Genomic DNA, 576,716 nt, shown 5'->3' on the forward strand with positions numbered 1-576,716 from the left:
GGTTAGTACATTACACTTATACTTGTTATACTTGTTATTGTTAAAACAAGAGTGAATGGGGGGCGTGGCCTGGAGGCTGAATGAGCAGGCTGCACATTATATGAGCTCCCAGGGACCTGGGAATTTTTGAGTAATATTATAGCTTCGTCATGCCTATTTCCTGCCCTATCTGCACTGGTCAGCGTCCTATACCAGTGGTGTATGCGGTGAGTTAGTGCTGCGGAATCGGGGAGCCGGTTTCCTGGCTCCCGCGGATTGCGGCCTACTCACTGCCCTGAAGCCGGGGCCTCAATTTTTACTTCTACCCCCGGCCGAGTGGATTGCTCTCCCGGGACGCCTGTGGAGCCTGCCTGGACCCTGTCCCCTGCCTGGACGTTACCTTGGCCTGCCCAGTGCACCCTACCGACCAGCGGGAGCGATCCGGGACCGGATCGGGGCCGGGCCGAACTCTCCGGAGCCCGGGCGGTGGCCATCTTGGTTGCCGAGCAACGAGGAGAGACTCGGCGGAAGCCTGGAGAGGACCTCTAGCGGCCCCCGGGCATGTACAGCTTGCGGCCCCGGCTCCATTGAGGTGACCTATCCTTCCCCTTCCCACGAGATCTAGACGAGCGCCCGTCCCCCGCTGCTGCGGGCGGACCGCCGGCCCGGCCGCGGCCCCCTCCTCCCTCCCTCCCTGTCTGGAGATCAGCGGCTCTCTCTGCGGCTGCCCCCCCATTCATTTAGGGCCCCCACCACATCCCGGATAGCACCTTCCCTCCCCCTGGGGTGAGAACTGCCCCGTGCGGCCGACGGGTCCCCCCCCCCGCTTGCTCACCTCTGGGCACCGGGGGGTCCTGCAGTACCCCTGCCCCTCTGCGAGTCCATCCACGGCTGTGGGTGGCTCGCTGGGCAGCACAGGAGGATTGCGCAGCTTCCTCCATTAACGAGCGGCTGCGGCCTCCAGCCTCTTTACACTGAATCCAGGGGCTGAAGTTGGAAGTTTAGAATACTACGGCCGTAGGGGCGACCACGACGGGCCTGGCCCACAGCCCTACTGATGCCTCCCTCCTCCGCCTGGAACCCTCCCCTGTTGATGGGCTGCACCCTTCTATCTACACCTGGAGCTGCCGGGAGTTCTTTAAATTATAATAACCCTCATAGCGGCCTTGATTGTATATAGCCTGCCATCCTAGTCTGATTGTCGCCAGTGCGCATGGGGTGCTGGGCTGGAGCTCCCCCTGGTGTTTCTTCTACGTGCATACGAGGATGGCTAGCCGCATAGCCCTGTCAGCCCTGCTCATGCCAATGTAATGCGAGAGTTATCTCCTACCCCTGCCATTATCTACGTGATGTCTTGATAGCCCTGAGACAGTGGAGCCTTCAGATTTTTCTGTCTTCTGTGTCTGGAACCGTTGAGCTGTTTTCTTCTGTGCCTTATTATGCCTTCTAGACTCGGAAAACCATCAAAACCTGTCCCGCAGCTTTCATTTTTCAAGTCACCTCCGAAAATGTCTCGTCCTAAAGCCACTGGGACCTCTGCAAAGGACGCAGTCCTTCAGACTCCTCCCTCCCTGGAGGCGCCCCCTTCTGTATCTACAGCCGCTGCGAGTCTGGACAAGGTTGGAGATGGAGATGCCCTCACTGTGGGCACTATGAAGCTACTTTTGTCTCGCTTTAAGGAGGAGGTGGCGGCCAAGTTCCGTACCACCTTAACGGCATGTCAACAATCTATAGATGACCTGGGTGGCCGCACTGACCATTTGGAAACTAAAATGGAGGAAGTCGTGGGGTCCCATAACGGCCTACTGGACTCTCATGATGCATTAGAGGCGGAGGTGAAACTTTTACTGGACAAAGTCACGGATTTGGAGGACAGATCACATCGTAGCAATCTTAAATTGCGTGGTGTCCCCGAGTCGGTGTCACACAGCAGTTTACACGATTACGCCGTGGCCTTATTTAAAGCTCTACTACCTCAGTCTTCATCTGCGGACTTCCTTATTGATCGAATACATCGGCTACCGAAGGCCAGAGTGGCTCCAGACGATGCCCCTAGAGATGTCTTAATGAAGATGCACTACTTTCACGTTAAGGAGGCCTTATTGAAAGCATCTAGACCAACGTCTGACACATCTTCAGCCCTTCAAGAACTTCAGCTCTTCGGGGATTTGTCTGCAGCCACCCTCTATAAACGACGATCGTTTCACCCTATCACTGTGGCCCTCAGAAAGGCTGATATCCCTTATCGCTGGGGTTTCCCTACCAAACTGTTGATTCCCCGAGATGGCTCTACTGTCTCTATTTCTACTGCAGATGAAGGGGCGAAATTGCTTAAGTTATGGAACATTGCGGAACCTTCTGCGGACTCCTCCCCCCGTCGACTTCAGCAGGACTGGTCCTCGGTGAAGTGAGGGCGCCTGCTCTGGGTCGGGCAGCTTACATAGCTGCTATGTTTCTACTGTTGTGACTCCAGTGACTCTCCAGATATAGATGTTTGCTATGTCAATATTATCTTTGCCCCTGTCTGATCAGGCCGTGGTGTGTATGTGGAGGCGCTGAGTATGGTGTTCGATTTGTCTGTGTTTCGGACATATTTTCTTGATTGCATATTTTGCTTTACTAATTCCCCTGTTTTTTCGGGCATTGTGCCTGGCGCCTCCTCGGACACAGCAGTTTATTATTAATGTTGGCCTGTTGGGGTAGCTTAATACGTAGTAAGAGTCGCTGGACTGATTCTAGCGTTCGATTCCTGAGTTATGTTTCCATGTTGGAGCATTTCTGTTCCGCTTTATCTACTTTTAAGGTTTTGTTTACACGCATGTGTATTCATCTGTTCTCGTATTGTCAAGATGTTCTTGTATTCTTTATCTTAAAGTATAAAAGTATGGCGGCGGGTGGGAGATATGCCACTAACCACCCCTTTAGCCTACACAGCCGCCACATTATGGCGACTGGTTGTGATCTCAAGAGAGATCAATTTAGTTTTGTCTTTTTTATTTTCCTTATGTCTTCCCTCCTGTTCTCTTAAATGTTCCCCCCCCCCTTCCCCTATCAGGTATATCAGTTTACGCACAGATATTGGTCTACGGAGTCATCAGCTCTATTTGTAGTTGAACATGGTAAAAATAGTCTCTATTAATGCCAAAGGGCTTAACTCTCCCCAAAAGCGAAGATTGGCCTTAAATTATTTTCATAAGCTTAAGGCGCAAGTGGTAGCGGTACAGGAGACGCACTTTCAGAGTCAAAATCCACCCCTCTTCACTAATTCACGTTACCCCCATTGTTATACTGCAAATGGGCCCGCCAAGAAAGCTGGCGTTGCTCTTCTTATAGCTTAACACTGCCCGTTTGTTTTGTCCTCTAAATATGAAGATCCTGACGGGAGATATTTAATCTTGGTAGGTCAGCTAGATAATGTAGAGACCACTCTGGTCTCTTGCTATGCCCCAAATACCAAACAAATATAATTTCTCAGAACCTTTTGTAGAATCCTCCAGGATCGTACTAGGGGTGCGCTTTTGATCCTTGGAGACTTCAATATGGTGTTGGATCCTACTATTGACCGCTCCCGTCCAACCCGAATCCTTCGTAGTAGTCCAGCCCAGGATCCCTCATGCAAATTTGGTCAAATGCTAGCTGAGTATGCGTTGTATGATGTATGGAGGGCCAAACACCCTACAGAGCGGGATTACACTTTTTATTCCCACGTCCATAGTTCATACTCTAGAATAGACTTGGCATTGGTGGATAAATGGACGTTAGCGGCTATAAGTAAAGTTGACATATTACCTATGTCTTGGTCAGATCACTCGCCACTTCTTGTAGCTTGGGATACCAGTAAAAGGGTGGTCCCCCATGGTCCCTGGAGACTAGTTTCGTACCTTCTTGCCCGCCCTGAGGCTCACCAGGCCATCCAGCAATCTCTAGATCTATATCTGGCTACTAATTGCCCCGGGGATACATCCGTTTTCACTCATTGGTGTTCTCTGAAAGCCGTGGTTAGAGGCTCTGCAATCCAAATAGCGGCTAGACTCAAACGTGAGTATAGAGACAGATACGCCTCAGCCGAAAGGGAGGCTACCCGACTGGAATCTGCACATAAAACTAGCCCTGCAAATAAATCCCTCTTTAAGCAACTCCTTGCTGCCCGTGAATAGGTGAATACGTTTGCCTTAACTGATGTTCACCGCAATTTGCAGCATCTTAACCAAAAATATTATATGCTTGGCAATAGAGCGGGGCGTTTGCTGGCGCGTAAATTGAGGGGGCGTAGAGCTAAGGAACGCATACATGCTATTCATACATCTACTGGAGTTAAAGTAACCAATCCGGTTGAGATAGCTAATACGTTTGCCGAATATTATTCGCAGCTGTATAACCTCAAAGATGACCCTGGTACCCCTCAGCCCACTCTGGCAGATATTAATGTGTTTTTGGATGGGTTGTCTCTCCCCACTATTGACTCTCAGACCCGTGAGTCCCTTAGCTCTCCCTGGTTACTCGAATAAGTCGAGGCAGCTATAGATTCCTGTCCAGTGAATAAAGCCCCCGGCCCTGATGGGTACCCCTCTGAGTTTTATAAAACATTTAAATCAACCCTTGCCCCACTTTTGACGTCAGTCTTCAATGAAGCCTCTGACTCCACATGTTTCCCGAAGGAGATGTCAGAGGCCCGGATAGTTACTATCCCTAAACCAGGCAAATTTCCTACAGTAGTTCAGAATTACCGCCCAATAGCATTGCTGAACACTGACCTTAAATTGTTTGCTAAGATGGTGGCGAATAGGATATCCCCTCTTTTAACTAGTTTGATCAACCCTGACCAGGTGGGTTTTGTTATGGGCCGGCAAGCATCGGATAACACACGCAAGGTTATTAATTTGATTGAACGCTGCCAGGTCCGGGGCGAACCTCTCTTGGTCCTTTCGCTGGATGCAGAAAAAGCATTCAATAGGCTCCACTGGGACTATTTGCAGGATACCCTGGGCCATTTTGGGTTTGCGGGAAGGATACTCGACTCCATTTTGGCTTTGTACTCCCCGCCCTCGGCTTCAGTTTTCACCAACGGTTGCAATTCCTCTACATTTAATATTACTAATGGTACTCGTCAGGGTTGCCCCTTATCACCCCTCATTTTTGTTCTGGCTGTTGAGCCTCTGGCGGAGCAGATTAGGGTATTGGACTCGATTATGGGTCCGGTTGTGGGGGGGATGCCCCATAAAATCTGTCTTTTTGCTGACGATATTTTAGTATGCCTTCGGGAGCCTGAATCGTCTTTACCACATTTACATTCTCTCTTGGACTCCTATGCAGCGGTCTCCTACTACAAGCTGAATACTACTAAGACTGAGGCCCTCCCTCTGAATATTTCTGATAGCGCTCTTAGCCGTCTAAAGAATGACTACAAGTACGCGTGGCAACTCAGATCGCTTAAATATTTGGGTGTACATATATCTAGGGAGCGGGATTTAATGGGGTGTAACTACGACCCACTCTTTCGGGCATTTGAACTGTTTATTAAAGACTGGATGATGCAGGAGGTTTCCTGGGTTGGACGGGTGGCAGCTGCGAAAATGGTTCTCTTACCAAAATTGATGTACCTTTTCCGTACTATCCCCAGGACCTTCCCTAAAGACATTTGTAATAGATTTAATCGTTTATTAACCAAATATATATGAGGGGCTCAAAGCCGAGGATAGCAAAATCCACTTTAATTGCTCCTAAGTGTGCAGGTGGAGTCGCGTATCCAGATTTAGAGAGATACCATACTGCTTGTTTACTCGCTCAGGCCAGAGATTGGTTCACCCAGGGCATTTCTAAACCATGGGTATCCTTAGAACAGAATGCTGTATTCCCCTTCACACTGCCGGACTTGTTCTGGTTGCCCACCATTTCAATCCCTGCTAGAGTTGCTGAGTGTTCCGCGGTCCACGCAACGTTGTCTGCATGGAGGACCGTAATGAAATCTCTCCCTGCTGGCGCTCTGCCCTCCCTCCAACTGTCTCTTCATGCTATAGCCCTATTGATCCCAGATTTGCACTTACACCATTGGCAGGACATAGGCCTCTCTACCCTAAAAGATGTCCTTCGAGACGGTGTTTTGGTCCCCCTTTCCTTACTCCAGGAACAATTTTGTGTACCTAAACAAGATTTTCATAAATACCTGCAAATGCGGCATTGGCTTCAAAGCTGCTTTCCCAACCGAGTCCTCCATACTGGTCTCCCTAAACTATTGATGTCCCTTCTAGTGCCTAGCGGTAATAGGGGGGCATCTCCAGATGGTACCAACATCTTGTAACTGAATTCCGCCATGGAGTATTCCCCTCACAGACTAAGTGGGAAAAAGACCTCCCTGCGGTTTTCACTGAAGATATATGGAAAGATATATTTAAATCTTGCTTCAAAATTTCTAAATGTGTGAATCATTGTGAAATGTATTATAAATTGGTTCATAGGGTATATTTTACTTCGGAACGTCTGCATAAGATTTGGCCTGATGTCTCCTCTAGTTGCTGGAGGAATTGTGGGACGGTGGGAGATATCCTTCATGTTTTCTGGCTATGTCCGGCAATCCGGTCGCTCTGGAGGGAGGTGTTTCTCTTCATTTCCCATATACTAGGAGTGGTTCTTATACCTGACCCCCTCTTGGCACTCTTTCACTATTACTCTGGTGAGATGTCTAACTGTGATAGATATCTTTTGGACCACATTCTCATAGCCTCTAAGGCCGCCATTGCCTCCAAATGGAAGTCGGCGGTCATTCCCAATCTATTAATGATAGAAAATGGGGTCCATCAACATTATGTTTTCGAAACAGCAGAGGGCAATTATTCTTCAGGGACTACCTCTATTAGTAAGAAATGGTTTAAATGGTCCCTATATAAGGAGAGATCAGGCCAAATGGGTGTATCTGGTGTCTCGACTGACGTACCCGACCTTTCTGTGCTGCGTTCTCCGGTCCACATAGGACCTTATTTTGTTAATTGATGTAGACTTCCTTTCCGTCATCATACTCTGCTTTCATTGTTATATTAAGATTTCCCTGATACATACCCTTCCTCCCCCTTGTCCTTCTTAGTTCTATTGTGTTAGTGTCTTCTCCCCCTTCTTCTTTTTTTTTTTTTTGGCTTTACCTATCTAAATGTAACTGTTATTTGTATGAAAACTCAATAAAAATGTAATATAAAAAAAAAAAAACAAGAGTGAATGGTACATTTTACTATAGGAATTAACCAAAATCAATTAAGAGATCATACAATTTCCATTGCATATCCTTGTTTATGCTCTCTTCCTTGGATGCACCCTCATCCCCAGTGAGTACAGTTATTGTGCAGGAACCTTTCTTGTGTGGAATCTTGTAGTCCCTCCCAAGTGGGAGCATTCTTGAGACACTAATGACACTCTTTTAGCAAAGTGCCATTAACATGTCCGTTTTCCCTTCCCCACTTTGCCTTTTCTGCATAGACAGCATTGGGGGTCATTCCGAGTTGATCGCGCACTAGCAGTTTTTAGCAGCCATGCAAACGCTATGCCGGCTCCCACCGGGAGTGTATTTTAACTTAGCAGAAGTGCGAACGAAAGGAACGCAGAGCTGCTACAAAATAATTTTGTGCAGTTTCAGAGTAGCTTCAAACCTACTCAGCGCTTGCGATCACTTCAGACCATTCAGTTCCTGATTTGACGTCACAAACACGCCTTGCGTTCGCCCAGCCACGCCTGCGTTTTTTCCTGGCGCTCCTGCATTTTTACGAACACTCCTTGAAAACGGTCAGTTGACACCCAGAAACACCCCCTTCCTGTCAATCACTCTGCGGCAGCCAGTGCAACTGGAAAGCATCGCTAGACCCTGTGTGAAACTACATTGTTCGTTGTAATAGTACGTCGCGTGTGCACATTGCGCCGCATACGCATGCGCAGAAATGCCGTTTTTTTTGCCTCATTGCTGCACAGTGAACGAATGCAGCTAGCGAACAACTCGGAATGACCACCATTGTTTCCACCCTTGTCTTTAAAGAGCTGAGGGGTCTATTTACTAAGCCTTGCATGGAGATAAAGTACCAGCCAATCAGCTCCTAACTACCATGTCACAGGCTGTGTTTGAAAAATGACAGGAGCCGATTGGTGGGTACTTTATCTCCAGCGACTTTATCTCCATCCAAGGCTTAGTAAATAATAGACACCTTACCTTCTAAATGATAGTGAAATGATGGTTTAGCATTATCACTGGTCCTAACAGGTGAGTGGTACAAACTGTCATTCAACACCTTGATCGAAACCTTATATCTCCCAACACACAAGTCCCATTTTCAGCTATGTCCATTTATAAATCCTAGATTATAAGAAACGCAGGTTTGTTTTATGCTTTTAAGACAGAAGATCAGATAAGCAGATTTATTCCCCAGGCTTTGTGTGGATGAATGTTTATGCCTTGATCCTAATATTTTTTTGAAACATGCCAGCACACGTCAAGCCACGGCAGCTGTTGTACGGAGACATACACAGCTTGTATGTAACTTTGATCTGATCATCCCTATCCTACATTAGTATCCTTCAGCCAATTCACTCTTTTACATGTACTTGTTAAGCATCTTTGAGAGCATCTTAATGTATTTAATCCTTTGTGCTCCTTATCCATGAACATTAGGAGTAACAGACCAAAAATCTTCCCCCCTCATCAGCAGTTAAATTCACTGAAAATTTCCAGCTTCATAGGATTTCCTGTCTGCATTGTTGCACTATATGCAATTAATAAAGATTATCTTCCATAATGCAAGGCACCTTCCTGTTTGCCTAGGTGGAGCTCAGTACACTACACTAATGGGACATTTATGAACAGGGAAGAAAAACAATGCAGCCTCACATTGCAGAAAACCATTTATTTATTTGTTATGTCATCATCCCTTTTTCTCACAGTTGCATCTATCTCCGTTGATTCATGGATTGATACAGGAACAAATGTGTGCCTTCGTGAACCCTCTTGGTGCTTGCAGTTCCATTAATGTGGGTGTGTGTGTGTGTGTGTGTGGGGAGGGGGGGGGGGTGTAAATATAATTTCAAAATAGATTTAATTTATATATAAAAAGTGAATGTATTTAAAAAAAAAAAAGCTGCTTTATTCTGAGAGTGGTTAATGCAGGTTTTCTGTTATCTCTATCCGGATATGGTAATCTGGGCTGCACACAGCTCTGCTGGGCCCCAGTACTGTGAGGGGACATGGCCAAATCAGGAAGGTGTGGCCAGGCTCCCATCTTTCAAAAGTGTTAAAAATCCACTATGCACAGAGGGGAGTTGGTTGGTGGTCAACCAGACGAGGATCATGAGTGGGGGATACTGAGAGGACTGAGAACGCAGGGAGAGATAGGAATGACTGCTGCTGCTGCACACAGCAAGGTAGGGCTAGGGAGAGAGACTGCTTCAGCAGTTGTCTCCTCTCTCCCTGACCGAATTGCCAGCATCACTGCCTGTTATAGGAAGAGGGAGGAGAGTGGAGAATGGGTCCCCACCAGGCCCCTCCAACACACCCTGGGCCTGGATAAAAAGAGTAGAATACAAGAAATATAAGCCTCCCTATTAAACCCAGCGCAAAGAAATTAGAAATAAAATATACGTCCCTGATGTTGATGTATAGCTTCGGATGTTTCTATCCGGGATCTTCAGATGAATAATGTCCAATTAAATACTCCCAAATATGAAAAATGAAACAAAAAAAAGAACAACCAAAGTGTAGTAAATTTCAGTATTCACAGGGCAATGTCTCTAAAGAGTTGCAGACGTCAAATTCCTGTGTACCCCACTCACTCAATTAAAGGTGAATATGTGCCCATCAAGGTATCTTTATACACTGTTGCCGAGCTTCCACTGTGTCTATACACCCTCAGAAATCGTGAAAAGCAGGTAGGTATAGAACCAAATAGTCGGTAGGATATGGAGCGTACCCCAAAACTCACAACAGAAGCTCCCTCTACACTATCATAGATCATAAACATGGAGTAGAGGCGATACAATATTTTCTTGATCAATATGAGCTGCCCAGAGATCTAAAGAATCTCGTCATAGAGGGGATACAATTTATCCTCAATAATAACTTTTTCCTTTTTAAAGAACAGTTCTACATCCAGAAGACAGGGACAGCGATGGGCACCAGTTTCGCTCTGAGCTATGCCAATCTCTTTATGGGATTATGGGAAATCAAGACCATTTGGACTAGCGACATATACCGAGCAGACCAGGTGTCCTACACGCGCTACATAGATGATATTTTTTTTAGTTTGGAAGGGGAGTGAAGATGCATTGAAAGATTTTGCACATCACTGAATTCTAACGCTAAGAATATTAAACTCACCTTTGATATGGATAAATATTCTATTAACTTTTTGGACATCACAGGAACAGAAGATTAACACCAAAACTTTCTCTAAGCCAACTGATTGTGGCACCTACATTACAGCAACAAGTTGCCACCACGAAAATTGGCTCAACTCCATTCCTGTGAGCCAATTTACCAGACTCAAGAGGAATTGTAGTGATGAGACCATTTTTCAGAACCAAGCATTAAGACTAGCCCAAAAATGTGAGGCTTGTGGCTATAATAAAGGGAAAATAAATGAAGCAAGGGACAGGACCAATATAGTAGAACGTAAAGACCTTTTAACAAACAATAAATATCATAAAAAGAAAAATTATAACTATGAATGGGCATTCATCACAGAATTCACCACTCAACATAAATCTATTGAACATGTGTTCAAAAAACACTGGGGACTACTTAAAAAAGATCCGGTAATTGGGACCCTCGTACCCGAGAGACCAGTTCACATCTACCGGAGAGCCCCTAACTTAAAAACCAAGTTAGTCTCCAGTGCACTTCCATCCTCACTCGCCAAAGTATTAACTACTTCCAAGGGTTTTTATAGGTGCAGATGTTGCATTGGCTGCAAAAACATAAAAAGTGAAGGCATCAGTAAGATCACTAATATTTCTATTAATAATACCAATGTTGAGATCAGGGATTTTGTGACATGTGATACCAAAAACACTATATATGCCATCAGATGCAAGTGTAATTTGTTTTATATTGGAAGAACATCACGTTCCCTCAAAGTGCGAATGGGGGAACATATTAGAAATATTAAAAAGGGACTAGATACCCATTCCCTATCCCTACACTTTAAAAACAAGCATGGTTGTTCCATTTCGGACATCACTGTTTTTTTTGGCATAAGACATGTTAAAGGCTCATTAAGAGATAGAGATATATAGCACGGGATTTGGCAAAGACTGAAATGAGTTGTATCTATAACTATAACACACTTAGGGGTATATGCAATTGCGGTCGAATTCCGGCTGGAATTCGACCGTTTTTATATTCAACACAATTCAACAGTCAGACACCCTCCCGCCGGGACCCGAATTCGACATATTCAATAAAAAACGGATTCGACAGTCCCGCTTTCGAAAAATGGACCAATTGACGATAGTGAGCGTCCTGGATTCGACTTCATGGATGGCACAAAAGTGTGTAAAAAATCCTGAATAAAAATGTGTGGGGTCCCCCCTCCTAAGCATAACCAGCCTTGGGCTCTTTGAGCCAGTCCTGGTTGTAAAAATACGGGGGGGGGGGGGAATGACAGGGGATCCCCCGTATTTTCACAACCAGCACCGGGCTCTGCGTCCGGTCCTGGTGCCAAAAATGTGGGGCACAAAAAACATAGGGGTCCCCCGTATTTTTAACACCAGCACCGGGCTCCACTAGTCAGCTAGATAATGCCACAGCCGGGGGACACTTTTATATCGGTCCCTGCGGCCGTGGCATTAATCACTAACAAGTCACCCCTGGCCGGGGTACCCTGGAGGAGTGGGGACCCCTTAAATCAAGGGGTCCCCCCTCCAGCCACCCAAGGGCCAGGGGTGAAGCCCGATGGGAGGCTGCGGATGGGAGGCTGATAGCCAAGTGACAAAAAGAAAGAATATTGTTTTTTTGTAGCAGAACTACAAGTCCCAGCAAGACTCTCATGCAAGCTGGTACTTGGAGAACCACAAGTACCAGCATGCGGGGGGGGGGGGGGGGAATGGGCCCGCTGGTACCTCTAGTTCTACTGCAAAAAAAATACCCAAATAAAAACAGTACACGCACACCGTGAAAGTAAAACTTTATTACATACATGCACACCGACACACACATACTTACCTATGTTCACATGCCGACTCGGTCCCCTTCTCCAAGTAGAATCCATGGGGTACCTGAAAATAAAATTATACTCACCAAAATCCTGTGTAGATCTGTAGGCTTCTCTTCGTAATCCACGTACTTGGCAAAATAATAAAACGCATTTACCCGGACCACGCACTGAAATGCCTGAACACCCCGTGACTCCTGTCACAGAGGGTCCCTTCAGCCAATCAAGGACCACCAATCAAGGGAACTTTGCGGTCAGCGGTGAGGTTACTCGCAAAGTTCCCACCATTGAAGATAATGGAGCGGCATAGTGCTATGCACCGTCTGACTGCTCAGACATGCACAGCCAATCAGGAGAGTGCCACGACGTGGTGCTCCTTGATTGGCTGAAGGGACTCTCTGTGACAGGAGTCACGGGGGGTCTCAGCAGTCGGGGAAAGGGGTCCCATGTGTAAACATGGGACCCCTTTCAGTGCGTGGTCCGGGTAAATGCGTTTTATTATTTTGCCAAGTACGTGGATTACAAGGAGAAGACGGATCTATACAGGATTTTGGTGAGTACAATTTTATTTACAGGTACCCCATGGATTCTACTGGTGAAGAGGACCAGGGTACCCCGGCCAGGTATGGCTAGTTAGTGATTTAATGCCATGGCCGCAGGGACCAATATAAAAGTGTCCCCCGGCTGTGGCATTATCTCGCTGACTAGTGGAGCCCGGTGCTGGTGTTAGAAATACGGGGGACCCCTACGTTTTTTGTCCCCCGTATTTTTGGCACCAGGACCGGACGCAGAGCCCGGTGCTGGTTGTGAAGAAGGGTGTGGTTCATCAAATCGACAGTGTCTAGGTCGACAATGTTTAGGTCGACCACTATAGGTCGACAGTCACTAGGTCGACATGGATGGAAGGTTGACAGGGTTTCTAGGTCGACATGTGCTAGGTCGACAGGTCTAAAGGTCGACATGAGGATTTTTCTTTTTTTTTGGTGTCGTTTTCTTCGCAGAGTGACCGGGATCCCAAATTAGTGCACCGCGTCCCCTCGCATGGCTCGCTTCGCTCGCCATGCTTCGGGCATGGTGCCTTCGCTTTGCTCGGCACACTTTACCGTTCCAATCGTAGTCCACGTGGATCGTTAAGTATGAAAAAATTCAAAAAAAGAAAAAAAATGTGAAGAACTCATGTCGACCTTTAGACCTGTCGACCTAGCACATGTCGATCTAGAAACCCTGTCGACCTTCCATCCATGTCGACCTAGTGACTGTCGACCTATAGTGGTCGACCTAAACATTGTCGACCTAGACACTGTCGATCTTCAGACTGGATCCCTGTAAAAATACGGGGGATCCCCTGTCATTTATCCCCCCGTATTTTTACAACCAGGACCGGCTCAAAGAGGCCGAAGCTGGTTATGCTTAGGAGGGGGGATCCCACGCATTTTTTTTCAGGATTTTTTACACATTCTCACTAGAGATGAGCGGGTTCGGTTCCTCGGAATCCGAACCCGCCCGAACTTCATGTTTTTTTTCACGGGTCCGAGCGACTCGGATCTTCCCGCCTTGCTCGGTTAACCCGAGCGCGCCCGAACGTCATCATGACGCTGTCGGATTCTCGCGAGACTCGGATTCTATATAAGGAGCCGCGCGTCGCCGCCATTTTCACTCGTGCATTGAGATTGATAGGGAGAGGACGTGTCTGGCGTCCTCTCCATTAGAATAGAGATAGATAGATTAGATAGAGAGAGATTGTGCAGAGTCGCAGACAGAGTTAGTTTACCACAGTCAGTGACCAGTGCAGTTGCTAGTTAACTTTTATTTAATATAATATATCCGTTCACTTCTCTCTGCTATATCCGTTCTCTGCCTGAAAAAAAAAACGATACACAGCACAGTCAGTCACACAGTGTGACTCAGTCTGTGTGCACTCAGCTCAGCCCAGTGTGCTGCACAGTCATCAATGTATAAATTAAAAGCTTATAATTAATTGTGGGGGAGACTGGGGAGCACTGCAGGTTGTTAGCAGGAGCCAGGAGTACAATTATATTAATTAACAGTGCACACTTTTGCTGCAGGAGTGGTGACCAGTGCCTGACCACCAGTATAGTATTGTTGTATACTACTAATATCTCTTTAAATATCAACCAGTCTATATTAGCAGCAGACACAGTACAGTGCGGTAGTTCACGGCTGTGGCTACCTCTGTGTCGGCACACGGCAGGCAGTCCGTCCGACCAGAATTGTATTATTTATTATTATATACCTACCACCTAACCGTGGTTTTTTTTTCATTCTTTATACCGTCATAGTGTCATCCTAATTGTTACGAGTATACTACTATCTCTTTATCAACCAGTGTACAGTGCGGTAGTTCACGGCTGTGGCTACCTCTGTGTCGGCACACGGCAGGCAGTCCGTCCGACCAGAATTGTATTATTTATTATTATATACCTACCACCTAACCGTGGTTTTTTTTTCATTCTTTATACCGTCATAGTGTCATCCTAATTGTTACGAGTATACTACTATCTCTTTATCAACCAGTGTACAGTGCGGTAGTTCACGGCTGTGGCTACCTCTGTGTCGGCACACGGCAGGCAGTCCGTCCGACCAGAATTGTATTATTTATTATTATATACCTACCACCTAACCGTGGTTTTTTTTTCATTCTTTATACCGTCATAGTGTCATCCTAATTGTTACGAGTATACTACTATCTCTTTATCAACCAGTGTACAGTGCGGTAGTTCACGGCTGTGGCTACCTCTGTGTCGGCACACGGCAGGCAGTCCGTCCGACCAGAATTGTATTATTTATTATTATATACCTACCACCTAACCGTGGTTTTTTTTTCATTCTTTATACCGTCATAGTGTCATCCTAATTGTTACGAGTATACTACTATCTCTTTATCAACCAGTGTACAGTGCGGTAGTTCACGGCTGTGGCTACCTCTGTGTCGGCACACGGCAGGCAGTCCGTCCGACCAGAATTGTATTATTTATTATTATATACCTACCACCTAACCGTGGTTTTTTTTTCATTCTTTATACCGTCATAGTGTCATCCTAATTGTTACGAGTATACTACTATCTCTTTATCAACCAGTGTACAGTGCGGTAGTTCACGGCTGTGGCTACCTCTGTGTCGGCACACGGCAGGCAGTCCGTCCGACCAGAATTGTATTATTTATTATTATATACCTACCACCTAACCGTGGTTTTTTTTTCATTCTTTATACCGTCATAGTGTCATCCTAATTGTTACGAGTATACTACTATCTCTTTATCAACCAGTGTACAGTGCGGTAGTTCACGGCTGTGGCTACCTCTGTGTCGGCACACGGCAGGCAGTCCGTCCGACCAGAATTGTATTATTTATTATTATATACCTACCACCTAACCGTGGTTTTTTTTTCATTCTTTATACCGTCATAGTGTCATCCTAATTGTTACGAGTATACTACTATCTCTTTATCAACCAGTGTACAGTGCGGTAGTTCACGGCTGTGGCTACCTCTGTGTCGGCACACGGCAGGCAGTCCGTCCGACCAGAATTGTATTATTTATTATTATATACCTACCACCTAACCGTGGTTTTTTTTTTCATTCTTTATACCGTCATAGTGTCATCCTAATTGTTACGAGTATACTACTATCTCTTTATCAACCAGTGTACAGTGCGGTAGTTCACGGCTGTGGCTACCTCTGTGTCGGCACACGGCAGGCAGTCCGTCCGACCAGAATTGTATTATTTATTATTATATACCTACCACCTAACCGTGGTTTTTTTTTTCATTCTTTATACCGTCATAGTGTCATCCTAATTGTTACGAGTATACTACTATCTCTTTATCAACCAGTGTACAGTGCGGTAGTTCACGGCTGTGGCTACCTCTGTGTCGGCACACGGCAGGCAGTCCGTCCGACCAGAATTGTATTATTTATTATTATATACCTACCACCTAACCGTGGTTTTTTTTTCATTCTTTATACCGTCATAGTGTCATCCTAATTGTTACGAGTATACTACTATCTCTTTATCAACCAGTGTACAGTGCGGTAGTTCACGGCTGTGGCTACCTCTGTGTCGGCACACGGCAGGCAGTCCGTCCGACCAGAATTGTATTATTTATTATTATATACCTACCACCTAACCGTGGTTTTTTTTTCATTCTTTATACCGTCATAGTGTCATCCTAATTGTTACGAGTATACTACTATCTCTTTATCAACCAGTGTACAGTGCGGTAGTTCACGGCTGTGGCTACCTCTGTGTCGGCAGTCGGCAGGCAGTCCGTCCATCCATAATTGTATTATTATTATAATATATACCACCTAACCGTGGTTTTTTTTTCATTCTTTATACCGTCGTCATAGTGTCATACTAGTTGTTACGAGTATACTACTATCTCTTTATCAACCAGTGTACAGTGCGGTAGTTCACGGCTGTGGCTACCTCTGTGTCGGCAGTCGGCAGGCAGTCCGTCCATCCATAATTGTATTATTATTATAATATATACCACCTAACCGTGGTTTTTTTATACCACCTAACCGTGGCAGTCCGTCCATAATTGTATACTAGTATCCAATCCATCCATCTCCATTGTTTACCTGAGGTGCCTTTTAGTTCTGCCTATAAAATATGGAGAACAAAAAAGTTGAGGTTCCAAAATTAGGGAAAGATCAAGATCCACTTCCACCTCGTGCTGAAGCTGCTGCCACTAGTCATGGCCGAGACGATGAAATGCCAGCAACGTCGTCTGCCAAGGCCGATGCCCAATGTCATAGTACAGAGCATGTCAAATCCAAAACACCAAATATCAGAAAAAAAAGGACTCCAAAACCTAAAATAAAATTGTCGGAGGAGAAGCGTAAACTTGCCAATATGCCATTTACCACACGGAGTGGCAAGGAACGGCTGAGGCCCTGGCCTATGTTCATGGCTAGTGGTTCAGCTTCACATGAGGATGGAAGCACTCAGCCTCTCGCTAGAAAACTGAAAAGACTCAAGCTGGCAAAAGCACCGCAAAGAACTGTGCGTTCTTTGAAATCCCAAATCCACAAGGAGAGTCCAATTGTGTCGTTTGCGATGCCTGACCTTCCCAACACTGGACGTGAAGAGCATGCGCCTTCCACTATTTGCATGCCCCCTGCAAGTGCTGGAAGGAGCACCCGCAGTCCAGTTCCTGATAGTCAGATTGAAGATGTCAGTGTTGAAGTACACCAGGATGAGGAGGATATGGGTGTTGCTGGCGCTGGGGAGGAAATTGACCAGGAGGATTCTGATGGTGAGGTGGTTTGTTTAAGTCAGGCACCCGGGGAGACACCTGTTGTCCGTGGGAGGAATATGGCCGTTGACATGCCAGGTGAAAATACCAAAAAAATCAGCTCTTCGGTGTGGAGGTATTTCACCAGAAATGCGGACAACAGGTGTCAAGCCGTGTGTTCCCTTTGTCAAGCTGTAATAAGTAGGGGTAAGGACGTTAACCACCTCGGAACATCCTCCCTTATACGTCACCTGCAGCGCATTCATAATAAGTCAGTGACAAGTTCAAAAACTTTGGGTGACAGCGGAAGCAGTCCACTGACCAGTAAATCCCTTCCTCTTGTAACCAAGCTCACGCAAACCACCCCACCAACTCCCTCAGTGTCAATTTCCCCCTTCCCCAGGAATGCCAATAGTCCTGCAGGCCATGTCACTGGCAAGTCTGACGAGTCATTTCCTGCCTGGGATTCCTCCGATGCATCCTTGCGTGTAACGCCTACTGCTGCTGGCGCTGCTGTTGTTGCCGCTGGGAGTCGATGGTCATCCCAGAGGGGAAGTCGTAAGCCCACTTGTACTACTTCCAGTAAGCAATTGACTGTTCAACAGTCCTTTGCGAGGAAGATGAAATATCACAGCAGTCATCCTACTGCAAAGCGGATAACTGAGTCCTTGACAACTATGTTGGTGTTAGACGTGCGTCCGGTATCCGCCGTTAGTTCACAGGGAACTAGACAATTTATTGAGGCAGTGTGCCCCCGTTACCAAATACCATCTAGGTTCCACTTCTCTAGGCAGGCGATACCGAGAATGTACACGGACGTCAGAAAAAGACTCACCAGTGTCCTAAAAAATGCAGTTGTACCCAATGTCCACTTAACCACGGACATGTGGACAAGTGGAGCAGGGCAGGGTCAGGACTATATGACTGTGACAGCCCACTGGGTAGATGTATGGACTCCCGCCGCAAGAACAGCAGCGGCGGCACCAGTAGCAGCATCTCGCAAACGCCAACTCTTTCCTAGGCAGGCTACGCTTTGTATCACCGCTTTCCAGAATACGCACACAGCTGAAAACCTCTTACGGCAACTGAGGAAGATCATCGCGGAATGGCTTACCCCAATTGGACTCTCCTGTGGATTTGTGGCATCGGACAACGCCAGCAATATTGTGTGTGCATTAAATATGGGCAAATTCCAGCACGTCCCATGTTTTGCACATACCTTGAATTTGGTGGTGCAGAATTTTTTAAAAAACGACAGGGGCGTGCAAGAGATGCTGTCGGTGGCCAGAAAAATTGCGGGACACTTTCGGCGTACAGGCACCACGTACAGAAGACTGGAGCACCACCAAAAACTACTGAACCTGCCCTGCCATCATCTGAAGCAAGAAGTGGTAACGAGGTGGAATTCAACCCTCTATATGCTTCAGAGGTTGGAGGAGCAGCAAAAGGCCATTCAAGCCTATACAATTGAGCACGATATAGGAGATGGAATGCACCTGTCTCAAGTGCAGTGGAGAATGATTTCAACGTTGTGCAAGGTTCTGATGCCCTTTGAACTTGCCACACGTGAAGTCAGTTCAGACACTGCCAGCCTGAGTCAGGTCATTCCCCTCATCAGGCTTTTGCAGAAGAAGCTGGAGGCATTGAAGAAGGAGCTAACACGGAGCGATTCCGCTAGGCATGTGGGACTTGTGGATGCAGCCCTTAATTCGCTTAACAAGGATTCACGGGTGGTCAATCTGTTGAAATCAGAGCACTACATTTTGGCCACCGTGCTCGATCCTAGATTTAAAGCCTACCTTGGATCTCTCTTTCCGGCAGACACAGGTCTGCTGGGGTTGAAAGACCTGCTGGTGACAAAATTGTCAAGTCAAGCGGAACGCGACCTGTCAACATCTCCTCCTTCACATTCTCCCGCAACTGGGGGTGCGAGGAAAAGGCTCAGAATTCCGAGCCCACCCGCTGGCGGTGATGCAGGGCAGTCTGGAGCGACTGCTGATGCTGACATCTGGTCCGGACTGAAGGACCTGACAACGATTACGGACATGTCGTCTACTGTCACTGCATATGATTCTCTCAACATTGATAGAATGGTGGAGGATTATATGAGTGACCGCATCCAAGTAGGCACGTCACACAGTCCGTACTTATACTGGCAGGAAAAAGAGGCAATTTGGAGGCCCTTGCACAAACTGGCTTTATTCTACCTAAGTTGCCCTCCCACAAGTGTGTACTCCGAAAGAGTGTTTAGTGCCGCCGCTCACCTTGTCAGCAATCGGCGTACGAGGTTACATCCAGAAAATGTGGAGAAGATGATGTTCATTAAAATGAATTATAATCAATTCCTCCGCGGAGACATTGACCAGCAGCAATTGCCTCCACAAAGTACACAGGGAGCTGAGATGGTGGATTCCAGTGGGGACGAATTGATAATCTGTGAGGAGGGGGATGTACACGGTGATATATCGGAGGGTGAAGATGAGGTGGACATCTTGCCTCTGTAGAGCCAGTTTGTGCAAGGAGAGATTAATTGCTTCTTTTTTGGGGGGGGTCCAAACCAACCCGTCATATCAGTCACAGTCGTGTGGCAGACCCTGTCACTGAAATGATGGGTTGGTTAAAGTGTGCATGTCCTGTTTTGTTTATACAACATAAGGGTGGGTGGGAGGGCCCAAGGATAATTCCATCTTGCACCTCTTTTTTCTTTTCTTTTTCTTTGCATCATGTGCTGATTGGGGAGGGTTTTTTGGAAGGGACATCCTGCGTGACACTGCAGTGCCACTCCTAGATGGGCCCGGTGTTTGTGTCGGCCACTAGGGTCGCTAATCTTACTCACACAGTCAGCTACCTCATTGCGCCTCTTTTTTTCTTTGCGTCATGTGCTGTTTGGGGAGGGTTTTTTGGAAGGGACATCCTGCGTGACACTGCAGTGCCACTCCTAGATGTGCCCGGTGTTTGTGTCGGCCACTAGGGTCGCTAATCTTACTCACACAGTCAGCTACCTCATTGCGCCTCTTTTTTTCTTTGCGTCATGTGCTGTTTGGGGAGGGTTTTTTGGAAGGGCCATCCTGCGTGACACTGCAGTGCCACTCCTAGATGGGCCCGGTGTTTGTGTCGGCCACTAGGGTCGCTTATCTTACTCACACAGCGACCTCGGTGCAAATTTTAGGACTAAAAATAATATTGTGAGGTGTGATGTGTTCAGAATAGGCTGAAAATGAGTGTAAATTATGTTTTTTGAGGTTAATAATACTTTGGGATCAAAATTACCCCCAAATTCTATGATTTAAGCTGTTTTTTAGGGTTTTTTGAAAAAAACACCCGAATCCAAAACACACCCGAATCCGACAAAAAAAATTCGGTGAGGTTTTGCCAAAACGCGGTCGAACCCAAAACACGGCCGCGGAACCGAACCCAAAACCAAAACACAAAACCCGAAAAATTTCCGGCGCTCATCTCTAATTCTCACCCCTTCCCACTGAAAAACATGCTCTGATCTCTCCATATTATTTTAGTCAGTAAAAAATATATATTTTTTTTTTAAAAAATATATAAATAATACTTGTGGCTCCTAATAGACAAACCAAGTACATAATCCCTTCTAATATAAATAGATATGCTATTAGCAATAAAAAAACACATAAAAAAACATGTTTTAAATTTTTTTTATTAGATCCCGCCAGCAAAAGGAGGCGAACTGAAATTGACGAAATGACTGTCGAAAAGCACTGTTGTCGAATCGACATTCTTCAATTGAATATACTTTTGTCGAAAAGCCGCATTTTACCATTGCAGACATGTCGAATTTGACAACTGTCGAATTGCAAAAAGTCGAATTTGAAACGCCCGTTTTTTTGTCGAAAAGTACTGTATTGCATTGTCGAATCATTTTTTTGTGTCGAAAATGCCCCGTTTTTCGACATTTGCGGCAATTCGACCGCAATTGCATATACCCCTTAGTCCTCATGGACTGAATTGTGACTTTGAACTCAAGGGTTTTTTGTAATCTGTACATATATGAATTATGACAGTTTTATCCATCTGGATACAGTATACATATCCATGTCTTTATATGGGCCTTCTAAAAGTGTTAATCCCTATGGACTTAAATCGAGATCTTTATTACCTACATAACATGCTAACCCTTTGAGCCAAAAGTATGACCTCTACTACTTGCATAAACATGGGCTTACAGCTTAATTGTTCTAGGTATATAAATTATCTTGAATATTTGTTACATTTTTGTATTATCTATATATTCGATTTTAAATCACATTGTAATCTAACATTAATTAGCATGGAGCATCATTGTGGTTTCATGCTATTTTGAGTAATAGAATTGTAACTACATCTTCTATAATTCCTAGATTGTATCGTCATATTTGATGTTTGCCTGCGGGCCATGCAAACTACATCTCCCATGAATCTAAAGCCAAGTTCCTGCCGCACCTATGACGCGCTACTACACTTCTGGGAGTCGCGTCTGACAACTATAGAGGGAATGAACTACACTTCCCATCAGCACCCGGCAGACAGGAACTTCCGCCTAGCGCGGCTCCGTTCAGTTTTATGTCAACATGCATTTATGTATAGAAATGGATAACTATAAATACTGTTCAGTAATTGTGAAAAATATGTTTAGTCAGCACTATGTATAACCTATTTTGAAACCCAGTTAGGTTCCGGCCGCACCTATGACGCGCTACTATACTTCTGGTAGCGACGTCTGATTGGTATAGAGGGAATGCACTACACTTCCCATCAGTACTTGCGGACCGGAACTTCCGCTTAGCGCGGCTCTATTTTGTTTTATACTAACATCGATTCATGAATATAAATGGGATATTATTAATAAATGATGAATATTGGCAAAAAATTTGGAAAAATATGTTTAGTTAGCACTATTCATTGTCCATTTTGATAGTTTTAATGAATATTCATGTACCAATTAGATGATGTCATTTCCTGTGGATGTTTCATTGGCTACCTGTACTATAAATATCAAGCTCCTGCACACTCTAGTCTATCTTGATAAAAGTCTTTTGGGCCTGAAACGCGTTGATATATTACCTCCAAGAGTGTGAGTAGCCATCTTTTTAACTTATATGGACTTTGTTTTTTGTATGTTTTATGTTCATTTTTACTGGATCAATTTTATTAGAACACATTTTTTATCTATCAATTTTTGCATGTTGTTTGAACATTCCTTTTTGGACTGTTTTTGTATGTATGGATTTTGTATAATCCAATAAACTTGTATTTTTTGTCAGAATCCATGGTTTGGTGTTAGAACATCTGACATACCATATAAAGATACCTTGATAGGAGCAGCACTTCATCCTCACGTGTGAGTCAGGCTACGCATGGTTTAAAGTTTGCTACACTTTAAAGATACCACGATGTGCTTAACATCAGTGATGGCCTTGTGAATATTGGGGGGCTATATTCCAGCAGAGATCCTATACTCATATATACTACACATTGGGTCCTCTCCTTGTTTCCCTTTCTTTTGTGAGGAATCAAGAACATAAGGAACCTCATGTAAAAAAAGACGTGAGTGAGGAAAGCTACTCACTGAGCACACAAAAGATACCTTGATAGGATTCACTCTTCAGTGCCAAGTGTGAGTCGGGATATCGCTGTGTGTGAGAACTACTATATTCTAAAGATACCTTGATGTGCTTCATACCTTCCCTTCTGTTGTGAGTTTCGGGGTACGCTCCATATCCTACCAACTATTTGGTTCTATACCTACCTGCTTTTCACGATTTCTGAGGGTGTATAGACACAGTGGAAGCTCGGCAACAGTGTATAAAGATACCTTGATGGGCACATATTCACCTTTAATTGAGTGAGTGGGGTACACAGGAATTTGACATCTGCAACTCTTTAGAGACATTGCCCTGTGAATACTGAAATTTACTACACATTGGTTGTTCTTTTTTTTTTGTTTCATTTTCATATTTGGGAGTATTTAATTGGACATTATTCAACTGAAAATACTGGATAGAAACATCCGAAGCTATACATCAACATCAGGGATGTATTTTTTATTTCTAATTTCTTTGCGCTGTGTATTAGGGAGGCTTATATTTCTTGTATTCTACTCTATGTTTCAAATGTGGTGAAATTTTTTTTAAGCCTCTAATTATCTAGCTACACTTTTCTTTTTACCATTACAGTTTGCTGGATAAAAAGAGTACCCATACCCTCCCCCTCTCTGCATCACTGATTGTTATAACAGTGGCGGTACTGGTACAAGTGCCACCACATTCTCTCTGCACAGGCAATGAAAGTGTTAAAACAGAGAACCACAGCACATCTGGAAGGGTTATCACCAGCCATAACAATCTTTTAATCATTGTCTTGAATTGTCCATATTATACATGAAAACATTCTCTGCATTTTGATAAATCTGTCCTATAATGACAATTTTCTTGATTCGTATGATCTAACACTTGTAGTGTTCTAGGGTGCCTAAGTCATATGGGGAGGGGTCATTCAGACCCAAACGCAGTCGAGCGTCTGTATGCAGCAGCTCCATTTGGGTGCTCTGCGCACTGGCCGCAGTGCGCAACCTTACACATTGTGATTGCCAGCGGCGGGTATTCGCGGGTGGCGATGCAGCTTTGATGGGCCATGGCGGTCCGAACTGGGGCAGGCCAGGACTGAATTCTGGGCGGTTGCGTGACATCACACGCAGCCGTTCTGATTTAAAAAATAGCGGCAGACTGCCTGACGGCACAGCCAGGCTGCGTTGCCAAGAGTTAACCTTAATTCGATGCATCCACAATGTAAGTTTGTAAGCATTAGGAGGTGGCACATCATACATGCTGGGTAGACTTGCCATGTGCAGCAATCTGCATCTATCTCAGAACTTATATCTATCTCAGTACTTGGAGGGACATTTACTAAGTAGTGATAAAAGTGGAGAAGTGAGCCAGTGCAGAAGTTGCCCATGGCAGTCAATCTGCATTGACGTAACATTTATAATTTGCATACTATAAAAGTACACAGAGCAGGTGATTGGGGCCACGGACAACTTCTCCACTTTTATCACTGCTTAGTAAATGTCCCCCTTGATCTGGTGGTAGCGGCATGCCAGAGGTCACCAAGCAAAGGAATTAGGGGGCCTATCTATAAATTCATAATTTGTGGGATATCCCCCGAAAGCACCCATTTTTCCAGCAAATATTAAGGATCCCTGGGACTGACCACGGAGGGACTTCAACAGATATATTTGATATATGCTGTGGTTCCTCCATTTCCAAATGTATTTATTTTATTTATTTATTAGCAGTTTCTTATATAGCGCAGCATATTCCGTTGCGCTTTACAATTAGAACAACAGTTATAGAACAAAACTGGGCAAAGACAGACAGACATAGAGGTAGGAAGGCCCTGCTCGCAAGCTTACAATCTATAGGGAAATAGGCATTGATACACAAGGATAGATGCTACCTGTTACATAATGGTTCCCCAGATTGCTAGGTTCTTAGTGGGTTGTTTGATATGATCACCCAGCAATGTTGGAAGACAAAATGTGAGGTTATGGGGACTGTGCAGAGGGAATGTAACTGGATAGGGAAGCATTGAAGGTTATGTGGGTGGGTCTGGAATTTGGTAGGCTTGTCTGAAGAGATGAGTTTTCAGGGAACGTTTAAAGGTTTGCAGCTGCCATAGATGGTGGTATTGCTTATAATATCGCTAGAGCGACGGAGGTAAAAATCACTGCTATTAAATGTTGAATAACAATGCACTAGGCCCACTGTAAATAATTATTCAGGTGGAAGGCAGTTACAGTAGCTGCACTATATTATATACATGTGTTTTACTTGCATCCTAAATATAGAAAGAGTTGTGAACGTGTGTTTATATATGTAAAACTGCAGCTCTGTCTATTGCTCTTTGTTTAGATAAACTATATTTTAATAAGAAAAAATATCATGTTTTAGTAAATGTCTTGGCTCACGAGGCATAAAGTGAGCAAATTAGTTAGCAGTTGGGAAAAACCATGGCCCTCATTCCGAGTTGTTCGCTCGTTCTTTTTCTTCGCATCGGTGCGATAAGTCGCAAACTGTGCATGCGCAATGTTCGCAGTGCGCCTACGCCAAGTAAATTAGCACAAAAGTTTGGTATTTTACTCACGGCTTAACAAAGATTTTTCATCGTTCTGGTGATCGGAGTGTGATTGACAGGAAGTGGGTGTTTCTGGGCGGAAACTGACCGTTTTATGGGGGTGTGCGAAAAAACGCAGGCGTGTCAGGGAAAAACGCGGTAGTGTCTGGAGAAACGGGGGAGTGGCTGGGCGAACGCTGGGTGTGTTTGTGACGTCAAACCAGGAACGAAAAGGACTGAACTTGATCGCAGTGTAGGAGTAAGTCTCAAGCTACTCAGAAACTGCTAAGAAATTTCTATTCGCAATTCTGCTAATCTTTCGTTCGCAATTCTGCAAAGCTAATATTCACTCCCAGTAGGCGGCGGCTTAGCGTGTGCAATGCTGCTAAAAGCAGCTAGCGAGCAAACAACTCGGAATGAGGGCCCATGTGCACTGAAGGAGGGCGGGGGGCAGATATAACATGTGCAAAGACAGTTAGATATGGGTGGGGTGTGTTCAAACTGACTGAAATCTCAGTGCAGTGTGTATTTGTTCTTGTGAATTTACCACTTGTATGTGTGTTTTATTATTAGAAATTGATTTTTATAATAAAAACACAATGGGATGAAAATCAGCAATAAAAATTTTATTGCTGATTTTCATCCCATTGTGTTGTGTGTGAATTAAAACCCTGGGCTGTGATATTTCCCCACTAACGGGCGATTACACATCTTTAAGGACTTTCCTAGCACCAGTGATACTTCACTATTTCATTTGTATACTATTCTAAGGAAATTGGTGTTCCCCCCCCCCCCCCCCCCCCCCCCCCCCCTGTGGAGTGGTGTATCAAGGCAGCTGAGTCCTTTCTACTTGCTTATTGTAGATCAGGAGAATCCTGCATCCGGACCAAGCCTGGAACGGCACAAAGGGCGCCCGGTGACGCTGCAGTATACGTGGAGCATCCGTGAGTACGAATTACTAAGTTACTCAAACATCGTGTTGTGGATAAACATGTTTTATAAAAAGCGTAAAGTTGACAGTGAAAATCGGAAGTTTCTGTCGGAGTGGACCGAACTATACTGTTTTACTCTGCCTGAAAGAACTGGAGCTGTTCCACTTTGCCTCATATGCAACAAGACGGTCGCTATTATTAAAAGTGGAAATTTAAAGCGCCACTACGAAACAAATCATCAGGATTTCCATAAAAAGTTTCCTCCTGGTAGTGCAGCGCGTAAAGACAAACTGCAGTCTTTTCTGTCTTCTTACAAAAATAGTACGGCTATACTAGTGTTCGGTGCACAGGCGAACAACAAAAATCTGCAGAAGCAGCGTTGCTCATATCCTGGACGCTTACTAAGCACCAGAAGCCATTTTCGGACTCGGAGATCGTAAAAGAATGTATGTTGGAAACAGTCACAGCACTTTTTGAAGAGAAGAAGGCCATTTTTGCGGCTATTCAAGGCATTTCTTTGTAATCAAGAAGCAATACAAGAAGAACAGAAATTTTAGCTGCTGACAACAAAATCAGCTTGCTCGAACTCCTACATAAGGCACCCTGTTACACCATTGCACTTGACGAATCTTGCGACATTGTTGACAATGAACAAATGTCCTTTTTTGTGTGATTTTATGACGTTGAAAGTAAACTATTTAGAGATGAGTTGCTAGCAATATTTCTATTTAAAGGCTTGCGGAGAAAATTTGTTCAAGACTTTTGATGAATTCATTACAAAATCGAACATAAGCTATGATAAAATTGTGTCCATTACAACTGACGGCGCCCCGGCCATGATAGGCAAAGAAAAGGGTTTGGAAAAGAGAATCAGGGATATTATCTTATCAGTGCATAATTCATCAGACATCCCTTTGTGGCAAACTCAGTGTTACATTGAAAGACGTAATGGACACCTTGATTAATTTGATCAATTTTATGAGGTCTCGCTCTGCTCTTCAGCACAGACAGTTCAAAGAGTTCTGTCTGAATGTGATTCGGCCTATTCCGATTTATTACAACACAACAATGTTCGCTTGCTGAGTAAAGGCCAAGTCATTGAACAATTATGGCACATAAAAGACGAAGTGACAGCATTCCTGGAAAATTTGAATACCGAAGAAGCAAGGAAGTACATGGAGTTCCTAGCCAACAAGTGCAATATGCTAGCTTTGTCTTTTCTGAAAGACATTCTCAAATATTTAAATTAGCTTAATACCGAGTTGCAAGGGAACAGAAAGTTAATATGTGATCTGATACAAAGTGTCTCTGCTTTCCATCGCAAGCTTGATATATTTGAAAAAGACATTGAAAAGCAAGAATTTATTCATTTTCCAACTACTCTTCAATTAAGAAAAAATAATTCTGAAATGGACACTGCAGTATTTCCAAGACTTTACAGAGATAGGGAAACTGTTACATTTTATAAAAACTCCTTATGAAGTTTCTCCAGCGGGAGAATGGACTGATGTAGCTGAGAAGTTGTTCGGACTTTCAAAACCTATCCTTCAAATGGAGATAATCGACATGCAAGAAGCAGGGACGTGCAGTCAGGGGAGGCAGGGGAGGCAGTGCCTCCCCTGTCATTATTGACTAAAATAATATAAAGAAAATAGTTATGACACATATTCTGTGTCATAAGTAATTTCTTTATATAAGGCTAATCATTTTAATACTTAAAATTAATTTGGGAGGCACTGATAGATAACAGTGCCTCCAGTTAACAATGGGAATAGGTTAAAAGCGGGGGAGCGGGGCCAAGTACTGGGTTGTAAAAGCCCATTGAAAACATAGGCTAAAGCGGCACTTATAGAAGTGCCTCGTTGACAGGGGCGGGCTTACAGGCCACATCTAAACACGCCCCTGTCAGCGAGGCATATGTGATTGGGCAGCGGATCCGGTGCTGGATCCGCTGCTCCAATCACCCATACGCGGCGGGGTGAATCGGCAGCGGGACCCGGCCTTACAGCGGCAGCCCAGCCCGGAGGCAGCGGGGACAGAGCTGGAGAGGGTGAGCGTCGTTGGGACCCGGCACTACAGCGGCGGCTCCGGAGGCAGCAGGGACAGAGCTGGAAGAGGGTGAGCGTCGGCGGGACCCGGCACTACAGCGGCAGCTCCGGAGGCAGCAGGGACAGAGCTGGAGAGCATGTGGTGGCGGTGGCAGCCAGCGCTCTAAACTCACCTTCCTCCTCCTCCGCCATCCTAGCAGCATCACTGGCGTCTACACTATCCCACACCGGGGACCCAGGACCACCCAGGTAAGAGAGGGGGGCAGTTGGGCTGGGTGGGAAGGGACCCAGCACAATATTACATAAGTCCTGGAGTGCCATCCATCTCATCCCCTATATACACCCCATTTCCCCCATACACTGCATTTCTGGAGTAGCACCCAAGCGAGATGCCACATTGGGGTTTGTGCCAGACACATATACATATATATATATATATAAGCATCTGGTGTCCAGCACTCCAAAAAGTTACAAACATATGTACCGGGGTGCCCTCAGAAATAATACATGTATATATATATATATATATATATATATATAGATAGATAGATAGATAGATATAGATATAGATAGAAAAGAGGCACTCAAACAGTCATGATAAATGAAAAAATCTCATGAATATTTATTTTCAACCAACCATGGGCATTTCAGGAGGAATCACATTGATGGTGGTGGCTCAGCAAAAAAATTCATTGAATAAATTGCAGCTTATACAGCATCATCAAATGCTTTTTAATAAACGAGTGTTTTGCATATAGAAAGGATGTGATAAAGATCAAACCAGTACGTCCGTCGACCTCGGTCCCATGTGGACCGTTCAAGACCCGCACACCAAGTCACAGTCACCTTCCACCATCCAGAGCCATCCGCGAGCAGACATCCAACATCATATATATATATATATATACTAGTGTAATGATCCGGCACTCACTGGTATCGGTGATGGCTTGGTCCGGTACCCTTACTAATCCTCCACGTGCTGGAAGGTGTTTGTAGACACTTCAGAGTACGGCACTCAGACACTGATGATCAAATTGAGTAGGAGCCTCTGGTAGCTGTCAACGTTTCAATTTTAATAATTTTCCTCAGGACATACACACATATACATAAAAGCACTCACCTTATAACCCCTCACCACTTGTGCATGCTGCGCAGGCCGGAGCGGGGGACCGCCTACCGCCGGAGTCCGTCGGGCGGCAATCTCCCGTCAGCTGTGGCGCGGTCTGGTGACGTCATTGCGCATAATGCGATGCACGTCCTGTGTCACATCGTCATGGGAACCAGCTATAAACAATAACAAAGGTAATATGCTTGCTGCTGGCAGCATCTACGTGGTATAAATACAGGGATATGACACCATACAAATCCATATAATATGCTTAACAAGACTGTAATCATGTGGAATTTTTATGTATATCAGACAAAAGGCCGAGAGGAGTGTGTAAAGAAAAATTGAGGAAAAAGAAAAATAGACAAGAAAGGTGATAGCAGAAGATAGAGAGATAGAAGAAAGGAAAAAAGGGGAGAAACATAAGTAAGAAGATTATGAGTAATAGAAAAGAAAGGGTAGTGATAGTAATCGTGGAAAAGAGAGAAATAGTTATATGCACAAGTGGTGAAGGGTTATAAGGTGAGTGCTTTTATGTATATGTGTGTATGTCCTGAGGAAAATTATTAAAATTGAAACGTTGACAGCTACCAGAGGCTCCTACTCAATTTGATCATCAGTGTCTGAGTGCCGTACTCTCAAGTGTCTATATACATATATATATATATATATATATATATATATATATATTATAGCAATGAGGAGGGTGATGTGGCACTCACAGGACTTACCCGATCCCCGCCGGCACAGATATTGGTCGATGCGGCCAGGACAGGGAGCAACGGCGGGGGGGGGGGGGGCTTTGCAGTGGGGGGAACACCAGCCATGCTGCATCTGCAGCATGGCTGTCGTTAACGAGGACCTCCCTCGTCCGAACATGTTCGGACAAGGGAGGGGGTCAATAACGATGCGCGGGAGCGCGCATTGTTAACGACATTTGGTGTACACACTGGACGAGATTGTGAAAGATTACGCTCAGATCGGCCATTCTGAGCGAGATCTTGCAGAATCTTGTGTAGTGTGTATGGCTCTATGGTCGTAGCTGGACAATCCAAAGCTGGTCAATGTTTTATTTTAATAATTAAAATTTCCTCAGGACAACCAGGTGTCCATATAAGAATCTTACCTTAAATAGAATGGAGAGATAGAGACCCCCTCCGAAGTCATCACCACACTTTGTGCACAATTCGTCAGGGTCTAGTGACATCACGATTGCCGCTATGTGACGTAACTGGACCCCGACGGTATGTATACTTGTATGTCCTGAGGAAATTTAATTTATTAAAATAAAAACATTGACCAGCTTCGGATTGTCCCGCTATGACTATGTGGACCAGATAAAGTCCTGCGAGTGCCGTACCACCCTCCTCATCGCTATCTGCATACTTCTGAGGTCACCCACTGTATTGGGAGTACCAGTCACCTGTCAATCGTATGTGTGTGTGTGTGTGTGTGTGTGTGTGTGTGTGTGCGTGTGTGTGTGTGTGTGTGTGTGTGTATATATATAAGGATGAACAAGACCGCGCAATGAGAAATGCAAAGTCTTTTAGTTGCAATAAAAGTCCGAAATGTAACTTGTTGCTGTCCTCCAGGAGTTACCGTACTCCTCAAACATGTAAAAAGAGAAAGAAATGGAGGGCAGAATCGTGAGTAGTAAATCACAAGTAGTTTTTACTCACACGTATCAACTCACATACATTTCAATAAAGGGTAACCGGTGTAAAGATGAGAACCAGTGCAGCCTCCGGATTGCTAGCACTGGTAAACGCCGCAGCTCCTCTGCTCCCACAGTCGCTGTAATGTCCAGCTTCACGGACCGCACGCCACAGACCTCACTCCGGTGCTCCGGTATTCAGGTCAAACGGGTCACGTCACAAGTCCTGCTGGCCATGCCCAACGCGTTTCGTCACGGGACTTCGTCAGGGGGTGTGGTCGGCTTCAACATCTCATCTAATTTATACCAGAACCGCAATATTGCACAATACCAATTAAACAGTTAATGATCCAAATTTAAAACCAGACATGACTTAAATACAATTAATAAACAAAGCATATCAAATAAGTTTAGACATTATACAGACTACATTCATAATATATAAAAACATCTTAGAAACATATTAAAAAATATTAAAAAACATTTTAGAGATGCACTGAGATAACGACATAGGACAGCTAATGATCTTTTAAATAATCTAATTAATACAATACCCTTTATATTTAGATCCATATCTAAATATATAAAAAATGTTTAACCGAAAGGATCATTTATATATAAGACTTCTTTGAAGCAGCCTCACCAACAATACATAATCAATTTATTACTTTTATTTTTATTTCCATTCCTGTATCTGTTTCTTTATACTTCTATAAAATTTAATCAATACCTGGATCGCTTTATATCAGTGCATATCTAATCACAAAAGTTCTTCCAATATACAGAAAAATAAAAATAAAAACAATGTTAGCAATAATAGCTCCCCACTAATAAAAGAGGTTTTTTATCTCTATAAAAGAATTTAAGCTATATAAAACTATCTTTGGAACAAACGATACTATAAACAAACATCATATCACCATGAGCTAGAATCGGTATACAAGGACACAAAGGAGCCAATGGCCCAACTGCAGTGTGTCCCCGCATCCAATTCAGCATCAAATGGATCCTAATGTAAAAATGGGGTAATATCATAATTTTCGTTCAACCCATAAGGGCTAATGGTATTAAGAGTGTGTATCCAATACATTTCCCTTCTTCCCAACACTTTAGCAATATCACCTCCTCTATCACCTAGTTTAACATGTTCTTTCGCCTTAAAACTAAAGTGACTAAGTACACCTCCATTACAGCTAAGGAAATGTCTCGGGACACTGTGGTCTATTAATTTATTAGTAATACTTCTAGTATGCTCCAATATCCGAATTTTCAATTGGCGCTTAGTTTTGCCAACATATCGGGCTCCACATTTACACTCTAAGAGGTAAATTACCGAAGTCGTTTGACAATTGATCATACTTTTTATCTCCCAGTACCGAGTTTTTTCTGTATTCCATATTTTTTTCTTTTCCTTACTAACAAAGGTGCAAACTTTACAATGGCTGCAAGGGTAACAACAAGTTACACGTGCTTTCTGTAACCACGTTTCCTCTGTTAAACTTTTCAAATTACTGGGAGCCAATGTGTTTTTTAAGGATCGTGCTTTCCTAAACACAATTTTAGGATCTTTTGGTAGTGCTTCTTTTAAAATAGGATCTAAGGTTAAAACATCCCAAAGGCTTTTCAGAATGGTTTTTATTTCTTTACTCTTAGTATTATACCCCGTAATAAAAGGTATAAAAGTGTTGTTCTCTCTTATTTGATTCCTCTCTTTATACACCAACAATTGATCCCTCTCCAAGACATCCACTTTTTCTTTACATTTATTAATTAACTCTACTGGATACTGTTTATCTAAAAACCTATTTTTATAGAGAGATGCTTGTTCATTATATTTATCTTTCTCCACACAATTTCTTTTTAACCTAAGGAACTGAGAATAAGGTATGTTGGTAACCCAATTTTTCAGGTGACAACTATTAAAATGAATATAATTATTGCTGTCTACCTTTTTCACGTATGTATATGTATTAATCTTTTTCCCAGGACACCAATCTGATGAATCTAAAACCAAATCTAAAAATTCAATTTTGTTCTTATGGTATTTAGAGGTAAATTTTAAATTATAACAATTATTATTAAGATATACCATAAAATTGTTAAAATCACTCTCACTACCTTTCCAAATAATTAGTATATCATCTATATATCTATAGAATGAATGTATGAATTCTAGAAATGGATTATTGGCAAAAATAACCTCTGTTTCCCATTTTCCCAAATAAAGATTAGCAAAGCTCGGGGCATACGGGGTCCCCATAGCACACCCACATAGCTGATTATAAAAGACACCTTGAAATTTAAAATAATTATTATTGAGAACATACTTAATACATTCCAGTAAGAACTTTCTCTGATCTTCACTTAGGGTTTCATCCTGACACAGATAAAAATAAATAGCATCTAATCCCTCCTTGTGCGGGATGCAAGTATATAAAGACTCAACATCTATAATGCACCAACTAAAATCCAAATCCCAGGTGATTGTATCTAGGTTCCTTAGTATATGTGTGGAGTCTTTAATAGAGGATTTTAAACCTAAAACATAATTTTTAATATAAATGTCAACAAATTCAGATAACTTAGAGGTTGCAGAATCTATCCCTGCAATTATAGGTCGACCCGGAGGTTTTTCCAATCGCTTATGGATCTTAGTAGGGTAATAAAAAATTGCTAACCTTGGATGTGGATTATATATATAATTTATTTCTTCTCTACTAAGACATCCTTTGTTAAAACCCTCCTCCAATAAATTTCTAATTTCTTCCACTATTTTAGATGTCGGATCAGAAGGTAACCTACTATAGGTTTTTTCATCATTAAGTAGCCTAAAAGATTCATCTAAATAATCTGTTCTATTTAAAATAACTACACCTCCTCCCTTATCTGCCATCTTAATTATAATGTCATGATTATTCTCCAGTTCAGAAATGGCCCTTCTCTCATCCTTATTCAAATTATCTCTACACTTTTTATCATCCTTTTATATGTATATAAAATCTCAGTGCCTCCCCAGCCAACGACCTCACCGCACGCCACTGGCAAGAAGATGCTTCCTTGAAAATGTACAAAACTGCATCCACTGAAGATTTTTGGGCTAAGCATGTTTTGGACAAGTACGCAAATTGTAAAAAACTGGCTATCAACATAGCCACCATGTTTGGCTCCACATACATATGTGAGACCTCTTTTGCCAAGATGAATTTTCTGAAAAACAGACATCGATCAAGGTTAACAGATGCCCACCTTGAAGACACTCTGCGTATTAGTTGTTCTCCAAGAGTTCCAAACTTTAAAAAACTATCTCAGGATCGGAAGTGCAATTTCTCGCATTAAGGGAGTGATTCAGGTTGGTTTGCAAAAGCAAACTCCTTCATTAATGTACAAAAACATGTGCACTGCAGGTGGGACTGATGTAAAATGTGCAGAGAGAGTTACATTTGGGTGGGGTGTGTTAAAGTTGAAACCTAAATTGCAGTGTAAAAATAAAGCAGCCAGTATTTACCCTGCACAGAAACAATATAACACACCCAAATCTAACTCTCTCTGCACGCTCCATCAGTCCCACCTGCAGTGCACATGGGGGGTAATTCCAAGTTGATCGCAGAAGGATTTTTTTTAGCAGTTGGGCAAAACCATGTGCACTGCAGGGGAGGCAGATATAACATGTGCAGAGAGAGTTAGATTTGGGTGGGTTATTTTATTTCTGTGCAGGGTAAATACTGGCTGCTTTATTTTTACACTGCAAATTAGATTGCAGATTGAACACACCACACCCAATTCTAACTCTCTCTGCACATGTTATATCTGCCTCCCCTGCAGTGCACATGGTTTTGCCCAACTGCTAAAAAAAAATCCTGCTGCGATCAACTTGGAATTACCCCCATGGGGCCTAATTCAGAATTGATTGCAGAAGCAAATTTGTTAGCAGTTGGGAAAAACCATGTGCACTGAAGGGGGGGGGGGGGCAGATATAACATGTGCAGAGACAGTTAGATATGGATGGGGTGTGTTCTAACTGACTCAAATTTAAATTGCAGTGTAAAAATAAAGCAGCCAGTATTTACCCTGCACAGAAACAAAATAACCCACCTAAATCCAACTCTCTCTGCAAATGTTATATCTGCCACACCTGCAGTGCTCATGGGCCGTCATTCCGAGTTGTTCGCTCGCTAGCTGCTTTTAGCAGCATTGCAAACGCTAGGCCGTCGCCCTCTGGGAGTGTATCTTAGCTTAGCAGAATAGCAACCAAAAGATTAGCAGAATTGCTACTAAATAATTCTTTGCAGTTTCTGAGTAGCTCCAGACCTACTCCTAGACTGCGATCACCTCGGTCCGTGTAGTTCCTGGTTTGGCATCACAAACACACCCTGCGTTCGGCCAGCCACTCCCCCGTTTCTCCAGCCACTACTGTGTTTTTACCTGGTACGCCTGCGTTTTTTAGCACACTCCCTGAAAACGCCATGTTGCCGCCCAGAAACACCCACTTACTGTCAATCACACTACGATCACTCGAGCGTTGAAAAAATGTTGCTCGAGCTTGTGTAAATCTACTAAGTTTTGTGTTAAATAACTAAGCGCATGCGCGCTGTGTACCATGCGCATGCGCATTTTCTACCTAATCGCTCCTTTGCGAAAAACGGCAACGAGCGAACAACTCGGAATGACCACCATGGTTTTGCACAACTGCTAACAATTTTGCTGCTACGATCAACTCTGAATTACCCCCATGGTTTTGTCCATTAAAGAAGGAGTTTGATTTTGCAAACCAACCTGAATCACTGCCTAAGAGTAACATAAAGACTCGTAATGTCTAGTAAAGTTTTATTTAAGGCTTAGAATTCCTTTTAAGGAATGTAGTATATTACTTGTTTCAGCAGCAAAATAAAAACTTGTTATTATTTACATTCCAGATATTTGATTTTGCAGTTTTTTGGACCTCGATCAAAATAATTAGATAACATAATGGTTACAGCTCTTAAAGTGTCTGGCTATTGGAAGATCCCTTCCTGTACCCTCTAGGGCAGCTCGAAAACTGGATCTGTGCAGGGCAATTCTTTCCTTAAATTGTCGTATACTCTTTCCAACATACAATAAGCCACATGGGCACTTAATGTAGTACACGATAAATTTACTCGTGCATGTCAAAGCATACCTAATCTTAAAGGTTTTCCCTTATCTTGGGTGTTGGAATACATCACCTGTTTCCAGGCAACTACAGGTCGTATAACCATATATATATATATATATATATATATATATATAATGGACATACGAACCGTCACTCCGTGCTGGAACTGTAACCTGTAGGTGCCTTCAGTGAAGAGGGTGAATAGCAGACAAAGGGACTGCGGCACTCAAATCCAAATAAAGATTTTTTTACTGAAGCATGAAAAGGATTACAAAATGCCTATACAAGGCCGACGTTTCGGTGCTCCAAGCACCGTTTTCAAGGCAGGCATGAAAGTCTAAGTAAAGCAAGCTAACATTACAAACAATGATGAATTTCTTACCTAAATAGGCAACCCGCCATCACGAAGTTGGAGAGCCGGGGCCGGCGTCCGCTTCCGCCCCCCGCAGCTGCGTCTGCGTCACGTCCGGTGACGTCAGCTGACTTCCGCTCCGGTTACCTTGGCAACGCGTCCCGTAGTCGTGGCAACGCGTCTGGATGCCTGGTGACCTATAGGGAGCCGCTGAGTAATCTCCCCAGCCCTCCAAACGGCAATCTGTGAATAAATGCATTCATGAAAGATGTTCATGATGTATAGCTGGCACATATAAGCAATAAACTTTAAACGTAAATGAACACAAAACATGTATAGTCGCCTGGTGCGCTAGGCATATATTTCACTGGGGCTATTTGATGAAAATACCTTATATTAAAAAATGTGCCATCAGAGATGAAGAAAGGGCAGAAAAAGAGAGAGAAAGTAGGGAAACACACTATGTGGCACCATATCACCCAGCATACAGTTATACTAGATAAGGGAATGTCACTAGTGGACAAAAGTTTTATGGTCCGATTTGGGCAAACCCTGTTTGAGTGGTTTGGGATGGTGACTTGATGCAAGTAATAGCGTGTTTCTGTCGGTTGGCTTGGAGTATACCTCGGTGTGTATCTGGCCAGCTTCGAGCGTCACTAATACGTCCAGGTAATGGTTGGCAGAGTGGCTATGCTGATGAGTAACTTTTATGGTCGAGTCACGATGGTTGATGTCCTTAATCATGCTATCCAACAGCTCCTCGCTACCCGTCCAGATAATGAACAAGTCGTCAATATAACGCATGTAGCTCAGTATATGTCGCTTGTACTCGTCGTTGTTGAAGAACATCAAGAACTCTTCCTGAAACATAAATATGTTTGCGTAGCTAGGTGCCACGTGACTCCCCATAGCACAGCCGGATAGTTGTCTATAGAAGCGTCCGTTATAGATGAAGTAGTTACATGTCAGGGTTAATTCCAGCAGCTGCATAAATAGGTCAATGTCTAAGTCATTGATCTGTTGGGATTCATAGAATGACTTGGATGCCGCAAGGCCCTCGATATGTGGGATAGATGTATATAGGCTGTTAATGTCCAGTGTACACAATATACTCCCCTCAGGAATGTTACCAATTGTTGATAGTTGCTGTAAGAAATCAGTTGTGTCCTTGATGAGAGTTGGTTGGCTGATGACGTGAGGTTGCAGGATACAGTCTAGATACATGGAGATGGGGTGATACAGCGAATTGCGTGCCGAGATGATCGGGCGGCCGGGTGGATGCAAGGGATTCTTGTGAATTTTTGGAACAGTGTACAGGACAGGGCTCATGGGAAAAGGTTGTTGTAATGCTTTCAAAAGCTTGGGGTCCAAGATGCCCCGCTCGTTTGCTGCCTTTAGAATGTCCTGTAATTCTGTCTGATATTGGATCGTGGGATCACCTGCCAGTAGTTGGTACACCTCTCGGTCAGCGAGTTGTCTCTCAATCTCAGCCATGTAGTCGTCTAGATTTTGAATAACAATGGCGCCCCCCTTATCGGCGGGGCGCACAATAATGTTACGGTACTCAGACAAGTTGCGTAGGGCCTGTTGTTCTTGCCTGCTCAAGTTGTAGTGTAGTTTTGGTTGTATGACAAGAATTACTCTCCCACTGCGCTATTTCAAATAAAACACTAAAATTAATTAATTATATGGCTGCCTGTATCCTCTAAGTTCCCTGTTAGGAGGAACTAAATGTGTGAAAATATGAAACGAAATAGAGGAGATGGCGCCAAGGGAGTTATATCAACGCCCTACCTAAAAACGGACCCTTACAGTACTCTCCGGATAAATTACGTCAGATAACAAATACTAACATAAAAATTTATTAAAACAACATATAAACCCGACACAAATGTTCATAAGTATACAGAGTTGATACATTTACATTTGTCGCACAATTTGAACAATCAGTTTGTAGTGATGAGGAAAAAGCGTAGATATATCACTACGATTTCCTCCTTCTCCTTATTGTAGATTCGGAGGTAACATCAGATAAATAACCCAACGCGTTTCGTCTTGTTCCAAGACTTCATCAGGGGTAAAATCTCTTCATTTCAGAACATATTGTCAGCACATAAAAGGTCATTCAAAGATGTATGAACAACGTTTCAATATTTCAATGGGACTTGATTGATACAGCGAGGACCATACCTCATATATCATCAGCTTGAGTCTGACATTCAGATATTCGAATATGGGGAAGATTCATATGTGTATAGAATCTAACTGGTTCGCAAGCATAAGGAACCCTCCAGTGGTGCAGTGCTGACAGCCAAGTCTCTGTATAATATATATATATAGTTTTGGTTGTGCCTGCACGAATTTCTGAACGGAATCGTCCATGAGTCGCGTGAAGGTCTTGATGGAACTGTTGGAGGACACTGGATCAAATGTGGAGGTGCTATGTTTTGACAAAAACGCCTGTTGGGGTGTATTCTGTGATAGGGGTTCAGAGTTCTGGAAGAATTCCTGTAATCTTAGTTTTCTTGAAAATTGATGTAATTCGATGTTCCAATTAAGATCATTGTGCTTGTAAGTGGGGACGAAAGATAGTCCTTTATTTAGGACTCGCTCCTCGGTGTCGGTGAGAACTCGGGAGGACAAATTGTAAATTATTTTTTCTTGGTCTTTTGAGAGCTGTTTTCGCCTTTGCCTCTCGTTTTAGCCCCCGCGACGGGTGGCTTTGTGCTTGAAATTAATTCTGGCTGGGGTTTGATACTTGGGGCTAAAGGGGCCGAAGGTCCTTCCAAAGGGTCGTCAGATTCACGAGTAGCAAACTCGCTGTCGCTATTTGATGTAGGGGCCTCACGTCCCTTAAGTTCTCTTCTTCTGCGCCAGCCTTGTTTCGACCCTTGCCCGGCTGTCCTAGCTGGACGTCCCTCTCCTCCCATCAGCCAATGGTAGACTCGGTTAGAGTCATAGTCGTTCTGGACCATTTCCAGTTTTTTGGTTTTAAATTTCACCAAATCTTGTTGGTACAGGTCAATTTTAGTTTTAATGGATGAAATTAGATCGGCATTGGAAAGGCTCTTCAAAACCGTGCTGTTTGCAGTCTCCAGTCTGGAGATTTTGTCACGTGGTACCTTTAATTCCCGCTCAGATTCTTGTATTACCAGGAGCATAAGATCAAAGCTACAACGGTTCACAATCCCTATCCATTTTTGACAAAAGTCAGGGTTATAGCGGCCAATAGTGGGCGCGTTCCGGACTCTGAACCCACGTGGAATCATTTATTGTCTATAGTATTTAGTGAGAGATATTCCATGCATCAAATAATCTGTCTCATGTTTCTTTAATTTAATAAGTTGCTCACAGATCTCCTCTGCTGTCTGCAATAGATCCTTGTGGGGCCAGTCATCTTTAAAAAGAATGTCTTCTACCTCCTCATCTGTGAATCGGTGTATGTAACCTTTAGTGACTGGCATGCCCTTGCATCCCGCAGGGAAAGCTGTACTAGCCATAGTGTGTAACTGTGCTGTGGTGATATTAGTCGTGTCCATCCTGTGTGAATGAGCAGATGATGAGATAGCTGGTAGGTATAAACCAGAACTGTGTGAACCACAGATCTGGATCCTTAGCAATGGGTGCCCGGTTCCGCGTGGGGGCTGTTGCTCCCTGGAATACAATGGACATACGAACTGCCACTCCGTGCTGGAACTGTAACTTGTATATATAAAATTGTATGTATGTATGTATATATGTTCCAGCATAACTGTGGACACTAAACTTTGTACACATACACATATGCCTTACAATCTGGAAAGAAATACTGTGGGGGCTAGACACTCCTAGCACCCCTAGGGGTGAGGGTGGGTAGAGGGTGACATGTAAAAATCCATAGTTTCCGGGCATAACTCTGGAATGCCTGGAGCAATTTACACCAAACTTGGTACACATATGACTTACACTCTGGTCAAAAATACTGTGGGAGTAAGACACCCCTTGAACCCCTAGGGGTGGGGGTGGGAAGGTGATGACATGTAAAAATCCATAGTTTTTGGCATAACTCTGGAATGCCTGGAGCAATTTACACATGGGTAGGGACATAGGCACATATGGGTAGGGGCAGAGGCACCCACAGTTAAGGATAGAGGCACACACGGGGAGGGGCTGAGGCACCCCTGTGTAAGGGCATAGGCACCCACGGGTAGGGGCGGAGGCACACACGGGGAGGTGCAGAGGCACCCATGTGTAAGGGCAGAGGCACCTACGCTTAGGGGCAGAGGCACACATGGGTAGGGGCAGAGGCACCCACAGGTAAGGATAGAGGCACCCATAGGTAGGGGCAGAGGCACACACAGGTTGGGGCAGAGGCATCCACGGATAGGGACAGAGGCACACACGGGTAGGGGCAGAGGCACCCACATGTAAGGATACAGGCACACACGGGTAAGGGCAGAGGCAAACAGGGGTAGGGGCAGGGGGTAGGGGCAGAGGCACCCACAGGTAATGATAGAGGCACACATGAGTAGGGGCAGAGGCACACACGGGTAGGGGAATAGGCATACGGGTAGGAGTGGAGGTACCTATGGGTAAGGGCAGATGCACACATGGGTAGGGGCAGGGGCACCTACGGGTAAGGGCAGAGGCACACATGGGTGGGGGTAGAGGCATACTTTAGTTTCTAAGCTAAGCAAGGAGACCTAGGACCCTGTAACATAGAGTCAGCCTGTAAAGCTTACATATGTAACATACAGCGGGCGGAGCTTGGCCTGTCATCCCAGCATTTACAGCACTGAGCAGGGCAGCATCAGAGATGGGACGGGGCAGAGAAGAAGGTGGATTATTCTCCTCAGCACCAGCATTTTGACAACATCAATCCGGGGTAGACCCAGAGGTGCAGCCTGACAAAGATTGTCATTATACTTTACATTCCGTAGCGAAGCACGGGTATTCAGCTAGTATATATATATAGATAGATATTTGTGTATATATACAGATTCATCTGAAATGACCTGTAGAGAGGAGAAGAATTAATATTTACCTATAAATACTTGGAAATGACTTATTTGCTTTAACCACTTAACTGACATTTTTTTTCCTTCAAAACTGTTTATATTGGGTTTTTAAATATCATTTAATATAGTTTAAAAAGTATTTTTTTTAAATACTTAAATATTATATAATGCACATCTTCACTACGTATCTCCTCGTCAAAAACTGGGGCACAGTGGGGCGGTCGAATCTGATCTGACCATGTCAGTTAAGTGGTTGAGGTCTGCCACTTTGGACCTATTAGGCTGTCAGCATTCTGAAGCTCGACCAAATTTACCAAATCCCTGTTAATAACCGTCTCTCTATTTTCTTATTTTGCATCATTATCTCATTACTAGGTACACCCCCTTAACCCCTGCATGGCTTTCTGGGGTTCAATATATGTATTATATGGAGTATTACATGCATTCTTAGTGTTGTTAGTGGTTAAATATTGCACAATGAAAGGGCAGCCGATGGTGAAGTGGGCGTAGCCCCTTGCGATGGCGTGAACAACACCTGCAGGGCATGTTGTACAGAATGTAGCGGGTGTGGGGGGGACCGGGGACGGTGTCTGTAGATCCTGCGGGTGAGGAGGGCGGATGGAGAGGGGGCAGGAGATGGTACGGGTGGAGATGGCCGGGGAGTGGGGTTCAGAGGCGCTATAGGTGGGGGAGGGGCAGGGCGTGGTGTGGGTTGGGGAGGGGCAGGTGCGGGGATGTTACGGATGGGGGAGGGGTTCTGGAGGTGCTGCGGGTGGGGAAGGGGCGGGTGCGCCATGGGTGAGTTACAGTAGGGGTCCGGAGGCACCGCAGGTGTGGGAGGGGCAGGTGAGGGAGTGCGATGGGTGGGAGAGGGGTTCCGGAGGCACTGCGGATGGAGGGGCATGTGTGGGTTAGAGATGAGCGCCTGAAATTTTTCGGGTTTTGTGTTTTGGTTTTGGGTTCGGTTCCGCGGCCGTGTTTTGGGTTCGACCGCGTTTTGGCAAAACCTCACCGAATTTTTTTTGTCGGATTCGGGTGTGTTTTGGATTCGGGTGTTTTTTTCCAAAAACACTAAAAAACAGCTTAAATCATAGAATTTGGGGGTCATTTTGATCCCAAAGTATTATTAACCTCAAAAACCATAATTTACACTCATTTTCAGTCTATTCTGAATACCTCACACCTCACAATATTATTTTTAGTCCTAAAATTTGCACCGAGGTCGCTGTGTGAGTAAGATAAGCGACCCTAGTGGCCGACACAAACACCGGGCCCATCTAGGAGTGGCACTGCAGTGTCACGCAGGATGTCCCTTCCAAAAAACCCTCCCCAAACAGCACATGACGCAAAGAAAAAAAGAGGCGCAATGAGGTAGCTGTGTGAGTAAGATTAGCGACCCTAGTGGCCGACACAAACACCGGGCCCATCTAGGAGTGGCACTGCAGTGTCACGCAGGATGGCCCTTCCAAAAAACCCTCCCCAAACAGCACATGACGCAAAGAAAAAAAGAGGCGCAATGAGGTAGCTGACTGTGTGAGTAAGATTAGCGACCCTAGTGGCCGACACAAACACCGGGCCCATCTAGGAGTGGCACTGCAGTGTCACGCAGGATGTCCCTTCCAAAAAACCCTCCCCAAACAGCACATGACGCAAAGAAAAAAAGAGGCGCAATGAGGTAGCTGTGTGAGTAAGATTAGCGACCCTAGTGGCCGACACAAACACCGGGCCCATCTAGGAGTGGCACTGCAGTGTCACGCAGGATGGCCCTTCCAAAAAACCCTCCCCAAACAGCACATGACGCAAAGAAAAAAAGAGGCGCAATGAGGTAGCTGTGTGAGTAAGATTAGCGACCCTAGTGGCCGACACAAACACCGGGCACATCTAGGAGTGGCACTGCAGTGTCACGCAGGATGTCCCTTCCAAAAAACCCTCCCCAAACAGCACATGACGCAAAGAAAAAAAGAGGCGCAATGAGGTAGCTGACTGTGTGAGTAAGATTAGCGACCCTAGTGGCCGACACAAACACCGGGCCCATCTAGGAGTGGCACTGCAGTGTCACGCAGGATGTCCCTTCCAAAAAACCCTCCCCAAACAGCACATGACGCAAAGAAAAAAAGAGGCGCAATGAGGTAGCTGACTGTGTGAGTAAGATTAGCGACCCTAGTGGCCGACACAAACACCGGGCCCATCTAGGAGTGGCACTGCAGTGTCACGCAGGATGTCCCTTCCAAAAAACCCTCCCCAAACAGCACATGACGCAAAGAAAAAAAGAGGCGCAATGAGGTAGCTGACTGTGTGAGTAAGATTAGCGACCCTAGTGGCCGACACAAACACCGGGCCCATCTAGGAGTGGCACTGCAGTGTCACGCAGGATGTCCCTTCCAAAAAACCCTCCCCAATCAGCACATGATGCAAAGAAAAAGAAAAGAAAAAAGAGGTGCAAGATGGAATTGTCCTTGGGCCCTCCCACCCACCCTTATGTTGTATAAACAAAACAGGACATGCACACTTTAACCAACCCATCATTTCAGTGACAGGGTCTGCCACACGACTGTGACTGATATGACGGGTTGGTTTGGACCCCCCCCAAAAAAGAAGCAATTAATCTCTCCTTGCACAAACTGGCTCTACAGAGGCAAGATGTCCACCTCATCTTCACCCTCCGATATATCACCGTGTACATCCCCCTCCTCACAGATTATCAATTCGTCCCCACTGGAATCCACCATCTCAGCTCCCTGTGTACTTTGTGGAGGCAATTGCTGCTGGTCAATGTCTCCGCGGAGGAATTGATTATAATTCATTTTAATGAACATCATCTTCTCCACATTTTCTGGATGTAACCTCGTACGCCGATTGCTGACAAGGTGAGCGGCGGCACTAAACACTCTTTCGGAGTACACACTTGTGGGAGGGCAACTTAGGTAGAATAAAGCCAGTTTGTGCAAGGGCCTCCAAATTGCCTCTTTTTCCTGCCAGTATAAGTACGGACTGTGTGACGTGCCTACTTGGATGCGGTCACTCATATAATCCTCCACCATTCTATCAATGTTGAGAGAATCATATGCAGTGACAGTAGACGACATGTCCGTAATCGTTGTCAGGTCCTTCAGTCCGGACCAGATGTCAGCATCAGCAGTCGCTCCAGACTGCCCTGCATCACCGCCAGCGGGTGGGCTCGGAATTCTGAGCCTTTTCCTCGCACCCCCAGTTGCGGGAGAATGTGAAGGAGGAGATGTTGACAGGTCGCGTTCCGCTTGACTTGACAATTTTGTCACCAGCAGGTCTTTCAACCCCAGCAGACCTGTGTCTGCCGGAAAGAGAGATCCAAGGTAGGCTTTAAATCTAGGATCGAGCACGGTGGCCAAAATGTAGTGCTCTGATTTCAACAGATTGACCACCCGTGAATCCTTGTTAAGCGAATTAAGGGCTGCATCCACAAGTCCCACATGCCTAGCGGAATCGCTCCCTTTTAGCTCCTTCTTCAATGCCTCCAGCTTCTTCTGCAAAAGCCTGATGAGGGGAATGACCTGACTCAGGCTGGCAGTGTCTGAACTGACTTCACGTGTGGCAAGTTCAAAGGGCATCAGAACCTTGCACAACGTTGAAATCATTCTCCACTGCGCTTGAGACAGGTGCATTCCATCTCCTATATCGTGCTCAATTGTATAGGCTTGAATGGCCTTTTGCTGCTCCTCCAACCTCTGAAGCATATAGAGGGTTGAATTCCACCTCGTTACCACTTCTTGCTTCAGATGATGGCAGGGCAGGTTCAGTAGTTTTTGGTGGTGCTCCAGTCTTCTGTACGTGGTGCCTGTACGCCGAAAGTGTCCCGCAATTTTTCTGGCCACCGACAGCATCTCTTGCACGCCCCTGTCGTTTTTTAAAAAATTCTGCACCACCAAATTCAAGGTATGTGCAAAACATGGGACGTGCTGGAATTTGCCCATATTTAATGCACACACAATATTGCTGGCGTTGTCCGATGCCACAAATCCACAGGAGAGTCCAATTGGGGTAAGCCATTCCGCGAAGATCTTCCTCAGTTGCCGTAAGAGGTTTTCAGCTGTGTGCGTATTCTGGAAAGCGGTGATACAAAGCGTAGCCTGCCTAGGAAAGAGTTGGTGTTTGCGAGATGCTGCTACTGGTGCCGCCGCTGCTGTTCTTGCGGCGGGAGTCCATACATCTACCCAGTGGGCTGTCACAGTCATATAGTCCTGACCCTGCCCTGCTCCACTTGTCCACATGTCCGTGGTTAAGTGGACATTGGGTACAACTGCATTTTTTAGGACACTGGTGAGTCTTTTTCTGACGTCCGTGTACATTCTCGGTATCGCCTGCCTACAGAAGTGGAACCTAGATGGTATTTGGTAACGGGGGCACACTGCCTCAATAAATTGTCTAGTTCCCTGTGAACTAACGGCGGATACCGGACGCACGTCTAACACCAACATAGTTGTCAAGGACTCAGTTATCCGCTTTGCAGTAGGATGACTGCTGTGATATTTCATCTTCCTCGCAAAGGACTGTTGAACAGTCAATTGCTTACTGGAAGTAGTACAAGTGGGCTTACGACTTCCCCTCTGGGATGACCATCGACTCCCAGCGGCAACAACAGCAGCGCCAGCAGCAGTAGGCGTTACACGCAAGGATGCATCGGAGGAATCCCAGGCAGGAGAGGACTCGTCAGACTTGCCAGTGACATGGCCTGCAGGACTATTGGCATTCCTGGGGAAGGAGGAAATTGACACTGAGGGAGTTGGTGGGGTGGTTTGCGTGAGCTTGGTTACAAGAGGAAGGGATTTACTGGTCAGTGGACTGCTTCCGCTGTCACCCAAAGTTTTTGAACTTGTCACTGACTTATTATGAATGCGCTGCAGGTGACGTATAAGGGAGGATGTTCCGAGGTGGTTAACGTCCTTACCCCTACTTATTACAGCTTGACAAAGGGAACACACGGCTTGACACCTGTTGTCCGCATTTCTGGTGAAATATCTCCACACCGAAGAGCTGATTTTTTTGGTATTTTCACCTGGCATGTCAACGGCCATATTCCTCCCACGGACAACAGGTGTCTCCCCGGGTGCCTGACTTAAACAAACCACCTCACCATCAGAATCCTCCTGGTCAATTTCCTCCCCAGCGCCAGCAACACCCATATCCTCCTCATCCTGGTGTACTTCAACACTGACATCTTCAATCTGACTATCAGGAACTGGACTGCGGGTGCTCCTTCCAGCACTTGCAGGGGGCGTGCAAATGGTGGAAGGCGCATGCTCTTCACGTCCAGTGTTGGGAAGGTCAGGCATCGCAACCGACACAATTGGACTCTCCTTGTGGATTTGGGATTTCAAAGAACGCACAGTTCTTTGCGGTGCTTTTGCCAGCTTGAGTCTTTTCAGTTTTCTAGCGAGAGGCTGAGTGCTTCCATCCTCATGTGAAGCTGAACCACTAGCCATGAACATAGGCCAGGGCCTCAGCCGTTCCTTGCCACTCCGTGTGGTAAATGGCATATTGGCAAGTTTACGCTTCTCCTCCGACAATTTTATTTTAGGTTTTGGAGTCCTTTTTTTACTGATATTTGGTGTTTTGGTTTTGACATGCTCTGTACTATGCCATTGGGCATCGGCCTTGGCAGACGACGTTGCTGGCATTTCATCGTCTCGGCCATGACTAGTGGCAGCAGCTTCAGCACGAGGTGGAAGTGGATCTTGATCTTTCCCTAATTTTGGAACCTCAACATTTTTGTTCTCCATATTTTAATAGGCACAACTAAAAGGCACCTCAGGTAAACAATGGAGATGGATGGATTGGATACTAGTATACAATTATGGACGGGCTGCCGAGTGCCGACACAGAGGTAGCCACAGCCGTGAACTACCGCACTGTACTGTGTCTGCTGCTAATATATAGACTGGTTGATAAAGAGATAGTATACTCGTAACTAGTATGTATGTATAAAGAAAGAAAAAAAAACCACGGTTAGGTGGTATATACAATTATGGACGGGCTGCCGAGTGCCGACACAGAGGTAGCCACAGCCGTGAACTACCGCACTGTACTGTGTCTGCTGCTAATATATAGACTGGTTGATAAAGAGATAGTATACTCGTAACTAGTATGTATGTATAAAGAAAGAAAAAAAAACCACGGTTAGGTGGTATATACAATTATGGACGGGCTGCCGAGTGCCGACACAGAGGTAGCCACAGCCGTGAACTACCGCACTGTACTGTGTCTGCTGCTAATATATAGACTGGTTGATAAAGAGATAGTATACTCGTAACTAGTATGTATGTATAAAGAAAGAAAAAAAAACCACGGTTAGGTGGTATATACAATTATGGACGGGCTGCCGAGTGCCGACACAGAGGTAGCCACAGCCGTGAACTACCGCACTGTACTGTGTCTGCTGCTAATATATAGACTGGTTGATAAAGAGATAGTATACTCGTAACTAGTATGTATGTATAAAGAAAGAAAAAAAAACCACGGTTAGGTGGTATATACAATTATGGACGGGCTGCCGAGTGCCGACACAGAGGTAGCCACAGCCGTGAACTACCGCACTGTACTGTGTCTGCTGCTAATATATAGACTGGTTGATAAAGAGATAGTATACTCGTAACTAGTATGTATGTATAAAGAAAGAAAAAAAAACCACGGTTAGGTGGTATATACAATTATGGACGGGCTGCCGAGTGCCGACACAGAGGTAGCCACAGCCGTGAACTACCGCACTGTACTGTGTCTGCTGCTAATATATAGACTGGTTGATAAAGAGATAGTATACTCGTAACTAGTATGTATGTATAAAGAAAGAAAAAAAAACCACGGTTAGGTGGTATATACAATTATGGACGGGCTGCCGAGTGCCGACACAGAGGTAGCCACAGCCGTGAACTACCGCACTGTACTGTGTCTGCTGCTAATATATAGACTGGTTGATAAAGAGATAGTATACTCGTAACTAGTATGTATGTATAAAGAAAGAAAAAAAAACCACGGTTAGGTGGTATATACAATTATGGACGGGCTGCCGAGTGCCGACACAGAGGTAGCCACAGCCGTGAACTACCGCACTGTACTGTGTCTGCTGCTAATATATAGACTGGTTGATAAAGAGATAGTATACTCGTAACTAGTATGTATGTATAAAGAAAGAAAAAAAAACCACGGTTAGGTCACTGGTATATACAATTATGGACGGGCTGCCGAGTGCCGACACAGAGGTAGCCACAGCCGTGAACTACCGCACTGTACTGTGTCTGCTGCTAATATATAGACTGGTTGATAAAGAGATAGTATACTCGTAACTAGTATGTATGTATAAAGAAAGAAAAAAAAACCACGGTTAGGTGGTATATACAATTATGGACGGGCTGCCGAGTGCCGACACAGAGGTAGCCACAGCCGTGAACTACCGCACTGTACTGTGTCTGCTGCTAATATATAGACTGGTTGATAAAGAGATAGTATACTCGTAACTAGTATGTATGTATAAAGAAAGAAAAAAAAACCACGGTTAGGTCACTGGTATATACAATTATGGACGGGCTGCCGAGTGCCGACACAGAGGTAGCCACAGCCGTGAACTACCGCACTGTACTGTGTCTGCTGCTAATATATAGACTGGTTGATAAAGAGATAGTATACTCGTAACTAGTATGTATGTATAAAGAAAGAAAAAAAAACCACGGTTAGGTGGTATATACAATTATGGACGGGCTGCCGAGTGCCGACACAGAGGTAGCCACAGCCGTGAACTACCGCACTGTACTGTGTCTGCTGCTAATATATAGACTGGTTGATAAAGAGATAGTATACTCGTAACTAGTATGTATGTATAAAGAAAGAAAAAAAAACCACGGTTAGGTCACTGGTATATACAATTATGGACGGGCTGCCGAGTGCCGACACAGAGGTAGCCACAGCCGTGAACTACCGCACTGTACTGTGTCTGCTGCTAATATATAGACTGGTTGATAAAGAGATAGTATACTCGTAACTAGTATGTATGTATAAAGAAAGAAAAAAAAACCACGGTTAGGTGGTATATACAATTATGGACGGGCTGCCGAGTGCCGACACAGAGGTAGCCACAGCCGTGAACTACCGCACTGTACTGTGTCTGCTGCTAATATATAGACTGGTTGATAAAGAGATAGTATACTCGTAACTAGTATGTATGTATAAAGAAAGAAAAAAAAACCACGGTTAGGTGGTATATACAATTATGGACGGGCTGCCGAGTGCCGACACAGAGGTAGCCACAGCCGTGAACTACCGCACTGTACTGTGTCTGCTGCTAATATAGACTGGTTGATAAAGAGATAGTATACTACTAATATTATATACTGGTGGTCAGGTCACTGGTCACTAGTCACACTGGCAGTGGCACTCCTGCAGCAAAAGTGTGCACTGTTTAATTTTAATATAATATTATGTACTCCTGGCTCCTGCTATAACCTATAACTGGCACTGCAGTAGTGCTCCCCAGTCTCCCCCACAATTATAAGCTGTGTGAGCTGAGCAGTCAGACAGATATATAATATATATAGATGATGCAGCACACTGGCCTGAGCCTGAGCAGTGCACACAGATATGGTATGTGACTGACTGAGTCACTGTGTGTATCGCTTTTTTCAGGCAGAGAACGGATATATTAAATAAACTGCACTGTGTGTCTGGTGGTCACTCACTATATAATATATTATGTACTCCTGGCTCCTGCTATAACCTATAACTGGCACTGCAGTAGTGCTCCCCAGTCTCCCCCACAATTATAAGCTGTGTGAGCTGAGCAGTCAGACAGATATATATAATATTATATATAGATAATAGATGATGCAGCACACTGGCCTGAGCCTGAGCAGTGCACACAGATATGGTATGTGACTGAGTCACTGTGTGCTGTGTATCGCTTTTTTCAGGCAGAGAACGGATTATAAATAAAAGTGGTGGTCAGTCACTGGTCACTATCAGCAAAACTCTGCACTGTACACTACTGAGTACTCCTAATGCTCCCCAAAATTAGTAAATCAAGTGTCACTGTCTAAACGGAGAGGACGCCAGCCACGTCCTCTCCCTATCAATCTCAATGCACGTGTGAAAATGGCGGCGACGCGCGGCTCCTTATATAGAATCCGAGTCTCGCGATAGAATCCGAGCCTCGCGAGAATCCGACAGCGTCATGATGACGTTCGGGCGCGCTCGGGTTAACCGAGCAAGGCGGGAAGATCCGAGTCGCTCGGACCCGTGAAAAAAAACATGAAGTTCTGGCGGGTTCGGATTCAGAGAAACCGAACCCGCTCATCTCTAGTGTGGGTGTGTCGCGACTGGGGTAGGGGGTCAGGAGGCGCCGTGGGTGGGGAAGGGGCAGTGCGGGGGGGATTGTGCATGGGGGAGGGTGTCTGTAGATGGGTGCAGATGGGGGTGGGGGTTGGGAGGTGCTGCAGGTGTTGGAGTGGGGGCCCTGGGTGGTCTGGAGGTGCAACATGTGGGTGAGGGCAGGTGGTGCCGTGGGTGGAAAAGGGCCAGGTGCAGGGGTATGGTAGATGGGGGAGGGGTCCCGGTGGGGCTGCCGTTGCGGGGGTGGCGAGGGTGGTGTAGGGGCAGTTGTGGGGGGGCACAGCTCGGGGAGGGTGTCTGTAGATGCTGCGGGTGGAGGGGGGGCGGATACGAGCAGAGGGGCGGAGCGGATGGGGGAGGGGGTTGGGAGGTGCTGCGTGTGGGGGAGTGGGGGCCACGGGTGGTGTAGGTGGTCCGGAGGCATCGCATGTGGGAGAGGGGTGTGGGTGACGCGGGTGGGGGAGGGGCAGGTGCGGGGGTGCGGCGGATGGGGAGGGGGTCCGGAGGCGCTGTGGTTGGTGGAGGTGCGGGTGCGGTAGGGGGTCAGCAGACGCTGCAGGTGGGGGAGGTGTGGTTGCGGGGGGAGCGTTGATGATGGAGGGTGTCTGTAGATGCTGAGGGGCAGGTGCGGTGGATGGGGTACAGAGGCGCTGCGGGTGGTGGAGGGTCAAGGGAGTGGGGGCCGCAGGTGGTGTAGGGGTTCCGGATGCCCCGTGTGTGGGAGAGGGGTGGGCGTGCTGCGGGTGGGGGAGTGGTCCGGAGGTGCTGCGGGTACTGTATCTGCCAAAAAGGTAGTTGGAGGGTATGCAGTTACAGCTATCACTCACACTGCTAATCTTTCGCCCTATGATCTGAACTGTCAGCAGCAGCAGGATGTTCCGCACACACATGCCATGTCTGCCTCGCTCAGTGTGGCGCATTGAGGCGCTAGGCCAGGGGTTGCGGGTGTTCCTCCACTTTGGCCGTAGGCCACCCGGGCTCAGTGGAATGGTCACTATAGCACTGTTCCAGACAGCTGGGAGCACCGTAGTGTGCGGTGCTCCGGCTGCCACGTAACCCACTCTGTTAATGCGCAGTCTGCTGCCTCACATCACAACCCCCACTCCCCCCTCCAGCTGCCCCACATCTCCCCCCACCAGCCACACATCTCCCCCCTCCAGCCGCCCCACATCTCCCCTCGCCAGCCACACATCTCCCCCCGCCAGCCGCCCCACATCTCCCCCCCACCAGCCACACATCTCCCCCTTTCAGCTGCATCACATCTCCCCCCGCCAGCCACTCATCTCCCCCCGCCAGCCCACCCACATCTCCCCCCCACCAGCCACACATCTCCCCCCTCCAGCCGACCCACATCTCCCCCCCACCAGCAGCCACACATCATTCACTGCCAGCCACCCCACATCTCCCCCCCCGCCAGCCGCCCCACATCTCCCCCCAACCAGCCACACATCTCCCCCCTCCAGCCGCTCCACATCTCCTGCTGCCAGCCTCCCCACATCTCTCCCCGCCAGCCGCCCCACATGCAGTGGTCCGCACTGGTCACAGCAGGCAATCATCTTCTCCGGAGCAGGGACCATCCCGGCTGTACCGTAGCACCGGACGTAGAACTGCGGGAGAGGTGTGCTGGCAATGGGAGCGCGGAGCAGGGTTACCTCTATCTTCACTGTGACAGGTGGCAGGGGAGAGGCACCGGCGATCATGCGGGGAGCGGGTTTGAGACCCGCTTTAGCGCCAGATGAAGAGCCGCCTCCCAGGCTCACATCACCGCCGCGGCACCGGGAGGACGATGGATCCTGCTGGGCCGGGCCTTGGTCAGAAGACTGGGGACATGAGCGGCGAGAAGCAGCACTGAGTGTGGCGGCAAGTGACGCTCTTGCGTGCCAGCGAGGCCATGCTGAGCGTGCTGATGTGGGGGGTCAAGGGCACGGTGAGCTGTACCCTGCCTGTGCCATGCCAGCTGCTCCTCATCTGCTGCTCCTAGTCTCCTATATATTAGGCCAGACTCTGTGACTTTGTGCCTGTGTCTCAGATCTGTGAGATCTATGGCATGACTCCGCCCAGCTATGTGACTCCGCCCAGCATTAGCAAATGAGGCACAAAGTCACAGATCTGGGCTAATATATAGGAGATTGTTTGATTTTTGCCCCTGTACTGTATATATGTGAACTTTTTTATATTAAACTGCTTCTACTACTGTAATTATCCCTATATAGTCCTACAGACCTTTTGTGATGCATCTTAAATCAAAGATAGTAGTAATAATTAGAGATGAGCGCCTGAAATTTTTCGGGTTTTGTGTTTTGGTTTTGGGTTCGGTTCCGCGGCCGTGTTTTGGGTTCGAACGCGTTTTGGCAAAACCTCACCGAATTTTTTTTGTCGGATTCGGGTGTGTTTTGGATTCGGGTGTTTTTTTCCAAAAACACTAAAAAACAGCTTAAATCATAGAATTTGGGGGTCATTTTGATCCCAAAGTATTATTAACCTCAAAAACCATAATTTACACTCATTTTCAGTCTATTCTGAATACCTCACACCTCACAATATTATTTTTAGTCCTAAAATTTGCACCGAGGTCGCTGTGTGAGTAAGATAAGCGACCCTAGTGGCCGACACAAACACCGGGCCCATCTAGGAGTGGCACTGCAGTGTCACGCAGGATGTCCCTTCCAAAAAACCCTCCCCAAACAGCACATGACGCAAAGAAAAAAAGAGGCGCAATGAGGTAGCTGTGTGAGTAAGATTAGCGACCCTAGTGGCCGACACAAACACCGGGCCCATCTAGGAGTGGCACTGCAGTGTCACGCAGGATGGCCCTTCCAAAAAACCCTCCCCAAACAGCACATGACGCAAAGAAAAAAAGAGGCGCAATGAGGTAGCTGTGTGAGTAAGATTAGCGACCCTAGTGGCCGACACAAACACCGGGCCCATCTAGGAGTGGCACTGCAGTGTCACGCAGGATGTCCCTTCCAAAAAACCCTCCCCAAACAGCACATGACGCAAAGAAAAAAAGAGGCGCAATGAGGTAGCTGTGTGAGTAAGATTAGCGACCCTAGTGGCCGACACAAACACCGGGCCCATCTAGGAGTGGCACTGCAGTGTCACGCAGGATGTCCCTTCCAAAAAACCCTCCCCAAACAGCACATGACGCAAAGAAAAAAAGAGGCGCAATGAGGTAGCTGACTGTGTGAGTAAGATTAGCGACCCTAGTGGCCGACACAAACACCGGGCCCATCTAGGAGTGGCACTGCAGTGTCACGCAGGATGTCCCTTCCAAAAAACCCTCCCCAATCAGCACATGATGCAAAGAAAAAGAAAAGAAAAAAGAGGTGCAAGATGGAATTGTCCTTGGGCCCTCCCACCCACCCTTATGTTGTATAAACAAAACAGGACATGCACACTTTAACCAACCCATCATTTCAGTGACAGGGTCTGCCACACGACTGTGACTGATATGACGGGTTGGTTTGGACCCCCCCCCAAAAAAGAAGCAATTAATCTCTCCTTGCACAAACTGGCTCTACAGAGGCAAGATGTCCACCTCATCTTCACCCTCCGATATATCACCGTGTACATCCCCCTCCTCACAGATTATCAATTCGTCCCCACTGGAATCCACCATCTCAGCTCCCTGTGTACTTTGTGGAGGCAATTGCTGCTGGTCAATGTCTCCGCGGAGGAATTGATTATAATTCATTTTAATGAACATCATCTTCTCCACATTTTCTGGATGTAACCTCGTACGCCGATTGCTGACAAGGTGAGCGGCGGCACTAAACACTCTTTCGGAGTACACACTTGTGGGAGGGCAACTTAGGTAGAATAAAGCCAGTTTGTGCAAGGGCCTCCAAATTGCCTCTTTTTCCTGCCAGTATAAGTACGGACTGTGTGACGTGCCTACTTGGATGCGGTCACTCATATAATCCTCCACCATTCTATCAATGTTGAGAGAATCATATGCAGTGACAGTAGACGACATGTCCGTAATCGTTGTCAGGTCCTTCAGTCCGGACCAGATGTCAGCATCAGCAGTCGCTCCAGACTGCCCTGCATCACCGCCAGCGGGTGGGCTCGGAATTCTGAGCCTTTTCCTCGCACCCCCAGTTGCGGGAGAATGTGAAGGAGGAGATGTTGACAGGTCGCGTTCCGCTTGACTTGACAATTTTGTCACCAGCAGGTCTTTCAACCCCAGCAGACCTGTGTCTGCCGGAAAGAGAGATCCAAGGTAGGCTTTAAATCTAGGATCGAGCACGGTGGCCAAAATGTAGTGCTCTGATTTCAACAGATTGACCACCCGTGAATCCTTGTTAAGCGAATTAAGGGCTGCATCCACAAGTCCCACATGCCTAGCGGAATCGCTCCCTTTTAGCTCCTCCTTCAATGCCTCCAGCTTCTTCTGCAAAAGCCTGATGAGGGGAATGACCTGACTCAGGCTGGCAGTGTCTGAACTGACTTCACGTGTGGCAAGTTCAAAGGGCATCAGAACCTTGCACAACGTTGAAATCATTCTCCACTGCACTTGAGACAGGTGCATTCCACCTACTATATCGTGCTCAATTGTATAGGCTTGAATGGCCTTTTGCTGCTCCTCCAACCTCTGAAGCATATAGAGGGTTGAATTCCACCTCGTTACCACTTCTTGCTTCAGATGATGGCAGGGCAGGTTCAGTAGTTTTTGGTGGTGCTCCAGTCTTCTGTACGTGGTGCCTGTACGCCGAAAGTGTCCCGCAATTTTTCTGGCCACCGACAGCATCTCTTGCACGCCCCTGTCGTTTTTTAAAAAATTCTGCACCACCAAATTCAAGGTATGTGCAAAACATGGGACGTGCTGGAATTTGCCCATATTTAATGCACACACAATATTGCTGGCGTTGTCCGATGCCACAAATCCACAGGAGAGTCCAATTGGGGTAAGCCATTCCGCGATGATCTTCCTCAGTTGCCGTAAGAGGTTTTCAGCTGTGTGCGTATTCTGGAAAGCGGTGATACAAAGCGTAGCCTGCCTAGGAAAGAGTTGGCGTTTGCGAGATGCTGCTACTGGTGCCGCCGCTGCTGTTCTTGCGGCGGGAGTCCATACATCTACCCAGTGGGCTGTCACAGTCATATAGTCCTGACCCTGCCCTGCTCCACTTGTCCACATGTCCGTGGTTAAGTGGACATTGGGTACAACTGCATTTTTTAGGACACTGGTGAGTCTTTTTCTGACGTCCGTGTACATTCTCGGTATCGCCTGCCTAGAGAAGTGGAACCTAGATGGTATTTGGTAACGGGGGCACACTGCCTCAATAAATTGTCTAGTTCCCTGTGAACTAACGGCGGATACCGGACGCACGTCTAACACCAACATAGTTGTCAAGGACTCAGTTATCCGCTTTGCAGTAGGATGACTGCTGTGATATTTCATCTTCCTCGCAAAGGACTGTTGAACAGTCAATTGCTTACTGGAAGTAGTACAAGTGGGCTTACGACTTCCCCTCTGGGATGACCATCGACTCCCAGCGGCAACAACAGCAGCGCCAGCAGCAGTAGGCGTTACACGCAAGGATGCATCGGAGGAATCCCAGGCAGGAGAGGACTCGTCAGAATTGCCAGTGACATGGCCTGCAGGACTATTGGCATTCCTGGGGAAGGAGGAAATTGACACTGAGGGAGTTGGTGGGGTGGTTTGCGTGAGCTTGGTTACAAGAGGAAGGGATTTACTGGTCAGTGGACTGCTTCCGCTGTCACCCAAAGTTTTTGAACTTGTCACTGACTTATTATGAATGCGCTGCAGGTGACGTATAAGGGAGGATGTTCCGAGGTGGTTAACGTCCTTACCCCTACTTATTACAGCTTGACAAAGGGAACACACGGCTTGACACCTGTTGTCCGCATTTCTGGTGAAATACCTCCACACCGAAGAGCTGATTTTTTTGGTATTTTCACCTGGCATGTCAACGGCCATATTCCTCCCACGGACAACAGGTGTCTCCCCGGGTGCCTGACTTAAACAAACCACCTCACCATCAGAATCCTCCTGGTCAATTTCCTCCCCAGCGCCAGCAACACCCATATCCTCCTCATCCTGGTGTACTTCAACACTGACATCTTCAATCTGACTATCAGGAACTGGACTGCGGGTGCTCCTTCCAGCACTTGCAGGGGGCGTGCAAATGGTGGAAGGCGCATGCTCTTCACGTCCAGTGTTGGGAAGGTCAGGCATCGCAACCGACACAATTGGACTCTCCTTGTGGATTTGGGATTTCAAAGAACGCACAGTTCTTTGCGGTGCTTTTGCCAGCTTGAGTCTTTTCAGTTTTCTAGCGAGAGGCTGAGTGCTTCCATCCTCATGTGAAGCTGAACCACTAGCCATGAACATAGGCCAGGGCCTCAGCCGTTCCTTGCCACTCCGTGTGGTAAATGGCATATTGGCAAGTTTACGCTTCTCCTCCGACAATTTTATTTTAGGTTTTGGAGTCCTTTTTTTACTGATATTTGGTGTTTTGGTTTTGACATGCTCTGTACTATGCCATTGGGCATCGGCCTTGGCAGACGACGTTGCTGGCATTTCATCGTCTCGGCCATGACTAGTGGCAGCAGCTTCAGCACGAGGTGGAAGTGGATCTTGATCTTTCCCTAATTTTGGAACCTCAACATTTTTGTTCTCCATATTTTAATAGGCACAACTAAAAGGCACCTCAGGTAAACAATGGAGATGGATGGATTGGATACTAGTATACAATTATGGACGGGCTGCCGAGTGCCGACACAGAGGTAGCCACAGCCGTGAACTACCGCACTGTACTGTGTCTGCTGCTAATATATAGACTGGTTGATAAAGAGATAGTATACTCGTAACTAGTATGTATGTATAAAGAAAGAAAAAAAAACCACGGTTAGGTGGTATATACAATTATGGACGGGCTGCCGAGTGCCGACACAGAGGTAGCCACAGCCGTGAACTACCGCACTGTACTGTGTCTGCTGCTAATATAGACTGGTTGATAAAGAGATAGTATACTCGTAACTAGTATGTATGTATAAAGAATGAAAAAAAAACCACGGTTAGGTGGTATATACAATTATGGACGGGCTGCCGAGTGCCGACACAGAGGTAGCCACAGCCGTGAACTACCGCACTGTACTGTGTCTGCTGCTAATATATAGACTGGTTGATAAAGAGATAGTATACTCGTAACTAGTATGTATGTATAAAGAAAGAAAAAAAAACCACGGTTAGGTGGTATATACAATTATGGACGGGCTGCCGAGTGCCGACACAGAGGTAGCCACAGCCGTGAACTACCGCACTGCACTGTGTCTGCTGCTAATATATAGACTGGTTGATAAAGAGATAGTATACTCGTAACTAGTATGTATGTATAAAGAAAGAAAAAAAAACCACGGTTAGGTGGTATATACAATTATGGACGGGCTGCCGAGTGCCGACACAGAGGTAGCCACAGCCGTGAACTACCGCACTGTACTGTGTCTGCTGCTAATATAGACTGGTTGATAAAGAGATAGTATACTACTAATATTATATACTGGTGGTCAGGTCACTGGTCACTAGTCACACTGGCAGTGGCACTCCTGCAGCAAAAGTGTGCACTGTTTAATTTTAATATAATATTATGTACTCCTGGCTCCTGCTATAACCTATAACTGGCACTGCAGTAGTGCTCCCCAGTCTCCCCCACAATTATAAGCTGTGTGAGCTGAGCAGTCAGACAGATATATAATATATATAGATGATGCAGCACACTGGCCTGAGCCTGAGCAGTGCACACAGATATGGTATGTGACTGACTGAGTCACTGTGTGTATCGCTTTTTTCAGGCAGAGAACGGATATATTAAATAAACTGCACTGTGTGTCTGGTGGTCACTCACTATATAATATATTATGTACTCCTGGCTCCTGCTATAACCTATAACTGGCACTGCAGTAGTGCTCCCCAGTCTCCCCCACAATTATAAGCTGTGTGAGCTGAGCAGTCAGACAGATATATATAATATTATATATAGATAATAGATGATGCAGCACACTGGCCTGAGCCTGAGCAGTGCACACAGATATGGTATGTGACTGAGTCACTGTGTGCTGTGTATCGCTTTTTTCAGGCAGAGAACGGATTATAAATAAAAGTGGTGGTCAGTCACTGGTCACTATCAGCAAAACTCTGCACTGTACACTACTGAGTACTCCTAATGCTCCCCAAAATTAGTAAATCAAGTGTCACTGTCTAAACGGAGAGGACGCCAGCCACGTCCTCTCCCTATCAATCTCAATGCACGTGTGAAAATGGCGGCGACGCGCGGCTCCTTATATAGAATCCGAGTCTCGCGATAGAATCCGAGCCTCGCGAGAATCCGACAGCGTCATGATGACGTTCGGGCGCGCTCGGGTTAACTGAGCAAGGCGGGAAGATCCGAGTCGCTCGGACCCGTGAAAAAAAACATGAAGTTCTGGCGGGTTCGGATTCAGAGAAACCGAACCCGCTCATCTCTAGTGTGGGTGTGTCGCGACTGGGGTAGGGGGTCAGGAGGCGCCGTGGGTGGGGAAGGGGCAGTGCGGGGGGGATTGTGCATGGGGGAGGGTGTCTGTAGATGGGTGCAGATGGGGGTGGGGGTTGGGAGGTGCTGCAGGTGGTGGAGTGGGGGCCCTGGGTGGTCTGGAGGTGCAACATGTGGGTGAGGGCAGGTGGTGCCGTGGGTGGAAAAGGGCCAGGTGCAGGGGTATGGTAGATGGGGGAGGGGTCCCGGTGGGGCTGCCGTTGCGGGGGTGGCGAGGGTGGGGTAGGGGCAGTTGTGGGGGGGCACAGCTCGGGGAGGGTGTCTGTAGATGCTGCGGGTGGAGGGGGGGCGGATACGAGCAGAGGGGCGGAGCGGATGGGGGAGGGGGTTGGGAGGTGCTGCGTGTGGGGGAGTGGGGGCCACGGGTGGTGTAGGTGGTCCGGAGGCATCGCATGTGGGAGAGGGGTGTGGGTGACGCGGGTGGGGGAGGGGCAGGTGCGGGGGTGCGGCGGATGGGGAGGGGGTCCGGAGGCGCTGTGGTTGGTGGAGGTGCGGGTGCGGTAGGGGGTCAGCAGACGCTGCAGGTGGGGGAGGTGTGGTTGCGGGGGGAGCGTTGATGATGGAGGGTGTCTGTAGATGCTGAGGGGCAGGTGCGGTGGATGGGGTACAGAGGCGCTGCGGGTGGTGGAGGGTCAAGGGAGTGGGGGCCGCAGGTGGTGTAGGGGTTCCGGATGCCCCGTGTGTGGGAGAGGGGTGGGCGTGCTGCGGGTGGGGGAGTGGTCCGGAGGTGCTGCGGGTACTGTATCTGCCAAAAAGGTAGTTGGAGGGTATGCAGTTACAGCTATCACTCACACTGCTAATCTTTCGCCCTATGATCTGAACTGTCAGCAGCAGCAGGATGTTCCGCACACACATGCCATGTCTGCCTCGCTCAGTGTGGCGCATTGAGGCGCTAGGCCAGGGGTTGCGGGTGTTCCTCCACTTTGGCCGTAGGCCACCCGGGCTCAGTGGAATGGTCACTATAGCACTGTTCCAGACAGCTGGGAGCACCGTAGTGTGCGGTGCTCCGGCTGCCACGTAACCCACTCTGTTAATGCGCAGTCTGCTGCCTCACATCACAACCCCCACTCCCCCCTCCAGCTGCCCCACATCTCCCCCCACCAGCCACACATCTCCCCCCTCCAGCCGCCCCACATCTCCCCCCGCCAGCCACACATCTCCCCCCGCCAGCCGCCCCACATCTCCCCCCCACCAGCCACACATCTCCCCCTTTCAGCTGCATCACATCTCCCCCCGCCAGCCACTCATCTCCCCCCGCCAGCCCACCCACATCTCCCCCCCACCAGCCACACATCTCCCCCCTCCAGCCGACCCACATCTCCCCCCCACCAGCAGCCACACATCATTCACTGCCAGCCACCCCACATCTCCCCCCCCGCCAGCCGCCCCACATCTCCCCCCAACCAGCCACACATCTCCCCCCTCCAGCCGCTCCACATCTCCTGCTGCCAGCCTCCCCACATCTCTCCCCGCCAGCCGCCCCACATGCAGTGGTCCGCACTGGTCACAGCAGGCAATCATCTTCTCCGGAGCAGGGACCATCCCGGCTGTACCGTAGCACCGGACGTAGAACTGCGGGAGAGGTGTGCTGGCAATGGGAGCGCGGAGCAGGGTTACCTCTATCTTCACTGTGACAGGTGGCAGGGGAGAGGCACCGGCGATCATGCGGGGAGCGGGTTTGAGACCCGCTTTAGCGCCAGATGAAGAGCCGCCTCCCAGGCTCACATCACCGCCGCGGCACCGGGAGGACGATGGATCCTGCTGGGCCGGGCCTTGGTCAGAAGACTGGGGACATGAGCGGCGAGAAGCAGCACTGAGTGTGGCGGCAAGTGACGCTCTTGCGTGCCAGCGAGGCCATGCTGAGCGTGCTGATGTGGGGGGTCAAGGGCACGGTGAGCTGTACCCTGCCTGTGCCATGCCAGCTGCTCCTCATCTGCTGCTCCTAGTCTCCTATATATTAGGCCAGACTCTGTGACTTTGTGCCTGTGTCTCAGATCTGTGAGATCTATGGCATGACTCCGCCCAGCTATGTGACTCCGCCCAGCATTAGCAAATGAGGCACAAAGTCACAGATCTGGGCTAATATATAGGAGATTGTTTGATTTTTACCCCTGTACTGTATATATGTGAACTTTTTTATATTAAACTGCTTCTACTACTGTAATTATCCCTATATAGTCCTACAGACCTTTTGTGATGCATCTTAAATCAAAGATAGTAGTAATAATTAGAGATGAGCGCCTGAAATTTTTCGGGTTTTGTGTTTTGGTTTTGGGTTCGGTTCCGCGGCCGTGTTTTGGGTTCGAACGCGTTTTGGCAAAACCTCACCGAATTTTTTTTGTCGGATTCGGGTGTGTTTTGGATTCGGGTGTTTTTTTCCAAAAACACTAAAAAACAGCTTAAATCATAGAATTTGGGGGTCATTTTGATCCCAAAGTATTATTAACCTCAAAAACCATAATTTACACTCATTTTCAGTCTATTCTGAATACCTCACACCTCACAATATTATTTTTAGTCCTAAAATTTGCACCGAGGTCGCTGTGTGAGTAAGATAAGCGACCCTAGTGGCCGACACAAACACCGGGCCCATCTAGGAGTGGCACTGCAGTGTCACGCAGGATGTCCCTTCCAAAAAACCCTCCCCAAACAGCACATGACGCAAAGAAAAAAAGAGGCGCAATGAGGTAGCTGTGTGAGTAAGATTAGCGACCCTAGTGGCCGACACAAACACCGGGCCCATCTAGGAGTGGCACTGCAGTGTCACGCAGGATGTCCCTTCCAAAAAACCCTCCCCAAACAGCACATGACGCAAAGAAAAAAAGAGGCGCAATGAGGTAGCTGACTGTGTGAGTAAGATTAGCGACCCTAGTGGCCGACACAAACACCGGGCCCATCTAGGAGTGGCACTGCAGTGTCACGCAGGATGTCCCTTCCAAAAAACCCTCCCCAATCAGCACATGATGCAAAGAAAAAGAAAAGAAAAAAGAGGTGCAAGATGGAATTGTCCTTGGGCCCTCCCACCCACCCTTATGTTGTATAAACAAAACAGGACATGCACACTTTAACCAACCCATCATTTCAGTGACAGGGTCTGCCACACGACTGTGACTGATATGACGGGTTGGTTTGGACCCCCCCCAAAAAAGAAGCAATTAATCTCTCCTTGCACAAACTGGCTCTACAGAGGCAAGATGTCCACCTCATCTTCACCCTCCGATATATCACCGTGTACATCCCCCTCCTCACAGATTATCAATTCGTCCCCACTGGAATCCACCATCTCAGCTCCCTGTGTACTTTGTGGAGGCAATTGCTGCTGGTCAATGTCTCTGCGGAGGAATTGATTATAATTCATTTTAATGAACATCATCTTCTCCACATTTTCTGGATGTAACCTCGTACGCCGATTGCTGACAAGGTGAGCGGCGGCACTAAACACTCTTTCGGAGTACACACTTGTGGGAGGGCAACTTAGGTAGAATAAAGCCAGTTTGTGCAAGGGCCTCCAAATTGCCTCTTTTTCCTGCCAGTATAAGTACGGACTGTGTGACGTGCCTACTTGGATGCGGTCACTCATATAATCCTCCACCATTCTATCAATGTTGAGAGAATCATATGCAGTGACAGTAGACGACATGTCCGTAATCGTTGTCAGGTCCTTCAGTCCGGACCAGATGTCAGCATCAGCAGTCGCTCCAGACTGCCCTGCATCACCGCCAGCGGGTAGGCTCGGAATTCTGAGCCTTTTCCTCGCACCCCCAGTTGCGGGAGAATGTGAAGGAGGAGATGTTGACAGGTCGCGTTCCGCTTGACTTGACAATTTTGTCACCAGCAGGTCTTTCAACCCCAGCAGACCTGTGTCTGCCGGAAAGAGAGATCCAAGGTAGGCTTTAAATCTAGGATCGAGCACGGTGGCCAAAATGTAGTGCTCTGATTTCAACAGATTGACCACCCGTGAATCCTTGTTAAGCGAATTAAGGGCTGCATCCACAAGTCCCACATGCCTAGCGGAATCGCTCCCTTTTAGCTCCTCCTTCAATGCCTCCAGCTTCTTCTGCAAAAGCCTGATGAGGGGAATGACCTGACTCAGGCTGGCAGTGTCTGAACTGACTTCACGTGTGGCAAGTTCAAAGGGCATCAGAACCTTGCACAACGTTGAAATCATTCTCCACTGCACTTGAGACAGGTGCATTCCACCTACTATATCGTGCTCAATTGTATAGGCTTGAATGGCCTTTTGCTGCTCCTCCAACCTCTGAAGCATATAGAGGGTTGAATTCCACCTCGTTACCACTTCTTGCTTCAGATGATGGCAGGGCAGGTTCAGTAGTTTTTGGTGGTGCTCCAGTCTTCTGTACGTGGTGCCTGTACGCCGAAAGTGTCCCGCAATTTTTCTGGCCACCGACAGCATCTCTTGCACGCCCCTGTCGTTTTTTAAAAAATTCTGCACCACCAAATTCAAGGTATGTGCAAAACATGGGACGTGCTGGAATTTGCCCATATTTAATGCACACACAATATTGCTGGCGTTGTCCGATGCCACAAATCCACAGGAGAGTCCAATTGGGGTAAGCCATTCCGCGATGATCTTCCTCAGTTGCCGTAAGAGGTTTTCAGCTGTGTGCGTATTCTGGAAAGCGGTGATACAAAGCGTAGCCTGCCTAGGAAAGAGTTGGCGTTTGCGAGATGCTGCTACTGGTGCCGCCGCTGCTGTTCTTGCGGCGGGAGTCCATACATCTACCCAGTGGGCTGTCACAGTCATATAGTCCTGACCCTGCCCTGCTCCACTTGTCCACATGTCCGTGGTTAAGTGGACATTGGGTACAACTGCATTTTTTAGGACACTGGTGAGTCTTTTTCTGACGTCCGTGTACATTCTCGGTATCGCCTGCCTAGAGAAGTGGAACCTAGATGGTATTTGGTAACGGGGGCACACTGCCTCAATAAATTGTCTAGTTCCCTGTGAACTAACGGCGGATACCGGACACACGTCTAACACCAACATAGTTGTCAAGGACTCAGTTATCCGCTTTGCAGTAGGATGACTGCTGTGATATTTCATCTTCCTCGCAAAGGACTGTTGAACAGTCAATTGCTTACTGGAAGTAGTACAAGTGGGCTTACGACTTCCCCTCTGGGATGACCATCGACTCCCAGCGGCAACAACAGCAGCGCCAGCAGCAGTAGGCGTTACACGCAAGGATGCATCGGAGGAATCCCAGGCAGGAGAGGACTCGTCAGAATTGCCAGTGACATGGCCTGCAGGACTATTGGCATTCCTGGGGGAGGAGGAAATTGACACTGAGGGAGTTGGTGGGGTGGTTTGCGTGAGCTTGGTTACAAGAGGAAGGGATTTACTGGTCAGTGGACTGCTTCCGCTGTCACCCAAAGTTTTTGAACTTGTCACTGACTTATTATGAATGCGCTGCAGGTGACGTATAAGGGAGGATGTTCCGAGGTGGTTAACGTCCTTACCCCTACTTATTACAGCTTGACAAAGGGAACACACGGCTTGACACCTGTTGTCCGCATTTCTGGTGAAATACCTCCACACCGAAGAGCTGATTTTTTTGGTATTTTCACCTGGCATGTCAACGGCCATATTCCTCCCACGGACAACAGGTGTCTCCCCGGGTGCCTGACTTAAACAAACCACCTCACCATCAGAATCCTCCTGGTCAATTTCCTCCCCAGCGCCAGCAACACCCATATCCTCCTCATCCTGGTGTACTTCAACACTGACATCTTCAATCTGACTATCAGGAACTGGACTGCGGGTGCTCCTTCCAGCACTTGCAGGGGGCGTGCAAATGGTGGAAGGCGCATGCTCTTCACGTCCAGTGTTGGGAAGGTCAGGCATCGCAACCGACACAATTGGACTCTCCTTGTGGATTTGGGATTTCAAAGAACGCACAGTTCTTTGCGGTGCTTTTGCCAGCTTGAGTCTTTTCAGTTTTCTAGCGAGAGGCTGAGTGCTTCCATCCTCATGTGAAGCTGAACCACTAGCCATGAACATAGGCCAGGGCCTCAGCCGTTCCTTGCCACTCCGTGTGGTAAATGGCATATTGGCAAGTTTACGCTTCTCCTCCGACAATTTTATTTTAGGTTTTGGAGTCCTTTTTTTACTGATATTTGGTGTTTTGGTTTTGACATGCTCTGTACTATGCCATTGGGCATCGGCCTTGGCAGACGACGTTGCTGGCATTTCATCGTCTCGGCCATGACTAGTGGCAGCAGCTTCAGCACGAGGTGGAAGTGGATCTTGATCTTTCCCTAATTTTGGAACCTCAACATTTTTGTTCTCCATATTTTAATAGGCACAACTAAAAGGCACCTCAGGTAAACAATGGAGATGGATGGATTGGATACTAGTATACAATTATGGACGGGCTGCCGAGTGCCGACACAGAGGTAGCCACAGCCGTGAACTACCGCACTGTACTGTGTCTGCTGCTAATATAGACTGGTTGATAAAGAGATAGTATACTCGTAACTAGTATGTATGTATAAAGAAAGAAAAAAAAACCACGGTTAGGTGGTATATACAATTATGGACGGGCTGCCGAGTGCCGACACAGAGGTAGCCACAGCCGTGAACTACCGCACTGTACTGTGTCTGCTGCTAATATATAGACTGGTTGATAAAGAGATAGTATACTCGTAACTAGTATGTATGTATAAAGAAAGAAAAAAAAACCACGGTTAGGTGGTATATACAATTATGGACGGGCTGCCGAGTGCCGACACAGAGGTAGCCACAGCCGTGAACTACCGCACTGTACTGTGTCTGCTGCTAATATATAGACTGGTTGATAAAGAGATAGTATACTCGTAACTAGTATGTATGTATAAAGAAAGAAAAAAAAACCACGGTTAGGTGGTATATACAATTATGGACGGGCTGCCGAGTGCCGACACAGAGGTAGCCACAGCCGTGAACTACCGCACTGTACTGTGTCTGCTGCTAATATATAGACTGGTTGATAAAGAGATAGTATACTCGTAACTAGTATGTATGTATAAAGAAAGAAAAAAAAACCACGGTTAGGTGGTATATACAATTATGGACGGGCTGCCGAGTGCCGACACAGAGGTAGCCACAGCCGTGAACTACCGCACTGTACTGTGTCTGCTGCTAATATAGACTGGTTGATAAAGAGATAGTATACTCGTAACTAGTATGTATGTATAAAGAATGAAAAAAAAAACACGGTTAGGTGGTATATACAATTATGGACGGGCTGCCGAGTGCCGACACAGAGGTAGCCACAGCCGTGAACTACCGCACTGTACTGTGTCTGCTGCTAATATATAGACTGGTTGATAAAGAGATAGTATACTCGTAACTAGTATGTATGTATAAAGAAAGAAAAAAAAAACCACGGTTAGGTGGTATATACAATTATGGACGGGCTGCCGAGTGCCGACACAGAGGTAGCCACAGCCGTGAACTACCGCACTGTACTGTGTCTGCTGCTAATATATAGACTGGTTGATAAAGAGATAGTATACTCGTAACTAGTATGTATGTATAAAGAAAGAAAAAAAAACCACGGTTAGGTGGTATATACAATTATTGGCGGGCTGTTGAGTGCCGACACAGAGGTAGCCACAGCCGTGAACTACCGCACTGTACTGTGTCTGCTGCTAATATATAGACTGGTTGATAAAGAGATAGTATACTCGTAACTAGTATGTATGTATAAAGAAAGAAAAAAAAACCACGGTTAGGTGGTATATACAATTATGGACGGGCTGCCGAGTGCCGACACAGAGGTAGCCACAGCCGTGAACTACCGCACTGTACTGTGTCTGCTGCTAATATAGACTGGTTGATAAAGAGATAGTATACTCGTAACTAGTATGTATGTATAAAGAATGAAAAAAAAACCACGGTTAGGTGGTATATACAATTATGGACGGGCTGCCGAGTGCCGACACAGAGGTAGCCACAGCCGTGAACTACCGCACTGTACTGTGTCTGCTGCTAATATATAGACTGGTTGATAAAGAGATAGTATACTCGTAACTAGTATGTATGTATAAAGAAAGAAAGAAAAACCACGGTTAGGTGGTATATACAATTATGGACGGGCTGCCGAGTGCCGACACAGAGGTAGCCACAGCCGTGAACTACCACACTGCACTGTGTCTGCTGCTAATATATAGACTGGTTGATAAAGAGATAGTATACTCGTAACTAGTATGTATGTATAAAGAAAGAAAAAAAAACCACGGTTAGGTGGTATATACAATTATGGACGGGCTGCCGAGTGCCGACACAGAGGTAGCCACAGCCGTGAACTACCGCACTGTACTGTGTCTGCTGCTAATATAGACTGGTTGATAAAGAGATAGTATACTACTAATATTATATACTGGTGGTCAGGTCACTGGTCACTAGTCACACTGGCAGTGGCACTCCTGCAGCAAAAGTGTGCACTGTTTAATTTTAATATAATATTATGTACTCCTGGCTCCTGCTATAACCTATAACTGGCACTGCAGTAGTGCTCCCCAGTCTCCCCCACAATTATAAGCTGTGTGAGCTGAGCAGTCAGACAGATATATAATATATATAGATGATGCAGCACACTGGCCTGAGCCTGAGCAGTGCACACAGATATGGTATGTGACTGACTGAGTCACTGTGTGTATCGCTTTTTTCAGGCAGAGAACGGATATATTAAATAAACTGCACTGTGTGTCTGGTGGTCACTCACTATATAATATATTATGTACTCCTGGCTCCTGCTATAACCTATAACTGGCACTGCAGTAGTGCTCCCCAGTCTCCCCCACAATTATAAGCTGTGTGAGCTGAGCAGTCAGACAGATATATATAATATTATATATAGATAATAGATGATGCAGCACACTGGCCTGAGCCTGAGCAGTGCACACAGATATGGTATGTGACTGAGTCACTGTGTGCTGTGTATCGCTTTTTTCAGGCAGAGAACGGATTATATTATGTACTCCTGGCTCCTGCTATAACCTATAACTGGCACTGCAGTAGTGCTCCCCAGTCTCCCCCACAATTATAAGCTGTGTGAGCTGAGCAGTCAGACAGATATATATAATATTATATATAGATAATAGATGATGCAGCACACTGGCCTGAGCCTGAGCAGTGCACACAGATATGGTATGTGACTGAGTCACTGTGTGCTGTGTATCGCTTTTTTCAGGCAGAGAACGGATTATAAATAAAAGTGGTGGTCACTGGTCACTATCAGCAAAACTCTGCACTGTACACTACTGAGTACTCCTAATGCTCCCCAAAATTAGTAAATCAAGTGTCTCTCTAATCTATTCTAATTCTAAACGGAGAGGACGCCAGCCACGTCCTCTCCCTATCAATCTCAATGCACGTGTGAAAATGGCGGCGACGCGCGGCTCCTTATATAGAATCCGAGTCTCGCGATAGAATCCGAGCCTCGCGAGAATCCGACAGCGTCATGATGACGTTCGGGCGCGCTCGGGTTAACCGAGCAAGGCGGGAAGATCCGAGTCGCTCGGACCCGTGAAAAAAAACATGAAGTTCTGGCGGGTTCGGATTCAGAGAAACCGAACCCGCTCATCTCTAGTAATAATATTAATAATAATTAGTGTCAAGGAAATATAAATGAATAATATTGCAACCAATAAGATCTTTGCCTTCATATCACAACATACTTGACAATCTGATTTCTTAAACAATTAAACCAGCATGTTGTTAAATGTATAGCGTTAGCCTGCTTTTTTTTTATATCCTGGGATCCTGACCTTTGTGACCCTCACAAATCCCCAGGTATAAAATGCATTTCTATTGATTTTTAAAGAATTTAATAAGGATTAAGCCTTGACCGAACAGGTTTCCTTTAAGACCTTTGGACTATTCCCATGCTAGGACATTGACTTATTTATTTAGTTAACCTTCAGTTTTTTCTGGAGCTAATCCCATCAGACCCAGATTCCGTTTACAATCGTTCTATAGAACATCACACTGTGTTTTTCTTTATTTCTGATTGTGAAATCACAGTTTATTAAATATGCATGCTGCCTTGGACTACTTAATTGTCTTCTGCACTCACGTAAGCGTAAACTGCTGGAAGAGCTCTCTAAAGACCGTTTGCTAAATCTGTTTGTTTTTTGCAGCAGATAAATCAGGTTTAGATTATTACAGTAGCCAGTTAGGTGGTGATGTTTGTGGCGGCAGACTATATTGTCAAAAAAACATTGTAAAAAAAAAATGTCCTATATCAAACTGATACAATGCAATTTTTCAAACAAACTAAAACACTAAAATGAACAGTCAACATTTAAAGAGAAAATTCCTTCTGCAATTCCCTTTTTATTGTACTTACGGCCTAATTCAGGTTGAATCACAAAATTTGCGAAACGCAATGTGGCCGATTATTGAACGACTGTGCATGCACAGCATTCGCATTGGACATGTGCTAGCAAAAACAGTGACAGAAAATGCGTACACATTGTAATCGCAATGCCCAGGTGTTTTTAAAGAGTGCATCTGACGTCAACGATGACCTCTTCCAGCCTCTTGTTTAGCAAAAATTGAGGACGACCTTGCCTGGCGCAGATAGGGAAATGTTCGATGTTCTGGTAATTGCGTATGAATTTGTGATCAGCCCGCATATTGCGACACATTTGCAATTTTGACGAAGGGCGTTTTTTCTCTATTTCTAGGTGGCAACTATTTGATCACAGAAAGTGCTTTTTAGCAAAAACTGCAATCCTTACTGAATTAGGCCCTTAATTTGTATCTCCATGAGTCTACAATGATTGATATCTACAGTATGTATGTACAAAGCATATACTAGAGATGAGCGGGATCAGTTCTCAGAGAACCGAACCCCCCCTTCCATCCAATCTTCACGTTCTGAGACAGAATCCAAGTCCGGCTCGGGACTTCCCGCCAGACTCGGAAACCAGAATGAGGCAAAACGACATCATCCCGCTGTCGGATTCTCGTAGGTTTTGGATTCCATATAAACAGCTGTGCGTCACCTCCATTTTCACTCTGGACTTAGAAAGTGAGGAAGACAGATCTCTGTCTCCCTGTGGGTGGTGATGTCAGGTGGGGTCAGTGTGTGCTCTGTAGGGGTGCTGTTCCTGTCACTGTGATGTCCCTGTGATTTTAGGAGTGCTGTTCTGGCTGTCACTGGTGTTTAATCTGCTGTTAGGGGTGCTGCAGCTGTACATGGGTGTAGTTGTCCTGGCTGTCACTGTGTTGTACAGGGGGCAGGGGCACTGTCCTCCTGCATACAGTGAAAATACAGGGGTGCTGGCCCTGTCTTAAATGCTGTAAAAATTCAGGGGTGCACTGAAATTAAATGTACACTGGCCCTGTCATTTATGCTGTAAAAATTCAGGAGTGCAGTGAAAAAAAATGTACACTGGCCCTGTCCTGTATGCTGTAAAAATACAGGAGTGCTGTTGTTAAAATAAAAGTGCACTGGTTCTGTATGCTGTAAAAATACAGGGGTGCTGTTGTTAAAATAAAAGTACACTGGTCCGGTATACTGTTAAAATATAGGGGTGCTGTTGTTAAAATAAACATACACTGGACCTATATGCTTTAAAAATACAGGGGTGCTGTTGTTAAAATAAAATTACACTGGCCAAGTCTTGTATACTTAAAATTACAGGGGTGCTGTTGTTAAAATAAAATTACACTGGCCAAGTCTTGTATACTTAAAATTACAGGGGTGCTGTTGTTAAAATAAAAGGACACTGTGGGGGCGTGGCCTAGCTTGCAAGCTGAGAGGAAGCGATCTCTCTGAGCTCCTGCTGGCCCCGTCCATAAAACGCTTCTAAAACCTCCATCAAAGGTCCTCAGGCACCTCTATTCTGGTCCACTTGCTCCCCTTAGCACAAAACATCAGAGGGGCTTGGTTGTGGAGCCGGGGAGCCCTTATCAGGGCTCCTGCAGGTTGCGGCCTTCCCCTCCCCAAGAAGCCGGGGACTGTGGTACGACCACCCTCCCCCCTACCAGAGGTGCGGCTGGACGGACCGGGTGGCTGAGGAAACCGGGTGGACGCGACTGTTGCCTGGAGGGGTAGGAGTCGTTACCCCCAACGCCGGAGACCCCCTGTGTACCTGAAGCGGGCGCAGCTGACGGAGACGGCTCCACGCGGCGGGTGAGTCCCCTCTCGCTGACGCACTCAGGCAGGGCATCGAGGCTCCTTACCCCCTCTCCCCGCGGCTCCCGCCTCTACAGCAACACCAGCCGAGGCTTGCTGTGTATCACGAGCAGGCCCTGAGCTCCCGCGAACTGCGACCTCCCGGCGGCCCTCAGACCGGGGCCTCGCGCACCCGGCCAGCCCGGCGTGTCCCACGTCAGACACGATTTCGGCGTGCGGTCTCTCCCCCCTGCCGCAGCACACTCTAGGGGGCTCCCTGCTGCTCTTACTAGTCCCCTAGGCCGGGGACCAGGACAAAAACGGGGCAGCCCGGCAGAACTAGAAGAAGTCCGGCGGCCATCTTGGGGGCAGCACACACCCCATCAGGCCGGCCCATTGCGGCTCTATCTCACCCTCTGAGCCTCACTCAGTGCCCCCCTCAGAGACCCCCCGACATCAAACTGTGGGACAGCTCACCGCCGGGTTGCTGAGGGAATACTTTACCCTGCTCTCACCCTCACCCCCTGAACATCCAATCACGTTCTATAGGAGCTCCTACGGGCTGGAACTACTGGGCCAGGTAGCGCCTCAGACCACTATTACCAGTACAACGGTACTCTTTAAGCACCCTGCAGGGACCCCCCCTCCCCCTGGCACCCACGCATGCAACACCTGCAGGACCTTGGGTATCACTAAAAGAAGCCCCGGCCCCCGGAGGATCCCAAATCTGCTGGAGCTTGGGAGCGTACACTTACTGCGCTGAGGCTTGATCAATACCTACATGCCGTGGCATGCCCGACTGGGCCCTTTTGACCATCTTCTTCAAAGCGCCTAGCATGTGACCTCGATATGTACTACACCTGGTTCCGTGTGTGATCCTAATGATATAGGAGCTTCCCTCGTCCTTCCCAGGTGTTGACAACCAACCTACCTCACCTCTTTCCGCCACTATGCCTAAAGGGGGGAAAAAGTCGAACGCCCATAATCTGGTGGGCTACTTCAAGAATTCTGCTCCATCTTCCACCCGGAGAGCAACCTCACCCCCACCCACTTCAGCAATTTCTGACAAAGACTCAGACGATGACTCTTCCTCCACTCCCGCCACAAAGGCTGATGTCGCCCTTCTCCTATCCGAGATGCGTAATATTAAAAAATCAATTCGTGCAGAAGTACAGGAGGCTATCTCGGGTCTAAAATCGGACGTGGATAGCCTGGGCACCAGGGTGGATGCCATTGAAAGAAAACAAGAAGAGCTTATCGCCTTCCAACAAGAATCAGAACAGGAGATTTCTCAAATGCGTACGGATGTTATGCTCTTAGCGGATAAACAAGAAGATTTGGACAACAGGGGTCGCCGGAACAATCTTAGAATTCGCAACGTTCCCGAGACGGTGGAACAAAATCACCTCACGGACTATCTACTCCGCCTCTTCCGCTCACTTGCTCCCTCCGTCCCAGACGATATGCTTCTTCTAGACAGGGCTCACAGGGCTCTACGTCCTAGATCCCAAGACGCTAAAACACCAAGAGACGTAATCCTCCGCTTTCACTATTTCGCGGTCAAAGATTAAGTCTACGCCAAAACCAGGAGGATGTCGACTATCCCGTTCGAAGGCTCCGATCTCTTGATCTTCCAGGACCTGTCGCCGGTCACGCTGAACAGAAGGAGGGAACTAAAAGACATAACCAAAGCCCTAAGAGATCATAATGTCAGATACAGATGGGGCTTCCCTTTTGCCCTCCAAGTCAGAGCAGATGGTAAATTCCTCTCCGCTAGGTCCCCAGACGAGGCCCTTCAACTACTCCATCAACTGAACATCTCCGGCCCCCCGACCACTCCTCAACGTTCTCTCCCAGTCAACACCTCCCCTTCTCTCACAGCCCCAGCCTCAAACTGGACCACCGTCGGATCTGCTTCTCACACCTCCCCAGATACATGAATCACCATGTATGGATGTCCAGGATAGGACTCGATGCCCATACGAGTCCCTAACGGACTACAGGGGGTCTTTCCGCACTATGCCAAGATCCCCATAGGGTGTAGAGCCTTTGGTTAAGCTAATGTTTACCATTTATTGCCTTGTTGATCCTGTTGTGGGGGGGCCTGTCCGGGCCCTCGGGGCCGGGGTTCTTCGTGGCTGGCCGCGTGGGCTCCGGCCCCGGGAGGCCCGTCTGGGCCGAGTCTTCTTTCTTTACCTCACGCAGGTTTTAATGTTATTGTTGTTGCTATGTGGTCAACATACCATGTTTACCCCCAGTTCCACTAATGCTGTTTTCCTCCCTCCCCACCCCCTCCTCCCTCCCCTTTAAGCTCCCCTAGTTTATTGTTCGCAATATGTACACTTAATTATAGTCTGATCGCACACGGGACCCGGTCTCCTCTCCGAGCAGCTGGGTCCACCCACCCCCCATTCGACCTTTAGGGTCGACGTCGGACGACCTAGACCTGCGGGTCTGCTTCTTCCTTGGGTCTGACTAGCGAGAATGGATTTTCTCCGCCCTCTAACCACTGACACTAATATATGCTTGTTCTTCATCTGTTCTCCTACCCTCTCTCTTCTTTTCTCTCTGATCCTCTTTCCTTTTCCTTCCCCCATCTCTTTCGGAGCCCCGCTGGTGCGCTTCCACATGAAGAGTGCTCTGCTCTCATACCATGGTCCTTAGGATAATCACATTGAACACGAAAGGTCTGAATAGCCCGCGTAAACGCTCTCTTTTATTTCAATCCCTTAAGCAACTTAAAGGCGACATCGTCTTCCTACAGGAGACCCACTTCTCGGGTAAATCACATCCAGAACTTAAGTCCAAACACTTCCCGCACACTTTCCATGCTTGTGACCCCATACGCAAGAAGAAAGGGGTCTCTGTACTCTTTGCTAATCATTTAGATTTCATCCCCTCTGAAATACTGAGCGACCCTGAAGGCAGATACCTGTTGCTGGTGGGGTTGTTAAATGGGACCCCCTATACATTCTTAAATGTTTATGCTCCAAACCAGATCCAGGCTCCCTTTTTCCACTCCCTAAATAGCCTCTTAGCCCTACACAGACGCGGTAATGTGGTGTTAGGGGGGGATTTTAATGTGACTTTAGACAGCGTTCTGGACAGATCTAAACCTCTGCCCAGATCTATGCGCCCCTCACATACGCGCAATGCAGCTGCTTTGAACCTCCTGCTGTCACGGCACCTTCTCTTCGATGCATGGAGAGTGAAAGAGCCGACTGCTAAAGACTACACATACTATTCCCCCATATACGATGTTTACACAAGACTGGACATGATTTTCCTGAGTTCGGAGCCTGTGCAATGTATCATCGACACCTCCATTCACCCCAACACGTGGTCAGACCACGGCCCGGTCACTGTAGATGTCCCGGGCCCACACCCACCCGCTCGCCATCCTGTGTGGAGATTGAATGACAGACTCCTTCTTAATCCCCAAACGAAAGCCCACATAGCCGCCGAAATCTCCCACTACTTTGAGACAAACACATCCCCGTCTGTTCCCCCTATGTTACTATGGGACGCTCACAAAGCGGTTATACGTGGATGCCTGATCAGCGCCTCCTCTTATAACAAGAAGGCCAGATCTAAACGCATCCGGGAACTCTCGGACATGCTTGGTTCCCTCTCACTGAAACACAAAAAAACAGGGTCCGAAACGGATCTCTCCTCCCTATCTGCGGTCAGAGGTGAATTAAACATGCTCCTGACGACGAAGGTGGAGACCAGCCTGAAGTGGCTCAACCAATCCTTCTACGAAAAAGGGGATAAAGCTGATCGGCTATTAGCCTCTAGGCTCCGGGCTAAACTTGCAAGGAACAACGTTATGTCTATCCAGCCTCCCTCTGGTGAGAAGACCAGGGATCCCAAACGCATCACTGAAACTTTCTCTCGCTTCTACGAGAAACTATACAACGCCCATGAGACCACTCAGACGAAACCAGACTTATTGGGGCTATCCGTACCTTCCTATCCCACTGCCATCTCCCTCGTCTGAGCTCATCGGTTTCTGCCGAATTGAATTCAGAGATATCCGATGAAGAAATTGCCACTGTTGTCAAAACCCTAAAACTTAACAAAGCTCCTGGCCCAGACGGCTTTACGGCCGCATATTACAAGACCTTTCTCCCCCAGCTTACATCTCACCTCTCAGCCCTTTTCAATAATATCTTACAGGGAGCATCTTTCTCCAAATCGGCACTGGAGGCTAAGATTATAGTCATTCCTAAGGAGGGTAAGGACACATCTAATTGCGCTAATTATAGGCCTATATCACTACTTAACTCAGATATCAAGATCTATGCCAAAATATTAGCCCTCCGTCAAAATAGTGTCTTACCCCACCTTATCCATAACGACCAGGTAGGATTTATTCCCGGCCGCCAAGCCCGAGACAACACGAGACGAGTTATTAGCCTGACTCACTATATCAACCTTACACACACTCCTGCTCTCTTGCTTTCTCTGGACGCGGAGAAAGCATTTGACAGAATAGGATGGCCCTTTATGTTTGAAACCCTTGCTCATTTGGGTTTTCAGGGGGAATTCCTTACAGGGATACAAGCTTTATACTCGACCCCTTCCGCTAGGGTATCTGTGAACTGAGTACAATCAGACCCTTTGAACATTTCCAACGGTACCAGACGGGGCTGCCCACTCTCACTCCTGATCTTTGCCTTAGTGATAGAGCCATTAGCAGCCCGCATCCGAGCCTCACCCGATATCGGAGGGCTGGAAGTGGGGGACTCTGTTTACAAGATTTCCTTGTTCGCAGACGACGTCCTCCTATCACTTTCCTCACCTCACACCTCTCTGCCGAACCTTTTTACTCTCCTGTCTGAATACGGAAATATATCGGGCTACAAAGTCAACTGGTCCAAGACAGAAGCTCTCCCCTTCCACATCTCCCCTTCCCAAATAGCCAACATGCAAAACAACTTTAAATTCTCCTGGTGCACTTCTAAAATTCGATATCTGGGGGTCTATATTACGAGCCGCTATGGAGACTTGTTTAAGGAAAACTTCTCGCCATTGCTTAAAAACCTTAAGGCCGATCTCCATAAATGGCAATCACTAATCATATCTTGGCTAGGTCGTATCATAGCTCTGAAAATGAATATTATCCCCCGCCTCCTCTATTTGTTTCAGACGCTGCCAGTGAAAGTCCCGGATTCGGTGCTGGCACAAATCCATTCGTGGTTGCTTCGTTTTGTGTGGAGAAATAAAACCCCTAGGATAGGGTTCTCTACCCTCCGCAAACCAGTGCAAGAAGGGGGGAGAGGATTCCCAGATATCCGTCTTTACTATCTGGCTACTCATCTCAGCCAAGCGGTGGCATGGTTCGCCCCTACGCAGTCCATACGTTGGCTTCAGTTAGAGAGGACGCTTAGCCACACTCCATCTCTATCGTCTCTACTCTTATCCCCTCCTAAAACTAGATCTCCCCATTTGCAACTCCACCCGGTTCTGGAATTCACTTGCCAGATCTGGGACTATTGCACACGCCATTTCCACATGCTGTCATTCCCCTCGGCGCTTACCCCCTTATGGGACAACCCTTCTTTCGTCCCAGGCCATTCCATGACCCGCTCGCGCCCTTGGTCGACACATAACATTCGCTTTGTTCTAGATGTGTTATCCGAAGGGACCTGTGCACCCTTACCGGAAATCATGTCAAAATATGACTTCCCGGAAGCGAATCCTTTTACCTATCTCCAGGTGAGACATTTTGTCTCGTCCTTAATGAGCACATCCCCATTCCAACCTCTCTCCACCCTGGAGTCCTATTGTTATCACAAACCGCTCGCTCGTGGAATCATCTCCCTACTGTATTCCCTTCTCCAGGCAGGGGATAAGTCGGCGACCCCGGCTTTTATACTCAAGTGGGAACAGGACCTTGGCCCGATACCGGATGACTATGATTGGTCAGATGTCTTTACGGCGGCCGCGAAATCCTCTATCTCAACCCTAGTTAAGGAAAACGCATATAAAATCTTATATAGGTGGTATCTAGTCCCCTCTAGACTCCACAAAATGTTTCCCTCCTCTCAGCCTTTGTGCTGGAGAGGATGCGGTGGACATGGCTCTTTCCTTCACATATGGTGGACGTGCCCTAAAATTAAGCTATTCTGGGACTCAGTCGCACACCTGTTGAGTACAGTGCTCCAGACCCGGATATACAAGGATCCTTGGTCCTTCCTGCTAGGTCTCCCCACTGCCAATGCACCTCCGAACTCCGGTAAACTATTGACACAGATCTTGAACGCGGCTAGATGCGCAATTGCCCTCCATTGGAAAAAGAGGGAGTCCCCCCCTATACAACAGATCATCAACAAAGTATGGTACTTCGCAAGCATGGAAAAAATCACTGCATACCTCCATAACAGATCTTTCCAGTTTCTTCAAATCTGGGAACTATGGTTCGACTCACAGGCTCCCGCACATGGAGTACGACCCCCCGGGAGCTCGACGGCCCTCCTATTATGATTCCTGTACTCTCCTAACCTGACAAGTAGCTCATGGGATATCCTCAACATGTCCTTTCCGTGTCTCCCGAGTAGAACTTTCCATCTTGTACTAGCGCCCTGTGCGTAGCCAGCGCAACACGGGGGCGTACCAGCGGCCTCTCTCTAACCTTGTCCCCTCCCCCCTTCGACTCTATTCCCTCCCCGTCTTCCCTGTCTCTTCTTCTCGCCTTTCATGCTCTCTCTCTTTAGTCTTTATCCTCTTATTGATATAATCACGAGCTTGTTTTTTGGTTCCCATCCATTTGAACAGTTTCTGTCTACCCCGATGCATAACTCCTTGCTGTATCTTTGCATTATGGGAACCACATGTTCCTTATTTTAAGGTTATATCTCTGCTTTTGGTAATGTAATGTTAGACGGAACAGCCCACCCCAAGAATGGGGGGGAGGCTGCTGTAATGTTTGTAACCTGTAAAGTTTATACCCTGTAAATTAAAATAAACAATTTAAAAAAAAAATAAAATAAAAGGACACTGGTCCTGTATGATGTAAAATGACAGGGGTGCTGATGTTAAAATAAAAGTACACTGGTCCTATATGCTGTAAAAATACAGGGGTGCTGTTGTTAAAATAAAAGTACACTGGTCTTGTATGCTGTAAAAATACAGGGGTGCTAAGAAAATAAAAGGGGCACTGTTCTGTATACTGTAATAATATAGGTGTGCTATCCTGTGAAATGGAGAACAAAAAGTTGGAGGAAAAATAGTGGACGATCAGGAACCACTTCCAGTTCCTAGTACTAGTGCTGAAGCTGCTGCTGCCACCAGTCATGACATTGACGGTGCAATTGAGGGGGTCACTCCGACCCGATCGCATGCTGCGCTTCGTGGCAGTCACACGATTGGGTTGAAACTGCTCATGCGCTGCGGCCGCATTGGGCAGGTGCGTCATTGCCCGCCGACGGCAGTGATGCCGCTAGCGAAGAAAGCAGTCGCAGCGGCGACCGCAAGAAAATTGACAGGAGGAAGGCGTTCCGGGGCGTCAACTGACTGTTTTCTAGGAGTGGTGCGGGAAACGCAGGCGTGTCCAAGCATCTGGAGGGCGGGTGTCTGACATCAATTCCCGGACCTTCAACGCTGGAATCATCACACAGGGTAAGTAACTCTTACCCTTGTCTAGTTCTGCACAAAACTTTTTTTGCATAGCAGGGCTGCACAAGCAATTGCAGCCTTGCTATGCAAAATAACACTCCCCCATTGGCGGTGTCTAGTTGATCTCACGGGCTGCAAAAATTTGCAGCGTGTGATCAACTCATAATGACCCCCTCCATCAATGTTGTCTGCTAAGACCAATGCCCAATGTCATAGTGGGCATGTAAAATCTAAGAAGCAAAGAATAATAATCAAGAAAAAAAAATTATCTGATGAGAAATGTAAAATTGCCAATATGACATTCACGACACAAAGTGGCATGGAAAGGCTAAGGCCTTGACCTATGTTCATGACTGGTGGCTCAGCTTCTCATGAGGAAGGAAGCCCTCCTACCTCTTGAAATTTAAAAAAAATAAGCTTGTTAAAGCACAGGTTAAAACAACTATGCGTCCAGCGATATCACAAATCCAAGGAGAGTCCAAGTGTGTCCGCTGTTGTGATGTCTAGGCCTGACCTTCCCAAGACTGTATGGAAAGAGGAGGCTCCTACCACAATTTGCACGCCCCCTGCAAGTGCTGGGAGGAGCACCGCCAGTCCAGTTGCTGATATTGAGATTGAGGATGTCACTGTAGAAGTACACCAGGATGAGGAGGATATTGGTGTAGCTGGTGCTGAGGAAAAAGTTAACGATGAGAATTCTGATGGTGATGTGGTTTGTTTGAATAAGGCACCAGTGGAGACAGTTGTTGTCCATGGGATGAGAAAGCCCATTGTTATGCCTGGGCAAAAATACAAAAAAAAACCACCTCTTCAGTGTGAAATTATTTCTCCACAAATGCGGATAACAGGTGTCAAGCCATGTGTTGCCTTTGTCAATCCACAATAAGTAGGGGTAAGGACATTAACCACCTAGGAACATCCTCCCTTTTACATCGTCTGCCGCACATTTATCATGTCATTGTCAAGTTCAGAAACTTTGGGTAAGAGCGTAAGCAGTCCAATGACATCTAAATCCCTTCTTCCTGTTGTACACAAGCTCCTGCAATCCACACCACCAACTCCCTCAATGTCAATTTCCTCCTCAGTCAGGAACGTAAGTAGTCCTGCAGGCCATGTCACTGGCATGACTGACGAGTCCTCTCCTATCCGGGATTCCTCCGGAGGATCTTTGAGTGGTACGCCTACTGCTGCTGCCACTGCTGTTGTTGCTGCTGGGAGTCGATCATCATCCCAGCAACAGTCAGAAGACCACTTGTACTACTTCAACTAAGTAATTGACTGTCCAACAGTCCTTTGCGAGGAAGATGAAATATGACAGCAGTCACCCTGTTGCAAAGCGGATTACTGAGGCCATAACAACTATGCTGGTGTGCTGGTGGGAGACGTGCATCCAGTATCCGCAATTATTGCAGTGGGATTTAGACAGTAGATGGACGTACTGTATTCCCGGTACCAAATTCTGTCTAGATTCCACTTCACTAGGTAAGCGATTCCCAGACTGTACAGGGATATTAAGAAAAGTGTCCTCAGTGTCCTGAAAAATGCGGTTGTACCCACTGTCCACTTAACCATGGACATGTAGACAAGTGGAGCAGGGCAAACTAAGGACAACATGACTGTGACAGCCCACTGAGTAGATGTATTGCCTTCCGCAGCAACTACATCAGTGGCACCAGCAGCAGTATCTCACAAACGCCAACTCTTACCTAGGCAGGCTACGCTGCATATCACCAGTTTCCATAAGAGGCACACTGCTGAGATCCTCTTACAGAAACTGAGGGACATCATCGCACAATGGCTTGCCCCACTTAGACTCTCCTGAGGATATGTGATATCTGACAATGCCACCAATATTGTGAGTGCATTTCATCTGGGCAAATTCCAGCACGTCCCATGTTTTGCACATACAATTAATTTGGTGGTGCAGAATTTTTGGGAAAACCGAAAGGGGCATGCAGGAGATGCTGTTGGTGGCCCAAAAAATTGCGGGCAACTTTTGACATTCAACGACTGCGTGCCGAAGACTGGAGCGCCAGCAAACACTCCTGATCCTCAGTGTCCTGAAAAAGGCGGTTGTGCCCACTGTCCACTTAACCATGGACAGGTGGACAAGTGGAGCAGGGCAAACTAAGGACAACTTGACTGTGACAGCCCACTGAGTAGATGTATTGCCTTCCACAGCAACTACATCAGTGGCACCAGCAGCAGTATCTCACAAACGCCAACTTTTTCCTAGGCAGGCTACGCTGCGTATCACCAGTTTCCATAAGAGGCACACTGCTGAGATCCTCTTATAGAAACTGAGGGACATAATTGCACAATGGCTTGCCCCACTTAGACTCTCCTGAGGATACGTGATATCTGACAATGCCACCAATATTGTGAGTGCATTTCATCTGGGCAAATTCCAGCACGTCCCATGTTTTGCACATGCAATTAATTTGGTGGTGTAGAATTTTTTTTAAAACCGAAAGGGACGTGCAGGAGATGCTGTTGGTGGCCCAAAAAATTGCGGGCAACTTTTGACATTCAGCGACTGCGTGCCGAAGACTGGAGCGCCAGCAAACACTCCTGATCCTTCCTTGCCATCACTTGAAGCAAGAGGTGGTAACGAGGTGGAATTCAGCACTCTATATGCTTCAGAGGAGGAAGGAGCAGCAAAAGGCCATTCAAGCCTGTACATTCACCTATGATATAGGCAAAGGAGGGGAATGCACCTGACTCAAGTGCAGTAAAGAATGATTTCCATTTTGTGCAAGGTTCTCCAACCCTTCAAACTTGCTACACGTGAACTTCAGACACTGCCAGCTTGAGTCAGGTCATTCCCCTCATCAGGCTTTTGCAGAAGCAGCAGGGGAAAATGAAGCTAAGACGGAGTGATTCTGCTAAGTATGTGGGACTTGTGGATGGAGCCCTTCATTTGCTTTGCTAGGATTCAAGGGTGGTCAATCTGTTGAAATCAGAGTACTACATTTTGGCCACTGTGCTCGATCCTTGGTTTAAAGCCTACGTTGTATCTCTCTTTCTGACGGACACAAGTCTACAGAGGTGCAAAGACCTGCCGGTGAGAAAATTGTCAACTCAAGTGGAACGTGACCCGTCAACAGCTCCTCCTTCATTTTCTCCTGCAACTGAGGCTGCAAGTTAAATAATAAAAATACCTAGCCCAGCCGCTGGCGGTGATGCAGGGCAGTCAGGAGCAAGTGCTGACATCTGGTCCAGACTGAAGGAGCTGCCAACTATTACTGACATGTCTACTGTCACTGCATATGATGCTGTCACCATTGAAAGAACGGTGGAGGATTATATGAGTGACAGCATCCAAGTAGGCATGTCAGACAGTCCATATGTATACCGGCAGGAAAAAGAGGCAATTTGGAGGCCCATGCACAAACTAGCTTTATTTTACCTAAGTTGCTCCCCCTCCAGTGTGTACTCCGAAAGAGTGTTTAGTGCAGCAGGTAACCTTGTCAGCGATCGGCATAGGAAGTTACTTCCACAAAATGTGGAGAAGATGATGTTCATCAAAATGAATTATAAATTCCTTCGGGAAGACCTTTACCAGCAATTGCCTTCAGAAATTACACAGGGACCTGTGATGGTGCATTCCAGTGGGGAGAAATTAATACTCTGTGTGGATGAGGATGTACACAGTGAATGGGGTGAGGAATTGGAGGATGAGGACAGCATCTTGCCTCTGTAGAGCCAGTTTGTGCAAGGAGAGATTAATTGCCTCTTTTTTGGTAGGGGGATTAGTTGCTTCTTCTTTTTTGTGGGGGCCCAAACCAACCAGTCATTTCAGCCACAGTCGTGTGGCAGACCCTGTCGCTGAAATGATTTGTTCGTTAAAGTGTGCATTTCCTGTTTATACAACATAAGGGTTGGTGGTAGGGCCCAAGGACAATTCCATCTTGCATCTCTTTTTTTTCTTTGCATTATGTGCTGTTTGGGGCCTAGTTCTTAAAACTGCCATCCTGTCTGCCACTGCAGTGCCACTCCTAGATGGGCCAGGTGTTTGTGCCGCACACTTGTGTCACTTAGCTTAGTCATTCAGCTACCTTGGTGCAACCTTTTGGCCTAAAACCAATATTGTGAGGTGTGAGGTATTCAGAAAAGACTGGAAATGAGTGGAAATGAATGTTATTGAGGTTAATAATACCGTAAGATCAACATTACCCCCAAATTCTGTGATTTTAGCTGTTTTTATTTTATTTTTTTCCAAAAAATATCCAGATCTAAAACCAAAACCCAAAAGGGTGGTTTTGGTAAAACCAATCCAGATCCAAAACACGAACGGCGATCCAGATCCAAAACCAAAACACAAAAAGTGTCCACCACACATCTCTACTACAGTATGTACAGTAGTATGGGTGCTGTTGAATTGATGGCTGCATTAACATTTATTCTACTCTAAATTTTCTAGAAATCCACAAACACAAAACAACAGATTATCATAATAGACAGGAATTTTTTGTGAAAGTCCATCCATGATTTTACTTAAACCCAGTAATTAAATGTTTTGAAATATACTAGAAAAATACGGGTTGGGTATGTTATCCAGTTTTCCTGCTCCTGCTTGTGTCTGCCCTGTGCTACCTTCCCCACCACACACTCCCTGCTCTTCACAGGAGGGACTCAGGGAGCAACAAACCAGCCCCACTTGGGAAATCACGAGGAATTATCTGAAGGAACCAGGGATGATCGATAAAAGATACCTTGATGTGTTTATCCACACTCCACCTGATGTAAGCATACATGTGAGCATTTCCCTAGTCTTTGTATGGTTAATAGTGATGGGAAAAGAAACCTTTACAAGAATTTTCTCCTATGCTCTGTGTAAGAACATTGTGAGCACACAATTGACTGTTTATCACAAGGGTGACCCCATAAGAACTTTAAGAAACAAACACCACCCATATGGAGGAAGATTGAGGATTCACTCTTTGATATATTCATATCCAACCGTGTAGGATATAGGGACTGAGATTTTTCTTTCTTATTTCCCTTTTTTTTTCCTCCCATGATCTGAACTGACGGAGACGGCTGGAAAATACCTCATCAGTAGAAGACTTCATGAAAAAACCCCTCTAGAATCACACGAGAACTTATAATTTATATCATTTACGGTATTGTTGTTATACGGAGCGCTACTGAAAGTGTGTACCAAAATCCTATTTGTATGTCTAACCCTTTGGAGTGTATTTGGTGATATACTCTTGTCCACACTAACTATAGCTGCCCCTAGAGCGCAGGGATTTTCTCTAAACTCTACTCTTTCCATGTTATCCCGTTTGTCGGGATGCCGGTGGTCACATGACTGACACGGGCATCCCAACAGTGAAGATCCCGCTGTCGGAGGGGGTAAGTATTCTTAATGCATTGATTCCCCTACCCTAACATTTGGTATGGTAGCTAGAGCTAACTAATAATTGAAGTTCTTAGCACACATTTGCGCAAATATGCAGGCCCATGTACCGCGGCCAGGTGTGACACATGGGTCCCTAACATTCCTAATACTATCACATTCTATAATAAGGGAAAAAGAAGAAAAAAAGGATCTGTTTCCGGTGCCCAAATTGTTTGAATAAAATTGAACCTTTATTTTATATCTTAAAAAATTTCATAAATGTGAAGACATGTTTTATCACATGTCTATAAAGTCTGACTATTGCGAAATATTAAAAAACATGTAACATTGGTGTAATGACACAACAACAATGTGAATGAAAGAAAAAAATATACAATAAACAATTATTAAAAAACCTCTGAACGTCTCTTTCGTGCAATTTATGTCTCTGTGCAAACCCTTATACTGTTTATCTGCTACAGGAGATTATATATATATATATATATTAAGAGAGTATAGTATTAATTAATAGAGTATAATTAATAGAGTACTATTAATAGAGTATCAATTGATACTATACTCTATTAATATGTATATATCATCTCCTGTAGCAGATAAACAGTATAAGGGTTTGCACAGAGACATAAATTGCAAAGGACAGGCACGAAAGAGACGTTCAGAGGTTTTTTAATAATTGTTTATTGTATATTTTTTTCTTTAATTCACAGTGTTGTTGTGTCATTACACCAATGTTTTAATATTTCGCAATAGTCAGACTTTATAGACATGTAATAAAATATGTCTTCACATTTATGAAATGCAGATAAGCCCTGCAATGCTATATTATTTTATTATTATCAGTGTAATGTAGTAATCTATTCACTCTGGGCCACCCGTATATGGGCGAATGTCATAAATGGATCAGAAAAAGCCCTTTGGCTTGGAATGTTAATTGATCCACAATTTAGATTCCTTATGTATAAGTGTAAATACTTAGTAGCAATATTTATGTAATTTGTTTTCTGTATTACACTTCAGTTAAAGCAGGGGGGAATTATGGACTAAATGGGCTTCCGGGCATACTTTGCTAATGGGCTGGGAGTCTCTGACAACATTCCCGCCCTGCTCTCTCAATAGTTTTTATGTCAGCCTGTTTCTTTTTTTAACTTATGAACAGAATGTGGAAACACATATTCTCCAGGTATGCAGATGGCATTTATAAAGAACATCATGTAGCACCAGATAGATACAATACTCTATGTCTACTCAGTCAACCCACACTGACATGTATCCGTTGTCTAAACTGGATTCATTCCTTTTTTCTCCTTCTATGCTAAAGGGACACGTTAGTGTACTTACTAAGCAGTGATAAGAGAGGAGAAGTGAGCCAGTGGAGAAGTGCCTATGGCAACCAATCAGCACTGAAGTAACATCTATAATTTGCATACTATAAAATTATACAGAGCTGCTGATTGGTTGATGGGGCAACTTCTCCACTGGCTCACTTCTCCGATCTTAACACTGCTTAGTAAATGTCCCCCAATTTGCTAAGGTTGAGTGAGACCAGGTTTGGTCTGGCCCACCGGGTTACAGGCTAAACCCCCAGTGGGCCCCACTGCCTGAAGGTACATCCCACCTCTTGGGATCAGGTTCCAGACTGTGCACTCATATTGTATTATACATTATACGTATGATATACTACACTGCACAGTGATAGAACTATGGTGTATGTGCAGTGCTGTTATCAAACTGATACATTACTACATTATCATGCATGGAACAGCAAGAGACCCACAGCTTAGCCAATCCTCTGTGGTAGCTGGTCAGACACTCTTTGGAGGCTGGCCACATTCCCAAGCATGGGCTCCTACCACTACATTCTCCTGGTGGGCCCTTCACGTCCCAGTCTGACACTGAGTGAGACCCATTCTCAATATGTGCCTCAAAGATTCAGAGGATAAGTCCAACTCCTTCCTAGCACTGTAAGTTATAGCAAGTGTAAAGGTGAGAGAGGGAAACTTACCTAAAAGCATTCATGTCATTAAGCTCCAGAACATTAAAAGTGCCCCCAATACTGGGTATCACAAAACGTGACCCTGACAAGTTATTCTCTTGTGAACTTGTGTGACAACCAGAGAAAATTCAATGGGATGTCTATTTTTCAAAATGGTATGTCTTGTTGGGGATTTCATATTATTCCAATCTCATATAAAGAAAATACATAATCATTTCTGTAAAGGTGGATTCATGCTGAAATAAGAACGGTGAAGTATTTCTTGGTCACAGAATAAAAGTACACTTTCTTGTAATTTCAATAAAAAAGCATATTTTCTGCTGTTATTTTGTATATTGTGTATATTAGCAAACTAATATGGTTTTCTGTCACTAGAAAGCCTTCTGAAACAAACAAGGTATAATTTGTGTGGGTACTGGATAAATACTGATATTGTTGTAGGAATGTAATTGGCCTAAAAAGTGCCAAAATAGGCTCAGCACAGGGGTGAGAAAACCTCAGTGGCAAAAGAGGTTACATGTAGCAATATTTCAGAAGGGAAGGCCCCCCCTTCCCACTTAAGAGAAGAGTTGGAGCCTTTTGTGCCCATATGCTGCCTCTGAGGACCCTCAAAAGTGCTGATTGGGGATCTTGAAGTAAACATTTGCCTCACAAGGGCAAATTTACCTCTGGCCCATTCACTTGTGGACACAAAAGGGACTACATCCTGTCACCCCTGTATTTCTGTATTATTCATGGATGGTTTTGTACTGGTACTGTATGTCAACTTCCAACCATTAGGATTGTGAAAAGATGTTAAATTACAAATAGCCAACAAAAACATAGAAGGTAGCTTAATGAAATAAAATTCTAAAATGATGACCCAAGGGGTGTACTGACATCCCTGAAATTCACTGCCCAAGTCTTGACCCTCTGACGCCTTAGCACATGTCTGGTCCATGGTAGAAATTCTCTTACTGAACAAAATTCCCAGAACTTAGAGTATTTTTGTAAGTGTGCTGTATTTTATTAACTAGCTAAACCAAGCAAGTATTGTATAAAGTACCATGATTAATAGGTCGCTAGTGGTCTCTCCATCTATAACGCACATTCCTAACCATCCAACACAAGATGTGCGTCTCTTATTCTCTTACTATGGATGTTTAGCAACATCCATTGATCATGCTGGGTTAATATATGAAAATACAGTATGAAGGTAAACACTGTTCTCTGTGCAGAGTGACCCTATAAGTGTGGGAAAAATAGATGTATAACTTGTGATTTCATTCAAAACAAGACCCATAGAATTCCGCTAGATGGTTTTGGCAGAACATACGAAATTAAGAGCTTTATAAATTGTGAAACTTCCTATGTGATCTATCTACTGATATGAGGATGTAATAAGAAATATATAGGATGCACCACTCGTACTCTTAAAACACGTTTTTTAGAACACCGTAGAAACATACTGAATAGAGTTCAAACCCACAGTGTAGCTAAACATTTTAGTGATTACCATCAAGGGAATCCTGCTTGTTTAAAATTGATAGGAGTAGAGTTTATCCCTAAGACTTTGCGGGGAGGGGATAGATTTAAAAAGTTATGTAAACAAGAGGTTCTATGGATGTTTAGGATGAACAGCATATTTCCCAAAGGACTCAAGGAGTCTGTAGAATTAAATACGGTAATCTAGACACCCTGAACCTGTTTTTTATAGACCCATGTCACTAGGTTTTGTGAATTGGGCCTTAAGATTCATATTTTTTTGCTGAGGCTCATTCTCCTGCTTCTGTTCAGTAGTGCTTACATACACAACTTACCACAAAAAGAAAAAAGGGCTTTAGTGTCTGTGATGGATTGTACAAGATATTATTGGTAGTATCATTGTTGTAAAGAATAGAAATAAACCCACATTGAAAAACCTTAGGGTTTACTGTGATATTAAAATACAGATGGACACATTTAAATTAGTGATGAGCGGGTTCGGTTTATTGTGGGGACTGGGTACCAGCAGTATGATATAGGAGGAGTACAGTGCAGAGTTTTGCTGACCAGTGACCACCAGTATTATACGTTCTCTGCCTGAAAAACGCTCCATATCTGTGCTCAGTGTGCTGCATATATCTGTGCTCACACTGCTTTATTGTGGGGACTGGGGACCACCAGTATTATATAGGAGGAGTACAGTGCAGAGTTTTGCTGACCAGTGACCACCAGTATTATACGTTCTCTGCCTGAAAAACGCTCCATATCTGTGCTGCATTGCAGTATATAGTAGGAGCACAGTGCATAATTTTGCTGACCACCAGTATATAATATATAGCAGTACGGTACAGTAGGCCACTGCTCTACCTACCTCTGTGTCGTCAAGTATACTATCCATCCAAATCTGTGGTGCATTTCAGTTTTGCACAGTTTGCTGACCACCAGTATATAATATATAGCAGTATGGTACAGAAGGCCACTGATCTACCTACCTCTGTGTCGTCAAGTATACTATCCATCCATACCTGTGGTGCATTTCAGTTTTGCACAGTTTGCTGACCACCAGTATATAATATAAAGCAGTACGGTACAGTAGGCCACTGCTCTACCTACCTCTGTGTCGTCAAGTATACTATCCATCTATACCTGTGGTGCATTTCAGTTGTGCGCAGTATATATAGTAGTAGGCCATTGCTATTGATACTGGCATATAATTCCACACATTAAAAAATGGAGAACAAAAATGTGAAGGGTAAAATAGGGAAAGATCAAGATCCACTTCCACCTCGTGCTGAAGCTGCTGCCACTAGTCATGGCCGAGACGATGAAATGCCATCAACGTCGTCTGCCAAGGCCGATGCCCAATGTCATAGTAGAGAGCATGTAAAATGCAAAAAACAAAAGTTCAGTAAAATTACCAAAAAATCTAAATTAAAAGCGTCTGAGGAGAAGCGTAAACTTGCCAATATGCCATTTACGACACGGAGTGGCAAAGAACGGCTGAGGCCCTGGCCTATGTTCATGGCTAGTGGTTCAGCTTCACATGAGGATGGAAGCACTCATCCTCTCGCTAGAAAACTGCAGTGCCACTCCTAGATGGGCCAGGTGTTTGTGTCGGCCACTTGGGTCGCTTAGCTTAGTCACACAGCTACATAATTGCGCCTCTTTTTTTCTTTGCATTATGTGCTGTTTGGGGACTATTTTTTTGAAGTGCCATTCTGTCTGACACTGCAGTGCCACTCCTAGATGGGCCAGGTGTTTGTGTCGGCCACTTGGGTCGCTTAGCTTAGTCACACAGCTACCTCATTGCGCCCTTTTTTTCTTTGCATCATGTGCTGTTTGGGGACTATTTTTTTGAAGTGCCATCCTGTCTGACACTGCAGTGCCACTCCTAGATGGGCCAGGTGTTTGTGTCGGCCACTTGGGTCGCTTAGCTTAGTCACACAGCTACCTCATTGCGCCTCTTTTTTTCTTTGCATCATGTGCTGTTTGGGGACCATTTTTTTTAAGTGCCATCCTGTCTGACACTGAAGTGCCACTCCTAGATGGGCCAGGTGTTTGTGTCGGCCACTTGGGTCGCTTAGCTTAGTCACACAGCTACCTCATTGCGCCTTTTTGTCTTTGCATCATGTGCTGTTTGGGGACTATTTTTTTGAAGTGCCATTCTGTCTGACACTGCAGTGCCACTCCTAGATGGGCCAGGTGTTTGTGTCGGCCACTTGGGTCGCTTAGCTTAGTCACACAGCTACCTCATTGCGCCTCTTTTTTCTTTGCATCATGTGCTGTTTGGGGACTATTTTTTTGAAGTGCCATCCTGTCTGACACTGCAGTGCCACTCCTAGATGGGCCAGGTGTTTGTGTCGGCCACTTGTGTCGCTTAGCTTAGTCATCCAGCGACCTCGGTGCAAATTTTAGGACTAAAAATAATATTGTGAGGTGTTCAGAATAGACTGGAAATGAGTGGAAATTATGGTTATTGAGGTTAATAATACTATGGGATCAAAATGACCCCCAAATTCTATGATTTAAGCTGTTTTTGAGGGGTTTTAGTAAAAAGACACCCAAATCCAAAACACACCCGAATCCGACAAAAAATGTTCAGGGAGGTTTTGCCAAAACGCGTCCAAATCCAAAACACGGCCGCGGAACCGAATCCAAAACCAAAACACAAAACCCGAGAAATGTCCTTTGCACATCACTAATTTAAATATGTGTGTAGGGCTCCACTATACTTATCTTGATGATTTTACATCGCAGAGATTGTATCAATATTTATGTCTAATTATGTTTAAGAACTGTGATTCTGTCTCTAGTTTATGTATAATGAGAGGGTTAAAAGTACCACCAATGAGTTTAAAAGTGCTGTTGTTAAAATAAGGGGAAATACAAGACAAGCGATCATGTGACTTTTTAAACTGATTTCCATTCCGAGTGGTAATAGCGCTATTATGCGCTTCAAATACCATGAAATGGGATAGTGATGCGGGTCACAGTGAGGTCACGTGACCGCACCATGTGACCTAACGAATTGTTTCTTCCGTTGCTTGGGTACACATTAGAGATTCACAAGCGTGGAAGTGAGACGAGTCATGTGGTCACAATATGTTGCCTAGCTACCTTTACTCTGGTTAGCTTCAGCGCTATTAAGCGCTTATGATCACCCGTTAATTTGTTAAGTGATGCGGGTCACAATAAGGGAAACATATGACCGCATCTGGAGTAACTGGTGAATGGTATCCTTTTTCATTGGGGTTTCTATTGGGGATGTCCCTAATGTTAGAAGCGATGCAGGTTAAGTGTCTGCATCATGATGCTAGGCAACGATAACATTCGGTACTGTTTAACCTGGAAGTGCGTATCCAACTTCCTGTAGGTAAAGTCACATGACCGCAGAGTCATACAATAACCTGGAAGTAATCCATATTGGTTTGAGTTTATAATGTGTCTTTTTAATAAAAATAACATTCAAAATACAAATGATTGGAAATGAGTCTGTGCTGTATCCCAATTAGGGTATTAGGTACTTTTGATTATTTGTTTTGATTAATTAATTGGCCAGTTGAGCTGGTTGGATTGAACAGGTGTTAGCTAATTAGTAGCTATTAAGGGTATAAATACCCAGCATGTATACTTGTCAGATCACCTTTGAAAAAGCTGCAGGACCTGCAGCGAAACACGTTAGTAGTTATTCCAGATCACCTATTCTCCATTGGAAGCTGCTCACTGTGTGCCCGGACCTTTATTGGACTTCAACACGACCGTGCAGAAATAACTGGTGAACAGATTTGTCATTGGCGCCCATTTGCATCAATTTTCCACTGAGGACACAGCTATCTAGTGAGGATTTAGGACACCGGCATTATCACCCATTCTAAGAGACTTCATTCAGGTGACTTTCACCTCCGGGGGCAGTTTTGTGGTAACGTTACATCAGGCCTGTGCCATCAACCCTTTTTCACCTAATCCCTACACCTATCTGCAGTCCATGTTAAATAAGGAACGGACACCACTGTCTAAGCAGCACCTATTGGTGATTCTGAATGGTTTTATTTTTGTGTAGCTTAATATATGCATTTTACTTGTTTTTATTAAACTAATTGGTTATTTTTGACCTTTCAATCCTTCCATCTCCATGTGCCATAATTCCGCCCTATTTTTTCCTATTGGATTTACGTCAAGCGCTGCTTTCTTGTGTCTGTGCAGAGTGACCCTATTATGTTACAGAATGTTTGAACAATATGGCTGGGTGTTTTATTTTTGAACACTAACCCCTGCATGCACTTCACATACCACAGACATCTGATACACATTTATACTCTTCTAGAGGATAAGAATAAAATAAGTATAACTATGCTGTAGTATAAGTATCGGGATATTAACAACCATCAAACAGTTGTGTCTGTTAGAAAATAGATACTTTAAAACAAAAGACACCAGCTGACAAAAATCATTGTCCAAGATGTTGAAAACCCATTAGTCTATTCTGAAACACGAAGCAAACTAGCTAGAGGGGGCAATTATAATGTGATATATGCCCCTAAATCAATAAAGAGAGGTTACACTGGGCACAAAATATTAGAGGTGAATGATGAAAAGTGAGTTGTAGATCCCTCCTCAGTGATTGCTTTTTTAGATTACCTCTAACTCGGTGAGGTCACCCTGCTTCCCCTCTGTAGACATCTTGACCTGATACAGTCTAATTTGATATTTTTTTGTAACTCAGGCACAGTTCCTGCTGTGGGAGGATGAATCTGTGCAATGGAATAATAGGTCTTTTTACACAGCAGGGAACTTACTGAGTTGGAAGGGATTTTTTTTTATTTTATATCTGGCGCCAGTGGCAAAATCATATAATTATTGAGCCATTATTTTAGTCTCTTAGTATTGTTTTTATGATAGAAAAACAAAACAACTTCAGTTCATGTTGTTTTATTGATATTTACTTTCTGGAAAGGCCTTCGCTTTTTTTTTTTTTTTATTGTTCAAGACGTTGAAAATGACCTCTATAGCTATAAGACAAGTTGACTGCTGCTGTATGTTAAAATAAAATCAGAGCTGATGGGGGAGCCTTGGCAAACAGAGATGTCAGCTATTTAGCTGGCTGATGCATAACTCTAAAATATCCTGCTGTAGGTTTTCCTTTGTTGCACACAGCAATGCAGAGGTGTTTCTAGGGTAAGGGATGAGTTGGATACTTCAATATGATGCTCCATGTCTCTAGTGTAATATGACCACACACTCTTAATGCCCCGAATTACATACTTGAAATGCTGGGAGGTACTCTAGATCAGTGGTTCTCAAACTCGGTCCTCAGGACCCCACACAGTGCATGTTTTACAGGTAACCCAGCAGGTGCACAGGTGTATTAATTAATCACTAATAATTTTAAAAGGTCCACAGGTGGAGTTAATTATGTCACTTGTGATTCTGTGAGGAGACCTGCAAAACATGCACTGTGTGGGGTCCTGAGGACCGAGTTTGAGAACATGTGCTCTAGATGATGGAAGTCAAATCTCACTGATGAGGGTTAAATACTGAGGTAAGGCGGGGTTGTGGATGTGGTAAAAACTTCCTGTCATGAGCCATGAAGACTTCATTGTAGTCCAATGAGTTAGAGTTGGAGGATGGAGTTAAGCCCATGCAGTTTATATGTATATTCTTTGACTGCAAGATACACTCTACCCCTATTTGCTTTTATCTTTAGGTTTGGTAGGGGCAGGGCCAGATTAAGGGCCACATGGGCCTGGAGCTGAAAATGTTCAAGGGCCTACTGTGAGATGCGGAGGAGCTGTGATGAGTGTGGGTGTGGGTGGGGCCAGATCCACATGGGTGTGCACACCCCTAAACTATCAGCTCTACTGTTTCCCTAAGTACATAAAAATACAAAAATTGCATACATTTCTGAGAAAACTAGAAAAACTATTTCAAAATGTATGATTTATGGCTGACTATGTGGACAGCTGGGTGGCTGATCATCATCATGCGGCCATTATGATGGGCCTATTTTTATATGGAAGCCTGGAGCTGCAGCTCCATCTGCCCCTTTGTTAATCTGGCCCTAGGTAGGGGGGCTGACAGATCAGAAATATTTGTGGTGCATTACAGATACACTCTCCTTCACAGTGGCATTTTGGCTAATACTCTCTATCCGGAGGCCAGTAACTTCATCTAGCCAGGTGGGTTTCCATTAGGCATGGATATGGAGCAGATGAGTTTTCACTTTGAATTAAGAACCCAGGGTTAGAACTAGAGATGAGTGGGTTCGGTTCCTCGGAATCCGAACCCCCCCGAACTTCAGCCTTTTTACACGGGTCCGAGGCAGACTCAGATCTTCCCGCCTTGCTCGGTTAACCCGAGCGCGCCCGAACGTCATCATCCCGCTGTCGGATTCTCGCGAGGCTCGTATTCTATCGCGAGACTCGGATTCTATATAAGGAGCCGCGCGTCGCCGCCATTTTCACACGTGCATTGAGATTGATAGGGAGAGGACGTGGCTGGCGTCCTCTCCGTTAGAATAGATAGAGACTCTTGAGTTGATTACTTAGTAATTTTGGGGAGCATTAGGAGTACTCAGAGTGCAGAGTTTTGCTGATAGTTACTAGTGACTGACCACCACCAGTTTTATTTATTATTTAATATAATCCGTTCTCTGCCTGAAAAAAAACGATACACAGTCACATACCATATCTGTGCTCAGCCTCAGTGTGCTGCATGATAATATCATCTATGTATATCTGACTGTGCTGAGTGCTCACTGCTCACACAGCTGAATTGTGGGGGAGACTGGGGTGCAGTTATAGCAGGAGTACAGTGCACACTTTTGCTGCCAGTGTGACTGACCAGTGACCACCAGTATATTGTCTGCCTGAAAAAGTTAAACACTCCTGTGGTGTTTTTTTTTTTTATTCTATAAACGCATTCTGCTGACAGTGTCCAGCAGGTCCGTCATTCATTATATTATATAAATATTTACCTGCAGTAGTGTTATATTTTTTTTGTTCATCTCTATCATCTTTATCATCTCTATATTAGCAGACGCAGTACGGTAGTCCACGGCTGTGGCTACCTCTGTGTCGTCAGTGCTCGTCCATAATTGTATACCTACCTGTGGTGGGGGTTTTTTTTCTATCTTCTTCATACTAGTAGTTTAGGAGTCTGCTGACAGTGTCCAGCAGGTCCGTCATTATATTATATATACCTGCAGTAGTGATATATATATATTTTTTATATCATTATCATCTCTATACTAGCAGACGCAGTACGGTAGTCCACGGCTGTAGCTACCTCTGTGTCGTCAGTGCTCGTCCATAATTGTATACCTACCTGTGGTGGGGGTTTTTTTTCTATCTTCTTCATACTAGTAGTTTAGGAGTCTGCTGACAGTGTCCAGCAGGTCCGTCATTATATTATATATACCTGCAGTAGTGATATATATATATTTTTATATCATTATCATCTCTATACTAGCAGACGCAGTACGGTAGTCCACGGCTGTAGCTACCTCTGTGTCGTCAGTGCTCGTCCATAATTGTATACCTACCTGTGGTGGGGTTTTTTTTTCTATCTTCTTCATACTAGTAGTTTAGGAGTCTGCTGACAGTGTCCAGCAGGTCCGTCATTATATTATATTATATATACCTGCAGTAGTGATATATATATATATCTTTTATATCATTATCATCTCTATACTAGCAGACGCAGTACGGTAGTCCACGGCTGTAGCTACCTCTGTGTCATCAGTGCTCGTCCATAATTGTATACCTACCTGTGGTGGGGTTTTTTTTTCTATCTTCTTCATACTAGTTTTTTAGGAGTCTGCTGACAGTGTCCAGCTGGTCCGTCATTATATTATATATACCTGCAGTAGTGATATATATATATTTTTTATATCATTATCATCTCTATACTAGCAGACGCAGTACGGTAGTCCACGGCTGTAGCTACCTCTGTGTCGTCAGTGCTCGTCCATAATTGTATACCTACCTGTGGTGGGGTTTTTTTTTCTATCTTCTTCATACTAGTAGTTTAGGAGTCTGCTGACAGTGTCCAGCAGGTCCGTCATTATATTATATATACCTGCAATAGTGATATATATATATATTTTTTATATCATTATCATCTCTATACTAGCAGACGCAGTACGGTAGTCCACGGCTGTAGCTACCTCTGTGTCGTCAGTCACTCGTCATCCATAAGTATACTAGTATCCATCCATCTCCATTGTTTACCTGAGGTGCCTTTTAGTTGTGCCTATTAAAATATGGAGAACAAAAATGTTGAGGTTCCAAAAATAGGGAAAGATCAAGATCCACTTCCACCTCGTGCTGAAGCTGCTGCCACTAATCATGGCCGAGACGATGAAATTCCATCAACGTCGTCTGCCAAGGCCGATGCCCAATGTCATAGTACAGAGCATGTAAAATCCAAAACACAAAATATCAGTAAAAAAAGGACTCAAAAATCTAAAATAAAATCGTCGTCGGAGAAGCGTAAACTTGCCAATATGCCATTTACCACACGGAGTGGCAAGGAACGGCTGAGGCCCTGGCATATGTTCATGGCTAGTGGTTCAGCTTCACATGAGGATGGAAGCACTCAGCCTCTCGCTAGAAAAATGAAAAGACTTAAGCTGGCAAAAGCACAGCAAAGAACTGTGCGTTCTTCGAAATCACAAATCCACAAGGAGAGTCCAATTGTGTCGGTTGCAATGCCTGACCTTCCCAACACTGGACGTGAAGAGCATGCGCCTTCCACCATTTGCACGCCCCCTGCAAGTGCTGGAAGGAGCACCCGCAGTCCAGTTCCTGATAGTCAGATTGAAGATGTCAGTGTTGAAGTACACCAGGATGAGGAGGATATGGGTGTTGCTGGCGCTGGGGAGGAAATTGACAAGGAGGATTCTGATGGTGAGGTGGTTTGTTTAAGTCAGGCACCCGGGGAGACACCTGTTGTCCGTGGGAGGAATATGGCCATTGACATGCCTGGTGAAAATACCAAAAAAATCAGCTCTTCGGTGTGGAAGTATTTCAACAGAAATGCGGACAACAGGTGTCAAGCCGTGTGTTGCCTTTGTCAAGCTGTAATAAGTAGGGGTAAGGACGTTAACCACCTCGGAACATCCTCCCTTATACATCACCTGCAGCGCATTCATCATAAGTCAGTGACAAGTTCAAAAACTTTGGGCGACAGCGGAAGCAGTCCACTGACCAGTAAATCCCTTCCTCTTGTAACCAAGCTCACGCAAACCACCCCACCAACTCCCTCAGTGTCAATTTCCTCCTTCCCCAGGAATGCCAATAGTCCTGCAGGCCATGTCACTGGCAATTCTGACGAGTCCTCTCCTGCCTGGGATTCCTCCGATGCATCCTTGAGTGTAACGCCTACTGCTGCTGGCGCTGCTGTTGTTGCTGCTGGGAGTCGATGGTCATCCCAGAGGGGAAGTCGTAAGACCACTTTTACTACTTCCACCAAGCAATTGACTGTCCAACAGTCCTTTGCGAGGAAGATGAAATATCACAGCAGTCATCCTGCTGCAAAGCGGATAACTGAGGCCTTGGCATCCTGGGCGGTGAGAAACGTGGTTCCGGTATCCATCATTACTGCAGAGCCAACTATAGACTTGTTTGAGGTACTGTGTCCCCGGTACCAAATACCATCTAGGTTCCATTTCTCTAGGCAGGCGATACCGAAAATGTACACAGACCTCAGAAAAAGACTCACCAGTGTCCTAAAAAATGCAGTTGTACCCAATGTCCACTTAACCACGGACATGTGGACAAGTGGAGCAGGGCAGACTCAGGACTATATGACTGTGACAGCCCACTGGGTAGATGTATTGACTCCCGCCGCAAGAACAGCAGCGGCGGCACCAGTAGCAGCATCTCGCAAACGCCAACTCTTTCCTAGGCAGGCTACGCTTTGTATCACCGCTTTCCAGAATACGCACACAGCTGAAAACCTCTTACGGCAACTGAGGAAGATCATCGCAGAATGGCTTACCCCAATTGGACTCTCCTGTGGATTTGTGGCATCGGACAACGCCAGCAATATTGTGTGTGCATTAAATCTGGGCAAATTCCAGCACGTCCCATGTTTTGCACATACCTTGAATTTGGTGGTGCAGAATTATTTAAAAAACGACAGGGGCGTGCAAGAGATGCTGTCGGTGGCCTGAAGAATTGCGGGACACTTTCGGCGTATAGGCACCACGTACAGAAGACTGGAGCAACACCAAAAACGCCTGAACCTGCCCTGCCATCATCTGAAGCAAGAAGTGGTAACGAGGTGGAATTCAACCCTCTATATGCTTCAGAGGTTGGAGGAGCAGCAAAAGGCCATTCAAGCCTATACAACTGACCATGATATAGGAGGTGGAATGCACCTGTCTCAAGCACAGTGGAGAATGATTTCAACGTTGTGCAAGGTTCTGCAACCTTTTGAACTTGCCACACGTGAAGTCAGTTCAGACACTGCCAGCCTGAGTCAGGTCATTCCCTTCATCAGGCTTTTGCAGAAGAAGCTGGAGACATTGAAGGAGGAGCTAACACTGAGCGATTCCGCTAGGCTTGTGGGACTTGAGGATGGAGCCCTTAATTCGCTTAACAAGGATTCACGGGTGGTCAATCTGTTGAAATCAGAGCACTACATTTTGGCCACCGTGCTCGATCCTAGATTTAAAACCTACGTTGTATCTCTCTTTCCGGCAGACACAAGTCTGCAGTGGTTCAAAGAACTGCAGGTGAGAAAATTGTCAAGTCAAGCGGAACACGACCTGTCAACATCTCCTCCTTCACATTCTCCCGCAACTGGGGGTGCGAGGAAAAGGCTAAGAATTCCGAGCCCATCCGCTGGCGGTGATGCAGGGCAGTCTGGAGCGACTGCTGATGCTGACATCTGGTCCGGACTGAAGGACCTGCCAACGATTACGGACATGTCGTCTACTGTCACTGCATATGATTCTCTCACCATTGAAAGAATGGTGACCGCATCCAAGTAGGCACGTCAGACAGTCCGTACGTATACTGGCAGGAAAAAGAGGCAATTTGGAGGCCCTTGCACAAACTGGCTTTATTCTACCTAAGTTGCCCTCCCACAAGTGTGTACTCCGAAAGAGTGTTTAGTGCCGCCGCTCACCTTATCAGCAATCGGCGTACGAGGTTACTTCCAGAAAATGTGGAGAAGATGATGTTCATTAAAATGAATTATAATCAATTCCTCCATGGAGACATTCACCAGCAGCAATTGCCTCCACAAAGTACACAGGGAGCTGTGATGGTGGATTCCAGTGGGGACGAATTGATAATCTGTGAGGAGGGGGATGTACACGGTGATGAATCGGAGGATGATGATGAGGTGGACATCTTGCCTCTGTAGAGCCAGTTTGTGCAAGGAGAGATTAATTGCTTCTTTTTTGGTGGGGGTACAAACCAACCCGTCATTTCAGTCACAGTCGTGTGGCAGACCCTGTCACTGAAATGATGGGTTGGTTAAAGTGTGCATGTCCTGTTTATACAACATAAGGGTGGGTGGGAGGGCCCAAGGACAATTCCATCTTGCACCTCTTTTTTCTTTCATTTTTCTTTGCGTCATGTGCTGTTTGGGGAGTGTTTTTTGGAAGGGCCATCCTGCGTGACACTGCAGTGCCACTCCTAGATGGGCCAGGTGTTTGTGTCGGCCACTAGGGTCGCTTATCTTAGTCACACAGCTACCTCATTGCGCCTCTTTTTTTTCTTCTTTGCGTCATGTGCTGTTTGGGGAGTATTTTTTGGAAGGGCCATCCTGCGTGACACTGCAGTGCCACTCCTAGATGGGCCAGGTGTTTGTGTCGGCCACTAGGGTCACTTATCTTAGTCACACAGCTACCTCATTGCGCCTCTTTTTTTTCTTCTTTGCGTCATGTGCTGTTTGGGGAGTATTTTTTGGAAGGGCCATCCGGCCTGACACTGCAGTGCCACTCCTAGATGGGCCAGGTGTTTGTGTCGGCCACTAGGGTCGCTTAGCTTACTCACACAGCTACCTCATTGCGCCTCTTTTTTTCTTTGCATCATGTGCTGTTTGGGGAGTGTTTTTTGGAAGGGCCATCCTGCGTGACACTGCAGTGCTACTCCTAGATGGGCCAGGTGTTTGTGTCGGCCACTTAGGTCGCTGAGCTTAGTCATCCAGCGACCTCGGTGCAAATTTTAGGACTAAAAATAATATTGTGAGGTGTGAGGTGTTCAGAATAGACTGAAAATGAGTGGAAATTATGGTTATTGAGGTTAATAATACTTTGGGATCAAAATGACCCCCAAATTCTATGATTTAAGCTGTTTTTTAGGGTTTTTTGAAAAAAACACCCGAATCCAAAACACACCCGAATCTGACAAAAAAAATTCGGTGAGGTTTTGCCAAAACGCGTTCGAACCCAAAACACGGCCACGGAACCGAACCCAAAACCAAAACCCAAAACCCGAAAAATTTCCGGTGCACATCTCTAGTTAGAACGCTGTCCACCTATTATAATATCTTTCAAGGTTGTTACTGGGGCAAGGCTCAATAATAGATGCTTTCTATTCCATGCCACCATTCTTATTCATTAGAGTTAATATTGTTTCTGTTGATAAGTTACACTTTTTCTTATAAGGACAAATGCCAGCCTCTGCATTAAGTAGTATATCAATTTTAGTGAGACTAATGGCATCATAAGTGTGTGTGTGTGTGTGTGTGTGTGTGTGTGTGTGTGTGTGTGTGTGTGTGTGAGTGGGGGGTAGGGGGGTGCGGCCAACACACGGGTGTCACCCTTAGAGGGGGTGACACCAAAATGTCAGGTCCTCCACAGTGACAGGAGCCAGGTGCTGCAGTGTGACAGCTCCTGTCCTAGAAGAGGAGCCAACAGTACAGGAAGACTATCTCCGGGGGCAGCCCAGCATCATGCCCCCCAGAGTGATGATAATGGGATCCCTGCTAGACAATGCCCCCTCTTTATGCAGCCACATCCCCTTTATATACAACCATTCCGCCTTACTTAGAGGTGCCATACACCCGGTGACACCTCTAAGTAAGACTAATAACAATGGCTCCTAGTAAAATGATAGGATTAATATTGCTTTTGCCCACAAAATGACTACCTCTGCTGGGTGTCGCTGTAAACATGTTATGGGGTTAGTGTTGGCATTGGTAAGGAGAATACAACCAAACTTCCTGTTAGAAAATACAACCGAATTTCAATCAGCAATGGGAGCAGAACTCACACCCCTCACTGCAGGATCTCAGCCTGGGCTTGCTGATTTTTATACGCAGTCCAAAAGTCTGCAAATCCAGTAATACCATAAGTGTGACATATAGCTGCACTTTCTTGGGGTAGAACATCACCTCTAATTGAATTGACCCCTTCATGTACATTTTACCCAATCACAAACATACAGTACTGTATCTGCCCATAATGTGCCTGGAACTTATACATAGGTACATTCTATACAGTCCTTCACTATTGTGCCTTTTAAATGTATTTTCAAGTACTTGTAAGAAGTCATTAGTACAAAAGAGTGTTAAAACGGCCAATCCTGGTACAATTTACTGGACTTGTAATTCACAAATTTGTGGCCATGGCCTAAACCTGGGCACAAACAGCCAATGGTCTCATCAGTTTTGTCATTAACCCATATCAAACTATATCAATTAAATATAAAATGTCGCAGGATTTCCCTAGAGAAATGGATGGCCTAAAAGTCAAGGTAATCAGTGGAAATGCAAAAAGTATTACAGACGTGCACAGATACTTTTCCATACGCAATTATACTGGATAATGAACTGTGCAAAACATAATTTAGAAATTATTTAAAGACTACAGTCACAGTGTGTGCCAAGCAAGAGTTTTCTGAACGTCTCCATCTGAACAGCCTAATCTACATCTGCAAGTGATTTGGTGCTTTTCAGCCTCTATTATTGTAAATATATACACACACAGACAAACACATACATACAAACACACACACACACACACACACACACACATACTGTACACACACACACACACACACACACATAGAGATTCATACATATACGGTATGCAGAATATATACGCGCACACACACACACAAACCTACATGCACACACAAACAGAAACATGTACACACACACACACACACACACACACACACACACACACACACACACACACACACATCTCTACAGTAGATAGATAGATAGATAGATAGATAGATAGATAGATAGATAGATAGATAGATAGATAGATAGATAGACTGTATAAATGCATGCACAAATACACACACACACATATATATATATATATATATATATATATAAAAAACACAGATAGATAGATAGATAGATAGATAGATAGATAGATAGATAGATAGATAGATAGATAGATAGATAGATAGATAGATAGACAGACAGACAGACAAATATATAGATAGACTGATAAATCTAGAGAGAGAGAGAATGATATACATTATAATAGATAGATAGATAGATAGACAGACAGACAGACAGACATATACAAACAGTGTACATTATATACTGTATATAAATATATATATATATATATATACTGCTCAAAAAAATAAAGGGAACACTAAAATACAGTAACACATCCTAGATCTGAATGAATGAAATATTCTTATTAAATACTTTGTTCTTTATATAGTTGAATGTGCTGACAATAAAATCACACAAAAATTATCAATGGAAATCAAATTTATTAACCCATGGAGGTCTGGATTTGGAGTCACACTCAAAATTAAAGTGGAAAAACACACTACAGGCTGATCCAACTTTGATGTAATGTCCTTAAAACAAGTCAAAATGAGGCTCAGTAGTGTGTGTGGCCTCCACATGCCTGTATGACCTCCCTACAACGCCTGGGCATGCTCCTGATGAGGTGGCAGATGGTCTCCTGAGGGATCTCCTCCCAGACCTGGAATAAAGCATCTGCCAACTCCTGGACAGTCTGTGGTGCAACGTGGCATTGGTGGATGGAGCGAGACATAATGTCCCAGATGTGCTCAATTGGATTCAGATCTGGGGAACGGGCGGGCCAGTCCATAGCATCAATGCCTTCATCTTGCAGGAACTGCTGACACACTCCAGCCACATGAGGTCTAGCATTGTCTTGCATTAGGAGGAACCCAGGGCCAACCGCACCAGTATATGGTCTCACAAGGGGTCTGAGGATCTCATCTCGGTACCTAATGGCAGTCAGGCTACCTCTGGCGAGCACATGGAGGGCTGTGTGGCCCCCCAAAGAAATACCACCCCACACCATTACTGACCCACTGCCAAACCGGTCATGCTGGAGGATGTTGTAGGCAGCAGAACGTTCTCCTTGGCATCTCCAGACTCTGTCACGTCTGTCACATGTGCTCAGTGAGAACCTGCTTTCATCTGTGAAGAGCATAGGGTGCCAGTGGAGAATTTGCCAATCTTGGTGTTCTCTGGCAAATGCCAAACGTCTTGCACGGTGTTGGGCTGTAAGCACAACCCCCACCTGTGGACGTCGGGCCCTCATACCACCCTCATGGAGTCTGTTTCTGATCGTTTGAGTAGACACATGCACATTTGTGGCTTGCTGGAGGTCATTTTACTGGGCTATGGCAGTGCTCCTCCTGTTCTTCCTTGTACAAAGGCGGAGGTAGCGGTCCTGCTGCTGGGTTGTTGCCCTCCTATGGCCTCCTCCACGTCTCCTGATGTACTGGCCTGTCTCCTGGTAGCGCCTCCATGCTCTGGACACTACGCTGATAGACACAGCAAACCTTCTTGCCACAGCTCGCATTGATGTGCCATCCTGGATGAGCTGCACTACCTGAGCCACTTCTGTGGGTTGTAGACTCCATCTCATGCTACCACTAGAGTGAAAGCACCGCCAGCTTTCAAAAGTGACCAAAACATCAGCCAGAAAGCATAGGAGCTGAGCAGTGGTCTGTGGTCACCACCTGCAGAACAACTCCTTTATTGGGGGTGTCTTGCTAATTGCCTATAATTTCCACCTGTTGTCTATTCCATTTGCACAACAGCATGTGAAATTGATTGTCAATCAATGTTGCTTCCTAAGTGGACAGTTTGATTTCACAAAAGTGTGATTGACTTGGAGTTACATTGTGTTTTTTAAGTGTTCCCTTTATTTTTTTGAGCAGTGTATATACTGTATATATAAAGCATTGCATCTTTAATACATTAATAGAGAAGATTTCAAACAAATTGCTCTCTCACTGTCTGTATATCTTTGAATATATAGAAACCATCGCCATTCCAGCTGGCAGAAGTTCATTGATTTACATGCATCAGTGATGCTGTTAGACAGATCTGCCTTTTCAACGAGACACACTTTACATAATTAGACAAACTCTGACTGTGTAGACACTGTTTGATTTCAAAAGTTATGGGAAGAAGGCTTCTCTAATCGATGTTGTGATTATGCTGGAGAAATTTAAAGAATTCACTTATGCCACAAACTGATTTTTCTTCCTGTTTTTTTTTATATTACCCATGAAATACCTATTCGTTTTTAAAGAATATTTACTGAAGCATTAACATTACATTGGGGTGAGAGTAACTTGTTGACTGTTGGGAATTGTAAAGTATTTTCATAGCAATATTGTCTGTTTTGCTTGAACTGATCCTGTATTTGTCCTATATTAAATCGATGATGCGTAACCCGATAGTGAAAAGAGGCGTACTTTGTATGGATTTCAGTGATAATTATATGAACAAGAGAAATGACTGAGGGTATTATTTACAAATTTACATAAACAGATGTTTCGGGTCACATCTCTTCCTACAGTTGATGTATACTCTGAAGGAGATCGGCACGGACTTGCATATGGTATTACTGAGCAATATGGAATGGTAGAGTTGCATACAGTATAATTGTATTTTGCAATATGACATAGGCTATCTCCGCAGATTGGCTATTGCATACATAAACGTTGATATGATGGACCTTTATTCAGCAAATGGTCACCAGAAACATGTGCTTAGGGGAATTAGCATATAGGCCCTCATTTCGAGTTGTTCGCTCGCTAGCTGCTTTTAGCAGCATTGCAAATGCTAGGCCGCCGCCTTCTGGGAGTTTATCTTAGCTTAGCAGAATAGCGAACGAAAGAGTAGCAGAACTGCTACTAAATAATTCCTTGCAGTTTCTGAGTAGCTCCAGACCTACTCCTAGATTGCGATCAGCTCGGTCCGTTTAGTTCCTGGTTTGACGTCACAAACACGTCCTGCATTCGGCCAGCCACTCCTCCGTTTCTCCAGACACTCCCGCGTTTTTCCCTGACACGCCTGCGTTTTTTAGCACACTTCCGGAAAACGCTCAGTTACCACCCAGAAACGCCCCTTTCATGTCAATCATTCACTGATCAGCAGTGCGACTGAAAAGCGCCGCACGAACACCAGCAAATCTACTAAGTTTTGTGTAAAATAACTTAGCGCATGCGCTCTGCGTACCATGCACATGTGCATTTAGCAACAAATCGCAGCATAGCGAAAATCGGCAACGAGCGAACAACTCGGAATGACCACCTTAGTGCGGGGTGTGAGCCAATGTATATGAATGGCAGACAAATACATAGATCTGTGCAAACAAATTGTGAATCCAGATTAATCTAAACAAGAATATCCAACTGGTTGTCCATACTGGTTGTGATACCTTCACCTTCCCTAACAGACATCAAAAGCTGTATTATGTGACTTTTATACAAGTCAAGTCACATTATTATGACCAGTAGCGCATAGACCATGAAGTACATCATGTGATGTGCGCTGGCTTGGTGGGTATATAACTTCAAATATGTTTGGGGAATACCGCACAGGATGTAATAGAAATACAATTTAATCAGTACCAAAAATAGAAAATAATAAGAAAACTAGGTTTTTTAATTCTTAAACAGTTTGGTGGTGCATCCTGAGTCAGTGTTAAGACATAGAACAACAGGGAGAAAAGAAGACTCTTTTTTGGGTGCACTCTTAACTTTGAACAATGTATAGACTAAACAAGATAAGATACAGGTTGAGTATCCCATATCCAAATATTCCGAAATACGGAATATTCCGAAATACGGACTTTTTTGAGTGAGAGTGAGATAGTGAAAGCTTTGTTTTTGATGGCTCAATGTACACAAACTTTGTTTAATACTAAAAGTTATTAAAAATATTGTATTAAATGACCTTCAGGCTGTGTGTATAAGGTGTATATGAAACATAAATTAATTGTGTGAATGTAGACACACTTTGTTTAATGCACAAAGTTACAAAAAATATTGGCTAAAATGACCTTCAGGCTGTGTGTATAAGGTGTATATGTAACATAAATGCATTCTGTGCTTAGACTTGGGTCCCATCACCATGTTATCTCATTATGGTATGCAATTATTCCAAAATACGGAAAAATCCCATATCCAAAATACCTCTGGTCCCAAGCGTTTTGGATAAGGGATACTCAACCTGTATAATATTTAAAATCAATTTTTATTATCACAAAATTAAGATACTTAGTGGTTAATGAGAGAAAAGACAGTAAAGAACAATATAAACAATTAGCGAAATTGCTGATATGATAATGATAATAAAGTCCTGGCTGGCGGAGTTAGATCTAAATGCAGTAAATTATTAACTTGGATATTAAGTGGTACGTTCTAATAACAAAATGAAACCCTGTCCTATATTGGTGCCAAAATAATAATAATATATAAAGCCTCAATATTGATTGTAATTATTAATAGAAAAGAGAGCAGAAAGAGATAAGATGGCAGAGTGAATCTGCTGTCAGTGTTAGACACTGAGCATGTAGGACCAATGCGTTCTCTTCTCAGTTTAATAGAGCACGCATTGGTCCTACAATGCTCAGTGTCTAACACTGACAGCAGATTCACTCTGCCATCTTATCTCTTTCTGCTCTATTTTCTATTAATAATTACAATCAATATTGAGGCTTTATATATTATTATTATTTTGGCACCAATATAGGACAGGGTTTCATTTTGTTATTAGAACGTACCACTTAATATCCAAGTTAATAATTTACTGCATTTAGATCTAACTCCGCCAGCCAGGACTTTATTATCATTATCATATCAGCAATTTCGCTAATTGTTTATATTGTTCTTTACTGTCTTTTCTCTCATTAACCACTAAGTATCTTAATTTTGTGATAAGATATAATATTTAAAATCAATTTTTATTATCACAAAATTAAGATACTTAGTGGTTAATGAGAGAAAAGACAGTAAAGAACAATATAAACAATTAGCGAAATTGCTGATATGATAATGATAATAAAGTCCTGGCTGGCGGAGTTAGATCTAAATGCAGTAAATTATTAACTTGGATATTAAGTGGTACGTTCTAATAACAAAATGAAACCCTGTCCTATATTGGTGCCAAAATAATAATAATATATAAAGCCTCAATATTGATTGTAATTATTAATAGAAAAGAGAGCAGAAAGAGATAAGATGGCAGAGTGAATCTGCTGTCAGTGTTAGACACTGAGCATTGTAGGACCAATGCGTGCTCTATTAAACTGAGAAGAGAACGCATTGGTCCTACATGCTCAGTGTCTAACACTGACAGCAGATTCACTCTGCCATCTTATCTCTTTCTGCTCTCTTTTCTATTAATAATTACAATCAATATTGAGGCTTTATATATTATTATTATTTTGGCACCAATATAGGACAGGGTTTCATTTTGTTATTAGAACGTACCACTTAATATCCAAGTTAATAATTTACTGCATTTAGATCTAACTCCGCCAGCCAGGACTTTATTATCATTATCATATCAGCAATTTCGCTAATTGTTTATATTGTTCTTTACTGTCTTTTCTCTCATTAACCACTAAGTATCTTAATTTTGTGATAATAAAAATTGATTTTAAATATTATATCTTATCTTGTTTAGTCTATACATTGTTCAAAGTTAAGAGTGCACCTAAAAAAAGAGTCTTCTTTTCTCCCTGTTGTTCTATGGGTATATAACTTGTCAGATAGGCCATCTGCACACATCATTCGTTGCTGTCATGTGTAAAAGGGGAGATTTATCCAAGTCGCAAAAAGGGATGATTATCAACTTTCAGGCCTAGGGTGGCAGCATTTCTGAAGCAGCGCAGTTTGTGAACTGTTCGCGTGCTGCTGTGATGAAGGTGTATCGTGACAGTACAAATGGCCACTGCAAATAACCGACGTGGAAACTGCAGAGCACCGTATGCCATTGATGTGAGAGGTGAACGTCAGCTACAAAGTGTCACGAGCCGCCGCGGCTTGTCTCTTTCTGTGTCTCCAGGTAACCAGAATACCAGCAGATTACTAGGCTACAACAATGCTGAACTGCTACTGGGAATTCTTCTGATGCTGTTGGTGTGTGCTGCAGCTGCATCCAAGTCTTTTCCTGATGACCTGGTTTCCTTTTTAAACAGAGGAAGTGCTATGGGTCTTGCCGGTTATACTTTACTCCCAGGGGCGTAGCCAGAACATTGTGGGCCCCATAGCAACATTTTGAAGGGGCCCCTATGCCAATGCTTCTAGAGAGACACTTCTCTGCAGAAAAACAGTATGGTTAGGGTGTGTTCCAGAACAGGCGCTCAGCAGCTATGGTATAGCAGACCTCATGAGATGTCACCACATCTCAAAACAACAAATACTACCACAAAATCAGAGATCTGTGTTTATAACCACAGCGCTTTAACACAAAATTATTGTCTATAATTTTGTGTTAAAGCGCTGTGGTTATAAACACAGATCTCTGATTTTGTGGTAGTACTTCTCTGCAGCAGTTGTTAATTTTATGCCCTATAATTGTGCCTTTGTTCATTTTCTGAACCATAGTAGAGCCTTATTTAATATAATGCCCCATAGTAGTGCCCTAGCTTCTTATATGAAATCGCAGTAGTGCTTAATTTCACCCTATGTCACATTTCAGAGCTGCCAGTACACATTATGCCGCACAGTACCCCCAATTCACATTATGCCGCACAGTACCCCCAATTCACATTATGATATATAGTGCTCCCCGTTCATATTGTGCCTCATTACAGTGCCCCGGTTTATATTATATAACATTAAAATGCCCTCCAGTTCATGTTATACCACACTACAATGAGCAGGTTCAGGGGCATACCTAGATATATTGTAGGCCCCAAGGAAAAAGTTTGAAAGAACCCCTACCTACCACCCAATGGTGAAAAATGTATATAACACACGTCACTTTAAGAGGGAAGGTGGGCCCCCCTCAGCTCTGGGCCCCATAGCAGCTGCACTGAGTGCACCTATGGTAGCTACGCCCTTGTTTACACCTCATGTGGAAGCTGCTGGTTCTTGTCTGGTTCCTGAGTATCCTACTTGTCAGTGTTAGCTTGTTCCTGTGTATCTGTCCATACCTGTACCCGATTGCTGTTCCATCTAATGTCATGTACCGCTGCCTTCAGCAAAATAGATGCCTGCTGTGGCGAAGTCACAGAGTTGCCACCAGTCTGTTTACTCCCTGTGGTAGCCAAAACTAAATCCTGCTGCGTAAGGGGTTCCAAAGCAAACAGATGGTCACTGCACATAGCTGGTGGTCATAATAAAGTGAAGATATATCAATAAAATGATAAAATATTAATAATATAATATTACATGTTGCTCATAATTATATGGATAGGACACATTATTTTTTTCTAACTAAATAGCATTTTTTAAAACATTTTTATAGGTATTCTTACACGGGTTCAGTATGATTTGCGAATGGACAGGATTCCAGCTGTCACTATACTCAACGTGGCATCCTGTCCATCATAATCCCACAGGCCACCAGTAAGCCCCCTAACCCTCCTCTGCTCCCTACCCTAATCCTAACCATCCCTTCTGGGTGCCTAACCCTAACCCTACTTTCCCCACTGTCTAAACCTAACCCTCTCCACTTGATGCCTAACCCTCCCTCCCCTGTCCCTAACCCTAACCTTCCTGGCCCTGCACTCTAACCCTAAGCCCCCTTCTCCTGCCTAAACCTAACCTTCCCCCCCGCAGCAGGATGCCAGTGTGTCCCGCTGTTAGTACGTTCGGGATGCCAGCTGTCGGTAATGTGACACCGGCATCCCGAGCGGCGTCGGTATCTAGACATCAGCATTGCATCCTATTTCGGGATCACGGCGTTGGTATATTGACCGCAGGGATCCCGTCTGCCCGGAAGCTAACTGCTTCCCCCTTACACACAGGACAATCCCGTTTCTTTATTAAATATTTCCCTGTTTCCCTTAGTATTTAAAACATTAAATCTGAGAAGCAAAATAGTTTATAATTTCGATGACAAGTCAACTTCATTGTAGAAATCTAGAATTACGTTGAAAAGCAATCTATGAAAATATATCTTCTGAGCCTCCCACAGTTATTATGCCATTTATTGCTACTGGTTGCACGCCATCTTTCTCAGGAAATAATTGCAATTTGCACCTACTGTACATCTTTGCAGACAAATAGGCACATTTACAGTACACATATAGTAATTCTGTACTGTTTTTGCTGCAAATGTTAAACCCTCTAAAAAAACAGTTCAGCTATTGTTTTCTATCTACAGTAGTAATGCAAATTGGGCAAATTAATTAATTCAATGAATTCAGCAACTGTAAAATAAAATATTGCATTGCTTTCTATGAAAAATGTCTTACATGATTCATAATGAATGTGTTCTCATACACTCCACATAGAATGTATTGAAATTTACTTTTAAAATTGTTTTTTTCCTGTCTTTCAAGAATGGCTTGGAATTTATCTGTGTGTAAGGAATTATATCAGCATTAATATCTGCAAAACTTTCTGAGAGAGGGACTTGTTCAGCACCATGGACAGTTCCTATCAGCACGTAGTACATACAGGGGCTAATTCAGACTAGGCTGCGTTTTCATACAGCGGGCGATCAGGTCTAAACTGCGCATGCGTTGGAAACAGGTGTGTCGCACAGGTACAAAGCAGATCGCCGCTCAGCGATGGATTTATGCGAAGGATCCATTTGCACGGGCGTTCGCAAGGAGATTGACAGGAAGAAGTTGTTTGTGGGTGTCAACTGACCGTTTTCTGGGTGTGCTTGGAAAAACGCAGGTGTGTCCAAGCGTTGGAAGGGAGGGTTAATGATGTCAATTCCGGTCCCAGACAGGCTGAAGTGATCGCAGTGGCTGAGTAAGTCCTAGGCTACTCAGAGACTGCACACATGCGTTCGCACACTTGCAAAGCGAAAATACACTCCCTTATTGTGGCGACTATGTGAGCGCAGGACTGCAAAAAAAAACCCTAGCAAGCGAACAGGTCTGAATTAGGCCCATAGTACAGCACTCTGAGACAGAATGCATCTTCATAGCAGCATCACTGCACATCAACCCACTTACTGTACATGTTCAGGAAAGCATAGTGGTTGCCTCCAAAGCAGATGGATCATCATCCCTTCCACTTTAAATTTGTGCTGCCCACTTGGCCTTTGACCAGTCACCAGTTATGATTGGGCCTTACCTCTTGAATTTTGGTCCTTCATTTGTCAGTTACTGTAATGGACAGAGTCTGTGGATGTTCAACATCTTCTTTCCAGGTCTTATGTGAAGACCAGATACTCATTTAGGGGTCTATTCATGAAGCAGTGAAAACATGGCAACCAATCAGATTTAAAGGAAGTCTTTGTCAGGTACATTTTAAAGAAAATGTAAAGGAGATGCTGATTGGTTGCCATGGGCAACTTCTACACTGGCTCACTTCTCCACTCTTTTCACTGCTTCATGAATAGACACCTTAGACTCCACCACTCAAGTGAGTAAGGGGTCTATTCATGAAACAGTGAAAAGAGTGGAGAAGTGAGCCTGTGGAGAAGTTGCCCTTGGCAACCAATCAGCTGCTCTGTATAATTTTATAGTACGCAAATTATAAATGTTACTTCAATGCTGAATAGTTGCCATGGGCAACTTCTCCACTGGCTCACTTCTCCACACTTTTCACTGCTTCATGAATAGACCTCTAAGTGCCAAACACTAGCGGCAGAGTAGGTCCACAGTCAATAGTAGCTTATAAAACCAGTCAGCTTCTAGCTATCATTTATTAAGTACATTCCATAAAATCATACTGCAGCTGGAAGATGATTGGTAAATATTGGCAACTTCACCTGTCCTCTTTAGATGAGTTGATACATCTCCACCTACAGTATATAACTTCAGCTGCACAGTCAGTAACAAAGAAAGAACTGGGCAATGTTTCCTTATATAGCAAAAACAAGGAAAATCTTACATTGTCTAATATGAATTCTGTCTTGTTATCTCGCACAAATAGAGACATTGTGCTGTTGAGCTACTGTAGAATGCTGTGAGAACTATTAAAATGTGTTGCATTCCATTAAGGAAATGTTAAAATGACAAAAATAATATATAAAGTGTAAGGTTCTAGAGTCTTGTTGAAACTGAAAAGATGTAAAATGTGTAGGCTGTGCCATGGACGAGATGCTTTATTCTCTATGCATATTATCCTGCTCTACAAAACAGAAGCCACGCGGAAAGGTTATTGGAGGACACAACACAAAGCTACCCAGACCCATTTAGTGAGGAGCACATTCAGTAAGAGGCTGCTTGAACTCACCTTTGAAATTCGGCTACAGTATGGTCATTTACAGTATTTGATAATTTTGTAAGTTGTTTTGTCAAGTCGGAACAACTTGTATTTTAAATGTAGCCATTTTTGGATAATAGGCAATTGTTCTGTACTGTATATGGGCATAGTAATAGGAGTAGCAGTTAGCTTGTAGCAAATGCACTGGGGTTAGGACTGCCTGCTTTTTTCTTGTTCTAAGCTTGCTACTGTGCAAGTAGCATCTGCATGTCTGCTTTGCATTTAATAAATCTTTCTAAATCAGGAGCACTGTGCAACAAAATTATTCACAGGCATAGCAGTATATACATGTGGGCATTATACACAGGCAGGGCCGGCAACAGAAATCTTGGGGCCCATTACACTGATATCTCTGCGGGCTCCCCCTCTTGCCCCCTGACCCATACACAACCCTCCCTGCATGTGCCAATAAATATGCATGCAGATACATCCATATGTGACTGCCCGCAGCCCGCCCCAAACCCAAATACACAAACATGCTGGAGTTGGGGAGATCCTTACCAGCAGCACACAACCGCTGGTGCCGCTAATTAACCAGCTCCTCCGAGTGACAATCTGCCAGCAGTCCCAGTCCTGCAGTACTGTCCGAGTCTGTCCTGTGCCGCTCCTGCTTGGCGCTCCGGCTCCTCACACACAGCAGAGACACAGGGCGGAGTGCGGTGAGGAGGACTTGAAGAGGAGAGGGCGGTCTGGACCAGCGTCCTGCTGTGTGACTAGTGGTGCAACGTCAGTGCACTGCACATGGCACGGCCGGGGACTGGCTCAGGCTGACAGCTGACTTGGGGCTAGGGGCAGTGCACTGAGGGGTGACCACAGGGCTCGGGCGTCCTGCAGCTTGCGAGATGCCGTGAGTTATATAATTATTTTACATTTATGATTACATGCTGCCGCCGCTGGACCTTGGGGCCCCTCACAATGACGGGGCCCGGGACGAGTGTCCCCTTTGACCCCCCCTGTCGCCGGGCCTGTACACAGGCACAGCAGTATATACGGGTGGTCTTCAGGTTGCCGGTGGCCGGGCTTCCAGCGACCACCATACCGGAGCCGGAATCCCGACTGCCGGCATACCGACATCTTTTCTCCCTCTTGGGGGTCCAGCAAGGGGCTCATTTGCAGTCGCACCAGCTGTTGGTATACCGGCGGTCGGGATTCTGGCGCCTGTATGCTGGTCGCCAGGACCCCGACCGCCGGCAAACCATACTACACCCGTATATACATGTGGACATTGTACACAGGTGCAGCAGTATATACATGTGGGCATTATACGCAGGTGCAGCAGTATATACATGTGGGCATTATACACAGGTGCAGCAGTATATACATGTGGACATTATACAAAGGTGCAGCAGTTTATACATGTGGGCATTATACAGAGGTGCAGCAGTATATATATGTGGGCATTATACACAGGTGCAGCAGTATATACATGTGGGCATTATACACAGGTGCAGCAGTATATACATGTGGGCATTATACACAGGTGCAGCAGTATATACATGTGGGCATTATACACAGGTGCAGCAGTATATACATGTGGGCATTACACACAGGTACAGCAGTATATACATGTGGACATTATACACAGGTGCAGCAGTATATACATCTGGGCATTATACGCAGGTGCAGCAGTATATACATGTGGGTATTATACACAGGTGCAGCAGTATATACATGTGGACATTATACACAGGTGCAGCAGTATATACATGTAGGCATTATACACAGGGGCAGCAGTATATACATGTGGGCATTATACACAGGTGCAGCAGTATAAACTCCTGGAGTTTTGTTCAGAGATGTACAGAGAAGATTGCCAGGGGGGGAGGGGGGAGTACTGCCTCGCCTGTCATAGAATGTGTACTCCAGAGTTCTGGCTATAAAAAGATTAGAATAATACAAAGAAGATATTTCAAACATATTCTTTGTATTTTTCCTGCCAGTGGGGGTCATTCCGAGTTGTTCGCTCGGTAAATTTCTTCGCATCGCAGCGATTTTCCGCTTAGTGCGCATGCGCAATGTCCGCACTGCGACTGCGCCAAGTAAATTTGCTATGCAGTTAGGAATTTTACTCACGGATTTTTCTTCGTTCTGGTGATCGTAATGTGATTGACAGGAAATGGGTGTTTCTGGGCGGAAACAGGCCGTTTTATGGGCGTGTGGGAAAAAACGCTACAGTTTCTGGGAAAAACGCGGGAGTGGCTGGAGAAACGGGGGAGTGTCTGGGCGAGCGCTGGGTGTGTTTGTGACGTCAAACCAGGAACGACAAGCACTGAACTGATCGCACTGGCAGAGTAAGTCTCGAGCTACTCAGAAACTGCACAGAGATGTCTTTTCGCAATATTGCGAATCTTTCGTTCGCAATTTTAAGAAGCTAAGATTCACTCCCAGTAGGCGGCGGCTTAGCGTGTGTAAAGCTGCTAAAAGCAGCTTGCGAGCGAACAACTCCGAATGAGGGCCTTTGTACAGTCAAAACTCTGACACAAAGTTAGTATGACAGGAAAGGCTCTGCCTCACCTGCCTCACCCTACGAGACGTCACTGCTGTGCAATGACATCAGTCTCTCCGGGGAGACCAATAGTAGAAAGACTAGCCATGCTGAACTATCTACTAAACACGCTGCACTAGAGTGTTTGCACAAATGGGGGTCATTAAGTTTTTGCACACAGCACTAGTAGCTAGTCCACTGCACTTGTGTGATATCATGGCTACAGCTAGTGTCTGCATTGACCTCAGATCCTATGTCATTTTCTAGACAAGTTGCACAGTGCATGCATTTTGCTTGAGTCACCTTCCTTTAATTCTCATGATGGAAAGGTTCCCATTACTGACAACTTACTGTATGAAACAAGCACTTCCACTACTTGCGCATATTGAGGAGGATTTATGGTGCAATGCAAGTTGGTTTTGCAGACTTATCTTGTGTGTATCTGCACTTTGTGTGCTTTGGAGCAGACTGCACACAAGTGCGGCTGATGAAGGGTCTTCACATGTGGCTGAATGAGAACAATTGGACTGCATCAAGGTGCTCACGGGTAGACGAACCTCAGTGACAGCATGTCGACAAAGTCCCAGGCTATGCAAAGTTGTATGTACAGATGTAGCAACGCTCATCACACTCGCAGCACGTCAGCACAGGTACACAAGGCCTGCTGCGCCGCAGGTGTGACTTAGCATGCTGGGCTGCGAATAGCTGCATATGTCCACTGATGATGATGAAGCCGAGTGTACAGATAGGGGTGAGTGCTGGGCCATCTTAACAGCATACTAGGCCCTGGGCAAAGCAATCCACTGGGGCCCCTACACACCCATACATGGGAACCAATTATAAAAAATCATAGCATGTCCCTTCTGCGGTCCCTTGCATGCTTCCATACAGTGAATAGCTGTCAGCCCTCTGATTGGTGGATAACTCCAGCCTTCCACCAATACTTATGCTGACTTAGCTGTGCCAAGCGTCCTACTAGAGATTTTCCACACAATATGAATATTATTCACATCACCAATGCAACAAAAGTACAGTGCACATGTACTGCTAATACTGCCGCTGGCATTTCATGTCAATTAATTTGCTAATATCAGTAAAAAGGCAAAAGACAGAGGGACGATATAAGTGATCTGCCCCATCACTTGTGCCATGTACCATTATGCTTAATCTGCTACAAATGTGTCCTTTTAAATCGTTGCATGGTAGGCAGTGTATCACAGCACTGCCGCAATGTGTATGCATCACTGCACAGCGCAACCGCCCACAGCCAGCAGCTTCCACTACAGCAGACAGCTGCCCCAGTAAAGCTCCTACTACCCATGGTGAAGGACCTCTGCTGGCTTCCTTGTACAAGTGGGTAGTGGGAGCATTGCTCTCCGCTACCTCCACCTCCCCCCCCACCCCACCCCCCCACTGATTACTGTATTGGTAGCATACACTGTGCCACAGCATTTAGCCCGTGATGCAAATGTATCACTGGCAAAGAGGTACTTGGACACATCTGTACTTTATACTAACTCAGGGGTAGGCAATTATTTCAGCTGAGGGGCCACTTGACATTTCCTGTCAGTATCCGAGGGCCACATACAAAATAGCAACTCCCCCCACTTGCCAAAATATAGGGACGTGCTTCATGTGGAAGGGGTGTGGGCAAAAAATAATACAGATTCATATTAGGCTGCACAATAGTCTCCATTATTCAAATTGCGCCACACAGCGCCACTTACACACATTACACCAGATAGAGCCCCTTTTACACAGTATGGAAGGTAGAGCCCCTTTTACACATTACAGCAGGTAGAGCCCCCTTTTACACATTAACATTTTATTTAGGATAATTATTGTGCAGCAAGCAAATTATCCAGTGTCTTATGGCCCCTGGGGAAAGGTGTGACACTGTGACACAGTGACAGAACACGGGGAGGGGAGTGACAGTGACAGAACACGGGGTGTGTGACACGGTGACAGAACACGGTGGGGGTGACACGGTGACAGAACATGGGGTGTGTGACACGGTGACAGAACACGGGGTGTGTGACACGGTGACAGAACACGGTGGGGGGTGACAGTGACAGAACACGGGGTGTGTGACACGGTGACAGAACACGGTGGGGGTGACACGGTGACAGAACATGGGGGGGGGGGTGACACGGTGACAGAACACGGGGGTGTGACACGGTGACAGAACACCGTGGGGGTGACACGGTGACAGAACACAGGGGTGTGACACAGTGACAGAACACGGGGGGGTTATACGTGACAGAACACGGGGGGGGTGACAGTGACAGAACAAGGGGGGGTTATACGTGACAGAACACGGGGGTGACATGGTGACAGAACATGGGAGGGGTTGGTACAGCGAGAGCTAAAGATCTCTCCCCCAAACCTAAAAACAGACTGACGCCACTGCCCGCACACACAAATATATGCACACTATCACACACACACACACACACACACACACACACACACACACACACACACACACACCCCTTTCTTTCTCTCACTCACTTTTCCCATTAACTTTACTGATCTGGCTGGCTGGCAGTGGCAGGAAGGATGGATCTATTCTGTACAAGTCTGGCTCTTGTCACGTGTAGCTCCGCCCCCTGAGGTCCCGTGTAGCCTGACCATCGCTACAGCTCCGGCTCCATCAGTCATCTGTCCCCGTTTGGGAGACATGGAGCCCCCGGATGCAGCATTGATCGGGTGAGGACGGACAACTAAAGCTCCCTGCACGTCGCGGCACCGTTTTCATTCACAGCTGAGGCTCTGGTGTTCAACATTTCCCTTGCCAACGGGATAGCACCAGGGAGCAGGCATCCAAAAGCTCCTGCCCAGCGCTACAGGTGCATATATATCCATTTATCATTTCATCTATTTGTACCGGCTGAATAACGCCTTCCATTTGTGCTATATGTAATACTTTCCAAGTACACAGCCGTGAGTTATTAATTTGACAATTACTTTTTAGCCGTATATTTCAGTGCATACATTGAACTCTGCACGATTTATGACCCCTCTGGTGGTATCAGTAATTGAACTTTTATGATCTGTTTTCAATTGGTGCTCCAATTATATTTTGGATGCTTAGTCATATTACATTGTATATTAACATTATTGTGATGTTTTCATATTGTAACATACCCCCTGGAGGTTGTTGTATTTTATTTATATTTAATAAATGTCTCCAATTATCTGATTGTCAAGCGCCACTTGGTTTTTGTTTGCTACATGCAGTCAGTAGAATTTTATTGCATTGTGGGCATGCGTAATGTCCTCGGTGCTATTGCCTGTATGCACATTAGACTGAGACTACCCAGGGACAGGACACATATACACCTGAATCACGATCATGCCCACTCGACTAATGCACAGGTGGTTTGTGATGCAAAACCTAAAATAATGAGTGTTGTGGTTGGATACCCTGACTCATGTCATAATGTCTTTGTTTTCAACCATTCATCCCTACATGATAAATTTGAAGCTGGACAAATGGCAGAGGGATGGCTGCTGGGTATGTTGACATTTTGCATTAAATTTACCAGCTAAATACATTCCTACCTTCTACATTCCTACAGCATTATGTATTTCAGATTTTGTCTTCCAGGTGATGCTGGCTATGGCTGCTACTCCTGGCTTCTGACTCTGTCAATTCTGAATTCTCATGCTGAGCATTACTATAAGAATGCACATGTTACATCATGTGTGTTTGCAGCAGCCACTCCCAGCTGATTATGCATTACACAGTGAGCAGGCAGAGGAACACTATAGGCACAGAAAGTGGGAGTCAGGTCAGGAGACGGGTAATCAGGCAGCATTTCTCAGGTAAGTATACTTACCACTATATGATATCTTATTGTATATTTGCATCACAATCATTTGATGTATATGTATTACATTGTGTTATGCTGATAACATTATTGATAATTTTATTGACAGCATTTTAACAGTAAAAGCAGAATTTTAAGTGAAATGTCACACCTGTGTATTCTTTACTGACATCAAACACATACAACCTAAAGCTGTAGCAAACTGCAGATATCATATTGTACTAGTATACTTATCAACATCACAACTGTCCATTTCATTGCACCTGTACTGGATTTTTTTTATCTCCAATTTTTAACTACTAGTCAAATGCCCTTGCATTGTTGTTTTAAACAGAATAGTGCTGAAGTGGTTAACTGCTGAAGTTGCCCATAGCAATGTGTCATTTGAGAACATGCAATTACCTTGAAGTGTTTAAAAACGTTATTATACATTAAACCTAAGAGTGTGTAAATGTATTTTGTAGAGATGAGCGCCGGAAATTTTTCGGGTTTTGTGTTTTGGTTTTGGGTTCGGTTCCGCGGCCGTGTTTTGGGTTCGACCGCGTTTTGGCAAAACCTCACCGAATTTTTTTTGTCGGATTCGGGTGTGTTTTGGATTCGGGTGTTTTTTTAAAAAAACCCTAAAAAACAGCTTAAATCATAGAATTTGGGGGTAATTTTGATCCCAAAGTATTATTAACCTCAAAAAACATAATTTACACTCATTTTCAGCCTATTCTGAACACATCACACCTCACAATATTATTTTTAGTCCTAAAATTTGCACCGAGGTCGCTGTGTGAGTAAGATAAGCGACCCTAGTGGCCGACACAAACACCGGGCCCATCTAGGAGTGGCACTGCAGTGTCACGCAGGATGTCCCTTCCAAAAAACCCTCCCCAAACAGCACATGACGCAAAGAAAAAAAGAGGCGCAATGAGGTAGCTGACTGTGTGAGTAAGATTAGCGACCCTAGTGGCCGACACAAACACCGGGCACATCTAGGAGTGGCACTGCAGTGTCACGCAGGATGTCCCTTCCAAAAAACCCTCCCCAAACAGCACATGACGCAAAGAAAAAAAGAGGCGCAATGAGGTAGCTGTGTGAGTAAGATTAGCGACCCTAGTGGCCGACACAAACACCGGGCCCATCTAGGAGTGGCACTGCAGTGTCACGCAGGATGTCCCTTCCAAAAAACCCTCCCCAATCAGCACATGATGCAAAGAAAAAGAAAAGAAAAAAGAGGTGCAAGATGGAATTATCCTTGGGCCCTCCCACCCACCCTTATGTTGTATAAACAAAACAGGACATGCACACTTTAACCAACCCATCATTTCAGTGACAGGGTCTGCCACACGACTGTGACTGATATGATGGGTTGGTTTGGACCCCCCCCAAAAAAGAAGCAATTAATCTCTCCTTGCACAAACTGGCTCTACAGAGGCAAGATGTCCACCTCATCTTCACCCTCCGATATATCACCGTGTACATCCCCCTCCTCACAGATTATCAATTCGTCCCCACTGGAATCCACCATCTCAGCTCCCTGTGTACTTTGTGGAGGCAATTGCTGCTGGTCAATGTCTCCGCGGAGGAATTGATTATAATTCATTTTAATGAACATCATCTTCTCCACATTTTCTGGATGTAACCTCGTACGCCGATTGCTGACAAGGTGAGCGGCGGCACTAAACACTCTTTCGGAGTACACACTTGTGGGAGGGCAACTTAGGTAGAATAAAGCCAGTTTGTGCAAGGGCCTCCAAATTGCCTCTTTTTCCTGCCAGTATAAGTACGGACTGTGTGACGTGCCTACTTGGATGCGGTCACTCATATAATCCTCCACCATTCTATCAATGTTGAGAGAATCATATGCAGTGACAGTAGACGACATGTCCGTAATCGTTGTCAGGTCCTTCAGTCCGGACCAGATGTCAGCATCAGCAGTCGCTCCAGACTGCCCTGCATCACCGCCAGCGGGTGGGCTCGGAATTCTGAGCCTTTTCCTCGCACCCCCAGTTGCGGGAGAATGTGAAGGAGGAGATGTTGACAGGTCGCGTTCCGCTTGACTTGACAATTTTGTCACCAGCAGGTCTTTCAACCCCAGCAGACCTGTGTCTGCCGGAAAGAGAGATCCAAGGTAGGCTTTAAATCTAGGATCGAGCACGGTGGCCAAAATGTAGTGCTCTGATTTCAACAGATTGACCACCCGTGAATCCTTGTTAAGCGAATTAAGGGCTGCATCCACAAGTCCCACATGCCTAGCGGAATCGCTCCGTGTTAGCTCCTTCTTCAATGCCTCCAGCTTCTTCTGCAAAAGCCTGATGAGGGGAATGACCTGACTCAGGCTGGCAGTGTCTGAACTGACTTCACGTGTGGCAAGTTCAAAGGGCATCAGAACCTTGCACAACGTTGAAATCATTCTCCACTGCACTTGAGACAGGTGCATTCCATCTCCTATATCGTGCTCAATTGTATAGGCTTGAATGGCCTTTTGCTGCTCCTCCAACCTCTGAAGCATATAGAGGGTTGAATTCCACCTCGTTACCACTTCTTGCTTCAGATGATGGCAGGGCAGGTTCAGTAGTTTTTGGTGGTGCTCCAGTTTTCTGTACGTGGTGCCTGTACGCCGAAAGTGTCCCGCAATTTTTCTGGCCACCGACAGCATCTCTTGCACGCCCCTGTCGTTTTTAAAAAAATTCTGCACCACCAAATTCAAGGTATGTGCAAAACATGGGACGTGCTGGAATTTGCCCATATTTAATGCACACACAATATTGCTGGCGTTGTCCGATGCCACAAATCCACAGGAGAGTCCAATTGGGGTAAGCCATTCCGCGATGATCTTCCTCAGTTGCCGTAAGAGGTTTTCAGCTGTGTGCGTATTCTGGAAAGCGGTGATACAAAGCGTAGCCTGCCTAGGAAAGAGTTGGCGTTTGCGAGATGCTGCTACTGGTGCCGCCGCTGCTGTTCTTGCGGCGGGAGTCCATACATCTACCCAGTGGGCTGTCACAGTCATATAGTCCTGACCCTGCCCTGCTCCACTTGTCCACATGTCCGTGGTTAAGTGGACATTGGGTACAACTGCATTTTTTAGGACACTGGTGAGTCTTTTTCTGACGTCCGTGTACATTCTCGGTATCGCCTGCCTAGAGAAGTGGAACCTAGATGGTATTTGGTAACGGGGGCACACTGCCTCAATAAATTGTCTAGTTCCCTGTGAACTAACGGCGGATACCGGACGCACGTCTAACACCAACATAGTTGTCAAGGACTCAGTTATCCGCTTTGCAGTAGGATGACTGCTGTGATATTTCATCTTCCTCGCAAAGGACTGTTGAACAGTCAATTGCTTACTGGAAGTAGTACAAGTGGGCTTACGACTTCCCCTCTGGGATGACCATCGACTCCCAGCGGCAACAACAGCAGCGCCAGCAGCAGTAGGCGTTACACGCAAGGATGCATCGGAGGAATCCCAGGCAGGAGAGGACTCGTCAGACTTGCCAGTGACATGGCCTGCAGGACTATTGGCATTCCTGGGGAAGGAGGAAATTGACACTGAGGGAGTTGGTGGGGTGGTTTGCGTGAGCTTGGTTACAAGAGGAAGGGATTTACTGGTCAGTGGACTGCTTCCGCTGTCACCCAAAGTTTTTGAACTTGTCACTGACTTATTATGAATGCGCTGCAGGTGACGTATAAGGGAGGATGTTCCGAGGTGGTTAACGTCCTTACCCCTACTTATTACAGCTTGACAAAGGGAACACACGGCTTGACACCTGTTGTCCGCATTTCTGGTGAAATACCTCCACACCGAAGCGCTGATTTTTTTGGTATTTTCACCTGGCATGTCAACGGCCATATTCCTCCCACGGACAACAGGTGTCTCCCCGGGTGCCTGACTTAAACAAACCACCTCACCATCAGAATCCTCCTGGTCAATTTCCTCCCCAGCGCCAGCAACACCCATATCCTCCTCATCCTGGTGTACTTCAACACTGACATCTTCAATCTGACTATCAGGAACTGGACTGCGGGTGCTCCTTCCAGCACTTGCAGGGGGCATGCAAATAGTGGAAGGCGCATGCTCTTCACGTCCAGTGTTGGGAAGGTCAGGCATCGCAAACGACACAATTGGACTCTCCTTGTGGATTTGGGATTTCAAAGAACGCACAGTTCTTTGCGGTGCTTTTGCCAGCTTGAGTCTTTTCAGTTTTCTAGCGAGAGGCTGAGTGCTTCCATCCTCATGTGAAGCTGAACCACTAGCCATGAACATAGGCCAGGGCCTCAGCCGTTCCTTGCCACTCCGTGTGGTAAATGGCATATTGGCAAGTTTACGCTTCTCCTCCGACAATTTTATTTTAGGTTTTGGAGTCCTTTTTTTTCTGATATTTGGTGTTTTGGATTTGACATGCTCTGTACTATGACATTGGGCATCGGCCTTGGCAGACGACGTTGCTGGCATTTCATCGTCTCGGCCATGACTAGTGGCAGCAGCTTCAGCACGAGGTGGAAGTGGATCTTGATCTTTCCCTAATTTTGGAACCTCAACTTTTTTGTTCTCCATATTTTATAGGCAGAACTAAAAGGCACCTCAGGTAAACAATGGAGATGGATGGATTGGATACTAGTATACAATTATGGACGGACTGCCACGGTTAGGTGGTATAAAAAAACCACGGTTAGGTGGTATATATTATAATAATAATACAATTATGGATGGACGGACTGCCTGCCGACTGCCGACACAGAGGTAGCCACAGCCGTGAACTACCGCACTGTACACTGGTTGATAAAGAGATAGTAGTATACTCGTAACAACTAGTATGACACTATGACGACGGTATAAAGAATGAAAAAAAAACCACGGTTAGGTGGTATATATTATAATAATAATACAATTATGGATGGACGGACTGCCTGCCGACTGCCGACACAGAGGTAGCCACAGCCGTGAACTACCGCACTGTACACTGGTTGATAAAGAGATAGTAGTATACTCGTAACAACTAGTATGACACTATGACGACGGTATAAAGAATGAAAAAAAAACCACGGTTAGGTGGTATATATTATAATAATAATACAATTATGGATGGACGGACTGCCTGCCGACTGCCGACACAGAGGTAGCCACAGCCGTGAACTACCGCACTGTACACTGGTTGATAAAGAGATAGTAGTATACTCGTAACAACTAGTATGACACTATGACGACGGTATAAAGAATGAAAAAAAAACCACGGTTAGGTGGTATATATTATAATAATAATACAATTATGGATGGACGGACTGCCTGCCGACTGCCGACACAGAGGTAGCCACAGCCGTGAACTACCGCACTGTACACTGGTTGATAAAGAGATAGTAGTATACTCGTAACAACTAGTATGACACTATGACGACGGTATAAAGAATGCAAAAAAAACCACAGTTAGGTGGTATATATTATAATAATAATACAATTATGGATGGACGGACTGCCTGCCGACTGCCGACACAGAGGTAGCCACAGCCGTGAACTACCGCACTGTACACTGGTTGATAAAGAGATAGTAGTATACTCGTAACAACTAGTATGACACTATGACGACGGTATAAAGAATGAAAAAAAAACCACGGTTAGGTGGTATATATTATAATAATAATACAATTATGGATGGACGGACTGCCTGCCGACTGCCGACACAGAGGTAGCCACAGCCGTGAACTACCGCACTGTACACTGGTTGATAAAGAGATAGTAGTATACTCGTAACAACTAGTATGACACTATGACGACGGTATAAAGAATGAAAAAAAAACCACGGTTAGGTGGTATATATTATAATAATAATACAATTATGGATGGACGGACTGCCTGCCGACTGCCGACACAGAGGTAGCCACAGCCGTGAACTACCGCACTGTACACTGGTTGATAAAGAGATAGTAGTATACTCGTAACAATTAGGATGACACTATGACGGTATAAAGAATGAAAAAAAAACCACGGTTAGGTGGTAGGTATATAATAATAAATAATACAATTCTGGTCGGACGGACTGCCTGCCGTGTGCCGACACAGAGGTAGCCACAGCCGTGAACTACCGCACTGTACACTGGTTGATAAAGAGATAGTAGTATACTCGTAACAATTAGGATGACACTATGACGGTATAAAGAATGAAAAAAAAACCACGGTTAGGTGGTAGGTATATAATAATAAATAATACAATTCTGGTCGGACGGACTGCCTGCCGTGTGCCGACACAGAGGTAGCCACAGCCGTGAACTACCGCACTGTACACTGGTTGATAAAGAGATAGTAGTATACTCGTAACAATTAGGATGACACTATGACGGTATAAAGAATGAAAAAAAAACCACGGTTAGGTGGTAGGTATATAATAATAAATAATACAATTCTGGTCGGACGGACTGCCTGCCGTGTGCCGACACAGAGGTAGCCACAGCCGTGAACTACCGCACTGTACACTGGCTGATAAAGAGATAGTAGTATACTCGTAACAATTAGGATGACACTATGACGGTATAAAGAATGAAAAAAAAACCACGGTTAGGTGGTAGGTATATAATAATAAATAATACAATTCTGGTCGGACGGACTGCCTGCCGTGTGCCGACACAGAGGTAGCCACAGCCGTGAACTACCGCACTGTACACTGGTTGATAAAGAGATAGTAGTATACTCGTAACAATTAGGATGACACTATGACGGTATAAAGAATGAAAAAAAAACCACGGTTAGGTGGTAGGTATATAATAATAAATAATACAATTCTGGTCGGACGGACTGCCTGCCGTGTGCCGACACAGAGGTAGCCACAGCCGTGAACTACCGCACTGTACTGTGTCTGCTGCTAATATAGACTGGTTGATATTTAAAGAGATATTAGTAGTATACAACAATACTATACTGGTGGTCAGGCACTGGTCACCACTCCTGCAGCAAAAGTGTGCACTGTTAATTAATATAATTGTACTCCTGGCTCCTGCTAACAACCTGCAGTGCTCCCCAGTCTCCCCCACAATTAATTATAAGCTTTTAATTTATACATTGATGACTGTGCAGCACACTGGGCTGAGCTGAGTGCACACAGACTGAGTCACACTGTGTGACTGACTGTGCTGTGTATCGTTTTTTTTTTCAGGCAGAGAACGGATATAGCAGAGAGAAGTGAACGGATATATTATATTAAATAAAAGTTAACTAGCAACTGCACTGGTCACTGACTGTGGTAAACTAACTCTGTCTGCGACTCTGCACAATCTCTCTCTATCTAATCTATCTATCTCTATTCTAATGGAGAGGACGCCAGACACGTCCTCTCCCTATCAATCTCAATGCACGAGTGAAAATGGCGGCGACGCGCGGCTCCTTATATAGAATCCGAGTCTCGCGATAGAATCCGAGCCTCGCGAGAATCCGACAGCATCATGATGACGTTCGGGCGCGCTCGGGTTAACCGAGCAAGGCGGGAAGATCCGAGTCGCTCGGACCCGTGGAAAAAAAAGTGAAGTTCGTGCGGGTTCGGATTCAAAGAAACCGAACCCGCTCATCTCTAGTATTTTGTAGCCTATAAAAGTCAACCAACATTTTCTCCAATTTCCTTTGTTCAAAATGTGTTCAAACATCTATAAATAAATATGCAGTATGTATCTTTAAAATCTCACTTTGTTAATCTTGCTAACATAGAAATTAAGTTGAGTGCACATATGTAAGTATCAACTGTGTGTTATGCCAGCAATCATGCATGTCCTATAAGCAGGGGCGATTGTGGGCCCCATAGCAACATTCTGAAGGGGCCCCCGTCCCAATGCTTTTAGAGAGACATTTCTCTGCAGCAGTTGGTAATTTTATGCCCTATAATAGTGCCCTAGTTCATTTTCTGAACCATAGTAGAGCCTTATTTAATGTTATGCCCCATAGTAGTGCCCTAGTTTCCTTTATGAATAGCAGTAGTGCTTAAGATCACCCTATGTCACATCAGAGCTGCCAGTACACTTTATGTCGCACAGTACCCCCAATTCACATTATGATATACTGTATCGTGCTCCCCGTTCATATTGTGCCTCATTACAGTGCCCCGGTTTATATTATATAACATTAATATGCCCTCCAGTTCATTTTATACCACACTACAATGAGCAGGTCCAGCGGCATACCTAGATATATTGCAGGCCCCCAGGAAAAGATTGAAAGGACCCCTACCTACTACCCAATTGCAAGAAATTTATATAACACATGTAACTGTGACAGGGAAGGTGGCCTGTCTCAGCTCTGGGCCCCATAGCAGTTGCACTGCCTGCACCTATGGTAGCTACGCCCTTGCCTATAAGAATTAGGTACAGTATACCTTTGTTTCTTGTTTAAACACAGTCCCATCAATATAGTGTCTGTGTGTGACAATTTGTTAAGTGTACCTACTTTATTTAAAATTGCACAAAAATTTCACTTAAATGCTGTGGCTACTAATCTGACTTTTGGGGTCATAAACTTTACACACAATAATGTCTCAAAAATACATACACACTAGACGAGAAAGTAAAATATATAATTTAGAAGGGCCAATCTGAGCGAGATCTTTTACAATCTCGTCTAGTGTGTACACTCAATGTTGTTAACGATGTGCACTCCCGTGCATCATTAACGACCCCCTCCCTAGTCTGAACACGTACAGATAAGGGTGGTCCTCGTTAATGACAGCCATGCTGCAGATGTAGCATGAGCGTCATTCCCACCGCTACCTCCCCCCCCCCTTCGGCGCCATCGCTCCCTTCTCTGCTGCCATTGGCAAATGGGTATGCACTTGCCGGCATCGGTGGGGGTCGTTTAGTGTATGGGCCTTTATATGAACATAAACATTATGTAAAAAGCAAAGTATTAATGTAACAAAAATGTACAATTTCAGTACAAAAATTAAACCTTACAAATTCAGTAAAGACAAGACTAACATAATTGTGAAATTGTGAAAATTTTGAAGACACACTTTACAAACGTCAATATGTAAATGTCAGCTAACTGCTTGTTGTTGTTTTTTTAACACATTCACAGCCTTCCCCTAACTTGACCCCTGCCACCCTGCGGCTATTGAGAACCACCTCTGGTGCATGATGTTCGCCATGGTGGACTAGTGCCTGGGGTTGTGTTTGTGAGATGTTGCCTCCTAATGTGCTTGAATTTGTATCAATATTTGTGTTCCTAAATTTGAGTTCCTAAATTCAATATTTGTGTTCCTAAATTCAAGAGTGTACTATTAAGGTGCCAAATTGCATGATTTTGCATGTCAAAAAGTCTTTCAAAGGTATCATGAAATCTGTTATTGGATTCCTGCATCCTCAACTAAGTGTTGTGTAATTGTGTATTTGAGTCCAGGATTATTCCCTTGCTGTTTGCAATTTGGGTTAGTTGCACAGTTTGCACAGACATGTTTTGGTTCACCTGCTTTGGCCTTTACTGATGGTAATAATTGTCCACACTTGTGTAGTAGGAGTGCCAGTTGCTGGGTTTGAATATCCCTCATCATTTGCCAGTATGACATGTCTGGCTGTGGAGGAGGAAGGGTAGGGGCAACTAGTGATGGTGATGGAGGCACTGTGGGGTGTTTAGCATTGGAGGCATCAGTGGAAACATGTTAATTGTTACCATCTTGTGTCTGTAGACATTCCACATCAGAGATGGGTTCCACTGATTCCAGAAGATTCTCTTCAAAACCTGTCATAGAGAAGTATATATGTATTGTTTGCCTATTCTCAAGTCCAATATCCACATTGCAGTAATACACATTATGCTGTACAGTAAGTGAGTTACATCACACATATTTGTCAAATTAACACCACTGTGGCCAAAGTATACCTCATAAAGTAAAGTTTAAAAAAATTAAGCTCAACTATATGTAGCTTATCTAGTCTAGGGGAGTTCAATACACAGCCCTCCAGCCGCTGTGGGACTGCAAACCCCAGCATGCACTGCCATATTGTTGCTATCAGGCCATGAGTAAACTATGACAGGGCATGCTGGGATGTCTAGTTCAACCACAACTGACAGGCCCATTTTTAAATAAACTTGGTATAGACTCATGAATGTATGGCAATCTGTGTTAATTTTGCTATCCACACTCAACTCTGGCCTCTAAAAATCTGAAAATGTACCTTGTTGTAAACTTGAAAGTGTGCAATTGTTGGTCTTATTTGTGAATTGTGCAATCAGGGATTGTGCTAGGTGTTCAGCGCTCCCCTGCAACTATAAATTTGCACCCTCCCATAAGGAATGTAACCACACAATAGTGCCCCCATTTCAAATTATGCCACACACTAGCACAATCTTATTCACAATATACCGCATGTAGTGCCCTTGATTCATATTACACCACATAGTAATGCCCCTTATCCATGCTACACTACACAGTAGTACCCTTTACACATATTGCCCACAGTAGCAGTGCAGTTTATACACATAATGCAACCAGTAATAAAGCTGCTTACACACATAATGCCCACAGTAGTAGTACCACTTATACACATAATGCCCACAGTAGTAGTACCGCTTATACACATAATGCTCACAGTAGTTGTACCGCTTATACACATAATGCTCACAGTAGTAGTACCGCTTATACACATAATGCTCACAGTAGTTGTACCGCTTATACACATAATGCTCACAGTAGTAGTACCACTTATACACATAATGCTCACAGTAGTAGTACCACTTATACACATAATGCCCACAGTAGTAGTACCACTTATACACATAATGCCCACAGTAGTAGTACCGCTTATACACATAATGCTCACAGTAGTAGTACCGCTTATACACATAATGCTCACAGTAGTAGTACCGCTTATACACATAATGCTCACAGTAGTAGTACCTCTTATACACATAATGCCCACAGTAGTAGTGGTGTTTATACATATTGCCCACAGTACTGTAATAGTGCCACTTATACACATAATGCCAGCAGTAGTAGTGGGTGTGATACTGAAGATAGACATTAAAAAGATAGGCAGTCAATAGGTCTACAGTCAAAAGGTCAACATGGTCAAAAGGTCAAAGGTCAAAAGGTCGATAAGGTCAAAGGGTCAACACTATTTTTTTTGTGGGTGTTATTTTGTGTTTTTAAAAAAAAATTACCCAAATTTGTTGAAATGCGTACCCTAGACATGCTTCGGGCTTGGTAATGGTCTGTGACATGGATAGTAAATTTGTTAAAATGCATCATTAGCTCCCGCCCATGCCCCTCATTCCGAGTTGATCGCTCGCTAGCTGCTTTTAGCAGCAGTGCAAACGCTAAGCCGCCGTCCTCTGGGAGTGTATATTAGCTTAGCAGAAGTGCGAACGAAAGATTAACAGAACTGCACAGGAAAAATGTCATGCAGTTTCTGAGTAGCTCCAGACCTATTCCTATCTTGCGATGACTGCAGTCTGTTTAGTTCCTGGTTTGACGTCATAAACACACCCTGCGTTTGGCCAGCCACTCCCCTGTTTCTCCAGTCACTCCTGTGTTTTTGATTGGCACACCTGCGTTTTTTAGCACACTCCCTGAAAACGTTGAGTTGCCGCCCAGAAACACCCACTTCCTGTCAATCATACTACGAACACTCGAGCAACTGAAAAGCGTAGCTCGAGCTTGGGTAAAACGACAAAGTTTTGTGTGAAAGTACTTAGCGCATGCGCAGATTTACCGCTTTTTCACTTGATCAACTCGGAATGTGAGCCCATATTAGCATATAATCGCAATTGCATACGGTAACCTACAGGGGTAGGAAGAACAACCACACCTGAATAACCCACAGTAGTAGTGCCCCTTACACACCTAGCCCATTAACTCCCTTTGAATACACTGCTGAGCAGGTTGCACTGGCCCTGTGCACCACACTGCGTGGAGGGAGAGAAGACCCCATGCCATCGTCCCCCCAGTAGACCAGGGGGAGGGGGAGACTCCAGACTGCTGGGGAGGAGGGTTCCATGTTGCCGAATGCCGATGGAGAAGTGCAGTGAGTAACAGCTGGAGGCTGTGCAGCATTTCCCTCCCACTTCCTCTCTGGCAGCACGGGAACTGAATCAGGCAATCTCCTTCCTCCGCTGCTGTCAGGAGAGCTGCTGCTGGCGGCAAAGGCTGGAAAGTGGTGACAGCAGCACCAGGGCAGGGGCACATCACCTCTGGCCAGGGGGCCCCCTAAGACAGGGGGGCCCGGGAACTTACCTCCTGGCGCCCCCTTAATCCAGCTCTGGTGGATGCTCTTGGTACATACTTGCCTATGCTACCGGAATGGCCGGGAGGCGCCCAAAAATCGAGTGAAGCTCCCTGCACCCCTGTGAAAGTAGGTAAGTCTCCCGGATCTGCCCACACCCCGCCACCCAGTCGCCCACTTATGGAGTAAAATGAGCGGACCGGGTTGCTGATGACGCGATTTGTGCTGAATCGCGTCATCACAGCCATGCCCCCTGCTGTACAATGCCAGTAATATCAGCATTGCATGGAAGGGGGGTGCGATGATGATGCGATAGCGCAGCGACGCCCCCACCCATAGCCTGTCCTGCCTTGCCACTCCCCTCCCCGCCAACTGCTTGAAGCCACACCCCCTGAACCACAGTTTGCAGTGCCGATCTGGCTGCTCCCTCCAGCAGAGGGCAGCCATAAAGTCGGCAGCCATATCTTGGTAACATTGTCCAGCCTGATCATTTTGTTTACAAAATGTAAACCCTGCAATACTACACTTCCATGTTTTGTTTTGTTTTTAAATAATACCCAACTGTATTATACATCCAGTGTCAGACTGGGGTAAGAAGGGCCCACCAGAGTAATGCAGTGGTAGGGGCCCATGCTTAATGGTGTGGCCAGGCAATAGTGGAGGTGTGGCCAACCACAACAGAGGGGGCTAACTGTAAGAGTGCATGGACTGGTAAGGTAACATATTTATAATGTATAATTAAAGTGCAATAGGATACAGTTTGGAATCTAATCCCTAGAGGAGGAGGTGGGCCCCCAGGCAGTGGGGCCCACCGGTGGTTTCCCCTATTCCCTGTGGGCCAGTCCGACCCTGTATACATCCATAGCCAAAAAGGCAAGTACAGTTTAAACCAGTGGTAGCCAATAGGTGGCCCTCCAGCTGCTGAGGGACTACACAACCCAACATGGCCTACCACAGTTTCACATGCACCGATAGCAGAATTATGCCAGGACATGTTAGGATGTGTAGTCCGTCCCACAGCAGTGGCAGATTTGTTTATTGACCACACCTGTTTTGAATGGTTGAAAAGCAATCATTTACCAGTCTGAAAAGATTATGTAATAAATAACTAAAACAGTTTTTGTCTAGTGACAATCATCCCAGAAACGCAGCTTACAGTTAATGATGCTGAAACACAACAGTGGAGTGTTGTACTTAGATAACACTGCTGGTAATTCAACAACACAGCCACTTCAAAACCAACAAGTTCAGCACTGCTAATAGACACCTCTTTCCCTACAAATCAATAAGCACAAAGCAGGAAAATACAAAGTACTGGCATATATTTCAAGCAACTAAAACACAAATCCTGTGTGAAAGCCACAATATTATACAGTACAATAACTATATTTTATAAATTAGTAAGAAAACAGCCACATTGTATTAATATTTGGCTTTATATTCTGATTTTTTGCTTTTTAAAACACAAGTTATTACGCAAAACACAAATTAAAAAATAAAATAAAAATCACATGGACACCAGGCCACCTCGGGGCATGCATGTTGCTCACATACAATGCTGTATGACAGGTATCCGGATAACAGATCAACAATGTATTAGCTGACAGTCAATAGATCGACACTATATAGTTGACATGGATTAGGTCAACAGGTATAAAAGGTCGATGATGGGTCGACAGTGCTTAAGGTTGACAGGTTCATAAGGTCAAAAAAAATTGTGGTTTTCACATGTTTTCTCAACACTGGCTTGAATTACTATACACGTGGACATCTATTGGGAATAGTAACCTGTGGCAAGTGAAAGGAGCCACCATGCCCGATGTGTGGCGAGCGAACTGATGGTGTTCATATAACATGAAATATTCAAGATTTTGCCCAAAAAATAATAATGTGTCAACCATTGTCATGTCGACCTTTTGACCCTGTTGACCTATTATACCTTTTGACCTTAACCACTGTTGACCTTTCCTCTGTTGACCTTAGTACCTGTCGACCGTTTGTACCTGTCAATCTAATGCATGTTGATCATTTGATGTTGACTTATTGACTGTCGAACATAACATTATCGATCTATTATATCACACATGTATGACCTCGATTAGGCCAAGTAATCTGCTTGGTAGGGTGACCCAGATCCTGTTTGTCGTGCAACCTTTTCCTCCTTAGGCATATTTGCCTTCACCCTTTTCTTTATATCAGTCACATTTTGCAGGTCTCCAATGATCAATGAATGGACCCCTGTCCAGGGCCGAAAACTAGGATTTTTGGCGCCCGGGGCAAGGTAGTAATTTGGCGCCCTCCCTATCCATTTCAGAAATGTTATATCCATCCCCCTCCCTCAGATAGTTAATAAAGGGAAAGAACATGCTGAAGGCCATACAGTAGTACCCCCAATTCAAATTATGCCATACAGTCGAAACAATCTTGTTCAGATTTCACCAAACACAGTGCCTCTGATTCACATTGCACCACCTAGTAGTTTCCATATAAATACAATGATTAAGCTCTTTGAAAAAAGATTTTGTGTGTTGGACTCCAGCCCACATAAGATGCAGCACAAATTGTGTAGCTGGGAATTAATTCAAATCCGGGGAGTGCAGCCTGTTACTATAGGGGGGGGGGGGGGGGGGGATACTGCTATACTGGGGATACTGGTTTCCATCCAGGAGTGCACATTTATTGGGCAAAAGGCAGCGCAGTGTTCACTTACCCCTCTCCCCCTTCCTCCTCCTCAGTGCAGAGTGCAGGCTTAGACTAGTGATGCCCCAGTGCCCCAACATGCACCTTCCTATATTGTTGGGTGCGCGTGGGTTCACTCCCAGCCGCTGGACTCCCACCTCCGTCCTCTCTACAAGCGTCTCAATGCGTGCATGTGATGTCACATGCACAAAGCTCCAGCCGCAACACGGAAGCGCCAGGAGCCTCTCCTGCCGGCTTCTGACAGGAGCCAGCGGAAGCCAGCAGGTGCATCGCCAGCAAAGTGCAGCACCACAACTGGCCTCCTTAGCGCCCCCTATATACCAGCACCTGGGGCACGTGACCCCCTAGCCGTCACTAGGTAAGCTCATTAGTTCTTTTGGCTTCCAATATCACCTCTATGCTGATGACACCCAAATCTATCTTTCCTCTCCAGACCTTTCCCCTGCTCTCCTCACTCGTATCTCCAACTGTCTCTCTGCTACCTCTTCCTGTATGTCCCAGCGCTTTCTTAAACTTAACATGTCTAAGACCGAGCTGATCATCTTCCCTCCCTCCCGCATAACCTCACCTCCTACAATCTCATTATCTATTGATGGCACTACTATCTCCTCTAGCCCCCAAGAGCGCTGTCTTGGAGTAATCCTTGACTCCTTCCTCTCCTTCAAACCACACATTCAGCACCTCTCACAAACCTGCCATTTTCATCTAAAAAGTATTTCCAGGATCAGACTCTTTCTGACCCAGGATGCTACTAAGACTCTTATCCACTCACTGGTCATCTCCAGACTGGACTACTGTAATCTCCTCCTGACTGGCATTCCTGACAAACACCTCTCTCCACTCCAATCTATCCTCAATGCTGCTGCCCGGCTAATTTTTCTCACCAAACGCACTACGTCTACCTCTCCTCTCCTACTAGACCTTCACTGGCTCCCCGTCCCTTTCAGAATCCATTTCAAGCTTCTCACACTCACGTACAAAGCCCTCACCAACTCCTCTCCCACCTACATCTCTGACCTTATCTCCCTTTACACTCCCACCCGTCCTCTTCACTCTGCTAATGCACGACGACTCTCCTGCCTACGGATTACTTCCTCCCACTCCTACCTCCAAGATTTTTCACGTGCTGCACCACTTCTCTGGAATTCCCTACCTCTCCCCCTCAGACTCTCCACCTCTCTACAAAACTTCAAACAGGCTCTCAAGACCCACTTCTTCACCAAACCCAGCCAAATCTCATCCTAAGCCTCTGTTCCACATTCTCTATGTACCCCATCTGTGTCACCCCTGTCTGTCTACCCCTCCCCTTTAGATTGTAAGCTCTCACGAGCAGGGCGCTCCTCCCTCATGTGCTTATCCTTTGTCTTACTTTAATAATCTTCAACTGCACCACATCCAGCAGTCTTCTGCAACCTGATACTTATTCCAGTGTCATCTGCTGATGTAACTGTTTATTTACCATGTACTTCTCCTATACTGTCATCAACTGTAAGTTGCTGTTTTCCTGTTTGATTGTTTATGTACTCTGTAATTGGGCGCTGCAGAACCCTTGTGGTGCCATATAAATAAAGGATAATAATAATAATAATAATAATCCTAAAATGAGGCAAAACGTCATCATCCCGCTATCGGATTCTTGCGGGTTTTGGATTCCATATAAACAGCTGCGCGTCACTGCCATATTCACTCCGGACTTGGAGAGTGAGGGAAACAGACCTCTGTCTCTCACTGTGGGTGGTGGCATTGGGTGGGGTCAGTGTGTGCTCTGTAGGGGTGCTGTTTCTGTCACTGTGGTGTCCCTGTGCTGTTAGGGGTGCTGTTCTGGCTGTCACTGGTTTTTCATGTGCGGTTAGGGGTGCTGCAGCTGTACATGGGTGTTGCTGTCCTGGCTGTCACTGTGTTGTACAGGGGGCAGGGGCCCTGTCCTCCTGCATGCAGTGAAAAAACAGGGTTGCTGGCTGTAAAAATTCAGGGGTGCAGTGAAAATAAATGTACACTGGCCCTGTCTTCTATGCTGTAAAAATTCTGGGGTGCAGTGAAAATAAATGTACACTGGCCCTGTCTTCTATACTGTAAAAATTCTGGGGTGCTGCTGTGAAAATAAATGTACACTGGTCCTGTATTCTGTAAAAATACAGGTGTGCTGCTGTTAAAATAAAAGTACACTGGCTCTGTATGCTGTAAAAATAGGTTCCGGTATGAATGGTCGACAATGTTAAGGTCGACACTCATTAGGTCGACCACTATTGGTCAACATTGACATGGTCAACATGGACTAATGGTGACACATGAAAATAAAAGTACACTGGTCCTGTAAAAATACAGGAGTGCTGCTATTAAAATAAAAGTACAAGGGTCCTGTATGATGTAAAAATACTGGGATGCTGCTGTTAAAATAAAAGTAGTCTGGTCCTGTATGCTGTAAAATACTGGGGTGCAGTGAAAATAAATGTACACTGGCCCTGTCTTGTATGCTGTAAAATTCCAGGGATGTTGTGAAAATACAGGGGTGCTGGCACTGTCCGCGGTTGCAATGTCTAGGCCTGACCTTCACAACACTGTATGGGAAGAGGAGGCTCCTATTACCATTTGCACACCATCTGCAAGTGTTGGCAGGAGCACCACTAGTCCAGTTGCTGATATTGAGATTGAGGATGCCACGATAGAAGTACACCAGGATGAGGAGGATATGGGTGTAGCTGGCACTGAGGAGGAAGTTGATGATGAGGATTCTGATGGTGATGTAGTTTGTTTGAATAAGGCACCAGTGGAGACAGTTGTTGGCCATAGGATGAAAAAGCCCATTGTCATGCCTGCTCAAAATACCAAAAAAGCCACCTCTTCGGTGTGAAATTATTTCTCCACAAATCCGGACAACAGGTGTCAAGCCATGTGTTGCCTTTGTCAATCCATAATAAGTAGGGCTAAGGACGTTAACCACCTAGGAACATTGGGGCAGATGTATTAACCTAGAGACGGCATAAGGAAGTGATAAACCAGTGATATGTGCAAGGTGATAAAGGCACCAGCCAATCAGATCCTAACTGTTCATTTACATATTGGAGCAGATTGGCTGGTGCCCTTATCACCTTGCACATATCACTAGTTTATCACTTCCTTATGCCTCCTCCAGGTTAATACATCTGCCCCATTCTCCCATATACGTCACCTGCAGCGCATTCATCATGAATCATTGGGGGTCAATACGAGTTGATCTCTCGCTAGCAGTTTTTAGCAGCCATGCAAATGCTAAGCAGCTGCCCTCTGGGAGTGTATCTTAGCTTAGCAGAATTGTGAACGATAGCATCGCAGAACGGCTACAAAAAAAAATTGTGCAGTTTCTGAGTAGCTTCAGACCTACTCAGTGCTTGCGATCACTTCAGCCCATTCAGTTCCTGTTTTGACGTCACAAACACGCCCTGTGTTCGACCAGCCACACCTGCGTTTTTCCTGGCACGCCTGCATTTTTTCGAACACTCCCTGAAAATGGTCAGTTGCCACCCAGAAATGCCCACTTCATGTCAATCACTCTGCGGTCAGCAGTGCGACTGAAAAGCTTCTCTAGACCTTGGCCAAAATTTACTAAAAAATCGAGTTTGTCCGATTTGTGGCCCTCATTCCGAGTTGATCGGTCGCAAGGCGAATTTAGCAGAGTTACACACGCTAAGCCGCCGCCTACTGGGAGTGAATCTTAGCTTCTTAAAATTGCGACCGATGTATTCGCAATATTGCGATTACTAACTACTTAGCAGTTTCAGAGTAGCTCCAGACTTACTCTGCCTGTGCGATCAGTTCAGTGCTTGTCGTTCCTGGTTGACGTCACAAACACACCCAGCGTTCGCCCAGGCACTCCCACCGTTTCTCCGGCCACTCCTGCGTTTTTTCCGGAAACGGTAGCGTTTTCAGCCACACGCCCCTGAAACGCCGTGTTTCCGCCCAGTAACACCCATTTCCTGTCAATCACATTACGATCGCCGGAGCGAAGAAAAAGCCGTGAGTAAAAATACTTTCTTCATAGTAAAGTTACTTGGCGCAGTCGCAGTGCGAACATTGCGCATGCGTACTAAGCGGATTTTCACTGCGATGCGATGAAAAATACCGAGCGAACAACTCGGAATGAGGGCCTGTGTTTTTTTTCTAAGTTCCAACACGGGAATTCACTAAGCACAAATCTCGGCAGTGTTTGGACTATTCGTAATGGTTTGAATGACAAAGTTCAGAAATACGAATGAATAGACCATCGGTCAAACGCGGCTGTTATTTCCTACAACACGGGTATTCACTATTCATTCGTATTTGGGTGTTAGTCTCTGAGTGCTCAAGTGCGGGTGTATTTTTTTGCGATTCGTTAAAAAAAGCAGCAAAAAAATAGACCTGCTTTTTCCAGTCGAGTTTGGATAACCATGCACGGATCAGTGAGATCTGTGCATGGTTATCTATGGGAAAGGGTCTGTTTACTGTAAAAACTTGAAAAAAAAATTGCGTGGGGTCCCCCCTCCTAAGCCAAACCAGCCTCGGGCTCTTTGAGCCGGTCCTGGTTGAAAAAATATGGGGGAAAAATTGACAGGGGTTCCCCCATATTTGAACAACCAGCACCGGGCTCTGTGCCTGGTCCTGGTGCCAAAAATATGGGGGACAAAAAGCGTAGGGGTCCCCCGTATTTTTAACACCAGCACCGGGCTCCACTAGTCAGAGAGATAATGCCACAGCTGGGGGACACTTTTATATATGTCCCTGCGGCCCTGGCATTAAATCACTAACTAGTCACCCCTGGCCGGGGTACCCTGGAGGAGAGGGGACCCCTTAAATCAAGGGGTCCCCCCCTCCAGACACCCAAGGGCCAGGGGTGAAGCCCGAGGCTGTCCCCCCCATCCAAGGGCTGCGGATGGGGGGCTGATAGCCATGTGTAAAAAAAAGAATATTGTTTTTTGTAGCAGTACTACAAGTCCCAGCAAGCCTCCCTGCAAGCTGGTACTTGGAGAACCATAAGTACCAGCATGCGGGGGGGAAACGGGCCCACTGGTACCTGTAGTACTACTACAAAAAAATACCCAAATAAAAACAGTACTCACACACCTTGAAAGTAAAACTTTATTACATACATGCACACCTACATTCACACATACTTACCTATGTTCACACGAGGGTCGGTCCACTTCTCCAAGTAGAATCCATGGGGTACCTGTGAATAAAATTATACTCACAAAAATCCAGTGTAGATTGGTCCTCTTCTGAGCTTGTAATCCACGTACTTGGCAAAAAAACAAACCGAAAAACCCGAACCACGCACTGAAAGGGGTCCCATGTTTACACATGGGACCCCTTTCCCCTACTGCCGAGACCCCCTGTGACTCCTGTCACAGAGGGTCCCTTCAGCCAATCAGGGAGCGCCACGTCGTGGCACTCTCCTGATTGCCTGTGCGCTCCTGAGCTGTCAGTCAGGCTGCGCACGGCAGAGATACAATGTAGCGCATAGGCGCTACATTGTATCCAATGGTGGGAACTTTGCGGTCAGTGGTTGACCGCGAGTAACCTCACCGCTGACCGCAAAGTTCCACCATTGGATACAATGTAGCGCCTATGCGCTACATTGTATCTCTGCCGTGCGCAGCCTGACTGACAGCTCAGGAGCGCACAGGCAATCAGGAGAGTGCCACGACGTGGCGCTCCCTGATTGGCTGAAGAGACCCTCTGTGACAGGAGTCACGGGGGGTCTCGGCAGTCAGGGAAAGGGGTTCCATGTGTAAACATGGGACCCCTTTCAGTGCGTGGTTCGGGTTTTTCGGTTTGTTTTTATGCCAAGTACGTGGATTACAAGCTCTGAAGAGGACCGATCTACACTGGATTTTTGTGAGTATAATTTTATTCACAGGTACCCCATGGATTCTACTTGGAGAAGTGGACCGACCCTCGTGTGAACATAGGTAAGTATGTGTGAATGTAGGTGTGCATGTATGTAATAAAGTTTTACTTTCAAGGTGTGTGAGTTCTGTTTTTATTTGGGTATTTTTTTGTAGTAGTACTACAGGTACCAGTGGGCCCGTTTCCCCCCCGCATGCTGGTACTTGTGGTTCTCCAAGTACCAGCTTGCAGGGGAGGCTTGCTGGGACTTGTAGTACTGCTACAAAAAACAATATTCTTTTTTTTACACATGGCTATCAACCCCCCATCCGCAGCCCTTGGATGGGGGGGTAGCCTTGGGCTTCACCCCTGGCCCTTGGGTGGCTGGAGCGGGGGGACCCCTTGATTTAAGGGGTCCCCACTCCTCCAGGGTACCCCGGCCAGGGGTGACTAGTTAGTGATTTAATGCCAGGGCCGCAGGGACCTTTATAAAAGTGTCCCCCGGCTGTGGCATTATCTCTCTGACTAGTGGAGCCCGGTGCTGGTGTTAAATATACGGGGGACCCCTACGCTTTTTGTCCCCCGTATTTTTGGCACCAGGACCAGGCGCAGAGCCCAGTGCTGGTTGTTCAAATATGGGGGAACCCCTGTCAATTTTCCCCCCATATTTTTTCAACCAGGACCGGCTCAAAGAGCCGAGGCTGGTTTGGCTTAGGCGGGGGGACCCCACGCAATTTTATTTTTGAATTTTAACACTTTAATTTTTTTTTTTAAGGTGCACAATGAAGCCCTGCACGGATCTCACAGATCCAGCCGGAATTCCTTGTGTTTTGTCAGGCAGTGCTTTAGTCATCACTCCCGTAAAACACTGCCTGACATTACGAATCACATCGACATCGGAAAAGACGAATGTTGCAATCTCGGCAGATTAGTAAATGACCGTATCAGGATTCAAAAACTTGCCGTAAAATGCACCCGATACCATTCGAGTTCAAACACCCTTAAAAACATCAAAAACACGAATATTAGTAAATATACCCCCTTGTGTAAAAATACATCAGCCGTTGTGAAAGTACATCGCGCGTGCGCACTGCGCCGCATACGCATGTGCAGAAGTGCCTTTTATTCCTTAATCGTACCACAGCGAACATTTTCAGCTAGCGATCAACTCGGAATGACCCCCATTGTCAAGTACAGAAACTTTGGGTAATAGCGTAAGCAGTCCACTGACACCCAAATGATGGGGTTTGTTTTTAATATTATTTCTCTGTGAGAATGTAAACACTGAAGGGGAGGGGGAATCTGAGCACGAGGATGATATCTTGCCTCTGTAGAGCCAGTTTGTGCAAGGAGAGATTAATTGCTTCTTTTTTGGTGGGGGCCCAAACAAAACAATCATTTCAGCCATAGACATTTGGCAGACCCTGTCACTAAAATGATTGGTTTGTTAAAGTGTGCATGTCTTGTTTAAAAAAACATAAGGTTATCTTAATACCTGAACATGGAGAAGGGGGTACAAATATGGAGGCTTTGGCCCGTAGTTTTTCAGTTTGTCCAGTAATGTGCTAATTAGATATTTACTTGGTTGAAGTCCTTTTTGTTCCACAACAATATAGGAGTGGAGGTGAACGCCTGTCTGTTGTTCCTGATTGTGTGTGCCACTCTAAATTTTTATCACCTTCTTGACACCGTCCTCTTCCTCTTGCCTCTTCTCATAATGTGAAAAGTCATCATAGAAGGAAGTAGTATGTTTGTTGCTAGCTATGATTCCGAGAACTTGGGAAGCTTTTTCCAGGGGGACCACCTGTCGCTGAAATGATGTTCTGTTTAAACAACATAAGGGTGGGCAGGAGGGCCCAAGACAATTACATCTTGCACCTATTTTTGTTCTTTACATTATGTGCTCTTTGGGGCCTAGTTTTTAAAACTGCCATCCTGTCTGCCACTGCAGTGCCACTCCTGGGCCTATATTTACTAAGTTTGACCGATTTGTGTTTTTTTTTTCTAAGTCCCAACATGGGAATTCACTAAGCACAAATCTCGGCAGTGTTTGGGCTATTCGTTATGGTTTTCAAGGCTAAGTTCAGAAATACGAATGAATAGACCATCGGTCAAATGCGGCTGTTATTTCATACAACACGGGTATTCACTATTAATTCGTATTTGGGTGTTAGTCTCCTGAATGCTCAAGTGCGGGTGTTTTTTTTTTGCGATTCGTTAAAAAAAGCAGCAAAAAAATATACCTGCTTTTTCCTGGCGAGTTTGGATAATCATGCACGGATCAGTGAGATCTGTGCATGGTTATCTATGTGAAAGGGTCGTTTAGTGTAAAAACTGAAAAAAAAATTGCGTGGGGTCCCCCCTCCAAAGCACAACCAGCCTCGGGCTCTTTGAGCCGGTCCTGGTTGCAAAAATATGGGGGGAAAATTGACAGGGGTTCCCTCATATTTTAACAACCAGCACCGGGCTCTGCGCCTGGTCCTGGTGCCAAAAATATGGGGGGACAAAAAGCGTATGGGTCCCCCGTATATTTAACACCAGCACTGGGTTCCACTAGTCAGATAGATAATGCCACAGCCGGGGGACACTTTTATATAGGTCCCTGCGGCCCTGGCATTAAATCACTAACTAGTTACCCCTGGCCGGGGTACCCTGGAGGAGTGGGGACCCCTTAAATCAAGGGGTCCCCCCCCTCCAGCCACCCAATGGCAGGGGTGAAGCCCGAGGCTGTCCCCCCCATCCAAGGGCTGCGGATGGGGAGCTGATAGCCATGTGTAAAAAAAAAAATATTGTTTTTTGTAGCAGTACTACAAGTCCCAGCAAGCCTCCCCCGCAAGCTGGTACTTGGAGAACCACAAGTACCAGCATGCGGGAGGAAAACGGGCCCACTGGTATCTGTAGTACTACTACACAAAAAATACCCAAATAAAAACAGAAATCACACACCTTGAAAGTAAAACTTTATTACATACATGCACACCTACATTCACACATACTTACCTATGTTCACACGATGGTCGGTCCACTTCTCCAAGTAGAATCCATGGGGTACCTGTGAATAAAATTATACTCACAAAAATCCAGTGTAGATCTGTCCTCTTCTGAGCTTGTAACCACGTACTTGGCAAAAAAACAAACCGAAAAACCCGAGCCACGCACTGAAAGGGGTCCCATTTTTACACATGGGACCCCTTTCCCCGACTGCTGAGACCCCCCGTTACTCCTGTCACAGAGGGTCCCTTCAGCCAATCAGGGAGCGCCACGTCGTGGCACTCTCCTGATTGCCTGTGCGCTCCTGAGCTGTCAGTCAGGCTGCGCACGGCAGAGATACAATGTAGCGCATAGGCGCTACATTGTATCCAATGGTGGGAACTTTGCGGTCAGCGGTTGACCGCGAGTAACCTCACCGCTGCCCGCAAAGTTCCCAACTTCCGAAATACGGACTTTTTGGAGTGAGAGTGAGATAGTGAAACCTTTGTTTTTTGAGGGCTCAATGTACACAAACTAGTGTTGTGCACCGGAAATTTTTCGGGTTTTGTGTTTTGGTTTTGGGTTCGGTTCCGCGGCCGTGTTTTGGGTTCGAACGCGTTTTGGCAAAACCTCACCGAATTTTTTTTGTCGGATTCGGGTGTGTTTTGGATTCGGGTGTTTTTTTCAAAAAACCCTAAAAAACAGCTTAAATCATAGAATTTGGGGGTCATTTTGATCCCATAGTATTATTAACCTCAATAACCATAATTTCCACTCATTTCCAGTCTATTCTGAACACCTCACACCTCACAATAATATTTTTAGTCCTAAAATTTGCACCGAGGTCGCTGGATGGCTAAGCTAAGCGACACAAGTGGCCGACACAAACACCTGGCCCATCTAGGAGTGGCACTGCAGTGTCACGCAGGATGGCCCTTCAAAAAAATACTCCCCAAACAGCACATGACGCAAAGAAAAAAAGAGGCGCAATGAGGTAGCTGTGTGACTAAGCTAAGCGACCCTAGTGGCCGACACAAACACCTGGCCCATCTAGGAGTGGCACTGCAGTGTCACGCAGGATGGCCCTTCAAAAAAATACTCCCCAAACAGCACATGAAGCAAAGAAAAAAAGAGGCGCAATGAGGTAGCTGTGTGACTAAGCTAAGCGACCCTAGTGGCCGACACAAACACCTGGCCCATCTAGGAGTGGCACTGCAGTGTCACGCAGGATGGCCCTTCAAAAAAATACTCCCCAAACAGCACATGACGCAAAGAAAAAAAGAGGCGCACTTGCAGGGGGCGTGCAAATGGTGGAAGGCGCAAGCTCTTCCCGTCCAGTGTTGGGAAGGTCAGGCATCGCAACCGACACAATTGGACTCTCCTTGGGGATTTGTGATTTCGAAGAACGCACAGTTCTTTGCTGTGCTTTTGCCAGCTTAAGTCTTTTCTTTTTTCTAGCGAGAAGATGAGTGCTTCCATCCTCATGTGAAGCTGAACCACTAGCCATGAACATAGGCCAGGGCCTCAGCCGTTCCTTGCCACTCCGTGTCGTAAATGGCATATTGGCAAGTTTACGCTTCTCCTCAGACGCTTTTAATTTTGATTTTTGGGTCATTTTACTGATCTTTTGTGTTTTGGATTGTACATGCTCTGTACTATGACATTGGGCATCGGCCTTGGCAGACGACGTTGATGGCATTTCATCGTCTCGGCCATGACTAGTGGCAGCAGCTTCAGCACGAGGTGGAAGTGGATCTTGATCTTTCCCTATTTTTTTAACCTCCACATTTTTGTTCTCCATATTTTAATGCGCACAACTAAAAGCCACCACAGGTACACAATGTAGATGGATGGATAGTATAGTATTATATTACTTATGGACGACGAGTGCACTGACGACACAGAGGTAGGTACAGCCGTGGCCTACCGTACTGCTATATATATATATATATATATAATATACTGTATAATAATAATAACGGACCGGGTGGACACTGTCAGCAGACTGCTAAACTAGTACGAAGAAAAAAAAAACCACCACAGGTATACAATGTAGATGGATGGATAGTATAGTATTATATTACTTATGGACGACGAGTGCACTGACGACACAGAGGTAGGTACAGCCGTGGCCTACCGTACTGCTATATATATATATATATATATATATATATATATATATATATATAATATACTGTATAATAATAATAACGGACCTGGTGGACACTGTCAGCAGACTGCTAAACTACTAGTATGAAGAAAAAAAAAACCACCACAGGTATACAATGTAGATGGATGGATACTATAGTATAGTATTATATTACTTATGGACGACGAGTGCACTGACGACACAGAGGTAGGTACAGCCGTGGCCTACCGTACTGCTATATACATATATAATATACTGTATAATAATAACGGACCTGGTGGACACTGTCAGCAGACTGCTAAACTAGTATGAAGAAAAAAAAAGCCACCACAGGAGTGTTTTTCAGGCAGACAAACGTATATTGGACTGGTGGTCACTGTCAGCAAAACTGTGCACTGTACTCCTGCTATAACTGCTCCCCAGTCCCCACAATTAGGCAGTGTGAGCAGTGCACTCAGCACAGATATATGCAGCAGTGCAGCACACTGAGTGAGCACAGATATGGTGGAGCGTTTTTTTTCAGGCAGAGAAACAACGGATTAAACTCACTGGTGGTATAATCAAAACCCTGCACTGTACTCCCTAACAGCTGCTCCCCGTCCCCAATCCTCCTTACAATTATAACTAAGTCACTCAGTCTTTTCTACTATAACGGAGAGGACGCCAGCCACGTCCTCTCCCTATCAATCTCAATGCACATGTGAAAATGGCGGCGACGCGCGGCTCCTTATATAGAATCCGAATCTCGCGAGAATCCGACAGCGGGATGATGACGTTCGGGCGCGCTCGGGTTAACCGAGCAAGGCGGGAGGATCCGAGTCGCTCGGACCCGTGAAAAAAAAGGTAAAGTTCGGGCGGGTTCGGATCCCGAGGATCCAAACCCGCTCATCACTAACACAAACTTTGTTTAATACACAAAGTTATTAAAAATATTGTATTAAATGACCCTCAGGCTGTGTGTATAAGGTGTATATGAAACATAAATGAATTGTGTGAATGTACACATACTCTGTTTAATGCACAAAGTTATAAAAAAAATATATTTATGAAACATAATTGCATTCTGTGCTTAGACTTAGGTCCCATCACCATGACATCTCATTATGGTATCTAATTATTACAAAATACGGAAAAATCCGATATCCAAAATACCTCTGGTCCCAAGTGTTTTGGATAAGGGATACTCAACCTGTATTAGCAAAAGAGGGTACTTGTTGTGGCAGATTTTACTACTTCAGCAACAAAGACAGCTCACCTTGCTAATACTTCATAAGCAATTGTGTCAGGTGAGGTCAGCATGGAACTGCATGTGTAAAACATTATCTGCAAAGAGCAGCAGTAGGTGGGAGCGTACACTCCAGGATCATAATTTGCCTACGGCATAGAGAAGGATATGATAATCTGCCTGTACTGCATACATTACTTATCACAGTGACAATGCATGGCTGCATGTTGGGTGTTGCATTAATAAAAGACAATCAGAGCCGGCCTTAGGCATAGGCAAACTAGGCAAATGCCTAGGGCATTTGGTATGCTTAGGGGCACCAGCAGCTTCTGCTGATTAAAATGATATGTGGCATGCCTATATTCTGTGTGTGACTGCGGCTGTATCTGCATACGAAATGCTACATTGCAGTGTATTCCTGGAAATCACTGTAATGTATCATTTTGTATGCAGATACAGCCGTAGTCGCACACAGAATATAGGCATGCTGCATATCATTTTAATCAGCAGAAGCTGCTTGTGCATTCTAGCCACATAGTAATGCAAATAATATGAGGCATTTTCATAAACAAAAGGCACCCGATGTTAGCAGAGCTACCAGCTGACTCATGCCAGGCATCTCCTGCAGAACTAGCGGCGGTGCTAGGGGGCACCAGCCAAAATCTTGCCTAGGGCATCAAATTGGTTAGGGCCGGCTCTGAAGACAATGGTCTACTAAGCATTGTAATATGAGATGGATCCTCCATTTCCATGTTCATGACAAATAGACAAGTGCATGTGTGGTGCCAGCCTAAAACACTACAAAGCCCTTGTGTGCCTGAGTTATTGTTCCCGACAGTGAAGGATTGCTGTGGTCCTGCAATGTTGTGGGGTGTATTTTCCATGCTTCCTTTGGTGGCAGGCAATAACCTTAGAAAAGTTCTTTCAAACCTATTTACTACTTAGGGGTGTATTCAATAGCTGTCGCAAGCTGCCGTCTTGTCGGAAAGACGGCAGCTTCCAACAGATTTCGGTCGGAAGGGGTTCCGATCTATTCAATATGGGCTGTTTTCCGTGGACGTGGATCGGCGTCCTTCTTTTGGAAATTTTGCCAAATTCAAAAGGTTTTGGCCCCGTTTCCGACAATCTCAATCCGACTGAAAAGTCAGATTGAGGTGAGGAGATGGGGGAGCGCTGCGGCAGGCTAAGGGCAGCTGGGCATGCAGGTATTTGACGGGTGTCCCCCCTGCAGTGCTTCCCGGCTGGCACTGGGATACATGGCTGAGTGCCGTGATGTGCGGCTCCCTCCGGCAGCTCCCTGCAATCTCACATACAGGGAGCTGCTGACAGCAGCTGCATGGACACCGGCCAAATACGACAGTCAGATTTGGCCACTCTATTGAATAGGGCTTGTCGGATCCGTTCTGACAAATGTATGTCAGAATGGATCCGACTCTTATTGAATATACCCCTTAATGGTAATTAATGATCATCATCACTCCATGTTGCAGCATTATTTTCCAATTTACAGTGGTCTCTTCAATTTCACCATCCAAAGAGCATGGGTGGTCATTCAGCGGTTTGAGGAATGAGATGCTGATATTTTCCATACTGTATGTCATGGCCTATTCAATAAGCAGACCAGAACTCAATCCGGCATTGAATACAGTCACGGGTGTAGCTAGGGTGGCTCTGGTGGAGCGTGAGCTCCGGGTGATGGAAAAGTTAGAGGGCGCGCAGCCGACTTCCCCCTCCCTCCGTCCACTATACCGCAGGCTGCTGTACAGGCAGCTTCAGAGCAGGAGAAGGAGAAGCAGAAGGGCGCACACTGACTCAGACTCAGAGACTAGGTAGGGAACAGGGCAGACCAGTGGCGACAGCAGGAGACACTGACAGCCAGCACATGCCGGAGCTCTGCTGCCCTCTTTATATGTCTCATTGTCTGCTTGTAGCTGTGCAGAAAGGTTACTTCTGTCCTTCTACACTACTCTCTGCCCCAGCTGCTGCAGCACCTCTTTCTGCCCCATCTGCTGCAGCACCTCTCTCTGTCCCAGCTGTCCTCTCTCTGCATTAGAAGCTGCAGAGTAACATATATAAGCGGCTCTACCGTGGTGTAACGTGTATCAATGGGTCTACTGTGGCATAACATGTATTGTATAAGGGACTCTACTGTGTGTCGTAAAGTGTATAAGGGGCTTTACTGTGTTGTGTAACATGTATAAAGGGCTCTACTGTGTGGCGTAACGTGTATAAGGGGCTTTACTGTGTTGTGTAACATGTATAAGCGGCTCTACTGTGGCATAACATGTATAAGCGGCTCTACTGTGGCATAACATGTATAAGCGGCTCTACTGTGGCATATCATGTATAAGGGGCTCTACTGTGTGGCGTAACGTGTATAAGGGGCTTTACTGTGTTGTGTAACATGTATAAGCGGCTCTACTGTGGCATAACATGTATAAGCGGCTCTACTGTGGCATAACATGTATAAGCGGCTCTACTGTGGCATAACATGCATAAGCGGCTCTACTGTGGCATAACATGTATAAGGGGCTCTACTGTGTGGCGTAACGTGTATAAGGGGCTTTACTGTGTTGTGTAACATGTATAAGCGGCTCTACTGTGGCATAACATGTATAAGCGGCTCTACTGGGGCATAACATGTATAAGCGGCTCTACTGTGGCATAACATGTATAAGGGGCTCTACTGTGTGGCGTAACGTGTATAAGGGGCTTTACTGTGTTGTGTAACATGTATAAGGGGCTCTACTATGTGGCGTAAAGTGTATAAGGGGTACTACTGTGTGGTGTAATGTGACTAATGGACACTATTTTGGTGTAATGTGAATAATGGACAATACTGTAAGGTGCAATCTAAATTGGTACTATTCTGTGGCCACACCCATTTCCCATGAAGCCAGGCCCCTATATTTCTGTTGTGCACCTTAGGCGCATACTGTCCCTATTTTAAACATGGGGGAAACTTTTGTCCTGATATCCACAAGGTCTAGAACTAGCCCTGTCACCAATTTAGGATTTTTTTATATTTTTTCTTTTCAAATGTAACATGCCCCCAATTCCGTACAGGGGAGGGGGTGCCAAAACATACCCTTGCTCCGGGCACCATGGCACCTAGCTACACTTCTGAATACAGTCTATTCTGAACTGTGCCTTGGACAACATTTTCCATCATCAACCAGGCATCAATTAAGCGCATATATTGTGAAAGCTGTTGCTGTCTTCTCCTTCACAATTCAATGCCACAGCACGGGTGTAGTATGGTATGCCGGCGGCCGGTCTATCGGCGACCAGCATACCGGCGCCGGGAGCCTGACCGCCGGCATATCGACAGTGTGGCGAGCGCAAATGAGCCCCTTGCGGGCTCGCTGCGGGCACGGTGGCGCGCTACGCGCGCCATGCTATTTATTCTCCCTCCAGGGGGGTCGTGGACCCCCACGAGGGAGAATATGTGTCGGTATGCCGGGTGTCGGTATGCCGGGTGTCGTGCTTCCGGCGCCGGTATACTGTGCGCCGGGATCCCGACATTCGGCATCCAGAAGACCACCCCCACAGCACATACAGGTCATACAAGACCCACAAGGTGGCTCAATGACCTTCAAAGTAAATTTAAATTGGTGTTTACATTTTTTTGCATGCCACCTGTAAATGACTGATAAGAGCAGAAAATCGCAAATCTCTGTCACATATTAATGTTTTACCCCTTAAATTCAGTGATTAACTGTGTGAAGCAGGGGTGGGGAACCTTTGACCCGCCAGCTGTTGTTGAACTATACATATCAGCATGCCTTGCTACAGTTTTCTATTTGGCCAGGCTAAACCTGTTGCAGGGCATGCTGGGATGTGTAGTTCTGCAACAGCTGGAGGGCCGACGGTTCCCCATCTATGGTGTAAAGCATGGGTGGGTAAGCTGTGATCGTCAAGCTGCTGTGGAACTACACATCCCAGCATGCCCTGCCCCCTTCGGAGCACTAATTTAGCAACTGCAAGTTTCTAATTAGCTTAATTAGTCAGCAATTACTCATCTTCTGAAGCTGTGTCTTCTGTATACAACATTTTTTCAACCTCAACAACTATGTAACTATCTGCAGCACCAGTGAGTATGTAGTGTGTGTGAGTGTTTGCAAAAGTGTATGAGTGTGTAAATATGTGTGAGTGAGTGAGAGTGAGTGAGTGAGTGAGTGAGTGAGTGTGTGCATGAGTGTGTGTGTATGCAAGGGCGGATTTAGGAGTGAGGACGCCCCTAGGCACAACAGTAACGGCCACCCCACGCCTTCCTAATTTTATTATTTGAATTGATTGGTCATAAGGCCTCATTTTAGGATAGCCACTTTAATAGAATAATGAAAAAGCTACTATGACTTTATTTTATTTGTAATTATGTGTACATATTTACTAAGTAGGGCAGCTTACAGGGGTGGTATGTGCATGTGCTACCCAATTACACTCCATTCAAGATTGCTTATGGTACAGTACAGTGGAAATATTTTGCAGTTACTGGTACTTTTTGGGCTGACAGTACCAACACAAGCATCCAAGTGCCGCCCCCAAACAAGTGCCGCCCCTAGGCAGGTGCCTTACGTGCCTAATGGGAAATTTGCCACTGTGTGTGTGACCCCGGGGTGTGTGACCGCTCCTGAGTGTGTAAGCCCCTCCAGAGTCGACCACTGGGAGAACTACACCTACCAACAGCCTTTGTGCTTACCAGCAGCCCTGGGACTCTCAGTAGCCCCCTCCCCAGTTAGAAAATGCTGCGGAGACCACCCCCGCAGATCCCCCCCCCCCCTTGTTTTTTTTAATGTGCCACAGGGTTTGGTTACTGATGGTATCAGGGGCGCGCATACCTGTGGTAATCCAAAACTGTGCGCAAAGTAAGCAAGGTTTTTTACCTCGCTTAACCTCCTCCCAATTGAATCCCCCCCTAAATGTTCGACTTAAATCCAGTTTTACTACCTGATAACACTTTTACATTAAAACTGTGCTAAAGGTGTAGAAACATAAATTAAAGCAAGAAAGTTTAGTCACATAGAGAGCAATGAGTCTGGTGGGTAAAACATTTCTTATGTCTTCCTGACAGCTCTTATCTCTTTGCGCTAGTACATCAATTTATGCCTTCAAATCCAATTCAACTTTTGATCCAGTAACTCCTTGTGCCTTGTGCGCTTCTGTACTCTGCTGGACTTTGCACTTTTAATTCTGTTTATATTCCTTTTTTTCTCCCGATTGGCATGAATTATTCATTTGGTTGGATAAATCTGTTGCCACATTTGCTTTAGATAAACAAAAAAAAAATTTGGTGTCTTACTAAGCCAAACGTTTGAGATGAAGTCCTCAGGAAGGCTGAGTCTTGCACATCAACCAGCAAATTAAATTTACTTCTTTCAGAAATGACCTGTTTCTCTTCAACATATTTTGGAGATCAATATTTTATATTTACAGTATGTCTGGGAAGCGCAATTACCTATTTGCAGTGAAACGACTCTTTAGTCTAAAAGTCATATTAAATTAAGCAACATAAGTATGCTGATGCAGTAAAGATTCTGCAAGATAATTAGTTTGCCATGAATTGTCTCTGTTTTGGCTTCCACAATCTTGAATTAATAAGCAAAGCTATTCCTTTCTTATCTCAAGCACATCAGGAATATCCTGTAGAAAAAACAAAAGTATTAGATTAAAGAATTGAATTATTGACTCGGATCTTTTACAGTCTTAAGTGTGCCTTGTAAAAATAAATTACTGACCAACATTATACGAGGTTGAAGACTTCCTCAGCTCATACGTCTTTATACAATAAGTGCTGATGGCTAAATGAGTAGAGTGATTGGCAAAAGTCTGGATTTTGGTGGAAAAACCTTTTCCAAACAAATATGCCCGCAAATCTTTCCTGCAAAAAAACCCCCATATAATTTAGATACTACTAAAATTACTACTTGGTAAGTTATGTACTACAGTACTTACAGTATTATTTACACTTTACAATATATGCTGTCTCCACAGCTAACGAAATTTCGGTGGGTCACAATTCATACCTGGTTTTGAATGGTCTGCTGATTACATGTTCAAATAAAACTGGAGATGAGCGGGTTCGATTCTCAGAGAACCGAACTCACCCCAAACATCACATTCCAAGCCAGAATCCGAGTCCGGCTCAGGACTTCCCGCTAGACTCGGAAACCAAAACGAGGCAAAATGTCATCATCCCGCTGTCAGATTCTTGTGGGTTTTAGATTCCATATAAACAGCCGCGTGACGCCGCCATTTTCACTCCGGACTTGGAGAGTGAGGGAGACAGAGCTCTGTCTCTCTGTGGGTGGTGGCGTTGGGTGGGGTCAGTGTGTGTTCTATAGGGGTGCTGCTGCAGTCACTGTGGTGTCCCTGTGCTTTTAGCGGTGCTGTCCTGGCTGTCACTGGTGTATCATGTGCTGTTAGGGGTGCTGCAGCTGTACATGGATGTTGCTGTCCTGGCTGTCACTGTGTTGTACATGGGGCAGGGGCACTATCCTTCTGTATGCTATGAAAATACAAGGGTGCTGGCTGTAAAAATTCAGGGGTGCAGTAAAAATAAATATACACTGGCCCTGTCTTGTATGCTGTAAAAATTCAGGGGTGCAGTAAAAATAAATATACACTGGCCCTGTCTTGTATGCTGTAAAAATTCTGGGGTGCAGTGAAAACAAGTGTACACTGGCCCTGTCTTATATGCTGTAAAAATTCTGGGGTGCTGTTGTTAAAATAAATGTGCACTGGCCCTGTCTTGTATGCTGTAAAAATTCTGGGGTGCAGTGAAAATAAAAGTACACTGGCCCTGTTTTATATGTTGCAAACATTCTGGGGTGCTGTTGTTAAAATAAATGTACACTGGCCCTGTCTTGTTAGCTGTAAAAATTCTAGGGTGCAGTGAAAATAAATGTACACTGGCCCTGTCTTGTATGCTGTAAAAATTCTGAGGTGCATTGAAAATAAATGTACTCTGGCCCTATCTTGTATGCTGTAAAAATATAGGGGTGCTGTTGTTAAAATAAAAGTACACTGGTCCTGTATGCTGTAAAAATACAGGGGTGCTGTTGTTAAAATAAAAGTAGTCTGGTCCTGTATGCTGTAATAATACAAGGGTGCTGTTGTTAAAATAAAAGTACACTGGTCTTGTATGCTGTAAAAATACAGAGGTGCAGTAAAAATAAATGTACACTGGCCCTGCCTTGTATGCTGTAAAATTACAGGGGTGTTGTGAAAATACAGAGGTGCTGGCATTGTCTGCAGTTGCGATGTCTATGCCTGACTGTCACAACACTCTTTGGGAAGAGGAGGCTCCTACCACCATTTGCAAGCCCTCTGCAATTGCTGGGAGGAGCACCGCCAGTCCAGTTGCTGATATTGAGATTGAGGATGTCATTGTAGAAGTAGAACCAGGATGAGGAGGATATTAGTGTAGCTGGTACTGAGGAGGATATTGACGATGAGGATTCTGATGGTGATGTGGTTTGTTTGAATAAGGCACCAGTGGAGACAGTTCAGTTGTTGGCCATGGGATGAAAAAGCCCATTGTCATGCCTGGGCAAAATACCAAAAAAACCACCTCTACAGTGTGGTATTATTTCTCCACAAATCCAGACAACAGGTGTCAAGCCATCTATTGCCTTTGTCAATCCATAATAAGTATGGGTAAGGATATTAACCACCTAGGTACATCCTCCCTTATACATCACCTGCAGCGCATTCATCATAAGTCATTGTCAAGTTCAGAAACTTTGGGTAATAGTGTAAGCAGTCCACTGAAACCTAATTGATGTGATTTGTTTGAATATTATTTCTCTGTGAGGATAATTATGTAAACACTGAAGGGGGGTCTCTACAGAGACAAGATATCGTCCTCATCCTCAGATTCCCCCATCTGAGGATGAGGACCATATCTTGTTTCTGTAGAGCCAGTTTGTGCAAGGAGAGATTAATTGCTACTTTTTTGGTGGGGGCCCAAACAAAGCAATCATTTAAGCCACAGTCGTGTGGCAGACCCTGTCACTGAAATTATTGGTTTGTTAAAGTGTGCATGTCCTGTTTATAAAACATAAGGGTGGGTGGGAGGGCCCAAGGACAAATCCATCTTGCACATCTTTTCTTTGTCTGCCACATCATTTATGGGGTACTGCCTTATATGAGGTGCTGCCCCTCTACTATATCAGTCCAGTGGTGCTGTTGCCTCTCTGCTGTGCTCTGTAATTCCCCAGGGGTGCTGCCTATGCTGTATAAGTCATGGGGTTCTTCCGTATAATTCCAGTGGTGCTGCAGTACTTGATCCTAGGTTTAAATTAAAGCCTAGAGCAGATATTAAACAAGCTTCAACATCACAAACAGATTTGTGAAAACATAGCCGCAAAGGTGGAAATGGAAATTGCTATTTTGATGAAGTGTTTTTAATAAAAGGGAGGGAGGGAGGGAGAGACCACATTTGTGGACAAAGTCAGTGTGACTCAGAAGAGACAGAATCATAATCCAGCACAGCTGCCAGAGAGGTAAAAGAGAGATTTTCTGGTGAAGCATTAGAGAGAGATTCTTCTCAATTATTTCATGTTAGGGACTCACTCAAACGAATGGTTCAAATTAGTCAACCTTAATTTTGATTTATTATTGATGTTCCACATTTTGGGATTATTTATTTAGAAGATGCGCATTTGTTGTACAGGGTTCTTTTCCTAAGGGCTGCCTTGGGTTATCGCAAGACCTCATGGTGTTAGAAGGACAGAGTTTCAATGATCTTGCATTGCATCAGCTTTCCATTGCACTGCAGCACTAGATGGGCCAAAAGCTCCTGTTAGGCACAAACAGTTACGGAATAAGGCCCAGTATGAAGTCTCATGGTGGCTTGCAGCCAAGAAAATGTCTGGCTTGCCAGGCTGAGGCATGCTGTGGGCACAGAGGTTAGCATTGCTTCCTCTCACAGTCCTACTTATAGTATGAAATGATTTTTGACTGTAGAGTGGTAAGCTCCGCTAGGGCAGTGGCTCAATAACAAAAAATTCACTGCACAGTCGTGCTTAGTACTGTACCAAACCCACCTGAACTCAACTTGCCCCATTCAGGGCTGCTGTGGGGGCTCAGGAGGGGCTGCTTTATTTAAAAATTAAATATGAAAAAAATAAACAAGACACACAGGTATGCTCACATGCGTGTAACTGGGAGCTGTGAAAAACAAAAATAAGGCATCTGCCACAAAATATGTAAATAAAAATGCAATTAAAAAAAATGGAAAAAAGGAAACCCACGAAATTTTCACAAAATAAGCCTCCAGACTCCATGGAGGGGATAATATCCAATCTTGATCCTGTGGTATACACCAGTTTATTTGCATCCCAGCATTAAATCCGAGATTATCTTAATCCCTGATCAAGGAGAAAGGGGTACAAATTCGGAGGCTTTGGCCCCTAGTTTTTCAGTTTGTCCAGAAATGTGGTAATTAATTATATATTTGCTTGGTTGAAGTCCTTTCCGTTCCACACCAATATAGGAGTGGAGGTGAAAGCCTGTGTGTTATTCCTGATTGTGTGTGCCTCTTTAATTTTTAATCACCTTCTTGACACTGTCCTCTTCCTCTTGCCTCTTCTCATAATGTGAAAAGTCATCAAAGAAGGAGGTGGTATGTTTGTAGTTAGCTATGATTTGGGGAAATTGGCGAGCTTTTTCCAGAGGGACCACCTGTTGCTGAAATGATGGTTTTATTAAACGGTGCATGTCCTGTTTAAACAACATAAGGCTGGGTGGGAGGGTGGGAGGGTGGGAGGGCCCAAGATAATTCCATCTTGTACCTCTTTTTGTTCTTTGCATTATGTGCTCTGTGGGGCCTAGTTTTTAAAACTGCCATCCTGTCTGCCACTGCAGAAGCAGACAGATGGGCCAGGTGTTTGTGCCACCCACTTGTGTCACTTAGCTTAGTCATTTAGCTACCTTGATGAAATCTTTTGTCCTAAAATCAATATTGTGAGTTGTGAGGTGTTCAGAATAGACTGGAAATGAGTGGAAATGAATGTTATTGAGGTTAATAATAACGTAGGATCTAAATTACCCACAAATTCTGTGATTTTAACAATTTTTATGGGTGGTCTTCAGTATGCCGAATGTCGGGATCCCGGCGCACAGTATACCGGCGCCGGAATCCCGACACCCGGCATACCAACACCTATTTTCCCTCGTGGGGGTCCACGACCCCCCTGGAGGGAGAATAAAATAGTGTGGTGCGCGTAGCGCGCCACCGTGCCTGCAGCGTGGCGAGCGCAGCGAGCCCGCAAGGGGCTCCTTTGCGCTCGCCACGCTGTCGGTATGCCGGCGGTCGGGCTCCCGGCACCGGTATGCTGGTCGCCGGGAGCCCGAGCGCCGGCATACCGTACTACACCCATTTTTATGTTTTTTTTTCAAAAAAACATCCAGATCCAAAACCAAAACCCAAAAGGGTGGTTTTGGCAAAACCAATCCAGATCCAAAACACGAGCGGAGATCCAGATCCAAAACCAAAAACACGAAACCCGAAAAGTGTCCGCCGCATGAAGAAAAATGCAAGGATCCAGCCAAATTGACCTACCTTCTCTTTTGGTATGTGGTTATTATTTGTAGTTAACATCTTTGTGTGTAAACATAAGGATTAGTATGTTGAGATTGTGAAGCCTACCAGAGGATCAAACCTTTGGTCAATCTACTAAGAGAGGGTTCACTACGATATGCCGGCGGTCGGGCTCCCGGCGACCAGCATACCGGTGCCTGGAGCCCGACTGCCAGCTTACCGACAGTGTGGCGAGCGCAAATGAGCCCCTTGCGGGCTCGGTGGCGCGTTACGCGTGCCACGCTATTTTATTCTCCCTCCAGGGGGGTCGAATAAGTGTCGGTATGCCGGCTGTCGGGATCCCGGCGCCGGTATACTGTGCGCCGGGATCCCGTCAGTCGGCATACTGAAGACCACCCCTGAGAGAAGCTTGTTAAACATTAGCTGATTTGAGCATCTAACAATAAATGTTGCCCAACCTTTTATATATATATATATATATATATATATATAAAACAAAAAATCAACCCTAATATCTTGCGCTATACCTCTAGTCTCAAACCAACAAGAAATACCCTCTGTCAGATAAGGTATTAAAAGTAGATTACAAATAGAAATGGATTCTCGTGGGAGCCAATATGCCTTTTGTATGACAATAATTAAAAGTTTTTATTGTACAGAAACAAACGATATTTATCCTAAGCGTTCGTTATTGACATAACCTTCTAAAAATTCATATAAAACAATATTACAATCTTATACATAAATTACAGTTGGATGTGAGGATTTTACAGCCAGGTGATCACAGTCAGAACTCGAAATGGATGTATCTCCAACCAGATGTTTGTGATAAGGACTTTGTTAACCAGACGTTGCAAAACCCTGATAGTATAGCTATATATATACACTGCTCAAAAAAATAAAGGGAACACTAAAATAACACATCCTACATCTGAATGAATGAAATATTATTATTAAATACTTTGTTCTTTACATAGTTGAATGTGCTGACAACAAAATCACACAGAAATGATCAATGGAAATCAAATGTATTAACCCATGGAGGTCTGGATTTGGAGTCACCCTCAAAATTAAAGTGGAAAAACACACTACAGGCTGATCCAACTTTGATGTAATGTCCATAAAACAAGTCAAAATGAGGCTCAGTAGTGTGTGTGGCCTCCACGTGCCTGTATGACCTCCCTACAATGCCTGGGCATGCTCCTGATGGGGTGGCGGATGGTCTGAGGGATCTCCTCCCTGACCTGGACTAAAGCATCCGCCAACTCCTGGACAGTCTGTGGTGCAACGTGGTATTGGTGGATGGATCGTGACATGATGTCCCAGATATGCTCAATTGGATTCAGGTCTGGGGAACGGCCGGGCCAGTCCATAGCATCAATGCCTTCATCTTGCAGGAACTGATGACACACTCCAGCCACATGAGGCCTAGCATTGTCTTGCATTAGGAGGAACCCAGTGTCACTGACCTAGATTGAGTGTGTTGTGAACTCGGGGATTCTTCCGATGGTTGGGAAGAGGAACCACAACTGGGCCGGAACAGGGGTGACCTGATATAGGATTTCCTCATACAGGACTCTGACAGTAAGGTTTGGTGAAATATTGAAGAGCTTTATTGCAGGAAAAGAACAACTCAAAGTCATATAGCATAAAGGAAACTTATGAGGGAATGTCCAGGCCCATTGAAGGGTTTGTGAGCAATGTTAAAGATACTGGTGACTAAAGAAATTGTGAGCGATGTTTTAAAAAACACTGGTGATTTGAAGAACTTGTAAACGGTGGTTAAAGACACAGATGACTTACAGAACTTGAGAACGGAGATTAAGACGCTGGTGATTTGAAGAACTTAAGTGCAGTGGTTTAAGACGCTGATGATTTGTAGAACTTGAGAATGGTGACTGAGACGCTGATGATTTGAAGAACTTAAGTGCAGTGGTTTAAGACGCTGATGATTTGTAGAACTTGAGAACGGTGACTGAGACGCTGATGATTTGAAGAACTTAAGTGCAGTGGTTTAAGACGCTGATGATTCATAGAACTTGTGAACGGTGACTATGACGCTGATGATTTGCAGAACTTGAGAACGGTGATTAGGGCCCACAGCCCACGCTGATTCCTAGGAGCACTGGTGACTGGACCGCAGAGAGACACACCAGCCGCTGGGAACGCTGGAACCTGTGCAGCAAACTGGCACCTGGAAATGCCGGAGACACTGGAGTACAGCTTCAGAGATTCTCGCCGGGAACAAGAGCGCTGGCATCCACTTCAGGGGAAAGACGATACTCAGGCGCCGAGGCTCTGTCCGGCGTCTGACTTTGAATCTCCCGCCACCGCTGGATTGGCGGAACAGTCTGATGACGTCACCTGCCCCCCGCCCACGTGATGCCGGGTGTCATGGCGGCGCCCCTGCCTTGGAGAACCGCCGGGAGCCGCGCCACGCCGGAGCCCGTGGCCCACCGAAGGCGGAGGCCGCAACACAGACCAGCAGGCACGCAGGGGTAAGCGCGGCGAACGCCGCCTCTGACGTGTGACACCCAGGGCCAACCGCACCAGCATATGGTCTCACAAGGGGTCTGAGGATCTCATCTCAGTACCTAATGGTAGTCAGGCTACCTCTGGCAAGCACAAGGAGGGCTGTGCGGCCCCCTAAAGAAATGCCACCCCACACCATTACTGACCCACTGCCAAACCGGTCATGCTGGAGGATGTTGCAGGCAGCAGAACATTCTCCTTGCCGTTTCCAGACTCTGTCACGTCTGTCACATGTGCTCAGTGAGAACCTGCTTTCATCTCTGAAGAGCACAGGGCGCCAGTGGCGAATTTGCCAATCTTGGTGTTCTCTGGCAAATGCCAAACGTCTTGCACGGTGTTGGGCTGTAAGCACAGCCCCCACCTGTGGACGTCGGGCCCTCGTACCACCCTCATGGAGTCTGTTTCTGATCGTTTGAGTAGACACATGCACATTTGTGGCTTGCTGGAGGTCATTTTGCAGGGCTCTGGCAGTGCTCCTCCTGTTACTCCTTGCACAAAAGCAGAGGTAGCAGTCCTGCTGCTGGGTTGTTGCCCTCCTACGGCCTCCTCCACATCTCCTGATGTACTGGCCTGTCTCCTGCAAGCGCCTCCATACTCTGGACACTACGCTGACAGACACAGCAAACCTTCTTGCCACAGCTCGCATTGATGTGCCATCCTGGATGAGCTGCACTACCTGAGCCACTTGTGTGGGTTGTAGGGAGGTCATACAGGCACGTGGAGGCCACACACACTACTGAGCCTCATTTTGACTTGTTTTAAGGACATTACAACAAAGTTGGATCAGCCTCAGAGGCGTCACTCACCAGTTTGACACCCGGTGCGGCTCCTGGTCAAAAAGGGGCGTGACTTCGCGGGTGCCGTCAGAAGGGGCGTGGCTTTGCAATATGGGGGTGTGGTTGCGCTGCACATGGGTGTGGCTTCGCTTCCCGACCCCCGTTTCCGTGACTAAGGGGGTGCGGGAGGTGCTGGCTGACCCCGGAGACTGCAGTGTCGGCTTCTTCACAGTGACAGAAGTCGGGCACTGCACGTAATGTTACAGTGCAGTACCCGGCTCCTGTCACTGAGCAGGAGCCGACACTTTGGTGACACCCCTCGGTGGTTGACACCCGGGTGCGGGCCGCACCCCCCGCACCCCGGTTGTGACGCCACTGATCACCTGTAGTGTTTTTCCACTTTAATTTTGAGGGTGACTCCAAATCCAGACCTCCATGGGTTAATAAATTTGATTTCCATTGATAATTTTTGTGTGATTTTGTTGTCAGCACATTCAACTATGTAAATAACAAAGTATTTAATAATAATATTTCATTCATTCAGATGTAGGATGTGTTATTTTAGTGTTCCCTTTATTTTTTTGAGCAGTGTATATAGATATAGATACAGATATATATGAATAGATAGATAGATAGATAGATAGATAGATAGATAGATAGATAGATAGATAGATAGATAGATAGATAAAGGTATATATGTATAGGACATGTGTATGCTTTTCATGCTAGATTAACTGTGTCTATGCCATTGGTAAGGGTTCTTTGATCTATAAAAAGACATAGGTTTGCAACCAGACATTAACACATTATCCATTTAAAATCACCCGTTGTTCAAATGATATGTAACATATAGGCACAATGCAGAGAATGGAGAATACACACTGAGTGGACGCATCTGTGAGTGAGTCAAACAGGAGCTACACAAATGTTCCACACACCACCTCCCGTTCCTCATTTCCACATAGCTGTTCTCTAATAGATATCTGTGTCTATAAGTGCACACAGCATTACTGATGATCAGATAGTGTGTTGGCTATTTCTAATAGAATGAAACATCGACACGTTTGGAGGCTCTATGGATTTGTCAGACACAGTTTGTATCCATCTTTATTTAGAGGCACATTCTTCTTCCGTACAAGGAATAATGCTAAAAGCCTTGCTGACTGCAGTTGGGATTTTCCGTAGGGTAAAAAAAGAGCTACCATGCTGGTATTTACAGACTTTACAGAATAAGCCCCTTGGAGAATATACCTTTGTGTCTTTCGCAATTACACATTTCATTTTACAAAGCACTAAACTGTTCTGTGACTGAAGTTCAGTCCTGGAGTTTGTACTTGTCGCTGTCACGATCCGGGTATCTGGACGCCATTACCTGCCGTTTAGGTGTCTTCTGAGACTGGCCCAGCGTTCCAAGTCCGGATCTCATCTGTGTCAACACTCTGCACATCCCTCCTGTCATTCTGAGACACTACCACAGCGGCGCCATGTTTGAATCCAACATGGCGTCTCCCGTCCTCCGCGGCCTCCGCCGCCGTTACTGTGTTATTGTTGCAGGTTCTCAGAATCGTGTATCATGCCTGCCGCGGCCTCTGCTGCCCTCTAAGTGTCTCAGCATATAACTGTCATCTGGCGTCTCCTGTCCTCCGCGGCCGGCGCCGCCATTATCATTATGTTTGCACATTTCATTTCAAACCAGTTTTCCCTCCAGGTTCCAGCATGGGCGCAGCCATGTTGGATTTGATCACATGCTCCAATTCCTCCAATCCACCGTCTCTGGAATCTGCATAATTGCCCAGCCAATGCCTGCATAGCAGCAGGTATAAGTATCCTGTGTCTGGGCCAGATAGATGTCAGTGCTTTGAATGTCATACCTTGTTCCAGTCTCTCTCTCCTGTGGCTTGTTTCTCCAGGTTCCAGTTCCTGTCTCCAGCATCCACAAAGAGACCCGCACCTGCTTTCCATCCTGCAGGTGCAGCCTGACTCTATAGCCTTCCGTGGCTGTCCAGTTTCCAGCTATCTACTATCTGCTTCCAAGCAGCCAGCTTTCAACTGATTCCAGCTTCTACCAAACACCGGTGCTGATCCAGCGGATCCTATCTTACCAGCAGTATCCACTACCACCGGTAATCATCTATCAGCTATTCTGTTTCTACGCTCACTAGCATCTCACATCATTCACTCTGTGTTCATCACCTGGCTGGTTCCATCCAGCATCCATTCCGTGACTTTAGTACCTGGCTGATTCCATTCAGCATCCACCCTGTGTTTCATCACCTGGCTGATTCCACTCAGCATCCACTCCGAGTCTTACCACCTGGCTGGTTCCATCCAGCTGATACAGCAGCATACTCAAGTTACAGATTCACCTGCTACAACTACTGGCATGTTCCTCGGCTATTTCTACTACTACAACCTTCTATGGTTATGTGTTCCAGGAACTGTGTTATTTGCCACTGTCTTTGCTAAACCTTGAATACTGCTTGTTATCACACGGAGTCTGTTAATAAACTTTATTTTGAATTTTAAACTGGTTGTCATGGTCACACCTTCGGGTAATCATTCTGCACTTACATGTCCAGGGGTCTGATTAAACCTCCCAGGTTTAATTTCATCTCAGCCCCTACAACTGAGGCTTCCTCCCGTCAGCCTAAACCCTCAGTTGTGACAGTAAGCACTGACCATATGAATCCAGCCGGAGACCAGGATCAAGCGGCTAGACCTATGCAAGAACTGGTAGCCAGACTCGAACATCAGGAGGCTACACAAGGTCACATCATTTGCTGTCTCCAGGATCTCTCTACTCGGCTGGATGGGATTCAGACGACCCTCCGTGGACCTGTCACGTCTGATGCGTCCACCACAGTGACTCCAGCTGTAACCCCACCCACCTTACCCATTTCCATTCCACGTCTTCATCTTCCAACGCCAGCAAAATTTGACGGATCTCCAAGGTTCTGCAGGGGATTTCTCAACCAATGCGAAATCCATTTTGAGCTTCAACCTGGCAACTTCCCCAGTGACCGTACCAAAGTTGCTTATATTATTTCTCTCCTCAGTGGCTCAGCCCTTGATTGGGCATCACCGTTATGGGAGAAGTCTGATCCCCTGCTGTCCTCCTATACTGACTTTGTAGCATCATTCAGGCGCATCTTCGACGAGCCGGGCCGGGTTTCCTCTGCTTCATCTGAGATTCTCCGTCTACGCCAGGGAACACGTACTGTGGGACAGTATCTTATACAGTTCAAAATCCTGGCATCTGAACTGGCCTGGAACGATGAGGCCCTGTATGCTGCATTCTGGCATAGCTTGTCAGAACGCATTAAAGATGAGTTAGCTACCAGAGACTTGCCTTCTAAGTTGGATGAGCTAATTTCACTATGCACGAAGGTTGATCTACGGTTCAGAGAGAGAGCAACCGAGCGAGGAAGATCATCCGTTCCTAAATCTTCTGCTCCTCCTCCTCGTCAACCATCTCCATCCAAGGATGAGCCTATGCAAATTGGTCGTTCCCGTCTATCTCCCGCTGAGCGCCGAAGACGCCTCTCCGAGTCTCTATGTCTCTACTGTGCAGCTCCGTCGCACACTATCAACGCTTGTCCCAAACGTTCGGGAAACTCCAGATCCTAGCTCGCCAAGGAGAGGGCCGGCTAGGAGTAATGATCTCCTCTCCATCTCCTCATGATTGTAACCTCCCAGTGTCGCTCCAAATTGCTCAACGTTACAGGAACGTCATTGCCCTCCTTGATTCCGGAGCAGCTGGGAATTTCATAACCGAAGCTTATGTTAAACGGTGGTCCCTACCCACCGAGAGACTGTCCTCGTCCATCTCTTTGACTGCCGTGGATGGCAGCAAGATTTTTGACGCAGTCATTTCCTTAAGGACTCTTCCAGTTCGTCTGAGAGTGGGAGTTCTTCATTCTGAGTATATTTCTTTTCTAGTGATTCCAAGAGCCACACATCCAGTGGTTTTAGGCCTTCCATGGCTCCGTCTCCACAACCCATCGATTGACTGGACGACTACGCAAATAATGGCATGGGGTCCCTCCTGTGCTGAGACTTGTTTAGCCAAAGTTCTTCCTGTTTGTTCTTCCTTCCCCAGGTCATCTGATGTTCCACCTCCTCCATATCAAGACTTCACGGACGTGTTCAGTAAAGCCTCTGCTGATATCCTTCCTCCTCATAGAGAATGAGACTGCCCAATCGACCTAATTCCAGGGAAGGTTCCACCGCGAGGCCGAACTTATCCGTTGTCTCTGCCTGAGACACACTCCATGGAAGAGTACATCAAAGAGAACCTGGCGAAGGGTTTCATCCGACCATCTTCTTCTCCAGCCGGCGCAGGCTTCTTCTTCGTTAAGAAGAAAGACGGTGGTCTGCGTCCGTGCATCGACTACAGAGGTCTGAACGACATTACCGTTAAGAACCGATACCCTTTACCCCTGATTACAGAACTCTTCGATAGAGTTAGTGGTGCAACCATTTTCACAAAGCTGGACTTGAGGGGTGCCTACAATCTCATCCGAATCCGTGAGGGTGACGAGTGGAAGACCGCCTTTAACACCCGTGACGGACATTATGAGTACCTCGTCATGCCCTTCGGATTGAGCAACGCTCCAGCAGTCTTCCAGCACTTCGTGAATGAGATCTTCAGGGACATCTTATACCGCCATGTCGTGGTTTATCTAGATGACATCCTCATCTTTGCTAATAATCTAGAAGATCATCGTTTCTGGGTAAAGGAGGTTCTTTCCCGTCTCCGTGTCAATCACCTCTATTGTAAATTGGAGAAGTGTGTGTTTGAAGTTAAAACCATTCCATTTCTAGGTTACATTGTGTCCGGTTCCGGACTAGAGATGGATCCTGAGAAACTCCAAGCAATCCAGAATTGGCCTATACCCTTAACCCTCAAAGGGGTCCAGAGGTTCTTAGGGTTCGCCAATTATTATAGAAAGTTTATACGAGACTTTTCCACCATTGTGGCGCCTATCACTGCATTAACCAAGAAAGGTGCTAATCCGTCCAAGTGGTCCGAAGAAGCTACGCAGGCCTTTCACCTTCTGAAGCAACGGTTCATCTCTGCACCAGTTCTGAAACAGCCCGACACCGACTCTCCTTTTATCTTAGAGGTAGATGCCTCCTCCGTTGGAGTAGGAGCGGTGTTATCCCAGAGGGCCAAAGATGGACATCTACATCCTTGCAGTTTCTTCTCCCGGAAGTTCTCCCCAGCTGAGCGCAACTATGCCATTGGCGATCAGGAGTTGCTAGCCATCAAGCTCGCTCTGGAGGAGTGGAGATACCTGTTGGAGGGAGCTTCTCATTCAATCACCATACTTACCGACCACAAAAATCTTTTATATCTCAAAGGCGCACAATGTCTGAACCCTCGTCAGGCCAGATGGGCACTTTTCTTCTCTAGGTTTGACTTTAAACTCCAGTTCTGTCCGGGTTCTCAGAATCGTAAGGCCGATGCCCTTTCCCGCTCATGGGAGCGAGAAAATGAGTCCGAGTCTGCAGACAAGCATCCTATTATTAATCCGTTGGCATTCTCCACGGTAGGGATGGACTCTACGCCCCCACCAGGGAAAAGTTTTGTTAAGCCAGTTCTAAGGAAGAAGCTCATGCATTGGGCCCATGCTTCCCGTTTTGCTGGACATACAGGCATTCAGAAAACCCTTGAATTTATTTCTAGATCCTACTGGTGGCCAACTCTGAAGAAGGACGTTATGGAATTTATTGCCTCCTGCCCAAAGTGTGCCCAACACAAAGTCTCCCGCCAGTCGCCTGCGGGGCAACTGGTTCCATTATCTGTTCCCCGTCGACCATGGACCCATTTGTCGATGGACTTTGTTACTGATCTACCTATCTGCAACAAGTTTAATACCATCTGGGTGGTAGTTGACCGGTTCACCAAGATGGCACATTTCATCCCTCTCACCGGTCTTCCGTCAGCTTCCAAGTTGGCTCAAGTGTTTATACAAGAGATCTTCCGTCTTCACGGTCTTCCTGAAGAGATCATCTCGGATCGTGGAGTACAATTTGTAGCCAAATTTTGGCGAAGTTTGTGTCAAGCCCTCCAAGTCAAGTTAAAGTTTTCCACACCTTACCATCCTCAGACCAATGGTCAAACCGAGAGGGTGAATCAGGACTTGGAGGCCTTCCTCCGTATATATGTGTCTTCCTCTCAAGATGACTGGGTTCAACTCCTTCCTTGGGCCGAGTTCAGCCACAACAATCAATACCATTCCTCATCTTCTTCGACACCATTCTTCATTAATTATGGATTCCACCCTAAAGTCCCAGAATTTCAACCGCTTCCCGCAACTTCTGTTCCAGCAGTGGATGTCACCTTGCGTCAGTTTTCAAATAACTGGAAGAACGTCCGCGCAGCCCTGCTTAAAGCCTCATCCAGGTATAAGAAGTTTGCCGATAGGAAGCGTAGAGCGGTTCCTGCTCTCAAGGTGGGTGATCGTGTGTGGTTGTCCACGAAGAATTTGAGGTTGAGAGTTCCCAGTATGAAATTTGCACCTCGCTACATCGGTCCCTTCAAGATTGAACAAGTCATCAATCCTGTTGCCTACAGATTAGTTACCACCCTTCTTGAAAATACCCAGGACATTTCATGTTTCCTTGTTGAAACCGCTGATCCTGAATCGGTTTCATTCCGCACTTCCTCCAGCTCCCAAAGTTCAGACTCAACGGGGAGTCGAGTACGAGGTGGCCAAGATTTTGGATTCACGTTTCCGTTACGGTCAGTTACAGTATCTCATTGACTGGAAGGGCTAAGGTCCTGAAGAACGCTCTTGGACCAATGCCTCAGACGTCCATGCTCCTGCCTTGGTCCGAAATTTCCACTCAAAGTTTCCTTTAAAGCCTAAGAAGTGTCCTGGGGCCACTCCTAAAGGGGGGAGTGCTGTCACGATCCGGGTATCTGGACGCCATTACCTGCCGTTTAGGTGTCTTCTGAGACTGGCACAGCGTTCCAAGTCCGGATCTTATCTGTGTCAACACTCTGCACATCCCTCCTGTCATTCTGAGACACTACCACAGCGGCGCCATGTTTGAATCCAACATGGCGTCTCCCGTCCTCCGCGGCCTCCGCCGCCGTTACTGTGTTATTGTTGCAGGTTCTCAGAATCGTGTATCATGCCTGCCGCGGCCTCTGCTGCCCTCCAAGTGTCTCAGCATATAACTGTCATCTGGCGTCTCCTGTCCTCCGCGGTCGGCGCCGCCATTATCATTATGTTTGCACATTTCATTTCAAACCAGTTTTCCCTCCAGGTTCCAGCATGGGCGCAGCCATGTTGGATTTGATCACATGCTCCAATTCCTCCAATCCACCGTCTCTGGAATCTGCATAATTGCCCAGCCAATGCCTGCATAGCAGCAGGTATAAGTATCCTGTGTCTGGGCCAGATAGATGTCAGTGCTTTGAATGTCATACCTTGTTCCAGTCTCTCTCTCCTGTGGCTTGTTTCTCCAGGTTCCAGTTCCTGTCTCCAGCATCCACAAAGAGACCCGCACCTGCTTTCCATCCTGCAGGTGCAGCCTGACTCTACAGCCTTCCGTGGCTGTCCAGTTTCCAGCTATATACTATCTGCTTCCAAGCAGCCAGCTTTCAACTGATTCCAGCTTCTACCAAACACCGGTGCTGATCCAGCGGATCCTATCTTACCAGCAGTATCCACTACCACCGGTAATCATCTATCAGCTATTCTGTTTCTACGCTCACTAGCATCTCACATCATTCACTCTGTGTTCATCACCTGGCTGGTTCCATCCAGCATCCATTCCGTGACTTTAGTACCTGGCTGATTCCATTCAGCATCCACCCTGTGTTTCATCACCTGGCTGATTCCACTCAGCATCCACTCCGTGTCTTACCACCTGGCTGGTTCCATCCAGCTGATACAGCAGCATACTCAAGTTACAGATTCACCTGCTACAACTACTGGCATGTTCCTCGGCTATTTCTACTACTACAACCAGGCCTGGTAAGGTGATTCCATCAAAGGACTTTTACATCTGTTCTAAACCTACCAGTGCTCTGAGAAACCTTCTATGGTTATGTGTTCCAGGAACTGTGTTATTTGCCACTGTCTTTGCTAAACCTTGAATACTGCTTGTTATCACACGGAGTCTGTTAATTACCTTTATTTTGAATTTTAAACTGGTTGTCATGGTCACACCTTCGGGTAATCATTCTGCACTTACATGTCCAGGGGTCTGATTAAACCTCCCAGGTTTAATTTCATCTCAGCCCCTACAACTGAGGCTTCCTCCCGTCAGCCTAAACCCTCAGTTGTGACAGTCGCACATGTAGATTTTAGAGATAATTGCCCTTTTTTGCAGCAATCATCAACTACTGATCACGTTGTCACTACATGCTCACCCGCAGAGCCAGGGGCCACCCAATGGCCATGTTATGGCTTCTTGAAGCTGGAAGGGTGAGAACAAAATGTGTTTAAATTAGAGATGAGCAGGTTCGGTTCCTCGGGATCCGAACCCCCCCCCCGAACTTCACCTATTTTACACGGTTCCGAGGTAGCCTTAACCAGAACGCGCCTGAACGCCATCATCCCGCTGTCGGATTCTCGCGAGATTCGTATTCTATATAAGGAGCCGCGCGTCGCCGCCATTTTCACTCGTGCTTTGGAGATTGAACGGAGAGGACATGGCTGCGTTCTCTCCCTGAAAAGCTCCATAATCTGTGCTCAGTGTGCTGAAAATATCTGTGCTCAGTGTGCTGCAAATAATCTGTGCTCAGTGTGCTGAAAATATCTATGTTCTCTGCCTGAGAACGCTCCATATCTGTGATCAGTGTGCTGCAAATATCTGATCAGTGTGCTGCATTGTGGGGACTGGGGACCATCAGTATATAATATATACTTTTCTATAGCTTCTATACTGCTTGTCAGGACACATGGTCACAGTTACACCGCTCTGTACTGATATATACAATAATATATATAATTTTCTATTGCCTCTATACTGCTTGTCAGGACACATGGTCACAGTTACACTGCTCTGTACTGATATATACAGTAATATATATACTTTTCTATAGCTTCTATACTGCTTGTCAGGACACATGTGTCACAGTTACACTGCTCTGTACTGATATATACAGTAATATATATACTTTTCTATAGCTTCTATACTGCTTGTCAGGACACGTGACACAGTTACACCGCTCTGTACTGATATACAGTAATATTATATATACTTTTCTATAGCTTCTATACTGCTTGTCAGGACACATGTGTCACAGTTACACCGCTCTGTACTGATATACAGTAATATTATATATACTTTTCTATAGCTTCTATACTGCTTGTCAGGACACATATGTCACAGTTACACCGCTCTGTACTGATATATACAATAATATATATACTTTTCTATAGCTTCTATACTGCTTGTCAGGACACATGTGTCACAGTTACACCGCTCTGTACTGATATATACAATAATATATATACTTTTCTATAGCTTCTATACTGCTTGTCAGGACACATGTGTCACAGTTACACCGCTCTGTACTGATATACAGTAATATTATGTACTTTTCTATAGCTTCTATACTGCTTGTCAGGACACGTGTGTCACAGTTACACTGCTCTGTACTGATATACAGTAATATTATATATGCTTTTCTATAGCTTCTATACTGCTTGTCAGGACACATGTGTCACAGTTACACCGCTCTGTACTGATATACAGTAATATTATATATACTTTTCTATAGCTTCTATACTGCTTGTCAGGACACATGTGTCACAGTTACACCGCTCTGTACTGATATACAGTAATAATATATATACTTTTCTATAGCTTCTATACTGCTTGTCAGGACACGTGTCACAGTTACACCGCTCTGTACTGATATACTGTAATATTATATATACTTTTCTATAGCTTCTATACTGCTTGTCAGGACACATATGTCACAGTTACACCACTCTGTACTGATATATACAATAATATATATACTTTTCTATAGCTTCTATACTGCTTGTCAGGACACATCTGTCACAGTTACACCGCTCTGTACTGATATATACAATAATATATATACTTTTCTATAGCTTCTAGTATTACAGTGCAGCATTTTGGTGACTAACAGTATATCGTTGTACAGTAGGCCATTGCTGTATCTTGCAGTCCTGTGTCACTGCAAGTATCCATCCATTCCATTTTCTTCCAGTGATTTGGACCAATAATACCATTGATTAGAACGAATAATTCCAGTGATTTTGTCATTTTCTTCCAGTGATTTGGACCAATAATAACATTGATTAGAACGAATAATTCCAGTGATTTTGTAATTTTTCTTCCAGTGATTTGGACCAATAATACCATTGATTAGAACAAATAATTCCTGTGATATTGAGGTGTTTGTGTCACTTAGCTTAGCCGTCCAGCGACCACAGTGCACCTCTTTTTCTCTTTTCTTTGCATCATGTGCTGTTTGGGGCCAATTTTTTGAAGTGCCATCTGTCTGACACTGCAGTGCCACTCCTAGATGGGCCAGGTGTTTGTGCCGCCCTCTTGGGTCGCTTTGCTTAGTCATCCAGAGACCTCGGTGCAAATTTTAGGACTAAATATAGTATTGTGAGGTGTGAGGTGTTCAGAATAGACTGGAAATGAGTGGAAAATGTGGTTATTGAGGTTAATAATACTATAGGATCAAAATTACCCCCAAATTCTATGATTTAAGCTGTTTTTGAAAAAAAAAACACCCGAATCCAAAACACACCCGAATCCGACATAAAAATTTCAGGGAGGTTTTGCCAAAATGCGTCCGAATCCAAAACACGGTCGCGGAACCAAATCCAAAACCAAGACACAAAACCCGAAAAATTTCCGGTGCACATCTCTAGTTTTAAATTACACAGAGACGTCAAAACAATATTAACGCGTAACAGCAAGAATAGTGGCAAAGATCTTTTACCATACTCCAATTATGATGAATTATCACAATTTAATCTTGTAAGAGAATTTTATGAAGAAGTAGCTAACTGTATCCAGTAATGGAGATGAACATTGTGGAGGTTGGAAGAGGTTTGGTCTTATTTGACCTCTCATCTAGACTCTTGTAAACATTCTGACACGAGGCTCTCTCATTCTCATTTTACCGATAAAGGGATGACCTATATTACGGACAAGGGTTGTCTGGAGTGAAGGATATGGACTACAGAAACACCCATTGGCAGATTAAAAGTGGCATCAGTTCCTGGTGACACTCTAACAGAGATGTCCAAATTAGTCAATAGTTGACCTTTGACCAATGTATGATTGTCAGTTAATTATCTATACATTTTTTCTACACTGATTTACACAGCATTTCCTTCAAGAATTATTATTTTTCCATCCAAGGAATCATTTTTGCGATATATTTATAGCCTCCAGTTCATTTTGTTTCTCTATAGTGCGAAGTATAAGAATGGGTTTTGTGTTTTTCCTCTCTTTGTGCCAGTTTTACTAGGTGTTCTTATGTTTTTATTCTTCACATATTGGAGACGATTTAGAGTTTGGAGTAAAGCAAAATAAAGGATTAACTTTGTGTTGGAAAGGACTACTCCTCTGTCTTATCTCCTACCTGTATAGTGACATTGAGTCCACCTTTCTAAACCTAAGAAACCAACATATGCAATAATATGTCAAAGTGTTATTGTTCATATAAGCAGTATTGTTCACATGAACAGTTTGCAAGATTTTATCTTGCATGGGTCCTTACTGGCATGAAGAATACAGTCAGGCATCATGACGGGGGGCAGTATTCTGTACCAGGAACACGAGCAGCCTCACAGCTGGCACCAAAAGGCTAACACTTCCCATGCCTCCGGGAGTTATGCCACTGGGTTGGGCTAAAGTCAGAATCGAGGGGAGGTCATTTACGTATTTATACTACCAACCAAAAATTTTAGAACACCCGAATATTTCCAGATTTTATTGGAAAAAAAATTGGTGACGAAAAAAATCCTAGAATCATTTTGTTTAACAAGATGTAATCTACATGTTTTACTCCTCAAAGTAGCCACCTTTTGCAGATATAACCGTTGAACTCATTTGGGGCATTCTATGTAGAATGGAAATAAAATGTTATTTGAAAAGTTCTTCCCAACACTGTTGCAGTAGTATCGGATTGGGGTAGGAAGGGCTCACCGGGGGAATGCAGTAGTAGGGGCACATTCTTAGGCACAATCTGGGCCCTTTATAAGTATATATAATAATACTGCTTGTGCATGCACAATAATTTACCAGATTAATAACAGCAATGGACTGTAGAAAATACACCATTGTCCAGTGCAGTATAAGGTAACATATGTCCAAGGTATAACTCAAGTTCACAGTCTGAAACTTGGGGGGAAAGGTAATAGGGTGCCAGGCTGATTTTGCCATGTAAATGATTGCCACTTTAAAAAAAAAAAAAACTGAGAATTTGACCAAAATCTCTTACTTTCTGATTCTCACGCCCTATTACATTTGATCCCTAGAAGACAGGGAGGGCTCTCAGACAGTGGAACCCACAGGAGGTTTCCCTTGTACCCCTGATGCCCAGTCTGACTCTGAATAAATGATTAAACCAACCTCAGTCCTCAAGGCACACTAACAGTCCAGGTTTTGAGGATGTTCATACTTGAGCACAGGTGTCAGCGGCGGCGGGTCACGCCGGCTCCCAGCTGTTGCTAGGCATCGGGGCCGGTGCGTCACTTCCGCTGCTGACTCCCTGTCCCTGGCCGGTTGCCTAGCAACCGGAGACGCCGGGCGGCCTCCCTGCACTGCAGTCCCGGCTGTTACTAAGCAGCCGGGATGCTGACAGCTGCTTGAATCAGGATCCAGGGGCTGGGCTGCCTGCTGATTGGTCTGCAGGGGTTTCTATGAGAGCCAGAATAGGATAGCCCTGCCGATGATAGCTTCCTGTGGAGCCTGTCTTTCTGCCTCTGGTGTGTTCCTGCGTCCAGCTTGTGTACTCCAGTGTCCTGTGTCCAATCCTGGATCCTGTCGGAGGATCCTGAATCCTGTCTGAGGGATCGTTTCCTGCTGTCCTCCGGGTTGCCATCCAGTAGAGTGGTCTGGTATCCGTAGCCTCTGGGTTCCGGTCGTTTCCTGCGCATACCTTTCGTGGTGTCGTGAGTAGCGGCTCTGCCGCACTTTATGGCTGAAGCCATATTTTCTTTATCTATTTTTGGTTGTGTCAGTTTTGCGGAGGTTTCCGCATTGCTGTCCTCGCCTTATTACGACGGTTTCGTATTTGGCAGTAAGGCTGCATTACTTGATTTGCTGTTGTTCCAGACGGCCGCGCCACACATAAACTACTTTGTTATTTGTTGTATCCTTCTCTGTTTTAGTCATGTCAGTATTAGTTTTCCCCTTGTTCTCCTTGGTCTCGGTTAACGCCTTGTCTCCTATTAAGACCAGGGGGCATCGGAGTCTGGGCAGACCTAATTCGCCCATTCAAACGCGGTGGCGTGGGCACAAGAAACCATAGTCTTGCAGGCGTTAATCAACCACTGGGAAGGACAACGGAGTCAGGGATTTCTGTTAGGGGAAGCTGCGTATCTCAGTTCTATCGCAGCTTCACGTACCTGTACTCGGAACCCTTCTAATGCAACCCAATCTCTTGGGTTCCAAGTACGTTGAATATAACAACTGGTGACTAAATTAGTACCTCAGTTATTTCAATTTAACCATCTGTGCTCATGCATGAATATCCCTAAAACGTGGACTGGTGGTGTGCCTTGAGGACTGCTAGTGTGCTTTTAGGACCAAGGTTGGGAAACATTGGCCTAATAGTTTATTACATTTCCAGGATTGAATACTTTATACCTAGTATATGTCTATGTGCCCTGTATTCCAGTCTAGGAAAGATATTGCACTTTACTTCTGTTACTCTTGCAGGCAATCAGGTGACAGTAATAAAAAGCAATTTAAATAATGGAACGTTCAGCAGAAGTATCAATAAGAGCACAATGCAGAAATTGTTTCAGTTTATCAACAGCATTGGACACCATCTCTTCATTATTTCACTGCGCGGGGTCACCTAGTCTAAAGCTGTGCCATAAATAAATACCAAGCTAAAATAGCACTTTATTTATGATGAGGCATGTGATATTTATAATGAGGGGACCATGTTTATGCTCTTTAAGGTGTCATGGCATTAACAATATTAACGACCTCTTCCTCTACTGCAGTGTTTTACTTTGCTCTATCATTTAATTATTGCATGTCTCTGGGAAATTGTGTGTTGCAGGTATAAATGATATCTACTGAGACGTAGCATAGGTCAAATTGTCTTTTAATGCTGAAGAATTCCGCTGCCATCATGTCGCCAATGCAGTGGGATTTCTCCAGGTGTAATATTACTATATAACTCCAAATCCATACCCCAAACTGTCCAGATTTTATCACAGTGTCCCGGAGTGGGGAAAGGTTGGAAGCAGATCAGCTGGTGAATAGATGCTTCATACATGTGCTGCAGTGACGTGCGGTGAAGTCTGTGGCTGGGGAGGCACTGGATGAATCACTAGCGCCCCTCCACCCGCTTAAAATTTTTTTAAAAATGGGGCTCCCCATATTTAAAAAAAACAGCACCAGGCTGAACCAGCCAGGGGGAGTAATGCCATAGCAGGGGAGACACTCTGTATGGGGTCCCCCCTGCAATAGTATTAAACACCCCTAAAACCAGTCAGCCCAGGGCTGGAACTACTCGGAAAGTGGGGCCCCCATAAAAATTGAATGGGGCCCCCCTCCCGAGCAACAACCAGCACTGGGCTGAAAGCCTGGTGCTATACCCCGCACCCCTGGTGGCGGTGGGTGCGCGGTTCATTCCATGCTAATATTGTAGACGATCTTGAGCGATTTGTCGACCGACAAATTATTCAAATTGTCTAGTGTGTGCGCACTATACACATTCCCCCTGTGACGTCCGTTACATCGTCATATTGGCAGTAGTGATGAGCGGGTTCGGATCCTCGGAATCCGACCCGCCCGAACTTCACCTTTTTTTTACACGGGTCCGAGCGACTCGGATCCTCCCGTCTTGCTCGGTTAACCCGAGCGCGCCCGAACGTCATCATCCCGCTGTCGGATTCTCGCGAGACTCGGATTCTATATAAGGAGCCGCGCGTCGCCGCCATTTTCACACGTGCATTGAGATTGATAGGGAGAGGACGTGGCTGGCGTCCTCTCCGTTATAGTAGAACACAGAGTGACTTAGTTAGTTATAATTGTGGGGAGGATTGGGGACGGGGAGCAGCTGTTAGGGAGTACAGTGCAGGGTTTTGATTATACCACCAGTGAGTTTAATCCTTTGTTTCTCTGCCTGAAAAAACGCTCCGACCACCATATCTGTGCTCACTCAGTGTGCTGCACTGCTGCATGATATATCTGTGCTGAGAGCACTGCTCTGCTCACACTGCCTAATTGTGGGGACTGGGGAGCAGTTATAGCAGGAGTACAGTGCACAGTTTTGCTGACAGTGACCACCAGTCCAGTATACGTTTTTCTGCCTGAAAAACACTCCTGTGTTTTTTGTTTTTTCTTCATACTAGTTTAGCAGTCTGCTGACAGTGTCCACCAGGTCCGTTATACAGTATATTATATATATAAGCAGCAGTACGGTAGGCCACGGCTGTACCTACCTCTGTGTCGTCAGTGCACTCGTCGTCCATAAGTAATATAATACTATACTATCCATCCATCTACATTGTATACCTGTGGTGTTGTTTTTTTCTTCATACTAGTTTAGCAGTCTGCTGACAGTGTCCACCAGGTCCGTTATACAGTATATTATATATATAAGCAGCAGTACGGTAGGCCACGGCTGTACCTACCTCTGTGTCGTCAGTGCGCTCGTCGTCCATAAGTAATATAATACTATACTATCCATCCATCTACATTGTATACCTGTGTTGTTGTTTTTTTCTTCATACTAGTTTAGCAGTCTGCTGACAGTGTCCACCAGGTCCGTTATACAGTATATTATATATATAAGCAGCAGTACGGTAGGCCACGGCTGTACCTACCTCTGTGTCGTCAGTGCGCTCGTCGTCCATAAGTAATATAATACTATACTATCCATCCATCTACATTGTATACCTGTAGTGTTTTTTTTTTCTTCATACTAGATTAGCAGTCTGCTGACAGTGTCCACCAGGTCCGTTATACAGTATATTATATATATAAGCAGCAGTACGGTAGGCCACGGCTGTACCTACCTCTGTGTCGTCAGTGCACTCGTCGTCCATAAGTAATATAATACTATACTATCCATCCATCTATATTGTATACCTGTGGTGTTTTTTTTTTCTTCATACTAGTTTAGCAGTCTGCTGACAGTGTCCACCAGGTCCGTTATACAGTATATTATATATATAAGCAGCAGTACGGTAGGCCACGGCTGTACCTACCTCTGTGTCGTCAGTGCGCTCGTCGTCCATAAGTAATATAATACTATACTATCCATCCATCTACATTGTACACCTGTGGTGTTTTTTTTTCTTCATACTAGTTTAGCAGTCTGCTGACAGTGTCCACCAGGTCCGTTATACAGTATATTATATATATAAGCAGCAGTACAGTAGGCCACAGCTGTACCTACCTCTGTGTCGTCAGTGCACTCGTCGTCCATAAGTAATATAATACTATACTATCCATCCATCTACATTGTATACCTGTGCTGTTGTTTTTTTCTTCATACTAGTTTAGCAGTCTGCTGACAGTGTCCACCAGGTCCGTTATACAGTATATTATATATATAAGCAGCAGTACGGTAGGCCACGGCTGTACCTACCTCTGTGTCATCAGTGCACTCGTCGTCCATAAGTAATATAATACTATACTATCCATCCATCTACATTGTATACCTGTGGTGTTGTTTTTTTCTTCATACTAGTTTAGCAGTCTGCTGACAGTGTCCACCAGGTCCGTTATACAGTATATTATATATATAAGCAGCAGTACGGTAGGCCACGGCTGTACCTACCTCTGTGTCGTCAGTGCACTCGTCGTCCATAAGTAATATAATACTATACTATCCATCCATCTACATTGTATACCTGTGGTGTTTTTTTTTTCTTCATACTAGTTTAGCAGTCTGCTGACAGTGTCCACCAGGTCCGTTATACAGTATATTATATATATAAGCAGCAGTACGGTAGGCCACGGCTGTACCTACCTCTGTGTCGTCAGTGCACTCGTCGTCCATAAGTAATATAATACTATACTATCCATCCATCTACATTGTATACCTGTGTTGTTGTTTTTTTCTTCATACTAGTTTAGCAGTCTGCTGACAGTGTCCACCAGGTCCGTTATACAGTATATTATATATATAAGCAGCAGCACGGTAGGCCACGGCTGTACCTACCTCTGTGTCGTCAGTGCACTCGTCGTCCATAAGTAATATAATACTATACTATCCATCCATCTACATTGTATACCTGTGGTGTTTTTTTTTTCTTTCTTCATACTAGTTTAGCAGTCTGCTGACAGTGTCCACCAGGTCCGTTATACAGTATATTATATATATAAGCAGCAGTACGGTAGGCCACGGCTGTACCTACCTCTGTGTCGTCAGTGCACTCGTCGTCCATAAGTAATATAATACTATACTATCCATCCATCTACATTGTATACCTGTGTTGTTGTTTTTTTCTTCATACTAGTTTAGCAGTCTGCTGACAGTGTCCACCAGGTCCGTTATACAGTATATTATATATATAAGCAGCAGTACGGTAGGCCACGGCTGTACCTACCTCTGTGTCGTCAGTGCACTCGTCGTCCATAAGTAATATAATACTATACTATCCATCCATCTACATTGTATACCTGTGGTGTTTTTTTTTTCTTCATACTAGTTTAGCAGTCTGCTGACAGTGTCCACCAGGTCCGTTATACAGTATATTATATATATAAGCAGCAGTACGGTAGGCCACGGCTGTACCTACCTCTGTGTCGTCAGTGCACTCGTCGTCCATAAGTAATATAATACTATACTATCCATCCATCTACATTGTATACCTGTGGTGTTTTTTTTTTTTCTTTCTTCATACTAGTTTAGCAGTCTGCTGACAGTGTCCACCAGGTCCGTTATACAGTATATTATATATATAAGCAGCAGTACGGTAGGCCACAGCTGTACCTACCTCTGTGTCGTCAGTGCACTCGTCGTCCATAAGTAATATAATACTATACTATCCATCCATCTACATTGTATACCTGTGGTGTTTTTTTTTTTCTTCATACTAGTTTAGCAGTCTGCTGACAGTGTCCACCAGGTCCGTTATTATTATTCTGTATATATTATATATAGCAGTACGGTAGGCCACGGCTGTACCTACCTCTGTGTCGTCAGTGCACTCGTCGTCCATAAGTAATATAATACTATACTATCCATCCATCTACATTGTATACCTGTGGTGTTTTTTTTTTCTTCATACTAGTTTAGCAGTCTGCTGACAGTGTCCACCAGGTCCGTTATACAGTATATTATATATATAAGCAGCAGTACGGTAGGCCACAGCTGTACCTACCTCTGTGTCGTCATTGCACTCGTCGTCCATAAGTAATATAATACTATACTATCCATCCATCTACATTGTATACCTGTGGTGTTTTTTTTTTCTTCATACTAGTTTAGCAGTCTGCTGACAGTGTCCACCAGGTCCGTTATTATTGTTCTGTATATATTATATATATATATAGCAGTACGGTAGGCCACGGCTGTACCTACCTCTGTGTCGTCACTCGTCGTCCATAAGTATAAGTAATAATAGTATACTATCCACCCATCTACATTGTATACCTGTGGTGGCTTTTAGTTGTGCGCAAAATATGGAGAACAAAAAATGTGGAGGTTAAAAAAATAGGGAAAGATCAAGATCCACTTCCACCTCGTGCTGAAGCTGCTGCCACTAGTCATGGCCGATACGATGAAATGCCATCAACGTCGTCTGCCAAGGCCGATGCCCAATGTCATAGTACAGAGCATGTAAAATCCAAAACACAAAAGATCAGTTAAAAAATGATCCAAAAATCAAAATTTAAAGCGTCTGAGGAGAAGCGTAAACTTGCCAATATGCCATTTAAGACACGGAGTGGCAAGGAACGGCTGAGGCCCTGGCCTATGTTCATGGCTAGTGGTTCAGCTTCACATGAGGATGGAAGCACTCATCCTCTCGCTAGAAAAAAGAAAAGACTTGCGGCAAAAGCACAGCAAAGAACTGTGCGTTCTTCGAAATCACAAATCCCAAAGGAGAGTCCAACTGTGTCGGTTGCGATGCCTGACCTTCCCAACACTGGACGGGAAGAGCTTGCGCCTTCCACCATTTGCACGCCCCCTGCAAGTGTTGAAAGGAGCACCCGCAGTCCAGTTCCTGATAGTGAAATTGAAGATGTCAGTGTTGAAGTACACCAGGATGAGGATATGGGTGTTGCTGACGCTGGGGAGGAAATTGACAAGGAGGATTCTGATGGTGAGGTGGTTTGTTTAAGTCAGGCACCTGGGGAGACACCTGTTGTCCGTGGGAGGAATATGGCCATTGACATGCCTGGTCAAAATACCAAAAATATCAGCTTTTCAGTGTGGAAGTATTTCAACAGAAATGCGGACAACAGGTGTCAAGCCGTGTGTTGCCTTTGTCAAGCTGTAATTAGTAGGGGTAAGGACGTTAACCACCTCGGAACATCCTCCCTTATACGTCACCTGCAGCGCATTCATAATAAGTCAGTGACAAGTTCAAAAACTTTGGGTGACAGCGGAAGCAGTCCACTGACCAGTAAATCCCTACCTCTTGTAACCAAGCTCGCGCAAACCACACCACCAACTCCCTCAGTGTCAATTTCCTCCTTACCCAGGAAAGCCAATAGTCCTGCAGGCCATGTCACTGGCAAGTCTGACGAGTCCTCTCCTGCCTGGGATTCCTCTGATGCATCCTTGAGTGTAACGCCTACTGCTGCTGGCGCTGCTGTTGTTGCTGCTGGGAGTCGATCGTCATCCCAGAGGGGAAGTCGGAAGACCACTTGTACTACTTCCAGTAAGCAATTGACTGTCCAACAGTCCTTTGCGAGGAAGATTAAATATCACAGCAGTCATCCTGTTGCAAAGCGGATAACTGAGGCCATGACAACTATGTTGGTGTTAGACGTGCATCCAGTATCCGCCGTTAGTTCACGGGGAACTAGACAATTGCTTGAGGTAGTGTGCCCCCGTTACCAAATACCATCTAGGTTCCACTTCTCTAGGCAGGCGATACCGAGAATGTACAGGGACGTCAGAAAAAGACTCACCAGTGTCCTAAAAAATGCAGTTGTACCCAATGTCCACTTAACCACGGACATGTGGACAAGTGGAGCAGGGCAGACTCAGGACTACATGACTGTGACAGCCCACTGGGTAGATGTATTGCCTCCCGCTGCAAGAACAGCAGTGGCGGCACTAGTAGCAGCATCTCGCAAACGCCAACTCGCTCCTAGGCAGGCTACGCTTTGTATCACAGCTTTCCAGAATACGCACACAGCTGAAAACCTCTTACGGCAACTGAGGAAGATCATCGCAGAATGGCTTACCCCAATTGGACTCTCCTGGGGATTTGTGGTATCGCACAACACCAGCAATATTGTGCGTGCATTACATCTGGGTAAATTCCAGCACGTCCCATGTTTTGCACATACCTTGAATTTGGTGGTGCAGAATTATTTAAAAAATGACGGGCGTGCAAGAGATGCTGTCGGTGGCCAGAAGAATTGCGGGCCACTTTCGGCGTACAGGCACCGCGTACAGAAGACTGGAGCACCACCAAAAACACCTGAACCTGCCCTGCCATCATCTGAAGCAAGAGGTGGTAACGAGGTGGAATTCAACCCTCTGTATGCTTCAGAGGATGGAGGAGCAGCAAAAGGCCATTCAAGCCTATACATCTGGCCACGATATAGGCAAAGGAGGTGGAATGCACCTGTCTCAAGCGCAGTGGAGAATGATTTCAACGTTGTGCAAGGTTCTGCAACCTTTTGAAATTGCCACACGTGAAGTCCGTTCAGACACTGCCAGCCTGAGTCAGGTCATTCCCCTCATCAGGCTTTTGCAGAAGAAGCTGGAGGCATTGAAGGAGGAGCTAAAACAGAGCGATTCCGCTAGGCATGTGGGACTTGTGGATGGAGCCCTTCATTCGCTTAACCAGGATTCATGGGTGGTCAATCTGTTGAAATCAGAGCACTACATTTTGGCCACCGTGCTCGATCCTAGATTTAAAACCTACGTTGGATCTCTCTTTCCGGCAGACACAAGTCTGCAGAGGTTCAAAGAACTGCTGGTGAGAAAATTGTCAAGTCAAGCGGAATGCGACCCGTCAACATCTCCTCCTTCACATTCTCCCGCAACTGGGGGTGCGAGGAAAAGGCTACGAATTCCGAGCCCACCCGCTGGCGGTGATGCAGGGCAGTCTGGAGCGATTGCTGATGCTGACATCTGGTCCGGACTGAAGGACCTGCCAACGATTACTGACATGTCGTCTACTGTCACTGCATATGATTCTCTCACCATTGAAAGAATGGTGGAGGATTATATGAGTGACCGCATCCAAGTAGGCACGTCAGACAGTCCGTACGTATACTGGCAGGAAAAAGAGGCAATTTGGAGGCCCTTGCACAAACTGGCTTTATTCTACCTAAGTTGCCCTCCCTCCAGTGTGTACTCCGAAAGTGTTTAGTGCCGCCGCTCACCTTGTCAGCAATCGGCGTACGAGGTTACTTCCAGAAAATGTGGAGAAGATGATGTTCATTAAAATGAATTATAATCAATTCCTCCTTGGAGACATTCACCAGCAGCAATTGCCTCCAGAAAGTACACGGGGACCTGAGATGGTGGATTCCAGTGGGGACGAATTAATAATCTGTGAGGAGGGGGATGTACACAGTGAAAGGGGTGATGAATCGGACGATGATGATGAGGTGGACATCTTGCCTCTGTAGAGCCAGTTTGTGCAAGGAGAGATTGATTGCTTCTTTTTTGGTGGGGCCCAAACCAACCAGTCATTTCAGTCACAGTCGTGTGGCAGACCCTGTCGCTGAAATGATGGGTTCGTTAAAGTGTGCATGTCCTGTTTTTACAACATAAGGGTGGGTGGGAGGTCCCAAGGACAATTCCATCTTGCACCTCTTTTTTCTTTCTTTTTTCTTTGCGTCATGTGCTGTTTGGGGAGTATTTTTTGGAAGGGCCATCCTGCGTGACACTGCAGTGCCACTCCTAGATGGGCCAGGTGTTTGTGTCGGCCACTAGGGTCGCTTAGCTTAGTCATCACACAGCTACCTCATTGCGCCTCTTTTTTTCTTTGCGTCATGTGCTGTTTTGGGAGTATTTTTTGGAAGGGCCATCCTGCGTGACACTGCAGTGCCACTCCTAGATGGGCCAGGTGTTTGTGTCGGCCACTAGGGTCGCTTAGCTTAGTCGTAACACAGCTACCTCATTGCGCCTCTTTTTTTCTTTGTGTCATGTGCTGTTTGGGGAGTATTTTTTGGAAGGGCCATCCTGCGTGACACTGCAGTGCCACTCCTAGATGGGCCAGGTGTTTGTGTCGGCCACTAGGGTCGCTTAGCTTAGTCGTCACACAGCTACCTCATTGCGCCTCTTTTTTTCTTTGCGTCATGTGCTGTTTGGGGAGTATTTTTTGGAAGGGCCATACCGCGTGACACTGCAGTGCCACTCCTAGATGGGCCAGGTGTTTGTGTCGGTCCACTTGGGTCGCTTAGCTTAGTCGTCACACAGCTACCTCATTGCGCCTCTTTTTTTCTTTGCGTCATGTGCTGTTTGGGGAGTATTTTTTGGAAGGGCCATCCTGCGTGACACTGCAGTGCCACTCCTAGATGGGCCAGGTGTTTGTGTCGGCCACTTGGGTCACTTAGCTTAGTCACACAACGACTTTGGTGCAGCTCTTTTTTCTTTGCATCATGTGCTGTTTGGGGACTATTTTTTTAAGTGCCATCCTGTCTGACACTGCAGTGCCACTCCTAGATGGGCCAGGTGTTTGTGTCGGCCACTTGTGTCGCTTAGCTTAGTCACACAGCGACCTTGGTGCGCCTCTATTTTTCTTTGCATCATGTGCTGTTTGGGGACTATTTTTTTGAAGTGCCATCCTGCCTGACACTGCAGTGCCACTCCTAGATGGGCCAGGTGTTTGTGTCGGCCACTTGTGTCGCTTAGCTTAGCCATCCAGCGACCTTGGTGCAAATTTTAGGACTAAAAATAATATTGTGAGGTGTGAGGTGTTCAGAATAGACTGAAAATGAGTGGAAATTATGGTTATTGAGGTTAATAATACCATGGGATCAAAATGACCGCCAAAATTCTATGATTTAAGCTGTTTTTTAGGGTTTTTTGTAAAAAAACACCCGAATCCGACAAAAAAAATTCGGTGAGGTTTTGCCAAAACGCGTTCGAACCCAAAACACGGCCACAGAACCGAACCCAAAACCAAAACACAAAACCCGAAAAATTTCAGGTGCACATCACTAATTGGCAGTACATGCTGCTCAATCTGATGATCGCCTGCGGCACCATGCATAGTAATGAATGGAACGACAGATCGTTACATCGATTATTACGTCATTCAGTGTATTCGCGATGGGCGATGTATTGTTACATGGCTGGGTACACACATCGTGTAATGTGTACCCAGCATTAGGGCTCCATTAACCAGAGTGATAAAACTCATTGTGATTGGTAAAACACATTGCGGGTGGGATGTACTAACCTCTGCCGCAGCGTTAAGTTACGTTTTTTCCGCAATCTCATCTTACCGCTCCGCTGGCCGCCGCTTCCCCTTAGCTCCCCCGTCTGTTTTCTCTCTCCTCTCCCTCCTCATCACCGCCGCGGCCACTGAAGTTCTCATATTGCTGCGCTCCCTCTGGCCGTGGGCGCATGAACACATCTCAACAGGTCCAACAAGCCTGTGTGCGCATGCCCGGAAAACCAGTGAGGTGTGCGCATGCGCCAACGGCCAGGGGGAGCACAGCAATATGAGAACTTCAGTGGTCACGGCGGTGAGGAGGAGGGAGAGGAGAGAGAAAGCAAATGGGGGAGCAAAGGGGAAGCGGCGGCCAGCGGAGCGGTTAGATGAGATCGCTGAGAAAACGTAACTTAACGCTGCAGCAGAGGTTAGTACATCCCGCCCTGGTATGATAAATACAGCTACAGCCAATAAGCTCCCAACTGTCATTTTTCAAACACAGCTGATTGGCTGGAGCACCAATTAGTTTTCTCATTCACAATGAATTTTAGCACTCGTTGATAAATGAGCCCCCTAACTTAAACCATAATTACAGCTCCAAGTCCTTGACATAAATACAACTGCAGTTACATATAGGCCTTGTAAAGTGGTCTGTGTGCAAATCACCACAGGACTGGGGCAAGCCAATCAGAGATCACCCCATCATTGCCACACCTCCTTGGATTGGACGATACTACCAAGTACTTCCGCAGCCAGCCATTGACTTCACTGCATGTCACTGTATTATACTGTACATACTGTGTATACAGTATCTGCAAGGGCGTAGCTACCATAGGTGCAGTCAGTGCAGCTGCTATAGGGCTTAGAGCTGAGGGGGGCCCACATTCCCTGTCAAAGTTACATGTGTTATATACAGTTCTCGCCATTGGGTGGTAGGTAGGGGTCCTTTCAAACTTTTTCCTTGGGGTCTATAATATATCTAGGTATGCCCCTGAACCTGATCATTGTAGTGTGGTATAAAATTAACTGGAGGGCATTTTAATGTTATATAATATGAACCGGGGCACTGTAATGAGGCACAATATGAACGGGGAGCACTATATATCATAATGTGAATTGGGGGTATTGTGCGGCATAATGTGTACTGGCAGCTCTGAAATGTGACATAGGGTGAAATTAAGCACTGCTGCAATTTATAAAAGAAACTAGGGCACTACTATGGGGCATAACATAAAATAAGGCTCTACTATGGTTCAGAGAATGAACTAGGGCACTATTATAGGGCATAAAATTACCAACTGCTGCAGAGAAATGTCTCTCTAGAAGCATTGGGACAGGGGCCCCTTCAAAATGTTGCTATGGAGCCCACAATGTTCTGGCTACGCCCCTGAGTATCTGGTATGTATATTTACCAAAACATACAGTAAGGCCTGATTCTAAAACAGATTTCTGTGCACTGATGCAAATTTCTGCAACGTTGCATATGTCTGACCTAATCCAAGTCAGTTGGAAATTGTCCAGAACTGTCTTTCCATGAAATTGGGCCTTTCAGGGCGGGAACTAAGCGGTCATAATGTGATCGCAAGGAACCGCCCTGTCTTGTGTGATTGTCATGGGATTGTATCTATGCTATGTGTGATTCTGAGTCAAGCGTACAGGAAAGGAAGCCTGTCTATGACAGATGTATTGCAGCTAGCATGGGGTGGTACAAGTGGCGATACTGGTAGTGGTTGTGTTGCCGACGTCAAATCAATGGGCGATGTGGCTTTCCGCTTGCAGACGCAGAAACCCCACATTAGCCCTATAGAATTTCACATTAGCAAAAGGTAGCAAATTTGGTTTTATGGCATCCTGCAAATACAGCTACTTTGCATTCAACTCAGAATCAGCCAAATAATACTGTATATACATTTCATACATTTTGTGCAATCAAATTTACACTTTGATAGAATCATGCTGTGTATTGTATGTCCGAATGAAAGGAACATTGTGCATGCTTTACGGACAAAATTATTATGTAGTAAGCTTCCCAGCTTCAATTAATGAGGGCGAGAGATAAAGTACAAACCAATCAGCTCCTAACTGCCATGTTACAGGCTGTGTGAAAATGGACAGAAACTGACCGGTTGGTAATTTATCTCTCTCCACATTATCGCTTTCCAATTCTGCAGCATTTGTGATCAGAGCAGAGGTAACTGTCAGTCACTTGAAGAGAAGCCGTAAAGCTGAATCCCAGAGAACTGCAAGTGATTAAAAGTCACCTTCTCTGAGACCACAGATGCTGCACCATGTAATGACAAATGTGAAAAATGGGCAGAGTGCCCCTTCCCTACATCTTCAAGCCGCCACTGGGCTAGACAGGCATTAGTACAGGGAGATAATGAGTATGTGGCTCCCATAGTATTGCAAAAACCGACCCTGGGGTAATCAACACAATTCTCATAATTGTATGTAAACTCGTACGGTATCACATTACTGTATATTAAACTGTTGGTAAAATAGCACAATACTTGATTTTATTTGCTTTAAAATGGTGCTTGAGTTTGATGTATTTGCATTCAAAATACGCTAAAAAAAAAAAGATTGCATCGAAAAAGATTGCAATTACATCTTTACTCTGAATTGCACATAAGTTAAGATACAGTATGCTTGGCTCAGCATACTATCTAAAATGCCAATGCTTTATGAAACTGCACCTTAACATATACTCTTCCTTAGCGCTCCCATTCTCTTTCCTTTTGTTTTTACACCTAGAACCAATCATCATCATCAATTTAATTCTCTTCTTTCTTCAAACTCCAAATGGAATAAACAAAAAAACACAAATTAACAACCCTAATATGAACATTAAAGCGCTGGCCCCAAATGACAAAGAGGCCTTTTAGCAACCACAATGGAAGTCTATCAGTGTGGTTCAGTACCATATAGAGCGTCATCCTATTAGCAGCGGTACTTTACCACTGTTAATAGGATCACAAAGGGCTAGCCTTTTAGCCCCAACGTCGGCATCCTCTTCTCCCAATGCTGCCACATCCTTCTCACCCGATCGGCAGGGGCAGATTTAGGAGTCAAGCTATCCATAGGCACATATTGGCTGCCCTTCCCATCAAGTCACCGCCCCCATCTATTTTGGGGCCAGTCAGGATGGCTCAATGCAGCCAATGCGGCCTCAACTTCACCCCACTACTATTTCCAGGACCACAATATGCTGCCCATTGTCCTACTCCCATCAGTTGCAAAATAAAATATTTAAAAAAAAAAGCTGCAATGACAAAAAAAAAAAGAACCTCCTGGCCTCATCAGCCTGGTGTGCCACCCTCCAGCAAGTGCCTAGTGGAAATAATACCAGTGCCGATTGGGAATAAATGGCTGCCGCAGCAGCGATAACAAATGGGATGGGGGACTTATTCCTGAACCCATGTGTTTTCATGCAATTGCAGGTCCAATATTGACCGACCAAAATGGCCTTTAATTGTATACCGTGATAATGACCATCTGTTATATATATTGATATCCAGTTATTTTGATCAGCCAAAGATGCATCGAGGCAAAGAGGATACAGCTCATTGTATCTTTTATAGCTTTAGGAACACCACGTGATCTAATTGCCACATACATACTTCCATTTTTGATGATGTAGTTTTACATCTAACAGATATTTAAAATGCTGACATGATGGGCTATTTATTGATTTACTGTACTTATTGATTTATTTGTTGATTTATTTATTGGAGGGTGATATATACAATTGCACATTACCTCCAGATCAGTGATATAGTTTTAGCAATTTACAATCATGCTCAAAGAACCTGTTCTCCATGTACTGTGATGTTTTTATGCAGAAAAGATTCCAATAGATTTATATAATCTACCAATATGTTATTCATTTCTCAGCAATTTTGTGTAAGAAAACACAATATGCCTCTAATTATCTGACTTTTCAATCACGGTGTTCTTAATGAGGAGTACATAGATTGTGATTCAAGCTAAATGATTAAACAGCCTCTAATTAGGGAAATTGATTTAGCAAAAATTTGTTGTAAACTATTTTTTGAAGTTTGTACTGACCTTTGCTCAGATTTTTAAACTTGTAAATGTATTGTTTTAAAATTAAAAACATTCTAATAGATAACTATGTTAGACATTTACAGCATTCATTATCTCTCATATTTGAAAATAAAATGCTTTGCCAAGTATTAAAAAGCAAGGAATTTATAAAGAATTATATCATTCAATTAGAATTGTGATAAAGAGATTGCCCTGTATCCTTAAATACCAGAAAGATTTATTTTGTACATATAAAATTGATATGATTTTATACACATGAATTAAGTATATTTTATTATATTTATAAAGTATAACTGTATTAAGTGTAGTATAGTAACATAAATACCATTTTTTCATAATTTTTAGAGATGAACGGGTTCGGATTTACTCGGTTCTTAACGCCAGAATTATCGCAAGTTCTTTTTTTCTGGATTTTTCTTATTGGCTAACCAAAACACGTGATGTCCGTGAGCCAATAGGAAGATTCGGGTAAATCCGAGAAAAAAACGAACCTGCTCATCTCTAATAATTTTAGAACTAGATATGCGTAATTCTCTTTTAAATTTATACAAAATTACTTTGTTTCTCTTATGTATTCTAAGTATTTTCCTGCGTTTTTTTGGAAAATAAAGTACTATTTATTACCATTATTGGCGATACATGCTTTCTCCTGGTGCTAGACAAATATCTACTTAAACAAATAAACACCAGAGACACATAAACACTTAACTCATCCCTTAGGAACAACTACACACCAGTCTCTCTAGGAACACAATACCCTCTAAAAAAAAAATCTATTTTTTCTACCATATGATATGGAGACACCTGCCTAAACAACATGCAGAACTGTAACACCTCCCAAATCCCCCCGATTCACAATAAATGTCTTGATTGCAGGACCTCAGGAGAGTCCTATATAAGATTAGATTTTCTCACCAAAAACAAGATTTTTGGGAGGTATGAGTCTATACGCAGTACTAAGTAAAATATGGATTAAAGCATATTCACTCCTCCTTCCAAATTGTCCTTTTTTCTGTTAGTCTGTGCAAATATCTGCCATGTGTATGCTTGGAGGTAGAGGTAGGTCTAGTCACACAATTTGGTAAATTTACTAAAGCTTCTAAAAGAGAGAATTGTTGATACTGTCCATAGCAACCAATCAGATGCTACCTATCATTTTCTAAAAGACAATAGAGAATTGATAGATAGCATCTGATTGGTTGATAAGGGCAATGTCACCAATTGTCTGTTTTAGAAGCTTTAGTAAATTTACCCCCAAGAGCACATGGTAATGTATATGTGCCACTCCATACTCTGTGTCCCAAAATTGGACCAAAACACTGCTGCATACACTAAATAACACAATCTCTACAGTCAGAGGCAGATTAAGCCTTCAGACACTTAAGACACTATCATTGTGTGTCTATCTATCTATATATGCACACAGAAATATATATATATATACACAGTGTATAATTATATACACATATACAGTGTATATACCTGCTGACAGGTAAGAAGTGTATCGGGAAGCGGTGGACGCAGGCCCCCATGAGCCTCTCCAGCAAGATGGGGGATGGGTAATTAGTACCTGCTCCCCATGCCAGAGTAATAGAGTACTGGTGCAGCTGTTTGGGCTGGCTAAATATTTTATTTATTTATTTTTGCTGGTAAAATCACATAGGTGGATAAAGTCACTAAACTGTTCCGGGCAGCTGAAATTTATATTAAGATATGCCTATAAATGGAAAACAAATCTTTACACAGAACAGCATTAACATACAGCTAGAGTTTGGAAAACAATGCATCTTAAAATTGGTGAAATTAGTTTTGTAGATAGACTACCAGATCCTCTTCTCTCTCTCTGCATTATTATTGACAGTCTCAGCGCTTACTAATTTGCTGTAATGATGATTGAACTGTATTTTGTTCCCCTTTATTAACATTTTCAGGAGTCATTTCCACAATGTCTAGTATTATTGTTACATGTGGATAGTATACAACAAAATGCAGAATAATTAATGCTGAAAGACTCAGTACAAAATATCATGACCACTAAAATGCTGACAGTCCTGTGAGCAGGGGCGTCATTAGGGGGGGAGGTATGGAATAACGAGCCCAGGCAATTGTAGTGGGTGAGTGACGGGGTGGACCACCCCCTGGTGGTTTTGTTGTGCGCACAACAAGGGGGCACAGCCAGAGACCACACCTGCCCAATACCTTGATCCGCCAAAGTCTCTGCAGTCCTGTCAGTGTAGGCATTTCGAATAAGCTATCGTCTGTGCAACGTTGAACATAACCATAAATACACATGCTTCCAGGCTAAGTTTTTGCACCAAGTATAAGGAGGGGCAAGCGCGCCCTGAGGATGATGACTAGTCGCTAACTTAGAGTACAGAAATAGGGTAGGCGCACCACAAGCTATGCACAACCCCGCAAATTTAACAAGTGAACACAATACAGGAGCACGTACACTTGATTTGTACATAGAAAACTTCACAAAACAACTGAAAAATGATGAGGTGGATCTTATTTATCTTTTTTTTTTTTCTTTTTTACTTCAAGTAGAGAGAAAAAACACTACAGTTTAGAAAGTGTTTGATATCTGTGGGGCTTGCTGGTTTGGGAGCCCGATATATTCTTTCATTCTGTTGAAATAAATCTGGCTGCTAATGACATCCTTTAGGGACTTGGTCCGAACAGATGTGGGAGCTCAGCGTGCTATAATGATCAGCTCAATACATGTTCTATCAAGGGATAAATTGCAAATAGCCATCTTTTGTCCTGATGCTCCAGTACATCCAACTTATTAATTCACAGACTCTTTAGAAAATCCTTTCTTCATATACTAAATGGAGACAGTGTTTGATTTTTAGCTATTGATTTGATGTTGGATATAAACTTACCAGTCTCGCAATTTATACTGTTATACAAGCTAATTTTTTTTCTTTAATCCCTGCAGCCCTTAGTGATGCACTGTTTGCACATTGCTGACTTATAATCACTGGTATCCACAGGATAGTCAGCTGTCACACTGTCACAAACTCTGGGTGATGGCAGTATATAACAGAAAAAAAGTATATATACTTGTATATTCATATATCCAGATAGAGGGTTGCATGGGCCTTGATCATTACAAGGAAGTATTGGCATAATGTCAACGTTTCATGTTTACTGAAAAAAGTTTGTCAGGACATAAACAATATTACAACCTTTGATCAAGACCCATGAGTGCCGCAACCCTATAACTGGATATATACTGCTGCTGCTACGACAGCACCAGGGCATAAGTTGTTGTAACCGTGGTGAGTGCCAGGCTGCACAAAATTTGTGTTGTCCAATGAGGAGGGGCAGGCACAAGAAGAAGAGGAAGGGGTACCAGACAATTACATCTGTCTTTAACCTTTCTAGTTTTTCCCTTACCTCTGATGAAACTGAACTACTATCATTGGGCCTCTCTTTTGTTCCTGAAACATGATACATGATACAGAGTGAAACATGATAATTTTGGCTGCTCAGTTGACCAATTTAAGTTCAGAAGGAAACTTTGACTGAGGGAGTACTTCTCTGATAGGGAATCTCTCCCTACTTCTGAATTTAATTTAATAAGACCTAGTACCTTTGACCCCCAAACATCCAATGCTAGTATAAAATCCTTTCTGAGACTTATTGAACATGATATGACAAATGCACACAGGAATCCTAGTTATGACAATCTAACAGTTCCACAAAGATTGGCTTTACGGAATCTGATGAAGAATAATAAACTGATCATTAGACAGGCAGATAAGGGCGGTGCCATTGGTGTGCAGTACTGGCACGTCTATGATCGTGAAATTCGCTGCCAATTGTCAGATACCAGTACCCATCTCAGATTACTGTCTAAGTCAATGTTCACAGTTAAAAGGACTGTTGATGTATTGATTGATATGGGGATATAACAATGTTGGTTAGATAGTAACATTGGTAGTTTTTTGAAGGTCGAGCATCCCAACTGCCCCATCTTGTATACGCTCCTTAAAATTCATAAGACGCTGGTAGACCCACCTAGTCGTCTGATCATCTTGGCCATGGGATCCACACTTCCACTACTGGCGGTATTTATAGATAAGTTTCTACAGCCTTATGTCCAACAAATGCACAGTTATATCCGAGACACTCCACATTTATTGGAAAAGATTAAAGCCTTAGGTGAGGTGCCGACTGATGTATGGCTGGTATCTATGAATGCACAGTCCTTTTACACTGTCATTCCACATATGGATGGTTTGGATGCTATGCGACAGTCAATGGATTCTGTTTCGCATATTGGCCCACCAACTGAATTCCTCATTGATTTGGCTAGGCTGGTACTTACCAATAACTATTTTGCATATGGTAAGGATCACTTTATGCAATTAGCAGGTACGGCCATGGGGTCAAACTTGGTCCTTGCTTACGCCAACCTTTACATAAACCAATATGAAAATTTGCATATAATACCCAAGTACGGTGATAAGATACACTATTTTGTATGGTATATTGGTGACTTTTTTGTGTTTAGGGTGGCACAGATGTTGAGTTTAGGGGGATGGTCGATTCTCTAAATGCATTAGAGAGCCCTATATGCTTTACATACCAGATGGATCAACGATCGCTTAATTTTTTGGCTGTGACTGTAACCCTTGAGGGTGATTGTTTAATTTCCACTCTTTATAGAAAAGAAATGGATCGAAATACACTTTTACATGCAAGAAGCCACCAGCTGAGTAGACTGAAGGAAAGCTTACTAAATTTGCAATTTATGCACGTATTGTGCTTTAACACATCATCTACCAACATGGATGCTCAGATTTCTAAGACGGAGGAGAGGTTTTTTGATCGAGGTTACTCGAAAGACTATTGCTCGATGGTTAAGCATGGCTAGACACAGGCACACACAACAGGCTGATAACTCTAGAAAGACCTCTAATATGGGTAGAATGATCTTCTACTCTACCTATGATGTTAAGTCAACACAGGCAGAGAAAACCATCAGGAGACATTGGCCTATTATCTCCACTGATCCTGTGTTTAAATCACTCAGCACACAGCCACCTATGTGCACGTACCGACACGGTCACATTTTAAACCAAATACTGATGCGACCAACACTGCAACCCTCAGTAGCCTCTGGGAATCGTTTCCCTGCTCGACGTAATGGCTGTTTTAGATACCCTGACTGCGTTACCTGCAGGTCCATGCAGACTGGTATGAGTTTCTCGCATCAGCACAGCGGAAAGAAGATCTCTATTAGACACCGATTGCATTGTATATATATCATTATATGCCCCTGTGGCTTCTATTACATTGGCATGACAACTCACTGCTTCAGGGAACGGATGGCGAATCATTGCTATTCAACACGCACTTTTCATTAATGGGACACTCTGTCTCAAGTATTAAAGGTATGTTAATTGATCATATTCCCATTCTTCCAAGGGGCGTAGATCATGAAAAACTGTTACGCAAGGGTGAATTGCGATGGATATATCAACTGGACACTCTGTGTCCCCTTGGATTGAAAAACATAACTCCTATAATTTTTTTTGCATTAAGGACAATTATTGCATTGGTGGAATCCATAATTTTTGATTAACCAAAAAAATTATTTTTGGTTACCTTCAATATTGCTTATTTGACTGTATGGGTAGTCCTTTGGGGTCCCCTATGTGATCCCACTAAGGTCCCTTATTTTTATTGTTATCATTATTATTATTATTATTATTATTATTTTTTTTTGTGTTATTTGTATTTATTGTATGTATTTTTGTGGTGACTGCCTCTGGGGTTCCCGACTTTTTGTGGTTACTGATGCGCAGCTTTACAACATTATCCATTTATAGCTATCTCTAATATTGCCTTTTTGCCCATATCTAAAATGGCGCTGTACAACGTCATCTATTTACAGCTATCTCTAATGTTGCCTTTTTGCCCATACCTAAAATGGTGCTGTACCAGCGGGATACGGTCATTAGGTTGACAAGATGTAGGTCGGCATTCATTAGGTCGACCACTATTGGTCGACATGCATAAGGACGACATGGTCATTAGGTCAACATGTACTAGGTCGACATGGAAAACTTAGCTCCTGAAAAATGATTATAAAACATTGATCCTGTTTGTAGATCAACCTTTTTCAGGAGCTAAGTTTAACATCAGACACCATTTAACGTGTATTAATAAATTTGTTGTGTACACAATTACATGTCTTTGTTCTAAAGTATATGTGGGCAAAATAGATTGTACATTTAAAGAACAAGTTACACAACACCGCTCAGCAATCAGAGCCGCTCTTTTGTCAGCTACAAGTGAGCAGACTGTCGCGCAGAGCCGGCCCTAGCCAATTTGATGCCCTAGGCAAAATTTTGTCTGGTGCTCCCTAGCACTGCCGCTAGTTCTGCATCTGACCCAGCAACACTTAGGTAGTGGGGCCCACGGGGGGGGGGGGTTACCCTGTGGTCCAGTTCAACCCTGCATAATGGCACACAGTAATGCCCATAATACACATAATTCCACACAGTGATGCACCTGACACATATGTCCCACATTAGTAATGCTAGTAGCTTTTTTTATAAAACTTACTTTTGCTTGCTGGCGTGCTTGCAGTCAGTGTGTGCGCCCATGCAGCTCCCTGGATCCGTGACTGCGTTTTGTGAGATGGGGGTGGCAGGATGGGTGGGTGGGTGCGTGCTTGCGCTGGCACCCATACAAGGGATGTGACCTCACAGGGTATGCCATCCTGGCAGGGGAATTTTACAGCATGGACTGACTAGGAAATAAAGTATGAGGAGAACACTGCCCATGTTATGTCCCTGCAGACACCTGGGGTTTGCACAGGAATAAGGGACACAGGATGGCAGGGTCCCCCTCCCCCATGTGCACAAGCAGTATAGGTGATGTCAGATTTATGTGAAGCAGTCCTCCAAATACACATGTGGTATCATAAGGAGCCATCCAGTAATAACCTTTATATAGTCAGTGAAAATGTCACATTCCAGGAATTGCAGTTACTTGGCTTCTGCTGTCTGTCTGAGGTCTCACAAGTCAGGGGCATTCAAGCATGTCGGAGGGAGTTTAAAGAACTTTAAGGGAGAGTGTGCATTTTATTTGACAAATGTAAACAGCAGTGTATACAAGTACTGATTGAATACATTTGGAAAGTAACAGTTAGTTTGTAGGCTGTCCCTCCCAACATGAGATACTGCAGGGACATGCTTGGATGCCCCTAGACATGCTTGGATGCCCTAGGCAAATGCCTAGCCTGCCTATAGCTAAGGCCGGCTCTGCTGTCGCGAGACACTTCGCGGAGGCCAATCACAATTCGTCTATGTTAAAATATTGTATAATCAACCGTGTACCCCCATTAGTGAGAGGGGGTGATAGATTGCGTCGATTGTTACAATTAGAGGCACAGTGGATAGTTAAACTTGATACGTTAGCACCGAAGGGGTTTAATGAGAGTTTGGGGCTCCAATGTTTTTTATGATATCCCTGTTGTGAATATTCTACTGTTATTGATTAGAGCTTTGCACTCCAATCCTGGATTTTCAACTGCTGGCTGCTGTTCCACGGTTTATTTAATCATTACTTTGTTGCCAAACGTGTGCTTGGAGTCTGTAACTGGATTACATGGAAACATTACTATGTTCTTATTTCATCATAATAGGTGTTTATTGGGGATGTGTTATTTTATTGTAGTATTGGTGTATTTTTGTCTGTGTTTTTTTGTGTATTGATTGTATTATTAGCATGTACTGTGACGTCGGCTCCCGTCAATGGTACAGCTGATGCGGCTGGAAGCAGGGGTTGGCGTCTGTCCTTGGACTTTGGGAGGAGGCTATATATGTGGTCAGTATTGTGTTGTATGTGGGGATGACTTGACAAAAGCACAATAAACGTGCTGAAACGTTTCCGAAAGCAATTGCTTCAGAGTATTCTGTGTTTCGGAGTGCCGCCGTTTGGAGTATGGTTTTATATATATACTAGCTGGAGTACCCAACGTTGCCCAGGATTTTAAGTATGTTTGTTTACAAAAATTAATTTAAATATTAAACACACAGTATAAATAGCATAGTATAAAAAAGCATGTAAAATGTTATACACATCAATAAAATTAAAACCCAATTTAAAAATAGCACAGCACATTATGTATCTCCTGATGTACTCTGTGCTGCTGGAGACCATGCTACTTTCACTACATAACTCTCATTGTGTGGGTTCGTGCTATCTCCATTCCCCTCCTCACATCATGTCACTGCCCCTGTCACATGCAGCCGTGTCATCACTGACATATCATGCATGTCCTGATATAGTCTGTGCTGCTGGCCCACCCCTAGGGGTGCTAGTGGTGTGTTACCCCAACAGTGTTTGTTCCCAGAGTGTAAGAATTATGTGTAGCAAGTTTGGTGGAAATTGCTCCAGGCATTCCACAGTTATGCTGTCTGCTGAAAAATTCTGTGCTGCCTCAACCCTAGGGGTGCTAGGGGTGTCTTACCCCCTCAGAGTTTGTTCCCAGATTGTAAGTCAGATGTGTACCAAGTTTGGTGTAAATTGCTCCAGGCCTTCCACAGTTATGCTGTCTGCTGACATACTGTGTGATGCTGTCCCACCCCTAGGGGTGCTAGGGGTGTCTGTCCCACACAGTGTTTGTTTCCCGAGTGTAAGTCATATGTGTACCAAGGATGTTGTAAATTGGTCTAGCCATTCAGGAGCTATGCTGTCTCTTGAAATATTCTGTGCCGCTGTCCCATCCCTAGGGGTGCTAGGGGTGTCTAACCCCCACAGAGTTTGTTCCCAGATTGTAAGTCAGATGTGTACCAAGTTTGGTGTAAATTGCTCCAGGCCTTCCACAGTTTTGCTGTCTCCTGAAATACTCTGTGCTGCTGTCCCACCCCTAGGGGTGCTAGGGGTGTCTGACCCCACAGTGTTTGATTTCTGAGTGTAAGTCATATGTGAAACAAGTTTGTTGTAAATTGGTCTAGTCATTCCCGGAGTTATGCTGTCTACTGAAATACTCTGTGCCGCTGTCCCACCCCTAGTGGTGCTAGGTGTGTCTAACCCCTACAGGGTTTATTCCCAGATTGTAAGTCAGATGTGTACCAAGTTTGGTGTAAATTGCTCCAGGCCTTCCACAGTTTTGCTGTCTCCTGAAATACTCTGTGCTGCTGTCCCACCCCTAGGGGTGTCTGACCCCACAGTGTTTGATTTCTGAGTGTAAGTCATATGTGAAACAAGTTTGTTGTAAATTAGTCTAGTCATTCCCGGAGTTATGCTGTCTACTGAAATACTCTGTGCCGCTGTCCCACCCCTAGGGGTGCTAGGTGTGTCTAACCCCTACAGGGTTTGTTCCCAGATTGTAAGTCAGATGTGTACCAAGTTTGGTGTAAATTGCTCCAGGCCTTCCACAGTTTTGCTCTCTCCTGAAATACTCTGTGCTGCTGTCCCACCCCTAGGGGTGCTAGGGGTGTCTAACCCCCACAGATTTTGTTCCATGATTGTAAGTCAGATGTGTACCAAGTTTGGTGTAAATTGCTCCAGGCCTTCCACAGTTTTGCTGTCTGCTGACATACTCTGTGCTGCAGTCCCACCCCTAGGGGTGCTAGGGGTGTCTGACCCCCACAGTGTTTGTTTCCAGATTGTAAGTCATATGTGTACCAAGGATGTTGTAAATTGCTGCAGGCATTCCAGAGTTATGCTGTCTGATGAAATACTCAATGCTGCTGCCTCACCCCTAAGGGTGCTAGCAGGGCCGGTTCTACGTCTTCCAGCGCCCCGGGCGGGCAAAGGGTGTGTGGCTTCATACAGGGGGCGTGGTCATTTACGCCCCCTGTACAGTAGTGAAATGATGTGCGGTGCGCAATGACGTCATCGCGCACCGCACAGCAAAGGTCCTCTCCACAAAGGGAAACTAGACGCTCGCGTCTAGTTTCCCTTCGTGGAGAGGACCTTTGCTGTGCGATGCGCAATGACGTCATCGCGCACCGCACAGTAAAGGTCCTCTCCATGAAGGGAAACTAGACGCTATGCGTCTAGTTCCCTTCACAGCGGGGGGCAGCGGCAGCGGGACAGAGCGATCAGCGGGGGGCACAGCAGCAGCGGATCTTGCCATGGTGCGGCGCCCTCCGGAAGGTGGCGCCCCGGGCAAAAGTCCTGCTTGCCCGTGGCAAGATCCGCTACTGGGTGCTAGGGGTGTCTTCCTCCCACAATGTTTGTTGCCAGATTGTAAGGCATATGTGTACCAATTTTTTAGTACATTGCTCCATAAATTCCAGAGATATGCTGTCTCCTGATATACTCTGTGCTGCTGTCTGCCCCCCTAGGGGTGCTAGGGAATTCAAATTGTTTCAGTTGCCTCCGCCATGTTTTAATATGCTTGTATGTAAAATATCACGATCTTCGCTTGTAAACTGTAGATGTGTATAGAAAGATAGAAGGACAGAAGGACAAATTTTTATATATATATATATATATATATATATATATATATATATACTATGTGATTCATCGCGCCCTACGGGCGCTCTTCACACCGTCGTTAGGGGCTACGTCCCGTTAACCTCTGCACGGCTTTGAACATACGCAGGGCGGTAGATAACAGAATCAGAAACACAGGGCAGTATAGAGGGCATACAGAAATGGTGTCCGGTTGAGATAAGATAGAGAGGCGTAGGGGGGGAGAAAGGGAATGTACAGACACGCTGTGCGATCGGTAAAGGATAGGGAGAGTCAGGGTGGTAGGGAGAGGATAAAGAGAGGCAAGGGGTTAGAGAGAAAATACCGTTGCAAGAGGCTACGATCCATTATCCCCTGCACGGGCTTCAGCTGTGCTATAATTGTTATTACATGGAGTATTACCTGATTTTTTTTTTATGGCAGTGGGTAAATATTGTAAGGGGGGAGGGCGTGCGATTGTCAAGGGGGCGTAGGCCTTTGTGAGGGCGTGCAGAGTGGCCGCAGGGCACAATGAATAACACAGTGTAGTATATACTGCCAGTGTCTGCATTATGAAGTACCAGATGAGTAACAGCAATGCACTGTAGATAAGATACCAAGGTGCTGTGGCCACAGGTAGCAGAGCCGCTTATACACACAATGGCCACAGGTAGCAGAGCCGCTTATACACACAATACCCACAGGTAGCAGAGCCGCTTATACACACAATACCCACAGGTAGCAGAGGCGCTAATACACACAGTGGCTACAGGTAGCAGAGCCACTTATACACACTATGGCCACAGGTAGTAGAGCCGCTTATACACACAATGGCCACAGGTAGCAGAGCCGCTTATACACACAATGGCCACAGGTAGCAGAGACGCTTATACACTCAATACCCACAGGTAGCAGAGCCGTTTATACACACAGTGGCCACAGGTAGCAGAGCCGCTTATACACACAATACCCACAGGTAGCAGAACCGCTTATACACACAATACCCACAGGTAGCAGAGACGCTTATACACACATTACCCACAGGTAGCAGAGGCGCTTATACACACAGTGCCCACAGGTAGCAGAGGCGCTTATACACACAATACCCACAGGTAGCAGAGCCACTTATACACACAGTGCCCACAAGTAGCAGAGCCGCTTATACACACAATGGCAACAGGTAGCAGAGCCGCTTATACACACAATGGCCACAGGTAGCAGAGCCGCTTATACACACAATACCCACAGGTAGCAGAGCCATTTATACACACAGTGGCCACAGGTAGCAGAGCCGCTTATACACACAATACCCACAGGTAGCAGAGCCGCTTATACACACAATGGCCACAGGTAGCAGAGCCGCTTATACACTCAATACCCACAGGTAGCAGAGCAGTTTATACACACAGTGGCCACAGGTAGCAGAGCCGCTTATACATACAATACCCACAGGGGGCAGAGGCGCTTGTACACACAGTGCCCACAGGTAGCAGAGCCGCTTATACACACAATACCCACAGGTAGCAGAACCGCTTATACACACAATACCCACAGGTAGCAGAGCCACTTATACACACATTACCCACAGGTAGCAGAACCGCTTATACATACACAATACCCACAGGGGGCAGAAGCGCTTATACACACAGTGCCCACAGGTAGCAGAGCCGCTTATACACACAATACCCCCAGGTAGCAGAGGCGCTTATACACACAGTGCCCACAGGTAGCAGAGGCGCTTATACACACAGTGGCCACAGGTAGCAGAGCCACATGTACACACATGACCCACAGGTAGCAGAACCGCTTATACACACAATACCCACAGGGGGCAGAGCCGCTTATACACACAGTGCCGACAGCTAGCAGAGCCGCTTATACACACAATACCCCCCAGGTAGCAGAGGCGCTTATACACAGTGCCCACAGGTAGCAGAGGTGCTTATACACACAATGGGCACAGGTAGCAGAGCCACGTGTACACACAATACCCACAGGTAGCAGAGCGGCGTATACACACAATACCCACAGGTAGCAAAGCCGCTAATACACACAGTGTGCACAGGTAGCAGCGCCACTTATACACAATGGGCACAGGTAGCAGTGTTGCTTATACACATAATTGCCACAGTATTAGTGTTTCTAATTAATCCAATGTCCATTGGTAGCAACTATACTCACAAAAGTTTGGGGGGTTTGGAAAGGGGGTGGGTTCAGTGAGGTTCCTATCCATGTGGCTGATCAGCCCGATTCAGGGAATCACTTGTAGCGGCTGTGGATGGTGTCCGAGGTGCAACGTGTGGTGGAGGGGTGGGTGTGGGAGGGGGCGCGGATGGGGAGTGTAGTTGCTGTTGGTGGGGGAGGGGTGGGTGCGGGGGACTGTGGATGAAGGAGGGGGTATGGAGGTAATGTGTGTGTGTGGGAGGGGCGATGTAGGGGTGTGCGTTTGGAGGTGCAGGGGGGGTGAGCTTAGGTGATGGGTTTCAGAAGTGCTGTGGGTGGGGGAGGTGTGGGATGGCATTGATGGGGGATGTAGATGTTGTGGATGGGGGAGGGGTGGATGCGGGGGAGCTGTGGATGGGGGAGGGAGTCCGGAGGTGGTTCGGGTGGTGGTCCAGAGGTGTTGTGGGTGGGGGAGGGGCGGGTGTGGGAGGTCCGCAGATGTGGAGGGTGTCTGTAGATAATGCGGGCGGGTAGGTGCTGTGGTTGTGGGAGTGGCGGGGGTGTTGCGGGTGGGGTACGTGATCTGGATGGGGTAGGTTATGTGGATGTGCGGTAGCCAGGGGAGGGGCGGGTGCGGGGATGGCACGGATGGGGGAGAGGGTCCGTGGGCGCTGTGGATGAGTGAGGGGTGGGTGCGGGGTTACGGCGGTTGTGGTGGGCCAGGTGTGCTGCTGCGGTGGGTGGGGGAGGGTGCCGGTGCAGGGATACCGCGGTTGGGGTAGGGCGGTTGGTGCAGCTGCGGCAGGTAGGGGAGAGGCAGGGGAGGGGGTGCGGCGGTGAGGAAGGGGCGGGCGTGAGGATGCTGCGGGTGGGGTGCCAGGGGTGGGGGTGGGGCGTGAGGGGGTGTGGATGGGGTCTGTAGATGCTGCTGGTGGTGGAGGGGCAGGCGCAGGAGGCTGTGGATGAAGGAGGGGGTCTGGAGGTGCTGTGTGTGGGGGAGGGTGATGTAGGGGGAGGTGGGGTTGCAGAGGGGGAGGTTGGATGATGGTCTGTAGAAGTGCTGGGGGTGGGGGAGGTGTCTATAGATGATGGGGGTGGGGAGGGGCCGGAGGTGCTGTGGGTGGGGCAGTGGTGGCTGTGGGGGTGTGGTGGGGGTCCGGATGCGCCGCGGGCAGGGGACAGGCGGGTGCGGGGATGGGGCGGATGGGGGAGGGGATCAGAGGGCGCTGTGGGTGGGTGAGGGGCTGGTGCGGGGTTAATGCAGTTGGGGAGGGCCGGCTGTGGTGGCGTTGCGGGTGGTGGAGGGGCAGGTGCGTGGGTGTTGGGGGGGGGAGGGGCGGGTGCAGGGGTGCTGTGGGTGGGGGAGGGGGCTATTTGGCGGGGTGGTGCGGTTGGGTGGGTGTGAGGGTGCCACGGTTGCGGGGGCGGGTGGTGCTGCAGGAAGGGGAGGGATGGGGGTGGGGGAGCAGGGGTCCTGTGCGTAGGGGAGGGGCGGGGTGCCATGGGTGGAGGATTGGGAGCAGGGGTGATATGGGTGTGGGAGGGGTTGTGGGAGAAGCTGGTGTGGGAGTGCCGTGGGTGAGGGAGTGGGGGGCTGCGGGTGGCAGTGTGGTGCCATGGGTGTGGGGACAGGTGCGGGCGGCAGGGACGGGTGCAGTAGTGCTGCGGTTGGGGTGTGGGAGGCGGCTGCGGGGGTTTCCGAGGGTTGGCGCGGGTGGGGGAGGGGGTGCGGGAGCAGGGGTGTTGCGGATGGGGGAGGGGCAGGTGCAGGAGGGGCAAATGCGGTGGTGGTGGTGCGGGTGGGGTGGAGGGGTGTAGCGGGGGAGAGGTGGGTATGGGAGTGGAGTGGGGGAGGGGCGGGGTGCCGCGGGTGGGGGAGGGGGAAGTTAGCCGGGTGGTGCGGTTGGGGGTGGGTGGGGGTGAGGGTGCTATGGTTGCAGGGGCGGGTGGGGGGGTGCTGCAGGTAGGGGAGGGGTGGGGGTGCGGGAGCAGGGGTGCTGTGCGTAGTGGAGGGTCGGGGTGCCATGGGTGGGGAGTTGGGAGCAGGAGTGATGTGGGTTTGGGAGGGTTGGGGGGGCTGTGGGAGAAGCTGGTGTGGGAGTGCCGGAGGGGCAGATGCGGTGGTGGTGCGGGTTGGGTGAAGGGTGCAGCGGGGGGGGGGGAGGTGGGTACGGGGGAGGGGCAGGGTTGCAGCAGGTGGGGGAGGTGCGGGGGGTGCTGCAGGTGTGGGAGCTACGAGTGGGGGCGGGAGTGCCGCGGTGGGAGCGGATGTGGGGGATGTGTTGGTGCTGTGGGTGGGGGAGGGGGCAGAGTGCCACGGGTGGTGCGGGTGTTGGTGCTGCCGGTGGGGGAGGGGGGGAGTGCCACTGGTGGTGGGTGGATGCGGTGGGTGCAGCGGGTAGGTGGCGCAGGTGTTGGTGCTGCGGTTGGGGGAGAGGGTGGGTATGGGGGAGGGGCAGGGTTGCAGCGGGTGGGGGAGGGGCGGGGGGTGCTGCAGGTGTGGGAGCTACGGGTGGGGGCAGGAGTGCCGCGGGTGGGAGCGGATGTGGGGGATGCGTTGGGTGCCGCAGGGGGGGGCAGCGGTTGTTGGTGATGTGGGTGGGGGAGGGGGCAGAGTGCCACGGGTGGTGGGTGGATGCGGTGGGTGTCGCGGGTGTTGTTTCTGCGGGTGGGGGAGAGGGTGGGAGTGCCGTGGGTGGGGGGCGAATGCGGTTGGTTGCCGCGGGTGTTGGTGCTATGGGTGGGGGAGGGGGCGGGAGTTCCGCGGGTGGGTGGCGCGGGTGTTTGTGCTCTGGGTGGGGGAGGGGGCGGGAGTGCCACGGGTGGTGGGTGGATGCGTTGGGTGTTTGTGCTACGGTTGGGGGAGGGGGCAGGAGCAGTGGCGCCACAACGTGGGTGCGGGCCGCACCCGGGTGTTACCCTCTGAGGGGTGACACCAAAGTGCCGGCTCCTGCTCAGTGACAGGAGCTGGATGCTGCAACCCGGCTCCTTTCACAGCGCAGAAGCCAGCACTGCAGATTCAGCAGTGTCCGGGTGAAGGCCGTATCCCCCGACCCACAATGTGCCGAAAACGGGGGTCGGGACGCGAAGCCACGACCCCTCCCTCGAAGCCACGCCCCCTTTTCACCCGCGACCGCACCGGGTGTTATAACAGTAAGTGACGCCTCTGAGCGGGAGTGCCGCGGATGTTGGTGCTGCGGGAGGGGGAGAGGGCGGGAGTACCGCGGGTCGGGGGCAGATGCGGGTGGTTGCCGCGGGTGGGAGGGGGAGCGAGAGCAGCTGCCAGTGCTCAGCATGTCCCCCTGAACTCTGCAGCAGCCGCTAGTCTGTGAGGCGGGTAGTGTGAGTTCCGCTCACAGTCAGCGGCTGCTCTGTCACCAGAGAGTGTACGGAGAGAAGGGAGACAGGGGACTGGGCGGAGATAGGGAGGGGACTGGGCGGAGATGGGGAGGGGACTGTTCCTAGCCAGATCTGTGCCTGTGACTCCGCCCAGCGTTAGAGGGCCCGGCACAGACAAGGCAAATATATAGGAGATATATATATATATATATATATATATATATATATATATATATATATATATAGAGCGAGAGAGAGAGAGAGAGAGAGAGAGAATTGTAGAGGTTTGGCACTCCTCATGTATTGAAAGTAATGCTCCGGTGCCCTGTCATTTGAAAGTAGTAGATAGACAGCGTGCGACTGCCAGTCGCACGCTGTCTATCTATATATGTATATACACTGCTCAAAAAAATAAAGGGAACACTAAAATACCACATCCTAGATCTGAATGAATGAAATATTCTTATTAAATACTTTGTTCTTTACATAGTTGAATGTGCTGACAACAAAATCACACAAAAAATATCAATGGAAATTAAATTTATTAACCCATGGAGGTCTGGATTTGGAGTCACACTCAAAATGAAAGTAGAAAAACACACTACAGGTTGATCCAACTTTGATGTAATGTCCTTAAAACAAGTCAAAATGATGCTCAGTAGTGTGTGTGGCCTCCACGTGCCTGTATGACCTCCCTACAATGCCTGGGCATGCTCCTGATGAGGTGGCGGATGGTCTCCTGAGGGATCTCCTCCCAGACCTGGACTATAGCATCCGCCAACTCCTGGACAGTCTGTGGTGCAACGTGGCGTTGGTGGATGGAGAGAGACATGATGTCCCAGATGTGCTCAATTGGATTCAGGTCTGGGGAACGGCCGGGTCAGTCCATAGCATCAATGCCTTCATCTTGCAGGAACTGCTGACACACTCCAGCCACATGAGGTCTAGCATTGTCTTACATTAGGAGGAACCCAGGGCCAACCGCACCAGCATATGGTCTCACAAGGGGTCTGAGGATCTCATCTCGGTACCTAATGGCAGTCAGGCTACCTCTGGCGAGCACATGGAGGGCTGTGCGGCCCCCCAAAGAAATGCCACCCCACACCATTACTGACCCACTGCCAAACCGGTCATGCTTGAGGATGTTGCAGGCAGCAGAACGTTCTCCTTGGCGTCTCCAGACTTGTTACATCTGTCATATGTGCTCAGTGAGAACCTGCTTTCATCTGCGAAGAGCACAGAGCGCCAGTGGCGAATTTGCCAATCTTGGTGTTCTCTGGCAAATGCCAAACGTCCTGCACAGTGTTGGGCTGTAAGCACAACCCCCACCTGTGGACGTTGGGCCCTCATACCACCCTCATGGAGTCTGTTTCTGATCGTTTGAGTAGACACATGCACATTTGTGGATGGCTGGAGGTCATTTTGCAGGGCTCTGGCAGTGCTCCTCCTTGCACAAAGGCGGAGGTAGCGGTCCTGCTGCTGGGTTGTTGCCCTCCTACGGCCTCCTCCACGTCTCCTGATGTACTGCCTGTCTCCTGGTAGCGCCTCCATGCTCTGGACACTACGCTGGCAGACACAGCAAACCTTCTTGCCACAGATCGCATTGATGTGCCATCCTGGATGAGCTGCACTACCTGAGCCACTTGTGTGGGTTGTAGACTCCGTCTCATGCTACCACTAGAGTGAAAGCACCGCCAGCTTTCAAAAGTGACCAAAACATCAGCCAGAAAGCATAGGAGCTGAGAAGTGGTCACCACCTGCAGAACAACTCCTTTATTGGCGGTGTCTTGCTAATTGCCTATAATTTCCACCTGTTGTCTATTCCATTTGCACAACAGCATGTGAAATTGATTTTCAATCACTGTTGCTTCCTAAGTGGACAGTTTGATTTCATAGAAGTGTGATTGACTTGGAGTTACATTGTGTTGTTTAAGTGTTCCCTTTATTTTTTTTGAGCAGTGTATATATATATATATATATATATATATATATATATAGCAGTGCATACAGGGTCCCTGACACTCCGGTCTTACGTATGTCTTGCTCCGGTGCCCTACCCGTAGATCAGCATCTGTAAATATCTCCTTTCTTATGGGCGGCACTCAGAGACTTTTACCAAACAGATTAAGTGAAAAAAAGACCCCACTGGGCCGTTTTAATGGTAACGTTTCGGGGTATAATCCCCTTCCTCAGTCTGAGGAAGGGGATTATACCCTGAAACGTTACCATTGAAACGGCCCGGTGGAGTCTTTTTTTCACTTAATCTGTTTGGTAAAAGTCTCTGAGTGCCGCCCATAAGAAAGGAGATATATATATATATTAGAGATGTGGGGCAGACACTTTTCGGGTTTTGTGTTTTGGTTTTGGATCTGGATCCCCGCTCGTGTTTTGGATCTGGATTGGTTTTACCATAACCACCCTTTCGAGTTTTGGTTTTGGATCTGGATGATTTTTGGGGAAAAAAACATAAAAACAGCTAAAATCACAGAATTTGGGGGTAATTTTGACTCTACGGTATTATTAAACTCAATAACATTAATTTCCACTCATTTTCAGCTATTCTGATCACCTCCCACCTCACAATAGGCCAAAAGGTTGCACCAAGGTCGCTGGATGACTAAGCTAAGCGACACAAGTGTGCGGCACAAGCACCTGGCCCATCTAGGAGTGCCACTGCAGTGGCAGACAGGATGGCAGTTTTTTGTTTTTTTTAAAAGGCCCCAAAGGGCACATAATGCAAAGAAAAGAAAGAGGTGCAAGATGGAAATGTCTTGGGCCATCCCACAAACCCGGGACCTCCCACCCACCCATATGTTGTTTAAACAGGACATGCACATTTTAATAAACCCATAATTTCATCGACGGGTGGTCCCCCTGGAAAAAGCATGCCAAGTTCCCCGAATCATAGCTAGCTACAAAAATACCACATCCTTCTTTGATGAATTTTCACATTATGAGAAGCGGCAAGAGGAGGAGGACAGTGTCAAGAAGGTGATTAAACATTAGAGAGGCACAAGCAATCAGGAACAACACACAGGCTTCCAGCTCCACTCCTATATTGATGTGGAACAGAAAGGACTCAACCAAGCAAATATATAATTATTAATTACATTACTGGACAAACTGAAAAACTAGAGGCCAAAGACTCCAAATTTGTACCCCTTTCTCCATGTTCAGGGATTAAGATAATCTCGGATTTAATGCTGGGATGCAAATAAACTGGTGTATACCACAGGATCAAGATTGGATATTTTCCCCTCCATGGAGTCTGGAGACTTATTTTGTGAAAATATCGTGGGTTTCTTTTTTTCCATTTTTTATTGCATTTTTATTTACATATTTTGTGGCAGATGCCTTATTTTTCACAGCTCCCAGTTACACGCATGTAAGCATACCTGTGTGTCTTGTTTATTTTATTCATATTGAATTTTTAAATAAAGCAGCCCCTTGGATGTTTTAGCAGCTCCTCCTGAGCCCCCACAGCAGCCCCAGATGGGGCAAGTTGAGTTTAGTTGGGTTCGGTAAAGTACTAAGCATGACTGTGCAGTGAATTTTTTGTTATTGAGCACCTGCCCTAGAGGAGCTTACCACTCTACAGTCCAAACTCATTTCATACTATTAGTAGGACTGTGCAGTAAATTGTTTTGTTATTGAGCCCGTGCACTAGTGGAGCTTGCCACTCTACAGTCGAAACTCATTGCATACTATAAGTAGGACTGTGGGATGAAGCAATGCTAACCTCTGTGCCCACAGCATGCCTCAGCCTGGCAAGCCAGACATATTCCTGACTGTAAGCCACCATTAGATTCCATACTGGGCCTTATTCAGTAACTGCCTCACTGTCAGACTTGGTTTTGTCTGTGTCCCCGGAGGGGGCGCTAGTGGGTCAGTGGAGGTGGATGGGAGAAAACGAGGAGGCTGGATTATGTTTCTGCGCATGAGCGCAATGATATTTATTAAACAGATGGTTCACAAAACGGCAGCAGAAAATAACAGTAGGAAATGCAAATGTCAATTGTACAGCGTGGCAGCTGAAAGTCTATGGTAACAGAATGAATGGTGACTGATGAAATGATAACCGGTAGTGATGATAACAGATGAGTGATAACTTGGCAGAGAATATTCTGGTATGGGAACCAGAGCAGATTAAAACATGGAACCAGCAGAGATGGTGTTGTATGGCAAACCTGGTAGCAGAGGCAGGAGTCTGACTATATCCACAGTGCAGGTGATGAGGCACTGGCAGCATGCAAGCTGCATCACAGGTGGGGAGATGGAACACACCTGGAGTCAGTCTCTACTGCTAGGCTGAAGCACACAGAGATGGTGGTGAGTGTGAAGCCTGTAGATGGAAGCAGGTATTGCTGGGGCTTGTAGTTCCACGGAGCTGTGAGAAGTAACCAGGAGTACAGAGTCTTAAGTAGATAGCCAGGAACACGGAACAGCAGGTAGGTATCCAGGTACACGGAGGAAACAGGAACCAGATCCTTACACATGAGTCGCAGGAGTGACACAAAGTTCAGGATGCCTGCAGACTGATCCTGCAGCTTCATATATACCCCTTGTTAAACAGTCATTGGTGGAGTGAGGAAAAGTGGGTGCGGCCAAGCACCGGATTGGCCGCCGTATGCTGACTGCTGGAGGCTGTCATGGCGGCGCCCATGCCGCGGCCTAGCGGGAACGCGGCGTGCTACACGCCCGCTATCACAGGAGCGCTCCCAGGCCCAGGATGGCGTCTGATGGCAGAGACGCGGATGACAGATGAACGCAGGGACCCAGGACGGAGTCCGCAGCGGCGGACAGATGTCAGCTTGGTGAGTCGATTCCTGACAGTACCCCCCCCTTTAAGGGTGGGCACCGAACACCCACGTGGCTTGGAAGGATGAGTGTTATGGAAGACACGGACCAACCTTGGAGCATGGACATCCAACAAATTTACCCAACTTCTCTCCTCTGGGCCATAACCGGACCAATCGACAAGGTATTGAAGACGTCCATACCGGCAACGGGAATCCAGAATCTTGCCAATCTCGAACTCCACGCCCCGCTGAGTTCGAACTTTGGGGCCAACTGGAAGAGCTCTTTGGAAATGATTCAGGACTAAAGGTCTGAGGAGAGAAACATGAAAAGCATTAGGTATTCGCAGAGAAGGTGGTAACTTCAGCTTGTAGGCCACAGGGTTGATGACTCTTTCGACAGGGAAGGGGCCAATGAAACGTGGTGCAAATTTCATAGACGGGACCCTAAGACGGAGGTTCCGGGTAGACAGCCAAACCTTGTCCCCAGGTTTCAGGCTAGGAACTGCGCGTCTTTTGCGATCAGCAAAGTATTTATACCGGCTGGAGGCCTTTTTGAGAGAAATGTGAATCTTCCTCCAGATTGAAGAAAACTGACTCAGGGCAGTAGTGGCGGCAGGAACATCCATGTGAGGGAGTTCTTGGAAGTCTGGAACACGAGGATGTTGCCCATATACTGCAAAGAATGGAGTTGTCTCAGTAGCAGTGTGGTAGCGGAAGTTGTGGGCAAACTCGGCCCATGGGAGCAGATCAAACCAGTCATCCTGAGAAGATGAAACATACAATCTTAAAAATGTCTCTAGTTCTTGATTTACCCTCTCTGTCTGCCCATTCGTCTGAGGGTGGTAAGATGACGAGAACTTCAGTTTAACCTGCATGGCAGAACAGAGAGCCCTCCAAAACCTCGCTACAAACTGTACACCTCGGTCGGATATTATTTCTGAGGGTAGACCATGTAAGCGGAAAATCTCCCGTAGGAAGATTTGGGCGAGTTTTGGGGCAGAAGGGAGACCCTGGAGAGGAACAAAATGGGCCATCTTGGTAAATCTGTCCACTACAACCCAGATGGTATTGTATCCTTGAGAAGGAGGAAGGTCGGAGATAAAGTCCATGGACAGGTGTGACCAAGGGCGACTAGGAATAAACAATGGTTGTAACTGACCTGCTGGAGACTGACGAGGAGTCTTGTGCTGCACACACTTAGGACAGGATGCTACGAAATCCTTGATGTCAGCTTTCATCTTTGGCCACCAGTATGTCTCAGAGAGGAACTTGAAGGTTTTCAGGACACCGGGATGACCAGTGAACTTGGATTGATGGGCCCAAGACAGCAACTTGGGACGGAGTTCTGGGGAAACAAAAGTCTTACCAGGAGGAGGAGCTGGGGAGACTTGAGATGCAGCAAATACCACTGGACTCAGGATGGAATGTGGAACTGAGTCAGGCGTTTCCTCTTCGGATTCCATAGATCGGGATAAGGCGTCAGCTTTAACATTCTGCGAACCTGGGCGGAAATGAAGCTTAAAGTTAAAACGTGAGAAAAACATAGCCCACCTGGACTGGCGAGGATTAAGGCACTGGGCTGCCTTTAAATATAGCAGATTTTTATGATCCGTGTAGATGTTGAACGGATGTTTGGCCCCTTCCAGGAGATACCTCCATTCCTCGAGGGCCAGCTTAATCGCCAGTAGTTCTTGATCTCCAACGGAATAGTTAGCTTCTGCAGGGAGGAATTTACGAGAATAAAATCCACAGGGGTGGATTTTCCCATCAGTTCCCTTCTGGGAGAGAACAGCTCCAACTCCAACTGTAGAGGCATCCACCTCCAACTCGAACGGTCTGTTTACATCTGGCTGGGACAGAACTGGAGCAGACATAAAGGCCAGCTTGATTTTCTGGAAGGCCGCTAAAGCCTCTTCTGACCAGTTGGAATGGTCTGCCCCTTTCCGAGTTAAGTTGGTAATAGGAGCGATGAGAGTGGAGAATCCCCGAATAAATTTCCTATAGTAGTTGGCAAATCCCAGGAACCGCTGAATAGACTTGAGAGAATTTGGAATGGACCAATTGGCAATGGCTTCCAACTTTGTCGGGTCCATCTGGAGATCCGATCCGGAAATTATATATCCCAGGAAGGGTATAGAGGAAACTTCAAAGGTACACTTGGATAGTTTACCGTAGAGCCGGTTCTCACGAAGACGTCGGAGGACTTCACGGACTTGTAGACGATGAGAGGGAAGATCTTGGGAGAAGATGAGGATATCATCCAGATAAACAACGAGGTATTTATACAGAACGTCACGGAAGATTTCGTTCACAAAGTGTTGGAACACTGCTGGGGCATTACTCAACCCGAATGGCATTACCATGTACTCGTAATGACCATCTCGAGTGTTAAAAGCTGTCTTCCATTCGTCACCACTCCGGATTCTGATGAGGTTGTAGGCACCGCGGAGATCTAGCTTGGTGAAGATGCGGGCTCCTTTAACTCTGTCAAATAATTCGGTAATGAGTGGTAATGGATAACTATTTTTAATGGTAATGTCATTGAGACCCCGGTAGTCAATGCATGGACGCAGTCCTCCATCCTTCTTTTTAACAAAGAAGAAGCCTGCACCAGCGGGTGATGATGAAGGACGGATGAATCCCTTCTGTAAATTCTCCCGGATGTAGTCGCTCATCGCTTCAGTTTCGGGAACAGATAACGGGTAGGTACGCCCCCTAGGTGGCTTCTTGCCAGGAAGGAGATCGATGGGACAATCCCATACTCTATGGGGCGGCAGGACATCCGCGGCCTTTTCACTGAAGACATCAGAGAAATCTTGATAAGCCGCAGGAAGACTTGACTGGGTTTTTACTTCAGTAGACTTGATTGGACAAACTTGGGCTAAACAGGACTGATGGCAATGTGAACCCCATGAAGTAAGTTGTAACGTTGACCAGTCAAACTGTGGATTGTGTAGCTGGAGCCAGGGCATGCCCAAAACGATCTCCTGGGTGGCTTGAGGAATGACTAAGAACTTTATTAATTCTGAGTGTAGGAACCCAACTCCCAAAACCACTGGTGCAGTTTGGTGAGAAATATTCCCCTTGGAGATTCGGCTACCATCCACGGCGGTAATGTAGACTGGGTAAGAAAGTTCACATACAGGCAAGCAAAATTTATTTACCGCAGCTTGGGTGATGAAATTTCCTGCGGCTCCACAGTCCACTAATGCTGATGCAGACTGAAGCCCAACTGAAGTCTCTAAAGTCACAGGAAGGATAAGGTCTTGATTAGAAGGAGCTTGTCTAGAAGATCCCAACTTGACTCCTCCTTTACAAGTCAGGATCTGGCGTTTCCCGAACGCACTGTGCAGGAATTAATCTGGTGACCTGCAGCCGCACAATAAAGACAAAGTCTCTCACGAAGTCTTCTTGACCGCTCCTCAGGAGTTAGGCGGGACCTATTTATTTGCATAGGCTCATCAGAAGGTGGAGACTGGAACTGTACGGAAGGTATCATCCTTGATCTGCGTGGCTCACTCCGAGCACGTTCATTGTTGCGTTCGCGGATGCGAGAGTCCAACTTGATGCACAGGGAAATTAAATCAGACAATTGTACAGGAAGATCGCGGGTTGCCAGTTCGTCCTTGATCCGATCAGAGAGTCCATGCCAGAAAGCTGCTACCAGAGCTTGATTGTTCCACTGAATCTCTGCGGCCAACGTCTGGAACTGGATGACATATTGTCCCATACTACGGGTACCTTGACGAAGTTGGATTAGGTCGGCAGAAGCTGATGTTGCACGACCAGGCTCGTCAAAGATCCGTCTGAAGGTTGACACGAATTCTGCATAGTTGTTAATCAGAGGGTCGGCACGTTCCCACAGAGGAGACACCCAACTCAAAGCAGATCCAGAAAGTAGAGAGATGATGTAGGCAACCTTGGATCTTGACATGGGGAAATTATGTGACAACAATTCAAACTGGATTTCACATTGGTTGAGAAACCCGCGACATAACTTTGGGCTGCCATCATACTTGCTTGGCACGGGCAGGTGCAGACGTGACACTGGAGCTGATGCAGCCGGCATAGAAGGACTCACAGTACTGGCAGGTGCTGGAGTAACAGGAACTGTAGGAGTGTGTACACTAGGCAGGGATTGCTGTAGTGTATCTATCCGGGAGGACATCCCTTGCAGGAACTGGAACATCTGCTGCTGCGCAGCCTCTTGACCATCCAAACGGGAGACCAGATTTTGCAAGGCCTCTGACCCCACACTCCGTCCACCATCCGAGTCCATCGATCCTGAACTTACTGTCAGACTTGGTTTTGTCTGTGTCCCCGGAGGGGGCGCTAGTGGGTCAGTGGAGGTGGATGGGAGAAAACGAGGAGGCTGGATTATGTTTCTGCGCATGAGCGCAATGATATTTATTAAACAGATGGTTCACAAAACGGCAGCAGAAAATAACAGTAGGAAATGCAAATGTCAATTGTACAGCGTGGCAGCTGAAAGTCTATGGTAACAGAATGAATGGTGACTGATGAAATGATAACCGGTAGTGATGATAACAGATGAGTGATAACTTGGCAGAGAATATTCTGGTATGGGAACCAGAGCAGATTAAAACATGGAACCAGCAGAGATGGTGTTGTATGGCAAACCTGGTAGCAGAGGCAGGAGTCTGACTATATCCACAGTGCAGGTGATGAGGCACTGGCAGCATGCAAGCTGCATCACAGGTGGGGAGATGGAACACACCTGGAGTCAGTCTCTACTGCTAGGCTGAAGCACACAGAGATGGTGGTGAGTGTGAAGCCTGTAGATGGAAGCAGGTATTGCTGGGGCTTGTAGTTCCACGGAGCTGTGAGAAGTAACCAGGAGTACAGAGTCTTAAGTAGATAGCCAGGAACACGGAACAGCAGGTAGGTATCCAGGTACACGGAGGAAACAGGAACCAGATCCTTACACATGAGTCGCAGGAGTGACACAAAGTTCAGGATGCCTGCAGACTGATCCTGCAGCTTCATATATACCCCTTGTTAAACAGTCATTGGTGGAGTGAGGAAAAGTGGGTGCGGCCAAGCACCGGATTGGCCGCCGTATGCTGACTGCTGGAGGCTGTCATGGCGGCGCCCATGCCGCGGCCTAGCGGGAACGCGGCGTGCTACACGCCCGCTATCAGAGGAGCGCTCCCAGGCCCAGGATGGCGTCTGATGGCAGAGACGCGGATGACAGATGAACGCAGGGACCCAGGACGGAGTCCGCAGCGGCGGACAGATGTCAGCTTGGTGAGTCGATTCCTGACACTCACAGTATATTCAGTAACTGCCTCACAGGAGCTACTGGCCCATCTAGTGCTGCAGTGCAATGGAAAGCTGATGCAATGCAAGATCTCTAAAACTCTGTTCTTCTAACACCGCAAGGTCTTGCGATAACCCTATGCACCCCTTAGGAAAAGAAGATCCCTGTACAACAAATGTGCATCTTCTAAATAAATAATCCCAAAATATGGAACATCAATAATAAATCAAAATTAAGGTTGACTAATTTAAGCCATTTATTTTAGTGAGTCCAAAACATGAAATAATTGAGAAGAACCTCTATCTAATGCTCTGGCAGAAAATATCACTTTTACCTCTCCGGCAGTTGCGCTGGATTATGATTCAGTCTCTTCTGAGTCACACTGACTTTGGCCACAAATGTGATCTCTCCCCAATTTAAAAAGACTTGCTAATCTGTTTGTGATGTTGAAGCTTGTTTCATATCTGCTCTGGGCTTTCTTTTAAATTTAAGATTAAGTACAGCAGCACCCTTGGAATTATACAGCAGCACCCCTGGATTTATACAACATAGGCAGCACCCCTGGAGAATTTCACAGCACAGCAGACAGGCAACAGCAGCCCTGGACTTAAACGGCAGTGGGGCAGCACCCCATGACTTATAGAGCCGATTTGCAGCACCCCATATAGGACAGCACCCCTGGAATGATGTGGCAAAGAAAAGACGTCAAAGATGGAATTGTCCTTGGGCCCTCCAACCCACTTTTATGTTGTATAAACAGGACATGCACACTTTAACAAACCAATCATTTCAGCAACAGGACTGGCTCTACAGTGGCAAGATGTCATCCTCATCCTCAGATTCCCCTTCAGTGTTTGCTTCCTCATCTTCACAGAGAAATTATAATCAAACAAAACCACATAATTTATGTGTCAGTGGACTGCTTACGCTATTACCCAAAGTTTCTGAACTTGACAATGACTTATGATGAATGCGCTGCAGGTGACGTATAAAGAAGGATGATCCCAAGTGGTTAACATCCTTACCCCTACTTATTATGGATTGACAAAGGCAACAGATGGTTTGACACCTGTTTTCCGGATTTGTGGAGAAATAATTCCACACCGAAGAGGTGGCTTTTTTGGTATTTTGCCCAGGCATGACAATAGGCTTTTTCATCCTGTAACCAACAACTGTCTCCACTAGTGCCTTATTCAAACAAACCACATCACCATCAAAATACTCATCCACAACTTCCTCCACAGCGCCAGCTACACCCATGTCCTCCTCATCCTGGTGTACTTCTACAGTGACATCCTCAATCTCAATATTAGCAACTGGACTGAGGTTGTTCCTCCCAGCACTTGCAGAGGGCATGCAAATGGTGGTAGGAACCTTCTCTTCCCATACTGTGTTGTGAAGGTTAGGCCTAGACATCATAACCGCAGACAGTGCCAGCACCTCTGTGATTTCACAACACCCCTGTAATTTTACAGCATGCAAAACAGGGCCAGTGTACATTTATTTTCACTGCACCCCTGTATTTTACAGCAAACAGGACCAGTGTAATTTTATTTAAACAACAGCAGCCCTATTTTTTACAGCATATAGGACCAGTGTATTTTTAGTTTAACAGCACCCCTGCATTTTTACAGCATACAGGGCCAGTGTACGTTTATTATAACAACAGCACCCCTCTATTTTTACAGCATACAGTACCAATGTACTTTTATTTTAACAACAGCATCCCTGTATTCTTACAGCATACAGGACCAGTGTACTTTTATTTTAACAGCAGCACCTTGTATTTTTACAGCATACAGGGCCATGGTACTTTGATTTTCACTGCACCCCAGAATTTTTACAGCATACAGGACAAGTGTACTTTTATTTTAACAGTAGCACCCCTGTATTTTTATAGCATACAGGGCCAGTGTACTATTATTGTAATAGAAGCATTGCTGACTTTTTACAGCATACAGGGCCAGTGTACATTGATTTTCACTGCACCCCATAATTTTTACAGCATAAAAGACAGTGGCAGTGTACATTTAGTTTACTGCACACCTAAATTTAAACAGCATACAAACAGGGCCAGTGTAGATTTATTTTACTGAACCCCTGAATTTTTACAGCATACGAGACAGGGCCAGTGTACATTTATTTTACTGCACCCCAGAATTTTTACAAAGTACAAGACAGGGCCAATGTACATTTATTTTAGTGCACCCCAGAATTTTTACAGCATACAAGAAAGGGCCAGTGTACTTTTATTTTAACAACAGCACCCCTGTATTTTTACAGCATACAGGACCAGTGTACTTTTATTTAAACAGCAGCACCCCTGAATTTTTACAGCATACAGGGCCAGTGTACATTGATTTTCACTGCACTCCATAATTTTTACAGCATACAAGTCAGGGCAAGTGTACATTTATTTTACAGCACCCCTGAATTTTTACAGCATACAAGACAGGGCCAGTGTACATTTATTTTACTGCACCACTGCATTTTTACAGCATAAAAGACAGGGCCATTTTACATTTTTTTAGTGCACCCAAGAATTTTTACAGCATACAAGACAGGGCCAGTGTACATTTATTTTACTGCACCCCTGAATTTTTACAGCATACAAGATAGGGCCAGTGTACATTTATTTTCACTGCTCCCCAGAATTTTTACAGCATACAAGACAGGGCCATTGTACATTTATTTTACTGCACCCCTGAATTTTTACAGCATACAAGATAGGGCCAGTGTACATTTATTTTCACTGCTCCCCAGAATTTTTACAGCATAAAAGACAGGGCCATTGTACGTTTATTTTACTGCACCCCTGAATTTTTACAGCATACAAGACAGGGCCAGTGTACATTTATTTTCACTGCAACCCAGATTTTTACAGCATACAAGACAGGGACAGTGTACTTTTATTTTCACTGCAACACAGATTTTGTACAGCCAGCACCATTGTATTTTCACAGCATACAGGAGAACAGTGCCCCTGCACCCTGTACAACACAGTGACAGCAACACCCATGTACAGCTGCAGCACCCATGTACAGCTGCAACACCCATGTACAGCTGCAGCACCCCTAACAGCACATGAAACACCAGTGACAGACAGGATAGCCAGGACAGCACCCCTAACATCACAGTGACAGGACAGCTCCCCTACCAGTACCCCTAACAGCACCCTTAGAGAGCACACGTTGACCCCACCTGATGCCACCACTCACAGACAGAGACAAAGGTCTGTCTCCCTCACTCTCTAAGTCTGAAGTTAAAATGGCAGCAATGCGCGGCTGTTTATATGGAATCCAAAACCCGCGAGAATCCGACAGTGGGATGATGACGTTTTGCCTCATTCTGGTTTCCGAGTCTGGCCGGAAGTCCCAAGCCGGACTCGAATCCAGGCTCGGAGCGTGATTTTCGGGGGGGTTCAGTTCTCTGAGAACCAAACCCGCTCATCTCTAATCTCTATATATATATTCTATTATGGCAAACAAAAATGTTAATATTCATCCACTCATCATAACGGGAGCATATCCCCGAAACATTGATATGTAATGCAGTGAATTTATTACATGTTTGAACTTCTTCACGAGTCTCTGAGTGCCACCTCTTTCTTTGTTGGCTATATTGCGGTTGCCATACCTGAATGGAGGGCACCGAAGCAAGTTAGCCGGTATCCGTTTGGATGGTCGACCATATCATGGTCGACGGTCATTAGGTTGACCACTATTGGTCAACATTGACATGGTCGACATGGACACATGGTCAACACATGAAAATGGTTGACACATGAAAAGGCAGATGTGTTTTTCACAATTTTTTTCTTTTGTGGAACTTTTCCATACTTTACGATCCACGTGGACTACGATTGGGAACGGTAATCTGTGCCGAGTGCAGCAGTAGCAGAGCGAGGCACCTTGCCCGAAGCACTGTGAGCTAAGTGAGCCATGCGAGGGGACGCGGTGCACTAATTGGGGTTCCCCGTCACTTTACGCAGAAAACAACACAAAAAAGTAAAAAAAACTCATGTCGACCTTTTCATGTGTCGACCTTTCATGTGTTGACCATTTTCATGTTTCGACCATTTGTCCATGTCGACCATGCCAATGTCGACCAATAGTGGTTGACCTAATGACTGTCGACCATAACATGGTCGACCATTCATACCGGAACCAGTTAGCCCGCGGAGGCAACCAGAGTGCCGGAGTTGTGGTGAGTATATACTCATTTGCCACTGCAATATTATTTTATATAGCGCTGTCATGTTCACAACTAATCGTAACTATAAACAGGAACACAACAGTCTAATTGGATTGGACAGTTGTTCTCACGACAGATAAGAAAAGGATCATTCGATAATTTCAAGATAGGGCAGCCAATCACAATCCAGAAATGCTTGGGGGATTACAATGTATGCTTAGAAATTATAAACCAATTTCTTGCATATACTGTGTTTTTAACATAATATCTTTACTCTATGCAAGGGAACATATAGATATTTATTATTATTATTATTATTATTATTATTATTATTATTATACAGCACAAAATCCGCTTGTAAAAACTATTTTAATTGGGCTTTACCATTTTTGCCTCAAGGAAAGCTTCATTCATTATCCAATGTGAATAGAAATCTGTTCAACATTGTTGTAAGATCAGGGAATCTCTGATGTACAATGAGAGCCGGCAAGTGCTGCAGGAAATTAAAAAAAGAAAAGAAAAAAAGTTACAAGTCTCTAAAACAATGTTCATGACTGTTTCTTTTATTAAAAAGGAATATCTCCTTTTGATTTCAAGAGATGTGTTTTCTTGCCCAGGCGTGTCCTCGCAATATGACTATAATGAGATGATTTACATAGTGTTTTGGAAAATGCATCTCTAGTGAAATTATTAGCAGTCTTTTCTTATTTTTCGGAAATTTGAGTTGTCAAAACTGACTCATTTTTCTTTTCCTGAAAGGGGTCCTTCTGATTGATTGCATGTAATACCTTGAATATGCCAGCACCTGCATTGCATAACTTGATATATTCGTTGATGGATTGTGGACATTTACTACAGATGAAAAGATTAACTTTCTCCTGTCATTAATCAGTTATGAATGTGAAAATGCACAAGACAGACTCCCTTAGTGCTGGAATCAAAAGTTCTATTTTCTGTCTTCACAAACCAAATATACTGTACTACTGTCTGTATACTGACTACTCTCTACTGACTACTTATTTAAAAGGGATAATAGCATATACTCAGTCAAGGAACCATATATTATTGTACCATTAATATTTTTTGGTACATATGCCGGAGGTTAAATAAAGAAAAGGGAGGGGCTTGAGCAACGGAGAAGGGAAGGCAAATAATAGGCATTCTGAATACAAGAATGAAAGTAGATTTTCAATTGCATCACAACGAGTAATAAAAAATAGATACATTGCTTGTATGATATTATCATTTTTTTTACCTATCAAAACATCAGTCCTTGACTTTGCATCCAGAATATTTCTATTTTCACACTTTCCTAATTTGCTCCTCTCCAACTACTTGACTATCTACTTTACCTATCCTATTTAAGTCAATTTGATAAGGTTTTTTCAGCAGCCCTCTAATACCCTTTTCAGACTGCCAGCAAAAACTTGGGTTATTATTGCACGTGAACCGGGTTGCTGTGCAGTCTGAAAGGGTCCAGTTGAAATAATCAAGTATTTCAACTCAAGTAGCGACCAGGGTGGAACACAGCTTCAACCTCGGTTGAGGTGTGGTATGAGAGGGTAAGCCGGGTTGATGTGACCCGGCACTCATTCACACTTTAGGAAGTGTCTCATCTCAATTCCAAGTGCCACCTCCGCAAGCGTCACCGGTGATGTCACATACCATACATGTTTATGTTACAGTGACAATAAATTATTCTTATCTATCTTATCTACCCGGCAATATGCCAGGTCAGGTCACGGACTCAAAGGGGTCTCTTGCCGGGTCGCACCTGGGATGTACCCATGTACAAACCCAGTATCTGCGGTCTGATAGCGATATTAGTTGCTCTTCCCCTTGCACCTCAAAAAACAATCCAGCTCCACTGCAGCAACCATACAGACCCTAGGCTTCAACTCATAATCAACACGGAGCCTGTAAACAGGCCCCCTCCTCTCTTAAACCACCCCTGTGCTCCACTTATGACCACTTACACCTTAAAACTGCATGGCAACATTCTCATGTCAACATTATGGATGTCGACCCTGTATACCACAACAGATCAGGGAACCAATGTTTAGGTTAGATAGTGAATTATGTATTTGGTGAATTTATTTATTTGTTTCTTTCTCTATTTGAGTTTAGTATAGTTAGTTTTCTATCCAGGCCTATGAGTTGAATACAGTGCAGGCATAGACACAGGAGTATCAGGTTTCATGAACTGCTAACAGAGCTTCCCGACCAGAGGACAGAGTGGAGAGTGGGCTGTAAGTAACGCAGGAATCCCAGCTTCTCTCCCCCTTCCCCATACACAGCAGGCCAGATTGATGTGTCTAGGTCCTGTGTAACCTGTTATCTGATGAAAGCATTTGAGACTGGAGAAAAAAGATACAGAGAGTCCTCCTGAGTCCTGTACCATTGTGTTAGTGCTTGTAAATAGATGATAGACTTTATTTTTCTATGTGTATTTTAAGGTTGTTTAAGTTGTCTTTGTTCCACTGCAAGAAATACTTAAAATACTTGTCTCTCAGTTATGTGAAGCTATAAACAGTCCCAAGGCATTAGTGAACCATTAGTTTCAATCTAATCTACACCACTGGTTTAAATTTAATATACTGTACACAATCTCATATACACCCCCCACATCCAGAGCACATTGTTGCACTTGCACTGTACAGTCCTCTAGTGGGGGCGGGCAGGATGACAAGTGAGGGTGGTGCTGACAAAATGTGCAGGGCAAGAGGAGTAGGGGCAGGCCCCCTATCTTAAGTGCCCAGTGACCTCCCAAGGCTTAACCCAGCCCTGTGCATACTGTAGCTTGTCACAAACCATGACATTTGTAACACCAGTTATTGTACTGTAACTCCACATCAGATTAAACATACATTTAATTTTGAATAAAAGGCTTTATGGCAGCTAATACATGTTTTCTCTTTTTCCTATCCAGGCTGAGACGAGATCCAGTCGGGATCCCAGCTGTCGAAATACCGACACCGGAATCCTGACACTGCATGGAATGCCAGTGCCAGCCTCCCGAATGAGATTGCAATCCCGGTGGTTGCATCCCGACAGCCGGGATCTCGACCAAGTGACTGCCGGGCCACCAGAGAGGTAAGACACGAGGTGGGGGGAGGTTAGGTTTAGGGTGAGGGAGAGGGGGGTTATGTTTAGGCTGTGGGAAGGGGGGGTTAGGTTTAGGCACCACTGGGGAGGGTTAGGGTTAGGCTGTGGTGGGGCAGGGTTAGGTTTAGGCTGCAGTAAGGGGGGGTTAGGGGGTGAGTGGTAGCATGCTTACCCGACTCCTGTTGGGATGCCGTGGTCGGTATTCTGACTGCTGGCATCCCAAACGCCAGCACTTCAGCCCCAACCCACTGAGACATAGGCTTTTTTTTACATTTTGGAGTACAAATGCTTTTACTTCTGTCAAGGAATGTACAGAGAGATATGATAAACTGTCTAGCACAGTGGTTCTCAAACTGTCTGCCGTGGCACCCTGGGGTGCCTCAGGGCACTTGCAGGGGTGCATTGGATTGGTGGTCCAGGACCAATTCAAATTTATGGGCAATGTAATAGACATAATCAATGCTGGTTGCTGCAGAACATAAATTATGTGGACAAACAAAAGCAAATCCTGTTCTTCACCACACAATTGGACCTAAGGGTGACATATAAACACAGTTTACTTAATTTAATATTTCTTTAGAATTTTCTCAATAAGAAACTTTTGACATAAGGGCAGTAGTGCACGCAGGGGGGGTTCTGAGTACCCAGAACCCCCCCCCCCCCCCCCCCGACAGACCAAGTATCACTACTTGAGATGGAGACAGCAGTCTCCATCACTAGCATTACTTCTGCTCAGAGCCACGAGCGGAGCTGCCACGAGCGGAGCTGCCGCCAGCTCCGCAGAAAGCTCTGCCCGCGAGAGCTCTGAAATGGCTGCTTGGGACGGTAGACGCGGCTGAAAGGGCACTGCTCCTCCTCCCCCAAAGTGGTGGTTAGTCAGCTGCGCTTGATGGGCTGTACTGCCACAGAGCAGGAGCGGGTCATTGAAGGCCTCCAGTACTGACAGGAGACAATGGAAAGGGAGCTGCGGCTTCTCCTTCCCCAGAGCCACGGGCAGTCAGCAGTACTGTGTGGACTATAGTGCATCATCATGCAGCATGAGCATGTCAGTGGAGGCCTCTGGTTCCAGGTGCAGCTGCTGAATAAAGTGTGTGTGTGTGTGTGTGTGTGAGTGTGTGTGTGTGTGTGTGTGTGTGAGATCTGTGACTCTGTGCCTGTGTGTATAACTCTGGGCGTGGCTAGGAGCTCTCATTGGGTTAGCAGCAGGTCCATCACACCCAGTCCACAGCTGATTGAGTGAGAAAAGCCATCCCACACAGGTTACATCCAATGGGAGGCTCTGCCCTTTGGCTGCTGTGTGTTCCCAGAGCAGGATTAACAATTGGGCTGATGGAGCTGCAGTTACAGGTCCACACCCCAAAATAGGCCCACTGCACTTACAGCAACATACCCTCCAACAATTTACACATACAAATCGGTTCAAATTCAAAAAGGGGCATGGCCTATACTTTCAATGGAAGCTTGGAGAGCCAAAAATCGGTACAGACCATAAAAAAGGTACTGTACCTGCCAAAAAGGTACAGTTGGAGGGTTTTCCACTGCATCTGCAGCAAGTCTCTGTGCTGTAGATAGGGAAGAAAAATCCTTTTACTGCAGCATCCTATGTCCTGCTGCCAGTCCGTCTGCCCCCTCCAGCATCAACAATCCCCACTCCCTAGCTGCGGCACAGGTGGAACAAAAGCGGCTGCGGCCACCGGCATAGATGTGTATGAAAGCGGTGCAGCGGAAGGCTTCATAGCCCTCCCTACGCCGCATACTCTCTGAGCCCCACAGCCTCCTCTGCGTGTGATGTCACAGAAGTGCCTCCCTGCTACAGATCCCCAGAGGCCCTGACTCCGCAACACAGCACCTGGGCTGCCGTCCTGGAAGCTTCGAGATGGCTAATGTAACGGATAGAGTGGGTAATATCGCGGAGGGTAATGTCTGGATGCTGAATCAATGTAAAAGGTGACAGTGCTGTGCAGTGCAGTGGGTGGTCAGTGTCACTGACACTGCACAGCACTCTCAGCTTTTACATAGGATTCAGCGAGTCAGTCAGTTCTGCCAAGCAGTCACTATTGTTAGCGCCGGTATCCCAACGCGCCACATTACAGGGAAGCAGACGCACTAAATAAACTACAGTCCCCAGCAGGCCTTAGCGCCAAAGCATTCTGGTGCTAAGGGTTGCTGGGAGCTGTCGTTTATTGAGTGCATCTTCTATCCTGTAATGCGGCACGTTGGGACACCGGCGCTAACAATAGTGACTGGCTGCTTGGCTGCTGTGCGAGTCTCCGGGAGAGCCACTGCCAAAGGGAGTACAGCAGCATAGCTGCTTCCAGGAGGAGAAGCATTACCCGCCCCTCCCCAACTCGCAGTACCTCCGGGCCCCATCCACGGCACCCCCTTCCTCCCCCACCCGTGGCACCGCCGACGTTGCAAGGGGCTTCGACAATATTGCAATATTTAGCCACTCACACAATTATGATTGGAGGTAATACTCCATATTATAAAAATATTGCATGCCACAAGGACGTGCAAGGGTTAAGGGGGTGTAGCCTCTTACGACGGTGTGAAGAGCACCCGTAGGGCACAATGAATCACCTAGTGTATGTATATATATATATATATATATATATATATATATATATATGTGTGTGTACACTACATAGTATATGCATATATGTGTATTTAGCATATGTATGTGTATATATATATATATATATATATATATATATACACTGCTCAAAAAAATAAAGGGAACACTAAAATAACACATCCTAGATCTGAATGAATGAAATATTCTTATTAAATACTTTGTTCTTTACATAGTTGAATGTGCTGACAACAAAATCACACAAAAAATATCAATGGAAATCAAATTTATTAACCCATGGAGGTCTGGATTTGGAGTCACACTCAAAATTAAAGAATTAAAGTGGAAAAACACACTACAGCCTGATCCAACTTTGATGTAATGTCCTTAAAACAAGTCAAAATGAGGCTCAGTAGTGTGTGTGGCCTCTACGTGCCTGTATGACCTCCCTACAACGCCTGGGCATGCTCCTGATGAGGTGGCGGATGGTCTCATGAGGTTGGTGGATGGAGCGAGACATGATGTCCCAGATGTGCTCAATTGGATTCAGGTCTGGGGAACGGGCGGGCCAGTCCATAGCATCAATGCCTTCGTCTTGCAGGAACTGCTGACACACTCCAGCCACATGAGGTCTAGCATTGTCTTGCATTAGGAGGAACCCAGGGCCAACCGCACCAGCATATAGTCTCACAAGGGGTCTGAGGATCTCATCTCGGTACCTAATGGCAGTCAGGCTACCTCTGGCGAGCACATGGAGGGCTTTGCGGCTCCCCAAAGAAATGCCACCCCACAGCATTACAGAACCACTGCCAAACCGGTCTTGCTGGAGGATGTTGCAGGCAGCAGAACGTTCTCATTGGCATCTCCAGACTCTGTCACATCTGTCACATGTGCTCAGTGAGAACCTGCTTTCATCTGTGAAGAGCACAGGGCGCCAGTGGCGAATTTGCCAATCTTGGTGTTCTCTGGCAAATGCCAAACGTCCTGCACGGTGTTGGGCTGTAAGCACAACTCCCACCTGTGGACATCGGGCCCTCATACCACCCTCATGGAGTCTGTTTCTGATCGTTTGAGTAGACACATGCACATTTGTGGATGGCTGGAGGTCATTTTGCAGGGCTCTGGCAGTGCTCCTCCTGTTCCTCCTTGCACAAAGGCGGAGGTAGCGGTCCTGCTGCTGGGTTGTTGCCCTCCTACGGCCTCCTCCACGTCTCCTGATGTACTGGCCTGTCTCCTGGTAGCGCCTCCATGCTCTGGACACTACGCTGACAGACACAGCAAACCTTCTTGCCACAGCTCGCATTGATGTGCCATCCTGGATGAGCTGCACTACCTGAGTCACTTGTGTGGGTTGTAGACTTCGTCTCATGCTACCACTAGAGTGAAAGCACCGCCAGCTTTCAAAAGTGACCAAAACATCAGCCAGAAAGCATAGGAGCTGAGAAGTTTCTGAGTTTAATCTGCCATCAGGAAGGATACGTAACATTGCTTTGTATTAAACTCTGAAACATTGAAGGATTAAACTCTGAAACATTGAAGTACAGTAAGGACGTGTGATTTGGTATCATGTCTGGAAACCCCCCCTACATATCCTGCGTTTGCCCCAGAAAGGTGCTGTGAAAATAATTCTGATAATCTAGGGCACTGTGATTCAAAAAAGTTTGGGATCCACTGGTCTGGCACATGCATTCCCATACAGTACTGTACATTTTTTGAGTTTAGAATGCCTTTAAGCAATTTTAATTTTGACTTCATTATTATATAATTGCACCCGTGGATATCAGCCATTGTACTCAGGGAACCTCTGTTCTGTTTCATTTCCAAGACATAACATGGTTTTGTCTGTAACTCATTCCCTTTTATTTCTTTGTATTTAAAGAGGTCTAGACTGTCATCCCATAAGCCAAATCACCCAGAGCATATGACACACAGGAGGGGGGACTTCTGACACTGTTTTCCAGTATATACTTCCAGAGTAATTAATTAGCCATAGTTTTTATATTTCCCAAAGAACATAATTAAACTGTGTCCAGGGTGTAAGTGTTCATTGCTAATGATTGTGCTCATTAGGACTTGGCATTGCATGTCACTTTGTCACTCACATGGAGCCCGCGATCATCCTCCCATTAGTTAGCTTGTTTTCCATTGATGACAGTGAAAGTTACATTGTGTAATATAAAATACAGTATGACACCAATCCGCATGCTCCAGTGCAGAATGAACACTTAAGCCGCATGACAGTCCCAGCTCAGGGAGAGGTCGATTCTTATGTAGCCCCCCGTGTTTTGGCACTCCATCCGTAGAACAGTACAAGGCACTTTTGTAAGAGTGAAAGATGAGATATTCAGCAACATTATATGAGTTATTCTCATCTTTCTCTTTACCACCTCTGAAATTACCAGGGAAGGTGTTGTTGAGGACAGTGAATGATAGTAAAAAGATTTAAATTAGAATGAATGAGAGAGTGAAATAAGGAGAATATAAAACTAGCTAATTAGGGAGCTGTAAGGTGTTTTACTGCTGATAGGGAGGGACAGTGTTAAGCACCAGGGAAAAAATTCTCATTAACTCGTATAGGTGGGTAAGGTACATTTCTCGACGATATATCATTGTATCCTAATCACCACGACACATGAGTTAAAGTTTTATTATCTAAGTACGGGAACTAGTAATATTCACATAAATATATGCAAATGTTTAGGGATCTCATTTGAAAAAAATGGAGACTTTATACTCAGGAGGGAGATGACATGAATGGTAATTGGACAAGGGCAGGGCGCGGGCAGAGCTGCATTGGCTGCTGCTCCAAACCTTCAGCTACCCCTAAGTTTTCACTTTTTTTCTGGAGGAGCAAGGGGCCAAGGGGAGGCTGTGAAAGTAATGGTGGGTCCCTACCAAAATGTTCCTACAGTACATATCCACAAATGCACTTTTCAACCAAGTAGACGATCACTTTTATGTTTAGAAGGGCAATGCAAGATAGCACATTTGTTCACCCAGGTTATAAGCCTAAGAAGTAAAGACATCGGCAGGACAGCTGGGATTCGCGAGCTGTCTTGGCAAGAAGAAAATTGTGCATACCGGCAGAAGATCCTATAGGTACTGTAAGTAGGCAAAGATGTTACATAGGGCGGGATGTACTAAGCAGAAAATGCGGTAAACCCCCTGTTTACCGCATTTTCCTGATGTACTAAGCCCCGTCCGGCAGGTCAGCGCCGCGGCGGAGTTCGCCAGCTTTAGCTGGCGATAGTCCATAGAAGCCTATGGGCTTTTCTCCACGGCGCTGTGTGAGGGATCCGATCGGATCCCTCCCAGCATGCCCTGCGGCCACCCCCGTCACCCCGCGCATGCGCACACTGACTCCTGGGGCCGAGTCCCGAAAGTCAGGCTGCCGCTGCGCATCGCGGAGGACAGCTCTTATCGGAAGAGCTGTCCTCCGCAATGCTGATCGCATATGTTAGTACATATGCGATCAGCATCGTGGCGCAGGGCGGCGATGGGCAGCGATGTACATTAGTACATCCCGCCCAGAACATGTTATAAATGTGATCATTTATACATCCTAAATCAGGCCCACTGTGTATTACTTACAGTATGTGGCTTCGTGGCTGCTTACTGAATATTGGGGGTCATTCCGAGTTGATCGTAGCTGTGCTAAATTTAGCACAGCTACGATCATCTTCCCTGACATGAGGGGGGACGCCCAGCACAGGGCTAGTCCGCCACCCCCGCACAAGTACAAAAGCATCACACAGCGGCGATGCATTTGTACTTGTGGAGTAACTCCCGGCTAGCGCAGCTCCTGCGGCTGGCCGGGAGTTGATTGTCGCTGCCCCTGGTCACAGCGGCTGTGTGTGACGTCACACAGCCACTGCGGCCCGCCCCCCGCACAGTCCAGCCACGCCTGCGTTGGCCGTACCGTACCCCCATAACGCCGGCCAAATGCCGCCGTGCCACCCCCTCCCGCCCAGTGACCGCCTCTGCCTGTCATTCAGGCAGAGGCGATCACTAGGGAACGACGGCCTTTGGCCGTCGGGGATGCGCTGATGCACTGTGGCGCCGGCGCATGCGCAGTTCCGACCCGAGCGCTGCGATAAACTGCAGCAAGCGATCGGGTCGGAATGACCTCCATAGGGCCTAATTCAGATCTGATCGCAGCATTAAATTTGTTAGCAGTTGGGCAAACCCATGTGAACTGCAGGGGGGCAGATGTAACATATGCAGAGAGAGTTAGATTTGGGAGGGGTGTGTTCAAACTGAAATCTAAATTGCAGTGTAAAAATAAAGCAGCCAGTATTTATCCTGCACAGAAACAATATAACCCACCCAAATCTAAAGGCCCATATAGACGGGCCGATGTGGGAGAGATGTGTGCTGAGCGAACCGCTCAGCACACATCTCTCCCACCGCTCAGCACATCGCGTTCTGTGCTGAGCGTGCCGGGGGAGACGGGGGGGCGCTCATTTTATCCAGCGGGCAGGCCAATCTAGCATGCATGCAGGCCAATCTAGCATCAGCGATAGCGATTCGCGGGGCTGCGCATCGCTATCGCTGTAGGGGGTCCACACGGAGTGATAATGCTTAAATTCTAAGCAATCTAGTCAGATTGCTTATAATATCGCTACGTAAGTACCCCCCTTAACTCTCTCTGCACATGGTATATCTGCCCCCCCCCCCCTGCAGTGCACATGGTTTTGCTCATTAGCTAACATATTTGCTGCTCTAATCAGATCTGAATTAGGCCTTTAGTCATACGTAGGAATTCAGTTGAGCACAATGAACCGCCAGATGCCATTGTGATGTCTGGCTGGATACATTATCACTTATTACAGTGGGCGCTCATTTTCCTGTGCAACTCTATGACGATATTGGTCAAACAGCTTTCACCTGACTGGCCCGGAGTCACTCAGGGCCTTATTCAGAGTTGTACGATATTGCACAGCCACATGGAAGCGATTGTGCAATACTGTACAGCTCATATGTTAATGCAGCAGGAGGCATCTGATGTAACTAGGTGCCTCCTGACTGCTTCCGTGATCCGCTCTTGCGTCTCAAGGTGCACCATCAGATTACCTTGAGGTTACTATGATTTCTGTCTCTGACTGCAGCCAAGGTCAGTAAATCTGCATCAGTAGATGCAGACACTGACTTCAGCACTCCCACATAACAGAGGTGACGCGCCAATTTGAGTAACGGATCCGGATGATGCACTTTCCCCGCCCCCAAATGCCTTCAGCCTGTCACTCAGGCTAGGGCTTAGGGGACACTGCATGTGAGGATGCAGGACCCATTCTGCACATGCGCAGTGTCCCCACAATCGGACTTGTATGCTAACTATCGGGTTAGCATACAAGTCTGACTCAGGCACACAAGTCTGACTCAGGCACACAAGTCTGACTCAGGCACACAAGTCTGACTCAGGCACACAAGTCTGACTCAGGCACACAAGTCTGACTCAGGCACACAAATCTGACTCAGGCATACAAATCTGACTGAAGTATACAAATCTGACTGAAGTATACAAATCTGACTCAGGCATACAAGTCTGACTCAGGTATACAAGTCTGACTCAGGCACACAAGTCTGACTCAGGCATACAAGTCTGACTCAGGCACACAAGTCTGACTCAGGCACACAAGTCTGACTCAGGCACACAAATCTGACTCAGGCACACAAATCTGACTCAGGCATACAAATCTGACTCAGGCACACAAATCTGACTCAGGCACACAAGTCTGACTGAAGTATACAAATCTGACTCAGGCATACAAGTCTGACTCAGGTATACAAGTCTGACTCAGGCACACAAGTCTGACTAGGGCACACAAGTCTGACTCAGTTCATCATGCTGAATTGATCTAGAGTAGATTTAATTAGAAGACTTCTGTATATGAATTAATATAGGGTTGGCCACCTACCTGTGTGAGTTCCCATCTCTCTCCAGTCCAAACCCTTTGTACAGTATTGCCTTGTTCTAGAACCAAGCAAAACAATGCAAACCCAAAATAACAATAAATGCACTCAGGGCAGCGACCCAAAAATGGGTATCCAAATCTAACGCTGTCTGCACAAGTTACATCTGCCCCACCTGCAGTGCAGCATGATTTTGCCATATTACTAACTCTTTTGGTTTGCTAACTCTGAAAAAAAAACGAAGTTGGGTGGGAGGGTTCAAGGACAATTCCATCTTGCTCCACACTTCTTTTCATTGTGCTTTGTATTTTTGAGGGGCATTGGTGATGGTCTTATTTGGCATAGACTAACATTTTTATTGGTTATTGTTCTAATACATTACTCATTTGCAAGACATTCTTAAAAAGAAATAGCTGCCGTGTGTTTGTGCCGCTGCTCTGCTGCTTAGTTTAGCCAGCCAGGCTTTGGCCAATATTGGTGAACAATATTGTGAGCTACTGTATGAGGTGATCAAAATTGACTGGAAATTAAAAAATGACACATGGGGGGTACACACACATCTCTAGCAACAACACACAATGATAATGATGATGACACCTTCGGATTACATTTTGACCCTGGGCCTGATTCAGATATGGAAGTAAGGCAAAAAAGCACTGCTTTTTGCGCTGCTACTTTGCAATACAACAAAGTAAAATACAATTATAATAAGAAACTGCACATTATAAAACTAAAGTATATGACAAATAAATATCTCACTAACAGTCACTTCCAACAGAAAGAAGAATCAGCAAAATGAATCACTGCACTGGAAAGGTTCTCAGAATTCGCTTTACAGTCCTCTAATGTATCATGTGTGACCTTCCAAGACCCAATATACCCAGGGCTGCCAAGAGAAATCCTGGGCCCCAGTACAACAATTTCCCGGGCCCCTCCAGAGTGGGTGTGGCCACAGTATGTATATTTCTATATATAGGTAAATATAGATAGATAGATAGATAGATAGATAGATAGATAGATAGATAGATAGATAGATAGATAGATAGATAGATAGATAGGTAATACTAACACTAGTGGTAATGTATGGATGCATGTATTGTACAATATTTACATAGAATTTATAAGCCACAGTGCTGTTTGTCATTCACACAGTGGTGTAACTAAAAATATTTCTCCCCCAAGCCAAAACATTCTCTGGCGCCCCCCTACCCCCCATACTTGACACTAGCAAAGTGATGAATTTGTGTGCGTCTTAAAGGGGCGTGGCCTTGCTGAAATTGGCATGGCTTTGCATAAAGGGGTGTGGCATTGCAGGAAAAGACTACCTTATACCCCAGTTTTGCAACCTGCACGCCCAGACGTTGGCCACCACAGGGAAAAAAAATAATCCTGATTCATGACCCTTACATTATTTGTCATTTTTCCTCCTTATAGTAATGCCCAGTATACATTATGCCGTACACTGCAATGCCCGTTATACATTATGCCACACACTGCAATGCCCCTGAGACATTATACCACATACCACAATGCCCGTGATATAGTATACCACACACCGTCATGCCTGTGACACATTATGACACACCGCAATGTCCGTGATACATTATGCCACAAACTGCAATGACCCTGAGACATTATACCACATACCACAATGCCCATGATATAGTATACCACACACCGTAATGCCTGTGACACATACCGCACTGCCCGTTATACCCTATGCCACACACCGCAATGCCCGTTATACATTATACCACACACTGCAGTGCCCCTGAGACATTATACCACATACCACAATGCCCCGTGATATCGTATACCACACACCATAATGCCTGTGACACATTATGACACACACCGCAATGTCCGTGATACATTATGCCACACACCGCAATGCCCAGTACACATTAAGTCCTACAGTAAGGCTTCTAATTACTTTTAAATTACCTGCTCATTGCCAGGGGTTTCATGCTCTTAATGTGTCAGTGTCCTGACTGCCGGGATCCAGACAGCTGGCAAATTAAACAGATTATTCGATATATACACATACAAATAGAAAATTCAGCACTCACCATAGCAAGCTCACTTGTCCTCACAACATCAATAAATAAATGATGGGGGTTTAGTTAGTGAATTGGCCAATGCACGGAAGCCTGCATACCGCTCGCCAAGGTACCCCACCTTCATACAGGTGCATGAAGGTGGGGTACCTTGGCGAGCGGTATGCAGGCTTCCATGCATTGGCCAATTCACTAACTAAACCCCCATCATTTATTTATTGATGTTGTGAGGACAAGTGAGCTTGCTATGGTGAGTGCTGAATTTTCTATTTGTATGTATTTGGGTAGGTGGCCATGGGCTGCATGCACCCCACCCTATGAGTGGTGAGTGCAGACACTGCACCCCGCTTCTGGGGTGGCGAGTGCTGTGGTTTTCTATATTTGTTTGTGTATATATATATATATATATATATATATACTCTGATTGGCTCATGAATCAGCACTTCATTTGACACACACGCTGCTGCCGGCGGAGACCCAGAATGGCCAATTATTCACCCAAGTACAAATATTGTCACCTACCCCAATCTCCCTTAATTTGAGCGATCAACTCGGAGTGACCCCCTTAGCTGGACCCTTATATTGTTGTTTTTGGAAGCGGATATCGAATGTGATCATCTTGTGATCGCTATTTCCTAGGGTCTCCCCCACTTTAGTATTTGATATTATTTCCTCATTATTAGTTAGTAGATAAATTATATTTGGACCCTCTGGTCTAACCGATTTAGCACAAAGTTCTTATACACGTGGCTCAATCACCTGGTTGGTTCAGAAAGGACGTGTGATAAATCAGATACTTAGACAATCAGGTTCAAATAAAAATCCCAAATGTTCATGACCCCTCGGTCAGATAGTATAAGCTTTCTTGTGAATCCAAACATCTGAAGTTCTCCTGTGAACCCAAACATCTGAAGTTTGACTTCAGATGCTTGGTTTCACAAGAAAGCTTATACTATCTTATATATATATATATATATATATATATATATATATATATATATATATATATATATATATATATTCAGCAAAAAAGTGTACAGGTGCGCTGGTTAATTAAGAATAAGAATCCAGTCCACAGAGCACCCCTTCGGGCTGAAGCACTGGTATAACTCAATACCGCAGCAACTCTCCCATAAACCACTCCGGACTCCTGGAGTAATGAACTTTCTAAAAACAAGGATTGAGAGGGAGTGCGCTCATAGTGCAGATCAGTTTATTTTAATAAAACAGTATCATAGGATAGGTCACACAACATAAGATAAGACTCGTACCCTGATAACCCACACTGTGGGCTGGTTACCACATGGTGAAGTATATTCCACAAGGCAAGTGCTGCATACCGCCGTCTGCTACTCGGGACCTCACACCGCGCAGCTGGCTGTGGAATACAGCCGTGACCCGTCAGGACATCGCGATATGGGACCAGTCGGAGCAAACAGTGCAAGTGGAAAGCAATGCGTCTGGCAGGCCACGCACCAACGCGTTTCGTAGGTCACTTCGTCAAGAGGCTGGCCTGTCAGATGCCGGGAATGATTTATATAGCAAACAGCCTTCAAGCTGATACTGTCGTAACTTAATTGCCGGGACGGCTGTACTGCATTATATTAAACCACCATCAGGTTACACAATAAAACAATTTGTTATACATCTAATAGTACATACAATAATACAAAGTATATTACACGTGTCACATCATAAAAAAATACATTTTTACAACAAATATATTCTCAAACGGTATATTTAAAAGGTACATCAATAAAGAATAAAAATAATTAAAAAAGAATACACGGTGGACCACAATTGATATCCATTTACATATATAGACTTCATATTACAGCCTTTTCTCTATCCATCTCTAACAAGTGGTACCTGGATAAGTACCGTAGTTGGTAGCTGGTTATTTCAGCTCATTATTCATATGTCAAAATACTTGCATAACCTACATGTGGTATCAGCTATATCATGTTGTGCATTAATACGGACTCGAGCATTTATATTCAAGTGAAGCAGACACAATGTTGCAAGAATGTTACACACAGCGTGCCTGTACATTGATGTTCAATAGTGGGAATGTATCATTTGTGGTGGTTTAAACGGACACTATATTACAGTAATCCTTTATCCTGAATTATTAAAACAATTTAGAGAGCCTAATTACAACCATAATAAAGAGTTCATATCCTTTATAGACCAACTGTTAATACTGTAACGTAAATTGCAGGGCAAGCAGGAAACCCCTACTGAAACCAAATAAATAAAATAATTACTGTAGTTAAACGAGTGAGTATTAGGGGCCCTACACACTGGCCGACCCGCCGCCGAGCGACCCGGCGGCGGGGGGGCAGTGACGGGGGGAGTAAAGTTTCTTCACTCCCCCCGTCACGCGGCTCCATAGAACTGCAGGCAAATATGGACGAGATCGTCCATATTGGCCTGCATGCACAGCCGACGGGGGACCAGCGATGAACGAGCGCGGGACCGCGCATCGTTCATCGCTGGAGCCTCCACACTGAAAGATATGAATGAGTTCTCGTTCATTTATGAACGAGATCGTTCATATCTTTCAAAAAATCGGCCAGTGTGTAGGGCCTATAAGAGAGAGAGACCAAGCAAACGAAACATAAGCTAATTTATAAAAGCCCCACACCCGTTTTTCAATTTAGCACTCCCTAATAAATGGAGTGATCTCATAGTTTTCATTGAGACCTTTAGGGATTAAAGTATCTAAAAATAGAATCCAAAAGGTTTCTCTGCTAAGTAATTGTTGTTCCCTATTACCTCCATCTTTATTGGGGGCAATATATTCAATCCCTAGAAACTTTAGACAACTTGGATTAGCATTATGTTGGTCAGCAAAATGACGGGGAATACTATGGTTCAAGATACGATTCTTTATATTCCGAGTATGTTCTAAGATTCTAATTTTCAATACTCTATTAGTCTTGCCCACATATCTTGACCCGCAAGGGCCGCAAGGGCAAGTAAGTCCTTCACTCGTAAGAACATATATACAAAAGTTTGTATTACAGTTAAGGAAAGATTGTATAGTAATAGGACCCTGTTGGGTGTTACCTTGAAAGGTTTTTATACCCTTTTCTGCTAAAATGCACACCTTACAGTTCCGACAACTGAACAACCCTTTTGTGGTACCCAAAAAATTATGCTCCTTCTTATCAATCTGAACCTTAGCTGGTTTACTTTTAGACAGCATAGATTTTACTGTCTTTGTCTTTTTGTAAATTAATTCTGGTTTCTTCGGGAGTTCCGGGCCCAAAATCGGATCAAGTTGTAAAATATACCAGTTTTTTTTTTTTTGGCTATTTTTTCCAACTGCCTAAAACCTGTACTAAACTGAGTCACCAATGGACAAAAAAATGTTTTCCCATTATTATCGTTTTTCTTATACTTCAGCAGTTTCTCTATATTTTTCTCTTGCTTTCTCTAAAGCTGTATGTATCAGTACTTTAGGGTATCCTCTCTCCTGAAACCTTTCAGTATATACTTCTGCCTGTTCATCAAATTTAGACAAAGCAGTACAATTTCTCCTAAGCCTCGTATATTGTGAGTAAGGGATATTTTCCGTCCACTGAGGAAGATGACAGCTGTTAAACTCTAAATAACTGTTACTATCCACCTTCTTAACGAGTGTATAAGTTATATATATTTATATATTAGAGATTTGCGGCGGGCACTTTTTATGTTTTGGCTTTGCTTCTGGTTCCATGCTCATGTTTTGGATCTGGATTGGTTTTGCCAAAACCACCCTTTCGTGTTTTGGTTTTGGATCAGGATGATTTTTGAAATAACATAAAAACAGCTAAAATCACAGAATTTGGGGGTCATTTTGATCCTACGGTATTGTTAACCTAAATAACATTCATTTCCACTCATTTCCAGTCTATTCTGAACACCTCACACCTCACAATATTGTTTTTAGGCCAAAAGGTTGCACCGAGGTAGCTGTATGACTAAGCTAAGCGACACAAGTGTGCGGCACAAACACCTGGCCCATCTAAGAGTGGCACTGCAGTGGCAGACAGGATGGCAGATTTAATAAAAAGGCCCCAAACAGCACATCATGCAAAGAAGAAAAAGAGGTGCAATGAGGTAGCTGTATGACTAACCTAAGCAACAAAAGTGTGCGACACAAACACCTGGCCCATCTAGGGTTGGCACTGCAGTCCCACTGCACTAATGGCGGATACCAGATGCACGTCTAACACCAACATAGCTGTCAAGGCCTCAGTTATCCGCTTTGCAAGAGGATGACTGCTGTCATATTTCATCTTCCTCGCAAAAGACTGTTGGACAGTCATTTGCTTAGTTAAAGTAGTACAAGTGGTCTTCCGACTTCCCCTCTGGGTTGATGATCGATGCCCAGCAGCAACAACAGCAGCGGCAGCAGCAGCAGTAGGAGGAAGTGGTTGATGTTTCCCTATTTTATCCTCCAAAAAATTTTTCTCCATTATTTTTCTGGAGTTATATAACAAAATACAGCAAAGGAGAGCGTACCTCTACACCACACAGGGCAAACCCTGTAAAAACTATTTGGATTAAATATTAATAACCCATTTATTTGGAGTAAATAATATACTGCACAGGACAGCACCACTGAACTTATATGAGAGCACCACTGGACTGGACTTATATGGCAGTACCACTGGACTGGATTTATACAGCAGTACCACTGGACATATACGGCAGTATCACTGGACTTATACAGCAGTACCACTGGACATATACGGCAGTATCACTGGACATATACAGCAGTATCACTGGAATGGATTTACTATATATACGCCAGTACCAATGGATTTATACGGAAGTACCACTGGACATATACGGCAGTATCACTGGAATTATATGGCAGTACCACTGGACATATACGCCAGTATCACTGGATTTATACGGCAGTACCACTGGACATATATACGGCAGTACCATAGAATTATATGGCAGTACCAATGGACATATACGGCAGTATCACTGGACATATACGGCAGTATCACTGGACATATACAGCAGTATCACTGGACACATACGGCAGTACCACTGGACATATATGACAGTATCACTGGACATATACAGCAGTATCACTGGACTGGATTTATATGCCAGTACCACTGGATTTATACGGCAGTACCACTGGACATATATGGCAGTATCACTGGAATTATATGGCAGTACCACTGGACATATACGGCAGTATCGCTGACTTATACGAGAATAGTGGGGGATACCGCACTTGACCAAAGATATTAAGCTTATCAGCATAAGAAAACCAAAATGTACTTAAATACTGTGGATGAATTCCAATAAATTTATATATTGGCGGTGCACCCTGAGTCAATAGTGTATCTGACCGTTATACAAAAAGAAGAAAAAGACACTTTTGTGGGTGCACTCTTAAATTTAGTCAAAGAAAGACTATAGCATTGAAATGTTAAAACATAAAATTGTAATATTGCATGTTAAAAAATGAAACAGTTGATGTATCAAGAAAATACATACACAAACAAACAAATACACACAGTGGTTAAAATCCGTCACACAAGTGGTCTCTCATTTATACGCAAATGCTAATATTACCCTATATAGGGGGACCAAAATGTGTTAACCGTGGTTAGTACCGGTCACCTAAGCCATACAAGTATGTTATTTAAGCCTGCAGATATGTTGGTTACCAGACAATGGAAGGATATCATTTAAATGGTAAGTGGGTCACATATTATGAGCTGCTATGATAAGTAATCATACATATGAACAGTACGTAAGATAAATATGGGTAATAGAACTGTAAAGTAAAAAAAGGTCAATCTGCTGTCAGCATTAGGCTCAGAGCATTTAGATGACTCCAGCCTCTACTATACTCGGTCTTACTGGGGGGTCACCCAACCCAGTACTGACTAAGCCCACACTGCTTCGCTTCCAAGATTGGACAGAATCGGGCATTTACAGTGTGGTATGATGTCGCTCTGGGATGACTGATGAGAGTTCATAAGGAAAATGAAAGAAACAAGATAAGATGAAGAGACCATTAAAGGTGAAGATTAGAGTGGATCTGCTGCCAGCGTTAGGCAGAGGTATTGGGGTGAACACCCGTGACCAATGGATCGCTGGTGAGAGTCCTGAATAATAGAGAAAGAGATTAGAACACAAAGAAGATTTTGTAAATATTCATCAATTCAGAACGATCTGTGAAATATACAGCGGTTCAAAAAAAATTGAGACAAGAAAGATCACAGTACAATAGTTACTATATACCACGTTATTTATACGTGGGCACCCTATAGATGATATCGAAAATATTAAAGTATAAGTAGTTGGCTAAGAATGATAATGGAGTTTCTATCTAGCTGAAGAATTCCACTCAGTAGCACTGTGATTAAGTCCAGCAACCAAATTGAGCTGTAGAGAAAATTTGGCATGTACTGTAACTAAAATTTTACAATGTATTAACATTTCAGTACTATAGTCTTTCTTTGACTAAATTTTAGAGTGCACCCACAAAAGAGTATTTTTCTTCTTTTTGTATCACTAGACTTGTACGACAGTACCACTGGACATATACTGCAGTATCACTGAACATATACGGCAGTTTCACTGGACTGGATTTATACAACTGTACCACTGGATTTATACAGCAGTACCACTGGACATATACAGCAGTATCACTGGAATTATATGGCAGTACCAATGGACATATACGGCAGTATCACTGGATTTATACGGCAGTACCACTGGATATATTCGGCAGTATCACTGGACTTATACGGTAGTACCACTGTACATATACGACAGTATCACTGGAATTATATGGCAGTACCACTGGATTTACACAGCAGTACCACTAGACATATACGGCAGTATCACTAGACATATACGGCAGTATAACTGGACTGCATTTATACGCCAGTACCACTGGATTTATATGGCAGTACCACTGGACATATACGGCAGTATCACTGGAATTATTTGGCAATACCACTAGACATATACGGCAGTATCACTGGATTTATACAGCAGTACCACTGGACATACTGTATATGGCAGTATCGCTGGACTGGATTTATACGGCAGTACTACTGGATTTATATGGCAGTATCTCTGAACTTATACGGCATTATCACTGGACATATAAAGCAGTATTACTGGACATATACGGCAGTATAACTGGACTGGATTTATATGCCAGTACCACTGGATTTATACAGCAATACCACGGGACATATACGGCAGTATCACTGGAATTATATGCCAGTACCACTGGACATATACGGCAGTATCTCTGGACTGGATTTATACGCCAGTACCACTGGATTTATACGGCAATACCACGGGACATATACGGCAGTATCACTGGAATTATATGCCAGTACCACTGGACATATATGGCAGTATCACTGGACTGGATTTATATGCCAGTCCCACTGGATTTACACTGCAGTACCACTGGACATATACAGCAGTATCACTAGAATTATATGGAAGTACCACTGGACATATACTGCAGTATCACTGGATTTATACGGCAGTACCGCTGGACATATACGGCAGTATCACTGGACTAGATTTACACGCCAGTACCACTGGATTTATATGGCAGTACCACTGAACATATACGGTATTATGACAGGAATTATAGGGCAGTACCACTGGACATATACGGCAGTATCACTGGAATTATATGGCAATACCACTGGACATATACAGCAGTATCGCTGGACATATACAGCAGCACAGGGACACCACCACTGGACTGATGCAGGACAACACAGCGCCACTGCAATGGACAAGACTTATACAGCAGCACTGGACATATGGCAGCAGAGGACACACCACTGTGACTGGACTGATGCAGCACAAGACACTACCACTGTACTGATGCAGGACAACACAGCACCACTGCAGTGGACTGGACTTATACAGCAGCACTGGACATACGGCAGCAGAGGACACCACCACTGTGACTGGACTGATGCAGCACAATACACCACCACTGAACTGATGCAGCACAACACAGCACCACTGGACTGGACTTATACAGCAGCACTGGACATATGGCAGCAGAGGACACCATCGCTGTGACTGGACTGATGCAGCAGAAGATACCACCACTGGACTGATGCAGCACAACACAGCACCACTGGACTGAACTTATACAGCAGCACTGAACATATGACAGCAGAGGACACCACCACTGTGACTAGACTGATGCAGCAGAAGACAATACCACTGCACTGAGTACCACTGGATTTATATGGCAGTATCTCTGAACTTATACGGCATTATCACTGGACAAATAAAGCAGTATCACTGGACATATACGGCAGTATAACTGGACTGGATTTATACGCCAGTACCACTGGATTTTTATGGCAGTACCACTGGGCATATACTGCAGTATCACTGGAATTATTTGGCAGTACCACTAGACATATACGGCAGTATCACTGGATTTATACAGCAGTACCACTGGACATACTGTATATGGCATTATCACTGGACTGGATTTATATGGCAGTACCACTGGATTTATACAGCAGTATCTCTGGACTTATACAGCAGTATCACTGGACATATAAAGCAGTATCGCGGGACATATACGGCAGTATCACTGGACATATACGGTGGTACCAGCACAAGGACACCACCACAGGACTGATGCAGGACAACACAGCACCACTGCAATGGACTGGACTTATACAGCAGCACTGGACATATGGCAACAAAGGACACCACCACTGTGACTGGATTGATGCAGCACTAGACACCACCACTGTACTGATGCAGGACAACACAGCACCACTGGACTGGACTTATACAGCTACACTGTACATATGGCAGCAGAGGACACCACCACTGTGACTGGATTGATGCAGCACTAGACACCACCACTGTACTGATGAAGGACAACACAGCACCACAGCACTGGACTTATACAGCTACACTGGACATATAGCAGCAGAGGACACCACCACTGTGACTGGACTGATGCAGCATAAGACACTACACTGGACTGAGCAGCAAAGACAGCACTGGAATCGCCACCCCACTTTCCCTCCCGCACAGACACTGAGGACAGAGACACGTCCTCTCGCTACACTCTCCAATGCCGGAGTGAAAATGGCGTCGTCGTGTGGCTCCTTATATGGAATCCAAAACCCACGAGAATCCAACAGCGGGATGATGACGTTTTGCCGCGTTTTGGTTTCCGAGTCAGGCGAGAATACCCGAGCCGGGCTTGGATCCGAGCTCGGGTAGTGAAGTTCGGGGGGTTCGGTTCTCAGAGAACCGAACCCGCTCATCTCTAAATATATATATATATATATATATATATATATATATATATATAAAAATATATATATATATAGTAAACCTTTAAATTAATTTGAAAGGATACATTCTAAAGCGAGTTACATTAAATATCTATATATATATATATATATATATATATATACACACATATACTATATATGTATATATATATATATATATATATATATATATGTACGCAAATGAGCCGAAACGTTGACCTTCTTTTTGTGAGTATGTGCTGTCTGGATTAAAGTTTATCGTTTCCACTCTGGAGAACTCTGGTGAGTGCATCCTCATTTGCGTACATGTATTGTGGAACTTTGTTCGGATTGGACTTGTTCCTGGATTCTGCACCCCAGCAATTATGATTACTAACGACATGTGAGTGCGGCTTTTCTACAATGTATATATATATATATATATATATATATATACTGTGTGTGTATTTATATATAAGTTGTAACACTCTAAGGGCACAAGGTGCCGTTTCCTGGGGTAAATGGCAGCACGCAGCAGCTGAGGAACCACACAAGTCCAGTTTCCAGTACAACTGGCCCCAGCCAGTTTTATTATACAGAAAATAAAACAAACACCAAAAGAAAATACCTTGCCTGTCCGGCACTAACTAAACACAGGATGTTCCTAACTATCACTAAACAAAAACACAGAGTTCTCCAGTAAACACTGTATAGCTCACTTGTATCAGGAAGCGTGTTTCTCTCAGAGATCCTGCAGTCTTCCCAGGCAGTCTGCACACATTAATCAGGCTAGAAGCCCTATAAGACTCTTGCACAGCTGAAAGCCCTGATTAGCCCTCTGTGAGGCCAAAGATCCGAACTGGGCCCAATGTCTGGAACTCGCCCTCTCTCTCTCTCAGGGCCCTTATCCAGCTTTTCCAGCAAATTGAAAAGGTTCTAACAAAACAAAAGCATTTTCCTAGAAGTTTTCATTTTCTAAAACATGTAAGACAAGAACCTGGGACAAACATACCTGCCCTCAAACACTATCCCAGTGTTCTTGTCACATATCCGCCTCCCCTGTTTCGACCTAGGGGCCGGAACACTTGTAGCCCCCAAACGGAAGATGCGGGACAATGCATCTGCGTTGGCCAATTGTGTACCCGGTCTATGTTCGACAGTAAACTTAAAATCCTGCAACGCTAGAAACCATCTAGTTACACGAGCATTCTTGCCTCTATTTACATACATCCATTTTAAAGGGGCATGATCTGTCACTAGTCTGAATTGTCTACCCAAGAGGTAATATCTCAAGGTATCTAGTGCCCACTTAATGGCCAAAGCCTCCTTTTCCACAATGGCATACCTTTTTTCATGCTCATTCAGTATTCTACTCAAATAAATGATAGGGTGTTCGTCCCCATCTCTGGTTTGGGACAACACAGCCCCTAACACTACCTCTGAGGCATCTGTATGTACCACAAATTCTTTTGAAAAATCTGGTGTTATCAATACCGGTTGTGAACACAAAGCCACTTTTAACGCTTGGAACGCTTTTTCTGTATCAGGGTTCCATTTCACCATATTTGACTGCTTCCCTTTGGTAAGGTCTGACAACGGCACCGCTGTGGCCGCAAAATTGGGAATAAACCGTCTATAGTACCCAGTTATTCCCAAAAAAGCCCTTACCTGTTTTTTATTCACTGGATGAGGCCAGTTTTGAATAGCACCAATTTTATTCAATTGGGCCTAATCAGACCTCTGCCTATGGTGAAGCCCAAGTATTTGACCTCCTCCATTGCGAGGCAGCACTTCTTTGAGTTAGCAGTTAACCCTGCCTCTCTGATTGAGTGCAGTACGGCTTGTACTTTAACCAAATGGGACCCCTAGTGTGTACTGTGAATGACCACATCATCCAAATAGGCAGCTGCATATTTTCTATGGGGCCTCAAAATTTTATCCATCGCCCGTTGAAAGGTTGCTGGAGCCCCATGCAAACCAAAGGGTAACATCTTATACTGGTACAGCCCCTCCGGAACCGAAAAGGCTGTTTTTTCTTTTGCGCTATCAGATAAAGGTATTTGCCAGTAACCTTTGGTCAGGTCCAACGTGGTGAGAAACCTGGCTGTTCCCAGCTTTTCTATAAGCTCATCCACATGGGGCATGCGTCAAACTTGGACACCTCATTTAACTTACAAAAGTCATTACAGAAGCGTATGCTACCGTCGGGCTTCGGGATGAGAAATATGGGACTGGACCACTCACTGTTAGATTCCTCTATGACTCCAAGTTCTAACATGGTTTTAACTTCTTTAGAAACAGCTTCTCGCTGAGCTTCAGGAATCCTATATGGCTTTAAATGAACCCTGACCCCTGGTTCTGTGACAATGTCATGTTTTATTATGGTAGTTCGGCCAGGCAGCTCTGAAAATATCTCCCTATTTTGGATGAGAAATTCTTTAACCTGATTGTTCTGATCAGCTGATAATGTCTCTGACACCTTTACTGCGGGAAGCACCGAAGGGCAAGGCTCCGCTGACAGAGACAACCTATCTTTCCAGGGTTTGATTAAGTTAACATGGTAGATTTGTTCGGGTTTTCTCTTTCCCGGCTGGTATACTTTGTAATTAACCTCATTCACTTTTTCCCTAATCTCAAATGGACCCTGCCATTTAGCTAGGAATTTGCTTTCCACAGTGGGTACCAAAACAAGAACTCTATCTCCAGGAGCAAATTCCCGTTCCTTGGCACTCCGGTTATATACCCTCTGTTGAGCACTTTGGGCCTGTTCCATGTGCTCTCTGACAATAGGTACCATGGCTGCAATCCTATCCTGCATTCGTGTTACATGTTCAATAACGCTTCTATAAGGAGTGGGCTGTCCTTCCTACATCTCTTTGGCAATGTCCAAAAGCCCTCTGGGGCATCTACCATACAACAAATCAAATGGAGAAAACCCCGTAGAGGACTGAGGAACTTCTCTGATGGCCATTAACAAGTAGGGCAACAAACAATCCCAGTTTTTCCCATCTCTATCAACAACCTTTTTTAACATACTTTTTAATGTTTTATTAAACCTTTCCACCAACCCGTCAGTTTGGGGATGGTAGATGGACGTCCTGAGGTGAGTGACCTTAAATAATTTGCACAATTCTTTCATGATCCTTGACATAAATGGAGTACCTTGGTCAGTCAAAATTTCTTTTGGTATTCCCACTCTACTAAAACCTGCACCAGCTCCCTAGCTATCGCCTTGGTTGTGATAGTGCGTAAAGGGACAGCCTCAGGATATCGAGTGGCATAGTCCATAATTACCAGGATATACTGATGGCCCCGAGCAGACTTTAACTAGGGCCCCACAAGATCCATGTCTATTCTGTCAAACGGGACCTCTATAATAGGCATGGGAACTAGGGGGCTCCTGAAATGGGGTCTAGGGGCATGATACTGGCATTCAGGACAGGAAGAACAATATTCAGACACTTCTTTATAAACCCCTGGCCAAAAGAACCTTTGTAAAACTCTCTCAGTGGTTTTTTCTGTCCCTAAATGTCCTGCGGTAACGTGACTATGAGCTAAATCTAGTACCGTTCTCCGATAAGGCTGGGGAACTACCAGCTGTTCCACCACATCCTCACCCTTTTTGACAATGTGGTACAAGAGCTCATTACAGATGGCTATGTGGGGATACGTAACCCTGTCACCTGGTACCACAGGTTCCCCATTAACAATCTTAACATTCTCTCTAGTCTTTATCAAGGTAGGATCCTTTAACTGTTCAGATGCAAACAGATACTTCTTTACCTCCAGGTCAGGCACGCTTTCAGTTCTAACTACTATGTCTCTGTTCCCAGCAAGAGGGTCTTCACTGGATTCCCCATCTGTCCCTTCCCCAACCAAACTAACAAAAGGCAAAGGGTCAGAAAGTTCCAAAGACACACGTACATCCATTTAATCACCGGTATTGTCAACTGGCTCTTTAATTCTCACATCTGTTGCTAAACGTGATTCCCACAGTTTCCAAAAATGAGGAAAATCCCTCCCTATTATGGCCTCATGCACCAAGGTGGGGACCAGTCCTACTTTAACAATTGCTGACCCACAACAAGTTTCTATATTCACTTCAGCAGTGACATAATGTTGGGTATCCCCATGTATGCAAGTTACCCCAATAGGTATTTGCTGGACCTTTAAGGGGTTCACTAACCCCGCTTTCACGAGGGTAACTAAACTTCCTGAATATAGCAAGGCCTCTACCCGGTTACCCTCTAAGAACACATCACACATTTGTTTTTCCAGCTCAGGTGAAGGTACCACAGTACAGGCTAACCTAGCAAAGAAAGACATTCTGCGACATTCAAAGGCAGCATCACATTGCATGGGTTCTTGCGTGACTGGGCAATTGGCAATAACATGACCTGGCATACCACACCTAAAACATTTAACCACACGATTATCAACCCGTTTGGGCAGCATAGACCGTTCTAGCCCCATTGGCCTGTCTCCAGGGCCAGTATTTACAGTCTCTGCAGCCTTGCGTTCTCTTAACCACCCAGCAACGTTTTCCCATGGAACAGTCTTACCAGTCTTTACTGAAGGGCGCTGTCGAGGATCTATGGGTTGCTGGGTGGTCATCAGTAGTTCCTCTGCTGCCAAATACCTCTCTACCATGTCCACTAATTGGTCAGCAGTACCCTGGTTTCCATGGCTCACCCACTTGCGCAGGACCATGGGTAAAGATCTCAAATAGCGGTCCATGATGACTCTTTCAACCATCTGGGGACCAGTTAATGTCTCTGGCTGTAACCATTTTTTTGTTAGCTGAATAAGGTCATGCATCTGGGAGCGAGGAGGCTTCTCCAAGGCGTACACCCAACGGTGCACCCGTTGTGCTCGTACTGACAGCGTGACTCCCAGGCGGGTCAGGATCTCAGTCTTTAGTTTATCATAGTCCCGAGCCTCAGCAGGGCTTAAATCAAAGTACGCTTTTTGGGGCTCACCTGACAGAAAAGGTGCCAGCAGACTATCCCACTGTGCTTTCGGCCAGTTCTCATGCTTGGCAGTCCTTTCAAACGTGGTCAGGTAGGCCTCCACATCATCAGCCTCTGTCATTTTCTGCAGGAAGTGACTGGCCCGTATAGAACTAGAGCTGATCAGAGCACTGACGGCCACATCTCCAATCCGGGCTGCAAGGCTCTGCACCACTTCTGTTAAGGCCTCTCTATCCTGACGCTGTTGCCTGTAAAGTTCGTCAACAGCTGCCAGCTGTTGTCTCCTATTTTCCTCCATTGCCACCTGCTGCTGTCTGTTGGCCTCCTGCTGTAGTCTCCAATTTTCCTCCATTGCCACCTGCTGCTGTCTCCTATTTTCCTCCATTGCCACCTGCTGCTGTCTCCTATTTTCCTCCATTGCCACCTGCTGCTGTCTGTTGGCCTCCTGCTGTAGTCTCCAATTTTCCTCCATTGCCACCTGCTGCTGTCTCCTATTTTCCTCCATTGCCACCTGCTGCTGTCTCCTATTTTCCTCCATTGCCACCTGCTGCTGTCTGTTGGCCTCCTGCTGAGCCGCTGTAGCTTGCAGCAAGGCTTTAAGCAGTTCCTCCATGTCGACAGATTTTTCAGGCGGCTTTGTAGCTGCTTTCACCCAGGACATATATCAAACCCTCAGGGCGAGTCTCAGCAACTTCACACTGGGCTGTATCTGCATAAACCACCGTTTTCTGCAGGCCTCATAAAGCTGCTGCTTTCACTTATGCGCAGAACGGACTGCTTCCATTCTCCGCCAAGTTGTAACACTGTAAGGGTACAAGGTGCCGTTTCCTGGGGTAAATGGCAGCACCAGCAGCTGAGGAACCACACAAGTCCAGTTTCCGGTACAACTGGCCCCAGCCAGTTTTATTATACAGAAAATAAAACAAACACCAAAAGAAAATACCTTGCCTGTCCGGCACTAACTAAACACAGGATGTTCCTAACTATCACTAAACAAAAACACAGAGTTCTCCAGTAAACACTATATAGCTCACTTGTATCAGGAAGCGTGTTTCTCTCACAGAGATCCTGCAGTCTTCCCAGGCAGTCTGCACACATTAATCAGGCTAGAAGCCCTATAAGACTCTTGCACAGCTGAAAGCCCTGATTAGCCCTCTGTGAGGCCAAAGATCCGAACTGGGCCCAATGTCTGGAACTCGCCCTCTCTCTCTCTCTCTCAGGGCCCTTATCCAGCTTTTCCAGCAAATTGAAAAGGTTCTAACAAAACAAAAGCATTTTCCTAGAAGTTTTCATTTTCTAAAACATGTAAGACAAGAACCTGGGACAAACATACCTGCCCTCAAACACTATCCCAGTGTTCTTGTCACAATATATATATATATATATATATATATAAACTTTGTAGGCAGTTTTGGGGAAAAATTGGCCAGTTAAATGATTAACAAACTATTTCAAGAAAAGACTGAAGTTGTGACCGGCACCAAATGAGTTGTCTAAGTGTAAACTGCCGATATCTGTGATTAATTCCAAGCAGGTCCCACCGAGTTTGTTTACCTATACTGATAACCTAAGCCCTGCCATTTTTCCAGGTATAGATTGAAATAGTGCCACATGTAACACTGACGACATGTGATAAACAGTAGCCGTGTCATGTTCTAAGTCCAATTCATGTTGCCTTCTCTGCTCCTGAGATTACACATTATTTCTTGATAATTCTAATACATTGCTGGTACAAAGAATCCCTATTACTTTATCAAATCCTATTTACAGTATCTGGAGGAGAATAAAATAATAGGACCAGCAGTTTCATGATGACAATTTATCATTTAGAAGCCCTTTGTGGAAGCGGAGCGCAGAATATGAGCCCCTCTTCTGCAGCTCAATACATCACAAGACGCATAGTCCTGCTACTACTTGCCACCAAGATAATGGCTTCGCTGCTTATTGTTATAATAAGAAGAAGCTGTGCACCGTCATGTTGTGCAAGGGATAAAATAATTTAACCCATGCCTGGGTCTGCATACTAGTTACACAGAGCCGCTGAGCTGTAAGACTTCCTGCGACAAGTTCGGGCTAAATAACAGGAACATTATGTTGCTGTGATATCGGCAAAAAAGGATTTTTATTTATTTTTAAGAAACATATATACTGTATAGTGCAGGTTGTGCCCCCTCAGATGGCTCTGTCTCAAGATATATCCACCGGGGGGTTATTCCGGTTTGCTAGCAAACCAAAAAAGCAAGCAACTGCGCAAAACCATTTAATATGTACAGAGAGAGTTAGATTTGGGTGGTTTATATTGTTTCTGTGCAGGGTAAATAGTGGCTGCCCCCCCCCCCCCCTGCAGTGCATATGATTTTGCTAATTTGCTTGCTTTTTAGGGTTGCTAATACCAGTTTCAGATTGCTAATGCCTGGTCGCACCCGAGAATTGGAAACGGGTGCTTCCGGGTGCAATATGGCATTGGACCCTGACAACTGGCTTCCCGACTCGGCACATTGCCAGGTCGGGTCGCCATCGGGGGCGGGGACCGCGGCATCATTAGGGGCGGGGGCGGGGGCGGAGGCGGCACTACAAGATGAGATCATCTCTGCACTACCTCTCCATATGCAGTGAACGGGTCCCGGGTCGCATTGACCCGGTACACCCGTTCACACTGCACCTGACCCGGTAATATCCTGAGAATAACCATTCTTTATTCCTGGGTTGAATTACCGGGTCCGGTAATTCGAGACTGACCCTTTCACACCAGACAGCGGCCCGCGTGGACCCGGCAATATACCTGGTCGATACTGGGTTATTTGTGCAGTGTGAAAGGGGTATAACAAACCTAAATAAGGCCCCATGTTGTGGCACATCTCTATTGTTTAGGAGGTGGTGGAATATTATTCTGTTCATTCATTTGTAGCATAGTCTGGAAATTCACTGTGGGAGACTGTTAATAAAATACGACACACACCAGATCTCTAATACAGTAGTTACTGTTCCCTCAGGACCTAGTGTGTAGAACTTGGATGTAGTGTGTGTAATGTGTGATGATTTTCCTAAATCCTATTGTATATAGCCTAAAAAAGAAATTGATATTGGTCCATTCATTCAAATAGGAAATACAGGGGCAGATGTATTAACCTGGAGAAGGCATAAGGAAGTGATAAACCAGTGATATGTGCAAGGTGATAAAGGCAGCAGCCAATTAGATCCTAACTGTTAATTTACATATTGGAGCTGATTGGCTGGTGCCTTTATCACCTTGCACATATCACTGGTTTATCACTTCCTTATGCCTTCTCCAGGTTAATACATCTGCCCCACAGAATCCTGAAATTGGCCATTAGTACAAATTTCTTGTTCAAAGCTCTTGTTCGCTGTCGTCCTTCTCCAGCCAGTCACCAAGTTTCTTGAGTTGGTGGGAGGAAGTTCTGTGTAACACCAATTACCTTCAATCCCTACTAAATTCTGCTCTGAGAGTGGTAATATGAAGGAGGAAGGGTGCACCCTCTAGCACAGGAAGCATCTCTTCTGCTCATACCATGTCAGCAGGTGATTGGGGTGTCACTGTATTGCCTCCTGCAAGCAACACAAAGACAGAGAATGGGAATGGTGGTGTACAGTAGCACTGAGTTTTCTTGTTTCAAGAGTGACTGATGGGGCAATGGCATTCCAAATGTTGGCGCAGGTAGTTTGAGGGGATGGAAAGCACCTAAATGGCGTTGCATATTTTTGTATTGTGCCTCTAACATCATAAAACATCTCTGGTGGGTTATCTAAATGTACAGGAAAATGTGCCTCCAACTAAATAATGATACTCTTTATCATCAACTTCATCATCATAAGGCATACTTACCTATACTTGGTATAAATAGCTGCACCGATGCATTACTGTCCAACTCTATATATCCCGCAATTCCATCAACATGCCCCTTCTAACTTCGTGAAAACGCCTTGTTGTAAAGCAGTTGCGACCCTTTAGCCACAAGAATAGAGGCAACTGAAAACTCCCACAGATGCGTGAGATTGACTTGGAGTATTCAGAGAGTGTAAGGACCAGCAGAAAATACTCCATATACAGCTAATATGTTAATATCTGGGTGTCTCCAGTAGATTGGATGGGTTCAATACATAGGCCTTTCTCTAACTGGGGGTCCCACGCAGCACTCCTGGCACCCATGTTTAATCACTTACTTCTCCACATGCGCAGAGTCTACAGCACCGCAGAGAGGAGGTGGCCGCACAGAGTGTGCACACAGGACCCCCACTTTAAAACGCCCCTGGTTAAATAACAACTTTATGCGTGTCCAGGGCCGGCTCCAGGCATGTTCGAATAGAGCGGCCGCGCAGGGCGCCACCCTTAATGGGCGCTGCACGCTGGCGCTGCCATATTCGAACCTGGAGCCGGCCCTGTGCAGCATTACCCGGCCTTGTGTGCCAGTGCGCGCTGAGCGGTGCCGGTGTCTAACATCAGGCACCGGCGCCTCGCAGCGTGCATAGTGCACACAACCGCTATGTAGGCCGCCCGCATGCACCCGGACCCGTACTCGTACCCGCAGACAGAAGCACTCCTCCCCCTCCCAGTGCCGCAGGTATTGGGGGGGGTCATATCTGCACTGTGGGGTCATATCTGCACTGTGGGGGCATTTCTCTGGCACTGTTGGGGGCATATCTTCACTGTGGGGGCATGGCACTGTGGGGTCATATCTGCACTGTGGGGGCATTGCACTGTGGGGTCATATTTGCACTGTGGGGGCATTTATCTGGCACTGTGGGGGGCATATCTGCACTGTGGGAGCATGGCAATGTGGGGTAATATATCTGCACTGTGGGGTCATATCTGTACTGTGTGGGCATTTATTTGGCACTGTTGGGGGCATATCTGCACTGTGGGGGTATGGCACTGGGTGGGGTCATATCTGCACTGTGGGGGCATGGCACTGTGGGGTCATATCTGCACTGTGGGGGCATTTATCTGGCACTGTTGGGGGCATATCTGCACTGTGGGGGCATGGCACTGTGTGGGGTCATATCTGCACTGTGGTGGCTTGGCACTGTGTGGGGTCATATCTGCACTGTGGGGACATGGCACTGTGTGGGGTCATATCTGCACTGTGGGGACATTTATCTGGCACTGTTGGGGGCATATCTGCACTGTGGGGGCATGGCACTGTGTGGGGTCATTTATCTGGCACTGTTGGGGGCATATCTGCACTGTGGGGGCATGGCACTGTGGGGTCATATCTACACTGTGGGGGCATGGCTCTGTGGGTTCATATCTGCACTGTGGGGGCATTTATCTGGCACTGTTGGGGGCTTATCTGCACTGTGGGGGCATGGCACTGTGTGGGGTCATATCTGCACTGTGGGGGCATGGCACTGTGGGGTCATATCTGCACTGTGGGGGCATTTATCTGGCACTATTTGGGGCATATCTGCACTGTGGGGGCATGGCACTGTGTGGGGTCATATCTGCACTGTGGTGGCATGGCACTGTGTGGGGTCATATCTGCACTGTGGGGACATGGCACTGTGGGGTCATATCTGCACTGATGGGGCATTTATCTGGCACTGTTGGGGGCATATCTGCACTGTGGGGGCATATCTGCACTGTGGGGGCATGGCACTGTGTGGGGTCATATCTGCACTGTGAGGGCATGGCACTGTGGGGTCATTTATCTGGCACTGTTGGGGGCATATCTGCACTGTGGGGTCATATCTGCACTGTGGGGGCATGGCTCTGTGGGGTCATATCTGCACTGTGGGGGCATTTATCTGGCACTATTGGGGGCATATCTGCACTGTGGGGGCATGGCACTGTGTGGGGTCATATCTGCACTGTGGGGGCAAGGCTCTGTGGGGTGATATCTGCACTGTGGGGGCATTTATCTGGCACTGTTGGGGGCATATCTGCACTGTGGGGGCATGGCACTGTGTGGAGTCATATCTGCACTGTGGGGGCATGGCACTGTGGGGGCATATCTGCACTGTGGGGGCATGGCACTGTGTGGGGGCATATCTGCACTGTGGGGGCATGGCACTGTGTGGGGGCATGGCACTGTGTGGGGTCATATCTGCACTGTGGGGTCATATCTGCATTGTGGGGGCATTTATCTGGCAATGTTGGGGGCATATCTGCACTGTGGGGGCATGGCACTGTGTGGGGTCATATCTGCACTGTGGGGTCATATCTGCACTGTGGGGGCATATATCTGGCACTGTTGGGGGCATATCTGCACTGTGGGGGCATGGCACTGTGTGGAGTCATATCTGCACTGTGGGGGCATGGCCCTGTGGGGGCATATCTGCACTGTGGGGGCATGGCACTGTGTGGGGGCATATCTGCACTGTGGGGGCATGGCACTGTGTGGGGGCATGGCACTGTATGGGGTCATATCTGCACTGTGGGTTCATATCTGCATTGTGGGGGCATTTATCTGGCAATGTTGGGGGCATATCTGCACTGTGGGGGCATGGCACTGTGTGGGGTCATATCTGCACTGTGGGGGCATTTATCTGGCACTGTGGGGGCATTTATGTATGAGGACTCTGTGGGGGCATTCATGTATCTGGACTCTGTGGGGGCATTTCTGTATCTGGCACTGTGGGGGCATTTCTGTATCTGGCACTGTGGGGGCATTTCTGTATCTGGCACTGTGGGGGCATTTCTGTATCTGGCACTGTGGGGACATTTCTGTATCTGGCACTGTGGGGACATATTTGGCACTGTGTGGCCATTTATGTATCTGGCACTGCTGGGGAGCATGTAATGTAGTGTTCCCGCTAGGCGTCTGTGGCTAGGCAATGTGTCTAACGTGCTCTGCCTGGCGCAAAGTGTCTAACGTGCTCTGCCTGGCGCAAAGTGTCTAACGTGCTGTGCCTGGCGCAAAGTGTATTAACTGCACTACTGTGTGGTGTAATGTGAATTGCCACTATTATGTGGCCACACACCTTCCCCATGAAGCAACGCTCCTAAATTTTGGCACTGTCCGTGCTTTGCCTTGTTGGTAGATGAGCACCAAGCATTACAGTATGTACATCATTTTGCCCTCCTAACTTAAAAATGTGCCCTCCCTGTGATCAGCAACCTGCCCTAAAAAGTGAACACTATCATGTGTAGCTGGCACTGCTGGGGGGCATATTGTGTGTAGCTGGCACTGCTGGGGGGCATGTCATGTGTAGCTGGCACTGCTGGGGGCCTGTCATGTGTAGCTGGCACTGCTGGGGGGCATGTCATGTTTAGCTGGCACTGATGGGGGGGCATATCATGTATAGCTGGCACTGCTGGGGGGCATGTCATGTGTAGCTGGCACTGCTGGTGGGCATATTGTGTGTAGCTGGCACTGCTGGGGGGCATGTCATGTGTAGCTGGCACTGCTGGGGGCATGTCATGTGTAGCTGGCACTGCTGCGGGGCATGTCATCTATCTGGCACTGCTGGGGTGTATATCATGTCTATCTGGCACTGCTGGGGTGTATATCATGTCTATATGGCACTGCTGGGGTGTATATCATGTCTGTCTGGCACTATACTGGAGACACAGGCCCTCATTCCGAGTTGTTCGCTCGCTAGCTGCTTTTAGCAGCTTTGCACACGCTAAGCCGCCGCCTACTGGGAGTGAATCTTAGCTTTGCAGAATTGCGAACGAAAGATTAGCAGAATTGCGAATAGAATAGCGATTACAAATTTCTTTGCAGTTTCCGAGTAGCTCGAGACTTACTCTGCCACTGCGATCAGTTCAGTCAGTTTCGTTGCTGGTTTGACGTCACAAACACACCCAGCGTTCGCCCAGACACTCCCTCGTTTCTCCAGCCACTCCCGCGTTTTTTCCAGAAACGCCAGCGTTTTTTCGCACACACCCATAAAACGGTCAGTTTCCGCCCAGAAACACCCACTTCATGTCAATCCCACTACGATCACCAGAACGATGAAATTTCTTCGCTAAGCCGTGAGTAAAATACCAAACTTCTTTGCAAATTTACTTGGCGCAGCCGCAGTGCGAACATTGCGCATGCGCAGTTTGCGGAAAATCGCTGCGATGCGAAGAAAATTAACGAGCGAACAACTCGGAATGAGGGCCATTGTGTGTAAGGAGCACTACTGTGGCTGTTATGTGTAGGCTGCTAATTGTGTGCGTAGAGGGGGTGTGAATATATATTTATTTATAGTCTAATAATATGAAGTTATGAGTGGAGATGAGCGGGTTCGGTTCCTCGGAATCCGAACCCGCCCGAACTTCAGCTTTTTTTACACGGATCCGAGCGACTCGGATCTTCCCGCCTTGCTCGGTTAACCCGAGCGCGCCCGAACGTCATCATGACGCTGTCGGATTCTCGCGAGGCTCGGATTCTATCGCGAGACTCGGATTCTATATAAGGAGCCGCGCGTCGCCGCCATTTTCACACGTGCATTGAGATTGATAGGGAGAGGACGTGGCTGGCGTCCTCTCCATTTAGATTAGAAGAGAGAGAGAGTGAGATTGAGACAGAGACACTTGATTTACTGGAGCTTAGGAGTACTAGAGAGTGCAGAGTTTACTAGTGACTGACCACTGACCAGTGACCACCAGTGCAGTTTTATTTAATATAATCCGTTCTCTGCCTGAAAAAAACGATACACAGTGACTCAGTCACATACCATATCTGTGCTCAGCCCAGTGTGCTGCATCATCTATGTATAATATCTGACTGTGCTCACACAGCTTAATTGTGGGGGAGACTGGGGAGCAGTTATAGGTTATAGCAGGAGCCAGGAGTACATATTATTAAAATTAAACAGTGCACACTTTTGCTGCAGGAGTGCCACTGCCAGTGTGACTGACCAGTGACCTGACCACACTGACCACCAGTATAGTATACTATATTGTGATTGCCTGAAAAAGTTAAACACTCGTCGTGTGACTTGTGTGGTGTTTTTTTATTCTATAAAAAAACTCATTCTGCTGACAGACAGTGTCCAGCAGGTCCGTCATTATATAATATATACCTGTCCGGCTGCAGTAGTGATATATATATATTTTTTATATCATTATTTATCATCCAGTCGCAGCAGACACAGTACGGTAGTTCACGGCTGTAGCTACCTCTGTGTCGGCACTCGGCAGTCCATCCATAATTGTATACCACCTACCCGTGGTTTTTTTTTTCTTTCTTCTTTATACATACTACATCTCATTATCATCCAGTCTATATTAGCAGCAGACACAGTACAGTACGGTAGTCCACGGCTGTAGCTACCTCTGTGTCGGCACTCGGCAGTCCATCCATAATTGTATACCACCTACCCGTGTTTTTTTTTTTCTTCTTTATACATACTACATCTCATTATCATCCAGTCTATATTAGCAGCAGACACAGTACAGTATGGTAGTCCACGGCTGTAGCTACCTCTGTGTCGGCACTCGGCAGTCCATCCATAATTGTATACCACCTACCCGTGTTTTTTTTTTCTTTCTTCTTTATACATACTACATCTCATTATCATCCAGTCTATATTAGCAGCAGACACAGTACAGTACGGTAGTCCACGGCTGTAGCTACCTCTGTGTCGGCACTCGGCAGTCCGTCCATAATTGTATACCACCTACCCGTGTTTTTTTTTCTTTCTTCTTTATACATACTACATCTCATTATCATCCAGTCTATATTAGCAGCAGACACAGTACAGTACGGTAGTCTACGGCTGTAGCTACCTCTGTGTCGGCACTCGGCAGTCCGTCCATAATTGTATACCACCTACCCGTGGTTTTTTTTTTCTTTCTTCTTTATACATACATACTACATCTCATTATCAACCAGTCTATATTAGCAGCAGACACAGTACAGTACGGTAGTCCACGGCTGTAGCTACCTCTGTGTCGGCACTCGGCAGTCCATCCATAATTGTATACCACCTACCCGTGGTTTTTTTTTTCTTCTTTATACATACTACATCTCATTATCATCCAGTCTATATTAGCAGCAGACACAGTACAGTACGGTAGTCCACAGCTGTAGCTACCTCTGTGTCGGCACTCGGCAGTCCGTCAATAATTGTATACCACCTACCCGTGGTTTTCTTTTCTTTCTTCTTTATACATACTACATCTCATTATCATCCAGTCTATATTAGCAGCAGACACAGTACAGTATGGTAGTCCACGGCTGTAGCTACCTCTGTGTCGGCACTCGGCAGTCCGTCCATAATTGTATACCACCTACCCGTGGTTTTTTTTCTTTCTTCTTTATACATACATACTACATCTCATTATCAACCAGTCTATATTAGCAGCAGACACAGTACAGTACGGTAGTCCACGGCTGTAGCTACCTCTGTGTCGGCACTCGGCAGTCCATCCATAATTGTATACCACCTACCCGTGGTTTTTTTTTCCTTCTTTATACATACTACATCTCATTATCATCCAGTCTATATTAGCAGCAGACACAGTACAGTACGGTAGTCCACGGCTGTAGCTACCTCTGTGTCGGCACTCGGCAGTCCGTCCATAATTGTATACCACCTACCCGTGTTTTTTTTTTCTTTCTTCTTTATACATACATACTACATCTCATTATCAACCAGTCTATATTAGCAGCAGACACAGTACAGTACGGTAGTCCACGGCTGTAGCTACCTCTGTGTCGGCACTCGGCAGTCCATCCATAATTGTATACTAGTATCCATCCATCTCCATTGTTTACCTGAGGTGCCTTTTAGTTGTGCCTATTAAAATATGGAGAACAAAAATGTTGAGGTTCCAAAATTAGGGAAAGATCAAGATCCACTTCCACCTCGTGCTGAAGCTGCTGCCACTAGTCATGGCCGAGACGATGAAATGCCAGCAACGTCGTCTGCCAAGGCCGATGCCCAATGTCATAGTACAGAGCATGTCAAATCCAAAACACCAAATATCAGTAAAAAAAGGACTCCAAAACCTAAAATAAAATTGTCAGAGGAGAAGCGTAAACTTGCCAATATGCCATTTACCACACGGAGTGGCAAGGAACGGCTGAGGCCCTGGCCTATGTTCATGGCTAGTGGTTCAGCTTCACATGAGGATGGAAGCACTCAGCCTCTCGCTAGAAAAATGAAAAGACTCAAGCTGGAAAAAGCACAGCAAAGAACTGTGCGTTCTTCGAAATCCCAAATCCACAAGGAGAGTCCAATTGTGTCGGTTGCGATGCCTGACCTTCCCAACACTGGACGTGAAGAGCATGCGCCTTCCACCATTTGCACGCCCCCTGCAAGTGCTGGAAGGAGCACCCGCAGTCCAGTTCCTGATAGTCAGATTGAAGATGTCAGTGTTGAAGTACACCAGGATGAGGAGGATATGGGTGTTGCTGGCGCTGGGGAGGAAATTGACCAGGAGGATTCTGATGGTGAGGTGGTTTGTTTAAGTCAGGCACCCGGGGAGACACCTGTTGTCCGTGGGAGGAATATGGCCGTTGACATGCCTGGTGAAAATACCAAAAAAATCAGCTCTTCGGTGTGGAAGTATTTCACCAGAAATGCGGACAACATTTGTCAAGCCGTGTGTTCCCTTTGTCAAGCTGTAATAAGTAGGGGTAAGGACGTTAACCACCTCGGAACATCCTCCCTTATACGTCACCTGCAGCGCATTCATAATAAGTCAGTGACAAGTTCAAAAACTTTGGCCGACAGCGGAAGCAGTCCACTGACCAGTAAATCCCTTCCTCTTGTAACCAAGCTCACGCAAACCACCCCACCAACTCCCTCAGTGTCAATTTCCTCCTTCCCCAGGAATGCCAATAGTCCTGCAGGCCATGTCACTGGCAATTCTGATGATTCCTCTCCTGCCTGGGATTCCTCCGATGCATCCTTGCGTGTAACGCCTACTGCTGCTGGCGCTGCTGTTGTTGCTGCTGGGAGTCGATGGTCATCCCAGAGGGGAAGTCGTAAGCCCACTTGTACTACTTCCAGTAAGCAATTGACTGTTCAACAGTCCTTTGCGAGGAAGATGAAATATCACAGCAGTCATCCTGCTGCAAAGCGGATAACTGAGGCCTTGACAACTATGTTGGTGTTAGACGTGCGTCCGGTATCCGCCGTTAGTTCACAGGGAACTAGACAATTTATTGAGGCAGTGTGCCCCGTTACCAAATACCATCTAGGTTCCACTTCTCTAGGCAGGCGATACCGAGAATGTACACGGACGTCAGAAAAAGACTCACCAGTGTCCTAAAAAATGCAGTTGTACCCAATGTCCACTTAACCACGGACATGTGGACAAGTGGAGCAGGGCAGGGTCAGGACTATATGACTGTGACAGCCCACTGGGTAGATGTATGGACTCCCGCCGTAAGAACAGCAGTGGCGGCACCAGTAGCAGCATCTCCCAAACGCCAACTCTTTCCTAGGCAGGCTACGCTTTGTATCACCGGTTTCCAGAATGCGCACACAGCTGAAAACCTCTTACGGCAACTGAGGAAGATCATCGCGGAATGGCTTACCCCAATTGGACTCTCCTGTGGATTTGTGGCATCGGACAACGCCAGCAATATTGTGTGTGCATTAAATATGGGCAAATTCCAGCACGTCCCATGTTTTGCACATACCTTGAATTTGGTGGTGCAGAATTTTTTTAAAAACGACAGGGGCGTGCAAGAGATGCTGTCGGTGGCCAGAAGAATTGCGGGACACTTTCGGCGTACAGGCACCACGTACAGAAGACTGGAGCACCACCAAAAACTACTGAACCTGCCCTGCCATCATCTGAAGCAAGAAGTGGTAACGAGGTGGAATTCAACCCTCTATATGCTTCAGAGGTTGGAGGAGCAGCAAAAGGCCATTCAAGCCTATACAATTGAGCACGATATAGGAGGTGGAATGCACCTGTCTCAAGCGCAGTGGAGAATGATTTCAACGTTGTGCAAGGTTCTGATGCCCTTTGAACTTGCCACACGTGAAGTCAGTTCAGACACTGCCAGCCTGAGTCAGGTCATTCCCCTCATCAGGCTTTTGCAGAAGAAGCTGGAGACATTGAAGGAGGAGCTAACACGGAGCGATTCCGCTAGGCATGTGGGACTTGTGGATGGAGCCCTTAATTCGCTTAACAAGGATTCACGGGTGGTCAATCTGTTGAAATCAGAGCACTACATTTTGGCCACCGTGCTCGATCCTAGATTTAAAGCCTACCTTGGATCTCTCTTTCCGGCAGACACAAGTCTGCTGGGGTTGAAAGACCTGCTGGTGAGAAAATTGTCAAGTCAAGCGGAACGCGACCTGTCAACATCTCCTCCTTCACATTCTCCCGCAACTGGGGGTGCGAGGAAAAGGCTCAGAATTCCGAGCCCACCCGCTGGCGGTGATGCAGGGCAGTCTGGAGCGACTGCTGATGCTGACATCTGGTCCGGACTGAAGGACCTGACAACGATTACGGATACGGACATGTCGTCTACTGGCACTGCATATGATTCTCTCCCCATTGAAAGAATGGTGGAGGATTATATGAGTGACCGCATCCAAGTAGGCACGTCACACAGTCCGTACTTATACTGGCAGGAAAAAGAGGCAATTTGGAGGCCCTTGCACAAACTGGCTTTATTCTACCTAAGTTGCCCTCCCACAAGTGTGTACTCCGAAAGAGTGTTTAGTGCCGCCGCTCACCTTGTCAGCAATCGGCGTACGAGGTTACATCCAGAAAATGTGGAGAAGATGATGTTCATTAAAATGAATTATAATCAATTCCTCCGCGGAGACATTGACCAGCAGCAATTGCCTCCACAAAGTACACAGGGAGCTGAGATGGTGGATTCCAGTGGGGACGAATTGATAATCTGTGAGGAGGGGGATGTACACGGTGATATATCGGAGGATGATGATGAGGTGGACATCTTGCCTCTGTAGAGCCAGTTTGTGCAAGGAGAGATTAATTGCTTCTTTTTTGGGGGGGGTCCAAACCAACCCGTCATATCAGTCACAGTCGTGTGGCAGACCCTGTCACTGAAATGATGGGTTGGTTAAAGTGTGCATGTCCTGTTTTGTTTATACAACATAAGGGTGGGTGGGAGGGCCCAAGGACAATTCCATCTTGCACCTCTTTTTTCTTTTATTTTTCTTTGCGTCATGTGCTGTTTGGGGAGGGTTTTTTGGAAGGGCCATCCTGCGTGACACTGCAGTGCCACTCCTAGATGGGCCCGGTGTTTGTGTCGGCCACTAGGGTCGCTTATCTTACTCACACAGTCAGCTACCTCATTGCGCCTCTTTTTTTCTTTGCGTCATGTGCTGTTTGGGGAGGGTTTTTTGGAAGGGACATCCTGCGTGACACTGCAGTGCCACTCCTAGATGGGCCCGGTGTTTGTGTCGGCCACTAGGGTCGCTTATCTTACTCACACAGTCAGCTACCTCATTGCGCCTCTTTTTTTCTTTGCGTCATGTGCTGTTTGGGGAGGGTTTTTTGGAAGGGACATCCTGCGTGACACTGCAGTGCCACTCCTAGATGGGCCCGGTGTTTGTGTCGGCCACTAGGGTCGCTTATCTTACTCACACAGCTACCTCATTGCGCCTCTTTTTTTCTTTGCGTCATGTGCTGTTTGGGGAGGGTTTTTTGGAAGGGACATCCTGCGTGACACTGCAGTGCCACTCCTAGATGGGCCCGGTGTTTGTGTCGGCCACTAGGGTTGCTTATCTTACTCACACAGTCAGCTACCTCATTGCGCCTCTTTTTTTCTTTGCGTCATGTGCTGTTTGGGGAGGGTTTTTTGGAAGGGACATCCTGCGTGACACTGCAGTGCCACTCCTAGATGGGCCCGGTGTTTGTGTCGGCCACTAGGGTCGCTTATCTTACTCACACAGCTACCTCATTGCGCCTCTTTTTTTCTTTGCGTCATGTGCTGTTTGGGGAGGGTTTTTTGGAAGGGACATCCTGCGTGACACTGCAGTGCCACTCCTAGATGGGCCCGGTGTTTGTGTCGGCCACTAGGGTCGCTTATCTTACTCACACAGCGACCTCGGTGCAAATTTTAGGACTAAAAATAATATTGTGAGGTGTGAGGTATTCAGAATAGACTGAAAATGAGTGGAAATTATGGTTTTTGAGGTTAATAATACTTTGGGATCAAAATGACCCCCAAATTCTATGATTTAAGCTGTTTTTTAGGGTTTTTTGAAAAAAACACCCGAATCCAAAACACACCCGAATCCGACAAAAAAAATTCGGTGAGGTTTTGCCAAAACGCGGTCGAACCCAAAACACGGCCGCGGAACCGAACCCAAAACCAAAACACAAAACCCGAAAAATTTCCGGCGCTCATCTCTAGTTATGAGGCCACACCCACTTTTCCTGGAGCGGGGGTGGGGGCGGTTTTTACATGTTCTCGCTCAGGGTACTAGTAGGCCTGGAGCCGGCCCTGAGTGTGTCTTTTCCAGGGCACCACTGAACTTAAAATATAAGTTCTTTTTTTTTTTTTTTTGGCTTCTAATAACATTTGCAAATTATTGTAAACATTAACTTACCTGGATAGAACTTGACAGAACTTGAGAGGTTGGACATTCTGTCTACATTTTTTATGTATTTACCTCCTTCAGTGATATTACTGACGGGAAGTCTGGTGTGCCTAGGAAAATATCTCTTACACAATCACTGTATCTCAAATAGTTTCCATTCTGACATAACATAGTTTCTGAGGTTGAAAAAAGACAATTTGTCCATTGAGTTCAACCGGTTAGTGATCTCCTACATTGATATTTTTAAACTAATTTTATCTGCGGTGAATGTTTAGCCATAAACTAAAAAACTCCTTTGTATATTTTATTTTATTTTTTAATACTATAGTACATGATTTACCCACCATAACCCTGCATATCCTTATCCATTAGGAATTTATCTAGCCCATTTTTAAAAGCAATGACTGAGTCCGCCATTACTACTCTCTCAGGCAGGGAATTCTGAATAGTACTCCCGAAGTCTTTACATCAGTAACTGGAAATGTTATTACTGATGGCTCTTATACATAAACCCCCATGATTGATTTTTTTTTTTAGTTTTAGGAAATGTTTATGTTAGTTACAGTGCATCATAGATAGAGGTGAATGGCTCAGTCAACTGGTCGTTTGACAGGTGTTTCTTCACGCTATGGGCCTGATTGTGACTGTGAAAATGGCGCACATCACGTTTTCTAGCCAACTGGGCGCGGAGCAGCTATTTATGCTGGGAGTGTCATAGATTCATGACAGATGTTTCTGACAGATCTCTTGACCCTAGTACAACACTGGTGCAAGTGCCAATACCAATGACGACAGTTGCGTCTGGGTACACTGGAACAGTGGGCACGATAGGCTTGCACAGATTTGAGACTAAGGTGGACATTTACTAAGCAGTGATAAGAGCGGAAAAGTGAGCCAGTGGAGAAGTAGCCCCATCAACCAATCAGCACTGAATGAAAATCTATAATTTGCATACTATAAAATTATACAGAGCTGCTGATTGGATGATGGGGCAACTTCTCCACTGGCTCTTATCACTGCTTAGTAAATGTCCCCCTTAGTGGTCTATGGGGTCTATGTCCTAAGGGCCTAATTCAGATCTGATCGCAGCAACAAATTGCTTAGCAGTTGGGCAAAACCATGTGCACTGCAGTGGGGGGGGGGGGGGGGGGGTTATTAGATATAACATGTGCAGAGAGAGTTAGATTTGGGTGGGGTGTGTTCAAACTGAAATCTAAATTGCAGTGTAAAAATAAAGCAGCCAGTATTTACCCTGCACAGAAACAAAATAACCACCCAAATCTAACTCTCTCTGCATATGTTATATCTCCCCCCCCCCTTTAGTACACATGGTTTTGCCCATTAGCTAACAAATTTACTGCTGCAATCAGATCTGAATTAGGCCCTAAGAGGGACATGTACTAAGCAGTGAAAAGTGGAGAAGTGAGCAAGTGGAGAAGTTGCCCATGGCAACCAATCAGCATTGACGTAAACATTTATAATTTGCATACTATAAAAGTATACAGAGCAGCTGATTGGTCGCCAAGGGCAACTTCTCCACTATTATCACTGCTTAGTACATGTCCCCCTAAGTCTTGGAGAGAAATAAAGTGGATGGAGATAAGGTAACAGCAATCAGCTCCTAACTGCCATGTAACGGGCTGTGTTTGAAAACTGACAGTTAGGAGCATGTTGGCTGGTACTTTCGAGTCTATAGTGCCCTACACACTTAAAGATTATCTGTCCAATCTTTCTGGTTGGAACAAAAATCTGGTAATGTATGGGAGCAAATGACAAATTACTATTTGCTCTCAAACGCTGGACAACAGACAAAAATGGACTTTCAAACAAATTGGTTAAGTTTGTTTCGTTAAAACAATTGATCTTAACAACCATTTCTGTCCATTTTCTGGATTTTGGGAGCAAATGGTTGATTGTCATTTGCTCCCAGACATTGCCAGATTTTCTTTCCAATCAGACAGATTGGACAGATAATCTTTAAGTGTGTAGGGCCCTTAAGTTCTAAGTCCTGGAGAGAGATAAAGTGGATGAAAATAAAGTACCAAACAACCAGTTCCTAACTGTCAATTTTCAAACACAGCCTGAAACATGGCAGTTAGGAGCTGATTGGCTGGTACTTTATCTCCGTCCAATTATCTACAACCAAGGCTTAGCACATAGACCCCTTAGTTCGACTGATTGGTGCATTAGCATATGAAAGTGAGTAAATAAGGTTCATATAGGGAAAACAGACACAGAATCAGGCCTCATATGTCACAAAGAATTCTGCTCCACCTGTATCAATAGGAACTTTCTTAATCATCATATTTTAGCATTAATACTTTCGCTTTATTGCTTTTCATCTTAAGACAGTGATTATGTATTTAATATAAAACACCAGACTGGCAGATTTAGCCTAATCTAATTATTATAGAAAAAATAAATCCGACTACACACAAATTTTGTGAATCTCAACCGATCCAAAACCCAGTGTGGATCTCCCAAGGAGATCCGATGCAAAACATGGTACGGGTCTACTTGAGGTTCAGAATTTGTATTTGTATTTTTGGATTACAAAAATTACATGATTTCAGCTGTTTTTATTGGTTTTTGTAGATTTTTATAACTGATTATCGATTCGGTTTGTCTAGCTCCACTAGATATTGATGTTTTCTTAAATGCCTATCAGGGCACAGTTATAAAACTCTGGTCTCCGATCGGTCACATTGACAAGGACTCACAGAACATTCAGGCGAGTCCTAGGCAGCTGATCTTACTGCCTAATCCCATGGGTCGTTTGCCATGATTTGCGTGCCAGGTGATGTGCATTTGTCCTGCGCACACACCCACGATCAATGGGTCACAGACGGGCATTGCGATACATTCGCACCTGCGACCAATTCACGGCAAAGTTGAGGGGGAACATTTTTGTAAGAGTTTTTCTTGATTATCAATTAGTAATTTTTTTGTTTTAATCACCACTTTTTTTTTTATTATTATTTTCTTTCCCTGTTGTAATGTGATAACCCTCCTTCGAAAAAGCACCATAATAATTAGAGATGTGCGGTTTGGGTTTTACTATAAACTGAACGCTCAACAACATATGGCATCTGAGTAGAACCGAGTCCTGGCTTGGATCTCTTTTGGGGATCGGAGGGGAATGAATCCCAAGTTGGTTCTTCGCTCAATATTTAAAAAACAAATCTGGGATTTTGGATTGCATGTACTGTAAGTCCCTCTCACATGATTTCAGGTACCATTTCTCTCTGAGAGTGTATGGTGAGGTGGGTAAAATTTACTGGAAATTAATGTTATTGATGTCAATAATACTTTAAGAACAAAAACACGTCAAAGCTACATGATTTTAGCTGTTTTTATTGATTTTTATAAATATTTAAAGAAACCCAGTGTTACGTTCTCTGTGCTCCGAACGTAAGATATTGAGTGTATAAGTCCCAAGCACAGGAACGTGACGCTGATATTCAGGACAAAGTAAAGCAGTACCCCTAGGACCCTAACTCCGTTGTTCCACCCACGTGGTCAGTCTACGCCTGCGAGACTATGTGTTCTTGGGCCCACGGCAGCCGCGTTTGAAGGGCGGATTAGGTCTGCCCAACTCCGATGCCCCCCGGTCTTAGTATGAGACAAAGCGTAAACTGAGACTGGATGGAAACAAGGGGACCTCTAACTAAACAAAACACAGAGCTAGGGGTTACTGCAGAACTAAAAAACTAAACGTATGTGCGGCATGGCCGCCAATGGAAAAGGTAACAAAGTTAACACTGTCCACCCCTACACGGCACCGTCATGTACCGGGGAGGACAGTTGTGGCGGAGCACCTCCGCAAAAACACCAGCAAAAGAATATAATGGAAACTCTACGGCCAAGGCCGCTACTCACAACACCGGGGAACAACCGCAGGTGAGCAGGAACCTCGAGATCTGAAGACACAGGTTTCTACCAACAGGAAGGCTGGAAGGACCCCAGGAGTCAGCACCAAAGGAACGAGGTAGACCAGACCACAGAACACCGGACAGGGAATTTATCCAGAGCAGGAATAGCTCACAGGAAGCTATCACCGGCGTCTGTGTAAAGCACTGAGGGAGAATATAACAGGTCTTTGTACCAATGGCTGCAGAGAACCTAATTAAAAAATGTTGTGCAGCTGCCCTGCTGCATGACCACACGCTGACAGGTGCTTGATTAATTGGATAGCAACGGGGAACACGGTCCGCCTGTGGCGTCCCCGTTGCTATGGACCCGGCTGCTCAGCGTCCCGGCGTTGCCAGGCGCCGTGCGGGGAACAGGAGGAGGCGCGGCAGCCGTGACGCGCCGGGACCGTTGCTTAGCAACGGTCGGGCGCTGGCGAGAGCCGCCGCGCCTAACACCCAGGTCCAAAACTGAACTCAAAACAAAGCCAAATCCAAAACACAATGATGTAGAATCACAAAAACAAACACACAAAAAAAATGGGGTCTGCACCCATCTCTAATAATAGTCCTCATGTGAAAATGGTAAAGATTAGCACAACTGGAGATGCTTGGAAATGTCTTGCCTTTTTGAAATTCACTAGATGAATGATCCCAAGCAGGTTCAAAATGTGTGGTTCCTGTTCATTGTTTACAGTTCGCTATTCATGTTCAGGGACTGTCACTGACAGACTGTTACGCTGACTACAGTGTGCTATGGGCTATCTGGAGGCTCTTGGTGACACTCACGCAATTACCCTTGCCCAGCAGTCTTTTAGCCTCCTGTAACCAAAGACTTCACCCATAGCAGCCGCCTTTCCAGGGTGAATTCGGTCCACCCCGTACTCAGATGACCCCAGGTTTTATATATAGACAATTCGGCTATTGGAGGCTGGGCAAGAGTAGGTTGCAGTACAGTGTGATGTACACTGAACCCAATCTAGATACAGGGCCGGTTCTTGGCCTTGTGGTGCCCCGGGCAAAGTGTAGGGGCGTGGCTTCAAATGGGGGCGTGGCCAGGTACGCCCCCATTTGTGCCCCCTGTAGCGCCGCTGGAAAAAAAATATATACTTACTATCCCAGTTCCTGATCCAGACCGCTGCAGACCTCCTCCGCCGGCGCCGCGCCGCTCTTCTCCTCTCCTCGATCTATGGGAGAGACGTTATTACGTCTTTCCCATAGAACAGCATAGACACTAGAGGTCAGTTATGACCCCTAGTGTCTGTGCCACTGTGCTGTGCGCGATGACGTCATCGCGCACCGCACAACAGAGGTCCTCTCCATGAAGAGAAACTAGACGCTATGCGTTTGGTTCCCTTCAAAGCGGGGGGCACAGCGGGGCACAGCAGGCACTGCGGGGGGCACAGTGGCGGATCTTGCCATGGTGCGGCGACCTCCGGATGGCTCCGGCGCCCTCCAGAAGGCGGCGCCCCGGGTAAAAGTCCTGCTTGCCAGTGGCAAGATCCGCTACTGTCTAGATACCACTGCCCTGCATGCAAACAGAGAGAAATAACTAAAGATACATGAGTGCAACAATGCACAGGTTTTAATATAATCTTAATACAAAAAATATGTATATACTACAAAGCACAGAATGTTATTAGCAACAATACCGTATATACATGTACAATACACAGGATGGTATAAATAATAAATCATGAAGCAGTGAGTTCCTAAAGAACTTGGCAGAGCAAGACAAGGTACAGATAACAAGAGTACTTAGCTGCAGAAGACCCCTGGATTCCAGGGAAGGCAGGACAAAGCAAAACAAGGCAAGGTAAGGCTGGAGCTGTCTGAAAGTACTTCCAGGCTAGGTCTCACATGCAAAATCAGTAACTCAGGTGACAGTGATAATGTGCTCTGGACTGTAGCAGTACAGGACACACAGGATTCAAACTAAACTGGGTAGCACAAGCAATGCTATAGCACCAACTGCACAGGTTCAAGATTCCACCATAGGACAGGAACCAGGCACAGGTACATACAGAAACAAGTAAGCTATATCAGGCCTCAGGTCAAGGGCAACCTGGGTAATAAAAGGGCAAGCACCAATCAGAGCAGCCTGAGAAACTATACCCTCTGATGAGGAGACTCAATGCATCTATTAAGCTATACACACACAGACAAAACTCCTAATTATACTGCAGCTGAAGATGAACATACAGGGAACCTGCAGGAATAAGAAATACACTGAGAATGCAGGAAAACATGGCATGCTGATCCCATAGAAACAGATAACACAAGGTAATGGCCTAGCTATCTGACAGGTGAACTGCTCAGTAAAACGGAATGACAGGAGCGCTTAAATGTATCAAATAAAAATAATAAAAAATTGCAAACACCTGTGAAAAAAGAAATGGTTAATGAGCAATGTTTACAGCACTTTCGTGCTGGTGTGAAAAGTCCTGTGCGGGAGTCCCTTTATAGATGCCGGCGCACGAAAGTGCTGTAAACATTGCTCAATAACCATTTCTTTTTTCACGGGTGTTTGCAATTTTTTATTATTTTTATTTGATACATTTAAGCGCTCCTGTCATTCCGTTTTATTGTTATCAATTTTTTAAAGGAGCAGCTCCACAAAACCTTCAAAGCGCGGGTTATCCATCATACTTAAGGTGAACTGCTCAGACCACACATACAGGAGACAGGCTGTAGTTACACAGAACACAAACAGGAATGAGCTACAACAGTCAGGGCTGTTTCTAGCCAATTTGGCTCCCAGTGCGAGATTTAAAAATGCGCCCCCCCCCCCATGACATAAAAAAATGTGCCCCCCCACACACACACATAGATTAAAAAAAAACTTGTGTGCGCACCTGACATGGGGGTGTGGCCTAATTTAAATGGGCGTGTCCTCATTTAAATGGGCATGGCCTCATCTGAAAAGACTACCTCACAATCCAGTTTTTGACCCTGCTCCAACAGATCACGACCACCACGGGAAAAAAACATTCTACCAAATTAAGCCCAACACAGTAATGCCCCCTGCACCATATTATGCCACACACTGCAATGCCCTTGATACATTAAATCCCCACACTACGGTAGGCAAGAGTCCCCATTTCACACATTACGGCAGGTGTCCCCATTTTACACATTGAGAGAGAGAGAGAGAGAGAATACTTACAGAGGCGATTACCGCTCTTCGGCCCGCCTCACCAGTCGCTCCTCGCGCCGGCCTTCCCCTCTTCCTAACTTGGATCCCCCTCTGTACTCCGCTCAGGGGGGGGAGTTTCGCGGAGTGACGGGGTTGCGTCGTGACGTAACGACGCAACCGCGTCATTCCGTGAAACTCCGCCCCCCCCGAGCGGGTTACTCGGGGAGAAATAGGAGGGGTGAGCAGGGAGCCACAGTTAGTGCCGCTGCGGGCGCCCAGTGCGGTTGCACTGCTCTCCTGCCCCAAGAAACGGCCCTGACAACAGTGGCTCATGACACTGACCTTACTCCACCAGGTAGTACAGATTTGATTAGAGGTTACTCTTCCTTGAGCAATACGTGTGAGCTTACTTGCAGTCCCGGGGTATAGGCATTCCCTTTCACTCTTGCTATCCACTTGTTGCTGACTCCTCCCACCGCATCATGGGCTGGTAACTCACTGGTATTACCAGGCTCCTACACCAAAAACTTTATGTTGTGGTTTTGGATCTGGATCCCCACTCAAATTTTGGATATGGATTGGTTTTGCCAAAATCACCCTTTCGGGTTTTGGTTTTGGATCTGGATGATTTAAAAACAAACAAACATAAAAACAGCTAAAATCACAGAATTTGGGGGTAATTTTTATCCTACGGTGTTGTTATCCTCAATAACATTAATTTCCACTCATTTCGAATCTATTCTGAACACCTTACACCTCACAATATTGTTTTTAGGCCAAAAGGTTGCACCGAGGTAGCTGGATGACTAAGTTAAGCAACACAAGTAGGCGGTACAAACACCTGGCCCATCTAGGAGTGGCACTGCAGTGGCAGACAGGATGGCACTTTTAAAAACTAGGCCCCACAGAGCACATATTGCAAAAAAAAAAAAAAAAAAGAGGTGCAACATGGAATAGCTAGCTTTAAACATACCACCTCCTTCTTTGATGACTTTTCACATTATGAGAAGAGGCAAGAGAAAGAGGACAGTGTCAAGAAGATGATTAAAAATTGGAGAGGCACATGCAATCAGGAACAACACACAGGCTTTCACCTCCACTCCTATATTGGTGTGGAACAGAAAGAACCTCAACCAAGCAAATATATCATTATTAATTACCACATTACTGGACAAACTGAAAAACTAGGGGACAAAGCCTCCAAAATTGTACCCCCTTCTAAATTTTCAGGGATTAAGATAATCTCGGATTTAATTCTGGGATTCACATAAACTGGTGTATACCACAGGATCAAGATTGGCTATTTTCCCCTCCACAGTGTCCGGAGATTTATTTTGTGAAAATCTTGTGGGATTATTTATTTTCCATTTTTTTTTAATTGCATTTTTATTTACATATTTTGTGGCAGATGCCTTATTTTTGTTTTTCACAGCTCCCAGTTACACATGTGAGCATACCTGTGTGTCCCAGTTTCACGCATGTGAGCATACCCATGTGTCTTGTTTATTTTATTCTTATTTTTAAATAAAGCAGCCCCTTAGATGTTTTAGCAGCCCCTCCTGAGCCCTCACAACAGCCCTGGATGGGGCAAGTTGAGTTTGTGTGGGTTTGGTAAAGTACTAAGCATGACTGTGCAGTACATTTTTTTGTTATTGAGCCCCTGTCCTAGTCTAGCTTACCAGTCTACAGTCGAAACTCATTTCATACTATAAGTAGGACTGTGGGAGGAAGCAATGCTAACCTCTGTGCCAACAGCATGCCTCAGCCTGGCAAGCCAGACATCTTCCTGGCTGTAAGCCACCATGAGACTCCATACTGGGTCTTATTCAATAACTGTTTGTGCCTCACAGGAGCTCCTGGCCCATCTAGTGCTGTAGTGCAATGGAAAGCTGATGCAATGCAAGATCAGTGAAACTCTGTTCTTCTAATAGGGTCTTGCAATAACCCTACGCAGCCCTTAGGACAGGGGTGGGGAACCTTTTTTCTACCAAGGGCCATATGGATATTTATAATATCTTTCGAGGGCCATATAAAAATTATCAACTTAAAAATTAGCCTGCCCCAGTCAGTAGTTATGCCCCCAGTCGGTAGTTATGCCCCATTAGATATGCCCCCAGTTAGTTGTTATGCCCCATTGTTATACCCTCCCGGCTGCTGTTGAGGGGAAGGAGCCGGACGCCCGGTGTCTCCTTCGGTTAGGTGAGCCTGGCCGGGCCAGATCAAGTGGCTTTGCAGGCCTTATACAGCCCACGGGCCTGAGGTACCCCACCCCTGCCTTAGGAAAAGAAGATCCCTGTACAACAAATGCGCATCTTCTAAATAAATAATCTCAAAATGTGGAACATCAATAATAAATCAAAATTAAGGTTAACTAATTGGAGCCATTCATTTGAAAGAGTCCCTAACATGAAATAATTGAGAAGAACCTCTCTCTAATGCTCCAGCAGAAAATATCAGTTTTACCTCTGTGGCAGTTGCGTTAGATTATGATTCAGTCTCTTGTGAGTCACACTGACTTTGACCACAAATGTGGTCTCTCCCCACTTTATTTAAAAACACTTCAAAATTTCCATTTCCACCTTTGCGGATAGTTTTCACAAATCCGTTTGTGATGTTGAATCTTGTTTCATATCTGCTCTAGTTCTTCATTTAAACCTAGGGTCAAGGACAGCAGCACCCCTGGAATTATACAGCAGCACCCCTGGATTTATACAGCATAGCCAGCACCCCTGGAGAATTACACAGCACAGCAGACAGGCAACAGCACCCCTGGACTTAAACGGCAGTAGGGCAGCACCCCTGGACTGATAGGGCATAAGGGCAGCACCCCATATAGGGCAGCACCCCTGGAATGATGTAGCAAAGAAAAGACGTGCAAGATGGAATTGTCCTTGGGCCTTATGTTGTATAAAAAGGACATGCACACTTTAACAAACCAATCATTTCAGCGACAGGGTCTATCACACGACTGTGGCTGAAATTATTTGCTTGTTTTTGCCCCCACCAAAAAAGAAGCAATTAATCTCTGCTTGCACAAACTGGCTCTACAGTGGCGAGATGTCGTCCTCATCTCAGATTCCCTCCCCCCCTTCATTGTTTACATCCTCATATTCACAGAGAAATACTATTCAAACAAACAAACCACATCATTTAGGTGTCAGTGGACTGCATATGCTATTACCGAAAGTTTTTGAACTTGACAATGACTTAAGATGAATGAGCTGCAGGTGACGTATAAGGGAGGATGTTCCTAGGTGGTTAACGTCCTTACCCCTATTTATTATGGATTGACAAAGGCAACAGATGGCTTGACACCTGTTGTCCAGATTTGTGGATAAATAAGTCCACACTGAAAAGGTGGCTTTTTGAGTATTTTGCCCAGGCATGACAATGGGCTTTTTCATCCCACGGCCAACAACTGTCTCCACTGGTGCCTTATTCAAACAAACCACATCACCATCAGAATCCTCATCATCAACTTCCTCCGCAGAACCAGCTACACCCATATTCTCCTCATCCTGGTGTACTTCTACAGTGACATCTTCAATCTCAATATCAGCAACTGGACTGGCGGTGCTCGTCCAAGCACTTGCAGGGGGTGTGCAAATGGTGGTAGGAGCCTACTCTTCTAATACAGTGTTGTGAAGGTCAGGCCTAGACTTCGCAACCGCGGACAGTGCCAGCACCCCTGTATTTTCAAAACACCCCTGTAATTTTACAGTACACAAGGCCAGTGTACATTTATTTTCACTGCACCCCTGTATTTTTACAGCATACAGGACCAGTGTACTTTTATTTTGACAACAGCACCCCTGAATTTTTACAGCATACAGGGCCAGTGTACATTTATTTTCACTGCAGCCCGGAATGTTACAGCATACAAGACAGGGCCAGTGTACAGTGATTTTCACTGCACCCTAGAATTTTTACAGCATACAAGACAGGGCCAGTGTACATTGATTTTCACTGCACCCTAGAATAATTACAGCATACAAGACATGGCCAGTGTACATTGATTTTACTGCACCCCTGAATTTTTTTACAGCATACAGGGCCAGTGTAATGTTATTTTAACAGCAGCACCCCTATATTTTTACAACATACAGGAGCAGTGTGCTTTTAATTTTTAATAACTGCACCCCTGAATTTTTACAGCATACAGGGCCAGTGTAATGTTATTTTAACAGCAGCACCCTTATATTTTTACAGCATACAGTACCAGTGTGCTTTTAATTTTTAACAACTGCACCCCTGAATTTTACTGCTTACAGGGCCAGTGTAATGTTATTTTAAGAGCAGCAACCCTATATTTTTACAGCATACAGGACCAGTGTGCTTTTCAATTTTAACAACTGCACCCCTGAATTTTTACAGCATACAGGGCCAGGGTAATGTTATTTTAACAGCAGCACCCCTATATTTTACAGCATACAGGAGGACAGTGCCCCTGCTCCCTGTACAACACAGTGACAGCCAGGACACCAACACCCATGTACAACTGCAGCACCCGTAACAGCACATGAATCACCAGTGGCAGCCAAGACAGCACCCCTAACACAGCACAGGTACACCACAGTGACTGCAGCAGTACCCCTACAGAGCACACACTAACACTACCCAATGCCACCTCCCCCAGAGAGACAGAGGTCTGTCTCCCTCACTCTCCAAGTCTGGAGTGAAAATGGCGGCGATGTGCAGCTGTTTATATGGAATCCAAAACCCACGAGAATCCGCTAGCGGGATGATGACATTTTGACTTGTTCTGGTTTCCGAGTCTGGCAGGAAGTCCCATACCGGCTCGGAGCGTGAAGTTCAGGGGTGTGAGGTTGTCAGGAACCGAACCCGCTCATCTCTACCAAAAACCATTTCTCCCAGGCTCCTACCACGAGCACCTGGAACCTCCTACTTCTGTGAATGTGAGGTCATGCTGCTGCAACTCCTCCTGGTTGGAGTCAGCTAATTCCACAGTGACTACTTCCTATGGTTCTTTGAGCAGAGGGATTGAGTTTGGAGAAATCAGGCTATTCTGGCGCTGTTCTGGTAGCCAGAAGATATAAGTACATGCAGATGTTTCTTGAAGGCAGGAAATATATTTATTTGCCTAACAAAAAAAGTTAATTCCCTAGCTAAAGGTGCTAAGAACTTCACAACATACAGGTATTCTTAGAAGAAGATGACTTCTCTAGAGAGTCAGATGATTCGCATTCCAGAGCTCACAGAACCCATTGTTTCTTTAATTCTGGCACAGAAAAAACATGTAAGCCAAGAAAGAGCCTCCTGCATATCTCCCAACCATCGAAATACATTCCGTCGATATGTGGACCCACTTCACCGCGATCAGGAGGTGAAGCGGGTCAACACAAATAACGGCTCCAGTCAGCACGATAATACATCTACCCCACAGGTAGTATTTTCCACGTTGTGCACCAGACTGCCTGTGGTAACTAGAAGTATGCAATTGGGGATGGTTTGCCTCCAAAGCTTCTTCTCAGGATTCTGCTGTGGGGACCTGATCAGCCCTTCTGGCAGAGAATGGGCTCCAAAGGCAGAGTGACCAGATCCCCAGATACCTATGCGATTTCCCTTGAAATCCCCCACAGCCCAGATAGCACAGATAGCACAGATTTTGACTATCTGTACTTTCGATTTTAACTATGGGGGTCATTCAGACCCGATCGCACGCTGCAGTTTTATGCAGCTGTGCAATCGGGTCTAAACTGCACAGGCAGCAACGAAAATAACGAAGAAAGCTCTTGCAGCGGCGAACGCAAGAAGATTGATAGGAAGAGGCCATCCGAGAATGTCAACTCACCGTTTTCTGGGAGTGTCGAGGAAAACACAGGTGTGCCCGGCCGTTTCCAGGTAAGGATTCTGACGTCAGGTCAAGCAAGGATCATCGCAGCGGGTGAGTACGTTTTGAGCTACGCAGAGACTGCACAAAGTTTTAGTTTGTGCAGCTCTCAGCATAAGCGACCGCACCACTGCAAAGGCAGTACCCCCTCCCCTGTAGGCGGCGATTACCTGGTCGCAGCAGTGCAAAAAATAGCCTGCGCGCGACCAGGTCTGAATTAGGCCATATGTACGATTTTGACTAAGTGGCAATTTTGACTATACTTTTTACTAGATAGTACACTAGATAGTGAAGATTTACTTGCCTGCACAGTCTATCTTGCCTAACACCTTGTGATTTCCAATAACTTTACTTGTGATTTTGACTATATAGTCAAAATTGAAAGGATTTGTCTCTCCGTGTGTACACACCTTAAGCAAGGCTTCAGTGTAGCAATTTTCTGGCTACAGCAGCTAGCTTTCCATGCAACTTCTGAGACCAAACAGACTCACGTGTAAGCAAAGAAAGACCCTCCATCCTGCATACTGTACCTCCCAACCATCGTAATATTGTCAGGACAGTCCAGCTATTCAGGTATAGTGCCACTGTCCCACGCGCAATCAGCTGTGCCCTGTGGGAAGTAGCTGATCTTGCTACAGGCAAGCAGGATTATTGCCCGGGGCGCCGCCTTCCGGAGGGCGCCGCCGCCGTGTCAAGATACGCTACTGGTGCCGCCCGGCGCTGTGAAGATGCGATGCTGTGTGGTGCGCAATGAAGTCATCGCGCACCGCACTGCATTGTGGGTGTGGCACATAGACGCTAGAGGTCATAATTGACATCTAGTGTCTATGCCGTGCTATGGGAGAGACGTCATGACGTCTCTCCCATAGATCCAAGGAGCGGCACAGGCAGCCAGAGACCGAGGGCAGCAGCAGTCAGGAAGCAGGAGTGGGAATTGTATTAATTTTGTTTTGTTTTGTAAGCGGCACAACTCTATAGGGGGCACAGTACTGGGAGCAATACTACTGGGGGCACAACTCTACAGGGGGCACAACTCTAGAAGGGGAACAGTACTGGGGGCAATACTACTGGGGGCACAGCTCAGGGGGCACAGTAATAGGGGCACAACTACTGAGGGCACAGCTACAGGGGGCATAAATGACCACGCCCCTTCTCCGTGAAGCCATGCCCCTATTTTTCACCCTGGGTGCCACAAGGTCTAGATCTGGCCCTGTCTGTGGGACAAAGGTTCGTAGGTCACTGTCTTTTGCCTGCAGCCCTGCATAGCAGAGAGGCAGTGAATTGATGCTGTGTGCTAGTGCACAGCACCTAAACAGTAAAGTGAGAGGTTGGGGGCAGACCTGCAGCTCAGGAATTGCTGGGCATAGAAGGATCTACAAAAAGCAGATTAGAGACAGCATTTCATTGAGTCCATACGGTGCCACCGTATTTAAATGGTGGATCCATTGGGCCTCCTTTTGCAAAAGTGCTTTTGATCTGTCTCCCCCACGTTTAGTAAAAGGCACCTGATCCAACACTTTATAACGTAATGTAGATAAGTTATGGTGAAATTGCTTAAAGTGCTTGGCAACAGGTTGCTCAATAGTTTTCTCCTCAAGTGCCTGTTTGATCGTACTTCTGTGCTGGGTCATACGTTCCTTAAATAGACAAGTGGTTTTGCCTATATAATACAAATCACAGGGACATCATATGCAATAAACAACATACCTGCTGGTACATGTTAACACCTGTTTGATTTTAATTCTTTGACCAGAATGAGGATGTACTATAAACTCACCAGTTTCAAGATATAAACAAGTAGTGCAACCAGTGCATTTATAATTACCTGGATTCCTAGATAAAAATGTAATGCCACTATCAGATGGAAATTGGGAAATATCGGTATGTACCACCGTGTCTCGGATATTTCTTCCCCTTTTATAACATGGTAAAAGAGAACTAGACACCAGAGATGGTAAATCAGGGTCTGCTTGTATAATAGGCCAAATGCGTTTGGCAGTGGTAGTAAGTTTGTGAATAGCTGTGGTCAAATTAGTGACACAAACCATAGCATTATTAACCTTCCCATCTACTTTATTATGTGCAGTAGGAATCTTGGGCTCAGACAACACCCGCAGTCTTGCCTGTTGTAATAAATTATTCGAATAACCACGCTGAAGAAATTTACGTGTTAAATGATCCATTTGGGACTTCTCATCAGACACATTGCTACAGATACGGGGACCCTAAGAAATTGTGAATAGGGTAAACCATTCTTTAAGGGTGTTGGGTGATGGCTAGATGCAAGTAGTAAACTATTCACATCAGTGGGTTTGTTATAGATAGATGTTACCAATTTGTGTTGTACTTTAATAATATTTATATCAAGGAAATGGATGGTAGTTGGTTGTACGTCAAATGTAAATTTGATAGCCTCATCCATTAAATTAGCCTGTTCCGTCATCGACACAAAACCCTCCCGAGTACCTGTTCAGAGAATAAACATGTCATCTATATAGCGTGTATATAATGGGGTGTAGTATCGTATGCCGGCGGATGGGCTCCCGGCGACCAGCATACCGGCGCAGGAATCCCGACCGCTGGCATACCGACAGCTTGGCGAGTGCAAATGAGCCCCTTGCGGGCTCGCTGCGCTCGCCATGCTGCGGGCACGGTGGCGTGCCACGCTATTTATTCTCCCTCCAGGAGGGTCGTGGACCCCCAAAAGGGAGATAAAGTATCGGTATGCTGGCTGTCGGAATTCCGGCGCCCGTATACTGTGCGACGGGATCCCGACAGCCGGCAAACTGAAGACCACCCATATAATGCTATATGTGACAAGTTCAATTCAGTAGAGAAGAACAATTTTTGTTCCACCCCAAACATGAAAGCATTGGCATATGCCGGTGCGGCACAAGACCCCATCGCGCAGCCTTGAGATTGTAAAAAAAACTCATGTTAAAGACAAAGTCATTTCTGTGGAGAGTCAAAGAGATTAAAGACATAAAGAAATCAATCCCTGGGCCCTTGTACTGTGTGTTGTCACTAATCAGAGATCTTACAGCTTCCATTCCACGTGAATGTGGAATACTAGTATTCAAGCTAGTTACATCAGCCATGTAGAGCCAACATTGTTCCGGAATGGTATCAAATTCTCTTTGCTTTTGCAAGAAAGTAGTGGTGTCTTTTAAATATGTTACCTCATTCTGGATTACAGGCTGAAGGTAACGGTCGATGTACTTGGAGATCAGTGTATAGAGAGAAACCTGAGCTGCAATAATTGGCCGGCCCGGTGGATGGACCAGATTTTTATGCAACTTAGGGATGGTGTAAAAGACAGGGACCCGAGGTGACTCGGTGATAAGTGCATTCATGGTGTATTTAGAAATGATACCATTCCCCACCCCTTCTGCAAGTACAGTCGTCAATTCCTTACTATAATCGATGGTAGGATCAACCTACGTGGGGGAGACAGATCAAAAGCACTTTTGCAAAAGGAGGCCCGATGGATCCACCGTTTAAATACGGTGGCACCGTATGGACTCAATGAAATGCTGTCGCTAACCTGGTTTTTGTAGATCCTTCGGTTTATGGTGTAGAATTTTGGGCATACATCATTCAAATTAATTGATTCATTAACCTGTAGATTAGCTGGTTTGGGATCCGGTCTGAAGATCGACAGTATCTAGGTCGACAATGTTTAGGTCGACCACTATAGGTCGACAGTCACTAGGTCGACATGGATGGAAGGTCGACAGGGTTTCTAGGTCGACGTGCTAGGTCGACAGGTCTAAAGGTCGACATGACTTTTTCACATTTTTTTTCTTTTTTTGAATTTTTTCATACTTAACGATCCACGTGGACTACGATTGGAACGGTAATCTGTGCCGAGCGAAGCAAAGACACCATGCCCGATGCATGGCGAGCGAAGCGAGCCATGCGAGGGGACGCGGTGCACTAATTTGGGATCCCGGTCACTCTACGAAGAAAACGACACAAAAAGAAAATGCTCATGATGACCTTTAGACCTGTCGACCTAGCACATGTCGACCTAGAAACCCTGTCGACCTTCCATCCATGTCGACCTAGTGACTGTCGACCTATAGTGGTCGACCTAAACATTGTCGACCTAGATACTGTCGATTTGATGAACCACACCCGCTGGTTTATATAGGAAATGTATCTTAGTTTTTCTTCGTTTTTGATTAGGTTTTAACAATATGCTACTTTGTATCCAGTTTTGCTTACTGCTGTTCGTGAAATGTCTACTAGTTCAGTGTTGATAGTTTTGTTACATTTTGCTGCTTTGTATATTATAGATCATTTCCTTGTATCATTTGTCTCCATGGTGACGGTAACACTATTCCAGACACACGTCATCATCCAGGTGTGTACGAGGTTGATGACGTGTCCGGAAGTCTGTCCCGGGGGCTCAGTTGACACTGCACGTGTGGTGATGGTAAATGTATAAAGGTATGTTAATTTTTTGTACATGTTTGTTGCTTCTGAAGACAGTTTGAATAAACTGAAATGTAAAGCTATTGGAGTGATCTCTGTTCATTTCTTGAATGAGTCCGTGAGTGCCGCCGTTTCCAAAGTTTTTATTGCTATCATACCTGTGGATGGCACCAGGCAGGTTGCACCTTCTATTTAATTTGAGTGTCGAGTATTCCGAATGTATGATACAAGCATGTTCTAATGGACATTGTTTTTGCACTATGTCACCTATGCTGTGAATTACTCACCATCCTGCAACGTTGAGGACGGTTGGATTTGGTTGCTTCCATTTCCTTTGTTTGTTTAAGCACAATTTGGTGATGGATACAGTTCAAGAGGAGGTGTCTGGGTTTAGACACATCACGTTACCTCAGGGTGAGCAGCTTTCACTATCTGATGTGGATGCAGAGAGGATTCTCTTTAAGGATCATGTGTCATCCACCATTGCCACTGAATCCACTGAGCAGCAGTATTCACAACTTTTGAAACTAAGGGGGACATTTACTAAGCAGTGATAGGAGCGGAGACGTGAGCCAGTGGAGAAGTGGCCCCATCAACCAATCAGCAGCTCTGTATTATTTTGTAGTATGCAAATTATAGATGTTACTTGAGTGCTGGTTCACTTCTCCACTCTTATCACTGCTTAGTAAACATCCCACTAGGAAACCATGAAACTGATTTTTATCTCCACGGAGTAACTCTTTCTGATTATTATTGTGTGAAAATGCTTCCTAGGGGATTTCGATTTTGAATGAGCATGCGGGAGTCCAGAGAGGTTGGGGGGTGGGGCCAGTACGGGAGACTTCCTGGCAGGCCACCGCAGGGTTGTGTGTAGAGTGTGTGTAGCGGTAGCCATCCTGCACACTGCACTGACTGCAGCAGGGCCCTGCTTCCATGTGGCTGGCCCCTCCCACCACACTCAGAGCTACAGCGTGGATCAGCCCAGCAGCAGCTTCCTCATCCTGCTCCTCGCCTCTCACTGGGGGTGTCTGCACTGTGCTGCCCTCACACACTGTGCAAGGGTCGGCTCCCAGCCTTTACAGGAAGGAGTAACATACCTACTGTAGGTGGGTGCTTGGGGTAACGTGGGGGAATGGAGGCTGTGTGTAATATAAATATATAATGTGTGTATAATGTGATGTAATCTAGTACTGGGTGTAATATGGGGGTGGGAGGGCTATGTATAATGCAGTGTAATGTGGTACTGGGTCTAATATGGAAGGGGTGCTGTGTAGTATACTGTATGCTGTGTATAATGTAATATGGGGGGGTGCTGTGTACTGTACTGCATGCTGCAGTGCCGTAACTAGGCATTTTAGCGATGTGTGCAAGAAACGGCATTGGCACCCCCTACCCTTGCAAGATAGGGGCAGTGCGTGCCGTAGGCGCGCAAAAAATATATAGGGGCGTGGCTTCATGGGAAGGGGCGTGGCCACAAAATAATACCAATTCATACTACGGTGCACAGTAGTCTCCATTATTTAAATTATGCTGCACAGTAGCGCCACTACACCAGGTAGAGCCCCTTTTACACATTACAGCACAGTCCCCCTTTTTACACATTATGGCAGACAGCGTCCCCTTTTTACACATTACGGCAGACAGCGTCCCCTTTTTTACACATTACGGCAGACAGAGTCCCCATTTTACACATTACGGCAGACAGTGTCCCCTTTTTACACATTACGGCAGACAGCGTCCCCCTTTTTACACATTACGGCAGACAGCGTCCCCTTTTTTACACATTATGGCAGACAGCGTCCCCCTTTTTACACATTACGGCAGACAGTGTCCCCTTTTTTACACATTATGGCAGACAGCGTCCCCCTTTTTACACATTACGGCAGACAGCGTCCCCTTTTTAAAAATGATGGCAGACAGCGTCCCCCTTTTTACACATTATGGCAGCCAGTCCTCCTTTTTACACATTGTAGCAGACAGGATAGAGAAATAGAGAGAGAGAGAGAGAGAGAGAGAGATAGATACTTACCATCTCTCCCCACTGGCAGTCAGGCTCCTCGTGCTGGCAGATCCCTTGATGCAGGCAGGGGAGAAGGAGGAAGAGGGAGGGGGACTGGAGCCGCAGCAGCGCTATATAATTGGTAGTAGCGCCGCTGCAGCAGCTCCCTCTCCTTCCCTATTGGCTACCCGCCACCGCTGTGAATGCTGGGATGACGGAACCGCATCCCAGCATTCACAGCAGCGCCGGGCAGCCAATAGGGAAGGTGAGGGGACTGCTGCGGCGGCTCTAATACCAATCACATAGCGCTGCTGCGGCTCCAGTCCCCCTCCCACCTCCTCCTTCTCCGCTGCCTCCGGCGCTGCTGCTCTCCTCCCCAGTTTGACTCATTACATTCTGCTGGCCGTTGCGCCCTCAGGGCAACTGCGCTGTGTGCCAGGCACACCTGGCACACATGTAATTACGGCCCTGGTATGCTGTGTATAATGTAATATGAGGGGTGCTGTGTAGTGTACTGTATGCTGTGTATAATGTAATATGGGGGTGCTGTGTAGTGTACTGTATGCTGTGTATAATGTAATATGGGGGTGCGGTGTAGTGTACTGTATGCTGTGTATAATGTAATATGGGGGTGCGGTGTAGTGTACTGTATGCTGTGTATAATGTAACATGGGGGGTGCTGTGTAGTGTACTGTATGCTGTGTTTATTGTAATATGGGGGGTGCTGTGTAGTGTGCTGTATGCTGTGTTTATTGTAATATGGGGGGGTGCAGTGTAGTGTACTGTATGCTGTGTATAATGTAATATGGAGGGGTGCGGTGTAGTGTACTGTTTGCTGTGTATAATGTAATATGGGGGGTGCTGTGTAGTGTACTGTATGCTGTGTTTATTGTAATATGGGGGGATGCGGTGTAGTGTACTGTATGCTGGGTATAATATAATATCGGGGTGTGTGGTGTAGTGTACTGTATGCAGTGTATAATGTAATATGGGGGAGGGGGTCTGTGTAGTATGCTGTGAATAATGTAAAATGGTGGGGTGCGGTGTAGTGTACTGTATGCTGTGTACAATGTAATATGGGGGAGTGGGTCTGTGTATGCTGTGTTTTTAATGTAATGTACTGGGTGTAATATGGGGGAAGAGGCTATGGTGGTTATTCCGAGTTGTTCGCTCGTTGCCGTTTTTTGCAACGCAGCGATTAGGTGGAAAATGTGCATGCGCATGGTACGCAGTGTGCATGCACATGGTGCGCAGCGTGCATGCGCTAAGTTATTTAACACAAAACTTTGGAGATTTACACAAGCTCGAGCGACGTTTTTTCAACGCTCGAGTGATCGTAGTGTGATTGACAGGAAGTGGGTGTTTCTGGGCGGCAACTCGCCGTTTTCAGGGAGTGTGATCAAAAACGCAGGCGTGCCAGGTAAAAACGCAGGAGTGGCTGGAGTAACGGGGGGGTGGCCGGCCGAACGCAGGGCGTGTTTGTGACGTCAAAGCAGGAACTAAACGGACTGAGGTGATTGCAATCTAGGAGTAGGTCTGGAGCTACTCAGAAACTGCAGGGAATTATTTAGTAGCAGTTCTGCTAATCTTTCGTTCGCTATTCTGCTAAGCTAAGATACACTCCCAGAGGGCGGCGGCCTAGCGTTTGCAATGCTGCTAAAAGCAGCTAGCGAGCGAACAACTCGGAATGAGGGCCTATGTGCTGTATGCTGTGTTTAAATTAATGTGGTACTGGGTATAATATGGGGGTGGTGTGTACTGTGTGCTGTGTTTAAATTAATGTGGTACTGGGTGTAATATGGGGGTGGTGTGTACTATATGCTGTGTATAATGTAATGTGGAGGAGGGGTCTGTATATGCAATGTTTCAATGTAAAGTACTGGGTGCAATATGGGGGGTGTCTACTGTATGGGGGAGGGGTCTGTGTATGCTGTATTTAATGTAAAGTACTGGGTGTAATATGGGGAGGGGGCTATGTACTGTATGCTGTGTATAATGTAATGTGTACTGGACAGGGGAAGTTCTATAGATTCTCTGGGTATGCACCAGAGTAGGGCGCCGCATAGAGTAGTGCCCCCTGACCTGGTCCCGGTCAGTCACATGCAGAAATAAGCTCTGGTGGAGGAAGTGGCAGTCTGTGTCTCAGCTGCCTGCTCAGCGCCATTGTGTTTTTGGGCGAGTCGTGGCTCCTGTGCTTAGCCGGCTGTAGTCCCAGGCGACATGAAGTCACACTGACATTAGACTGCGGCGGGCGGTTTGTGAGGTGTAAGGTGTAAGGAGCACTGCTGATGTGAGCATAAGGTGTAAGGAGCACTACTGATGTGGGCGTCAGGTGTAAGGAGCACTACTGATAAGGGCGTAAGGTGTAAGGAGCACTACTGATGTGGGCGTTAGGTGTATGGAGCACTACTGATGTGGGCGTAAGGTGTAAGGAGCACTACTGATGTGGGCGTTAGGTGTAAGGAGCACTACTGATGTGGGCGTTAGGTGTATGGAGCACTACTGATGTGGGCGTAAGGTGTAAGGAGCACTACTGATGTGGGCGTTAGGTGTATGGAGCACTACTGATGTGGGCGTAAGGTGTAAGGAGCACTACTGATGTGGGCGTTAGGTGTAAGGAGCACTACTGATGTGGGTGTAAGGTGTACGGAGCACTACTGATGTGGGCGTAAGGTGTAAGGAGCACTACTGATGTGGGCGTTAGGTGTAAGGAGCACTACCGATGTGGGCGTAAGGTGTAAGGAGCACTACTGATGTGGGCATTAGGTGTAAGGAGCACTACTGATGTGGGTGTAAGGTGTAAGGAGCACTACTGATGTGGGCGTAAGGTGTAAGGAGCACTACTGATGTGGGCGTTAGGTGTAAGGCGCACTACTGATTTGGGCGTAAGGTGTAAAGAGCACTACTGATGTGGGCGTAAGGTATAAGGAGCACTACTGATGAGGATGTAATGGTTAAGGAGCACTACTGATGTGGGTGTAAGGTGTAAGGAGCAGTACTGATGTGGGCATAACATGTCAGGAACACTACAACTGTGCCTGTCACGATCCAGGTAATTCCTTATCAGTATTTACCTTCCAAATGCCTCCTGAGACTGTCCCAGCGTTCCAAGCCTGGATTCCATCTGCACTGTCTGTGTGCAGCACGCTGCATCTCATTGTCTCAAATCTCTTTACTGTGTTTCTGGCAGCTTCATGGTTAAAGCTCACATTCAAGTTACAAACAATCTTTCCCTCCAAAAGCTAACATGGGCGCAGCCATGTTTTCCTAGTGACATGATACCTTTCAGCCTATCAGCTGCACTCTGGTCTCAGCCAAATTATCCAGCAGCTGCACTCTAGACTCTGCTTAATCAGCCAGCCAATCCCTGCTTCCCAGCAGGTATAAATATATCTTGTTCCTGAGCTGGAAAGTTGTCAGTGCTTCAATTGTCTTCAGTGATTCCAGTGTGCAGTCCTCCCATGGACTTTCTCTGTAGTACAGCCTGACTCTGCAGTGTCTCATCATTGCACCCTGTGACTGGCAGTTACCTGACACCGGCTTCCAGCTTCCAGCGGTGCTCTGCCCTGCTAGTAACCATCGGTATTCCGCCATCGATCTCCAGTAACCATCGGTGTTCCGCCATCGATATCCAGTAACCATCGGTGTTCCGTCATCGATCTCTAGTAACCATCGGTGTTCCGCCATCGATCTCCAGTAACCATCGGTGTTCCGTCATCGATCCCAAGTCACCATCGGTGTTCCGTCATCGATCCCAAGTCACCATCAGTGTTCCGTCATCGATCCCAAGTCACCATTGGTGCTCTGTCATCGATCTCTAGCATCACCAGTGTTTCTGCGTCTGATCTTCCATTACACTGGTATCTGACACCATTTCACAGCTCACCACCTGTGTCGGTTCTATCCGGCATTTCCCGGCAGTTCAGTCATCAGCTTCTGTTTCCCATCAGCTACCCAGTGCATCGGTGTTGGTAAGGACATATCATCTCCAAGTCCTTCAAGACTGTGCTTAATTATACCACACCTAGAGACTGCCTATATGCACTCCTGGGAACTGTGACTTATATGCTGTTCTTAATATTGCTAACTGCCGACATATGCTTGTGAGCTGAGTTTCAATAAAACCTTTGAACTTTCCTTTGTTGTCGTGGTCACGCCTTCGGCATCTGTGGAAAAGGTTCCCTGCATGTCTAAGAACCCTGTAATGCCTCCCAGGTTCACATATACCTCAGCCCCTACAACTGAGGCTTCCCCTGGTCAGCACAAGCCCTCTGTTGTGACAGTGCCTTTCTGTGACACCACACTCCCTTTATTTTTTCAGGCATGCGCAAAAGTACTCCAGGGGTGCCGAAGTATATATTCACTTACAAAAATAATTGGCCTCGGGCTGGCCCTAGTAATGGTAGTAATATAGGGGAGGGGAGTGTGTGTATAATGTAATGTAATATGGTACTGGGTGTAATAAGTGGTAGAGGAGCTGTGTATAATATAATGCAATGTATTATGGTGTTGTGTGTACTGGGTGTAATATGTATTTACTGTATATGTGGGTGTAATATATAGCAATCCCGTACCAGTGTATATAGATTTTCTATTTCTCTCTCTTTTCATAAATGTACACGGTATATAGTGTACCTATATTATTACTCTTTTATTTTTTGCTCCATTTAATGCTATAGTTTTCACCTGCTATTGCAGGACACACACCCCTGAGTGGCAATAAATATGCCCATAGGTAGAGCTAGACACACCATTTGGGCGGAGCTAGACACGCCCCGCGCCCCTCAATGGCACATTCTGCTCCCACCTGGAATCTTCCTGAAACTTGTTTTCAAAAGTAGGCAAGTATGATCTAGGCTCAGTAGACTGAGAATGTGTTACATACTGAGTCTGACTTGCCGTAGTACTCCCATATATCATTAGTGATCTGGACCCAGTAGACTGAAAATGTGTTACATACTAAGTCTGACATACATTAGTGATCCCATACTGCATATCATATATTGTACAAATTAATGCCTAAACATCTTAGTGATATTTGGTGGACCCCTTTCTTTGAAAGTAAAGCATTCATAATCATAACCATAAATAACGACACTGAGACTTGAATTTGGCAGAAAATTGCTAGCTATTTATTTGTCCCTAACCATTAGGAAACCTGTAATAAAAAGAGATTAATTTAATATGCCGCTCCATCTGGCATATGGTGGCGGCCCAAAAGAACGGCTCCTTAATCTAAATTAACTTAAATAACTCAATCCTATAAATTTACTAAAAGCTTACCATAAACCGGTAATAGGTGACAACTCAACCCCCACAGTGACTACCCACCGCTCCTGGGTGCCCTGCCGCTGCCTTCCCGGATGGGTGGTCAAGCGGCCATAAGTCGATGGAGGTGAGTGCACCTAAACCACAACAAACTGTAAAACACTACAGTTTTCTCTACCATACGAAACTGCCGTTCTTTTCCGCCAATAAATAGCCAACGCAAACAGCCAACAACTTAAAGCCAAAGCACCACGTGCCACAATTTCCAACTACCAGGGCGGGAGGGAGGGAAACCAAATCACCAAGAGACTTAAAATGGCTTCGCCTTCCCTATATATATCAAGCCCTCCCCTTAAAGGCTGTACTTTCCTAACAGCTAGGTCCACCCCTCCCCAGATGTTTAACTCTTTTCTCTCCTATGCAGTCAATACTCTCTTCTAAACATCTTAGTGATATTTGGTGGACCCCTTTCTTTGAAAGTAAAGCATTCATAATCATAACCATAAATAACGACACTGAGACTTGAATTTGGCAGAAAATTGCTAGCTATTTATTTGTCCCTAACCATTAGGAAACCTGTAATAAAAAGAGATTAATTTAATATGCCGCTCCATCTGGCATATGGTGGCGGCCCAAAAGAACGTCTCCTTAATCTAAATTAACTTAAATAACTCAATCCTATAAATTTACTAAAAGCTTACCATAAACCGGTAATAGGTGACAACTCAACCCCCACAGTGACTACCCACCGCTCCTGGGTGCCCTGCCGCTGCCTTCCCGGATGGGTGGTCAAGCGGCCATAAGTCGATGGAGGTGAGTGCACCTAAACCACAACAAACTGTAAAACACTACAGTTTTCTCTACCATACGAAACTGCCGTTCTTTTCCGCCAACAGCGAAAGACTCATCCCCAAAGTCTTTCGCACCGCCACCAGAAACCTACCCTAACTCCTGCAAAGCGAAACCTAGATCCTCCAGAAAAAACATCATCTCCTCCTCGGATAGATGTACTCCATCGCGCCGGAAAAGGTGGCTGTCTCTGCACCGTATCCTCGGGTGGCGGACCACCCTACCCGCCGTGGGACAGCACCCACTGTGCCACAGCTCCTTACACCATTTTCCGGGCCTCGTCAATCCGGCGACCATCCGCCACACCCCTCCAACACAATCTCGGCACCATCATGGAAAAACCAACACACAAATTGTTCCATTGCGCGGACACACTTGCCAGATCCTGAATCATGGCCCACCGCAGCTCCAAGGATGTCCTCTTCCCCTAGTCGCTGCCCCCTAGATGGACAACGAAAACCTTAGGGACTCCATGCTTGCTGGCCTGACTCCTTAACCTACTACTCAGCTCACCCCACATCATTCCGCGCCAGCCAAGCCATCTGACACCCTGTATTCCAAACAATGCCTGAGACCCTTCTGAGGCCACAAACCTGGCCGCCCTGTAAATGTAAGAGTGGCCAACCACCCAAATGGTCAAATTGACTTAAAACCATCCTGAAGGGAAAAAGAGGGGTAGGATCGATTACTAAGAGGCTTATTCATTGTTTATACTGAAGGATCTGCCAAAAAAGAAAACTTTAGATCTCGCTGTTGCAGCAGTAACGGCCTAGCCGACTGCACCACTTTTCTTTGCCAATTTAGAAGTGCAATTAAAGACACAAAGGGGGAAAATCAAATAAAATTAAACGAAATAAAAACAGGGGGGGGGTATAAAATGGGAAACACATGTAATAACTCAGCTGGAGGTGAAACGTAAAGACCTGCTGAGGGACTCTGATTAGACCAAATTAGCCGAATTTATGGATTAGAATTCAGTCCGTCAAGTCAGGCAAAAAATCGCAAATAACTCCAGACCCCCGCTGCCGACTCATGCCAGCAACGGCGAGTAGCTAATCCCTGAGTAGGATAAAACAAGAACAAAACAAAAAGGGTAACACCAACAGACGCACAACACCACAAATTCGCAGAACTGTAACAGCATAATACATTGCAACTTTACACAAAGCACCAAGCGCAAACCGACCTCTCATGCGGCGGGCGAATATATCGTCTATAACTTGCTGAATTCCATCGCCCCACCGCCTGTATTTCCGCTCTGGAGTAACCCGCCGCGACAGCCGCCGTCGCTGCGCCTATGCGAAAGAAGTGGGTACCTAAAACAGTGGGTGGGAGGCCCAGGCCTGCCAAACAGCGACTCAGCATCCATTGCAACTGGTACTTCGTGACTGGCAGCCCATCATAATGCAACAGCCAAGACCCCTCCTTAACGGGTCGCACCCCCACTTATTGCATTGCCAGCCTCACCGGGCAAACGCTCTCCTCCAGCGCTGATACCTTGTAACCCAGCGCCCTCACCCCACTTGATGCGTCTTGGAGCGTCGTAACCTGCACAACGAGGACCTCTCACCCACTACCGCTTTCTCGACCAGCATACGCGAATCTGCTCTCTTGGAAGGCGCTACCAACTCAGAAACTCGAAAGGCTCCGTGGAAAGCCATTGAGAACGCCAAACTAAACAACAGTGTCTCAAACCTGGACGACGCAACTCGCCCTACGGCCTTGATTACGGCCGGCAACACAGCCGCATCGATGGCCGCCTCCTATCTGGCGGCGTCGGCACAACTCGCGCCCACCCTTTCATAGCCTTCCGTAGAACCTCGCTTTTCATTACATCCGGGACGCCTCGCAGCTTGCAGAAGCATGAGACGCCAGCCAAGTACCGGGACACCACCGCTCGTGACCTACCGGAAACGTAGATCTGCCACCTAAAAGAAAGCATCAGCCGATGCTTGCTCTTACCCTGATGTTGATGACCCTGGACAAACTCCTCCCACTCGCTCCACGCTTGTCCGTACGCTTTGCGCGTGGCCGGCGCTACTGACCGCCACGCTAGACCTTCCAATCCGGCCCGATCACCTGCCAAACATAATCAGGACAGTGAAAACCCTGTTCTTCGGCCTCGGGTGCCAAAACCCAAAACCTCTCCCACTGTCCCCGCGACAATGCATCTGCGATTTCGTTTTCCAAACCGGGAACATGCTGCGCCCGGAACCCTAGATTCCTACGCAGGCATGTCAGCAGACAACTGCCCGAGCCCCTCAGAAAAACTAGCGATTGCGCCCTCTGGTTATGAATCGCATGCACTACGCCCAGATTGTCGCATCTAAACACTATGCTGCGATTAGCCAACCGGTCGCCCCAGTAGCAACAGGTCTCTTGTAAGACCCTCCCTATGCCAGCTTTCCGGCCAAGATGCCACACACCACGGTCCCTCCAAAAAACAACCAAATCTATAGGCACCGGCGGCATTGGCAAACAGCTGCAACCGGTCGCTGTCCACTGCTGGCGCCTGCCATATGCTCACTCCGTTGAAATCCTCCAGGAACGAAGCCCATACGGCCAGATCCCTTTTTTAATTCAGAGGCCAATCGAACGAAATGATGAGGCCTGGCACACCCCGCCGTTGCCCTTTCGAGCTTCCGGAAGAAAATCCTTCCCATCGGAATTACCCGCCAAGCAAAGTTAAGCGTGCCCAGCAAGGACTGCGCCTGACGCAGCGTGCCCTTACGCGAGCCTTTGAACCGGCAAATGGTGTCACGGAGCTTCGACACTTTGTCCTGAGGCAAGCGACACTCCCCCGCCACAAACTCCTCGTAGCTGCGGACCATCTCTAGCGCCTCGTCAAATGACTGACACATCACCGAGCCATAAGCCGGTGGTATCGCGTCGTTGACCGAAGCCCCCGTCGGGTAAGACAGATTTTGAATGAGCCGAAACAACACCCGGGGTCATCTCTGGAACCACCCCGACCGGGGAGATAACCAAGTCATCCACCGGGGTTGATCTAAAAGGCCCCTCCAACCTGCCCAACCTGACCTCCATATCTACTTTCTACCGCAGTACAGTCGGCCATGCCCGTGCAGACTGGAGGCTTCTCTGTGCCCGCACTGATAACTCGCTTGCAACAGGCAAGCAAAAACCAAAATTTAAAACCGTCTAAAAACAACTTCGCGTCCGCTGTATTTGGATACCTATACAGCCATGTGCCCCTTGTCTCCAACTTAACTGGCGTTGGGGCTCTGCTGAGCGGTCCCGCTCGCGGCCTGCTTCGAGTAAGCCTGCTTTCCATTGCTACCGTGTCGCCCCCCTTTAACACAAGAGGAGGCTGGGCGGGATCCCCCACAATGGTGGCAGGAGTGCCGAACCGACCCTGCTTGCCATAGGAACATGCTCCGCTATTAAACGCGAAGCATTTCCACCGAGTAGCAGACCGGCCGCCACCGCGAGCGGCCGATCCGCCTGTGCTGGCCATTCCTCCGTCCGCGGCCGCCCCCTGGGCTGGTGACCCCGCGCGACGCATACCTGTTCCCTGTTTCTGGGACTCCACCTCTTGCTGTGATGCCCGGGTCACTTTGAGCCAGACCTCCACATCTTTGAAACCAAAATTCCATGACCCGCAGCCCATCCTGTTTCTCCCGAAAGTCTTGATCATACTGCCGCCATTCCGAGCCCGCGGATGTGCGCTGCATGTTATGCACGAGGTGCAGGTACCGGATAATATTCATGTGTTCTTCCGGCCTATCCTCCAAATAGCATGCCGTAAACACCCAAAAACCGGCCAGCCAATTATCAAAAGACCGGAAAGCTTCTGCCCCCATGTTCGTCTTAGCGGCCGCCGCTTTGTAGTCCCTCTTCATGGCCCTAGTCAAGACGAACAAGTCTACGAGGTCACCCCTACGTATCTTCTTGCGGCAGCTATCTCGCAGCCCCCTCATAACTGCGGTGTACTCGCAGCGCACTACCCCCGGCAGAACGCGCCGCTTCTTTGCCCTACGCTCCTCTACACTCATTCGCCTGCGTCGCTTGCGCCTCTTCTGCTGCTTCGCCGCCCTTTTGGCAAGTTTCTCGGCCTCCCTCCTTGCCCAGCGGTACTATCCGCGTCGGACGCTTGCGACGCCAAAGAGGAGGATGGGGAGGAGGATGAATAACTACGCGAACTCGAGCTCGCGGTGGAATTTGAAAAAGACTGCACCAACTCACCGGATGCCGTCGACCTCTCCGACTCGGATTGCTCGTCGTCTTCATTCCAATCTCCGCCCACTGCGAAGTCTGCCGAGTCCCCTTCACCTTGGTCCTCTGTGGAAGATAAAACAAAAGAGGGACCGGCCCGCGCGTGCGGCGCACGTCGGGCACCCCGTGTGGAATGCGCAGGGCCCGAGCCTCCCTGTCGCTCGCAGTCTGGTCCTAGCACCAGCTCCGCTGCTGCCGCCCCCAGTTCTCGGCAGGCTCTTGCCACTCGCTGTACCGCTGAAGACTTGACCTTGCCTGACCTCTTGCGCCCTGCAGCTCGGCCGGAGTCCGCCGTTGTCCTGGGGGAGGCCACTCCCGCTAACGGCACAAGCGCCTGCGCCACCTTGGCCAGTGCCGACGTTATGGCCCCAGGGGAATCCCATGCGGCACGACCCCCGGAAACGCCGCCCGAAGGGCGACCGGTCCGTGTTCGGGCGCGAGCCCGCGCCCTTTGACCGCCTGATACGTCCCGGGGGTCCCACTCCTCCTGCTCCGACCCGAAGGCAAGAGCCCCCCTGCCGGCCCCGAGGCTCTCCCTCTCCGATCCCTCCTCGTCCCTATCCCGGGAAGAAGAGGAATCTCCTGATCCGGGGGAGGACCTGCTGACTGGTATAGCTGCCTGGGCCGCGGCCCTGCGGCCGCTGACCCATTCCCTGTCACCCCTCCCGCCGCGGGCCCCGCCGCATCCGGCGACAGTGACAGGGGACCTGCAGCCCCTCTGCGCGTGCTCTCCCGCGTGTAGGCAGACCAGCAGAGGGTGGACCCGCCTGTTGCTGACGGCCACCCCCTGCCGGCCGGTATTGCTGCGCCCCCATTATCATTTATGCCGACAGTGCCCCCAGCGCTGCCTCCTTGAGGCACGCGCTGCACCCCCCTCAACCTATCTCCCCCCTTGCCGAAGTCCGGCAGCCGGGGAGAAGAAAAGGCTGCTGTGTGCTCGGCTGGCGCCGCTGCGCGCACACGTGCGCGGCTAGCGGCGCCTGGAGCGAGCGTGGGCGCGCGCGCACCACGAGCGCGCGCCCCACGCACAACCGCCAGCTGCCTCCCGTCTTGCTCTTCCTGCCTGGCCGCCGCGCGAGGTGCTTGACTAGACCCCGCGCGGCGACCGCCAGCTCCCTGCGGCCTCTCTACCTCCCGCCCGACCCGAACAGCCGCTCGGGGCGGGGAAGGAGGGACAGCCTCCGCTGCGCCCTGGTGCCCCCGACCGCGCGCACGCGGGCGCCCGCCATGTCGCCGGTCTCGGCGGCTCACGGCGACGAGTCTGCCCGGGCCCCGCCGTCGATGCCAGGGGGGGGTATCTGATGCGGCCCCGCACGGCATTGGGATCTCCCGCTAGCTGACGCGCGCTGGGACCGCTCGATCAGGTCCCGCAGGGCGCCTGCCTGTTAGGGCAAACTTTGCGGGAGGGATCCCGACCGCCTCACAGCGGTGTGTCCGCTGCGAACCAGGGAGGGGGAAACTGACCATAATAAATGGTTTCTGAAACCTATCATACGTAGGAAGCTGTGCTAACTGGCCCTTATTATAACCAGTACTCACAGCCAGACAATTTGCAGAGGATCTCCTGTGCCTCTCCCTGTGATGCAGATCCCTTCAAAAGGGGATCCTCGTTTCCTCTGCATTATCAGGCTTTGTCCCCTTTTTCCTAGGGAGACGCAGCACTGTCTTGCATAAAACCAAATCACCAAGAGACTTAAAATGGCTTCGCCTTCCCTATATATATCAAGCCCTCCCCTTAAAGGCTGTACTTTCCTAACAGCTAGGTCCACCCCTCCCCAGATGTTTAACTCTTTTCTCTCCTATGCAGTCAATACTCTCTTCTTAAGTTTGTTAGAACAAACAAGTGTAATACAGAATCCTATTTCCTTCATTGCAGATCATATTTATTTTCTGCAAATATCTAGAACATATAATTTAATTTAAAACGCTACTTCCAGTATTACTTCCAGTGTCCTTTGACAAGGTTTTTGAAATGTAGTTTTAGTCTTAGTCACTTTTTTTTTAATTTGTTTTAATTTGTTTTAGTTAAGATATAGGGGGACATTTACTAAGCAGTGATAAGAGCGGAGAAGTGAGCCAGTGGAGAAGTTGCCCCATCAATCAATCAGCAGCTCTGTATCATTTTATAGTATGCAAATTATAGATGTTACTTCAGTGCTGATTGGTTGCCATGTGCAACTTCTCTACTGGCTCACTTCTCCGCTCTTATCACTGCTTAGTAAATGTCCCCCTTAGTCAGTGGATTTCAGCTTTCATTTTAGTCTAATTTTAGTCCTGAAATAAACTGTAATCGATTAATACTTTTGGTCAACATTTTCGTAGACAAAATTACCACTTTCATCTACCCTATACTACAAAAGAAATTAATTCAAGCTAACATATTTTCACCTATGTCCAACTCTGCAAGGCTCACACTTGTATCAATGCACCCTGAACTCTGCCTACTAGGGAACACCCGCTACAAGCTAGTTTTGCCTCTTCGGATATAAGTGTGGAAGTGAAACTGCTCTACATCACCCTTAATTACTGGAGCATGTTCATGTTCTCACAATATTGCTCGGCTGCATGTTCAACCCGGCATCAGCCACAATATATTTTCCTGTACTTGGTATAACTGAAAATTATTTTGCTGCATGTCTCTTCAGTGCTTCATACAGCGATAACAGGAAAAATACCACAGTATTCATGTCAGTAGCAATGTAATTAAGAATTAAATTTAGCAAACTGTCACCAAACTATCACCAAAACAAACTCTCATCTTAAAAAAGTACATTTTAAGTACTTCCAAAAAAATGCTATCCAATTATGCTATTTATGGACAGAAAATGGTATAAGTATATCCCTGACTAGTGACTGACTATACAGAAGTACCAACACCAGATAATGATCTATTGGAGAATTGCCACAAGCAGCTTGAACTGCAAATACAGTTTCTCTGACGTCCTAGTGGATGCTGGTGACTCCGTAAGGACCATGGGGAATAGACGGGCTCCGCAGGAGACTGGGCACTCTATAAGAAAGATTTAGTACTATCTGGTGTGCACTGGCTCCTCCCTCTATGCCCCTCCTCCAGACCTCAGTTAGATTTCTGTGCCCGGCCGAGCTGGATGCACACTAGGGGCTCTCCTGAGCTCCTAGAAAGAAAGTATATGTTAGGTTTTTTATTTTACAGTGAGACCTGCTGGCAACAGGCTCACTGCAACGAGGGACTAAGGGGAGAAGAAGCGAACCTACCTGCTTGCAGCTAGCTTGGGCTTCTTAGGCTACTGGACACCATTAGCTCCAGAGGGATCGACCGCAGGACCCGTCCTTGGTGTTCGTTCCCGGAGCCGCGCCGCCGTCCCCCTTACAGAGCCAGAAGCAAGAAGATGGTCCGGAAAATCGGCGGCAGAAGACTTCAGTCTTCACCAAGGTAGCGCACAGCACTGCAGCTGTGCGCCATTGCTCCTCATACACACTTCACACTCCGGTCACTGAGGGTGCAGGGCGCTGGGGGGGGGGCGCCCTGAGCAGCAATACAAAACACCTTGGCTGGCAAAATAACCACAATATATAGCCCCAGAGGCTATATATGTGGTAATTACCCCTGCCAGAATACAGAAAAAAGCGGGAGAAAAGTCAGCCGAAAAAGGGGCGGAGCCATCTCCCTCAGCACACTGGCGCCATTTCTCCCTCACAGTTCCGCTGGAAGGAAGCTCCCTGACTCTCCCCTGCAGTCTACACTACAGAAAGGGTAAAAAAGAGAGGGGGGGCACTAAATTTAGGCGCAGTATAACTTATAGCAGCTATAAGGGGACATAATTCAGTTAGTCCCTGCATTATATAGCGCTCTGGTGTGTGCTGGCATACTCTCTCTCTGTCTCCCCAAAGGGCTTTTGTGGGGTCCTGTCTCCTTTAAGAGCATTCCCTGTGTGTGTGCGGTGTGTCGGTACGGCTGTGTCGACATGTTTGATGAGGAGGCTTATGTGGAGGCGGAGCAGATGCCTATAAATGTGCTGTCACCCCCTGTGGGGCAGACACCTGAGTGGATGGATTTATGGAAGGAATTACGTGCACGTGTCGACTCCTTACATAAAAAATTTGACGACATGCCAAATGCGGGACAGCCGGCTTCTCAGCTCGTGCCTGCCCAGACACTTCAAAGGCCATCAGGGGCTCTGAAACGCCCACTACCTCAGATGGCAGACACAGATGTCGACACGGATACTGATACCAGTGTCGACGACGATGAGTCAAATTTAATGTCCACTAGGGCCATTCGTTGCATGATTGAGGCAATGAAAGAGGTATTACACATTTCTGATATAAACCCAGGTACCTCAAAAAAGGGTATTATGTTTGGGGAGAAAAAACTACCAATAGTTTTTCCCCCATCTGAAGAATTAAATGAAGTGTGTGAAGAAGCGTGGGCTTTCCCCGATAAAAAATTGGTGATTTCAAAAAAATTACTAATGGCGTTCCCTTTCTCGCCAGAGGATAGGTCACGTTGGGAAACTCCCCCTAGGGTGGATAAAGCGCTCACACGTTTGTCTAAAAAGGTGGCACTACCGTCTCCGGATACGGCCGCCCTAAAGGAACCTGCTGATAGAAAGCAGGAGGCTATCCTAAAGTCTATATATACACAGACTGGTGTTATACTGAGACCAGCTATTGCTTCAGCGTGGATGTGCAGTGCTGCTGCTGCTTGGTCAGATTCCCTGTCGGAAAATATTGACACCCTAGACAGGGACACTATATTGCTAACCGTAGAGCATATAAAAGACTCAGTCTTGTACATGAGAGATGCACAGAGGGAGATCTGCCGGCTGGCATCTAGAATAAGTGCTTTGTCCATTTCTGCTAGGAGAGGCTTATGGACTCGGCAGTGGACAGGGGATGCAGATTCTAAAAGGCACATGGAAGTTTTGCCTTATAAGGGTGAGGAGTTATTCGGGGATGGTCTCTCAGACCTTGTTTCCACAGCAACAGCTGGGAAGTCAGCATTTTTGCCCCATGTCCCCTCACAGCCTAAGAAAGCGCCGTATTATCAGGTACAGTCCTTTCGACCCCAGAAAAACAGGCGGAGAAAAGGCGGGTCCTTTCTGTCTAGAGGCAGAGGAAGGGGAAAAAAGCTGCAACACACAGCAGGTTCCCAGGAACAAAAGTCCTCCCCCGCTTCTTCCAAATCCGCCGCATGACGGTGGGGCTCCACAGGCGGAGCCAGGTACGGTGGGGGGCCGCCTCAAAAATTTCAGCGATCAGTGGGTTCGCTCACGGGTGGATCCCTGGATCCTTCAAGTAGTATCTCAGGGGTACAAGCTGGAATTCGAGGCGCCTCCCCCCCGTCGTTTCCTCAAATCGGCCTTACCGACAACTCCCTCGGGCAGGGAGGCTGTACTAGAGGCAATTCACAAGCTGTATTCCCAGCAGGTGATAGTCAAGGTACCCCTACTTCAACAAGGACGGTGTTACTATTCCACACTGTTTGTGGTACCGAAACCGGACGGTTCGGTGAGACCCATTTTAAATTTGAAATCCTTGAACACATACATAAAAAGATTCAAGTTCAAGATGGAATCGCTCAGGGCGGTTATTGCAAGCCTGGACGAGGGGGATTACATGGTATCCCTGGACATCAAGGATGCTTACCTGCATGTCCCAATTTACCTTCCTCACCAGGAGTACCTCAGATTTGTGGTACAGGATTGCCATTACCAATTCCAGACACTACCGTTTGGACTGTCCATGGCACCGAGGGTGTTTACCAAGGTAATGGCAGAAATGATGATACTCCTTCGAAAAAAGGGAGTTTTAATTATCCCGTACTTGGACGATCTCCTAATAAAGGCGAGGTCCAGGGAGCAGTTACTGGTCGGAGTAGCACTATCTCGGGAAGTGCTACAACAGCATGGCTGGATTCTAAACATTCCAAAGTCACAACTGGTTCCTTCCACACGCTTACTATTCCTGGGGATGATTCTGGACACAGAACAGAAAAAAGTGTTTCTCCCGCAGGAGAAAGCCAAGGAGCTGTCATCTCTAGTCAGAGACCTCCTAAAACCAAAACGGGTATCGGTGCATCACTGCACACGAGTCCTGGGAAAAATGGTGGCTTCATACGAAGCAATTCCATTCGGCAGGTTCCATGCAAGGACCTTCCAGTGGGACCTCTTGGACAAGTGGTCAGGATCGCATCTTCAGATGCATCAACTGATAACCCTGTCTCCAAGGACCAGGGTGTCTCTACTGTGGTGGCTGCAGAGTGCTCATCTTCTAGAGGGCCGCAGATTCGGCATACAGGACTGGGTCCTGGTGACCACGGATGCCAGCCTTCGAGGCTGGGGCGCAGTCGCACAGGGAAGAAATTTCCAGGGACTTTGGTCAAGTCAGGAGTCGTCCCTACACATAAATATTCTGGAACTGAGGGCCATTTACAATGCCCTAAGTCAGGCAAGGCCCCTGCTTCAAAACCAGCCGGTTCTGATCCAATCAGACAACATCACGGCAGTCGCCCATGTAAACCGACAGGGCGGCACAAGAAGCAGGATGGCGATGGCAGAAGCCACAAGGATTCTCCGATGGGCGGAAAATCACGTACTAGCACTGTCAGCAGTGTTCATTCCGGGAGTGGACAACTGGGAAGCAGACTTCCTCAGCAGACACGACCTACACCCGGGAGAGTGGGGACTTCATCCAGAAGTCTTCCTACTGTTGATAAACCGTTGGGAAAGGCCACAGGTGGACATGATGGCGTCCCGCCTCAACAAAAAGCTAAAGAGTTATTGCGCCAGGTCAAGGGACCCTCAGGCGATAGCTGTGGACGCTCTAGTGACACCGTGGGTGTACCAGTCGGTTTATGTGTTCCCTCCTCTGCCTCTCATACCAAAGGTACTGAGAATAATAAGAAGGCGAGGAGTAAGAACGATACTCGTGGTTCCGGATTGGCCAAGAAGAGCTTGGTACCCAGAACTTCAAGAAATGTTATCAGAGGACCCATGGCCTCTACCGCTCATACAGGATCTGCTACAGCAGGGGCCCTGTCTGTTCCAAGACTTACCGCGGCTGCGTTTGACGGCATGGCGGTTGAATTCCGGATCCTAAAGGAAAAGGGCATTCCGGAGGAAGTCATTCCTACGCTGATAAAAGCCAGGAAAGAAGTAACCGCAAACCATTATCACCGCATTTGGCGAAAATATGTTGCGTGGTGTGAGGCCAGGAAGGCCCCTACAGAGGAATTTCAGCTGGGTCGTTTTCTGCACTTCCTACAGTCGGGAGTGACTATGGGCCTAAAATTGGGTTCCATTAAGGTCCAGATTTCGGCTCTGTCGATTTTCTTCCAGAAAGAACTGGCTTCACTGCCTGAAGTTCAGACTTTTGTAAAGGGAGTGCTTCATATTCAGCCCCCTTTTGTGCCTCCTGTGGCACCTTGGGATCTCAAGGTGGTGTTGAGTTTCCTAAAATCACATTGGTTTGAACCACTTAAAACTGTGGATCTGAAATATCTCACGTGGAAAGTGGTCATGTTATTGGCCTTGGCTTCGGCCAGGCGTGTGTCAAAATTGGCGGCTTTGTCATGTAAAAGCCCTTATCTGATTTTCCATATGGATAGGGCAGAATTGAGGACTCGTCCCCAGTTTCTCCCTAAGGTGGTATCAGCTTTTCACTTGAACCAACCTATTGTGGTGCCTGCGGCTACTAGGGACTTGGAGGATTCCAAGTTACTGGACGTAGTCAGGGCCTTGAAAATTTATGTTTCCAGGACGCCTGGAGTCAGGAAAACTGACTCGCTTTTTATCCTGTATGCACCCAACAAAATAGGTGCTCCTGCTTCTAAGCAGACTATTGCTCGCTGGATTTGTACACAATTCAGCTGGAGCATTCTGCGGCTGGATTGCTGCATCCTAAATCAGTGAAAGCCCATTCCACGAGGAAGGTGGGCTCATCTTGGGCGGCTGCCCGAGGGGTCTCGGCTTTGCAACTTTGCCGAGCTGCAACTTGGTCAGGGGCAAACACGTTTGCTAAATTCTACAAATTTGATACCCTGGCTGAGGAGGACCTTGAGTTCTCTCATTCGGTGCTGCAGAGTCATCCGCACTCTCCCGCCCGTTTGGGAGCTTTGGTATAATCCCCATGGTCCTTACGGAGTCCCCAGCATCCACTAGGACGTCAGAGAAAATAAGATTTTACTCACCGGTAAATCTATTTCTCGTAGTCCGTAGTGGATGCTGGGCGCCCATCCCAAGTGCGGATTGTCTGCAATACTTGTATATAGTTATTGCCTAACTAAAGGGTTATTGTTGAGCCATCTGTTGAGAGGCTCAGTTATATTTCATACTGTTAACTGGGTATAATATCACGAGTTATACGGTGTGATTGGTGTGGCTGGTATGAGTCTTACCCGGGATTCAAAATCCTTCCTTATTGTGTCAGCTCTTCCGGGCACAGTATCCTAACTGAGGTCTGGAGGAGGGGCATAGAGGGAGGAACCAGTGCACACCAGATAGTACTAAATCTTTCTTATAGAGTGCCCAGTCTCCTGCGGAGCCCGTCTATTCCCCATGGTCCTTACGGAGTCCCCAGCATCCACTACGGACTACGAGAAATAGATTTACCGGTGAGTAAAATCTTATTTTTTTTGTTGTAATTGTTTCATTTTCAGCAGAAACCTCTTTAGACATGATGACTTGGGAACTTAGATAAGACACAGTGGGAAATCTTCTTTGGTGATGTACACACCTGGATTCTCACAGGGGACTAAAAGTGCCCATACACCTAAAGAATTATCTTCCAATCTGGCTGGTTGGTACGAAAGTCTGGGAATGGATGGGAGCAAATGACATGGATGGGAGCAAATGACAGTTGACCATTTTGATCCCATCCATTACCAGATTTTCATTCCAACCAGCCAGATTGGAAGATAAATCTTTAGGTGTATGGGCACCTTTAGTTTTCTGCCAAGATGCATGGGTTTGTGGGCAAGAAGGTGTTGTTTGCATTGGCCAGTGGGAAAAGTTGAGAGGATTCTGCTCATATGCTACTTGTAAGGTAAAGAAGACAAGAGAAAAATGATCACTAGATGTCTATCTGGGGGGTGGTGGGGTCTTCTTTAAAGTTTACTATGATATCAATAAATCCTTTGCATATGTACAGAATAATTAAAGTGGAACAGTGGAAGAATCTTACGTTCTCATGGGGAAATAAACAGAAGTTCACAAATTGGTTGAGGGTTGGCAACAAGGTAAATGTCTGGCAGGTGGGTGGCGTGTACAGTGTCAACACACCTTATTCGTGCCCCTACCTCATGCGTTCCGTGGTCTACGTCATCTTCCCAGTGATATTCGGGAAGATTTGGCATCCAAAGAAGATAGCAAAGCCTCCCAGTGCCGAAGTCTTTGTTTCAATGGCCAGCATCATCTTTTGGTAGTTATCACTGGCACCAGCCTCAGAAGACACCATTGATGCCAAGCACGGCAGTAGTGAGAGGTCTACTCAGGGGCCCGTGTGCACCGCTCACCCTTTACCCATTACATTATAAATATGCCTATGGTTGGCACATCTATTGGTTCGCTACATTTGAGATGCAAGTTTCATTTTATATATACAGGTAACTGATAGCAAGCAATAAAATAAATATGTTTGCATTGTCCCAAAGATATTTGGGACAATGCAAACATCAGTCTCATTCTCACACTACTTTACTTAGAAGTAATAAAGTAGGACAATAGGTTCTCCTGAGCTACAAAAGATGTGTGCATGATGCCATGAGGAGGGTGGAAGAGTTCAGATTACCTCTGTCTGGGGGGCCCAGTTGGTGTCTGCACCAGCTTGGGAAGCAGAGCAATCCCCCCCACTGGTATATTTGTAACAGTGCAGACCATGTCAAGCCAGGTATCACCAAACCGCCACAAACGGTCACCCCCTACTTGAGCATTAGTGCTCATCTGATGTCTCGGTGGCCCTTAATGTGTGCATATTCAATTTTTTGTTTACTTTTGTCCAATACTGGAAACTTTTACATACAATTTCAGAAATATTCCGAAATTAATTTTCAAAGAAGTTCAATGGGATCTTCAAATTTAATGATATTCCAAAAAGAAAGTTTAAAATATTTCATTGAAGCATTTAACTTCAATGAATGCCATCAAAGACGTGTTGCATATTGCATTACAATGGAAATCAAATGCTTTTAATGCTACATTAGCCTAATTTTCTCATTTTAATGTGTTGTTCCGAAAAGTATCAGGTAACAAAGTGTTATTGAAATAGAGAATTGCAACAGCGTCTTGTACACTTTACAGCACCTTCTACCATAGTCTACGTAGAGAGCATGATATACAATCAATGCAGTAGAGTAATTCCTCTAAATACAGAGGGTTCAGTTACCAGCTATTTATAAACTGAAAAAAAAATCACTTTAATGCATTATGGGGGGGAAAAAACTGTTTCTTTCAGGAAGCCATTATCTTGAAAATTCCATTAGCACATCTTATGTGTGAACAATTGTTTTAGTATCAGCTTGGTGATTGTATTATTCTTAATATATATAACCAGTTCTATAATTGTCCAGTCAAAACCTTCTCATATGAATTGGGTGTCAGCTACTGTTTGACTTATTGCAGGATTAATAACAGTGCAGCTGCAGATAATGAGAATAAATAGGAGACAATATCTTGAAAGTTTTAATGGAATACAATATTGGAGCAAAATAAGGGCATCACATTTCTGTTAGCAAAAGGTTCATGAGAAGAATGAATTAAGGCTTTGAGTACTGAAAACCTATTTGGATGGTTTGCAATGTATGTAATCTAATCAATGGAAGTATGGGAGAACAGAGAGAAGATCAGGGGTAAACAATCTGTGACACGCCAGCTGATGTGGGACTACAAATCCCAGCATGCACTGCCAAGGTTTTTGCCTGCCCTAACAGCAAAACTGTTTCAGGTCATATTGGGACATTTCACATATTTGCTGAAAACTGAGTGGAATCCATAAAGATAAGAACAAGACTACTATGATAATCATCCTTATGTGCATAAAAGGAACATATTGTATATATGTATATACTCGAGTATAAGTCGACCTGAATATAAGCCGAGGCACCTAATTTTACCACAAAAACCTGGGAAAACTTATTGACTCGAGTATAAGCCTAGGGTGGGAAATGCAGCTCTAGCCGTACACAGCCCTCATACTACCAGATATGCCCCCACAGTGCCAGATATGCCCTCATAGTTCCAGATATGCCCCCACAGTGCCAGATATGCCCTCACACTGCCAAATATGCCCCCACAGTGCCAGATATGCCCTCATAGTGCCAGATATGCCCCCCACAGTGCCAGATATGCCCTCATACTTCCAGATATTCCCCCACAGTGCCAGATATGCCCTCATAGTGCCAGATATGCCCCCACAGTGCCAGATATGCCCTCACACTGCCAGATATGCCCCCACAGTGCCAGATATGCCCTCATAGTGCCAGATATGCCCCCACAGTGCCAGATATGCCCTCATAGTGCCAGATATGCCCCCCACAGTGCCAGATATGCCCTCATACTTCCAGATATTCCCCCACAGTGCCAGATATGCCCTCATAGTGCCAGATATGCCCCCACAGTGCCAGATATGCCCTCATACTACCAGATATGCCCCCACAGTGCCAGATATGCCCTCATAGTGCCAGATATGCCCCCACAGTGCCAGATATGCCCTCACACTGCCAAATATGCCCCCACAGTGCCAGATATGCCCTCATAGTGCCAGATATGCCCCCCACAGTGCCAGATATGCCCTCATACTTCCAGATATTCCCCCACAGTGCCAGATATGCCCTCATAGTGCCAGATATGCCCCCACAGTGCCAGATATGCCCTCACACTGCCAGATATGCCCCCACAGTGCCAGATATGCCCTCATAGTGCCAGATATGCCCCCACAGTGCCAGATATGCCCTCATAGTGCCAGATATGCCCCCCACAGTGCCAGATATGCCCTCATACTTCCAGATATTCCCCCACAGTGCCAGATATGCCCTCATAGTGCCAGATATGCCCCCACAGTGCCAGATATGCCCTCATACTACCAGATATGCCCCCACTGTGCCAGATATGCCCTCATAGTGCCAGATATGCCCCCACAGTGCCAGATATGCCCTCACACTGCCAGATATGCCCCCACAGTGCCAGATATGCCCTCATAGTGCCAGATATGCCCCCCGCAGTGCCAGATATGCCCTCATACTTCCAGATATTCCCCCACAGTGCCAAATATGCCCTCATAGTGCCAGATATGTGCCCACAGTGGCAGATATGCCCTCATACTACCAGATATGCCCCCACAGTGCCAGATATGCCCTCATAGTGCCAGATATGCCCTCACAGTGGCAGATATGCCCTCATACTACCAGATATGCCCCAACAGTGCCAGATATGCCCTCATACTGCCAGATATTCCCCCACAGTTCCAGATATGCCCTCATTTTATTATTATTATCCTTTATTTATATGGCGCCACAAGGGTTCCGCAGCGCCCAATTACAGAGTACATATGCACATAATCAAAACAGGAAAACAGTGACTTACAGTTGATGACTATTTAGGACAAGTACAGGGTAACTAAGCATAACTACACCAGTAAATGACAGAGAAGTTGCAGGTGGCCAAAAAACTGCTTGATTTGGGCAGTTGAGGATTATTAAAGTAAGAAAAGGATAAGCACATGAAGGAAGAGGACCCTGCTCGTGAGAGCTTACATTCTAAGGGAGTACCAGTACCAGATATGCCCCCACAGTGCCAGATATGCCCTCATAGTGCCAGATATGCCCCCACAGTGCCAGATATGCCCTCATAGTGCCAGATATGCCCCCACAGTGCCAGATATGCCCTCATAGTGCCAGATATGCCCCCACAGTGCCAGATATGCCCTCATACTGCCAGATATTCCCCCACAGTGCCAGATATGCCCTCATAGTGCCAGATATGCCCCCACAGTGCCAGATATGCCCCCTCAGTGCCACATATGCCCCCCCCCCAAGTGCCAAATATGCTCCCCCCAGTGCCAGGTATATGGTAACTTACCCTCCGCCGCTCCCGCGCTGTCTTGTGAAGATGGGACACGGAGGGCACAGCGTGCACCTCTCCTGTGTCCCTCCTGCATCTCCGGCGGCCACAGCGGGTCTGTTAAATGAAGTGCCGGTTCGTGAGCCAATCAGAGCTCACGAACGGGTACTTCATTTAATAGACCCACCGCTGCCGCCAGAGACGCAGGAGGGACACAGGAGAGGCGCGCAGTGTGCCCTCCGTGTCCCTCCTTCCCACTGCACTGACTGCCCTCTGTGTCCCCACTCCTTCCCACTGCACTGACTCGAGTATAAGCTGAGGGGGCTTTTTCAGCACAAAAAAAAGTGCTGAAAAAGTCGGCTTATACTCGAGTATATACGGTACATATATATATATATATATATTATTTTTTTTTTGGATTATGTCTACAGTTTAATTAACAGCACTTGGACCTGTGGTTCTCAGTCCCATTGTGAATGTTTGTGCTGTATACCTGTGCAGCGGCATGAAGGTGGTGGGGGGGGGGGGGGTACAAATTACCGAGGCCCAGGCTTCTGGAGGGGCCTGGGGTTGGGCCCGACCCTGCTAACACACTATATCCCCCATCCCCCCTAGTATACCTGTGATGTGGCTGGCCCATGGTGGCGCCATCTTCTCAGTGATATCCTCAGGAAGATGGCGCCACACATGAAAAGCAAAGACTCTGGCACTGTGTTCACTGTGCTAGAGTCTCTGCTTTCTAGTGACCAGCGTCATCTTCCCAAGTATCACTGGGAAAAGGGTGCTGGCCAGGGAGGCGGAACCCACTTCCAGATCAAGCAAGGTAGGAAGCGGGTGCCCTCCTCGCGCTTCCCTTGCTCCCCTTGTGTTAAAACGGTGCCCCCTTTGAGGAGCGCATGGAGCGATTTTTTTTTTTTAAATACTTTTATATTAAGGGCATAGTAATGCCCACTTTCTTAAGCCTTGCTACTGCCCCTTAATAAGGGCCCTGCGTGGCTCTCGACGGCCCTGTACCTGTGGATAAGATTATATCCATTTGATTGATTATCACTAATTTAGGCAGCATTTTAAGGTCTCCTCTTTAGTTGTTTTTAAAATCTCGAACAAAAATATATAGATATTGTCACGTGTAATCTCATGTCCTGTTTCACAAAATAAATAATATCCTAAAATTATTTGGTGCTGCAGCCACGTTAAAAAAATTCTGGCAAAATGGCCACCACTCATACACAGTAAGAATTTAATCACCAGAATATGGCGGGCACCCAGGACCGTCTTAACAGCAGTGTGGGCCCCTGGGCACAGCAACACACTGGGGACCTTACTCATCCTCCAGCGGTAGGGGTGGAGGGTGCTATCAGCGGCAGCTTTGATGTCCCGCGGGTGGTAGGGTGTGTTCTATCTTGCGCTCAGCATGTAGGACCTGGAGCAGTCATTTCTGCTAATTACTCCTTTACTGTACAGATGGGGCGGGAGGGAGAACACTAAACTGTAGAAGGAGGCATTGGGCTGAATGAAGGGGCCCCGGTACATGACTTAAAGGGTGATATGGGGTGTTTAATACATAAGGGAGGGGTAGATAGTGGAGTGGGCATAATTTTCATCATTTTCTGGTGAGAGAGCAGCTTACTTGACTGCAGATATCTCAAGTTCCTTAGCGTTGAATGGGATAAAAAAAACTAGAGAGTCCCACCTGTTAGGAGGTACTGGGACTTGGGTATCACAGTTCAGGAACCAGAGCAATCCACCAACAAATATATAGAACTGCATATTAGGCATGTGGAGCTGGAGCAGGGACCGGCTGCTGGAAGGCTGGTATCTCTGGTTCTGGGCATAGTAGAGACAAGCTGCCAGTGTCCACCGAAAGTGGAGAGTCACAGATTTTGAAATGTACCCTCAGAAAAACTCTAAGTCATACAGAGCCCGAGATATCTGGCTGGGAAGAGCAATTAACAGGCTCGGATGGGGACCACTGCTTTGAAGTCCGATATCTCTGGTTCCCCAGGGCCGATTTTCAAAAATCTGGTACCCCTGGAAAGAGTGGACTCTCAGCTATCAGGCTAGGACCCTTATACTCCTGGGGCCCTTGGGCAAGAGCCCATTGAGCCCATATGAAAAGACGGCCCTGCGGGCACCATGGTCTTAAGCCAGAGTCTACTGCAGCATGAAAAAGAGGCGGCCCATCCAGAGGGCCTTACACAGGTTTGTTAGCAAACCAAAAACAAAAAATTTATCAACTGGGCAAAACCATGCTGCACTGCAGGTGGGGCAGATGTAACATGTGCAGAGAGAGTTAGATTTGGGTGGGGTGTATTCAAACGGAAATCTAAATTGCAGTGTAGAAATTAAGCAGCCAATATTTATCATGCTCAGAAACAATATAACCCACCAGGGCAGCCATCGGGGGAGACTGTGGGGACTGCTGTCCTGGGCCCTTACAGAGAGGGGGGCCTACCCCAGGCTCCTACCGCCAATACCTGTAGAGCTGCACCAGTCTGTTAATCAACAGCAGGCTGATGCGCAGGGATGACTTCTCAAAACAAGTCTTCCATGCACATCAGATCTCTGTGAACCATTCCTGTAGGTCTGCAACACTCCACCTATATGTAATGTCACAATGTATGACATCACATAGGGTTGGAGCAGTGTGGCAGAATCTTATTTGGGGGAGGGAAGGGTCCTGTCTATTTTGTCAGTCCAGGTCCCCACAATTTCTGATGAGAGCCCTGCAACCCACCCAAATCTAAATCTCTCTGCACATGTTACATCTGCCCCACCTGCAGTACAAAATTGCAAACTACTATAACCCCCAGAGTCGGCACCCTTTTTTAACAGGCCCTCTCTTCTGGTAAAACACAGCTCATTCACACCTGTATTTTCTTGTACCATATTCAGCAAGACATAAAACATAAAAGCATACACCCACCGTTCATTGTGTGTATGCTTTTCTATACAAATGTAAAACTGTATGAATTTATTTGTAGTGGAGCATGAGCAAGCAGTGACTTGTGGATATACAGTATTAGCTATAAGGGAGAATAACATATGTTGGGCTCAACCCAGAAAAAATAGCTTTTACTCAAAATTGATAATACTATAGCTACTGTAATTCTTAAAAAAAAGAGGAGATGCCTATTCCAGAAAAAAATACAGTACGAGCAACGGTAGCATTGAATTGTAATATTTATTGAAATGAATATAGGTGGAGATTTATCAAATCTTCGAGAGAGAGAAAGTAGAGAGATAAAGTATAAACCAATGAGCTCTTAACTGTCATTTTCTAATATAAGGGGGGTTTAAATCAGAGGTTGGAGAGGGATTAAGGGGGAAATGTACTAAGCAGTAATAATCGTGGAGAAATGAGCCAGTGGAGAAGTTGCCCATGGCTACCAATCAGTGGCTCTGTATAATTTAAAAATATGCAAATTATAAATGTTACTTCAATGCTGATTGGTTGCCATGGGCAACTTCTCCACTGGCTCACTTCTCCGCTCTTTTCACTGCTTAGCACATATCTCCCTAAGTACCAACCAATCAGCTCCTGTAATTTTACAGGCTGAGTGTGAAAAACGTAATTTACAGTAGGTGCTGATTGATTGGTATTTTATCTCTCTCAATTTAATCTTCTCTCCAAGCTATGATAAATCTCCCCTACAGCTTGTAAAATGACTGTTAGAAGCTGATTGGTTAGTACTTTATTTCTTGCCACTTTATCTCTCTGTAAGCTTTGATAAATCTCTCCCAATGTCATTAACTGTATATTCAGAACCCTTAATGCAATCAACATTAAGCCCAACTGCATAACAAGGATTCCTATGGCTTCTCGTGCATTTGCATCCAGACATGTTGCATATTTTCTGTGCCATAAACCACAATGTCAGGAGTTTAATAATGCAGACAATAACACTTAATGAGTGTTAAGTACATCTATAACATTTACACAAGTGCATTATTACTTTATTGCTAAATAACATCACATTTACGTGTATGTGATCTGCAGAATATAATCGGTCAGGCATTGTTGCCAACCTGTTTCATAGTCACATAATCATTTCAGCGTTAAAGTCTCAAGTCTGTTACTGTAACATAAAGGTGCAGTTTTGAAACATGTAAAACATTTTCCCAACATGCTTGGAGTCCCAGAAAAAAATGGCTGCCTGTGGTAATACTGAACAGACAAATCAATTTAGTCACCAATTTAAAATGGTAGAATAGGGGCGGGGGAAGGTGGCAAGTAGGTAGGCCAATCACAAGCCACAATGAATAGATTGTGGGTTGTGATTGGTCCTCCTGCTCATACCACCCCCAATAAAGATGCTAGTTTTCATCTGTAACTCTAAGAGGATGGGAGGAGCTTTCCTAAAAAAGAATGACAAATGGAAGAATTACTGTACATTAGTAGCATAGCATCTTTTGCATATGCCGCAGTGTAGCTCTAAAGTCCTAAATGTATACACAACCACCCCCACACCACCGTGTGTGGACTGGTGTGTATACCCCTGGGCGCTGGTTCCTACCAGGAAGATGGAGATCAAATAACAATGCGGACTGCTGCTCCTAATAAAGGATAATTGCAATCCTCACAAAGACCAAAAGAAAACACACTGACTACAGGGGTGTGACACCCTGTAGAAAATCAAGAGCGCTGTCCGCACTGATAAAGGAGACTATTTACTATACAATTAAAATATTGACAATATCAAATTGTTAACAATTTTTATTAAAAATGAATAAAATTTATTAAGTAGTACAACCTGACTGGCCTTCAATCAGCCTATATAATGCGTAATTAATATCATGATATAGACAATTCATATACAACCATTATTATGGCTATATGTTACTGAAATTATGAGGCTTAGAATTTGATGCAACTATAATTCATAATGTCCACTTGTTGGAAGATGAAAAAGGCTATGAAATAGCGTTCCAAACACTGAGTGTGTTTGGAAGTCCTCAGTTCTTTAAATGTTCCAATTTGAACATGTGTGCACACATATAGCAATTTAATGAATAGTTACCATCCACGGATAGTATGGGTTCACCTCCAGGATAATGAATAATGCTGTAACAGTCCCGAATTCAGAAACTCCCTCTGCTGGTGCTTAACCGTCAGTTGCAGAATATCTGGAGAAGATGTCAGTGGGGACTCATCCACAGTGCTCGGGCTCCCTCTGCTGGCAGTCAGCCCAAATGGCAGGTGCACTGATGGGTATCAAACCACACGACGGTGTTTCAGTCGGTGATTGGAGATGAAAATCCTGGGTACCGGTCACTCAAAAACGCGTTTCTCCGCCTTCTAAGTCCTCTCAGCGGCTTCCTCAGTTTGAAATGACCGAGATCGTCGGGCTGTGTTTATATATATATATATAAACACAGCCCGACGATCTCGGTCATTTCAAACTGAGGAAGCCGCTGAGAGGACTTAGAAGGCGGAGAAACGCGTTTTTGAGTGACCGGTACCCAGGATTTTCATCTCCAATCACCGACTGAAACACCGTCGTGTGGTTTGATACCCATCAGTGCACCTGCCATTTGGGCTGACTGCCAGCAGAGGGAGCCCGAGCACTGTGGATGAGTCCCCACTGACATCTTCTCCAGATATTCTGCAACTGACGGTTAAGCACCAGCAGAGGGAGTTTCTGAATTCGGGACTGTTACAGCATTATTCATTATCCTGGAGGTGAACCCATACTATCCGTGGATGGTAACTATTCATTAAATTGCTATATGTGTGCACACATGTTCAAATTGGAACATTTAAAGAACTGAGGACTTCCAAACACACTCAGTGTTTGGAACGCTATTTCATAGCCTTTTTCATCTTCCAACAAGTGGACATTATGAATTATAGTTGCATCAAATTCTAAGCCTCATAATTTCAGTAACATATAGCCATAATAATGGTTGTATATGAATTGTCTATATCATGATATTAATTACGCATTATATAGGCTGATTGAAGGCCAGTCAGGTTGTACTACTTAATAAATTTTATTCATTTTTAATAAAAATTGTTAACAATTTGATATTGTCAATATTTTAATTGTATAGTAAATAGTCTCCTTTATCAGTGCGGACAGCGCTCTTGATTTTCTACAGGGTGTCACACCCCTGTAGTCAGTGTGTTTTCTTTTAGCTCTAAAGTCAACTTCACAAAATCATAATCCTTGTTAATAATATATTTTGTTAGCTATTGTTACCACATATCATTTTCTACTGCCTCTTGGTAGCATATTAAGACTAGTGATGAGCTGGTTTGGTTCTTGGAGAACCCAACCCACCCGAACTTTGAGATGCAAGCCAGGATTCAAGCCCAGCTTGTGTTTTCCCGCCAGGCTTGGATCTGAAAGTGAGGCAAAGCATCATCATCCCGCTGTCAGATTCTCGTGGGTTTTGGATTCTATATAAGTTCCCGTGCATCGTTTCCATCTTCACTCTGGCATTGGAGAGTGTACTGCCCGGATGTGCAGAGGCAGAACTCTGGGAGGCAACGGAGTCAGCTGCCACCGGGCTCCTGCTTTTAAGGGAGGCACCTCTCCTCCTGTTTCGTGTGTTCAGCGACATTAATCCATTAAGTTGATTGACAGCAGCCGGTATCTCTCTTCCGTAGCCGACTTCCCCACTAGTCACTGCACCTTACAAATCACACCCTCTTTATTATAGATATACTGGAAGCAGACAACTTATTGATGGAGCTATTTGCTCCTATAAAGGAAACATAAGAATTCTAACTATATGAAGTTATTTCTCTGACAATTACACGTAACTTCATATAGTTAGAATTCTCATACTTCCTATGCAAGAGCAAATATCTCCACCAGTAAGGTGCATGCTTCCAGTGCAAAAGGTTGTGGGTTCTAATTCTGGATATGACACTTGAAAATTAATTGTCAGAGAAATAATCAGCATTGTGAGTGACTGAGCAGATCTATGTAGTGTGTGGTTGGACCCCTACATAGATCTGCCTAGTTGCAACGGTTTAGTAGTAGCTTCATATAGTTAGAATTAGAGATGAGCGGGTTCGGTTTTACTCTGTGTTACTCGGATCTCAAAACGGCATCTTATTGGCTCACGGATGATATATGGGGTGGGGGACCAATATTTTTCTTGCCTCCGGGCAACTGGGAGAAACTTACGCCACTGCGGATGTGTCCGTGCTGTCCTGTGCTCTGTGACCTCCCATGTACTCTGTGTCCTCCCATGTGCTCTGTCCTCCATAGGACTGCTGTTTGGGGGGGATTCAGGGGCTCTGCTCGCTGCCCCCCCCCCCACAAAAGCATATATTTAAAAAAAAAACATTGTGCTTTCCTCTCATTTGTGTTCAGTCCTCCATAGGTCTGTTGTGTTTTAGAGGTGATTTAGGGGCTCAGTACTGATCTATCAGGGGGTTCTTCTCGCTGCCCCCCAAAAATTATATATTTTCAAGTAATATTTTGTGCTGTACATCATCCCAGGACAGTACACATCCAAAGACTGCTGCTGTGTGCATCCACCTAGGCCCTAGGGGTGTTTTGCTCTCCGTCCATACATGGGCTTTGGCCCAGTGTTAAAAAAAAGTTGAACGTAAACTAATAAAACAAAACACTGTAGGTGAAAGTGATCCGCAGTGCATCATTCTCCGTGATATATACATGTATTGTTGGGTGACGCTGTCAGTGAAAGTTAACCGCAGTGCATCATTCTCTGTGACTTATACATGTATTGTTGTGCGACACTGTCGGTGAAGCTAAACCGCAGTGTGTAATACTAATAATATATATTTCTGGCTTATTTGTGCAACACTGTCAGGGAAGCTAAGCCGCAGTGTGTAATAATATATTTTTCTGACTCATTTGTGCGATACTGTGACCACAGGTTGCAATATAAAAAATAATAATAAATATTTCTGACCCATTTGTGCGACACTGTCGGTGAAGCTAAACTGCAGTGTGTAATAATATATATTTGTAACTCATATTTATATCACACACTGCAACCGCAGTGTGTGATATAAAAAATAATATATCTATTTTGATAAAAATTTATATTTTGTGATGTGTTATCCCACTATACATCCAGGGACTGCAGCTACTCCGTCCATCTGGGGGTGTTCTGTCAGTCCGCCCAAAAAGACATATTTTTTTTATATATTGTGCTGTATCCTCCCAGAATACATCCTGGCATGTGCCATCCATTTCATGGTGCTGTGTCTGTAGCTCATATTCTTATGTTACAACTTATTGTTCTGTTTTCATAATTTTTCTTATCACAACATTGTGATTCATTCAAATTAATATTATTAATAATAATTATAAATTAACTACATTTAAATTAAATTAATATAACTAAACTCTATACACTTGAATAGCGAACCTTCTGCATTTTAAAGATTTCTTTCAGCAACAGAAAAACTTGATCCTAATTTGAAAATATTTTTTAACAGATGATTAGCGAACCATCTCCATGTCAAATATATGTTTGAGGAACAGACAAACTTAATCCTAATTTGAAAATTATTTTTAACAGATGATTAGCGAATTTTCTCCATGTCAGATATATCTTTAAGGAACAGAAAAATGTAATCCTAATTTGAAAATAATTTTTAATAGATGATTAGCGAACCTTCTCCATGTTGACTATATCTTTGAGGAACAGAAGAACATAATCCTAATTTTAAAATAAATTTTAATGGCTGTTTAGCGAACCTTCTCCATGTCAAATATATCTTTGAGGAACAGAAGAACTTTATCCTAATTTGAAAATCATTTTTAACAGATGATTAACAAACCTTCTCCATGTCGAATATATCTTTGAGGAACAAAAGAACTCAATCTTAATTTGAAAATCATTTTTAACAGATGATTAGCGAACCTTCTCCATGTCAAAGATATCTTTTATGAACAGAAGAACTTGATCCTAATTTTAAAGTCATTTTAAAGATGATTATAGCATTTAAAAATATATTGTTAACTGCCACATGTTTGCTGCCCACTGTTGATGCTTAGCTTAGTCATCCAGCTACGTTGTTGCAACCTTTTGGCCTAAACTGGATAAAAACAATATTGTGAGCTGTGAGGTGTTCAGAATAGACTGGAAATGAGTGGAAATGAATGTTATTGATGTTAATAATACCGTAGGAACAAAAACACTCCCAAATTCTGTTACTTTAGTTGTTTTTATAATTTTTTTCAAAAAAATCCCAAACCAAAACCCGCAAGGGCGGTTTTGGCAAAACCAATACAGATCCAAAACACGAAGGAGATACAGATCCAAAACCAAAACACAAAACCCGAAAAATGGCCTGGTGCACACCCCTAATTAATACTATATCAAGGTTGATTTCAGCTGGCATGCATCAATGAAAAGTTATTAGTCCGAGCTCTCATAACTCGCTGCCTTCTCTATTCAACACTATGGGGTCTATTCATCATGGTAATTATGGAGGGCCAGGTGGCACCCAATAATGAAGTATCCAACTTACTGTGAGTAGCAGCGGTAGATACAAAATCCAACACTGCTCCGGTGCAGAGACAGCTGCTCTGAAGGTTAGCTTTCATTGTGATTCCTACAACTGCTACTGTAGATGACGAAGGATCCTGCAGTCAATCTCTAAAAATGTTGTATTGTTGGAGCTTGTTGAATTTAGTATGGAGACAGCAGGCCAGGTTGAGGCTTAAAGGTAAACAGGAGATATCTTACTCATGGGTATCAAAATACATGCTTTTACTAGCATGTCACAATCCTGACTTAACTCCTCTTATTCTAGCATACATCCCAACCTTTACATCAAATAAAGATGGTCCCGGTGCACCCACTCCTGAAAAGGGGATGTGGCCTCGGGTGGATAGGAGGTTTTATCATATGGAGGGCGTGGTCTCATTGCACAAGTCCTATTATCATCATTAGGCGGCATGCCCAGCACACCACAAGCCCCCTCCTCACCTCCCTACACCAACCTGAACCCCCCCAACTGCAAGATACTGTGGCCCGCTAGTGGGACAGTGGGACAGTATCCGAATAGAAGGACTGTTGGGAGGTATGTTCCAGTACCTGGTCTTATGGCTTACCTCTGCTGTCAATCCTGCAGTTCAGTACTTCCTGTTCACTGGGGTTAGTCCAGGTAGTCAGTACCAAGTGTTACCTATGTTACTGAATTAACTGCCTGGGAAGTGCATGCGTTTAACATACAGCCTTTCGGGATCCTGGTGGTCACAATACCTACACCGGAATCCCGACAGGGGTACAATGCTGCCGCCGGAATACCAGCGAGGTAGGTGATTCTCAGCCACAGCCTTGCTCTGTGCTATTCAGTGAACTCCTGCAATACCTTGTTCAAAGACCTTCAGTGTGTTTACCACTACTGGCTATTCATCGGTTCCAGCCAATAATTCCATTCCAGCTGATAGTTCCTCATTATCAGTACCAGATGATAGTTCCTCATCACCAGTTCCAGATGATAGTTCCTCGTGAACAGTTCAAGCCCAATATCTGCCATTGGCTCCAGTCCAATATCTGCAATCAGTCCCAGTCCCATATCTGCCATCAGTCCCAGTTCCATATCTGCCTTCGGACCCAGTCCGATATCTGCCATCAGTTCCAGTCTGATTATATTTCTTCAGTTTCCAGTTCTATACTGCTTCATCAGTTCCAGTCTGTTCGGTATTTACAGTCCTATACCTATACCAAAGTTTTAAGACTGTCCTACATCTTGGGTTTGCAGATCTTGCCTGCCAGTCTCCTGCCTTTCTGTTCTACCAAAATGCTCTAGTGCTAGTACGGGGTGACCCAGGCATGGAGCCGCGATCTGCACATCAGGCGCATCAAAGCCCAAACTCCCTCGTGGGGGTCCCTGGTGAAAACCACTGGCATGTTAGACCCTTTTGGGCCTCTGCCAACTGCACAGTACTAGTTAATGTTCATCCATAGCTTATGAGCAAGGACTATACTGAACCAGCTATCTTCAAGACTTCTAGTTCAAGATCTGCACCAGTCAAGGATTTACAAAAAAACAAAACGTGACATACTGTACCATTCATTATCACTAGTAAGAGTATACTGTATACTGTAAAAAGTGATGGGAATGGAAAAGCTAATTCAAGTGATACCATAAGTATTAGCATATGCACTTATGGTTGTGAACATTTGTAATGCAGTATTGTTTTTTGGTGCTTGACACATATAGACAACCAGTAAGTGAGGACACATCTGCACCAGCAATAGTCACTTTATTTTGTATTATAAACAATGTTTTTATTATGAATGGACAGGTTCCCCTGTTAAAGGATCTTTAAACTGTGATTGCTAAATGCAGTTTTCTAAATAACATAAACACAGAGTTTTATAGTTTGTAAGGTTAAAAAATGAGTTTTATCTTGAAGGCATTGTTGGAGAGCAATCATATCCTAGCAATAAAAGTAGACTTACAGTATTGAGATGAGGGAAAGTTGGGGTAAGACAAAGCTTACATGGGTCTGAGTTTGTTTCCAGAAGGTCAAGTGATTCTTAGTTGGATGAGTTGAGAAAGAAGGCTGATTCATCTGTGAGTTGGTGTGGACTTCACATTGGTAGTTTGGTTGTTAAGAACTCTTTGTTACGCTATTACTATGTTTACTTTTATAGGCCTAATGGTGTGTGTACTGTACATCTAACGGATGAAAGTCTTGGTTTATTTGTAGAGCAGTTGTTTTGTGTTGCTAGTGAAGCTTTTGCAGATTTGAATGTTAGAGAATTTAGTTTGGATTTCATTTTGGTGAGTTACAACAATCTATAGGGGTGGTCTTCAGTATGCCGGCTGATGGGATCCCGACAGCCGGCATACCGACACTTATTCTCCTCGTGGGGGTCCACGCCCACCCTGGAGGTAGAATAAAATAGCGTGGCGCGCGTAGCACGCCTTCGTGCCCGTAGCGTGGCGAGCGCAGTGAAACCCCAAGGGGCTTATTTGCGCTCGCCACACTGTCGGTAAGCCGGCGATCGGGCTCCCGGCACCGATATGCTGGTCGCCGGGAGCCCGACTGCCGGCATATCGTAGTGAACCCATCTAAAGTGCTAGTGGCTGGCTTCATTTCAATCTTGCAGTGGCAGAAAATCATGTCAGACAGTGGTAACTTTGGCGCAAATCTTATTTAAGAGCATTGTAAATATAAATATGCAGTATATTATACCACGGCATGATGATTGTGGCAACCATCTGCAAATGGGGTCCTATGTGTGTTCAATGGTATGTCTGGAAAAGGAGGCACTATCTTTTTGGTGACCAAGCTGTACAGAGGGGAGGGGGGAGTGTTATAACCCATCTATGTTGTTGATATTTTTATTACTGAAGCCCATCTGGACCTTGATCTCTTTTGTTCATGCTTTAAGGTGGGTAGACACTGATAGATATATCTGCAGATCAATTGACCTGCAGATATATCTATGCCTATGGACGGATCGGGCAGTGTGTTCAGCATACACACTGCCCGATCCGTCGGGGACTGACGTCATGAACTGGGCGGGTGTGTACCGCCCAGTTCAGCTGTCAATCACTGCCGGCTGCCGCAGCATGTGTATGGGCGGTCGGCTGACCGCCCCGTACACACACAGCGATGCGCCAATATATTGGTAGATATATTGGCCGTCGGCTGTGCTGCGCGGCCGACACTATACGTCTGTGAAAGACGGAGTTCAAAGACGTATCGGCCGTACACACTGGCCGACGGTCCCGCGATATATCGGCCGTTCAAGAGAACGGCCGATATATCAACCAGTGTGTACGGGCCTTTAGTCTGCCACCAGTGCTTCTTGTTCTCATAAAGTTAATAAATAACAATAAATAAATAATATTTTCATTTGAGTCTTTTGGTTTTAATTATTGTATTATAGTTGTTAAGCTTATGATAAAGAAGAGGGTGTGGGGGTTTATGCCTCCAGTTCTGCATCATGCTCATAGTTTACTCCATAGCGACCAATCAGATGCTATTCTCAATCATTCTAGAACATACTAGATTAAGGACAACAATTATCCATTTACAGGGCCTCCAGGAGCGACCACGGACAGGGATACTGAAAGGGCGTAGCCAAACCCAGTGAGGTGTGACCATGCCCCCTCAAAATTTGTCCCCACAGCAGCACTACAAATGATTACAATGTCCTACTTAGCAGCTGACCTGGGCCCGCGCTGGGCCCCTCCAACAAGCCCAAGCACAGATTATTAGTTCCTGCTCCTCAGCCCCGTGCCAATGCCCCTGTGCATCATTGGGATCTGGTCTCTAGGCCGACAGTAACTAGTTCGACACTATCTAGGTCGACCACTGTTGTTCGAAAATAACTAGGTTGACAGGGTTTCTAGGTCAACATGTTCTAGGTCGACAGGTCAAAAGGTCGACATGAGTTTTTCACAATTTTTTTCTTTTTTTTTTACTTTTTCATATTTAACGGTCCACGTTGACTATGATTGGAACGGTAACCTGTGCCGAGCAAAGTGTTAGCGGAGCGAGGCACCTTGCCCGAAGCATGGCGAGCAAAGCGAGCCATGCGAGGGGACACGGTGCATTAACTGGGGTTCCCAGTCACTCTACAAATAAAATGACACCAAAAAAACATAAAAATCTCATGTCGACCTTTTGATCTGTCGACCTAAAGACCCTGTCGACCTAGTTACTGTCGACCAATATAGGTTGGCCTAGACACTGTCAACCTAGTTACATTCTACCTTCCATACCACATCCGTGTCATTATAGCTATAGGCACCATGTTACTTAAAAAATAATTAATCTTAGTAGCGTTGCTTGTTTTTAAAAATGTATAAAGGATACAAAAAAAAAAAAAAAATGAGTTTGTGTCAATAAAGCACAATTTTGACAAATATTGATACATTACTACACAAACACATTATCTAATTAGATTACAAAACAATAAGCTAATGTTAATAAAAAAAATATACAATTCATAGCTAGATGCTGTCTTCCTTTCATTCTCTTAATTTACTGATCACCATCAATCTCTTTGAGAAAAAATATTAAATATTTATAATCTATTCCAACCAGCCTAGAAAGTTTCAATTATGAAAGGAGGCAAGAGGGTGAATGCATTCTGCACCCAACACTGAATATGTCTTTTCATTGTCAGAAAAAGTGATTTTCATAACGTGACAAGAATAATTCAGTGTTATTCTCTTGCCGCGAACTTCATGGGTTGGTTATGCCCATTCTACTATGGAATAAAAGTTACACTCCTAAAAAAGTCTATAAATAAGTAATATGCAATGTATTTCGTTGTGTATATGCCTCTCTATTGCTATTCTGTTACCCTGTAAATAAGGAAAAAAATACATTATTTGTAAGCAGCATTTACAAACAATATGCAGGTTATAGCTCAATAATTAAAATGTTGTCAGTAAAATAAGTCACAGTAAATGTAATTTTCTAAAGTTAGATAAGAACGGAAAAAGCGTATTGTGAAGAAGGCCCGACATTCAATAGGCATTGTACAGAACAGCTAAATCTATTAAAAGACTCTATTAAATGTGGTTAAGGGAAATAATACGTATTTCAGGAGAAAAACCAAGCACAGTAATGGAAATTTGAAAAAGTTCTGTAAGCTGTGGGTGCAGACAGAAATAAAAGTAGCGTCTTCTGTTTCTCGTAATGTGTTTTAAAATAGGGTCTTGAGCACATCTGTGAACTTTTTACTGCTCCCCAAATGCCCTTGTATACAGCATAGTTACAGAGGAAACTGTCATCGTTGTGAAAAGAATATGGAGCAGGGATAAAAGGTACAATGCAACACATAAACAGCTCCGGAAATGCAGACAATGGCGCGTTTACCTGTTATACCTTCAGTAATGATCTATTGTTGGTGACAACACCAAATCAGCCGTACAGCATATGACGATCTGTAGAATTAGCAGTTTTATTTATTATCATTAATGTTATGTAAGAATTTCTTATAGACGGATCTTCCTGACGACTGCTTTCTGTAAGGTCTTTGAAGTCTCTCTAAAGTTTTATATGCTGCTTTACCAAAGCGAATAAATGCGGTTACAGTCCTAACACATTCGGAGTTATTCAGAGTTGGTTGCAGATCTTGCTATTTTAGTAAAATCTGCGACCACTAAAATCGCATGCTGTGGGCCGACCAGCACAGGACAAGGCTGTCCAGCATGTATGGCACCACCCAGTGATGCAATTCAATTGCAATCGCATCGCAAAAACTTCAAATAGAGGTTGACCCCTGCTACCGCTGCCATGTTTCCAATCTCAGGAAATGCAGACAACGTCATCAACTGGTCCTGATAATGGCCATGACGTTTCCTGGTCCAATTTTCCCACCCCCCCAATGCTGCTTTGACGCCCCCAGATGCCCACGACTGTCAATTATGATGCAATCGCATCCTTCCGCGGAGCGATTGCATAATGATTGGTTGCGCAAGTGCACTCCGTCCACTGCATTTGCATTGTGTTCCAAAAATCTCCCATTTGCGATTTTCGGAACACTGCGTCCACCTCTAAATAGCCCCCATTATTCTTTAGTACAGTATGTAAGTTCATACTGGCAGGGCCATCCTACCCAATTTGTTCCTACTAAACACATTCCGTGTTACCAGTGCTCCACTCCCTTGTCTTCTTCTCCACTTCAGAGAAGTCTATGTTTGAGTATTGTATGCTCACCCAAATCTTGGGAACAGGATCACTAAACACTGAATTGATTCCTACCAGTGACTTGCCTAGCTTCAGACAGATTCCCTATCCTTGTGCCTGTAATTTGTCCTACCCAGTCTGTGGAGTGAAATTAGATATTAATGTTTGGTACTTGTACTATGTACTCATGCTATGTTGTCTTGTATTATTTATTTATTTATTTATTAACAGTTTCTTATATAGTGCAGCCTATTCCGTTGCGCTTTACAATTAGAACAACAGTAATAGAACAAAACTGGGTAAAACAGGCAGACATAGAGGTAGGAAGGCCCTGCTCACAAGCTTACAATCTATAGGGAAATAGGCATTGATACACAAGGATAGATGCTATCTATTGCATTATGGTCCACCAGATTGCTAGGTTCTTAATGGGTTGTATGATATGATCAACCAGCAATGTTGGCCAAGGGTCAGGAGCGTGTGAGAGTAAAGAAAGACAAAATATGTGAGGATTAAATGTACTGTACAGGGAGGATGTAATTAGATAGGGAAGCATTGAAGGTTATGTGGGTGGGTCTGGAATTTAGTAGGCTAGTCTGAAAAGGTGAGTTTTCAGGGAACGTTTAAATGTTTGGAGACTAGAGGTGAGTCTTATTGTGCATGGGTGGGCATTCCACAGAATGGGTGAAGCCCGGGTAAAGTCCTGTAATTTTGAGTGGGAACAAGTAGTACGAGTTGTATTGTATGTAAGCTCTGATATTCGTTACTGTTTTCTATGTTTTCCCTGTACGGCACTGCAAACATTTTCTTGTGTCTTATCCATGTCTTAGGAAAAATTCTTCTGCATGCCATGTGATTTGGTTGATATGGCATCCACTCATATATATTTAGCCTACTTCTTATTTCTATTGTCATCTTCTATACCCTCAGTCTATCACCCACTGTGTGATTATAAAGCTTTGATCTCTGCTTTGTATTTACACTAATGCCTTGTACTGACTGCCATCAAAACATAAGTGTTAACAAGCCTTCTAAAAGTGAGTACGGTACAAAGCATAGCTTGACTACGTTAGTTTGGGGATCAATACTGTCAAAGCTAGATAAAGGAAGTTGTCCTTACGGATACAGTAGCTCTGAAATTTGAGTATGTTATTATTATTATTATTATTATTATTATTATTATTATTATTATGCTTTTTACCGGAGCAGGAGGGAGATGGGACTGGCATCCTCTGGTACTTAGGTTGATAGTGTAGCATGTTGCTGTTTTGTCAAAGCCAAACACCACAATCAAGTTATAAAAATGACATTGAGAAGTAGCAACCATTAGCTTCACACCTAAGAAGCTGATAGCTGCTTCTCCTCCATGTCAGTAACCTGCTCTCTGTGTGGGTCATTACAAACCCTGGATGAGTGACCAATGGCCTACAAGAAGAAAGTAATCACCTAGATCTGTCAAATGTTAGCAGTGCCCTGCTGGAAATTGCAAAAGGAATCCTATTGAATGTGATGGCTGCCCTGGTCTCCGCCATACCAGAGGACATGGTAAACAATACATTTCTCTTCACTTTTATAAATAAAATAATATAACTTGTGTGTCCACCCAGAGACCAGGGGATGCCCTCTTCTCCACTCTCATTTAATTATTGCAGCCTGCAAAATGTGACGACCGTCTCTTCCTACCAGAATATTTGCCACTCTGGAGATGTTGACATTTCAAACGCAAGTTGTGAGTTCCTGAATTCCAGACAAAGGGAGACATGTATCAAAGTTTGGAGAAAGATAAAATGGAGAGAGAAAAAGTACCAACCAATCAGATCCTTTCACTGTAAAACGACAGTTAGAAGTTGAGTGGTTGGTATTCTATGTACTGTATCTCCACTTTATAATCCCTCTGAGATTTGATGCATCTCCCCAAAAAAACACAGCACTTTATGGAGACAAGGAAATGCAGTGCACACAATGTAAGTTAGCAAGCTGGATCAGCATAGCAACGAAAGTACTACATGTCCTACTTTTCTCCATCTGTCTTCGGACGATTATGTGAGCTACTTCTATGCTCCACCCGATTCAGGTGTCAAAACCAGAAATGATTCATGTATGGGTGTACGTAACCATAATCACATTGTAATTCTGAAACCAGTAATAACTCTTGTTGAGTTACTACATGTAGAAGCGCTATTTCTGAGATGACTAAACTTAGAAATCCTAGTCTTCTGTCCCGTAACACGTACAACGAGACAGCATCGAGACTGAAATAGGCTGAATATATTAGTTTCATCTTATTTTTATTTCAATTAAAGCAGAATTTTCAGGCAGAGTTCACGTGACTTTCATTACAATGACCCCATTTTTGTTACGAGAAAAAGTGAATTTTGAAAATAGTTGAGATAGATTTCTTACCTTGTAGCTAGCCATTGGTTTCTGCCTTGGTCTTGACACACAAACATACTTTCTATATAAGAGCGTAAGAAAAAAACATTAGTACTACACCTATGTAAATGAATTCAGAACTTGCAAATAGTTATGTTGCTGGCTGATAATAAAATACAGCATCTAATAAATGGGGGCTATCACAAAAAAGATGAAGGAGAATATCACATTGTTTGCCAATGTTCATCAGTTTCCACAGCTTAAAATTCTCCAAGGACCTGAGCATGACCCAGATTCTGAAAGTACTCCTTGCTTTCATTATCCGAGAATGACATATACTTATCATTAGAGTACACTAATTAAAGAAAAAGTGACATCTCACAGTAATGCTCCCTGGTGTTTCCAGTGTGGTGCTGTACCTGATTTATATTTGGAGATTTTTGAGCTATCTATTAACCATACCTTACATACATATGCTATGTCTGTCCCAGAACCAGGTGCCGAATACTCGAAAAGAGGATCATTTTAAAGGAAAAAATACTTGATGTATAAATCCGAAGTATATGTTAATTATAACCAGCAAAACCTTTATTTATAGCTTTGTAAGCACAATGTATGTGTCTTAATTATCTTTTATAGAACTGTCATAGCATGAATCAAGCTAACAAAAATCTACATAGTCAGCAACAGCAAATTTACCACATAGGTTAAGTTACAATAAAGACTTAAAAAATATTGTGCATTAATATAATCTTAGCAACTTTACGTGTTGGGTTTGAATTGAAATTATGTTTCAGTTTATGTGAGTCAGGTCTAGCGGGGGCAAGGGATATTGGTCAGTTAAAAGGAGATATAAGCAGTTCGGTTTTGTGGAAATTAAACACACCCAAACTTTGGCGATCTGAGTTGAAAGGTCCTGTCTCAGATCACTTTTGGGGATTTTAGAAGACCAAGTCCCAGATCAGGTCTCCCTTGAGTTCAGAGCTTGGATTTAAAAACTGAATCTCTGAGTTAGGATTGCATGTAAGTCCCTCCCACATGATGGCAGGTGTAATTTCACTCATCAGCAGAGCCGGCCCTAGGCAGCATAGGCAAATTAGACAAATGCCCAGGGCACTTGGTATGCTTGGGGACACAAGCATCTTCTCCTGATTAAAATTATATGCTGCATGTCTATATTCTGTGTGTGACTGCAGCTATATCTGCATACGAAATGCTAGGTTACAATGTATTCCTGGAAATCACTGTAATGTAGCATTTCGAATGCAGATACAGCCACAGTCGCACGCAGAATACAGGCATGCCGCATATCATTTTAATCAGCAGAAGCTGCTTGTATATCCTAGTTACATAGCAATGCACATTTGCAATAAGACACATTTTCATAAAAAAAAGGCACCAAACCTTAGCAGAGCTGCCAGCTGACTCACACCAAGCATCTCCAGTTGTATGGCGTATTGAGGCTAGAAGTATGAGAGCACATCTGTATCCAAGCAGAAGCAGAGGTCATAGTGTTAGCGGCCGTGTGAGTGCTGTGTGTGGGTGAGTTATTTGTGCAATAGTGATCGGCATATGTGAAAGGGGCATTATTTGTGTCATGTGTATTAGGGCATTGATAATGTGTGGCAAATGTGTAAGGGACATTATGGGGGATATTCAATTGTTTGAAAAGTCATAGACAGGAAAAAACAGACATCCAACTGACTTTTCAAACATTTGAATTCCCCTCTATGTGTATAAGGGCATTAATAAAGGTTGGCATAATGTTTAAGGACATTAATAATGTGTGGCATATGTGTAAGGGGCATTACTGTGTTGTATTATGTGTATAAATGCATTACTAATGTGTGGCATTATATGTATAAGGTGCTCAACTGTGTGGCATAATGTATAGAAAGGGCGTAATGTGAATAAGTAGCAATTCAGTGTAATGTAATGCAGTGTAATGTAATGTGAATAAGGGGCACTACTGTGATGAGTAACGTTAATAAGGTAAAGTGGTACTACTGTGTCATGTAACGTGAATTAGGGACACTATGGCATGATAAAATGTAAATAAAGTTGCAGTACTGTGTGGCGTAATTTGAACTTAAAATATAGGGGGTAGGAGCACCAAAATGAGGACTGCTATGGGTGAGGGGTGGTGGTACTGGGAAAGGGGTGCAGGGTCAAAGGCGGTACTAGCAGCGGTGCCAAGGGGAACCAGCCTAAATCTTGCCTAGAGCATCATATTAGTTAGGGCCGTCTCTGCTTATCAGATAGAATGGAAATGAATGGAAATGATTGAATGGAAATGACTGGAAATTATTGTTATTAATGTAACTAATACTAAAGGAACAAAATCAGGTTCGTTACATGACTTTAGCTGGTTGTATAGATATTTATTGATTTTTAGATATATTTTTTCAAAAACAGATCCAAAACCAAAACCAAAACCGAGCCAAAACACTTATAGGTACTTTTGAAAAAAAAAAAAAAATGATTTAGAACCAAAACCAGAACATGAGGGTCTACACACATCTCTTAATAAACGAAGAATTTGAGAGGTGAGAAACACTTTTGGCATGTAATTTCATTGGCAGTTTGCATGGACCTATACATTTTGGAACAGAAAGGGTGGTATTCAATTCTTCCAGCCCCCTTCCACACTCATTCTGTTTCTGCTGACGGGTGCGGTATTATCATTTCAGCTCGCTACCTCAGGGGTATTGAGGCGTCCAACTCTTTACGCAGCTAAACCTGATTACTATGGGCATAATATATGCGCAATAACAGGGATCACTTTAGAAAGGAGATTGGGCGTGATATATCATTTGAATATCGCCCATAGTGCAGAAATTATGAATAGGATGAACCTATTTGAATACTGAAAAATCTGACATTTACTTAACGTGGAATAGCAAATTGTGCAACAAGAACAGACAGTTATTTAGCCATAGGTAACTCCCTAACATATTATTATTATTATTATTATTATTATTATTATCAAAATCATACTTATCATGATATGAAAGTATTATGAAATCAGAGAGCTCTGGGAGGAGCTAAACTGATGTTGAGAAAGAAAAACCTGTACAAAATTGTGAGCTCTACGATCAGACTATGGTTGGTATCCAATTAGCCTCAGTAATTTACCGCCACCAAGGCTATCAAGTTAGCCCCGATGCTGGTGCTTATTGGAGATTTTGTTTCACCTGCCTCATGCAGGTGAAACTAAATCCCCCAAAACTAGTTTTTTTACGCACTCGTTCCCCCCATCCCAAAAAATAAATAAAATACATAGCGGATATAATATATTTTTGTAAGGTACTGCAATGGTAGATTTTTCGGGGGCAAAAAATGTGAGCCTAATTGGACATTCCTAAAAAAAATCGTGACAAATCATGGGTCAAAAAGTTTTCAGGACTTCTTGGATACCCATCTATACTACCACTGCAACAAGATAATTTGTATATACCTGTTATATATTTACTCCTTAATATTAATATGAGATCTGGTGTAGAGGTGTACAGATGTGACTCAGTTCAGATCAGATCTCCTCGGGAGATCCAGACCTGGTTTTGATTCGGTTCAGATCAGCAAAATTTGGTTGGATTCGGATTTCTGGAGAACCAAACCACACGTTTCTCTTTTGGGCCCTCATTCCGAGTTGTTCGCTCGCAAGCTGCTTTTAGCAGCATTGCACACGCTAAGCCGCCGCCTACTGGGAGTGAATCTTAGCTTATCAAAATTGCGAACGAAAGATTCGCAATATTGCGAAAAGACTTCTCTGTGCAGTTTCTGAGTAGCTCGAGACTTACTCTTCCAGTGCGATCAGTTCAGTGCTTGTCGTTCCTGGTTTGACGTCACAAACACACCCAGCGTTCGCCAAGACACTCCTCCGTTTCTCCAGCCACTCCCGCGTTTTTCCCAGAAACGGTAGCGTTTTTTCACACACTCCCATAAAACGGCCAGTTTACGCCCAGAAACACCCACTTCCTGTCAATCACATTACGATCACCAGAACGAAGAAAAAACCTCGTAATGCCGTGAGTAAAATTCCTAACTGCATAGCAAATTTACTTGGCGCAGTCGCAGTGCGAACATTGCGCATGCGCAATTAGCGGAAAATCGCTGTGATGCGAAGAAAATTACCGAGCGAACAACTCGGAATGACCACCTTGGTGTTAGTTTTGACAAAACCATATTTTGGTTCTGGATTTGACCCAAAATGTAAATTTCATTTAAAAAAAACAACAAATGAAAATATACATAAAAGCTTTTGTCTGTGTATTTTGTTTATTCTTCATCAGATATATACCAATAATCACTATTTTATAAGCAAACTTATTGCAAATCAAGTGACATCACCATCAACACAAATATTCCTGTGCTCGTCATTATATATGCACAATTATTTTAATCAAGTAACTACCAAATTAAAGCCAGATTTGTCACTCCCATAAAATGTAACATTAAATTTGCTTGACTTATTAAAAAAAAGAAAAGAAAAAATGACGAATGGTTTCCAGTGAAAGTGAAAAACATTAAAATTGGTCAGGCCATAAACCTACGAAAACACTAAAAACAACCTATTGCTTTGTTCATTTTTTTAAACAGACAATTGATATCTTAAAAAAGAGCTACCTGTACTTTACATAAACAGCTTGAGCGTTTGGACAGTTGCTTGCATACAGCTGTTGTTTGTCTTTTGTTTTTCCAGAGTATTTGTATACGAGTATTATACACATCTTCCAGAAATCAATAAATCTTTCATAATGACTTTACAACATCAAGAAAAGTATGTTCTTTCTTATACTGTATATGTAAAGGAGAACAAAGCTAGCAAAACAATGACACAACTTGCAGTCAATGGGGGTCATTCCGAGTTGTTCGCTCGTTATTTTTTTCTCGCAACGGAGCGATTAGTCGCTAATGCGCATGCGCAATGTCCGCAGTGCGACTGCGCCAAGTAAATTTGCTATGCAGTTAGGTATTTTACTCACGTCATTACAAGGTTTTTTCTTCGTTCTGGTGATCGTAATGTGATTGACAGGAAGTGGGTGTTTCTGGGCGGAAACTGGCCGTTTTATGGGAGTGTGTGAAAAAACGCTACAGTTTCTGGGAAAAACGCGGGAGTGGCTGGAGAAACGGAGGAGTGTCTCGGCGAACGCTGGGTGTGTTTGTGACGTCAAACCAGAAACGAAACTGACTGAACTGATCGCAGATGCCGAGCAAGTCTGGAGCTACTCAGAAACTGCTAAGAAGTGTCTATTCGCAATTCTGCTAATCTTTCGTTCGCAATTTTGATAAGCTAAGATTCACTCCCAGTAGGTGGCGGCTTAGCATGTGCAAAGCTGCTAAAAGCAGCTTGCGAGCGAACAACTCGTAATGACCCCCAATGAGTAGAATACTGCTAAAATTAGTCAAAATGAGGGGCTCGCAGTGCCGATATTCGCGTAAATATTTCTTGAAAGCAGCAGCGATAGCTCTGTATGTAAATGCAGCAGGAGGAATCTATTACTAGTAGATGCCTCCTGCTGCAGTAGTGATCTGAGCTGCGTCCTAGGACACAGGCATCAGATCACTGCGACGTCATCAGACAGCTTGCTGTACCCATGGGGAGTCTGCACCTAGCATGGGGTTGGTGGAAATTTGCTGTAACCTAAGGCGGGCTTGTACATCAGTGGAAGGACTGATACTAGCATTAGCATAAAGTGGGGATGCGCGGCGGGCACTTTTCGTGTTTTGTGTTTTGGTTTTGGATCTGGATCCCCGCTCGTGTTTTGGATCTGGATTGGTTTTGCCAAAACTACCCTTTCGGGTTTTGGTTTTGGATCTGGATGATTTTTTGGGGAAAAACCCATAAAAACAGCTGAAATCACAGAATTTGGGCGTAATTTTGATGCTACGGTATTATTAACCTCAATAACATTCATTCCACTAATTTCCAGTCTATTCTGAACACCTCATACCTCACAATATTGTTTTTAGGCCAAAAGGTTGCACCGAGGTAGCTGGATGACTTTGCTAAGCGACACAAGTGTGCGGCACAAACACCTGGCCCATCTAGGAGTGGCACTGCAGTGGCAGACAGGATGGCAGTTTTAAAAACTAGGCCCCAAACAGCACATGATGCAAAGAAGAAAAAGAGGTGCAATGAGGTAGCTGGATGGCTAAACTAAGTTACACAAGCATAGCCAGATTAAAGAGGGGATGCAGGGCATACTGTACCTTGGGCCCCGCTTTGTCAGGGGCCCCATAGCCAGAGCATACTGACATCACTAGCTTTCCCTCTGAAGCAGCAATAGAACCAGCAGCCAGAATGCGAGCAGGACAGTATGAAATGCAGGCAGAGACACAGGAATATCATGTTTCATGTGCTACCGACAGAGCTTTCTGACCAGAGGAGAGATGGGAGGGTGGAGAGAGCTGTAAGTGACACATGAATCCCAGCTTCTCCTCCTCCCCACCTGGGTGTCTGAGTCCTGTGTAAACTGTTATGCAACTAAACCATTTCGGTCTAGAGATAGAGACTAGTGATGAGCACCGGAAATTTTTCGGGTTTTGTGTTTTGGTTTTGGGTTCGGTTCCGCGGCCGTGTTTTGGGTTCGAACGTGTTTTGGCAAAACCTCACCGAATTTTTTTTGTCGGATTCGGGTGTGTTTTGGATTCGGGTGTTTTTTTCAAAAAACCCTAAAAAACAGCTTAAATCATAGAATTTGGGGGTCATTTTGATCCCAAAGTATTATTAACCTCAATAACCATAATTTCCACTCATTTTCAGTCTATTCTGAACACCTCACACCTCACAATATTATTTTTAGTCCTAAAATTTGCACCAAGGTCGCTGGATGGCTAAGCTAAGCGACCCAAGTGGCCGACACAAACACCTGGCCCATCTAGGAGTGGCACTGCAGTGTCACGCAGGATGGCCCTTCCAAAAAACACTCCCCAAACAGCACATGACGCAAAGAAAAAAAGAGGCGCAATGAGGTAGCTGTGTGAGTAAGCTAAGCGACCCTAGTGGCCGACACAAACACCTGGCCCATCTAGGAGTGGCACTGCAGTGTCACGCAGGATGGCCCTTCCAAAAAACACTCCCCAAACAGCACATGACGCAAAGAAAAAAAGAGGCGCAATGAGGTAGCTGTGTGAGTAAGCTAAGCGACCCTAGTGGCCGACACAAACACCTGGCCCATCTAGGAGTGGCACTGCAGTGTCACGCAGGATGGCCCTTCCAAAAAACACTCCCCAAACAGCACATGACGCAAAGAAAAAAAGAGGCGCAATGAGGTAGCTGTGTGAGTAAGCTAAGCGACCCTAGTGGCCGACACAAACACCTGGCCCATCTAGGAGTGGCACTGCAGTGTCACGCAGGATGGCCCTTCCAAAAAACACCCCCCAAACAGCACATGACGCAAAGAAAATGAAAGAAAATAGAGGTGCAAGATGGAATTGTCCTTGGGCCCTCCCACCCACCCTTATGTTGTATAAACAGGACATGCACACTTTAACCAACCCATCATTTCAGTGACAGGGTCTGCCACACGACTGTGACTGAAATGACGGGTTGGTTTGGACCCAAACCAAAAAAGAAGCAATTAATCTCTCCTTGCACAAACTGGCTCTACAGAGGCAAGATGTCCACCTCATCATCATCCTCCGATATATCACCGTGTACATCCCCCTCCTCACAGATTATCAATTCGTCCCCACTGGAATCCACCATCTTAGCTCCCTGTGTACTTTGTGGAGGCAATTGCTGCTGGTCAATGTCTCCACGGAGGAATTGATTATAATTCATTTTAATGAACATCATCTTCTCCACATTTTCTGGATGTAACCTCGTACGCCGATTGCTGACAAGGTGAGCGGCGGCACTAAACACTCTTTCGGAGTACACACTTGTGGGAGGGCAACTTAGGTAGAATAAAGCCAGTTTGTGCAAGGGCCTCCAAATTGCCTCTTTTTCCTGCCAGTATAAGTACGGACTGTCTGACGTGCCTACTTGGATGCGGTCACTCATATAATCCTCCACCATTCTTTCAATGGGGAGAGAATCATATGCAGTGACAGTAGACGACATGTCCGTAATCGTTGTCAGGTCCTTCAGTCCGGACCAGATGTCAGCATCAGCAGTCGCTCCAGACTGCCCTGCATCACCGCCAGCGGGTGGGCTCGGAATTCTGAGCCTTTTCCTCGCACCCCCAGTTGCGGGAGAATGTGAAGGAGGAGATGTTGACAGGTCGCGTTCCGCTTGACTTGACAATTTTGTCACCAGCAGTTCTTTGAACCCCAGCAGACTTGTGTCTGCCGGAAAGAGAGATCCAAGGTAGGTTTTAAATCTAGGATCGAGCATGGTGGCCAAAATGTAGTGCTCTGATTTCAACAGATTGACCACCCGTGAATCCTTGTTAAGCGAATTAAGGGCTCCATCCACAAGTCCCACATGCCTAGCGGAATCGCTCTGTGTTAGCTCCTCCTTCAATGTCTCCAGCTTCTTCTGCAAAAGCCTGATGAGGGGAATGACCTGACTCAGGCTGGCAGTGTCTGAACTGACTTCACGTGTGGCAAGTTCAAAAGGTTGCAGAACCTTGCACAACGTTGAAATCATTCTCCACTGCGCTTGAGACAGGTGCATTCCACCTCCTATATCGTGCTCAGTTGTATAGGCTTGAATGGCCTTTTGCTGCTCCTCCAACCTCTGAAGCATATAGAGGGTTGAATTCCACCTCGTTACCACTTCTTGCTTCAGATGATGGCAGGGCAGGTTCAGGCGTTTTTGGTGGTGCTCCAGTCTTCTGTACGTGGTGCCTGTACGCCGAAAGTGTCCCGCAATTCTTCTGGCCACCGACAGCATCTCTTGCACGCCCCTCTCATTTTTTAAATAATTCTGCACCACCAAATTCAAGGTATGTGCAAAACATGGGACGTGCTGGAATTTGCCCATATTTAATGCACACACAATATTGCTGGCGTTGTCCGATGCCACAAATCCACAGGAGAGTCCAATTGGGGTAAGCCATTCTGCGATGATCTTCCTCAGTTGCCGTAAGAGGTTTTTAGCTGTGTGCGTATTCTGGAAAGCGGTAATACAAAGCGTAGCCTGCCTAGGAAAGAGTTGGCGTTTGCGAGATGCTGCTACTGGTGCCGCCGCTGCTGTTCTTGCGGCGGGAGTCCATACATCTACCCAGTGGGCTGTCACAGTCATATAGTCCTGAGCCTGCCCTGCTCCACTTGTCCACATGTCCGTGGTTAAGTGGACATTGGGTACAACTGCATTTTTTAGGACACTGGTGAGTCTTTTTCTGAGGTCTGTGTACATTTTCGGTATCGCCTGCCTAGAGAAGTGGAACCTAGATGGTATTTGGTACCGGGGACACAGTACCTCCAACAAGTCTCTAGTTGCCTCTGCAGTAATGATGGATACCGGAACCACGTTTCTCACCGCCCAGGATGCCAAGGCCTCAGTTATCCGCTTTGCAGCAGGATGACTGCTGTGATATTTCATCTTCCTCGCAAAGGACTGTTGGACAGTCAATTGCTTGGTGGAAGTAGTACAAGTGGTCTTACGAGTACGACTTCCCCTCTGGGATGACCATCGACTCCCAGCAGCAACAACAGCAGCACCAGCAGCAGTAGGCGTTACACGCAAGGATGCATCGGAGGAATCCCAGGCAGGAGAGGACTCGTCAGAATTGCCAGTGACATGGCCTGCAGGACTATTGGCATTCCTGGGGAAGGAGGAAATTGACACTGAGGGAGTTGGTGGGGTGGTTTGCGTGAGCTTGGTTACAAGAGGAAGGGATTTACTGGTCAGTGGACTGCTTCCGCTGTCGCCCAAAGTTTTTGAACTTGTCACTGACTTATGATGAATGCGCTGCAGGTGACGTATAAGGGAGGATGTTCCGAGGTGGTTAACGTCCTTACCCCTACTTATTACAGCTTGACAAAGGCAACACACGGCTTGACAAATGTTGTCCGCATTTCTGTTGAAATACTTCCACACCGAAGAGCTGATTTTTTTGGTATTTTCACCAGGCATGTCAATGGCCCTATTCCTCCCACGGACAACAGGTGTCTCCCCGGGTGCCTGACTTAAACAAACCACCTCACCATCAGAATCCTCCTTGTCAATTTCCTCCCCAGCGCCAGCAACACCCATATCCTCCTCATCCTGGTGTACTTCAACACTGACATCTTCAATCTGACTATCAGGAACTGGACTGCGGGTGCTCCTTCCAGCACTTGCAGGGGGCGTGCAAATGGTTGAAGGCGCATGCTCTTCACGTCCAGTGTTGGGAAGGTCAGGCATCGCAAACGACACAATTGGACTCTCCTTGTGGATTTGTGATTTCGAAGAACGCACAGTTCTTTGCTGTGCTTTTGCCAGCTTGAGTCTTTTCATTTTTCTAGCGAGAGGCTGAGTGCTTCCATCCTCATGTGAAGCTGAACCACTAGCCATGAACATAGGCCAGGGCCTCAGCCGTTCCTTGCCACTCCGTGTGGTAAATGGCATATTGGCAAGTTTACGCTTCTCCTCCGACAATTTTATTTTAGATTTTTGAGTCCTTTTTTTACTGATATTTGGTGTTTTGGATTTTACATGCTCTGTACTATGCCATTGGGCATCGGCCTTGGCAGACGACGTTGCTGGCATTTCATCGTCTCGGCCATGACTAGTGGCAGCAGCTTCAGCACGAGGTGGAAGTCGATCTTGATCTTTCCCTTTTTTTGGAACCTCAACATTTTTGTTCTCCATATTTTAATAGGCACAACTAAAAGGCACCTCAGGTAAACAATGGAGAAGGATGGATACTAGTATACTTATGGATTGACGAGCGACTGCCGACACAGAGGTAGCTACAGCCGTGGACTACCGTACTGCGTCTGCTGCTAATATAGACTGGATGATAATGAGATATAAAATATATATATATCACTACTGCAGCCGGACAGGTATATATTATATAATGACGGACCTGCTGGACACTGTCAGCACTGCAGACTCCTAAAGTAAGCTACTAGTATCAAGAAGATAGAAAAAAAAAAACACCACAGGCAGGTGGTATACAATTATGGATGGACGAGCGACTGCCGACACAGAGGTAGCTACAGCCGTGGACTACCGTACTGCGTCTGCTGCTAATATAGACTGGATGATAATGATATAAAAAATATATATATATATATCACTACTGCAGCCGGACAGGTATATATTATATAATGACGGACCTGCTGGACACTGTCAGCTCAGCACTGCAGACTCCTAAAGTAAGCTACTAGTATCAAGAAGATAGAAAAAAAAAAAACACCACAGGTAGGTGGTATACAATTATGGATGGACGAGCGACTGCCGACACAGAGGTAGCTACAGCCGTGGACTACCGTACTGCGTCTGCTGCTAATATAGACTGGATGATAATGATATAAAAAATATATATATATCACTACTGCAGCCGGACAGGTATATATTATATAATGACGGACCTGCTGGACACTGTCAGCAGAATGCGTTTATAGAATAAAAACACCACACGACGAGTGTTTAACTTTTTCAGGCAGACAATCACAATATACTGGTGGTCAGGGGTCACTGGTCAGTCACACTGGCACTGGCAGCGGCACTCTGGCAGCAAAAGTGTGCACTGTTAAAATATGTACTCCTGCTATAACTGCTCCCCAGTCTCCCCCACAATTAAGCTGTGTGAGCAGTGAGCACTCAGCACAGTCAGATATACAGTATTACATAGATGATGCAGCACACTGAGGGCACACTGAGGCTGAGCACAGATATGGTATGTGACTGTGTCACACTGTGTATCGTTTTTTTTCAGGCAGAGAATGGATTAATTAAACTGGTGGTCACTGGTCACACTATCAGCAAGTAGTACTCCTAATATGCTCCCCAAAATTAGTAAATCAAGTGTCTCTACTACTCTCTAGTCTACTCTAAACGGAGAGGACGCCAGCCACGTCCTCTCCCTATCAATCTCAATGCACGTGTGAAAATGGCGGCGACGCGCGGCTCCTTATATAGAATCCGAGTCTCGCGATAGAATCCGAGCCTCGCGAGAATCCGACAGCGGGATGATGACGTTCGGGCGCGCTCGGGTTAACCGAGCAAGGCGGGAAGATCCGAGTCTGCCTCGGACCCGTGTAAAAAGCGTGAAGTTCGGGGGGGTTCGGTTTCCGAGAAACCGAACCCGCTCATCACTAATATTAGAGACACACACAGAAAGTCCTCCTGAGTCCTGTCCCAGTGTGTAAGTAGTACAGAGGCTGCTGCTATTCTTGCATGTGACAAGATACATTATCTTATTTTAAGGTAAAGTTGTATTAGTTTATAAAATAGTTGTCTTTCAATTAGGTGGAGCTATAAACACTGCCCAAGCATTATTAAACTATTAGTTAAAACTAATATACACCATTGTTTTATATGTAATATACACAATCTATACCTGCCACCATGACCCCTTCCAGGAGGGACAAAATGCTCTCTACCAGGACTTCCTTCTTAATTTATGACTGCAATCACCTCTGTTAAAACACCTTTCTTATCAATTAAATAGTTTAATACAGGTGACGCCAATCTCCTATATAATAGCCCAGATCTGTGACTCTGTGCCTGGGCCTCTAACGCTGGGTGGAGTCACAACACTGGGTGGAGTCACAGGCATACAGGGCGGGCTGTACTAACCTCTGCCGCCACGTTAAGTGCCGTTTTCTCTGCGATCTCACTCACCGCTCCGCTGCCCGCCGTTTCCCCTTAGCTCCCCGTCTGCTTTCTCATCTCCTCTCCCTCCTCATCACCGCCGCAGCCACTGAGTTCTCATATCGCCGCGCTCCCCCTGGCCATTGGTACATGTGCACATCTCAACTAGTCCAACAAGCCTGTGTGCGCATGCCCGGAAAAACAGTGAGATGCGCGCATGCGCCAACGGACAGGGTGAGCACAGCGATATGAGAACTCAGTGACCACAGTGGTGATGAGGAGGGAGAGGAGATGAGAAAGCAGACAGGGGAGCTAAGGGAAAGCGGTGGGCAGCAGAGTGGTGAGTGAGATCGCAGAGAAAACTGCACTTAACGCGGCGGAGGTTAGTACATCCTGCCCACAGTCACAGATCTGCCCCGGGAGAAGCTGCTGCAGCAGAGGGGGAAGATGTTCTCTAAGCTGAAGCCCATCCTGCAGCAGGCGGTAGAGGCAGTGAGTGCCGGGGTACATCGGGGGCAGCTAGGCCACAGCACCGGCACTGTTCTGTGTAGGAACCAGAGGCTGGCCTGCGGGGGGCAGACAGGGGGCAGCAGGGAGTGATGATGTGGCCGGAGCACCTCATCCCGGGCCCACCACCGCCGATTCCTATCTCACCCCCCTGATTACATGCCGGAGAGTGTATTACACACCACACACATATACACTCCTATATATTACACAGCGCACAAATATATACACCATTATATACAGTACTACACAGCGCACACATATACACCCTTATATACTACACACCACATACATATACACCCCGATATACTACACACCACACACATATACACCCCTAGATACTACACACCACACATATACACCCCTAGATACTACACACCACACATATACACTCCTATATACTACACACCACACACATATACACCCCTATATACTACACACCACACACCTATACACCCCTATATACTACACAGCGCACACATATACACCCCTATATACTACACACCACATACATATACACCTCTATATACTACACACCACACACATATACACCCCTAGATACTGCACACCACACATATACACCCCTTTATACTACACACCACACACATATACACCCCTATATACTACACACCACACACATATACACCCCACACACATATACACCCCTATATACTACACACCACACACATACACCCCTATATACTACACAGTGCACACATATACACCCCTATATACTACACACCACATACATATACACCCCTATATACTACCCACCACACACATATACACCCCTATATACTACACACCACACATATACACCCCTATATACTACACACCACACACATATACACCCCTATATACTACACACCACACACATATACACCCCTATAAACTACACACCACACACATATACACCCCTATATACTACACACCACACACATACACCCCTATATACTATACAGCGCACACATATACACCCCTATATACTACACACCACACACATATACACCCCTATATACTACACAGCACACAAACATATACACAATTATATACAGTACTACACACCACACACATACATCCCTATATACTACACACCCCACACATATACACCCCTATATACTGCACACCACACACATATACACTCCTAGGATGGCAGATTTAAAAAATAGGCCCCAAACAGCACATCATGCAAAGAAGAAAGAGAGGTGCAATGAGGTAGCTGGATGGCTAAGCTAAGCGACACAAGTGTGCGGCACAAACACCTGGCCCATCTAGGAGTGACATGCAGTGGCTGAATGTCGAAAGTGGCCCACAATTTGGGGGGCCACCGACAGCATCTCCTGCATGCCTTTGTCATTTAAAAAAAAAATCTGCACCAGCAAATTAATTGTATGTGCACAACATGGGACGTGCTGGAATTTGCTCAGAATGCATGGACAATATTGGTGGACTTATACGGCAGTACCCCTGAACTTATACGGGAGTACCCCTGAACTTATATGGCACTACCACTGGATTTATACGGCAGTACCCCTGGACTTATACGGCAGTACCTCTGAACTTATACGGTTGCACCACTGGACTGGACTTATACGGCAGTACCCCTGGACTAGACTTATATGGCAGTACACCTGGACTTATATGGCAGTACCCCTGGACTTATATGGCAGTACCCCTGAACTTATACGGCTGCACCACTGGACTGGACTTATACGACAGTACCCCTGGACTTATACGGCACTACCCCTGAACTTAAATGGCTGCACCACTGGACTTATGGCAGTACCCCTGGATTTATACGGCAGTACCCCTGAACTTATACAGCAGTACTCCTGGACTTATTCGGCAGTACCCCTGAACTTATACGGCTGCACCACTGGACTGGACTTATACTGCAGTACCCCTGGACTGGACTTATATGGCAGTACCCCTGAACTTATACGGCAGTACCCCTGAACTTATATGGCAGTACCACTGGACTTATACGGCAGTACCTCTGAACTTATATGGCTGCACCACTGGACTGGACTTATACGGCAGTACCCCTGAACTTATACAGCAGTACCCCTGAACCTATACGGCAGTACCCCTGAACTTATACGGCTGCACCACTGGACTGGACTTATACAGCAGTACACCTGGACTTATACAGCATTACCCTTGGACTTATATGGCTGCACCACTGGAATGTACTTATACGGCACTACCCCTGAACTTAAACGGCTGCACCACTGGACTTATGGCAGTACCCCTGGATTTATACGGCAGTACACCTGAACTTTTACGGCAGTACTCCTGGACTTATTCGGCAGTACCCCTGGACTTATATGGCAGTACTCCTAAACTTATACGGCTGCACCACTGGACTGGACTTATACAGCAGTACCCCTGGACTGGACTTATATGGCAGTACTTATACAACAGTAGCCCTGGAATTATATGGCAGTACCCCTGGACTTATACAGCTGCACCACTGGACTGGACTTATATGGCAGTACCCCTGGACTTATACGGCAGCACCACAGGACTTATGGCAGCACAGACACCACCATTGGACTTATGGCAGCACAGGACACCACCACTGGACTGATGCAGCACAACACAGCACCACTGCACTGGACTTATACAGCAGCACCACTGGACTTATGGCAGCACAGGACACAAGCACTGGACTTATGGCAGCACAGGACACCACCACTGGACTGATGCAGCACAACACAGCACCACTGCACTGGATTTATACAGCAGCACCACTGAACTTATTGCAGCACAGGACACCACCACTGGACTTATGGCAGCACAGGACACCACCACTGGACTGATGCAGCACAACACAGCACCACTGCACTGCACTGGATTAATACAGCAGCACTGGCCTTATAGCAGCACAGGACACAACCAATGTGACTGGACTGATGCAGCACAAGACACTACCACTGTACTTCTGCAGGACAACACAGCACCACTGCAATGGACTGGACTTATACAGCAGCACTGGACTTATGGCAGCACAGGACACCACCACTGTGACTGGACTGATGCAGCACAACAGACCACCACTGGACTGATGCAGCACAAGACAGCACTGGAATGACACACAGGAGAGCAGGTCGCCACCTCACACGCCACACCACTTTTACGCACAGATACTGAGGAGACACATCCTCTCGCTACACTCTCCAATACTGGAGTGAAAATGGCGGCGACTATGGTGGCCAATCCCGGGATCGAGATCAGCGGTATCCCGGGACTTAGGGCCAAAAATGGCCGGGATTCAATCCCGAGATTGGAAGCCCCAATCCCGGGGATTGAGGAATCAGCGTTGAGCATCCACAGGACGCTCAGTCATTGCCCGGCTTCCTCCTTCCAACTCCCCAGCGCAGCGTGAGAGGTCACACTACGCTGGGAGCCGCCAGCAGCGATCAGAGGTTGTTCCCCACCCGCCTGCCCCCGGTATATGGTGAGTTATGTGTGCGGGGTGGGGTGGGGCGAGGGGGCGGCCACATAGCTAAAAGCTAATCCCGGGTATCCCGGGAATTCCGAGATTGGCCGTTTTTTAATCCCGATACCCGGGATTGAAAAAATGGCCCGAGATTGGCTTCCCTAGCGGCGACGCGCGGCTCCTTATATGGAATCCAAAACCTGCGAGAATCCAACAGCAGGATGATGACGTTTTGCCGTGTTCTTGTTTCTGAGTCTGGCGGGAAGTCCCGAGCCGGGCTCGGTACGTGAAGTTCGGGGGGATTCGGTTCTCAGGGAACCGAACCCGCTCATCCCTAGCATAAAGTCACACAGACGATACTATGGAAAATTACACTAAAGCAGTTGCGGAAGTGTGCAATTCTCAATCAGCACCATAAAGTTCAAATGGCAAAGCAGATAAAACTACGAGATCTGGTCATACTCCTATGTTTATATTTACCAAAATGTACAGTGTAGCCATACAAAAATCACTATAAAGTTTTAAGCTTTTATGTTTTATAATTTTTTTCTGCTTCCCCTTAATGAGCTGCCTATTAATTTAATCTTGGAAACACAGGCAAGATAAAAACTGATTGTAATCGGCATATCGTGTTCAGGGCTATCTTAACATATGGGCACACTGGGCACCAGTCCAGGGCCCCACAATTCTAGGGGCCTTGGACAGAGTAAGGGGTTGTTACACAATCAGAGCAGCAAGGCAGCATTCTCTACCTACCTGCCTCCCAGTCTGCACCCAGACAATGAATGGCTGTCGGCATGCTGACGGGTGGATGGTTGAAGCTATCCACCAATCAGAGCGCTGACAGTCACTCACTTTATGAAAGAATGCTAAAAGATGGCACAGGACCGCAGGAGGGGCATATTATGATGTTTTAAAAATGGGTGTGTAGGGGCCCCAGTGCATTGCTTTGCCCAGGGCATACAATGCTGTTAAGAAGGCCCTGATCGAGTTACCTTAATGGTGAAGCCGCTCTTCCACATCATTGTTTGAAAAGGGTGTATATTGCATGACCGGTGGTCAGGAGACCACCGGTCAGCATACTGACGCCGGCATCCCTGTAGTTGAATGCCGGCATGGGGGGGGCGAATGCAACCAGCCCCTTGCGAGCTGAGCGGCGATGTGTTCTATTTACACTCTATGGGTGTCATGGACACCCACGAGTGGGAATAGTCCCTGTTGGTTGGCACGCCGACTGTCGGAATTGTGAGGGTGCGGGATGAAGGGCGAGGTATTGTGACCCGCAGTCTCCATTATTTTGCACCTCGGCAAATAATGCCGTCACATGGCATCGCAACACAGGCCTGAATTTGTTTGTAAATGGTTATTATTGTCATTCACTTTGTATGATAACGTTTTAATATAAAATAAAATAATATGGCCTCATAGCCACTGAAAAGACCTTATCCCCCAAATTAACGAATGAGGTGGATGGAGCTACAACTCCAGGCTACCACATAATAATAGGCTCATAATCATGACAGCATGATAACCAACTGCCTAGCTGGTCACATGGTCAACGATAAATCATAATTTTCAAAACTGTAATTCTATATTTCTCACAAAATGATGCAATTTTTCTACTTTTACATATTAAGGGAGACATTGGAGCTGATAGTTTAGGGGCTAAACATGTCCACATGGTGCTGATCATAGCTCCTCAGCTTCTCATAATAGGCCCCTGGATCAGGGGCGTTTCTACAGAGGAGGGGGCCTGTGTGCACCTCCGAGTGGGCCCCCTCCTCTGCACAGCGCTTTAGACTCCGGCATTGTGCCAGAGTCTACTCCGCATGCGCAGGTCTCTGGAAACATGGCGCCCGCCATGATCCGGATACCAATTTGACTACCGCGCATGCGCAGCGGCCATTTTGGCTGCAATTTCCGGCACGATCACAGCTGCCGGTGCTGGACTCCAGAAAGGTAAGTATTAAAATGGGTGCAATGGGTGCGGTGTGAGCCCCACTGGACCCAGTGGCCCGTGTGCACCGCACCCATTGCACCCATTATAGAAACGCCAATGCCTTGAATATTATCAGCCCCAGAACCATGTGGCCCTTACTTTCTGCCTATACATGTGACCTTACAATTACAGTTGCATTTTACTACCTGTATGGTACTGTCGCAGTTCTCCTACAATGGAAGTAAAACTACATGAAAGTGTTACATTTCCATCTGAGGCCTGTAGGACACAATACCTTTGTCTGGTAACACTGGGGGCATGATTCAGAGATGGGCACAATATTGATGTTGGACTCAGTGGCATGATTTTTTGCGCATGTGCCTCTGTTGTATTGTGACAGTGGTCGCAGCGTGGATTTATTTCCCAAGTGATAGACAGGGAGACTTTGTGGGCAGCAATGGGGTGGCCACTCAAATGGAGGCATGTCACAAGCATATTGGGGAGTGTCAGAGCTTGGCCAGGCTGCGCCATTTCACACAGGGCACCAGAGGGTTAAGTTGTGGGCTGCAGTGTGACTGTGACTAAGTGCTGTGGGCTACTGGGTCACACTCAGTGTCATCAGTGAAGGGCTGTGGGCTGCAGTGTGACTGTCAGTGAGGGGTGTTCATGTTATCTACAGTATGCATGTGTCTAACATTTCTGATTATGCACTCGTACAGAAGCCTCCTTCCACCATTTCTGTACCCTCTGCAAATGTGGGGATGAACAGTACAAGTAAAGTTGGTGACATAGACATTGAGGATGCTGGTGTGGAATAAGTGCAACAGGATGAGGGGGATATTTGTGTACTATTTGACACTGATGAGGATGTTAATGATGAGGATGTTGTTTTGTCAAAGTTAATCAGCCATCAGTAGCAGCAGTTCTTAATAAATAAACAAAAGGCCATTGTGATGCCTGGAATAAGACCAAAAAACCACCTTTTGTGTGTGGAATTATTTTTTACCAAAATCCTAACCACATTTGTAAAGGCATCCGTATCATTTGTGAGGCCAAAGTTAGTAGAGGAAGGGGCACTAACCATCTAGGCACCTCCTCCATGTTACATCATGCAAGTCATTTATCAAAATCTGAAAAAATGTAATATCCACCCTCATCATTCTCATCATCAACTTCCTTATTAATGACTGGAGGTAATCCTTTAAAAAATTTGGTTTGTGGGGGCCCAAACAAACCAAGCACTTCAGTAACAAAAGTGCAAGTCCCTGTCGCTGAAGTGCTTGGTTTGTTAAACTGTGCATGTCCTTTTTAATATCAAACATAAGGGTGTGTTGCCAGGGCCCAAGGATAATTCCATTTTGCACAACTTTTCATTATGGGTTGTATTTTGGGGGGGCATTGGTGATGGTATTTTTTCCATAGACATTTTTTATTATTGCTCTAATTCATTATTAATTTGTAACACATTTTTAAATAGAAATAACTTCCGTTTGCTTGTGTCGCTGCTTTGCCAGCCTTTGGCCAATATCGGTGAACAAATTTGACAGGAAACATCTGTAAATTAATGTTATTGAGGTTTGTGAGGTAACAATTACTGTAGGAACAAAAACAGACACAAATTACATGATTGCAGCTGTGTTTAGCAATTTTATAAAATAAAAATCCAGATCCAAAACACGTGAGGGTGGTTTTGCCAAAATCAGAAAACGAAAACAAAACACCAAGGTTGGTTTTGGCAAAACCAAAACACGGGGGCCCACGCACATCTCTACTATAAATTCTCTGTCATCTCTGTCAACCTCATATCAGCTGATACTGCATCTACTGTATGTATGATTTGTTTATAGGCTTTATATGCTCCTGTACATCCTACCCAAGTTGTGCCTTACAAACAATTTTAATGCTAATAAAAATTAGAGATGAGCGCCTGAAATTTTTCGGGTTTTGTGTTTTGGTTTTGGGTTCGGTTCCGCGGCCGTGTTTTGGGTTCGAACGCGTTTTGGCAAAACCTCACCGAATTTTTTTTGTCGGATTCGGGTGTGTTTTGGATTCGGGTGTTTTTTTCCAAAAACACTAAAAAACAGCTTAAATCATAGAATTTGGGGGTCATTTTGATCCCAAAGTATTATTAACCTCAAAAACCATAATTTACACTCATTTTCAGTCTATTCTGAATACCTCACACCTCACAATATTATTTTTAGTCCTAAAATTTGCACCGAGGTCGATGTGTGAGTAAGATAAGCGACCCTAGTGGCCGACACAAACACCGGGCCCATCTAGGAGTGGCACTGCAGTGTCACGCAGGATGTCCCTTCCAAAAAACCCTCCCCAAACAGCACATGACGCAAAGAAAAAAAGAGGCGCAATGAGGTAGCTGTGTGAGTAAGATTAGCGACCCTAGTGGCCGACACAAACACCGGGCCCATCTAGGAGTGGCACTGCAGTGTCACGCAGGATGACCCTTCCAAAAAACCCTCCCCAAACAGCACATGACGCAAAGAAAAAAAGAGGCGCAATGAGGTAGCTGTGTGAGTAAGATTAGCGACCCTAGTGGCCGACACAAACACCGGGCCCATCTAGGAGTGGCACTGCAGTGTCACGCAGGATGGCCCTTCCAAAAAACCCTCCCCAAACAGCACATGACGCAAAGAAAAAAAGAGGCGCAATGAGGTAGCTGACTGTGTGAGTAAGATTAGCGACCCTAGTGGCCGACACAAACACCGGGCCCATCTAGGAGTGGCACTGCAGTGTCACGCAGGATGTCCCTTCCAAAAAACCCTCCCCAAACAGCACATGACGCAAAGAAAAAAAGAGGCGCAATGAGGTAGCTGTGTGAGTAAGATTAGCGACCCTAGTGGCCGACACAAACACCGGGCCCATCTAGGAGTGGCACTGCAGTGTCACGCAGGATGGCCCTTCCAAAAAACCCTCCCCAAACAGCACATGACGCAAAGAAAAAAAGAGGCGCAATGAGGTAGCTGTGTGAGTAAGATTAGCGACCCTAGTGGCCGACACAAACACCGGGCACATCTAGGAGTGGCACTGCAGTGTCACGCAGGATGTCCCTTCCAAAAAACCCTCCCAAAACAGCACATGACGCAAAGAAAAAAAGCGGCGCAATGAGGTAGCTGACTGTGTGAGTAAGATTAGCGACCCTAGTGGCCGACACAAACACCGGGCCCATCTAGGAGTGGCACTGCAGTGTCACGCAGGATGTCCCTTCCAAAAAACCCTCCCCAAACAGCACATGACGCAAAGAAAAAAAGAGGCGCAATGAGGTAGCTGACTGTGTGAGTAAGATTAGCGACCCTAGTGGCCGACACAAACACCGGGCCCATCTAGGAGTGGCACTGCAGTGTCACGCAGGATGTCCCTTCCAAAAAACCCTCCCCAAACAGCACATGACGCAAAGAAAAAAAGAGGCGCAATGAGGTAGCTGACTGTGTGAGTAAGATTAGCGACCCTAGTGGCCGACACAAACACCGGGCCCATCTAGGAGTGGCACTGCAGTGTCACGCAGGATGTCCCTTCCAAAAAACCCTCCCCAATCAGCACATGATGCAAAGAAAAAGAAAAGAAAAAAGAGGTGCAAGATGGAATTGTCCTTGGGCCCTCCCACCCACCCTTATGTTGTATAAACAAAACAGGACATGCACACTTTAACCAACCCATCATTTCAGTGACAGGGTCTGCCACACGACTGTGACTGATATGACGGGTTGGTTTGGACCCCCCCCAAAAAAGAAGCAATTAATCTCTCCTTGCACAAACTGGCTCTACAGAGGCAAGATGTCCACCTCATCTTCACCCTCCGATATATCACCGTGTACATCCCCCTCCTCACAGATTATCAATTCGTCCCCACTGGAATCCACCATCTCAGCTCCCTGTGTACTTTGTGGAGGCAATTGCTGCTGGTCAATGTCTCCGCGGAGGAATTGATTATAATTCATTTTAATGAACATCATCTTCTCCACATTTTCTGGATGTAACCTCGTACGCCGATTGCTGACAAGGTGAGCGGCGGCACTAAACACTCTTTCGGAGTACACACTTGTGGGAGGGCAACTTAGGTAGAATAAAGCCAGTTTGTGCAAGGGCCTCCAAATTGCCTCTTTTTCCTGCCAGTATAAGTACGGACTGTGTGACGTGCCTACTTGGATGCGGTCACTCATATAATCCTCCACCATTCTATCAATGTTGAGAGAATCATATGCAGTGACAGTAGACGACATGTCCGTAATCGTTGTCAGGTCCTTCAGTCCGGACCAGATGTCAGCATCAGCAGTCGCTCCAGACTGCCCTGCATCACCGCCAGCGGGTGGGCTCGGAATTCTGAGCCTTTTCCTCGCACCCCCAGTTGCGGGAGAATGTGAAGGAGGAGATGTTGACAGGTCGCGTTCCGCTTGACTTGACAATTTTGTCACCAGCAGGTCTTTCAACCCAAGCAGACCTGTGTCTGCCGGAAAGAGAGATCCAAGGTAGGCTTTAAATCTAGGATCGAGCACGGTGGCCAAAATGTAGTGCTCTGATTTCAACAGATTGACCACCCGTGAATCCTTGTTAAGCGAATTAAGGGCTGCATCCACAAGTCCCACATGCCTAGCGGAATCGCTCCCTTTTAGCTCCTTCTTCAATGCCTCCAGCCTCTTCTGCAAAAGCCTGATGAGGGGAATGACCTGACTCATGCTGGCAGTGTCTGAACTGACTTCACGTGTGGCAAGTTCAAAGGGCATCAGAACCTTGCACAACGTTGAAATCATTCTCCACTGCACTTGAGACAGGTGCATTCCACCTACTATATCGTGCTCAATTGTATAGGCTTGAATGGCCTTTTGCTGCTCCTCCAACCTCTGAAGCATATAGAGGGTTGAATTCCACCTCGTTACCACTTCTTGCTTCAGATGATGGCAGGGCAGGTTCAGTAGTTTTTGGTGGTGCTCCAGTCTTCTGTACGTGGTGCCTGTACGCCGAAAGTGTCCCGCAATTTTTCTGGCCACCGACAGCATCTCTTGCACGCCCCTGTCGTTTTTTAAAAAATTCTGCACCACCAAATTCAAGGTATGTGCAAAACATGGGACGTGCTGGAATTTGCCCATATTTAATGCACACACAATATTGCTGGCGTTGTCCGATGCCACAAATCCACAGGAGAGTCCAATTGGGGTAAGCCATTCCGCGATGATCTTCCTCAGTTGCCGTAAGAGGTTTTCAGCTGTGTGCGTATTCTGGAAAGCGGTGATACAAAGCGTAGCCTGCCTAGGAAAGAGTTGGCGTTTGCGAGATGCTGCTACTGGTGCCGCCGCTGCTGTTCTTGCGGCGGGAGTCCATACATCTACCCAGTGGGCTGTCACAGTCATATAGTCCTGACCCTGCCCTGCTCCACTTGTCCACATGTCCGTGGTTAAGTGGACATTGGGTACAACTGCATTTTTTAGGACACTGGTGAGTCTTTTTCTGACGTCCGTGTACATTCTCGGTATCGCCTGCCTAGAGAAGTGGAACCTAGATGGTATTTGGTAACGGGGGCACACTGCCTCAATAAATTGTCTAGTTCCCTGTGAACTAACGGCGGATACCGGACGCACGTCTAACACCAACATAGTTGTCAAGGACTCAGTTATCCGCTTTGCAGTAGGATGACTGCTGTGATATTTCATCTTCCTCGCAAAGGACTGTTGAACAGTCAATTGCTTACTGGAAGTAGTACAAGTGGGCTTACGACTTCCCCTCTGGGATGACCATCGACTCCCAGCGGCAACAACAGCAGCGCCAGCAGCAGTAGGCGTTACACGCAAGGATGCATCGGAGGAATCCCAGGCAGGAGAGGACTCGTCAGAATTGCCAGTGACATGGCCTGCAGGACTATTGGCATTCCTGGGGAAGGAGGAAATTGACACTGAGGGAGTTGGTGGGGTGGTTTGCGTGAGCTTGGTTACAAGAGGAAGGGATTTACTGGTCAGTGGACTGCTTCCGCTGTCACCCAAAGTTTTTGAACTTGTCACTGACTTATTATGAATGCGCTGCAGGTGACGTATAAGGGAGGATGTTCCGAGGTGGTTAACGTCCTTACCCCTACTTATTACAGCTTGACAAAGGGAACACACGGCTTGACACCTGTTGTCCGCATTTCTGGTGAAATACCTCCACACCGAAGAGCTGATTTTTTTGGTATTTTCACCTGGCATGTCAACGGCCATATTCCTCCCACGGACAACAGGTGTCTCCCCGGGTGCCTGACTTAAACAAACCACCTCACCATCAGAATCCTCCTGGTCAATTTCCTCCCCAGCGCCAGCAACACCCATATCCTCCTCATCCAGGTGTACTTCAACACTGACATCTTCAATCTGACTATCAGGAACTGGACTGCGGGTGCTCCTTCCAGCACTTGCAGGGGGCGTGCAAATGGTGGAAGGCGCATGCTCTTCACGTCCAGTGTTGGGAAGGTCAGGCATCGCAACCGACACAATTGGACTCTCCTTGTGGATTTGGGATTTCAAAGAACGCACAGTTCTTTGCGGTGCTTTTGCCAGCTTGAGTCTTTTCAGTTTTCTAGCGAGAGGCTGAGTGCTTCCATCCTCATGTGAAGCTGAACCACTAGCCATGAACATAGGCCAGGGCCTCAGCCGTTCCTTGCCACTCCGTGTGGTAAATGGCATATTGGCAAGTTTACGCTTCTCCTCCGACAATTTTATTTTAGGTTTTGGAGTCCTTTTTTTACTGATATTTGGTGTTTTGGTTTTGACATGCTCTGTACTATGCCATTGGGCATCGGCCTTGGCAGACGACGTTGCTGGCATTTCATCGTCTCGGCCATGACTAGTGGCAGCAGCTTCAGCACGAGGTGGAAGTGGATCTTGATCTTTCCCTAATTTTGGAACCTCAACATTTTTGTTCTCCATATTTTAATAGGCACAACTAAAAGGCACCTCAGGTAAACAATGGAGATGGATGGATTGGATACTAGTATACAATTATGGACGGGCTGCCGAGTGCCGACACAGAGGTAGCCACAGCCGTGAACTACCGCACTGTACTGTGTCTGCTGCTAATATATAGACTGGTTGATAAAGAGATAGTATACTCGTAACTAGTATGTATGTATAAAGAAAGAAAAAAAAACCACGGTTAGGTGGTATATACAATTATGGACGGGCTGCCGAGTGCCGACACAGAGGTAGCCACAGCCGTGAACTACTGTACTGTGTCTGCTGCTAATATATAGACTGGTTGATAAAGAGATAGTATACTCGTAACTAGTATGTATGTATAAAGAAAGAAAAAAAAACCACGGTTAGGTGGTATATACAATTATGGACGGGCTGCCGAGTGCCGACACAGAGGTAGCCACAGCCGTGAACTACCGCACTGTACTGTGTCTGCTGCTAATATATAGACTGGTTGATAAAGAGATAGTATACTCGTAACTAGTATGTATGTATAAAGAAAGAAAAAAAAACCACGGTTAGGTGGTATATACAATTATGGACGGGCTGCCGAGTGCCGACACAGAGGTAGCCACAGCCATGAACTACCGCACTGTACTGTGTCTGCTGCTAATATATAGACTGGTTGATAAAGAGATAGTATACTCGTAACTAGTATGTATGTATAAAGAAAGAAAAAAAAACCACGGTTAGGTAGTATATACAATTATGGACGGGCTGCCGAGTGCCGACACAGAGGTAGCCACAGCCGTGAACTACCGCACTGTACTGTGTCTGCTGCTAATATATAGACTGGTTGATAAAGAGATAGTATACTCGTAACTAGTATGTATGTATAAAGAAAGAAAAAAAAACCACGGTTAGGTGGTATATACAATTATGGACGGGCTGCCGAGTGCCGACACAGAGGTAGCCACAGCCGTGAACTACCGCACTGTACTGTGTCTGCTGCTAATATATAGACTGGTTGATAAAGAGATAGTATACTCGTAACTAGTATGTATGTATAAAGAAAGAAAAAAAAAACCACGGTTAGGTGGTATATACAATTATGGACGGGCTGCCGAGTGCCGACACAGAGGTAGCCACAGCCGTGAACTACCGCACTGTACTGTGTCTGCTGCTAATTTATAGACTGGTTGATAAAGAGATAGTATACTCGTAACTAGTATGTATGTATAAAGAAAGAAAAAAAAACCACGGTTAGGTGGTATATACAATTATGGACGGGCTGCCGAGTGCCGACACAGAGGTAGCCACAGCCGTGAACTACCGCACTGTACTGTGTCTGCTGCTAATATATAGACTGGTTGATAAAGAGATAGTATACTCGTAACTAGTATGTATGTATAAAGAAAGAAAAAAAAACCACGGTTAGGTCACTGGTATATACAATTATGGACGGGCTGCCGAGTGCCGACACAGAGGTAGCCACAGCCGTGAACTACCGCACTGTACTGTGTCTGCTGCTAATATAGACTGGTTGATAAAGAGATAGTATACTACTAATATTATATACTGGTGGTCAGGTCACTGGTCACTAGTCACACTGGCAGTGGCACTCCTGCAGCAAAAGTGTGCACTGTTTAATTTTAATATAATATTATGTACTCCTGGCTCCTGCTATAACCTATAACTGGCACTGCAGTAGTGCTCCCCAGTCTCCCCCACAATTATAAGCTGTGTGAGCTGAGCAGTCAGACAGATATATAATATATATAGATGATGCAGCACACTGGCCTGAGCCTGAGCAGTGCACACAGATATGGTATGTGACTGACTGAGTCACTGTGTGTATCGCTTTTTTCAGGCAGAGAACGGATATATTAAATAAACTGCACTGTGTGTCTGGTGGTCACTCACTATATAATATATTATGTACTCCTGGCTCCTGCTATAACCTATAACTGGCACTGCAGTAGTGCTCCCCAGTCTCCCCCACAATTATAAGCTGTGTGAGCTGAGCAGTCAGACAGATATATATAATATTATATATAGATAATAGATGATGCAGCACACTGGCCTGAGCCTGAGCAGTGCACACAGATATGGTATGTGACTGAGTCACTGTGTGCTGTGTATCGCTTTTTTCAGGCAGAGAACGGATTATAAATAAAAGTGGTGGTCACTGGTCACTATCAGCAAAACTCTGCACTGTACACTACTGAGTACTCCTAATGCTCCCCAAAATTAGTAAATCAAGTGTCTCTCTAATCTATTCTAATTCTAAACGGAGAGGACGCCAGCCACGTCCTCTCCCTATCAATCTCAATGCACGTGTGAAAATGGCGGCGACGCGCGGCTCCTTATATAGAATCCGAGTCTCGCGATAGAATCCGAGCCTCGCGAGAATCCGACAGCGTCATGATGACGTTCGGGGCGCGCTCGGGTTAACCGAGCAAGGCGGGAAGATCCGAGTCGCTCGGACCCGTGAAAAAAAACATGAAGTTCTGGCGGGTTCGGATTCAGAGAAACCGAACCCGCTCATCTCTAATAAAAATAACTGTATAAAATAACTGCAAGAAAAATCCTTACAAAAGCATATTTAAATATATTGTTGAATGTTGTTTTTTTTTTATGTAAGACTCATACATTTTCAAGTATATTTGTACCAATATGCTAAAAAAATGAAACCCATTCTGTGTAAATACATTTAAAATAAATGCAAAAATATACAGTATATTTGATGAAACCAGGGGGGTGTTGTAGGTGCACTGTCTCTAGCATTACTGATATCATATAGCTTAGCATATAATAAATAGTGGAGTTTAGTTATGAATTGATCAATGCATGAACCTGCAGCCCCGCGGCAAGGGACTCCACTCTGCTGCAGTACCTAACACTATAGGGGTTCAAACCTAGGGCACGGGACCCCCCAAAAAACCACAGCCAAGCAACCCCAGGGCATCGCAGGGAATAATTATGTGTAGTGAGAAGGATTAAGGGATAGGTGAGAAAGAAAAAAAAAGGGGGGGGTGTTATGGGGTGAATTAATATTAGTGAAAAAAATGTGTAACATGTATAATAAACAAACGGTGAAAGTGCCAAATTAAATGTAATGCTGCGATGCCCTGTTGTCGCCCAGCCACGGCAGTCCAGGAGGCCCCATACCCCAGGATCCACCCCATTTCTGACCTATTGTTCTGAATAATTGGACTTACCTAGAATTGTGCCATATTCACAAGTGCAGTCATGCTAGGTACCCTAATTAAAATAAATGAGGGTCAGGTGCGGGTGGGTGCAAGTCTAAGAATGAAGGTGTCTCACTCCTTCAGGTGTGTCTATACAAAACACTTTTAGTTTGCTAGGGAGGGGCCTTAGACTGCACACCTATAGCTGCCAGTAATGTGAGGTGCTACCTACTGAGACTTGTAGTTCTACAGAAGAAAAAAGGGGGGTGTTGTAGGTGCACTATCTCTAGCATTACTGATATCATATAGCTTAGCATATAATAAATAGTGGAGTTTAGTTATGAATTGATCAATGCATGAAGCTGCAGCCCCGCGGCAAGGGACTCCACTCTGCTGCAGTACCTAACACTATAGGGGTTCAAACCTAGGGCACGGGACCCCCCAAAAAACTACAGCCAAGCAACCCCTGGGCATCGCAGGGAATAATTATGTGTAGTGAGAAGGATTAAGGGACAGGTGAGAAAAAAAGGGGGTGTTATCATGTAGTGATGAGCTTTTTACACGGGTCCGAGACAGACTCGGATCTTCCCGCCTTGCTCGGTTAACCCGAGCGCGCCCGAACGTCATCATCCCGCTGTCGGATTCTCGCGAGGCTCGGATTCTATTGCGAGACTCGGATTCTATATAAGGAGCCGCGCGTCACCGCCATTTTCACACGTGCATTGAGATTGATAGGGAGAGGACGTGGCTGGCGTCCTCTCCGTTTATAGAGAAGAGAGTAGAGAGTTAGAGACACTATTTACTAATTTTGGGGAGCATATTAGGACTGGAGTACTACTACTTGCTGATAGTGTGACCAGTGACCATTGACCACCAGTTTAATTAATCCGTTCTCTGCCTGAAAAAAAACGATACACAGTGTGACACAGTCACATACCATATCTGTGCTCAGCCTCAGTGTGCTGCATCATCATATGTAATACTGTATATCTGACTGTGCTGAGTGCTCACTGCTTACACAGCTTAATTGTGGGGGAGACTGGGGAGCAGTTAGAGCAGGAGTACATAAATAATATATTTTAAGTACAGTGCACACTTTTGCTGCCAGAGTGCCACACTGCCAGTGTGACTGATCAGTGACCACACTGACCACCAGTATATTGTGATTGTCTGCTTAGGACGGAGTACTACTTGCTGATAGTGTGACCAGTGACCAGTGACCACCACCAGTTTAATTAATCCGTTCTCTGCCTGAAAAAAAACGATACACAGTGTGAAACAGTCACATACCATATCTGTGCTCAGCCCAGTGTGCTGCATCATATGTAATACTGTATATCATTATCTGACTGTGCTGAGTGCTCACTGCTCACACAGCTTAATTGTGGGGGAGACTGGGGAGCAGTTATAGCAGGAGTACATATTTTAAGTACAGTGCACACTTTTGCTGCCAGAGTGCCACTGCCAGTGTGACTGACCAGTGACCACTGACCACCAGTATATTGTGATTGTCTGCTGACCACCAGTATATTGTGATTGTCTGCCTGAAAAAGTTAAACACTCGTCGTGTGGTGTTTTTATAAACGCATTCTGCAGACAGTGTCCAGCAGGTCCGTCATTACATAATATATACCTGTCCGGCTGCAGTACTAGTGTGATATATATATATTTTAATTTTAGCTCATTATCATCCAGTCTATATTAGCAGCAGACACAGTACGGTAGTCCACGGCTGTAGCTACCTCTGTGTCGGCAGTCGCTCGTCCATCCATAATTGTATACCACCTACCCGTGTTTTTTTTTTCTTTCTATCTTCTTGATACTAGTAGCTTACTTTAGGAGTCTGCAGTGCTGACAGACAGTGTCCAGCAGGTCCGTCATTACATAATATATACCTGTCCGGCTGCAGTACTAGTGTGATATATATATATATTTTAATTTTATCTCATTATCATCCAGTCTATATTAGCAGCAGACACAGTACGGTAGTCCACGGCTGTAGCTACCTCTGTGTCGGCAGTCGCTCGTCCATCCATAATTGTATACCACCTACCCGTGGTTTTTTTTTTTTTTTCTATCTTCTTGATACTAGTAGCTTACTTTAGGAGTCTGCAGTGCTGACAGACAGTGTCCAGCAGGTCCGTCATTACATAATATATACCTGTCCGGCTGCAGTACTAGTGTGATATATATATATATATATTAATTTTATCTCATTATCATCCAGTCTATATTAGCAGCAGACACAGTACGGTAGTCCACGGCTGTAGCTACCTCTGTGTCGGCAGTCGCTCGTCCATCCATAATTGTATACCACCTACCCGTGGTTTTTTTTTTTCTTCTATCTTCTTGATACTAGTAGCTTACTTTAGGAGTCTGCAGTGCTGACAGACAGTGTCCAGCAGGTCCGTCATTACATAATATATACCTGTCCGGCTGCAGTACTAGTGTGATATATATATATATATTTTAATTTTATCTCATTATCATCCAGTCTATATTAGCAGCAGACACAGTACGGTAGTTCACGGCTGTAGCTACCTCTGTGTCGGCAGTCGCTCGTCATCCATAAGTATACTAGTATCCATCCATCTCCATTGTTTACCTGAGGTGCCTTTTAGTTGTGCCTATTAAAATATGGAGAACAAAAATGTTGAGGTTCCAAAAATAGGGAAAGATCAAGATCCACTTCCACCTCGTGCTGAAGCTGCTGCCACTAGTCATGGCCGAGACGATGAAATTCCATCAACGTCGTCTGCCAAGGCCGATGCCCAATGTCATAGTACAGAGCATGTAAAATCCAAAACACCAAATATCAGTAAAAAAAGGACTCAAAAATCTAAAATAAAATTGTCGGAGGAGAAGCGTAAACTTGCCAATATGCCATTTACCACACGGAGTGGCAAGGAACGGCTGAGGCCCTGGCCTATGTTCATGGCTAGTGGTTCAGCTTCACATGAGGATGGAAGCACTCAGCCTCTCGCTAGAAAAATGAAAAGACTCAAGCTGGCAAAAGCACAGCAAAGAACTGTGCGTTCTTCGAAATCCCAAATCCACAAGGAGAGTCCAATTGTGTCGGTTGCGATGCCTGACCTTCCCAACACTGGACATGAAGAGCATGCGCCTTCCACCATTTGCTCGCCCCCTGCAAGTGCTGGAAGGAGCACCCGCAGTCCAGTTCCTGATAGTCAGATTGAAGATGTCAGTGTTGAAGTATACCAGGATGAGGAGGATATGGGTGTTGCTGGCGCTGGGGAGGAAATTGACAAGGAGGATTCTGATGGTGAGGTGGTTTGTTTAAGTCAGGCACCCGGGGAGACACCTGTTGTCCGTGGGAGGAATATGGCCATTGACATGCCTGGTGAAAATACCAAAAAAATCAGCTCTTCGGTGTGGAAGTATTTCAACAGAAATGCGGACAACATTTGTCAAGCCGTGTGTTGCCTTTGTCAAGCTGTAATAAGTAGGGGTAAGGACGTTAACCACCTCGGAACATCCTCCCTTATACGTCACCTGCAGCGCATTCATAATAAGTCAGTGACAAGTTCAAAAACTTTGGGCGACAGCGGAAGCAGTCCACTGACCAGTAAATCCCTTCCTCTTGTAACCAAGCTCACGCAAACCACCCCACCAACTCCCTCAGTGTCAATTTCCTCCTTCCCCAGGAATGCCAATAGTCCTGCAGGCCATGTCACTGGCAATTCTGACGAGTCCTCTCCTGCCTGGGATTCCTCCGATGCATCCTTGCGTGTAACGCCTACTGCTGCTGGCGCTGCTGTTGTTGCTGCTGGGAGTCGATGGTCATCCCAGAGGGGAAGTCGTAAGACCACTTGTACTACTTCCACCAAGCAATTGACTGTCCAACAGTCCTTTGCGAGGAAGATGAAATATCACAGCAGTCATCCTGCTGCAAAGCGGATAACTGAGGCCGTGGCATCCTGGGTGGTGAGAAACGTGGTTCCGGTATCCATCATTACTGCAGAGCCAACTAGAGACTTGTTGGAGGTACTGTGTCCCCGGTACCAAATACCATCTAGGTTCCATTTCTCTAGGCAGGCGATACCGAAAATGTACACAGACCTCAGAAAAAGAGTCACCAGTGTCCTAAAAAATGCAGCTGTACCCAATGTCCACTTAACCACGGACATGTGGACAAGTGGAGCAGGGCAGGGTCAGGACTATATGACTGTGACAGCCCACTGGGTAGATGTATGGACTCCCGCCGCAAGAACAGCAGCGGCGGCACCAGTAGCAGCATCTCGCAAACGCCAACTCTTTCCTAGGCAGGCTACGCTTTGTATCACCGGTTTCCAGAATACGCACACAGCTGAAAACCTCTTACGGCAACTGAGGAAGATCATCGCGGAATGGCTTACCCCAATTGGACTCTCCTGTGGATTTGTGGCATCGGACAACGCCAGCAATATTGTGTGTGCATTAAATCTGGGCAAATTCCAGCACGTCCCATGTTTTGCACATACCTTGAATTTGGTGGTGCAGAATTATTTAAAAAACGACAGGGGCGTGCAAGAGATGCTGTCGGTGGCCAGAAGAATTGCGGGACACTTTCGGCGTACAGGCACCACGTACAGAAGACTGGAGCAACACCAAAAACGCCTGAACCTGCCCTGCCATCATCTGAAGCAAGAAGTGGTAACGAGGTGGAATTCAACCCTCTATATGCTTCAGAGGTTGGAGGAGCAGCAAAAGGCCATTCAAGCCTATACAACTGAGCACGATATAGTAGGTGGAATGCACCTGTCTCAAGCGCAGTGGAGAATGATTTCAACGTTGTGCAAGGTTCTGCAACCTTTTGAACTTGCCACACGTGAAGTCAGTTCAGACACTGCCAGCCTGAGTCAGGTCATTCCCCTCATCAGGCTTTTGCAGAAGAAGCTGGAGACATTGAAGGAGGAGCTAACACAGAGCGATTCCGCTAGGCATGTGGGACTTGTGGATGGAGCCCTTAATTCGCTTAACAAGGATTCACGGGTGGTCAATCTGTTGAAATCAGAGCACTACATTTTGGCCACCGTGCTCGATCCTAGATTTAAAACCTACCTTGGATCTCTCTTTCCGGCAGACACAAGTCTGCTGGGGTTCAAAGACCTGCTGGTGAGAAAATTGTCAAGTCAAGCGGAACGCGACCTGTCAACATCTCCTCCTTCACATTCTCCCGCAACTGGGGGTGCGAGGAAAAGGCTCAGAATTCCGAGCCCACCCGCTGGCGGTGATGCAGGGCAGTCTGGAGCGACTGCTGATGCTGACATCTGGTCCGGACTGAAGGACCTGCCAACGATTACGGACATGTCGTCTACTGGCACTGCATATGATTCTCTCCCCATTGAAAGAATGGTGGAGGATTATATGAGTGACCGCATCCAAGTAGGCACGTCAGACAGTCCGTACTTATACTGGCAGGAAAAAGAGGCAATTTGGAGGCCCTTGCACAAACTGGCTTTATTCTACCTAAGTTGCCCTCCCACAAGTGTGTACTCCGAAAGAGTGTTTAGTGCCGCCGCTCACCTTGTCAGCAATCGGCGTATGAGGTTACTTCCAGAAAATGTGGAGAAGATGATGTTCATTAAAATGAATTATAATCAATTCCTCCGTGGAGACATTGACCAGCAGCAATTGCCTCCACAAAGTACACAGGGAGCTGAGATGGTGGATTCCAGTGGGGACGAATTGATAATCTGTGAGGAGGGGGATGTACACGGTGATATATCGGAGGATGATGATGAGGTGGACATCTTGCCTCTGTAGAGCCAGTTTGTGCAAGGAGAGATTAATTGCTTCTTTTTTGGTGGGGGTCCAAACCAACCCGTCATTTCAGTCACAGTCGTGTGGCAGACCCTGTCACTGAAATGATGGGTTGGTTAAAGTGTGCATGTCCTGTTTATACAACATAAGGGTGGGTGGGAGGGCCCAAGGACAATTCCATCTTGCACCTCTTTTTTCTTTAATTTTTCTTTGCGTCATGTGCTGTTTGGGGAGTATTTTTTTGAAGGGCCATCCTGCGTGACACTGCAGTGCCACTCCTAGATGGGCCAGGTGTTTGTGTCGGCCACTATGGTCGCTTAGCTTACTCACACAGCTACCTCATTGCACCTCTTTTTTTTCTTCTTTGCGTCATGTGCTGTTTGGGGAGTGTTTTTTGAAGGGCCATCCTGCGTGACACTGCAGTGCCACTCCTAGATGTGCCAGGTGTTTGTGTCGGCCACTAGGGTCGCTTAGCTTACTCACACAGCTACCTCATTGTGCCTCTTTTTTTCTTTGCGTCATGTGCTGTTTGGGGAGTAGTTTTTTGAAGGGCCAGCCTGCGTGACACTGCAGTGCCACTCCTAGATGGGCCAGGTGTTTGTGTCGGCCACTAGGGTCGCTTAGCTTACTCACACAGCTACCTCATTGCGCCTCTTTTTTTCTTTGCGTCATGTGCTGTTTGGGGGGTGTTTTTTGGAAGGGCCATCCTGCGTGACACTGCAGTGCCACTCCTAGATGGGCCAGGTGTTTGTGTCGGCCACTTGGGTCGTTGAGCTTAGTCACACAGCTACCTCATTGCGCCTCTTTTTTTCTTTGCATCATGTGCTGTTTGGGGAGTGTTTTTTGGAAGGGCCATCCTGCGTGACACTGCAGTGCCACTCCTAGATGGGCCAGGTGTTTGTGTCGGCCACTTGGGTCGCTGAGCTTAGTCACACAGCTACCTTATTGCGCCTCTTTTTTTCTTTGCGTCATGTGCTGTTTGGGGAGTGTTTTTTGGAAGGGCCATCCTGCGTGACACTGCAGTGCCACTCCTAGATGGGCCAGGTGTTTGTGTCGGCCACTTGGGTCATTGAGCTTAGTCACACAGCTACCTCATTGCGCCTCTTTTTTTCTTTGCGTCATGTGCTGTTTGGGGAGTGTTTTTTGGAAGGGCCATCCTGCGTGACACTGTAGTGCCACTCCTAGATGGGCCAGGTGTTTGTGTCGGCCACTTGGGTCGCTTAGCTTAGTCATCCAGCGACCTCGGTGCAAATTTTAGGACTAAAAATAATATTGTGAGGTGTGAGGTGTTCAGAATAGACTGAAAATGAGTGGAAATTATGGTTTTTGAGGTTAATAATACTTTGGGATCAAAATGACCCCCAAATTCTATGATTTAAGCTGTTTTTTAGGGTTTTTTGTAAAAAACACCCGAATCCAAAACACACCCGAATCCGACAAAAAAAATTCGGTGAGGTTTTGCCAAAACGCGTACGAACCCAAAACACGCCGCGGAACCGAACCCAAAACCAAAACACAAAACCCGAAAAATTTCAAGTGCACATCCCTAGTGTTATGTTGATCAATTCATATCTAAACTCCACTATTTATTATATGCTAAGCTATATGATATCAGTAATGCTAGAGACAGTGCACCTACAACACCCACCTTTTTTCTTCTGTAGAACTACAAGTCTCAGTAGGTAGCACCTCACATTACTGGCAGCTATAGGTGTGCAGTCTAAGGCCCCTCCCTAGCAAACTAAAAGTGTTTTGTATAGACACACCTGAAGGAGGGAGACACCTTCATTCTTAGACTTGCACCCACCCGCACCTGACCCTCATTTATTTTAATTAGGGTACCTAGCATGACTGCACTTGTGAATATGGCACAATTCTAGGTAAGTCCAATTATTCAGAACAATAGGTCAGAAATGGGGTGGATCCTGGGGTACGGGGCCTCCTGGACTGCCGTGGCTGGGCGACAACAGGGCATCGCAGCATTACATTTAATTTGGCACTTTCACCGTTTGTTTATTATACATGTTACACATTTTTTTCACTAATATTAATTCACCCCATAACACCCCCCTTTTTTTTTTTTTTTCTCACCTATCCCTTAATCCTTCTCACTACACATAATTATTCCCTGCGATGCCCTGGGGTTGCTTGGCTGTGGTTTTTTGGGGGGTCCCGTGCCCTAGGTTTGAATCCCTATAGTGTTAGGTACTGCAGCAGAGTGGAGTCCCTTGCTGCGGGGCTGCAGCTTCATGCATTGATCAATTCATAACTAAACTCCACTATTTATTATATGCTAAGCTATATGATATCAGTAATGCTAGAGACAGTGCACCTACAACACCCCCCTTTTTTCTTCTGTAGAACTACAAGTCTCAGTAGGTAGCACCTCACATTACTGGCAGCTATAGGTGTGCAGTCTAAGGCCCCTCCCTAGCAAACTAAAAGTGTTTTGTATAGACACACCTGAAGGAGGGAGACACCATCATTCTTAGACTTGCACCCACCCGCACCTGACCCTCATTTATTTTAATTAGGGTATAGCATGACTGCACTTGTGAATATGGCACAATTCTAGGTAAGTCCAATTATTCAGAACAATAGGTCAGAAATGGGGTGGATCCTGGGGTACGGGGCCTCCTGGACTGCCGTGGCTGGGCGACAACAGGGCATCGCAGCATTACATTTAATTTGGCACTTTCACCGTTTGTTTATTATACATGTTACACATTTTTTTCACTAATATTAATTCACCCCATAACACCCCCTTTTTTTTTTTTTCTCACCTATCCCTTAATCCTTCTCACTACACATAATTATTCCCTGCGATGCCCTGGGGTTGCTTGGCTGTGGTTTTTTGGGGGGTCCCGTGCCCTAGGTTTGAACCCCTATAGTGTTAGGTACTGCAGCAGAGTGGAGTCCCTTGCCGCGGGGCTGCAGCTTCATGCATTGATCAATTCATAACTAAACTCCACTATTTATTATATGCTAAGCTATATGATATCAGTAATGCTAGAGACAGTGCACCTACAACACCCCCCTTTTTTCTTCTGTAGAACTACAAGTCTCAGTAGGTAGCACCTCACATTACTGGCAGCTATAGGTGTGCAGTCTAAGGCCCCTCCCTAGCAAACTAAAAGTGTTTTGTATAGACACACCTGAAGGAGGGAGACACCTTCATTCTTAGACTTGCACCCACCCGCACCTGACCCTCATTTATTTTAATTAGGGTATAGCATGACTGCACTTGTGAATATGGCACAATTCTAGGTAAGTCCAATTATTCAGAACAATAGGTCAGAAATGGGGTGGATCCTGGGGTACGGGGCCTCCTGGACTGCCGTGGCTGGGCGACAACAGGGCATCGCAGCATTACATTTAATTTGGCACTTTCACCGTTTGTTTATTATACATGTTACACATTTTTTTCACTAATATTAATTCACCCCATAACACCCCCTTTTTTTTTTTTTCTCACCTATCCCTTAATCCTTCTCACTACACATAATTATTCCCTGCGATGCCCTGGGGTTGCTTGGCTGTGGTTTTTTGGGGGGTCCCGTGCCCTAGGTTTGAACCCCTATAGTGTTAGGTACTGCAGCAGAGTGGAGTCCCTTGCCGCGGGGCTGCAGCTTCATGCATTGATCAATTCATAACTAAACTCCACTATTTATTATATGCTAAGCTATATGATATCAGTAATGCTAGAGACAGTGCACCTACAACACCCCCCTTTTTTCTTCTGTAGAACTACAAGTCTCAGTAGGTAGCACCTCACATTACTGGCAGCTATAGGTGTGCAGTCTAAGGCCCCTCCCTAGCAAACTAAAAGTGTTTTGTATAGACACACCTGAAGGAGGGAGACACCTTCATTCTTAGACTTGCACCCACCCGCACCTGACCCTCATTTATTTTAATTAGGGTACCTAGCATGACTGCACTTGTGAATATGGCACAATTCTAGGTAAGTCCAATTATTCAGAACAATAGGTCAGAAATGGGCTGGCTCCTGGGGTACGGGGCCTCCTGGACTGCCGTGGCTTGGCGACAACGGGGCATCGCAGCATTACATTTAATTTGGCACTTTCACCGTTTATTTATTATACATGTTACACATTTTTTTCACTTATATTAATTCACCCCATAACACCCCCCCCCCCCTTATTTTTTTCTCACCTATCCCTTAATCCTTCTCACTACACATAATTATTCCCTTCGATGCCCTGGGGTTGCTTGGCTGTTGTTTTTTGGGGGGTCCCGTGCCCTAGGTTTGAACCCCTATAGTGTTAGGTACTGCAGCAGAGTGGAGTCCCTTGCCGCGGGGCTGCAGCTTCATGTATTGATCAATTCATAACTAAACTCCACTATTTATTATATGCTAAGCTATATGATATCAGTAATGCTAGAGACAGTGCACCTACAACACCCCCCTTTTTTATTCTTTAGAACTACAAGTCTCAGTAGGTAGCACCTCACATTACTGGCAGCTAAAGGTGTGCAGTCTAAGGCCCCTCCCTATTTGATGAAACCCTAATAAATGTATTAAATTGGGTCTTTTCATCAAACGGCAACACACGCTGGTCATTCTTCACTACAATCTAATTCTATAATACAGGTTGTAAATAGGCGAATAGTCGCAGGTGCGGAAAAGATTATTATTATTTTTTTAAATCTTTGCAAAACTAGTTGTCTATGTAGTCACAATCATACAGTGAGATCCAAATTGTTTTTCCATCTGCCAGCTTGGATTTCAATTATGCGTCATCATAAATAACAATAATAAAACACAACAACATTCTATCGGGAAACCGTAGAGGATATTTCAAAGCTGATCCAAAACCTCGGGCAATTTTGGACATCTCGTGCTATGTTCTATTTCATGCTATTTAGTTTTACAATTTAAATGGTGCTCATTTCTTAACTCGGACTATGAGAGGTCTTCTGCAGGAGTCATCTGTTCATGTAAATTATAGCTACTGCAATAAGATTGACAAAATGATTACAACATAATGGCGACAATAAGACACGCAACAGAAAAAGATTATAAAGGAGCCTCAATTTAAACCGATACGAGGAAATTGCTCGGGGAATAAAGTTTCTATTGACCAACAGGTTACAAAGAAACCGTAAACAAAAAAGATCTTTATCTTGTATGGAAAGAAATGCACAACTGGTATGGTAGACAATTTTATCTCGCACTGAGAATGGTTATTAATATAAAATAAGCAAAGATAAGAAGTAGGAGAGGAGAATAATAAAAAGTAAAAAAAGAAGTGGAAAATGCAACCCGTCAGTTTAAGCATACTGTAAGGCCGTCTTTAAGCCCAAGTCCATTTTAAACCCTGAGGTTGGGTACAGAGTAACCCTTTTAAGAAAGTGTGATTGTCTCTTCTACTGTAGGTGTTTATGTTTTATGGCTTAGTGATAAAGGAGTTTATACACGGGTTTATTCCTTCTGGAACTCATCTGAATTTGAAATCTGCATTTGAATTGCAGGAGCATTGGCGTTTCCATAATGGGAGCAATATGTGCAGTGTACATGGGCCCCTGGGTCCAGGGGCCCCAACAATGCACACACTGCACACATATTTGAATACTTACCTTTCCGCAGTCCAGCGGCAGTCGCTGCTATCGCTGCGAAATTCATCGCCAAAGTGGCCGCCGTACATGGACAGTAGTTAAATTGGTCTCCGGAACATGGCGATCTCCATGTTTCCGGAGACCTACACATGCGCAGTAGACTCCGGCAAATGCCAGGGAGACTACTGTGCCATGCAGAGGAGGGGGTTCCACCTGGAGGTGCACACGGGTCCACTCCTCTGTTGAAACAACCATGTGCAGGAGGTTCTTCTTGAAAGAGTTATAAAGGAGGGGATTTAGGATCATACAGTATGGCTGAACTGTACAAATCTCTAGGTGTTTTGTCCTGTGGGAGTTGTTTTCAAGAAGGATCCAGGTAAATATAGACTGATTCCAGTGGCAAATGCAGGATTTCTAGAGGGGGGTTTCCAAATGCAGTCCGCAATGTACAACTCTGCAGTAGAAGAATCTGGTAATGACCCTGGACCAGGGACAGCACTTCCATTAGGCAGCTTTAGGCAGCTGCCTATGGACTGGGGACCTGAAGGGGCGGCCCGCTGATGCTGCCCCAGAGAAAGCAGTGCATAGTGACAGTCAAAGCCAGCCCGTCCATTATTCCAGATTCTCATGGCCGCGTAGAGAGCCTGTGCTGCAGCCCGATAGTGGTCATGTGACGCGGTGCATAATATCGGCAGTTGCCTTGTGCAGAACCCCTCCTCTCGCCTGCACAGAAGTTGAAACGCCGCAGCTGCCAATGGTTCCCTAACCTCCACCCTCAGCACTGGAGACATGTGACCGCAGAACTGGAGGAGAGTGTTCCTGCTTACTGCAATAAGCTGCCTGGCAGTGTTCTCTGCCCTGTGTAGCATGATGTCGGAGTGTGCTGGTGTCTTGTGGATAACAGGTGAGTCCAGGTAATGATTTCTGTATTGACTAGCTGGTAATGTGGATTTGTTAGGGGGCACATGATAGTGATGTGGGTGTGTTAGGGGGTACATGCTGGTGGTGTGGGTGTTAGGGGGTACAGGGTGGCAGGCTAGTAGTGTGGGAGTGTTGGGGGGGTACAGGGTGGCAGGCTGGTGGTGTGGGTGAGTCAGGAGGTTCAGAGTGGCAGGTTGGTTGTGTGGGTGTGTCAGAGGGTATAGTGTGGCAGGCTGGTGGTGTGGATGTGTCAGGGGGTACAATGTGGCAGACTGGTGGGGTGGGTGTGCTAGGGGATACAGTGTGGGGCAGGCTGCTGGTGTGGGTGTGTCAGGGGGTACAGGGAGGCAGGATGGTGGTGTGGGGTTATTAGGGGGTACATGATAGTTATGTGGGTGTGTTAGGGTGTACATGCTGGTGGTGTGGGGGTGTTAGGGGGTACAGGGTGGCAGGCTGGTGGTGTGGGGGTGTTAGGAGGTACAGGATGGCAGGATGGTGGTGTGGGTGTGCTAGGGGGTACAGGGTGGCAGGCTGGTGGTGTGGGTGTGTCAGGGGTACAGGGTGGCAGGGTGGAAGTGTGGGTGTGCTAGGGGGTACAAATTGGCAGCATATGTGCAAAATAATTGTCATACTCTATTTGATGAATCTTGATCACCAGGCTGATTGTGCACCTGAAATGCACAAACAGTGATAGCATAGTAATGTGTAGAAGGAGCACTAATGTGTGTCGTTACGTGAATAAGGGACACTCTTATGTGGTGTAAATGTGTGACAGTTCTGTGTGTTATGGATGGGACCGGGCTATCACTAGTGTGTACAGATGGGCCTGGACTCTCAGTCTGTAACAGTGACGGGGAAGCTGTCCTCTCCCCTGGGTAGAATTTACGCTTTCCCACTGAGCTCACCCTGTGCCACAGGCGATGTCCAGCATGGTCTGGCAGTCATGCCTCTGCAGCAGGGACAAGATCTTCAAGCGATACTCATTGGTGCAATTTCACTTGTCTCCGATGTAATAATGCCGGAGCAGAGCTGCTGGGCCATATGCTTACTGAACCAGGACCCCTGCGACTGCCACCCCCAGGAAGTGGGTGCGGTACACACTATCCACCATTGTCCCCTGCGACGCATCTGGGAGCCGAGTCAGCAGCAGCATCCACTGTACACACTGCACCCTGCAGATGCATTACCGCTCCCCCACATGCACCCCCATCCACTGACCAAACACAGTGCCAGCAGCTGCTAGAGGTCCCGCACTGTACACAGGGACCAGCCCACTGGCCGGCAAATCACAGGTCACCGCGCAGTGGTAGCATGGTGAGGTGGAGTCGAATCCTTTCACAGATCTATGACCTCCACACTTTTTCACCTAAGGGGGTGTGTATGAGTGTGTGTGTGGGGGGGTGTAATACATTTTGGGTAGGGTGCCAAATTACCATGCACCGGCCCTGCCCTGGACATTAATGTAAGCATTGGTCTATTTATACTAGTGATGTGCACCGGAAATTTTTCGGGTTTTGTGTTTTGGTTTTGGATTCGGTTCCGCGGCCGTGTTTTGGATTCGGACGCGTTTTGGCAAAACCTCCCTGAAAATTTTTTGTCGGATTCGGGTGTATTTTGGATTCGGGTGTTTTTTTTACAAAAAAACCTCAAAAATAGCTTAAATCATAGAATGTGGGGGTCATTTTGATCCCATAGTATTATTAAGCTCAATAACCATAATTTCCACTCATTTTCAGTCTATTCTGAACACCTCACACCTCACAATATTATTTGTAGTCCTAAAATTTGCACCGAGGTCGCTGGATGACTAAGCTAAGCGACCCAAGTGGCCGACACAAACACCTGACCCATCTAGGAGTGGCACTGCAGTGTCAGACAGGATGGCACTTCAAAAAATAGTCCCCAAACAGCACATGATGCAAAGAAAAATGAAAGAAAAAAGAGGTGCAAGATGGAATTGTCCTTGGGCCCTCCCACCCACCCTTATGTTGTATAAACAGGACATGCACACTTTAACAAACCCATCATTTCAGCGACAGGGTCTGCCACACGACTGTGACTGAAATGACTGGTTGGTTTGGGCCCCCACCAAAAAAGAAGCAATCAATCTCTACTTGCACAAACTGGCTCTACAGAGGCAAGATGTCCACCTCCTCCTCATCCTCCGATTCCTCACCCCTTTCACTGTGTACATCCCCCTCCTCACAGATTATTAATTCGTCCCCACTGGAATCCACCATCTCAGGTCCCTGTGTACTTTCTGGAGGCAATTGCTGGTGAATGTCTCCACGGAGGAATTGATTATAATTCATTTTGATGAACATCATCTTCTCCACATTTTCTGGAAGTAACCTCGTACGCCGATTGCTGACAAGGTGAGCGGCTGCACTAAACACTCTTTCGGAGTACACATTGGAGGGGGGGCAACTTAGGTAAAATAAAGCCAGTTTCTGCAAGGGCCTCCAAATTGCCTCTTTTTCTGCCAGTATACGTACGGACTGTCTGACGTGCCTACTTGGATGCGATCACTCATATAATCCTCCACCATTCTTTCAATGGTGACAGAATCATATGCAGTGACAGTAGACGACATGTCAGTAATCGTTGGCAGGTTCTTCAGTCTGGACCAGATGTCAGCACTCGCTCCAGACTGCCCTGCATCAACGCCAGCGGGTGGGCTCAGAATTCTTAGCCTTTTCCTCGCAGCCCCAGTTGCGGGAGAATGTGAAGGAGGAGCTGTTGACGGGTCACATTCCGCTTGACTTGACAATTTTCTCACCAGCAGGTCTTTGAACCCCTGCAGACTTTTGTCTGCCGGAAAGAGAGATACAACGTAGGTTGTAAATCTAGGAACGAGCACGGTGGCCAAAATGTAGTGCTCTGATTTCAACAGATTGACCACCCGTGAATCCTGGTTAAGCGAATGAAGGGCTCCATCCACAAGTCCCACATGCCTAGCGGAATCGCTCTGTTTTAGCTCCTCCTTCAATCTCTCCAGCTTCTTCTGCAAAAGCCTGATGAGGGGAATGACCTTACTCAGGCTGGCAGTGTCTGAACTGACTTCACGTGTGGCAAGTTCAAAGGGTTGCAGAACCTTGCACAATGTTGAAATCATTCTCCACTGCGCTTGAGTCAGGTGCATTCCCCCTCCTTTGCCTATATCGTAGGTAGCTGTATAGGCTTGAATGGCCTTTTGCTGCTCCTCCATCCTCTGAAGCTTATAGAGGGTTGAATTCCACCTCGTTACTACCTCTTGCTTCAGATGATGGCGGGGCAGGTTCAGGAGTGTTTGCTGGTGCTCCAGTCTTCGGCACGAGGTGGCTGAATGCCGAAAGTGGCCCGCAATTCTTCGGGCCACCGACAGCATCTCTTGCACGCCCCTGTCATTTTAAAAAAAATTCTGCACCACCAAATTCAATGTATGTGCAAAACATGGGACGTGCTGGAATTTGCCCACATGTAATGCACGCACAATATTGGTGGCGTTGTCCGATGTCACAAATCCCCAGGAGAGTCCAATTGGGGTAAGCCATTCTGCAATGATGTTCCTCAGTTTCCGTAAGAGGTTGTCAGCTGTGTGCCTCTTCTGGAAAGCGGTGATACAAAGCGTAGCCTGCATAGGAACGAGTTGGCGTTTGCGATATGCAGCTACTGGTGCCACCGCTGCTGTTCTTGCTGCGGGAGGCAATACATCTACCCCAGTGGGCTGTCACAGTCATATAGTCCTGAGTCTGCCCTGCTCCACTTGTCCACATGTCCGTGGTTAAGTGGACATTGGGTACAACTGCATTTTTTAGGACACTGGTGACTCTTTTTCTGAGGTCTGTGTACATTCTCGGTATCGCCTGCCTAGAGAAATGGAACCTAGATGGTATTTGGTACCGGGGACACAGTACCTCAAGCAAGTCTCTAGTTTCCTGTGAATTAACTGTGGATACCGGAAACACGTTTGACACCACCCAGGCTGCCAAGGCCTGAGTTATCCGCTTTGCAGCAGGATGACTGCTGTGATATTTCATCTTCCTTGCAAAGGACTGTTGGACAGTCAGTTGCTTACTGGAAGTAGTACAAGTGGTCTTCCGACTTCCCCTCTGGGATGACGATCGACTCCCAGCAGCAACAACAGCAGCGCCAGCAGCAGTAGGCGTTACACTCAAGGATGCATCGGAGGAATCCCAGGCAGGAGAGGACTCGTCAGACTTGCCAGTGACATGGCCTGCAGGACTATTGGCTTTCCTGTGTAAGGAGGAAATTGACACTGAGGGAGTTGGTGGTGTGGTTTGCAGGAGCTTGGTTACAAGAGGAAGGGATTTAGTTGTCAGTGGACTGCTTCCGCTGTCACCTAAAGTTTTTGAACATGTCAATGACTTCTGATGAATGCGCTCCAGGTGACATATAAGAGAGGATGTTACGAGGTGGTTAACGTCCTTACCCCTACTTATTACAGCTTGACAAAGGCGACACACAGCTTGACACCTGTTGTCCGCATTTGTGTTAAAATAATTCCACACCGAAGAGGTGATTTTTTGTGTAATTTGACCAGGCATGTCAATGGCCATATTCGTCCCACGGACAACAGGTGTCTCCCCGGGTGCCTGACTTAAACAAACCACCTCACCATCAGAATCCTCCTTGTCAATTTCCTCCTCAGCGCCAGCAACACTCATATCCTCATCCTGGTGTACTTCAACAGTGACATCTTTAATTTGACTGTCAGGAACTGGACTGTGGGTGCTCCTTCCAGCACTTGCAGGGGGCGTGCAAATGGTGGAAGGCGCCACCTCTTCCCGTCCAGTGTTGGGAAGGTCAGGCATCGCAACCGACACAATTGGACTCTCCTTGGGGATTTGTGATTTAGAAGAACGCACAGTTCTTTGCTGTGCTTTTGCCATCTTAACTCTTTTAAGTTTTCTAGCAGGAGGATGAGTGCTTCCATCCTCATGTGAAGCAGAACCACTAGCCATGAACATAGGCCAGGCTCTCAGTCGTTCCTTGCCACTCTGTGTCGTAAATGGCATATTGGCAAGTTTACGCTTCTCATCAGACGCTTTTAATTTTTATTTTTGGGTCATTTTACTGAACTTTTGTTTTTTGGATTTTACATGCTCTCTACTATGACATTGGGCATTGGCCTTGGCAGACGACATTGATGGCATTTCATCGTCTCGGCCATGACTAGTGGCAGCAGCTTCAGTACGAGGTGGAAGTGGATCTTGATCTTTCCCTATTTTACCCTCCACATTTTTGTTCTCCATTTTTTAATGTGTGGAATTATATGCCAGTATCAATAGCAATGGCCTACTACTATATATACTGCGCACAACTGAAATGCACCACAGGTATGGATGGATAGTATACTTGACGACACAGAGGTAGGTAGAGCAGTGGCCTACTGTACCGCACTGCTATATATTATATACTGGTGGTCAGCAAACTGTGCAAAACTGAAATGCACCACAGGTATGGATGGATAGTATACTTGACGACACAGTGGTAGGTAGAGCAGTGGCCTACTGTACCGTACTGCTATATATTATATACTGGTGGTCAGCAAACTGTGCAAAACTGAAATGCACCACAGGTATGGATGGATAGTATACTTGACGACACAGAGGTAGGTAGAGCAGTGGCCTTCTGTACCGTACTGCTATATATTATATACTGGTGGTCAGCAAACTGTGCAAAACTGAAATGCACCACAGGTATGGATGGATAGTATACTTGACGACACAGAGGTAGGTAGAGCAGTGGCCTTCTGTACCGTACTGCTATATATTATATACTGGTGGTCAGCAAACTGTGCAAAACTGAAATGCACCACAGGTATGGATGGATAGTATACTTGACGACACAGAGGTAGGTAGAGCAGTGGCCTACTGTACCGTACTGCTATATATTATATACTGGTGGTCAGCAAACTGTGCAAAACTGAAATGCACCACAGGTATGGATGGATAGTATACTTGACGACACAGAGTTAGGTAGAGCAGTGGCCTACTGTACCGTACTGCTATATATTATATACTGGTGATCAGCAAACTGTGCAAAACTGAAATGCACCACAGGTATGGGTGGATAGTATACTTGACGACACAGAGGTAGGTAGAGCAGTGGTGTTCTGTACCGTACTGCTATATATTATATACTGGTGGTCAGCAAACTGTGCAAAACTGAAATGCACCACAGGTATGGATGGATAGTATACTTGACGACACAGAGGTAGGTAGAGCAGTGGCCTTCTGTACCGTACTGCTATATATTATATACTGGTGGTCAGCAAACTGTGCAAAACTGAAATGCACCACAGGTATGGATGGATAGTATACTTGACGACACAGAGGTAGGTAGAGCAGTGGCCTTCTGTACCGTACTGCTATATATTATATACTGGTGGTCAGCAAACTGCAAAACTGAAATCCACCACAGGTATGGATGGATAGTATACTTGATGACACAGAGGTAGGTAGAGCAGTGGCCTTCTGTACCGTACTGCTATATATTATATACTGGTGGTCAGCAAACCGTTCAAAACTGAAATGCACCACAGGTATGGATGGATAGTATACTTGACGACACAGAGGTAGGTAGAGTAGTGGCCTTCTGTACCGTACTGCTATATATTATATACTGGTGGTCAGCAAACTGTGCAAAACTGAAATGCACCACAGGTATGGATGGATAGTATACTTGACGACACAGAGGTAGGTAGAGCAGTGGCCTTCTGTACCGTACTGCTATATATTATATACTGGTGGTCAGCAAACTGTGCAAAACTGAAATGCACCACAGGTATGGATGGATAGTATACTTGACGACACAGAGGTAGGTAGAGCAGTGGCCTACTGTACCGTACTGCTATATATTATATACTGGTGGTCAGCAAAATTATGCACTGTACTCCTACTATATAAGTATATATACTACTATACAGCACAGATATGGAGCGTATTTCAGGCAGAGAACGTATAATACTGGTGGTCACTGGTCAGCAAAACTCTGCACTGTACTCCTCCTATATAATACCGGTGGTCCCCAGTCCCCACAATAAAGCAGTGTGAGCACAGATATTTGCAGCACACTGAGCACAGTTATGGAGCGTTTTTTTGGCAGAGAACGTATAATACTGGTGGTCACTGGTCAGCAAAACTCTGCACTGTACTCCTCCTATATAATACTGGTGGTCCCCAGTCCCCACAATAAAGCAGTGTGAGCACAGATATTTGCAGCACACTGAGCACAGATATGGAGCGTTTTTCAGGCAGAGAATGTAGATATTTGCAGCACACTGACCACAGATATTTGCAGCACACTGAGCACAGATATTTGCAGCACACTGAGCACAGATATTTGCAGCCCCCTGAACATAGAATCTGAGAGGACGCCAGCCACGTCCTCTCACGATCATTTCCAATGCACGAGTGAAAAATGGCGGCGACGCGCGGCTCCTTATATAGAATCCGAATCTCGCGAGAATCCGACAGTGGGATGATGACGTTCGGGCGCGCTCGGGTTAACCGAGCAAGGCGGGAGGATCCGAGTTGCTCGGACCCGTGCAAAAAAAGGTGAAGTTCGGGCGGGTTCGGATTCCGACGAACCATCACTAATTTATACACTGGATACTATATGGAATACAGTATTAATCGTATAGGCTGTATCAAACATTTAGATACATAATATAAATAAGTGGTCAGGAAAAGATTAAACATCCCATAATAAATAAACACACATAATAAAACTGCACTTCATAAGCGCACATTCTCCCACCGTATGGCAAGGCTCCTGTCTCTTCTTTCTGGTAGCTACTCTCTAGTCCAGTCCACTAATTGAGGACACAGATTCACACACACAGCAAACTTGGTAGAAGAAGTAGCAATCAATAGGCATGTGCAGAATCTCCGCTCTGTCCCTTAAGTTGCATGATGTGGCGGCAGCTCTAGTAATCGTATTATACTGTATACCATTGCTATTGTCATAATTTGAGCCACTTGCTAAGGGGTTGGTTGGGCTCCAGGCAACTGGAGCCCCCCCTGTCCCTGCATTTGTCTAAGGATTCAGCATCTTTCTTATCCTTTTGGGGCTCATGTCAATGATTCCTATCCTTTAACAGTGCCTTAGAGTTAGTGATATCTTTTGGCCCAGAAGTGCTCTTGGTCAAGGTAGATGTTGAGTGACTTTCCACTTACTTCCCTTGCACATTGATACATTGCGATATACAGGATATCAGGTGTTTGGGTAATATTTCATAGCCAAATGCTTGCCTATGGGAAATTAGGTGGTCATACACCTTTTTTGAGGAATTTAGCTTGTCTCTGCACTGATGGCAGGTATTGGGAAATGCCATCTTTCAATGCTTTCCTTTGTATTGGTCCTGCAGATTCTCCCAGATGTGCTGATCTCCTCATTGGTTATAGCATTGTTTGCGGAACTTAGTGTTCCGATTGCGCGTGAAAACATTGAAGGGCCAATTTCTAATCAAAGCTCAATGGAATGTGCTGTGCTATATAAGAAACTTAATAAATAAATAAAATGATCTGTCCTTCCTTGGTTTTGAAATTGATACTATTGTGTAGACTCCCACTGGTGAAAGTGCCTTTCATCAGGTGCTAATATTCAAATAGATAGTTTTATTAACTTCCAGTCTGCTTGCATCTGTGGTATGCAATATGCTGAGAGGACAACCCGCACTCTCCATGTTAGAGTCTAGAGCAGAGGTTCTCAAACTCGGTCCTCGGGGGCACACACAGTGCATGTTTTGCAGGTCTCCTCACAGAATCGCAAGTGAAATAATTAGCTCCACCTGTGGACCTTTTAAAATGTGTCAGTGAGTAATTAATACACCTGTGCACCTGCTGGGTTACCTGCAAAACATGCACTGTGTGTGCCCCCGAGGACCGAGTTTGAGAACCTCTGGTCTAGAGCATAGGTGGAATGCATTAAAGGGCATTAAAACACAAAACCTGAGATACAAGTGGCGCGGGTTTAGATCAGTAACAAGGTCGACAGTCATTAGGTCGACCACTATTGGTCGACAGTAACTAGGTCGACACCTGAAATAGGTTGATGTGGTCATTAGGTCAACATGGAAAAAGGTCGACATGGAAAAAGGTCAACATAATTTTTTTTTTTAAATTACTGTTTTCTTCGTAAAGTGACCGGGAACCCCAATTAGTGCACCATGTCCCCTCGCCATGCTTCGGGCAAGGTTACTTTTCCCATTAGTAGTCCAGGTGGATCGTAAAGTATGAAAAAGTTCAAAAATGAAAAAAAAGTGAAAAACTCATGTCGACCTTTGCCATATTGACCTAGTGACCATGTCGACCTAATGGCCATGTCGACCTAATGCATGTCGACCAATAGTGGTCGACCTAAGTGTTGTCGACCTAAAGACCGGATAAACAAGTGGCGCTTAATTACATATTTGTACACAAAAAAATCAGTATAAAAAAATAATAATTTATTATAACACAAAAGATGTAAAAGGCTAATAATAACTCCTGTGAGCGCAATAATAAATATATCAAGCCAGCATAAATCATAGACCAAAAAAAAAAAAAATGAAAAAGCTGTCCGAATAGAATTTATTCCCGCACATCATTGATATCAAATATAATCCACAATTCTCCTAATGCTCCATATCATATAGTCTCTCATATATCTCTGCATATACTGGGAAAATAATGGTATACTGTATATAAAAGGTGTTACTGAGTAATAAATATGCACTACACTCTCCTAACGGATCCAATAAATTCTAATAGTGTTGTTAAGTACTTTAAAAATGCCCAAAGTGGTGAAATGTCCACTTACAGTACCAACTGCAAAGACTCTCGGGGTAAATTTACTAAGATGGGAGTTCTATTTAAGATGGGATGTTGCCATCAGATTCCAAGGTATTATCTTCCAGAAAGTGCTAGAAAAATGAGAAGTAGAATCTGATTGGTTGCTATAGGCAACATCCCATCGTCCAGTCAGTCTCCAGGGATGGTATCAGGATCCCGGGGCTTGGGAAGTGGGCAGCCAGAATACTGGCAGGGCTCTGGATCCTGACACCTAATCCCTAACCTCACTTACCCTTAACCTTCCTTACCCGCAGCCTGACTCTAACCCTCCGACCCCCCACCTCGCCCCAGCAGCCTAACCCTAACCCACCCCAGAGGTGGCTAACCCTAATCCCTCTTACCGCAGCGTAAACCTAACCCTCCCTCCTCTGCAACCTAACCCTTCCCGGTGGTGCCTAACCCTCCCATCCCACAGCCTAATCCTAACCCCCCCCCCCCCCACCACCACCTCCCGCAACCTAACCATAACTCTCCCCACGCAGCCTAATCCTAACCTGAACTGGTTCACATGCAGTGTGGCTTGATGTGCCCAAAATCAAACCATTGCAGCCAGCGCCACTATCAGCAGAGGGGTAAGTATAGTCTACAGGTGAGGGGAGTGTGGTGGGGGCAGGGCCGGATTAAGCATGATGGGGAACCCCACTATAGTAGATGACAGACCTCTGAGCCCTCCCTTACACACAAACACACACACAGACACACACAGACATATACACCCATGCTGCCCACAACACACACACACACACCCATGCTGCACACAACACACACACACATATACACACCCATGCTGCACACAACACACACACATACACTCATGCTGCACACAACACACACACAGATGTACACACACACATATGCGCGCACGCTACCTGTCCGTCCGGCGGTGCAGCGGATGCTGGAGTCAGGGCCCTTACACCCAGGAGCGTGACAGTCTCCCCCCTCCCGGCGGCTCAGCTGTTCATTAACAGCGCTGCCGAGGAGGTGTTCCTTGCACAGCATTTAATAGTCTTGCGGGATGCTGCACTGAAATCCTGCGAGACTATGAAATGCTGTGCAAGCAACACTTCCTCGGCGATGCTGTTAATGAACAGCTGAGCTGAGCCGCCGGGAGGGTGGAGATTACCACGCTCCTGGGTGTAGGGGCCCCAAATGTGTGGGGGCCCTGGGACAACCGCCCCTTTCGCCCCTCCCTTAATCCGGCCCTGGGTGAGGGCATCTCTGGACCCAGGAGTCTATGTGCACTGTATACCTTGCACCCATTTGTGGGTATAACTGAATATCACATATCACTATTCTGGCACACAGGTCCAATACATGAATAAAACACCCCTAGTATGTGCATAATCATAGAATAGGTGATTAATGGCAGCGTTATATAAAGGTATAGCGTTATGTGCTACGTCTAATGACAGTATTGTAAAACAGGCAAACCTATCAGATTTGGATATGCAATATGCTTCAATATGATTCTGTCTAAAGGACTGTCATTATTTTTCTGTAATTGTTTTCTGGGTGAAAATTTAGGACACACAATAATACATAATTACTACAAATTCTCCATTTATGGTAGCTGTGCGGATCTGAGCAAATCTCACTTCGTTACTCACTGTATACAAGGACACTGGCAGTGAAATTGGTTTATCCTCTTATAACAAAACCACAATTAGCATATTGTTACATTGCTGTTTGGAATTAATAAACGGTCTGCATTTTGAAAGGTGAATGCATATTTTAAATTGTTATGAATTACCAGAACATCTACAATGCATAACAATCAGTACAATAGTTGTGATGTATGTCTAAGTAGCTTCTATTGTAAAAATGGACAAAAATCTGCTTTACATTTATATAGGCTTATTTTACATTTCCGTACTATAATACCATGAACAAATGCGGTGCAGTTTTATGTTCTGCAGTCTATCAGCGAGCCCAGCCATGAAGGCGAGTGAAGTTGCAGCACATTTTTACACTAGGGTAGGGTTTGATGTAAACGGACTGTTTGGCAGAGGTTTCACCTACATAAAGGGGGTCCTTCCGACATGTTTGTACGCAGCGGTTTATCGCTGCGGTGCGAACGGGTCCGAAATTTCGCATGTGTGGCGGCCGCAATGCTCATGCTCGATGTTGCCCGGCGATAGGGGTCGCTGGGTTACATCACGTCATACGATGGAAGCAGTCGCAGAGCCGACCGCAAAGAAGAGTGACAAGAAGAAGGCGTACCTGGCCGGATCCGGACCGTTGGAGACCGTTTTCGGGGAGTGGTAAGGAAAACACAGGCGTTTCCAGCAGAACGAAGGGCGGATGTCTGACGTCAAAGCCGGCTCCAGCATCGCAGAGATCGTCGCACAGGGTAAGTATGTCCAGGGCTAGTCTTCTTCTGCTTGAAATTTTTTTCGTTTAGCAGGACTGCACAAGCGATCACAGCCCTACTAAGCTAAAATGCACTCCCCCATAGGCGCGTACTAGTTGATCGCAGCAGCAGCAAAAAGTTGCTGGCTGCGATCAATTCAGAATGACCACCAAAGTTCAGGTTGCAGAGTGGCTCTGCCATTCCTCTGAGTAACATTCTCTACTATATTTACACATTTGCATTTGAATTTACTGTCTATGGGGTATATTCAACTGCAGTCGAAAACTGCCATCTGTCGAAAAGACCGCAGTTTTTGACTTTTTAAGGTCGAACCCTGATTCGACCTATTCAGAGCTTTTCAACAAGTCGAGGCATTCGACTTGTCGAAAAGCACGCGGATCGGCGGAATAGCTGCCGATCCACGTGTTGATGTCGAAAACTGGGCCGAATACGACAGGTTTTGGCCCCCGTTTTCGACCATCTCAATCCGACATCAAAATGATATGAACCCGGAGGAGGCGAGGGGGGGGGGGGAGCCGCAGGGAGACGGGGGGACAGTGGGCGGGCATACAGGAGATCAGCGCTATGATCAGCGCTGCAGCTGGATGTCACTCACCCGCCGACCCCACGGCAGCTTCCACCCGGCTCCAGCACGCTGCTGGAGGCGGGTGGAAGCTGCCGTGAGGTCGGGTGGGTGAGTGACATCCTGCTGCAATGCAACTCCGTAGTGCTGATCTCCTCTGGCTGCTGCCGGCTGTCCCCCCGCAGCTCGCCCCCCCTCGCCTCCTCCGGGTCCCATCTAAAATTCGACTTGAAAAAGTCGAATTTTAGATGGGATTGAATAGGGGTTGTCGGATCCATTCTGACAAATACATGTCGGAATGGATCCGACTTTAATTGAATATACCCCCATGTGTAGAATTGGGAGCTTGGAGAAGAACTGCTGCATAATTCTGCTACAGTATGTGGTTTAGTTTAAGAGTTTGGTCATATCCTGCTGGTGAAATGTGCAAAATTCTGCAACATAATTCAACCAAAGTTTATTTCTGATAGCGTAGATCACCACTCAGCAGGACCCTACTAGCCTAACACATAATGGAATTCTACATTATGCATTCAGTGCAGTACCCCTTCCAGACAGAGAAAAGAACCCAGTAATTTCCCGGCTCTGGAAGGGTCAACCCGAGATTTTTTTCTGACTGAAAAGGTCAACACGGGACTGAATTCTCTTGACTTAAACCCAGGTTTACCTGGGTTTTTCCCGGATCGTATACGGGTTGCCGGCTGTCTGAAAGAGTCCGATCCGTTATTTTAGAAACAGGTCACAGTTAACAGTGCTAATTGGCTGAGCTGGCGGGGCACTGGAGATTGGCTGAGCAGCAGGGTCTCTCTGATTGGCTGAGCAGTCGTGGCACTGGCGCTGGCGTGTGAGGTCACAATTGTACTGCAGGGGAGACGAATAAAAGAGACAGCATGGCGCACTCGAAGGAGGAAGAGATCAGGGAGCTGCTTTCTGTTAGAAGGGAGGAGGAGATCAAGGAAGCAGATCACTGGGACAGTGAAGAATGCCACAGTGTACACCAACATTGCCAAGATACTTACCTCAAGGGGCATTGAGCGCACACAGCAGCAGGTAGTGAATAAACTGAAAGCTCTCAGAAAATATTACAACAAAGTTCATGACCACAACAGGAGGAAAAGTGGTGCTGCTAGAATGGAGTGGGCTTACTATGATCAGTGCAATGAAGTTTTTGGCAATTCTGCACTGGTTAATCCCATTGCCATTTCATCGTAGAGTTGTGCGTCCTCAGGAAGCGCTAGCCCGGAGAACAGTGAAACAGTGCAGTGTGAAAAGGGGGTTAGGAACTGTGACCCGGGTTTTTCCCGGCTTCACAAAATCAGAAAAAACACTGGAATTTGCGATTTTTCTGTCTGAAAGTGGTATCATTCTGTGCACAAATGCAAGATCCTTTCCATTTAAATTTCTTTATTTTGTAATTTCATGTTGGTCTTAACCTATTTATCAAACATTTGTATTTATGCATTTATTTTTTATTGAGCTGGGGTGTTTCACTGTTTTGATAGTAAACATTATATACATAGCATACCCATATCCATACTATACAAAGAACATCCTGTGACCACCAAACAATTCTGAGTGTATACCAGTGACTGTCATATAATTTAGAGTGCATGTCAGTGACCACTATACAAATCAGAACATCCCAGTGACCATAATACAATACATAGAGTATCCTAGTGACCATCACAGTAGTTACATATATACATAGGTACATACCCTCATGTGTGGTATGGAAGGTCGACAGTAACTAGGTCGACCACTATTGGTCAACAGTAACTAGGTCCAGTGGCGTGGTTCTAGGTCGACATGGTCTAGATCGATAGGTCAAACGGTCAACATTAGTTTTTTATGTTTTTTTGGTGTCGTTTTCTCTGTACAGTGACCGGGAACCCCAATTAGTGCACCATGTCCCATCGCATGGCTCGCTTCGCTCGCCATGCTTTGGGTTCCTATTCCCATTTGTAGTCCGCGTGCTTCGTTAAGTATGAAAAATTAAAAAAAAAAGTAAAAAAATGTGAAAAACTCATGTCGACCTTTTGACCTGTCGACCTAGAACATGCCGACCTAGAGACCCTGTCGATCTAGAAAACCCTGTCAACCTAGTTACTGTCGACCAACAGTGGTCGACCTAGACACTGTCGACCTAGTTACTGTCAACCTAGAGACCGGATACCATACCCTCAAGCAGACACTAATAAACATAGGTGCACTAATACATTATGTACATTCATATACATAGATACACATATACATATATACACAAATACATAGGTACATACACTCATATACAGTACATAAACACATATACATAGATACATACATAGGAATGCAGTCAAGATTCCAGCAGTCATAATACCAACTGTGGGTTCCTGATGGTCAGAATCCCAATGGATCTCAAAGGTAGTTACAGGGGTTAGGGTTAAGCACTAGGTTGGGATTTGATTGGTGGGATTCCACTGCTGATGGGTTAGGGTCCCACCAGACCATGCAATGCACCTGTTAGGAGGCGTATCTTTACAACCTAGTAAAAAGCTGAGGCATATAACACTGATAATGAGAACTAGTAGTAAACCAGTTATATATGCTGTCCAAGCAAGGCGGACACCTCTAAAGATGCACAGGACTTTTAAAATATGCTAGACTAGAACGTTTCTTTTGAGTGATGTGATTTACTTCCAACTCTGCTCCAGCCCCAACTACTTAAATCGCCAACCGTCACGATCAGCAACTACATCAAGACTTATTCCTGTATTTGTCTTTACTTTAAGGACAGACAGTACAACAATAAGAATCACAAGTTCTTCTGCTACGATTATTGCAGGAATGTTGTCCTCAGCAGAGTAGATGTCTAGAAAAGAAGTCTGCAGGATTTCCAACGCCTTCCCTATTATGGAGATGAAAGTAGTAGTCTTGCAGTCGGAGACTGTGTAATCTATCATTAGTGCGGGTGGATTTGAAGAATGCTTATTAAAGAATTGTAATGAGAGGGTTGTGGTCGCTCAACAACAGTGAAACTGTGACAAAGGGGGACATTTACTAAGCAGTGATAAGAGCGGAGAAGTGAGCCAGTGGAGAAGTGGCCCAATCAACCAATCAGCAGCTCTGTATCATTTTATAGTATGCAAATTATAGATGTTACTTCAGTGCTGATTGGTTGTCATGGGCAACTTCTCCACTGGCTCACTTCTCCGCTCTTATCACTGCTTAGTAAATGTCCCCCAAAGTATCTAATGTTTAAACTGAAGGCATCCCCAGAAAACTGAATCAGTTCTTCTTCTGGGTCTTAGCGTTGGGAAGTAGTTGATTTACCGGCATTTTGAACATGTTGGCATAATTGCTGCAGGTATTTTGACCATGTCGGTATTTTGACTGTAGGTCAACGGCTGTCAGGATTATGACCGTTGGTATTGTGTCCGTCGGCAAATCATACTCAGCCCTAAGCTTTGTGTCTCTGCAAATGCTTTGTCTGCATGGTGGTACAAATCATCAATGGGACCAGATTCAAAGACTGCATGTAGAAATGCACCACAGGGTATATTTACTAAAAGTCGAATTGAGGTCTATTCAAAATCGACCAGAATAGAACCAACATCCCCCCAAAAAATTGACCACAGTGTTTCTATTCAAAATAGATCATTTACGAAGAGTCGATTTTGAGTTCCACTCTGTTTTCGATGGTGCATTGGTTTATATTTGAAGACAAAAGTATACAAAAGCATTCCTATTGGCCAAAACAGGCCACATACACTGTATTACCCACAAACACCTTCATTACTGGGCTAATTTGCATATCCATGATTTTTTTCAAATAAGTGCTGTGCCTTTAAAAGTCATGATTTATGCAGCGAGAGTGCCCCACATGCTTCTCTCCCATGTTTTTTCCATCATATTGAAGTTTCAGACAATTCCACATGAATCGATATCAAATAGAACTGTTTCTTATGGTTCTGCTGATAATGATGATTTTTGGTTGATTTTTGGTTCTATTGAAGTTCTTTTTTCATAACAGCTGTTAGTACTGTAGATGAGTTTTTCCTATTGATGTCTATGGGGAAGTACCGATGGTCTATTTGAAGTTCTACTTGTATGTGAAGTTGAATTTCTGGTGATTTTGAGGGGATTTTAAGTCGTTATGTTCCTTTAGTAAATACCTGATTGTCAAATGCTCCACCATATCACCTCAAAATGGACTAAGGGCCTAATTCAGACCTGATCGCAGCAGCAAAAATGTTCTCTAATGGGCAAAACCATGTGCACTGCAGGTGGGGCAGATGTAACATGTGCAGATTGAGTTAGATTTAAGGTGGGGTGTGTTTGAACTGAAATCTAAATGTGTAAAATAAAAGCAGCCAGTATTTACCCTGCACAGAAACAAAATAACCCACCCAAATATAACTCTCTCTGCACATGTTAAATCTGCCCCACCTGCAGTGCTTATGGGCCCTCATTCCGAGTTGTTCGCTCGTTAGCTGTTTTTAGCAGCATTGCACATCTAGGCGGCCGCCCTCTGGGAGTGTATCTTAGCTTAGCAGAATAGTGAACGAAAGATTAGCAGAACTGCTACTAAATAATTCCCTGCAGTTTCAGAGTAGCTCCAGACCTACTCACAGATTGCGATCAGCTCAGTCCGTTTAGTTCCTGGTTTGACGTCACAAACACGCCCTGCGTTCGGCCAGCCACTCCCCCGTTTCTCCAGCCACTCCTGCGTTTTTACCAGGCACGCCTGCGTTTTTTAGCGCACTCCCTGAAAACGCTGAGTTGCCGCCCAGAAATACCCACTTCCTGTCAATCATACTACGATCACTCGAGCGACTGAAAAACGTTGTTCGAGCTTGGGTAAAACTACAAACTTTTGTGTGAAAGTACTTGATCGCTGTGCTGCGAAAATCGGCAACAAGCGATCAACTCGGAATGACCACCATGGTTTTGTCCATTAGAGAATAATTTTGCTGCTACGATCAGGTCTGAATTAGGCCCTAAAACTGAAAATTGACCTTTAGTAAATATACTCTGAAGACTCGCTGGACTGAGCTCTCTGGACTGAAGTGGATAGAACACGAGTCCAAATGTAATACAGGTTGAGTCTCCCTTATCCAAAATGCTTGGGACCAGAAGCATTTTGGATATGGGATTTTTCCGTAGTTTGGAATTATTTCATACCATAATAAGATATCATGGTGGGACTTAAGTCTAAGCACAGAATGCATTTATGTTTCATATACACCTTATACACACAGCCTCAAGGTAATTTTAGCCAATATTTTTAATAACTTTGCGCATTAAACAAAGAGTGTGAGCATTCACACAATTCATTAATGTTTCATATACACCTTATTCACACAGCCTGAAGGTCATTTAATACAATATTTTTTATAACTTTGTGTATTAAACAAAGTTTGTGTACATTGGGGGTCATTCCGAGTTGTTCGCTCGCTAGCAGATTTTAGCAGCATTGCACACACTAAGCTGCCGCCCTCTGGGAGTGTATCTTAGCTTAGCAGAATTGCGAACGAAAGATTAGCAGAATTGCGAATAGAAATTTCTTAGCAGTTTCTGAGTAGCTCCAGACCTACTCACAGATTGTGATCAGCTCAGGCCGTTTCGTACCTGATTTGACGTCACACACACGCCCAGCGTTCGGCCAGCCACTCCCCCGTTTTTCCAGACACTCACGCGTTTTTCCCTGACACGCCTGCGTTTTTCCGCACACTCCCAGAAAACGGTCAGTTTCCGTCCAGAAACACCCACTTCCTGTCAATCACACTCCGATCACTTCAACGATGAAAATTCTTCGTTCGGACGTGAGTAAATCTACTAAGTTTTGTGCTAAAATACTTAGCGCATGCGCACTGCGTACCATGCGCATGCGCATTTTTGCCTTAATCGCTCCGTTGCGAAAATTGGCAACGAGCGAACAACTCGGAATGACCCCCATTGAGCAATCAGAAAACAAAGGTTTCACTATCTCACCCTCACTCAAAAAATTCCGTATTTCGGAATATTTGGATATGGGATACTCAACCTGTAGCTTGCTATTTGCGGGCACCAGCAAGAATTTGGCAAGATAACCGGTTTTGGCTTAAATCAAATTTCCGCATTAAATCTAGCAGCTACAGTATCTCGCCAGAATTGCGCCAGTGCCCACAAATAGCAGTGTATTACATTTGGGCCTTATAGCGCTTCCTCTGTTATGTTGGACTTTTGAATATAAAAAGCTCTTTGATGCTCATCAGCCAATGACCATGGAGTGTCTTCAAATTTCTGAAATATTTAGGGTATCGTTATTTCTTACATTGAGAACACTGAGTATACCAGCTTAAGGGGCATATTTATCACAATCCACATTTTTAAAGCTGTTGTGATGTAATAATATCACCTAAAATTGCAATGCAAAAATTCATATTTTCTCTTGAATTTACCATAGTTACTTGCCGGGTCTAAACCTGTATTCTAGTGCTTGGTAAATTTCACAATTTAGCATCCCCCTTAAAATCCCATGGGGGCCGCTTTTGGGATAAAAAATGGAGAGACCACAGCAGAGGTCTCTAATACCTGCTATGGTCACCCCCTCATACATTCTGGGGATGTTTCCTTTCTGCTGCGGGGTACACTGGGCTCCACAAGGAAAGACATAGGGGGTATAGAGTAGGATCTTGATCCAAAGCACCAACAGGCTCAAAAGCTTTGACTGTTCCCAGAATGCATAGCGCAGCCTCCTCTATAACCCCGCCTCCCTGCACAGGAGCTCAGTTTTGTAGTTGGCTCCGCAGATAGCAGGCACATAACAGAGGGGCTGCTCTGGGCAGCCCTAAGAAGAGCTTTTTTGAGAAGAAAAGTGAAGACTTCAAGGGCTGTAGCAGTGTGTACATGTCTGGTGACATTCACTGCTGCAGCTCCATCTCTCCCCAGCGGCGCTGTACACTCCCGAGCCCTGGTTGCTGGGTAACTACAGCAGGAGGCTCCAGTTTTCTTCTGGTCAGGCACACACGACGGGGGCTCTCCGGGATCGCGTGGCCACGCTTCGGGAGGTGGTGAGTGGGTCCCGCTCGCGGGACCTGTACTTTATCGCGATCCGGCGCGGTCGGTGGGAGGCGGGCCGCGCTCGCTGGTGGTGGACACTGTGGCAGTACAAGCGATCCCACTAGATCACCAAGGCATGGGTGCAGGTCAGATTTTCCTTTAAAACCTTTTTGTGTAGCCCACAGTACCTGGTGGTTTTGCCAGCAGAGGGGATAAGGCTTAGACCTGGAGCCCCTCCCCCAGCCCCAGGGCACCATTTCCAGCAAATGTTCCCGCCCTGGAGCTGCATATCTGTCTCTCCCTCACTCCCTGTCAGTGTTTGGGCTCCATTTCTCTCAGCTACACTGTTCCTGGGACTGCTTGGGCAAATCCTCCTTTGTAAAGCCGCCTGGTTGTCAGCGCTGTGACTTTACATGACACTTAAGTATTCTACATGTCAATTAGATAGTGTTAGTTAAGAAAGAGTGCATTTAGTCAGGGTTCTCTGGTACAAGTACCCTGTGATATACATCCAGTTCTTACTGTGCATATCTATTGACTACATAGCTATATATATAAGCTGGTCCAGTGCAGTATTATTGTTAGTAATAACCTCTGCATTGTTTAACTGAGACTATATGTGTGTGTATTAGCTTGCTGAGTGGTTTCCATTTCGTGTCTCTCACTCAACTTTGTATCCCTATATTCTATAACCTGAGGGGGCTTGGTGCGTCAGGTTTTATATTTATATCGGATTTTCACAAGATATACTTTAATACGTATTTTTCTCTGTGATTTTAGTCACTATATCTCTCCTGTATCTCTGCTTGTGCTGACTACACTGCGCAGGGGTTTGGGTAAGAGGTATTGTGCTGCTGACAATTGTACTGTGTTACCTGAAACTGCAAGTTATATCATGTCTGCTTCTGAGGGTAACGGTTCTGGGGCTGAACACACTGCCGGTGTTGCTGAAGCCACAGATCCCTATGAGGAGACTATAGCAGCTGTGGGCTCTGGTTCTGGGTGCTCCTTGCCCCCCAGTGGGACTGTGGCAACAGGGGTACATAATGACCCACCGTGGGCTACTTTCTCCACGCTTCTACATACGCTAGTTACTAAACTAACACCCCCTATGGTACCTCCTATGCCGGGTCAACCGTATGTGGTCCCTGCAGCTAACCCGCCGTGGGCGGATAATTTGTCTGCTCAATTGAAGAAGTTGAACCAGTCCTTGACTACTAAAAAGTCTGACCCTCGCTCGCCTAAGACCAAGGGGTCCTCTAAGCGAGCTCTTATCTCCTCACAATCCACTGCTGTCACTGACACCTCGTCTGATGTAGATGTTGCTTACACTGACCCCACAGATTCTGACACAGATACTGCTGATGGGGAGGGTAGTTCACATGTGGATGTTCCTGATCTTTTGGAGGCTATTAAGTTAATTTTACAGATTACGGGTGATCCCGAGCCATCCGCCCCTCCTAAGAAACCAGATAGGTTCAAGCGTCAGAAGGTGGTTAAACAAGTTTTACCTCACTCTGACCACCTAGTGGATATACGTCAGGAACCCTGGGGAAACCCGGGTAAGAAGTTTGTGCCTCAAAAGAAGATGCTGGCTCGCTATCCCCTCGCGCCAGAGCTGTCTAAAAATTGGGAAACGCCTCCTCCAGTGGACTCACATGTGGCTAGGATGGTGGTTTCCTCAGCTCTACCTGTCACTACCGTCACATCTCTAACAGAGCCTACGGATAAACGTGTGGAGGGTTGTCTGAAAGCGATTTACACCCTCACGGTGCTGCACAAAGGCCCACTATTGCAGCTACATGGGCGGCAGAGGCTATTGAAGCATGGGCCTTGGAGTTAGAAGCTGAAATCTCTTCTGACCATGCTAGACGTCGGCTTGTCATATATTGTCACAGCTTCTCACTATATTAAAGAGGCGGCTTCTGATGCCGGTATCCTAGCGGCCAAGGCCTCTACTACGTCAGTACTGGCTCGCCGGATATTGTGGCTGAGATCCTGGTCTGTGGATCTGGACTCTAGAAAAACCATGGAGGTACTCCCTTTCAAGGGAGATATTCTGTTTGGGGAGGACTTAAATAAGATAGTAAACAAAAGCAATCTTGGAGCACCAAAAGTTAGAAGAAGATAGAGAAACAGTCAGACTGATTTAGTCTAGGTGTATTTATTTTGTATTTAAAACACAACTAATTCAAAAAAAGATCATAAAATTAATTTCATTTAGAGTATCAACATATTCTCAATTTTTGCATCACATAATAAAACAAGGTAGTATGCTGATCTTATTAATCTACTGCCTTATACAGACAAAGCAAAGTGATATGCTGGTCTTAATATTCTAGTGCATTATACAGACATTAGTGGATAGTCACCTTAACGGCACAGACAAATGTCCCGAGACCTGCTCGTCCCACGTCGATAAAGCTTGATACCACTAAAAAAACAGTGTCTAATAGTGTGAGCCTTATTAGCCGTATATTGCCTTATCCCCCGCTGCTTAATTCAGCACAATTTGTAATTGCTCAAAACCATTTAAAACAGTTTTGAATCCTCTAATTTCAGGTTGTTTCACCCTTTATTGCAGCCGTGTTCAATGAACAAATAGTTCCTAGCACTTCCTCTATTGCCCACTGTGCAGTGTGCGGGCTAGCGCTTATCTGGTGATGATACCTGTAGGCATTTAAGCTTTGAGTCCTCCGTCCCCTCCTTCACCGGGTCCCTGCCCCGTTGAGCTCCGCGGACCTCCGGTAGAGCCGGCCAGCCGATTCCCAGAGCTCCGATACAGCCCGTATCGTCTGGCCCGCATGTGTGGAACGCAGGCCAGTAGCTTCCGGTTTCACGGCTTCCGGCTTCCCTTTAGGGGCGAAACGCGTTGGTTCGCTGCATACCAAGTTTGGAAGCCTGCGCTAAACCCGACCCGCTGACTGCACACATCCCCGGAAGCCGCGAAACCGGAAGCTACTGGCCTGCATTCCACACGTGCGGGCCAGATGATACGGGCTGTATCGGAGCTCTGGGAATCGGCTGGCCGGCTATACCGGAGGTCCGCGGAGCTCAACGGGGCAGGGACCCGGTGAAGGAGGGGACGGAGGACTCAAAGCTTAAATGCCTACAGGTATCATCACCAGATATGCGCTAGCCCGCACACTGCACAGTGGGCAATAGAGGAAGTGCTAGGAACTATTTGTTCATTGAACACGGCTGCAATAAAGGGTGAAACAACCTGAAATTAGAGGATTCAAAACTGTTTTAAATGGTTTTGAGCAATTACAAATTGTGCTGAATTAAGCAGCGGGGGATAAGGCAATATACGGCTAATAAGGCTCACACTATTAGACACTGTTTTTTTAGTGGTATCAAGCTTTATCGACGTGGGACGAGCAGGTCTCGGGACATTTGTCTGTGCCGTTAAGGCGACTATCCACTAATGTCTGTATAAGGCACTAGAATATTAAGACCAGCATATCACTTTGCTTTGTCTGTATAAGGCAGTAGATTAATAAGATCAGCATACTACCTTGTTTTATTATGTGATGCAAAAATTGAGAATATGTTGATATTCTAAATGAAATTAATTTTATGATCTTTTTTTGAATAAGTTGTGTTTTAAATACAAAATAAATACACCTAGACTAAATCAGTCTGACTGTTTCTCTATCTTCTTCAAACTTTTGGTGCGCCAAGATTGCTTTTGTTTACTGTCAAATATTGCTAGTCAGGGTACTAGTTCATCTATCGGCTGCACCGTCTGGACTAATACTGCACCTCACCCCTGTTGTTTCTTCTATTTTTCTATCCTTCACATTTTTCTTCTCCTGATTCCTCTATTATTATTTTTTTAATTCTTTTTCTTTTATTTCAATTGAGGCATAACAAAGATTCACATCAAAGTGCATCGAAGTATACAATCAATAAGACCCATAGCATGAGGTATACAATCAGTAAGATCTATAGCGTGAACACTTATCTATCAAGCAATAAAGGCAAAGCAGCATTGTGATCTAATATAAGGACCAAAGTACACATATGAGTCACGATAAAGTGTCTTTCAAGTATTGAAGACAAACAAAATGAGCCCGGATCCATGCACTCATCAGTATCTAGTCTACATCCATTCTCTCCCAGATTCCTTTATTTTTAATATTTATATTTTTCATTTATTTTTTTTATTTTTTTTCTTTCTTATAAACAAAAGGGGATAGCGCAGATAGCATTTCTCTATGGGGTATATGTAATTGCGGTCGAATTCCCGAAATTGTCGAAAAACTGGACTTTTTCGCCCCAAAAAAAAAATTCGACAATGCAATTCAGTACTTTCCGTCAAAAAAACGGACTTTCAAAATTCGACTTTTTGAAATTCGACATTTGTCAAATTCGACATTTCTGCAATGGTACAAATGCGGCAATTCGACAAAAGTATATTCAATTGAAGTTTGGAAATTCGACAACAGTGCTTTTAGACAGTAAATTCGTCATTTTCAATCCGCCACACTTTGGTGGGTGAATCTAATAAAAAAAATGTAAAACATGTTTTTTTTGGTGTTTTTTTTATTGGTAATAGCATATCTATTTATATTAGAAGGGATTAGGTACTTGGTTTGTCTTTTTGGGAGGCACAAGTATTATTTATATATTTTTAAAAATATATATATATTTTTTTAGATGGAATGGTAAAATGCCGGAAAAAAATGGCGTGGGGTCCCCCCTCCAAAGCATAACCAGCCTCGGGCTCTTCGAGCCGGTCCTGGTTCTAAAAATCCGGGGGGGGAAATGACAGGGGATCCCCCGTACTTTTAAAACCAGCACCGGGCTCTGCGCCTGGTGCTGGTGCAAAAAATACGGGGGACAAAAAGAGTAGGGGTCCCCCGTATTTTTTACACCAGCATCGGGCTCCACTAGCTGGACAGATAATGCCACAGCCGGGGGTCACTTTTACACAGCGCCCTGCGGCCGTGGCATTAAATATCCAACTAGTCACCCCTGGCCGGGGTACCCTGGGGGAGTGAGGACCCCTTCAATCAAGGGGTCCCCCCCCAGCCACCCAAGGGCCAGGGGTGAAGCCCGAGGCTGTCCCCCCATCCAAGGGCTGCGGATGGGGGGCTGATAGCCTTGAGAAAATGACAAGAATATTGTTTTTTCCTGTAGTACTACAAGTCCCAGCAAGCCTCCCCGCAAGCTGGTACTTGGAGAACCACAAGTACCAGCAGGCAGGAGAAAAACGGGCCCGCTGGTACCTGTAGTAATACTGGGAAAAAAATACCCAAATAAAAACAGGAGACACACACCTTGAAAGTACAACTTTATTTCACACCTGCCGACACACACATACTTACCTATGTTGACCCGCCGACTGCCACGTCTCCTGATCCGACGATCCGGGGTACCTGTGAATAAAATTATACTCACCTCAATCCAGTGTCCAGATATAAATCCTCGTACTTGGCAAAAAAAATAAACGAACACCCGACCAAGCCGGAATGAAAGGGGTCCCATGTTACTTTACACATGGGACCCCTTTCCCCGAATGCAGAGACCCCCCCCCCCCCCCGTGACTGCTGTCAAAGAAAGGTCTCTTAAGCCAATCAGCGAGCGCAACGTCCTGGCAATCTGCTGATTGGCTGCACGTCTGAGCTGTCAGACAGCGCATCGCAAAGCCTCTCCATTATACTCAATGGTGGGAACTTTGCGGTTAGCGGTGAGGTCACCCGCGGTCAGCGGCTGACCGCGGGTAACCCCACCGCTGACGGCAAAGTTCCCACCATTGAAAGTAATGGAGGGAGCTGTGCGATGCGCTGTCTGAGCTCAGACGCGCATACAGCCAATCAGGTGAGTGCAACGAAGTAGCGCTTCCTGATTGGCTGAAGGGACCTCTGTGACAGGAGTCACGTGGGGTCCCGGCATTCGGGGAAAGGGGTCCCATGTGTAAACATGGGACCCCTTTCAGTCCGGCTTGGTCGGGTGTTCGTTTATTTTTTTTGCCAAGTACGAGGATTTATATCTGGACACTGGATTGAGGTGAGTATAATTTTATTCACAGGTACCCTGAATCGTCGGATCAGGAGACGTGGCAGTCGGCGGGTCAACATAGGTAAGTATGTGTGTGTCGGCAGGTGTGAAATAAAGTTGTACTTTCAAGGTGTGTGTCTCCTGTTTTTATTTGGGTATTTTTTTTCCAGTAGTACTACAGGTACCAGCGGGCCCGTTTTTCTCCCCCATGCTGGTACTTGTGGTTCTCCAAGTACCAGCTTGCGGGGGAGGCTTGCTGGGACTTGTAGTACTACAGGAAAAAACAATATTCTTGTCATTTTCTCAACGCTATCAGCCCCCCATCTGCAGCCCTTGGATGGGGGGGACAGCCTCGGGCTTCACCCCTGGCCCTTGGGTGGCTGGGGGGGGACCCCTTGATTGAATAGGTCCCCACTCCCCCAGGGTACCCCGGCCAGGGGTGACTAGTTGGATATTTAATGCCACGGCCGCAGGGTGCTGTATAAAAGTGACCCCCGGCTGTGGCATTATCTGTCCAGCTAGTGGAGCCCGATGCTGGTGTAAAAAATACGGGGGACCCCTACTCTTTTTGTCCCCCGTATTTTTTGCACCAGCACCAGGCGCAGATCCCCTGTCCATTTTTCCCCCGGATTTTTAGAACCAGGACCAGCTCGAAGAGCCCGAGGCTGGTTATGCTTTGGAGGGGGGACCCCACGCAATTTTTTTTCGTAGTTTTTCCCGTTTTTTCCCGTTTTTTAAAAATCGGAACAAAATCCGTCAAATCGGCCGTTTTTCGTCAGTGGGACTGTCGAATCCGTTTTTTATTGAATATGGTCAATTTCGGCACCCACTTGCCAAAATTAGACGGTCGAATTGTGTCGAATTAAAAAACGGCCGAACAATTGCCGCGATTCGCCGCTAATTGCATATACCCCTATATATTTAAATAAGATAGTGGCTGACTTGGCTACTGCCAAAACTGCCTGTCTGCCAAGTACCGCTCCTTCTGTGCGAAGGCTAAAGGTACTTCCTTTCGCCCCTTTCGTCCTTCAGGTAAAGCAAAAGGTCAGGCGTACAACAAGCAGGCCCGCACTTCCAAACCTGGTAAGCCGAAGCCCAAAAGAGCCTGGGCTGCATGTCAGCCAGCTTCCAAGACCGATAAGCCTGCCGCATGTTGGGGCAGTACTCCCCCTGGGGGATCCCAGGGTGGGGGGGCCGGCTTCTAGGGTATACCCAGGAATGGTTGAAGACCACTTCAGATGCCTGGGTATGGGAAGTCATCACTCGAGTTTACGCCATAGCCTTCAAAAACCGACCCCCTCATCTATTTTGCCGGACAGACGTCCCGTTGGACCAGACAAAGGCAAACACTCTACATTCGGTGGTACAGACCCTCCTGGATACAGGAGTCGTAGTACAGGTGCCTCTTGCTCAGAGGGGCCGGGGGTACTATTCTCCGCTGTTTCTGGTCCCGAAACCGAATGTGTCCTCCCGGCCCATTCTCATCCTCAAGGTATTGAACAGGTTTGTGAAAGTTTCCAAGTTCCGTATGGAAACCCTTCGCTCTATAGTTCTGGCCTTGGAACCTGGGGACTACATGGTCTCCCTGGACATACAGGATGCTTACCTGCATATTCCTATAGCAGTGTCACATCAGCAATACCTGAGGTTTCCGATTGGCAACCTCCATTATCAGTTTCGGGCGTTACCTTTTGGTTTAACTATAGCTCCGCGAGTATTCACCAATGTTATGGCGGTGATGACGGTGGTACTCCGCCGTCAAGGGGTCAGGATACTGCCGTATCTGGACAACTTGTTAATCCTGGCAAATTCCCCAGAACTTCTCCTACGTCATCTGGATATGACTGTCCGGTTTCTACAAGCCCACGGGTGGCTCATCAACTGGAAGAAATCCTCCCTGGTCCCTGCTCAGAGCATGGTGCACCTGGGAGCGCTTTTGGACACTCACAACCAGCGGTTGTTCTTGTCTCAGGAGAAAGTCCTGAAGCTTCAGGACAGGATTCGTTGCGTCCTTTCTCGTCCGCAAGTGTCGATACATTCGGCGATGCAGGTGCTGGGCCTCATGGTGTCAGCATTCGACATGGTGGGGTATGCTCAATTCCATTCTCGCCCCCACCAGAGGTTGATTCTAGCCAAGTGGGACGGCCTGCCTTACCGGATCAGGTCTCACATGATCTCATTGACTCCGGAGGTCCGTCTGTCGCTGCACTGGTGGCTCCAGGACCGACGATTGTGCAGGGGCCGTCCCTTCTGGATATCCGACTGGGTCCTGTTGACGACAGATGCCAGTCTAAGAGGTTGGGGCGCGGTGCTGGAGCAACACTCCCTTTAGGGTCGGTTGACCAAGGAGGAATCTCTCCTCTCGATCAACATTCTGGAATTGCGGGCTGTCTTCAATGCGTTGAACCTAACCCAGCATTTAATTCAGAACCGTCCTGTTCAAGTACAGTCGGACAACGCCACCACAGTGGCTTACATAAATCATCAAGGCGGCACTCGAAGCCGTTTGGCAATGAAGGAAGTCTCACGGATTCTACATTGGGCGGAACGTCATCTACCGGCCATATCGGCAATATTCATTCCGGGAGTCCTTAATTGGGAAGCGGACTTTCTCAATTGTCAGGATGTACACGCCGGAGAGTGGGGCCTCCATCCAGAAGTGTTTCAACTCCTAGTGGAAAAGTGGGGCCTTCTAGACGTAGATCTGATGGCGTCTCAACACAATCACAAGGTTCCGGTTTTCTGAGCAAGGACAAGGGATCCTCAATCAGCATTCATGGATGCGCTGGCGGTGCCGTGGAGGTTTCGGCTGCCATACGTGTTCCCTTCGGTGTCACTCCTGCCCAGGGTAATTCGGAAGTTCAAGCAAGAAAGAGGAATTCTGCTTCTCATAGCTCCAGCATGACCCAGGCGGCACTGGTTCTCAGACCTGCAGGGCCTATCGTCAGAGCGTCCAATCCTACTTCCACAACTCCCAGACCTCCTCGTTCAGGGCCCCTGTGTCTACCAGGACCTAGCCCGGCTGTCTTTGACGGCGTGGCTCTTGAAGCTTCCGTCTTAAGGGCTAAAGGGTATTCTGAGGCGGTCATTCAAACTATGTTGCGGGCCCGGAAACCGGCTTCTGCTCGGATTTACTATAGCAGGGGTGGCCAACCCGCGGCTCTCGAGCCGCATGCGGCTCTTTCATCCACCGCATGCGGCTCAGCCGGCTCCTGGCCACCACTGCCCTGGCCTCCCCTACTCCCGTGCTCTGCTGTCTGTGAGGGGAGGAGAGCGCAGCATGCGCCTCTCCTGCCCCTCACTCTCCGGCGCCGGTCCGTGAGCCAATCAGAGCTCGTGGACCGGCAGCTAAGGCTGCCGGACCGCGAGCTTTCATTGGCTCACGGACCGGCGCCTAGAAGAGAGACACAGCCGCCGGAGAGTGAGGGGTAGGAGAGGCGCACGCTGCGCTCTCCTCCCCTCACAGACAGCAGCCACACGGTGAGCAGCACGGGGGAAGGGAGGGGGGGTCGCCGTCATGTATAGCTGGCACTGGGGGCATTGCTGGCACTAGGGAGACGTATATCTGGCACTGGGGGCATATCTGGCACTGTGGGGACTCTAGGCACTGGGGGCATTGCTGGCACTGTGGGGACATATTTATCTGGCACTTGGGACGAGGCTGAAGTTAGCTTGTTCACTTGGGGGACGTATCTGGCACTGTGGGGACACTGGCATTGGGAACATAGCTGGCACTGGGGACATATATATCTGCCACTAGGGGTATAGCTGGCACTGTGGGGACAAGTATATCTGGTACTGGGGGAATAGCTGGCACTGGGGGGAAATGTATATCTGGCACTGTCGGGACATGTATATCTGGCACTGGGGGCATATCTGGCACTGTGGAGACACTGGCATTGGGGGCATAGCTGTCACTTTGGGGACATATATCTGGCACTAGGGGCATAGCTGTCACTGTGGGGGCATATATATCTGGCACTGGGGGCATATCTGGCACGGGGGCATAGCTGGCACTGGGGGGAAATGTATATCTGGCACTGGGGGGACATGTATATCTGGCACTGTGGGGACACTGCATTGGGGGCATAGCTGGCACTTTCGGGACATATATAACTGGCACTGTGGGGACATATATATCTGGCACTGGGGGCATATCTGGCACTGGGGGTAAATGTGTATCTGGCGCTGTGAGGCATATATGTATCTGGCGCTGTGGGGCATATATGTATCTGGCACTGTGGGGACATATGTTTCTGGCAGTGTGGAGGCACCCATTTTTTTTACATTTTATATGTATGTGGCACTGTACAACAAAACTAAAAACGGAGTTATGACAGAAGGTCATACTCCTACAAACGTCATAACGAAAGGTGTGCGCACAAAATGGGGTGTGGCTTTGTGAAAACTAGGCCACGCCCCCATTTTTGAGGACGCGCCTTCGGTGCGCGCATGATACTTGCTCTTACCCTTGACTACAGATCTTTTCTGGCTCTTTGCCTCTGACTGGTTGGCCACCCCTGTACTATAGGGTCTGGCATTCTTACTTTGGTGCGCATCTAACCATTATGACGCTTCCAAGTTTAGTATAGCCAAGCTGTTGGCCTTTCTTCAGCAGGGCCTGGACTTAGGCCTGCATCTGGCCTCCCTCAAGGTTCAAATATCTGCTTTGTCGGTGTGGTTTCAGAGAAAGATTGTGACTTTACCTGATGTGCATACCTTTACTCAGGGCATGTTGCGTATCCAACCTCCCTATGGCCCGCCTGTGGCTCCTTGGGACTTGTCGGTGGTTTTGTAGGCGTTACAAGAGTCTCCGTTTGAACCTCTTGGTTCAGCTGATCTTAAGTGGCTTTCCCTTAAGATGGTGTTTCTGCTGGCTATTGCTTCAGCTAGAAGAGTGTCGGAATTGGGTGCCTTGTCTTGTAGTTCCCCATATCTGATATTTCACCGTGACCGGGCTGTTCTTAGGACTCGTCCCGGATATTTACCTAAGGTGGTTTTTTCGTTCCACCTTAACCAGGAGATTGTGGTTCCGGCACTTGTTTCTCCTGATCTGTCTCCCATAGAGCAGTCTTTGGATGTGGTACGGGCTCTCTGTACCTATGTGAAGAGAACTGCTTCTATTAGGAAATCTGATTCTCTCTTTGTGCGGTTTGGATTTCACAAACGGGGCTGGCCTGCTCACAAGCAAACTTTGGCCAGATGGATTAGAATGGTGATTGCACATGCTTATGTGAGTGCTGGTCTATCAGCTCCTGCTCACATTATGGCCCATTCTACTCTGTCTGTTGGACCTTTTTGGGAGGCCCGCCGTGGTGTGACCCTTGAACAATTGTGCAAGGCGGTTACGTGGTCCTCTGTGAACACGTTCATAAGGTTCTATGCCTTCGATACTGCCGCTTCCCAGGATGCTTCCTTTGGACGCCGGGTTCTTGTGCCCGCTACAGTGCGTCCCCTCCCATAAGGAACTGCTTTAGGATATCCCCTATGTCTTTCCTTGTGGAGCCCAGTGTACCCCGCAGCAGAAAACGAGTTTTATGGTAAGAACTTACCTTTGTTAAAACTCTTTCTGCGAGGTACACTGGGCTCCACAATGCGCCCACCCTGACGCACTTAGCTTCTTTGGGTTGGTATGGCATTAGCCGCTGACACTTCTCCTGTCGTGAGAGTGTGGTATATATGGCTACTAACCGTTGTCGTCTCTTTTCCTGCTACTGCATTGGGCTGGTTAACTAAAAACTGAGCTCCTGTGCAGGGAGGCGGGGTTATAGAGGATGCGGCGCTATGCATTCTGGGAACAGTCAAAGCTTTTGAGCCAGTTGGTGCCTCGGATCAAGATCCTACTCTACACCCCCTATGTCTTTCCTTGTGGAGCCCAGTGTACCTCGCAGAAAGAGTTTTAACAAAGGTAAGTTCTTACCATAAAACTCGTTTTTTGTGGGTGTTCCCTGAATACAGCTGTTTTTATGGGGTTTCCCACAAAATTATTTTTATAAATATGCTCCTTATAGGGAGATGTACTAAGCACTGAAACAGGTGGAGAAGTGAGCCAGTGGATCAGCTGCTCTGTATAATTTTATAATATGCAAATTATAAATGTTACTTAAATGCTGGTTGGTTGCCATGGGCAACTTCTCCACTGGCTCACTTTTCTACTCTTTTGACTGCTTAGTACATATCCCCCGATGTCTCTATGGGACAGATGTACTAAGCCTTGGAGAGTGATAAAGCAGAGAGAGATAAAAGTACTGGTACACCACGGATTCCCTGGCATCCTTGGTTTCAGCACTGTGCCGGAATATCAGTTTTGCCAGACTAACAGAGGTTGGGTAATACTAATATGGTAATACAGATTTCTACCTTTTACCTTTATCACGCCTGAGCTCCGGCTTCCGCAGTGTTCTCTATGGGAGAGAAGTCATGACGTCTCTCCTATAGTTCCAAGGAGCAGGCAAAGGCAGCAGACGAACTGCAGCGGTCGGGCGCAGGAGCGGGGTTTAAGGTAAGTATTGTGGGGGGGGGGTTGTGTGTGCATGTAAAGGGCACTACTACAGGGAGCATAACCACAGGAGGCAATAATACTGAGGACACTGCTAATGGAAGCATTAAACGGAGGGCACTATTACAGGGGGCACTATTACAGGGGGCATTAATACTGGGGACACTACTAATGGGTGTAATACTACAGGGGGCATTACCGCAGGGGTCATTGGGCATTAATACTGGGTACACTACTAATGGGGGCAATGCTACAGGGGGCATTACTACTGGGGGCACTACTACCGGGGGCCTTAATATTGGGGATACTACTAACGGGGGTAATACTACGGGAGGCATTACTACTGGAGGCACTACTACAGGGTGCACTACAGGGGGCATTACTACTGGGGGTAATACTACTGGGGGCACTGCTACAGGAGGTATTACTCCTGAGGGCACTACTAATGGGGGCATTGCATAGGGGGCACTGTATAAGGTTCATCACTCCTGGGAGTATAAGGGGCAATACATAAGGATCACGACTACTATGGGCTCTGCATAAGGGGCATTACAACTGTAGGAATTGCATAAGAGGCACTACTGCTGTGGGCATTATTTGAATTAGTGGCACTACTACTTTGGGCATTGTGTATAAGGGGCACTAATGTGTCATTGTGTAAAAGGAGCATTACTGTGTAATAACATGAATAAGGGAAACTACCATGTGGTGTAATGTGAATAAGATTGTGCTACTGTACAGCATAATTAGAATTGGGGATAATATTGTGTGACCACACCCCTTTCTTTTTGAGAACATGCCCCCTTTTTAGATCACACTCTTCTTTTGAGCGCGCAATCCTTTTATTTAACAGGCTCTATGGAGGGGGGGGACCACTTTAAGCACTGCACTGAGATGTACGGAGTATGCGCCGCCCCTGCCAGGTAAAACCCCCTTCCGTTCCCCACCCCCTTCCTTCCAGCTTATACTTACCAGTCTGGTGATCGGTGAGTCTCTCCTCAGGTTAGTTGGTCACCAGGCTCCTGATCTGTGATCCCAAGTGAGCTGTGCTGTAAACCAGAGTATCTTATGTTGTAAAACCTGCTATCCAGAAGCAAGGATCATGAGGTGCCTTGCGTTCTATGTGGCGGCATTGCTCACACACCCCTAGTTACGGCCCCGGTTGTAACAAAACACTGCCAATTATTATATACTGTAGACGTAGTGTCAAACACTGTACACAGAAGTGTGAATAGTGTATTTTACAATCTTATTAATTAATACAAAAGTCTCCTCTTTTTAGTAAAAAAAATCTAATTAAACAGGGACAAACCCATACCCCTTCCTTTATAAAGCAGATGGGGATCTTATTTTCTGTAGCTGTCCAAGTCAAGGGGGGTAATTCCAAGTTGATCGCAGCAGGACATTTTTTAGCAGTTGGGCAAAACCATGTGCACTGCAGGGGGGGCAGATATAACATGTGCAGAGAGAGATAGATTTGGGTGGGTTATATTGGTTCTGTGCAGGGTAAATCCTGGCTGCTTTATTTTTACACTGCAATTTAGATTGCAGATTGAACACACCACACCCAAATCTAACTCTCTCTGCACATGTTATATCTGCCTCCCCTTCAGTGCACATGGTTTTGCCCAACTGCTAAAAGATTTCCTGCTGCGATCAACTTGGAATTACCCCCAAAATGACAAAAAATACAACTATGCAGCAAATGGGGTTTTTTCTATTTCATTCATTAGCTATTTCATTTTAATAAGACAGCAATGATATTTTGCAAGGGACAATAAAACATACCATCCTTTAGTTATGTAAGTGAACCACAAGTATAGCCAAAAATATGGTATTTTGACATTTCAAGTTTTGCTTTGCAATCTTCCAGAGCTGGCAGTGACTGTCTTCTACGTTCATACTCAGTAACAGCCCACCATCTGTCAAGTGCTTAGATAATCACTGGGTTTAATGCACAAAACAGTTATTAGTATGTGACCCAACAAAAAAGAAAAAGAGCACAGTCTAATGTGAAGCATAAAATGAATGATCTCACTAGCAAATGACAGTTTGACAAGCGGTTATTTTGCAGAGCTGTCTGTAACACTAAGAGGGAACTTATGGCCACATAATTATATTAGTCATGCAAGCAATTGTCTGCGAAACGTTTCTTTGCACTCTACAGTTGGTCATTGGCCTTACCGAATAAATTCTCCTTACATAAATATTTGCAGTAGAAACCCAAAAAGTGTGAACCGCAGCAGCATCGCCAGAAAAGACAAAATCTATTGCAGTACATAGCATGTTATGTTACCTGCTGCCTTGAAACCTAGGACTTTCGCTTAATCCTTCACCCTCTCTGGTGGGAATATTATTGTTAATGTATTTATAAAACATAAGGTCTAGACAGACTTTTATGCATGCCTCTGCTGGGAGTCTGCGGCATGAAGAGACCTTTTTTTTATAGCATTAGAGCGTTCTCTCCTCCTCCAGTTACTCTAAACTTTGTGGCCTCTTCTCTGAAATACAATTCCCTTTGGAACAATGCAGGAATAAAATCCAGAAAGCATTGTTTTAAAATCTTTTTTTTTTTTTTTTTTTTTTTTTTGCTAGTTTCTTTTTCAAACTGACAAAAAGTTGGATACAATGAAAGTTTGTTTTCACATCGCAGTTCGGAAAAGTTACAAATCTTGGTATACAAAGCAAAGAGTGAACAAAGGGTCCAAGGGCCTGATTCCGAAGCTCATGGAACCCGCATGCAATTCACTGGCGGTGTTACAGTATGCAGAGAAGCAGAAAGTGGGCTTCTTAGTGGTGGCACATTCAGACGCACGCACAAGTGAAAGGCTGAATCTAATAATAGCATATTATCGCTCCCACGACTCAGAAATAAAAGCTGACGCGGCAGCGTCCACCTCTCAATCAGGCCCTGAGACCATACATGTCTTTTGCTGAGCTGAGAAACATACCTGGAAACAAGAAATAGGAGGACATGTACTAAGCAGTTAAAAGAGTGGAGAAGTGAGCCAGTGGAGAAGTTGCCCATGGCAACCAATCAGCTGCTTTGAATAAGTTTATAGTATGCAAATTATGAATGTTACTTCAATTCTGATTGGTTGTCATGGGCAACTTCTCCACTGGGCTTACTTCGTCACTCTTTTCACTGCTTAGTACATCTCCACCATAGCTATAAAGCAGATTGTTACATTAAGGGGTTTATTCATGAAGCAGTGAAAAGTGTGGAGAAGTGAGCCAGTGGAGAAGTTGTCCATGGCAACCAATCAGCATTGATGTAACATTTATAATTTGCATACTATACAACTGTATGGAGCAGCTGATTGGTTGCCATGGGCAACTTCTCCACACTTTTCACTGCTTCATGAACAGACCCCTATGAGAGAGGTTTTTACCTATCCATAAAGTAGTACTGTATAAGAGGTTTGCAGACTTGTTCTGGAGAAATGCACTATGGGCTATAATGGATTTGTACACAGGGTCGGACAAGCAAAATCCAATGATATATCAGATATCATTAAGAAGGCATGTTTACCATGCCACCTGCATGCCCGATCTCCCGTCTAAAGTGACGGGAGATCTTGGGGCGCAATTCAATTAAGATCAAGCTTAGCCGTGTAAAACAACTAAACCTGACCAAAGTACTGGGCACGGCGTAAGAAATACCTTTGGGCACCCAAACCGGTCACTTTTTGCTGATTTCAGCTAGCCACCTCCGGGGACTATGAGCTGAAATGCGAATGCCGGCAGTTGTTTGCATCTGAATGGAGAAACATTCCGTTGGGTGTCATTAAGTGGCTGCCGGTGCAATAAACAATTTAACTCCTCTCTATATGCTCTGAGAATACTGTAAACATTCTGATTTTAAAATATTTACTATTAAATATGTCCAAGCATACTGGGCCTAATTCAGATGTGTTAACTGGAAACAGCAGCGATGCTCACATAAGGTAATAGACACCTCCTACATGCATGTGTGATCCAGTGTTGCGTCCGAGGATTCATCATCGGATTACCTGTGACACCACTGGACTGCTGCATGAACCCGTGGTGTCACACAAGCCAGCTGCCACAGCTCCCACCCAGGGGCCAGCAAATCTCGATCTTCCATTGGATATCCTGTCCTCGGCACTCTCCCAAAATGGAGGTGACACATTTCTCCGTTATGGGAAATTGAGGCCATTGCCGCCACCACCCCACCCCAAATGGCTATAGGCTGTCAATATCTTGATGTCTGTAGCCGTAGTAAGTCCAATGATGCAGGACCCATAATGCACATGTGCACACGAGTCCTGCGCATGTGCAAAGTCCTTAACATCTGTACTTTGCATCTCATGCAACAACTATGTCATGACCTCAATCAGGCTCAGAGAGTTTTTTTCTATTATTATTATTATTATTATTATTATTAGCTCTCACTAGTGCAAGCTGTCACAAGCAGGGCCCTCTTCCCTCTTGTTCTTTTTCTTTCCTCACTTAAAAAATCAACTCCTTCTCGCTACCAACTACTGCACCAAATATTTCAGTTTGGCCATTCTGCTGCTGATTTGGGTCTTTTGACTGCTGATGCAGCAATGATTAAGAACACAGTTCCTGCTTATGTATGTTGTAAGCAGGGCCGCAACTAGGGGGGCATGTGCCCCAGGTGCCAGATTTGAAGGGATGCCAACACAGAGCGCCCAGTGTCGGCACGATGTGGTAAGCGGTCTCTGCAATGCATGGAAGTCTCTTCATGTGGCTGTCAATTTCCCCCAGAGTCCTCGCAGGGCCCACCTTTCTGAACCCTCCTCCTGCTTTGAGGAGGAAGCTGATACGGCTGTCTTGGCTCAGCTGGGCAGAGAGTGGTACTAGTGGAAGCAATGCCTAGCCCAAGTCTTCTACACAGCTGCCGTCCTTGCTATATCTGTCACTAGTGATGACGGCGAGCTGGGATCACCACCAGCCACAGAGATATAGTTCCATCCTCCCTCAGATGCCACTAGAAAGAACTGCATCAATGGCTTCACCTTACCACTGGGTCAGCCACTCAGTCATATGTTCCTTTGCACTTCTCTGAGGCATGCTGCATGAGGCAGCGCAGATGCAGCAAAATAGGCGCCACCAGACCTGTTCTACCATGCCAAGATTGCTCAAGTGATGCACTGTTTTGGGGGTATCACAAGGCCACCTTATTTATCCCTACTCTAAATAACACCCTCCACACACACATACAGTCCACTGACACCTCTTTTGTTTCCCGCTCTTATCTCCTCTCTGCCCTCTTCATACCTGACCCTTAGCCCATATGAAATAATAGGTTTTGAAGGTTGGTTCCTGGTTGTAGTTGCCACTGCTGCTATGCCAAAGCTACCTGCTGTAGAAAATCTATAATGCCCCAGAACAAACTTACAATGAGGCAGCAGACCCCCCACCACCTCAATATCTGCTGCCAGTTGCGCAATTTGTATGACAATGTCTTCAGAAAGAGGGTATCAGCACTGGAGATCAGTGATGTACGGTAATGTATGTTGTAAGCAGGGCCACAACTAGGGGGGGCATGTGCCCCAGGTGCCAGATTTGAAAAGGCACTGGCTAGTATCAGAGTCAGATATACACACACACATAAGGGACACTACTGCAGAAACGAGCACAAAGCAGTCCGCATAGGTTTCTATTGGGGCTGCTAACTTTCGGATTTACCAAGATCTGGAATGTGAAGATAACGTTAGCCCTTAATAGCCTATGGGCTACTCTATCACTGATTCTTTCAGAGAGCGATCATCCAAGTCCCATACCCAGTAGCAGAATAAAAGGATAAGCTATCATTCTGCATCAAGATCTTTCTGGGACGCATATGCACAGAAGCTGCAAGGTATCCATAAGTAGATATAAAGATCTCATACACAATCACTTTACTTCTTCCTGAATGATGAGAGCCCATGTCCCAGCTTGCCGCACAGTGGGGCTAATTCAGATGTGGATGAAGTAGCTATTGCTGCTGCTTCCTTGGAAGCAGCAGCGATAGCTCTGTATGTAAATACAGCAAGAGGCGTCTATCACGAGTAGACACCTACTGCTGCAGTAGTGATCTGAGCTGCATCCTAGGACGCAGGCATCGGATCACTGCGACACCTTCAAGCTGGCCAACGCAGTACCTTGTAAGAGACCAGGAAATCTTCTTCCAATGACGGAGATCCTAGCCTCTTCCCTCCTCCTAAAGAGCGGCAACATGCCTCCGTTTTCACAAACGGAGGCCATCGCTGCCCCCTCCACAGATAGTCTGATGCAGGATTGCATTCCTTGTTGCAGGATCCGTTCGTGGATGCCTGAATGAGGTCCATTATAGCAAATATAACAGTATGAAGAAGTACAGAGGAGATGCGGCACACTACAGTTCTTTATTCAAGTTCATAAGGAAAGCCCCTTTAAATATCAGGTCATACAGAGTTCCATTGTGCCAATAGCTATGAAAGAACGGGTTAGCATTTTATTTCATTGTCCGCCAAGAGAATGGTTTGCAGAAGACACCTATTCAGCATAAAGGGAAATTTATGCTAGATTGTAAAAGGACCGACCGCTTCCAGGACAAAAGATAAGCCCCCGGGTGCACAGTTGCGCTCATCTAGATATTTTTCATAAATCTTTTTTCCCAATCCAACCAGAAAAGAGAACATTCCCTTTCTCCCTGGATGTAGATGTTTAAAACCAGGCAGGTTTAATTAAGTCTCAAGACAAAATGTTCTGTCACTATGACAAAACAAAACCAAATTTTTCAGACATGCAATTATATACCTGCAGAGCTCCTGAGAGATAATAAGAACTACGGAACGAGCAGAAACAAACCAGCCCTGCAAATTACATTTGTCTGTGTTTCATTCTACACCAAACTATCATTAGATTAACATCCTCATGATTTTTATTTGGAAAAACAAAAAAAAGATGTGTTTCCCAGCACAGTCAAACGGGAAGGGTTCATCTGACTTTTACAACAGTCCAGGCAACGGCTGAGACCTCATCTCCGTGTTACTCGGACAGGTTTTACAGGAAACTACTTACCTTAAAATATTAAGTGGCATTTATTCATCTTCCAGTGTTGTGGCCTATTTGAAAGGGGTGTGGTAACACAATAACGGGATTGGGTGTAGGCCAGTGGTGTCAACTCTATTCCTCAAGTACCAACAACAGGTCATGTTTTCAGGTTTTCTTTAATCATATACAGATGAGTTCATCTATTTTATTTGAGCAGTAACTATCACACCAGTTTCAATAGAAAAGAATCCTGAAAACATGACCACTGATGTACAGTAGGTTATATGGGTGGTCTTCAGTTTGCCGGCGGCCGGGCTCCCGACGACTAGCATACCGGTGCCGGAACCCCGACCGCCGGCATACCGACAGCTTTTCTCCCTCTTGGGGGTCCACGACCCCCCTGGAGGGAGAACAAATAGCATGGCGAGGGCAACGAGCCCGCAAGGGGCTCATTTGTGCTCTCCCAGCTGTCGGTATGCCGGCGGTCGGGATTCCGGCGCCGGTATGCTGCCCGCCGGGAGCACGACCACCGGTATAACATACTACACCCAGGTTATATGAGTCAAAGGGGCATGGGATAATGGGGCAGATGTATTATGCCTGGAGAAGGGATAACGAAGTGACAAAGCGGTGATAAGTGCAAGGTGATAACACATCAGCCAGTCAGCTCCTGTCATTTTTTAAATCCGTAATGATTGGCTGATGCATTATCACATTGCACTTATCACCGCTTTATCCCTTCTCCACATTAATACTTCTGCCCCTATGTGTCCTGGTGGGCTTGCTGGGGCTGTATGTGCATGTGAAAACGGAAAATACACTGTATACTGTACCTGGTTTACACACTGTACAGGATAACATGCCAATTGAATCCTATTGACTATGGGACCTGTGTAATTTACATGCGCCACTTTAAATGTATTTTCCCACTATTTAAATATTTCCTGATTCTGGAGTCGGAGGAGGGAGCATGTTGTCATGAATCACATTGTAGAACCCTGTCCACAGCTGTGCATTGCCACAATTCATTGTACAGTACAGGGCATTGCATACCATGGTGACACTATTCCATGGGAATCATATCATCAAGCCCTCACACCGCTCACTGTACTCACACAAGTTGGCATGACCTAGGAGGCTGGTCTTCTCTGCAGGGGGCCAGGAAAACTTTCTAAAAACCAGTAGTCTCCTGGAAATTTCAGGAGAATAGACTTGTACAGCTATTCTGCTGCTATGGCAGCATCTGCAATAGCTTACTACTTGTCCATTAAACAAATTAACATTTGTTATTACTATTTGTATAAATACTCTTTACAGTTTGCAAAAGACTGGATGAAACCAACACTAGAGGCCTAAATGTTCTAGGCTCCATTTCCTGGTCCCAAGATGACTCCGATGATGTTGCTGCTCATAGAAATTAGTTTTGAGGCAAAAAACAAACAAACCCGTTTTATAATTGCCATCTTAAATCTTGTGGCTATACTGTATGTCCAAAATCTGTCCAGTACTTAAAGCCTAGTAAATTTGTGACTGAGGGGCATATTTTTTAAACACTATTTGTGGGATATCCCCAAACACAGGGAATACTTGCAAATATTAACAATCCCTTGAATGTAGCTGATACTACAGTATATCTCTTACGTCTGCTCTGATGTGATCCATCTATTTTCAACAGCTGAAGCAGCCCCCATGTGAATGTCAGATGGCATTATCCGCCGTTGCCTAGGGTCTACACAAATTACCAGCAATTGCAGATGCACATGTGTTGCCATTCGGAAAAAAAACTCTGAAAGATTTGCTTAAACACACTTACAAAAGCAAACAGCCAATCAGAAACAGTTTGTGCCTCTGACTTCTCATACATAAAGCTTTCTAAGGCATATATCTGTCCTTTTCATGGTCTGCATGTGTTTGCAATTAATCAAACATGTCCTTACTGTACTTGGCCTATGGTGGAACGCCGTCGCATCTGTACACCTTCCGTCCCAGCCACACGTCTTTGTGGCTTTTAAACAAATCTGGACCTTGCCGAGGGTGTAGTGACTGATGCCACTGTGAACGGTCGCACGGTTGCTGACCCTCTAGCACTATTCTCTAGCTTGTGGGGTGCCTTAAACCCAACCTCTTCTGTTATGTCAGGTGCACTGGGGATAAAGGACTGGCATGGCGCAGAGGTGCATTGGTACAGCACTGGCCCACAGAACCATTTTGATTTCCATATAAAACCATAGAAAATTGTTGAAGCTAAAAGGAACACAATGCGTCAGTGGTGTTTTACTGCTATAGTAGTGCATACTTTACAAACCAATGTTCTCACAAGTGAATTTTTTTTATACTGAATGCTTACCAAACAAATCTCCTGCAGGTCCTATAGTCATACACTTACAGAATGTAGAATCTCACTCAGCCCCATGTGGAAGTACAAATACTATAGTACAATACTACACTTGGCATAAAATTGTGACCGTGAACTGAATAAGTAATATATTATTATTTTTATTATTATTATTATTAAGCTGGTTACCAGTAGCAGGTTTTGCCGGCAGACAACTGTAGCCTGTCTAACAATTTACTTAGGCTCAGCAGGAGCAATTGATTGGTCCGATTGATTAGTTGCTTTTGTTTTGGTGCAGATTTGTACCTTTTCAGAATTATTCATAAATAACCCTCCCAGATAGTGGTGCAACTACTTCTTGAGTATCCCAGTGAGGAGAGCCTGACAACGCTATTCCATCTGCTCCATAGGTACCTCTTCTAAGCTTGTGCGTGGGGTGTGCTGCTGTGAAGTAAGCCTGCCACATACACAATTCCTATGGCTGAAAGACTGAATTAGCTACTTAGACCACCGGTCCGACCTCTAGGTTTGACCCCTCTGTCAACTGCATTCCCTGCAGCCCCATTAGTTAAGCCATTGCTTATGCACCTTATGATCAACGTACTACAGATATAAAACAGTTTGTACTGTACACCCAACAGGGTCAAATTTTTTATATAAAAAGTACTAGGTAACGTTGCAAAGGGACCTAGATTATGGATAGACACTGTCTAGATAGACAGTCAATAGGTTAACACCATATGGTTGACTGGCATTAGGTCGACAGGGTCAAATGGTCGACGGCTAAAACATGTCAAAAGGTCAACACAATTTTTTGGGGGTGATTCTCCCTTTTTTTAACTCTTGCTTGGTTTACCATCCACGTGGACTACGACTGGGAATAGTAACCTGTGCCGAGCGCAGCAGTAGCGTTTACCTCTATTTGGGGTCACAGGTGCTGAAACATTCAAAATGACACAAAAAATAATTAAAAAACTTGCATCAGCCTTTTTTTATGTCGACCATTACCATGTTGACCTTTTCACCCTGTCGACCTTCTGTAACCTGTGCCTAGCACAGCAGTAGCGGTTACCTCTATTTGGGGTCACAGGTGACTAAACATTCAAAATGGCACAAAAAAAAAAACTTACATCATCCTTTTTTAATGTTGACCATTTCCATGTTGACCTTTTCATCCTATTCACCTTTTGTACTGCCTTTTACCTGTAGACCTTTTGACCCTGTCAACCTTTGACCCAGTTACCCTAATGCCTGTTGACCTATTGACTGTCCCTGTTGACCTTTTGTACTACCTTTTACCTGTTAACCTTTTGACCCTGTCAACCTTTGACCCAGTCACCCTAATGCCTGTTGACCTATTGACTGTCTATCTCATAACTGCAGATTTTCTATACCACACCCTATTCTAATACTGAACTATAATAAAACCAGACTAGAAATAGTATTAACATTTTTATATACAGTACATATTGCTGATAGAACAGCAACCTTACACAAGCACCCGTCAAGTCACTCAGCAGCTAATGCATTCAACACACCTGGCTATAGTAGAGCAGTCGCCAGATGATCTTGAATGGAAATATAACCTGAACTAAAATAGGACAGCAATTTGAACAGCTCGTAGCGTGCTTTATGAGAGTAGCAAACGCTTGAATGCTCTTTGCCATTCTGTTAACTTCCTTGACCTCCTTGTCCACCACCTTTTTTTTCCAAAGTCTTTATTTATGTGCATAAAATGTCCAGAACTGAATAGAGCTGTTTTACATATTACTTTGCTTTGCTGTTGTAAGAGCCATTTACATTGGTAGCAAATTAATTGTGTTCAGTCTCTTATTTTCTGACTAAATTTCAAAATGCAGCTCTTAATCATGAATACATTTATCCCTATATAAAAGCTCTGGGAGAAACACTTTATACGTGTTTTAAATTACACAGTGGTAGAGCTGAGTGGACATTGTGGGAATTAGCAAACCAAATTTGCTCTGTTTCCATAATTTGCTTGCAATGCCCTTGATGAAAAATGTATCAGTAGTGATTTGATATGAAGGGAGGTCCATTGTATATTGTTTAATAGGATCCTGGAGATGGGGTCATTTGTATCCCTGACAATCAGCCTGTGTGTGGGTTATTAAGCCATTGTCTTTGCAGATTTGGAAACCTAACAAGCTGGCATTTTGTGCGGAGTACTGGCTAAGCAGATGTAGGAAATTATACTTTGGTAAATTGAATGAATAATGTATGACAGATTTGTTTGTGTGTTAATATGCTACAATCTTAGGGTGGAAGCTTACTGGCATATTGTAGCCCTCTTTGGATTTGTCTAGTTCTCATTGCCAGCATTAAATATGGAGGAAAGTATACAGTAGCAAACGCTCTAAGAAGGAAACGTGGAGAAGTAACCATACCAACCAATCAGCATCTAGCTATCACTTGTCTTGTACATTTTATAAAATGATAGGGAGAATCTGTTTGGGTGCTATAGTCCTTTTCATTGGTGGTATACAGTACGCCAATTATGCGCTCTATAATCCTAATGCCTGTATATAATATTGTGTATTCCTAAAACACAGTAGGTGTCATTGTCAGAATAGAATATGGACCCATGGCTAATTGACTCACATGACATGTACCTTTGAGTCAACAGTCAAAAATAAAGGGGGATGTATCAAACCTTTGAAAAAGATAAAGTAAAGAAGTTGCCTATAGCAACCGATCATCTAGCCTATAAATGACAGTAATGATGGCAACTTCTACACTACACTCTCTCTCTCTCCAAAGTGTTAGAGAAATTATGGCAAGTATGCAGTAAGTCTTTGTCCAATACACAGTATGCTAGACATGCAAACTTCAAATTAAATGGGGAAAATGTAGAGGAAACGGTAATAGAAAGAGATTTGAGGGTGTTCACTGATAGACGACTTAGTAGCAGTACCCAATGTCATAGTGCAGCAACGAAGGCAAACAAGGTGTTAGCATGCATAAAACGGGGAATTGAGACAAGGGATGACAGTGTAATCCTGCCACTGTATAATTCATTGGTACGGCCAATGCACTATTAAAAAGATATTGTGGAACTGGAAAGGGTTCAGAGGCGAGCTGCAAAATTGATTAAGGGGTTAGATGTGCCAGATTATGAGGAAAGGCTTTCCAGGTTAGATATGTTTACACTAGAAATGAGGCGTCTAAGAGGAGGTATGATTAATATTTACAGATATATAAAGGGGCAATACATAGAGCTATCAGGCGATTTGTTTATTATGAGATCTCTACACAAAACACATGGACACCTCTGAGACTAGAGGAGAGGAAATTTCATAGCGAAGGAAGGGATTCTTCACAGTAAGGGCAATACAGATTTGGAATTCACTGCCAGAGAAGGTAGTAATGGCGGAATCAGTCAATGGGGGGTATTCAATTGTTTGAAAAGTTAGTTGGGTGTCTGATTTTTCCTATCTCATAAACAGGAAGAAACAGACACCCAACTGAGTTTTCAAACAATTGAATTTCCCCCCAAAATGTTTAAAAATAGGATAGATACATTTTTAATTGAAAAAGATATCCGAGGATACTACATGTAAAATGAATGAATTTTAGTAACAGCATGGATTATAGCGGTCAGTTAGATTATAAATGTAACTTCACCTGGGTCATTATAGTCAAACCTGGGTCATTATTGTTAAACTATGGTACAAACAGAATAGAGTAGGGAATATAATATACTACAGGTTGAACTCGATGGACAACGTGTCTTTTTTCAACCTCATTAACTATGTAACTATGTTACTATGTATTGCTTTTATTTAAAGTACTTGTAAATTCGTTTGATAGGTTATTGCTAATACGTTACTAATTTGCAAAACATTTTTAAACAGAAATAACTGCCGTGTGTTTGTGCCGCTGCTCTGTTGCTTAGTTTAGCCAGCCTGGCTTTGGCCTGTGTTGGTGAACAATTTTGTGAGCAGTGAGGTGGTCAAAATTAAGTGGAAATGGCTGGAAATTAATGTTATTGCGTTTAATAATACTGTGGGAACCAAAAAAGACCCAAAATATGTGATTTTAGCAGTTTTTATCTATTTTTGGAAATAAATACAGATCCAAAACCTATACATGTAAGGGTGCCTTTGGTAAAACCAGAACACAAAGTTAATACAGATCCAAAACAATAGTTTAGTGAGCCTTATCAAAACCGTAGTGAGCCTTACAGGGACATAGAGAGCCACGCCGGGCTCAGGAAAGGGGTGTGGCTTTAAAAGTGGGTGTGATGATGCCCATTAATATTAAATTATAGGGGGAAAAATTGCTGGGCCGCACAGGGGAGGAGCCATTTTAACACAGGGGAGCAGAGGGGGCATGGGTGAGGTCATCCGCTTTCTACATTACTTATAATCCTATTGAGCATATATATATATATATATATATATCTCTCTGAGAGCGCTTTTGTCTTTTAACCATTTATTATACGATAAAATACAATTGACTTTGCATTAATCAATTACCATACATAAAATATCATAGGGCTATTTTGAAACACTATAATATACTATATTCTAGGACTATATATGGTATCCTCTCATTTACCAATCATTGTTTTCAATTCTATAGCCAGCTGTTACTTAAATGAGAAAAGATACTTTTAAATCCTTTTAGTTTCCACTGCTGTGACTTAAGATGTTAAAAGTCCAGATTGAACAATTAAAAAGTCTCTCCAGTAGATTGTTTATATGAATGAGTATATCTGTACCATATATTCCAAAATATGTAGATGTTCCTAGATTCTGTTTTTAAAAATTATATGCAGACTATGGAACAATGTTGCATTTCACTTCATCAAATTGTGGAAACTGGGGTTAGTGTCCTTAGCCATATTTTTCTTAAACACTTGTTTTATCTCTCTTGAGCTAGAGTTAAAATTAGTTATAAACCGAAGTTCAGTGTTTAGTTCAGAATTAGTCAAACTATTAGATTTACTTTTACTAGTCAATAGCAGGGACTTCCTATCTGTTGCTCTTACTTGTTCTTCTGCCTCTTCCAAAATATCTTTTGGATAATCTTGTTCTAAGAGAGCCGTGGTCAGATTATGAGCTTGTTGGTTATAATCCATAATTTCTGAACAGTTTCGTCTGTGCCTCATATACTGGCTTCTGGGTATGTTTTTGAGCCATGGTAGATAATGACAACTTGAATAATTCAAGAATTTATTACAATCTACTTCCTTCTTATATGTGGATGTAATTATATTATTATTTTTTATCTCTAGAGCAATATCCAGAAAGGAAATTTTAGATTCGTGAATTGTGCTCGTGAGTTTTAAACGAAATGAGTTCTGGTTCAAGAATTCCACATATCTTCTTGCCGAACTCATACCACCCTCCCATATAAAGAACATGTCATCTATGTATCTGCCATAGAGCACCAAGCCCGCTGGTCACTAATGAAGTGCATAAGATATCTACATACACCTGTCTCCTATAATTAACCAATTAAATCAAATGAAATCGATTGGAGGAGACTAGTTTAAATAGGATGGTGCCAAGCACTACTGGATACCTTCTGAGGAAACCGTTATAAGGACACAACAGAGAAACGCGTTAAGGATAATCCACTATTTGGGCCTTTAAAACACCTGCACACCTGGGACAGTGTCTTCACCTCTGAGCCGCAGTGGAAACACTGAATACTTTTCCAGCAAGAGAAAGAGCTGAGCGGCACATAACGAGGAGAGGCTTGGCGGCATGTAGCTGCAGCCGGATACCGCCGCGCATACTTAACACACCGTTGACCCCGGCTGAGGAATGAAAAGGTGACTGGCTCCGGAAAATAAGCGACTCCAGCAAAAGGTATATCCAGCGGCGTGCGACCGCAGCTGGGCACTGCTTTTTTCCGGATATATACATCCAAGTGTGTGACTGTGGTGAGGTGAGATTCTACTATCTATAAAACATCTATAATTGGACAGCTGTCCTAACAACTGTGCTATAACAAGGACACTAACCCCAGTTTCCACAATTTGATGAAGTGAAATGCACCATTGTTCCATAGTCTGCATATAATTTTTAAAAACAGAATCTAGGAACATCTACATATTTTGGAATATATGGTACAGATATACTCATTCATATAAACAATCTACTGGAGAGACTTTTTATTTGTTCAATCTGGACTTTTAACATCTTAAATCACAGCAGTGGAAACTAAAAGGATTTAAAAGTATCTTTTCTCATTTAAGTAACAGCTGGCTATAGAATTGAAAGCAATGATTGGTAAATGCGAGGATACCATATATAGTCCTAGAATATAGTATATTATAGTGTTTCAAAATAGCCCTATGATATTTTATGTATGGTAATTGATTAATGCAAAGTCAATTGTATTTTATCGTATAATAAATGGTTAAAAGACAAAAGCGCTCTCAGAGAGATATATATATATATATATATGCTCAATAGGATTATAGCTTTTATATTGATACAATTTCAGAGTATCATGTGGGAGCGGCTTATAGGTCTATAAACCTTTTTAAGTGACCAGTTCTTAATAAGAGTTTTTTTTTTTTTTTCTGTTTTGTTTTTTGTTTATATTGCGCCTGAAATTATATATGCAGGCAGATATATCTAAAGAGTATAAATTATAATTGATTGGAATAATTACCCGCCTACATATATAGTACCTGTAAAAAGGGAAATATATATTGTTCTACATTACTTGACCAGGTAGCGGGTCCCTCCTCCAGGGCCAGTGCCATATTCCCAGTGATACTGGACACTAGAGAGTAAAGACTTACATAGTGCCGAAGTTTTTGCTTTCAACGTGCGGGTGCCATCTACTGTTATACTCTGGGATGGGGGGGGGGGGGGGAGTTTGGGGCAGTGGACCTGGGCCCAAACTGCAATCAGATTTTAAACATTTTTCAGAAAATCGCATCCTTTCTGGTAGATGAAATTGTTTGCAAGCATGCTTTTTATATAATCCCATGGGGAATTGGAAGTACATCATGTGTTCAGGGATTAAGGGCATAATTCAAGGTTGATTGCAAAATAGCATTTTCCTCTAATGGGCAAAACCATGTGCACTGCAGGGGGGGACAGATATAAAATGTGCAGAAAGAGTTAGATTTGGGTGGGTAATATTGTTTCTGTGCAGGGTAAATACTGGCTGCTTTATTTACACTGCAATTTAGATTTTCGTTTGAACACACCCCACCCAAATCTAACTCTCTCTGCACATGTTACATCTGCCCCACCTGCAGTGCACATGGTTTTGCCCATTAGAGGAAAATGTTATTTTGCAATCAACCTTGAATTAGGCCCTAAGTGCACTGGTGTGAAGGAGGCTGCTAGGACTCTTGGTGTTTGGAGTATATTAACTTCATCTATTTAATTCCATTAAACAAAATTGTTAACATAACAAGAGGTGTATAGTAAAAGTATAAAAAAAGAAAACCCAAAAAATAAAAGAATGAAAATAACCAAACTGAAAAAAGAGGTTCTTTTAAATAGCAAAAAGTGATTTTTTTAAGTGCATCTGGCGATCCATTAAATAACAGGTAATATTCGTAAGAGCAAGCCTTAGCATCCCACGGCAACATTATAAAAATCCATACTTCCTTGGAAACATAATTATGTAACAGCATGGGCATTACCATTTGCAACAATAGAACCAAAACAAGCCAATTGCAAGAGAAGACGAACAAGAAATGGTGCACAAAGGGAGGTATATTATGTCTACAGCAGAATATAAGTACTTCTCAGGATAATACAGCAGAACAAGGTAAAGTAAGCTGCGCATACACACAAAAAAAGATCTTCACTGCAGATTCATTCTTTTGACGAGCCGTGAATTTGACAACCTTCCCCCCCCCCCTACCCCCCACACACACACAGACTTCTTCAGTTATATTCCTTTATAATAAGTGCAGATGGTGCATTTGCTGCTCTGTGATATAGTGAAAGCTTACAAGATCAGAAGGTAATGATTCATTCCACCCTCAATGTTAGTACATTGGAGTATCATCCTGAGAGACACTGAATTTCTAAATTGCTCTCGGCCATATATCACATTACTGCAAGCCTTAACCGGGGAGAAAAAAATGCTAATAACATTATTAATGTAAGGAATCTAAGATATTGGCTTTCCCCTGGGCAGGCCTGTGAATCCTCTAATAAAAACATCACCGCTAAAGAACATTACGCTTTACCTGGCCTGTATTATGAATGTTTTATCATGTTTCCTTTCATTTCTTTGTTAGTCTAATGAAACTCTTGTTTAAATAAAATAAAAAGTATATACAGTATGAATTTGATAATCCTCGAGTTATGGATGGTACAGTCATACTATGAAAGATACTTATTTTATTTAATGAACTAGAGGAGGATGAAAAGGTACAAGGAATGATAAGTATATAAAGTAAGAATAAAAGAATTCACAGATATCAAATTCAAATCACTCTATATAAAATTGAGAGCAGTAATTTTATATAATTTAATATATTTGATAAGTATATATATATATATATATATATTACAGTCATTTTAACTATTTTATAATATGGGCCATTTTAATATTTTTTAATGAATTTAACTGGTAAACAGTATAAGTGAATAAAACAGTTGGAAATTTTCAGGAATGTGTATGGGGCATATGCATTAAGCTTTGGAGTGTGATAAAGTGAAGAGAGGTAAAGGGGTCTATTTACAAAGCCTTGGCTGGAGATAAAGTGGACAGAGATAAAGTCCCAACCAATAAGCTCCCAACTCCAAGCCTGGGTGGAGACAAAGTACCAGCCAACAAGCTCCTAACTCCAAGCTGTCACTCATATAATCCTCCACCATTCTTTCAATGGTGACAGAATCATATGCAGTGACAGTAGACGACATGTCAGAAATCGTTGGCAGGTCCTTCAGTCCGGACCAGATGTCAGCACTTGCTCCTGACTGCCCTGCATCACTGCCAGCGGGTGGTTTTGGAAATTTGATCCTTTTCCTCGCAGCTCCAGTGGCGGTAGAAAATGAAGGAGGAGCTGTTGGCAGGTCACGTAACGCTTGACTTGACAAGTGTCTCACCAGCAGGTCTTTGAACATCTGCATACTTGTGTCTGCTGGAAAGAAAGATACAACGTAGGCTTTAAACCTAGGATCGAGCACGGTGGCCAAAATGTAGTGCTCTGATTTCAACAGATTGACCACCCGTGAATCCTGGTTAAGCGAATGAAGGGCTCCATCCACAAGTCCCACATGCCTAGTGGAATCGCTCCATTTTAGCTCCTCCTTCAATCTCTCCAGCTGCTTCTGCAAAAGCCTGATGAGGGGACTGACCTGACTTAGGCTGGCAGTGTCTGAACTGACTTCACGTGTGGCAAGTTCAAAGGGTTGGAGAACCTTGCACAACGTTGAAATCATTCTCCACTGCGCTTGAGTCAGGTGCATTCCCCCTCCTTTGCCTATATCGTAGGCAGATGTATAGGCTTGAATGGCCTTTTGCTGCTCCTCCATCCTCTGAAGCATAGAGAGGGCTGAATTCCACCTCGTTACCACCTCTTGCTTCAGCTGATGGCAGGGCATGTTCAGGAGTGTTTGCTGGTGCTCCAGTCTTCGGCACGCGGTGTCTGAATGCCGAAAGTGGCCCGCAATTCATCAGGCCACCGACAGCATCTCCTGCACGCCCATGTTGTTTTTTAAAAAATTCTGCACAACCAAATTCATTGTATGTGCAAAACATGGGACGTGCTGGAATTTGCCCACATGTAATGCACGCACAATATTGGTGGCGTTGTCCGATGTCACAAATCCCCAGGAGAATCCAATTGGGGTAAGCCAATCTGCGATGATGTTCCTCAGTTTCCATAAGAGGTTGTCAGCTGTATGCCTCTTATGGAAAACGGTGATACAAAGCGTAGCCTGCCTAGGAATGAGTTGGCGTTTGCGAGATGCTGCTACTGGTGCTGCTGCTGCGGGAGGCAATACATCTACCCAGTGGGCTGTCACAGTCATATAGTTCTTAGTCTGCCCTGCTCCACTTGTCCACATGTCCGTGGTTAAATGAACAGTGGGTATAACTGCATTTTTTAGGACACTGGTGACTCTTTTTCTGACATCTGTGTACATTCTTGGTATCGCCTGCCTAGAGTAGTGGAACCTAGATGGTATTTGGTAGCGGGGACACACTACCTCAAGTAATTCTCTAAGTCCCTGTGAACTAACGGCGGATACCGGACGCACGTCTAACACCAACATAGTTGTCAAAGCCTCAGTTATCCGCTTTGCAACAGGATGACTACTGTGATATTTCATCTTCCTCGCAAAGGACTGTTGGACAGTCAGTTGCTTACTGGAAGTAGTACAAGTGGTCTTCCGACTTCCCCTCTGGGATGACGATCGACTCCCAGCAGCAGCAACAACAGCAGCGCCAGCAGCAGTAGGCGTTACACTCAAGGATCCATCGGAGGAATCCCAGTTAGGAGAGAACTCGTCAGACTTGCCAGTGACATGGCCTGCAGGACTATTGGCGTTCCTGTCTAAGGAGGAAATTGACATTGAGGGAGTTGGTGGTGTGGTTTGCAGGAGCTTGGGTACAAGAGGAAGAAGAGATTTAGTTGTCAGTGGACTGCTTCCGCTGTCACCCAAAGTTTTTGAACTTGTCAGTGACTTCTGATAAATGCGCTCCAGGTGACGTATAAGGGAGGATGTTCCTAGGTGGTTAACATCCTTACCCCTACTTATTACAGCTTGACAAAGGCAACACATGGCTTGACACCTGTTGTCCGCATTTCTGTTAAAATAATTCCACACCGAAGAGGTGATTTTAATTTTTATTTTGAGCAGGCATGTCAATGGCCTTATTCATCCCACGGACAACAGGTGTCTCCCCGGGTGCCTGACTTAAACAAACCACCTCACCATCAGAATCCTCCTTGTCAATTTCCTCCTCAGTGCCAGCAACACCCATATCCTCATCCTGGTGTACTTCAACAGTGACATCTTCAATTTGAATATCAGGAACTGGACTGTGGGTGCTCCTTCCAGCACTTGCAGGGGATGTGCAAATGGTGGAAGGAGCCACCTCTTCCCGTCCAGTGTTGGGAAGGTCAGGCATCGCAACCGACACAATTGGACTCTACTTGGGGATTTGTGATTTAGAAGAATGCACAGTTCTTTGCTGTGCTTTTGCCAGCTTAACTCTTTTCATTTTTCTAGCGGGAGGATGAGTGCTTCCATCCTCATATGAAGCTGAACCACTATCCATGAACATAGGCCAGGGCCTCAGCCGTTCCTTGCCGTAAATGGCATATTGGCAAGTTTACGCTTCTCCTCAGACGCTTTTAATTTAGATATTTGGGTCATTTTACCGAACTTTTGTTTTTTGGATTTTACATGCTCTCTACTATGACATTGGGCATCTGCCTTGGCAGACGACGTTGATGGCATTGAATCGTCTCTGCCATGACTAGTGGCAGCAGCTTCAGCACTAGTAGGAAGTGGATCATGATATTCTCTATTTCTCTAACGTCCTAAGTGGATGCTGGGGACTCCGTCAGGACCATGGGGAATAGCGGCTCCGCAGGAGACAGGGCACAAAAGTAAAAGCTTTAGGATCAGGTGGTGTGCACTGGCTCCTCCCCCTATGACCCTCCTCCAAGCCTCAGTTAAGATTTTGTGCCCGGCCGAGAAGGGTGCAATCTAGGTGGCTCTCCTAAAGAGCTGCTTAGAGTAAAAGTTTTGTTAGGTTTTTTATTTTCAGTGAGTCCTGCTGGCAACAGGCTCACTGCTACGAGGGACTTAGGGGAGAGAAGTGAACTCACCTGCGTGCAGGATGGATTGGCTTCTTAGGCTACTGGACACCTTTAGCTCCAGAGGGAGTCGGAACACAGGTTTCACCCTGGGGTTCGTCCCGGAGCCGCGCCGCCGACCCCCCTTGCAGATGCCGAAGATTGAAGAGGTCCAGAAACAGGCGGCAGAAGACTCTTCAGTCTTCATAAGGTAGCGCACAGCACTGCAGCTGTGCGCCATTGTTGTCAGCACACTTCATAGCAGCGGTCACTGAGGGTGCAGGGCGCTGGGGGGGGGGGGCGCCCTGGGCAGCAATGATAGTACCTTATTCTGGCTAAAAATACATCACATATAGCCCCTGGGGGCTATATGGATGTATTTAACCCCTGCCAGGTCTCAGAAAAACGGGAGAAGAAGCCCGCCGAAAAGGGGGCGGGGCCTATTCTCCTCAGCACACAGCGCCATTTTCCCTCACAGAAATGCTGGTGGGAAGGCTCCCAGGCTCTCCCCTGCACTGCACTACAGAAACAGGGTTAAAACAGAGAGGGGGGGCACTTATTTGGCGATATGTATATATATATATATTAAAATGCTATAAGGGAAAAACACTTATATAAAGGTTGTCCCTGTATAATTATAGCGTTTTTGGTGTGTGCTCGCAAACTCTCCCTCTGTCTCCCCAAAGGGCTAGTGGGGTCCTGTCCTCTATCAGAGCATTCCCTGTGTGTGTGCTGTGTGTCGGTACGTGTGTGTCGACATGTATGAGGACGATGTTGGTGAGGAGGAGGAGCAATTGCCTGAAATGGTGATGTCACTCTCTAGGGAGTCGACACCGGAATGGATGGCTTATTTAAGGAATTACGTGATAATGTCAACACGCTGCAAGGTCGGTTGACGACATGAGACGGCCGGAAAATCAAATTAGTACCTGTCCAGGCGTCTCAAACACCGTCAGGGGCTGTAAAACGCTCATTTACCTCAGTCGGTCGACACAGACACAGACACGGACACTGACTCCAGTGTCGACGGTGAAGAAACAAACGTATTTTCCTTTAGGGCCACACGTTACATGTTAAGGGCAATGAAGGAGGTGTTACATATTTCTGATACTACAAGTACCACAAAGAAGGGTATTATGTGGGGTGTGAAAAAACTACCTGTAGTTTTTCCTGAATCAGATAAATTAAATGAAGTGTGTGATGATGAGTGGGTTTCCCCCGATAGAAAATTATTGGCGGTATACCCTTTCCCGCCAGAAACACCCTTTAGGGTGGATAAGGCGCTCACATGCTTATCAAAACAAGTGGCGGTACCGTCTCCAGATAGGGCCGCCCTCAAGGAGCCAGCTGAGAGGCTGGAAAATATCCTAAAAAGGTATATACACACATACTGGTGTTATACTGCGACCAGCGATCGCCTCAACCTGGATGTGCAGCGCTGGGGTGGCTTGGTCGGATTCCCTGACTGAAAATATTGATACCCTTGACAGGGACAGTATTTTATTGACTATAGAGCATTTAAAGGATGCATTTCTATATATGCGAGATGCACAGAGGGATATTTGCACTCTGGCATCAAGAGTAAGTGCGATGTCCATATCTGCCAGAAGATGTTTATGGACACGACAGTGGTCAGGTGATGCAGATTCCAAACGGCACATGGAAGTATTGCCGTATAAAGGGGAGGAGTTATTTGGGGTCGGTCCATCGGACCTGGTGGCCACGGCAACAGCTGGAAAATCCACCTTTTTTACCCCAAGTCACATCTCAGCAGAAAAAAGACACCGTCTTTTCAGCCTCAGTCCTTTCGTCCCCATAAGGGCAAGCGGGCAAAAGGCCAGTCATATCTGCCCAGGGATAGAGGAAAGGGAAGAAGACTGCAGCAGGCAGCCCATTCCCAGGAACAGAGCCCTCCACCGCTTCTACTAAGTCCTCAGCATGACGCTGGGGCCGTACAAGCGGACTCAGGTGCGGTGGGGGGTCGTCTCAAGAGTTTCAGCGCGTAGTGGGTTCACTCGCAAGTGGACCCCTGGATCCTACAAGTAGTATCCCAGGGGTACAGATTGGAAATTCGAGACGTCTTCCCCTCGCAGGCTCCTGATGTCTGTTTTACCAACGTCTTCCTCCGACAGGGAGGCAGTATTGGAAACAATTCACAAGCTGTATTCCCAGCAGGTGATAATCAAAGTACCCCTCCTACAACAAGGAAAGGGGTATTATTCCACACTATATTGTGGTACTGAAGCCGGACGGCTCGGTGAGACCTATTCTAAATGGATAATCTTTGAACGCTTACATACAAAGGTTCAAATCAAGATGGAGTCACTCAGAGCAGTGATAGCGAACCAATAGGGTGTCCCTGGACATCAAGGTTGCTTACCTCCATGTCCCAAATTGCCCTTCTCACCAAGGGTACCTCAGGTTCGTGGTACGGAACTGTCACTATCAGTTTCAGACGCTGCCGTTTGGATTGTCCACGGCACCCCGGGTCTTTACCAAAGTAATGGCCGAAATGATGATTCTTCTTCAAAGAAAAGGCGTCTTAATTATCCCTTACTTGGACGATCTCCTGATAAGAGCAGGGTCCAGAGAACAGTTGGAAGTCGGAGTAGCACTATCTCAAGTAGTTCTACGACAGCACGGGTGGATTTTAAATATCCAAAATCGCAGCCGTTTCCGACGACACGTCTGCTGTTCCTAGGGATGGTTCTGGACACAGTCCAGAAAAAGGTGTTTCTCCCGGAGGAGAAAGCCAGGGAGTTATCCGAGCTAGTCAGGAACCTCCTAAAACCAGGAAAAGTGTCAGTGCATCATTGCACAAGAGTCCTGGGAAAAATGGTGGCTTATTACGAAGCGATTCCATTCGGCAGATTCCACGCAAGAACTTTTCAGTGGGATCTGCTGGACAAATGGTCCGGATCGCATCTTCAGATGCATCAGCGGATAACCCTATCTCCATGGACAAGGGTGTCTCTCCTGTGGTGGTTACAGAGTGCTCATCTTCTAGAGGGCCGCAGATTCGGCATTCAGGATTGGATGCTGGTGACCACGGAGGCCAGCCTGAGAGGCTGGGGAGCAGTCACACAAGGAAAAAATTTCCAGGGAGTGTGATCAAGTCTGGAGACTTCTCTCCACATAAATATACTGGAGCTAAGGGCAATTTACAATGCTCTAAGCTTAGCAAGACCTCTGCTTCAAGGTCAGCCGGTATTGATCCAGTGGGACAACAACACGGCAGTCGCCCACGTAAACAGACAGGGCGGCACAAGAAGCAGGAGGGCAATGGCAGAAACTGCAAGGATTTTTCGCTGGGCGGAAAATCATGTGATAGCACTGTCAGCAGTGTTCATTCCGGGAGTGGACAACTGGGAAGCAGACTTCCTCAGAACAACCTCCACCCGGGAGAGTGGGGACTTCATCGGGAAGTCTTCCACATGATTGTGAACCGTTGGGAAAGACCAAAGGTGGACAGGATGGCGTCCCGCCTGAACAAAAAACTGGACAAGTATTGCGCCAGGTCAAAAGACCCTCAGGCAATAGCTGTGGACGTTCTGGTAACACCGTGGGTGTACCAGTCGGTGTATGTCTTACCTCCTCTGCTTCTCATACCCAAGGTATTGAGAATTATAAGACGTAGAGGAGTAAGAACTATACTCGTGGCTCCGGATTGGCCAAGAAGGACTTGGTACCCGGAACTTCAAGAGATGCTCACAGAGGACTCATGGCCTCTGCCGCTAAGAAGGGACTTGTTTCAGCAAGTACCATGTCTATTCCAAGACTTACCGCGGCTGCGTTTGACGGCATGGCGGTTGAACGCCGGATCCTAAGGGAAAAAGGCATTCCGGAAGAGGTCATTCCTACCCTGGTCAAAGCCAGGAAGGAGGTGACCGCACAACATTATCACCACATGTGGCGAAAATATGTTGCGTGGTGTGAGGCCAGGAAGGCCCCACGAAGAAATTTCAACTCGGTCGTTTCCTGCATTCCTGCAAACAGGAGTGTCTATGGGCCTCAAATTGGGGTCCATTAAGGTTCCAATTTCGGCCCTGTCGATTTTCTTCCAAAAAAGAATTGGCTTCAGTTCCTGAAGTCCAGAAGTTTGTCAAGGGAGTGCTGCATATACAACCCCCTTTTGTGCCTCCAGTGGCACTGTGGTTTCTCAACGTAGTTCTGGGATTCCTCAAATCACATTGGTTTAAACCGCTCAAATCTGTGGATTTGAAATAGTTCACAGGGAAAGTGACCATGCGGTTGGCCCTGGCCTCGGCCAGGCGAGTGTCAGAATTGGCGGCGTTTGTCTCACAAAAGCCCATATCTGATTGTCCATTCGGACAGGGCAGAGCTGCGGACTCGTCCCCAGTTTCTCCCTAAGGTGGTGTCAGTGTTTCACCTGAACCAGCTTATTGTGGTACCTGCGGCTACTAGGGACTTGGAGGACTCCAAGTTGCTAGATGTTGTCAGGGCCCTGAAAATATAGTTTCCAGGACGACTGGAGTCAGGAAAACTGACTTGCTGTTATCCTGTATGCACCCAACAAACTGGGTGCTCTTGCTTCTAAGCAGACGATTGCTAGTTGGATGTGTAGTACAATTCAGCTTGCACATTCTGTGGCAGGCCTGCCACAGCCAAAATATGTAAATGCCCATTTCACAAGGAAGGTGGGCTCATCTTGGGCGGCTGCCCGAGGGCTCTCGGCTTTACAACTTTGCCGAGCTGATACTTGGTCAGGGGCACACCCTGACTGAGGAGGACCTGGAGTTCTCTCATTCGGTGCTGCAGAGTCATCCGCACTCTCCCACCCGTTTGGAAGCTTTGGTATAATCCCCATGGTCCTGACGGAGTCCCCAGCATCCACTTAGGACGTTAGAGAAAATAAGAATTTACTTACCGATAATTCTATTTCTCGTAGTCCGTAGTGGATGCTGGGCGCCCATCCCAAGTGCGGATTGTCTGCAATACTTGTACATAGTTATTGTTACAAAAATCGGGTTATTATTGTTGTGAGCCATCTTTTCAGAGGCTCCGCTGTTATCATGCTGTTACCTGGGTTCAGATCACAGGTTGTACAGTGTGATTGGTGTGGCTGGTATGAGTCTTACCCGGGATTCAAAATCCTTCCTTATTGTGTACGCTCGTCCGGGCACAGTATCCTAACTGAGGCTTGGAGGAGGGTCATAGGGGGAGGAGCCAGTGCACACCACCTGATCCTAAAGCTTTTACTTTTGTGCCCTGTCTCCTGCGGAGCCGCTATTCCCCATGGTCCTGACGGAGTCCCCAGCATCCACTACGGACTACGAGAAATAGAATTATCGGTAAGTAAATTCTTATTTTTACCCTTCAAATTTTTATTCTCCATTTTTTAATGTGTGGAATTATATGCCAGTAATATATCTGGAATTAGATGGTAGTAATGTCTGGAATTAGATACCACTAGACAGATACCAGATACCACTGTGACCGGAATGATGATGACCTATGCACAGTGACAGGACACTACCACAGCACCCTACAGCAGCAAGATGCAGCACAAAACACTGGACTTTTAGTAATGTACTGTAGTATACTGGTCACCACAATGCAGCACAAGACAATGAGCAGTGATACTGAGCACTGATGAGGATACTAGAACTGACACTGGGCAGCGAGATGCAGCACTGGACTATTGTACTGTAGTATACTGGTCACCACAATGCAGCACAAGACAATGAGTAGTGATACTTAGCACTGATGAGGATACTAGAACTGACACTGGGCAGCGAGATGCAGCACTGGACTATTGTACTGTAGTATACTGGTCACCACAATGCAGCACAAGACAATGAGTAGTGATACTGAGCACTGATGAGATAACTAGAACTGACACTGGGCAGCGAAATGCAGCACTGGACTATTGTACTGTAGTATATTGGTCACCACAATGCAGCACAAGACAATGAGTAGTGATTCTGAGCACTGATGAGGATACTAGAACTGACACTGGGCAGCGAGATGCAGCACTGGACTATTGTACTGTAGTATACTGGTCACCACAATGCAGCACAAGACAATGAGCAGTGATACTGAGCACTGATGAGGATACTAGAACTGATACTGGGCAGCGAGGTGCAGCACTGGACTATTGTACTGTAGTATACTGGTCACCACAATGCAGCACAAGACAATGAGTAGTGATACTGAGCACTGATGAGGATACTAGAACCGACACTGGGCAGCAAGAACAGCACTGGACTATTGTACTGTAGTATACTGGTCACCACAATGCAGCACAAGACAATGAGTAGTGATTCTGAGCACTGATGAGGATACTAGAACTGACACTGGGCAGCGAGATGCAGCACTGGACTATTGTACTGTAGTATACTGGTCACCACAATGCAGCACAAGACAATGAGTAGTGATACTGAACACTGATGAGGATACTAGAACTGACACTGGGCAGCGAGATGCAGCACTGGACTATTGTACTGTAGTATACTGGTCACCACAATGCAGCACAAGACAATGAGTAGTGATACTGAGCACTGATGAGATAACTAGAACTGACACTGGGCAGCGAGATGCAGCACTGGACTATTGTACTGTAGTATACTGGTCACCACAATGCAGCACAAGACAATGAGTAGTGATACTGAACACTGATGAGGATACTAGAACTGACACTGGGCAGCGAGATGCAGCACTGGACTATTGTACTGTAGTATACTGGTCACCACAATGCAGCACAAGACAATGAGTAGTGATACTGAGCACTGATGAGATAACTAGAACTGACACTGGGCAGCGAGAAGCAGCACTGGACTATTGTACTGTAGTATACTGGTCACCACAATGCAGCACAAGACAATGAGCAGTGATCCTGAGCACTGATGAGGATACTAGAACTGACACTGAGCAGCGAGATGCAGCACTGGATTATTGTACTGTAGTATACTGGTCACCACAATGCAGCACAGATACTGAGCACTGATATTGAGATGATATTGAGCTTTCCACTCAGAGAACGCAGCCACGTCCTCTCGCTCTCTCGACAATGCATGAGTAAAAATGGCGGTGACGCGCGGCTCTTTATATGGAATTCAAATCACGCGAGAATCCGACAGCGGGATGATGACGTTTTGCCTCGTTCGGGTTTTCTGAGTCAGGCGGGAAGAACAGAGGCTGCCTCGGACCCGTGTAAACCACGTGGAGTTCGGGGGGGTTTGGTTCTCGGAGATCCGAACCCGCTCATCTCTAATAAATATATATATATATATATATATATATATATATATATATATATAGAGAGAGAGGTAACGTAGAGATCAGCAGCACTCCATTCCGTAATTTATCTCAGAAATAATGCCGGTGCCTTCCCAGTAACAACCATAAGTAGGAAGCCCATAAATAAAGTAAAGTAGTCGGCGGCACTCACGGCTCCCGGTTCAGGGAATAAAAGAAGACACAGCAGCTGTGTTGTCAACGTTTCAATGTTATTTACATTTTCCTCAGGACATGTCCTGAGGAAAATGTAAATAACATTGAAACGTTGACAACACAGCTGCTGTGTCTTCTTTTATTCCCTGAACCGGGAGCTGTGAGTGCCGCCGACTACTTTACTTTATATATATATATATATATATATATATATATATATAGTACAGTAATTTTATATAATAATACAGTTGTCAAAGTCGAAAAATATTGTAATGCATATGCCCTGTACTAACCCCATGCAAATGCACGCTGCTCGTGCACTCAGTCCGCCGTGCGTGCACATATCCGCAAGTTGCGTAGGATCGCTCCGGCGATCATGCGCGTGATATGGGTATTTACGGCGGAGTTTGTGAGCACGTAGAGGGTTACTACAACATTACATATTTAACCCAAATAGTGCATTTTGTACCCATAGTTCCCCTACACCACATCAGCGAGTATCAATAGTTTAAACAGTTCCAGGACTAAGGGATTCGCCTTTGCATGATAGGAAGGGTCAGATACAGGTTGGAAGGTGATGTCTAGTATCCAGCTGTAGGGTATTTTAAGGGTAACATTCCAGTGTTGGTTAGAGAAAGATCGCATGTTCCTGCGTATAGTTATGTGCAAAAGTAGAATATAGATATTCACTGTATTTACTGTATATTATGTATGCGGCGGGAATCCAGAGGATACCACCCACAAGAGCAGTTGGGGAAAGACATCGCCCACCTTTTCAAATCAACCTATGACCTCTTCTGTAATTAAAAGACACATCTCTGTGTCCAATGGACAATGAGATTACAGTGACCATTGTATTGTGTATGTAAGTTGTGTATAAAAAGACCGTTGTTGCCTGGCCGGTCAGAAGACTCTGAACGCTTTCTATCTGACTAGCGGAGGACCGGCCGGGTTGCGCTTGCGAACATTCTCACGTATGTACATTCTCTGTAGCCATTATTCTGTTTAGATTTATCTTGTTAGCCTGTAGTGTATGATTTGTACTGTTTTACCTTTTGGAATAATCCACGGTGGCCTTAGAACCCTGTGGTTTCAACTACAAATCGGTGTTGTGTCTTCACTTTCCTGCAAGGGTCTTAGAGTGTATTTATCTGTACAAAGTGTATAGGTATTGATAAGGTGTACGCACTGCGGGTACTTTATACCGTCAGCGCTACTTAAGGTTTAAGGTATAACATCGTTGCAGTACTTTGCTGCTAAGGGTCTAAAGTGTAATCATATCATTGCATTATATCATTAACAAGGTTTAAAGGTTATCAATTGTGTGTGCGCATGCTGTGTGTACTCTGTACACTCAGCGCGGCGTGTGTAGGCCAAGTACGTACCACATGCGGGACTCTGTACGCAAATAGCGTACAAAGTGCGTAGCACGTGTATTCAGTCTAGCGGCCATAGCGGCTCAACGGTAAAAGTGTATTTAGAGGTATAGCTTTACGGTCTAAGATATTATCGACATTATCAATTGGAAGCTCGTCCGGTTCTTCCTCATACCCGCAGCCTAGCAGGTTTACGCAGACTTTATCTATCAGCAAAGGGCGGAAAGGTATCCCCCGTAAGCCTTCTCTTGGTCGGTGGATACACTAGTGCTGATTAGATAAGCGTCTGCCCTGCATGGTTTGTAGGGATGCTGGAGGGATCCGTAAGGTAAGAACGCAAAAGCTATTTTTTAAAATCTGTGAAATTTCTGTTTTGGCGCCAAATGCGCATGCAACACACGCATACACCTGTATTTTGTATTTTGCATATCTGCTCGCATTATTGCCATAAGCATTGATTACTAGATTCATTTTGACCTGTACTGAGAAAATTTGTTGCTATTTAGTTAAAATATAGAGTTAATAGTTAAAGAAGTAAGTGTAAGACGCACACGCAGCCTGGCCTAGTTGTAAAGGTTTATACAGTAGAAACTGTGTGTTGTGTTAAGTGAGTGATTATTGTTAAATATCGCTTACATTTATAGAAGTGTGGGATTTGTAGTACTGCGGACGTACGGCCTTTGTACACGTGTCTCGGACAGAGTACGGGACTGCGTACGCAACGTAAAGACGTACGCACGTGGCGTGTTCACGCAACGTGCGTAAAAGTACGACCGCTAAGTACAAATCACACAATAGCATTGTTTTAGTCTAGGCGCGAGACGGTAACCACGCGATAATAGCACAAATTGATCAGTTTCCCAATATTTAGTTTAAAAACCTTTTTTACTGTATTACCTCTGGAACTAAGGCTGTTTTATCTGAATGAAAGTTAATTTTCTGTACAGAAAAACCAAAGTGTATATAAGTGAACGAGCGTGAGTGTGCAAACAATAAAAGTTTTGTGGACCCAGGGAATTCGGGATCCCGTAGGAGACCAAACCAGGTGAGTGGACACTTGGTGGCGTGAGAGTGGCTTGCTCACGTTAACATTGATTAAGGTACAAAGGAGCAAAGTAGAGAACAGCAGACCAAGAGGTCAGCGAAGTCAGAAAACCGCTGACAAAGTCAAGCGAAGCTCTGAATACCGCGGCCTAAAAGGTCAGCGAGGTTTTTGTGTAGAGAGCGCAGCCCAGGTGGTTGGCGTAGAACCCATATAGGCCCGTTCAGATATGCTCCGGCTGAGATTTTGCAGCCTGAAAAACGATTCCATTGGTCACACTGCGGATAAGTAACAGTTACCTATACGCTGTGCGATTGGACCGCGCGTTCGTGGGTGCAATACTTAGCTCACCGCGATACCCTTTTACGAGTTTTGCCTAAAATCGCGGGATCATTGGCGCTAGGTGTAGCACACGCAACGTGATTTGTGTAACAATTTTTTTGTTTTAAGGGAGTTTCGCTGGTCACTCAGGAAATCTCCGACGACCAATATTTACTGGGAAGGGTAAGTCACTCCCACACATTTTCAGTAAATAGAGGTTACACAGGGGCCGTAGGTTGGGTACGTACCGGCGCTGACGACAGTGTTTAGGTGTATTGGCCAACGTGGGCGTGAGTGGGTGAGAGCACTCGGAGTACTTTCACAGTTGCCTTATAATTGAGTATTTTGTTTTTTTTTGTAGGAATTAGCTGAGAATACCTGCAAAAGATGGGGGCCAGTTGCTCAAGTAAGGGACGATCAACCAGGGTTCAGGTTGATATTCCGCGGCCCAAGGGGTCAGCGAGGTACATAATGTGTGAGAAATATGGATCACACGCAGAGGTTTATGCAATCAATGGGAACGTATGACTGCGGAAGATAGGGAACCATTCCCTAAGGTAGGCAGTTTTAATCCAGAGGTGTTGCAGAATTTAAGGATTAGGATATGTCTGTTAAAATCCCGAAAAGAAAGGATCAGACACTCAAACTGTTTACATTTATGGCAACGAGAGAGTGATATGCAAAGGGGACTAGCTCACGCAGCCGGTTCCAACCCTAGCAGGAAACTGATTGCAACTGCACCACCACCACCGTATATTACAGGGGAGAAAGTGGCTACAGACAATGGCATACTAATATATGATAAGAGTGAACTTGATTATTAATGCTAACCCGTGCAAGTTGTATCCCATCTTAAACTTCCCTCAGGACTGCGATCAAGAAGATGAGCCCAGCACGATATCGGCACTCTCTCTAGCAGCCACCATACAAGACACACAAGTGGGCACGGCCCAACCAGTAAGAACAGTAGCAAAGGCCCCTAGCGGAGGAACAGGTGAGGTCGTGTCCACAGGTAAGTACGGTACAGTACACTATGCAGAGACAATTGCACCTCACATTGTAGAAGCAACTCAGAATGATGTAATTGAACTAAATTCTGTCAGGGTGATCGCAGTCCCCAATGGGAAGACTGACGCTCAGGGAATCACTCCCGTCAGGAACATTGCTATGCATTGTCCTTGGTCCCGGACAGAATTGAGAACAATTATGTCTGAATTTCCCGATCCCAGAAAGGATCTAGCCGCATGTCAGAGGTTTATTAGAGAACTAGGTAACGCCACCGAACCCACAAACAAAGATTGGCGGACAGTGCTACGGGCATGTTTGCCCTCCAATATTGACCCTGTGAAATTAATTGCTGATTGTAAATTAGACGCAGAAGTACCTCTCACTGATGAATACACTCAGGAGAATGTACGACAGATCAATCTGCAGTTAGGAGTATATTTCCCTACTGTTGTCAAGTGGAATAAAATCTTTTCCATAAGACAAAAAGAAGGCGAAACTGCTTCTGAATATTTCCATTGAGCACTGCAGAAAATGGCTAGATACACTGGGGTCGAGGACATTAAGGAAAATGTACATCATAGAGAGGTAGCTGTGTCCGTATTAATGGATGGCTTGAAAGAAACGTTGAGAACAAGGGTACAAACCACTCAACCTAACTGGAGAGGTATTTTGGTGGCTGCATTAAGAGAGTCCGCTATCGAGCACGATCGGAACATTATTAAGCACAGGGAGTCACAGGGGGATAAGCTGATGACCGTAAGTATCAAAGCCCTGACAACGAAGCCACATCAGCCGAAACCCCAGACCCCTGATGGTAAGTCGTATGTAGTAAAATGTTATAATTGCCAAAGAGAAGGACATTACGCACGGAACTGTAATAATAAAAGCACACATAACGTATATCGACCCCCTAGACCAGAACATGACTCACAGCATAACACACGTAATTGGGATCAGGGATTGCACAGGAGGAATTATGAGCCACACGCAGGGGAAACAAGAAGGTACCCACCTAGGAAGGACTGGCAGACCTCTGGAAATTCTCAGCTACCCCCCTCACATATTGTAGCTGCCAGCACGCTGCGGGAGGGTCACAACATACAATAGGGTTTAGGCCACACCTGTAGTTTGCAGCCAGTAAAGTTGATTGCTAGCCTTGGAAATGAACCCGAGGTTACAGTTGATGTAGCTGGTAGATCACTACCTTTCCTTGTAGATACAGGGGCGGCCAGGTCAGTGTTAAATTCAACGGTAGGTATGAAAACCACGGGTAAAACAATTTCAGCAATGGGGGTAACAGGAGTAGTGTAACATTACCCTTTAAGTAGACCAGCGGAGATTACGATAGGGCCTTTGCAAACCAAGCATTCCTTTTTGCTAGCTCCATCGGCTCCGAATAATCTACTTGGGAGAGATTTATTGTGTAAGATGAGGTGTGTCATATATTGTACTCCTGAGGGTGTCTTCTTAGATATACCCGAGAATCACGTTCAGGAAGTGCAGGATATGTTAGACACCCCACAAAGGTTAATGTCACACTCTGCTGTTATATACAGGTGTCCATCCAAGGTAGAGGAAATGATCTCCCAGATACCGGAATCCCTCTGGACCAAAGATGGACAAGACACTGGATTGATGGCAAATGTAGCTCCTGTAGCAGTGCAAGTAAAAGATGGTAGGATAGCTCCAAAAATCCCACAGTATCCTCTGAAGCCAGAGGTGGAATTAGGAGTGTACCCAGTCATAGAGCGCTTGCTACAACAAGGCATCCTAGTTAGGACGTCCAGCACTGCCAATAGTCCCATCTTCCCTGTGAAAAAGAGTGGGGGGAGGGGTTACAGGTTAGTGCAGGATCTAAGGGGGATAAACAAGATAGTTGAGAGCCAATTCCCCGTAGTGCCAAATCCAGCTGTCATCCTCATGCAAATTCCCCCTACTGCAAAATTTTTCACTGTCATTGACCTCTGTTCTGCTTTCTTTTCAGTCCCTCTGCACCCTGACAGCCAATATTTGTTTGCATTCACATACAGGGGAGTACAGTACACCTGGACTCGCCTACCCCAAGGTTTCATTGACAGCCCAAGTATTTTCTCCCAGGCTTTGCATGACTGTTTACAATCCTTTCAACCTGAGAGCGGATCAGTATTAATACAGTATGTAGATGACTTACTGCTGTGTTCAGATTCACTCGAGTCGTCCTTCAAAGACACGAAACCGCTTCTGTTTCACCTTTCTAATACGGGACACAAGGTTTCAAAGGATAAGTTACAGTTGTGCCAGACCAAGGTGAAATATTTGGGACATTGCTTGACACAAGGACTGAGACACCTCACCGCTGATAGAATACAGGCGATTCGCGACATGACTCTGCCACAAACCCAGCAGCAGATCTGCACTTTCCTTGGAATGTGTGGGTACTGCCGAAACTGGATCCCAGGGTTCTCCATACTGGCTTTACCTTTGCAGGAAATGGTCTCCTCGAACAAACCAGATCGGATCTCTCACACAGATGAGTACGAACTGGCATTTGAGAGACTTAAACAATGCCTATCACAGGCACCTGCATTATGCATTCCAGATTATGGGAAACCTTTTGAGTTGTACGGTACGGAAAGTGCTGGGTGTGCGGCAGGTGTCCTAACCCAGAGACATGGTGATGCCAGCAGGCCGGTAGCTTACTACAGTGCACAGTTGGACACTGTAGCACGGTCTCTCCCCACATGCTTGCGAAGTGTTGCAGCTTTGCTAGTGAGTAAAAGTGAAGATGTAGTGTTGGGACACAACCTGACCATCCATACACCTCATGCAGTATTAGCCTTACTGAACTCTGCCCAAACCAGACATGTCTCATCAGCACGGTTTACAAGGTGGGAATTAGCACTAATGGCCCCTGTAAACATCACCATAAAGAGATGCAGCGCACTAAATCCTGCAACTTATCTCCCAGGTGTGCCTGGACAGGCACAAAGGGTGGAGGATGAGAATGATGGTGAAGGAGGATTTAGTACAGACACTGACACACATGATTGTATGGAATATCTGAACCAAACTTTCACTGCAAGACCCGACATTAGTGACAACCCACTGGAAGGCGTAGATTTTACTTTTTACGCTGACGGTAGTTGCCACAGACAGACGGACTCGGGAGACTTGTGTACTGGATACGCAGTCGTAGATGACAAAGGTATCATAGAAGCTGAACCCCTGGGCCCACCGCACTCAGCACAAGTTGCTGAGCTGGTCGCCCTAACCAGAGCGTGTGAATTGGCTAAGGGTAAGTCAGCCAATATATATACAGATTCTAGGTATGCCTTTGGAGTAGTGCATGATTTCGGGGACCTATGGCGCCTCAGAAATTTCATGACGGCAGCTGGCACACCTGTAGCGCATGCATCCCATATTAAAAGGCTTCTAACAGCGATACAGGAACCTGACAGAGTGGCTGTTATCAAGTGCAAAGCCCACACTTACAGTCAAGACCCAGTGTCACTTGGTAACAGCCGGCCAGACAAAGCTGCTAAATCAGCAGCCAGCACCCCCATACAGACAGATATCACACAACTGATGGTATTCAATACCGTCAACACACAAAAATTAAGTGAAATGCAAAATTTGTGTTCTCCAAAGGAAAAGGCAGTCTGGAGGTCAAAAGGATATGGCCAGGAGTCCTCAGGACTCTGGACAGATGGACAAGGTAAGCCAGTAGCCCCCAGAGCATATCTTCCAAGCTTAGCTGAGGCGGCACACGGTCTGACTCATCTGGGCAAAGAAGGTATGTGTAAGCTGGTGAGAGCCTACTGGTGTGCGCCAGGATTCTCTTCTCATGCGGGTAAGAGAGCAATGACATGTCTTATCTGCTGGAGGATGAATATTGGAAAGTCAATACCAACAGAACCATCCCATATCCCGCCGATAGACGGCCCTTTTCAGGTAATACAAATTGATTTCATACAGTTGCCACCCTGCAGAAATTTAAAATATGTGTTAGTTTGTATTGACGTGTTTTCAAATTGGGTAGAAGCGTTCCCTACTGCCACAAATACTGCTACGTTCACTGCAAAGAAAATTGTGTAGGAATTTGTGTGCAGATATGGTATCCCTAGGATAATTGAAAGCGATAGGGGTACCCATTTTACAGGTGAAGTCTTTCAGGTTATGTGCAAACTGATGGGAATTAATAGTAAGCTGCATACTCCGTACCGCCCACAGGCGAGTGCGAAAGTGGAAAGAGTAAACAGCACTATAAAGACAAGTTGAGCAAAGTGATGGCTGAAACTGGATTGTTATGGCCAGAAGCTTTGCCACTTGTATTGTACAGCATCAGAACCACTCCCAGGTCCCCCCTTAACCTATCACCCTTTGAGATTCTTTTTGGTCGACAACCCCATGTAATGATTGACCCCCAGGATGATTTGAAATGCAATAATGAGGTGACTGTAAAATATATGGTTAAGATGAGCCAGCAGTTGAGAAATCAAAACAGAAATCTAAAGCTGGTGATTCCTGACCTACCAAACAGTAATTGTCGTGACATTGAACCTGGGGATTATGTAATGATTCAAAATTTTCTACGCTCAGGTTGCCTTATTGACAGATGGGAAGGACCGTACCAAGTCTTACTAACCAGCACGACAGCATTAAAGGTTGCCGAGAGAGAGACTTGGGTCCACTCGTCCCACTGTAAGAAGGTTGCTGACCCAGAGAAAGCCCGTGACAAAGAGCAGAGTGTAGAGGAAATCGTATCACTGGAGTGCCTGTTCCGGGAAGGTTGAGAGGCAGGACTGTTGTCACGGCACCTGAGCACGGAGAACTACAAGACCAGAGGCGGTTGTCGCACCAAATTTCTTTTTCCTTTTTATTATTTTCTCCATCTCCCATTCCCTTTTCTCTCCCCTTAACAAGATGGACTTACCCCAAGAGACTGCATTCCGGGTTTTCCTGTTGACCCTGTTGTTGACCAGAGCAGTCTGTTTCGGTGAGAGTACCAGAGAGGTCGAGAAAGGATCTGGAATGGGTTCTGATGACAAGGACGGATTGATAGAATTCCAAGAGCAACACATCCACCGAGCAAAGGCGAGTATCAGAAAACGATCTGGTAGTCAAGAAACTAGGAGGCACTGTGAAGGGTTATTGGCTAAGGAAAATTGTATTTGTAGAAACTGTGAAAACATAGTTGAGGACGGGTGCATCCAGAGATGTCAGTCCAGCCTTAATATCAACATGGACCATCATCCATTGATTGATTATCACTCATTAGTGGGTAAGGTTTTAAACCAAACAGAATGCTGGGTGTGCTCACAAGTACCTCTAGGTCAGAGCAAGTCAGGACTAGTACCGTATCCTTTAACAATAGATGAGGTACTTGAATTAAGGGGTGGGAGACCGGTGGACAAGAAATTTAATATTTCTAGGCCCCCTAGTTTGAAGCTCCACCAATATCACATGGATAGATCCTTAGTATGTTTCAACATTTCCAATTCCCGAAAGCCGGGAAATTGGGAAGTGACATGGAATAACCAAACCATGGCATTTTCACACAGAGCCGACAAAATGCCCGTAGACTCAGAACTTACACGCCAAATAGCCGACGGTGAAAGGTATTTTCGGTACAGGTATACTCTAGGAAGTAGGACCATGCGGGTTGGAGAAGTATCACCAGGGTACTGTGCGCATATCATACAGCCTGATACGTGTACTGAACAGATGAGAGAGTTAGGGATAGGATTTTTCACTTGGAAGCTATGCAATATGGTAATGTCATATTCTGTCCCATATGTTCTCCCCGATGATGCATATTTCATATGCGGGAGGAAGGCGTATAAGTGGCTTGCCCCAAACTCAGAGGGATTGTGTTACATTGGAAGAGTGTTGCCAGAAGTTATGACCACAGCCCATGATAAGATGAAAGACGTTCACCGCAATGCTCAAGCTCCTTACACTCACACTCACTATGAACACATCGTTAAGAGACACCTTATAGATAGGACAGAGCACGCAGCCTCTGATTTGATCCATGAATCCACTGGGATTCAATTCCTTCTCGCGTTAGATATCACCCGTACCGCCAGAGGAATTATAAATTATAGGTATATTCACGCGCTAGCGAATCTAATAGATAATATCACCGAGATGTATGATGACACCTTCAGGTATACAGGGAGGGAGTTGCAAGCTTACAAAACGGAACTGATCCAGCACAGGATGGTTCTAAATTATATCACAGCGGTGACAGGTGGGTACTGTGTCACCTTGGCAACTCAGTATGGTGGGAAGTGTTGCACGTACATTACAAACAGCACTGATGACCCAACCGAGGTCATAGATCAAAAGATGGACGATATCTTGCAATTGAAGTGGGAGTTCCGGAGGAGACACAACCTTACCCTTACTGCTGTGAGTAATGAACTGACCGGCTGGGTCTCATGGTTGAACCCACGCAATTGGTTCTCAGGTTTAGGAGAATGGGCTCAAAATGTTATCGTGAGTGTAGGAAAGTTTCTCCTTTGTATCCTGGGAGTTGTCATAATGATTGGTTTGATATTTAGATGTGTTCGAATTTTAACGCGGCGCAAGCGCGGTACCAAAGTGATGAGTTTGAGGAGTGGGGGCATTGGTACAGCAACTGATTTAATTTATGACCCATCAATAGAGACAATGTTGTGATAAGACGTGATTCCACGGTCCGTTTCTTTCACCCGTTTCTCCTTTGTTTTCCCTCAGCAAAAATACACCCATCCAGAAAAGACTTTGTTTTCCCTCAGCAAAAATACACCCATCCAGAAAAGACTTTGATGAAAACTCTCAGCAAAAATACACCCATCCGGACAAGACTTCGATCAACACCCAAGAATGATTATGAAAATATTATGTGAATGTATTGTACATATGTGTCTTATCTTCATCTCTACAACCTTCATGCAGTGACAAACATAGTCGACAGGTGATTTCCACATATTAGCATTCACATGTGTTCCCCCTCCATGTATCATCAACTAAATGTGCACCCCATTTGTTGGAGCCAGAAGCCGAAAAGAGCTCGGTAGTGTTTGTTGGCCCACTTACAGACCCTTAATACGGGATGAGAAGGATTTAATGTATACTTCGCAATACCTCGAAGCTTACCTAGAACATATACGGCACGATGATACATGCCCCTAAGACATGGATTTCATACATACATGCTTTTACTATCCCACTAGGTCATACATTTCCAGCCACCACCTCTCCTCTTACCATCCAATTATCTATGGATAATGTATTGTATATTTTTATCCAACCATCTGTAGATATTGTATTGTATATTTTTCTGTTTAATGTTTAGATAGTGGCAGTTATTGTTGACTGCCAAAGGGTGGACTGTCAAAGTCGAAAAATATTGTAATGCATATGCCCTGTACTAACCCCATGCACATGCCCGCTGCTCGTGCACTCAGTCCGCCGTGCGTGCACATATCTGCAATTTGCGTAGGATCGCTCCGGCGATCATGCGCGTGATATGGGTATTTATGGCGGAGTTTGTGAGCGCGTAGAGGGTTATTACAACATTACATATTTAACCCAAATAGTGCATTTTGTACCCATAGTTCCCCTACACCACATCAGCGAGTATCAATAGTTTAAACAGTTCCAGGACTAAGGGATTCGCCTTTGCATGATAGGAAGGGTCAGATACAGGTTGGAAGGTGATGTCTAGTATCCAGCTGTGTCATGACTGAGGTTTTGTGAACCCGGTGTTAGTGAAGTCTGTGCGGGCGACTGGAGGTTTATATGAATACTACCACTGACCTGGTTTGGAAGTGTTGTGGACTCGAGGATTCTTCCGATGACTGGGAAGAGGAACCGCGGCAGAGATGGACGAATCTAGGCTCTCCTCATACAGGATTAGGTCGGCAGACAGGAAGCACGTGTGGGCGCTGAAGGTCTCCTGAAAGACAGAACTGGAAAGGCGCTGATGAATCAGTGAAGAATACCAGGTACAACTGTGCTAAAGGGCATGGGGTGCTTGGAGACACTGAGATGCTTGGGGACACTGAGGTGCTTGGAGACACTGAGGTGCTTGGAGACACTGAGGTGCTTGGAGACACTGCGGTGCTTGGAGACACTGCGGTGCTTGGAGACACTGCGGTGCTTGGAGACACTGATGTGCTTGGAGACACCGATGTGCTTGGAGACACTGAGGTGCTTGGAGACACTGAGGTGCTTGGGGACACTGAGGTGCTTGGAGACACTGAGGTGCTTGGAGACACTGAGGTGCGTAGAGGCACTGAGGTGCGTAGAGGCACTGGGGTGCGTAGAGACACTGGGGTGCTGAGGCACTGAGGTGCTGGAAGCACGGAGATGCTGAGGCACGGAGGTGCTGAGACATGGAGGTGCTGAGGCACGGAGGTACTGAGTCACAGAGGTGCTGGAAGCACGGAGATGCTGAGGCACGGAGGTACTGAGGCACGGAGGTGCTGAGGCACGGAGGTACTGAGGCACGGAGGTGCTGAGGCACGGAGGTGCTGAGGCACGGAGGTACTGAGGCACGGAGGTGCTGGAAGCACGGAGGTACTGAGGCACGGAGGTACTGAGTCACGGAGGTGCTGGAAGCACGGAGATGCTGAGGCACGGAGGTGCTGAGGCACGGAGGTGCGGAGGCACTGAGGTACTGAGGCACGGAGGTGCTGGAAGCACGGAGGTACTGAGGCACGGAGGTACTGAGGCACAGATGTACTGAGTCACGGAGGTGCTGGAAGCACGGAGGTGTTGAGGCACGGAGGTACTGAGGCACGGAGGTACTGAGGCATGGAGGTACTGAGTCACGGAGGTGCTGGAAGCACGGAGATGCTGTGGCACGGAGGTGCTGAGGCACGGAGGTACTGAGGCATGAAGGTGCTCGAGGCACGAGGTGCTGAGGCACAGGGGTATTGGAGCTCTGGAGATCACAACTACAACAGTAGTAAAACTGAAACACGACAGCTGTGGTTTTCAGTGGAGAACACGGAATTCAGTACTGTGCCTTTAAGACGAAACACTGCAGCTGTGCCTTTACATTGAGACTCAGGGAAATGGTGAAATCAATGGCAACACAAAAGTAAACCAAACGGTAACAAGGGAACAGAGTTTCCACAGGAACTTAGGTACAAAGGTTACCTTAAGGGAGCTCAGCTTTAAGACTCACACAAGGCTGTATGTGACACAAGGAACTGGCCCAGTTTCTAACTCAGCCTCCTGATTTATACTTCCTGGTCCTTGGTGATTGGTGAGCAGGATTAGGTGATGCATAGAGTCTCAGGCTGGCAGAGGATGGAACAACTCTGGGTCAGGTGAACAGTCACTGTCATGTGACTACTCTAGCCAAGGCTGCGATGTAGAATGAGGCCTAGCAGGCCGAGAGAACACTGAAGCCTGAACTTCTGCAAAACACAGGATGCTTGCTTTTAGACCTAAAGTTCAGATTACTGAATTCAGCCTCACACAGGAGATCACCACAGGTGGAGCTAATTAACTATTACCTCTCAGGCAGAGAACTCAGGAAAACTCATAGTGCTGACAAGCTGTTTAACTCCGTGAGTGAAAAGACACAGGATCCAGGACAGATGGCAGGGGTAAGTCACCAAATATAAAACCTACAGTCAGGATTGTGACAGTATCCCCCTCTTCAAGGGTGGACTCCGGACACCCATCTTGAATCTTAGAGGAACTTGATGAATAACTTGTACACAAAGCTTCTAAAAAGTGGAAACCAGAGGGTCCAGAAACAAAACTTAAGCTGGATTCTTTAGAAGTCTTCCTGTTCTTCATCTTCAGAACAGGTAGACCATCCATCATAGACAAGACTGGAATTTCCTTCATCAGAAAGGACTGAGGAATAAACTGTAGAAGGTTCCTCTCCTCGTTTTATAGTGCGAGAAGATTGTGCTTTCGAAGCTAGCACTCCACTGAGGCTTAAATTAAATCTTGTTCTATAACGAGGACTTTTCATACAGAGACCTGTAGAGCTTTTTGGTGATTCTGGAACCTCTTCATGCGTGGGAGCATAACAGGAAGGAACAGCACCTCCCAGGAAAGGAGTAGCATCATAAACTGGATCAAATTCAGAGTCTGAGTCCAAGTCTAACGGAAAATACGAATCTCCTTTAGATACACAGTTTGAAAATGACCTAGAAGTGCACTGTAACTTTAAATTAAACTCCTACATGACCAACCTGAATGGTCGGATTCTTACGGAAGGAGATACTTGGATTATCTTTGGCAGGACTGCACAAACTTACTTTTGTATCAGACTGTTGTAGTTTGAATGAAGACGAACTGAGATTCTTTTTGGAGCATGATCTTTTAACCGAGTCAGATTCCGAGGACTTTGGAGTAAATTCTTTAAAGACTGCATTACTAAACGTCTGTAAATCATGGAACACAGGATCATTCCTCTCAAAAAGCCTGTTGGCCCACTCCAAAGCTCTTCCTCTGAATGCCAGGAATAAATATCGAGTAACGTTTGAAGGAGTTACTGCACCTGAAGGATCAGACTCCATCAGAGAGAGAAATTGTTCAACCAGAGCGGCATATTGCAATAAATCTCCATCAAAGTAAATAGGTGGTAAACCATCAGACGAAAGGTTAGAGGCTGAAACTGGAGAAAGCTTTGGCTGGACGAGTAGGACTGGATTGGATTTGAGAACACTTGAATTGGCTGGAGCCAACGAAGACTGACCAGGCTGGTCCTGGAGTATCGCTCGACCGGATGGAACCGGGACTGACTGACCCCCTTCTTCACGGGGCTGAACTAAGGCAGGAGCCCCCTCTTCATGGGGCTGGGCTGAGGCAAGAGGCCCCTCTTCACGGGGCTGGACTGAGGCAAGAGCCCCCTCTTCACGGGGGCTGGGCTGAGGCAAGAGCCCCCTCTTCACGGGGCTGGGCTGAGGCAAGAGCCCCCTCTTCACGGGGCTGGGCAGCACTCTGTAGACTCTCTGGCTGGGCAGCACTCTGTAGACTCTCTGGCTGGACAGCACTCTGTAGACTCTTTGGCTGGGCAGCGCTCTGTAGTCTCTGGCTGGGCAGCGCTCTGTAGTCTCTTTGGCTGGGCAGCGCTCTGTAGTCTCTCTGGGGCTGGACCCTCTGAACCCCTCACTGGGGCTGTAGACATGGACGCCCCTCCTTGGGCTGTAGATACCGACGCCCCTCCTTGGGCTGAAGACACGGACGCCCTTCCTTGGGCTGAAGACATGGACGCCCCTCCTTGGGCTGAAGACACGGACGCCCCTCCTTGGGCTCAAGACAAAGACGCCCCTCCTTGGGCTGAAGACAAAGATGCCCCTCCTTGGGCTGAAGACAAAGACGCCCCTCCTTGGGCTGAAGACAAAGACGCCCCTCCTTGGGCTGAAGACAAAGATGCCCCTCCTGGGGCTGGACACTCTGAAGGTGCCCCTCCTGGGGCTGGACACTCTGAAGACGCCCCTCCTGGGGCTGGACACTCGGACTCCTCTGTGACTCTAAATGGCTTGAATATTCTTCTCTGGACACCCAACTTGGGATAAGGTCTTTTAATCACCGGACCCCAGTCATAAATTTGAGTCTCTTTCAGAGTAGCCTTCTTGATACCCCTGTCAGCAGTAGCAGGATCAGCTACTGTGGATGACTTGTAGACATGAGCACTGTGAAACTGAGATTTGTCACCATTCCCTGGCTTACGAAGAACGCAATCTTTAACAAAATGACCGGAATTTCCACAGTAAAGACAGAGGTGTAGCTCCCTACACCGCTGACGTTCAGCTTCAGAGAGCTTGGGCCTTGGATAACTCTGATGAACAACTTTTCCTTGCACAGAGGAAGAGACTCTATTAACTGGATGGGACAAAACAGGATCAACAACGTTGGTAGTATTCCTGAAGAGATCAGGCATCACAGAAAGAATACTAGACAAAAGTTCTTGTAACTGTAATAACATCTGGTAGAAAATCTGCAGTTGGTCAGGAGTCCTAGTGCAGAAGGTCAGGGAATCTCTGGAGAAAGAATTCCGCTGCAGACACTGTGCCAATTGATGCTGAGTCGACTCCAGACCTTCCAAGCGTCCTGCAATATTGCTTAGGAGGTCCTGCGTCAGACAAACACTTTTGGCCGGGTCCATGTGGCCAGTTCCTACTGTCATGACTGAGGTTTTGTGAACCCGGTGTTAGTGAAGTCTGTGCGGGTGACTGGAGGATTATATGAATACTACCACTGACCTGGTTTGGAAGTGTTGTGGACTCGAAGATTCTTCCGATGACTGGGAAGAGGAACCGCGGCAGAGATGGCCGAATCTAGGCTCTTCTCATACAGGATTAGGTCGGCAGACAGGAAGCACGTGTGGGCGCTGAAGGTCTCCTGAAAGACAGAACTGGAAAGGCGCTGATGAATCAGTGAAGAATACCAGGTACAACTGTGCTAAAGGGCACGGGGTGCTTGGAGACACTGAGATGCTTGGGGACACTGAGGTGCTTGGAGACACTGAGGTGCTTGGAGACACTGAGGTGCTTGGAGACACTGAGGTGCTTGGAGACACTGCGGTGCTTGGAGACACTGCGGTGCTTGGAGACACTGAAGTGCTTGGAGACACCGATGTGCTTGGAGACACTGAGGTGCTTGGAGACACTGAGGTGCTTGGGGACACCGAGGTGCTTGGAGACACTGAGGTGCTTGGAGACACTGAGGTGCGTAGAGGCACAGAGGTGCGTAGAGGCACTGAGGTGCGTAGAGGCACTGGGGTGCGTAGAGACACTGGGGTGCTGAGGCACTGAGGTGCTGGAAGCACGGAGATGCTGAGGCACGGAGGTGCTGAGACACGGAGGTGCTGAGGCACGGAGGTGCTGGAAGTACGGAGATGCTGAGGCACGGAGGTGCTGAGGCACGGAGGTGCTGAGGCACAGAGGTGCTGAGGCACGGAGGTACTGAGGCACGGAGGTGCTGGAAGCACGGAGGTGCTGGAAGCACGGAGGTACTGAGGCACGGAGGTACTGAGTCATGGAGATGCTGGAAGCACGGAGATGCTGAGGCACGGAGGTGCTGAGACACGGAGGTACTAAGGCACGGAGGTGATGAGGCACGGAGGTACTGAGGCACGGAGGTGCTGGAAGCACGGAGGTACTGAGGCACGGAGGTACTGAGGCACGGAGGTACTGAGTCACGGAGGTGCTGGAAGCACGGAGGTGCTGAGGCACAGAGGTACTGAGGCACGGAGGTACTGAGGCACGGAGGTACTGAGTCACGGAGGTGCTGGAAGCACGGAGATGCTGAGGCACGGAGGTACTGAGGCACGGAGGTGCTCGAGGCACGAGGTGATGAGGCACAGGGGTACTGGAGCTCTGGAGATCACAACTACAACAGTAGTAAAACTGAAACACGACAGCTGTGGTTTTCAGTGGAGAACACGGAATTCAGTACTGTGCCTTTAAGACGAAATACTGCAGCTGTGCCTTTACATTGAGACTCAGGGAAATGGTGAAATCAATGGCAACACAAAAGTAAACCAAACGGTAACAAGGGAACAGAGTTTCCACAGGAACTTACGTACAAAGGTTACCTTAAGGGAGCTCAGCTTTAAGGCTCACACAAGGCTGTATGTGACACAAGGAACTGGCCCAGTTTCTAACTCAGCCTCCTGATTTATACTTCCTGGTCCTTGGTGATTGGTGAGCAGGATTAGGTGATGCAGAGAGTCTCAGGCTGGCAGAGGATTGAACAACTCTGGGTCAGGTGAACAGTCACTGTCATGTGACTACTCTAGCCAAGGCTGTGATGTAGAATGAGGCCTAGCAGGCCGAGAGAACACTGAAGCCTGAACTTCTGCAAAACACAGGATGCTTGCTTTTAGACCTAAAGTTCAGATTACTGAATTCAGCCTCACACAGGAGATCACCACAGGTGGAGCTAATTAACTATTACCTCTCAGGCAGAGAACTCAGGAAAACTCATAGTGCTGACAAGCTGTTTAACTCCGTGAGTGAAAAGACACAGGATCCAGGACAGATAGCAGGGGTAAGTCACCAAATATAAAACCTACAGTCAGGATTGTGACAAGCTGTAGGGTATTTTGAGGGTAACATTCCGGTGTTGGTTAGAGAAAGATCGCATGTTCCTGCGTATAGTTATGTGCAAAAGTAGAATATAGATATTCACTGTATTTACTGTATATTATGTATGCGGCGGGAATCCAGAGGATACCACCCACAAGAGCAGTTGGGGAAAGACATCGCCCACCTTTTCAAATCAACCTATGACCTCTTCTGTAATGAAAAGACACATCTCTGTGTCCAATGGACAATGAGATTACAGTGACCATTGTATTGTGTATGTAAGTTGTGTATAAAAAGACCGTTGTTGCCTGGCCGGTCAGAAGACTCTGAACGCTTTCTATCTGACTAGCGGAGGACCGGCCGGGTTGCGCTTGCAAACATTCTCACGTATGTAGAAAGGAAAAAATTACCAGCGCTGGCTCACGTATGTACATTCTCTGTAGCCATTATTCTGTTTAGATTTATCTTGTTAGCCTGTAGTGTATGATTTGTACTGTTTTACCTTTTGGAATAATCCACGGTGGCCTTAGAACCCTGTGGTTTCAACTACAAATCGGTGTTGTGTCTTCACTTTCCTGCAAGGGTCTTAGAGTGTATTTATCTGTACAAAGTGTATAGGTATTGATTAGGTGTACGCACTGCGGGTACTTTATACCGTCAGCGCTACTTAAGGTTTAAGGTATAACATCGTTGCAGTACTTTGCTGCTAAGGGTCTAAAGTGTAATCATATCATTGCATTATATCATTAACAAGGTTTAAAGGTTATCAATTGTGTGTGCGCACGCTGTGTGTACTCTACACTCAGCGCGGCGTGTGTACGCCAAGTACGTACCACGTGCGGGACTCTGTACGCAAATAGCGTACAAAGTGCGTAGCACGTGTATTCAGTCTAGCGCCCATAGCGACTCAACGGTAAAAGTGTATTTAGAGGTATAGCTTTACGGTCTAAGATAATATCGACATTATCACAGTATATACTGTAGTATATACAGTATATATATATATATTTATGTATATATATATATATATATATATATATATATATTTACAGTATATGTTATACAGTATATGTTATACAGTAGATACAGTATACCACTCTTTGGTGTGCGGTCACGCTCTGATATGCGCATACAAAAAGAAGAGAAAGTAAGGTATGGCCTTCATTCAGTTGTCTTTTGTTTACGTTTTTCACTTTGTGCCATTTTAAAAAATTTTTATTTGAATAAAAATGTAACTGGTAAACAGTATAATTGAATAAAACAGTTGAAAAATTTCAGGAATGTGTATAGGGCATATGCATTAAGCTTTGGAGTGTGATAAAGTGGAGAGAGATAAAGGGGACTATTTACTAAGCCTTGGATATAAATAAAGTGGACAGAGATAAAGTCTCAACCAAACAAGCTCCTAACTCCAAGCCTGTGGCATGGCAGTTAGAAGCTGATTGGCTGGTACTTTGTCTCCGCCCACTTTATTTACATTCAAGGCTCAGTAGATAGACCCCCAAAAGAACCAACCAACCAGCTCCTGTCATTTTTCAACCTTTAACATGGCAGCTAGGAGCTGATTGATGGTTACTTTGGGGCTCATTTATCAACTAGCAATAAAACTCGTGAATTATGAAATTTGTTGCGTATGATAAATGGTGCTCCAGCCAATCTGTTCCCAACTGTCATTTTTCAAACACATGACAGTTAGTAACTGAACACATGACAGTCATGAGCTGATTGGCTGGGGCAACACTTATCATACACAATGAATTTTAGCACTCACAAGTTTTATTACTTACTAATAAATGAGCCCATTGATCTCCATCCACTTTAGGTCTCTCCAAGGCTTAGTACATAGACCCCTTGGCCTTTTATAGAGATGAGTTGGTTCGGTTCTCAGAGAACCGAACCCTACCGGACTTCACTACCCAAGCCCAGATCCGAGTCAGGCTCGGGTTTTCCCGCCTGACTCGGAAAACAGAATGAGGCAAAATGTCATCATCCCGCTGTCGGATTCTCGCGGGGTTTGGATTCCATATAAGGAGCCGCATGTCTCCGCTGCCAATGTCACTATGGCATTGGAGAGTGTAGAGAGAGGATGTGTCTCCGTTCTCAGTGTCCTGCATCAGTTCAGTGTTAGTGTCTTGTGCTGCATCAGTCCAGTCACAGCGATGGTGTACTCTGCTGCCATATGTCCAGTGCTGCTGTATAAGTCCAGTCCAGTGGTGCTGTGTTGTGCTGCATCAGTTCAGTGGTGGTGTATTGTGCTGCATCAGTCCAGTCACAGTGGTGGTGTCCTCTGCTGTCATATGTCTAGTGCTGCTGTATAAGTCCAGTCCATTGCAGTGGTGCTGTGTTGTCCTGCATCAGTCCAGTGGTGGTGTCCCTGTGCTGCTGTCCAGTGGTACTGCCGTATATGTCCAGTGGTACTGCCGTATATGTCCAGTAATACTGCCGTATATGTCCAGCGGTACTGCCGCATAAATCTAGTGATCCTGCCATATAATTCCAGTGATCCTGCCGTAGAATTCTAGTGGTACTGGCGTATAAGTCCAGTGATCCTGCCATATAATTCCAGTGGTACTAGCGTATAAGTGCAGTGATTCTGCCGTATAAGTCCAGTGATTCTGCCGTATAAGTTCAGTGGTACTGCCGTATAATTCCAGTGATCCTGCCGTATAATTCCAGTGGTACTGGCGTATAAATCCAGTGATCCTGCCATATAATTCCAGTAGTACTGGCGTATATAACTCCATATAATTCCAGTGATCCTGCTGTATAATTCCAGTGGTACTGGTGTATAAATCAGTCCATTGGTACTGCCGTATATGTCCAGTGATACTGCCGTATATGTCCAGCGGTACTGTTGCATAAATCCAGTGATCCTGCCGTATAATTCCAGTGATCCTGCCGTATAATTCTAGTAGTACTGGCGTATAAATCCAGTGATCCTGCCATATAATTCCAGTGGTACTGGCTTATAAATCCAGTGATCCTGCCGTATAATTCCAGTGATCCTGCCGTATAAGTCCAGTGATTCTGCCGCATAAATTCAGTGATTCTGCCGTATAAGTCCAGTGATTCTGCCGTATAATTCCAGTGATCCTGCCTTATAATTCCAGTGGTACTGGCGTATAAGTTCAGTCCAGTGATACTGCCGTATATGTCCAGTGGTACTGCCGTTTAAGTCCAGTGGTACTCCCGTATAATTCCAGTGATCCTACCATATAATTCCAGTGATCCTGACGTATAATTCCAGTGGTATTGGCGAATAAATCCAGTGATCCTGCCGTATAATTCCAGTGGTACTGGCATATAAATCCAGTCCAGTGATACTGCTGAATATGTCCAGTGGTACTGCCGTATAAATCCAGTGATCCTGCTGTATAATTCCAGTGGTAATGGCTTATAAGTCCAGTCCAGTGATACTGCCGTATATGTCCAGTGGTACTGCCGTATAATTCCAGTGATGTTCCCATATAACTCCAGTGATCCTGCCGTATCATTCCAGTGGTACTGGCGTATAAGTCCAATGATCATGCCGTATAATTCCAGTGATCCTGACGTATAATTCCAGTGGTATTGGCATATAAATCCAGTGACCCTGCCATATTATTCCAGTGGTACTGGCGTATAAGTCCAGTCCAGTGATACTGACGTATATGTCCAGTGGTACTGCCGTATAAATCCAGTGGTACTGCTGTATAATTCCAGTGATCCTGCCGTATAATTCCAGTGATCCTGCTGTAAAATTCCAGTGGTACTGATGTATACATCCAGTCCAGTGATACTGCCGTATATGTCCAGTGGTACTGTTGTATATGTCCAGTGATATTGCCGTATATGTCCATTGATACTGCCGTATATATCCAGCGGTACTGCCGTATAAATCCAGTGATCCTGCCGTATGAATCCAGTGATCCTGCCGTATAATTCCTATGGTACTGGCGTATAAGTCCAGTGATCCTGCCGTATAATTCAAGTGGTACTGGCGTATAAGTGCAGTGATTCTGCCGTATAAGTCCAGTGATTCTGCCGTATAAGTTCAGTGGTACTGCCGTATAATTCCAGTGATCCTGCCGTATAATTCCAGTGGTACTGCCGTATAAATCCAGTGATCCTGCCATATAATTCAAGTAGTACTGGCGTATAACTCCATATAATTCCAGTGATCCTGCTGTATAATTCCAGTGGTACTGGTGTAAAAATCCAGTCCAGTGGTTCTGCCGTATATGTCCAGTGATACTGCCGTATATGTCCAGTGATACTGCCGTATATGTCCAGCGGTACTGCCGCATAAATCCAGTGATCCTGCCGTATAATTCCAGTGATCCTGCCGTATAATTCTAGTAGTACTGGCGTATAAGTTCAGTGATCCTGCCATATAATTCCAGTGGTACTGGCTTATAAATCCAGTGATCCTGCCGTATAATTCCAGTGATCCTGCCGTATTAATTCCAGTGATCCTGCCGTATAAATCCAGTGATTCTGCCGCATAAATTCAGTGATTCTGCCGTATAATTCCAGTTATCCTGCCGTATAATTCCAGTGATCCTGCCGTATAATTCCAGTGGTACTGGCGTATAAGTCCAGTCCAGTGATACTGCCATATATGTCCAGTGGTACTGCCGTATAAGTCCAGTGGTACTGCCGTATAATTCCAGTGATCCTACCGTATAATTCCAGTGATCCTGACGTATAATTCCAGTGGTACTGGCGAATAAGTCCAGTGATCCTGCCGTATAATTCCAGTGGTACTGGCGTATAAGTCCAGTCCAGTGATACTGCTGTATATGCCCAGTGGTACTGCCGTATAAGTCCAGTGATCCTGCTGTATAATTCCAGTGGTAATGGTGTATAAGTCCAGTCCAGTGAAACTGCTGTATATGTCCAGTGGTACTGCCGTATAATTCCAGTGATGTTCCCATATAATTCCAGTGATCCTGCTGTATCATTCCAGTGGTACTGGCGTATAAGTCCAATGATCATGCTGTATATTTCCAGTGATCCTGCCATATAATTCCAGTGATCCTGCCATATAATTGCAGTGATCCTGCCATATAATTGCAGCGATCCTGCTGTATCATTCTAGTGATCCTGACGTATAATTCCAGTGGTATTGGCATATAAATCCAGTGACCCTGCCATATAATTCCAGTGGTACTGGCGTATAAGTCCAGTCCAGTGATACTGACGTATATGTCCAGTGGTACTGCCGTATAAATCCAGTGGTACTGCCGTATAATTCCAGTGATCCTGCCGTATAATTCCAGTGATCCTGCTGTAAAATTCCAGTGGTACTGATGTATAAATCCAGTCCAGTGATACTGCCGTATATGTCCAGTGGTACTGTTGTATATGTCCAGTGATATTGCCGTATATGTCCATTGATACTGCCGTATATATCCAGCGGTACTGTCGTATAAATCCAGTGATCCTGCCGTATGAATCCAGTGATCCTACCGTATAATTCCTATGGTACTGGCGTATAAGTCCAGTGATCCTGCCATATAATTCCAGTGGTACTGGCGTATAAGTCTAGTGATCCTGCCATATAATTCCATATAAGTCCATATAATTCCGTATAAGTCCAGTCCAGTGGTGCTGCCATATAAGTTCAGTGGTGCTGTCCTATGCTTTATATTATTTACTCCAAATAAAGGAGTTATTAATATTTAATCCCAAAAAAACTTCACAGGGTTTGCCCTGTGTGGTGTAGGGGTACGCTCTCCTGTACCGCATACTGTTGTATAACTCCAGAAAAATAATGGAGAACAGAAATTTGGAGGGTAAAATAGGGAAAGATTAAGAACCACTTCCTCCTAGTGCTGAAGCTGATGCCACTAGTCATGACATAGACGATGAAATCCCATCAACGGCGTCTGCCAAGGTTGATCGCCTATATGATAGTAGAGGGCATGTAAAATCCAAAAAGCCAAAGTTCATTAAAAAGACCCACATTTTTTTTTAAATGGTCTGATAAGAAAAGTAAACTTGCCAATATGCCATTTACGACACGGAGTCGCAAGGAACGGCTGGGTCCCTGGCCTATGTTCATGACTAGTGGTTCAGCTTCACATAACGATGGAAGACCTCATCCTCCCCCTAGGAAAATGATAAGAGTTAAGCTGGAAAAAGCACATCAAAGAACTGTGCGTTCTAAGATGGTATCACAAATCCCCAAGGAGAGTCCAAGTGTGTCGGCGGTTGCGATGCCTGACCTTCCCAACACTGGATGGGAAGAGGTGGCTCCTTCCACCATTTGCATGCCCTCTGCAAATGCTGGACGTAGCACCCACAGTCCAGTGTCTGATATTCAAATTGAAGATGTCACTGTTGAAGCACACCAGGATGAGGATATGGGTGTTGCTGGCGCTGAGGAGGAAGTTGACGATGAGGATTCTGATGGTGATGTGGTTTGTATAAATCAGGCACCGGGGGAGACACCTGTTGTCCGTGGGATGAATAAGCCCATTGTGATTCCTGGGCAAAATACCAAAAAAGCCACCTCTTCGGTGTGGAATTATTTCTCCACAAATCCGGACAACAGGTGTCAAGTTGTGTGTTGCCTCTGTCAATCTGTAATAAGTAGGGGTAAGGATGTTAACCACCTAGGAACATCCTCCCTTATATGTCACCTGCAGCGCATTCATCAGAAGTCAGTGTCAAGATGTGAAACTTTGGGTAAGAGCGTAAGCAGTCCACTGACACCTAAATCCCTTCTTCCTCTTGAAGCTCCCAAGCTCCTGCAAGCCAACCACCAACTCCCTCAACATCAACTTCCTCCTCAGTCAGGAACGTCAGTAGCCCTGCAGGCTGTGTCACTGACAAGACTGAGGAGTCCTCTCCTAACAGGGATTCCTCCAGAGGATCCTTGAGTGGTGCGCCTGTTGTTGCTGCCGCTGCTGTTGATGCTGCTGGGAGTCGATTGTCATCCCAGAGGGGAAGTCGGAAGACCACTTGTGCTACTTCCAGTAAGCAACTGACTGTCCAACAGTCCTTTGTGAGGAAGATGAAATATGACAGCAGTCATCCTTTTGCAAAGCGGATAACTGAGGCCTTGACAGCTATGTTTGTGTTAGACGTGCTCCAGTATCCGCCATTAGGTCAGTGGGACTTAGAGAATTGTTTGAGGTACTGTGTCCCCAGTATCAAATCCCATCTAGGTTCCACTTCACTAGGCAGGCGATACCGAGAATGTACAGAGACGTCAGAAAAAGTGTCCTCAGTGTCCTAAAAAATGCAGTGGTACCCACTTAACCACGGACATGTGGACAAGTGGAACAGGGCAGACTAAGGACTATATGACTGTGACAGCCCACTGGGTAGATGTATGGCATCCCGCAGCAACAACAGCAGTGGCACCAGTAGCAGCATCTCGCAAACGCCAACTCGTTCCTAGGCAGGTTACGCTATGTATCACCGCTTTCCGTAAGAGGCACACCACTGACAACCTCTTACAAAAACTGAGGGACATCGTTGCACAATGGCTTACCCCAATTAGACTCTCCTGGGGATTTGTGATATCGGACAATGCCACCAATATTGGCGGTAATTCCGAGTTGATCGCTCGCTGCCATTTTTCGCATATACACCGCAATGCGCAGGTGCGTCATAAGGGTACAAAGCGGATCACTGCTGGGCGATGGATTTAACAAATAATCCGTGCGCACAGCAGATTGCAAGGAGATTGACAGGAGCTCAGCTGCAAAGGCGTTCGCACACTTGCAAAGCGAAATTACACTCCCCTGTGGGCAGCGACCATGCCTTTGCACGGCTGCAAAAAATAGCTAGCGAGCGATCAACTCGGAATGAGGGCCATTGTGCGTGCATTACACCTGGGCAAATTCCAGCACATCCCATGTTTTGCACATACACTTAATTTGGTGGTGCAATTTTTTTTTAAAAATGACAGGGGCGTGCAGGAGATGCTGTCGGTGGCCCAAAAAATTGCGGGTCACTTTCGACATTCAGCCACCACGTGCCGAAGTCTGGAACACCATCAAACACTCCTGAACCTGCCCCGCCATCACCTGAAGCAAGAGGTGGTAACAAGTTGGAATTCAACACTCTATATGCTTCAGAGGAAGCATCCTGTCTGCAACTGCAGTGCCACTCTTAGATGGGCCAGGTGTTTGTGATGCACACTTGTGTCGCTTAGCTTAGTCATACAGCCACCTCGGTGCAACCTTTTGACCTAAAAACAATGGCCCTCATTCCGAGTTGTTCACTCGCTAGCTGCTTTTAGCAGCAGTGCAAACGCTAAGCCACCACCTTCTGGGAGTGTATCTTAGCTTAGCAGAAGTGCGAATGAAAGGATCGCAGCGCTGCTACAAAAAAAGATTGTGCAGTTTCTGAGCTGCTCGTGACCTACTCCTAGCTTGCGATCACTTCAGACTGTTTAGTTCCTGTTTTGACGTCACAAACACGCCCTGCGTTCGGCCAGCCACGCCTACGTTTCCCCAGCCACTCCTGCGTTTTTCTCGGGCACGCCTGCGTTTTTACACACACTCCCCAAAAACGGTCAGTCTCCGCCCAGAAACACCCACTTCCTGTCAATCACTCACCGATCAGCAGTGCGATTGAAAAGCGTCGCTAGACCTTGTCTGAAACTGCATAGTTTTGTGTGAAAGTAGGTTGCGCGTGCGCACTGCTCACCATACGCATGCGCAGAACTGCCACTTTTTCACCTAATCGCCGCGTTGCAACCGAAAGCAGCTAGCGAACAACTCGGAATGACCCCCAATATTGTGAGGTATTCAGAATAGACTGGAAATGAGTGGAAATGAATGTTATTGGGGTTAATATTACCGTAGGAGCAAAATTACCCACAAATTCTGTGATTTTAGCTGTTTTTATGTTTTTTCCAAAAATCATCCAGATCCAAAACCAAAACACGAAAGGGTGGTTTTGGCAAAACCAATCCAAAACACGAGCGGGGAATTAGAACCAAAACACGAAGAGAGCCCGCCGCACATCTCTAGCCTTGTACCAGACCATGGGGTACATTTACTAAGCAGTGATAAGAGCGGAAAAGTGAGCCAGTGGAGAAATTGCCCCATCAACCAATCAGCACTGAAGTAACATCTATCATTTGCATACTATAAAATGATACAGAGCTGCTGATTGGTTGATGGGGAAATATCTCCACTGGCTCACTTCTCCGCTCTTATCACTGCTTAGTAAATGTACCCCTATGCCACCAATGATGTTTTGCTTTTCACTGCCATTGTAGGTGCTTGGTTCTTTTGTCCAGACCTGCATCACTTATACCCCTTTCACACCGCACAAATAACCTTGTATCAACCTGATATATAGCCAGATTGACTCGGGTCACTGTGCGGTGTGAAAAGGGGTAACTGCCAAATTACTGGGTCGCCTGACCTGGTAATTCAACCCGGCAATAAAGTAGGGTTATTCCTGGGTTATTACCGGGTCAGGTGCAGTGTGAACAGGTTGCCGGGTCGATGTGACACGTTCACAGCATAGGCAGAGGCGGCGTGTAGATGATATAATTTCCCAGCGCCGCCTCCACCCCCCCACCCGGGATGGCATATTGCCAGTTCAGGAAACCAATGTGAAAGGGTCCAGTGCCAGGTTATACACGGGAAGGACCCGTTTCCCACTCTCGGGTGGGGCCCGGCATTGCGATCTAAAAGGGGTATTAATGTAACATACAGATGGAGTCATGATCATCCAGCCTTCTCTGCTGTGCCATGGTGCACCAAGGTTTATTAGCATAAGCCTTTCATCTATTGTTCTCAGATGCAATACAATACAGAGAGAACAATACAGCAGGGGATTAAGTCTGACAGTACTGGCTCAGTTAATCCTATTAAAGTGATAGATGAGCAGGGCTCCATCTGTACAATAGTCTGTGCTCTTTCAACAGTAGTTCTGTTTGCTCTGTCAGTCACGCCATTCTCTTCTGGTGTGTATGCGTGAGTTAGTTGGTGTTGAATGCGAATCCTCTTGAGGTAGACAGCTAGATCTCTATTTTTTTTCATATTCTCCACAATTATCAGACCTTAGCACTTTTTTCTTTAAGCAGTCTGGGTTTCTACTAAACACTTGTACTCCGTATTTGTATATAGGGGTGGTCTTCAGGTTGCCGAATGTCGGGATCCCGGCGCACAGTATACCGGCGCCGGAATCCCGACACCCGGCATACCGACAGATATTCTCCCTCGTGGGGGTCCACGACCCCCCTGGAGGGAGAATAAATAGCCCCCACAAGGGGCTCATTTGCGCTCGCCACGCTGTCGGTATGCTGGCGGTCGGGCTCCCGGCGCCAGTATGCTGGTCGCCGGGAGCCCGGCTGCCGGCATACCATACTACACCCGTATATAGAGTGTGGCAGCTCCAACCTGCCTGTAGTAGGAGGGGATGCTGTTACCTGTGCCTGCCCGGAGAGGAGGAGACAATCAACCCCGGTCAGCCAGATCCAGGCACCTGCGTAATGGATCTGGCAGGTGCCGGGAGCGGCGCATGTGCACAAGTGGCGGCCAGACTGCGCATGTGTCCAAACACTGGCTTCTATGGACTGCATCGGCTGCAGCCTGTAGAAGTTGGCTAGGGCTGATGATCAGGCAGGCAGTGGCCTCCTACTGGAAGCAGGCTCTCTGCTAATCGCAGCCTGAACTGGCAGTCCAAGAGGGAGGAAATACCTTACCTGGGGCTGCCTGTAGTATCCGGCCAGTAGGAAGTCCCAGTGTAGCCAGTGCAGTTGCTAACACTGAGCTGAGGGCTGTAGACCTTAGGCAAAATCCACCACTGTAATAAATATATACAGTATATATATATATAGACTGTAGGCTTCAATGTTTAATGGGGTATGAATGAACTGATATAAATGACTACATCTTGTCAGTTCAGTGCTGCATTATGTGATTGGTGCTATGTAAATAAATGATAATAATAGTAATAATACAAAACTCATCAGTGATTCAAAATGCAATTTTCTCCATTTAATCATATCTGCAATATCAATATGGAATGCGGGAAAGGACATGCCTGCCTGCATGGGGCTGATTATAATGGCCGGTTGCATAACCACAGAGGAGGATAAACCTGATTTACATAAATCCTTAGTTCATTTTCCAATGCTCTTTTTATTTTCTGCTCGACAAAATATGCAGATTTCTAAATATATTTTACAATCATCGTTCCTTGGATAATTCAATTCGTAATCTTGTAATAACTGAATAAAACGTTTACTTTTTGGGACTTTTTTTAAATGTGAATTTATGTAATACAATGAGAGGTCAGTTTGAGATTATGGGTCTAATTCAGACCTGATCACAGCAGCAAAATCTTTCTCTAATGGGCAAAACCATGGGGGTAATTCAGACCTGATCGCTGGGCTGCGTTTTTTGCTGCCCTGCGATCAGATAGTTGTCGCCTACAGGGGGAGGGTTCAATCGCTGTGACAGTGTGCGTTCACTTCTGTAGCAGGGCTGCACAAAAATCAGTTTGTGCAGTCTCTGCGCAGCCCAGGACTTAGCCACTGTGATGGAATCCTGCTGATCGGGGCCGGAGCTGACGTCAGACACCCTCCCAGAAAATGCCTGAGCCCGCCTGCGTTTTTCCGGACACTCCTGGAAAATGGTCAGTTGATACCCACAAATGGACTTTTACTGACAATTTCCTTGCGATTGTCCGTGCGTTCGAATTGTTTGCTCCATCCCGTCACTAGGCATCGATGCCTGTTGCTGGTGTGCAACGTGCCGGCGCAGTGCGGTTCTGATGCATGCGCAGTTCACATCTGATTGCCTGCTGCGCGAGAAAACGCACAGCAGCGATCAGATCTCAATTACCTCCTAGGTTTTGCCCATTAGAGAAAAATATTGCTGCTGCGATCAGGTGAGAATTGCATGACCTGCATATCCAGCATTATGTACTGGTACACTCTTTTAGATGACAGATACAGCTAATGTTCTCTCATTCAGGGGTTGAAATTATTTGTCCTACACCAACAACATCAGGGAATAACGCTAGGCTGGGGCTATGGTATATGTTGTGAGATATATTTATAGCAAAATGCTATATTACATGCACTCAATGATAAAATAAAAAAAATGTCAGTTTTAGTATGAACTTACTTTAAAGGGAATATTAGTATCAACACTAAGGGGTAAAAGTATTAGACTGCGATGTACAGGCATCGATGGGTTCCCAGCGAGCGTGGCCAATGTTTCAAAGTAACAATCTTCATGAATAAAAAGACGCTTAGAGAATATAGGAGAATAAATGTACAGCAATCAACTAGGAGCAAATCAACTAGAGGAAATCTAGCAAGTCACTTTCCTGCATGAATTCCCAGGAACAAAGGGGTCGCAGTTGATTTACTGATGGACACAATACCAATGGTCGTAATCCCCGAAACCCAGTGACCGAAAGTCGAAATACCGACACATTCAAAATACCAATGGTCATAATGCCGACATAGTCAGAATACCAACATTTGAAATGCCGACATGCGTTTTTAAGGAATTTTTGCGCAAAACAGACTTGTTCATACTTTACCATCCCAGTTGACCTGGAGGGGGAATATAATAGTGTGCCGATTGCAGTGAGCCATGTGAAGGGACGCGGTACACTTAGACGGTGTCCATGTCGACAAATGTCTACATTGACACAACCCTCCTTCAGAAAACTCATGTCGGTATTTCGACATGTCGGCATTTAAAAATGTCTGTATTCTGGCTATGTTGGCATTTTGAACATGTCGGCATAATGAATGTCGGTATTTGACCATGTCGGTATTTTGACTGCAGGCCAATGGCTGTCAGGATGATGACCGTCGGTATTGTGTCCGTCTGTAAATCATACTGAACCCGAACAAAAAGGCCTCAAACCAGGCAAACCCAGCTTACAGTACTGTACATAGAATCTCATTGCCACTCAAGCAACTCCCACACAACATCTAAATTCTCTAGCCGCCAGCCCAGGCGGGTTAGAGTAAGGGACAGGGGAAGAGTAAAATAATTACCCCATCCCCTGTCAGCCAGGGCCGACAACAGAAATCTTGGGGCCCCGTACAATGATATCTCTGGGGCCCCTCAGATGAGAAATAAACTGTGTATATATATTATAATTTATTTATTTGTATTTATTTATTAAAGTGCAACGGAATTGTTTTATATAAGAAACTGTTAAAAAAAAAAAAAAAATATATATATATATATATATATATCTCCTTCCTCCCCCACACACCACAGTCTACGTCTCCCTCTCCCCTTCCTCCCACACACCCCACAGTCTGTCTCTCCGCAATGACTCCATGCTGCATTCCCAGCTCCCCCACCCCATCCCAAAGCCCTGTATCCCTTCACCAAGCCACTCTTACACCGGGGAGAGACTCACCTGTGCTGCACTCCCCAGACCCGAACACCGCACAGCAGACCCTAACAGAAGAGGCCAGTGCAGGGCACAGAAATCCTGGCGAATGTAGCTGCTGTCATGTCCCATAACTGCCTGCAACAGAGCAGAACCCGGAAGAGCGGACGCACACTCGCTCCGCACAGTCACTGTGTGTGAGAGGCTCCTGTCACTCTCTGGTTGTGGCCACAACGCCTGCAGCTCACTGCCCTATTTGGACAAGACGGCTCACATCCCTGCCGGTTACTTATATCACTAAATACTTGGGGCCCCTTTGATCCTTGGGGCCTGGTACAATTGTCCCCTTTGACCCCCCCTGTCGCCGGCCCTGCTGTCAGCATTCTAATTGTTCGGATGCCAGTGTCGGAAATGTGCTGCCGACAACCCGACCACCGGGATCCTGTATCAGACCCGTCACAACTGCACCAGTGTCTCTCCATAGAGATACTGCAAATGAAGTCTTGTTGTTCCATTTATATCAATCGGATGAGTAGTAGCAGCAGCAGCAATAAAAGCACAGAGATGGACATTAACAAGCCAATTATACCGCTTTCAGACCGCCACCTATGAACACGGGTTATGGGCACATGATCGCGCATAACCTGTGTTCAGCTGCGGTCTGAAAGGTGCCAGGGTTGAAATACTGGGTCGAGTGGCCCGGCCAGGGGCGTTTTAAGAGAGGAGGAGGCCCGTGTTCAGCCTCCTCCGTCGGGCCCCCTCCTCTCTGCCCGGAGCGCCGTAGAGTCTGAGCACTAGAGGGCTCAGACTCTATTGCGCATGCGCAGATCTCCGGGAAAATGGCGCAGCGGCCATTTCCCCTGAGATTTCTCTACTGCGCATGCGCAGAAATCCGTGAAAATGGCCACTGGGCCATTTTCACTGTGTTCTAGCGGCACTGTGGATACCGGCGCTGGACTTCGGAGGGGTGAGTATTTTAAAAAAGGGTGCAGTGTGTGCGAAGGGGGCCCCCTCTGGACTCAGGGGCCCGTGTGCACCGCACACACTGCACCCATTACAGAAACGCAAGTGGGCCTGGTATTTCAACCCTGGTGGTGAGCAGGGTTGAACACGTCTTCAACCCGGTTCACTGTGCGGTGTGAACGGGAGCCTGGTCGATGTGACCCGTTTCCCGTTCACTCTCTGTGTACGGGCGGCGCATGAAGATCATGTGATCTCCAAATGCCGCCCCCGCCACGTCACCGCAGTCAGCCTTAGCGGGGCACCTGAGGCGGGTCGCACACTGGAAGCTCCCATTTCAGGCTCCCAAGTGTGTCCCGCCTCAGGCGGTCTGAAAGGGATATATATAATTTCCAAGTAGAAATGTGGCATTAAGGGAAAAAGCAACAAGCAAACTCCCACTAGAATTGCTGTAAAACGATGTGCTACTCCGAGCAATGTAATACAATTGGCACCTTTTTTGAACCAGGTAACTACTTTCATATTGCTGTGCCATTACAGAATAATGAGCCAATATGAAGACCACATTAGTCATTTAGGAAGCTGCCTGGGCAAGGACTGTATTTTGTATAATGTCAATCCCTTTATGACTTTCTGCACTGAGATAAATTATATACAGTAGTATAGTCTGCCAGGAGATCTTAATAATACAAGAGGAAGAGTACGCTCAGATAGAAAGTATATTGTTACGGAAGAGCAGAACATAGGGGGTCATTCCGAGTTGATCGCTAGCTAAAAATGTTCGCTGCGCAGCGATGATGCAAAAAAAGGCACTTCTGCGCATGCAGTGCGCACGCGCGACGTACTTTCACAATGGCCGATGGTTTTTTACACAAGGTCTAGCGAAGCTTTTCAGTTGCACTGCTGGTCGCAGAGTGATTGACATGAAGTGGGCGTTTCTGGGTGTCAACTGACCGTTTTCAGGGAGTGTTCGGAAAAACGCAGGCGTGCCAGAAAAAACGCAGGCGTGGTTGGCCGAACGCAGGGCGTGTTTGTGACGTCAAATCAGGAAATGAACAGTCTGAACTGAAGTGATCGCAAGCTAGGAGTAGGTCTGGAGCTACTCTGAAACTGCACAATTTTTTTTTGTGGCCGCTCTGTGATCCTTTCGTTCGCACTTCTGCTAAGCTAAAATACACTCCCAGAGGGCGGCGGCTTAGTGTTTGTACGGCTGCAAAAAACAGCTAGCGAGCGATCAACTCGGAATGACCCCCATAGTACATCTAGTAAATGTGTCACACTGTTCAGCTTTGTTGTATGATAGATCTCTGTAGTGGAAGTATGTTGCCGTTATGTCTTACGTATAGTATATTATTGAGTTGTGCTTAATTAGATTATAATCATAAATGTTGCAGTTAAGATGTACCATGTTCTCGTCCTGAATGAGGGAAAAATAATTATTTTAAAGACAAAGGGGTATATGCAATTGCGGTCGAATTCCCGAAATTGTCGAATTTCGGGTCATTTTCGCCAACAAAAAAAAATCGTCAATGCAATTCAGTGCTTTTCGTCAAAAAAACGGACTTTCAAAATTCGACTTTTTGAAATTCGACTTTTTGCAAATTCGACTTTTCTGCAATGATACAAGTGCTGCAATTCGACAAAAGCATATTCAATTCAAGTTTGGAAATTCGACAGCAGTGCTTTTAGACAGCAAATTCGTCATTTTCATTCCGCCACACTTTGGAGGGTGAAAACAAATAAAAAAATTTCAAACATGTTTTTTTTTGTGTGTTTTTTTTGGGGAATAGCAGATCTATTTATATTAGAAGGGATTAGGTACTTGGTTTGTCTTTTTTGGAGGCACAAGTATTATTTATATATTTTTAAAAATAATATTTTTATTTTTTTATTTTTTTTATAGATGGAATGGTAAAATCCCTGAAAAAAATGGCGTGGGGTCCCCCCTCCAAAGCATAACCAGCCTCGGGCTCTTCGAGCTGGTCCTGGTTCTAAAAATCCGGGAGAAAAATTGACAGCGGATCCCCCGTATTTTTAAAACCAGCACCGGGCTCTGCGCCTGGTGCTGGTGCAAAAAATACGGGGGACAAAACGAGCAGGGGTCCCCCGTATTTTTCACACCAGCATCGGGCTCCACTAGCTGGACAGATAATGCCACAGCCGGGGGTCACTTTTATACAGTGCCCTGCGGCCGTGGCATTAAATATCCAACTAGTCACCCCTGGCCGGGGTACCCTGGGGGAGTGGGGACCCCTTCAATCAAGGGGTCCCCCCCCCAGCCACCCAAGGGCCAGGGGTGAAGCCCGAGGCTGTCCCCCCCATCCAAGGGCTGCGGATGGGAGGCTGATAGCCTTGAGAATTTTTAACGAATATTGTTTTTTCCAGGAGTACTACAAGTCCCAGCAAGCCTCCCCCGCATGCTGGTACTTGGAGAACCACAAGTACCAGCATGCGGGAGAAAAACGGGCCCGCTGGTACCTGTAGTACTACTGAAAAAAAAATACCCAAATAAAAACAGTACACAGACACCGTGACAAGTAAAACTTTATTACACACTGCCGACACACACATACTTACCTATGTTGACACGCCGACTGCCACGGTCTCCGACGATCCGGGGTACCTGTGAAAAAAATTATACTCACCTTCCAGCGTCCAGAGGTAAATCCACGTCCAGATATAAATCCACGTACTTGGCAAAATAACAAAACGAAAATACCCGATCCAGCGGACTGAAAGGGGTCCCATGTTGACACATGAGACCCCTTTCCCCGAATGCAGAGAAACCTCTCAGAGTGACAGCTGTCACAGAAAGGTCTCTAAAGCCAATCAGGAAGCGCAACTTCGTTGCGCTCATCTAATTGGCTCTGCGCGTCTGAGCAGACAGCGCATCGCACAGCTCCGTCCATTATATTCAATGGTGGGAACTTAGCGGCTAGCGGTGAGGTCACCCGCCGGTCAGCGGCTGACCGCGGGTTAACCCCACCGCTACCCGCAAAGTTCCCACCATTGAAAGTAATGGACGGAGCTTTGCGATGCGCTGTCTGACAGCTCAGACAGTGCACAGCCAATCAGGTGAGCGCCACGGAAGTAGCGCTTCCTGATTGGCTGAAGGGACTTCAGTGACAGGAGTCACGTGATGTCCCGGCATTCGGGGAAAGGGGTCTGATGTGAAAGCATGGGACCCCTTTCAGTCCGGCATGGAACGGGTGTTCGGTTTGTTTTTTTAACAAGTACGAGGATTATCTCTGGACGTGGATATATCTCTGGACGCTGGAAGGTGAGTATAATTTTTTCACAGGTACCCCGGATCGTCGGGGACCGTGGCAGTCGGCGTGTCAACATAGGTAAGTATGTGTGTGTCGGCAGTGTGTAATAAAGTTTTACTTGTCACGGTGTCTGTGTACTGTTTTTATTTGGGTATTTTTTTTTCAGTAGTACTACAGTTACCAGCGGGCCCGTTTTTCTCCCGCATGCTGGTACTTGTGGTTCTCCAAGTACCAGCATGCGGGGGAGGCTTGCTGGGACTTGTAGTACTACTGGAAAAAACAATATTCTTGTCATTTTTCACAAGGCTATCAGCCCCCCATCCGCAGCCAATTGGATGGGGGGGACAGCCTCAGGCTTCACCCCTGGCCCTTGGGTGGCTGGGGGGGGGACCCCTTGATTGAAGGGGTCCCCACTCCCCCAGGGTACCCCGGCCAGGGGTGACTAGTTGGGGATTTGATGCCACGGCCGCAGGGCACTGTATAAAAGTGACCCCCGGCTGTGGCATTATCTGTCCAGCTAGTGGAGCCCGATGCTGGTGTGAAAAATACGGGGGACCCCTGCTCGTTTTGTCCCCCGTATTTTTTGCACCAGCACCAGGCGCAGAGCCCGGTGCTGGTTTTAAAAATACGGGGGATCCATGCCCAATTTTTCTCCGCATTTTTAGAACCAGGACCAGCTCGAAGAGCCCGAGGCTGGTTATGCTTTGGAGGGGGGACCCCACGCCATTTTTTTCCCCGTTTTTTTCTCGTTTTTTCCCGTTTTTTAAAATCGCGGCAAAATCCGCCAAATCGGCCGATTTTCGCCCGCGGGACTGTCGAATCCGTTTTGCATTGAATATGGTGAATTCCGGCAGCCACCTTCCGGAATTCACCTGTCGAATTGTGTCGAATTTAAAAACGGCGATAATTTGCCACGATTCGCCGTCAATTGCATATACCCCAAAGAGTCGGTGTTGATTTCTATAGAAACTATGTCCTGCAAAGCGAGGCTATCTCCTATATAATAGCCCTGTGATTCTGTGCCTGGGTCTCTAACGCTGGGCGTGGCTAAGAGCTCTCATTGGGTTAGTGGCAGGTCTATCACACCCAGTCCACAGCTGATTGGGTGAGAAACGCCCTCCCACACACGTTACATCCAATGGGAGGCTCAGCCCTTTGCCTGCTGTGTTTTCACAGAGCAGGATTAGCAATGGGACTGATGGAGCTGCAGCTCCAGCCCCACACCCCAAAATAGGCCCACTGCATCTGCAGCAACATAACCTCCAACACTTTGCACATAAACATTGATGCAAATTCGAAAAGGGGACGTGGCCACGGGTACAGTGGCGTGGCCACGCCCCTTTTCCTATACTTTCAATGGAAGCTTGGAGAGTCAAAAAACGGTACAGACCATAAAAAAAAGGGACTGTACCTGCCAAAAAGGTGCAGATGGAGGGTATGCCACTGCATCTGCAGCAAGTCTCTGCGCTGAAGATAGGGAAAAAACATCCTTTTACTACAGCGTCCTATGGGGGTCATTCCAAGTTGATCGCTAGCTGCATTCGTTCGCTGTGCAGCGATCAGGCAAGAACTCTGCACTTCTTCGCACACGTATGCAGCACAATGCGCACGTGTGGCGTACTATTACAACGAACTATGTACTTTTACACAGGGTCTAGCGATGCTTTTCAGTCGCACAGGCAGCCGCAGAGTGATTGACAGGAAGAGGGCGTTTCTGGGTGTCAACTGACCGTTTTCAGGGAATGTTTGGAAAAACGTTGGCATGGCTGGGCGAACGCAGGGCGTGTTTATGACGTCAAATCAGGAACTGAATGGTCTGAAGTGATCGCAAGCGTCGAGTATGTCTGAAGCTACTCTGAAACTGCACAAAAAATATTTTTGTACCCGCTCTCCGATCCGTTCGTTCACACTTCTGCTAAGCTAAAATACACTCCCAGTGGGTGGCGGCATAGCGTTTACACGGCTGCTAAACACTGCTAGCGAGCGATCAACTCGGAATGACCACCAATGTCTTGCTGCCAGTCCGCCTGCCCCCTCCGGCATCAACAATCCCCACTCCCTAGCCTCGCCGCAGGTGGAACAAAAGCTGCTGCGGCCACCGGCATAGATGTGTATGAAAGTGGCGCAGCGGAAGGCTTTCATAGCCCTCCCTGCGCCGCATACTCTCTGAGCCCCGGAGCCTCCTCTGCGCGTGATGTCACAGAAGTGCCTCCCAGCCACAGCCGCGTCCAGATCCCCAGAGACCCTGACTCCGCAACACAGCACCTGGGCTGCCGGCCTGGAAGCCCCGAGATGGCTAATGTAATGGATAGAGTGGGTGATATCGCGGAGGGTAATGTCTGGACGCTAAATCAATGTAAAAGGTGACAGTGCTGTGCAGTGCAGTGGGTGTGCAGTCAGGGCCGTTGCTAGATGGTTCGCCGCCCCCCTGCAAACTATAAATTTGCACCCTTGCATACTTTACAAACGCACAGCGCACATAATGACCCCTGTAGTAGAGACACTTACACGTGTAATGCCCCTTGTACCAGAGACGCTTACACATGTCACGCACCCCCCCCTGTACCAGTGACGCTTACACATGTCACACACACCCCTGTACCAGTGACGCTTACACACGTAACGCCCCCTGTACAAGTGATGCTTACACACGTAATGCCCCCTCTACCAGTACCGCTTACACACAACGCCCTCTGTACCAGTGCCGCTTACACACGTAACGCCCCCTGTAGCAGTGCAGCTTACACACGTAACGCCCCCTGTACCAGTGACGGTTACACACATTATGCAGCAGTCACACATACACACACACACAACAGACACATATATATACAAACACACACATACATACTGTACATACATTACACACATACACAGTCACACATATATACAGTATACACAGACACTGTATATACACACACACACTCACTCTCTTTCCAGACACTTATCTAATGAAGTCTGGCTGGCCGAAGCTGTAGCAGCTCATCCTCCTGCTGCAGCATGGTCCCGTGTAGCTCTGCCCCTTACTCCCATCTAGCTCCGCCCATTTTGCCTCCTTCCCGGCCACTGAATGTCACACAGGGGAGGAGAGGGGGGAGAGGAGGTTTTGTGCTGCCGGCGCTGAGGGGGAGAAAAGGTTTTGTGCTTTCGGCGCCGCTGCATGTGTGACAGCAGCCGGCAGCAGCAGGGATAGCAGCAGAAGCTCAGCACAGGGATGCAGAGCATGGAGAACGTCTCTCCTTCCTGGTGCCTCCCTGCACTGCATCTCTTTGCTGAGTGGCTAGCGCCGGGCCTGTGTGCAGTGTCACGGACACTGCACAGCACTCTCACCTTTTACATTGATTCAGCGAGTCACTCAGTTCTGCCAACCAGTCACTATTGTTACCACCAGTGTCCCAACGCGCCGCATTACAGGGAAGTAGACACACTAAATAAACTACAACTCCAAGCAGGCCTTAGCGCCAAAGCATTCCGGCCCTTAGGGCTGCTGGGAGCTGTAGTTTATTGAGTGCATCTCCTTCCCTGTAATGCGGAGCGTTGGGACACCGGCGCAAACAATAGTGACTGCCTGCTGTGTGAGTCTCCGGGAGAGCCACTGCCAAAGGGAGGACAGCAGCTTAGCTACTGACAGGAGGAGAAGCAGGAGAAGCATTACCCGCCCCTCCCCCACTCACAGTACCTCCGGGCCCCATCCGTGGCACCCCCACACACCCTCTCCAGCACCTGCGGTAGCTCCGGGCCGCCTTCCCCACCTGCAGCAACCCCGCTCCTGCTGCACCAACGCATATGCCCCTCCCCCACCCGGTACACCCCCACAAATGCTCCTCCCCCACCAGCAGTGGCTCCGGCCACCACCCGTGGCACCCACGCACCCCCCCCCCCACCTGTGGCACCACTGCACCAGCCCCTCCCCCACCTGCGGTACCACCACAACCACCCCTCCCGCGGCACCCCAGGGTCCCATCCGCATCTTCCCCGCACCCACCACTCCCCCAACCATAGCACCTACTAGGTGATTCATCAGACCCTGCGTGCGCTGTTCACGCCGTTGCAAGGGGCTTCCACCCCTTAACCATTGCACGCCCTTTCTCCGTGCTATATGTAACCACTCACACAATTATGATTGGATGTAATACTTCATATAATAAAAATATTGCACACCACAAGGGTGTGCAAGGGTTAAGGGGGCGTAGCCCCTTACGACGGTGTGAATAGCGCCCGTAGGGCGCGATGAATCACCTAGTATTTATTATTGGGGCTGACAGCAATGGGAGACACAGTTACCAGTTACTCAGGTTTATTATTAAATAACGCCGTCTTTAATTCACTTTCTCCCAGTTCCTGTAGATTAACACGTATGAATACATACAATGAAATTGATTTTTGGTGGGATTTATTTTTACCGTTATTTCTCATTTCGGTGGTTGTTTTGCAATACCTTCAATTTATTTAGCCGTGCCTTTGTCCTTTTCTTAGCAATCCAGGTATGAGTAATAAAGAACAGCTATACGCTTCATTTAAGGCTGTATTATTTTATGTTTCCTGTGACACACATTCAGGAAATCGCGTCAGTCAGATTACCTTTTCATCCAAGTCTGCGTTAGTAAATATATATGTTACTTAGTGGCTGTCTCTTGTATTGTGGCAGCAGCCTTCTTACTACCCTATTCTAATATGCCTGTCAATGTAGGAATGGCCATTGACGATTCAAAATCTTCGATGGTCTCTGGTCGATGTAGAATAGTTTAGCCATCGATGGTGGAGAACCACATGGTTTCCTGCCATCGATGGTAAAGACCAATCAAATAGTTTTTCCCCCCCTTTAAAATGTGTCTGGACACAGAGCATAGCTTCACCCCCTGACACCCATGAAGCCCTGCCCCCAGTCACTGATTGGCCCACAGTCAGGGACGGATTGGCCACTACAACTACCGGGGAGATTACCGGTGGGCCGATGGGTGCGCGGGGCCGTCTGTCATCTGTTTCCTCGCCCCCTTAGCGCCTCACCCGGTCACATCTTTTGTGCATTACAGCCAGCCAGCGGGGAAACAGATGACAGGCGGCCCCGCACACCAATCAAAGCTACTAGTGCAGCCGCTGTCAGCAGAAGAGGCCACCGCCAACCTGAAAGGAGGTATGAGCGCCACAACGCCAGCGAGTGACGTCACGTACCTCGGAGGAAGAGAGGCTGCGATCAGTTCAGCAGCCTGCACTGTGCTCCCCGGGCCGCCATCAGCTGCAACTTTCCAGACTGTGCAGCGAGGAAGGGGGACACAATGGGGAAAGTCGGGGCTGACAGGGAGATGTCCTCTGATTGCGCTGTTAATGGCTTCTGCTGCAGTTTGTTTTGAAAAAAACAACAATATTTATGCAGCTTGCAGCACATTTTATTTTGAAAAGACTGTCAGGCTGCCTGCTGAGCTGTACTGGATGATAGGGAGAAATAGAGCTCAGCAGTAGTTCCAGGTGCAGGCAAGCTGGGTGCCGTCAAGTGCGCTGCGACCTGAATGAGCGGCCGCAGTCACCACACAGGCACTTGCCTGAACCTTAGCTGCAGCAGGCGCCATGGGCACCCACTGCAGCTGATACCATTGAGAGAAACACTACTTGACCTATAGCAACTGGAGGAGAGAAAGGTAATAGACACTAGAGGTTGAGTAGGATCTCTAGCATCTGAGTGTTTCTCTCAATGGTATCGGCTGCAGCGGGACCCCATGTAGCCCAGGGCACCTGCTGCAGAAAAAGTGCAGGGGAGCAGGTGGGTTGGGTGCATATAAACCCCTTGCCAATGAGCATGAATCCCGTGGCAGTGAGAATGAAACCCTTGGCAGTCAGCATGAGACCATTGGCAGCGAGCTTGAGACCCCCTGGGAATAAGCATGAGACCTGGGAACAAGCATGAGACCGCTGGCAGTGAACATGAGACCCTTGGCAGCAAGCATGAGACCCCCTGGGAATGAGCATGAGACCCCCTGGGAACAAGCATGAGGCCCCTGGCAACAAGCGAGAGACCCTTGCCACTGAGCATGAGACCCTTGGCAATGAACATGAGACCCCTGGCAGCGAGCAGGTAATTAAAAAAGAATTAGAAGCTGTGGGACATAATTTATAAGAGACATTGTGTGTGGGGCGCAAAATGGAGTTGGGGGCGTTACGGTGAGTGGCATAACGTGTAATGGGCATTACAGTGTATGGCGTAATGTGAATGAACAGTACGGTGTGTGGCGCAACGTGTAATGGGCATTACAGTGTGTGGCGTAATGTGTAGTGGGCATTACGGTATGTGGCGTAACATGTAATGGGCATTATGGTGTGTGGCGTAATATGTAAAGGATATTACGGTGTGTTGCCTAATATGTAATAGACATTACTGTGTGTGGCATAAGTTGAAATAGGTGTTACGGTGTGTGGCATAATGTATAATAGGTATTATGGTGTGTGGCATAATATATAATGGGCATTACGGTGTGTGGCATAATGTGTCTATGGGGTACTACTGTGCGGTGTAATGTGACTGACGGACACTGCTGTGCGGTGTAATGTGACTGACGGACGCTACTGTGTGGTGTAATGTGACTGACGGACACTGCTGTGCGGTGTAATGTGACTGACGGACACTGCTGTGCGGTGTAATGTGACTGACGGACACTGCTGTGCGGTGTAATGTGACTGACGGACACTGCTGTGCGGTGTAATGTGACTGACGGACACTGCTGTGCGGTGTAATGTGACTGACGGACACTGCTGTGCGGTGTAATGTGACTGACGGACACTGCTGTGCGGTGTAATGTGACTGACAGACGCTGCTGTGCGGTGTAATGTGACTGACAGACGCTGCTGTGCGGTGTAATGTGACTGACAGACGCTGCTGTGCAGTGTAATGTGAACTGTTACTGTTCTGTGGTAACGCCCCTTCCCTATGAAGCCAAATTTTCTCAAACTCAGGACTCCAAACAGTGCATGTTTTCAGGTCTCCTCACAGAATGACAAGTGAAATAATTAGCTCCACCTTTTAAAATGTGTTAGTGAGTAATGAAGACAGCTGTGCATCTGCTAGGTGACCTGGATAACATGAGCTATTTGGGGTCTTGAGGACCAAGTTTGCGAATCACTGTAATGGAGTATAGCATAAAGTAGCTATAATTGCTTTAAAATGTATTTAGGGAGTGTGCAGAGGATTAAATGTCACCTCAAGTTTAATTTCTTAACTACTTCTGCTACAATACAATACTTTCTAAATGTTTTAATGTGTTAGATCCAGCTAATATGCCATGCTCTGCCTTTTGTTGGTGTAACTCCGCCTATATTACATTTTAAAGTAGTAATCCCGCCTACATTGGTATTGGTTCCGCCTACAGTTGATTTGGTGCCGCCCACATGAGGCCACTTCTAGAAATTTTTCCAGGGCCACTTTTATTTCCCAATCCGGCCCTGCCCACAGTCCACTTTATATTAAAGCAGGGATTACCATCCATGGGTAAAATCATCGGTGGATCCCTAGCAGATAGTTTTATAACATCAATGGTTTCAATCAATTGTACCCTCAATGGCAAAAATCGATGGATAACCCACCAATGGCCATTTCTATGTCAATGCCGAAAATCTGTCCATCTTCATGCGGAGGGCCGCGCTATCCACTGTTATTCTGTTCAGAAGCAGCCATCCCTTCTCCGTCCGCACAATGCAAACAAGCACAGACATGACACTCCTACAAAATGCCTCTTAACCGCCCAACTGCCACCCAGAAACGCCCATTTCACTCAAAAAGAGATCTGTCGGCGGATGGATCAATCCATCTGCACTTTCAATCTCTACCTGTTGGTGTATGAATGGTGCGGTGATGCGCATTATAAGTAGAGATGCGCAGCGGGCATTTTTCGGGTTTTGTGTTTTGGTTATGGATTCGGTTCCGCGGTCGTGTTTTGGATTCGGACGCATTTTGGCAAAACCACCCTTTCGAATTTTTGTCGGATTCGGATGCGTTTTGGATTTGGGTGGTTTTTTTCAAAAAACCCTCAAAAACAGCTTAAATCATAGAATTTGGAGGTAATTTTGATCCTATAGTATTATTAAGCTCAATAACCATAATTTCCACTCATTTCCAGTCTATTCTGAACACTTCACACCTCACAATATTATTTTAAACCTAAAATTTGCACCGAGGTTGCAGGATGGCAAAGCTAAGCGACCCAAGTGGGCGGCACAAACACCTGGCCCATCTAGGAGCAGCACTGCAGTGTCAGACAGAATGACCCTTAAAAAAAATAGTCCCCAAACAGCACATGATGCAATGATAAATAAAAAAAAATAAGAATTTACTTACCGATAATTCTATTTCTCGTAGTCCGTAGTGGATGCTGGGAACTCCGTAAGGACCATGGGGAATAGCGGCTCCGCAGGAGACTGGGCACAAAAGTAAAGCTTTAGGACTACCTGGTGTGCACTGGCTCCTCCCCCCATGACCCCCCTCCAAGCCTCAGTCAGGATACTGTGCCCGGACGAGCGTACACAATAAGGAAGGATTTTGAATCCCGGGTAAGACTCATACCAGCCACACCAATCACACCGTACAACCTGTGATCTGAACCCAGTTAACAGCATGATAACAGAGGAGCCTCTGAAAAGATGGCTCACAACAATAATAACCCGATTTTTGTAACAATAACTATGTACAAGTATTGCAGACAATCCGCACTTGGGATGGGCGCCCAGCATCCACTACGGACTACGAGAAATAGAATTATCGGTAAGTAAATTCTTATTTTCTCTGACGTCCTAGTGGATGCTGGGAACTCCGTAAGGACCATGGGGATTATACCAAAGCTCCCAAACGGGCGGGAGAGTGCGGATGACTCTGCAGCACCGAATGAGAGAACTCCAGGTCCTCCTCAGCCAGGGTATCAAATTTGTAGAATTTAGCAAACGTGTTTGCCCCTGACCAAGTAGCCGCTCGGCAAAGTTGCAAAGCCGAGACCCCTCGGGCAGCCGCCCAAGATGAGCCCACCTTCCTTGTGGAATGGGCTTTTACAGATTTTGGCTGTGGCAGGCCTGCCACAGAATGTGCAAGCTGAATTGTACTACAAATCCAACGAGCAATAGTCTGCTTAGAAGCAGGAGCACCCAGCTTGTTGGGTGCATACAGGATAAACAGCGAGTCAGATTTTCTGACTCCAGCCGTCCTGGAAACATATATTTTCAGGGCCCTGACTACGTCCAGCAACTTGGAGTCCTCCAAGTCCCTAGTAGCCGCAGGTACCACAATAGGCTGGTTCAAGTGAAACGCTGAAACCACCTTAGGGAGAAATTGAGGACGAGTCCTCAATTCTGCCCTGTCCGTATGAAAAATTAGGTAAGGGCTTTTATAGGATAAAGCCGCCAATTCTGAGACACGCCTGGCTGAAGCCAGGGCCAACAGCATTACCACTTTCCATGTGAGATATTTTAAGTCCACAGTGGTGAGTGGTTCAAACCAATGTGATTTTAGGAACCCCAAAACTACATTGAGATCCCAAGGTGCCACTGGAGGCACAAAAGGAGGCTGTATATGCAGTACCCCCTTGACAAACGTCTGAACTTAGGGAACTGAAGCCAGTTCTTTCTGGAAGAAAATCGACAGGGCCGAAATTTGAACCTTAATGGATCCTAATTTTAGGCCCATAGACAGTCCTGTTTGCAGGAAATGCAGGAAACGACCCAGTTGAAATTCCTCTGTAGGGGCCTTCCTGGCCTCGCACCACGCAACATATTTACGCCAAATACGGTGATAATGCTGTACGGTTACATCCTTCCTGGCTTTGATCAGGGTAGGGATGACTTCATCCGGAATGCCTTTTTCCTTCAGGATCCGGCGTTAAACCGCCATGCCGTCAAACGCAGCCGCGGTAAGTCTTGGAACAGACAGGGTCCCTGCTGGAGCAGGTCCTTTCTTAGAGGTAGAGGCCACGGGTCCTCTGTGAGCATCTCTTGAAGTTCCGGGTACCAAGTCCTTCTTGGCCAATCCGGAGCCACGAGTATAGTCCTTACTCCTCTCCTTCTTATGATTCTCAGTACCTTGGGTATGAGAGGCAGAGGAGGGAACACATACACTGACTGGTACACCCACGGTGTTACCAGAGCGTCCACAGCTATTGCCTGAGGGTCCCTTGACCTGGCGCAATACCTGTCTAGTTTTTTGTTGAGGCGGGACGCCATCATGTCCACCTTTGGTTTTTCCCAACGGTTCACAATCATGTGGAAGACTTCTGGGTGAAGTCCCCACTCTCCCGGGTGGAGGTCGTGTCTGCTGAGGAAGTCTGCTTCCCAGTTGTCCACTCCCGGAATGAACACTGCTGACAGTGCTATCACATGATTTTCCGCCCAGCGAAGAATCCTTGCAACTTCTGCCATTGCCCTCCTGCTTCTTGTGCCACCCTGTCTGTTTACGTGGGCGACTGCCGTGATGTTGTCTGACTGGATCAGCACCGGCTGACCTTGAAGCAGAGGTCTTGCTAGGCTTAGAGCATTGTAGATGGCCCTTAGCTCCAGGATATTTATGTGAAGTGATGTCTCCAGGCTTGACCACAAGCCCTGGAAATTTCTTCCCTGTGTGACTGCTCCCCAGCCCCTCAGGCTGGCATCCGTGGTCACCAGGACCCAGTCCTGAATGCCGAATCTGCGGCCTTCTAGAAGATGAGCACTCTGCAACCACCACAGGAGAGACACCCTTGTCCTTGGTGACAAGATTATCCGCTGATGCATCTGAAGATGCGACCCGGACCATTTGTCTAGCAGATCCCACTGGAAGGTTCTTGCGTGGAATCTGCCGAATGGGATTGCTTCGTAAGAAGCCACCATCTTTCCCAGGACCCTTGTGCATTGATGCACTGAGACTTGGCCTGGTTTTAGGAGATTTCTGACTAGTTCGGATAACTCCCTGGCTTTCTCCTCCGGGAGAAACACCTTTTTCTGGACTGTGTCCAGGATCATCCCTAGGAATAGAAGTCGTGTCGTCGGGATCAGCTGCGATTTTGGAATATTGAGAATCCAACCGTGCTGGCGCAGCACTATCTGAGATAGTGCTACTCCGACTTCCAACTGTTCCCTGGATCTTGCCCTTATCAGGAGATCGTCCAAGTAAGGGATAACTAAAACTCCCTTCCTTCGAAGGAGTATCATCATTTCGGCCATTACCTTGGTAAAGGCCCGGGGTGCCGTGGATAATCCAAACGGCAGCATCTGAAACTGATAGTGACAGTTCTGTACCACAAACCTGAGGTACCCTTGGTGAGAAGGGTAAATTGGGACATGTAGGTAAGCATCTTTGATGTCCAGAGACACCATATAGTCCCCTTCTTCCAGGTTTGCAATCACTGCTCTGAGTGACTCCATCTTGAATTTGAACCTTTGTATGTAAGTGTTCAAGGATTTTAGGTTTAAAATTGGTCTCACCGAGCCGTCCGGCTTCGGTACCACAAATAGTGTGGAATAGTACCCCTTTCCCTGTTGTAGGAGGGGTACCTTGATTATCACCTGCTGGGAATATAGCTTGTGAATGGCTTCCAATACTGCCTCCCTGTCTGAGGGAGACGTCGGTAAAGCAGACTTTAGAAAACGGCGAGGGGGAGACGTCTCGAATTCCAATTTGTACCCCTGAGATACCACCTGAAGGATCCAGGGGTCCACTTGCGAGTGGGCCCACTGCGCACTGAACTTCTTGAGACGGGCCCCCACTGTGCCTGAGTCCGCTTGTAAAGCCCCAGCGTCATGCTGAGGACTTTGCGGAGGCGGGAGAGGGCTTTTGTTCCTGGGAACTGGCTGTTTGTTGCAGCCTTTTTCCTCTCCCTCTGCCACGGGGCAGAAATGAGGCGCCTTTTGCCCGCTTGCCCTTATGGGGCCGAAAGGACTGCGCCTGATAATACGGCGTCTTCTTAGGTTGAGAAGCTACCTGGGGTAAAAATGTGGATTTTCCAGCAGTTGCCGTGGCTACCAGGTCTGATAGACCTACCCCAAATAACTCCTCCCCCTTATAAGGCAATACTTCCATGTGCCTTTTAGAATCCGCATCACCTGACCACTGCCGCGTCCATAAACCTCTTCTTGCAGAAATGGACAGCACGCTAACTCTTGATGCCAGTCTGCAAATATCCCTCTGTGCATCACGCATATATAGAAATGCATCCTTCAAATGCTCTATAGTCAGTAATATACTGTCCCTATCTAGGGTATCAATATTTTCAGTCAGGGAATCCGACCACGCCAGGCCCGCACTGCACATCCAGGCTGAGGCGATTGCTGGTCGCAGTATAACACCCGTGTGAGTGTATATACATTTTAGGATATTCTCCAGCTTTCTATCGGCAGGTTCCTTTAGGGCGGCCGTATCAGGAGAGGGTAGTGCTACCTGTTTAGACAAGCGTGTGAGCGCTTTATCCACCCTAGGGGGTGTTTCCCAACGTGCCCTATCCTCTGGCGGGAAAGGGTACGATGCCAATAACCTTTTAGGAATTATCAGTTTTTTATCGGGGGAAACCCACGCCTCATCACACACTTCATTTAATTCCTCGGATACAGGAAAAACTACAGGCAGTTTTTCTCACCAAACATAATACCCTTTTTAGTGGTACTTGTATTATCAGAGATATGCAATACATTTTTCATTGCTTCAATCATGTAACGTGTGGCCCTAGTGGAAGTCACGTTTGTCTCCTCATCATCGACACTGGAGTCAGTATCCGTGTCTGTGTCTGCCATTTGAGGTAACGGGCGTTTTAAAGCCCCTGATGGCGTTTGAGACCCCTGGACAGGCACAAGCTGAGTAGCCGGCTGTCTCATGTCGTCAACTGTCTGTCGTAAAGAGCTGACACTGTCACGCAATTCCTTCCATAAGCTCATCCACTCAGGTGTCGACTCCCTAGGGGGTGACAACTCTATAATAGGCAATTGCTCCGCCTCCATCTCATTTTCCTCCTCAAACATGTCGACACAATCGTACCGACACACCGCACACACACAGGGAATGCTCTGATAGAGGACAGGACCCCACTAGCCCTTTGGGGAGACAGAGGGAGAGTATGCCAGCACACACCAGAGCGCTATATATATACAGGAATACCACTATAAAATGTGCTTTTCCCTTTATAGCTGCTGTTAGTATCAAAACTGCGCCAAATTAGTGCCCCCCTCTCTTTTTTACCCTTTTCTGTAGTGCAGGACTGCAGGGGAGAGTCAGGGAGACGTCCTTCCAGCGGAGCTGTGATGGAAAATGGCGCCCGTGTGCTGAGGAGATAGGCTCCGCCCCCTTCTCGGCGGCCTTTTCTCCCGCTTTTTGGTGAGTTCTGGCAGGGGTTAAAATACATCCATATAGCCCTGGGGGTTATATGTGGTGTATTTATGCCAGCCAAGGTGTTTACATTGCTGCTCAGGGCGCCCCCCCCTAGCGCCCTGCACCCTCAGTGACCGAAGTGTGAAGTGTGCCTGAGTAACAATGGCGCACAGCTGCAGTGCTGTGCGCTACCTTGTTGAAGACTGATGTCTTCTGCCGCCGATTTTTCCGGACCTCTTCTTGCTTCTGGCTCTGTAAGGGGGCCGGCGGCGCGGCTCTGGGACCGAGCTCCGAGGCTGGGCCTGTGTTCGGTCCCTCTGGAGCTAATGGTGTCCAGTAGCCTAAGAAGCCCAATCCACTCTGCACGCAGGTGAGTTCGCTTCTTCTCCCCTTAGTCCCTCGATGCAGTGAGCCTGTTGCCAGCAGGTCTCACTGAAAATAAAAAACCTAAAACTAAACTTTCACTAAGAAGCTCAGGAGAGCCCCTAGTGTGCACCCTTCTCGGCCGGGCACAAAAATCTAACTGAGGCTTGGAGGGGGGTCATGGGGGGAGGAGCCAGTGCACACCAGGTAGTCCTAAAGCTTTACTTTTGTGCCCAGTCTCCTGCGGAGCCGCTATTCCCCATGGTCCTTACGGAGTTTCCAGCATCCACTAGGACGTCAGAGAAAAGAGGTGCAAGATGGAATTGTCCTTGGGGGGCCCTCCCACCCACCCTTATGTTGTATAAACAGGACATGCACACTTTAACAAACCCATCATTTCAGCCACAGGGTCTGCCACACGACTGTGGCTGAAATGACTGGTTGGTATGGACCCCCACCAAAAAAACAAGCAATCAATCTCTTCTTGCACAAACTGGCTCTACAGAGGCAAGATGTCCACCTCATCCTCATCACCCGATTCCTCACCCCTTTCACTGTGTACATCCTCCTCCTCACAGAGTATTAATTCGTCCCCACTGGAATCCACCATAACAGGTCCCTGGGTACTTTCTGGAGGCAATTGCTGGTAAATGTCTCCACGGAGGAATTTATTATAATTCATTTTGATGAACATCATCTTCTCCACATTTTCTGGAAGTAACTTCCTACGCCGATCGCTGACAAGGTGACCGGCTGCACTAAACACTCTTTCGGAGTACACACTGGAGGGGGGGCAACTTAGGTAAAATAAAGCCAGTTTGTACAAGGGCCTCCAAATTGCCTCTTTTTCCTGCCAGTATACGTATGGACTGTCTGACATGCCTACAGTGATGCTGTCACCCATATAATCCTCTACCATTCTTTCAATGGTGACAGAATCATATGCAGTAACAGTAGACGACATGTCAGTAATCGTTGGCAGGTCCTTCAGTCCGGACCAGATGTCAGCACTTGCTCCTGAATGCCCTGCATCACCGCCAGCGGGTGGTTTTGGAAATTTTATCCTTTTCCTGGCAGCTCCAGTGGCGGTAGAAAATGAAGGAGGAGCTGTTGGTGGGTCACGTTCCGCTTGACTTGATAATTGTCTCACCAGCAGGTCTTTGAACATCGGTAGACTTGTGTCTGCCGGAAAGAGAGATAAAACGTAGGCTTTAAACCTAGGATCGAGCATGGTGGCCAAAATGTAGTGCTCTGATTTCAACAGATTGACCACCCGTAAATCCTGGTTAAGCGAATGAAGGGCTCCATCCACAAGTCCCACATGCCTAGCGGAATTGCTCAGTTTTAGCTATTCCTTCAATCTCTCCAGCTGCTTCTGCAAAAGCCTGATGAGGGGAATTACATGACTTAGGCTGGCAGTGTCTGAACTGACTTCACGTGTGGCAAGTTCAAAGGGTTGGAGAACCTTACACAACATGGAAATCATTCTCCACTGCGCTTGGCAGATGTATAGGCTTGAATGGCCTTTTGCTGCTTCTCCATCCTCTGAAGCATATAGAGGGTTGAATTCCACCTCGTTACCACCTCTTGCTTCAGCTGATGGCAGGGCAGGTACATGAGTGTTTGCTGGCGCTCCAGTCTTCGGCATACGGTGGCTGATTGCCGAAAGTGGCCCGCAATTCTTCGGGCCACCGACAGAATCTCCTGCACGCCCCTGTCGTTTTTTAAAGAAATTATGCACCACCAAATTCATTGTATGTGCAAAACATGGGACGTGCTGGAATTTGCCCACATGTAATGCACGCACAATATTGGTGGTGTTGTCCGATATCACAAATCCCCAGGAGAGTCCAATTGGGGTAAGCCAATCTGCGATGATGTTCCTCAGTTTCCGTAAGAGGTTGTCAGCTGTGTGCCTCTTTGTTAGGCGCCGGGGTCCGCTCGTCGGTGCGGCCCGGCGCCTAGCAACCAGGGACGCCGTGCGCGTACAGCCGCCGGCTCCCTGGCAACGCTGGACGCCGGGCGCACGGAGCCGCTCAGACCCTAGCAACGGGGACGCCACGTTCGGGCCGCGTTCCCCGTTGCTGGGTCTTTTCTAATTGTATAATGGTGTGCTGGCCGTGCAGCATGCAAGCTGCACGGCATTACTTGTGATTACCCAGTCTGGCTCCTGATTGGGGAGCTCACAGTTATAAGCACCCTTTGGACTTCTCACAGACGCCGGTGATAGCTTCCTGTTTGCCTGTGTCGGTTACAGAGAGTTTCCAGTCCTGCTCAATCCGGTTGTTCCTGTCCTCAGTGATCCTGTACTCGGAAGTTGTCATCTGTTCCTGGAGTCTGACCGAGCACCTTTAACATCCTGTGGTGTTCGTGAGTCGCGGCGTAGCCGTGTGTTGCGGCTTGACCGCTTACTCTTTATTATTTTGTATCTTTGTGTTCTGGAGCTTTTGCGGAGGATTCCGCTCCCCCTGATCCACTCTGGTATCCAGCGGTGCTGGATAGGAGTTACGGATCAGTGGATCTTTGGTTGTCCTTTTCCCTGGCGGCTAGTCCGCACATACTTTTTGGTTTAGTTAGTTAGCTTGCAACCCCTGGCCTGGTTGCTTAGTCAGAGGGCCCCTTGTTATCACCCTGTCTCGGATTTCCCTTTGTCTCCCATTAAGACCTGAGGGGGCATCGGGGTTGGGCAGACATAATCCGCCCTTCGAACGCGGCTGCCATGGGCTCAAGCAACCATAGTCTCGCAGGGGATTTCTGATAACACGGGCGAGACAACGGAGTTAGGGCGCCAGGGGTTACTAGGCTCTCCTGCTCCCACAACCAGTATATCTTTCCAGTACTCAGACCTCTGCCATAAGATCTCCTCTGGTCTGGAGTACGGGAATCATAACATTATCACCGGCCAGACTAAAATTTAAAATTAAACAGGAGTTAATTTTTCCCTTGTTCAGTTGGGAGATTTGTCGGCCTCATGAATCCCACCGGTGTCGGGCCAAATCCTGGCCAGCTTCTAGTTAGCCAGATTCAAGAACTTACTCAGATGGTTCAGGATCTGTCCCTTCGGGTGAGGTCACAGGAAGATCTGTTACGGACTTCCCCGAGGGTCATTCCTGAACCAAAAATGCATCTGCCTGACCGTTTTTCTGGGGATAGAAAACAGTTTTTTAATTTTAAAGAGTCTTGTAAACTTTATTTTCGTTTGAGACCAGTCTCCTCAGGTACGGAGGCTCAGCGGGTTGGAATTATTATTTCTCTGCTTCAGGGGGATCCTCAGACCTGGGCTTTTGGTTTAAAGACAGACGATCCGGCTTTATTTTCTGTAGACGCCTTTCTAAAGTCTTTAGGGCTATTGTATGACGACCCTGATAGAGAGGCATCCGCCGAGAGTCAGTTGCGTGCTCTCAGACAGGGTAGGAATCCCGCAGAGATTTATTGTACGGAGTTTCGCCGTTGGTCGAACGACTGTGGATGGAATGACCCAGCCCTGCGCAGTCAGTTTCGCCTCGGCTTATCTGAGTCTATAAAAGACAGTCTCCTTCAGTATCCCGCTCCTGAGACTCTCGATAAACTCATGGAGCTCTCTATTAAGATTGATCGTCGGCTCAGAGAGCGGAGGGCTGAAAAAGGAGCATCTGTCGGGTCAACTCCTTGTGTTTTTTCCATCCCTGTGGACATAGAGGAGCCTATGCAGATAGGTCTCTCCAAACTGTCTCCTGAAGAAAGAACCAGAAGGCAAAATTCTGGTCTTTGTTTATACTGTGGAGGTAAGGGACATTTTGCCCGTAGTTGTCCGAACAAGTCGGGAAACGTCTCGACCAAGTGAATTGTGAGGGGGTTCACTTTGGTCTGCAGCTTATCTCCTCAAATAATTCACTGTTAGTCCCAGCTAAAGTTTCCTTTGGCAGCCTCTGTTCCTCGGTCTCTGTTTTTGTGGACAGTGGAGCTGCAGGGAACTTTATGGATTTAACATGGGCCAAGACCTTAGGTATTCCTCAGTTAGCCTTGGGTAGGTGTATCACCATGCATGGTTTAGATGGGAGTCCCTTGTCCAATGGGGTTATTTCTCTCTGTACACCTCCTGTTCTACTCTCGGTAGGAGCTCTGCATTCTGAAAAAATTGAGTTTTTCCTCACCCATTGCCCAGCAGTTCCAGTGGTTCTGGGTCACCCTTGGCTGGCCTTTCATAATCCCATCATTGATTGGCAGTCGGGGGAGATCTCACAATGGGGTACCATCTGTAATAAGGAATGTATTACGCTTCCCATCAGAATAGCTGCTGCCATTCCCGCACCCATTCCTGTGGAATACCAGGATTTTGTTGATGTTTTTTCCAAGGGCAATGCGGATATTCTGCCTCCCCATAGGCCTTATGATTGTGCTATTGAGCTAATTCCTGGTGCCACTTTGCCTAAGGGAAGGTTATATGCATTGTCCGGACCTGAAACTGTGGCCATGAATGAGTATGTTAAAGAAAGCCTAGGGAAAGGATTTATCAGGCCATCTAAATCCCCTTTAAGTGCAGGCTTCTTCTTCGTAGAGAAGAAGGATGGTTCACTCAGACCCTGCATTGACTTTAGAGCCTTGAATAAAATCTCAGTAAAAAATACTTACCCTCTGCCACTGATCTCTGTCCTCTTTGATCAGCTACGTTCGGCTGTGATTTTTTCTAAGATTGACCTGAGAGGAGCATATAACCTCATCAGAATCAAGTCAGGGGATGAGTGGAAAACGGCATTCAGTACTCAGTCAGGCCACTATGAGTATCTGGTTATGCCATTCGGCCTGTCTAACGCTCCGGCAGTTTTCCAGGATCTCATTAACGATGTGCTCCGTGAATTTCTTGGAAAATTCGTTGTAGTCTACTTAGACGATATTTTGATTTATTCTGACTCTGTAGAACAACATGTTACCCAGGTGCGTCAGGTTCTAAAAAAATTACGTGAAAATCACCTATATGCCAAGCTGGAGAAGTGTGAATTTCATGTCACGGAGGTATCCTTTTTAGGATACATTATTTCCCCTCGGGGATTCCGTATGGAACCAAAGAAGCTCCAAGCCATTCTTAGTTGGGCGCAACCCACCAACTTAAAAGCAATTCAGCGCTTTTTAGGGTTTGCGAACTACTATAGAAGATTTATTCACTCTTTCTCTGACCTAGTTGCTCCCATTGTGGCACTGACTAAGAAGGGAGCGGATCCTACCAATTGGTCACATGAAGCCGAGCTATCTTTTCAGGCCTTGAAACAAGCCTTTGTCTCAGCCCCTGTCCTCAGACACCCCAACCCAGAATTGCCTTTCATTGTTGAGGTTGATGCCTCAGAGGTTGGAGTAGGGGCTATCCTATCTCAGAAGGATCCGGATTCCCTTGAATTACACCCTTGTGCCTTTATGTCCAGGAAATTCTCTTCTGCTGAATCCAACTACGATGTTGGTAACCGGGAATTGCTGGCTATTAAATGGGCTTTCGAGGAGTGGAGGCATTGGCTTGAGGGAGCGACTCATATCATTTCAGTTTTGACTGATCACAAAAATCTTCAATACATTGAATCAGCTAAACGACTGAATGCCCGGCAGGCTCGTTGGGCTTTATTTTTTACTCGTTTCAAATTCATTATCACCTTCAGGCCAGGTTCCAAGAATACCAAGGCAGATGCCCTGTCACGCAGTTTTCTTCCAGTTCAAGACAACAGTCCTGTTACTCCCATACTTCCGTCTTCAGTCATTCGGGCAGGCCTCACACAGGATTTATTTACCCAGTTAAAGCTGCTTCAACATCAGGCTCCTGGAAATACTCCTGCTGGTCGTCTTTTTGTCCCTGAGTTTTTGAGAGCAACTGTTTTGACGGAGTTTCATGATAGCAAAGTTGCCGGGCATCCGGGAATCGCTAAGACTTTGGAATTAGTCTCCCGCTCAGTATGGTGGCCTGGTCTTTCCAAAGACATTAAGGAGTTTGTTTTTTCGTGTCAGGTCTGTGCACAGCATAAAGTTCCCCGTTCTTTGCCTATCGGTCAGCTTATGCCCTTGAATGTTCCTCTTAGGCCATGGTCTCATATCTCCATGGATTTTTTGGTGGACCTCCCTCTGTCAGCCGGATGCCGAGTCATATGGGTGGTAGTGGACCGTTTTAGTAAAATGGCCCATTTCATTGCTCTTCCCCGATTGCCATCTGCCCAGGGATTGGCAGTCTTGTTCCTCCGCCATGTTTTCAGACTCCATGGGTTACCCACTGATATTGTTTCCGATCGGGGTCCACAATTCATTGCACAGTTTTGGAAATCTTTTTGTGTCTCATTGAAGATGAAATTATCTTTAACGTCAGGCTACCATCCCCAATCCAACGGGCAGACTGAGCGAGTTAATCAATCACTAAAACAATATTTGCGGTTGTACTCGGCCAAACTCCAAAATGACTGGTCTGAGTTTCTTCCATTGGCGGAGTTCGCTTACAATAATGCTTGTCATTCCTCCACCAATGTGTCTCCATTTTTTGCAGTTTTTGGTTTTCACCCCAGAGCTAATTCCTTTTTTCAACATTCCTCTGTCTCCTCACTGACCTTGACCTCTCATCTTAGGCTCATTTGGAGAAAAGTGCACCTGGCTCTCAGAAAAGCGGCATTTCAGGAAAAGAGATTTTCTGACAGGCTCCGGCGGCCGTGCACTTTTAAAGTAGGAGATAGGGTGTGGTTGTCGACTCGCAACATTAAACTTCGACAAACCTCAGCCAGATTGGGTCCTAAATTTATTGGACCATTTCACATTATCAAAAAAGTCAATCCAGTTGCCTTCCGGTTACGTTTACCAAAAACTTTACGGATCGGAAATACTTTCCATTGCTCATTGCTGAAACCATATGTTTCGTCCAGTAGATTTCCTCGTAAGATATCTCAGGAGAGATCACCAATAGTTGTACGGGGTCAGCAGGAGTTCTTGGTGGAGAAGGTTCTCGATTCCAAGTTGTCCCGGGGTCGGCTTTATTTTTTGGTGCATTGGAGAGGTTATGGTCCAGAAGAAAGGTCTTGGGTCCTGGATAAGGATCTCCATGCCCCGAGGCTCAAGAGGGCATTTTTTCGAGAATTTCCTCGGAAACCTGGCTTTAGGGGTTCCTTGACCCCTCCTCAAGGGGGGGGTACTGTTAGGCGCCGGGGTCCGCTCGTCGGTGCGGCCCGGCGCCTAGCAACCAGGGACGCCGTGCGCGTACAGCCGCCGGCTCCCTGGCAACGCTGGACGCCGGGCGCACGGAGCCGCTCAGACCCTAGCAACGGGGACGCCACGTTCGGGCCGCGTTCCCCGTTGCTGGGTCTTTTCTAATTGTATAATGGTGTGCTGGCCGTGCAGCATGCAAGCTGCACGGCATTACTTGTGATTACCCAGTCTGGCTCCTGATTGGGGAGCTCACAGTTATAAGCACCCTTTGGACTTCTCACAGACGCCGGTGATAGCTTCCTGTTTGCCTGTGTCGGTTACAGAGAGTTTCCAGTCCTGCTCAATCCGGTTGTTCCTGTCCTCAGTGATCCTGTACTCGGAAGTTGTCATCTGTTCCTGGAGTCTGACCGAGCACCTTTAACATCCTGTGGTGTTCGTGAGTCGCGGCGTAGCCGTGTGTTGCGGCTTGACCGCTTACTCTTTATTATTTTGTATCTTTGTGTTCTGGAGCTTTTGCGGAGGATTCCGCTCCCCCTGATCCACTCTGGTATCCAGCGGTGCTGGATAGGAGTTACGGATCAGTGGATCTTTGGTTGTCCTTTTCCCTGGCGGCTAGTCCGCACATACTTTTTGGTTTAGTTAGTTAGCTTGTAACCCCTGGCCTGGTTGCTTAGTCAGAGGGCCCCTTGTTATCACCCTGTCTCGGATTTCCCTTTGTCTCCCATTAAGACCTGAGGGGGCATCGGGGTTGGGCAGACATAATCCGCCCTTCAAACGCGGCTGCCATGGGCTCAAGCAACCATAGTCTCGCAGGGGATTTCTGATAACACGGGCGAGACAACGGAGTTAGGGCGCCAGGGGTTACTAGGCTCTCCTGCTCCCACAACCAGTATATCTTTCCAGTACTCAGACCTCTGGCATAAGATCTCCTCTGGTCTCGAGTACGGGAATCATAACACTCTTATGGAAAGCGGTGATACAAAGCGTAGCCTGCCTAGGAACAAGTTGGCGTTTGCGAGATGCTGCTACTGGTGCCACCGCTGTTGTTGCTGCAGGAGGCAATACATCTACCCAGTGGGCTGTCACAGTCATATAGTCCTTAGTCTTCCCTGCTCCACTTGTCCACATGTCCGTGGTTAAGTGGACAGTGGGTACAACTGCATTTTTTAGGACACTGGTGACTCTTTTTCTGATGTCTCTGTAGATTCTCGGTATCGCCTGCCTAGAGAAGTGGAACCTAGATGGGATTTGGTACTGGGGACACACTACCTCAAGTAATTCTCTAAGTCCCTGTGAACTAGCAGTGGATACCGGACGCACGTCTAACACCAACATAGTTGTCAAAGCCTCAGTTATCCGCTTTGCAACAGGATGACTACTGTGATATTTCCTCTTCCTCGCAAAGGACTGTTGGACAGTCAATTGCTTACTGGAAGTAGTACAAGTGGTCTTCCGACTTCCCCTCTGGGATGACGATTGACTCCCAGCAGCAACAACAGCAGCACCAGCAGCAACAGTAGCAGTAGGCGTTCCACTCAAGGATCCATCGGAGGAATTCCAGTTAGGAGAGGACTCGTCGGACTTGCCAGTGACATGGCCTGCAGGACTATCGGCGTTACTGTCTAAGGAGGAAATTGACATTGAGGGAGTTGGTGGTGTGGTTTGCAGGAGCTTGGGTACAAGAGGAAGAAGGGATTTAGTTGTCAGTGGACTGCTTCCGCTGTCACCCAAAGTTTTTGAACTTGTCAATGACTTCTAAAGAATGCGCTCCAGGTGATGTATAAGGGAGGATGTTCCTAGGTGGTTAACGTCCTTACCCCTACTTATTACAGCTTGACAAAGGCAACACACAGCTTGACACCAGTTGCCCACATTTCTGTTGAAATAATTCCACACCGAAGAGGTGATTTTTTTGGTATTTTGACCAGGCATGTCAATGGCCTTATTCATCCCACGGACAACAGGTGTCTCCTCGGGTGCCTGACTTAAACAAACCACCTCACCATCAGAATCCTCCTTGTCAATTTCCTCCTCAGCACCAGCAACACGCATATCCTCATCCTGGTCTACTTCAACAGTGACATCTTCAATTTGAATATCAGGAACTGGACTGTGGGTGCTCCTTCCAGCACTTGCAGGGGGCGTGCAAATGGTGGAAGGAGCCACCTCTTCCCGTCCAGTGTTGGGAAGGTCAGGAATCGCACCCGCAGACACATTTGGACTCTCCTTGGGGATATGTGATTTAGAACGCACAATTCTTTGCTGTGCTTTTGCCAGCTTAACTCTTTTCATTTTTCTAGCGAGAGGATGAGTGCTTCCATCCTCATGTGAAGCTGAACCACTAGCCATGAACATAGGCCAGGGCCTCAGCCGTTCCTTGCCACTCCGTGTCGTAAAAGACATATTGGCAAGTTTATGCTTCTCCTCAGACAATTTTAATTTAGATTTTTGGGTTCATTTACTGAACTTTTGCTTTTTGGATTTAACATGCTCTCTACTATGGCATTGGGCATTGGCCTTGGCAGACGACGTTGATGGCATTGAATCGTCTATGCCATGACTAGTGGCAGCAGCTTCAGCAATAGGTGGAAGTGGATCTTGATCTTTCCCTATTTTACCCTCCACATTTTTGTTCTCCATTTTTTAATGTGTGGAATTATATGCCAGTAATATATCTGTAATTAGACGGCGGTAATGTCTGGAATTAGATACCACTAGATAGATACCAGATACCACTGTGACTGGAATGATGATGACCTATGCACAGTGACAGGACACTACCACAGCACCCTGCAGCAGCAAGATGCAGCACTGAACTATTAGTAATGTACTGTAGTATACTGAGCACCACTATGCAGCACAAGACAATGGGGGTCATTCCGAGTTGTTCGCTCGCAAGCTGCTTTTAGCAGCTTTGCACACGCTAAGCTGCCGCCTACTGGGAGTGAATCTTAGCTTATCAAAATTGCGAACGAAAGATTAGCAAAATTGCGAATAGACACTTCTTAGCAGTTTCTGAGTAGCTCCACACTTACTCGGCATCTGCGATCAGTTCAGTGCTTGTCGTTCCTGGTTTGATGTCACAAACACACCCAGGGTTCGCCCAGACACTCCTCCGTTTCTTCAGCCACTCCCGCGTTTTTCCCAGAAACGGTAGCGTTTTTTCGCACACACCCATAAAACGTCCAGTTTCCGCCCAGAAACACCCACTTCCTGTCAATCACATTACGATCACCAGAACGAAGAAAAAACCTCGTAATGCCGTGAGTAAAATACCTACCTGCATAGCAAATTTACTTGGCGCAGTCGCACTGCGGCCATTGCGCATGCGCATTAGCGACTAATCGCTCCGTTGCGAGAAAAAAATACAGAGCGAACAACTCGGAATGACCCCCAATGAGCAGTGATACTGAGCAGTGATGAGGATAATACTGAGAAGAACTGACACTGAGCAGCAAGATGCAGCACTGGACTATTAGTAATGTACTGTAGTATACTGAGCACCACACTGCAGCACAAGACAAAGAGCAGTGATACTGAGCAGTGATGAGGATAATACTGAGAACTGACACTGAGCAGCAAGATGCAGCACAAGACACTGGACTATTAGTAATGTACTGTAGTATACTGAGCACCACACTGCAGCACAAGACAATGAGCAGTGATACTGAGCACTGATGAGGATAATTCTGAGAACTGACACTGATACAGCACAAGACACTGGACTATTAGTAATGTACTGTAGTATACTGAGCACCACACTGCAGCACAAGACAATGAGCAGTGATACTGAGCACTGATGAGGATACTACTGAGAAGTTGAACTGACACTGAGCAGCAAGATGCAGCACAAGAGAGACACACTACTAGTATTACTGAGCAGCAATAAGTAAGCACTGATCCTGAGCACTGATATTGAGATTTCCACTGAGAGAACGTAGCCACGTCCTCTCCGCTCTCTCTGCAATGCACAAGTGAAAATGGCGACGACGTATATGGATTCCGAATCTCGCGAGAATCCGACAGCGGGTTGATGACATTTTCCCTTGTTCGGTTTTCCGAGTCAGGCGGGAACAACCGAGCCTGCCTTGGACCCGTGTAAACCACGTGGAGTTCGGGGAGGTTCGATTCTCAGAGAACTGAACCCGTTCATCTCTAATTATAAGGTCAGAATCGGACCCTTAATCATAGTTGCCATTGCTGGCTGCCACCCTCCTAGGTTGGGCAGCCAGGTTGGCACAACAGAAAGTGGTTAGGAGGCGTAGTTTACTATAAGTGGCGGGGGCATGACGTGGCACGTGATGCAGCCATAGAGGCTGTGCTGGGGCTTGGCTACATAATTGTGTCATTGTGGCCACACACCCCACTATACATTGCCGGAATGCTATCATATTCACTGGTGCTGTAACTTGCACTGCATTTTCCTTTCTCAGAATCTGTCTTGTGTTTTACTGCAGGTACTGTAAACTCATTAAAATAACCTACAATAGTCTTTCAGCCATTCATAAAAATGCACATCACAGGTAAACACATTGTACATGCATTAGTTCAAGCGTTGAAAACACAACTTAAGAAAATGGGCTTGCAGAATCAGGCACATGGGGAAGGCTAAATTTAGTATTCGCAAATTATTGCACCCATGACTTGGCCAGTGGGTGCTGGAGCAGATGCAGTAGCGTCTACCATTGAAACAGTCTCTCTCTCTCTCTCTCTCTCTTTGGTTTCCGGAAAGCACTGTCGCATCATTCTAAGTACACAATAAAAAAATAAAAAAAATACTGCATTTTCTCAACACGGTGGTCTGAGCTTGCCTCATTATTAAGCCTGCACGGCCATCATAAGTGGTTAATATTTTCCTCATTACCTTCTAATGCTGCAGAAGGGGGTCAGAAAGTAGGAGGGCCAATGCAAAGCCTCCATACCCATGAATTTATGCCCATGTATTCTTTACCATTGCTGATTATCATGCACATTTTATTAATTCTCATGGTACTCTTTTGTATTCGTTTTGTCATCTACTGAAAACCACAAACTGAGCCATTTTCTGAGAGCTAGTCCCTCTGTATTTATCATATTGTTAGCCTTACAGTAGTTTGGTATGGTAATTGCTGTGCTTGTAAGTGGCTGGTCCCATTCTTCTGCTGTGTGTATGTGTAGGTAATCACCAGTCATTTCCCACTAAGTTGGGTAGGGGGTATATGGAGTATAGAAGAAATTCCCTAAGACAGTGGTTTCAAAACTTTTTTGAATCACGGTGCCCTAGAATATCAGAATTTTTTTCACGGCACCCCTAGGCCAAAAATTTCTTATTGAGAAATTTAGAAAGAAATATTACATTAAGTAGATCGCGTTTATATGTCATCCTTAGGGTCAGTTGTGTGGTGAGGGACAAGATTTGCTTCTGTTTGGCCACATATTTTATGACTGACAGCCACCAGCACTGGTTTTGCCTATTATATTGACCATGAATAATTTGAATTGGTCCTGGACCACCAACCCAGGGCACCCCTGCAAGTGTCCCGAGGCACCCCAGTGAGCCACGGCACACAGTTTGGGAACCTCTGCCCTAGGAGACAACACTATGGGCTATATTTACTAGAGATGTGCAGCGGGCACTTTTCGTGTTTTGGTTTTGGTTCTGGTTCCATGCTCGTGTTTTGATTCTGGATTGGTTTTGCCAAAACCACCCTTTCATGTTTTGGTTTTGGTTTTTGATCTGGATGATTTTTGAAAAAACTTAAAAACAGCTAAAATCACAGAATTTGGGGGTAATTTTGCTCCTACGGTATTATTAACCGCAATAACACTCATTTCCACTCTTTTCCAGTCTATTCTGAACACCTCACACTTTACAATATTGTTTTTAGGCCAAAAGGTTGCACTGAGGTGGCTGGATGACTAAGCTAAGCGACACAAGTGGGCGGCACAAACACCTGGACCATCTTGGAGTGGCACTGCAGTGGCAGACAGGATGGCAGATTTAAAAAATAGGCCCCAAATTGCACATGATGCAAAGAAGAAAAAGATGTGCAATGAGGAAGCTAGATGGCTAAGCTAAGCGACAAAGGTGTGTGGCACAAACACCTGGCCCATCTAGGAGTGGCACTGCAATGGCAGACAGGATGGCACTTAAAAAACCTAGGACCAAAACAGAACATCATGTAAAGAAGAAAAAGAGGTGCAATGAGGTAGCTGTATGACTAAACTAAGCGACACAAGTGTGCAGCACAAACACCTGGCCCATCTAGGAGTGGCAATGCAGTGGCAGACAGGATGGTGCTTAAAAAACTAGGACCCAAGCAGCACATCATGCAAAGAAGAAAGAGAGGTGCAATGAGGTAGCTGGATGGCTAAACTAAGCGACAAAAGTGTGCGGCACAAACACCTGGCGCATCTAGGAGTGGCACTGCAATCGCAGACAGGATGGCACTTAAAAAACCTAGGCCCCAAACAGCACATCATGCAAAAAAGAAAAAGAGGTGCAATGAGGTAGCTGTATGACTAAGCTAAGCGACACAAGTGTGCGGCACAAACACCTGGCCCATCTAGGAGTGGCACTGCAATGGCAGACAGGATGGTACTTAAAAAAACTAGGACCCAAACAGCACATCATGCAAAGAAGAAAAAGAGGTGCAATCAGGGCCGGATTAACAATGGGGCGGATGGAGCTGCAGCTCCAAGCCGCCCATTGAAAATAGGCCCACAGAGTTCCCTGCAGTGCAGTGCTGACAGGAGAAAAAAAACTTTTCTCCTGTCATCACTCAAAAGCAAATGCCTCCCTGTCCCTGCTCCCTCCCGGCCAAGGCTCCTCCTATTCCCTACAGACCACCAGCAACAGTGCACAACTGGCCTCTTCCCCTGCTGTGTTGCCACTTGCCAGAAGCTCAAACTCCGGGATTTGATAAGCCCCGCCCCCGACCGTGATAAGCCCCACCCCTCGGCAGCCTGAACGAAGCTGTGCTTGCTCAGACTGCCAAAAACTCTGCTCCAATGGTATCCAAAGCTTTACCTGGCTGCACCATTCCATTCACATAAAGCCCGGAACCACCGCCCCCCTTCCCACGGGTAACCCGAAGCTCCGCCCACAGGGCTGTCTAGCCCCGCCCCTTGGAAGTCAGCCATGTGTCTCCTTGCAGAGTGCAGCCTCTCCATACAGAAGCCTTGGAGACCACTGCAGCTGATCTGTAAGTAAAGTCTGCACTGCAGGACAGACACAGACATATAACAATAAATTATTGTTTTAAGTACTATGGTGTGGTATAATATGTGTATGGGAATGGGAGCACTGCAACATCATGGGGGCAGTGTTGATATGAGGGCCCCCTCTCTTAGGTTCCCCCCAAAGACTTAATCCGGCCCTGCCAGTGACCACTGTATCTCCACAACAGCACACGGCAGTATGCTCGCTGCTGCTGCAGTGACATTACCTGAACCCAGAGAAGGTCACCTGTGCAGTGAGACGGCTCCCTGCAGTGACCACTTACCTAATACAGTGTAGCAGCGGCGCTCCCGCAAACTCCCGATATACCCGGGCTTTACCCCCCCCAGAGGTGACTTCTGGCCCAGTGTCCACTTTACAGTACAGCTTACTGCTCAGGCAGCCACTGTCAGAAGGAGGATGTCAGTAACTCCCTCAACCCTGGCACACCCTGTTGGAGCCATCCCCTGCCGGAAGGCGGATGACGGCACTCCTCGACCTTAATCCCAGCCAACCCCCGCACTGGAGGCAAGCATTGCAGCCTTGCATGTTCCCCCTTTTCTTTTATTGATAAGTGCCCCACAGGTTTGTTGCCCCGAGGCCCCACAAACCTTAAACTGTCCATGAAGGTGGTGCAGTATTGTGGTGTGGGGAGGTAGATGTAGTGTGGGAATGTAGTCTGGCGACCAGTGAAATAGTGTGGAGATGTAGTGTGGGGAGTTAGCTTAGTAATATACTGCAGGGATGTAGTGTGGGGAGTTAGCTTAGTAATATACTGCAGGGATGTAGTGTGGGGAGGTAGCATAGTGATATACCGCAGGGATGTAGTATGGGGAGGTAGCATAGTGATATACCGCAGGGATGTAGTGTGGGGAGGTAGTGTAGTGATGTACTACAGGGATGTAGTGTGGGGAAGTAGTGTAGTGATATATGGCAGGGATGTAGTGTGGGGAGGCAACATAGTGATATGCTGCAGGGATGTAGTGTGGGGAAGTAGTGTAGTGATATATGGCAGGGATGTACTGTGGGGAAGTAGCGTAGTGATATACGGCAGAGATGTAGTGTGGGGAAGTAGCGTACTGATATATGGCAGGGATGTAGTGTGGGGAAGAAGCGTAGTGATATATGGCAGGGATGTAATGTGGGGAAGTAGCGTAGTGATATATGGCAGGGATGTAGTGTGGGGTAGTAGCGTAGTGATATACGGCCGGGATGTAGTGTGGGGAGGTAGCACAGTGATATACGTCAGGGATGTAGTGTGGGGAGGTAGCATAGTGATATACCGCAAGGATGTAGTGTGGGGAGCTAGCGTAGTGATTTACGGCAGGGATGTAGTGTGGGCAAGTAGCATAGTGATATATAGCAGGGATGTAGTGTGGGAAAGTAGCGTATTGATATACGGCAGGGATGTAGTGTGTGGAGGTAGCACAGTGATATATGTTAGGGATGTAGTGTGGGGAGGTAGTATATTGATATACGGCAGGGATGTAGTGTGGTGAGGTAGTATATTGATATATGGCAGGGATGTAGTGTGGGAAAGTAGCGTATTGATATACGGCAGGGATGTAGTGTGTGGAGATAGCACAGTGATATATGTTAGGGATGTAGTGTGGTGAGGTAGTATATTGATATACAACAGGGATGTAGTGTGGGGAGGTAGAACAGTGATATACGGCAGGGATGTAGTGTGGGGAGGTAGTATGGGGAGGTAGCATAGAGATATATACGGCAGGGATGTAGTGTTGGGATGTAGTGTGGTGATGTAGCATAGTGATATACGGTGGGGAGGTAGCATAGTGATGTAGTGTGGGGAGGTATAGTGTGGAGATGTAGTGTGGTGAGGTAACAGTGATATACGGTGGGGAGGTAGCATAGTGATGTAGTGTGGGGAGGTATAGTGTGGAGATGTAGTGTGGTGAGGTAGCATAGTGATATACGGTGGGGAGGTGCATAGTGATGTAGTGTGGGGAGGTATAGTGTGGAGATGTAGTGTGGTGAGGTAGCATAGTGATATACGGTGGGGAGGTAGCATAGTGATGTAGTGTGGGGAGGTATAGTGTGGAGATGTAGTGTGGTGAGGTAGCACAGTGATATACGGTGGGGAGGTAGCATTGTGATGTAGTGTGGGGAGGCATAGTGTGGAAATGTAGTGTGGTGAGGTAGCACAGTGATATACGGTGGGGAGGTAGCATAGTGATGTAGTGTGGGGAGGTATAGTGTGGAGATGTAGTGTGGTGAGGTAGCATAGTGATATACGGTGGGGAGGTAGCATAGTGATGTAGTGTGGGGAGGTATAGTGTGGAGATGTAGTGTGGTGAGGTAGCATAGTGATATACGGTGGGGAGGTAGCATAGTGATGTAGTGTGGGGAGGTATAGTGTGGAGATGTAGTGTGAGTAGGTAGCATAGTGATGTACTGTGGGAAGTAGTTTGGGGAGGTAGAAATATTGATGTAGTGTGGGGAGGTAGTGCAGTGATATAGTATGTCACCACACACCCCTGCCCACCTGGAAGAATTTCTCTACGGCGCTGATCACACTACCTGCCACGGCACATAGTAGGCCCTTCCTAAATTTCAGCTCCAGGCCCACGTGGACCTTAATCTGGCACTGGGTGCAATGAGGTAGCTGGATGACTAAGCTAAGCGACACAAGTGTGCGGCAAAAACATGGGACATGCTGGAATTTGCCCAGATGTAATACACGCACAATATTGGTGGCACAGGAGAGCGTACCCCTAAACCACACAAACACACACACATGGCAAAGCCTCTAAAATTAATTTGGATAATAAAAACCCTTTTATTTGGAGCTATTATAATAATATGCAGCACAGGCGAGCATACCCCTACACCACACAGGGCAAACCCTGTAAAAATTATTTGGATAATAATATAAGTAATGTATATAACCCTTTTATTTGGAATAAATAATATACAGCACAGGACACCACCACTGGACTTATGGCAGCACAAGACAGCACCACTGGACTGGACTTATACGGCAGTACCCCTGGACTTATATGGCACTACCCCTGGAGTTGTATGGCAGTGTCAGACAGGATGGCACTTTAAAAAAACTAGTCCCCAAACAGCACATGATGCAAAGAAGAAAAAGAGGTGCAAGATGGATTTGTCTTTCTGCCCTCCCACCCACCCTTATGTTGTATAAACAGGACATGCACACTTTAACAAACCAATCATTTCAGCGACAGGGTCTGCCGCATAACTGTGGCTGAAATGAGTGGTGTTTGGGCTCTAATTTCAACAGATTGACCACCCTTGAATCCTGGCAAAGCGAATGAAGGGCTCCATCCACAAATCCCACATACTTAGCAGAGTTGCTCCATCTTAGCTCCTCCTTCAATTTCTCCAGCTGCTTCTGCAAAAGCCTGATGAGGGGAATGACTTGACTTAAGCTGGCAGTGTCTGAACTGACTTCACGTGTGGCAAGGTCGAAGGGTTGGAGAACCTTGCACAAGATGGAAATCATTCTCCACTGCGCTTGAGTCAGAAGCATTCCCCCTCCTTTGCCTATATCGTAGGTGGATGTATAGGCTTGAATGGCCTCTTGCTGCTCCTCCATCCTCTGAAGCATATAGAGGGTTGAATTCCACCTCGTTACCACCTCTTGCTTCAGGTGATGGCAGGGCAGGTTCAGGAATGTTTGCTGGTGCTCTAGTCTTCGGCACGCGGTGGCTGAATGTCGAAAGTGGCCCGCAATTTTTTGGGGCACCGACAGCATCTCCTGTATGCCCATGTCATTTTTCAAAAAATTCTGCACCACCAAATTAATTGTATGTGCAAAACATGGGATGTGCTGGAATTTGCCCAGATGTAATGAACGCACAATATTGGTGGCGTTGTCTGATATCACAAATCCCCAGGAGAGTCTAAGTGAGGTAAGCCATTGTGCGATGATGTCCCTCAGTTTCCGTAAGAGGTTGTCAGCGGTGTGCCTCTTACGGAAAGCGGTGATATATAGCATAGCCTGCATAGGAACGAGTTGGCGTTTGCGAGATGCTGCTACTGGTGCCGCTGCTGTTGTTGCTGCGGGAGGCAATACATCTACCCAGTGTGCAGTCAGTCATATAGTCCTTAGTTTTCCCATTTCCACTTGTCCACATGTCCGTGGTTACTTTTTCTGATGTCTATGTACATTCTCGGTATCGCCTGCCTAGTGAAGTGGAACCTAGGTGGAAATTGGTACTGGGGACACACTACCACCATCAATTCTCTAAGTCCCACGTCTAACAGTAACATAGCTGTCAAGGCCTCAGTTATCCGCTTTTCAACAGGATGACTGCTGTCATATTTCATCTTCCTCACAAAGGACTGTTGGACACCCAGCAGCAACAACAGCAGCGGCAACAACAGCAACAGTAGGCGTACTAGTCAAGGATCCTCCGGAGTAATCCCGGTTAGGAGAGGATTCCTCAGTCATGTCAGTGACATTGCCTGCAGGACTACTGACGTTCCTGACTGAGTAGGAAGTTGACGTTGAGGGAGTTGGTGGTGTGACTTGGAGGAGCTTGGGTATAAGAGGAAGTAGGGCTTTAGGTGTCAGTGGACTGCTTACGCTCTTACCCAAAGTTTCGCAACTTGATACTGACTTCTGATGAAGGCGCAGCAGGTGACGTATAAGGGAGGGTGTTCCTAGGTGGTTAACGTCCTTACCCCTACTTATTACGAATTGACAGAGGCAACACATGGCTTGACACCTGTTGTCCCGATTTGTGGAGAAATAATTCCACGCTGAAGAGGTGGTTTTTTTTGGTATTTTGCCCAAGCATCACAATGGACTTATTGATCCCACAGACAACAGGTGTCTCTCCCGGTGCCTGATTTAAACAAACCACATCACCATCAGAATCCTCCTCGTCAACTTCCTCCTCAGCGCCAGCAACACCCATATCCTCATCCTGGTGTACTTCAACAGTGACATCTTCAATTTAAATATCAGAAACTGTAGGTGCTACTTCCAGCACTTGCAGAGGGCGTGCAAATGGTGGAAGGAGCCACCTCTTCCCGTACAGTGTTGGGAAGGTCAGGCATCGCAACCGCCGACACACTTGGACTCTCCTTGGGGATTTGGTATACCTGCATAGTTCTTTGCTGTGCTTTTGCCAGCTTAACTCTTCATTTTTCTAGCGGGAGGATGAGGGTTTCCATTGTCATGTGAAGCTGAACCACTAGTCATGAACATAGGCCAGGGTGTTAGCTATTCCTTGCCACTCAGTGTTGTAAATGGCATATTGGCAAGTTTACGTTTCTCCTCAGACCATTTCAATTTCTTTTTTTGGGTCTGTTTGCAGAACTTTGGCTTTTTTTATTTTACATGCCCTCTACTATCACATTGGGGATCGGCCTTGGCAGACGACGTTGATGGCATTTCATCGTCTATGCCATGACTAGTGGCAGCAGCTTCAGCACTAGGAGGAAGTGGTTCTTGATCTTTTCCTATTTTATCCTCAAAATTTTTGTTCTCCATTATTTTTGTGGAGTTATATAACACAATATGCGGCACAGGACAGTCAATCCCTACACCACACAGGGCAAACCCTGTAAAAATTATTTGGATTAAATATTAATAACCCCATTAAATGGAGTAAATAATATACAGCACAGGTCAGTACCACTGGACTTATACGGCAGTACCACTGGACTGGATTTATACGGCAGTATCACTAGACTTGTATGACAGTACCACTGGAATTATACAGCAGTATCACTGGAGTTATAGGCCAGTACCACTGGATTTATATGGCAGTACCACTGGACTGGATTTATACGGAAGTATCACTGGACTCATACGCCAGTACCACTAGAATTATATGGCAGTACCACTGGACTTATACGGCAGTACCACTGGACTGGATTTATACAGCAGTATCACTAGACTTATATGACAGTACCACTGGAATTATACAGCAGTATCACTGGAGTTATAGGCCAGTACCACTGGATTTATATGGCAGTACCACTGGACTGGATTTATACGGAAGTATCACTGGACTTATACGCCAGTACCACTAGAATTATATGGCAGTATCACTGGAATTATACGGCAGTATCACTGGAATTATGCGGCAGTACCAGTGGACTTATACGGCAGTATCACTGGACTGGATTTATACTGCAGTATCACTGGATTTATACGCCAGTACCACTGGAATTATACAGGAGTACCACTGGACATATACGGCAGTATCACTGGATTATATGGCAGTACCACTGGACATATACGGCAGTATCACTGGACTGGATTTATATGGCAGTACCACTGGACTGGATTTATACGGCAGAACCACTGGATTTATACGGCAGTTCTACTGGACATACTGTATGGCAGCAGTATCACTGGACATATACGGCAGTATCTCTGGACTGGATTTATATGCCAGTACCACTGGATTTATTCAGCAATACCACGGGACATATACGGCAGTATCACTGGAATTATATGCCAGTACCACTGGACATATATGGCAGTATCTCTGGACTGGATTTATACGCCAGTACCACTGGATTTATACGGCAATACCATGGGACATATACGGCAGTATCACTGGAATTATATGGCAGTACCACTGGACATATATGGCAGTATCACTGGACTGGATTTTTATGCCAGTCCCACTGGATTTACACTGCAGTACCACTGGACATATACAGCAGTATCACTAGAATGATATGGAAGTACCACTGGACATAATACTGCAGTATCACTGGATTTATACGGCAGTACCGCTGGACATATATGGCAGTATCACTGGACTGGATTTATATGCCAGTACCACTGGATTTATACGGCAGTACCACTGGACATATACGGCAGTATCACTGAAATTCTATGGCAGTACCACTGGACAGATACGACAGTATCACTGGACTGGATTTATACAGCAGTACCACTGGACAGATACGACAGTATCACTGGACTGGATTTATACAGCAGTACCACTGGACATATACGGCAGTATCAATGGAATTATATGGCAGTACCACTGGACATATACAGTATACGGCAGTATCACTGGTCTGGATTTATACACCAGTACCACTGGATTTATACGGCAGTACCACTGGACATATACGGCAGTATAACTGGAATTATATGGCAGTACCACTGGACATATACAGCAGTATCGCTGGATTTATACGGCAGTACCGCTGGACATATACGGCAGTATCACTGGACTAGATTTACACGCCAGTACCACTGGATTTATATGGCAGTACCACTGAACATATACGGTATTATGACAGGAATTATAGGGCAGTACCACTGGACATATACGGCAGTATCACTGGAATTATATGGCAATACCACTGGACATATACAGCAGTATCGCTGGACATATACAGCAGCACAGGGACACCAACACTGGACTGATGCAGGACAACACAGCGCCACTGCAATGGACAAGACTTATACAGCAGCACTGGACATATGGCAGCAGAGGACACACCACTGTGACTGGACTGATGCAGCACAAGACACTACCACTGTACTGATGCAGGACAACACAGCACCACTGCAGTGGACTGGACTTATACAGCAGCACTGGACATACGGCAGCAGAGGACACCACCACTGTGACTGGACTGATGCAGCACAATACACCACCACTGAACTGATGCAGCACAACACAGCACCACTGGACTGGACTTATACAGCAGCACTGGACATATGGCAGCAGAGGACACCATCGCTGTGACTGGACTGATGCAGCAGAAGATACCACCACTGGACTGATGCAGCACAACACAGCACCACTGGACTGGACTTATACAGCAGCACTGAACATATGACAGCAGAGGACACCACCACTGTGACTAGACTGATGCAGCAGAAGACAATACCACTGTACTGATGCAGGACACTGGGGACGGAGAAACGTCCTCTCGCTACACTCTCCAATGCCGGAGTGAAAATGGCGGTGACTCACGGCTCCTTATATGGAATCCAAACCGCACGAGAATTTGACAGTGGGATGATGACGTTTTGCCTCATTCTGGTTTCCGAGACAGGCGGGAAAACCCGATACGGGCTCGGATAGTGAAGTCCAATAGGGTTCGAGTTTGATTTTGATTTTATGTTCAATTTAAAGTGACTGAAACTGATTTAAATCGAACTTCTTTTTCACTCATCCAATCCTAAATTTACTAATGTCTTATATTTAGATTTTAACAGCACTGCCATCAGAAATTGTGGGGTCCGGAACTGACAAAATAGTCAGCCCCAAATCCCCACCCTCGAAAAAAAGAAAATTAAATCAAAATAAATATTTATATATAAAATAATAGTAATAAAAAAAAATACGATTTTACTCACCGGTAAATCTATTTCTCGTAGTCCGTAGTGGATGCTGGGAACTCCGTAAGGACCATGGGGAATAGACGGGCTCCGCAGGAGACTGGGCACTCTAAAAGAAAGATTAAGTACTATCTGGTGTGCACTGGCTCCTCCCACTATGACCCTCCTCCAGACCTCAGTGGATACTGTGCCCGGAAGAGCTGACACAATAAGGAAGGATTTTGAATCCTGGGTAAGACTCATACCAGCCACACCAATCACACCGTATAACTCGTGATACTACACCCAGTTAACAGTATGAAATATAACTGAGCCTCTCAACAGATGGCTCAACAATAACCCTTAGTTAGGCAATAACTACATACAAGTATTGCAGACAATCCGCACTTGGGATGGGCGCCCAGCATCCACTACGGACTACGAGAAATAGATTTACCGGTGAGTAAAATCTTATTTTCTCTGACGTCCTAGTGGATGCTGGGAACTCCGTAAGGACCATGGGGATTATACCAAAGCTCCCAAACGGGCGGGAGAGTGCGGATGACTCTGCAGCACCGAATGAGAGAACTCAAGGTCCTCCTCAGCCACGGTATCAATTTTGTAGAATTTAGCAAACGTGTTTGCCCCTGACCAAGTTACAGCTCGGCAAAATTGTAAAGCCGAGACCCCTCGGGCAGCCGCCCAAGATGAGCCCACTTTCCTCGTGGAATGGGCTTTTACTGATTTAGGATGCGGCAATCCAGCCGCAGAATGCTCCAGCTGAATTGTGCTACAGATTCAGCGAGCAATAGTCTGCTTAGAAGCAGGAGCACCTATTTTGTTGGGTGCCTACAGGATAAAAAGCGAGTCAGTTTTCCTGACTCCAGCCGTCCTGGAAATATAAATTTTTAAGGCCCTGACTACGTCCAGTAACTTGGAATCTTCCAAGTCCCTAGTAGCCGCAGGCACTACAATAGGTTGGTTCAAGTGAAAACCTGATACCACCTTAGGGAGAAACTGGGGACGAGTCCTCAATTCTGCCCTATCCATATGGAAAATCAGATAAGGGCTTTTACATGACAAAGCCGCCAATTCTGACACACGCCTGGCCGAAGCCAAGGCCAATAACATGACCACTTTCCACGTGAGATATTTCAAATCCACAGTTTTAAGTGGCTCAAACCAATGTGATTTTAAGAAACTCAACACCACGTTGAGATCCCAAGGTGCCACAGGAGGCACAAAAGGGGGCTGAATATGTAGCACTCCCTTTACAAATGTCTGAACTCCAGGCAGTGAAGCCAGTTCTTTCTGGAAGAAAATCGACAGAGCCGAAATCTGGACCTTAATGGAACCCAATTTTAGGCCCATAGTCACCCCTGACTGTAGGAAGTGCAGAAAACGACCCAGCTGAAATTCCTCTGTTGGGGCCTTCCTGGCCTCACACCACGCAACATATTTTCGCCAAATACGGTGATAATAGTTTGCGGTTACTTCTTTCCTGGCTTTTATCAGCGTAGGAATGACTTCTTCCGGAATGCCCTTTTCCTTTAGGATCCGGAATTCAACTGCCATGCCGTCAAACGCAGCCACGGTAAGTCTTGGAACAGACAGGGCCCCTGCTGTAGCAGATCCTGTCTGAGCGGTAGAGGCCATGGGTCCTCTGATATCATTTCTTGAAGTTCTGGGTACCAAGCTCTTCTTGGCCCATCCGGAACCACGAGTATCGTTCTTACTCCTCATTTTCTTATTATTCTCAGTACCTTTGGTATGAGAGGCAAAGGAGGGAATACATAAACCGACTGGTACACCCACGGTGTCACTAGAGCGTCCACAGCTATTGCCTGAGGGTCCCTTGACCTGGCGCAATATCTAGTTTTTTGTTTAGGCGGGACGCCATCATGTCCACCTGTGGCCTTTCCCAACAGTTTACCAACAGTTGGAAGACTTCTGGATGAAGTCCCCACTCTCCCGGGTGTAGGTCGTGTCTGCTGAGGAAGTCTGCTTCCCAGTTGTCCACTCCCGGAATGAACACTGCTGACAGTGCTAAGACGTGATTTTACGCCCATCGGAGAATCCTTGTGGCTTCTGCCATCGCCATCCTGCTTCTTGTGCCGCCCTGTCGGTTTACATGGGCGACTGCCGTGATGTTGTCTGATTGGATCAGTACCGGATGGTTTTGAAGCAGAGGCCTTGCCAGACTTAGGGCATTGTAAATGGCCCTCAGTTCCAGAATATTTATGTGTAGGGACGACTCCTGACTTGACCAAAGTCCTTGGAAATTTCTTCCCTGTGTGACTGCCCCCCAGCCTCGAAGGCTGGCATCCGTGGTTACCAGGACCCAGTCCTGTATGCCGAATCTGCGGCCCTCTTGAAGATGAGCACTCTGCAGCCACCACAGTAGAGATACCCTGGTCTTTGGAGACAGGGTTATCAGCCGATGCATCTGAAGATGCGATCCCGACCACTTATCCAAGAGGTCCCACTGAAAGGTTCTTGCATGGAACCTGCCGAATGGAATTTTGCTTCGTAAGAAGCTACCATTTTTCCCAGGACTCGTGTGCAGTGATGCACCGATACCTGTTTTGGTTTCAGGAGGTCTCTGACTAGAGATGACAGCTCCTTGGCTTTCTCCTGCGGGAGAAACACTTTTTTCTGTTCTGTGTCCAGAACCATCCCCAGGAACAGTAGGCGTGTGGTAGGAACCAGCTGTGACTTTGGAATGTATAGAATCCATCCGTGCTGTTGTAGCACTTCCCGAGATAGTGCTACTCCGACCCACAACTGCTCCTTGGACCTCGCCTTTATAAGGAGATCGTCCAAGTACGGGATAATTAAAACTCCCTTTTTTCGAAGGAGTATCATAATTTCTGCCATTACCTTGGTGAAGACCCTCGGTGCCGTGGACAGTCCAAACGGCAGTGTTTGGAATTGGTAATGGCAATCCTGTACCACAAATCTGAGGTACTCCTGGTGAGGATGGTAAATGGGGACATGTAGGTAAGCATCCTTGATGTCCAGGGATACCATGTAATCCCCCTCCTCCAGGCTTGCAATAACCGCCCTGAGCGATTCCATCTTGAACTTGAATTTTTTTATGTATGTGTTCAAGGATTTCAAATTTAAAATGGGTCTCACCGAACCGTCCGGTTTCGGTACCACAAACAGTGTGGAATAGTAACCCCGTCCTTGTTGAAGTAGGGGCACCTTGACTATCACCTGCTGGGAATACAGCTTGTGAATTGCCTCTATCACAGCCTCCCTGCCTGAGGGAGTTGTCGGCAAGGCAGATTTGAGGAAACGGCGGGGGGGAGACGCCTCGAATTCCAGCTTGTACCCCTGAGATACTACTTGAAGGATCCAGGGATCCACCTGTGAGCGAGCCCACTGATCGCTGAAATTGTTGAGGCGGCCCCCCACCGTACCTGGCTACGCCTGTGGAGCCCCCGCATCATGCGGTGGACTCAGAGGAAGCGGGGGAAGAATTTTGATTCTGGGAACTGGCTGACTGGTGCAGCTTTTTCCCTCTTCCCTCGTCTCTGTGCAGAAAGGAAGCGCCTTTGACCCGCTTGCTTTTCTGAAGCCGAAAGGACTGTACCTGATAATACAGTGCTTTCTTAGGCTGTGAGGAAACCTGAGGTAAAAAAATTTCTTCCCAGCTGTTGCTGTGGATACGAGGTCCCAGAGACCATCCCCAAACAAATCCTCACCCTTATAAGGCTCTATGTGCCTTTTAAAGTCAGCATCACCTGTCCAGTGTCGGGTCTCTAATACCCTCCTGACAGAATGGACATTGCATTAATTCTGGATGCCAGCCGGCAAAATATCCCTCTATGCATCCCTCATATATAAGACGACGTCTTATGTTCGCAAAATAGTATCCCTGTTTGACAAGGTTACAGACCACGCTGCAGCAGCACTATCTGCAGGTCTCAGTCTAGTACCTGAGTGTGTAAATACAGACTTCAGGATAGCCTCCTGCTTTTTATCAGCAGGTACCTTCAAAGTGGCCGTATCCTAAGACGGCAGTGCCACCTTTTTTGACAAACGTGTGAGCGCCTTATCCACCCTAGGGGATATCTCCCAGCGTAACTTATCCTCTGGCGGGAAAGGGTACGCCATCAGTAACTTTTTAGAAATTACCAGTTTCTTATCGGGGGAACCCACGCTTTTTCACACTTCATTCACTCATTTGATGGGGGAACAAAACACTGCCTGCTTTTTCTCCCCAAACATAAAACCCTTTTTTAGTGGTACTTGGGTTAATGTCAGAAATGCCTCACACAGCAATACCCTTGTCACCACAGTATACACAAACGTATTATGCCCAGTACCTGCTCATTTTCAGGGGTCCTGTTCATTGTCAGGGGATTCTCTCCTCCCCCCAAAACCCCCCCAGCCCCCCCCCCCCCCCGGGCACTGCCGCAGTCTACTGTCCTGGCTTGGGCTGCTGCCTGCCCCTGCCTGCTTTAAACTATTGAAGACATCCCTCCCTAAATGGCCGCCGCCTCAGAGAAGACAGTTATTAAAGATACTAAAGGCCTCCTCTAGTATCTGTATTAACTGTCTCCTCTGATGTGACGGACATTTTTGGAGGGACATTTTCAATAGATTGCTGTGGGCGGACGGGGACCATCAGGGATTAATGGTGGCGGAGGTAAGTAGGTGGGCAGATGCTGACATGAGCGGCCCATGCCCTCAGAGAGGCAGGGCCCATGACAGCTGTGCCCCCAGTACCCCTCTAATGGCGGCACTGGATTGTAACTAGAGATGTGCACTGGAAATTTTTTGGATTTTGTGTTTTGGTTTTGGATTCGGTTCCACGGCCGTGTTTTGGATTCGGACGTTTTGGCAAAAATTCCCTTAATATTTTTTGTCGGATTCGGGTGTGTTTTGGATTTGGGTGTTTTTTTTCAAAAACCCCTCAAAACAGCTTAAATCATAGAATTTGGGGGTAATTTTGATCCTATAGTATTATTAACCTCAATAACCATAATTTCCACTCATTTCCATTTTCCAGTCTATTCTGAACACCTCACACCTCACAATATTATTTTTAGTCCTAAAATTTGCACAGAGGTCGCTGGATGACTAATCTAAGTGACCCAAGTGGCCGACACAAACACCTGGCCCATCTAGGAGTGGCACTGCAGTGTCTGACAGGATGGCACTTAAAAAAATAGTCCCCAAACAGCACATGATGCAAAGAAAAGAGAAAAGAGTGTGCGGTGTGGGCCCCCCCTGAACCCAGGGGCTCATGTGCACCGCACACATTTCACCCATGATAGAAACGCCTATGGCTCAAGGGGCCTTTCAGAATAGGCTACAAACTCTAAAACTACAGTATACAGGAGTGCTCATACTCAGTTTAAGTCTCCCAGGAAATGAGGCCCCTTCAGAACTTGTTAGCTGGAAATCATGTATATGATCCCATTAAGATCATTGATCCTGACCAACATCTAACCAGGATCTTTCAGATATTGATTGGGACTGATGGAAAATCCAATCAGGTGAGGACCACATCATCTGCAATAAACAGCCGACATGCTGTACTTTCACACATATTTAGGTTGCCTGTTCTGAGAGGGTCAGCAAGGTGGGAGGTGTGAGAATCATTTGACCACGACTGCATCATCATGACCATACCACACACTACAAAAAGTCACAAGCTGCAGAATGATAAAGTGGGGACAGGGCCACGATGATGTGATTCAACGTGGTCACATCATAAAAGCGTGGACTACCCTCTTAACTAGGAAAGTGGGTAATATTCCGTAAACTGGCCTACTCTCTTGGGAGTCCCTTAAAACACCATGAAATTAGGGTGTGTCTAAGGCATCCATACTTTATAGGATTAGCGTGCTCCATGCCAGGTGGTAATATGTGTGACAACAGTACCTGTACCCAGACAGAACACACTCAGACATGGGCGTAATTGTTGAAAAAAATGTAGTTTCATTTGCATACACAGGAAAGAAAGAAAGAAAGAAAGAAAGAAAGAAAGAAAGAAAGAAAGAAAGAAAGGTTCAGCGTTGTAGTAAAAAAAGTGCAAGAGGAGTCTAATATGAATGTCAAAAAGGAGTTGTTCCAGATATGCATATAATAAAAACGTGATATCTAACACACCCTAATACTTATGAAATATTACATGTCTAATAATGTATACACTAAACATATAGATGATAACATTAATAATAATAATTTTATTTATATAGCGCTCTCTCCAATAGGACTAAAAGAACTAATTATAAGAATTAAAAATAATGCTACAGTAAAAGTTATGTACCTTAAGTACCATCAGAAAGAAAGCACTGAAGAGACGTATGTATATATATTAGATTACATTATTTAAAATTGTACTCGTTGCTTCTTTGTTTGTATTGAATTATGCAGCTACATGAAAGTGCATGTTATGAATCGATCACAAATCTTCAATATTGTTCTCTTAGCTTTTTGGTAGCATCCATATCATGTTATATTGGCAGCTTTAAAAATAAAGCTTTTTACACAGAGATTGCCTTCAAATTATTATCTAATTACCGTGAGATAATGGAATTCTGTTCCGCTTGTAAGCATTTCTGCTGGCTCCAACATGTTATATTTTTGTCCAGAATCTCACACACCGAGATCCGCAGTCCCAATATCATTGCACTGCAAATCCACCACTGCCCTCCTGCAAACTGAGCACTTCTCACAAATTTGATTTGTTATAATTCATTCTGTTTTGTTTGTTTTTCCCTAAGGCGGAAAAATATCTGTGAATGCAAGACAGCAAATTGTCTTTATCGTTCCAGATGCAATTATCTGCATCCCTTTTCCTTCATCTTGCACTGCTGTGGGGGGACGTATGTGTATACACATAAATTGTAGATACTGTCACCAATGTGGACAGAGCTTCAATTATCTGTATAATCTTAGATTAGCCAGGCCTCAGTTATAAGAAATATTTCAGGAGTTCTAAGGGTCATTTTCAAACCCAGAAGCAAGAGAGCAGATGAATTAGAGTTGATGAAAGGAGAAATGTGCAGTAGCTCATTTTTATCAGTAATATCCCAATTTAGAGATGTATTTATCAATATGCAGTGATAGGAAAGATATGCTATTGATGCTTATTGCAGTGATAGAAAATTTCCAATCAACACAATTTCCCTTTTAGTGACACTGTTTCACCAGTCTTGGGCGTCTACTGAGCATGTTGTATGCTGGTAATCTGTAAGAAATAAATGTAGGATATTGAACAAGATGCAAATCCTTTAGCAGCCAAACATACTGTATGTACAAAGGATCAACACTTGTTACTCCAAGTACAGAAATACAATAAAATGCAAATGTATACTGTATACAACAAAGTGCTAAGGAAAGTCCAAAGATGGAAGTGCCATACTCTTGCATCAATTATATGAGAACAGCCAACGGCTCTACATCATTGTTGGGTTTAGAATTTGGTTTGACAAAACCACCCTCAAGTTTTGGATTTCAATCTGGATATCTTTGAAATTTGATAAAAACAGCTAAAATCATGTAATTTGGAGATCTTTGTTCCTACTGTATTTATTAACATCAATAACGTTCATTTCCAGTCATTCCTATTGTGGAATAGCAGCTGAAATCATGATGGGGGAACTTACATGCAATACAAAAAAAAAACCCACAAGATTCAATTGTAAGATCCGAGATCTGAACTTGGTGGGATGAGCCGATCCGGGACTTAGTTCAACTCGAAAACCCCAAAAGTGATCTGAGCCAGGACTCTATTCGGCTCAGAACCCCAAAGTAACCCATTCTACTGCTCAGTTCAACTCAGAACCCCAAAGTGACCAGAGCCATGACTCAATTTGACTCAGAACCCCAAAGTGACGGGTGCCAGGACTCAGTTCATTTCGAAAACCCAAAGTCCGGGGGTGTTAGGTTTTAAGCAAAACATTGTCACTCATCTCTACTGAAAATGTGCAAAGAGTAGAAGGAGATCACACACTGGAGTAGTCTTTCAGAAATGCATGCCTACTGTAATTAATAAATCTTGCACCCAGCCTATAACAGGTTCTTTGGAACTTCATACACTCCTCGACTGTACTGCTCCTCTCATTAGAAGGTGATACTGTATGTAAACAGAAAACTCACATAGTGTAATATGTAAAAACAAACACACTTTATTTGATCTTAGGTTCAAACAGTATTTAAAACATACCTTGGAAAAGACGCGCTAAACATCAAAACATGTTAGTATAGTATCAGAGTTGGTCCTTGGACTCCTTTCTTGCCAGTACAAGTGTGGCATCTTTAAAGATGTGGAGAGTATACCCGGGTTCCATCTGACATAGGATCTGTTCCATACACTATGTCATCCAGGTCATCCAGGATCTGGCATTAAGCATTGTGTTCTGGATTGTGTAAGGGCAAATAAAATGTGTTTATTTTTACTTATTACACTGTGGGAGTTTTATAATTCACATATCACCTATCTTGTGAGAGGTGCGTACAACCGATGCGGTGGTCCTTGCCTGCAAACATTACATGCAAATTTTTGAGCCTCCAGAATGCTGGAAATTCGTAAATATATAATTGTGGACTAAAATAAAAGCAACTATCAGATATTTGCCATACATTCCCAGCCTGCACTAGACATACAGTATACAAAATGAATTGCTGATTAGTTTATATGGTTTTTGCAGAATTTCACATTTAAGCAAAAATAAATAAAATGTATCTCTGGGTCTGTTATTTCCAGAAAGTTAAAGAGATTGGCTTCATCATATCCCTAGAGCAGGAGACTGGCTGTAGATGCCTCAAGTTTTCATACACTAAAATGAACAAGCGGGGCTGATTTACAGTTACACCTAAGCTTCATGCAGATGGGTCCATGTTTATCTTGACCTTTAATAGAATTAACTGAGACTGGCCAGTCAGACTTAATCCCCTACTGTATTGTTCTCTGTATTGTATTGCAGCTGAGAACAATAGATGAAGGGTTTATGCTAATAAGTCATGTTGTGCCTAGGCGCAGAAAACTAGTCAAGATAACCGTGGACCCATCTCTATGCTCCACACATAAATGAGGCATGATACCACACGATGCATGAGAACACCATACAGTACATAGGGATTGTTTATGCATGTATCAACCTGCTCTAGGTAAAGCAGATCAGGGCATTTATTTGTTACTTCAGTACAGTAGGTGAGTGGAGATGCAAGTGATCTGTGGACACCAGGGCAGCCATAAGCGGGGGACTCGTGACCTGGGCCCTTACAGAGAGGGGGGCCCACTCCTGGCTCCTAATACCATTACTTGTAGAGCTGCAGAGTGAAAACTTTAAAACAAGTCTTCAACTATGCATCAGCTCTCTGTGAGCCATTCCTGTAGGTTTGCAACACTCCATCTATATTTAATTTCACAATATATGACATCACATAGGTGTGGAGTGGTGTGGCAGAATCTTATTTTGAGGGGGGAAGGGACCCTGTCTCTTTTGTTTGTCCCAGGCCCTACAATTTCTAATGGCAGCCCTGGTGGACACTACAGATACATCCAATTTTGACTTCCATGTATCTTTATGATATGCTTTTAGGTGGCCTGTCTCTGCACATTCCATAGGACTGGGGCAAGTTCCTGAGTCAATGTTTGTGATGGCTGTGTTATTTGCACCAAACATACAGATGCTTTCTCATTAGAGATGAGCGGGTTCGGATCCCAGAGAACGGAACCCTACAGAACTTCACTGCCCGAGCCCGGATCTGAGTCAGGCCCGGGTTTTCACGCCTGACTCGGAAACCAGATAGAGGCAAAATGTCATCATCCCGCTGTCGGAGTCTCACAGGGTTTGGATTCCATATAAGGAGCCACACATCGCCACCATTTTCACTCCAGCATTGGAGAGTGTAGAGATAGGACGTGTCTCCGTCCTCAGTGTCCTGCATCAGTTCAGTGTTAGTGTCTTGTGCTGCATCAGTCCAGTCACAGTGGTTGTGTCCTCTGCTGCCATATGTCCAGTGCTGCTGTATAAATCCAGTCCAGTGGTGCTGTGTTGTGCTGCATCAGTCCAGTGGGGGTGTCTTGTGCTGTATCAGTCCAGTCACAGTTGTGGTGTCCTCTGCTGCCATATGTCGACAGCTGCTTTATAAGTCCAGTCCAGTGGTGCTGTGTTGTGCTGCATCAGTTCAATGGTGGTGTATTGTGATTCATCAGTCCAGTCACAGTGGTGGTGTCCTCTGATGCCATATGTCCAGTGCTGCTGTATAAGTCCAGTCCAGTGGTGCTGTGTTGTGCTACATCAGTTCAATGGTGGTGTATTGTGCTGCTTCAGTCTAGTCACAGTGGTGGTGTCCTCTGCTGCCATATGTTCAGTGCTGCTGCATAAGTCCAGTCCATTGTAGTGGTGCTGTGTTGTCCTGCATCAGTCCAGTGGTGGTATCCTTGTGCTGCTGTATATGTCCAGTGGTACTGCCGTATATGTCCAGTGATACTGCCGTATATGTCTATTGATACTGCCGTATATGTCCAGCGGTACTGCCGTATAATTCCAGTGATCCTGCCGTATAATTCCAGTGGTACTGGCGTATAAGTCCAGTGACACTCCCGTATAATTCCAGTGATCCTGCTGTATAATTCCAGCAGTACTGGCGTATAAATCCAGTCCAGTGATACTGCCGTATATGTCCAGTGGTGCTGCCATATAAATCCAGTGATACTGCCGTATAATTCCAGTGATCCTGCCGTATAATTCCAGTGATCCTGGCGTAAAATTCCAGTGGTACTGGCATAAAAATCCAGTCCAGTGATACTGCTGTATATGTCCAGTGGAACGGGCGTATATGTCCAGTGGTACTGGCGTATAAGTCCAGTCCAGTGATACTGCTGTATATGTCCAGTGGTACGGGCGTATCAGTCCAGTGGTACTGGCGTATAAGTGGCGTTTAAGTCCTGCCATATAATTCCAGTGGTACTGGCGTATAAATACAGTAATCCTGCCGTAAAAAATCCAGTGATCCTGCCGTATAATTCCAGTGATCCTGTCATATAATTCCAGTGATCCTGCCGTATAATTACAGTGCTACTGGCGTATAAGTCCAGTCCAGTGGTACTGCCGTATAAATCCAGTGATCCTGCCATATAATTCCAGTGATCCTGCCGTATAATTTCAGTGGTGCCGGTGTATAAATACAGTGATCCTGCCGTATAATTCTAGTGATCCTGCCGTATAATTCCAGTGGTACTGGCGAATAAATTCAGTCCAGTGATATGCCGTATATATGTCCAGTGGTACTGGCATATATGTCCAGCGATACTGCCGTATATGTCCATTAATACTGCCATATATGTCCAGCGGTTCTTCCGTATAAATCCAGTGATCCTGCCGTATAATTCTAGTGATCCTGCCGTATACTTCCAGCGGTACTTCCGTATAAATCCAGTGATCCTGCCGTATAATTCCAGTGATACTGGCGTATAAATCCAGTGATCCTTCTGTATATATATATATATACCCTGTTACAAAGTGGATTAGTGAGGCCATAACAATTATACTGGTGTTAGATGTGCGTCCGGTATCTGCCATTAGTGCAGTGGGATTGCAATGCCAACCCTAGGTGGGCCAGGTGTTTGTGCCGCACACTTGTGTCGCTTAGCTTAGTCATACGGCTACCTCATTGCCCTCTTTTACTTCTTGGCATGATGTTCTGTCTGGCTACTATTTTTTTTTAAGTGCCATCCTGTCTGACACTGCAATGCCACTCCTAGATGGGCCAATTGTTTGTGTCGCTTAGCTTAGTCATACAGCTACCTCATTGCACCTCTTTTACATCTTTGCATGATGTTCTGTTTGGGGACTTTTTTTTTATATCTGCCATCCCGTCTGCCACTGCAGTGCTACTCCTAGATGGGCCAGGTGTTTGTGCCGCACACTTGTGTCACTTAGCTTAGTCATATAGCCACCTCAGTGCAACCTTTTTGCCTAAAATCAATATTGTGAGGTGTGAGGTGTTCAGAATAGACTGGAAATGAGTGGAAATGAATTTTATTGAGGTTAATAATACCGTAGGATCAAAATTACCCCCAAATTCTGTGATTTTAGCCATTTTGATGTTTTTTTCAAAAATCATCCAGATCGAAAACCAAAACACGAAAGAGTGGTTTTAGCAAACCAATCCAAAACCAAAACACGAGCGGGGAATAAGAACCAAAACCAAAACACAATACATGAAATAAGCAATGCAGCGTGAGATGCCTGGCGGGAGTGAGCCTCCAGGTCCCGTGCAACACTGCTGATGTCATGCGAATAGGACCCATGTGCTGATTAATTTGATATACACACTTGCATACTGTGTGTGACCATGGGCGCCAAACTGTTGTGATTGGGGGGGCATGGAAAAAAATATTTTGGCCCACCCCCAGCGATCCCCCCACCCCAAAAACGGTGAGTTGCCGCCCGGATCCGCTTTCCTCCTGTCAATCTTCTTGCGGTCGCCGCCGTGACCGTTTGCTTCGGTAGCGGCGTCGCTACCTGCCGACGGCCGTCGCTGGGTAACGACATGCCTGCGCAATGTGGTGGCTGCGCATGCGCAGTTCTGACCCGATCGCGCGGCTGCATAAAAGCGCAGCGTGCAATCGTGTCGGAATGACCCCCATAAACCGTATAGAAACATTGAATTGTTTGAGAGATTTACAGTTCTTCAAAACACACTGGTACATTCTAGGTGCAATGTCTTGATGAATTAGTCTCCTGGAAGGATTAGTTGAGCATCATACAGTTCTACTGTTGTGGGTATATGTGTTCCCTATTGTAAATTTTTAGATCGTTCTATGATTTGTAGACATTGGAGCTAATGCAGAGTGAGTACCACAACTGTTTACATAGCGTAACGTGCATGACATTGCTCTGTGTTCATCTTCATGAAGCAAGTGCTTGCTTATGTGATACAGCAAACCCGTGTGTATCTGGCACTTGCAGCTCCTTATCAGTGGAAAGGAAAGATAGGGCCAACTAATGTAGGTTGAATACCATTAGGGCATGTACACACATGTGCAATTCTGCAGTTCTGCAATTGTGTGTGTGTGTGTGTGTGTGTGTGTGTGTGTGTGTGTGTGTGACGGCAGACACTTTACTGATGGAGTTATTTGTTCCTGTAGAGGAAGCATGAGAATTCTAACTATATGAAGTTACGTGTAATTGTCAGAGAAGTATCTTCCTATAGTGAAAATTCTCATATTTCCTATACAGGCGCAAACAGCTTCATCAGTAAGGTGACTGCTTCCAGTGTAATAGGTTGTGGTTTCTAATCCTGGGTGTGACACTTGTAAAATGTGTATAATAAAGAGGGTGTGATTTATAAGGTGCAGGGACCAGTGAGGAAGTCAGCCACTGAAAATATAGCGGCAGCTATCAATTAACTTAATTCACTGGTGTCACAGAATGGGAGCAGAGGTGCCCCCTTCAGAGCAGGAGCCCAGCGGCAGATGACTCCGTTGCCTCCCAGAGTGCTGCCTCTGACTGTATATACAATAATATAATGCTAATGATTATGACTTAGCCTAAACCAGGCGTTTATGCTGCCAATGCTTCTCAAGACGTTTACGGCTTAGCATGTGGACAGAAATACACTATTATTGCATACAGTAATATGCTGCCATTTTGCAAACAACTTTACGGTAGCACATCTACGATCAGTTTCTCAGACATGCGGGGGGACGCCCAGCACAGGGCTAGTTTGTCCCGCATGTCTGGCCCTACCCTCTCCTCCTCCCCCCGCAAGGATGCAAAAGCATAGCACAGCGGTGATGCTTTTGCACCCGCTGAGTAGCTCCCTGCCAGCGCAGCTCCTGCACACTGTCAGGCCGCTACTCGCCGCGTCCCGGTTCCCAGCAGCTGCGTGTAAAGTCACGCAGCCGCTGCGGCCTGCCCCCACAATGGTCCGGACACGCCTGCGTTGTCCGGACCGCGCCCCGCCAACGGCATTCTAACGCAATTGGCACACCCCCTTCTGCCCCGCAACCGCCTCTGCCTGTCAATCAGGGAGAGGTGATCACAGCCCAGAGATGCTGTTACTATCTCACTGGGCTCCCGGGGTGCGCACTCCACAAAGGGATTCAGACCGCGATTTCTGCTGCTGCAGCGATCCAGTCTGAATTACCCCCCATAATGCTAAATTACATTTTATTTTTTTCCATTTACAAATCAGGAAAATCTTAAGCTGTGAGTTCATTGTACCAAACCTTGATACAAATTACCAGCTACAGTAGATGCAGCGCAAGTAGCAGAAATAATAATTGCCTTGTGTTTTATAGGAATGTTGACTTTAGAATCAATCTAATTAAGTAACACAATACAATATTTTCTCAACATTTCTGACAAGCCAATAACCAACCTGTCATAGGCAATATATTAAAAAATTGAATTGCACTAGATCTTATTTTTTTTCTTTCGTGTTCCAGCTTTTAGAATTTCCTTTTCATTTTTTTGAAGTTAGTTCATGGGGTGTGTAACACTGTGTATACAAATGTCTAAGATATCATCATCCTACTGCATGTATCTGTTGATCTTGCACAGAAGCCTTCATTTGCTACCGATAACCAGACATTAAGGTCACCTATAAACAAAGAGACCGTGTTATGAGCTGCTATGACAAGCCAGCTTTTGTCAACGGAGTTCATTCTACTGGAAATAAAATACTAGTAGTAGACAATAAAGTTAAGGGACACTATAGTCCCATAGATTTCACACTCATTTACGTTTTTTTTACGTTTTCTAAAATGTTCCATAAGCCAATCCACCATTTGTTCATGACGATTTGCACAATCTGTTGGTAACACCCCCTAATTATGACCTTTTCCTCCACTCAAGCAGGATTTGGAGAAGGGAGATGACCCACTATGGACTTTACAGTGACATTATCCACAACTGGGGCATTATCCTCTCGTACAATCATCATGGTACTGTATCACACCCAGTACCCATAAAGAATCTACAATTGGGCATTTAGCAAGTTACACTTCCATGTTTTCAAGGTCAAAAGAAAGAACATTGCTTCCAAGTACATGTATGTCAGTCATTTTAGCTGAGGATAGATCATAACTACTGTTTAATGGTGTGCTCCGGAATACACAGGCTCAGAAGGTCCTTGTAGGCAGTGCATAGAGCATGACATCTTTGCAGCCCCACCCCATCCACTTTAGTGAAGTAGTGGGATCTGGGATAGTTGATTAAAATTTCCACATATGCTTCCTTTAACTCAGAATGGCATCTCACATGTGCAAACACTTCTGCGGCTCAGGAGGGGGTATCGAGTCTGTCTTTTGGGGATGGCATTAGGTTGGGCGCGGTCCAGATAATGCAGGCTTGTCTGGGCCATTTGCGGGGTGTGCCACATGCAGCCGTTGCGACCCAAGAGATGACAGGTAGCCATCTGCCTTCACAGATAGTAGTCACCCTCTACCTACATGACCACCATATACTACAGACGGGTTGGGTACGAGATCCCAGTGCTTACCATGCCTGCAGTCAGAAGACCAACAGTATACAGATGGTCAGGATCCCGACACCTGGTTGGTAAGTATACTAACCCTCTCCCCCTACTTCCCTAACCCTAACCCTCCCTACCTGCAGCCTAACCTTAATCACCCATCCCTCCCATGCAGCCTATCCCTTACCACCCTCCTTTAGTCCCTAACACTAACCACCCCCCTTAGTGCCTAACTCTAACCATATCCCCTTAGTGCCTAACCCTCCTTTATTAGTGCATAACCCTAACCTTCCCCTCCCCCACAACTTAACCCTACCACTCCCTCTAGTGCCACAGGGTGGGGGTGCTGCCAGGCTAACCGATCAGCAGTGGTACATGGCAGGCACAGAGGAGAGGTAACCAGGAAGCAGAGAGACCAAGAGGTCCCTCTTGAGAGTGGCAGCAGCAGGAAGATTCTCTTCCTGCAGCCACACGGTGGACAGTCTGGCAGCTCGCAACAGAAGTGACCATGTCAGTCCCTGATGCAGCCACCCTGGTGTGGCTGCATCTGATGGTTAATAATGAGGGGCTTTTTTTCAGTGTCTTAAAAAGGTTATACAGAATTACAGTTACAGTATGTAAGGTGTAATCTTTCCATATCTGCAAAATGTTCTGTACCATGGCTGTGTGTCTCTGAGATTTGCACAAATCAAATAAAAAAGTATGAGATACAAGCAGTACCCAGGATGGCTTTTTCCCAAGAACTGATTGTGACAAACTTTATAAAAAATGTTGCCTTTTTAATTTTTTTAATCGAAACTGGACGGCTATCAATAAATCTGTACTTTGTACAGTTGTATGTGCATATCTTCCACTCAGATTGTGTACTGTTGTATTCTTACCAGAAGGCTGGATGGCTTCCCAGGGAATAATGTGGTCCAGAGGGATGTATGTAGGCCCCATCCTGAGAGTGATGCCATCACTGATCACAGATGGTATCGCTTTCTGTTTAAAGTTTTGCAGTTTTATTCCCTTTTTATTTTCTGCAGTCTTCTGCTTATAAACTTAGTGTTGTTCTCCTCTGTGAAATGTGCATTGTTCTAGAAATGAGCACCCATTAATATGAGATGTCGGGGGTCTACTTTGCTCTTTCTATCTGTCACTTTTCCAATTTTTTAGCTAATGGGAAATCTGTCATTTTTCAACTCATACAGAACAACGAGCTGGAAATGTAAAAAAAAAAAAACTTTAGACATTGATTAATAAGGTTCAGGGTTCCTAAAATGCAAACAAATAAAGAAAAAGTTCTATAAAATTTACATATTGTGTGCGTGATAAAGTGTTCTGGTTACCGTGCATTCTGCTAGCTGGCAACAAAATAATGGTAGTACTGTATAGTATGCTCACATTAATAATCCTCCCAGTCTCCCTACTGTAATGCCCCATTAGGCTAAGCTCTAGAGTGGGGTGTGCCCATTACAGGGTTATGAGCAGTTGCAGATTTATCTATGGACTGCAAGGCTGTAGCCCCAGCTGTAACATCCACCACTTCAGTGAAACAGTTGCAGTCTGTGACAGCACTGGCTATACTATGACTTGCAGTGACATCTCATTGGAAGTGCTCTCTGCCAGTCAACCACAGGACAAGCAGTCCCATTGGGAGGTGTTTTCTCCCACTGGAACTGCCAGTCTGGGCTGCAATTAGCATTGAGAATGCTTCCTGTGGGAAGCCCATCCCTGCCTTTTGGAGAACCCTACCTAGCTTCTATGGGCTGCAGTCAATGCAGTCCATAGAAGCCGGTGTTTTGTGCATGTGCAGTACCTACCGCCGGTTATGCACATGAGCTGGTCTGGCGCCTGCTAAATCCATTGTCCAGGTGCCGGGACCAAGCTGTCCGGGGCTCTCCTCTCCAGGCAGCATGGGCAACCTCCCTTCTCCAAAGAGGTAAGGTGGTAGGAGATATGAGCAATACTGCCTCAATGGAAGGAGAAAAATCAAGACAGTGGGTCACTAACTGAACTTCAAGGAATGAGGATGAAGGTCAGTGGAAGTGTGGAGAGACTCATATGTGTGTGTTCAGTGTCAGACTGGGGCATGATGGGCCCACCAGGAGAATGCAGTTATAGGGGCCCATACTTAGGGGTGTGGCCAGCCTACAAATGGAGTGTTGCCAGCCTCCACAGAGGCTTGAAATACACAATCGTTTAGTGCAGTGTAATGTAACATATCTACCATGTATAATACAAGTGCACAGTCTGGAACCTGATCTCTAGAGGAAGGAGTGGGCCCTCAGGTAGTGGGGCCTACCGGTGGTTTCCCTGGTACCCCTGTGGGCCAGTCCAAGCCTGAGTGTGATGAGCCTAGAGAGAAAGAGAGAGAGATCCCAGAATGCAATGAGATCTGCTCTCAATAACTTAATTACTAGACCTCACTTATAGTGAGATGCAGTGGCGTAACTACTGCCCCCGCAGTCCTCGCGGTGGCTTGGGGGCGAGGGCTGCGGGGGCGCCACTGATTTACAGCAGACTGACATGCGGACGAGCGTCCGCATGTCAGTCTGCTTTCTCCCTCCCTCCGCCGGTTGTTGCAGGGACACGGAGGGCACAGCCGCGCCTCCCTGTGTCCCTCCTGCTGCATCATCTCCGGCGGCCGCGGGTCTGATAGGGAGAAGTGCCGTCCGTGAGCTCTAATTGGCTCACGGACGACACTTCCCCCTATTAGACCCGCGGCCGCCGGAGATGATGCAGCAGGAGGGACACAGGAGAGGCTGTACCCTCCGTGTCCCTCCAAAAAGCGGCGGCGGCGGCGGCGGCGGGGGGGGGGTGATATCTGGCACTGGGGGGAATAACTGGCAGGGGAGGGATATCTGGCACTGGGGCATTGTCTGGCACTGGGAGCATATATGGCACTGGGGGGGGATATCTGGCACTGGGGCATTATCTGGCACTGGGGGGGAATATCTGGCGGGGGGGGGAGTGGATGTCTGGCACTGGGGGGAATAACTGGCAGGGGGGGGGGATATCTGGCACTGGGGCATTATCTGGCACTGGGGGGGAATAACTGGCAGGGGGGGGATATCTGGAACTGGGGCATTATCTGGCACTGGGGGCATATATGGCACTGAGGGGGAATATCTGGCAGGGGGGGGATATCTGGCACTGGGGGCATATATGACACTGGGGGGGAATAACTGGCAGGGGGGGGATACCTGGCACTGGGGCATTATCTGGCACTGGGGGCATATATGACACTGGGGGGGAATAACTGGCAGGGGGGGGGATATCTGGCACTGGGGCATTATCTGGCACTGGGGGCATATATGGCACTGGGGGGAATATCTGGCAGGGGGGGATATCTGGCACTGGGGCATTATCTGGCACTGGGGGCATATATGGCACTGGGGGGGAATATCTGGCACTAGGGGGCATATATGGCACTGGAGGGGGGGAATATCTGGCACCGGGGGCATATATGGCACTGGGGGGGGGATATCTGGCACTGGGGGCATATATGGCACTGGGAGGGGGGCATATCTGGCACTGGGGGCATATTTGGCACTGGGGGGGAATATATGGCACTGGGGGCATATTTGGCACTGGGGGGGAATATATGGCACTGGGGGCATATCTGGCACTGGGGGCATATGTGGCACTGGGGGGGAATATCTGGCACTGGGGGCATATGTGGCACTGGGGTGGTATATGTGTACCTGGCACATGGGGGGGGGCTATATTTGGCACTGGGGCATGTGAGTACCTGGCACCGTGGGGGAATATCTGGCACTGGGGACATATGTGGCACTGGGAGCACAGCCCTAGCAACGAGCATGACACACAGTGCATGAAACACCTGGCAACGAGCATGACACACAGTGCATGAAACACCTGGCAACGAGCATGACACCCAGTGCATGAAACCCCTGGCAACGAGCATGACACCCTGAGCATGAAAACCCCTGGCACCGTGCATGGAACCAAGAGCATGAAACCCCTGGCAACGAGCATGACACCCAGTGCATGAAACCCCTGACAACGAGCAGGTAATTGAAAAGTAATTAGAAGCCTTACTGTAGGACTTAATGTGTAATGGGCATTACGGTGTGTGGCATAATGTATCACGGACATTGCGGTGTGTGTCATAATGTGTCACAGGCATTACGGTGTATGGTATACTATATCGCGGGCATTGTGATATGTGGTATAATGTCTCAGGGTCATTGCAGTGTGTGGCATAATGTATCACGGACATTGCGGTGTGTGTCATAATGTGTCAGGCATTACGGTGTGTGGTATACTATATCACGGGCATTGTGGTATGTGGTATAATGTCTCAGGGTCATTGCAGTGTGGCATAATACATAACGGGCATTGCGGTGTGTGGCATAGGGTGTAACGGGCAGGGCATTGCGGTATGTGTCACAGGCATTACGGTGTATGGTATACTATATCACGGGCATTGTGGTATAATGTATCACGGACATTGCGGTGTGTGTCATAATGTGTCACGGACATTGTATGTGCTATAATGTATCAGGGGCATTGCAGTGTGTAGCATAATGTATAACGGGCATTGCGATTCCTGTCATAATGTGTCACAGGCATTACGGTGTGTGGCATAATGTGTCACGGGCATTACGGTGTGTGGCATAATGTGTCGGGGGCATTACAGTGTGTGCATATTGTGTCGTGCATTATTGCGTGTGGAATAATGTCTAAGGGCATTGCAGTATGTGGCATAATGTATACTGGGCATTACTATAATGAGGAAAAATGACAAATAATGTAAGGGGCATGAATCAGGATTATTTTTCTTTCCTGTGGTGGCCAACGTATGGGCGTGCAGGTTGCAGAACTGGGGTATAAGGTAGTCTTTTCCTGCAATGCCACGCCCCTTTATGCGAAACCACGCCCATTCCAACGAAACCACACCCCTTATTTTGCGCGCATATTTATCCCTTTCTTGCTCCCAATTATGTAGCATGAAGGAGGGGGGGGGGGGGTGGGGGCGCCGAAGAATTTTTTGGCTTGGGGGAGAAAAATTTCTAGTTACGCCACTGGTGAGATGTATCAACCATTTGAAAGAGAATAGGAGAAAAGTTGCCATTAGCAACCAGTAAGCTTCTAGCTAACATTTTATAAATTGCAGAAGATAAATGTTAGCTACAGTAGCATCTGATTGATTGCTATAGGCAACTTTACCACTTGACATATTTTTAAAGAGAGTGGCAAGCAAGTGTGCTGTGTTATAGGTCAGTGGCATAGTCAGCTTTTGAAAGAAGGTGAAGTGAAGATGGAAAAAAAGCCACCCCAGGCTCAGGTGGTTGTTTGTATAATGTTAATCTAACCTAGTGTTGCCATGTGAGTTATATAGATGTAGCTGCTTGTGATGGGGGGGTGACTTCCTGTCCAACCTGCCTTCAAAATTAAAACATCAAGATATACTGTAAATGCATAATTTGCATTAAAATGACATCACTGATTACCCCTTACAATACATGAATACACCTCACAATCATGCACTAATAAAACAGTTAAAGGCAACACAGCCAGAACTCAGTGACACCATACAGTAGACATAGCATTGCAGTGACTGCCATTCAGTACACATTGCGACCACTATACAGCACACGCTTCATTGCAGTGACCACCATACTGTACACACAGCATTGCTATGACCACCATATAGTACACACAGCATCACAGTGACCACCATACAGTACACACAGTATCCAAGTGACCATCATACAATACATAAAGCATTGCAGTGAATGCCATACAGTACATACAGCATCCCAGTGACAGCCATACAGTTTGCAGGGCATCACAGTGACTGCCATAAGGTAGACACAGCATCACAGTGACAGGTATACAATACATATAGCATTGCAGTTAAAAAACTATAAAGTACAATGACTCAAATTGATATAATTAATGTTTGACTTTATATGCTTTATGACAGACATTAATATGACTAAGAGAATATTAGATTTTATTTAACATTTTTGAATGACATTTAAAGACTCATAAGGACAGTAGTTAGTGACCTCTTAATCTGGCTCTGCCCTGGAGTGAATTTAGGAGTCAGACTGCCCCTAGGCATATTATTGGCCACCCCCATTACATCACTTTAGTTATAGCTAGAACATTGACTAAAATTAGACTAAATGAAAACTGAGATCCACTGACTAAATCTTGACTAAAACGAAGCAGAAGAAAAAGACTAAAATGTGACTATAAACCAACTACAAGTTTAAGTAACCAACATATAGGTAAATGTATACACTGGCGATAATGATGGTCATTCCGAGTTGATCGCTAGCTGCATTTGTTCGCAGCGCAGCGATCAGACTAAAAAAAATGGCAGTTCTGCGCATGCGTATGCGGCGCAATGCGCATGCATGACATACGGGCACAACGAACGATGCAGTTTGGCACAGGGTCTAGCGATGCATTTCAGTCGCACTGGTTGCCGCAGAGTGATTGACATGAAGAGGGCATTTCTGGGTGGCAAATGACCGTTTTCAGGGAGTGTTCAGAAAAACGCAGGCGTGCCAGGAAAAATGCAGGCGTGGCTGGACGAACGCTGGGCGGGTGTGTGACGTCAAACCCGGAACTAAATAGTCTGAAGTGATCGCAAGCGCTGAGTAGTTTTTGAGCAACTCTGAAACTACACAAAAAATTTTTGCAGGCACTCTGCGATAAAAACATTCACACTTCTGCTAAGCTAAAATACACTCGCAGTGCGTGGCGGCATAGCGTTTGCACGGCTGCTAAAAACTGCTAGCGAGCGATCAACTTGGAATGACTCCCATTGTCCGTATCGGTGCTGCTATCTAAAAGGTCAGACTAACCCTGTGCACTCACTCACCTGGTTCACTGCTTATTCCATGGGAGCAGTAGAAACAGAGAAGACAACCATCAGTCCTTGAAACATCATTTTCCTCTATTCTGTCACCTTGCTTGACATTGGATGAATAAAGGTACATCAATTTATTTATTCTAGAATGTACTGATTTTGGTTTACATACAGAATTGTATATGAAGCATCAAAACAAAATATATTTTTTCTCAGATTCTTGTGGGTCAGCATGTATTAAGATCCTCCCTATGTAATGTTGCACCTTTTAATGTATAAGGCTAGAGTTTGGAATTACATACTTATATATAAGAGCAGAGAGTACTAAGGGGGTAATTCCAAGTTGATCGCAGCAGGATTTTTGTAAGCAATTGGGCAAAACCATGTGCACTGCAGGGGAGGCAGATATAACATGTGTAGAAAGAGTTAGATTTGGGTGGGTTATTTTATTTCTGTGCAGGGTAAATACTAGAGATGAGCGCCTGAAATTTTTCGGGTTTTGTGTTTTGGTTTTGGGTTCGGTTCCGCGGCCGTGTTTTGGGTTCGAACGCGTTTTGGCAAAACCTCACCGAATTTTTTTTGTCGGATTCGGGTGTGTTTTGGATTCGGGTGTTTTTTTCAAAAAACACTAAAAAACAGCTTAAATCATAGAATTTGGGGGTCATTTTGATCCCAAAGTATTATTAACCTCAAAAACCATAATTTACACTCATTTTCAGTCTATTCTGAATACCTCACACCTCACAATATTATTTTTAGTCCTAAAATTTGCACCGAGGTCGCTGTGTGAGTAAGATAAGCGACCCTAGTGGCCGACACAAACACCGGGCCCATCTAGGAGTGGCACTGCAGTGTCACGCAGGATGTCCCTTCCAAAAAAGCCTCCCCAAACAGCACATGACGCAAAGAAAAAAAGAGGCGCAATGAGGTAGCTGTGTGAGTAAGATTAGCGACCCTAGTGGCCGACACAAACACCGGGCCCATCTAGGAGTGGCACTGCAGTGTCACGCAGGATGGCCCTTCCAAAAAACCCTCCTCAAACAGCACATGACGCAAAGAAAAAAAGAGGCGCAATGAGGTAGCTGTGTGAGTAAGATTAGCGACCCTAGTGGCCGACACAAACACCGGGCCCATCTAGGAGTGGCACTGCAGTGTCACGCAGGATGTCCCTTCCAAAAAACCCTCCCCAAACAGCACATGACGCAAAGAAAAAAAGAGGCGCAATGAGGTAGCTGTGTGAGTAAGATTAGCGACCCTAGTGGCCGACACAAACACCGGGCCCATCTAGGAGTGGCACTGCAGTGTCACGCAGGATGTCCCTTCCAAAAAACCCTCCCCAAACAGCACATGACGCAAAGAAAAAAAGAGGCGCAATGAGGTAGCTGACTGTGTGAGTAAGATTAGCGACCCTAGTGGCCGACACAAACACCGGGCCCATTTAGGAGTGGCACTGCAGTGTCACGCAGGATGTCCCTTCCAAAAAACCCTCCCCAATCAGCACATGATGCAAAGAAAAAGAAAAGAAAAAAGAGGTGCAAGATGGAATTGTCCTTGGGCCCTCCCACCCACCCTTATGTTGTATAAACAAAACAGGACATGCACACTTTAACCAACCCATCATTTCAGTGACAGGGTCTGCCACACGACTGTGACTGTTATGACGGGTTGGTTTGGACCCCCCCCAAAAAAGAAGCAATTAATCTCTCCTTGCACAAACTGGCTCTACAGAGGCAAGATGTCCACCTCATCATCACCCTCCGATATATCACCGTGTACATCCCCCTCCTCACAGATTATCAATTCGTCCCCACTGGAATCCACCATCTCAGCTCCCTGCGTACTTTGTGGAGGCAATTGCTGCTGGTCAATGTCTCCGCGGAGGAATTGATTATAATTCATTTTAATGAACATCATCTTCTCCACATTTTCTGGATGTAACCTCGTACGCCGATTGCTGACAAGGTGAGCGGCGGCACTAAACACTCTTTCGGAGTACACACTTGTGGGAGGGCAACTTAGGTAGAATAAAGCCAGTTTGTGCAAGGGCCTCCAAATTGCCTCTTTTTCCTGCCAGTATAAGTACGGACTGTGTGACGTGCCTACTTGGATGCGGTCACTCATATAATCCTCCACCATTCTATCAATGTTGAGAGAATCATATGCAGTGACAGTAGACGACATGTCCGTAATCGTTGTCAGGTCCTTCAGTCCGGACCAGATGTCAGCATCAGCAGTCGCTCCAGACTGCCCTGCATCACCGCCAGCGGGTGGGCTCGGAATTCTGAGCCTTTTCCTCGCACCCCCAGTTGCGGGAGAATGTGAAGGAGGAGATGTTGACAGGTCGCGTTCCGCTTGACTTGACAATTTTGTCACCAGCAGGTCTTTCAACCCCAGCAGACTTGTGTTGATAAAGAGATGTCGTAGTAGTATGTATGTATAAAGAAGAAAAAAAAACCACGGTTAGGTAGTATATACAATTATGGACGGGCTGCCGAGTGCCGACACAGAGGTAGCCACAGCCGTGAACTACCGCACTGTACTGTGTCTGCTGCTAATATATAGACTGGTTGATAAAGAGATAGTATACTCGTAACTAGTATGTATGTATAAAGAAAGAAAAAAAAACCACGGTTAGGTGGTATATACAATTATGGACGGGCTGCCGAGTGCCGACACAGAGGTAGCCACAGCCGTGAACTACCGCACTGTACTGTGTCTGCTGCTAATATAGACTGGTTGATAAAGAGATAGTATACTCGTAACTAGTATGACTATAAAGAAAGAAAAAAAAACCACGGTTAGGTGGTATATACAATTATGGACGGGCTGCCGAGTGCCGACACAGAGGTAGCCACAGCCGTGAACTACCGCACTGTACTGTGTCTGCTGCTAATATATAGACTGGTTGATAAAGAGATAGTATACTCGTAACTAGTATGTATGTATAAAGAAAGAAAAAAAAACCACGATTAGGTGGTATATACAATTATGGACGGGCTGCCGAGTGCCGACACAGAGGTAGCCACAGCCGTGAACTACCGCACTGTACTGTGTCTGCTGCTAATATATAGACTGGTTGATAAAGAGATAGTATACTCGTAACTAGTATGTATGTATAAAGAAAGAAAAAAAAACCACGGTTAGGTGGTATATACAATTATGGACGGGCTGCCGAGTGCCGACACAGAGGTAGCCACAGCCGTGAACTACCGCACTGTACTGTGTCTGCTGCTAATATATAGACTGGTTGATAAAGAGATAGTATACTCGTAACTAGTATGTATGTATAAAGAAAGAAAAAAAAACCACGGTTAGGTGGTATATACAATTATGGACGGGCTGCCGAGTGCCGACACAGAGGTAGCCACAGCCGTGAACTACCGCACTGTACTGTGTCTGCTGCTAATATATAGACTGGTTGATAAAGAGATAGTATACTCGTAACTAGTATGTATGTATAAAGAAAGAAAAAAAAACCACGGTTAGGTGGTATATACAATTATGGACGGGCTGCCGAGTGCCGACACAGAGGTAGCCACAGCCGTGAACTACCGCACTGTACTGTGTCTGCTGCTAATACAGACTGGTTGATAAAGAGATAGTATACTCGTAACTAGTATGTATGTATAAAGAAAGAAAAAAAAACCACGGTTAGGTGGTATATACAATTATGGACGGGCTGCCGAGTGCCGACACAGAGGTAGCCACAGCCGTGAACTACCGCACTGTACTGTGTCTGCTGCTAATATATAGACTGGTTGATAAAGAGATAGTATACTCGTAACTAGTATGTATGTATAAAGAAAGAAAAAAAAACCACGGTTAGGTGGTATATACAATTATGGACGGGCTGCCGAGTGCCGTCACAGAGGTAGCCACAGCCGTGAACTACCGCACTGTACTGTGTCTGCTGCTAATATATAGACTGGTTGATAAAGAGATAGTATACTCGTAACTAGTATGTATGTATAAAGAAAGAAAAAAAAAACACGGTTAGGTGGTATATACAATTATGGACGGGCTGCCGAGTGCCGACACAGAGGTAGCCACAGCCGTGAACTACCGCACTGTACTGTGTCTGCTGCTAATATAGACTGGTTGATAAAGAGATAGTATACTCGTAACTAGTATGTATGTATAAAGAAAGAAAAAAAAACCACGGTTAGGTGGTATATACAATTATGGACGGGCTGCCGAGTGCCGACACAGAGGTAGCCACAGCCGTGAACTACCGCACTGTACTGTGTCTGCTGCTAATATAGACTGGTTGATAAAGAGATAGTATACTCGTAACTAGTATGACTATAAAGAAAGAAAGAAAAACCACGGTTAGGTGGTATATACAATTATGGACGGGCTGCCGAGTGCCGACACAGAGGTAGCCACAGCCGTGAACTACCGCACTGTACTGTGTCTGCTGCTAATATAGACTGGTTGATAAAGAGATAGTATACTACTAATATTATATATACTGGTGGTCAGGTCACTGGTCACTAGTCACACTGGCAGTGGCACTCCTGCAGCAAAAGTGTGCACTGTTTAATTTTAATATAATATTATGTACTCCTGGCTCCTGCTATAACCTATAACTGGCACTGCAGTGCTCCCCAGTCTCCCCCACAATTATAAGCTGTGTGAGCTGAGCACAGTCAGATATATATATACATTGATGCAGCACACTGGGCTGAGCAGTGCACACAGATATGGTATGTGACTGAGTCACTGTGTGTATCGTTTTTTTCAGGCAGAGAACGGATATATTAAATAAAACAAACAACTGCACTGTCTGGTGGTCACTGTGGTCGTCAGTCACTAAACTCTGCACTCTCTTCTACAGTATCACAGCCTCAGGTCAATCTCTCTCTCTCTCTCTCAACCCTAATCTAAATGGAGAGGACGCCAGCCACGTCCTCTCCCTATCAATCTCAATGCACGTGTGAAAATGGCGGCGACGCGCGGCTCCTTATATAGAATCCGAGTCTCGCGAGAATCCGACAGCGTCATGATGACGTTCGGGCGCGCTCGGGTTAACCGAGCAAGGCGGGAGGATCCGAGTCTGCTCGGACCCGTGAAAAAAACATGAAGTTTGTGCGGGTTCGGATTCAGAGAAACCGAACCCGCTCATCTCTAGTAAATACTAGAGATGAGCGCCTGAAATTTTTCGGGTTTTGTGTTTTGGTTTTGTGTTCGGTTCCGCGGCCGTGTTTTGGGTTCGAACGCGTTTTGGCAAAACCTCACCGAATTATTTTTGTCGGATTCGGGTGTGTTTTGGATTCGGGTGTTTTTTTCCAAAAACACTAAAAAACAGCTTAAATCATAGAATTTGGGGGTCATTTTGATCCCAAAGTATTATTAACCTCAAAAACCATAATTTACACTCATTTTCAGTCTATTCTGAATACCTCACACCTCACAATATTATTTTTAGTCCTAAAATTTGCACCGAGGTCGCTGTGTGAGTAAGATAAGCGACCCTAGTGGCCGACACAAACACCGGGCCCATCTAGGAGTGGCACTGCAGTGTCACGCAGGATGTCCCTTCCAAAAAACCCTCCCCAAACAGCACATGACGCAAAGAAAAAAAGAGGCGCAATGAGGTAGCTGTGTGAGTAAGATTAGCGACCCTAGTGGCCGACACAAACACCGGGCCCATCTAGGAGTGGCACTGCAGTGTCACGCAGGATGGCCCTTCCAAAAAACCCTCCCCAAACAGCACATGACGCAAAGAAAAAAAGAGGCGCAATGAGGTAGCTGACTGTGTGAGTAAGATTAGCGACCCTAGTGGCCGACACAAACACCGGGCACATCTAGGAGTGGCACTGCAGTGTCACGCAGGATGTCCCTTCCAAAAAACCCTCCCCAAACAGCACATGACGCAAAGAAAAAAAGAGGCGCAATGAGGTAGCTGTGTGAGTAAGATTAGCGACCCTAGTGGCCGACACAAACACCGGGCCCATCTAGGAGTGGCACTGCAGTGTCACGCAGGATGTCCCTTCCAAAAAACCCTCCCCAATCAGCACATGATGCAAAGAAAAAGAAAAGAAAAAAGAGGTGCAAGATGGAATTATCCTTGGGCCCTCCCACCCACCCTTATGTTGTATAAACAAAACAGGACATGCACACTTTAACCAACCCATCATTTCAGTGACAGGGTCTGCCACACGACTGTGACTGATATGACGGGTTGGTTTGGACCCCCCCCCAAAAAAGAAGCAATTAATCTCTCCTTGCACAAACTGGCTCTACAGAGGCAAGATGTCCACCTCATCTTCACCCTCCGATATATCACCGTGTACATCCCCCTCCTCACAGATTATCAATTCGTCCCCACTGGAATCCACCATCTCAGCTCCCTGTGTACTTTGTGGAGGCAATTGCTGCTGGTCAATGTCTCCGCGGAGGAATTGATTATAATTCATTTTAATGAACATCATCTTCTCCACATTTTCTGGATGTAACCTCGTACGCCGATTGCTGACAAGGTGAGCGGCGGCACTAAACACTCTTTCGGAGTACACACTTGTGGGAGGGCAACTTAGGTAGAATAAAGCCAGTTTGTGCAAGGGCCTCCAAATTGCCTCTTTTTCCTGCCAGTATAAGTACGGACTGTGTGACGTGCCTACTTGGATGCGGTCACTCATATAATCCTCCACCATTCTATCAATGTTGAGAGAATCATATGCAGTGACAGTAGACGACATGTCCGTAATCGTTGTCAGGTCCTTCAGTCCGGACCAGATGTCAGCATCAGCAGTCGCTCCAGACTGCCCTGCATCACCGCCAGCGGGTGGGCTCGGAATTCTGAGCCTTTTCCTCGCACCCCCAGTTGCGGGAGAATGTGAAGGAGGAGATGTTGACAGGTCGCGTTCCGCTTGACTTGACAATTTTGTCACCAGCAGGTCTTTCAACCCCAGCAGACCTGTGTCTGCCGGAAAGAGAGATCCAAGGTAGGCTTTAAATCTAGGATCGAGCACGGTGGCCAAAATGTAGTGCTCTGATTTCAACAGATTGACCACCCGTGAATCCTTGTTAAGCGAATTAAGGGCTGCATCCACAAGTCCCACATGCCTAGCGGAATCGCTCCGTGTTAGCTCCTTCTTCAATGCCTCCAGCTTCTTCTGCAAAAGCCTGATGAGGGGAATGACCTGACTCAGGCTGGCAGTGTCTGAACTGACTTCACGTGTGGCAAGTTCAAAGGGCATCAGAACCTTGCACAACGTTGAAATCATTCTCCACTGCACTTGAGACAGGTGCATTCCATCTCCTATATCGTGCTCAATTGTATAGGCTTGAATGGCCTTTTGCTGCTCCTCCAACCTCTGAAGCATATAGAGGGTTGAATTCCACCTCGTTACCACTTCTTGCTTCAGATGATGGCAGGGCAGGTTCAGTAGTTTTTGGTGGTGCTCCAGTCTTCTGTACGTGGTGCCTGTACGCCGAAAGTGTCCCGCAATTCTTCTGGCCACCGACAGCATCTCTTGCACACCCCTGTCGTTTTTTAAAAAATTCTGCACCACCAAATTCAAGGTATGTGCAAAACATGGGACGTGCTGGAATTTGCCAATATTTAATGCACACACAATATTGCTGGCGTTGTCCGATGCCACAAATCCACAGGAGAGTCCAATTGGGGTAAGCCATTCCGCGATGATCTTCCTCAGTTGCCGTAAGAGGTTTTCAGCTGTGTGCGTATTCTGGAAAGCGGTGATACAAAGCGTAGCCTGCCTAGGAAAGAGTTGGCGTTTGCGAGATGCTGCTACTGGTGCCGCCGCTGCTGTTCTTGCGGCGGGAGTCCATACATCTACCCAGTGGGCTGTCACAGTCATATAGTCCTGACCCTGCCCTGCTCCACTTGTCCACATGTCCGTGGTTAAGTGGACATTGGGTACAACTGCATTTTTTAGGACACTGGTGAGTCTTTTTCTGACGTCCGTGTACATTCTCGGTATCGCCTGCCTAGAGAAGTGGAACCTAGATGGTATTTGGTAACGGGGGCACACTGCCTCAATAAATTGTCTAGTTCCCTGTGAACTAACGGCGGATACCGGACGCACGTCTAACACCAACATAGTTGTCAAGGACTCAGTTATCCGCTTTGCAGTAGGATGACTGCTGTGATATTTCATCTTCCTCGCAAAGGACTGTTGAACAGTCAATTGCTTACTGGAAGTAGTACAAGTGGGCTTACGACTTCCCCTCTGGGATGACCATCGACTCCCAGCGGCAACAACAGCAGCGCCAGCAGCAGTAGGCGTTACACGCAAGGATGCATCGGAGGAATCCCAGGCAGGAGAGGACTCGTCAGACTTGCCAGTGACATGGCCTGCAGGACTATTGGCATTCCTGGGGAAGGAGGAAATTGACACTGAGGGAGTTGGTGGGGTGGTTTGCGTGAGCTTGGTTACAAGAGGAAGGGATTTACTGGTCAGTGGACTGCTTCCGCTGTCACCCAAAGTTTTTGAACTTGTCACTGACTTATTATGAATGCGCTGCAGGTGACGTATAAGGGAGGATGTTCCGAGGTGGTTAACGTCCTTACCCCTACTTATTACAGCTTGACAAAGGGAACACACGGCTTGACACCTGTTGTCCGCATTTCTGGTGAAATACCTCCACACCGAAGAGCTGATTTTTTTGGTATTTTCACCTGGCATGTCAACGGCCATATTCCTCCCACGGACAACAGGTGTCTCCCCGGGTGCCTGACTTAAACAAACCACCTCACCATCAGAATCCTTCTGGTCAATTTCCTCCCCAGCGCCAGCAACACCCATATCCTCCTCATCCTGGTGTACTTCAACACTGACATCTTCAATCTGACTATCAGGAACTGGACTGCGGGTGCTCCTTCCAGCACTTGCAGGGGGCATGCAAATAGTGGAAGGCGCATGCTCTTCACGTCCAGTGTTGGGAAGGTCAGGCATCGCAAACGACACAATTGGACTCTCCTTGTGGATTTGGGATTTCAAAGAACGCACAGTTCTTTGCGGTGCTTTTGCCAGCTTGAGTCTTTTCAGTTTTCTAGCGAGAGGCTGAGTGCTTCCATCCTCATGTGAAGCTGAACCACTAGCCATGAACATAGGCCAGGGCCTCAGCCGTTCCTTGCCACTCCGTGTGGTAAATGGCATATTGGCAAGTTTACGCTTCTCCTCCGACAATTTTATTTTAGGTTTTGGAGTCCTTTTTTTTCTGATATTTGGTGTTTTGGATTTGACATGCTCTGTACTATGACATTGGGCATCGGCCTTGGCAGACGACGTTGCTGGCATTTCATCGTCTCGGCCATGACTAGTGGCAGCAGCTTCAGCACGAGGTGGAAGTGGATCTTGATCTTTCCCTAATTTTGGAACCTCAACTTTTTTGTTCTCCATATTTTATAGGCAGAACTAAAAGGCACCTCAGGTAAACAATGGAGATGGATGGATTGGATACTAGTATACAATTATGGACGGACTGCCACGGTTAGGTGGTATAAAAAAACCACGGTTAGGTGGTATATATTGTAATACAATTATGGATGGACGGACTGCCTGCCGAGTGCCGACACAGAGGTAGCCACAGCCGTGAACTACCGCACTGTACACTGGTTGATAAAGAGATAGTAGTATACTCGTAACAACTAGTATGACACTATGACGGTATAAAGAATGAAAAAAAAACCACGGTTAGGTGGTATATATTATAATAATACAATTATGGATGGACGGACTGCCTGCCGAGTTCCGACACAGAGGTAGCCACAGCCGTGAACTACCGCACTGTACACTGGTTGATAAAGAGATAGTAGTATACTCGTAACAACTAGTATGACTGACTATGACGGTATAAAGAATGAAAAAAAAACCACGGTTAGGTGGTATATATTGTAATACAATTATGGATGGACGGACTGCCTGCCGAGTTCCGACACAGAGGTAGCCACAGCCGTGAACTACCGCACTGTACACTGGTTGATAAAGAGATAGTAGTATACTCGTAACAACTAGTATGACTGACTATGACGGTATAAAGAATGAAAAAAAAACCACGGTTAGGTGGTATATATTGTAATACAATTATGGATGGACGGACTGCCTGCCGAGTTCCGACACAGAGGTAGCCACAGCCGTGAACTACCGCACTGTACACTGGTTGATAAAGAGATAGTAGTATACTCGTAACAACTAGTATGACTGACTATGACGGTATAAAGAATGAAAAAAAAACCACGGTTAGGTGGTATATATTATAATACAATTATGGATGGACGGACTGCCTGCCGACTGCCGACACAGAGGTAGCCACAGCCGTGAACTACCGCACTGTACACTGGTTGATAAAGAGATAGTAGTATACTCGTAACAACTAGTATGACACTATGACGGTATAAAGAATGAAAAAAAAACCACGGTTAGGTGGTATATATTATAATACAATTATGGATGGACGGACTGCCTGCCGACTGCCGACACAGAGGTAGCCACAGCCGTGAACTACCGCACTGTACACTGGTTGATAAAGAGATAGTAGTATACTCGTAACAACTAGTATGACACTATGACGGTATAAAGAATGAAAAAAAAACCACGGTTAGGTGGTATATATTATAATACAATTATGGATGGACGGACTGCCTGCCGAGTGCCGACACAGAGGTAGCCACAGCCGTGAACTACCGCACTGTACACTGGTTGATAAAGAGATAGTAGTATACTCGTAACAACTAGTATGACTGACTATGACGGTATAAAGAATGAAAAAAAAACCACGGTTAGGTGGTATATATTATAATACAATTATGGATGGACGGACTGCCTGCCGACTGCCGACACAGAGGTAGCCACAGCCGTGAACTACCGCACTGTACACTGGTTGATAAAGAGATAGTAGTATACTCGTAACAACTAGTATGACACTATGACGGTATAAAGAATGAAAAAAAAACCACGGTTAGGTGGTATATATTATAATACAATTATGGATGGACGGACTGCCTGCCGACTGCCGACACAGAGGTAGCCACAGCCGTGAACTACCACACTGTACACTGGTTGATAAAGAGATAGTAGTATACTCGTAACAACTAGTATGACACTATGACGGTATAAAGAATGAAAAAAAAACCACGGTTAGGTGGTATATATTATAATAATACAATTATGGATGGACGGACTGCCTGCCGACTGCCGACACAGAGGTAGCCACAGCCGTGAACTACCGCACTGTACACTGGTTGATAAAGAGATAGTAGTATACTCGTAACAACTAGTATGACTATGACGACGGTATAAAGAAAGAAAAAAAAATACCACGGTTAGGTGGTATATAATTATACAATTATGGATGGACGGACTGCCTGCCGAGTGCCGACTGCCGACACAGAGGTAGCCACAGCCGTGAACTACCGCACTGTACTGTGTCTGCTGCTAATATAGACTGGTTGATAAAGAGATAGTATACAACAATATACTACTATACTGGTGGTCAGGCACTGGTCACCACTAGTCACACTGGCAGTGGCACTCCTGCAGCAAAAGTGTGCACTGTTTAATTTTAAATTAATATAATATTATGTACTCCTGGCTCCTGCTATAACAACCTGCAGTGCTCCCCAGTCTCCCCCACAATTATTATAAGCTTTTATACATTGATGTGCAGCACACTGGGCTGAGCTGAGTGCACACAGACTGAGTCACACTGTGTGACTGCTGTGTATCGTTTTTTTCAGGCAGAGAACGGATATAGCAGAGAACGGATATATTAAATAAAAGTTAACTTAACAACAACTGCACTGGTCACTGTGGTAAACTCTGCCTGCACAATCTCTCTCTCTCTCTCTCTCTTCTAATCTATTCTAATGGAGAGGACGCCAGCCACGTCCTCTCCCTATCAATCTCAATGCACGTGTGAAAATGGCGGCGACGCGCGGCTCCTTATATAGAATCCGAGTCTCGCGAGAATCCGACAGCGTCATGATGACGTTCGGGCGCGCTCGGGTTAACCGAGCAAGGCGGGAAGATCCGAGTCGCTCGGACCCGTGAAAAAAAAAGTGAAGTTCGTGCGGGTTCGGATTCAAAGAAACCGAACCCGCTCATCTCTAGTAAATACGTGCTTGTCGTTCCTGGTTTGACATCACAAACACACCCAGCGTTCGCCCAGACATTCCTCCGTTTCTCCAGCCACTCCCGCGTTTTTCCCAGAAACGGTAGCGTTTTTTCACACACTCCCGTAAAACGGGCAGTTTCCGCCCAGAAACACCCACTTCCTGTCAATCACATTACGATCACCAGAACGAAGAAAAAACCTCGTAATGCCGTGAGTAAAATTCCTAACTGCATAGCAAATTTACTTGGCGCAGTCGCACTGCGGACATTGCGCATGCGCATTAGCGACTAATCGCTCCGTTGCGGAAAAAAAATAACGAGCGAACAACTCGGAATGACCCCCTATATACAATTCCTTGGGTGAAGGTTAATTCAGTAATATTGCACCACCAGTTAATGCAATTTTCAGGGTTTATTGATACAAAGGGTGTAGTACGGTCTGCCGGCGGTCGTGCTCCCGGCGACCAGCATACCGGCGCCGGGAGGCCGACCGCCGGCTTACCGACAGTGTGGCGAGCGCAAATGAGCCCCTTGCGGGCTCGCTGCGCTCGCCACGCTGCGAGCACGGTGGCGCGCTATGCGCGCCACACTATTTTATTCTCCCTCCACGGGGGTCGTGGACCCGCACGAGGAAGAATAAGTGTCGGTATGCCGGCTGTCGGGATTCCGGCGCCGGTATACTGTGCGCCGGGATCCCGACAGCCGGCATACTGAAGACCACCCGATACAAATGAATCATGTAAACAGGCTCGCAGTTTTAGTGACTGTAAGCTATTACAATGCATTACAAATTTCAGCGCTTACTCATAGAGTGGCTTAAGTTTATTTTCTTTAACCCTGGTTTCTTTGGATAGTGGTAATGTTTAAAAACGTGTGGTCTTCAGTTTGCCGGCTGTCGGGATCCCGGTGCACAGTATACCAGCACCTGAATCCCGACAGCCGGCATACCGACACTTTATCTCCCTCTTGGGGGTCCACAACACCCCTGGAAGAAGAATAAATAGCCTGGCGTGCGTATCGCGCCACCGTGCCCGCAAGGGGCTCATTTGCACTTGCCACGCTGTCGGTATGCCGGTGGTCGGGATTCCGGCGCCGGTATGCTGGTCGCCGGGAGCCCGGCCGCTGGCATACAATACTACACTCTTTAAAACTACTGGGTCTATTTCATGCTTACCTATTTTCTGGCACCTCTCTCTGGGAGAGAGCTGCCAGGTCGGCTCAGTGGAGGGGTGGGGTGGTACAATGACGAGAAGAGGGGGTGGGGTGGAGACAGAACGGGGTAGGGTGGAGGTGGAACGAAGGCGGGACGAGGGCGTGGTTACCTCGGCACAACATTTAAGCCACACACCCCGCTCTGTAATGCCGCTACAACCAGCATTTTACAGCAGGGGGCGTGACTATGATGATGCGATTCAACAAGAATACCGTCATCGACTGTCCGGACCGCCCACTTTACTCTCAAAGTGGGTGGCCGGGCAGGGGGGATCAGCAAAATCGGGAGACTTGTCTGCTCTTCAGGGGTACCGGGAGGGTCACCCGATTTTCGGGAGCCGCTCGGCCATTGCGGGAGAGTAGGCAAGTATGGTTTATTTACTAAGCCTTGGCCGGAGATAAAGTGGCCGCAGATAAAGTACCAGCCAATCAGCTCCTAACTGTCATTTTTCAAACACAGCCTGTAACTTGGCAGTTAGAAGCCGATTGGCTGGTACTTTATCTCTGTCCAGTCTATCTCCATTCAAGGCTTAGTAAATAGAACCCTACATGTGGGATGCATGATTGGCCCATGTTATACAGTAAGCAGGACTTGGCTGCATTACTTACAGCCGGGGTAGAGGTGAGACAAATTGCGACTAGATTTAGATCAAATCAAGTTTTGCTGCTGAACAGGTTGTTTTGCAAATTTATAAAGGCCCAGCAATTCAGCCATCAAATTCTGCATTTGCTTCACTATTTTGCAAATTGGCATTCAAATTTGTAAATTCAAATCTCCAAAGTTCGTTGGCTGTGGTGTGAGTTCAATGGCTAAATGGTTCATGCACGCAGAATGCTCTATAATGTTAACGTTATGGTATTGTAGACTTTACTTTTTCTCACTACAGGATATACTGTGGTCTTTATATTATTTCCTCGGGTATAGGACTATTAAGTGGGACTTCTTACACTAGTGTTCTCTCTTACTGTAATCAATAAATAATGTATGTATTATATAACAAAGTTAATTAGCTATAAGGCCTTTATAGCTTTAATTGTTCATTTGAATGCCTGAAACTGCTACCTCAATAGTAATTATTATTCATCTACTGGACCTGTTCTATTTATGACAACTGTGGATGGTATTAATAAATTAGACTAATACTGGTTTCTCTTATGTTCTAGAGGATGCTGGGGACTCCGTAAGGACCATGGTGTATAGACGGGCTCCGCAGGAGACATGGGCACTATAAAGAACTTTAGAATGGGTGTGCACTGGCTCCTCCCTCTATGCCCCTCCTCCAGACCTCAGTTAGTTCCTGTGCCCAGAGGAGACTGGGTGCATTACAGGGAGCTCTCTTGAGTTTCTCTGAAAAAAATAATTTTGTTAGGTTTTTTATTTTCAGTGAGCACTGCTGGCAACAGGCTCCCTGCATCTTGGGACTGAGGAGAGAGAAGCAGACCTGCTTAACTGATAGGCTCTGCTTCTTAGGCTACTGGACACCATTAGCTCCAGAGGGAGTCGGAACGCAGGTCTCCCCTCGCCGTTCGTCCCAGAGCCGCGCCGCCGTCCTCCTCACAGAGCCGGAAGACAGAAGCCGGGTGAGTATAAGAAGAAAGAAGACTTCAAAGGCGGCAGAAGACTTCAGATCTTCCCTGAGGTAAGCGCGCAGCGGTAACGCTGTGCGCCATTGCTCCCACACACAACACACACTGCAGGCACTGATGGGTGCAGGGCGCAGGGGGGGGCGCCTGGGCAGCAATATAAACCTCTAGGACTGGCAAATACATATATATAGGCTGCGGAGGCAGTAGATATAAAAATCCCCCGCCAGTATTACAAAATTGAGCGGGACCGAAGCCCGCCACTGGAGGGGGCAGAGCTTCATTCCACAGCACTAACCAGCACCATTTTCTCCACAGAGCACTGCAGAGAAGCTGGCTCCCCGGACTCTCCCCTGCTGAACACGGTGACACAGGGCAGAAAGGGGGGGGGGGGGGGCATTTGTAAGGCGCAGTGAGTGTATTATACAGATAATTATATATAAAAGCGCTATATTATCTGGGAATTTGTTTCCAGTGTCAGTTGGTGCTGGGTGTGTGCTGGCATACTCTCTCTCTCTGTCTCTCCAAAGGGCCTTATTGGGGAACTGTCTCCATATAAATATATCCCTGTGTGTGTGGGGGTGTCGGTACGAGTGTGTCGACATGTCTGAAGCGGAAGGCTCATCTAAGGAGGAGGTGGAGCAGATGATTGTGGTGTTTCCGTCGGCAATGCCGACACCTGATTGGTTGGACATGAGGAATGTTTTAAAGGCAAATGTGACCTTATTACATAAGAGGATGGACAAAGCAGAGTCCAGGGAAAAAGCAGGGAGTCAATCCATGGCTTTGACTGTGTCACAGGGCCCTTCAGGGTCTCAAAAACGTTCTCTATCCCAAATAGCGGACACTGATACCGACACAGATTCTCACTCCAGTGTCGACTACGATGATGCAAGGTTACACCCAAGGGTGGCCAAAAGTATTCATTACATGATTATTGAAATAAAAGATGCTTTGCATATCACAGATGACCCCTCTGTCCCTGACACGAGGGTGCGCATGTATAAGGAAAAGAAACCTGAGGTAACCTTTCCCCCATCTCATGAGCTGAAGGAGTTATTTGAAAAAGCTTGGGAAACTCCAGACAAAAAACTGCAGATTCCCAAGAGGATTCTTATGGCGTATCCTTTTCCCGCACAGGACAGGGTACGGTGGGAATCCTCGCCCAGGGTGGACAAGGCTTTAACGCGCTCGTCCAAGAAGGTGGCGCTACCGTCTCCAGACACGGCAGCCCTCAAGGATCCTGCTGATCACAGACAGGAAACTACCTTAAAATCTATTTATACGCATACGGGTGCTTTACTCAGACCGGCAATAGCATCGGCATGGGTATGTAGCGCAGTTGCAGCTTGGACAGATACCTTGTCAGCTGACATTGATACCCTAGATAGGGATACCATTTTATTGACCTTAGGTCACATTAAAGACACAGTCTTATATATGAGAGATGCTCAAAGAGACGTTGGGCTGCTAGGTTCAAGAGCCAACGCCATGGCGATTTCTGCTAGGCGAGCCCTGTGGACCCGCCAATGGACGGGTGATGCTGACTCAAAGAGGCATATGGAGGTTTTACCTTACAAGGGTGAAGTTTTATTTGGGGAAGGTCTCGCGGACCTGGTTTCCACAGCTACCGCGGGTAAATCTACTTTTTTGCCTTTTGTTCCCCCACAGCAAAAGAAAACTCCACAATATCAGATGCAGTCCTTTCGGTTGCATAAGTCCAGAAGAGGTCGGGGCTCATCCTTCCTCGCCAGAGGTAAGGGTAGAGGGAAAAGAACGCCTGCTTCGGCTAGTTCCCGGGAACAGAAGTCCTCCCCGGCTCCTACTAAATCCACCGCATGACGCTGGGGCTCCACTGAGGGAGTCCGCGCTGGTGGGGGCACGTCTTCGACTCTTCAGCCAGGTCTGGGTTCAGTCAGACGTGGATCCTTGGGCGATGGAAATTGTATCCCAAGGCTACAAACTGGAATTCGAAGAGGTGCCCCCTCGCCGATTTTTCACAGTTGACAGGAAACTTTGGGGGTGATTCAGACCTGATCGCTGGGCTTCTTACTTTGCAGTCCTGCGATCAGATAGTCGCCGCCTCCAGTGGGAGTGTATATTTGCCGTGCAAGTGTGCGATCGCATGTTAACGCCGAGCTGCAAAAATCCACTGTGTGCAGTCTCTGCGCAGCCCAGGACTTACTCCTCCAGTGCGATGAGAACAGGCTGATCGGGGCCGGAGCTAACGTCAGACACCCTCCCTGAAATTGCTTGGGTACACCTGCGTTTTCCGGACACTCCCAGTAAACGCTCAGTTACCACCCACAAGCGGCTTCCTTCTGTCAATCACCTTGCGAACGCCCATGCAATCAGATTTTTTGCACCCTCCCGTCGCTAACCGGCGATGCCCTTTGTTGTTGTCCGACACGCGTGTGCATTGCTGTGCGAAAACGCACAGCAGCAATCAGGTCTGAATCACCCCCTTTGTCCGACAGACGGCTTGATTCAGAGAGGTTTGCAAACCTGATGGTGTGTGTACATCTCTGATGGTTATTGATTAGCATGTGCACAAGTCTGCATTTTCCAGTGCAGGCCTCTGGTGAGTGATTTGCACTGGACATCCTGAGTAAACTGAGGGTTACTAAGATGACCGATGTTCTTGCAGATGATCAAATACTGTCTCTTCAGATGCAGTAGCGGATCTTGCCACGGGCAAGCAGGACTTTTGCCCGGGGCGCCGTCATCGCGCACCGCACAGCAAAGGTCCTCTCCGCGAAGGGAACTAGACGCTACACGTCTAGTTTCCCTTCGTGGAGAGGACCTTTTTGCATCGCGCACCGCTCAGCATTTAAGCGGTGCTACTACTGTACAGGGGGCGTAACTGACCACGCCCCCTGTATTAAGCCACACCCCCTTTCCCTGCCTGGGGCGCAGTGAGGGCTTGAACCTGCCCTGTTCAGATGCAGCAGCGGATCAGAGAAGCTGACAGGAGGCGTCTATTTACACAAAACTCCTCCTGCGGCATTAGCATATTTTGCACAGCAGACGATAGTGCAGATGGGTGAGTGGAGGGGCCGGAGTACCGCACATCAGTGCCCTGCTAAGACATTAAGTGGGTAATTCAGACCTGATCGCTGCTGTGCATTTTTGCACAGCGGACGATCAGGTCCTAGCTGCGCATGCGTATGCACCGCAATGCACACGTGCGTCGGACAACAACGGGCATCGCCGGTCAGCGACGGGATGGTGTAAAAAATCCGAACGCACAGGCATTTGCAAGGTGATTGACACTAAGAGGCCGTTTGTGGCTGGCAACTGAGCATTTACAGGGAGTGTCCGGAAAAATGCAGGTGTGCCCAAGCGTTTTCAGGGAGGGTGTCTGACGTCAGCTCCGGCCCCGATCAGCCTGTTCTCATCGCACTGGAGGAGTAAGTCCTGAGTTGCTCACAGACTGCACAAAGTAGATTTTCGCAGCTCGGCGTACACATGCGATCGCACACTTGCACAGTGAATTTTCACTCCCCCTTGGGCAGCGACTATCTGATCGCAGGGCAGCAAAATCAGCAGCCCAGTAATCAGATCTGAATTACTCCCTAGGACTGGAAAGCCTTAAGGTTAAATGTAACCTCTAAACCTGCAAAACTTCCCCGCAAAGCGTTAAATGAGAATATTCCACGGTTCTTAAAATTACCCTCGTCTCTACCCAGACCTTGCTTCAATCAGCATGTTCAAATCATAGATCTGCTTTCTTTCAATAAGCAAGTGTTCTAGAGTTTGAGTACTTTATATAACAAATAAAATGAATCCCCTTTTCCAATCATTCATGTTTATGAGATTGTAAGTGAAGCCAGAGAGGCAGGCAGTAAATATTAGTAATATGGTACTCTCAGCCATTTTACGGAAATGAAAGCTTTGCTTCGGTGGAAAACTGTTTTTGAATCAGGAACATATTTTCATATAATATTCTACAGCGTCCCAAATGCATCTTAAAATTGCACTGTACGGTCATGATTTCCTTGCGTTCCAGCACATATGCCTTTTAGGTTCCGTACTGCAGAAAATTCTACACTTGGTGGCTGTGGACTTAATATATCGAGCAGCATGTCCCTTAGCGCCTACGGAGAAAGGTTATGAGTCATTTTATTCCTAAAGCATATCATTATGGGATTGTTAAGCGATATTTCTAGATGTTCATTTTTCTAGGACCTGTAAAAGCAAAAGAAAAAAACCCACAAGCATTTCAGTGTATGTGGCCATGCTGCTTTATATCTGTCAGCTGGTAAGTGTGATATTCCTGGAAAGTCTATGAATTTGATCACTGCTGTTGAGATGTGGATGCAATCAGTGTGCAATGTGACAAAAGATGACAAGGGCGAATATAAGAAGCAAAAGCACATTACTGGCCCGGAAAAAACTGGAGCTGTGCAGAAATTGCACAAGACCTTTATTATTAACTCGACTCGCAGGAGTTGTCAATGTTTTGGGGTGTTTTACCAACTCCTGGAGAGTAATAAAGTGGAGAGAAATTTTACCAACTACTGGAGGGTGATAAAGTGGAGAAAAATGACAGTACCGACCAAACAGCTACTAACAGTCATTTCTGCAGCCGGGTACACTGGGGTTCCACAGGGACTAACATCGGGGTGTAGAGTAGGATCTTGACCCGAGGCACCAACAGGCTAAAAGCTTTGACTGTTCCCAAGATACTCAGCGCCGCCTCCTCTATAACCCCGCCTCCATGCATAGGAGCTCAGTTTGTAAGTTGGTTTCCTGCAGGCAGGACACTAACAGGTGGAGCAGCCCTGAAAATAGCTTTTTTTTAAAGAAGATAGTAGTGATGAGCGGGTTCGGTTCCTCTGAATCCGAACCCGCCCGAACTTCAGTTTTTTCTTCACGGGTCCGAGCGACTCGGATCTTCCCGCCTTGCTCGGTTAACCCGAGCGCGCCCGAACGTCATCATCCCGCTGTCGGATTCTCGCGAGACTCGGATTCTATATAAGGAGCCGCGCGTCGCCGCCATTTTCACACGTGCATTGAGAGTCATAGGGAGAGGACGTGGCTGGCGTCCTCTCCGTTTAGAGAAGAGAGAGACACAGTAGAGACGAGAGAGACACAGTATTTTGGGGAGCATTATTACTATTAGGAGGAGTACTACTATACTACTATACTACTTGCTGAAGTGATATAGATTAGATAGTGTGACTGTGTATTGTATTAATTATCTGACTTGTGGGGGAGACACTGACAGTGGGGAGCAGTTAGAGTCTGAGAGCAGGACTCAGGAGTACATATAACGTACAGTGCACACTTTTGCTGCCAGAGACAGTGCCACACTGCCATTGTTGTGACCACACTGACCACCAGTATAATAATATATTTTGTGATTGTCTGCTTAGGACTCGGAGTACTAGTTGCAAGTTGCAACGTGACCTGACCACCAGTTTAATAATCAATCACCACCAGTTTAATATATATATATATATATATATATATATATATATAATTGTATATAATATATATATATATATATATATATATATAATATTGTATACCACCTACCCGTGGTTTTTTTTTTTTTCATTCTTCTTTATACATACTACTATAGTAGCTTACTGTAGCAGTCTGCGGTGCTGCTGACCTGACAGTGTCCAGCAGGTCCGTCATCAGTCATTACATAATAAATATATATAGTACCTGTCCGGATGCAGTACTAGTGATATTATATTGATTTCATCTCATTATCAATAATTTATCATCCAGTCTAGACTCTATATTAGCAGCAGACACAGTACGTTAGTCCACGGCTGTAGCTACCTCTGTGTCGGCACTCGGCAGTCCATCCATAATTGTATACCACCTACCCGTGGTTTTTTTTTTTTCTTTCTTCTTTGTACATACTACTATAGTATAGTAGCTTACTGTAGCAGTCTGCGGTGCTGCTGAGCTGACAGTGTCCAGCAGGTCCGTCATCAGTCATCATTACCTAATAAATATATTATCTACCTGTCCGGCTGCAGTACTAGTGATATTATATATACATACATATATATATATTGATTTAATCTCATTATCAATCATCCAGTCTATATTAGCAGCAGACACAGTACGGTAGTCCACGGCTGTAGCTACCTCTGTGTCGGCACTCGGCAGTCCATCCATAATTGTATACCACCTACCCGTGGTTTTTTTTTTTTCTTTCTTCTTTGTACATACTACTATAGTATAGTAGCTTACTGTAGCAGTCTGCGGTGCTGCTGAGCTGACAGTGTCCAGCAGGTCCGTCATCAGTCATCATTACCTAATAAATATATTATCTACCTGTCCGGCTGCAGTACTAGTGATATTATATATACATACATATATATATTGATTTCATCTCATTATCAATCATCCAGTCTATATTAGCAGCAGACACAGTACGTTAGTCCACGGCTGTAGCTACCTCTGTGTCGGCACTCGGCAGTCCATCCATAATTGTATACCACCTACCCGTGGTTTTTTTTTTTCTTCTTTGTACATACTACTATAGTATAGTAGCTTACTGTAGCAGTCTGCGGTGCTGCTGAGCTGACAGTGTCCAGCAGGTCCGTCATCAGTCATCATTACCTAATAAATATATTATCTACCTGTCCGGCTGCAGTACTAGTGATATTATATATACATACATATATATATTGATTTCATCTCATTATCATCCAGTCTATATTAGCAGCAGACACAGTACGGTAGTCCACGGCTGTAGCTACCTCTGTGTCGGCACTCGGCAGTCCATCCATAATTGTATACCACCTACCCGTGTTTTTTTTTTTCTTTCTTCTTTGTACATACTACTATAGTATAGTAGCTTACTGTAGCAGTCTGCGGTGCTGCTGAGCTGACAGTGTCCAGCAGGTCCGTCATCAGTCATCATTACCTAATAAATATATTATCTACCTGTCCGGCTGCAGTACTAGTGATATTATATATACATACATATATATATTGATTTCATCTCATTATCATCCAGTCTATATTAGCAGCAGACACAGTACGGTAGTCCACGGCTGTAGCTACCTCTGTGTCGGCACTCGGAAGTCCATCCATAATTGTATACCACCTACCCGTGGTTTTTTTTTTCTTTCTTCTTTGTACATACTACTATAGTATAGTAGCTTACTGTAGCAGTCTGCGGTGCTGCTGAGCTGACAGTGTCCAGCAGGTCCGTCATCAGTCATCATTACCTAATAAATATATTATCTACCTGTCCGGCTGCAGTACTAGTGATATTATATATACATACATATATATATTGATTTCATCTCATTATCATCCAGTCTATATTAGCAGCAGACACAGTACGGTAGTCCACGGCTGTAGCTACCTCTGTGTCGGCACTCGGCAGTCCATCCATAAGTATACTAGTATCCATCCATCTCCATTGTTTACCTGAGGTGCCTTTTAGTTGTGCCTATTAAAATATGGAGAACAAAAATGTTGAGGTTCCAAAATTAGGGAAAGATCAAGATCCACTTCCACCTCGTGCTGAAGCTGCTGCCACTAGTCATGGCCGAGACGATGAAATGCCAGCAACGTCGTCTGCCAAGGCCGATGCCCAATGTCATAGTACAGAGCATGTCAAATCCAAAACACCAAATATCAGTAAAAAAAGGACTCCAAAACCTAAAATAAAATTGTCGGAGGAGAAGCGTAAACTTGCCAATATGCCATTTACCACACGGAGTGGCAAGGAACGGCTGAGGCCCTGGCCTATGTTCATGGCTAGTGGTTCAGCTTCACATGAGGATGGAAGCACTCAGCCTCTCGCTAGAATACTGAAAAGACTCAAGCTGGCAAAAGCACCGCAAAGAACTGTGCGTTCTTCGAAATCCCAAATCCACAAGGAGAGTCCAATTGTGTCGGTTGCGATGCCTGACCTTCCCAACACTGGACGTGAAGAGCATGCGCCTTCCACCATTTGCACGCCCCCTGCAAGTGCTGGAAGGAGCACCCGCAGTCCAGTTCCTGATAGTCAGATTGAAGATGTCAGTGTTGAAGTACACCAGGATGAGGAGGATATGGGTGTTGCTGGCGCTGGGGAGGAAATTGACCAGGAGGATTCTGATGGTGAGGTGGTTTGTTTAAGTCAGGCACTCGGGGAGACACCTGTTGTCCGTGGGAGGAATATGGCCGTTGACATGCCTGGTGAAAATACCAAAAAAATCAGCTCTTCAGTGTGGAGGTATTTCAACAGAAATGCGGACAACAGGTGTCAAGCCGTGTGTTGCCTTTGTCAAGCTGTAATAAGTAGGGGTAAGGACATTAACCACCTCAGAACATCCTCCCTTATACGTCACCTGCAGCGCATTCATAATAAGTCAGTGACAAGTTCAAAAACTTTGGGTGACAGCGGAAGCAGTCCACTGACCAGTAAATCCCTTCCTCTTGTAACCAAGCTCACGCAAACCACCCCACCAACTCCCTCAGTGTCAATTTCCTCCTTCCCCAGGAATGCCAATAGTCCTGCAGGCCATGTCACTGGCAATTCTGACGAGTCCTCTCCTGCCTGGGATTCCTCCGATGCATCCTTGCGTGTAACGCCTACTGCTGCTGGCGCTGCTGTTGTTGCTGCTGGGAGTCGATGGTCATCCCAGAGGGGAAGTCGGAAGACCACTTGTACTACTTCCAGTAAGCAATTGACTGTCCAACAGTCCTTTGCGAGGAAGATGAAATATCACAGCAGTTATCCTGCTGCAAAGCGGATAACTGAGGCCTTGACAACTATGTTGGTGTTAGACGTGCGTCCGGTATCCGCCGTTAGTTCACAGGGAACTAGACAATTTCTTGAGGTAGTGTGCCCCCGTTACCAAATACCATCTAGGTTCCACTTCTCTAGGCAGGCGACACCGAAAATGTACACAGACCTCAGAAAAAGACTCACCAGTGTCCTAAAAAATGCAGCTGTACCCAATGTCCACTTAACCACGGACATGTGGACAAGTGGAGCAGGGAAGGCTCAGGACTATATGACTGTGACAGCCCACTGGGTAGATGTATGGACTCCCGCCGCAAGAACAGCAGCGGCGGCACCAGTAGCAGCATCTCGCAAACGCCAACTCTTTCCTAGGCAGGCTACGCTTTGTATCACCGCTTTCCAGAATACGCACACAGCTGAAAACCTCTTACGGCAACTGAGGAAGATCATTGCGGAATGGCTTACCCCAATTGGACTCTCCTGTGGATTTGTGGCATCGGACAACGCCAGCAATATTGTGTGTGCATTAAATATGGGCAAATTCCAGCACGTCCCATGTTTTGCACATACCTTGAATTTGGTGGTGCAGAATTTTTTAAAAAACGACAGGGGCGTGCAAGAGATGCTGTCGGTGGCCAGAAGAATTGCGGGACACTTTCGGCGTACAGGCACCACGTACAGAAGACTGGAGCACCACCAAAAACTACTGAACCTGCCCTGCCATCATCTGAAGCAAGAAGTGGTAACGAGGTGGAATTCAACCCTCTATATGCTTCAGAGGTTGGAGGAGCAGCAAAAGGCCATTCAAGCCTATACAATTGAGCACGATATAGGAGGTGGAATGCACCTGTCTCAAGTGCAATGGAGAATGATTTCAACGTTGTGCAAGGTTCTAATGCCCTTTGAACTTGCCACACGTGAAGTCAGTTCAGACACTGCCAGCCTGAGTCAGGTCATTCCCCTCATCAGGCTTTTGCAGAAGAAGCTGGAGACATTGAAGGAGGAGCTAATACGGAGCGATTCCGCTAGGCATGTGGGACTTGTGGATGGAGCCCTTAATTCGCTTAACAAGGACTCACGGGTGGTCAATCTGTTGAAATCAGAGCACTACATTTTGGCCACCGTGCTCGATCCTAGATTTAAAGCCTACCTTGGATCTCTCTTTCCGGCAGACACAAGTCTGCTGGGGTTGAAAGACCTGCTGGTGAGAAAATCGTCAAGTCAAGCGGAACGCGACCTGTCAACATCTCCTCCTTCACATTCTCCCGCAACTGGGGGTGCGAGGAAAAGGCTCAGAATTCCGAGCCCACCTGCTGGCGGTGATGCAGGGCAGTCTGGAGCGACTGCTGATGCTGACATCTGGTCCGGACTGAAGGACCTGACAACGATTACGGACATGTCGTCTACTGTCACTGCATATGATTCTCTCACCATTGAAAGAATGGTGGAGGATTATACGAGTGACCGCATCCAAGTAGGCACGTCACACAGTCCGTACTTATACTGGCAGGAAAAAGAGGCAATTTAGAGGCCCTTGCACAAACTGGCTTTATTCTACCTAAGTTGCCCTCCCACAAGTGTGTACTCCGAAAGAGTGTTTAGTGCCGCCGCTCACCTTGTCAGCAATCGGCGTACGAGGTTACATCCAGAAAATGTGGAGAAGATGATGTTCATTAAAATGAATTATAATCAATTCCTCCGTGGAGACATTGACCAGCAGCAATTGCCTCCACAAAGTACACAGGGAGCTGAGATGGTGGATTCCAGTGGGGACGAATTGATAATCTGTGAGGAGGGGGATGTACACGGTGATATATCGGAGGATGATGATGAGGTGGACATCTTGCCTCTGTAGAGCCAGTTTGTGCAAGGAGAGATTAATTGCTTCTTTTTTGGTGGGGGTCCAAACCAACCCGTCATTTCAGTCACAGTCGTGTCGCAGACCCTGTCACTGAAATGATGGGTTGGTTAAAGTGTGCATGTCCTGTTTATACAACATAAGGGTGGGTGGGAGGGCCCAAGGACAATTCCATCTTGCACCTCTTTTTTCTTTAATTTTTCTTTGCGTCATGTGCTGTTTGTGGAATGTTTTTTGGAAGGGCCATCCTGCGTGACACTGCAGTGCCACTCCTAGATGGGCCCGGTGTTTGTGTCGGCCACTAGGGTCGCTTATCTTACTCACACAGCTACCTCATTGCGCCTCTTTTTTTCTTTGCGTCATGTGCTGTTTGGGGAGGGTTTTTTGGAAGGGACATCCTGCGTGACACTGCAGTGCCACTCCTAGATGGGCCCGGTGTTTGTGTCGGCCACTAGGGTCGCTTATCTTACTCACACAGCTACCTCATTGCGCCTCTTTTTTTCTTTGCGTCATGTGCTGTTTGGGGAGGGTTTTTTGGAAGGGACATCCTGCGTGACACTGCAGTGCCACTCCTAGATGGGCCCGGTGTTTGTGTCGGCCACTAGGGTCGCTTATCTTACTCACACAGCTACCTCATTGCGCCTCTTTTTTTCTTTGCGTCATGTGCTGTTTGGGGAGGGTTTTTTGGAAGGGACATCCTGCGTGACACTGCAGTGCCACTCCTAGATGGGCCCGGTGTTTGTGTCGGCCACTAGGGTCGCTTATCTTACTCACACAGCTACCTCATTGCGCCTCTTTTTTTCTTTGCGTCATGTGCTGTTTGGGGAGGGTTTTTTGGAAGGGACATCCTGCGTGACACTGCAGTGCCACTCCTAGATGGGCCCGGTGTTTGTGTCGGCCACTAGGGTCGCTTATCTTACTCACACAGCTACCTCATTGCGCCTCTTTTTTTCTTTGCGTCATGTGCTGTTTGGGGAGGGTTTTTTGGAAGGGACATCCTGCGTGACACTGCAGTGCCACTCCTAGATGGGCCCGGTGTTTGTGTCGGCCACTAGGGTCGCTTATCTTACTCACACAGCTACCTCATTGCGCCTCTTTTTTTCTTTGCGTCATGTGCTGTTTGGGGAGGGTTTTTTGGAAGGGACATCCTGCGTGACACTGCAGTGCCACTCCTAGATGGGCCCGGTGTTTGTGTCGGCCACTAGGGTCGCTTATCTTACTCACACAGCTACCTCATTGCGCCTCTTTTTTTCTTTGCGTCATGTGCTGTTTGGGGAGGGTTTTTTGGAAGGGACATCCTGCGTGACACTGCAGTGACACTTCTAGATGGGCCCGGTGTTTGTGTCAGCCACTAGGGTCGCTTATCTTACTCACACAGCTACCTCATTGCGCCTCTTTTTTTCTTTGCGTCATGTGCTGTTTGGGGAGGGTTTTTTGGAAGGGACATCCTGCGTGACACTGCAGTGCCACTCCTAGATGGGCCCGGTGTTTGTGTCGGCCACTAGGGTCGCTTATCTTACTCACACAGCTACCTCATTGCGCCTCTTTTTTTCTTTGCGTCATGTGCTGTTTGGGGAGGGTTTTTTGGAAGGGACATCCTGCGTGACACTGCAGTGCCACTCCTAGATGGGCCCGGTGTTTGTGTCGGCCACTAGGGTCGCTTAGCTTAGTCATCCAGCGACCTAGGTGCAAATTTTAGGACTAAAAATAATATTGTGAGGTGTGAGGTATTCAGAATAGACTGAAAATGAGTGTAAATTATGGTTTTTGAGGTTAATAATACTTTGGGATCAAAATGACCCCCAAATTCTATGATTTAAGCTGTTTTTTAGGGTTTTTTGAAAAAAACACCCGAATCCAAAACACACCCGAATCCGACAAAAAAAATTCGGTGAGGTTTTGCCAAAACGCGGTCGAACCCAAAACACGGCCGCGGAACCGAACCCAAAACCAAAACACAAAACCCGAAAAATTTCCGGTGCACATCACTAGAAGATAGAAGACTTCAAGAGCTGCAGCAGAGGCACTCTTAGTGCTAGATGTCACTCTGACATCTCCTGCTGCAGCTCCATCACCTTCTCCGGCAGCGCTGTATACTCCCGCGTCCCTGGTTGCCGGGTACTTACAGCGGAGGCTCCGGTTCTTCACCTAGGGCACACACACTTGCCACAGCCCTCCAGGATCGCGGGGCCGCATCAAGGGAGGAGGTAAGAGGGTCCCCAGGCGGGACCCGACGAAAATCGCGATCCGGTGTGGCCATTAGAAGGCGGGCCGCGCCTGCTGGCGTGGACACTGTGTTGGTACAGGCACCCCACTAGACCACCAGGGCAGGGGCACAGGTCGGTTATATATATAACTGTTTTATTATGGCCCACAGTAACCGGTGGTGAAGTCCAGCAAGGGGATAAGGCTCTGACCTGTAGGCCCTCCCCCAGCCCCAGGGCGCCAATTAGAGTAAATGTTCCCGCTCTGGAGCTGCATCTCTCTCTGTCCCTCACTCCCTGTCAGCGTTTGGGCGCCATTACACACAACGCTGACTCTGGGACTAGTGGGCAATGCCACCTCTGTAATGCCGCCTGCTTCATCACTGCTGTGCATTTACAGGACACTTAAGTATTCTACATGTCGTCTAAACGGTGTTAGTTAAGAACAAGTGCATACAGTCAGGGTTATTTAGTACAAGTTCCCTGTGATATACATCCAGTCTTTACTGAGCATTGATATATCTATCTATCTATCTATCTATCTATCTATCTACATAGCTTTACTCAGTGGTATAGTTACTTAGTATTGCTGGTCCAGTGCAGTTTTATTGTTGGTAATAGTTCGTACTCTGTCTTGCAGTCACATGATACAGGGGATTTTTTGTCAGGTAGTTTGTCTGCTTATATTGTACGGTTACACCCTAGGGTTACACTTACATATCATGTCTGCTACACAGGGTGGTAAATCTATGGCTGATCCTGCACCATGCAGTGTTGATGCCACGGATTTCTTGGAGGAAAACGTAGCAGCTGAGGGTTCAGGTACTGGGGGATCTATACCCCATGATCAGTCTGCAGCAACGGGGGCAAATCAAGACCCACCTTAGGCTGTTTTCTCTAATTTACTGACTATGCTAGTAATTAGACTTGCGCCCCCTGTGGGACCGCCTGTGCCATTACAGTCACATATTGTCCCTGCAGTTAATCCGCCGTGGGCAGATACTCTGTTCTCTCAGTTACAGCAATTACATCAGTCACTAGCTAAGCAAAATCCTGACTCTCGCCCGCCTAAGACCAGGGGGTCATCTAAACGGGCCATTACTTCCTCACAATCCACACATGTTTCGGATACCTCATCCGATGTAGATGGCGCTTTCACTGACCCTTCAGAATCTAATGCAGATGCTTCTGATGGGGAAATTCTGACACAGGTGGATGTTCCTGACCGCTTAAAGGCTATCAGGCTGATACTTCAAATCAATGAGGATGAAGGGCTTCCAGCTACCTCTGCGAAACCAGATAAGTTTAAACGTCAGAAGGTTACTAAGTAGAGATGAGCACCGGAAATTTTTCGGGTTTTGTGTTTTGGTTTTGGATTCGGTTCCACGGCCGTGTTTTGGATTCGGACGCGTTTTGGCAAAACCTCCCTGAAAATTTTTTGTCGGATTCGGGTGTTTTTTTACAAAAAAAAATCAAAAATCAGCTTAAATCATAGAATTTGGGGGACATTTTGATCCCATAGTATTATTAAGCTCAATAACCATAATTTCCACTCATTTCCAGTCTATTCTGAACACCTCACACCTCACAATATTATTTTTAGTCCTCAAATTTGCACCGAGGTCGCTGGATGACTAAGCTAAGCGACCCAAGTGGCCGGAACAAACACCTGGCCCATCTAGGAGTGGCACTGCAGTGGCAGACAGGATGGCCTTTCAAAAAATTGGCCCCAAACATCACATGATGCAAAGATAAATAAATAAAAAAAGAGGTGCAAGATGGAATTGTCCTTGGGCCCTCCCACCCACCCTTATGTTGTATAAACAGGACATGCACACTTTAACAAACCCATCATTTCAGCCACAGGGTCTGCCACACGACTGTTGCTGAAATGACTGGTTGGTTTGGGCCCTCACCAAAAAAAGAAGCAATCAATCTCTCCTTGCTCAAACTGGCTCTACAGAGGCAAGATGTCCACCTCATCATCATCCTCCGATTCCTCACCCCTTTCACTGTGTACATCCCCCTCCTCACAGATTATTAATTCGTCCCCACTGGAATCAACCATCTCAGGTCCCTGTGTACTTTCTAGAGGCAATTGATGGTGAATGTCTCCACGGAGGAATCGATTATAATTCATTTTGATGAACATCATCTTCTCCACATTTTGTGGAAGTAACCTTGTACGCTGACAAGGTGACCGGCTGCACCAAACACTCTTTCGGAGTAAACACTGGAGAGGGGGCAACTTAGGTAAAATAGGGCCAGTTTGTGCAAGGGCCTCCAATTGCCTCTTTTTCCTGCCAGTATACGTACGGACTGTCTGACGTGCCTACTTGGATGTTGTCACTCATATAATCCTCCGCCATTCTTTCAATGGTGACAGAATCATATGCAGTGACAGTAGACGACATGTCAGTAATCGTTGGCAGGTCCTTCAGTCCGGACCAGATGTCAGCACTCGCTCCAGACTGCCCTGTATCACCACCAGCGGGTGGGCTCGGAATTCTTAGCCTTTTCCTCGCACCCCCAGTTGCGGGAGAATGTGAAGGAGGAGATGTTGACGGGTCACGTTCCGCTTGACTTGACAATTTTCCACCAGCAGGTCTTTGAACCTCTGCAGACTTGTGTCTGCCGGAAAGAGAGATACAACGTAGGCTTTAAACCTAGGATCGAGCACGGTGCCCAAAATGTAGTGCTCTGATTTCAACAGATTGACCACCCGTGAATCCTGGTTAAGCGAATTAAGGGATCCATCCACAAGTCCCACATGCCTATCGGAATCGCTCCGTTTTAGCTCCTCCTTCAATCTCTCCAGCTGCTTCTGCAAAAGCCTGATGGGGGGAATGACCTGACTCAGGCTGGCAGTGTCTGAACTGACTTCACGTGTGGCATGTTCAAAGGGTTGCAGAACCTTGCACAACGTTGAAATTATTCTCCACTGCACTTGAGTCAGGTGCATTCCCCCTCCTTTGCCTATATCGTAGGCAAATGTATAGGCTTGAATGGCCTTTTGCTGCTCCTCCATCCTCTGAAGCATATAGAGGGTTGAATTCCACCTCGATACCACCTCTTGCTTCAGATGATGGCGGGGCAGGTTCAGGAGTGTTTGCTGGTGCTCCAGTCTTCGGCGCGCGGTGGCTGAATGCCGAAAGTGGCCCGCAATTCTTCGGGCCACCAACAGCATCTCTTGCACGCCCCTGTCATTTTTTAAATAATTCTGCAGCACCAATTCAATGTATGTGCAAAACATGGGACGGGATGGAATTTGCCCACATGTAATACACGCACAATATTGGTGGCGTTGTCCGATATCACAAATCCCCAGAAGAGTCCAATTGGGGTAAGCCATTCTGCGATGATGTTCCTTAGTTTCCATAAGAGGTTGTCAGCTGTGTGCCTCTTATGGAAAGCGGTGATACAAAGCGTAGCCTGCCTAGAAACGAGTTGGCGTTTGCGAGATGCTGCTACTGGTGCCGCCGCTGCTGTTCTTACTGCGGGAGGCAATACATCTACCCAGTGGGCGGTCACAGTCATATAGTCCTTAGTCTGCCCTGCTCCACTTGTCCACATGTCTGTGGTTAAGTGGACATTGGGTACAACTGCATTTTTTAGGACACTGGTGACTCTTTTTCTGACGTCTGTGTACATTCTCGGTATCGCCTGCCTAGAGAAGTGGAACCTAGATGGTATTTGGTACTGGGGACACACTACCTCAAGCAAGTCTCTAAGTCCCTGTGTACTAACGCCGGATACCGGGGACACGTCTACCACCAACACAGCTGCCAAGGCCTGAGTTATCCGTTTTGCAACAGGATGACTGCTGTGATATTTCATCTTCCTCGCAAAGGACTGTTGGACAGTCAATTGCTTACTGGAAGCAGTACAAGTGGTCTTCCGACTTCCCCTCTGGGATGATAATCGACTCCCAGCAGCATCAACAGCAGCACCAGCAGCAGAAGATGTTACACTCAAGGATCCATCGGAGGAATTCCAGTTAGGAGAGGACTCGTCAGACTTGCCAGTGACATGACCTGCAGGATTATTGGCTTTCCTGTCTAAGGAGGAAATTGACACTGAGTTGGTGGGGTGGCTTGCAGGAGCTTGGGTACAAGAGGAAGGGATTTAGTTGTCAGTGGACTGCTTCCATTGTCACCCAAAGTTTTTGAACTTGTCAATGACTTCTGATGAATGCGCTCCAGGTGACGTATAAGGGAGGAAGTTCCTAGGTGGTTAACGTCCTTACCCCTACTTATTACAGCTTGACAAAGGCAACACACGGCTTGACACCTGTTGTCCGCATTTCTGTTTAAATAATTCCACACCGAAGAGGTGATTTTTTTTTTGTAATTTGACCAGGCATGTCAATGGCCATATTCATCCCACGGACCACAGGTGTCTCCCCGGGTGCCTGACTTAAACAAACCACCTCACCATCAGAATACTCATTGTCAATTCCTCTTCAGTGCCAGCAACACCCATATCCTCATCCTGGTGTACTCAACAGTGACATCTTCAATTTGACTATCAGGAACTGGACTATGGGTGCTCCTTCCAGCACTTCCAGGGGGCGTGCAAATGGTGGAAGGAGCCACCTCTTCCCGTCCAGTGTTGGGAAGGTCAGGCATCGCAACCGACACAATTGGACTCTCCTTGGGGATTTGTGATTTAGAAGAACATAGTAACATAGTAACATAGTATCTGAGGTTGAAAAAAGACAATTGTCCATCGAGTTCAACCTATTTGTGGTCTCCTTTGCATGATGATTTGACTAAAATTTCTGACTGATGCTGCTGTCAGCCATTGCATTTTATCCCTATTTATAGTAACTATAATGCATGACTATGCACCATACCCCTGGATATCCTTATCCATTAGGAATTTATCTAACCCAATCTTAAAGGTTTTGACAGATTCCGCCATTACAACTCCCTCGGGCAGGGAATTCCAAACACGTATTGTCCTTACCGTGAAAAAGCCTTTACGCCGTATTGTGCGGAATCTCCTCTCCTCTAACCTGAGCGAGTGTCCACGAGTCCTCTGTGTTGATCTAACCAAAAACAGGTCCCGCGCAAGCTCTGTGTATTGTCCCCTTATATATTTGTAGATGTTGATCATATCCCCTCTTAGTCTCCGCTTTTCCAATGTAAACATGCCTAGTCTTTCAAGCCTTTCCTTGTATTCCATCGTCTCCATGCCCTTAATTAGTTTGGTCGCCCTCCTCTGTACCTTTTCAAGCTCCAGGATATCCTTTTTGTAGTACGGTGTCCAGAATTGTACACAGTATTCAAGGTGTGGCCTCACTAGTGATTTATATAATGGGAGTATAATACTCTCGTCCCTAGCATCAATACCCTGTTTTATGCATGCTAATATCTTATTAGCCTTCTTTGCTGCAGTGCTACTTTGGGTACTACTGCTTAGCTTGCTATCTATGAGGACACCTAAGTCCTTTTCCAGTACAGAATCCCCTAATTTTACCCCATTTAGTAGGTAGGTGTAATTTTTGTTGTTGTTACCACAGTGCATTACCTTACACTTGTCTGTGTTGAAGCGCATTCTCCATTTGGCTGCCCTTTCTCCAGTTCTTTGCTGTGCTTTTGCCATCTTAACTCTTTTCAGTTTTCTAGCAGGAGGATGAGTGCTTCCATCCTCATGTGAAGCTGAACCACTAGCCATGAACATAGGCCAGGGCCTCAGCCGTTCCTTGCCACTCCGTGTCGTTAATGGCATATTGGCAAGTTTACGCTTCTCCTCAGATGCTTTTAATTTAGATGTTTGGGTCATTTTACTGAACTTTTGTTTGTTTTTATTTTACATGCTCTCTACTATGACATTGGGCATCGGCCTTGGCAGACGATGTTGATGGCATTGAATCATCTCTGCCATGACTAGTGGCAGCAGCTTTAGCACTAGGTGGAAGTGGATCTTGATCGTTCCCTATTTCACCCTCCACATTTTTGTTCTCCATTTTTTAATGTGTGGAATTATATGCCAGTAATATTATTATATCAATACTGTACTGTACTGTACTGTACTGTACAACTATATACTGTTGGTCATTAAAATGCTGCACTGTACTACTATATATACTGCTCACAAAAATGCAGCACAGATATGGAATGGATACTTTCAGTGACACAGAGCTGCAAGATACAGCAATGGCCTACTGTACAACTATATACTGTTCGACACCAAAATTCTGCACTGTACTACTATATATACTGCTCACAAAAATGCAGTACAGATATGGAATGGATACTTGCAGTGACACAGAGCTGCAAGATACAGCAATGGCCTACTGTACTGTACAACTATATACTGTTGGTCACCAAAATGCTGCACTGTACTACTATATATACTGCTCACAAAAATGCAGCACAGATATGGAATGGATACTTGCAGTGACACAGAGCTGCAAGATACAGCAATTGCCTACTGTACTGTACAACTATATACTGTTGGACACCAAAATGCTGCACTGTACTACTATATATACTGCTCACAAAAATGCAGCACATATATGGAATGGATACTTGCAGTGACACGGAGCTGCAAGATACAGCAATGGCCTACTGTACTGTACAACTATATACTGTTGGTCACCAAAATGCTGCACTGTACTACTATATATACTGCTCACAAAAATGCAGCACAGATATGGAATGGATACTTGCAGTGACACAGAGTTGCAAGATACAGCAATGGCCTACTGTACTGTACAACTATATACTGTTGGTCACCAAAATGCTGCACTGTACTACTATGTATACTGCTCACAAAAATGCAGCACAGATATGGAATGGATACTTGCAGTGACACGGAGCTGCAAGATACAGCAATGGCCTACTGTACTGTACAACTATATACTGTTGGTCACCAAAATGCTGCAGTGTACTACTATATATACTGCTCACAAAAATGCAGCACAGATATGGAATGCATACTTACAGTGACACAGAGCTGCAAGATACAGCAATGGCCTACTGTACTGTACAACTATATACTGTTGGTCACCAAAATGCTGCACTGTACTACTATATATACTGCTCACAAAAATGCAGCACAGATATGAAATGGATACTTGCAGTGACACGGAGCTGCAAGATACAGCAATGGCCTAATGGTACTGTACAACTATATACTGTTGGTCACCAAAATGCTGCACTGTACTACTATATATACTGCTCACAAAAATGCAGCACAGATATGGAATGGATACTTGCAGTGACACAGAGCTGAAAGATACAGCAATGGCCTACTGTACCGTAAAACTATATACTGTTGGTCACCAAAATGTTGCATTGTACTACTATATATACTGCTCACAAAAATGCAGCACAGATATGGAATGGATACTTGCAGTGACACAGAGCTGCAAGATACAGCAATGGCCTACTGTACTGTACAACTATATACTGTTAGTCACCAAAATGCTGCACTGTACTACTATATATACTGCTCACAAAAATGCAGCACAGATATGGAATGGATACTTGCAGTGACACGGAGCTGCAAGATACAGCAATGGCCTACTGTACTTTTCAACTATATACTGTTGGTCACCAAAATGCTGCACTGTACTACTATATATACTGCTCACAAAAATGCAGCACAGATATGGAATGGATACTTGCAGTGACACAGAACTGCAAGATACAGCAATGGCCTACTGTACTGTACAACTATATACTGTTGGTCACCAAAATGCAGCACACTGAGCACAGATATGGAGCTTTTCAGGCAGAGAACGTAGATATTTGCAGCACACTGAGCACAGATATTTGTAGCACACTGAGCACAGATATTTGCAGCACACTGAGCACAGATATTTGCAGCACACTGAGCACAGATATGGAGCTTTTCAGGCAGAGAAAGTAGCCACGTCCTCTCCGTTCAATCTCCAACGCACGAGTGAAAATGGCGGCGACGCGCGGCTCCTTATATAGAATATGAATCTCGCGAGAATCCGACAGCGGGATGATGACGTTTGGCCGCGTTCGGGTTAACCGAGCAAGGCGGGAAGATCCGAGGCTGCCTCGGAACCGTGTAAAATAGGTGAAGTTCGGGGGGGGTTCGGATCTCGGAGAACCGAACCTGCCCATCTCCATTACTAAGTTGGTTTTACCTCATTCTGACCACTTGGTTGATATTAGTCAGGAATCCTGGGAAAACTGTAAGACGTTTTCCTTGTCTACGAAGATGCTAGCTCGTTATCCCCTCGCGGCAGAGTTAAGTAACAATTAGGAAACACCGCCGCCTGTGGACTCACAAGTTGCGCGTCTGGTAGTCTCATCTGCTCTGCCTGTCACTACCGTCACCTCCCTGAGAGGGCTGACGGATAAGCGTGTGGAGGGTTGCTCAAAGTCTATTTACACTGTTGCCTGAGCTATGCATAGGCTTACTATTGCTAAAGCTATAGAGGCCTGGGTTCAGAAAGTTGAGGCGGAACTACCGTCTAATTTTCCTGATAATGCTAGGCATTCTATAGAACAATACTCTATAGAAGGTAAAATAATCAAATGATTGTTGGGAACACAGTGGACATCTTACTTATTGATTTTTATTTTACTAACAGTTATTTATATAGCGCACACATATTCCATAGCACTTTATAGCTAATATTTGGCCATTCACACTAGTTCCTGTCCCAGTGGAGCTTGCAATCTATATTCCCTATCACATATACTGTACAATACATTATTTATTTATCTCTTTGTCAGAATACAATTAACTTACTAAGTTACTAGTATGTTTTTGGATTGTAGGAGGAAATCCACACAAACATGGGGAGAACATACAAACTCCACACATATAGGGCCTTGGTGGAAATCAAACCCAAGGCCCCAGTGCTGTGAGGCAGTAATGCTAATCGTTATACCAACTAACCATGCTTCATTGTACTTTATTGATGATATACTGTGTTCAAATTTTATCTAGGAAGAAAGGGGTGGGAAGAGAAGTGTTGGAGGATGGGGACATTTTGGGGAGGTGACCATCATTGAGTGAAACATTTAAGAGTTCATGTCCAGGTATATAATTCTGGCTCTGAATGTGTGCCATATAGAATGCATTATCTTGAAATTAGGGTATTACTGTTGGAGCATTTTTTCAATTTTTACTGGCATGTATAATTTAGACTTTTATTTTTTATTTTTAAGCTTCATATAAGAAATGGCTAGCTGTAGCCCGCAAGCTGTTTCATCAAAAAACAGAAAAAAATATATATATTTTTAGATGGTTGCGCACTGTATCGGAATCTCCTGAATTTTTGGGATCTCCCCTAGATGTGAGCGTAGACAAGACATCAAATCTTGCCCACTTCATAGCAAATTGTGTCCTTGAGGCCCCCGCCGCTGAAGTGCAATGTTGCAAATCGCATCCGTGGTGGCACGATTCATGTTCACTGCCCCTCCACCTCCCTCCAGTAAAGTGATGGCAGCTCCTGATTATAAGCATTTACATCGGAAGTTGGAACTCCCCATTATACAGCTATTATTTACAGGTGTTTATAAGCAGTTACATCAGAACTCCCCATTATACAGATATTATTTACTGGTGTTTAGAAGCATTTACATCAGAACTCCCCATTATACAGATATTATTTACAGGTGTTTATAAGCAGTTACTCAGAACTCCCCTTTATACAGATATTATTTACAGGTGTTTATAAGTAGTTGCATCAGAACTCCCCATTATACAAATATTATTTACTGGTGTTTATGAGCAGTTACATCAGAACACCCTATTGTACAGATATTATTTACAGGTGTTTATAAGCAGTTACATCAGAACTCCCCTTTATACAGATATTATTTACTGGTGTTTATGAGCAGTTACATCAGAACTCCCCTTTATACAGATATTATTTACAGGTGTTTATGAGCAGTTACATCAGAACTCCCCATTATACAGATATTATTTACAGGTGTTTAGAAGCATTTACATCAGAACTCCCCTTTATACAGATATTATTTACTGGTGTTTATAAGCAGTTACATCAGAACTCCCCTTTATACAGATATTATTTACAGGTGTTTATAAGTAGTTACATCAGAACTCCCCATTTTACAGATATTATTTACTGGTGTTTATAAGCAGTTACATCAGAACTCCCCTTTATACAGATATTATTTACAGGTGTTTATAAGTAGTTACATCAGAACTCCCCATTTTACAGATATTATTTACTGGTGTTCAGAAGCATTTACATCAGAACTCCCCATTATAGTATAATGGGGAGTTCTGATGTAAATGCTTCTGAACACCAGTAAATAATATCTGTAAAATGGGGAGTTCTGATGTAACTACTTATAAACACCTGTAAATAATATCTGTATAAAGGGGAGTTCTGATGTAACTGCTTATAAACACCAGTAAATAATATCTGTAAAATGGGGAGTTCTGATGTAACTACTTATAAACACCAGTAAATAATATCTGTATAAAGAGGAGTTCTGATGTAAATGCTTCTAAACACCAGTAAATAATATCTGTATAATGGGGAGTTCTGATGTAACTGCTTATAAACACCTGTAAATAATATCTGTATAATAGGGTGTTCTGATGTAACTGCTCATAAACACCTGTAAATAATATCTGTAAAATGGCGAGTTCTGATGTAACTGCTTATAAACACCTGTAAATAATATCTGTATAATAGGGAATTCTGATGTAAATGCTTCTAAACACCAGTAAATAAAATCTGTATAATGGAGAGTTCTGATGTAACTACTTATAAACTAGAGATGAGCGGGTTCGGTTTCTTTGAATCCGAACCCGCACGAACTTCACTTTTTTTTTCACGGGTCCGAGCGACTCGGATCTTCCCGCCTTGCTCGGTTAACCCGAGCGCGCCCGAACGTCATCATGACGCTGTCGGATTCTCGCGAGACTCGGATTCTATATAAGGAGCCGCGCGTCGCCGCCATTTTCACACGTGCATTGAGATTGATAGGGAGAGGACGTGGCTGGCGTCCTCTCCATTAGAATAGATTAGAAGAGAGAGAGAGAGAGAGAGAGATTGTGCAGACAGAGTTTACCACAGTGACCAGTGCAGTTGTTGTTAAGTTAACTTTTATTTAATATATCCGTTCTCTGCTATATCCGTTCTCTGCCTGAAAAAAACGATACACAGCAGTCACACAGTGTGACTCAGTCTGTGTGCACTCAGCTCAGCCCAGTGTGCTGCACATCAATGTATAAAAGCTTATAATAATTGTGGGGGAGACTGGGGAGCACTGCAGGTTGTTATAGCAGGAGCCAGGAGTACATAATATTATATTAATTTAAAATTAAACAGTGCACACTTTTGCTGCAGGAGTGCCACTGCCAGTGTGACTAGTGGTGACCAGTGCCTGACCACCAGTATAGTAGTATATTGTTGTATACTATCTCTTTATCAACCAGTCTATATTAGCAGCAGACACAGTACAGTGCGGTAGTTCACGGCTGTGGCTACCTCTGTGTCGGCAGTCGGCACTCGGCAGGCAGTCCGTCCATCCATAATTGTATAATTATATACCACCTAACCGTGGTATTTTTTTTTCTTTCTTTATACCGTCGTCATAGTCATACTAGTTGTTACGAGTATACTACTATCTCTTTATCAACCAGTGTACAGTGCGGTAGTTCACGGCTGTGGCTACCTCTGTGTCGGAACTCGGCAGGCAGTCCGTCCATCCATAATTGTATTATTATAATATATACCACCTAACCGTGGTTTTTTTTTCATTCTTTATACCGTCATAGTCAGTCATACTAGTTGTTACGAGTATACTACTATCTCTTTATCAACCAGTGTACAGTGCGGTAGTTCACGGCTGTGGCTACCTCTGTGTCGGCAGTCGGCAGGCAGTCCGTCCATCCATAATTGTATTATAATATATACCACCTAACCGTGGTTTTTTTTTCATTCTTTATACCGTCATAGTGTCATACTAGTTGTTACGAGTATACTACTATCTCTTTATCAACCAGTGTACAGTGCGGTAGTTCACGGCTGTGGCTACCTCTGTGTCGGCAGTCGGCAGGCAGTCCGTCCATCCATAATTGTATTATAATATATACCACCTAACCGTGGGTTTTTTTTCATTCTTTATACCGTCATAGTCAGTCATACTAGTTGTTACGAGTATACTACTATCTCTTTATCAACCAGTGTACAGTGCGGTAGTTCACGGCTGTGGCTACCTCTGTGTCGGAACTCGGCAGGCAGTCCGTCCATCCATAATTGTATTATTATAATATATACCACCTAACCGTGGTTTTTTTTTCATTCTTTATACCGTCATAGTCAGTCATACTAGTTGTTACGAGTATACTACTATCTCTTTATCAACCAGTGTACAGTGCGGTAGTTCACGGCTGTGGCTACCTCTGTGTCGGAACTCGGCAGGCAGTCCGTCCATCCATAATTGTATTATAATATATACCACCTAACCGTGGTTTTTTTTTCGTTCTTTATACCGTCGTCATACTAGTTGTTACGAGTATACTACTATCTCTTTATCAACCAGTGTACAGTGCGGTAGTTCACGGCTGTGGCTACCTCTGTGTCGGAACTCGGCAGGCAGTCCGTCCATCCATAATTGTATTATAATATATACCACCTAACCGTGGTTTTTTTTTCGTTCTTTATACCGTCGTCATACTAGTTGTTACGAGTATACTACTATCTCTTTATCAACCAGTGTACAGTGCGGTAGTTCACGGCTGTGGCTACCTCTGTGTCGGCACTCGGCAGGCAGTCCGTCCAACCATAATTGTATTATATACCACCTAACCGTGGTTTTTTTTTCATTCTTTATACCGTCGTCATACTAGTTGTTACGAGTATACTACTATCTCTTTATCAACCAGTGTACAGTGCGGTAGTTCACGGCTGTGGCTACCTCTGTGTCGGCACTCGGCAGGCAGTCCGTCCAACCATAATTGTATTATATACCACCTAACCGTGGTTTTTTTTTCATTCTTTATACCGTCGTCATACTAGTTGTTACGAGTATACTACTATCTCTTTATCAACCAGTGTACAGTGCGGTAGTTCACGGCTGTGGCTACCTCTGTGTCGGCACTCGGCAGCCCGTCCATAATTGTATATACCAGTGACCTAACCGTGGTTTTTTTTTCTTTCTTTATACATACATACTAGTTACGAGTATACTATCTCTTTATCAACCAGTCTATATATTAGCAGCAGACACAGTACAGTGCGGTAGTTCACGGCTGTGGCTACCTCTGTGTCGGCACTCGGCAGCCCGTCCATAATTGTATATACCACCTAACCGTGGTTTTTTTTTCTTTCTTTATACATACATACTGCAGTGCCACTCCTAGATGGGCCCGGTGTTTGTGTCGGCCACTAGGGTCGCTAATCTTACTCACACAGTCAGCTACCTCATTGCGCCTCTTTTTTTCTTTGCGTCATGTGCTGTTTGGGGAGGGTTTTTTGGAAGGGCCATCCTGCGTGACACTGCAGTGCCACTCCTAGATGGGCCCGGTGTTTGTGTCGGCCACTAGGGTCGCTAATCTTACTCACACAGCTACCTCATTGCGCCTCTTTTTTTCTTTGCGTCATGTGCTGTTTGGGGAGGGTTTTTTGGAAGGGACATCCTGCGTGACACTGCAGTGCCACTCCTAGATGGGCCCGGTGTTTGTGTCTGCCACTAGGGTCGCTTATCTTACTCACACAGCGACCTCGGTGCAAATTTTAGGACTAAAAATAATATTGTGAGGTGTGAGGTATTCAGAATAGACTCAAAATGAGTGTAAATTATGGTTTTTGAGGTTAATAATACTTTGGGATCAAAATGACCCCCAAATTCTATGATTTAAGCTGTTTTTTAGTGTTTTTGGAAAAAAACACCCGAATCCAAAACACACCCGAATCCGACAAAAATAATTCGGTGAGGTTTTGCCAAAACGCGTTCGAACCCAAAACACGGCCGCGGAACCGAACCCAAAACCAAAACACAAAACCCGAAAAATTTCAGGCGCTCATCTCTATTATAAACACCTGTAAATAGTATCTGTATTATGGGGAGTTCTGATGTAACTACTTATAAACACCTGTAAATAATATCTGTATAATGATTATACAGATATTATTTACAGGTGTTTATAAGTAGTTACATCAGAACTCCCCATAATACAGATACTATTTACAGGTGTTTATAAGTAGTTACATCAGAACTCTCCATTATACAGATTTTATTTACTGGTGTTTAGAAGCATTTACATCAGAATTCTCTATTATACAGATATTATTTACAGGTGTTTATAAGCAGTTACATCAGAACTCGCCATTTTACAGATATTATTTACAGGTGTTTATGAGCAGTTACATCAGAACACCCTATTATACAGATATTATTTACAGGTGTTTATAAGCAGTTACATCAGAACTCCCCATTATACAGATATTATTTACTGGTGTTTAGAAGCATTTACATCAGAACTCCTCTTTATACAGATATTATTTACTGGTGTTTATAAGCAGTTACATCAGAACTCCCCTTTATACAGATATTATTTACAGGTGTTTATAAGTAGTTGCATCAGAACTCCCCATTATACAGATATTATTTACTGGTGTTTATAAGTAGTTACATCAGAACTCCCCTTTATACAGATATTATTTACTGGTGTTTATAAGCAGTTACATCAGAACTCCCCTTTATACAGATATTATTTACAGGTGTTTATAAGTAGTTACATCAGAACTCCCCATTTTACAGATATTATTTACTGGTGTTTATAAGCAGTTACATCAGAACTCCCCTTTATACAGATATTATTTACAGGTGTTTATAAGTAGTTACATCAGAACTCCCCATTTTACAGATATTATTTACTGGTGTTCAGAAGCATTTACATCAGAACTCCCCATTATACAGATATTATTTACTGGTGTTTAGAAGCATTTACATCAGAACTCCCCATTATACAGTACCATACTTGCCTACCTAACCCTCTCCATGAGGGAGAAAATGCTCTGTTCCTGGACTTTCCTGGTAATGTAGGATTGCCATCACTTGTGGTGAGCTAGTTAATTGATAAGAAAGGTGTTTCACCACAGGTGATGGCAATCATACATTACCAGGAAAGTCCAGGAACAGAGCATTTTCTCCCTCATGGAGAGGGTCAGGTAGGCAAGTATGCATTATACAGATATTATTTACAGGTGTTTATGAGCAGTTACATCAGAACTCGCCATTATACAGGTATAATTTACTGGTGTTTATAAGCCTTTACATCAGAACTCCCCTTTATACAGATATTATTTACAGGTGTTTATAAGTAGTTACATCAGAACTCCCCATAATACAGATACTATTTACAGGTGTTTATAAGTAGTTACATCAGAACTCTCCATTATACAGATATTATTTACTGGTGTTTAGAAGCATTTACATCAGAATTCCCTATTATACAGATACTATTTACAGGTGTTTATAAGCAGTTACATCAGAACTCGCCATTTTACAGATATTATTTACAGGTGTTTATGAGCAGTTACATCAGAACACCCTATTATACAGATATTATTTACAGGTGTTTATAAGCAGTTACATCAGAACTCCCCATTATACAGATATTATTTACTGGTGTTTAGAAGCATTTACATCAGAACTCCCCTTTATACAGATATTATTTACTGGTGTTTATAAGCAGTTACATCAGAACTCCCCTTTATACAGATATTATTTACAGGTGTTTATAAGTAGTTGCATCAGAACTCCCCATTATACAGATATTATTTACTGGTGTTTATAAGTAGTTACATCAGAACTCCCCTTTATACAGATATTATTTACTGGTGTTTATAAGCAGTTACATCAGAACTCCCCTTTATACAGATATTATTTACAGGTGTTTATAAGTAGTTACATCAGAACTCCCCATTTTACAGATATTATTTACTGGTGTTTATAAGCAGTTACATCAGAACTCCCCTTTATACAGATATTATTTACAGGTGTTTATAAGTAGTTACATCAGAACTCCCCATTATACAGATATTATTTACTGGTGTTTAGAAGCATTTACATCAGAACTCCCCATTATACAGATATTATTTACAGGTGTTTATGAGCAGTTACATCAGAACTCGCCATTATACAGGTATAATTTACTGGTGTTTATAAGCCTTTACATCAGAACTCCCCTTTATACAGATATTATTTACAGGTGTTTAGAAGCATTTACATCCGAACTCCCCATAATACAGATACTATTTACAGGTGTTTATAAGTAGTTACATCAGAACTCTCCATTATACAGATATTATTTACTGGTGTTTAGAAGCATTTACATCAGAATTCCCCTTTATACAGATATTATTTACAGGTGTTTATAAGTAGTTGCATCAGCACTCCCCATTATACAAATATTATGTACTGGTGTTTTATAAGCAGTTACATCAGAACTCCCCTTTATACAGATATTATTTACTGGTGTTTAGAAGCATTTACATCAGAACTCCCCATTATACAGATATTATTTACTGGTGTTTAGAAGCATTTACATCAGAACTCCCCTTTATACAGATATTATTTACAGGTGTTTATAAGTAGTTGCATCAGAACTCCAGATTATACAGATATTATTTACGGGTGTTTATAAGCAGTTACATCAGAACCCCCCCCCCCCCCCTCCCCCCATTATACAGATATTATTTACAGGTGTTTATAAGTAGTTACATCAGAACTCCCCATAATACAGATACTATTTACAGGTGTTTATAAGTAGTTACATCAGAACTCTCCATTATACAGATATTATTTACTGGTGTTTTATAAGCAGTTACATCAGAACTCGCCATTATACAGATATTATTTACTGGTGTTTAGAAGCATTTACATCAGAACTCCCCATTATACAGATATTATTTACAGGTGTTTGTAAGCAGTTACATCAGAACACCCCATTATACAGATATTATTTACAGGTGTTTATAAGTAGTTACATCAGAACTCTCCATTATACAGATATTATTTACTGGTGTTTAGAAGCATTTACATCAGAATTCCCCTTTATACAGATATTATTTACTGGTGTTTATAAGTAGTTGCATCAGAACTCCCGATTATACAGATATTATTTACGGGTGTTTATAAGCAGTTACATCAGAACCCCCCCCCCCCCCCCCCTCCCCCCATTATACAGATATTATTTACGGGTGTTTATAAGCAGTTACATCAGAACCCCCCCCCCTCCCCCCATTATACAGATATTATTTACAGGTGTTTATAAGCAGTTACATCAGACCCCCCCCCCATTATACAGTTATTATTTACAGGTGTTTATAAGCAGTTACATCAGAATTCAGCACATTACAGATATTATTTCCGGGTGTTCCTAATATACATAATACATTAGCATGACTTGTATATTATAACATAATTATTCCTACTATAGTACCTCTAAGAACTCATTTCAAATAAATAATAAACCTAATTGTCTCTACGGTGTCTATTTTAAAGTGATTCTGTTAATACAGAAATGTTGACTTGGTGCAGATTCTGCAAGACAACGGCCATCAATCACGGGGGCCACCTGTGTTGATTATCTCCTACCATGATTATAATTTTCATTCTACGCTATAGTAAATTTAGTTTAATAACCAACGCATATGAGTCAACAGCATCAGCAAAATAGTATCTCCAGACAATATTATCTTCTTTATAATCTTAGATACTGCCTACTATTGCATAACTGCCTAACACAATCAATTTAAGACAACTAGATTATATTGCCACTCTTCCCTCTATTTTAAATGTTTTATTTCCCCTGCTGGCTTTATGTAACTATTGACCAAAGCTGTGTGAGTACATCTATTTTCCAGGCTAGCATTAATCTTGGTAAACTGAGCTACACTGGAATATCTTAACTGCTGTGTACAAAGCACAAGTCAGCAATCACGCATAGGTTCTGGCTTCCCTCAGCACATCAACTTCTCGCCTTAGAGTTTCCCCTCAGCATTTTGTGTGTATGATGGCACAGACAAGCGGTTACGAAAGTTGTCCTGTCAGCTATATGTTTAATCCGAGTGTTTAAATCTCTTTAAAAAAGAAAAAAGAGAAATCAATTTTGCGGAGCAAAGTTTATTGATGCATTGTAATAAATCTAGTGACGATCACAGGCCCCTTTGACAGAAATTACCTTTTCCCTATGCTTGGAAGTTGCAAGATGACTGTTTTGTGAGAAAGCATTGACCTTGGAGGGGAAGCGCAGGATACATAGGTTGTTCCTACATGATGGAGAACATGTCCCAAAGTTCTATGGTCCTTTTACTTATACTGAACTGGGTGACCTGTCTTTGGAAAGTGAGTGTAGTTTGGCAGATTAACAGTGGTGCAAGTAGAAATATTTTCTTATGGGTACTGAGTGACTGAAAAATGGGTGTGGCCACATGCTGCTAGTGGGAGTGGCTACATGACACTAGCGGCGTGGCCACATGACACAGCCACTTTTTTATAGGATTGTGGAGGCAAGGCTAAAATATATAGTAATGCCTCCAGTATAATAGAAATATATAGTAATGCCTCCAGTATAATAGAAATATATAGTAATGACCCCAATTTAATAACAATATATAGTAATGCCTCCATTATAACACAGGGCCGGTTCTGGGGCTTTGCGCGCCCCGGGCGGCAATGCGGGGCGTGGCTTCATACAGGGGGCGTGGTCATTTACGCCCCCTGTACAGGCTACTGTAGCGTAGAGATGAGCGCCTGAAATTTTTCGGGTTTTGTGTTTTGGTTTTGGGTTCGGTTCCGCGGCCGTGTTTTGGGTTCGAACGCGTTTTGGCAAAACCTCACCGAATTTTTTTTGTCGGATTCGGGTGTGTTTTGGATTCGGGTGTTTTTTTCAAAAAACACTAAAAAACAGCTTAAATCATAGAATTTGGGGGTCATTTTGATCCCAAAGTATTATTAACCTCAAAAACCATAATTTACACTCATTTTCAGTCTATTCTGAATACCTCACACCTCACAATATTATTTTTAGTCCTAAAATTTGCACCGAGGTCGCTGTGTGAGTAAGATAAGCGACCCTAGTGGCCGACACAAACACCGGGCCCATCTAGGAGTGGCACTGCAGTGTCACGCAGGATGTCCCTTCCAAAAAACCCTCCCCAAACAGCACATGACGCAAAGAAAAAAAGAGACGCAATGAGGTAGCTGACTGTGTGAGTAAGATTAGCGACCCTAGTGGCCGACACAAACACCGGGCCCATCTAGGAGTGGCACTGCAGTGTCACGCAGGATGTCCCTTCCAAAAAACCCTCCCCAATCAGCACATGATGCAAAGAAAAAGAAAAGAAAAAAGAGGTGCAAGATGGAATTGTCCTTGGGCCCTCCCACCCACCCTTATGTTGTATAAACAAAACAGGACATGCACACTTTAACCAACCCATCATTTCAGTGACAGGGTCTGCCACACGACTGTGACTGATATGACGGGTTGGTTTGGACCCCCCCCCAAAAAAGAAGCAATTAATCTCTCCTTGCACAAACTGGCTCTACAGAGGCAAGATGTCCACCTCATCTTCACCCTCCGATATATCACCGTGTACATCCCCCTCCTCACAGATTATCAATTCGTCCCCACTGGAATCCACCATCTCAGCTCCCTGTGTACTTTGTGGAGGCAATTGCTGCTGGTCAATGTCTCCGCGGAGGAATTGATTATAATTCATTTTAATTAACATCATCTTCTCCACATTTTCTGGATGTAACCTCGTACGCCGATTGCTGACAAGGTGAGCGGCGGCACTAAACACTCTTTCGGAGTACACACTTGTGGGAGGGCAACTTAGGTAGAATAAAGCCAGTTTGTGCAAGGGCCTCCAAATTGCCTCTTTTTCCTGCCAGTATAAGTACGGACTGTGTGACGTGCCTACTTGGATGCGGTCACTCATATAATCCTCCACCATTCTATCAATGTTGAGAGAATCATATGCAGTGACAGTAGACGACATGTCCGTAATCGTTGTCAGGTCCTTCAGTCCGGACCAGATGTCAGCATCAGCAGTCGCTCCAGACTGCCCTGCATCACCGCCAGCGGGTGGGCTCGGAATTCTGAGCCTTTTCCTCGCACCCCCAGTTGCGGGAGAATGTGAAGGAGGAGATGTTGACAGGTCGCGTTCCGCTTGACTTGACAATTTTGTCACCAGCAGGTCTTTGCACCCCAGCAGACTTGTGTCTGCCGGAAAGAGAGATCCAAGGTAGGCTTTAAATCTAGGATCGAGCACGGTGGCCAAAATGTAGTGCTCTGATTTCAACAGATTGACCACCCGTGAATCCTTGTTAAGCGAATTAAGGGCTGCATCCACAAGTCCCACATGCCTAGCGGAATCGCTCCCTTTTAGCTCCTTCTTCAATGCCTCCAGCTTCTTCTGCAAAAGCCTGATGAGGGGAATGACCTGACTCAGGCTGGCAGTGTCTGAACTGACTTCACGTGTGGCAAGTTCAAAGGGCATCAGAACCTTGCACAACGTTGAAATCATTCTCCACTGCACTTGAGACAGGTGCATTCCACCTCCTATATCGTGCTCAATTGTATAGGCTTGAATGGCCTTTTGCTGCTCCTCCAACCTCTGAAGCATATAGAGGGTTGAATTCCACCTCGTTACCACTTCTTGCTTCAGATGATGGCAGGGCAGGTTCAGTAGTTTTTGGTGGTGCTCCAGTCTTCTGTACGTGGTGCCTGTACGCCGAAAGTGTCCCGCAATTTTTCTGGCCACCGACAGCATCTCTTGCACGCCCCTGTCGTTTTTTAAAAAATTCTGCACCACCAAATTCAAGGTATGTGCAAAACATGGGACGTGCTGGAATTTGCCCATATTTAATGCACACACAATATTGCTGGCGTTGTCCGATGCCACAAATCCACAGGAGAGTCCAATTGGGGTAAGCCATTCCGCGATGATCTTCCTCAGTTGCCGTAAGAGGTTTTCAGCTGTGTGCGTATTCTGGAAACCGGTGATACAAAGCGTAGCCTGCCTAGGAAAGAGTTGGCGTTTGCGAGATGCTGCTACTGGTGCCGCCGCTGCTGTTCTTGCGGCGGGAGTCCATACATCTACCCAGTGGGCTGTCACAGTCATATAGTCCTGACCCTGCCCTGCTCCACTTGTCCACATGTCCGTGGTTAAGTGGACATTGGGTACAGCTGCATTTTTTAGGACACTGGTGACTCTTTTTCTGAGGTCTGTGTACATTTTCGGTATCGCCTGCCTAGAGAAATGGAACCTAGATGGTATTTGGTACCGGGGACACAGTACCTCCAACAAGTCTCTAGTTGGCTCTGCAGTAATGATGGATACCGGAACCACGTTTCTCACCACCCAGGATGCCAAGGCCTCAGTTATCCGCTTTGCAGTAGGATGACTGCTGTGATATTTCATCTTCCTCGCAAAGGACTGTTGAACAGTCAATTGCTTACTGGAAGTAGTACAAGTGGGCTTACGACTTCCCCTCTGGGATGACCATCGACTCCCAGCGGCAACAACAGCAGCGCCAGCAGCAGTAGGCGTTACACGCAAGGATGCATCGGAGGAATCCCAGGCAGGAGAGGACTCGTCGGAATTGCCAGTGACATGGCCTGCAGGACTATTGGCATTCCTGGGGAAGGAGGAAATTGACACTGAGGGAGTTGGTGGGGTGGTTTGCGTGAGCTTGGTTACAAGAGGAAGGGATTTACTGGTCAGTGGACTGCTTCCGCTGTCACCCAAAGTTTTTGAACTTGTCACTGACTTATTATGAATGCGCTGCAGGTGACGTATAAGGGAGGATGTTCCGAGGTGGTTAACGTCCTTACCCCTACTTATTACAGCTTGACAAAGGGAACACACGGCTTGACACCTGTTGTCCGCATTTCTGGTGAAATACCTCCACACCGAAGAGCTGATTTTTTTGGTATTTTCACCTGGCATGTCAACGGCCATATTCCTCCCACGGACAACAGGTGTCTCCCCGGGTGCCTGACTTAAACAAACTACCTCACCATCAGAATCCTCCTTGTCAATTTCCTCCCCAGCGCCAGCAACACCCATATCCTCCTCATCCTGGTGTACTTCAACACTGACATCTTCAATCTGACTATCAGGAACTGGACTGCGGGTGCTCCTTCCAGCACTTGCAGGGGGCGTGCAAATGGTGGAAGGCGCATGCTCTTCACGTCCAGTGTTGGGAAGGTCAGGCATCGCAACCGACACAATTGGACTCTCCTTGTGGATTTGGGATTTCGAAGAATGCACAGTTCTTTGCTGTGCTGCTTTTGCCAGCTTGAGTCTTTTCATTTTTCTAGCGAGAGGCTGAGTGCTTCCATCCTCATGTGAAGCTGAACCACTAGCCATGAACATAGGCCAGGGCCTCAGCCGTTCCTTGCCACTCCGTGTGGTAAATGGCATATTGGCAAGTTTACGCTTCTCCTCCGACAATTTTATTTTAGGTTTTGGAGTCCTTTTTTTACTGATATTTGGTGTTTTGGATTTGACATGCTCTGTACTATGACATTGGGCATCGGCCTTGGCAGACGACGTTGCTGGCATTTCATCGTCTCGGCCATGACTAGTGGCAGCAGCTTCAGCACGAGGTGGAAGTGGATCTTGATCTTTCCCTAATTTTGGAACCTCAACATTTTTGTTCTCCATATTTTAATAGGCACAACTAAAAGGCACCTCAGGTAAACAATGGAGATGGATGGATTGGATACTAGTATACAATTATGGACGGGCTGCCGAGTGCCGACACAGAGGTAGCCACAGCCGTGAACTACCGCACTGTACTGTGTCTGCTGCTAATATATAGACTGGTTGATAAAGAGATAGTATACTCGTAACTAGTATGTATGTATAAAGAAAGAAAAAAAAACCACGGTTAGGTGGTATATACAATTATGGACGGGCTGCCGAGTGCCGACACAGAGGTAGCCACAGCCGTGAACTACCGCACTGTACTGTGTCTGCTGCTAATATATAGACTGGTTGATAAAGAGATAGTATACTCGTAACTAGTATGTATGTATAAAGAAAGAAAAAAAAACCACGGTTAGGTGGTATATACAATTATGGACGGGCTGCCGAGTGCCGACACAGAGGTAGCCACAGCCGTGAACTACCGCACTGTACTGTGTCTGCTGCTAATATATAGACTGGTTGATAAAGAGATAGTATACTCGTAACTAGTATGTATGTATAAAGAAAGAAAAAAAACCACGGTTAGGTGGTATATACAATTATGGACGGGCTGCCGAGTGCCGACACAGAGGTAGCCACAGCCGTGAACTACCGCACTGTACTGTGTCTGCTGCTAATATATAGACTGGTTGATAAAGAGATAGTATACTCGTAACTAGTATGTATGTATAAAGAAAGAAAAAAAAACCACGGTTAGGTGGTATATACAATTATGGACGGGCTGCCGAGTGCCGACACAGAGGTAGCCACAGCCGTGAACTACCGCACTGTACTGTGTCTGCTGCTAATATAGACTGGTTCATAAAGAGATAGTATACTCGTAACTAGTATGTATGTATAAAGAAAGAAAAAAAAACCACGGTTAGGTGGTATATACAATTATGGACGGGCTGCCGAGTGCCGACACAGAGGTAGCCACAGCCGTGAACTACCGCACTGTACTGTGTCTGCTGCTAATATAGACTGGTTGATAAAGAGATAGTATACTCGTAACTAGTATGACTATAAAGAAAGAAAAAAAAACCACGGTTAGGTGGTATATACAATTATGGACGGGCTGCCGAGTGCCGACACAGAGGTAGCCACAGCCGTGAACTACCGCACTGTACTGTGTCTGCTGCTAATATATAGACTGGTTGATAAAGAGATAGTATACTCGTAACTAGTATGTATGTATAAAGAAAGAAAAAAAAACCACGGTTAGGTGGTATATACAATTATGGGCGGGCTGCCGAGTGCCGACACAGAGGTAGCCACAGCCATGAACTACCGCACTGTACTGTGTCTGCTGCTAATATAGACTGGTTGATAAAGAGATAGTATACTCGTAACTAGTATGTATGTATAAAGAAAGAAAAAAAAACCACGGTTAGGTGGTATATACAATTATGGACGGGCTGCCGAGTGCCGACACAGAGGTAGCCACAGCCGTGAACTACTGCACTGTACTGTGTCTGCTGCTAATATAGACTGGTTGATAAAGAGATAGTATACTCGTAACTAGTATGTATGTATAAAGAAAGAAAAAAAAACCACGGTTAGGTGGTATATACAATTATGGACGGGCTGCCGAGTGCCGACACAGAGGTAGCCACAGCCGTGAACTACCGCACTGTACTGTGTCTGCTGCTAATATATAGACTGGTTGATAAAGAGATAGTATACTCGTAACTAGTATGTATGTATAAAGAAAGAAAAAAAAACCACGGTTAGGTGGTATATACAATTATGGACGGGCTGCCGAGTGCCGACACAGAGGTAGCTACAGCCGTGAACTACCGCACTGTACTGTGTCTGCTGCTAATATAGACTGGTTGATAAAGAGATAGTATACTCGTAACTAGTATGTATGTATAAAGAAAGAAAAAAAATCCACGGTTAGGTGGTATATACAATTATGGACGGGCTGCCGAGTGCCGACACAGAGGTAGCCACAGCCGTGAACTACCGCACTGTACTGTGTCTGCTGCTAATATATAGACTGGTTGATAAAGAGATAGTATACTCGTAACTAGTATGTATGTATAAAGAAAGAAAAAAAAAACACGGTTAGGTGGTATATACAATTATGGACGGGCTGCCGAGTGCCGACACAGAGGTAGCCACAGCCGTGAACTACCGCACTGTACTGTGTCTGCTGCTAATATATAGACTGGTTGATAAAGAGATAGTATACTCGTAACTAGTATGTATGTATAAAGAAAGAAAAAAAAACCACGGTTAGGTGGTATATACAATTATGGACGGGCTGCCGAGTGCCGACACAGAGGTAGCCACAGCCGTGAACTACCGCACTGTACTGTGTCTGCTGCTAATATAGACTGGTTGATAAAGAGATAGTATACTCGTAACTAGTATGTATGTATAAAGAAAGAAAAAAAAACCACGGTTAGGTGGTATATACAATTATGGACGGGCTGCCGAGTGCCGACACAGAGGTAGCCACAGCCGTGAACTACCGCACTGTACTGTGTCTGCTGCTAATATAGACTGGTTGATAAAGAGATAGTATACTCGTAACTAGTATGACTATAAAGAAAGAAAAAAAAACCACGGTTAGGTGGTATATACAATTATGGACGGGCTGCCGAGTGCCGACACAGAGGTAGCCACAGCCGTGAACTACCGCACTGTACTGTGTCTGCTGCTAATATAGACTGGTTGATAAAGAGATAGTATACTACTAATATTATATATACTGGTGGTCAGGTCACTGGTCACTAGTCACACTGGCAGTGGCACTCCTGCAGCAAAAGTGTGCACTGTTTAATTTTAATATAATATTATGTACTCCTGGCTCCTGCTATAACCTATAACTGGCACTGCAGTAGTGCTCCCCAGTCTCCCCCACAATTATAAGCTGTGTGAGCTGAGCAGTCAGACAGATATATAATATATATAGATGATGCAGCACACTGGCCTGAGCCTGAGCAGTGCACACAGATATGGTATGTGACTGACTGAGTCACTGTGTGTATCGCTTTTTTCAGGCAGAGAACGGATATATTAAATAAACTGCACTGTGTGTCTGGTGGTCACTCACTATATAATATATTATGTACTCCTGGCTCCTGCTATAACCTATAACTGGCACTGCAGTAGTGCTCCCCAGTCTCCCCCACAATTATAAGCTGTGTGAGCTGAGCAGTCAGACAGATATATATAATATTATATATAGATAATAGATGATGCAGCACACTGGCCTGAGCCTGAGCAGTGCACACAGATATGGTATGTGACTGAGTCACTGTGTGCTGTGTATCGCTTTTTTCAGGCAGAGAATGGATTATAAAGTAAACTGCACTGTCCTCACTAGTAAACTCTCTCCACTCAGTCTCTACACTTCTACAGTAACAGTACTCCTCCTAGTCAGCTCCAGTAAATCTCTCTCAGTCTCTTATAATCTAAATGGAGAGGACGCCAGCCACGTCCTCTCCCTATCAATCTCAATGCACGTGTGAAAATGGCGGCGACGCGCGGCTCCTTATATAGAATCCGAGTCTCGCGATAGAATCCGAGCCTCGCGAGAATCCGACAGCGTCATGATGACGTTCGGGCGCGCTCGGGTTAACCGAGCAAGGCGGGAAGATCCGAGTCGCTCGGACCCGTGAAAAAAAACATGAAGTTCTGGCGGGTTCGGATTCAGAGGAACCGAACCCGCTCATCTCTACTGTAGCGCTCTGAAATGTGCCTCCTGCTGCCGCTGGCCACTGTGAAGGGAAACTAGCATCTAGTTCCCTTCGTGGAGAGGACCTTTGCTGTGCGGTGCGCGATGACGTCATCGCACACCGCACATAAAGGACCTCTCCACGAAGGGAAACTCTAGTTTCCCTTCACAGCGGCAGCGGGGGGCAGTGGGCAGCCGGGGGAACAGCAGCAGCGGATCTTGCCCTGGTACGGTGCCCTCCGGATGGCACCGGTGTCCTCCGGAAGGCGGCGCCCCGGGCAAAAGTCCTGCTTGCCCATGGCAAGACCTGCTACTGTTATAACAAGAAAATACAGCCACTGTCAGTAACCCTGACAAAGTGGAAGGAGCCATCATGCTACCAAGCACCATGGTCTTGTTGCTTTGTGGCACTTATAATTGTGGCAATGGCAAAGTGGGTGGCAGGTGGTACTGCGACCCGCTGCCAAATTATTAAGGGTACTCTGTACCCGAGCGTACCCACATACTTGCACCACTGCAGATTAGGAAGTGATTTGAGTAGATTGGAGCATAGATTGCACAGATTGGCCATATTTTGACCTGATTTAACCTGGGTAATGGCATGTATGTGGTCCACTGATTTAAAAGAACAGCCCTCTTTCAACACAATATGCAATTGTTTATGTGACGAATCACAAGTGATCACAGTCTTTTGACCATATGTGTATGCAAGGGTGTGGATCATTAAATCGACAGTGTCTAGGTCGACAATGTTTAGGTCGACCACTATAGGTTGACAATCACTAGGTCGACAGGGTTGGAAGGTCGACAGGGTTTCTACGTCGACATGTGCTAGGTCGACAGGTCAAAAGGTCGACATGATGTTTTGTTTTTCGTGTGTTGTTTTCTTCGCAGAGTGACCGGGAACCCCAATTAGTGCACCATATCCCCTCGCATGGCTCGCTTCGCTCGGCACAGATTACCGTTCCAATCGTACTCCACGTGGATCGTTAAGTATGAAAAAGTTAAAAGAAAAATGTGAAAAACTCATGTCGACCCTTTGACCTGTCGACCTAGCACATGTCGACCTATAAACCCTTTCGACCTACTGACTGTCGACCTATAGTGGTCGACCTAAACATTGTCGACCTAGACAGTGTCGATCTTCAGACCGGATCCCGTATGCAAAGGTGGTCATGAGATTTATGCAAACAGTTGATGTGTTGTTTTTTTTTTACACATTTAATTGTTTAAGACTTTTATAATAAAGATTTGAAGAAACTGTCAACATGAAGCAAATTTCCTCCCTTACATGTACCTGACTACTGAAATGCGAAATGCGTTCCATTAAGAGCATAGACCAATGCCTGATCTGCTGGTAGACTGTAGGGAAGTAAATGAGGAACTAGAAGGACTAATTCTGGTCATACTTTAGGTTGCACTATCGCTAAGGAATTTTGTAAAAAAAATCACCAGAGCATCAAAAGGGAGGTCTTGTACTTAAATGCTATAGCCTTGGATACTTTTTTCAGTTAGAAAATTGCCCAGTCCGTTTTTTAATACAATGAGGAGAGAAAATTCCGAACACAATGTAGGAAAGGGTTCTTCACAGTAAGGGCAATAAAGATTTGAAACTCCCTGCTGGAGAATGTAATAATGGCGGACTCTGTAAATGCATTTAAAAATGGACTGGACATATTTCTAACTGAAAAAAGAATCCAGGGTTATAGCATTTAAGATATTGACATTAACTATCTGGGAGTGATACAAATTATAGTTGTTAATTGGTACTAAACCATTACTTCAGCAGTTACAGTATAATGTGCACAGCTTAATTCAGAATACAGGTTGAACCCGATGGGCATTTTGCCTCTTTTCAACCTCATTAACTATGTTACTATGTTACAGAGTCCTGGGACCCAGGCCTGCTTAGCAAGCCTTACAGGTGTATCCACATAAATTGTGATTTCATGAAGTAATGAAGTCCAAACTTAATGAAGTGGCATGGCCATGATCCCTACACACACATGGCCATCATCCATTCTTAATGGGGCCCAATCTTTACAATACTGACTTAAAATGTTCTAGTTGTTGACAGTGTGGCTACTCTAGTTTGTGTTACACTTAACTGCTAAGCAACTTGTTTCCAACTTTACAATTATTCTTTCATTAATGTGTGTAAGGATATGTCTTCATTTTTACAATTTTCATGTTTTATTGAAACCTTGAAAAACAAGTTTGGATTCGGACATGTTTTGCTATCATTGATCCAACAACATATATGTTGTGTAGACAGAGAGGTGCAGAAGTTGGCATTTGGATAAACATTGCATACGTGTCAATGCAATATTCATGTCATAGAGGCAACATAAGAAACCAGAACCAAGTTAAGCCATATAAAATTTGATGGAACAACTATCCGTTAATAGATAAATATATGTTTTCTAAACTATGCAACCAATGGCATTATAATTATATTTTATACACCTTAACCTCTTCATGATTGAGGACTTTTCTACAAGTAAGTTTTCAATCATATGTCATTTTGTCATGAAAAAAGAATCTTCTTGTAACTTTCACACTTAGAGGGTCAGTTAAATTAGTGATGATGTTCTCACCCTTGCGAGTAAGTATGGCTATATGCTGCACTTGGGTCTACATATAAAACTTAGAAAGTCAAGTGCGAGATAGGGCCAATTGAGGTGTGCGATAAGGCCGATAAGGGGTCCGAATTTGGGTGCTGTTGATGGAATTTATATGCCGCTGCAACAGCAACTTGCCCCCTTCTTCCCTAATTGAATTGACATCTTAGAGCAGGCATTCCCAACCACGGTCCTCAGGGCACACTAACAGTGCAGGTTTTAGTGATATCCAGGCTTCAGCACAGGTGACTTAATTAGTAGCTCAGTTATTTTGATTTAACCATCTGTGCTGCAGCCTGGATATCACTAAAACCTGCACTGTTGGTGTGCCTTGAGGACCGTGGTTGGGAATGCCTGTCTTAAAGCAACGCTGGTAATTTAGATAAAAATGTTACCAGTTTGTTATTTTTTTAAAACTACAAAATATGCAGTATGGTTTATTTTAAATAAGGAGTGGTAAGGCGATAGAATAGATAGATAGATAGATAGATAGATAGATAGATAGATAGATAGATAGATAGATAGATAGATAGATAGATTTTATTTTATTTATCCATATATTTTATGTTTGAATTTATTTCTTATAATTTGTAATTTGAGATTATTTGATGGGACTCCCATTTGACAGCACTAATCTGTTCAGTGTAAACAGGATCTAATAGCTGATTACATGGATCAAGTAGTGCTAGCAGGCAGAATATACCTGATATAGGTCTCACCTTCTCATTGGGGGCCAGATGTACTAAGCTTGAAAAGTGATAAATATCACTGTGATAAAGCACCAGCCAATCAGCTCCTAACTGTCATTTTTCAAACACAGCCTGTGACATGGCAGTTAGGAGCCGATTGGCTGGTACTTTATCCCAGTGATATTTATCCCTTTTCAGGCTTAGTACATCTCCCCCTGGGTCTGCTCTGTGACGGAGGGAAGTTCTCATGATGTCACTTTATCATCATGTCCTCCTCATATAAAAAAAAATGCAGAAATGAGCTGCACCGCACATCGAAGGTATAAAATACTTTCACTAGAAAAAACACAATTGCATGCATGTGCAGAACTGCTGCAGATCTCCTAAGATTTGCTGAAACATACACAAACGCAGAATACTGTATATGCCCAAGCAATGAAGAGAGCACCTATCAGCATCATCACATTATCGGTATATTTGAAATCAGCCAATCACAAGCACTCATACTTGCCTACTTTTGAAAAAAGCAGTTCAGGGAGATTGTACAAGTAACACCTGACGTGCGCTGACGTGTACTGCTACATCTGAGAGGCGTGTCAAAAAATAACTAACATTCAAATGTAAATGAGCCCCAAAGTTGGTAAGATCACCAACTGAAGACACTGTGTTTAAGACACTGATATTATTCAGGATTTTGCAAAAGGTTCCATATACTGTAAAGGGAGGTACCCACGGAGAGATCCGTCTTTAAAATCTAAGCAATCTGACTAGATTGCTTAGATTTTAAGCAGGGATCTGCCGTGTGTGTGCCCCCCCAAGCAATAGCGATGAGCGGGGCTATCGCCGGTGCTAGCGAGCGCCCCCCCCCCCTGCCCGTTCCCCGCCTCGCTCAGCACATTGCGCTGTGCTGAGCGGGGCGAGAGATGTGTGCTGAACGGTCTGTGTTAAGGACGCTCAGCACACATCTCTCCTGTCAGTACCCCCCTTAAGTGGCCACGAGAAACCTTATTTAGATTGCATGTAGCCACAGGGAAATGGCACTGATGTTCCCATTTGAATGTATGAATCTCTGATTTTTTTTTTCTTCCCCTCCAAGAATGTAGCAGCTGCATAATGGTGGTAAGATGCAAGCAGGGAGATTGCTGGTATATTTAGGGAGTCAGGGAGATTGCTGCTATTTCAGGGAGTCTCCCGCAGAATGCAGGAGGGTAGGCAACTATGCAAGTACTTTGCTAGTGCTGATGGCATGCAGATATGTTTATTTAATCAAGAAAGTATAACTCTACCAATGTGTATTCTTTTTTTAGAACAACATTAATAATACTATAATGTTCCTTTAAAGGGATTTATTTTTAGTAAACCATCATTTTTTATATTTGCGCAGGTCATTGAACTTATATTGCTGGGTAGGGACAGACTTCCCTTCAATGAATCCTGACAGGTATAAATGGGATGTTAGCTTACAATTATTAAACCATTAGCTACAGAATCTTAACCACTTGGTATAATGATTCAGCGATTTACAGACACAGTGGGGGCCCAAGCTGAGCTAATTTTATTTTCCTCTGGCTGACTCCTCTGTGGCGGATAGAGTTCCAGCAGAATTC

General features: G+C 45.9%; 1 long non-coding RNA gene across 4 annotated transcripts; it reads right to left on the bottom strand.

Moving 5' to 3' along the window:
* Nucleotides 1-31,305: 31,305 nt before the first annotated feature.
* Nucleotides 31,306-373,888, bottom strand: LOC134957085 (uncharacterized). Of its 4 annotated transcripts, none has more exons than XR_010186448.1 (5): nucleotides 373,751-373,888; nucleotides 322,143-322,194; nucleotides 128,783-128,851; nucleotides 36,789-37,001; nucleotides 31,306-31,571 (listed from the first exon to the last, which is right to left on the bottom strand). It is a non-coding gene; the product is annotated as an uncharacterized LOC134957085 (long non-coding RNA). The 4 variants fall into 4 exon arrangements; XR_010186447.1 differs by lacking the exons at nucleotides 31,306-31,571; nucleotides 36,789-37,001; nucleotides 128,783-128,851 and adding exons at nucleotides 151,008-151,862; nucleotides 151,958-152,100; nucleotides 218,459-218,567; XR_010186449.1 differs by lacking the exon at nucleotides 128,783-128,851.
* Between the last annotated feature and the right edge of the window lie 202,828 nt (nucleotides 373,889-576,716).

Source organism: Pseudophryne corroboree, chromosome 9 (assembly GCF_028390025.1).
Source record: "Pseudophryne corroboree isolate aPseCor3 chromosome 9, aPseCor3.hap2, whole genome shotgun sequence".
Classification (NCBI taxonomy): Eukaryota; Metazoa; Chordata; class Amphibia; order Anura; family Myobatrachidae; genus Pseudophryne; species Pseudophryne corroboree.